The sequence below is a fragment of the Phacochoerus africanus genome, chromosome 14 (genome assembly GCF_016906955.1).
Source record: "Phacochoerus africanus isolate WHEZ1 chromosome 14, ROS_Pafr_v1, whole genome shotgun sequence".
In the NCBI taxonomy this organism is placed as follows: Eukaryota; Metazoa; Chordata; class Mammalia; order Artiodactyla; family Suidae; genus Phacochoerus; species Phacochoerus africanus.
In genome coordinates, this window is record NC_062557.1 from 8941478 (window position 1) to 9518193 (window position 576716).

Consider the following 576716-nt stretch of genomic DNA (forward strand, 5'->3'; position numbering starts at 1 on the left):
CGTCGACACCAAAATTACCATCACTCTGAGTCTCTGGCTCCCTGCCTTGTGCCATTACGTGTTGGACTCTGCTCCCTTTTCACGCTCCCCCAACACACACCCACACCCACAGTAGTAAAGTAGTAGCGAAGCAGAAACAAACATAAGAGAGAAAAATAAATAGATGTTTTGGGGGAAGAATAGTCTCCTAAATGAGGAAAGAACTTACAATCAGGATTGGAGCTAAACATACGACTTTATAGAAATTATTTGTCAAAGGTTAACATTCACCTAGATTTCTTTTTTTTTTTTTTGTCTTTTTGCCATTTCTTGGGCCGCTCCCTCAGCATATGGAGGTTCCCAGGCTAGGGGTTTAATCGCAGCTATAGCTGCCGGCCTACGCCAGAGCCACAGCAGCGCAGGATCCGAGCCGCATCTGCGACCTACAGCACAGCTCACGGCAACGCCAGATTGTTAACCCACTGAGCAAGGGCAGGGACCGAACCCGCAACCTCATGGTTCCTAGTCGGATTCGTTAACCACTGCGCCACCACGGGAACTCCTCACCTGGATTTCTTGACCGCACGTACGATCCAGACACAGGCGTTCTAAAAATATTGGAACTGGAAATCAGAGATCGCCTGTCCGTTTTAATGTGTCCCGAACGTGAATCAGTACCTTCGTAAGTCCCTGATTCAGTGCATACCTTGAAGTGACCCGGGGGCCTTTCAGCACTCCAAGTGGCATCCGGCTTGCTTGCCTTGGCCCGGCTGAGAAAACCACAGCTCACTGCCTTGCTCCACACACTCAGCAAGAAGACGGAAGGGGACTGGGTGAGAGAAGCCATTCCCGGCAGCAGCAGCAGCGACTCCCTTTCGAAAGCCCCGGGGCAGTCGAAGGGGTCTTGTGCCTCCACTCCTGACACCGTTAAAGGTCCTGCTGCCTCTTCGCTTTCCATTTCTCACCTTCCCGAGGTGGGAGGGAAATGAGGGGAAAAGGAAAGTTTGGCAGAAACTCCACCTTGGAGAAAGAACGTCTTATTTGAATCAAGGTCCCACACTGAGGAGCCCTCCCGGCGTTTGCTTGGAGAACTGGTTAACTCTTTATTAACTAGCCCACTGACACTTGCGAAGGTCGGATGGGAGGAGGTAGCAGCAGTGATTAGTTTGCAAGAAGAGTGTAAGAAGGGAACCTAAACTAAAAAGCCTTGCCTGTGTGTGAAAGAGGGAGCGGGAGAGCGTCAGACGCTCAGGACTGACCGAGGGTGGTGCTTCTGGGCGGCTGCTGCCAAGAGGGTGCTGACCTCAGGTCCGGTCTGAGCATCGAGGCCGTTCTCTCTTGAGGTCTCCTGATTCCTAAAGTGCTTTGCGTTTGCACCAGACTTGGGAATCCCTTATTGCCTTTTGTCTTCCCCTTGGTTAAGCATGTGGGAACTTAGAGGTGTTTGAAGCTAAGTTGAAGACAAGAGAGTTGCTTTGTGGTTGTAAGAAGGGGCTTTTTGCTTTTTTAACAAGGATGCGTTTATTTACTACCAGGAGGGGAATGTAACCTGTGTTTCCGAATGGGAGTCGCCCTGAGCAGGGCTCCCGATCGAGGCTGGATGTCTTCACAGACGACTCTGCCTGCGGCTGCGAGTGAGCATGTGTGTGGATGTGTGCTAATAATGCGCTAGTAACTACCAGCTGTGAATCTTCACAGGGTTAGCAGTTCAGTGGGCCTGGGACATTTACTATAAAATAAGCAGAGCAGTTCTGGCATCTTTCTGTGCACAGAAAACCCCCAAGAGCTCGAAGCACCCACCTGTAATACCTTATTCCATCCAGTTGCAGAATCCTTCTCTACTGCTGCTCCCACCTATGTTTCTCCACTTAGGAGATGCAGTATATGGGACAACCTTTATTTATACCTGATAGGGTGTTGCCCGTGGAAGAGTTTTATTCTCCTCCTTTTGGGGAAACTGAGGGTTTTTAAAGCACTGGGATGATGCTTATGTATAAAGGTCAAAATATGGGCTCTTCCTGATCCCCTGAAGGAGCAGGAGTTTACCAGGATGAACTTGCATTTGTGAGACGTGGGAAGATGCACCTGGGATGAAAGTTACCAAGGAAGTGTACAGAAGCAGTGCTGGTTAGGGTTGGCAGGGAGGGGAAGGACCAGCTTTGCAGTAGGAGTTATTTAAAAAGAAGTCAATTCAGAAAACCATCTGTACAAACTTACTGGAGTGATGAAAAGGAAGATAGGCAGCAAGCACAGTGTGTGTGTGGGGGGTGGCGGGGTATAGGGCAGGTCTGGAGGGAGGAGGGATCCTAGGGCTTGGGGGGAAAGGTGCTGCCTGTCTGGGTTACTTTTATTCCACGTTCCAGGGAGGAAGGCGGAGTGTCTGACACCTCTCTACATACATGTCTGTTGGGTTGTTGAGAAAACAAGACCGAAGCCACGTTGAAAGAAAACTCAATAATGCATTTTTCCAAGACTCGGTGTTCCCACTTTTAGAATATCTGGGACTCGGGTAAAACTGTGTGCCTTCCCTGGTTTTTGTCCCCTGACTCAGATCTGTGACTCATTCCTTTATTGCAAATTGGACGTCTGGTTGGCAGACCTTTTTGTTGTGGTGGTTTATACCTTGGTGATGGGTATATTGGTTTCTAAGTCTTCTAGCAGTGTTATTTATTTTATTTTGCTTTCTTTTCATTATTTTTGTTAATGGCACACGTTGAGGTATAGTCAACTTAGGATGTGACCTCAGTTTCAGGTGTACAACATGGTGGCTGTTTTTATGGATTAACAGTGTTAATTTAAACTTAGCGTTCGTCTCCTTCTGAAGGAGTAGCATCTTCTAAATGGAGAAATAACCACAACACCATCCGTAGAAATAACATCTGCTGCCATTTATTGAGCACTAATTATGCTCTGGGCGCAGCATGAGGGGATTTACAGTGTGGTAGTCAGCAACCCAGACGCTGTCTTTGTGCTATTGCATTCGAGTCCTGACTCTGTAATTTACTACTTGTGGACCCATGGGCATTTCGTCTAGACTTTAGTCTCCTCATCTACCAAATAAGTATAATACTCTTACTTCCTAGTCTTAGAGGATGGAATGACAGGATGCAAGGAAATCGCTTTGCATCTGGCGAGTGCTTGATACATGTTAGCTCTTTTTACTGTGTCTTTATTCTCAGTGTTTTGTTTAACTCTTCCAGTGACACTGAGAGATGTATATTATTATTCCCATTTTACAGATTATGAAGCAGAGGCTTAGTGATGCTGAGTAATTTATAGAAGTTTATGCAGATTTGAATTTGCACCCATTATTTCAGTGGCTTTTTGCTGCTCGGCTGAACTATGCTGTAGCCTGTTCTCCTGTGATCTGACTTCCCACAGCCGCACACATCTCTTGGCAAATCATCACTCTGGCAAGAAGAATACTATTTACTTACTCATATGAATTAGTTCCCAAAACCCCAGGCACTTTCCCTGCATTATCTCTGATTATTTTGTAAGGGTTCTATGAGGTTGACATTCTTACCCCTCTTGGGAATACATGAATAAATGAGACTTTGAACATTATCAAATATTCCATTAATCGTAGGCGCCTCATGAATGCCTGTCAAGCTCCTGCCTCAGGGCCTTTGCAGTTAGTGCCAGGAATGCTTTCCCTCCAGATACTCATATAGCTCGTACCTGCGACTCCTTCAAATCAGTGACGTCTTCCCTGACTGTCCCGTTTAAGTTAGGAACACCGTTCCTACCCGTGTCAGTTCCTAAACCCCTTTATTGATTTACTGTATGTTTTTACTTCACTTACCCCAAATGACAATCTATATGTTATACTTATTTGTTTATGAATGGCTTGTTTCTCCTCACTAGAAAGTTAGCTCCACAAACAAGGGACTTTTTTTTTTTTTGGTCTTTTGTCCTTTTAGGGCCGTACCTGCTGCATAAGGAGGTTCCCAGGCTAGGGGTCTAATCGGAGCTGTTGCCGCCGGCCTGCGCCAGAGCCACAGGCACGACAGATTTCTCTTCCTTTAGTTAATGGATACGTGGATATTACCTCACATTTTCCAGTGGCAGTCAACTCTTAAGTCCCAGGTTTTCTAATTGCGGCACCGGAATATTTTCTGTTATATGCACGACCTTGGAATTTTAAATTATGTGCTACTGGAGTCTTCATGTGGTCTCCTTATAAACATCCTCACAGTGAATTTTTTCCCTTGCAGAAGGGGGTTGCATGGGATGGGGGCACAGATGATAAGCTGAGCCATCCTTTGAAGCAGATCATTGAATATCTGAGTGCTTCCTGTTCTGTTCGCGCACAGTGCCATGTTGAGATAAAAACTGATTCCCAGTTGGCAATCACTGGAAGGACATTTTTCTCTTTACTGACATCAAAATTGGTATATTTTTATCTCAGTTAATATACACACTCCTGATTTCTGAGTGTGTATATTAAATGGAATAAAAATGTACCAATTATATTTATCATTGATGTATGAATCTATGTCATATTCATACGCTCTGCCCACCAACCACATTCCCTCTCACGTTCCCCAAAAATGTTCTTCCTAAAGCTTTTTTTAAAAAATCTTCCTCTGCCTCCATCTGACCTTTGGAGGGCATCATCTTTTTTATGTGTGATTCCTTTCTCTTTCCACGTGAGTTTCCCCGAAGGCCCGGGCCCCGCGTAGTTACCTCCAATTCCATTACCCGAGTCCTCCCCAGCGCAGGGTCACAGCATCTGGGAGCCCCAGAGTCTGTAAGAGAGTTCCAGGGACTAACAGGGATAGGTACTCAAATTCTTTATTTGTCCTTCTCTCTATGCTGAAGCCGATTCGATTTCCTCGAGCACTTCCTCTGCTTTCATTTGACGAATGCAGTAATTTGTCAGGTCTCTCACTATGACTTGTGCCCACCAGCCTGGCGATAACACGGGTAGCAGCTGACATGCTTTGTGGACATAACTCCCACAAAAGACAGGGAGGGGCAGGTGGGACCATGGTTTGAAAGTAGGAAGTTGGAGAGAAGATTCTGTGTTTGTTTTATAACATTCTCCCAACCTAGAAAACTTAAAATGGTTTATGTGAGCTCAGACTAACCTAAACATTTTAACCTGTCAATCATAGCATGTTTGTTGACCTAAGATGGACAGATAGTAAGATAATTATCAGAGGGAAAAGCTCTGCGCCCATCTCTGTTATCTTGGCATTAATTTCAGGGTTTTGTTTTCCAGCCTGGCTAAGTAACACTGAAAAAATAAATGCCCTCTGATCATGTTAGCTCTTTAACGGGCGTATATGTGTTTAATATTCTTTAATTTGTTTATGGCAGGGATTCATGACGCCTCTTGCTTATCCCCTTAAATAGCCTCTTTTCCTATCCCATCCCAGTGTTTGTTTTTTTGGGTCTATGTTTTCTATTTAGCAGTCTCCATCTATGAAGTTGTCTTTGTGAGGCTATTGCCTTTTTTTTTTTTTTTTTTGGTAGAAAAAGAGGGACAGGAATTAGTAAGGAAAGTCAAAGGCACAACCTCCAAATATGTCTTAACTCCTGGGATGCCAGGGGCTGAGACGCCTGTCTCATGAAGCTCCCTGATTATGTCTGTCAGGCCAGGGGCACCATGTTGGGGTCCCTAAGGAAGATTCTAGAAATCCCTCCTTGAGTTTAGCCAGGGCAGGACCACACCTTCTCCTTCCTCTCCGCACCAGCAGGGCTCTGGGGGTCCTCCCCCACGCTAGTCCTGGCAGTGGGGCACTTTTGTGGGGCACTTTTGTCCCCTAAGACTGTGGGTTCTGCCCTGGAGAGGCAAGAGAAAGTGTCGTTTCAGGGACGGGGGCACCTTGATGGGTGAGGCAGGGCTCCCTTGCAGGTGGTACAGACTCTGCCTGGTCCACTCTGAGGCCAGACGGGGACCAGTTCATCTCATAGTGGAGAGGATGGCAGCTCTCGGTGTCTCGGTGAAGGACGCGAGTGAGGGGTGACAAACACTGGACCACGCATGAGGACACATGTCCTCCAGTCCCAGCTCTGCCTCCCTCTGAAAGGACAGAGCCTTCTGATTGAAGGCTTCAGAATGTGTGACCCATTGCCGTTCTGTCCTGTGCAGGGCTTTCCAAGGGACGCATTTGTCTGGGAGTTAAAGGAAGGCTTCTGGACTCAGGCCACAATCCTTCGCCTTAGGCCATGTGTTTAATCTCTGGGTGCATCTGTTTTCTCAGATGTATGTCTCATAAATTCAGGCAGTAATATAAAGAATTTACAACAGAGCCTCATTTGTGATAAGCACTCATTAATATTAGTTATTTTCTGATTTCTGAGAGTCTTAATGACGACTAGCAAAAGCCCCAAATCAGGAGCAAGAGGGGGATGTGCATACATTTTTGATTCACTCAGTGTACAATGAGGACTTTCAGGGTGTCACGTGACCCCTGTGTGCCGTCAGAGATGCAGGAAAGAGCACCGCGTGGCTTCAGCTTCAAGGAACCAGGCAGGGAGGGTCCCAGGCAGAGATGGAGGGTAACCTAGTGATAAAGGTGACAGCAGAGATGTGTCCACGGTGCCAGCGTGTTACCGTTAGACCTGTCGACCATAAAACCCAAACTTAACACCAGCCAGAGGCACAGTGCACCCAGTCAATTTCATTTATTTATTTGTTTATTTGGCCACTTCTGGGCGTATGTACATTTCTCAGCCAGGGATCAAATCTCAGCTGCAGTTGCAACCTGCACCGTCGCTGTGGCAACACCAGATCCTTGACCCACAGTGTGCCTGGCTGGGGATTGGGCGTGCCTCAGCTGTGACCCAAGCTGCTGCAGAGACAATCCCAGGTCCTTAATCTGCTGTGACATAGCAGGAACTCCATGGTCAGCTGCATTTAAAGTTAGTGTCATCAGGAATTTATAGGGGGGGCTTGAGGAAACATATAATGTGGCAACCTCGCATGACCCATGAGATTCTACCACTCACTCCACTTATTTCCTCTTAATTATTCCTGTAAGTCAGGGATTCTTGATTAAGAGTTCGGATCTGACTAGTGGGTTTGATCTCTGGCCTCACTCAGTGGGTTTAGGATTCCCACGTTGCTGTGAGCTGTGGTGTAGGTTGCAGACGTGGCTCGGGTCCTGAGTTGCCGTGGCTGTGGCGTAGGCTGGCAGTTATAGCTCCCTTTCGGCCGCTAGCCTGGGAACCTCCTATATGATGCAGGTATGGCCCTAAAAAGCGAAAAAAAAGAGTGCTCATTGGGACAACCTATTGTAATCTTGAAAATGAAAAAGCGGGCTTTATTCTCAAGGCTGAAGATTCTCATTCAGAAGATTTGGACGGTCTGGGGATTAGGCCTAGACGTCTCTGCTTTTGAAGAAGGTCCACTGGGGTTTGTGGGTTCCCTGGGCGGGCACCAGTCTTTAAGGGGACAGCTTTCTGAAATGGGGAGCTTTTAACTGGACATCTGATTCATGTTTACTGTGACTGGTCACATTTCCATTGAAGGGAGCTTCTCTACCAGTAACTCCTTCTAAAGGGGAAGCTCCTAGGCACCCATGTTTTATTACATTCTGCCTCCCAACTCTGGCAGAGAAATGGTCCATAGGCGAAAGCACTTGAGACTGACACAGTCTCAGTTCACAAATCTCCTGGTTCCTGACGTGATCGTTTGGAATGTATCAGCTTAGGCAGGCTGAACTCCATTTCCCACAATTCCATTTTAACTTTGAGGGTAGACAGATTAAGCAATTAAAAATTCAGGGAGCTCATTTAAATTCGAATATATGTAAATAATACATTTTTTTGGGGGGGGAATGTAAGTATATCCCATGCAATATTTATTTATAAGACATAAAATTTTTGTTGTTGTTTATCCGAAATTTGAACCTAACTTTGTGGCCTGTATTTTATGGGGCAGCCCAACTTTACTCTGTGTCTCTGGTTAGATTGGACTGGAAGGAAGGTTCTTGGAAGATTTGGAGGGTGGAAAGGAAGCAGCAGCCATTTGGGAGTTCATGTATGTTTTTGCTGATCTGACTTGCCTCGTTGGTTAGGAAGCGGCAGAGGCACCTGAAACTCCCCTGCCTTCTCCTGGATCCTCCTGCAGTTTCTCCAGCTCCTAGACAGGGTCGTGTGTGTAGGTCTCCTACGAAGGGCCCTCACTTGTTCAGGAGAAGCTCAGCACCAAGGTCAGAGGCAACAGGAACTAACATGGGTTGCCATCCATTCTGGGGGAGGGGGCGGTTCTGATTTGTGCTTGTGAATTTGCACCTGAGCTTGACCCCCCCCCCCCCCGTTTTATATCCATTGTTCTGTCCCAGCTGCCTGCCCGACTTCTGCACTAGACCCAGAGACAGCAGACTTACAGAAACTGCTCGGCCAGCTCTTGCAGTGGGGTAGAGCCAGTCCCTTGTAGCAAATCAGCAGTTCTCATCTGGACCCCAGAAGGAAGTCAGGGTTTTTGCTGTGTGCTTGGTCATTACCTTCTTCTCGACTATATCCCCAGCCTCAGTGTCCAGAAAGGCTTTTTTCGTTAGCAGTCATCCTACTACAGTGACAAGGAAGTCCTGTTACCCTGAGGTGTCCTGCGTCTCTGAGGGGGTGCGGACTTTCGTCGGGGGAAGGAGGAACAGCAGACAGCCTGTTAGAGTTCTACCCCCACCCCCCACCCCCGTCGCCCCTTTTCTTCAGAATCTTGTGCTTTTGCAAGCCAGTGTCATCAGGTCTGTCTTCCCTCGTAATTTTCTTCACATAAATGAGTAGATCAGTTTTTATTTACATGTTTGTCACAAAGGAACTGTAAAGATAGAAAATGAAATAAGAAGCTGAGAAACAAATACACAGGCTTCCATTTGCCTCACTCACCGATAGAGGTTGATGGCCCTTCCTCGAGGCAAGTTCTTCATTTGACACAGCTGTACACGCATCCTGTGTCATTTCAGATCTTAACACCCGTGTGAGGTCCTGAATCCTGGTGACATTTGTATGTTCAGGTACAAAGTACGTGAATGGTGTTGAGAAAAATGAAGCTTTGAACACCAGAGGCACAGATTCAACATATTAAAAGGGGACTGAGCTCAAACATGTGTACACCATGGCTACTCCTCTCTCTCCAAAACAGCCGCTGATCACTGCTTCTGATTCAGAGAGCTCTGAGCCTGGCCTTCCTCCTGAAAGTGATGGTGTGTGTTAACAACTAACCCTTTCCTCTCCCCAGTTGCTGCCTTACATCTGCAGTCGTCATCTTTCACGTGATACTTGAAGTGTCTCCTAAAGTCTTGGCCAAGTCCACACAAAAGCTCCAGAAAAAAAAGAAAAGATGTGCAAAGGGAGGAAGGTGAAACCCAAGGCTACCGTAAATTCCAAAGAAATCAGAAAGTATCCCTTTTCCACATGATTAGCCATAAACCTCAGGAGCTGTTATTACCCTTAGACCTGTACATCATTGGCTGGACAATCTTTTTCTTTCTTCCAGAACCCTCTTTCTCAAAGACACAGTTTTCAGTTGATGAGGACGTCAGTTATTCATCCAAAGTCTTTCCCGAAAGATACTCTTTTTGAGAGTTAGGGAAAAAGCCTAGGTGATTCCACCATAACATACTTTTTTTTTTTGTTTTTTTTTTTTTTGTCTTTCTCCCTCCTCTCCTAAACATGATGTCACCTTACATTTATCTTGACTGAAATCTGAAATTGGGAAATCATGCAAGCTCGAATGGGGGAGATGATGGCTCTTACATGGAAAGAAAGATGATCCAAGAAATGAGTTTGTAAATTTTCAGCTTTCTTTGTTCAAGCATCCAGTTGCCAGTTTGGCTTCACTTTTAGCATTCTTTCTGGTTCTGTTCTTAGAACATGAATCTTGGGTTTGGAGAGAATCCTTTGTTTAAATTCCCCAGAGTCAAGTAGTACAAATACACCTTCTTGGCAAGGTTGCATTTCTTGACCTTGAATATATAATCATTTACATATTTTAATTAAATAAGAGGTTTTAAAAAAAGTCCATGTAGGCAATTAAAAGCCTGGTATTCCCTTTAATTTATTTATACAAGCAGGAAACCTTCAAGTACTTCTGAAAGATGAATTCTGTTGTTGTAATTAACAACATCGCACCATCTGTCAGGGTTGCATTTTTCCCCATCTGGTTGGCTGTCCAAGGAGCAACAAGAAGCAGCAAAGCCAAAACACACCCTAAAACTCATAGCAATAGACTAGGAGTAAAGAAAATGTAAACACTGCTAGAAACTACCTTTGAAAGCTGGCAAAGAGATGACTACAAGGTTCAAGTGAATCGATTTTTGAGGATTTTGCATTTATGCATCTTTGTAGTTTCGCTTTAAGATGAGGTAGTGAGTGTCTGTGGCCAGAGGCTTCACGTGAGCAGGAACTGAGAGAGTGGAGGTGAGAAGAGGTCTTGCTAAACTAGAGCTTGACCTCAGTGCTTGTGGAAAGGAAGCAGAGGAAACCACAGAAAGCGGGAGTCAAGGTGGAGAGGGAGCCGGAGAGACAGGCTGGACTCCCTGTCACTCCACTCTGTGCCTCTGCTGCCAGCAGGCAGGTGGCGTGGGGGTGGGTGGGGGGCTCCTCACCACCCACAGGAAGGCTTTCTCTTCCTCTTCTTCCCCCTGTGAGTAATGACGAGTGTCTGGGTGGGGCTGCCTGGTGTCCTCATTGACCAAATTATCATTGAAAAAGGCTGGTTGTAAGTTTAGATTTCAATCCTGCGGGCTTTCGAGGCATCCACAAAGTCAGTCTGGGTCAACTCGGACTCCCCCAGAGCTCTCTGGCCCCAAGAACTCATCACACAAAGAGGGTTGCCTGATGTCATGACAAGCTGAGTCTCCTGGCCTTATTCTTTCTGTAAGATTGATTATGTGATCCTCTCATTGAAATAATATAATGTTTTCAAGGTTTACATGCATATTGCTGCAGTCAACAGATGAGACTTTTTTTTTGTCTTTTGTCTTTTTGTTGTTGTTGTTGTTGTTGTTGCTATTTCTTGGGCTGCTCCCGCGGCATATGGAGGTTCCCAGGCTAGGGGTCGAATCGGAGCTGTAGCCATCGGCCTACGCCAGAACCACAGCAACGCGGGATCCGAGCCGCCTCTGCAACCTACACCACAGCTCACGGCCACGCCGCATCCTTAACCCACTGAGCAAGGGCAGGGACCGAACCCGCAACCTCATGGTTCCTAGTCGGATTCGTTAACCACTGCGCCACGACGGGAACTCCAGATGAGACTTTTTAAATGCCTTGTTTGTTTTTGGTTTTTTAAATAAGTTCGTTGGTGTAATTTCAGCCTACGGTCCAAGAGATGGTTACTCCCTCTTGCCGTGTGTTAAGTGGAAGCTTTGGGGTTTTACAATGGGATTAGCGTGGCATTTTGGCAAGGGTCATCTGCATGCTAGAATCCATCCTAAACCATAGCCACCCATCACCATGTGCTTTCTCATATACATATATAGATATATATATGCACATGAATGGCTCTGGTAAGTGGGAAAGTACCACTTCACTGTTGGCTCAGCTCACGCTCAACTCCAGCTCAAGATACTCGGCCGACCTGGATTGTAGAATGGGATCTAATGGATATTTGTTGGCACTCACCTAATCCCTTGTAATCAAAGTCACAGTAAATTCTCTTCTTAGAGGGAATAGGGAAAGAGTAGAATCTTGAGAGTCCCATTCCCTCAAAGTCTGTGAACATGGTTCCGGAGAATGTGCTGGATGTGACTTTTGACTCCTTTTCTTATGTTTTGTATACATACACAGAGATATATATATCTTCCTCGTAGACAATATGATTAGCCTTGTGAAAAATATTTGAAAATACTATCAGTGATACTTAGGGTCTTGGTAGTTTATCACAAGAGGGAAACTATTAAAGAAAGTTAAATTTCTCGCAAGCTGTATGTACTTTGATTCTGGAAAGTCTCTCTTAGTTTTTCTCATTCTTTCCAGCTCCCTAGTAACCACTGTTTATATTTTTAAGATGTTCCATATTATAATTTGACCCAAGGGTTCTCAGTAGAGGACAGTTTTGTCCCCGCCCTGAGACGCTTGAGGATGTCCCTGACACTTTTTGGTTATCACAACTGAATGTATGTTGAGAGGGGATTGCTCCCGGCACCTAGTGGTCCCCGGCCAGGACGCTGCTTCACATTCTGCAGCACACAGGACAGTCCTCAGCAAAGAATTATTTGGCTTACAATGTCAGTAGTACTGAGGTTAAAACCCCAGATCAATACTCTCTCCACTGTATGCCTCTCTGTACCGATATCTCTCGTTGATAAATCCCCGGCCATTCTCTTTATTCACAACTCCATATATTTGCTTGGACATACTGTAAATAAATATGTACCAAGATGTAAATATACATGCAAATGTAAATATATGCGTGTATATGCAAGTATATTTGACTTTGATTTATCCAGGTCAGTGCCGTGGGATGGATTTATTTTTCTTTCCAAAAGGGTATACCAAATTTATACTTGGGGAAGGGAGAGGAGCAACGAATCAGTCATTTGAAGGACACACTTAAGCATCACCTGGACCACGACAGCCTGCCTTCTCTCAGATGATGCATCGTCTCTGGATTGTGTCCTCGTTATTATAAAACCCTGTTTTTGTTGTTGTTTCAATTAGTACCCCTAGAAACTCTGTCCATACATGTGAAAAACAACATTATTCATTCTCTGACGGGGTAAGCTTAGTGTTTATCCTGTCACCTCACCCTCCAGTGAAAGGTTAAGAGACAGACTTACCGACAGCCATAAAGTAAGTCCCGACAGGCTTCCATTTACACTTTCAAGAATTAAATCCGCTGTTTTATGAACTGGAAATATGCACGGCATATCCAATTTTGCCTTGACATTTTTATTTGTCCAACTTCCTTTTATCTCCTTAAGCTTTACTTTAACAATTCATTTTAAAATGATTTTCTTGTTTTAAAAATGTGACTCATGGTTATTATACAAATTCCAAACACAAAGAGAAGTCAGAACAGACCGAAAGTGATTTTCCCTGAATCTGGCGTTGCTATTTCACATGTGTTCCTGACCACGTTCTCTGCTTACATACAAAGAGATGGGTCGATAGTACACAGACACAAAGGAAGAAGGAATGCTACTATATAGAAGCCGTCTTCATGGATTACCTTTAACTTTCCTTGTATTTCATAGGAGAAAAACTGAATTAAAGCTGGATGAATTTCTAAGCTACAGATGACTGTTTGATAAACACTAGGGATGAGTTCTTAGAATATTTCTCTAAGGCTGAGGTTGTCAACTTTGCATACTGGGGCAATTTGAGAAGGCTTCAAAAATCCAAGGACTTGTATCCAAAAGAGTCTAAGGACTTTTTAAAATTTAAATCTTATTTTTTTAGGGCAATTAAATCAGACTCTCAGGGATGAGATGCAAGCATTGGTGTTTTTTAATGCTCTCAGGTGGTTCCAGTGGGCAGCCAGGGTTGTGAACCGTTGCTCTATGATAAAGAAAAATATGATATGATGAGTGGAGTTCCCGTCGTGGCTCAGTGGTTAACGAATCCGACTAGGAACCATGAGGTTTCGGGTTCGATCCCTGACCTTGCTCAGTGGGTTAAGGATCTGGTGTTGCCGTGAGCTGTGGTGTAGGTCGCAGACACGGCTTGGATTCTGTGTTGCTGTGGCTGTGGTGTAGGCTGGCAGCTACAGCTTCAATTGGACCTCTAGCCTGGGAACCTCCACATGGTGTGGGTATGGCCCTAAAAAGCAAAAAAATAAAATAAAATAAAATAAAAATAAAAAATAAAAAAAATTTAAAAGAAAGAAAAATATGATATGAAAACATTCCAGAGTTTAAATCTGTGTATCTGAAAATTTGAACTTAATTGATGTAGCGCTGTAACACAGAGAGTTTAACATTCTTACACTTCCTCCCACTTTTCCTGCTGCCTCCTCATTTTTGTGGTCTATACTATTTTTACTTTGTCAGGGTTTATAACATTTATTTTGAATGTCACAGAATTCTCTCAGTCAGGGAAGTAACCAGAGGATATTCCAGAAGAAGAAAATAGCTACCTAGGCATAAAAGAGGGTATCAGGGCAGGGTGAGGTAGGGCACTGGGTTCTACATGCAAGGAAACATCTCAACCCAAAGCGACACTGTGGGGTTTCTTTCTCCATGATCAGTGAATTAATTACGTTTACTTTGGGAAGTCAGAAAATCGATCATTAACTACATCCTAGGTATCTTTATTTGACAGTTTGTGTTAGTGCTCATCACCTATGCTCTGTTTTTGGACAGGTTATTTTTCAACAATTTTTAGGTCACAGTCCCTTTAACTCTTTGGTGAGAGCTGCGGAAGTCTCCTGCCTGAAAGCTGTGGTCGGAGCAGCACCCATTCCCAGAGTCCTGAGTTCCTTTTAAGTGGTTCACAGACCTCAGGCTAAGAATCCCTGTTTTAAACACTTCGCCTTGCCTTTTGTCTTCTTCACTAACCAGACTGCATTAAGGTCAAAGCTGCCTTCCCAGTGTAGGAATAGGTCTGATGGGGAAATGTAGGGATTCGTTGCTGTGCATGCTATTTGCAAGTTTATCTTTTTTCCCCCTTTCTTCCTCCTCCTTCCTCTCTCTGGGCTGTGGGAGTGCTGCTAACTCGTTCTCTTCACAAAACATTAAAACATTCACAAAACACGGCCGGGTCGCTCGGGCAGTTAGGGCTGCCGCAAGGTCCGTGGACAGGACATCTCTAGAGATAGAGACTAGAAGGCAACTTGGGATCCCAGGAGGTTAGATCTAGAAAAGCAAAGGCGGGCCGCTTGTGGGGATCAGTTAGTTCAGGAAATTTTCAGAGCTGGGGGCGTCTCTCCTGGGCATTGGAAGTAACTGTCTTCATCTTCCCGAGTCACCTGTGCCCCGGCAAGATTGTGACCTGGGCAGAGTTGGGGCACAGGTCTTCGGAGCACGTCAGAATGCAGAAGAGCTTCCAGAATCAAGGCTACTAACGCTTCTGTTTCCTCCATTACTCTCCCCTTTCGCCTCAACTCCCCTGGGCAGGACTCGGAATTGGTGTATTCTGGCTCCATGGCAATGTCCAGACAGCTGTCCTGCCTTTTCTCTCCCCTCCCCTCCCCTCCCCTCTTTTCTCTTTTCTTTTCTTTTCTTTTCTTTTCTTTTCTTTTCTTTTCTTTTCTTTTCTTTTCTTTTCTTTTCTTTTCTTTTCTTTTTTCTTTCATATGGCATGTGAAAGTTCCCAGGCCAGGAATTGAATCCAAGCTGCAGCTGCAACCTGTGATCCTTTTAGCCCATTGCACCAGGCCAGGGATCTAATCTGTCAGCAACCTGAGCCACTGAGTCGGATTCTTAACTGACTGCGCCACCGTGGGAACCCTAGTCCTACCTTTCTCTTTTTGAAGATTCTGCTGCTATTGACACTGTATTCTTCCAGCCTCAAGGACACTATCTTAACTTCCTTTGTAACTTCAGAACACGTCAGTCTTTCTCTTAATCATAGCCACTAAAATCATCCTTGATGCCTTTATAGAACTCTGGGCTCACTGTTACTTTATTTCCTCAGGTCCAGTGCTCTCTGCATGAACCATTCCCAAATGTGGCCACTCTGAGATCCCATCCTTATTGGGACTGCCTATTTAAAGGGTCTCAGGATATGGAAACCCCCTTTCAGAGTATGACCTCCTTCCTGTTCATATTTTCCACCCTATCACTCATACGAGGCATTCTGTTCACCCCCAGAGTCATTACATTTTAGTGGCTTCATGTAGCAGAAGCTTGTATCTCATTTACAGAAACCCCATATGGCTCAGCAGGACCTCCATCTGGAGTCCTGGCTCCTTCCGCCTCGTGACATTGTCATCTCAATACATGGCTTCCAAGGTCACCTCAATAGAGGTAGAATGGGATGAATGAGGCAGTTTTTTTGCTGCCTCGCCCTGTAAGAGGTGCACTTTGTCTCTGCTCAAGTCCCGTTGAGTTGAACTTTTCAACTGGCCCCTGAAAAGCTGTGGTGGAGGCTGAGAGATGCACCAAGACCTGGGGGATTTGGTGGGCACTGGCCGTCTCGGTGCTCTTGTTATGCTGTCCATTCTCTAAAGGTATTCTTAAGGTATCTCTTTTTGAAGATTCTGCTGCTTTTGACAGCTGCATTCTTCCAGCCCTGACTGTCTCCTTCATTTTAGCCCACATCCCTCCTTTATCAGTTGGAATCACAAGGGCCATTGTGTCCTGAAAAAGCTGACTCTTCAGAATCCATCCGAACTTTTAGCACAGATCTCCCTGTTTTTGTCGTATCAGTCCCATGTCCCACGTCCCACGTCTCCAGGCAGCTTCCCGGGGGCACTGTCTCCTCTTCCTTTGGTAATTTTCCAAGTGGGGACAACACAATGAAATCTCAGTAGTTTGATCCAAGGAAGGTAACGTGCATGTGATTTCGGGAAGGTCGTGGTTATTCTTCTCTTGTCGACTGCTTCTTTTGTGACCCTTTAAACTTTGCTCACATCTGTAATCTCCTCTCTCATCCATGTTTAATTTTAGCCTGTGGATTAATAGTCAATGTTAATTAAAGGCAAAAGGTCTGTGGCCCATTTGACAGCATCCTCCTCAGCTCCTCCAGTCTCAACATTTTTGCATTTCTGTCTTCTCTTATGCCCCTGCCTCATGAGCAGTATCCCTCTCTCTGGGCTACAACACGTCCCTTCATTTGTTCTTGCGATCAGGTGCCATACCTTTCCTCATCCTGTGGTGCCTTGTTCTCTTCATAGTCACACGCCTAATTGTTTTAGCTTTTGCTTTCCACAGACCTCTCTAGCTGCACCCATGCTGAGTGTTTGCTCAGTCCTGATTTTTTTCTGTATACTTTACTCCAATATCCCTTTAGGCGAGTGCCCTGTCTCTCACCTGTGTACAGGAATCAAGCTTCATGATAGAGCAGTCTCTACCTGGTACTCTTGCAAAATAGCTTTACCTCCAACTGCCAACGCCTCCCCTGTGTGAAAACTACCCAGTTAGATGGTTATTAGTGGCCTCCTCATCACCAGACCCAACAGTGTTTCATCGTTCTTGATATAATTTGAACTTCAGCAGAGTGTAACATTTTTGATTATTCTCGAATTCCCTCTCTCCCCAGCTTTTGTCACACTGGATATGCATATCTCCCCTTCTGCTTTAGCGATCAGTTTTATTTATAGTTTTCTCGGATGATCTAATTGCTTCCCTCCTTTCTCCTACTAAAAGGAGGCAGATGCCTCTGAATCGATTTACTCTAGAACTGAAACTTTATGGAGTCGTTATCCATACTGGGCTGTATTTCAAACTGTATCTCTCATAGAGAAGACTCCATAAAGTGTCCATCCAGTGCTTCACTGCCTGAAGCTAAATAGAAATTCCTGCCCTTTCTGGTTTTTATTTCCTTGAAACATGTGGTCTCCCGCTAATTCGTAACAGTCTGAGGAAAATCCCACCATTGCGGGCTGGATCTTGTGACCTACGACCCACCAGGGAAACTTTGGATCCGTGATGTTTTGATGTATGAAAACTAAATCCAAATAAAATAAAACTCAAGTGAAGAACTATCATCTGGAGGTTAGCCATCAGCTGGTCTGTTTATCTGCTCAGACTTGTTGGAGAGAGATTTGTCATGGACCCAACATAGAGTCTATGGAGTTAAAGAGAGAGAGAATTGGCTCTTGCGCTCAGCGTGGTAACTAATCTGTATAAATCCAGGGAGGACAAGTGGAAGGGTTTGTCCTGGGTGACACTTGACAGCTCCTAGTAAGAATGGCTTCCCAACATCTGTCTTCTTGAGGATTTTCCTTTCTTTTCAGGCATCTTATCTGAGGTTTGGGTTGCTATCAGTGCAGAATCTTTTGTGAAATTACCCTTTTGTTCATAATTCATAATTTTGTCCGAATTTACCCATCTGCTGGTTTATTTCCATCAATATTTGTGGAGAACAAGTTGAATCTGTTTAATCTCCACTTTAGGATGTTTAGTTTTGAGTTCCAGAAGGTTTTTCTTAATTATGGATTTGGTTAGCGTTTCTTCTGCTAGTGTTGAAGTTGAGCATTTTTTTCCATCCCTGGAAATATCTGTAATTCTTAGCTTCTGTGTTTATCATCTGTCCTTTGACCAGATTTGGCCTTTTGTCCTTTACCTCTTTATTGCAGAAGGCGTTACCGAGTTTGTTTTGAAGTCACTGACTGAAGCTCTTTGCTGGCCATTACTGCCTTGAAGATTCTGCCATGAGGATTTTAATTTCGCCGTTGTGGTTTAATTGCCACGCAGTCCTTCTGTGTCTCTTCTGTTTTTCCTACATGTGCTTTATGTTTTGTTTCAGCTTAGTGCCTTTGTAGCTAATTCCTTTATCTTTCTGATCCATCTAATCCTTTAGTATTACTCTGTTTACTACTTGTGGGCTTTTTTATTTATTTATTTTTTGTCTTTTTTAGGGCCGCACCTGCGGCATATCAGGCTAGGGGTCAAATCAGAGCTGTAGCCACCGACCCACACCACAGCCACAATAACGAGGGATCCGAGCCGTGTCTGCAACCCACACCACAGCTCACGGCAACGCCAGATCCTTAGCCCACTGAGAGAGGCCAGGGATTGAACCCGCAACCTCATGGTTCCTGGTTGGTTCGTTAACCACTGCGCCACGACGGGAACTCGGACTTGTGGGTTTTAATTGTTGCTTTATGGAAGACAGTTGTTCTATGCAATTGAACATGACCTGGTTTCTGAACTGTGTCTTTCTCAGAAGTGTGTATTTTCTGACTTTTCACAAGCCTTTTCTTCACTCTTAAAGTCTCCTAGGCTTAGGTCCTGCTTAGTTGTCTTCCTTTTATTCTTCGCTTTCCTTAAACGAGGAGCCTCTTCTCGTTGCGTGTTTGTAAACATACAGGGTGTGTGCTGTACTCTGGGTGCTGTTCTCTCTGACAGTGAAGAGGAGGCTTCCAGCCCAGGACACGGCACCAGGTGAGCTTCCCTCTGGAAGCTCCACTAGGCTGAGATGAGAGAGTCTTCTCTGCCTCCGTCTCTAGAACGCGCATCAATGAAATGTCTTTGCAACAGGCACCTTTTCCATCAACTCCTGCAGGGCCTCAACCGTGAACCTAGTTTGTTAAGCCAGTCACTGCTTACGTCAGTACTCCCCACCCTGTTCTGGCCTCGTTTCCTTGGAAATACAGCCCCACATGGATGCAATAATGGCAGCGTTTGTGGGGAAGGGCCCAGGGGGACACAGATTTCTTAGTATTTCAAAAAGTAGCATTCGCTAGTGAAATTATGACTGCCTAATTTTGAAATTGGGAGCTATATATATATATTTTTTCTTTCTTAGAAAATAGCCAAAATGGTAGAAATACAAAGTGTATCCATCCTTTTTAAAAATTCAGGCAAGGGGTCTTTTATCATGTGTAAACAGCCGATTGACCCATATTTTGGCTCCATTCACTTTGTGTTTGATAACATTACCTTTCAAGTTCAGAAAATTCTTTTGTCCAGCAATTTGGGGTTTCTGGGTTAGTGTGAATTCACTACTTTTTAGGTGAGAGGAGATGGAGGGTCTTTGGAGATACTTTTATAGGAAAGTTGGTAGAGGCAGGATCAAGATGGATACGTGCCATTTAGGAAGTAAAATCCGTTGTGTTTTCAACCAAGTTACAGAAATTCTTTAAATTTTGGTTTCTCCTATGAGAGCTGCTCATTGGAATCACCAGATTTTTTTTGCTCCAGAGATGATTGAATCCATCTTCCAGGTTCCTGGAGCAGCTCTATCTGAAGTGCCCTACAGGGGCTCCCGCTGTGGCTGAGTGTTGTCTCTGTAGGATGCAGGTTCCATCCCTGGCCTTGCTCCGTCAGTTAAGGATCCAGCGCTGCCAGCTGTGGCATAGGTCACAGACAGGGCTGGGATCCAGCGTGGCTGTGGCTGTGGCAGCTCTGATTCGAACCTTAACCCGGGAGCTTCATATGCCATGGGTGCGGCCATGAAAAGAAAAAAAATTAAAGCGTCCTGCAAATATCTCTACAAAAAAGACACCAAAGTGACTGACTTCCTCGCAGGCAACTCTTCCATCTCCCACATCCCAGTTCTTTCCAGGGCTTGGTTCTAGGCCTGCAGTCTGAGGTTAGATGGAGATGGGGCCTGTGGTCTCTGGTGTCACCTCTGGGGATCCGTACGCAAGGAGGCCTGTCCCCACCAAGCCTGGAGGCAGTTGAGGTCTCCCACCTTTTTATTCCACTGCAGCAGACCAGCACCCCTGCTGATACTCTGGTCTTTCTACGGCCTGGGTCCTGTGCAGCCTATAGTGAGGCCTGGGCTCTTGTGCAGGTCGCTCCTGGGAAAGGCCCCAAGCCTTTAGGAATAATGGGGGCTTTACCCACATGACCACAGGCCTCATCATCCCAGACTAACCAAGGTGTGAGCACTAGGCCTTGGAATGACATCCAAATACAAAGATTTTATTTACGTGAACAGGGCTTCTAGTACGTTCATCAGTGACTCTTCATTTCGCTCCACACTTTAAGGAACAATTGCAATGATCTGTGAAAAGATAGGCAGTATTAATAACTTGGGCAGATAATTTTATGCCCTTAGCACCTGTGTGTGTGTATTTTGTGTTTTCTGATTTAAGATCCCTGATAGTCCATTTATACCCATCCTGTTTGCCCATTTTCCCAGAGGGGGAAATGATTTAGGTTGGCCCATTATCGTAAGACTTCATTTTCTTGTGTGTACATGAGCTTTTTGGAGTTGAGGAAGAGGTTTTGCTAGTGGTGACGTTGGTAATGGTTGCTGAAAGCCTTTCTGCAGGATAGTCAAACTGGGATATTAATTTTCAAGACCGGAGAGAGAGCACTAATTGCCAATGTTTTTAGGAGGAATTTGAGTTATCACCCACGGTCTCCAGGTAGGGTGGAAGTAAGATGAAGGAGGGCCTGCGGAGACCCTTCACTGGGGCAGGAAGAATCAGCACCTTGTAAATCACCATGGAGGCAGCTTATGTGCAGACAAGAGCAGCTGATGTGTAACTCACAGCGCTGGCCTGATTATGCTCAGGGATCTGCTGCTTAGAAAAGAGGGTGCCTCTCAGAATCCTTGCCAGGACTGGCAGGGGCTGCTTCTAGCATCTTGCAGATGAGCCTGCTGGCAGCAGTGGTCCTCAGCTCATTCTTCTGTGACATGAACAAGTGGGGCTGGATGCTGAGTGAACTTGGCCTTGAGTCAGCCTGGCTATATAGTGGCTATAAATCTTCCCTTTTTGTTTTTAGTAGCCAGCCCCTTACTTTCTCTCTCTTTCTATTTGCCATCCTTCAACATCTGGGATTTTGAGGGCAGCTCCCTAGGTCCTCTTGTGTCCTGAATTAATATGATGGATACTGGTCAAGAAAACATAATAGATAGAATGGTGCACCTGGACATCAAAATACTGCTTTTTGTTCTTGGACCTTTGAAACTTCTAGTTAGTAACGGTCTCAAGAAATCTTATAGAAGGTAGCCCAAATACAACATAAAACACACACACACACACACACACACACACACACACAAAATAAACAAAAACAAGACAGTAAGCGACTCCCCCTCCCCCATTTTTCTACCATTTTTTCCTACCATTTGTATCCACTGGAAAATACTTTTTTAAAAACATTCAAGCCTCCCAAATAGTTACACTTGTTAAATATTAAGCATGTTTTATTTGTGTTTTTAAAACATCATCTCTCTATATATTTTAGTAAACAAATGTACACATGTGGATATCTATGGATATACTGTATTCTTAATAGCTTTTTGTCCTGTATCACTGTTACGTTTTAAGTCCAGGGCCTGAATCTTATTCAAATTAATCCATCCTTTAACTCTTTCATAGTGATTCATGTACAGTAATAGACCAGCTATATAAGAAACATAGAGAATGTAGCAGATAAGTGTTGAGTAGCTGTAACAACCATTTCTACCTCTCCCCATACTCCTTTCAAGCTAAATTAATTACATTCTTGTTGTGTGTGAGCTGTTTAGGAAACAGCATATAGTGCAGTGTTGTGGCCAGTGAGAAGTGAGAGAAAGTATGCATAGGGAGCTTGTAGAATGAGTTTCGTGGCTAATTAAGAGAAGATACGAGCAAGAAAAGCCTCACCTTCTACTCTTGGTCATTGCTGTGTCTGCTTGTGATGGCTGGAATCTCAGCAGCCATCTTATAACGCTAAAGGGTACACACAGAACAAAGCCAGTGTGATAAGGACGGTAGAGCAGCAGGATGGAAAGTAGTAGATCTTTGATAGACTCTTTCATCCCCTCAGTTGTCCAGTCCTAGATCTGTGGTAGCTGAGAACTTCTTGACACATAAAATAATGAAGCTTTTTGGTTTATTGACTAACTAGTTTAGTTTCAAATTTTATTTTATGGAAATTGAAAGCATTTTAGCTGATTGGAAAAGTGAAACTTACTTTGTAAGCTCTGTGTGTGTGTGTGTGTGTGTTGTAGGCAATAAAATAAAAATCTTGAGGTTACTTTGTTCACAAAATGCAGGTCGTCCTGAAATTAAAATATGAGGTCCTAGGTAGTGATCACAAACCCTTCTCCCCATGTAGTTAATATTGCTGGCAGCAGACAGGTTAAGGAAAATAATGATGTTCTTTCTGTGGAGTACAGCTGGGATTTTAAAACAATGGGAAGCTAGGAAGAGGACTAAAAAGAGAAGCATCTCTTCCCTTTTTAACCCCCATGCAGAAAACTCCATTTCTGCTGTGGCCCAAGAAAGCCCATGGTAAATCCTACTCTTTCATCTGCCTGGCGCATCTTGAAAAGTAAGAGCATGTTCAGCTACAGTTGCCCTTGTGATCTGTGTAGCTCTGTCTTCTTGGGGTTTGTGCAGAGTCATGATGTAGTTTCTTAAAACATAATACCCTGTGAGTGAATTTGTGACACACTGCCACTTTGAATCCACTGTGGTGACTCACAGAGACGCCAGTGGAACTCAAGAGTTTGTATCTAGTTTCTCTATTCAGAATAGAAATAGTCAGAAGTCACCCACCAGAATTAATTGACCTACTCTCCAGAGTCCTTCTCAGATCCCAAGTCATAAAAAAGGTTGCTACTCAGTGATGCTAAAAATTGACAGTGATTATAGTATTTTAGGTATGACTTAAACCTAATTTACATTTACGTCCATCCTTTTCCTCTGCTTTTGACGTGTACTTACACAGTGGACCTAGGAGGTCTAGGCAGCAGTGAAAGGGAAAAGACATTTGTAAAGCATATGGGTCATTATTTCTCAATTAAGTGTCCCAAACTCCACTGTTTCACCGTAGCACTGTTCAAAGGGCAGTAATCAAGTTGTGTCATAGTTACTGTGCAAGTCACCATGGGAAATACGGTCTCCTGGTGATTAGATGGAATGGGGGCGCAAAGGAGGTGACTTTTATCAAAGACACCTGACCCCACCAGAGCTGTGCACACAGAAACCATGACTCACATTCTCTAATAATCACTAATCTACATTCTTTCTTTTCTTTGTATATTTTGGACAGATAACTTTTTCAAGGGACTGAAGGGGCTGTTACCCGTATTAATAATGTGCAAAATCAGTGTTATCAATAATTCAATAAGGAAAGTGATAACCACGTTTGAGAAGTAATAATGATTAAGTGTAACTCAAACCTTAAATAGGCTTATATTTATGGATGTTTCCACCCTCTGCCCAACTGTCACGATCTCCCCAAAAGGTAAAAAATGGTGAAAAAATGGCAGTATTACCAAAGACACGGATCCAGTAAAGATACCAAGGTCTAAAGCAGATTAGCTGTTTTATGTGCAGGGGGTGTGCACATGCTCAGCTCTTTATACTTAAGGACATTTAATATCATTGACTTGTATCTTGGTTTGTGTCCTCGGGAAGGCTGGGAGCTTTTGTCGCAGTTACCATGGCATCTTCAAATCTGTAGTCTCAGAACTCAGCAAGGCAATTAATAAATGGATACAAAATAAAATTATGAGTGGGTGGGTTAATGAATGAAGAGCTATCTGTCATGATAACAACTGCAAATATTGGCTTGGGAAGAAATTTCTATTTTTCTTTAGGACTATTTTGAGAGTTTTTGATAACTACATTCACGAAAGAGTCTAAGCTCTATCCTAGCAATATAATACATCAGGAGGATGTGTAGATTATATTATGTAAATTAGTTATTTTAATTTTTATTTAATTTGTACTTTCATTTTTCTGGGTTGTTAAAGGTCATGTATTGGTGTTTCTAATTTTTCTTTAAAAAGATTTTTTTGTGTGCTTCTGGTGGAAAGTAACACAAATAACATTGAACACACATAGTTACTTAAAAAGAATCCTGAATATGATAATGCCGTGGGCAGTGTGTATTTTCCAGTACCACCAAGCAGTTCTCCAGTTCTCAGAAGACACTGGTATCCCACAGTTCAGTTCACTTCTGACACCACCCGGAATTAGCATCAGCTCTCACAAGTAAGGGCTCAGTCCCACAAGACTGCACCCACTTCAGGCGCCCGTCTCAAGCCCAGCTTGTTCCCTGTGCTTCAGACTAGTCCTGGGTGTAAAGAGGAAGTTCCCCTGACCCCTTTCTCAGATTTGGTTCATTTGCTGGAGTGGCTGACAGAAGGGAAAACCACTTACTTACCATTTACTGGCTTATTTTAAAGGGCGTTATAAAGGATATAGATGAACAGTCAGATAAAGACGAACATAGGTTGGAGTCCAGAAGGGCCCTGGGCTTCTTTTCCTCTGAACCAGGGTGCCCCATCCTCCTGGCATTTGGATGTGTTCACCAGCCCAGAAGCTCTCAAACCCATCTTTTTGGGTTTTATGGAGGCTTCTTTAGATAGATATGATTGATTAAATCATTGGCCTTTGGTGACAGAGCCAACCTCCAGCCCCTCTCCGATTCCCCTGGAGGTCAGGACTTGGGACTAAAAGTCCCAGTCCTCTCATCAAGGTTGGTTCCCCTGGCAACCATCTCTCCTCCATGGGAGCTTTCTAAAAGTCACCTGGTTGGCATGAACTCAGGTGTGGCTGAAAGGGGCTTGATATGAATAACATGATGCAGTCATCAGGCTTACCACTTCCAAGGGTTTTAGGGGCTCTGTGCCAGAAATGGGACAAAGACCAAATATATTTATTTCTTGTTATAAATCACAGTATCACAATGTGATAATGAGAAGAAATGAGAACTTAATTGCAAAGAAAGTGGATGTCTATAGAAATGAGTGTGGTTTACTTTTTGTATTTTTTTTTTTTTTTTTTTTTTTTGCTTTTTAGGGCCACATCTCCGGCACGTGGAGGTTCCCAGGCTAGGGGTCGAATCGGAGCTACAGCTGCTGGCCTACACCACAGCTCACAGCAACTCCAGATCCTTAACCCACTGAGCTAGGCCAGGGATTGAACCTGCAGCCTCATGGTTCCTAGTCGGATTCGTTTCGGCTGCACCACAGCGATAACTCCGATTGTGGTTTACTTCTTGCCAAGTGCTTTCTGCTTGGCTGAAGACTTCATGCTGAGCTGTGCCTCACTTTAAGGAATACTTCATTTAAAGTATTCATTAAATGTACATTTCTAAGAGACAACAGAGACTGAAGTCTAAATTAGTCTAGTAACTAGCCTTTGAGATGAGCTTTAGCATTCCCAAAGTCTTTCAGATCGTTGCTTCACATCAGCCTTACAAGTGCCGTGAGACACAGGTATGATTGTGACCTTGCCCCCGACAAGCTGCACGTATAGCGTCAGAAGTCAAATTTAGCATTTTGGCCTAATATGCAAATAGCAAAATATGTTCATTTTTCTCTCGGAAGTGGTTATATTCCTTGCAAAAGATCTCTGTTCCTTAAAAAGAAAAAAAATACCTCGTGGTGTTTCTTGAGTATTAAGACCTCTTAAGTGGCTTCTGAATCAGAGTTGATTTGCCATAATTTTTAAAGACTAAGACTTCTACATTAAAAAAAAAGTTTTATTACTTCTTAAAGGGCCCCAGATACCAAGAAAAAAAATATGTCCACCTTTCACTTTGATAGCTATAGGCTGAAATATAGAGTAATAGAATCTCGCAGATTTTGGGAGCCGTTCGTTTTCAGTAAAGCACACCACCAAATTCCAATCTGTAAATACTTGGAGGTAGATTTCTCGTCCTCTCCCATGTCCAGCCATCGATTCATGGCTTCTTGGAGATAGGCATTACTACAAAGGAATGCAAAGCCAAGATGTATACTTTTTCATGTTTGCTATTCATTTTGAGTGTGTGTCACACACTCCAAATGTGACTGGGCAGACATAAATTGCAGTCCTTGAAAATTCGTTAATGTCGAAGTGTATGTTTTGATAAAGGCCAGTTCAGTGGTGGAAAATCATCTTTGAATCTGGAGTCCCCAGAGCTCATAGCACATCCAGGTGTGAGGAAATGGGAGAATTGTTTGTGCTGAACTATAGCTGGAAAATATACGAAACGTAGTGTCAAGAAAGAGAGGAGTACGTTGGAAAGCGTACAGATTTTCCACCCGTCGAGATTTCTGTGTCATACCTGGAGGTCTGCACATGGCAGTGAAATGCAAGTTAATTCAGCACAACACAGAGTGTAAGGGTGACGGCTAGGGATTAGGATGGCTTGGTTTGGATTTCGGCTCCCCAGGTAACTTTGCTTGAACCGCAGCAAGTTACCTAAACCTCTCTAAGCCTCAGTTCACTCCTTTGCTAAATGAAAGTAATAATAGTACCTGAGGAGTAAATGCAATAATGCTTGTAAAATGCTTGGCACAATAAATTAATGGCCATTACTACTGCTGTTGTTGTTGTTAATATAATCCAGGTACTGGATTTCAAGTATGACACATTACATTTTCCTAAGGGAAATCAGCATAGATACAGGAAATAATTATTCCCCGTCTCTAATTTCTTCCATACTTTCTTCTTCCATTTCACTCTAAATAAGAAAGCACCTTCTTCCCTTTTAGTTCAGTGTAAATATAATACATATTAAGGATCCCATGATAAGTAGGTTTTAGAGCAGTCAGTAACATTTTACCAGATAGTAAAAAAGAGCCTAATTTTAGTGGGCATCATTTGCCCAATAAGTCACCTTCAGAACCATTTGTAACATAATCTTGGACTCTTCCAGATGTTCGGCGTGATGATAGAACATTTTTTCCTTCCACGTGAGGTCTAGGCCATGTTCTTGGGACACACCGTTTCCTCACCTTCCCCAGTCGAGACAAGCCTGTGGGACAGGGAATTGTAGCAAAATCCGGGTGGCCCACATGTTCTGAAAGCCGAAACTCAGCATTTACTGTGGGGAAAAAAATAAGGTTATCAGCTTTCCAAAAATGCAGAGTCCTTTCCAAAAGCTAAGCAAAGTGAAACGGGGGGGTAAGCCATATATTAGTTAAGAAGAGTAAACTGCGGCTCCCAGCACTCAGAAAATGGAACAGTGAGAGGAAGTGCCCAGAGCAAAGATAGGTCTCGTTTTCGTACTTTGAGAGTTATTCTTAGAGGAAATTTCTGTGATGATTGCCTTGCAGGTTATACTTTGACTCAAAATGGGTTTTGTTCTTTTTTCAGTCTGTTTTTTTCTCTTGCACTGCTTTGGGTTCATCTGCCTTCTATGGCTGTCAGGAATTTAAGAGATTTTTGCCAAGATGAGTCCATCCTTCGTCTGTCCTCAAGACAGCAGACAGCCCAGTCCCGTTAAAACTTCTGTGATGTCATGCCGCTGGGGTACTCGAACCCTTCAAAGGCTTTCCGTCTCTTTCAGGAGAAGACCCCGGTGTCTGATAATATCCTCATAATCTGCTCTCCCAGTACCTTCCCTCCCACCCGTTAGCCTCTCTGTCACTGGACTCAGCCGCACTGGAGTTCTTTGCTGCTCCCGGACACCACCAGCCATGCACCTTGCCTCTTCCCCTGGGTCCTCCATCTCCTCGGAGTCCTCTTCTATAAGGCACTTGCTTTGTGCAGTCGTCTACGCCTGTATCTTCTGACTGGGGAATACTCTGAACACCCCGCATAAAAATGCAGCCCTTTCCCTTGACACTTCTTAACCCTATCGTGTGCTGTATTTTTCCATGTTTAGCAGTCTGCATATTTATGTTTCCTTTCATTTTTGTTACTGTTACTCTCTGAAGTGTAAGTGTCAAGATGACTAGGACTCTTATCCCCCCCCCCCCCGCCCCACGGTATCCTTCCTCAGTAGAATAGTTCATAGTAGGTGCTCAGTAAGTCCTTATACATTTAATTGCGTAAGTAATCACTTATTCAGCCAAGAGCCTTCAGGGAAAAGTGATTTCCTCCCAAATGAGCTTTTGTACAAAGAGTGGGCTCTGGGGGTGATCCTTTAGGTTTGTGATCGAAAGAGGTAGCTGTCTGTCCCTGATGGTTCAGTGTTCATAGGTCAGTATTACCCTCGAACCTGAAATACTTTGATGTGAATGAGAGCGGCTAAATGACCTTTCAACTTTGTCACAGCTCATCGCTGCTGAGAAAATGAATAAAATTGACTTGATGATATTATATTTCTTATTAAAGTTTAGTTTTTTTCTTTCTTACGTTATCCTCCCTTTATTTTGCACAGCAAATTTGTATTAACCGCTCATGGAATGGAAGAGGCTAGCTAGAGATGCTCTGAGGCTGCATTATAAACGGAATTACTCTCCTCTGTCACCCTTAAGAGTTACTCCTCTCTTTTGAAGAGAGGGCCTGGAAGTTGATGAGTTCTCCAAGGAACCGCTTGGAAGGTGGGCAAGCATAATACTCCGGGTCTGAGAACCCAGTCACTGTCCGGCCCACGGTGCGGGGGAGGGAGAGTGGGAGGTGGCATTTGAGGTCCCGTGTCCGTGGCTGGAAGGTCGTCTGGAAGCTCCTGATGAATGAGATGCTAGCCTTGATCTGCTGCATTTCATCCCTGGGCCCTGCTGCAGATCCAGCCCCATCTGTGACTGATGGGAAGCAGATGTTTAGCTCTGCAGGGAGAAGGCCTTCAGAAAGACGGCACCGAGGACTCCGACGCCCTTTCTCTTTTGTTCCTCCTCAAAAGCAAAGCAAGGAGGGAAAATTACACCCACGTAATGACCCTACGAGAGGACTTAACTCCAACAGGTTGAAACCAATCCCATGTTTTAAGGATTTGTGTAATTTTAAAAGGAAAAAAAAAAGTAATGTGCTTTAAAGTGAAATTCAGCCAATTGGATAGTTTCAGGCATTTTTTTTCACGTCAAGTTCTGTTACTGCTGTTTCCATAATATTTCTTTGTTTCTGTCTTCTCATGTTAATTCTTATTGTCACTCAGATTCCCTTGACCTCCTTTTTGTATTTTTTTTTTTTTTACTGTAGCTTTCTAACTTGCTTCTTCGCGACCTCCTCTTTCCCACAACGTAGCATCTTTCGCTCTGCCTGACTTCAGTCTTCGGTCTGATCATGTGATTCTGTTCTTCGAAAACTTTCGGCGGCTCCCTGTTATCTCCTGGATGAAGTCAGTAGCCCTCAGTCGTGAATTTATGTCCTCTGTCGTCTAGACCTAAGCTGCGCAAGTTTAACCCGTCTCCTACACTGTCATCACGCCACGTCAGTATACTTACACCGCCACGGTTTAGGTTTTTGTTTCTTGGTCTTTTTTTGGCGGAGTGGCGAAGCAGTTGCAAATTGCCTTGGGTTTCCTTCCTATCTATTTTTGGTCGTAACTGTTACTTCATCTGATAAATCCTGTGTTATTAGTTTGCTAGGACTGCCAGTAATAAAATACCACAGACTAGGTGGCTTCAAAACCCCACATTTATTTTCTCCGCATTCTGGAAGCTGAAGTCCAAGATCGGGATGCCATCACGTTTGGTTTCTGGTGGGACCTCTCTCCTGGGCTTGAAGAGGCCACCCTCTCCCCTTGTCCTCGCTTGGTCTCTCGTGGGGGCCTGCCCACCCCTGGTGTCTTCACCTCTTCTTGTAAGGACATCGGTCCTATGGGATTAGGGCACCACCTTTACGGTCATTTTAACTTAATCACCTCCTTAAAGGCCTTAGCTGCAAATACAGATCTATCCCCACAGTACTGGTGGTTAGGACTTCAACATATGGGTTTGGGAGATTTGGAGCGCAGGGCGGGTTGGGGGGGGGGGAACGATGGCATAATTCCACCCATAATGACCCTCTCAGTACATACATACCCAAATCCTATCTATAAAGAGATGCGGTTTCCTCTTTCATGTTCCGTCTAGTTTATACCAATTAATATTTTGTTTTTTCTTCTATCTCAGTAGTACATGCTGCTTTCCTCCATGCATTACAGCACTTTCTATACAACTTTTTTTTTCAGTGTCTTTTCTTCCGAGCTTTACTGAGGTATGATTGACAGAAATGTATTTAAGGTGTACAGCATAATGTATATAGTTCATATACAAACATCTCGTGAAGTAAAGATCATTTGCCATTTTACATATGATGAAACTGAAGGACTCTAATCTTAAATCAGTTGCTTAAGTTTATACAAATAATTAACTGAGCTAGGGGTAAAAGCTGCTGTGCCTGAATGCAGATTCCATCTTCTTTTCTCATACTGCTTTACAAAATAAAATTTATTGGAATCCTGGATTAAATAAATGAGGCTTCTTAAAGCCTGCTGGACAATAATGTACACTACAAATCTCCAGTAGGAAGCTATGGTAAACATTGCTTTGTGAAAATATTTGGCTGCCCATATTTTTCTCCAGTACTCTAGGATAATATTTCAGGAATCCTTTTATTAGGAATACACTGACAGATGATATCTTGGCATCAATATTATTTTGGAATTGCAGCATACTAATATCTGGTTTTATGGTCCCCTTTCCGTCAAAACTGTATAAGGCATATAATTTATCAAATCACTTTAAATTTCTTTTAACATATAAATATACATTTTGTGAAGTTTCTCTCTCTTTTTTTTAAATACTAAGGTATCAAACTAGCAAGTATTTTTTTTAGGGCAGTATTCTTGGGGCTGTGTTTGGCTTAAGCATATCTGAGGTGCATTAATAAGGGGTCCTAAAGACATAAAGTTCACTGTAAATTCTTAAGCAATAAATATTCCTGTTTTATAAACATTTTTCAGTTACTTAGTTTTTTTTTTTCCCTTTTTTAATTTTCTTTTTATGGCCACACCTGTGGCATATGGAAGTCCCTGGGCTAGGGGTCGAATTGGCTATGCCACAGCCACGGCAGCACCAGATCCGAGCTGCATCTGTGACCTACGCTGCAGCTTATGACAATACCGGATGTTTAACCCACTGAATGAGACCAGGGATTGAACCCACATCCTCAGAGAGGGAGTGTCATGTTCTCAACATGCTGAGCCACAGCGGGAACTCCACTTAAGTTTTGAAAACAGAAGCCTTCTTTTGGTCTTACCATTAAAGGTGTTAGAGAGTATATTAAAATTTTTCTAGATTTTATATTTCAATTGAATCTGAGATGCTATAGAATAACTGCTGCAGAGTTCCCATCGTGGCTCAGTGGTTAACGAATCCGACTAGGAACCATGAGGTTTCAGGTTCGATCCCTGGCCTTGCTCAGTGGGTTAACGATCCGGCATTGCCGTGAGCTGTGGTGTAGGTTGTAGATGCTGCTCAGATCCCGCGTTACTGTGGCTCTGGCATAGGCCGGCGGCTACAGCTCTGATTCGACCTCTAGCCTGGGAACCTCCATATGCCGTGAAGAAGGCAAAAAAAGACAAAAAAAAAAAGAATAATTGCTGCATACAGAACTCTGTAGGAAGTCCAAAAGATATTAGAATAAGGTAGGATCACTGTTCTCAGAATTTTATAGTCCAGTAGCCTGTGATATATATGTCATATTTTATAAATGTAAATAAATATATGTGCAGCCTGTCATGTATATATCAAAACATATAATTTCCTGTAAGAGATATCAGAGGAGAGTAGGTTAAATATAACAAGAAAGACCTGGAAAGGACCTCGTGGTAGCTAAACATTCAGTAGCCAAACTCTCCTGACAGAGGTGGTCTACCACACCACCATAGGGAAGCCAAGGGTGTGTTTCCCTACAAGAAATATCTCCGAGAATAATAAAGTCTTGAACCAGCATCTCCAAACGAATGAGTCTTTCCAAGTTGGTGAAGGGTATGGGCTGCTGTGGTACTGGTGTTTATATTGCATGGCAAATAGCTGTCTCAGTTCTACATGACTTAGAATCCTAAACTGTCATGGGGGAAAAGACATTTTCAACATTCCTTTTCCAAATCCCACACATTAAGGAAAAAAAAGCACAGCTCCAAGACACATACACCCTGCTGGGAATCCATCCCCTATGTGTGGGCACTGACTGTTCTGTCTGGAATTTGCTTGTGTGTAGGAAGCATGAAGTATATTAGTTTTTGGAAATTTGATACTGGACATGGGCAGGTAAGGAAACACAGTCAAGTTAGCTTCATAAAGAAGTGATTTTGTGGATGTTTGGGAAAGCTAAGGATTTTTGTTTGTTTGTTTTTATTTTTGCTTTTAAATGAATTTTAAGTACTTAGAACTATAGTAAAGCTTGTCCTGTTTGATTTCTCTCTATCTCCATGCCTCAAGAAACCTACAGGCATGCCCATACATTTTGAAATAAGCTCAGACTTCTAGTGTCCTCTGTGAATGTCAGAAAAGGGGAATATTTTCGGGGGGGGGGGGAGTCTTGTTTAGAATTTATCTTTAGAATAGCCAACATAAGATCAGAATATCTGCATTCTAATTTCTGATTTGCTGTGCAGTCTTGGGGAATTTACTTGTACTGTGCAGACCTGTGTTTCTGTATTTGTGAAACAGGAGCAAAGATGTTCGTCATGACCCGTGTTACAGAGAGTGGAACACGGAGAGCAGAATGGCAGGCTTGGGCCAATAGTGTAGGAAATTTATGAACTAATTAAAATATATTCATGGACAAGAAGTGGAAAGAATCACAGGAGGGGAAAACATGAATGTTTAGAATGGTACTATTTGGATACTTTTATTACTTGTTAAAAACTCCATTGTAGATTTTTATTCTGTCTGAAAGATGTAAATAATACGGTGGAATTCTGCTTCTCTCAAGGCTGAGTAGCTCCTGTCAGGCCAATCCTCTAATAGGTAGAAAGAGTAAATTTTGGACAAAATGCAACATGCACATATGTGGAGGCACTAAGAATAAGCAAAGACAGGCACATAGGGAAAGGAAGTTGATGTTGGAAAGATGATAACAGCATGGGTGGGTTTGCCGTTTATCAGAGCTTTTAGCCTGAGGGCAGGCCTCAATCAGTCTGCATTATATAGAAGTCAGACACAAAACCTTAGTCATATTGGTTTGAAAAGCCAAAGGAAGGAGTTGTGGGTGATCACATTATCTGGAAAGTAGGAGGGGAGAATTCCGGAAGGGGAAGCTTTAAATTATACGTTTAAAATCTTCCCAAATCTCTGTTTGACTCCTGGACTAGACATGCTCCAGGAAAACCCCAAGTATCCCACCTAAGGCAAATGAAACAAAAAACCAGCAACAAACTGAACTTGTACTTCAGAGCTCGAAGTTTGAATTTAGCTAAATTTTGTCTGCTGTAATTTTTTTTTTTTTCACCCTAGCTTGGGCTATCTCTGGCCCCAGAAGGAGTTGAGTGCATTTCATGAGGAAGGGGGTAATGGGACAAGGAAAACATTCCATCTTGTCCTACAATATCTTGCCATAATAAAAATGCTTGTGTTTTCTTTTTAAAGTCAATATGCCTTAGAGAAACATAACTGAACCTAGAGTCTCAGTAATGTATTTTAAATACCTAAGGCACAAATCAGAATTATTTTACATATAAAGAGAAGCATAAGGTTATCTTTCCTTTTTTCCCTGTTTTCTCTCTCTCTCTTTTTTTAATATTGGTAATTTTTAAAATTTTGGTTAACCATGAACCATTTCAGAGTGTAAAATTCAGTGGCATTTCGTACACGTAAGGATGTACCACCATCACCTCTGCTAGCTCCAAAACATGCTCGTCACTCCAAAAGGAATTCTGCACCCGCTAAGCTGTTGCTCCTGATTCCTCTCTACCCCCACGCCTGGTAATCGCCATCTGTGCTCCATCTCTGTGGAGTTGGCTTTTCTGGATGTTTCGTGTCCATGGAATCACATGACGTGCGTATTTTTGCGTCTGGCTTCTTTCACTAAGCATGGTGTTTTCAGGACCTTGTACCACGTTCTGTGCTTCATTGCTCATCCTGGCAGAGTAATGTTCCATCATACGGCTGGACCACATTTTGTTTGATGCCTTTATCAGTTGACGGACATTGGTGTTGTTTCCAGTTGTAGGACTTTGTGCCTGGTGTTGCTGTGAACATTGATGTACAAGCATTTGTTTCCATAGCAAAAGGAAAACTTTCTAAAACAAAAATCTGATCAGAGCGCTCCCTGCTTAAACATTTCAATGGCTTCCCAAATTCCTGATGTTAAAGTCCAAACTCCTGGAGTTCCTGTCATGGCTCAGCAGTTGACAAACACGAATAGTATCCATGAGGATGTGGGTTCATTCCCTGGTGTCGCTCAGTGGGTTAAGGATCCAGCGTTGCCATGAGCTGCGGTGTGGGTTGCAGGTGCGTCTTGGATCCTGTGTTGCTGTGATTGTGGTGTAGGCTGGCAGCTGCAGCTCCGATTTGACCCCTAGCCTGGGAGCTTCCATATGCAGCAGGTGCGGCCCTAAAAAGAAAAAAAAAGAAAAGAGAATGATAATGAAATGAGCATTTCAGTGGCACTAAATTTCTCCTTCTTCTGGAAATGGTCCAGTGGACGACGGTCCCCAGCAAGACTGATAGATACAGAAGGCGAGGAGAAGGGTATCACCTCCATTTTCTGAGAAAGATTCTTCAGCTAAGCATCCCTCCCACTGCAGCTTCTCTTTATCAAAAGGGAAGAAATAAGTAGAAGAAAAATATTTCAGGAAGGTGTGTGTGGGATTTAAGAAAAACAGTGCATGTAATTTGAAATAATCAGTAGGACTGGGCATTTGGTAGAACTGAGATAAATGGTTTTGAGAGCTCAATCTGAAGTCAGAACTGCTAGATGCTCATGATCCTACTAACAAGGAACTCTAGGGTCACGGCTGACAGGACAGCAAAAACGAAAACGAAGCAGAAGTCTGCTGGGGTTGAAGGGAGAGGCACGCGTGTGTAATAGAAGAAGAGATGGAAATGGGATTCTGACTCATTGCCCTCATAATTCCCAATGGAATGTCACTCTCCTCTCTCTCCCCTTTTTCTCTTTGATTTCACCTGCTCTCCTTCCAACACCTTTGTCCTTCTCTTCCCACCCCCCATAACGTAGTGTTAACTAGTAAGTGTTTCGCATGATAGACAGAAGATATCTTTGTCTCGGTAGTAAACAGAAAGGAAAGAAGAAGATAAGTTTACCTAAGCTGATGTAACCTGAGGACATGAAGATTTAGACGCAAAACTGGCTGAGGATGCATCGTTAGAGCCGTGAGGAATAGGAGTGTTCTCCAGTAGATGAGCTCACAGCCGAACTTAATAAGGGACTTGCAGATTTTTAAATAAGTTGTTGGCTGAGAAATGTATTCAAGTTTATGAAAAAGGGCCTATTGGTTTGAAGACGGGGAAGGATAAACACCCTAAACCATATTGAATACCAAATATGAAATATTTGTGGGAAGATCATTATGAAGTCCAGCAGCAGTTGGTGGCAGAATGATGCATGAGGCCCAAGCAGCAGTGAAAAGAAGATGGCGTGCTCCCTACTTCCTTGAAGAGGAAGGCGAAATAGCTGCGAGAAGGAAGATGGCCAGATCACCCAGGGAGCATGGACCAAGACCAGACCAGCGCTCCTCTGGAAGACAGGAAAGCTTGCGTGCAAGTCAGGGAACTGTGTGGGCAGGCCTCGGGAATCTGTGCTTTTTCCATATTCCCAGAGCCTGTAGAGAGACTGTTAGGAGGATAAGCTCCAATAGCTTGAAATCTAGACTTTGTCTTGTTTTCTTTGGTAGAATGGGTCCAGGCCCATCCTGGGATCCAGGGAAATTTTTCTAGACAATGTCTTGCCTCTGACTACTTGCTACCCACCATCCTCCATCCAGCAGTTTGTAAGTCTTGTCCACTTTCTCCAACATATTTCAAATTCACTCAGCAGTGTTCCTGGTCTTGTTCAAACTTTTATTATTTATCACCCCTATTGATGCAATTCTCCCATACAGTGCTGCCGCCAGACTGACCTTTTAGACAAGGCAAATGAAATTAAGTCTTACTGACCTTCTAGTTAAATTTTCCAAGGAGTTCTCCGTTGCTTTCAGAATCAGATTCCACATCGGGACATAGAAATGCTTTTATATCTAACTTACATGTAGTTCTCCTTCGATTAAGCACCAAATCTTGCCCAACCCACATGCATGTACATATGTATGTACACATGTATACACGCATTGGTGCGACTGTATTGAACTACTGAGCTACTTGTGGCTCTTTAAACACACTGTGAAAAATGCATCTAGTCCCTTATGATGGAACATATATATGTATGTGTGACTGGGTCACTTTGCTGTGTACAGTAGAAATTGACAGAACACTATAAACCAGCTATAATGGAAAAAATAAAAATCATCTAAAGAAAAAGAAAAATGCATGCTGTTTTGGGTAGGAAAGCTGTTACCACTCTTTCCACCTTTTTTTTTTTGTCTTTTGTCTTTTTAGGGCCACACCCATGGCATAGGGAGGTTCCCAGGCTAGGGGTTGAATTGGAGCTACAGCTGCTGGCTTATCCCACAACCACAGCTATGCCAGATCCCAGCCGTGTCTGCGACCTACACCACATTCACAGCAACACTGGTTCCTTAGCCCACTGACCGAGGCCAGGGCTTGAACCTGCAACCTCATGGTTCCTAGTTGGATTCATTTCTGCGGCGCCACAATGGAAACTCCTCTTTCCACTTGTTACAGTCTCAGCGTCTGTGTAAAGCTTCCTCATGGCAGAGTATTCAGTGGCTAGCTCTAGCACAGGATTGATCATAATCTATCAAAGTTAGATTTTATTTCATCCACCCTCCACCATGTGGCTCGAGTGTGTGGAGAGTAGAGCAGGTCTCCTGAACTCTCGGTAGAGTTCCGGTAATGGTTATGTAAGTAGAAGAATCAGAGACAACGCAGAGCAAAGTGTTTTCCTTATGTTACAGTTTTATGTGTGATCCTAAGGTGGATGTGTACTGGGGTAGGAGAAAAGCTGCAAAGAACACTTTCGGGAACATTGATAAAATTTTAATATGGACTGTTAGTATTATATCAATGTAAAATACCATGGATTTTAGTAGTTTTGTAGCCATGGAAGAGAATAACCCTGTTCTAAGGAAAAACACAGTGACATAACGTACAATAATAAAGTGCTGTGATGTCTCCGTCTCCAACATACTCTGAAATGTTCATAAAAATTATATAGATGTACCGATAGAGAAGTTGTTGCTTTTGCGATTGGGAATTTTATCCTATCTGGGGTCATATAGTTGCCTATAATGTTTTCTTTTGTCTTTAATGTCCCTGAGGACATGAACCCTTTTGGCATGTTTCCATATTGCCTAGTTTTCTCTGATGTAAGATGTTACAGATTTGTTGAGAAACCACTCATAGCAGAGGAATCTTGTTTGGCTGAGTGGGTGAGCAGCAGTTTGGTGTAGTGAAAAGAACAGGGACAGGGAGCCCGAAGATCCAAGTCCTCAAACCCTTCTCTTCACTAAGACGTTGCCTGACTGTGAGCACATCATTCACCTCCTCCTGGCACTGTCATAGTTTATAAAAGGAAGATTGGGCTCTGTAGCTTTGAAGATTTTGCTAGTCTTAAAGCTCTGTGCTTAAATGAGCAGTGCAGAAAGATAATAGCAGAATACTCATGTGTAACACACAGTATGTGAATAAACCGAAAGGAAATCAAAACATAGGTAATTAGTCAAAGCCGACAGGTGCGCATGGCCTTCTGTTGCTGCCCAAGATGACAGAGACATCTCTTCAAGGAGAAGGCACTGGAACCAGTCCATGGGAGTCTTAAGAGATCACAGAGCACAAGAAAGAAAAGCAGTGATGGGAAGGGAGAGAAAATGTTCGTCAAAAATAAATTAGACTTTCCTGTATTTATACAGTGGGTGCTATAAGTCATTATAATGAATAGCTTCAGGGTCTATATGTATATATGTGTATTGATGTGCAAAAGAATGTTTTGCATAAACAGCCAGACAATAAAACAAATTACATAAGGTTGTGTACTGTGTCATACTGTTTTAAAGTCCTGTGTAAAGAAGATCAGTGTCTATGAAGGAGAATAATAATAAATACCAAAGTTTAGACAGTAGTGACTTCAGGAAGAAGAGATCATAAGCAAAAAGGAGAGGGGTAATTCTGGAGATCAGTAGATAAGAAGCGACAACTTAAGAATAATTTCTTAAGATAAATTTGGAACACCTTACGCAAATGTAAGATTTGATAGTAATGGTAAGTGGAGACAAAATGGCTTTTCTTACATTATTCATTGTAACCTTTTCAGGGTTCTGAATATTTTATAATGAAACACCACATCTGAAAACAAGGGCATGTATAAAAGTGGAGGGTGAAAGTGTTAAGAATAAAAACTTTGGAGAAAAGTACTTAAGAAAAAGAGTGATTAGAAAGTAAAACTATACATAATATGAGAAGTGCTTTTGTGAATTTGGTCAAATAGCCATGAATATAGAATAGAGAGTCACTCTTTTGTGTTTTGAAGGCAAAGTGCCTTCTGTGTCTTCAGAAAGAATTGAGCTGCATATTTCTGGCCCATGCCGCATGTCTGACTTCAGCCATCTAGATTTTAGAGTATAAATCAAGCTTTCTTTTCCCCATGCTTCTTTGCTTAAGTTTCGTAAAAAGATATGGCTTTATTGGGGATATGGGTTTTTCCTCTTTGGGGAACAGGAGCAAATGTGTTACGTGGCCATTGTTTCTGACAGTTCATTTATGCAGATGAAACAATCCATTCATTTGGTGAGTCCATGGAATCAATGGCTTCCACTTTGTACTTCTTGAAAAATATACAGCATTTCAGGGCCCTGGATTTACATTCCACAGACTTTCTGTTATAATGGAATAGTTCTGGGTCCCTTGAGGGCAGGCCTATAGCTCTGCAAGAGTGTTGATGGCTTTCCTGTGACATGGGCATGTGTGTTTCTAAATGTTCGCACTTGGAACAGTTCTTTTAAAAGTTCCTTGACATATAACGTGGGAAGAAGTGCTTCTTAGGGACTGTTTATGAGAAAAGTTGCTTGTAGACTTAGCTTTGAGGGCGAAAATGTGGCCAGCTCATCATCTTCTTTAGGCAACAGTGCTTCTAAATGGAGAGTGAGGAGCATTTTTAAAAGCAGTTTGACTTAAACCTTTTTTCAGGGGGAACAGACATCTTAAAAACTCTGTTTTCTCCTTTTATGTCCAATTGGGTATTTTTGGAAATGAGTATTTCTAGTCTTCTGGGAATTAACAGAAAATAATCATAAATGGGGTGAGAGAGATTTTTATTGGTTAGCCACGTTCTGACATTGCTCTCCCAAAATAAGATAATTCCCTATTTTATGTAATTCTGATGTTATGGTTGGGTCTTTCCTACGTTCCGATAATTTCATTTCCTGCCAGGTCTCTTAGTTGGCAGCTGTGAGCAGCTTGGCTGCTTTGCGCATGAGTAAACAATTAGTGACAGATCTGTGGCATTTTTAGATAAACACTTAATATCAAGGTCATGACCTTGAAAGATATTTGCATGTACATAGAAGACGACCTTGAATACCAGGATTAACATTTTGATTTGGCTTAAATGATTGCTTAATATATATGGTAAAGATAGTGCTTTCGGCTCCAATCTGCTCACAGTTTCACAGCCGAGAATATTAGACAAGCCCGTCAGTTGATTGAAGGAGATGCACTCCATTCCTTCTCCTGGAGCCTTGATAAGATGCCGTGATTCCTCATCCTTGGAGATGACTGGCTTGAACAAGGATTGTGGAGAAGAAATAAAAGATCCGAATTAATTGACATAGAAGGAGGTGGCACAGAGAGGTTCTTGACCACCCTGGAAGGGGCAAGAGGATAAAGAGATTCATCCTCTGTTGAATTATTTACTCTTTGCTGTGTTCCTGAAGGAAAGTAGCTTTATAGCCTTTATCTTATAATGCCTCTTTAATAGTCAGTTCTCTACTGGCTCTCTGCTACCAAGCAGAGGGTAAGCCTCGGGAAACAGTGCCCAGTGCGTTCAATGACTGACTGCTGAGTCGGATGGTTGGAGCACTTCTGCAGAGCTCTCCAGGGAGCACCACCCATGTGAATCACTGGAGAGCCTCAGTGGCTCAGAGAGCCCTCTTGTCTCCTGACATTGCTCTCATTTACCTGTGGGATCAATCTCAGGCTGCTGTGTCCCTTAACATTATTGCTTTTTTAACATTGTTATAAGCATGGCATAGTGGTTTGTGTATGAATTTAGAAGTCTGCTTGTTTGGTTCAAATCAGTTTCATAGCCTCCTATCATGGGAGATGCAGAAACTTATTTTCCCTTTATGACTTTCTTCACCAGTGGAAGGGGGACGACAGTGACATTAAGCTCCTTGTGTTTCAGTTGGAATGACCTCTGCCGAAAGTAACAGGAAACCCCGTGTCACACCGACATGCCTAGTCACGAAATCTGCCTCACTTAAGTGGAAGTCAGAAGATAGTTGAGTTCAGGTGAAGTGGGACCAGTGGCTCAAGAGTGCCCTTCAGGGCTCAACTGCTTTCTGCTTCTCCCCTTGGTCACTTCATGGTGGCAGTGTGGTTGCATTCACCCCAGATGTCATACCCAACAATGGGAAAGAATGTCTCGTTCTTGTGTATCCTTTTTTTTTCTTCTTTTTTTTTCTTTTATTTATTTATTTTTTTATAATTTTTTTTTATTTTCCCACTGTACAGCGAGGGGGTCAGGTTATCCTTACATGTATACATTACAATTACATTTTTCCCCCAGCCTTTCTTCTGTTGCAACATGAGTATCTAGACAAAGTTCTCAATGCTATTCAGCAGGATCTCCTTGTAAATCTATTCTAAGTTGTGTCTGATAAGCCCAAGCTCCTGATCTCTCCCACTCCCTCCCCCTCCCATCAGGCAGCCACAAGTCTTTTCTCCAAGTCCATGATTTTCTTTTCTGAGGAGGTGTTCATTTGTGCTGGATATTAGATTCTAGTTATAAGTATTTGTCTTTGTCTTTCTGGCTCAGAACTTTCATATGACCCTGCAATCCCACTCTCGGGCATCTGTCCGGACAAAACTCTACGTAAAAGAGACACGTGCACCCGCATGTTCATTGCAGCACTATTCACAATAGCCAGGACATGGAAACAACCCAAATGTCCATCGACAGTGATTGGGTTCGGAAGATGTGGTATATATACACAATGGAATACTACTCAGCCATCAAAAAGAATGACATAATGCCATTTGCAGCAACATGGATGGAACTAGAGAATCTCACACTGTGTGTATCCTTTTTTAGGAGTAAGAAAATCTTTCCTGAAAGTCCCTCTCCAGATTTCCTTCCACATCTTACTGGCTAGGATTTGGTCACATGCCCATGCCTAGATCAGCACTGACAAGAAGAATGATCTTGCAAATGGTCAAGACAGTCACTTAGCATAGATTTCACAGAGCCACCTCTGTGACTGCCACCCAAAGGATTTCGTTAATGATTCAATGAGATACTGCACATGAAACACGTCATACAATCCCAGGCACAAAATAAACCCTCAGTGAATCGTTATCTATTATTAGCTATTTGGTCAAGTTACGAATTTATACTAATGTGAAATTACGGATGCTACCTGATATGTTTCTTTAGGAACATTTTTGTTCTAATGAGCCAGAAGGCTTTAAATGAAAATAATATTTAATGGTGGATTTGCAGACATCGATAAGATGAATTAGGCATCTATTTTGTGGGCTTGGGGTACTTTTATAGAAATCCATACATCTGTTTAATGAGGAGAGTTAATATCCTTAGAGTTTCAACTACTGTTGGGACTGAGAAGTTAATGAAACTACTGGAAAGAAGAAAAATGAGAGCAGAACAAAATTTCTTAACCACAGCTTGTCCGTAACCCACCCCTTCTCTTGCTTTTAGCTTCATGAATTACCTCATCTCCATGGTTATTGCAGTCCACTCCGAAGACCGTAGAAGCTCTTCTTTATTCCCGGCAGCCCTCGTGTTGTCCCTCTAGCCCTTGATGTCCCTGATGCCACCTCTCGGTTCATAACAACACTAGGTAGAGCCCACTTAGCGCCAGGCGGTAGGGGAGGCATTCCTGCAAATGATCTCTGTTGTTCTCGCCTTGTCTCCCCCTCCCTCAGAAGTCTAACCACATAATGGAGACGGAGGAGGAGAAGGAATGGGCCCGAGGGTTTAAGAGTCGTTGGTATAGACTGAAGCAGGAATGTAAGCGAGCTCCCTCACGAATAATTCTTGAGGGGCTCGAAGGTGGGAAAAAAAAAAAAGAAGATATGCTCATTAGACTCAGGAGGCATCTTGAGTTTTCCCTCCCAACTCTGCCTTTTATTTGTTAAGAAGTTCTGAATAGGGAAGAGGTTATAACTCAACCTCAGGGTTTAAGTAAGGGTCCTAATTTGCTTGCAAACTTTTTGTAGTTATTTTTCTACATGTTCTTATGTAATGGCTGTGCAGGGTTGGTTGGGGCAAGCCTTGTAGCTTTTTTGCTTGACCTCCCTCCACTCAAGATCACGGCGAATAAATAACAAGGGGAATTTCTCAGGCTTAGTGATGGGAGATTTGGTTGAAAGGGGCAGTGCAGGTGCTTCTAAAACCCTTCCCTGAGATGTGCCAGGACTCTGGCGCCTACAAGATTGGTTTGGGACTCTTACAAGACCAGCCATTCTCTGGGAAGTTTCCAAGAACTTCCTGTTACTAGTCAGGCAAAAAGAGAGAGATGAAGAATAAAGTAAACACAACTTCATTTCTTTTGGGGAGTTCAGCATAATTTTTGTGGTTCAGGACAGATTCAGAAAATGCCAAGCTTGCAATAAATGTCACCTTTTTGGTAGCACTGTGGGTAGACAGATGGTTAGTGGTCCCGCTGATGGTGGTGATGGTATTGCGGGGGTGGTGTGGAGAAAATCTTGCAGCAGAATTTTTCAGAATACTTTCAATAGCTATTCCTTGACATCAGCAAACTCCTGTTGATTCTAAATGTCATTAGTGTGTCTCTTTATGGCCATAATTTTAGTTGCATAATCATGTATTAATACTCTTTCTAATATGTAAATAGTATTTATTTAATAAAATAAATATATCCAATAAATATTCATGGGATTCTGCTTTTAGGGCCTTCTTTGGGACCTTAAAAGGAGAAAACAAAAAGATAGAAAAGGAGGATCTTCCTGTTATTACAAAGTGTCTTAAAAGGCTTATCTTCCCCCCCCCCCCAAAGGAAAGGAATATTGTTAAGCATCTTGGTTGAGCCTACAGCTCAGGAAGCAGTTATCCCTCTTTTTTGACAGCCTTATTCAAGACATACTGCCTTTCAGAAATGAATGCTTTGTTTGCCTCCCTTCCTAACCGCAGCACTGCATTTCACGACTCACACGAGTACTTAATGTAGAGGAGTCTCATTGTATTTCAGTGTAAGAAGAAAAAGAAACAAAAAAAGAGAAAAATTATTCTAAAAATCTATTCACGATGACATTGTATCACGCTGTTTATTTTAGAATTTTTTTTTTATTGAGCTAACATTGGTTTATAATATTATTTAAGTGTCACAGCATTCAACTAGAGTCCTCTTCTTGGTAGCAGGACTGTCAGGAAGCAAGAAAACAGATATTGTTGACTTTGGTGACCTACCAACACCAACGCCCTTCTATCTGTTTCAAAGCCGCCTCCCTTGTTCCCCCAGCCCCCAAACGCACACGCTCTCACACGTTTTCTAATTGCAAATGAGCGGCCAGTGTATCTGGAGGTCTGCTACGGTCAGGTCAGCCAGACGCATAGGCAGCAAAGCTTTGTAGAAAAGAGAATGATCCTTGCAGGAGCATATTTATAACAGCCTTCAGCAGTATGAGGTGGCTGAAATCTAAGCCGCTCTTTGTCCCCATGTAACTAAAGAATCCTGGGTAGTCAATTAGAAAGTATGAATTCCAGTGTCTGTGTTACTTAAACAATGTTATAAATTTCTATAGTTATTTAAAAGTTTCTATAGTTATAGCCAATATGTATTCATTCATGTATTTATTCTTTTATCTATGTATACAGTACATACAGATTGAATTTGAAATATCTGTAAGTTACTGTTCAAGAACCAGGGGTGCAAAGATGAATATACATGGACTCTGCTGTCAGATGTCGCCCAATTTCTTTCTGGGGGATAGATAAAGGGAGCTGTAGACCCCTAGTTATAATGGAGTATGATAAATGCATTGATAGAATTGAGAGTGAAGAAGCTCTCAGTGCCTCAAAGAGGGTAAGTGGTCATCATAGCTTAGTGATCAGAAAAGAATTTCTGCAGAAAATGCTGTCTCCACTCTACGTTAAACTATGAGTAGAGAGATAGTTGTGCAGAAGAGGCTAATCTAAGGTGAGAGACTCCCGGCTTCTGGGACAGTTTATGCAAAATCGTGGAGTCAAGAATAGTCTGATAGAAGTTCTGTTGTGGCTCAGCGGTTACCGAATCTGACTAGCATCCATGAGGATGCAGGTTTGATCCCTGCCCTTGCTCAGTGGGTTAAGGATCTGGTGTTGCCATGAGCTGTGGTGTACGTTGCAGATGTGGCTACTGTGCATCCTGCATTGCTTTGGCTGTGTCTGGCAGTTACAGCTCTGACTCGACCCCTAGCCTGGAAACCTCCATATGCCCCCAGTGCAGCCCTAAAAAAGCAAAAAGAATAGCCTGATACAGGGGTAATTGTCACTTTAGCATCCCAAAGTGACACCTGTCATGGAGGTGAAATGATAGCAGATAAGGTTTTAGGAGGAGCTAGGAGTGATCTCAGAGGGCCTTCTTATGACATTTTAAGAGCTTGGGTTAATCCTATGGGAAATTAGGAGCAGAATAGCTTAAATTATGGCATGGCTACATGTTTGTTTTTAATAAATTATTCTATGTAGAAGATAGGTTTGAGCAGTACTATGCCAGTGTGAAAACAAAAGTCTCGATTATAATGTTCACCCATTCCTATGGTGTAAATACTCCCAGGGTGGCAGATCTTAAGCTACCAACTTGAAGCCACTGAACCAAGAGTTGTCAAGAGAAGAGCGTAGTTGACTCTCATGAGCTAGTACAGCCAACCCCAGCCCACCAATGGATTGGAGGGGATAGACTGGAAGAACGAAGACATGTTAGGCTTATGTAGTTCAGGCAAAGGATAACGTGGGCCTGAACCAGCAGAGGAGGAGCTGATACAGAGGCGAGAGCTCGGCTTGGCCAGCCTCGGGGTTGTTTGGTTATGGAGGCTGAAAAATGAATAGAAAAAGGTGACTCCTGTGTTTTTAGTTTGGATCACAGGCTTAATTGCCATCCAGGAGAGCAAAGTCTAGGAGAGCACACTTTGAGTAGAGGATGTAGTCAGATGTGCGACATCCTGCAATGTGTTACCACCAGCGGTGATGCACATCGTCCTGAGAGCTGAGCAAGGGGTGGAGCTCCGGAGACGAGGGACGGATGTGGGCGTTCTCAGTCTCCAGGTGCTGACCGAAAGAGAGTGGGTAGAATTAACGAGTGGAGTATAGAAGCAGAAGAGGAGACCAGCCCTTCCCCGCTACTGTGCTTGCAGTATCTTGGGGTGCTGTGGATGGGTTACAAATACAAGGACACGTTGATTCCTCCAATCCTGAGGCTGCCACTGGGTGTCCTGAAACCACAGAGCAGGGCCAGCAGAACGAAATCAAACAGGTAACAGGGGTCTCCCGTTAGTGAGACCAGACTCAACCAGGAAGCCACATGAAAATCCAATACATCGTTACCTTTCCTGTGGAGCTTATTTAAGAAACCTCTTAGGGCCTGATTTCATGTCCCACTTTTGGCCCATGAGCCCATGAGCTTCTTTTGTATTTGTATTAGTTAATGGCTAAACCTTTCTTTGCTCAGTGTTCTAGAATCAGTGCCTGTCGTCAGGGTGCCATGTGTTAACCAAACGGAACATTAGGAATGTCCCTGAAACAGTCTTAGGTCTCCTGTAGCTTTGAAGTGGGATATTTTGAATATCTTAAATTTGACCCTCTGTACTGTCTCCCCCAACTTACATGCTTTTATTTCTGAAAAGAGGCCCAATGGCCATTTTATTTCCCCTGCCAGTACTTTTCTCACAGAGCCTGGTGGTTTTCCTGGCTGAAGCCAAATCCTGATGTGCTAGCTGCCTGGCTCTGCCTCAGTGTCCTGGGATCTGGTTGGAAAGCTACTCATGGGAGTCTATGCGATGGGGCGTCGGGCAGAAGGGTCAGTGGTTCTAATGAGGTCCCCCTGGTCCTTTGAAAATTAGACTCCCTCGGGTGGGATTCAAGACAGATTTGTACGGGACTGCGTTTGGCAAAGCAGGTGCACCTCGTTTTACCTGACGCGTGTTCATGGAAGAGGGACTGAAACCAGGCTCAGCAACTCAAGTCTCTTCTGAAATAACCTAACGAGCGTCACTGAGTGAATCCTTTGGGAAGTGAACAGTGAGCCTCAAATTTATCTTTATGTAAGACACAGATTTGTGTATTTGGAGTATGTGTGTTAGAGTTATACCTCAAGTGAAAATTTTGGGAACACCCAAGTTAATGTACTGATCACTGATAGTTAAGGCTTCATTGTATGAGATGTTTTCTAGAACAGGGTATGTTGTCTAGAACAGGGGTCAGCAAACTTCTGGTGTAAAAACCAACATACTAAATATTTCAGGCTTTGCAGGTCACAGGGTCTCTGTTGCACCTACTCAGGTCTTCCACGGAGGTGCAAATGCAGCCACAGACATGACACAGTGAATCAGCATGGCTGTGTTCCGGTACAAGTTTCTTTGTGGGGGTTCCTGTTGTGGTGCAGCCGAAATGAATCTGACTAGGAACCGTGAGGGTGCAGGTTCAATCCCTGGCCTCGCTCAGTGGGTTAAGGATCCCACGTTGCAGTGGGCTGTGGTGTTGGTCACAGACACAGCTTGGATCCTGCATTGCTGTGGCTGTGGTATAGGCTGGCAGCTGTAGCTCTGATTAGACTCCTAACCGGGGAATCTCCACATGCCGTGAGGGTGGCCCCCAAATAAAAGCAAAAAAGAAAAAAAAAGCTTTATTTATGGATACAATGAATTTTGAATTTCATGTAATTTTCACGTCATGAAATATTCTTTCTTCTTTCAACCATTTAACAATATAAAACATATTCTCATTTTGTGGGGCGTACAAACCAAATGGTGAATTGGTTCACAAGCTCCAATTTGCCAGCCCTTGAGCTGGAACGCAGTGTTATTCAGGATATGGCTCATGCATCATTTTCTCCAGGTTTATGTGATTTTGTTCAGTGGACATTTGGGGCGTTGTTTTTACATCTGCGTATTTACTGCATATTTACTGTATTTACTGTGTAACTCCAACCAGAGTTCCAACATTTCCTCTTGGACCCGTTGTGTAACTTTTCTGACTCAGTTTGTTCACCTGTAAAATGGGGGGGGGGATGAACGTGCCTCAGGTGAGCAGTAGGAGATTATAATGTAAATGTAAAGCAGGCAACACAGCTCTTACATCAGGAATTAGTACATTAGCGTTAAGTGTATGAGAGGAGATGCTTACTAAACTGTAACACTGCACATTTCCTCTCTCGTTGGAAAAACAGTTTGCTCTTGAAGATTAAACTGAGGGTTAGCAGGTTCGTGGCTCATAGATGTGAGTATGGTTGGGAGCTTCCTTGTTTGGTGTGGGTTGTCTGTTTCCCTATGTCGATGCTTCCAGAAAATTTGCCCCTGTTGAGTATTTCTGGCTATTCGTGACTCATGGATTGGGAGGTGTATGATCGGAGGACCCCCGATCGGAGGATGGGGGATGCTTAACTTAACTTGCCATGCTTGATTTGGGTCCCAGCTGCGTGGGAGACCTCCTGGTTTTATTAGCCAGTGTTATCAGACAGCCTGTCTCCCTTCAGGAGGGGGCCCTCTTCGTTCCCTTTCACCAAGCACAAGGTCTTCTGAAATTTTGGTGGCTGTTATTAAATTATAGAGGGCATATTTCAAAGGGCTGTTTCTTCCCTGATGCTTTCCCTTTGCTCTTCCTTGACTCGGTATGTTACGTCACTTTGATAGATTTTTAAATAGGTAGAAAAATTCACCGTGGAGAACTCTGTCCTGGACTGGAGGCAGAAAATTAGTAAATGATGGAGCTCACCAGTCAGTACCCAAGCAGGGTGAGAGTACCTGTGGAAAACAGAGCTCATCCAGGAACCTGCAGGTCCAGTAAGAAGTAAGGAAGTGTGAAGGTCTCAAAAACACGGTGACTGCGGCCTCAGTGGAGGCAGACTGGAGCTTGCTTTCTGTCACTCACTCTTGCGGGTGGGATGCTGCAATAAAAGCTGTGTGTGTGTGTGTGTGTGTGTGTGTGTAGGTTATCTGTATGTATTGTTTATATGTCTGTCGTACATATTTATGTATGTGTAAACTTTCATATAACAAAAATACAACTAACCCCCCAAATACATTATCTTTGTTATGGTAAATGTACATATATTATAAAATATGTATTGCATAGAATAGACAGTAAAGCTAATACCAGGGGGCAACATAAAATATTAAGTGTGGGCTCCCTGCTGTCCGGGGGCCTGGGCAGTAAAGATGAGTGAGGAGGTGGTACTGGGAACTGCTGTTTTATGGCCACCAACAAGGAATTGCTTTACTTCACATTCCTTCCAAGTTTGATCACTTTTTTTGCTGTAGAAATGGTTTTAGAGTAGATTCCTGCCCACTGACAGCTGGATTATAGGTAAGAATTATTCTCGCCAAGCCTATAAATGCTGAACCTCTACCCTCAGACCACGGAAGGCTGTTTCAGGTTTATCAACTGAGAGATTAGCTTCCCACGCTTCCCTGTTTTCTGTATCAACCTCCAGTTCAACCTGGGAAAGAAGAATCAGCTGAGAGTCCTAGTTAGTTAGTGTTGGGAAAAGACTTCCAAAAACAATAAAGGTGACATTGTTTGGAAGTTAGCCAACTATGAGACACCGGAGTAGTGTTCCGATAAAAGAAGAATGCTCCAGAAAGTGGTGCGTGTCGATGAGGATGTGGAGAAATAGCCACTCCTGTGCGTGGCTGATGGGGATGGAAAATGGTGCGTTGCTACGGAAACAGAACGAGAGTTTCTCAAAACATTAAACATAATGTTGCCACGTGGAGTTCCCGTCCTGGCGCAGTGGTTAACAATCCGACTAGGAACCATGAGGTTGCAGGTTCCATCCCTGGCCTTGCTCAGTGGGTTAAGGATCGGGCGCTGCTGTGAGCTGTGGTGTAGGTCGCAGACACGGCTTGGATCCTGCGTTGCTGTGGCTGTGGCGTAGGCTGGTGGCTACAGCTCTGGTTAGACCCCTAACCTGAGAATCTCCATATGCCGTGGGAGTGGCCCTAGAAAAGGCAAAAAGACAGGAAGAAAAAAATGCCACATGATCCAGTGATTGCATTTCTGGGTATATGTCCCAAAGAGTTGATGGCAGGGACTCAAACAGGTATTTGCACATCCATGTTGGTAGTGGTATTATTCACAGTAGCGGAAAGGTAGAAGAAACCCACATTTCCACCAGTCGATGAATAAAGAAAAGGTGGTATACGCACACAGTGGAATTGTATTTTTCCTTAAAAATGAAGGAAATTCTGACACATGCCACAACATGGATGAACGTTGAAGAAATATGCTGACTGAGGTAAGCCAGTAATGAAAGGACAAATACTAAAATGATTTCACTTATAAGAGGTACCAAGAGTTAAGTAGTCAAATTCCTAGAGACAGAAAGTAGAGTGGTGGGTATTCCTGTTGTGACTCAGCAGGTTAAGAACCTGACTAGCATCCATGAGGATGCGGGTTTGATCCCTGGCCTTGCTCACTAGGTTCAGGATCCAGCATGTGCAGCTCTGATTTGACCCCTAGCCCGGGAACTTCCATATGCTCCAGGTGTGACCCTAAAGAGGAAAAAAGAGAGAAAAAGAAAGCAGAGTGGTGGTTGCCAGGGGCTGAGGGCAGAAAGGGATGGGGAGTTCTCATTTAATGGGTAGATAGTTTCACATGGGAAGAGGAAAACATTTCGGAGCTGAATGGTGTGATGATTGCATAGCAGTGTGAATAGTCTTAGTGCCAGTGAAGTGTACACTTCAGAATGGGTCGAATGGCAAATGCTGTGTTACATGTATTTTACCACAATGAAAGCAAATAAGAGAGGAGAGAGAGAGAGGAAGAGAGAGACACAGAGACAATGGAATAGGAGCATGTTGTTCAGAGTCAGGCTAAAGCCAAATTCCCCCTAGGAGATTCTTTTTGTTTAGTGTCATTGCAAATTGGGGTTAAATATTTCATCCCTGTCTCCCTCCCTCCCTTGGGTAAAAGGGTGGGTTTAGGTGGAGAAAAAATTCACTGTACAACAACCCCTTGTTAAAAACATGGGGTTGGTAGATGCAGACCGTTACATTTGGAGTGAGTAAGGCCTGAGGTCCTGCCGTACAGCATAGGAAACTATATCCCGTCACTTGTGATGGAACATGATGGAAGATAATATGAAAAAAAAGAATTTGTGTGTATGTGTCTATAGCTGGGTCACTTTTCTGTACAGCAGAAATTGACGACCTTGTAAATCAACTATAACAAAACAGTTTAAAAAAGATGTCCTTTTTGTTCAGGACACAGCGTATATACCATTGCTGGGTGTACTGTAATGCCGGATGCCACTGTCCATGGCACACATGAACCAGGACTTTCTGTTCTAGCGTGACAAGGCACGATGAGTGATCAAGGACTTCTCGGTAGATAAAGGGCTTGCGGGGTGTAGTCACGTTCGAGGGTGTTGTCAGGTCTCCATGGCAAACACTCACCTCCCTCCCATCCTCTCGCATGTCCAACTGGAAACCTATTCCCAGACGCACCTGCTTATCACCTGTCTTTAAAGACATTTTGTTTTACTCGAAAGATGGTGTGGGATACCTGATAAGACGGTTGTAGGTCTTCATTTGTGGCGAGAAACTATCTTAATGTTCAGAAAGTTTTGGATCCTTCCCAGTGATTCTGGCCAGTGAGATGCAGCCTGACCACCCGCCTCGAAAACAAATGTCAGGAGGAGGGAAACAAGAATGCATGCGTCTTGTGCTTGCTTTCAGTCCTTCCTTTCTCTCTTCTCTCTCTTTTTCTTTTTTCTTTTTAAGCAAAGATTGGTTTAAAGGAAGAATAAATAAGTGAAAGAAATGGTGGGAGAGAAGGGTGAGGGTGGAGAGAAACACCAGGGTGTTTTTATTTTATTTTATTTTATTTTATTTTTTCTATATAGCACTCTGGGAAGTTTTGAAGGGGGAAAAAAAAAAAAAGATTTAAGAAGTGATACTTTTGAACTTCAGCCAAAAGTAAGCCATCAAAATGGGACACTGTCTCTTTAAGTGCAAGCCTGCACAAATGAAAGGAAATTAATTAAGTATCCGACGCTGGTGTGGCCCTGGTGTGGCGCCATGGAAAGAATACACAATCTGGGTCCAGCATGCCAAATCTGAAATGAAAATGAAGGTGATCCGTCATATTTGGCTGTTTTTTTAAGACAGAATATATATTTTTGAAAGTTGACTAAGCAATTACCCAAATTAAAGAAACTGGAAAAGCAAACAGTGGGGAAAAAAATGCTTTAATTTTTTAGAGGGTAAATTAGTCTTAAAATGTGTGCCTTTTATTATCTTAATACCAAAGAGAACGAAAGAAAGAAAAAAGCCAGGGTGTTCCTTAACTCCTTAATGGTGGCATCTAGGAGAATTTATTTACTGCCTCTGCCAATGATAAACGTTTCCAAACTTAAAAGGAAAACTTAAGCCGGCTCAGGCTGCTTCTGAGCCCTAAGGAAGAGATGCTTAGTATATGTTTCTGAATGTGAGATTTGTTAAAAGTCTTCTTCCGTTACTACGCGTGGGTAGCCACGCTCCACTTGCCTGCCTGATGCCTTGTCAGCAGCTGGATGGACTCGCTCCCCCAGCACCGCTGCCTGCCCTCTGGACCACTCAACTTGGGCCCTGCCATTTGGCAGGTAAGGGCATTCTTGCACTGCCATGTTTCTACACTGGTCTCTGGTAAAGGCTAAGTGATGGGAGGGAAGGGCTTTGGCTAGAAAAGGACCCACCCAGAGGACAGTAGGACCGTGTGCCCCGCAGATTGTGTGGTTACCTGGACTTTGCTTGCCCTTCGTAGAAGAGGATGCCAGAGGCAGGGCTCCTGGGAACTCTGTTTTACTTCTCAACATCCCGGAGCTTTTGCTGATGCAGTAGGTGGACATAGCTGTCAGAAAGCAATGCCTCCTGAAACACATGCAGTATTTTTGGAGGTTGTCGAAGAGAAGGCGGTGTTAGGTTGGACTCTCTTGGTTGCAGCAGACAGAAAATCCATGACAAATGGTCCTAAGGCAAAAGATCATTTGTTGTCTTTCATAAGTTGAAAGATCTACCAAAGATCTGGCTTCAGCTATGATTACCTTCAGTGCTTAGCTATATGCGGTGTTGACTGGAGTCTCACTTCCCATTTTTGGCAGCTCTTTCTCACTGTGCAGCTTTATCTTCCCACCCCCAAGTCTAGTGAGAAAGGGAGTTTTGAGGGTTGAGACAGAGGTTTTGGAAATTGTGCTGGCCTTGACTGGTATAACTTGGGGTATGTGCCTACTTATAAGTTCTTCCTGGTGTCAAGGGACATGAGAGCGCCATAGAGGATTACCTTTGTCATATATTCCAGAGGCTGTAGGAGCAGAATTGGTTTCTTCATAGGTGCCTGGGGGAAAAGGGTTTGCCTTGATTGGTTACCATAAATAGAGGGAAAATTATGACTGGCAAAAGTAAAAGTGCTTGCCTTCCAGGTAACCTTAGGCATCCTTACATGTTTTAAATTACCAATAATTGCTTCACAACTCGTTCAGAGCATTAGGGATGGAGGCATCAGACTCCCATTAGCAAGCACAATGCAGAAAGATGGTTTTGAGGGGGAAGTGGCTGGGAGCAGGCTTGGTGATGTGGTTACCAGACCTTGCTTAGAGCGCGGCGGGCCTGGGATTGTCTCTCGGCCCAGCACTCTCTGGAGGTGCAGTCTGGGCCACGGTGGGGAGCCTCTCTGATCCTTAGTCACATCACTTGTAAAGTGGGGGCAGCACCACCTACCTCGGAGGGCGCCTGAGTTTCCTCGGGGTAGTGCAGCCCATCACCACAAACTGGTGGGATGGAACACCAGAAATCTACTCTCTCACAGCTCTGTAGACTAGAGATCCAGAGTCAAGGCGTTGGCACTGCCATTCTGTTTGAAGGCTCTGGGGAATTAACTGTCCCTTGCCTTTCTCTTAACTTGGGTGCCAGCAATCCTTGATGTTCCTTGGCTTGTGGACCCATCACTCTGACTGTCTCTTGTGTCGTGTGGTACTCTCCCTGTGTGTCTGTTTCTTGTCCCTTCTCTTCTTACAGGGACACCCATTATTTTGGATTAGGGCCTACCCTAATTCAGTATGACGTCATTTTTTGGTTTGTTTATATTGAGACTTTTTTTTTTTTTTTGCTTTTTAGGGCCACACCTAAAAAGCGTATGGAAGTTCCCAGGCTAGGGGTCAAATTGGAGCTACAGCTGCCAGCCTACATCACAGCCATAGCAACGTGGGATCCAAGTTGAGTCTGTGACACAGCTCACGCTAATGCCGGATCCTTTAACCCCCTGAGTGAGGCCAGGGATCGAACTGGCATCCTTGTGGATATTATTTAGGTTTGTTACCGGTGACCCACAATGGGAACTTCCATATTGAGATATAATTAACATATATCATCATGTAAGTTTAAGGTACACGGTGTATTGATGTGATAAATTTGTGCACTGTGATGTGACTACACCATAGCTTAGTATTAGCTGTCACCACTCTCACGTCACATAATTTTTATTTTATTTTTTTGTGGTGATCATAATTAAGATCTAGTTACTTAGCACCTTTGAGGTTTGTAATACAGTATTGTTGCCTGTGATCACAGGCTCTGCATTCGGTCTCTAGGACTATACATCTACTAGTTATGAGTTCGTACCCCTAAATAATATCTCACCAATTCCCCCATCCCCAGCCCCTAGTAACCGCCCTTCTACTCCTTGGTTTTATGAGTTTGGCTTTTTTAGATGCCGCATGTAAGTGATGCTGCACTTCTGGCTGTATATCCAAAGGAAGTGAAAACAGGATATTGAAAAGATATCTTCACTGCCATGTTTATTGCAGCATTATTCCCAGTAGCCAAGATATGAAAACAACCTAAGGATCTGTCCACAAATCAATGGACAAGGAAGATGTATATGTATATGTACGTGTATATGCATATACCCCCTTACATATACACCCCCCCACACGGTGTGTAGTATACAGTCATGAGAAAGAAAGAAAGCTTGCTGTTTGGGGCAACATGGATGGACCCTGAGAATATTATGCTAAGTGAGCGAAGTCAGATAAAGACCCATACTGTATGACCTCATTTTAATTTGATTTTTTTTTTTTAGAAACACCCTATTTCCAAATAAAGTCACATTCATAGGTACTGGGGGATAGAACTTCAACAATTTTTGGAAGAAATGATTCAACCCATAACACAGAGTTACTGTAATTACTACATGAGATGATACGTTTAGCCACTGTTAGCAGCTAAGCTCCCAAGCCAGCCATTTATAACTTGCAATGTTAGCATAGGATTAAAAATCAAGTTTTGTGGGAGTTCCCATCGTGGCGCAGTGGCTAACAAATCTGACTAGGAACCATGAGGTTGCCGGTTTGATCCCTGGCCTTGCTTGGTGGGTTAAGGATCCGGCGTTGGCGTTGCCGTGAGCTGTGCTGTAGGTCACAGACACGGCTTGGATCCTGCATCGCTGTGGCTCTGGCGAAGGCCGGTGGCTACAGCTCTGATTCAGCCCCTAGCCTGGGAACCTCCATATGATGCCGGTCCAGCCCTAGAAAAGGCAAAAAAAAAAAAAAGACAAAAAAATCAAGTTTTGTGAAGTATAACAAATATTCGGAAACATGTTTAAAGTTTAAGTATAATCTAAACAGATTTTCAAACTGAGAACAACCATGCAGCTAGCACCCAGGTCAAGAAATAGAATGTTGCCTGCACACATCCATGGACCATATGTTATACATATGTTTAGCTTCAAAAGATAAGACTAAATAGTATTCCAAAGAGGCTATACCAACTTGTACGCCTATGTCAAGGTATAAGCATTCCAGTTGTGCAGCATTCAGGAGAGGAATCTTACAAGGGTTTCTATATTTTTCCTTGATAATGTCAAAAATATTATTAAAATATTTGAAAGGTCATCAATAAAATCTTGGTTTAGCATTTCTCCTCATATACATACATATACGTATTTGAATAGAGAGAATGCCCAACACAGCTTCTGGTCGTTTGCAAACTTGTGCATCTCCCCACATCACTACATGACTTAACCTGAAGTGCTGGGATTTACGTCCTCGGAGCTTGGTGTGTTGTGTATCCTTTTTCTTCTCCTTTGTGACCTTTAATTTAAATATACGTGATTTATTTTATTTGGACCTGGGAAGAAGGGCCATAGCCTATATTGGTGCCTTAATGATGTATAACTAAAGAGTCTGGAATCCAGAGGAGACAGACAGGCTGCCCGTGGTCAGCTAATATGTGTCAGTGACTGAACTGGGGCTGGAAAATTGAGTGTAGGTGAGTTTTACACTTAAATGTGCATGTGTTCTGTTTACTTGAGTCTTCTCATGTGTGACCCAAGGGATCCCATACCTATTAACTCAGGAAAGTTTCTTCCTGTGTTTTCATATACCAGGGTAATCTATGAAGCTAGTTTGAAATACAGAGAGCTGTATCAGGACTTTATCGTAAACATTGCTACTGTTCTCTTCAGCTCCCTGATTGGATACGCTACTAATCTCTTCTTGGTTTTCTTCCCTAGACCAACCGCGTTAATCCTCTCTTCACTACTGCAGAAACGTTACAGGGAACAGAATTATTTTCGCCTACCTTTTCCGGAAACTAGAGGACTCTGAAGAAAATCATAGTCCCCAGATAGGATTTAATTGGCTTTAACCATAGAATGAACCCTACAAAGCAGGAGGTAGTGTAACGTGGGCACAGGTACAGACCTCTAAGATGCTGCTTCTTACACATTCAGTGTATGAAGAGGATGCCCCTGGGCTTAATGGAAATAATAAGAATGTTGAAATCAGTATAGACGAGTTCAAATTCAGATTTCGCCCCTTGGTCCTTTCCACAGCCTTGATTTTTGTCATTTTATAATGGTGACAGTGTTGCAAGAATTAGAGCAAAGGTAAAGCACTCCGCCCAGTGCCTTGCGATGATGGAACTCAGTGGGTTTAGCCATCATTGTTACTTAATATTCGGTAAAAGTATATTCCTTACACAGCAGTGTATTTTATGTTGTTAATGGGCTTATTAAGTAATGTGTAGAAACTTTCTAAACCAAATTACAGCCGATGCATGAACAGCCTTTTCTCTGAATGCCTAACACTTAATGCCATATTAGCACAGATGTTAGAAGAACCACAAACTGTTTGTAAGTGCACTTTCAAACAGAAATATGCCAGAACAGTGGTTCCCAAGTCCAGGTGAGTTTGAGTATCCTCTAGGACTTTTAAAAACATACAACACTCTGGGCGCCTTCCCTGAAATATTGATGGATGTGTCAGTGAGGTGCCCAGCTCTGGAGCCAGACTGCCTCGATGTGGATTCCAGCTCTTCCATTACTAGCTGGGTAACTTGGTGGAGTAATTTAGTTTTCCTGCCTGAGTTTTCCCATCTGTAGCATAGAAATAACACTTATACTTGCGTGGTACATCAGAAGAACTCAAAAAATACTTGCTTTCATTAGGAGGTGAGAGTCTATTAAAATCAAAACAAACTCACTCTGACAAATCAGGGATTCAGCCTCTTTTGAAAATCACTGACCTAGAGACAAAATGTAATACGGTATTCCGTTTAAAAATATTACACTTCAAACTGTAACTTCTTAAATTCTTCACTCTCTCTGAGGTCTGAAGAAAATTGAGATGTTTGAAATTGAGAGAATGAGAGATCCCTTTGTCTTGAGTAAAGTTAAATGGTGTATGTAGTTTGAGATATACATATATGTAATTTTCTGTTTGAAAATTTTATTTATCCGTAGTTCTGTCCTTTATTTAACTACATTGAAATGACCTCCTTAAAAAAGAAAGGAGAATAAGAGGGAAACAGTGATAGATTTTAGGTTACACGTTTAGCATTATATACTTTCCAGAATTTGAAAGTTGATTTTTCTGAATTGCAGAGGTACTTAACCCAAATGTCTGGTGCACTAGTTTTTAGGACACATCTTCTCTTTTGCATTGGGGATTAAAAAAACCCTGGCTTAGTGCTTTGAGGTATTAGCATCATTTCCCTTTTGTACTTCCCGCCCAGAATTTTCGCCTTTGTTCTGATTACTAGGTATAATACCTTTTCTCTTCCTTCGATGTCAAGTCTGGAATAGGGATTCCTCTCTCCGTGTCCCTATTTGAATCCTTGTCTTGGTTTTCCTGCCCCAGCGCCTCCTATAGATTTGCCACAAGTTGATTTTCAAATTTCCAGCGCTCCGTCTTGCACCCCGCCCTCATTTGTGGGGTCCTCAGCCTATTTAGATTTCCCCGTCTACCCGAATCTTTGACCATGATCTGCTCTCCCACCCGCAGGCATCATGTTTTATCCACATTTTACAGTTGTCATATTTTGAGTCTACTCTCTTTTTTCCTTGGGTCGGTCTAGCTGAAGCTTTGTCTGTCTTTTTAATCTTCTTATAGAACCGACATTTAGCTTGATTTTCTTTACTGTCTCTCTTTTTATTTCATTCCTTGCTGTTCCAATCCTTATTATTTCCTTTGTTTTCTTTACCTTGGGTTGAGTTTAGCCCCCTTTTTCCGGTTACTTCAAGTGGAAGATTCAGTTATGGATCGATACGGTTCTTTTGTTTACTCTCAGCACATACAGCTACACATTTCCTTCTGCTTTAAAGTCATCCTGTATAACATGTCACATTTTCCTTCGTCTCAGAGTATTTTCTAAGTTCTCTTGTGATGTCTTTTTGGACACATTGGTTATTCATGTCGTTCTTTACCTATTTCTGTTGACAAGTGGAAACACTTGCGCCTGTGCTATGAGAATAAGAACGCTGAAGGTGAGCAGAGCCATGTGCTTTATTCCTGTAGGTCTGAGGACCTCTCACCCTGACGGAGGGGTGAGGTTTCTCTACTCACGGTCTGGTAGAAGCCTCAACAGGCAATGCTCGTTACGCAGAGAAACGTGGATTCAGCAGAATCCCTCTGGTTAGGCTTGTACTGCAGGATGGCCCCAAGCACAGAGCTTTCCTGACTTTCTCTAGTCTCCCGCCGGTACCTCATCTATGTTGCTTTATTTCTTGCCTGCGCTCAGACAGTGAAGAGGTAGCTCAGGGGGACTGTCTAGGGGAAATTGTTCAGTAATGTTTTGGAGGAGGAGTTTCATTTAAAGGAACCTCTTGAGAAACATTTTGAAGTCACTGGCTTAGATGCCCCACAGATCTGTCCCAGAACTTGCCTCTTTCTCTAGGAACTAAAGGGATAAAGAAAATAATATTCTTTTTATGCTCCCATACTCCCCAGTAACTAAATACCATGCAGTTGATAGACATGGAACTAAATCAATGGAATATGAAGATATTTAGGAGTTCAGATGCCCACAGGACCGTGCGATGAAATGGATATGGAGAGAGATGAGGGACGGGGGTGTGTCAAGAATGACTCCTAGGAAGTTTCTTGGTGGCCTGGTGGGTTAAGGATCTGTCATTGTCACTGCTGTGGCTCAGGGCACTGCTGTGGTGTGGGTTCAGTCCCTGACCCCAGAACTTTTGCATGCCGTAGGTGTGGCCAAAAAAGGACCACTCTTAGATTTATAGGGTTGTGCGACAGTTTATTAAATATCCTGTGAACAGGATAGAGAGAAAGGGAAGGAGGGAGAGTAATAGACTGGTTATTCCCAGGAATTAAAAGCTGTGGCATGGAGTTCCCGTTTCGGCTCAGCTGGAACGAACCTGACTGGTATCCATGAGGATGCAGGTTTGATCCCTGGCCTTGCTCAGTGGGTTAAGGATCTGGCATTGCCATGAGCTTTGGTGTAGGTCACAGATGCTGCTAGGATCCTGTGTTGCTGTGGCTGTGGCATAGGCTGGCAGCTGCAGCTCCGATTCTGCACCTACCTCGGGAACTTCCATATACCGCAGGCACAGCCCTAAAAAGCCAAAAACCAAACCAAACCAAAACAAAACAAAAAAACTGTGCTGAAGAGGGATGAGCCCATTAAAAAAACAGAGAAATGGAGGTCAGGAAGGAAGAAAGGAAAAGCAGGAGGTTCTGGGCTAAGATAATGTTTTATATAAAATTGTCAAAAGCTATGATTTGCTGCTGAGACAAAGATAGAAGAGGGCTGAAAAGGACCGTGTGATTCTGAGGCATGAAAGTCTTTGGTGACTTTGGTAGGAAATGCCTGCGTGAGGCTGGGAAAGAGTCTTATTCCGGAGGTTTGAGGGTTGAGGGGGAGATGACCTGGTGAGACAGGCATGTGTAAGCAAGAGGTGACTTTTGCTTTTGAACTCAGGGGGCACGTTTAGGGAGCAGGCAGCAACCGGAGGAAAGAGGAGTTAGTCCTACGGCCGAGAGAGACGTCATCTCCAGGAAGGATGAGGGCCTTAAAGACTGACTCGTCCGCTGCATGGGGCGAGCACAGAGTGAAGTGGGTTGGAGCCAGGCCTGACATCTGTTACCTGTCTGACTCTCCGTCGGCAAGGTGGTTCGTCCCTGTGCCTCGGCTTCCTAAACCTACTCGGAAAGGTTCCCCGATCAGTGGCACCGTGTGTCTCAGTCGGCAGGCGCACGAGTGCTGACGTTTGCTCCCTGTCTTTGCCCCGTTTCGCTTTACTCCATTTGTTTTCACTTGGATGTGAGGAGATTATCAGTGTTTTGTTGTGCACACAGCCACCTTTGCACGAACACCGCTTATTCGATTTAAGTCATCCAGACAATCAACAACATTGACTGAGCATCTCTGTGAACCGAGAGAAACTTTGCATGGTTCAAGCATGGAAGTGACACAGTCAGATTCATATTGAAATATGGTTATTCCATTTTGATGGTGGGGCAGAAAGAGAGAATGTAGGAGCGTGGGAAGGGCTCTGGGCCACACAGGACCGTGTCCTGGAGGTGAGGATTGTTGTGGAGGAGAAGGAAGTGAATTGATTTGGGACATTTTCTTTTCTTTTCTTTATATATTTTTATTTTTGGCCACACCCACAGCATGTAGAAGTTCCCCGGGCCAGGGAGCGAAACCGGGCCATGGCAGTGACAACGCCAGATCCTTAACCTCCTGCAGCACCAGGGAATTCCTGGTTTGGGGGATTTTAGAGGGGAGAGGGGCCAGACATGCACACTGACTAAGAACCACTGGGTGCGTGGGAAGAAATGGACCAAGATGATGCTGACGGTTTTGGCTTGGGCGCCTGGAGAGAGGAGTACTGTCTTTGCTGAGAATGGTCTTGATTCGATGGCTGCTGCAAAGCTGTCTGGCGAGCAGCACAAAACCCCAGTGACCTCCTCCATGTGAGTTCAGAGTATTTCTGACAACTGAATTTCTGATGTGATCTGCACAGGCGCCTGTGAATGTATGGAAAGGTCTGCAGCGTTTTTAGACAGTAACGCAGGAAGGTGTTCCAGAATCGGTTTCTGCCGTCTTCGGTCTCACTGAAACATGTTCTAGGAATACTGCCAATCATGTGAAAACGCCATACGTTTTGACGCGTGTCACTTGTAGAAAAAGTTATTTCAGGAAGTTAGCAGCCTTCCCCATGTCTCCCCAGATGTTGAAAGCTCAGCTATGGCTACTGGGGCAAACAGTAGGAACAACATAAGATTCCATTGAGTGCTTTTTTCTTCTGTCTGTGTTTTGACTGTCGTCCTTTCAGCTTGTAACAAAAGGAATGGGTTTTCCTGCAGCTCGATGGGCCTGGGAGGTTTGAAAAGTAAATCATTAAAGGGTTTCACGATGAGATTGAAATATATTATTGATACGCTGAACACCACATGGGTATAAAACAAAAGCAAAGCAAACAGAGAATGTCTCCCCACTGACCCAAGTGAGGAATTTCCAGATGCTGTCACAGCAGGCTCCATGGGTGGAACCTTTGCTGCTTCTCGGAGGTCAAATGTGTGACCTTTCCTGGACACACGCGCACACACACACACACTCTTTTAAATTTAGTATTTTAAGCTTCTGATAGCATCTGTTTCTTTCCTGCCTTGATTAGACTTTTGGACAATTACCTTGAATTTCAGGGTATTTGATTTGAAGAGACACAAGAATTTCCTTCTGCCAGAGGAAGAATAATTTCTATGTTAAAATCACGATGGACAACACTGAAGTTCTTTTTTTATGGTTCACAGTCTAACAGAACGTCAGAATTGGAAGGGAAATCTGAGACCAAACCTTCCTTTTTTTTTTTTTTTTTTTTTTGCAGATGTAAAGTAGCAGAAGGTATAAACGGTTTATCCCACTCCAGCTCAGGCAGTGCTTAGTGGAAGAGCACAGATAAAAAACAGGCTTCCTAGTTCCTTTTCCATGCTCATTTTATCATAGTGAGTTATCTCATTTTCATTTTTTCTTCATGATGGTCTGAAAAATAGCATGTGTAATCCCAAGCAGAGAATAATGTGGCAATCAGTTCTTCATTCCCTTTGTTTTCCCTGTAAAAGTTTTATGCCAGGCTTTGCTTGCTGAGATGATTTCGAATTCTGGGTAACCCGCCATTGATGGGATGCACGTTCTGCAAGCGTACCAGGTGACAGGGAAAGCAATCTAAGATTTAAAGCTAATCTCTTCTACCTATGGAGTTCAGTGGTTTCGTTCGCTGGGATTGAACATAATTGCTTGTCTGTTTTATTTGTTAGAACATCAGACTTTAACAGTAGAATGGGCATGGTCTAAGGAGGGTCACTATACCTCAGAACGGTGTGTTCTTTGCGTCACACAGTTTTTCCCTAAGTATATTTATTTTCTAGAATGTATTCAGTGGATTTATTTTCCAAAACATAGTTTATGTCAAAGTACATATAAATACAATAAATACACACAAGGTAGAAAGAAAAAACATGGGTTTTGGCATAAAGATAAACCTGGTCTCAAATCCTGGCTCCTCCACTTCCCAACTGAGAAACTGAGCAGGCAAATCCACATCTTGAGGTGTGGACCCCCTAGCATGTTATAAAGAGGCAATAAAATAAAGCACTTAAAGGCCTCGCACATTGTAGGCTGTTGGTAAGGGAATGATAACGTTATTGGAGCAATTCATTCCAATTTTCTTGGTTTAATAGTCATCACAGTTTTAAGAGCTCTGCTTGGGTTAAGTCATGCTGTATGAGAAATTAATAATAAAAGTGCCTTGAAAGGAAAAATACCGTCTAACATCAAGTAAAACGAACTGGGGTAGTGGTTGTCATCCTCTTGGCATTCATGAAATAACTCAGATTGTTTCTCGGCAGTATTCCAGTCTTGAGAGAACGTGGATGCGAAGGGCACTGTGACGGAATCGTCGTTTCCCCGTTCAGCCCCGTAGAACGTTTCAGTCTTAAGCTCACAGCTTTGGAGCAGGCCGGTCCGTTCTGATGCTCGAACAGCACGTCTTGGCTGCACCAAGGACCCTGGCTGCCTTCCAGAGCTTAAGGCACGTGCACTGCCTGTCGTGGAGGGAACTGCCGTAAACTCCGAAGTGCTGGTCACAACCCCCTTCCCCCGTGACCCAGGCGAAGTCTCTCATCCCACAGGGGTGGGTATGAGAGCGCACACTCACATTCCACTGGGGACGTCCGTGCATAGAATTGGCATCTAGCGGACAGATGTTGAACAGGTACTTGGTATTCAAGTTGAAGAAAGCGTATGTCTTCTGGACCTAAGTAGATTGTTTTGAGGTGAAGCAGGTTAAGAAAATTACCAAAAAATGTGAAATGACTGTGCACATTTTTTAAAAATTGCTGTCTTTAGTTTTGATTTCTCTGGACATGTACTTTTAGTTCCCTTGACTTTAATTTTCTTTCAACATGTAGATGATAGACAATTCCAAAACAGTGGCAGATTATTTTCTATGTGTTCCTTACTGAGACAACTGCTGCAGACAAATGCCTCTCTGTTTCTTTTTTTTGTCCTCGCCCCCCCCCCCCCCCCGTGAGTGATTGTTTCCTTCCACAGATTAAAAATGAATCTCAAGGTTAAAGCAGGCATTTTAGCTCTTACTTCGTTCCATTGATTGAGCTCGCTCTCTCTGTCACATGCTCTCTTTTTTTCTAACATGGTCCACTTCAATACTACTTGCATTTTTTGGTGTGACTTTTCTTAAATTAATAATTCATGTGGTTTAGGGTCTTGGTTTGGATCCTTTCATGCAACAGGTTTTTAGAGAGGCCTAAGTAGGCTATTTTAAAGAGTATTTTAGAAGCATTGTAATCTTGGCCGAAAGCCTCTAGAACCTTCTGAGCAGATACATTCCCACAAGTGTCGTCGTCTTTCTGTACCCATTTAAATGAAAAAAAAAAAAAAATTGTAAATACCAGCCGTCGGATACTTACACAGCTAGACCTAGACTGTACCAGAGAGGAAGGAAGGGGGTTTTTTCACTCATCTCACTGAAGCTGCGTTACCATTAAGGGCCACAAAACGTCTGCCGCGTGCAGTGAAATCATGGCCTCATCAGGGGCCAATTGTGGATTCTGATCGTCATAGACATACAAGCTGCATCTCAGGAGGCACTGGGGTTTGTTGATGTTTTCTTCAAAGAACGTTCTGTCATCAGAATTCATACTATTGTTGAGTTTACAAACAGCAATTCTTTATAAAGGATAATCAATGTCTTTAGACTTTACTTAGGAGTGGGATTAAATTTTAGAGACAGAAATGTTTGGATTTTTTTTCCTTTTATTGATTCCAAGGTCACTCTAAACAACGCAGTTGAACTTTTAAAATGAGTATTTATTTATGTGAATTTTCCAAATACTGGTCAATGGGAATGAGATGAGTGAAATACCTAAGTACATGAGTGACTCTTTTCTTAGTTATATGCTTGTTTATTTGATTTTTAACATTCTGGGTATTAGGAAGCGTATAGTCCTGTCAAGCCTGTGTTGGCAGAGATTCGTTTGTACCTGGGACACATAATAAAAATTTTAAGCAGATTAATGGCCATTCTCTTCCTCTTTCTTTCTTTTTCTTTTTCCTTGTTTAAATGGTAAACAGTCCATCCTATGAGGAAGGGGAGAAGCAGTGAGTAGTCCAAAGCAAATACTTACCTTTTCGCTTTGTTTACAACGAGGTTCAGAGCGCACTTTTTTTATTTTCATTAAAAAAATCCCTCCTAACTTTTCCAGAAAATGTTCACAGTAAGAAACAGTGCTGAGTTCCACTGACATCGTTACCGAGAACGGAAAGCACTGGGCATCGGCCTCGCTCCCTGATGCCTCCCTCTGCTTCCTGAGTGAGGAATGTTAACTGCGTTGTGCTGTAATGAGCCGTGCCCAAACTACTGTTTTCTGGTCCACTGTTTATTTGATTTCTTTATTGTAATGAAACTCAGATGGTTGGTGTTTACACTAGCAGTGTGCTGGGAGATCAAGCTGGGAACCGTTCTAATTAGCTGCAAGTGGGTTTCAGAATTAGAATGGAGGAAAGAACAAATTTTTAGTAACGACTTTAAATTGAAGCCCTCATTTATTTTCATTATGGCCAGACCAGAAGCAAGCTAATGTTTCCCAGGTCCTTGCATGCAGGGCTTGTGGCTCAGCCCAGTGGAGCAGAATTCAACTGCTTCAGACGCACTTCAGCCTTCCTTGTGCCAGGAAAGGGAATTTCAAGGTAAGGTTGGAGCGAGGCTCCCGGCTCGATTGTCAGAGCGGAAGATGAAGGGCCCGAGGAGTAGTGGGGAACTCGTGTTCGCCTCCGAACCCACTCCACGTAAAGAGTCCTGTTTTCTGAGTTCCGCAGTCTACAAACACCTTTTCCGGCCCGGGTGTGTTCTTGGAAATGAAATCTTTGGGTGTTCACAGCAAGGTGACCAGTGAATTGCATTGTACCGTTGAGCACACAGCTGAGGCCACAGCCGAACATGAAAGTGGCTTGTGTTCGTGAGCCAGGGTTCCCGCAGCTCCTGCAGTTGTGGTATTTATTCTTTGGAAGCAACTTACTGGCCACTCATACGAGATTTGAACTATCTCGTCATACTTCATGTAGAGAGTGTCTCTCACACACTTTTTTCTGTGGCTCAGAACATCATTTTAATGGTTACAGCATGTAGCCAGATGCCTTCCAAGGCTTATTTTGGGATGTAATTCTAGTACATGAATTTGTAAAACATGATTTATAAAAGCTGCCATGGTCTTACTGAGGCAATCAGACGCTCTCTGTAGAGGCAGGGACATACACATTTCTGTACGAAATCTTTTACCGACCAGAGTGGAGGGTGACTTTAATGAGAGTTAAGGAAAAAAAACCTGGGTTTAAAACATTTAATGATTACTATATAAAAACAAAAATATGTTTTTTTGCAGAAAATAGTGCAGTAATTTTAATCTAGTACCTGAATATGTGTTTCTCGTCTTTAAAATGTGAGTGTTAATCATCTGATTTTATGTATCTTTTAAGGTCATACCTAAAATATATTAAAAAAAAAAAAAACTCTTGGAGTTCCTGTCGTGGCGCAGTGGTTAACGAATCCGACTAGGAACCATGGGGTTGCGGGTTCGGTCCCTGCCCTTGCTCAGTGGGTTAACGATCCGGCGTTGCCGTGAGCTGTGGTGTAAGTTGCAGGCACGGCTCGGATCCCGTGTTGCTGTGGCTCTGGCGTAGGCCGGCGGCTACAGCTCCGATTCGACCCCTAGCCTGGGAACCTCCATATGCCGCGGGAGCGGCCCAAAGAAATAGCAAAAAGACAAAAAAAAAAAAACAAAAAAAACCTCTTACAATTCAGGAATAAAAAGACAGTCCAATTTGAACATGGGCAAACACTCGGAATATTTCTACAAAGAAGTGCCGGTGCCCAGTCAAATCGGACAGACGTGCTCAGCGTCTTTAGTAACTGGGGAAAGTTAAAACCACAAAAAATTAAAACCGCTTCACACTCACTGGGATTGAAAAGGCAGATGATAACAAGTGTGGGTGAGGATGTAGAGAGATTGGAACGTCCATACTCTGCTGGTGAGGGTGTGAATTGGTGCAGCCGCTTTGGAAAATCGTTTTTCCAGTTTTCTGACAGTTTCTTAAGAAGTTTAAACATAGGATGATCACATGACCCAGAAATTCCACCCCTAGGTATACCCTCCAGAAAAATGAAAGTATTTGTTCACACAAAAACTTGTGCATGAGTGTTTATTAACGGCATTACTCAGAATAGCTAAAAGGCAGAAACAGCATGGATGTCCACCTGCCGATGAATGCTGTGTATTCCTGCAGCATGAGAAGTGTTCAGCCGTCAAAGGAAAGAAACACGGATTCATGATGCAGCTGAGATTAATTCTGAAAATATGCTAAGTGAAGGAAGTCAGTCACAGCCTCGGTTGAATGATTCCATCTATATGAAAAGTCTAAACCACGCAAACCTATGAAGACAGAAGGTGGAGTAGTGGTTGGTTAGGGCTGGGGAAGGGGATGCTGGAATTTGGGAGCTATGGCTAAAGGGTTTGGGGTGATGAATATATTCTGAAATTGCACATATCTGTTAAAAAACCAGCAGAGCATTAAATTGTATACTTTAAAGGGTAAGTTGTATGGTTATAAATTGTATCTCAAGAAGGTTGTAATTAAAACCATCATTTGATTTTTACTTGCTTTAGAAGAAAATTTTGTATTTCTCCCCCCCCCCCCCCCACTTTTTAGGGCCGCAGTCATGGCATATGGAGGTTCCCAGGCTAGGGGTCCAACTGGAGCTACAGCTGCCAGCCACAGCCACAGCCACAGCCACGCCAGATCCAAGCCACGTCTGTAACCTACACCACATCTCATGACAACACAGGATCCCCAACCCACTGAGTGAAGCCATGGATCGAACCCACATCCTCATGGTTCCTACGTTGGATTGTTTCCTCTGTGCCACAATGGGAACTCTTTTTTTTAAATTTTTTTTTATTTCTTCATTCTGTAAAAGAGGACGAGCCTATGGAAAAGTTCCTTTGCAACGACCAGGCATGTTGGACTCTTTGCAGAGCCAGGAAAATGCGGTGTATTTCCTTTTCCCAGCCTTTGTTTACCTTGTCCCCTTGTCTGGAGTGTTTTTCTCTCTCATCCTCTGAGGTTCTGCAGTAATGCTCTTTCTTCTGTGACACCTTCCCTGATGAGCCTGCTGGCATACTTTCTCCTGGTGCTCTCACAGAACTCACTGGTAGCTGCCATCTCCTCAGTGTTGATCAGACGGGCCCCTTCAATATTATGTAGCCCCAACCCATCCTTTCCTGGGTGAGAGAGCCCACACACAGGGGGGAGGACGGCTTGAGAGCAAGCTTTCAGTTCTTCCTGGACTCGTGAAGCCGTGAGGGCTATGCTCGTGGTCTCAAGGGCGTCGCACACAACTGCCTGAGAGTAAGATTTCAGGTCTTCCTAGACTCTTGAGGCCATGAGGGCTATGCTCCAACCCCAAACATGAACAAGGGGAAGAAAGTCCATTTTAGTCTTAATTTTGTCCTTATAAGAGCATCTTCTTTGCTTTGATATGCTGGAAGTTTCTGGCTTGTGTGTGGGACCATAGAAATTGTTGTCAGAGCAGAGGCCTATCTGGGTACCAGAAGGCCTTGGAAAAGCCAGGCCAGTTGAAAACTATGCCAGATTTGGATTTCAGCCCCACAGATGTATCACACACTTCCCTCCAAGTAAAGACGTGTACTTCATGGTGAGTTTAAAAGGGGGTTGTTTCTGTCTGAGACAGCACCCTGGATCTTGTATAACTTCTCTCTTGCATCGTATCAAAATTGTGATTGATACATGACGTGGCTTATGTAAAGAGGACTTTGAAGGGAAAGGTAGTAAAATGAGATGACGGACAAGAGGAGAAAAGAGAATGGCATAGGCTTTATGAGAATTCGTTTTTCATCCAATTAACCACTTAGATGTTGGGAGAACAAGTTGAACTTGAGGAAGTCTCATTCTTGGACCTGTGGTAGTGAACGCGGTCTTTTCTGCATCCCCAGGGAAATGATGAGTATAAAGTAAACAATAGCTCCTTGTCTCATGTCACTGCTATCAAAATGCATTATAAACAGTAAAGTTTTTGGAAATTGCCATAAAGGGTTTATAAGAATTATAGTAGATCGGCATATTCTCAACTCGGTTTAAAATTTATTTTTCAGGTTCTCCTGTATCCTTAATGCTGGACTTAGAGCCACCAGCAGTTAATAAAATGGGTGCATGAGATTGTCTCTGTCTTTGAAAACACTGCACTTTTTTTATGCTGTTGCCTGCTCCAGCATGATCAGCAGTCCGGGGAGGTGGCTTCTCTTGGCATGGGGTGTTCTGTCCTCCTCCAGCCCCCAGCCCGGGCAAAGGAAGGCGGAGGTGTACATCTGGACGGGTCTGCTACTCCGTTCTCTATTCAATCAGAGATCCCTGAATAAATCTCCTCCTTTGATTTTTATTTGGGCTAATAATCTTTGCACCTCTTTTCTCTGTCAGATAAACCCAGAGAAGAGTCTTTGATTTGTCCAGACCTCCCATTTATTATGCATGACTCAGGAAACCCCTTTGGGTAGAAATTCAAAGTGATATTAGAGGCAGAAATACAACTTCAGAGAGGCAGGTCTTGGGGAAGCCATCCTGGCCATTCTTGAGCTGTGTGTTTGTAGGAACTAATATTATGGTCGTACATAGCATTTTAGGCATTGATTCTGGAATTCGCTTATTAGAGCTGAGCTCCAGAAATGAGCTGCATTCCATGTGAGACACGGAACACATATGCTTGGCATTTTGCTCTCTGCCTGTTTGTCCTGCCATTGCCTGGTAATGAGAAACCAGGTGTTCCTAATTCTATTCCTCTGTCTCTTTAACTTTATCTCACATCAAGGAAGACACCGTTGAGTGAGTAACTTCTGGCTTCATTGACTCTCCTGCAGACTCCCGAAGTCATCACTCAGCACTGACACCTTCACCTTCCTTTAGATACTGTGTGTGTTTCTAATTCTCTTTGGATTATTCATCATCAGTGCGTTGGTCCTGGTTGTGGGTTTCCAGGATGTATGTACCTCACCAGGATGGTGAAAGGGTAGAGACCCCAGAGGCGCTTATTGCAGAAGTGATGCCATCACCCTGGCCTCAAATCTAGAAGCAGCTCGGTGTAGTTCTTATAAGCTCCAAAGTTAAAAAGTGAATTTTTAAAAAGGACTGAAACATAGCACTATCTCCAGGACATCAGATTTCCTTGGAGACTTTGGAAGAAATAAAGTCAAGTAAAGATTTGGGTCAGACACTAAGAAAAGTATGAATAGGCGAGAGAATTTTTTAAATGAAGGCAGAAGCATGGATTGAATTGGGAGTAAATTTTACCTTGTGGCAAGGGTAGCTCATAGAGCCCAAACAAGGAGATATCCAAAAGCAAAACTTTCCTGTGACTGCATTCAAAAGTGGAACCAGCATAAAGGAGTATTAGAGTTGTGCCTCCGTGAAGAGTGATAACAAGAGCTGTGGCCCAAGGACATGGAACAAATGACAGAAGTCAAACAGTGACTTCCTCAAATAAAAATCAGGTCTAGAAACTAACTCTCAAGTCCCCCCCTGGGAGATAAAACCATGGCTTTTTATCTCAAAAGAACCAATCCCTATAGACTAGAAGAACTAATTAGAACAAATTCAGACCAGTTTGCGAGGGCTTGGCTGGGAGGACCAGGATCAGTCCTGCTAGCTCTGTTCCATGAGCTTGAAGATGACAGGTTTATTCAAATGGGGTAGCAGGCAGAGTCCTGCAAGGGAACATGCTCCTGGGGCATATGATGCATGAGTCGGAGCCAGTAGTCTCAACGTGACTGTCTTTGGGTTATGTTGGACTTGGAGATATATATGTTTTGCTAATAAACTTTAAAATATTAATTTAAAAATAAGAATATGGAGATTTCGGGAGTTCCAGTCGTGGCGCAGCAGAAACGAATCCGACTAGGAATTGTGAGGTTGTGGGTTCGATTCCTGGCCTTGCTCAGTGGGTTAAGGATCTGGCGTTGCTGTGAGCTGTGGTGTAGGCTGGCGGCTACAGCTCCAATTAGACCCCTAGCCTGGGAACCTCCATGTACCACAGGAGCAGCCCAAAAAAAAAAAAAAAGAGAGAATATGGAGATTTCAAATAAAACATTCCAGGGATGGACACACTGCACCCTAGGCTCACCACCTCATGGGGCAGCCGTCAGCTGGAGCCAGCAGTGAGGTCATTCCAGGTGGGGATTTTTCTCCCCAGGTTATTCATTCTTCCACTTGTCCCCCTTTCTCTCTTTTTGGTCCCCTCTGAAGGCATTTGGGGTTGCTACGTCTTTTTAAAAGCGAGGTACAGACAAAATGAGACACACCTAAGGGAGCTGGCCGGCAAATAAAAAGCACAGACCTGACCTGGGCTGGATGATGGATTGAAGGAAGGATGTCATGGGGCACAGTTTGCCTCCTCTGCCAGGTAAAGTGGAGGCCAGCTTTGGGTGAACAAAAGATGCCATTCAGCTCATAGCTCTTATTAGGTGCCTTGTCACAAAACAGAGTTTAGAGATAGAGGGTTGAGGAAAAACATGTCATGGCTCACGGGTCAGGATAAATGGTTGAATCATAGCAGCTCCGACTGTAGGGACCCTTCGGACCTGTGGCAAATGAGGATGTGTCCCCTGTAAACCTCTTCAGATGCAACACCAGCTGTGGAAGGGGTCACAGATGGAACTGATAGAAACATACTTACAGGCTCTTGATGTTTGGAGTTGATAGCATTTGAGAGGAATTGGTGGGGCTGCCATTGGTGGGAGAAGATAGGACCCCAGCAGAAGTAGTGTTGGTTTGAAAGACCTCACAGCCAAGTAAGGGGCTTTGGTACATGGTATTCATGGGATTGTAAAAACTGTTACGGAGCAGAATTTAAAAACTGGAATTAATGTGTTTTAGGAGTTGTAACAAATAGCCTTATTTAAGTAGAGGATTATTTTTCCTTAGGAAAGTAACTCTGATGCGGAAAGTGAAGCCCCTCGAATGTCATGTGTTCAGAGAATAAAACAAAGGTGAGAGGGACTGAGTGTCTGTATCCTTCCAAAATTCATACTTTGAATTCTAACCCTCTAATTAATGGTATTAAGAGGTAGAGCCTTTGGGAGGTGTTTAGGTCCCAGGCGGGATTTCAGTGCCTTATGAAAGAGACAAGGAAAACGCTCCAGTGTCAGGATGTCTGACCCACTGTAAGAATAAGGATGATCAGCATCCCCTGCTATTCTAAATGATGTGCCTTAAACTCCTTCACATCCAAAAGCTTCATGAAAATCCACTCACCGCACCAATGCCACGAGCTTGAAGGGGGAAGGAAAGAAAAACAGCCGAGTTCCACGTCTGGAGCAGAGGAAAGAAAATGCCCACAGGAGATGAGATAGAAGCAGAAGGAACCAAGATCAAAAGTTCAGTAAAAAAGAAAAAAAAAAAAAGAATTTGAAGCTAGATATGACCCTGAGAACACGAGACTCTGGTATTTTGCAGAGATCTTGGGGAAAGCTGGGAATATCCCGCAGGATGTGGAATAGGGGCTCACGCCAATTTTATTTAAATCTCAAAGGGTCTGGTGACCTTAAGTGACATGCGTTACAACTTTAGCTGCCTGGTGCAGAATACCTGATGCTCATTGAGTTTTCTTTCCTTTTCCTAAGCTTCCTGCTGATGCAGTAATAAACTGGCCAGTGCAGTGCTGAGACCACCGTGGAACACTACCTCCCGGTGTGAATGTGGGAAGAGGCACTTGAGGGGGCCGCTGATTCTGGACCGAGGGCTTTCCACTTGGAGAACGGGTTCCAAGTTACAGTCCCATTAGAAGGATCCCCAAGGAGCAGACGAATGTGCTCTAGTATCCAGTCACCTGTTGGCAGACTCCAAATAAAAGTGAAACAAGGAGCCCTCAGAATAACTAAGTTTATGGTAGTTGGCTGGAATAGGCTTTGAAAAAATAAATATTGCCTTCTTCCTTGGAATGTGCAGTTCCTGTGTGCCAGTTGATGAGACTGAAGAAATTCTTTGATGGGAAACATTCCTACGCTGAAATCTCAGTGGTAAATGACAAGGACGTGTGTTTGCAAAGACTAAAACCTGCGGTTGTTTCACGGGACTAACGGCACCAGGATAGATAAGTCTGGTAGAAACCTTGATTAAATTACTAGAGGAGTCCTCTGTGAGACACCGTGAAGCATGGCCCATTAATTCATTGAGATTGCTCTATAAAACCTTAAAAACTGATACCGTTCATCTGATCATTTGTGTCGCCAGTCAAACAAAATTATACGGTTCATTTTACTTAGCAACAAGGAATTCCTCAAGAGAAAAAGGATGAAATGGAGTAAAACTTGGCTTAGGTTGATTAATCTTCCTTTGGAAATTTATACAAATTTCTGCGTCCTTTTTCTTAGCAGTATGGAGTGGCATAAATCTTATCTTCTTATGATAGTACTTGGATATGCCGTTTGGTAATAGTACAGTTAATTTATGTTTTAAATAAGATAAGATTCCTGAATATCAAGTGAGCCAAGCTTGATGTACTCCTAAAATTTGGCTCATGGAGGGGCCAGGAAGATTTTAAAATTCAGCAGTAGTTGCTATTCAGAAGGTTGTTCTAGTACCATTGCCAGTAAAAACTCGAAGTGAAAGGTCTAATGTATCCACACTGGGTTTGCAAAACTGTGTTCAGGATAACAAGGCAATGACTTCTTGGTGTCATTGCCTCTCTCTCTCTCCGTCTCGCTCTTGCTCTCTCTAACACCCCCCCCCCCCCAGCACATCTGGTGAAATGGCATGTTTTGAAAGTGTCCCGAATTGCTATTGACTGTTCTGATGTTGTGAGCAGACTGAGTTAGTGCGGGCAGAAATGAAATGGTTTCTTAATTATTATTTGGACACTTAACCTCCTTCTCCTAAGTGGAGTATATGACCCCTGTGGGGAGTGCACAGTTCAAGCTGTGAAATGCAAAAGGAAGGGAGAGGGCGCTTGAGAGTTGGATTCAGAAAACGTTGTGTTGACATTGACACCTAGTGATGTACCTCCAAGAACCATCTCCCAGGGAGCTGAAGTGTGACCTTGGAGGAGAGAGGACTAGGAATAGCAGGAGCCTCGGGTCCCCTGTGCCAGGCTCATCGGATTGCTGCTTTGATGGTTTCTTCCACATTGACTCTTCAGAAAGCTGTCATGGGGACGGCCTATCAGACAGGACTAAAAGTGACGTTAAAAACAGCTACCCGACCTGAGTACCTATTAGGTGCCAACCTCATGCTCAGTGCTTTAAAACATTTCTGTAACTGGACTTCTTAGTTGTTCTTTAGAGCGAGTGTCATTGTTCTTGTTTCATAGATAGATGCGTAACACGCCGGATGAAATACTTTATCCTTTCTACTTGTGTAATTGAAAGAGAATGAATTTAGCAAAAGTGAGACACATCTTTATCTTTTGTCTGACCCAAGAGGTAAGAAAAGAAGCCCCACATGGGGAATTTATGGAAGGATAATCTTTGCTTTCTGTGCACTTAAGACGTGACTGCTCCTCCTTGAAAAGGAAGACTGAGTTCTTCCAACGAACACACTGGAGGCAGTGTGTTTTATGTGGTGTATGCAGGGGACATGGCAGGCTCTCTGCTCTCTACTCTCTTCTTTCTAAACAGAGTCAGACATGTTCTCGGCCTCGTGTAAGGGAAAAAGCATGAGACTGGAAAGAACCTGAGGTTTTTACTGAAAGAGTCCTGAGATTTCAGCCCTGTGCTAATGTTTACTTACTGTAAAGACTGTTGCTACTTGTTTCAACCATCGTAAACTCCTATGAAAATGTGAGTATGTAATTGACCTTAGAGATAATGTACACAGAGTGCTTGTTATATAGTAAGCACTCTACACATGGAAGCTTTTTTTTAAAAAAAGTTTTATTTTGGTTTTTAAAAGATTTTTGTTTCGTTGTTATTTTAGTTAGGGAAGTTTCCCAAGGGGCTTTATTGTCCATTACAGTGGAATTAAATGCCTTTGCTTCCACCATTCATTCTGGATTAATAATCTATCAGTTTATCCATGAACTTCTTGATTCAACGTCTGTTCATCCTTCAGTGCGTATCTGCATCTAGAGTAATCCGCTTTTATATTTGCATGCACTCTGTTAGATGCGCTTCCTGTTACCTCTCAAAACTAGACTATTAATGCTAGGATTTCAGAGCTGGATGCCAAATCTGTGTTTGAGCTAGTCTAGTCATCCCTAATATTTAGTCTGTTTTCAAGGACACTTCTCGGGATGTCTTCAGCTCTTCTGCCAGTCGATCTTTATGAGATCGAGGACAGCATGAGGCTTGATTATTAACATCCATGCCGGCTTTTGCTTCCCTCTGTCTCCATCACTTGAAGTTTGTTTACTGGGGCTCTTAAAACTATCTTGTTACTTTTTGACTTGGTTTAACATTTAGATGGGCTTGTGGTAACCAAGCAGCTTTCCAGATTTCTACTTAAGCACACCAGGGCAATTTTATGAGAAAATGGCCTTCGAAGTTTCAGTTGTGATCTAGATTTCTGGAGTCTTTTCTGTCGTACCCGTATAAACATGGACTTCTAGTACACAGGCTTTTATGAGATATCGTGTGAAAATGGGCGTTAAGTACCTGATGTCAGCTCAGCATGTTACAGTGCCTCTCTCTATCTCTCATCGTCAGAAGTTGATCTGTTTCACATGGTAAGTGCCAATACTTTAAAACTGTTAACTCTTAAATGGAAATACATCTAAATATAATGCTCTTACATATTTTTAAACAGATTTTTTTCTGATTATAAAACTAGTGGATGTACATTATAAACAATTTAAAGTAAAAAGAAGCATAAACAAAAAGTAAAAATTACTCACAACCCCCCTCTTGGGTATTTTGTACTGTCCATCTTTCCCTGCTTTTCTCTAGGCATTCGTTATTTTAAAAAGAGTATATTAAATGTACGTTTTGTTTTCAATACAGATCACTGGATTTTGTTAAGTGCACATTCTTGTAATCACCACCCCAGTCATGATATAGAACATTTTCATCATCCCTAAATATGCCAGAGTATTTCTCATATCCATTTGCAGTAAGTATCCTCCTGCGCCCTTGGCCCCTGGCAAGAACTGATCTGTTTTCTTAATTTCCTTTTTGCATTGTTTCTTGTTGGTATATGGAAACACAGCTGATTTTTGTGTGTTTTGATCTTATACTCTGCAGCTTTGCTGAATTCATTCATTAGCTTTGTCTCTTTTTTTGGATGGATTTTCTCTGTATAGAGTTATGTCATCTCTGAGTAGAGATAGTTTTACTTCTTCCTTCCACTTTTTCTTGCCTAATTGCTCTGACGAGAGCTTCCAGTCCACTGTTGAAAAGCAGAGGTGAAATCAAGCATCTTTGCCTTGTTTCGATCTTAGGAGGAAAGCTTTTAGTATTTCACTATTGAGTATTTTTCATAAATGCCATTTATTATGAAAAATAATTATTAAGATGAGTCGCTTCTATTCCAACTTTTCTAAATTTTTTTGTCATGAAATGGTGTTGGATTTTATCAAAGTACTTTTTCTGTATCAGTTGAGATGATAGTATGTTTTGCTTCATTTATTCTATTAATGTGATGTATGTATTACATTGCTTGATTTTCTTACGTTGTGCTGTCTTTGCATTCCTGGGATAAATCCCATTTGGTAATGGTGTATAATTCTTTCAGTATGATTTTGGGTTTAGATTACTAGAAATCTGCTGAGGATGTCTTCACTGATAGTCCTAAGGGATATTTATCTGTAGTTTTCTTTGTCTGGCTTTGATGCCAGTGTAATGCTAGCCTTCTGTCTTTGGTCAGGAACTGTTCTGTCCTCCTTCACTAATTGGAAGAGTTTGAGGATTGGTTTTAAATCTTGTTTAAGTATTTGGTAGAATTCACCAGAGAATCCATCTTTTATTTTTTGGAAGATTTTTTCATTACTGATTCAATCTCTTTACTCATTATGTTGTTCTGATTTGCTTTTTTGCTGAGTTTTTATTGATAATTCATGTGTTTTTGGAAATTTTTCTGTTTAATCTAGGTTATCTAACCTGTTGGTGCACAATTGTTCATAGTGTCCTAACACTGTTTATTTTTATAACAGTAGCGATTTCTTCACTTTCTGATTTTAGTTATTTGTACTTATGTCTTTCTTTCTTATTCTAGCTTAAGGTTTGTCAGTTTTGGTGATCTTTTCAAAGAACCAACTTTTGGTATTGTGATTCTGTTGTTTTGTATTCTCTGTTTCATTAATCTTGGCTCTACTCAATTATTTTCTCTCTTCTTTTTTAGCTTTTTTTTTTTTTTGTCTTTTTGCTATTTCTTGGGCCGCTCCCGCGGCACATGGAGGTTCCCAGGCTAGGGGTCAAATTGGAGCTGTAGCCACCAGCCTACGCCAGAGCCACAGCAACGCGGGATCCGAGCCGCATCTGCAACCTACACCACAGCTCACGGCAACGCCGGATCGTTAACCCACTGAGCGAGGGCAGGGACCGAACCCGCAACCTCATGGTTCCTAGTCGGATTCGTTAACCACTGCGCCACGACGGGAACTCCTTTTTTAGCTTCTTAAGGTAGTTATGATCAGTTGGCGGAGGAGAAGCAAACTCAAGCCTGATTTATAAATGGTTCTGCATCGTATGCCCACACCGATTGAAAGTGGATAGCCACAGTACTCTTGGGGACATCCTCGAAGGACGGTGGTGAAGGGACGTCCTCTCGGAGGGCAGAATTTGGAGCAATGCTCCTGGTTATTCACTTCGTTTGGGAAGAACAGTGGCCAGGTTGAGGCCAGTGGTTTGGCTATAATGGTCGGGGATTTGGAAGGTACATGATTGGAAGACTGGCAACAAGGAAATTCAGGGAAGAGGTATATAGATAAATCTCTCTGAGTGAGCAAAAACTGTAGAGGTATTTGTGTTCCATGTGGATGCTCACCAAAGGTTGATATCAGCAGAGAGGGATTTTAATAATCAAGTATATAGGTCGACCTGTTTTGTGGATACCAGTCAGCCGCTTTCTCCAGGCATCCCTGTAAAAGCCCAGCGGGCTGAGGAACCAAGTGGCAATGATAGCAATGATGGAGGTTCTGTAATAGTCCAGCAGCATGGACTTGCATCCACCAAGGTTGTCCTAGCTGTGGCCAAACCTGAGTGCCCAGTCTAACGACGGCAAAGACCCATGTTGAGCCCCCAGTATAGCTCTGTTCTTCAGGGTGATCTGCAAGCTACTGGTGGGACAGGTTGATTGTATTGGACTGTTTCCATGAGGGAAAGCATAGCATTTTGTTCTTACCGCAACAGACATTCTACATATTCATTTGCTTCTCTTAGACACAGTGCTTCTACCAAAACTTCCATCCATGGACTTAGAGAATGCCTTCTCCAGCATCACGGCATTCTATATAGCATTGCTTCAGATCAAGGAACTCACTTTACAGCAAGAGAAGAGTGGAAGTGGACCTATGCTTGTGGAATCCATTGGTTTTACTCTGTTTCCCACCAGCTTGAAGCAGCTGGCATGGTAGGATGGTGGATGAGCTTGTGAAGTCTTAGTTGCAGCGCAAGCTAGGCTACAGTACTTTGCAAGGTAGGGAGTGGGTCCTCCAGAAGGCTGAATCAGAATCCTCTGAATCAGCATCCAATATGTGAGGATGTTTCTCCCATAGACAATTTACGGGTTCAGAAATTAAGGGGTAGAAATGGAAGTGGCGTCACTCATGTTACTAACTGGCAGAAGTTTTACATCTCATGACCTCATACTGTGTTGGCCTAGAGGTCTTACTTCTAAAAGGAGGAGTGCTTCTGTCAGGAGACACAGCAGTGGTCCAGCTGAACTGGAAGTTAAGACTGATGCTTGACCACTTTGGATTTCTTTGTGCCGCAGGATCAGTGACAAAAGGAGCTACTGTACTGGCTGGGGTGACTGACCCCGACCACCAAGGGGAAATTAGACGACTCCTCTACACCTGACGTAAGGAAGACCTTAAGTTACAGGCTTTCACGGAGACCGGGAAGCATCACTTAAGAATGTTTCCTTTTCTGTGGAAGGGGTTAGTGTATTTCAGTTGTGTTCAGGATCGTTTTGTCATGTTAGGAGGAATTAGGACCTTTTTATTGTCTTTATTTGGGGATTAAATATGGCGTAAGGTGGTGTATATAGGTGTCACGTTGACGGAGGGTGTACTTGTGATGGTTGATTTTATGTTTCAACTAGGTGCTCAGGCATTTAGTTAAACAATTTTTGTGCATGTTTATGAAGGTGTTTGTGGGTGAGATTAACATCTGGCTTTGCAGACTTAAAGCCGATTACCCTCCTAAATATGGGTGGGCTTCATCCAATCCATTGAAGACCTGGATAGAATTAAAGGCTGAGTAATGAAGAATTCTTTCTCTCTGCCTATTTTCAGCCGGGGTATCTATCAATCTTCTCCTGCTCTCGAACTTGAACTGGAACTTATACACTTATGCACCCCTCTCCCCTCCCTTCCTTGGTGGCCTTGACTTCTGTTCTCGGTTCCTTCTACTCGGTGAGATCATTAGCTCTCTTTGGGTTTCCCCTTCCTGCAGTGCAGTTTCGAAACTGCCTCGAAGCAGTAAACTGGGACCATTTCGGGACCCATTGTGTTTATTCTCAAGGTCTCAAGGATTGTGGTCCTGTGATGCCAGTCGTTCAGTGTCTGAAAGCCTTATTTCATGTGTTTTGTCTGATTTTCTTGTTGCTTATCATGAAAGAGTAAATCCAGCCCTTGTTACTGCATACTCACTGGGAGGGAAAGTCAATAAACTATTTTAAATATAAATACAAATTATGAGCACTTTCCATGTTATTAAATATTCTTGTGAAATATGATTTTAATTACTGCATATATTTCCATCATACACCTGGCTCAACTATGTTCTCATCTGGTCCTTAGCCTTTGAGCTTTGGTTATGGTGTTTTCCATAAGCAAAAATTCATATGTAGACAAATATAACAGCCTTTATTTAATGGTTTCAGATTTTGTGTTTGGGATGAGAAAGGCAAGATAAATATTTGCCTGTTCATTTTTATTCTGGTTGGTTTTGTGATTTTATTTTTTACATTAAATTCATTAATCCATCTGGGATTTATTTTCATATACGATGTGAGGTAATGATCTATATATTTTTTTCGAAGTAATAAAAACATGAAAATATAAAAAGGAGCATTAAGAAGATAAAAACCACACCCCATTTCCCCCCCCCCTTTTTTTTTCTTTCTTCTTCTTCTGGAACTACAGTAACATACATTTTAGATCATTTTTCCTTATTCCCCATATGGCTTTTATGCTCTTTTATTAGCAATTTTCTTTCTGTTTTTTGATCTGGGTTTTTTTGCTGATCTATTCCCCATTTTACTCATCTCTGCTTCTATTCCATCATATCCGCTTTTGAGCTCTTGCATTGAACTATAAATTTATTGTTGCCTTTCCTCTATGTATAATTCTAGGAGAATTTCCTTCATTTTTTCATGTATTTTAGTTCTTCAGTGAAATTCTTCATCTTAGCAAGTTATAAAGCAGGAATCTGACAATTCAAAGTCTGAATCACCAAAATGCTGCTGTTGTTTTGTTTTGTTTTGTTTTTTCTTTTCCTTTTCCCTTCTCCATGGTTGTTTGCTCTTGTTTGCTGGTATTCTTGGTGATTTAGGATTAAATGCTGGGCATTTTGCATTTTTTTTTTAAAGTAGATTGATTTCCTATTAGTAGGACAGTTAATCTAGGAAGATCACCTTTATGCAGTTAGGTGTGAGACTCCAGAGGCTTTGTTTCAGTTTTGGGAAGACCATTTCCTGCTGCCCTCACGTGCAGGGCATGACCCTGCAGGGTTTGCATCACAAACTCTCACGGTATTTCCAGGGTCCCTAGCCCCTCGGCCACCCCTGAGCTCTTTATCCTGGTTTCCAAAGTCCTGAGTGATCTGGTGCTGCCTCTTCGGGCTCACCGTATCCTTGCTGCTCTCCTCTCTACTCGTTAGCGTTTATCTTACCGTTGGTTTCTTGTTGTTGTTGCTTAAACGCACAGGCTTCTCTCTTTCTTAGATGTGTGGTCAAAGCTCTCTGTTCTGCGCGGCGTGCTTTCCGTCAGTCTGCATGCTTCCCACTCCCCCAGGTCCCAGGTTAAATGTCACATCTGCAGAGCACTCCTGCCCCAGCGTTTTCTCCTTCCTTATCCTTTTTGTTTCCTCAAGGGTTTGAGAATTATGTGTTTGTTTGTTTTTCTTTGTTATTGTGGTAATTTTCTGTGTCTTCCTTGAAGGAGAAGGTAAACTCCACACAGAGACCTTCTCTGTGTCGTTTGCTGCTTTATCCCCAGCATCTAGAACTTCCCTCTTCAACGCAGTAGCTACTAACCACATATGGCTGTTGAGCTCTTGAAATGTGGCTAGTCCACACTGAGATGCAAATGTAAAATACACACCAGGTTTTGGAGGTTTAATAGACATAAAATAATATGAACTATTATATTAGTAGTCCTATATTGATTATGTCAAATTTATAAAATTTGGGATAAGCTTGGCTAAATAAAATATGGTTGAAATTAATTTCACATAATTTCTTTTTTTTGAGGCTATTAAAAATTTTTAAATATGTTTGTGTCTCACATTCGTGACTGGTATTTTTTTCTATTAGACAAAACTAACTTATGATAATCACTGGCCAGGAAGAATCACCCCTTCTCTTTAACCTCTTTTTCTTAAATACAGCAAGTAAAAAATAGAGCATTTTCCTGTTGGTCCAAATATCTGAACTGTTACCAAAATAAAAAGATAACTGTTGAAGATACATGTTTATTTTTACCACTTTAAAGGTCTTAAACTTCAGTAGCTTTATTTGTTGATTTGTTTAGTGTTTTTCTGCTTTTTTTTTTTAATTTTCTATTTTACGGTATTAACCCTGGCTTTTTTCTAATTGTTATAAACCTTCTGTGAGTCTTTTTTTTTTTTTTTGTCTTTTTGCCTTTTCTAGGGCCTCTCCCATGGCATATGGAGGTTCCCAGGCTAGGGGGGTCTAACTGGAGCTGTAGCTGCCGGCCTACGCCACAGCCACAGCAACGCAGGATCTGAGCCGCATCCGCGACCTACACCACAGCTCATGGCAACGCTGGATCCTTAACCCGCTGAGCAAGGCCAGGGATCAAACCCAAAACCTCGTGGCTCCTAGTCGGATTTGTTAGCCACTACGCCACGACAGGAACTCCCCTTCTGTGAGTCTTATAACTTAAAAACAAAGGTATTTGGACCCTTGTATCTTGACAAGAACAACTAGGCACTGAGTGAGATGAAAGTTTAGGAAGAGTAAAGTTTTGAAACTTTGTGACATCATTTTAATGGCCAGAAGTCTTTTGATCTTCTATTTTGTTGAATCTTTGGGTTTTGTTTTCTAGACAATGTATTAATAGGCTAGGACGCTTAAAATATTTCTTGTGTGGGAGGTGTAACTTAAAAAAATTATCATAATAATATTCATGTTGGGAGGACTCAGGTAAGATATAATGGAACTATTCCTTTATTCTCATCAAACTATTCCCTTGAAACTGTGAACCTGCTGTTGGATTTTCCTTAGCTGAAAATTCCTTAATTGAGATTTGATAAAGTGTTTAATCACCAATTAAACCAGCACCTCTCAATTTTAGAAACACAATTCATTAAGCAGACATATACTGAGATAGTTATACTAGCAAAAAACATGCACATGAATGGAGAGACATATACATGAAAATTAAGGAGCATTTTAGAAAGCAGTTTAAACACTTAAAAGTTTAGGGAAAAGACAGTGGAGCATATGAACTGTGATTTTATTTTTTTAAAGGTTTTTCAGGAAGTGGAACATAATGGTAAATCACACCCATCAAGTTCCAATAACTCAAAGCATTTATTCTCAGTCTACAAGGGACTAAAACAAGATCTTATATTCCTGGAATGACCTTCAGTTGCCCTGGTCATGTAAGAATGTCTTAACTTTTCCTTCTTGTTTTCTCTCTAATGATACAGTTGATATCTGGGTTTAGACTAATTTGGTTTTGAATGACTCTTTGGATATATGCTGCATGGCAGTAATATGACTTTTCCTATCTGGGGAAAGGATGAAGTCAGAAAGAATATTAGTCACAAATCATAAAATTCGTTTGCTGATTCATAGCTAATTATCACAATGGCTGCTAAATATTTAAAAGCGATACATACTGTCCATAGTGTGTATTTATGGGAAATTTACGTAAGTAAAGATGGGACTTGGGGATTGAGTACGAAAATATTTTCTCACTATTTTAAGGTCCTCGTTTGTCCCACAAGAGTGAAATTAGGAAGACTGTAAAAATAACATCTATTTAAAAACATCGTAGAATTTTAATCTTTAAAAGCGGGCTCAAATTCTGATTAAGGTGAGGTTCTCATTTCAATTGGGAAAATACAACCCAATTAGAAAAAGTCTCAAAGCAAGGTGTGAAATATCTGGAACTTTGAAATAACAAATCAAGTTGGGGAGACTGTGCAAAGAGTTAGTCTTTAGCAAGACCACAAATTATCAGGGTATCAAAATATCTGCTCAGGGCCCAGAAACGCTATTTAAGATGAAAATAACTTGAAGGCAAAGCCTGTAGAGCAAGAAAAAAGTTTGAAACTTGAAAACTAATTGCTTTTAATTCACGGGTTAGAAGCCTGGCTGACCGAAAACATTTACCAGCCAAGAGTTCTACTTTTCATAGTGAGAAACAAAGCCTTCTCTTCTTGAGATTACCTCTGTCAGCTATATACATTAAACACGGCCGCACACTGTGGCTTTTATGTTAAATGGTCAGATTTTTAGTGTTTCTAAGTGAAGACATGGGACCTTAAGACCAACCTGCTTAGTTCTAAGGTTCTGGGAGTGTTTAGAAATCACAGAGACAATTGAAAGAGAGTTTTTTGTTATTGCTTCACATTTATTTGTAAACAACTTCTCTCATGTTTTAGTATATGATGTCTTACCATGCATCTAGGGAACTGTCTTCATGTCTGTCTGTTTAAAAATCAGTAAGCCCTTGTTTATAGATTATCCTCCATAAAATTGCTGAAGGGTTGGCTCAGAGGAAAGACTTGAATGAAAGACTTTGTCCTCAACTACCTAGCACATTATCCGTGGAAATACGTTTGTCTGCAATTAACAGCATGCCCCTCCCAAGAGTGGGCTTTGTTCTCTCACATGGTGGGAAGAGGGAGCTGATCCACTGGTTCAGTGACCATCGCTAAAAACCTACCTGCTCCCTCTGCTTGCTCTTCTCTATTAAACGTCCTTTGTTTTGCCTCTTGGTCATTACATGGCTTCTGAGGATATAGGTGAAAAGAAAGAGGGCAAGTTGATCAGCCCTGCTTGTTAGTTCATCAAGAACTTTCTCAGAATTCCCTTTCAAGGATAGTGCCCTTAGGTTTCATTGCGTACACTGGATCACATGGCCCCTCCAGCTACACAGGAGATGGTAAAGAGAAACAAGCTTAAAGACCTGGCTTAGATCAAAATGCCTTTGGTCACAGCCTAAAATCGGAATGTGTTACCAAGGAAGATGCTGAACACTGGGTAGTTCCCACACGCAGCACCTGATACAAGTGTCGAGACACCGTAACCATCCCTGAAGACGGTGTGCGGTACGTGGTATTGAATTTACTCGCTTTCAAAGTACCTTGTGTAGTTTCATTACAAATCGATGTTTCAAATGTAATAGGTAAATGATACCTTGACTGAGTCATTGAAGAATTCCAATGGATAAAGCAGAAAATCTTCACGGTAGGATTTACAACTCTCTGGTCTTCTATTGTGTATAATCCCTTTAATAATAAGGCATTTGGTAAAATCGGCCTGGCTGTTTAAAGGATGACCTTTCACATAATCCCCTAAGTCTCCTAAAGAGAAATACATTGAGGAAGACCCTGTCGTATTATCCCATCTCTCATAATCCCCCTGCTTTAGGTTGACCCTCTTGATGTTTCTGTGTTTTTAAATAGCGACAAAAGAAAGCGTCAGTGCTCCGCCATCATTAAAAACTGAGTAGGACTGGATCTGGGGCTCGTGTGCTGCATAGAACCAGCCTCAGCAGATGTTACCAGGAAAACGGATCCCAGCATCTCAGAGGACTCTTCCATCTTCATAGTCACTCTTCTTTTGCTGTTAGTTTAAGATGAGTCTGTCTCTGTTTTTGGTGTTCGTTGTACTTTCCCTAATAAGTGCCCAAATCCCAAGCGATGATATAGCAGATCTAAAAATAAAAAATGTGGTACATCCTACCTCCTCATAAAGCTCCGTGTCTCTCCGTCTGTGAGGACAGGCCATAAAGGACAGATAATTCAGAGAATAGTTAAGTCATGTAGTTGTCACCTACTGTGCACCCTTTTAGGACTGCGCTCGACCACGTGGCGAGAAAATGAACAAGTATCATTAACACCACGGAGAAAAAGGCACAGATAAATTCATGGAAGCGGTGGACTGACAGCCCTGGGGAGGTGGTCATTCATTCTGGACAGTTTCGTCAGAAACTACTTCACAGAGGAGAACAAGCTCACATTGATTTTGAAAGCTTAATTATAAGTAAGTGTGCCCGGTGGACAGGAGTGTCAAGGAGGATGTGCCTAGGTGGACAGAGTATGGGTGTGAAGATAGAACATTCTGTGGTGAAGCCTGCAAATGCTAAGCATTCTGCAGTGGCTGAAACTCAGGCAGCACCAGAAGGAGTTACTTAGGTTATAGGTGAATAAGTAGAATCAAGACGGACCATGGAAATCATCGTATGGATACATCCTGATGGCAGTTTCTCTAAAGCCTTAATATGGTCCTATTTGTATTAAATAAAACACCCTAAAACATAATGGATGTACCCGTGAGCTCCAGGTTTTTAAATCCTTGAAGCATCAGACAGTTGGGCTCAGGCTCTGAGCTAAGGCAGCGACCACTTGATGGAGGAGAACTCGGTACTCTATCAAAAAACGGGAAGTTCAAATCGACAGAGTTTTGAGGCAGGTGGAGTTGGGTATAGGGAGGACGTCTTCCTCTTTTGTGGTTTCAGGGCTTAAAACCTCCTGAACCATCGGTTTGTTTCCATGTTCTGTTAGTCAGGGCTCTCCAGAAAAACAGAAACAGGAGGGGAGATAGATACATGGAGAGCTGGATGGATGGATGGGTAGGTAGAGGAAAGAGAGAGAGGGATGGATGGATAGAGAGCTATGTCTCTAATATCTGTCTGTCTGGCTGTCTGTCTGTCTAGAGGTTGACTTATTTATTAGAGGAATTGGCTCACATTGTTTTGAAGGCCAAGCAGGCCCACAGCCTCCTGTCTGCCAGCTGGTGAATCAGGGAAGTCAGCAGTATGATTCGGCCCAAGCCTGAAGGCCTGAGGACCAGACCTGCAGTAGGCCTTGGAGTCTGAAGGCCCAGGAGCCAGGAGCTGTGATGTCTGAGAGCAGGAAAAGACTGATGTGCCAGCTCCCAGGGCACACTCTCCTTTCCTTCACGTCTTGTTCTCTGCGGGGCCTCGGTGAGCTGAGTGGCGGCCACCCTGCTCTGGTGAGCGGAGAGCTTCTTGGCGCAGCCCCTGATGCAGGTACCAGTCTCGTCAGGAGCTCCCTCGCACACTGAGATGACGTGGTACCCGTGCTCCGGGCTTCCCTTAGCCCAGTCAGGTTAACACAGAAAATGAACCGTGCCACGTGCCCCCCCCCCCCCGCCCCCCCCGCCGAGTTCACACCTTTTGGGATGGCCTCAAGTATCTGTTCTGACATGTTAAGACCATAAACGGATTTTTAAGAACCGGTGCATTGTCCCTCCTTCCATGACACTTTAGCATTTGGAATCTCTCTCTGCCTTTTAGATACCAGAGGTGTTCTTTGAATCTTCATAGCCCTGCTTATCCCACTCTCCCGTGTGTTACAAGTATCTTCTGCTCCTCAAGGCAAGTGCTCTGCTGCTGTCTTATCTGCTTCAACTCTGCCAGGAAAAAGGGTGATGGAATAAGAACCTGTCTTCTTCGCGTGTGAGTCCTTCACAGCCCTTAGGGGGATAAATTACATATAAAAAATGTTCAAGAACTTTCTTCAATGGATGAATTCATTTCTGGTAGAACTTACTAACAAAGAGTTAATCCGACAATTCAAAATGGGTAATGCTTGCAACACAGCTCATTTTATAAAATGAGATATACATTTTATATATAATTCACCCATTTAATAGGATTCCTGAGTATTTTTATGCTCAGTTTACTTTTATTACATATATATGTATATAATAAAAATGTTTAACTCTCATTATAGAGGCTCTGACAGTCAAGTATTTCTTTTAAAAACTGCAGTGAAAAGGAAGCATAACTTCCTAACAGGATTTGTTTTACTCCGTTAGCTGTTTTCTAATATTTGAGATTCCAAAACAGGTACCAGGATGCAGAAGAGAGAAAAGCCATTTGGCTTTAGCCTCTCGTGTCACCTTGTCTCAGATGCAAATGAGTGAGGACATAGCCTCAGCCCAGCCCAGCCCAGCCCCTCGACTTGCTGGAGGTGGTGGTGGCCCTGGCCCCTCTGAGTCTGTCCTGCAGCCTAATAGGAATTCTCAGGCCCAGAGCAGAGCAGAAACGTTACCAGCTTTAGTAGAAATTGTACTGCAGTTTGGTCAGTATGAACAAAATAAATAAATAAAATTTTCTTTATTGGTTACCATTCTGTACTCTTGAGGTATTTTGTGTAATGAAAAGAAAACTGAAAAAAAAAAAAAAACTGGGGGAAAAAAAGGTTTACTCAATGAATGGTATCAGGAATCCTGGGTAGCCATTGACGGGGAGTGGGGGCAATAGAGGAGTCACCGCAGGTATCTTATAAGAGATTCTTACAAAAATAACATGAAGAAAGTGAGAAGTCAAGTAATCAATTGGAAATATATATTTGTAAAACATCTTAGAGATAAAGGTTTAATTTCTCTAATAGTAGAGAGTCGGGATTTAACTTTATTGCATTATATGTTCATATCCTTTGCCCATTTTACTAGGTTTTTTTAAAAAAATTAGTGTTTATTTGACACCTGTGCCTGGATGTATGAACACTGATATATAATTAATGATGACACAATATTGGAAATAATTAAAGTAGCTATACATAGAGGGTTAGCTAAAGAAATTGTAACACATTCTGGAGTTCCCGTCGTGGCTCAGTGGTTAATGGATCTGACTCGGAGCCGTGAGGTTTCGGGTTTGATCCCTGCCCTTGCTCAGTGGGTTGGGGATCTGGTGTTGCTGTGAGCCGTGGTGAATGTTGCAGACGCGGCTCGGATCCTGCGTTGCCGTGGCTCTGGCGTAGGCCAGTGGCTACAGCTCTGATTCGACCCCTAGCCTGGGAACCTCATATGCCTCGGGAGAGGCCCAAGAAATCACAAAAAAAAAAAAGAAAGAAAGAAATGATGACATTCATGGAACAAAATGCCATCATAAAAATTAGACTTTTTTTTGATATAAATTGATATCTATGAGATATTAAGTGAGAAAAACAAGTTGCAGAAATGTGCGTGTAGTATTTCTAGTGTGCTGCGTTTGTGTAAAAACTGATTATTCATATTTACTTGTAAATGCATGTATCTCTTGGAAAAACACCAAAAAAACCCCCAATGGTGACGGTGTTGCTCTCTGTTAAGGGAACTAGATGCATGAGAAAAATCGAGATTTTATCTGTATTCAAACACCTTAATAATTTTGCATCTAAAGAGTATGTACTGGGAAACCAGAAGTGAGTGTGACTAATTTTATTGCTATATTCACTCTGTTGCAGAGGTCTGGAACTGAACCTGCAATATCTGAGATGTTAGGTAGCTTTAGATCCATGTTAAGTTGGGTTTTACTAATAAATGTGTTTGTTGCAAATTTGCAACATAATTTAGTGTTTCAGAAATGAAATTTGATTTTTGAAGTGAAATGGGATTTTTAAAAAATGTTGTACTGTATGGAAACATTCCTCTTTCAAAAAGATACACTGCAGGTAAACAGGAGAGTAGGCCTGCTCCATTGGTGTTTATTCAACATGTATTTCGAGAGTGTCTCCTGAGATCAGGTCAAAGCCTGACTCCGTCCACCCTTTTTGAACTGTATCTCCCAAACATCAGTCTAGATGCTGCCCGGTTCAGGCCTTTGTGAAATGAGGATACCGTATTTCAGCTTAACAGTCGTTCAGGGTGGGATCGATTAGGCTTCTCAGTATGCAGAAGCCTACCTTGTAGGTGCTCAGGAAATGTTGTTTGGAATTGAAGCAGTAGAAACAGTGGTAGTGCTGGGGTGGTTAAGAGTTAAATCTCAGGCCAAGCTTAGGTGGGCGCTCCTCTGCAGCATTCAGTGCAGTGGCATGTTGAAAGCAAGGCTTGTTAAGTGCAGCTTATGAGTCACTGGAGGGTTTTATCTCGAAAATGAGGGCAACCCAGACCCAAAGGCGAGGCTCTGTTCATTCTGTTCTGAGAGTGTGTGTAAGAGCCACCCCCCCCCCCAACTGGAAACAGAAGGTTTTCAATTTTACAGAAATAATAGGGTGCATTTCCCCAGTGTTACGTCACACACTCAGTGGGGCCTGAGACTGTACCCTGCCATCAGACACACCCGTGACTCTGCCTGTGGACAGATGAATAGTCACATGAAGTGAAATACATAAGACAGTAAATAACCTTATATCCACTTAGGCCATGCTTTGCTGACAAACTTCATTATAAACTTACTTAGCTTTGTATTTCAGAAATAAAATTAATTTTTGAATTACACTGGATTTTTACAGTTATATGTAAGAGAATGTGGGGGGGCTACTAAACTCATAGTGATTTAGTTTTAATTGAAGAGCAGAATGTTCAATATAAACAGCATATTCAGTGGGCGCGTTATGATTGAGTCAGTCGAAGATCAAGTCTAGGGAAAGTGAGTCTTGCTTGAAATGTCTTCTCTCTGAGTAACGCAACTATTTATTTATAGGATCTGTATGTTGTCCACACATAATGAATCATAACATGGCTCTGTGATTAGAAGAAAGCAATATGACCCTCCCAACTGCTTGTTAGACAAGGCGGCTTATCCAATAATAAGCCCAACCAGTGGGTGATTTAAAAGGGTGAGTCAGATCTTTATGTAACTTGGAATAGAGATTTCCAGAGGAACATGTTTTAAATAAAAGCCTGATTCTTGTGACCAGTGAAAGGATACAATTTAAAAGGGAGAAATCAGAGAAGGGAAGCTGATTCTTTCATTTAACAAATATTTATTGAGTGTCTGTTCCATGCCAGGCACTGATCTGTGTTCCGGGATTAAACATTACACTCCGGGACCTTGCCTTAACCAGACCCAGGAAATATAGAGGAGGTAATTGCAGATACTCTGCGTGCTGTGACAGTGATGAGCAGTAGGTGATTGGGAGTTGGTGGGGATGAAGGAACGCTCAGGTAGGATGAGAAAGGAAGAAAGGCTCTCTGACAAAGAGCCGTGGGCTGTGAGCACAGACTTGATTTATTGACCGAACCGCTCACGTGAAGGTCTAGGAAGCGTGTTCCACACAGAATGCGAAGAACGTTCAGAAGCCCTGACGCCTGAACAGACACACCGGCGTGTTTGAGAAAGAGCCAGAAAACATCATGCCTGCTGCCGAGGAGGGCACGAGAGGTGTGCAAATAAATGAGGTTGGTCACGCGTGGTCTTCGCACTAGTGTAGGCAGGGCATTTGGATTTTATTCTACATAGAATGGAAGCTTCTAAACTTCCATCCAAAATCGGATCCATGGGTTATATGTATATTTTTTTTCTTTGCTTTTTTAGGGCCGCAACTGTGATGTATGGAAGTTCCCAGGCTGGGAGTCAAATGGGAGCTGTAGCCACTGGCCTACACCACAGCCACAGCAGCGCGGGATCCTGAACTCCGTGAGCGCGGTCGCGCTTCACACCCGCATCCTCCTGAATACTAGTCGAGGTCGTGACTGCTGAGCCACAGCGGGAACTCTTTTTCTCTTTTGTTTTGTTTTTATAATTCTTAAAATATATTTTGGGCTCTTTGTGGAGAAAAAGCTGTTGGTGAGAGTGAGAGTGGAGGTTTTGATGGAGGTTTAGAGAGCTGTGGTGTAGGTTGGAGGTGTGGCTCGGATCTGGTGTTGCTGTGGCCGTGGTGTAGGCCGGCAGCTATAGCTCCAGTTCGACCCCTAGCCTGGGAACTTGTATATGCTGCGAATGCAGCCCTAAAAAGCAAAAAAAAAAAAAAAAAAGATGTCTGTTTTTTGTTACACGTCCTTGTAAGAGGTATGTGGAGGCACTCACCCGATGGTGTCTGTGGCTACTTCAGTTAGAAAAATAGGAAAGTGCATCTGTAGCTCACCCTGATGGGACGAATGTGAATGGACCTGGCCTGAGGCTCCCAGACTTGATGGATTCCTCCTGTAGATTCAGCACGCCGGGCCCCTCTTCATGCCTCGGCCCTTTTAAGACCTTAGAAAACCAAAGGCCAATGCCTTTTTTCCTTTCTTGACTTTGACCTTCCTCCCTGACCCCAGTTCCAATATAAAAATCACTCTTGGCTTTTGTTCCAGCCAAATAGCTAAACCTTGGTCAAAATAGTTCTGGTGCTGGGGGCGGGGCGGAGGGAGAAATGGACACTAGAAGAAAAGTGGCTCATGCGTGAGGGGAGAAACTTCTGAAGAGTGGCCCCAGAGACCCTCAGGCAGAGTTTAGAAAGAATCTTTCTCACGGGGAGGCGCAGACCCTGTGAACAGGTACGCAGAGTTGGGAAATAGGGCTCAACCCTGGAAAACGTGTGACTTCTTGGTTGGCTTTTCCTTATATGATAGAAAAAATTTATTTGTAGCATAGCGGAGGCAATAAACCCTGAGTTGTAATTCCGAATCATCGCAACTATTTATTAAATTTGGTCACACTGCCTGTAACTTGTGTCATTGCAGAAGTAGTCAAGCGAGGACAGCTCTGGGACAGCAAACAGGGCTGTAGTGTCACCTTCTTTCACCCTTCCATGAATGCCCAGATTAAGTGAGAAGAGTCGATGGAGAGGCTGGTGCTTAGGGACAAGTGTGTTGGCCTGGAGGAAAGAGGGGTGTGAGAAGGACCACACTTGTTGAACAGCAGATTCTGCGAGGGTGACAGAAGACTTATTCTGAAACATCCCGTCCCTTCTTTCCCACAGAGAATCAAGAGAAAGTGATGATTCCCAATTAAAACAAAAAAAAGGCGTTGGGGTTAGTTACCAAGACCTAGAATTCTCTCCGTGGTCAAGATGAGTTAATGAGATGAAATGAACCTTCGTGCTCTTTGGGGGGCATGTTGAGTTAGGTTTGGGCTCACCAAACATGTATCATTGACCAAAACAGTGATGACTCATGTTCCAAGTTCATACTGTTGCCTGCTCTCAAATTGAATCTGCACGTCTGTGAGACTTTATGCTACTCCCCACCCCCGGTTGCCAGTTTCCTTCTCAAAGTCTCCTTCAGCAGGGACACTGGAAAACCTAGCCTGGAAGAGCACTGGTCTTACAGGCAGTGCCGGAGCATAGATGGCACGGTCTGGATTTTCAGGGGTAAGGCAGACCTCTGTTGACACGTGACTTAAGCATGATTATCCACAGCTGAGAATTTGAGCACCAGACCATTTGGCAGTGGATTGGTGCCCCATGCTGCCCAGTACCCTGTGAAAGTGTTCCCTGTGAAAAGCTATCACACAGCACCTGAAATTCGTAATAAATCCAGAAGTGAGCTTGGATGCCCTCCTTGTTTTCAGGCTTGTCTGACCACTGAATGATTGATGAGAGGTCGTAGTGGATGAGAATGTTGATGCCCTGAAATGTGTAAAATGCACATTTCCTTTTTTTCAGTATAAACTACCAGTGTATGGTCAGTGTATTTAAAAGGCCGGTAATGTGAGTCTTTGTTAGTGTTTCCCTGTGTTTTATTTCCCTCTGCTTTCCTGGAACAACTAACTCTAATGAAACCTGACGTCTTCGTGCTAAAAATATGTCGACTCTCCCCCTCTGCCCTTATTGTACTTTGGAAATATGCATAAACTGTCTGCTAAATCACCCAGCCTGAAAATGTTCAGAGCTTCTTAGTTTTCTCAAAGGCGGTGATGGACCCCCGTCTCTTTGTTCTCTTATTGAAATGTGGAGCAACCAGAATGAACGAAGATAAGTAGGCAGGACTGGAGTCGGTAGCTGGTCTTTGTAGTGGATGCCGTGGTCTGTGTGCCCGATTCCAGACCAACTCATTTCCCCGGTTGATGTCGACTCCCGTTGCATTCTGACTACGTTCTCCCAGGGAACTCTCAGAAGATAACTGCTGTGCTCAAGGTCATAGCCCAAGGGCAGCTCACACCCAATCAGACATTAACAGCTGGTGGTCTTGCTGTGTTGGAGATCACGCTGAATGGCCTTCCTAGCTGCAGAGCTCGCCTTGGGATCAGCTGATGCAGTTGTGTTCAACTTGTTCTCTCTGCTACTCTTGCTTCTTTCACTTCTTTGAAAGGGTTGATCCCAAAAGGTCCCAGTAAACTTACTACCTTCAAATCTCCATCTCAGAGTCTGGTTCCTGGAAGCCTAAGCCCCATCCGTTTTAGAGTGTTCAGCAGATGAACAAGCTATTTTTGAAGCTGTCGCAGTGTGGAATCCAACACTAAATGTGAAAGGCAGCATTAACAGATCAAGGCACAAAGTTTCCTTGACCTCGTTTCGTCAAAAGTCAGATGGACCAATTTCTATAAACATTTCTGTAAGACTATGAGATTGTAAAGAAGCTGATAGGAACTAGTTGTAACCAGGATTTAATTGACTTGATCAGACCCCAAGATAGGTTCAGTTCTGTCATTTGGCACCAGTCTCTACTTTCTGATAGTTGTTTGCAACAGGATGCTAGCCTAGGGCAGTGTTTCTCAAGCAGTGTTAAAAATTCAGATTTCGGAATTCCCGTCATGGCGCAGTGGTTAACGAATCCGACTAGGAACCATGAGGTTGCGGGTTCGGTCCCTGTCCTTGCTCAGTGGGTTAACGATCCGGCGTTGCCATGAGCTGTGGTGTAGGTTGCAGACGCGGCTCGGATCCCGAGTTGCTGTGGCTCTGGCGTAGGCCGGTGGCTACAGCTCCAATTGGACCCCTAGCCTGGGAACCTCCATATGCCACGGGGGTGGCCCGAGAAACAGCAAAAAAAAAACCCCAAAAAGACAAAAAACATTTCAGATTCCAAGCCCTTCCTCCCTGGATCAGAACCTGTAGGGAAGGGTCTAAGCTGATCAGTATTTTTAACAATCATGAGGAGGTTCTTATATTCAGGCACGTTTGGGAAAATTAAACTATGCCCCAAAGTTTATCAGATGCTACTATTGAGAGAAACTATTTTTACAGAAATAGCAACAAATTATCTGCGCAGAGCCACGTTTTCTTATCAGCTGCCTTACTCAGAGGCTCTGAGGTCCCAACAGCTACCTCCTCTGCTCCCATGTTGGTTACCCAGAAAACCACATGAATGCAAATAGTAAACAAATCGGCTGTGCAGTTTCTCAAAGCCCTGTTTGTTCATGATGGAAATTAAAGCCCTCTGGTGATAGAGCAGTAGAATCCCTCAGAGGCTGGACAGACAGATTACCCGGTGCCTTTTCTCTGGGTCCACAGTTTGGGATAGATGATGATAAAGCAGCTGAAATGCCTGCCTGTATAAGACTGAACCTGAGGCTTGATGTCTGCTCAGAGGCATCGAGAACTCTTCTTTTTGGGTGTTTCCTGAGGTCCCCGTATTCCCTCTAGGTGACTGGTGGTCTTCCTTTCTCTGTGTTACCCAAGACACAGCCACATGCTGGCTAATGTACTCTGCACGTAGCCATGTGTTAAGCTAATTCATGGATGTAGAACGTTGTGGTATTTTTTATTTGTGACCCATCAGAATAAAGGATTTCGATTCTACTTCAGTGAGGTTAAGCCGGAAACATTTTTTTTCTTTATTTTGAAAGACGATAACAAGCTTTTGATACAACAAGTTACTTTTCATTAGGAGCATAAACAGAAAGTTATCCGTGTCATTCTGTTGTCTCTGCTGGGAAGTTAGCAATGTTAGACTCAGAAATTAGATTTAGTGACCCTATCTTTCATGAGAGTATTGGGGATACCGGCTTTTCACCACTGTACATGGTGATAATCAAAAAGTCTGCAGAAAATAAGCTTGATTACATCCATGCTAAGGAAGCTTGCTGGTCCACGGCTCGGATAGTGCCTTTGGGTGTCCCAGAGAGTTGGCGCCAAAGCAGCCAAGAAGTGCGTCTTTTTGACAGTCCAAGGACTTCACAGACACTGATCTCCTCTCCTTTTGACACTTGTGTGAGGTTCGTGTTTCCTTCATGAACGTGCTTGGATTCCCTCAGGGTCCTTCACTGGGTTTCTCTGACAAATTTACAGTCCTGGATGGATGTGCAAGCACAAGGTAAAATCTTTGGCAAGTTTTTTTGTTTGTTCTCTTTTACCTCCTCTCCATGATTTGAAACCCAGGTTTGCTAATTAAAAGTTTCCGTCTGGGAGTTCCCGTCGTGGCGCAGTGGTTAACGAATCCGACTAGGAACCATGAGGTTGCAGGTTCGGTCCCTGCCCTTGCTCAGTGGGTTAACGATCCGGCGTTGCCATGAGCTGTGGTGTAGGTTGCAGATGCGGCTCGGATCCCGAGTTGCTGTGGCTCTGGCGTAGGCCGGTGGCTACAGCTCCGATTGGACCCCTAGCCTGGGAACCTCCATATGCCGCGGGAGCGGCCCAGGAAATAGCAACAACAACAACAACAACAACAACAAAAAGACAAAAGACCAAAAAAAAAAAAAGTTTCCGTCTGACTGCCAAGTCTTTATTGTCAAATTACCTAAAGACAAATTTTAATGAAAAACAATTTAGAAGTTATGCCCAGGTGTTTTGCATAGGAAAAACTGTTACATATGTCGCATGTTATTGCTTAGAGCTTCAGATGTAATGAACAGTTTCCCTGAGTATTTGAATATTTGGGCCACTTCAAATTAGTTTTTCTCTTTTGGTAAGATTTTTTTCTAACCTGGATAAAAATACATAATCTGTGGCGATACATAGATACACACGTATGCAGACATAGGGAAACAATGTGTGGAAACACATCAGCATGAACACTAAGACGCCTGAAGCAGGAGTTCCCATCGTGGCTCAGCAGTATCCATGAGGACGCGGCTTTGATCCCCGGCCTTGCTTAGTGGGTTAAGGATCTGGCATTGCTGTGAGCTGTGGTGCAGGTTGCAGACGCGGCTCGGATCCCAAGTGGCCATGGCTGTGGCGTAGGCTGACAGCTACCGCTCCAATTAGACCCCTAGGCTGGCAACTTCCATATGCCGTGGGTGTGGCCATAAAAAGACCAAAAAAAAAAAAAAAAGCCTAAATCAAAGTTTGCTGGGTATTTCAACCAGTATTTATTGTCAGCAGATCTTTGGCAATGGAAAAAACGATATGAGGGCATCATATGAAGCAATACCTTGAACATTTAATAACTTCCAGTCTTAACATTTTCTTTTCACTGTACCAAAAACAAACAGCAACAACAGAAACTGAAACAAGACATTCGGATTATTTCTCCCTTTTCTATGACTTTTAATGATCTTAAGGCTGTATTAACCATAGCAGAGATGAAATGGGTAACACCGAATGGAGTTTCACTTGAGACTGTAGTTAAGATGTGATTAACGGGACTCACTGGAACATAAAATTCCTGAGTACAGGACCTTGTTTATGCTAAATGGTGGGGATACAGTAATAAATAAGACAGTGTTTATTCAGTAAACGAATGAATGAAAAATAAGAGAGGAAAGAGCTAGGTTTATCTGGAGTTTCTGGGTTGAGATGTTGAATGGGCAATGATGCTTTGAGCCTCTGAAGTCCAATAGGGTAGCCACTATTCAGATGTGGTTATTTAAATTTAATCTAATTTGAATTAAAGACCGGAGTTCACATGGTGGCACAGCCGAAAGAACTAGTATCTATGAGGACGCGGGTGTGATCTCTGGCCTCGTTCAGTGGGATCTGGCGTTGCTGTGAGCTGTGGTGGAGGCTGAGGATGAGGCTCGGATCTGCATGGCTGTGGCTGTGGTGTAGGCTGGCAGCTGTAGCTCCAGTTCAGCACTAGCCTGGTAATTTCCGTGTGTCCTGGGTGCGGCCCTAAAAACCAAAAACCAAAAAAAAAAAAAAAGTGAATTTATTTGTTCACCAACCACATGTCAAGTGCTCAGCGGGTAGTGACGACCGTAGTGTGCAGTACAGATATGGAACACTTCCAGTTGTCACAGGAAATTCTTTGGCACAATACTGCTCTAAATAGAATGAAGACTGGGGGGCGGGGGCAATGGGGATTGCTACCCCTACTGAAGTCTCATATTTCCAACCACTTTCAGACACCCTGTGCTGACTCTGAAGACTCAGCATGTTTCAATTCCAAACTCAACTTCCTTTTAAACATAGCTTCCGTAAAGTCTCTCTTTTCATTCTTAGCATCCCCATCCTACCAGAAGCTTGGGCTCAAAACGTATTTGTTTTCTCTTATAGTCAGATTAGAAGTCTCTAGATGATTTTTCACCTAGTACTTGTTGAAGGGACCCCTTTCTTTTTATTCCTGCTGTGTAGTGACTTACGTAATTTGGGCTATACGCAGATACTTATAACGAGGGAACAGGATCTCAGCCATACGAATAGCATGGTGATTCCAGCGGGGGGAACGCGGTATACGACAATGGCAGACTTGTCATCAACTTCACCTTGTTGGGTTGAGTGTGTAAATAATAAATTGCATATGATTTTCCAGTTAAATTCCAATTTTACAGCATTCTTAGGGAAATAAATTGCATGTGCAGTTTAATTTGTACATTTGATGAGTTTTGACATTCTACCTGTCTGTGAACCTGTTGTCATGATCATGAGATGAATTTATCACCCCCAAACTTTCCTTATGCTTCTTTGTACTCAGTCTTAACCTAACTACCTATCCACCATTCACCCCTATTGTTAACTGACCCCCTTTCTGTCACTGTAGATTAGTTTGCATTTTATAGAGTTTTCCATAAATGCATATTCATGTTTATATAAAAGCTTTTTACGTGTGCTTTTTCTTTGTCTTGCTTCTTTCCCTCAGCATACCTGTTTGAAAATTCATCTATCCAATTTGTTGAGTGTATTAACAGCTCATTTTTTAAAAATTTTCAAGGTCCTATTCCATTGTGTGGCTGTATTAATGTTTGCTTTTTCATTCATGTGGACATTCTTATTCATTGCTTTATCAACCTCTGGCTTCTTTCCAATTTTTATCATTATGAAAAAATATGTGAATATTTATGTACAAATTTAATGTGTGGACATAAACTTTCTTTTCTCGTGCATAAATACTTAGGAGTGAAATGGTTTAATCCTATGGTAGGTATATCTTTAAATTTTTAAGAACCTGGCAATCCAAAATGTTTGTGCCGTTTTACATTTGCTTAGCAAAGTAAAGGAGTTCTATTTTTTCCAGTGTTGCCAATACTTGGTGTAATTATTCTTGTTAATTTTGAATGTTCTACGTCGTATAAGGAAGCATCTCATTTTGATTTTAATTTGCTTTTAAATCACCATGCTCATTGACCATCTGTACATCTTCTTCAGTGGAGTGTTGGTTTGCTCTTTGGACAGTTTTGGGGGGCCGCCCATCTTCTCATTGCTGAAGCTTTAAGAGTTCTTCATACATCCTAGACCCTAGTTCTCTGTCAACATGTGTTTTGCAAATCGTTTCCTCCAATCTGTGACTTGCCTTTTCATCTTTATAAGTAGTATCTTTTCAAATACAAACATTTTCAAGTTTGATGAAGTCCAGTTGAACAATTGAAAAACTTTTGAAGCTTGTTCTTTTGTGTCTAATTAAAGAAATATTAACCAAACCCACTGTCATTAAGATTTTCTTGTGGATTTCTTCGAAAAGTTATATAACTTTATCAGTCTATGATCTGCTTTGACTTAAGTTTTGTCCCTAGAGGAGGGAAAGATCAAGGTTCATGGCTTTGCTTCAGGCTGATTGTTCCAGCACAGGTTGTTGAAAAGATCACCTTTTTCCCATTGAATTGTCTGGTTGCTTTCTCGAAAATCGAAAATCGACTATCGACTGTGAACCTATGGGCAGCTCTGTCTGTGGACTTTCTGTTCTGTTCCATTGCTGTATGTGTTAATCTTAATGCCAGCCTCAGATAGTGTTGATTTCTGTAGCTTTGTATTGGTTTTGAAATTACATCGTGTAAGTTGTCCTACTCTGAACTTACGTTGCAGTGGAGGAGGGATTCTCTAGAACTTTTGCATCTCCACATGCATTTTAGAATCAGCCTGTCCATTTCTCTGCACACAAAAAGATTGTGATTAAATCGAATCTGTACATCACTTTTGAGAAAATTGTCGTTTCGATAAAACTGTTCTCACCCATGAACATGGTCTATTCTTCATTTATTTTATTTACATTTTTTTTCTCACTGATGTGTTATAGTTCTGAGTGTACAGGTCTTGAGAGTCTTTTGTCAGATTTACCCCATCAGTATTTCATTTTTGTGATGCAGTTATAAATGATATTTCTTTGTAAAGTTCAGTTTCTACATTGTTCATTACTAGTATAGAAATGCAATTGATTTTTTCTCTCAGTTGACATTGCAAGCTCACTAAACTCTTGTGTTTTGTTTTGTTTTTGTTTTTGTTTTAATTTTTAGGACTGCACCCGAGGCATATGGAGGTTCCCAGGCTAGGGGTCTAATTGGAGCTACAGCTGCTGGCCTGCACCACAGCCACAGCCATAGCAATGTTAGATCCGATCTGTGTCTGCGACTTACGGCACAGCTCATGGCAATGACGGGTCCTTAACCCACTGAGAGAGGCCAGGAACCCGCAACCTCATGGTTCCTAGTCGGATTTGCTTCCCCTGCGCCATGACGGGAACTCCACTAAACTCATTTTTTTTTTAAAACATTTTTCATATCTGGGTTCCTTTTAATTTCACTTCTTGCCTATTGCATTTTTCCAGAACTTCTAGTCAAATGTTAAACAAATAGCACGGACATGATTGCTTCATTACTAACCGTGGGGGAAGTCATCCCAGCTTTTATCATCATGTATGATAGAAATTCTGTATTTTCTGTAGACGGTTGTCATAAAAGATCAGATTTGTTTCCATTTCTGGTGTTGAGTATTTTATCATTCAAAGATTCTTGAATGAGTTTGGATAGCTTGTTCTTTGAGGATTTGTCTATTTCATCTAAGCTGTTGAATTTAGTGGCCTCATGTTTACAGTAGCTGTTTTAACATATTTAACATATTGTTTATTTGTTTTATCATCTGTGGGTTGTTTTTTTGTGTGTTGTGTGTGTGTGTGTCTTTTTAGGGCCTTACTGTGTCATATGGAAGTTCCCAGGCTGGGGGTCTAATCAGAGCTGTAGTCACCAGCTGAAGCCACAGCTGCAGAAACGTGGGGTCTGAGCAGCATCTGTGACCTACATCATAGCTCATGGGGCAGTGGTGGATCCTTTAATCCAGTCAGCGAGGCCCGGGATGGAACCTGTCCTTGTGGGTACTAGTTGGGTTCGTTACCACTGAGCCACAACAGGAATGCCATCTATGTGATTTTTTCCCTTTTCTCTTTCTTTTTTTTTTTTTTTTGGCTTTTTAGGGCCACACCTGCAGCATGTGGAAGTTCCCAGGCTAGGGGTTGGATCAGAGCTGTAGCTGCTGGTCTACACCACAGCCACAGCAATACCAGATCTGAGCCGTGCCTGCGATCTAAACCACAGCTCACAGCAACACCAGCTCCTTGAACCCACTGAGCGAGGCCAGGGATGGAGCCCACATCCTCATGGATACTAGTCAGCTTTTTTACCACTGAGCCACGGTGGGAGCTCCTGATTTTTTAGGTCTCATAATGGGTTATATAGTCATCTGCTCCTTTGCGTACTTGGATTTTTTTGTTTGTTTGTTTTTAAGTTATATGCTGGACAGTGTGAATTTCACTTTTTTTTTGTTGTTATTTCTCTGTCTTTTCATTTTATTTATTTATTTATTTTATATAATGATTTTTTATTTTTTTCCGTTGTTACTGGTTTACTGGTTTCCGTTGTTACTGGTTCTGTCCTTATTCACTTTTGGATTTCATTTTTTTTTTGTAATCCTATATAATTTTTGGAAGTTTGTTCTGCCACACACTTAAGTTACTTGAAATCAGTTTGATCCTTTTAAGGCTTGGTTTCAGTATTTGCCAGGGGAGACCAGAGACTGGCCTTTAGGATAGGACCAGGTGTCCCCATTGCTGAGGAAGTGCTCCTCTGAGTCTATCCTGATGCCTCATCTTTTATGAGGATTCTTCACCTTGGCTGGTGGATCCATGAGCTCTTTCTCCTCGCTGTGTGAGTTCTGAGCATGATTCACCCTGCCCCTTGCTAGTGGTTCTTTTCATGCCTCAGGTGGTTTCTTCGCAAGTACGTGTGTGTCAATACACTGCTGGAAACTTAAGACAATCCTCTGAGCAGCCTCAGACTCCTCACTGGCGTCACGCCTTCGGAGTTCTAGCTGTCGCAGCATTTCCTCGCTCTCAACTCTGTCTCCTCTACTCAAGGATATGGGTTTCCCCTCCCTGGGCCTCTAACGTCTCTGGGCAGCACATTTAGGCAGTCATACAGTTTCCCTTTTTTTAGTTTAAATGTTTTCCAGTTTTATTGAGATATAACTGACACATGCAATTTTTTCTCTTTTTAATGATTTTTATTTTTTCCATTATAGTTGGTTTAGTGTTCTGTCCGTTTCTACCGTACAGCAAAGTGAGCCGGTCTTACACACACACACACACACACACACACACACACACACACACGCATTCTTTTTCGCAAAAGTGTGAGGTGTATAGCATGACCCGATTTGCATTATTGTGAAATGATTCTTCTAGACTGCAGCTAGAGTAGTAGTAAAACATCCGTTTTTTTGATGTTAAGCTAACTCAGTGCTTCTCAGTGTTGCATTGGTGTAAGAACTGCTAAATGAGCCTGTTACAAATGACAGGTTCCGGGGCTCATTCCCCGCAGTTTCTGATTCCGTAGTCTTGGAAAGGAGTTTTGGAATATGTGCGTCGAAGAAATACCACATGTGAACGTGAAAAATGCATTGTGTTCCAAAGATCATGCTTTGGAAGCAGAGTAGGATTGGGTTTGAATAAAAGGATTCTAGAATTTATGTTAAATAAGGTCAATGCTCATCAAGGGAGACCTGTGTGTGTGTGTGTGTGTGTGTGTGTGTGTGAATATTTTTGTTTGGGAGTTGATATGTATAGGTAAAAATGGTGGCTGAGGAATCCCGTAACCTCTAGATATTGCTAGATCACACGTATTTTCCTATGGTTATGTTGGAACTTTGGGGAAATAGTGAAAGCATGTATAATATTTCTCCTCCAAACCCAGTACTCATGTGGGAAAGTTAGACTGACTTAATAAAAAGAGAGATTTATGAAAGTTGGGGAAAATATATGGAACACGCACAGTGAGGGCGATTTTGAAACCTGAGACCCCGGAGAGTTCTTTAAAACAAAGAAGAGACCCATTTATCTAGAATTGTTTGGATTAAGGCTCCCTGGTACTGTAGGGGTGGGAGGGACGGATTCAGACATCCTCGGGGACCCTTTCAGCTTTGTCTTTGTAATTCTACGTAATTAGCCTCTAAGGTGGTTGGCCATTAGCCGTGTGTGTTTTCCGCACACTCACCCTGACTGTGTCCACCCTGACAGTCCTCTTCCCTACTATGTATTTACAAGTGATTTGATTTTCACCTCGCCAAGGCATTTTTTTTGAACTATTTTTCTTTTTTTCCCTTAACTGGAGACCAAAAATGTAGAATGTGTTGGTTATTTGAAATTATGGGACACTAACTCATGGAATTGCAAGAAAGGGTTTTGTGTGTGTGTGTGTGTGTGTAAATATGAACTTCTGAACTTTATATATAGAATTTTTTTCAGCTAGACTCTAATAGGATTGATCCATTCTAATTACTTTCTATGTGCCTGTTTCAATATAACGGTGTAATTTGTATAAGTCCTAGTTGTTGGCTTAAACAGCAGCTTCTAATTTCTAAGAGAGTAGAGGCTTACTTCTTTTTAATTTCAAATTGCCACGGTGCCTTTTTACACTTTTCCTTTGTGCACCAAGCACAAAGGGGTAGGGGAGGTGCTACAGAATATTTAATAGTTCTAGATAGTTCCTTTTTCCACTGTTATACAGAATATTATAGTGTTGAAAAATTAGTCTTTAGAATATGACATGCTTATTTGTGAATCTCAACTCTGACAAATTGGTTATGAAACTCAACCACTAACTAGCTAAATGACTTTGGTAACAATTTAAACTCTCTATAACTCAATTATTTCACTTCTCTGATGAGTAAAAATAATAAGGATATATTCTTCACGAAGTTATTAGAAGGATTGAATGCATCATAGCATAGTGTGTGGTGCATAGTAAATACTTAGTATAAGCAAAGTGTTGATTATGCAGTGGTAGTAGTAGCTATATTACGTGGCATTTCTTAGGTATAATAAACTGTTGTTGCATGAAGTTTAACTGAAAATAAAACTTTGGAGTTGTAATAATTTTAATGATTTTAATAATTTATTCACAGCTATGATCATTTTAACTTGATAAAGTTTGTCTACATGTTTGTCATTCTGTTTACATAAGGAATATATGGAAAATAATTCTTGCTGCTACATTCCCAGGAGCATATGAGGTAAAGCTGCCTGTGTAAGAGCAGCTCTATCACAGATCTAGACCTTAAATTTGAAACATCTGCCTTTTACTCATTAATGTTTAAGAGGAAACTAATGATCTCTTTACTTTCTAATGTCTGTATTCGCAAGAGAGAATCAGAGGAAGTAAGTCTCAAGGAAAAATATTGATTTCCCTTCAGCAAACTCTGTTGAAATGCACTGTTGTAGGCCTTGTTATTTTTAAGTGTCTGGATTTTCTTTATGAATTCATTAAAAAATATTTTAGCGGCTCTGGTGGCCCAGTATCTCATTCCAACAAAAACTTACCACTGGAAAGCACATACCATTTGGCTCACCTTTTCATTTCATGGCTTAATAATAATGACAAATTACAGGTGCTGAAATGATGTTAGATCCCTTAGCATAACTGATTTAGGGCTTATATTATTTTCTTTGCTCCAGAACTTCTTAATACATTTGGCATCTCTCTCTTGATTGGTGGTTGATGTCTCACATGCTGGAATTCAGTTTCAATAAACTGAAAGTGATATTACCTTTCCTAATTGGTAGTAACATAGGCCTGTCATTATATCTCATTTTCAACTTTTCTGTAAGAGTAGTGTCTATATTGTTGGATTTTCAAGTGTTATTTGTGGTGTAGACTCTACTGCCCTTAAGAGAGGATGCCTCTCCTAATCTGTATTCTCTTCATTCTCTCATATTCTCTGAATCTCTTGATTCTTGTCAAAAGACATTTTTTCCTATCCCATAGTTTATTTGAAAAATGGCTGTGTCAGATATTATCCAGTTTTTTTTGAAGGTGATGTTCTGTTGGTTCTTTATTATTAGAAATGCATTGTTATAACCTTATTAATTGTGACCCAAGTAAATTCATCTCTTGAATTCTCATAGCTTTCTTACAGCTTTTCTTTGGAAGTTCTATGTGTATGATTCATGTCATCAGTGAATCAAGTGTTCCTTCTCCAGTCAATGTGCTGTTTTTTTTTTTTTTTTTTCCCTTGTCTTATTGCATTGGCTAGGAATGCTAATACAATGTTGAATAGAAACTTTTGCATTGTTTTTGATTTTGGGTAGAAAGTATTCAGTCTTTTACTGTTAAGTTTGATATTAGCTGCAGATTTTTTTTTTTTTTGGTTGATACTCTTAAAAAGTTGAAAAAGATCCCATTTAGTCCTAATTTACTGGGGATATTTTGTAACAAATGGGTGTTTACTTTTGTCCAGTTTATTTTCTGTATCTATTGAGACGGTTATATGGTTTTTCTCTTTTGTTCTGTTAACATAGTGTGAATTACATAAACTTTTTTTTTTTTTTTTAATTTTTATGGCCTCACCCATGGCCTGTGGAAGTTCCCATATGTAATATGGCCACTTGCAGCATATGGAAGTTACTGGGCCAGGGATTAAATCTAAGCTGCAGTTGTGGTAGTGCCAGATCCTTTAACCCTCTGCACTAGACTGAGGACTGAACCCACACCTCTCCAGTGACCTGAACTGCTAAAACTGGATTCTTAACCCACTGCACTACAGTAGGAACTCCCAGATTTTTGAAAGTTAAACCACTTTCATATTATGGAATAAAATCCATTTGATGATGTCCTATTAAGTTTATATATTCTGAATTCAGTTTCTTGAAATTTTGTTTGGAACTTTTGCTTCTATGTTTTTGAGGAATATTGATCTACAGTTTTCTTTTTTGTACTATTCTCTTATGGTTTTATTAATAGTGCAGTACTTGCCTTAAATAATGTATTGGAAAGTGTTGTTAGATATTCTTCATGAAATATTTTGCATGGATTTTATTTTATTTCTTTCTTAATTGATTGAAATCACTAGTAAAGTCATATGATCTGGAAATTTCTTTTGGGGAAGATATTTAAGCATAAATTCAGTTTACTTAATCAGTAGAGGGCTATTTAGATGTTTGATTTCTTCTTGTGTCAGTTTTGGCAAATTTGTTTTTCAAAGTAGTTGTCCATTACATCTAGATTTTCAAATTTGTTGGAATAATTATTCATAATACTCCTATATTATCCTTTAATTTTTAAAGACTGTATACTGATATCCCTTTTTATTCCTGATTTTGAAAATTTTTAGTGATCAGTCTAGGTTGAGGTTTATCAATGTTATTCATTATTAAGAATAACTGGTAATGGTTTCATTGATTTTTGTTATTTCTCTATTTTCTATTTTAATTTTCATTATTTCCTTCCTTTTACTTATTTTGGATTTAATTTCCTCTCCTCTTCCTTCTTTTTCCTCATTTCTTAAGCTGGAAGCTCATATAATTGATTTTGGGCTTTTCTTATTTATGAACACTTAAAACTACATGTTTCATTCAGCACTCCTTAAGCTGTACATTGCAGGTATCAATATGTTGTGTTTTTATGTTTAGTCAATTAAAATATTCACTGCACCTTGTGATTTTTTTCATGAGTTATTTACAAGTTTTTTCTTTAATTTCCAAATGGTTGAGTATATTACTGAAATATTTCAGTTTTTATTTTCTCATTTAATTCTGTCATATCAGAGAACATGTTCTCTTTGATTTTTGATCCTTGTAATTCATTGATACTTAGTTTATAGCCAGACATATGGTTTTCTTGATGACTAGTCCATGTGTACTTGTAAAAAAACTTGTATTTTGTGGATTTGGGGTTTATTTTTCTATAGATATTAAACTAAGTTGACTGATAAGTATGTAAACCAATTGAATTCTACCCATATATTCCACCAGGTATTAAGATGAGAACACTGAATATTTAACCGTCATTGTGAACTTACCTTTTTTTCCTCCCCTTTCTCTTCTGTCAGTTTTTGCTTCAAGTGTTTTGAAAATCGGACATTAAACAGCTACATTTCTATCTGAAATTCTGATAGAAGCTCTGATAGAACACCATCCACAGGTATCACCTGCTTCCAGAATTACAATCTTCCTGATTGGAGATGTACATGGAGGGAGCAGTGTATGGAATCAAACCACCGGTGGAAAAGTCAGCAGGAGGCAGTTATTGTGGATGTTTAGCTATGCTTTGCATAAACCACTGGAGTAAAGGGAAGGCTGGTGATTTTCTAAAGGTGATGTGTGTCCAGGTAGAGTCTCTAGTCAAATAAAGCAGAGGGTTAGTTAGCAGGGGACCTTGGCTCTAGCCACAGAAAATGGATTGCTTCCTAGCAGAGCAGCTGGTTAGAGTAAGGAATATGTATTAAGGCAGAAGGCTCGTCTTGGGGGTGGTGCCAGTGCAGTGGGGCAGCCTGAGAGCACGAAAGCACAGATGCCGGGTACTAGCTACTGAGATCAGGCATCCGGTCAGACAGAGCAGACTTCATATAATGAAAAGGGCACTAGTCTTCGATTCCAGCCACCTTGAGTCCAGAATCTGCTTCCGTGTCTTATTTCCCCAAGCATGTTTTATGCTTTCTGATCTTGAAGAGATAATTGGCCTTTCGATGCCCTTCTGTATCTTTCTGTAACGTGTTCTCATCTTAAACACTGAGATGATATCTGTTTCATAACCTGGTTGTATGAGGATGTTGTGAGACGTAACATGTGAAACATCCAGTTCAGCCCATACGAGGGTCTCCGTAAATGTTAGATTTCTTCTCTTCTGTGTAAAGCCAGATTCAGGATGGATGCAGAAGGAGAAGAGGAAGTTCTGAGGCGTTTATGCCGAGGTGGAATAAATGATTGAGATACAGTGCCGTTGTCCTCTCAGGAGTCTCTCATGTTGGAAGTCTGAAAATCCTGCCAGACCCTCTTCTCTCGGCTGGTCGGGTGAAACCCCCCTGCAGAAAGAAGGTGGTGTCTTTTTCAGCACATGCCACCAATTGCTTCTCCCTTTGGTTGTGGCTTCGTTGAACACCTCTAAGGGCCCGTGACTGCTGCCAGTTTTGGCTGGCAGGTTCCCTGGCCATCATATCGCCGTTGTTTTCTGAGGAGGAAGGGTGGTCTGGAGTCTTCCAAGAACCTCAGAGCGACTTCCGGTTGCTTTTTGTTGGCCTGCTTCCTTCTTTCACCTATTTTACTATAAATTCTTATTTAGCTATGTGAAGCGGTAAACTCTGTTTATAGCCATGCCTTCCTAAGTATCGTATAAGGTGACAGCCATCATCAGGTGTATCATGCTTTTGCTTTATCACCTGGCAGCTCTGGAGTCTTCGCCTCTGTATCCATCCTGCTCTGTGGCCCCCACTTCACAGCCACCTGCTTTCAGCAAATCAGGAGTGACAGACAGCACGTTACCTGTGACAGTCCTTGTACAGCCTTCCCTGTCCCCCCAAGACTCTGGCTCCACTGTCTGTATTTCACCAGTTTCCTGGCTGCTGAAGACGATAGCAGTCAAAACGGATCAATCCTGAAGTGATTCCATTAACCAGTCTAGGGTTGTCACTGCTGTCAGATCTGCCCTGAGAGGGGCCGTTTTTGGTAGCTTAGAATTCTCTTGTATGTGTCCACTGGGGATTGATCTCTTTGCCAGTTTGAGAAAACACAAAAACTCTGCAGTTCGTTGCAGAACCTCGTTCTAGGCGCTCAGAAACCTACTCTCTGCTTCGTTCGAAATTTAAAACAGGTCTGGTCGTTTTCGTGTTGCTTCCCGCTTGTTCTAGAAGGTGATTACACTTACTTGTCTAAAACGTAGCAAAGGAGAAGAAACAAGCCTTGAAATTTCACACTCGGAGACTATCAAAGCAACCAGGGGAGGAGGTGTAGCAGCCTGCATGCGTCAAGAAGCAGTCCTGATGGACAGGCAGCAATGAGTGACACGTGTTGCTGAGTGAGAGTCTCTCCCTCTCAAGCTTTGACATTTAAATTGCACGCAGCCCTGGGTCCATTCCAGGAGCTGCCCGCGGTGGAACGCAGTTCTGATCACTTGCTTGAGGGGCGCAGTGAGGGCAAAAATGGGGGGAAGAAAGAAAAATCAAATTGTTCTCGGAAATCATGTTTAATGTAGAAATCTGGTTAATATTAAAATGCAATCTGCAGTTTTCAAGTATTCTATTCCTCAAGGAAAATATTTCCTGTTCAAGGGGCAGGAGCAGTAAGCACTCTCTTATTACATCACTGGCTATGTCAGGCCCAACTAGCATTCAGAACGTATTACTGTATTGATAATGCTAATTTCGAAATGGTGCCTCCCCTCCCACCCCCCTTTGGTTAAAGGGTCTGGGCAAAATTCCAATCATATGGCTCAATTTAGCTTTTGATGGGGCTGGCCAAACTGATATTTCATGCACTGTGTAGAATGTAGTTCTTCCACATGCTCCGAAATAGTAGGCCATGTGTCCTCTCTACTCAGAGCACAGCATCCTATTGCCAAAAATTTCCCAAGAGAGCAGCTATCTCCTGGGTTTTAGAAAAGAGAATGTCAGCTGCTTCAGGAGGGAGAGATACCCTCTGTTTCTCTCGACACAGGCAGCCTTCCGTCTCTGAATTGCGAGGGAGTCAGGAATGGATTTCTGGGGCTCGACTTTGTGCCACGTTCAAATCAACGTGGTATTTTCTTTCTGAGCTTGGCTGGCTTCACTGCAGCTGCTCTCATCACCAGGAGGACATGCGGATGTAACCCCTGGTGGTATTTATCCTCCCTTTATCCACATTTTTTCTCTGCAGTGACTTAAGAATGAAAGCTGATGACATTAGAATGAAGTCTTTTCAAATACCGCCCCCCCCCCCCGCCCCGTTACTCAGCATTCTCTTCTGACCTTGTCATTAACAACAGCAAAAAGCACCTCACAGGAAATCAGCATGGGATCACCCCGTGCTCTAGACTAGAAAGCTGCAATTTTCATTTGTCTCCAATCCTCCAGGCCTTTGGAGTCACTGGGTGATCTGCTGCATAGAGCTAATCACACTCGCCACGGAAAGGCTCCAAGAGAGAAGGCAGGTACAGAGAAGCCATCCTGTTAATGTGATTTTTGAGGATTTCTTCCAGAGAGGAAATATTTTATGATAAATTGATAGGGTAGACCTGTCCATGTTTAGTATTTTTTCCATGCATAAATTCAGTGAAATGAAATGAACAGTTTTTTTTTTTTTTTTAGTGAGAAAAATGATACGTTTAGAGTCCGTGCTTTGCCATTGAGTGTTGGATGCTACTCCAGTGTGATTTAAAAGTGAGATTTTATTCATACTCATATTTGTATTTTTAACCCCTCATAATGCCTATATTAATTGATGTAATAGCCACCCCAAGATCTCAGTAGCATTTTCTCAATTATATCACAACCCCATGGGGGTTTGAAGAGGCTCTCTGTTCCACAAAGTAGTTTAGGGACCCCCGAGCCTTCGTCTGTAAAGTTCCAGCAGTTTTTAGAATACAGCTGGGTCCTCTGTAGCTGTTGAGAGGCCAAGTGAGAGGCTGAATACAGCAAAGGCATCCTTGTGCCTTACTGCCCTTTCCGGAGGGTGGCACGTGCTCCTTCCACTCACATCCTGTTACTGAGAAATATTCACACCAAACTTAGCTTTGCAAGGGAAAGGATGGGATGCAGCCTAGAAACACAGTAATGCTGGCGCAATAAGAACTGGCCCTTGAGGAAGAAAAAAGAAGGCCTTCATTGGTGGCATTTGCCATCTTCTGTGGTGTAAATGACTCCCGCCTTGGCCAGTCTCAGGCTGCTGGTGTGCTGTGAGCAAACGTGGAGGGACGTGGCGAGAGATGTGCCAGAGAGCACACCACCGCCTGGACGCACGCCAGCGAGAGCGCGGGGCCTGGACAGCGGGGGGCAGAGCGGCTGTTCTGTCCCTCATCGTGGGAGAAACTGAGCGAGGTGGACCCCGTCCTGGACCTCAGGGCCGATTGCGTCTGTGGGGCTTGCTGGGCCGGGGGAGACCGGTGTTAAGAGAACTAATATCGAATGCATGTTTACCATTTCCCATGTGTCAGCTCAGGTGATCTATAACGTAGCAGCTCTTTGAGGCAGCAAGTACATGTATCCCGATGGAACTGCCTAATGGGGACTAGGAGAGACTTAGTAATTTGTTTCAGTATAATTGATCCTGTTAGGAATTCACAGTGAGCTATGGGGAGAACGCAGCAGGAGAGCAGGGCCTTGAAGGAGATGGAGATTTTAACGGGGGTTGGCCGGGGGGGGGGGTAGAGAAACAGAGAACTAGAGAAACAGAGAGCAAGTCAGAGACAGAGAAACAGAGAGCGAGGGAAGGAAAAAGTATCTCTGAATGTGTTTGCGTGATTGGCCGGGGGTGGTATCCTCAACTCAGGGAGCAGGTTGCCGAATGTCAGGAAGGTGTGGATAATTATGATGTGATGAAGGTATCACTTCCTTTGATCTCGTAAGTCTGCTTCTGGGAATTGATCTTGAATAAATATTTTTCACAAAATCTAAAATCAGTTTGCTTGTACGCATACGATACCATGACAGTACTTTCACAGCAGGCCAGCTGAATGGGAAGCATCTTCAGTGATGACAGTGGTTTTCCGAGTTTTAGGCCATCCGCGTCCTGGTGTGGCGAGGAGGACAGCAGTGGAGGTTGTGATGGAAACGACTCACTGCTGGATGTCAGGACCGCACGGAAGAGGGCACGCAGGACCTCACTGTATTGGCTGACCCAGTGCATTAATGGGTAATGACTACTGAGAAACATGGAATATTTGTGGTATTTGAAATCAGAATATTAAACTATAGATCTATAGATGCCCAGAAGGAGAGAAAGATCATGTGCAAAAAAAGGAAATCGCAAAGTTTGAGGTATGCCATTATACTTCCTATTTTTCCAGAATAGTTGCTAATATGCCATAGGGTTGGAAACTGAATTCTACATGCTTGGAGTAGTGTGTGAGTGGAAGCTAGATTAAATGACTCATTACATCACACGCTGGAGACAACCTTGACATTTGATGCGTAAGGAGATTCTGCTTCACACTGAGGTACACTATGGTGTGGCCTTGGTATCAGACAGGTGACTCTAGAAACAGTGTGACAATGTCCTAGAAAAGCAAGCCTATGAACTTAGCGACAGTGAGAAATCTTTTGAAAGAAGACCATGCGGGGAAAGAAGATGCCGTTTGGGGCAGCAATGGTCAAGTTTAAGGGAAAAGGGGCTGCATACAGCAGATGGACACCACTGGGGCGGCTCGCTGATTGATTTTGTCACCAGAAAGGAGATAACAGCAGGTTTGCAGATGGAGAAGGTGGGAAGACAGGGGAGACGCGATCGGCTAATTTCAGGGTATATTAAGTCAGCGGGTGAGTGCAGCCTTTGCAGATACTCTGTGCAGTCGGACATTTAGCTCTGACTGCGGAGATATGTCTAAGTAGAGTATGGATTTGGGGGCCATTGGATTAGAGCCCATAATAAGAAAGGCGACAGAGAAGGAGAAGGAGATGGACCAGGCAGAGGCTCCTAGAAAGGATGGGCTTGGCCGTGATGGGGGAGGGGAGTTAAAGCAGGAGATGGAAGATACAGATGGACAAAAATGGTGGTGGTTTTCTGAAATCCAAAGGAGACTTTAATATATAGTGGGTTACAGGAAGCAAGCTGGAGAGATAAGAAAAAAAGAATGATTGACTTGGCAGGATCTAAGTCAGAGGAGGCTTGGGAGGAATGGAATAACAAATTGTGGGCAAAACTGAAATTGTAAAGGAATGTCACACATGTTTAAAGATAGGACAGAAAGAAGAGAAACAGGAGAAACATAAAGGGGAGGGAGAGAGCAGGAAGAGATGTCTGTGGAGAAAATGGTCGAGGACATCAGTGACTCTTTTTAGTCCTTGTCACTAGTCTTGTAGTTTTCGACTGTAGGTTGCTCTGCACTGTCTAATCCAGAAACCACTGTGTCCTTTTAAGATGCCATCCTGTCAAGACGTACGGATGTCGAGTACCCGACAGCTTCAACGCATTTCTTCACCTCGTCTAGTTCGTAGCTTGTTACTCGTCCGCCCTGTGAGAACCTAGTGAGAAGGTGTGATGTTGCACTCTTCTAAACTCATGGAGATACTCCCTGGCATGGTTTTATCCTTAATCGACAGAGCTTTGTTAAAGCTTATTAGGCGCCAGACATGGTTCTAGGCCAGAGCTTAGCAAATCTTTGTACTGCAAATGCAGAGTTGAGTAGCTTCAGCAGTACCACGTGGTCTCCAAAAACTAAACTGTTTATTAAGTTACGCTCTGGAAAATGTTTGCGGAAGCCCTTGTAGCCCTCTAGAAATACACAGCATGTATACTCATGGAGTTTTGGCTAGTGAGGCATTCGTTTTCAAATCAGAATGAAAATTTGTATATGTTAGTACTGAGCAATTGCAAAGGAAGCATGACACATGGAAAGGCAGTATCTATTTAATTCAGACCCTCAGGATTCAATGGTAAAAGCCAAAGAAGGAAACCCTGCTTGAAAACTCAGGGTTCACCTTACCCCCGTAGAGTGACAGGTGTGTTGTTTTCCAGATGGTTTCTGTGTCTTTAGACGGCATCCTCTCTCCCTTGTAAAGCTGAACCTGTTGAAAGGGTTGCTGGGAGCAGGTACCTTTCCAGTGCTGCTGGATAGCAGATGATAGGATACAAGGCATTCTTGGGCAGTTCCCAAATTCTCAACAAGTTTCCATGGGGGTAGATGTGCACTGTTGATTTTTAAATTATACCTTAGCAGAAAGTATGTAAAACAAGTGAATTATGACAGCTTTTAAAAAAGGCAGCTAGCTGCCTCCTTCCACTGAATGTTCCCTTTTCAGACAGAGCACAAGCGAGAAGGAAAGAAAAATCCTGTCTCAACATATCAGGTGTTTCCCGGTTTTAATAAAGAATCTGCTCTTCTATTTGGGGCTTTTAAAAAAAACTTGACCAGACTGTTTTCACTTTGTACTCTTTTGGAATTAAACGCAGGCACATTTTGCTTAACTTCGCATGTCTAGCCCAAAGGAGAAGGATGGCGATTGTGTTCTCATACTGTCTCCGTGTATCAAAATCAGGTAGCTAATTAGTAGTTGAAGCAATAATCAGGGGATGGTATCCCAGCTTGTGACAAAATAGTGAGAAAATGTCTGCCTCAAGGAAGCACAATTAGTATTTTTTTTTCTGTTGCGAATTACTCTCTTTTTACTCCCAATTTCCAGATCAATGGTTTGTTCAAATAAAAACTGAAATGACAACTGTCGTTAGTGGTGATCTACCAAATTCTGCCACAATTCTTTTAAGTCTCTTGATTTTTTGTATACACAGTCAAGAGGGGTGCGCTTTGGAGTTGAAAGGGGAGGCTGAATTTGCTAAGGGGGACATGATACCAAAGATGGGCAGAATATTTTCAGATATGTCCCTGGCTGTTTTGAATGAATTCAAAATGTGGGTCTCAGTTGATTTACTTGGTGTAGTATACGGACAGTGCTGGCAGGCAAGCAGATTCACAAACTAGTATCTGCAAGAAAACAAAACAAAACAAAGAGTGGGAAGGATGCTTGAATATTGAAAATGGGCAAGCACTCGAATGTTCGGTTTGAATTCTTCAAGCTAGATAACTGCTTGCATTCGAGGGATGAACTCTAGGATTGGGTGCAAAAGGATGATTTTTAAGCTCCAAGAAAGATTAAGAATTTTCTCCTGGAAAAGTTTCTAGGCATTTAAAACAGAACGACACGGCAGACATTAAAGTAATTCGGCTTCACCAAGACCTTTAATTTATAGCCATAACCTCATTTGATTACCTTTCACTTCATTGCACTTTGCAAATATTGCAGTTTTTACAAAATGAAGGTTTGTGACGCCTTTGTATTGAGCAAGACTATCAGGGCCATTTTCCCGACAGCATTTGCTCACTTTCTGTCTCGGGGTCACAAATGTAGTAGTTCTCACAGTATTTTAACTTTTGCGTCATCGTCATATTTATTATGATGGTCCGCCCTCAGTGATCTCCGATGTCCTGACCACAGATCGCTGCAGGCTCAGGCGGTGTTCAGCTTTTTTAGCAATAAAATATTTTCGAATTAAGGGATGTACATTTTTAAAGACATAAGCTATTGCACCCTTAATAGACTATCATACAGTATAAACATAACTTTTATATCCCCGAGGAGACTAAAAAACTTGCTGTGGGTTGCTTGATTGCAGTGCTTGCTTTATGGTGGTGGTCTGGAGCTGAACCCAAGGTATCTACAGAGTCTGCCTGTGTGTGTATGATGTTCCAGTGAAAAGGATGCTGATATGTCCCCATATCTATACAGATGCCCGGTTGAAAGATAACTGGAGAATATAAAGTATACATACCTATGTGTTTCAGTCAAATAAATGCACGGACAGTTTATTTCTTTTCACTCTTTTTTTCCCCCCCACTTTTTCACATGTATTAATGTGTGTGTTCCTTGCCTTTCTGTACTTGAAATAAATCACAGCTTTTATAAAGCTTTCTGCCAATGGAAAGCCAGGGAAAACTTAGTATATTTCTTGGCTTATAATATTGCACAAGGAGCTCAGGACCAGAGCTTGTCCTATTTCTAACGGAAACAGACAGTAGGAGAAGTTGAAAATGCGACCAGACTTTACATTTTATTAATTAATAAAATTCTTGGTATTTTACTTCCAATTTATGAATGTGCTAGATCAAGAAGAACAAGAAAATGGCAGGGTTTATTGCAGAGAATCTTAGTAACTGTTGCAGGATTCTGAATTTAAGATGCATATTTCTGTCAGATCCACGTACAAGATTTTAACTGGCATAATAAAGCTTGGGGAATGCGTATAATGATGCCACACGGAATTTGCTTTAACTTTTCGTGCATTTTACAGCATTACTGATTATCTTATAGCACAACCGTATGCAAAGCTATATAGTGTGGAATACAAAGCGAACTTTATGTATCATTATCTAAACAGAAGGCTTCATTTTCTGATGAAAAGATTATAGGACGGGATTATCAAATAGCTGTGTTCGCGAATTATTGTGCCATGTATAAACTGGCTTGACCACCACAACTCATCTTTCCTGTACAGGGAGAATGACAATAAGTCTATTTTGTATAGATTTGCTTCATATAAAAAACGAATTAAGGAAATCTGTTGCAAGAAAGAAAGGCATTGTGGAAGAACTTCATTTGTTAAGTTATTATGATATATCATGAAATCTAACCAACTTTGTAATCAGTCTAGAATGCACATATATTCTTTCTGTTATTACTGCACATTCATTAATTTTATTCAACATAAAACAAATGGGGGAAGACAACTAGATTTTCTTTCCAGATGGTGTGAAAACAGCAAGGTCAAACTTGAAGAAAGGCCGTCCCTTTTTACAGAGAAGTTAAAATTTATCACCTCTCATTTGGTTATAAAACTTGTTTTTCGTATTTTCCCCTGGATTCTTTGGCTTCTGATCCATTGGAAGCGGAATGTATAGACCTTTGAAACGAATCTGCTCTTGCTCATCTGTTGAGTGTAGACGGCCTGCCTCCTCTCCTGCTCCTTCTCTGCGATTTTTACTGATTTCAGTCTTTTTGGTTTCAGATTAGCCCAGCGAGATGCTGGAACACCAGAATTTTACTGGCAGAAATGGAGAGCAAGCAGCTCAGTTTTCAAGGACTTTACAGTCTGGTCTCTGCCTTAACCTGCTCCAAAAGTTACTTCTCGTCCGACTTCTCAGTATTTTCATAATTAGCTGCCCAGAATGTTCATAATTTGTAAACACAGTAAAATGGCTGTCAGACATTTCGTAGGGTAAGAGTGGAGGGGGAAAAAAAGACCAGCTTCCTTAAACCATTTACATTTGACTTGGGGAGAGAGCTGGGCCCGTGCCCACAGCAGTTAAATGATCAGGCGCACGACTCAGAGTGATTTTTCTTGAGGTGTCACTGCCACACACAACCACCATGTGTTCTTTCTTGGCTCGGGCTGGCTTTGCTGGTCTTCCAGAACCCTTGCAGGCTGCACCCCAGCCCCAGTTGTCATCCATTTCCCTCTGCCAGGGGGAAGGCGGCAAAAACCGCACATGTTTTCCTTGCTCCCTTCCCTGGGCAGAGCTGATTGCCTCCGGATGAACCATCTTCCACGTCAGCGAGCTTTGGCAGTCCACCTGGCACAGCGGCGGGGGTGGATGTGGCACACACAGGGGAGCGCAGGTCCTCACGGTACCGCGAGTGGAAGCGGCCAGACGGCGGTGCCTTCCCGTGTCTGCCGTCTGCGCTGCTGGCTGGAGAGCTGTCATGTTGAGCAGAAAATGCTGGGGAGGCTAAGAGCAAGAGCCGAGAAGGGTCGAAGGCGTCGTGGAGCCCCAGAAGTATGCTCTGGGCTGAGTGAGAGCAAACAGGAGCGCAAGATACGAGACCTTCTGCAGAAGCGAGGCTTCTAAGAGTATTTTTTGCCATATGTATATTTTTATACTTCCTAGTAAGATGTCAACAGAGAAGGCATTCGATTACAAATTTGAATAAAGACCATTAACTTCATACTCTGTATTTTCTCCTAAAGTCCTTTCGTCCAAGTCAACATCCTCATTTTGAGTTCAAGTTCTGACCTTGCATCCATAGTGCTTTTGGCAAGAAACAGCTTACAGAATAGCATGTTCAATGAATTCCAGTAAAATTATATACATGCCTAGGCAGAGAATCTCGTGACAGCTGTACATCAGAAATGCTATCCGTGGTCGTATTTGGGTGATGAGATTATAGATTTTGATCATCGGCTTTTTAAATCCTTTGTTCCCTCATCTTTCTGTAATTAACATGGCTTGGTGTTTATTTTAAACATAGAAAGAATATCAATGCTATTCATTAATATTAATAAGAATAGGAATGCTTTTGAAAAGTGTACAAAAAATTCGACCTCAGTTATGGCTGAGTTCTAGAACGTTAGGATTTTAAGTCACAGTTCTCAGCTTCTCAAGACTTAGTTGGGAATCTGATTTGCCTGTCATCCCCGTCTCACTGTCTGGGCCTGTAGAATAAAAACGTGGGATCTTGAATCTAAATTATCTGGACTGGCTTCTCCCAGTGTAGCTATTTCATCGTTCCTTGCTTTATTTTTAGGCTGTGTCTTCCTGGCCCTCTTTGTAAAAATCTATCTGGGTTACTTCTTTTCTGGGTTGGAAGCACTGTTTGTACTTTGGTCTGTTCAGGATGAAATACTAATTTTTTCCCTTCCCTCAAAATGAGAGACTTGAGCATTTCTATCCCTCTGTCTTAAAACGTGCCTTCTGCTGAGAACAAGAGTACTTCTAAGCCACAGCTCTTTGGATGGTGGGAAGTTCCACTGTCTCCCTTACACTTAGCCTTATATTCCATCCCTCCACCTGTACGCACACATTGACACCCATCCAGCTGTACACACTCTCTGGTCCATGCAGGATGTTAGCCTTGGAGGCTTTCTTTTTTAAGGTGGGGAGAGATGGTTGAAGAATGTGTAATGAATGACCTGTAGTCACTGTTAGAGTATCATGCAGAGCACGTGGTTTCCTGGACCCGGAGGTCATCTGTGCCTGGTCTGTTCACCATTCCTCCCTTCTAACTTGAAGACACTCTCATCTGAATCTGGATTGCTTATTTGGCAGGCGTGATCATTTGTTGGAACATGGAAGGGTTTTAGCTTATTACACGGTAGCCTATACACCTCAACATTTCTCTGGCTACTGTATTCAGGGAACTCTACTGAATCTTAGTCGGAGATTTGGCATTCCCTAGAAACTAGTATATGGTTTTCTTCAGCAATCCAAGATGTTCTTGAGACCCGGTCAGTTGTTGAGATGTGCTTCTAGCTGTGAAAGTCTTAGAAGTATGTTCTATGTCATTAACCTACTTCTTGGATTCTGGAGTCAAGTGAGACAGAGGTTTCTTTTGAGAGCACTTTATTCTTAATCTTGTGGGCTTCTATGGAAAAGAACTTTCTCTTAGGGCTCTAGAATGGCTGCAACAGATCAAAGAATAATAGAGTATATTTAAGTATCTACCAGGTTCTCTTGGCTGCAGTTTTGGAGCGTGGTAGACGGGCTAACGGAGACCCCCTTCCAGCTATGAGCACATTCTGCATTCATGAGGCAGAGAGGAATGTGGGTTGGAGATACTGTTGCACCGTCTTTAAAAAACGTGATGTGCTAACAGCTTCCCATCACAAAGCCTCTGTGACTCTGTTTCAAGGAGGTCCCTGGACACTGCAGTTTGAACAGCTTACAGATGGGAGAGGCTAGAGATGCCAGGAATGAAAAGACCTGGCTGGGAACAATCCTCACCCAGTCACGGAAGGAAGTAGTTGAGCAATAGCGTAGGTCCATCTCTTGTTTGGGATAACCCTGAATCATCTTTTATGCTGTCTCCCCGAGTCACCGCATGGGAGTGAACCCTAGTTGCCCTCTACATGAAACTGCTTGATGACGCTTAGCTGTGCTCAGAATAACTGAGCGGTCTAGACGCAGTGTCCTATTGAGTTTTTCTTCTTAATAATTTTCATGATTATCTGCTATACTTTCACTAGCAAAACTAAGTCATAATAATAATAAATGCCATCAGTACACTAACACTGGTAAAAGCTTAGTGTCTGTCAAGCGTTCCTTATGAATGAGGCAGTAGCCTAAGTATTCTGGATTTTTAGTTCATTTAATATTGTTCCTGACAGTACTACTGAAATTTTCACTATGTAGGTGAGGAAACTGAAACAGGTGGAAGCGCAGCTTATCTTCGCTTCTTCTCTTTTAGTGGTAATATAAATGTTCCTGCCAGACCTTTCTCATTGTCCCTGCCTCTCGTCTTGGAATCGTCTGTTCACACAAGAAATCTCAGGGACAGGACCGTCCAGCACTTGATTGTCACCGCTTTAGCCAGAAAGTGGAGGGCCAGGCCTGGACCCCTTTGAGGCGGGCAAGATCATCAATTGGCTGATCTGGTGAATTCAGTTTTCCCTGTCCGTGTGTATTCACGCTGCGCTCCAGTCTCTGCCTGTGGCTCAGAAACCCCTCACTCTCTGCTTGTGGCTCAGGAAGTCGCTCCTCTGAGCCATGATATAAAGGAAGCTCAGAACCAATGGGCGACCTTACGGCTGTTGCCAGAACCCAGCAAGCAGTTAGAATCCAGAAGAGTAACCCTGGGAAGAAGCTTCCCATCAGCAGACTAAGATGGTCAACAAGGGAGAGCTGGGGACATGGCCGCTCCATTCCTTACAGGAAAATTTTTCTGAAATAGGTGCTGGTGTCCTTAAAAATAGGCATCCTCGGTAGCTTCTTACCTGTGGCTTCGGTTTGTGGTTCTCAAACTTTAGCATGAAATCAGAAGTAGCTGGAGGGCTTGTCAACACAGATTGCTGGACTTATCCCCCGTTTCTGATTTAGTATGTCAGAGGTGGATCTGAGAAATGGGGTTTTTAATAAATTCAGCTGCTGCTGCTGCTGTTGGTCCGGAGGCCTCAGTCTGAGCACCTGAGCTGAGCTGCACATAAACTTGCCTGTGCTGGCAGGGTCTCAGGACGTCTCTCCCACCTCGACCTGCATGCTTTACCTTTTTTCTGCTTCGATACCTCTTTTTAGATCATGTTATGTTATGCATTACATTTTTCTTCCTTTGTGGGCCCAGTTATTTTCAGGGAAGGTTTAGTCACCCGCTCTTAATACCATCCTCTGCATCCATGTCAGAATGCTTTGTCTAAAATACAGAGATGGTCATTTCCCTAATCAGAACCTTTCAGAGATGTCCCAGCCGCTCAAAATATGTTTAAGGACACCCCCCTGCCTGTCTCTTCAGCTGCTTATTTGGCTTCATTAGCTAGGATGCTTTCATTTACAGGTAGCACAAGTATCTGAATCAGGTAACTCTTGGTGTGTAATACCCCATTCCAAATCTCAGTGTCTTAAAACAACGAACCTTGATTATTGCTCATGAGTCTGTGGGTCAGCTGGGCAGAGTTTCTGGTCTTGGCTAGGCTCTCTCATATGTCTGTGGTAGCTGGTGGTTGGGTGGGTATTTCTGCTGATGTTGGCCTGGCTGTCTCTCATGTTTGGGTGTCGGCTCGTTGTAGACTAGCCTAGGATGACCTTAACTGAGATGACTAAGCTCTTTGCCATGTGGTCTCTCCTTCTCTACTGGCTGGACCGGGCTAGCCGTCATGCCTGCAGAGGAATTCCAAGAGAGAGCAAAGACACTCAAGGCCTTTTGTGGTCTAGGCTCAGGACCAGCATACCATCACTTTTGTCACTTTCTATTGAATAGAGCAGTTCTCCCAGAGTGGGTCGATCCTCCAGAACTACAGGACAAAGAACATAGACCCAGGCATGTTATTAATTGAGGCTATGAATGCAGTTGACATCCACAGTACACAAAATACTGTTTCCTCCAACTTTACACGGATTAATTATCTCACATCACGGGGAGCCAAGATTCGGTCTAGGCTGTGGAGTTGGTTGACCAGATGACTCAATAATGTCATCAGTGACACAGATACTTTTCATCTTTCTCCTCAGCCCTTTTCAGTATATTGGCTCACTCTCAGGTTGGCTCCTTTCAAGGCCTCAAATAACCATCAACAATAATTGAAGACGTATGCTTCGTTGTTCACTTTTGACAGGTTCTTTTACCCAGAAGCCCAGAAAAAATTCTCTCCTCGTATTACATTGGTTCAAGTTGGCTTATTTCTCCCTGTTTCCAAACCATCACTTGTTTTGTGCAGCGAGTAAGAAATTTCCAGGCTACAATTGGCTTAAAACAACTCAGACCATTCATACCTCGTCTAGAAGACCATCTAGAGTTCTCTTTATGAAAAGGATTTGAGTCGTGGAGGTCCCGAGGTAGGTTCATCCGGTTAATGATATCATTATGGAGTCAAATGCTTTGCATTTTTTGGTCACCCTAACTGCTAATATTCTGTCCCCTCGTGCTACAACTCCATGCAGTGTGACCTTACTCAGTACCCAAATATTAGAGGAAAGAATATGGAAAGAGAGCTGGCTTCCTGCTTTCTCTCTTTATCCTAAGGAGAAGGTTCTATCTCAGTAGTCCCTGAGCAGAATTCTTCCACGTCTAATTGGCCACACTGCGATTCCTGGCTGCAGGGGAAGCTGGGAAAACGAACGTCCGTGATTGTCCCCTCCCTCCCGGGAGGTCAGCTAGTTCAGTTTGAAGGAAAAGACAAAAGATGGCCGTCGTGTATGCAAAACCGTGTGTGTCTCACAACCCTCTAAAACGTTCTCCCTTTATGTAAAGATCTACACAGCCCTAATTAGTTGACGTTCATGCACTGGAATTGACTAGGCAGTTGAAGGTGTGGGTATCAGTATTCTTTTACCAGAGGACAAAGAGAGACTTCTGAAAAGCAGACCCCCCCCCCAAAAAAAAAAATCAGTGCATTCAGACATTACTAGTAGATTAAGACATAGATTTCATCTGGAGAGAGGTTTCAGGTCACCACACTTACTCATTTTCTGTGACCGAGTCCCATCAAATGAGACCGAATGCTTATCCTCTGTGAAGGCACCTGTTTAGTGTGACGTTGGCCCGAGCTACTGTCCTCTTGTGCGTAATCCTTCCGCTCACAGAGCTTGCATTTGTAGGGCGTTCTGATGTCAGCGCCTCAGATACCAGTTCTGTTCTGACTCTAAAGGAAGCGTCCTGTGTCTTTGTTCTGTCCTTCTGTCTGTCATTCATCACTTTTAACTGAATGGCTGGACATGGAGCCCTCTTGTTGGACTGACTGTCGCTTAGAATCATCCATTTACTTTACATCCTGTGAACGCGTTGTTGAATGACTGTATTATCCCCTCTGAGTTTTCTGTTGCATCTAATGAGGCTTGTATTGAGCTCAAAGGACCACATTCAGGCACACAGACCCGTCTTCAAATCACTTAGTATGTACAAAGTCTGATAAATCGCAAGATAGGATTTGGGGCAAAGGCTTAGGATTTGGGGCAAAGGCTTCCTCATGTTTCTAAAGATTTCCAGGTATACAGTGAATTGAACAGGTGGATTCCCTTCCTCCTGACCAGTGCTCTTACTTTCTCCTGGTTGGGGCCATGAAAAAGCACAGGTAAGGGGAATATTGAAACGATCTGGCTAAAAGCACGTTACCTGACATTTTATCTATCTCGCTTGTTTTCTTCTAATGGAATATAAACGACGGGTTATGTATGAGTCACCCATCTCCATTCACCGTCCTAAGCTCAGCTATCAAATGCTGGCGTGGAGGAATGAGAGGCATGTGCTGTAGAAGGAGAGGGTAGGTCAGAGCAGCTCAGAAACAAAGGGTACCCGAAGGTCAGTAAATACTTTCCTCTTGTTGGCTAAGCTGGAGCTTCCTTTTTGAGGGGCTGTGATTTCAGCCTCTTCAGTTAGGAGCTTAGCTGAACAATGGGAATGATTTGTTCATTTCCCAGGCAGAGGTTACTGTTGCAGGAATGGTTTTAATATACCTAGGGTTTTGGCTTCGATTTTTGCTTTCAAACTCCAGCAAGTCTTGAATTGTTTATTGAATCTATGTTGAGAAACAGAACACGGAGATGAAGCAAATACTTGGCAAGAGTCCCAATCCTTGTGTCATTATGGTCATTAATTAGGGTAAGGTTGTGTATGGAAAGGTTGTTGATTTGAATCACTTGTTTCCAGAGCTTTTCTTGAGGCCTCGGGTTGTAATGAGGGGCTCTGTTTTTCTGGAGGTAAACATGGAGGTTGCTTCAGGAAGGAGGAATGATGCACATACTTAATTTGTCTCGTTGGCAAATTAGTCAAAAGAGAATGAACCGTCTTTTCCTGATCCTTGTTTTCAACCCCCTACCTCACTGTATCCATCAGTAGAACCTTTATGGAAAATTCACAGGAAAACGAATGACCACACTGAGTATTCCTTCCATTCGCCTTCTTCCTAGGTGAGTAGAGGCTAATGCCACGGCTTATGTGGAGGGTGGATCCATTTCATTAGAGAAAGGTCAGTTTTCCCGTGTCCTGCAAAAGGGCTTGACTCATTCATAGGAGGAGAGAAGATCCTGGCACTGTGACCACTTAGGAGCTGGGCATCTTAGAAACTTTAGGATGAACTGACCAATTTTTAGTGATCTCTTTAAAGTTAGAGAAAGTTCTAAGTTCTCCCAGTTTGGATTTGTAATGAAAATGACCAGAATGTTAACTCACAAATGTTGTCCAGTGTCTTCTTTTTTTTTCTCTTTAGGGAAATGGAGTCATCACATGATAAATGGAATAGCATGTGTTCTGTCTAGTCCAGTGGCCTGTTCTGAATGAGCAAGTCTATATTGCTTTCAAGATTGGTTGTTTTTCAGGTTACATAGTCCACTGGAAAGGTATTTTAGTAGTAAGCCAAATGTGAGACAGTATAGTATTGCCTATATATATATGTAAGTGAAGTTGTAGAGTTCTCTTTGATTTGCGGGATGGGCTCCTTTTTTTGGTCTCCTGCATCATTTTCAGAGACTCCGTGTTTCCCCTGTGTATTCAGATGCAGTGATGGCAGGGAGTGTGAGGTCTTTGTTCAGAGTCCTCATAAACAATGGCCCGCACCGTGTTACCTTTTGTAAGGTATTTACACTGAAACCTCAGGAGGGCATTTAATGGAACATACTAGTGCCTGGGAGGGTGTGGTGGTGGTGTCTAGTAGGTACCCATGACAATAGCGTGTGGGTGTGATGTTTGGCTGGGTCCCACCGCGTGTCTCTCTGCAGCTGCTCCAAGTGCCAAGGTTGCTCGCCACACCCTGGCCTGGTTTGGAAACTCTTCACAGAATAGGATACTCTCAGACCAAAGCCTAAACAAGTCTCCTCTGAATTAAAATAAACACACACACACACACACACACACACACACGAATCCAAATCTACCCCCAACTCTAGAGTCTGGCCTATTGCATGAAAACAAGGAATCTGTGTTCCACCAAGACGGCCCCTTTTCCCTGTAGGTGGGATTGGTCAGAGAAGAGCATAAAAAGCTTGCGGAGAGGTGTGTTTGGCAGGGCATCTGGGGGCACGCACCTGCAGAGCCTTTGCCTGGGGAATACCTTCTCTGTATTAGCGTTATTGCATCATTCCATCTACTTTCCTAGATATGCTTAATTTCTGAGCCACTCAGCTCCAGCCATGGAGTTTTCCTGATAGTTAAAATAAAAAAAAAATGTGTGTGAGAGATTACTTGGCGTAGATTTTAAAAATCCTTAAAAAAATAAGCAATTACCTATCAGAGGCTAGGGTGGCCAAATTAACCTCTTCTTATTCCCTTCTTTCCCCCTCTTCTGTTAACTAGGATGATGCTTAAGATTTGGCTCTTCATAGATCTTTTTTAAAAAATTTGTATTCATTTCTTCTCTGCAGAATATTTTGTTAAAAAAAAAATAGGGAATGACATTCAAAATTAGGACGCTCACAACAAAATTGTGGAATTTTCTATCCCAGTGATAGCAGCAAGATTTCTCAGGGCTGGGTTTCTTTGCCAAACCTGATTGGCGAATTTATGGGATGGTTTGAATATTAAAATAAAATTGTGTGTGTGTATGTGTGTGTAGGGGGTGATTTTCTGCCTGCCTTTCTGTCTTGTTGCTGAAAACTGTTGTCTCCTATTGCCATGTTGTGCTCCCCACAAGGCAGTTACTGTCAGCTCTTTTAGCATATTCTTTCAATATTTACCCATGTATCTCTAATTAATATTTGATAAAAATCACCATTTCTTAATTTTTCAGCTTTAAGAATTATATCTTGAACTCTCACATATGGACTATAGGAATTGGACTGATTTTTCCTTATACCTTGACTGCGAGAATCATATCACCCCTTCTTTCCAGAATAATTATTTGGTTTTTATTATTAGACCAATATTTGTTTCTATTAGATATTATTACTATGAAGTTATTAGTCATAGCTGAGCCATAAAGTATACTGTATCTTTTTTCCTTTATAATTTTTTAATAATTGTTGACTTCCTTTTGTGTTTTCTTTGTATTGATCATTAATTAAGCTTCATGTTTGCCTCAGCACTGTATTTCTGAATGTGATTATAGGTACTTGATAATCTATCAATTTCACCTTCTGATATGATCTTCCAGAATGTTCTGGCATACGCTAATCCAGATTGCTTGCTTTCTGTATTGGCTGCATAGCTGCTATACTGGGATTTCTCTTAACCATCACTCTCACTTCTTCCAGGTTAGTTCCTTGTTTTCTAGAATTCATTCTTTTTCCTCCAGGAATTTAAGAGAGCTGGTAGAGGTAAAATTTGGACACTTTCTACATATGAAAATATCTTGACTTTATCTTAATATTGAACTGAAAATTTAGCAGGATGGCTAATTTTTATATGGAAATAATTTTTCCTAAACATTTTGAAGACTTTTTTTTTTCATACCATTTAGCCATTTAGGGGTACTGCTGAGAAATCTATATTATAGATTCCAGGACCTTTATAGAAAACCCACTTTTTCTTCTTATAAAAATCATAGGATCCTTGTTAGTTGCTAGAGTTAACCTTTCACGATGGTGTGTTTTGAGGTCCTCTTTTAATCGCTGTCCTATGGACTCTGAGCCCTTTTAATCTGGAAAAGCATCTCCTTCTGTTTGGGATTGTCTTGAAATACTTGTCTGACTATTTTGTGTCTGCTATTCCTCTCCTTTTCTACTATTATCTTTTCTCTTTTGCTGACTTCACCAACTTCATCGCCCAAACTTGGTTAGAGTTTTAAAAAGTTCCTTCTCTCACATTTTTAATTTCGGAAAGCTTTCTTATGTGCTGGAGGTGCTTTTTCCTCTAGTATTCTATTCCTTTTCCTTGATAAACTTTTGTCTCTTTACATTTTCTTTTGCTAATTTTTAATCCCTCCAAATACCCATTTTTTTCATGATTGCGTTTGTATTTTTCATTTCCTTTTTAAATGTATTCACTTTAATATTAAATTCTTCCTTGAAATGCCTGGGACCCTAGATTGTTTGTTGATTTCTGTGTCATGAGTCTCATGAGATGATTTCCTTGCAGAAGCCCAGAGACACTACTTCAGATCTTCATTCTTGTTCTAGTTGAATATTCCATAGAAGAGACATTCTGTTCCCTACAGGGAAAGTAGACTTCTGGCATGTTCTAACATGTAAGTGAAGCACAGTCAAGAGTACTTTTCCATCAGCTTGTCTCAGTGCAGAGTCTTGCTGCTTTGCTCTCTCCACGGCATAAATCTCAGTCTGCTGGGATGGGCAGAGCCTTACCTTGCTGCACACAGAAGTGTGCCTGCTCCTCACTCAGGAAGGGGGGTCCTGGGATGAGGAGCCGTTCTGATTTCATCTTAAGTAGACTTCTGACCCCACCCCCTACCCCCATCTTCACCCTCAATTCCAGAAGTAATTGCTGCTACCATTTCCTGAGACTTTGAGGGCATCTCAGGTAAATAAAATCGCTCTTTGGCTTTGTGCTCTCTCACCTGGGATTCAGCTTTCTCTGCTGTACCTAATTGATCACACGCATTCATCTACTTGCTAGCTTAAAAAACAAACAAAAATCCCTGAACCTCTTTTGTTTTTTTACAGGTTCTCTTTTTCCTGATGGGATGCTTTGGTCATTAATAAATATTTTTTATCATTTTTTTTTCCAGGAGATAGCAGCACTACGTTGCATGATGGTTAAGTTTGATGTTTGTAAGGACCTCTAGTGTTCGCTCGGAAACTCCCGTGAAGTGGATGTCAAGATGGTACTAAGTGCGGAAGGGATTTATTGGTTGCAGTACGTCTGAAGCACGAAGGGGAGATGGAGGGGAGTGTAGGAGGAAAGAACGTGGTGCAGGTCTTAGGTCTGTGAAAAGACAGACGGGCAGGAGGGAGGGGCTTTGAGTAGGATGAGACTCGTACTGCAGTGCAGCTCTGAGAAAGCACTGCTAGGCTGATGCGTGGTCTCAGGACAGAGGTTGCTCAGTAGAAGAGTCCCATGTTAGACGGGGGTGGTCTGGTCTAGGAGCTGTGCACCTGCTCCGTCATCGCTTGGGAGCAGCACTGTGGCAGATCACAAAAGTGCGGCAGATGGAGTGGTCGGCTAGCTGCTCTTCTCGTAGCAGAGTCTGTCTAGAAGAAATATCTGGGCACCACATGCCTCTGGCCACCACATCTCTACTCTAAAAACCCTCACTTGAGTGCCAACCTCATGCAGAAGAAAGTATTAGTTGCTGTCTGGGTCAGTTCGGGCTGCTGTCCCATAGATTCATAAATAGCAGAAGTTTATTCCTTACAGTTCTGGCTGTTGGAAATTCAATATCAGGGGACCAGCATTGTCCAGTTCTGGTGAAGGTCCTTTTCTGGAGTGGAGACAGCTGATTTCTTGTTGAACTTGCACATGGCCAAAAGACGGCAAGTTAGCTCTCTGGCTTCCTAAATATGCACCGATCTGGAGTTCCTGTTGTGGCTCAGCCGGTTAAGAACCCAACATTGTGTCTATGAGGATGCAGCTTCCATCCCTGGCCTCCCTCAGTGGGTTAGGATCTGGCATTGCTGTAAGCTGTGGCATAGGTCACAGATGCGGTTCAGATCCATTGCTGCTGTGGTTGTGCTGTAGGCTGGCAGCTGCAGCTTCAATTGGACCCCTAGCTCAGGAACTTCCATGTGTCGTGGGTGCGGCTGTTTAAAAAAAAAAAGAAGTGCTGATCGTCTTCATGAGGCTCCACCCTGATGACCTGATTACCTCCCAAGTTTCCACCTCCAGATATCATCACATTGGAGATGAGATTTCGACATGTGAATTTTGGGGTCCCACAATTGTTCAGTCTGTAACAGGTACTCTTTATTCAGTGGTTGTGCAAGAAAAGAAGACATTACCTTTTCTTAAAGAACATACAGTGTCATTTAGGAGAATGACCTGGAGTACTAGATTACTTTTCCATAAAATCTTTCATTGACTCCTCATTTAATTCATACCAAAAATAGAACCTCACCAGCCTTTGCCCAAATCCTAATAGTAGCCACTCAAAAATATGTTGTGAGAGTGCTCTCTTGCCCCTTCCCTGGTGCCAACTCCCTCTGCTCCTTGGAGTCTGGGTCTTTCTGTCTTCTCCTGCCTGCCTTCCACTCATTTGCCATCTAGCAGGCACAGTATGTGCTTTCAGAAATATATTCCGGTCCTCTCATTTCTTCTTAAAACATTCCGATGGTCTCAGATTGCTCTGGGTGCTATCTAAGCTCTTTCTGCGGCTTGCAAGCCCCTGCAGGATCCGGTGGGTGCCCAGCTCATCCTGCACTGCTCTCCCTTCCTCACGGGACACTGACCATGCAGGCAGCCTCTTCTTCCTCCCCGATCCTCAGGCTGGACCATCCCTTCTGCCTCCAGAGCTTGGCACTCGTATCCCTTCTGTCTGGAATGTCCTTTCCTGGTTCTTCTCACTGTTGTCTCCTCTATCTTTATATTTTAAATATCATACAAGCTGCATCCACTTGATTTGGGCTGCTTGTAACCTGAAGCAGAGCCAGGTCTTGACTTTCGTGATTGGCTCGGGAGGCTTCTACCATGTATGCTTAGGTGTCCATCAACAGCCACCTGAACCAAACAGAGCTGTTTTTTGCTTTGGGGGAAGGCTGAGACAACAGTAGCAAGATTGAAGAAGCACTTCCATCTTGGGTCTCTCTGTCAACAGGTTAGTCAAATATCCCCTTTGTAAATGCAAATTAATCGTGCAAACTGGTAGTGTTAAATAGGAAGACTTGTCTGTTTGGAGGAATGCCTGAACAAAATGGATCATTTATAGTGTGATTGTATGTTTGATTTTTTTTTTAGTTATAGCTAAATGTGTATCCAGACGGCCACTGTAGAGTCTGAGATACAGTAGATTCTCAGTAAGTTATCCTGAGTTAACGTAAATGGGTCTCTATGTAGATAATGCTGTTGTAATCTTATGGTACCCTGCCTGTCGCAAACAGTGGGTAAAGCTTATTTGCATGTCCTGTTTTAAAGATCTAGAACTTGTGAATATTTGAGGATGGCCTGCATGGTGGTAAATGAAGTAATAGACTTCATACTGTCATCACTCTCTGCTTCATTCATTCTCTCCTGATTCTAAATTAATATTCTTACTTACGAAAAATGATGAAGATTGAAAGAAACATAGGTCCGAGGAGAGAAAAACAGGTGGATCTCTGTTAAGCTCGTTGCTCTTTTTCCTGCGGATTTGTCATTCGATGAAAAGGAATATATAGAAAGAAAATTTATCCCATGTCATTTGTCTGATTTCATAATGTGCAAAGTAGTAAGTAGATTATCAACTATTAAGACTTGTGGTTGCCGAGGAGGAGGGAGTGGGATGAATTCGGCATTTGGGGTTAGTAGATGCAGACTATCGCCTTTGGAATGGATGAGCAATGAGATTCTGCTGTGTAGCCCTGGGAACTATATCTAGTCACTTATGATGGAGCATGATGGAAGATAATGTGAGAAAAAGAATGTATGTATAGCTATGTGTGACTGGGTCACCTTGCTGTGCAGTAGAACATTGATAGAACTGTCAACCAGCCCTAATGGAGAAAAAATAAAAATTATTTAAAAATGCTATGCTTATTTTTTATGCCTAGTGTTGGCACACTTCTTTTTTCCGCACAGTGCCAGATAAGAAATATTTTAGGCTTTGCTGACTACATGGTTCTGTCCCATCTTCTCCTTTTCATCCCCTCTCTTCCTCCTCCTCTTCCTTCTCCTCCCCTTCTTTCTTCTTCTCCTTTTATAGCTCTTTAAAATGTAAAAAACGTTATTAGCTCCTGGCAGGGCTGTGATAAGGGGCCAGATTGGGCCTGCATCTGTAACGTACATACATATAGCATAACGTACATATAGCATAACGTATGCTATAACCCAACCCAATTCATAACAGTGCAGACCAGGCAGGAGCTCTCACCTGAGACTGGTGCAGGTACAGTACGAGGGAAATGTTAAACTCTAAAACTGTGGGGGCTTTATCCTTCTGATTATATCCAAGGAGAAATTAAAATGTGCATTTGCATGGTAGCAGAAAGAATAAGACCAGAAATATGCAGCAATTCAGATAGACAAGTATTTCCTAGTTTCTTGTTCCATCTGGGGGAGGGATTTAGAAACTGATGGAACTTCTAATTTATGGTCAGAATTTCAAAGTTTTGAGCTAGATTACAAGTGTGAGAAAAACATGGGTTTTGCACATTATCATGGGAAAGAAGGACACGGGTTGTCTCCCAGAGTATCGCGGAATGTGATTGGTGGATGTCCTTTTTTATGCTAGTCCGCGTTCAGTCAAGTCTGTGCATGCAGGTTGCATAAGTACCAGTGTTCAGAAGGGCTGCTGCCAGTGGTGTGCCCTCCAAAGAGAAAAAAAGCAAAGTGTTTACTGACTTTCACGGTGTAAATTCTCCCACCATCGCCCATTGTAAGCTGCCAGTAGCTTAATATTCATCTGACCAAATTCATGAACATTTAACAATTAACTTTTCAGGCTGGTGGAAACTGACTCCAGCAGAACACTGGTTGTTGCCCAGCTGAGAAAGTGTTTTCTGTGTCTTAGAATACTTCCCTGAAAGGTATCTAGTCTTTACTGTATAAGATTGGCTTGCTTTTAAGCAATAGTTTTAAGGAAACAATGGAGAAAATTCGGAGCATCGTTAAAATACCTTTTATTTTTTCGACATGGGGAAGTTCCCACGCCAGGGACTGAACCCGGAGCACATCTGTGACCTGTGCTGCAGCCGAGACCGTGCCGGGTCTTTAACCTGTTGCGCCACAGGGGAACTTCCAAAAACACCTTTTTTTGGTCAAAGATTGGCAAACTAGAGGCTTGTGGATCAAATCTGGCCCATGGTCTATTTTTGTATAGCCTGTCAGCTTAGAATGACTTTTGCATTTTTAAAGGGTTGTTCAAAAAAAAAAAAAAAAAAAAAAAAAAAAACAGAAGAAAAAGAAGAGGGTGATGGGGAAGGAAGAGACCACACAGAAGAGACCACCCCGCTGTCTGGCTCTTTACAGGAAAAATAGACTGACCCTATTGAAAAAATGCAGTGTAGGAGTTCCTGTTGTGGCTCAGTGGTGACGAACCCAGCTAGTATCCATGAGGATGCAGGTTTGATCCCTGGCCTCGCTCAGTGGGTTAAGGATCTGGCATTGCTGTGGGCTGTGGTGTAGGTTGCAGATGTGGCTCAGATCCCGAGTTGCTGTGGCTGTGGTGCGGGCCGGCAGCTACAGCGGCAGTCAACCTCGAGCCTGGGAACTTCTACAAGCTGCAGATTCGGCCCTCAAAAGCAAAAAAAAAAAAAAAAAAAGGGAAGCAGTGTATTTCAGTCATATATAAGAAACATACAGTTGTTAGGTAGAAATCCAACGGTAATATTATTATGAGAAAACAAGATAAGAGAGGTAGACATGTAAACATAATTAATAATTTACACAATACGTATATCCCAGGAAGTTAACCCAAGTCGAATTATGTTTTTTGTTTTTTTTTTACTTAGATATGCTTGCTGTTTTAATCCCTAAGATACAAATTTTAAAATGTTTCCATTATTGGCAAAAGGTGTGGAGCAAGTGGAACTCTCATTCCCAGTCTTCATCATAAAGTTAATCATAGTCTGATCATGTGTTCCAGCAAATCCATTCCGACATAGGTTTCCAACAGAGATGAAAGCATCTGTGCACAAAAAGGCTTGTGTAAGAATGTTGATAACAGCTTAATGCATACCAGTCACAAATTAGAAGCCACCCAAATGTGCATCAACATGTGAACAAGTAAACAAAGCATGCCTAGGCGTGCAATGGAATACGACCCAGCGGTTAAAAAGCTGAAGTATCGTTACATGCAACAACATAGATAGGTTTCAAAAAGTTGTCCTGAGCAGGAGTTCCCGTCGTGGCTCAGGGGAAACAAATCCGACTAGGAACCATGAAGTTGTGAGTTCGATCCCTAGCCTTGCTCGGTGGGTTAAGCATCTGACGTTGCCATGAGCTGTGGTGGAGGTCGCAGACGCGGCTCGGATCTGATGTTGCTGTGGCTGTGGTGTAGACCAGCAGCTGTAGCTCTGATTGGACCCCTAGCCTGGGAACCTCCATATGCCTTGGGTGCAGCCCTAAACAAAAGGCAAAAAAAAAAAAAAAAAGTTATCCTGAGCAAAAGGAACCAGATTCAGCAGACTGCATACCTTATGATTCCATTTTCTGAAAAGGATGGAATAATACGTATTTTAGTCTTTGTTGCGGTTACTTAACTCTTAAGCCTACCATCTCAGCACAAAAGCAGCCATAGATAGTAAGCAAATGCGTGTGGCTGAATTACAATAGAACTTTTTTTTTTAGATACTGAAATTTTAATTTTATAAACATTTTATGTGTAAAGAAATAGTACTTTTGTATTTGCTTTTTCCAACCTTCAACAGCAGAGAATTTTTTTTTTTTTTTTTTTTAAGCTTGTGGGCCTTACAAGAGTCTACTGCTAGATTTATCCTTCGGGCTGTAGTCTGCAAATGTTTTGCTATAGACCAAACTACACTAACATTAATGTCAGAAAGCAGGTAAATAGTCACCTTGGGTCAGTGATGGGATAGGGTTGATTGTGAAGGGGTGCAGAGGTAATTTGGGGGCTGATGGAAGTGTTTGATATCCTGATCGGAGTGGTAGTTACGTACAACTTTATTGAGGTATAATTTACAAATAAAATGTCCTATGTTAAGTGTACAGCTGATGAGTTTTAACAAACACAGTTGTAAATTATACCTCAATATAGCTGTAATTTATACCTCAACAAAGTTGATTTTCTAAAAAAGTGAAGAGAAAGAGGAGTTCCCATCATGGTGCAGCAGAAACGAATCCGACTAGGAACCATGAGGTTGCAGGTTCGATCCCTGGCCTCGCTCAGTGGGTTAAGGATCCCACGTTGCAGTGAGCTGTGATGTTGGTCACAGACACAGCTTGGATCCTGCATTGCTGTGGCTGTGGTATAGGCTGGCAGCTGTAGCTCCGATTTGACCCCGAGCCTGGGAACCTCCATATGCCGTGGGCACAGTCCTAAAAAGCAAAAAAAAAAAAAAAAAAAAAAAAAGAAAAAGAAATAAATTGCAGCTAGAGATAGATATATTTAGTTTACCTTTATCCTCCTAGGAAAACTTTCATTAGCATCAAGGCTGTTTCATATGATATTGAGCCTAACTTAGGACTAACTAGAGATTGACCAGCGTTTACTAGGTAACATTTTGGGGTGGGAAAACTTGAAGGCAAAGAAAGAATTAGCTCTTAACTAGTCCATTGAGTCTATAGTTCCTCAGTCCAAATTTATAACCTTTTAAAGACTAATTTGCTTCAGAACTGCTGATTTTATCATCATTACAGTATATTATATGATCATGGGAATGTGTTAAGAAATGAAGGACTCCCAAGTACATTTTAAATCATACTGATGTGACAGATGTTAGAAAGTCACATCGTAATAATATCAATAATCAAGACCGACATCAAATTAATTCTGATGCTAGTTGATAAACTTCACCTGCATTATTGAGTAAGATTCTCAAAATATTCTTAATCAAGTCAGTGCCTTTATTAACTTCATTTTCACATGAAGAAATAAAGGGTTAGGTTAAACAGCTTGCTTAGAATTGCAGTTAGGAAGGGGCCAAGACAGAGTTCCATCCAGGTTCTCTATCCCTGGAAACTTCGGCATGAAAGAGAGAAAAAAAGATAACCTTTCCCAGAAAATTTGATGAGGGGGAAAAAAGAGAAAAAAGTCTTGGTTGTAAGTCAGTCCTTTGAGGATTTAAGGATATGGGAACATAAGTAACTTAATTTTCTAAGCCCCATACCGAACTGCCTGGCCTTTGTTACTAAGTGCGCAAAAAGTATTTGTGGAATGAATTAATCAAGAATTATTTTCTGAATGTTTGGGCCTTAATTTCTGAGCTATTTCCCCCCCCCCCATTTGAAAATTCATTTTCCTTGAGGTAGACATCATATCACCTGAAATTAACCATTTTAAAGTAAACCTTTCCGTGGCATTTAGTACATTCACAGTGTGGTACAGCCATCCCCTCCACCAGGGTCTCCTCCTCTAACTTTAGAAACCATATGAAATTTCACTTCTCTGCATCATTTGCATGTCTCAAAACCTCAGAAAAAAAAGACAGACAGGACGAGAAATGCTTTTGATCATAACTGCCGGCCTGTCTTTAGCAGGGTGAGAGCTCTTTAGCCATGGAGGCGCACAGGTCTGGGTACCACCAACGTGCTCTCCCAGCCGTTGAATGAAGAACACATTCGCAAGTCAAGACAATCTTCTTCAAGATGAGGCATTTGCCGGTTATGCGAGCTGCGTTGCCGATGGTAGTCCCGTTGCTTTTACACTCGTTGAGTGTGTCATTCCACTTTGATCACTCACCGTCTTTGCTGACTTTCTGGGAAATGAGTAAGAGCGTTTCGTTCAGCCATAAGCATGTCGGGGACTGGGCTACAACTCTTAGTGTTCTCGTCACTGTCCTTAAACAGAGATAAGGAAGTCTTGCTCCCAACGTGGTTACATGCTGTCAGGTGCTGTGGAAGTTGGAAATTGTAGACACCTGGGCTGTTCTATTACTCATGGGCTTGTTTTATGGCCACGATTGATGCCAGATGGAAGTTGCTTGGGCAGGCTGGAGCGCTTACCCAGGGGAGAGTTTATAATCTCCGATAAGGAGAGAGCCATTGGGCACATCTCCACTGGGCTCTGAAAGTTCACCAGAGATTGTTATCAGCAGCCGACATCTGTTTACTTCCTTAACCTTAAGACCGCTTATCAAGTTCCCAGATGTGTGCACACCAGAGACGAAGGAAAGCGAATCGTGCAGCAGTTCTTTCATTTTATCAGTTGTACCTGCCATTGTGTTTCCATGATTGATAGCCATGTTTTCCTTCGAATAAGATGCATCTGCTTCTATCAAACTACTTTTTACTATATATATTTTTTAGAAACTATGGAGAGAAAAAAGAAAAAACAAAACAAAACAAAACCCTCAAGATCTTTGACCCTATCAGCTCAGTCTTCCTCCCAGATTGCACACCTGTTCCTTTCAAGTTCTTTCAGCAGTGACTCAGAAAATGATTTTATTATATTGTGACCTTCACTCTGAATTCCCCTTTATGGAGCAGTTTCATTAAATAATAAGACTCCGCGTATTGCAGGCACTATCCGTACAGTTAAAGCAGACATCTGGGGACAGTGGCTGTTTTATGCTAAAAGAAATAATACTCCAAGAAAACAAGATTTAAACGTTTAAAATGTCCAGAAAAGCATGTAGCACACTTAAAAGTCATCAAGAAGAGGTTGTATGAAGGTGATGTTCTGGTGTCATTCTGCTCCAGCTTATAAATCAGGTATCTGATTCAAATAAGAGCTGTTAATACTGTCAGAGGAGTGGTCCCATTTCATTTTTAATGTGTGACTCAGCATTTTAAGGCAGCTCGAGCATTCTAATAATTCACTCTAATTAACTACTCCTCTCTGATAATGGATCCTTTTGGCATAATCCACTAAGGGAAGCTTTGAAGTTGGCTCAAGTTTCCAGCAGGAATCATGATAACACTTTTTGAAGCTTCTTAGAAGTTTTTCTCCCAGAGACCCTCAGATAGTTATCTTTGCATTATCCATATACTTATGGTCTTCTTTGACATTTTCCTGGAAAACTTTTAATCTCAGATGATTTTCTGTATTTGCCTAATGTTTTTTTTTTTTTCTCCTGCTGCCCGGAGAGCATCATTTTATGAAATGACAGAAGAATGAGAACAGTAAATGAACTGTACACACAAAATAGCCTTTCAAGCTGAGATAGAAGTGACTTTTTTATTTCCAACCGTTTTGGAATATCCACATGACTTTCCTCACTTCATACAAATAATCAAAAAGTGTATACATTAACTGAAGAAAAGATTAATTTTATTGACCTGCTATTTGCCTGCTGTTTCAACTCCAACTCTATTTAATCTAAATAGAGGTGATTCAGATAAATGTTTCTAAAAAAGTAGTGAAGCTCTGGAAAGTCAAAATACGTTTAAGATAATGCGGTGTTCTAACTGGACTTGACTTCAAGCATCCTGATAGCATGGCCATTTATTTTTTCAAGGCTTTGATTGTCTTTTCATAGTGAATTTTTCCGCAATGCCACCCACTTTCAGGCCTTTTAACACGCTAAAGATATGCATTCTAAGCATGGAAACCACAGGCTCTAATAATATTTAATTGTTATCCCCTCGTGTTGTAATTCTATACCACTGAGGGGGTGGAGGAGCAGTAACTGTTATCATCAAGTGTAACATTTCATAACATCTTTGCGGAGACAGAAATAACCTCCTTCAAAAGCATAGGGGGTACTTTGATGTAGTAACATTGGTCTCTGGAAGTCACTCATCACCGCAAGGACGGTTAATGACTTTCCCTAGACGTTTGTTTCTTCCTGTTTCTGTCATTCCTTAAATACCTACCTTTTGTCACCAGCTCTTAGTCTTTCTTCTGTGGGGTTGAATATCTGTAATCGAGGCCGCAGTGAGAGCAGAATCCTTTAAGAGTCTGAGCATACTGCTAGGGTTCATGAAGTGCCCCTGCACCCAGGGTGCTGTTTACTTGAATTGTCTAAAAACCACATGGGAAGGAATTTGCCCAAGAAAAGATCGGGTGAGAGCGCACAGATCTGACATAAAAATCTAAGCTTGGGTGTGAAGATGTGTACTTGGTAATTGTTTATATATTTTGGTATTGGGAAGAGGAAAAAAAAAACAATCAACCTTATTGATGTATAAGTTACATAAACTAAATTGCCCCATTTTTTAAGTGTTCATTTTGCTGAGTTTTGAGAAATACATCCCTCTAATCTCTTCTTCAACCAAGATAGAGAACAGCTCTGTTACCCTCAAAGAGTATATCCCTTTCCAGACAATTCCTCCGTAAGCTCTGGCCCCAGTCAGACACAGATTAGTCTTTTCTAGCGTTTCATGCAATTAAAATCTCAATTTGTATTTTTGTGTGTAAAGCTTTAACCACTCAGATAATGTTTTTGAGATTCATCCATGTCGTTGTGTGCCTGTAGTCTCTTCCTTCTAATTACTGATTACTCTGTGTGAGTGTGTGTATTTTTTTGGCATGGAAAAACTATTTTGTTTATTTAGTCACCTCTTGATGGACTTCTTTCTCACAGGTGGTTGAGACAAGTAAAACCGCTATGCACATTCATGTATAAGACTTTTGTAGATATACGTTTACACTTATTTTGGCTGAATGCCTAGTAGTGGATGGCCACATTTTCTGGGAAATGTATGTTTAGCTTTATAAGTAACCCACAAGCTATTTTCCAGGTAGTTGTGCCATTTTGGTTTCCTACCAGCAGTATGTGAGCGTAGAAATTATTCCAGTACTTGCCAACTTTTGGTATTGAGACTCTTTTTAATTTTACCTATTCCAGTATGTGTGGTATCTATTTGTAGTTTTAACTTTAATTTCGTTTAACTTTCATTTCATAATAAATAATGATGCTGGAGCCTATTTTTATGTTTTGGCTATTTGCATATTTTCTTTTGTGACGTATCAGGTGGGTTTTTGCCTATTTTTATAGACTGACTTGATATATTATTGAGTTCCGTAGGATCCTCATATTCTATGTATAATTCCTATGTCAGATATACATATTGCAAATATTCTTTCCAGACGGTTTGCTATTAGTATTCTTTTCATTCTAATTGTATTCATTTTCTTATTAATATCTTTCAGAGATATGAGGTCTTCATGCCTCAGCTAAGAAAGCCTAACACATTCCAAAGTGGTAAAGCTTTCTCCTGTGTTGTCTTCTGGAGGTTTGAATTTTTGAATTTTCATGTTTAATTCTGTGATACATCTCAAGTTAATATTTGCATGATGGAAGGTTAAAAATTAAGCTTTACTTTTTCTTATGGAAGGTTAAAAATTAAGATTTACTTTTTCTTATGGATAAACACGTTTCTATAGCATTTGTGTAAAAGACTATCGTTTCCCCCATTGAATCACTATTCCAGGTTGTTTATATAACACATGCATTTTAGAATCAGCTTGCCAGTTTCTAAAAATGTAGCCTTCTGTTATTTTGATTGGGTTTACATTAACTTATACATAAAATTACAGATATCTTAATTATATTGAGTCTTCAGATCCATAATTACCTTATGACTATCTATCTATTTATTTATTTATTATTAATTATTCATTGTCATGTCCCCCCAATGCACTTTTTTTTTTCCCCACTGTACAGCATGGGGACCCAGTTACACATACATGTATACATAATTTTTTCTCCCATTGTCGTGCTGCATTGTAAGTATCTAGACATAGTTTTCAGTGCTACACAGCAGGATCTCATTGTAAATCCATTCCATGAGCAGTAGCTTGCATCCGTTGACCCCACGCTCCCAATCCCTCCCACTCCCTCCCTCTCACCCTGGCAACCGCAAGTCTATTCTCCAAGTCTGTGGTTTTCTTTTCTGTGGAAAGGTTCATTTGTGCTTATATTAGATTCCAGGTATAAGTGATATCATATGGTATTTGTCTTTCTCTTTCTGACTTATTTCACTCAGTATGATGAGTCTCTAGTTCCATCCATGTTGCTGCAAATGGCATTATTTCATTCTTTTTTATGGCTGAGTAGTCTTCCATTGTGTATATATACCACGTCTTCCTAATCCAGCTGTCTGTCGATGGACATTTGGGTTGTTTCCATGTCTTGGCTATTGTGAATAGAGCTGCAATGAACATGTGGGTGCATGTGTCTTTTGTAAGGAAAGTTTTGTCCAGACATATGCCCAAGAGTGGGATTGCTGGGTCATATGGTAGTTCTATGTCTAGATTTCTAAGGTACCTCCATGCTGTTCTCCATAGTAGCTGTACCAGCTGACATTCCCACCAACAGTGCAGGAGGGTTCCCTTTTCTCCACACCCCCTCCAGCATTTGTTATTTGTGGACTTATTAATGGTGGCCATTCTTACTGGTGTGAGGTGGTATCGCATGGCAGTTTTGATTTGCATTTCTCTAATAATCAGGGATGTTGAGCATTTTTTCACGTGCTTGTTGTCCATCTGTATCTCTTCCTTGGAGAAATGTCATTTACTTAAATCGAGGCATTGTTTTTTTATTTTTTCAGTCCTCTGTTTTGTAGTTCTTAATTATGGGTCTTGAGTATATGTTGTGGAATTTTTTATTTATGTTTACATATATAATTGTAATCGTGATGCTATTTTTTGTTTCAATTATAATTTTTATTGCTGGTCTATAGAAAAATAATTTAATATGTATATTAATCTTTTACCTTGATAAACTAACCTATTAGTTTTTTGCTTGTTTTGTAAATTATTTGGATTATTCTAAATGGACCTTCATATCATCTCTGAATAAAGACAGTCATTTCTTCCCCTCCAACATGTAAGTCTTTTGTTTCTTTTTCTTGTCTTATTGAATTAGCTAGGCTCTCCAGCACATTTTTTAATAAAACTAGTGAGAGTAAATTTTGTTCCCTTGTTCCCATTCTCAGGGGGAAAGCATTGCCCCTTTGATTATTAAGTATACTGTTAGCTTGTTTTTTCATCAAATCCCTGTAACTGACTGGAACAATTTCCTTCTATTCTGAATTTCTGAAAGTTTACGTCATGAATAGGTATAAAAATTTTGTCAGCTTTATTTTATTTATTGGCATTATATAGTGTTTCTCCTTTAGTTCTATTAATGTGGCACACTTGAATCACTAATCTTTACATGTTAAACCAAACCACTGTTTTATGTAATACTTTTCCTGGAGTGTTCTGAACTAGTACAGGGTTATTTGGGAGAGGAAAATTCTACTTTTTTCAGAAATTCTGTAGATAGTGTCTTAAACATAGATATAATATTAGTATACTTATACTCATAGGCTGATGGCCTTGGAAAATGTGGAAGACTTGTTTGATGTGCAAGTGTCTCCTGATACTTTCTGAAGGAGCCAGAATATGCAGCAGACCTTTAGATGTGCCTGTTATCAAGATAAGTTGGAACGAATGATTTTTTTTCTTTTATTTCTCTCTGTATTAGTTTCCTATGGCTACTGTGAAAAATTTACCATAACCCTAGTGGCTTAAAAGAACACAAATATATTTTCTTAGTTATCTGTAAGTCAGAAGTTTCAAAATCAGTATTTCAGAAGGACCGCCTTTCTTTTGGAGAGTCTAAGGAGAATCCGTCTCCTTGCTTCTAGAGGCCTCCTGCATCCCTGGCCTTCTGGTCACATCACTGCAACTTCCACTTCCATCATCACATCTCCAGCTCTGACCCTGACCCTCCTGATTCCCTGTTATCAGCACCCTTGTGATGGCGTGTTATCTTCTCATAGCAAGGTCCTTAATCACATCTGCAAAGACCCTTTTGCCAAATAAGGTAATATTTGCAGTTTCTTGGGAATGAGCCTTGAACATCTTTGGGAGGTATTATTCTGCCTACCACACATCCTAATGTCTTTTCACAGGAAACCCTCCACGCTTTCCATATTTGGGGAATTAGCATTCGAAGGATATGCCTTTCTTTGGAAGTCACGTGATCCGTGGCCCTTCTGTGGCACACTATGGGATATTAGTCTAGGCTTCAACGTTTTTAGATATTAGTTTTTATGAGTTGTATTCTAGGCACCATGTGGAATATTCTTTTTTCCTGTTGAAATGATTCCCATCACATGTCACTCTCGTATGTATCCCAGTGTGAGCCATGAAACTGTGGTCCTGTGATGTGTAATAAAAGCGTTCATAACAATACAGCTCTCTCCTAGAATATCTAGGAAGGATTTTATCCCTCCCTTCCCTGATGCCTACCAATTGCAAAAGGAGTCTATGGTTACAGGCAAAAAATCTTTCATTTTCCTCTATTTTTTGCCTACATCATGGCGTGTGTTAGATGCCTGTTTTAATGATTGTTTTAATGGTATTTCAAGTCACAGGCTTAGATTGCTCCTTGGTCTTGCCAGTTCTTAATTGCCTTTTAAGTCTTAAAAGTTTTGTTCCTCAATCCCCAGTGGGCAGACCCAGAGCTTTCCCCTGAGGCTGCGCAGTGCCAAGCAAAGCGCTGGCCTTCAATAAATGAGAAGAGCGTCCGGGGCTGTGACAGGAGATGGAAACGGGGTCTTCTTTCACCGTCAGTTCCCCGGTATTCTCAGAGACCACTCATTTTGGCATATGCTTTGGAAACTGAAAAATTTCCGAGGACATGTTAACCACTTTTATAATGACGTCAACAACCGTATGAATGTGGGCACATGTGCCGCTCTGGCCATAGCTCAGGTACATTAAGAAGAAAAATGTTATCGAACATCTACTGTGTATAAATCACTTGATTGAGCATCCTGGGTGAGAGGTGATAATAGACACTGTCCTAACTCTCAAGGAATGTGTGTGTGTGTGTGTGTGTGTGTGTGTGTGTGTGTTTGTATGTACACACACACACATATATATATAGCTACTGGCCTGTCACATATGCAGAGGTTATGTGCACCCAGCTTTTGAAATTAAATTCATCATTTGTTTCACCTTATGTGGAAGAATACTTTGGAAACATAATTTCAGCTAAAGAACTTTCTGGCACTCAGAACACTTCTTAAAGTAAACCGATAACTTAGAGGCCATTAAAATCTGTTAAACCGCTTGTCCCTTCGTCATACTTCTCTTGAGCCCCCATGACATCGAAATGACTCAATGGTGTGTGTATTCCAGAGCCCTTGGCACCCTAGGGTCTTTCTCTAACAGATTTGGGGGCGTAGAGACAACACGGGAGGAGTTTTCCGTGGTGTATGTGTGTAGGTGCATGTGTTTGTGCAGGCGTCTGTGTGTGTGTTTGTGGATAAGGGCTGGTGGGAGCCTTCGGAGCGGTCGGAGTGCTCAGTGTGGTAATGACAAACATCTAAGCGTGGGAGTGGTGCTTCGTGAGGGCGTTAGGCTGACTCCTGTTTCCCCGCATTGGCCTGGTCAGTAGCAGAAGGTGCCCTGGTATCTAAGGAGGTGTCTTCAGTTACTGTTGGCAACTCCTGGCCGGCATTTCACTAAGTCTCACTTATTTGGAGATAAAGATTATTCCTAAGTTTAAAGGAGACTGCTTTCTCTTTTCTCTCCGCTTTTCCCTGGGGTATGAGCCCTGAACCACACTCTCCACCCGCATGCCAAAATCCCCTTTATAATCCAGGTTAAAGTTTCTGTATGCGACCTCTTTTTTTTTTTTTTTCCCACTGGCTTTGATGTAGGTAGGACAGTTAATTCAGAAATTGTTTTGTTGAGTGAAATTTGACTCTCTGGAAAGCCCCTATCTCCTCTTCCTCTTTAAAACATGCCCAAGACAGTGGTGACAACATACTGTGGCAATTAAAAAGAAAAAAAAAAAGCATCCTATATCAAGCTTTCTCAACCACCTGTCACATTTGGGCTACTTGTGTCTACTTTTGATATCTTGCTCTCACTGCAGGCATCCTGCCCAATGCAATACACTATAAGAGTAATACCTTTCAATAATGGTTTTATTCATTGTTAAAATATTTGAGAAAAGACCACAAAATTCTCATGCATTTATTGCTTAGTATTATAACTCATTTTCTTTTAGCTTCTCATCCATTCTTTAATTTCCGAGTATCTGTGTTAGTTGAACAACTTTAAGAGTAGATGATGGATTCACCAGGAATACGACAACTTTCTTTTGTCATCGCTATTTTTTTCCCCTTCCCACAGCACTCAGTGAGGGCTCCTGGGTAGAATTATCCTTTGATTTGTTGAATTTTGTCTGCTTTGCCTTGTGTCTCCATTCACTTTGGGTAAAGACGTATTTATCATTATTGCTTCTCTTTCTCCCCCTTTCACTCCTTTCACTGCCTTTCTCATTTTTTTTCTCTCTTCTCTTTTCTCAGCTTTTCTTCCTCCCTCTCATTCTCCTCTTCCACCCTCTTTTCTCCTCGTATATCTTCTTTGTCTGCATTTCTTCCTTTCAGACACTGCCAACTGTTTCCGTGAATTAATTTCTACAACTTTTACCACAACTCTGTCATGAAAATGTTTATTAGTATGACTCCAATTTAGAGGTGAAAAAACTTAGAGGTGGACAAGGCTTCGAAAGATAAAGAATGTACCCAAGATCAAAAGCTGGAAATGGTTAAAATAGTATTCGAACTCAGGTTAATCTTTTGTTAACCTCCAAAGTCCTACCTATTCCATTCATTCATTATTTGAGTCATTCTCTCCTTCCACAAATGTTAATATATATTTGAAATAATATGTATAATAATAACAAATTATTTTCTAGGTATTATGCAAGGGACTTAATATCGATGTCCAGGAACATGTGTGTGGTGTGAAGGCGTGTGTACGTATGTGTGTGTGAGATTGAGAGACAGATGGTATGCAGGTAAACAGATAACCACGTGTAATATTTACAGTGTGATTGTTGATGTGCTAGAGAGTTACAAAGTATCACTTAAGTACTAAGGAAAGTTGCTCTGGGAATCAAATAAAAACAGACAGAGTAAGTAATATGTGCCCTATAACTTGAAGGATAAATTCAAGTTCTTAAATGGAAAAGAGAGAAAGGTTTTAAAGGCTGTGGAAGAACATCTCTTTAGGGAATAGGAAGACTTTCAAGTTGGCAGCAACACAAGATGTATTACGGGATTATGGGATGTCTTAGTCCCCTTGAGCTGCTGTAACAAAATACCATAGACTAAGTGGCTTAAACAATTCAACTTTATTCTTAGTAGTTCTGAAGGCTGGGGGTCCAAGTTCAAGGTGCCAACAGATCCGGTGGCTGTTCAGGACCTGCTTCCTGGTTCATAGATACCTCTCTCCTCACTGTGTCCTCATATTGAAGAAGGGCCAGGAAGCTCTCTTGGATACTAATATCATTCATGAGGGCCCCACCCTCATGACTTAATTATCTTGCAAAGGCCCCACCTCCTACTACCATCACATTGGAGGTTAAGATTTCAACATGGATTTTGAAGGGACAATAACATAACACTCAGTAGAAAAAGTTAAGGGTAGGATATAAAAAGCATTCTCTCCAGGGTGCAATAGAGGTTCAAAATCTCAGGTTTTTTTTTTTTTTTTTTAAGGAAGACACATGTCAAGAAAACATTTTAAGAGGCCAGCGTTATTCACACATGTAGTCAATGATTATTTAGGATGCACTTGTTATTGGAAGGGATTTTGGAAAGTAATAGATGAGTAGATTTTAAATAGATTCAGGTAATATATTCTTTTGTGGGGAAATAATACAGTCCCCAAAACAAACAAACAAACAAAAAACTAGGGGAATTCTTGTCGTGGCTCAGCGGTAGGAAACCCAACTAGTATCCATGAGGACACAGGTTCAATCCCTGGACTTGCTCAGTGGGTTAAGGATCTAGCATTGCCATGAGCTGTGGTGTAGGTCGTAGACACATTTTGGATTCTGCATTGCTGTGGCTGTGGTGTAGGCTGGCAGCTGTGGCTCCGATTCAACCCCTAGCCTGGGAACCTCCATATGCCCCAGATGCAGCCCAAAAAAGAAAAAAAAAAACACAACAGGAAATAATACCTGTAAGATGGTGTAATATGAATTTTATGTACATGAGCTGCAGAGGCATGGTCAATGGAGTTATGTATGGCAGGAAGGAGGAAGGAAAGAAGAAAGAACCACAGAGCTATAGGCTTCCATTTCACTAAAAAGTCGGTTCTTTTAAGAATAAAACTGAAATCAGAGTTAGCAATTAGGAAAGACATATTTGTGCTCCAGTGAAGAAGGATCAGGCTTAGAGGAAAGTTATATCCTCATACTCTGAGGATAACTATGGCCTCTATTCTGTATCCCATCATTACTTGAGGTTCCCAGATGGACCTGACCCAGTGCCATTCTCCCTTGAGACAAGTGAAGTCTCATTTAAAAGGACCAGCAAAGATTTATGTCACACATTTCCAGTCCTCAGACAACACTCAGAGGCCAACAGGGATCCCATAAACGATGAGAAATAGAGAACATTGTTAGTCTGAGCTGAGCGTTCTGCTGGTGATTGGTGAACTTCACTTGCAAAAGCCTCATAAATGTTGTCCTGCTGGTACAGTCTTTAAGCATAAATATCACAAAGTCTTTGGCTGTTTTTTTTTTTTTCCCCCCTATTGTAATATTCCAAGTCCTTGGCTGTAGCTCTTGACATCAGCTTCTATAAAAATAAGTCGGAATGCTTAAGCCCAGAGTTCTTTATGTGGCCCCACAGTATACCAGTGCTGTACTTATTTATGCAGAAAAGTGACTCCGAAGCTACGGAGACTTTGATCTTGTGTTGTCAAAAAGCCAGGCTCTGTGTAATGATTTGTAAAAGGCTTCTCAGATCAGGTGTGAACAGGCAAGAACGTGGAGAGAGCACAACTGTAAAGACATCCTTTTTGCTCTTCTGTTTACTTTTTTTTTTTTTTTTCCTTGAGGGACAGTTCAAAGCACGGGCAGTTCTCTAATGTACAGATTACAGAAACAGTAAGGCTTTTCGCCTCGCTTCTGCTTCTATGCTTAAGGGAGAATTTTTAAAAATTTTGTTTTGCAGGAAATGATGATGGTTGCCCTGGGCACAGGCTGGCAGATCCTTAAGGATTGAGCCACTTTGAAAGTTAGGAGAAGAGGTAGTGCCCAGGGTGGGTTGAAGCAGAGGGATGAAGCTGTTACTCTCCTGAAACTCCATCACTACATGAGCACTAGACTTTGCCCTTCCCAGTCCTCTTCCCGGATGGGACTGGATGTCAGGCTATACCTAGGTGACAAGCTCCAGGGCCCCTGGTTCTTGCAAGCTGCCTGGTTAGCTGCCATCGCATTTCGAACAATATTAAAGGTGCATATAAGAATGCTGGTAAGGCGTTCCCGTCGTGGCTCAGTGGTTAATGAACCCGACCAGGAACCATGAGGTTTTGGGTTCAATCCTGGCCTTGCTCAGTGGGTTAAGGATCTGGTGTTGCCATGAGCTGTGGCGTAGGTTGCAGACACGGCTCATATCCTGAGTTGTTGTGGCTGTGGTGTAGGCCGGCGGCTATAGCTCCAGTTGGATCCCTAGCCTGGGAACCTCCATGTGCCGCGGGTGCAGCCCTAGAAAAGGGAAAAAGACCAAAAAAAAAAAGAATGATGGTAATCATGGAAACATCGCCTATTTGGAATGGAGTAGAATACAAGGAAGTAACATGGAAATATCTCTGCTTTTTAATAACAGTATTTTTCTTACTTCCAAAAGAAATAATACCTCCTCAATTTTATAAGAACAAAAAGGAGGTATCCACTGATATAGTATATCCCACATATTGTATCAGATCTTAATGGAAACACGTCTGTTCAAGTTTCCCTGCGATGTAGTGTAAGTTTCATTCACTACCACAGCAGACGGCAGAGGCAACCAGTGTAAATGGTGGGAATTCATAGGTGCTTGTAGGCTAATGGCCTCTGTTGATACTCAGTAGATAAGCAGAGTCAAAGCTCGGATCTTTCTTGAAACTGGGGGGGCCTGGCCGACTAGCCTCTTGTAGTTGATACTTTCTCTTGACCTTGGTTTCCAATTCTAGAACTTGGACACGGTGCTGTCTCACTTCTTGTTCCATGAAAGCATGCTCTAAAGAATTGAGCTCAGTTTCCAAATGGAGATGTGCCTGTGACTGCATACATGCACAGAAGCTATTATCATCTTCGCCCAGGGGTTCTTTGCTGGAAAATTGTGTGAAACTGAAGCTTCAGGTTTTTCATTGCCACTGACAAATGCTAGAGAGACAGAGTAGACAATTCCCTCAGCTATTCAGACAGTCTCTCTTACCCATGTCAGAATAAAGAGCAAAAATTGTTTTTGAAGCAGATTCATTTTTCTGGAAGCAGCCAAATTACACGGTCCTCTGAGCCTTTAGGAAAGCAATAATAGCAGACCAGGCAGCCAGGCACTGCAGGGGATGCTCAGGGGTGGGGGGTGGGGAGGAGGAATTCCAAAAAATTACACACACACACACACAATTTTAAAACATGATTCAGGTAAAGGACTGAAGACAGCAACTTGTGGATGTGTAAGGATGAAAAAGAAAGCCCTGGTCCAGACATATGCACAAAAGACTGGGGCAGGAACATTCTGATTGATTTAGTGTTTAGCTTGAATCCTTAATTTCAATAATTATTTATAATAACTAGGGAAGAGCCAAGCAAACCAAAAAATCCCCTTCATTTTTGTTTCTGTTTTGATAATTGAAAAAGAGCATCATTTTTTTCCTGCCTCCAAGCAGAGTACTTATTTCTTTACCTTTCAAAAATCTTTGCTTCACTCTGCATTTGCCGGCATAGCTAAAGGCTTGTACACTCTTCATTAGCTAAACACAGGCAAGACGCTTCGGAGAAGCTCCTTTTGTCATCGCGTATGACACTATTTCTGTTCCTGTGGGATCAGTGGGGTTGAAGAATATGCCAGTAGTTAATATTAGTAATAGGGACTTGAAAAAATATTTTGTTGAACAGACATTTTCTCTTATTTTTTTCTCCCAAGTAGTTCATCGTTTATGTACTATTTATGTTTATGTACTGTTTCTCTAGGAGGCATTGTAGTTTTACAGAGGCAGGAATCAAATCTTTATTTTTTCTTTGCTCTACTATGCTCAAAGCTCAAAGCTGATACGTTCTGGAATGATTTTGAGTGGAAAGAAGTTAATGAATTAATGTCAGGCGTTTAAAGCTTGAAAATATCACCAGGGAGTTTACTGACTGTATTACTTTGTTCCAAAGAATTCGTAAGGGAACAGTAGGAGATGGAAAGTGAAATATTTTAAAAATATGAGAAAGCAAACATCAGGCGTATAGCCCAGGAAGAGGTTTCTTGATTAATTGAAAAGCAAGGAAGAACGAAAGTGGGAGCCGAAGACTGAATAAAATCGAGTTGGGTCTCCTCCATGTTTCCATTTCCTGGCTTGCTTTAGGTGATACTTTTGTGGTGTGTAGGTGGGGTTCACACCCAGTGTCTTTTCTTTTACAGCGTCTTTATATTTTGTGCGAGTGTCATAAGGAAGGATGTGACTTCGTTTTCATCAAGTGGACTGAGGTCATTAAGGCTGCTCACATTTATTCCACTTCTCCTTTCTTGGTACATGAAAAGATCACACGTCTTTGCTCCTTCTGAGTTTAAGCCATGGACCAGGAATGCATATGTGTCACTTACGGGCATAGCTCTAAGAGCCAGGGAGTGGTATGCCGTAATGCCTTCCTCTGGAAATCCATGCCGAGATAGAGCATCCTTCAACCTCCATCTCTGTGTAACTTCGATGTGCAACCCCCCCTACTCATTCTTTCTCTACACGATGTATAGGATGAGCAAAAAATACAGTTTCATTTATTCACCCCCCCCCGAGTGTTGAAATTATTTCTCATTGAAGAGTAACCTAGTTTATCCTGCTGATACAGGGTGTTCCATGTACAACTCCCTGAACTGCTAACTTGTAAGCGGTTGGTCCATGTACTCACATCTGGGATAGTTCTGAATGAAAAGAATGTGATTGACACATCAGGCTGAGACGCTGAGGACAGCATAGGGATGTTCTCATTGACTGAGTGCAGAAGAACATAAGCTACTCCTTTGAATAGTGCACCCCTGCTTGCTTTGCAGCTTCATACATCTATTGTCTTTGTCTGATTTCGTTCTCCTGCCAGGGTTCGTCCAGAGAACAGAGATGCCCTCGTGGATCACAGTGAAAGTAAGCCTGAACCTAAAGAAGCTCAGTTACATGCAGTATCTTTGACCTCAGGACCGCAAAATACCTGTACAGAATGTTGCCAACTCCTGGCTCCTTGACCCACCCTTAGTAGGTTCTCAGCTGTTGCTTTCTTGGTTTCAGCAACTTGAGTATGGACAGTGCCCTCAGATGTCTTGCACTCAGAATCCATGCGTGAAAACAGTATTCATCCTCTGAGAGCTTTTTACATGTGATTTGATCTTTCCCGAAAGGGTTTTATCTTTCCTCTTGATTTTGTTCGTTGTTTGCTTTTCTAGAAAAACTCTTTACTTAGATACACATATAGCCCCTTCTTTTAAAGATCAGAATATGATATATGGACAGTCGGGGGTGGGGGGTGGGGGAGACAAAAAGCAGAGCGCCTTTCATTTTGATGTCATCTTGCTTGTGAACATACACAGTTCTAGGCTATAATCCTTATAATTGACCATGGGAAATGATTAATATTTGTAATATTACGAGTGGGTAGAAAAGAAGTGTAAAGCACACCATATAAATCATGGAACCAATTAAGTATATATGTGTGTGTGGGGGGGGGTAAATCCACCCAGAGTAGGGGTTTCCATTATTTTCCTTTCCTCTCTTTTCAGCATGAAACGGTAGGAGTAGACAAGATTGAATCTCTTTATTTTCAATTTGTCTTTCTATGAAAATTGCTAGTGCTGAAGTTTTCTGCCCAGTTAACTCCATGTTAACTTTTTGGGTGGACACATACGTTTCACAGCTAAGAGGTGGGAGAATAGTCTGTTCAGGATGCGATTTCCTCCTCAGTGAGACAGTGCAATAAAAGCTTCTAGCCTTCTTCCCAAATCAAGAACAATCACTGTTCCATTTCTCTGTCAATTAGAGCTCAGCATTTATCATCAAAACTCATTTTATATTGAAGCACTGGGTTATAGATTATGTGAGGCAATAGAAAAATCATAGCTACTGCCATAAAAATTTGTAATTTCAGATGCAGGGTTATGATTCTGAATTGTGAGGGGAATAAATTCAAACTTGGTTTGATTTGATTTTTTTTTAATTTCATTGAAGTAGTGTTGATTTACAGTGTGTTGATTTCCTGTGTACAGCAAAATGATTCAGTTTTATATATACATAATAGAAAAGATTCTTATAATTACGGGTTATTACTAGATACTGAATTTAGTTTCTTATGCTATGAAATAGGTCATTATTGTTTATTTTATATATAGTAGTGTGTGTCTATTAATCCCCAATTCCTAATTTATTCCTCCCCCTTCACCTTTGGTAACCATAGTTTATGTTCGCTATCTGTGAGTATGTTTTTGCTTTGTAAATAAGTTCATTTGTGTCATTTTTTTTTTTAGATTCCGCATATAAGTGACATCATGTGATATTTGTCTTTCTCTGACTTAATTTCACTTAAACCTTAGTTTGACTTTTAATTGTCTTAGAAAAATAAAAGGAATCCGAACATTCACTTCTGCATTTGAAAAAGTATTTGTGGAGTTCCCGTCGCGGCTCAGTGGTTAACGAACCTGACTAGGCTCCATGAGGATGAGGGTTCGATCCCTGCCTTCACTCCGTGGGTTAAGGATCCAGTGTTGTGGTGAGCTGTGGTGTAGGTTGCGAACGCGGCTCAGATCTGGTGTGGCTGTGGCGTAGGGCCGGCAGCTAGGGCTCTGATTAGACCCCTCGCTTGGGAACCTCCTTATGCCTCAGGTGCAGCCCTAAAAGTACAAAAGACCAAAAAAAAAGAAAAAGAAAAAGTGGTTGTAGTCATTCAGACTCAGTGTTACCCTCGCAGTTTACTTCTCTATCCAGTCCCCAGAGTTGCAGAATCATCGCAGTGTCTCCCATGTTTTTCTGTTCCTTTCCACTCCATCCCACAACCCCCAGAACAGCCATCGTAGCACCTCATTTCTGAACTACCCTGTTAGCCTTAGGCCTTAACCGTACTGCTTCTGTACCGTCTCCCTTCCTAATACATCCTGCCCATCACCACAGCAATCTTGTGTGTGCTTGTAAATATACATTTTTAGAGTTGTGCAAAATTTTATCATTTACCAAGCACATGTGACATAGAAAAGGCATTATTGGTTCCTTCTTTTTCAAATTGATAAAAATTCAGGAAGATTTCCAGGTGAACTACTCAACAAAAAGAAGTCATTAGCATTTTCGTACACTTGGAATAAATAGTGAGAAAATACATGCATAATGTATCTAGGAATAACTGTTGTAAAACAAGTGCTAATAACTAAATGACAAAATATACCATATTCATGGATGTAGTGAAGGTTTGGCTTTTATTCAAATTAATAAATTAACTGAAATTCTAAGTAAAATTCCAGTAGAATTTTTTACGAAACTTGACAGGCATTTCCTAGAATTCATAAGAAACACCAAAGGGCCAAAATTAACAAAGATAATTTTGAAAAAGAATAGCAGAATGGAAGCAGACAGTAAGACATTTTGACAGTATGGTAATTAAAGCTTTTTGATGTTTGTACGTAAGTAAGAACAAATAAACCAGTGAAGCAGTAGAGGGGCTCAGAAAAAGATCCAACACATACATGGAAAAGTGATGTAACACATTAAAATTGTTTTGGGGGAAAACATTTAGTAGTGCTAGGTTGATTGATCTGAAAAAAAAAAATGTATACTTAACACAAGAGTCACTCCCAGATGGATTAAATATATGTATGTGTAAAACATTAAAAACATAAAATCAGAAGAAAATATTTATGATCTCAGGTTAGGAATACTTAAATAGGAAAATATTAAGGAAATCATAATTTTAAAAGATTTATAAATATTTACATATTTTAAACTAATTTACTACTTTAAACATAAAACATAATTTCAATAAAAGATAACCATTAATAAAACAAAAATCAGTACAGTTAGAAGTTATAAATAGCAATGAATTAATATCCAGAAATTGTAAATAACAAGTCAATGAGAAAGTTGAAAATGACCCAATAAAACAATAATCATATAAACAAGAAATACACTGAAAAAAAACCCCAAGTCGTCTTAAGTTCACAAATACTTCAAATTAAAAACATACAGAGATTCCTTTTCCTGTTGGTCAGATAGTCAATAACAAAGAGGTCCAATAAAAATCAGTTATTGGCAAAAAGGGAAGCTACCGTGAACTCTCCTCCACCACCAGCAGGAATATAAATTGGTGCAATCACTTTGGAGAGCAAGGTAGTAATAACCACGGAAGTTCATGACCCACATATGCTTTCTGACTCAAATTCTACTTGTAGATGAAGTTAAGATCATGCAGAAATACACAGGGATAAATTGATTTTTAACGTTCATTCAAAATTATTCATAGTAAAAGATTATATGGAAAACAGTCTTGAGATTACGTAAAAAATTAAAAATAGAACAAACATATAATTCAGCAATTTCCCCTCTGGGTGTGTGTATATATATATGTAGGAACTAAAATCAGTATCTGGAAAAGATGCCTGCACTCCGTGTTCCTTGAAGCATTGTTCATAGAAGCCAAGATACGGAAACAAGCTAGGTGCCCACTGACGGATGAATGGATAAAGAACATGTGATATATACATGCAATAAAATGTTACTCGGCCATAAAAATAAGGAAATCATGTCCTTTGTGACAATATGGATAAACCTATAGGCCATTTTGCTAAGTAGAGTAAGCCAGACACAGACAGACAGATGCTACGTGATCTCACTTAAATGTGAAACCTAAAGAAAACCTAACTCACAGACCCAAGGGAGTAGAGTGGTGGTTACCAGGGCAGGGAGGAAAGGATGAATAACTTTTGGGCAACAATATAAAGCAGAGTAACTGTAATTAGCAATGCTGTGATAGGTACTTGAAATTAGCCAAGGGACTCCACCCTAAGTGTTCACACCACAAAAATAAAAATAGGAACTATGTGAGGTGATAGATGTGTAAGTGAACTTGGTTTAGGTCATCAGTGTGAAATGATGTTGTATGATACAAATACATGTATTTACGTGCGTATTTTTTATTTGTCAATTATACCTCACAAAAGCTAGGAAAACACTAAAATATTAATATATAGTAAAAATTCAGAAAAACACAAATACCGATAAAGAAGATAATATGTTGTTGAATATTTATAAAACATCACAAAACATACAGTGAATTAATTCGAACTGTATATATCAACATAGGTTCCTCCCCAAATTATAATAATGTGGTTCAAAAAGAAGGCAGAAGAATGCATACTTTTTTATAGCGTTAGCACACAAAACAGTACTGTGTGTATTCATTTTCCGTGCTGTTGTCACAAATCGCTTCAAGCTCCATGGCTTAAAAACAGCACACGTTAATTATTTTAATTTTGGAAGCTGGAAGGTCAGTACAGGTCTACGGAACTACAATTAATGTGTCGGCCTGCCGTGCTTCTTAATCCGAGGCTTTTGCGAAGAGTGTTTCCTTGTTTCCTTGCTCCGTTTAGGTCGTTAACAGCATTCTGTTTTTTGCGGTTGTAGGACTGAGGCCCTGTTTTCGGGTTAGCTGTAACTGAAGGTTATTCTCGGCTTCCAGATGCCCCGTTCTTCCTTGGCTCTTAGATCTTTCGCCGTCTTCAAAGCCAGCAGTGGCAGATCGAGCCCTTCTTCTTCTGTCATATCTCTCTGAGCTAGTCTTCTCCCTTCCTCTTCCACTTTTAGAGACTGAAATTATTGCTTTGGTCTAGCCCGTATCGTCACTGGTAACCTCCCTACCTCGAGGTCCTTCACCTGAATTACATTATTTTGTTCCTCCCCTCTTACCCATTTTCTGTTATAAAATTTCTTTTCTTTTCTTTTCTTTTCTTTTTTTTTGTTGTTGTTGTTGTTGTTGTTGTTGTTGCTATTTCTTGGGCCGCTCCCTCGGCATATGGAGGTTCCCAGGCTAGGGGTGGAATCGGAGCTGCAGCCACCAGCCTACGCCAGAGCCACAGCAACACGGGATCCAAGCCGCGTCTGCAACCTACACCACAGCTCAGGGCAACGGCGGGTCGTTAACCCACTGAGCAAGGGCAGGGACCGAACCCACAACCTCATGGTTCCTAGTCGGATTCGTTAACCACTGCGCCATGACGGGAACTCCCCTGTTATAAAATTTCTATTCAGTCCTTCCCATTAATGACCCTTGCTCAGTCCCTCTTTCCAGATCAGAGATTCATAGTTTCCGAGGGTCGAAACGTAAACATCTTAGTGGACCCTTTTTTCTCCATGTCACACTACCTATTTTAGATAGACAACTGCATATGAAATAAGATTCTAGAAACATGCATGGAGAAAAGGGGGATGAAATTGATATTACCGCTCCTTGAGAAAGAGGGAACTGGATTGGAAAAAATTCACAGAAAGCCTAAGTTTTTTCTATTATTACTATTTAAAAAAAATAGATTTGAAACAAACTGTAAAAATGCTAGGGTTTGGTTAGGTTAAGTAGACGCAAACAGAAGAGGATAGGACATAGTTTTTTTTTAATTACTCAGTGAATTTATTACATTTATAGTTGTATAATGATCATCACAATCCAGTTTTATACGATTTCCATCCCACAACCCCAGCGCATTCCCCCACCCCCCAGACTGTCTCCTTTGGAGAACATAAGTTTTTCAAAGTCTGTGAGTCAGTATCTGGTGAGTCAGTATCTGTTCTGCAAAGTTCATTCTGTCCTTCTTTTCAGATTCCACATGTCAGTGAAAGCATTTGATGTTGGTGTCTCATTTTATGGCTGACTTCACTTAGCATGATAATTTCTTCATCCATGTTGCTAAAAATGCTGGTATTTCATTCCTTTTAATGGCTGAGTAATATTCCATTGAGTATATGTACCATATATTCTTGATCCACTCCTCTGTCGATGGACATTTAGGCTGTTTCCATGTCTTGGCTATTGCAAATAGTGCTGCAATGAACATCGGAGTACATGTGTCTTTACGAGTCGTGGTTTTCTCTGGATAGATGCCCAGGAGTTGGATTGCTGGATGGGACATAGTTTTTTTTTTTAATCATAACATTTATGTGTATCAGTACATTTGGAAATACTATAATAGAAAATATATAAAAGGGAAGGAAAAAAGTTTGCGTGAAGAGTCAGTAAAATATTGGATCAATGAAGTGGATATTGTGATGATTGAAAATAAGACGCTTAGGCAAAGAACTTGAACCTTGGTAAAGGAGAGGTTTGAGCTGTGAGTGATGGAGGTGACATTAAGAATGTGAAGAATAAGGAAAAATGCAAAGCAGTCATAGTAAGTATGAGAGAATAAAATATTGAACTAATGCACTGAGCAACCAGAGTAGATGATCAGTTGGAAGAAACAGGATTTGGCATTTAAAAATTCACAGTCATTTTAGAGCAGTCGCTGTAACAATGTGAGAGGAGAAGGTTAATGGAACAGGCAAGGTTGGACCAGGTTGGGATTTCTCACATTGATAGTATACTCAGCCGTGTTTCTTGACTTTCCTTAACAGGGAGGAAAAAGGGTTGTCTAGGTGGAAATTTGCATCAGAGAAAAACAAAGGGGGATGAATTCCAGAATCTGTAGAGAAGAAAGTATCACAAGATGTTGACTATGGTTTTGGGCTAAGTAAGGAGTTAAAAACAACAACAAACGCCAGGATCTGAGGAAGAGGGCATTTGGCTTAAGATCATCAGTTGATTCTGGACTTAAGGTCTTAACAAGAGCAGGGTACAAATGAAGTCCTTTTAATCAGGTGTGGAGAATAGAATATCAAAAGAATAGGTACACTGCAATCTGAAAAGAAAAGCTTCAACTTCATGATTGAACATAAACTAAAGATCACTTTCGTCGCACTATCCCTTACAGCTTAGTGGGGTGAATCCTATTATCCAGGCTTAGCAGAGCATCATGGGCGTGGTTTCTATTCACAGGCTGTTGGACATTTCTTGAGTGTTTCTTAATGCAGACCCACTAAGATTGTATCCACCCCTCAAACCCTCTTCGCGCTGTTGTTTATTCCCTTTCCCCCTGTCCTCACTGTGGTTCCCGTTGATGATATATCCCTTGTAACCTCCAACAAAGCCTTTTTCAAGTGGGGAGGTTATAAACCCTAACGGTGTTCCGTATTTAAATCAGACCTCTTGGAATTGTGTTCATTATTTTAAAGTGACTTGTAAAATACCACCTAAAGGCAGACGTTGGACTAGACTCAAGGTCGTCTGAATTTTAGCCTAGGATCCCTCTCAAGTGTTCCCTATTATTTTTTTAAAATAAAGGAGCCGCCTAGATCCTGTAACACTTGTGTAAAAGAAAGGGAGGTAGTTGGGAAGACACTGACCCTATAATTCTCTGAAAGTTTCCTTCCTTGGATGGAGCTAGAAATCCTGTTGTGATGGCTTTTATATAGTATTTAAAATGGTTTCCTACTACACATGGCCAGCAAAGGAAGGTACATTTCCTGTTGGTCTAAGAAGGCTTTATGGGGGGGGGGGATGACACCATTAACTGATGGTTTATTGCTTCGGGGAAATATTTGGACATCCTGTTTGCTTGATCAGCAGTTAAACCCCAGGTTGCCGTTTTGACCTTGCTTCACCCAGAAGATTATTTCTATAAACTTGAAAACTGAAACCGAGGACGGTCACATCCACACAAGAAGTTCCAGGGAAGAAAGTCAAATCTTTTGTTTGTCTCTCTGGTGGGAATGCTGGCCAAAGACTATACTGCTGTTCCCTCTCTGGAAACATGGGCATTTGCATTTCTCCTGGGTTTTAGTTCCTGATTAACTATGTCAATAACTTTATTCAACGGAGTCTCCTTTTCCCGCTTGGATTTTGACCTCTGGAGCTCCGCACTAACGTCTGTGGGAATTAAATTATGGACGTGAAACACCGGAAGTGTGGCAAATTTGTGAAGGTCTGGTGGAAAATGTCATGTCTAAGTATAAGTAGCCTCAAAGACACATCTGTTTATTAGCAATTATGTTTCCCAGTGGCTCCTTGTACTTGTCTCCCTCCTGGATGGATAATACTCTGAAAAACTTTGGAGTCGAACTCCCTGCAGCTCACGGCGCATAAATATGAATGATGAGAGAGCTCTTAGCAATACGTCTCGTCAGACCCCCGACCCAAGACGCTCTCAGTTCAATGGGGATCCTCTCTCTGGGTAGAGAGCTTGATAGCTCCCAGGGCCCTTGAACACGTTACCTTGTTATGTGTTTACTATGCTTTGTTTTGCCAGACACCACTGTGAGTGAGTTCCTGTGATATCAGTGTGCATATTCCTCCAGTGAAGAAGAGGAGGCTTCCAAATTCGGCCAGAAATAACTGCTGCTCTGACTTTTATAGCAAGTACTTCCTTGTCTCTTTATTGCTATAAAAGTCGGAATAATGGTTATTTATGGAGACGAAGGAGTCGTGATGGGAGTGGGCACATTGGAGGCTTCCCCGGGTGGCTGTTTACAAGGACGTTCAGCTGAACTCCTTCAGCCTGGTAGATTTTGTGTGATTTTCCATATTTGCATTTTACTATGAAATAAACACATTATAACCAAACTTAAAAAAAGAAAGAAAAAGTTTAGCCACAGTAGTTCAAAGCTTGTAAGTGCCGATGTGGTGTTGAGTTCAGGTATTTGGACTCCCAAGTTTAGTGCTTTTCCTCCTTAAATCCGTGCTGCGGTTCCTTCTAGGAGGCGTCAGTACTTCCCTTCCCTGCAGTGTTCTTACCTGGCTTAGCCCAGGGCTGTAACTATTGTTTCACATTCTGACGTATGAAACTGTGTGGACGCAATGCCTACTGGTACTTGCAGCTCATAGCCAAGGGCATTATAATGTTCAGGGATATTCGTGGCAGAGTCTAAGAAAGGAAGATAGTTTTAGATATTTGTTGACTCCCACTCAATTCTAAGCAAAAGCCAAAGAACGGGGTTTTATAGGCGCCAGAAATGTAATGTTAGTTAACAGCTGTCAGAATTGTCCTCGGGTGTCAGAGAAAACCAAGTGTGACAAAAATAATAAAAACGATGTAATAATGAGGAAAAAGGGGGAAAAAGAGCAAAAGACAGTAGTAGCATATCAGAATCGGCCCACCAAAAAAGAAAATAATAACGCAGCAAAGAAACTACTGTGTTTTAGGGTCCCTAGGTTTCTTTTACTCCAGTAAAGCTTGGCTAAAATAACACAAATCCTATAGCTTACTAATTTTTTGGGCCAATATTTGGGTATAATTGGTGTGCTTTATAGGCCTGGAAAACCCACTAGAGACCACACATTGCTGACGTAACTGTCTTTGAATTTAACAAAGCCCATTACCATGTCAGTGAGGAGGATGAGTGGAAAGCTCAGGGGTAGGTTTCTGGGCACCCAGAGGGGTTTTTCACTGCAGCTACTGAAATAATAAACTCCCTTGATTTTTGGCACTGACCGGAGTAGTTTGAACAGTTCACTTCTAATCGCAGATAATTCTTTTTTTATTATGTCATTTTAGATGCTGTTATTATACACATAGCAAATGTTGCTATGTTACTGAAAAATATAAACTGTACACATGATATCAGTCTGAACAAAAGTGAAACTGTAGTTTGGAATTAAAGGTAGGAGTGTGTGCGTGCATGTGTGTGTGTGTCTTTGTTATGTTTCAGCCTACTGAACATTCATCTTAGAATGAGTTTTCTGATGCCTAGAAGCTGAACTGAACTTTCTGTCCTCTCTTATTTCAATCAAAAGAAACTAAGAGCTTGCTCATTATCTTTCCAAATTTTAGTGTAAATTCTATAGGAAAATCTCAAGCAACTAGATTTTATCAATTTCTAAGCCATAGAGATCAAGGCCTCTTGTAGGGTGTCTGATGGAGAATTGAAAATATATTGTTTTATCTTAGACAAAGCACCTACTTTTTTTTTTTCTTAAGTGAGAATTGTTTTAGACAAAGCAACTGCTTCTTTTTTTTTTTAAGTGAGGCAAATTATATTTGGTGATTTCTGAGGGATTTTTATTCTAAGATAATATGCCTAGTTTAATTAACTTCAACGGGCAAAGACAAACCATTTGACAAAAATATCCTCTCTCTTTCTCTCTCCCTTTGGTTTTTTTGTTTCTTTGTTTTCATGTACTTGCTTATTTTGCTTAAACTCATTTTGGAGTTGGCATTTAATTTTTAATTTTAATTTTAATATAATTTAAACTCACCAAAGTCTCAAGAAAAGATCCTGTACACCTTTTAGGGTAATTAATTGTTAACATTTTACCACAAATACTTTAGCTATCCCTTTTAAAAAACTGAGGAGCTCCAGTCGTGGCTCAGTGGTTAACGGATCCGACTAGGAACCATGAGGTTGCGGGTTCGATCCCTGGCCTCGCTCAGTGGGTTAAGGATCCAGCGTTACCATGAGGTGTGATGTAGGTTGCAGAAGTGGCTTGGATCTGGCGTTGCTGTGGCTCTGGCGTAGGCTGGCAGCTACAGCTCTGATTAGACCCCAGCCTGGAAACCTCCATATGCTTCAGGAGTGGCCCTAGAAAAGGCAAAAAGACCAAAAATAAATAAATAAATAAACTATTTGAGAGTGAGTTACAGAAATCCTGCTCCTTTACTTTTAAATTCTTAAGTGTATGTTTTGGTGGTTTTTTTTTTTTTTTTTTTTAAGAATATGGACATTAGGTTTCAAATGAAAGAATACTGACCAAAGATTTTATTGTTGTTGTTTCTATTGTGGGTAATGTTATCTACATAGAATATTCTCCTTTCATCTGTTGCCCCAGGAAAGTCCTTACAATGATTTTTCCTTGTGCTGAGTCCAAGCCACAATTGCACATTTCAATCTGTGGGGAGAACCCAGCCTTAACAGTCTTAATCTGAAGACTGGGAGCCAAGGGTGGAAAAAAAAATGGCAAGATATTGAATGAGGGACGGTAGAGTCAGGAGCTAAACAAATTGTCTAAGTAAGCATCAAACCGACAATCAAAGATACAAGCACGTTCTGACCTATAGAGAGAATCACCATAGAGTGCTACTTGTTTTTTTTTTTTTTTTTTTAAAAAGGTGCAGAATTTTACCCATATCATGATTTTAATTTCATAAATACCTGTTTTGGTAAACATATAAGCGCTTAATTATATACTCAAACTGTGAACAGTGGTTATTTAGGGCAGTGGAGTTATGAATGATAACTTTGCTTTATGCTCGTCTTTATCACCTTAAATTTTAACGACTATTCCATTTACCTTTACTCCTGAAAAGTTACTCTATATACTGAGAGAGACAGATGAATAAGGACACAGATATATTTTTAAATATGAACAAAAATTACAGTTACTGGTCAAGTGATGGAAGCTGGGTCCAAAAGAGCCATCACATGGTTAGTAAAAGCTCAGAAGAAGCAGCTGATTCAGGTTGGTTCTTGATGAGGCTTCCCTGGGGCGCTGGGGTCTGTGGACATTCCGGTGGCTTTGGAGGAACCACTGGGGTTACCAAAAAAGGCTGTATGGGGTCTGCTCAATACGAGACTTCTCTAATGTGATGGATGACATCCTGGTCATATGTGAACTTGTCTTTTCATAGTTCCCAGTAGCTACTTAGAATGTCCATAAGCTGTTTTTTTTTTTTTTAATATCATAAGATAAATTCGGGGGTTTGGGAGAGCCAAAGATGAAAACCTAAAAGTATTCACTAGTGATACTTGATGACACTAAAATTCTCACCCAGTCACACTGCTTTTATACAATGATCAACTGCACAGGGATTCAGTTTGAGATGTATCTGGACAATCCCGACACATATGTATGAAGGGATCAGATTGGGTAATCAGAGAATTTGTGGAGTTTTTCTTTGTTGAGCAAAATGTAAATATTATGTACTTCATCACTGATAAAATCCACCGTGTTCAGGACTATAAAATCATAGTGCTAGAACATAAATAGGAAAAGAATTTTTTAAAATTTTATTATTCATTTTTTTAAATTACTAGAGCCAGTGAGTCTGTGTCCTTAGCCACATTCCTGCTGATGTTATCTGCCAGACTACAATGTCAAAATTGCACCCACCCCCTCCAGATAATTCCTAAGTGCTTACCAGTCTTTGGAAAGTGTGCAGGTAGTTCCCAAGTTATTCTTTCTGAAATATTCACATATAGTTGGGTTTCCGTGGTGATAAAAATCTAAATTCCACAGGTGGATGCTGATCGGGGGCATTGGAGCCCCCTTCACAGCTTGTGCGGTTATGGAATAGATGTACATTTCTGTGCTCTGAATTCGTAATACGCAATTGGCAGCTTCACTCCTTCTCTCACTTCCTCCACTGCCATCGTCAGTAGTTTCTGTTAAGTACGCATACAGACAAGCTCTCGCCGAATCCATTCTGCATAGAGGCAAGACTACTTTTCCAGTCACCTCACGTTTTTCTGAGCCTATAATTGATCAACCACAGACAACTAATTTCACTTGACCTTACTACTTTCATCTGCAACGAGAGATTTAGACTCAAGAATCAATTCTATAAAAATAACATTTTCACAAAGTGAATACAATCTCTACCTCTCTGATGAATTTCAAGTTAGAGCATCAAAATGTTGTGTAAAAAGTCATTTGATATTGTCAGACCCCTGTGCGTAGTTTTCAAAAACCATTGTCTTGCTCTCTGTGCATCAGGAAATAACAGTCTGCCAAGTATAAAAGGAACCTGAGCTTCCAAAAGGGGCTGAGACTGTGAAGTCTCAAAGCCCCGATGGATGTGAACTTGGCCAAGTGTGTTATCCCCTCTCTGCTCTGTTATGCTGCCAGCTGGTGGGGTTCGTTTTTACCATTTAAAATTTCCTTCTGGGCCAATGAATATTTCTAAAATATTGTATTGCTTTAGAGCTCATGCTATCGCAATGTAAATCCATTCCCACCTCCGTTATGTAAGTATGTGATTTTTACCCCTACAAAAATTCCGTGGAGATATTACAGGCCCCTTATATTGGCTAATAATAGACCATGGTGGTCTGCTGGAAACAACTCTGGGTGGGAGTTGAGGGAGAGAAATTGTCGTCACTGGAGCTGTGGAATTCATAGCGGAGCAGAAGCTACTGTACTGCCCACCCCCCACCCCCCCAGCTGAGGATAAAGCCTCTGCCCCATTCATGCCGTGGAACCATACAGTAAGGTCCGTGCCTCCAGCTTTCTCTCAGAGGAGAACTCTTAAAGTAGCATCTCTTGGGAATGGAAAGGTAGGGGAAGTGAAAAGAGACCAGAAGCTTCTCCATAAAAGAGGCCTCAGAAGGTGGGAAGTTGTCGGGACAAGGCCGAGGAACCGAGGAACCATGGCCTTCCCCTTCTGTGATAATTAAGAATTTACTACCCCTGCGTGCATACGGTCTGCCCTAATAAGCAGTAAAAGAATGTGCCTGTCTGCCATCAGCATTTTATAAATATTAATGCAGCTTAGAGAAACTGGGGCCTGATTTTAAGTGTGACGTTTTATTTGTAAATGCGTGGGTTAATTACCGCCATAAAACATTGATTAGTTAAAATTTGCTGCCGTTTTGTGACTTGGGAGCCAGACAGGTTTGTAATCAGAAGCAGCGTCTGAGGTGTGCTGTTTTTAAGGCAGAGAAGTGAGCTGGGGGGGTGATGACAGCTGAAAGGACATCTTGGTCTTCATGGGAATGCCGTTCTGTTGGAGTCGAGTGTGGTTGGTCCATGCATCTGTGTCGTGCTTGCTCCTGCGTTCGGAGTGGGGCTGCCATCATATTGGGGGCGTGAGCCTTTCCTCTAGGAAAGAATTTGCAATGGTCAAGGTATTGATAAAATCTGTACGTTATTTGAAAGTGATGCTATGGACTAAATTGTCCCCCACCCTTAAATTAATATGTTGAAGCTCTAACCTGAAATTTGACTGAGTTTGGGGACAAGGCCTTTAGCAGTAATTAGGATTAAATGAGGTTATAAGGGCGGTCCTAATCAGTAGGATTGGGGGCCTCGTAGGAAGCGGAAGAGAGATCTCTTTCTGCAGGCTTGCCCCGAGGAAAGGCCACGGGAGAATGCAGAAGGGTGCTCGCCTGCAGCCCAAAGAGAGAAACCTCGCCAGACACGGACTCTGCTGCCACCTTGATCTCAAACTTGCCAGCCTCCAGAACTGTGAGAAAACACATGTCTGTTGTTGAAGTTACCCAGTCTAGGGTTTTATGTTATGGTGACTTGAACTAAGACAATGGGGCTTCTGGGAAATAAGCAAAAGACAATTGAAGGGAAAGCACAGCTATGTGATTGTATCAGGATGCCATGGTGGGCCACCACTGCGTAGGGTTAGCGGGGAGGAACTGGGACTCAGTCACAGGTTCAAGCCGAACTTGGTGGATGCTACAGATGAGTGAGAACAAGAGGCTAAAATAAGGGAGGCCCGCTGCGAGAGGAAGACGTCGGCACGATCCTAGCGGAAAAGATGAGTAGACTCTCCAGGTAAAGCACTGAGGAGCAAGCTTGATGGATTAGAATCCCCATGCCTTTGTCTCTGCCTGGTGTTATTCTTCCAGCCTAAGCTTAGGACAGAGAAACGTGGTGTATTCAGAGGTTTGTGAGTTTGTATAAGACTTCACTTCTGACAGTGATAGCAGCAGAGGTGCTAGTCTGAGAAACTTCCTGTCCAAATAGGAAATCACGAAGTGAGTGATGGTAGAGAAGTTCAGGTCTCTAAGAATCAGATTAAAAATCGTATTAGTGTTTGCTAGGTAATGATACATAGCCTAAAAATATCACCATGCTGTGAGGATGTAAGTATGATCAAAATTATTTTTTTTTTTAGGGCCCTACCTGTGGCATATGAAAGTTCCCAGGCTAGGGGTCAAATCAGAGTTGCAGCTGCCAGCTATGCCACAGCCACAGAAATGCCAGATCCAAGTCGTGTCTGAGACCAGTACCACAGCTGCGGCAACACCAGATCCTTAACCCACTAAGCGAGGCCAGGTGACAAACCCCCATCCTCATGGATACTAGTCAGGTTTGTTTCCCCTGAGCCACAATGGGAACTCCAAAATTATTTTTAAAAGTCATACAAATACTCAATACACACACACATGCACACACACAAACACACCCAAAGGATAAAATCATATTCCTTCTGATGGAAAAAAAAAAAAGCAGTTATCTCAGTGTTGGGAGTTATTCTGATTTTATGCTTTATTTTTATATATATTTTTAGAATGAATATATCTTACACTAAAATCAGAAAAAAAGAACCTACTGTTGAAGAAGAAAAAAATTGATAGGGATGAAGACTGATCCAGTAGAAGGGTTATCACAGGAGACACTCAGTATTACTCCTGCTTCTTTTGGATTCTTTTAATATTTTGGGGGTTCCTATGCATATTGCAATGTGATATACGGTGAAGTAAATATAAGTTGTTTTGCAATCTCACTCCCCCCAAAAAGGGTCACCCTTTTGTGTCATCAAAGTATGGTTCCACAGATGTCACATGCAACTTGCTTTTTTCCGTATTCAGATAGAACAGAGTAGTAAGTAGGACAAGGCAGGGAAAGCAGTGTAACCCCAACGGGCAGCCAGAGGCACTTATCACCCCCATATAGCTATATCTTATGGTCTTAGTCCTACCAGAGCTATAATTAGCATCTCCATTTCAGGAAGGTCTGATCATTTAAAAATCTTTAAGAAAAAGGGAGAGATGGTTTAAATACTTTCTGCTGAGTGAGATGTCAGATTCTCAAAGTAGGAAAGAAATGGGTACTAGTGTTGCAAATTGTTGTGGGGTTGAGCAGTAGATGGGTGCAGCATATATCAGAATTTGAAAAACAATTAATTGGCAATAATGTACGTTTACAAATGAATATGCTACATCCATCATGTGTAGCAATGGACATATTTTAAAAATCCTGAAATAGTATCAAATATGTGAAAAGGTGCTTAGACGTGCATTATTCGTCTGTCATATAAGCTGACAAGTCACCAAACCAAGAGCACAAAGTGTTTTCTACACTTTGTAAACTCTGGAAATGATGACAGTTCAGCTCTCCCAGAGCTGGGAAATGTGGGCTTCTAAGATACCCATCTAGGAGCTTACTGTTTGCCTGGTTGTGGTGGAGCCTCACCTGGATCAGAGTTTGAGGCATCCGTGTACATTATTAGACCTCCTAACAGCATTGTCCTCTTTTAGGGCACAGTGAGATGTGAGCAGGGTTTCTGTGCTCTTCTTTCTCGTTTCCTGAAGGATCCAAGGAAAAGGAAGGGAGTCAAACTTGAGGAAATGCCCTTTAGACGCCCTTGAGGAGGTGCTGGGGGAGTGAAGCTCAGAAACAAAGCAGTGCTCCAGTGGACCTTCATTTCAGCCCTTGGAAGATGCATGCTTCTTTGCTGGTCCGCATTTCTCCCGATGTTTTGCTAATGCATGGAGCTTCATTATCTCAGCCAGAGAAAGGAAGAGAGGGGGGATTTGGTTTAGATGATCACTCCTCCAACTTCCGGCTGAAAACGCCTTATGAAGTTAATAAGTACCATTCAGGACCAGTCCATCTGCACACACTCTCCTTTAGCATCTCCTCTGAGCCTCCTCTTTAGGCTTCAAAAAGCACTTCTTTGCTTGGGTCAGGATCTAGGGCATGACCTGAAGCATTAGGGCGCCATTTTGGAACCATTTAATTAAAAAAATTAAATTGAATTTTACCCCATCTACAGTGGTCGTCTATTCAAGAGACATAATGCTTCCTGTGGTCAGGTGTAGCAGAAATACAAATATCTGCTTTGAACCAGAAGGTGAAAGTCCCTGTAATCACAGGTCCTTTGTTAAAAGGTACACGGTTCTTGTGTTAAAAGATAGCCTCTCTCTCATGCATGGACACCCAGAACTTCCAAACAGCAGTGTAGCTGGGAAAATAATTGAATCTTTAGCCTCTGGAAATGTTTAGTTTCATCATCATGACTCCTAGGTTTGGGGATGTTGGATATACATGGAAGGGACAAAAACAAAGGTTGCTCTTTTTTTTTTTTTTTTTAAGTATTTTTTACTATGGTCCAGCTAGTGAAAGAAAACATAAAAACACATGACTGTCAAATTTCAAAAATCTATATTAAAAAGAAAAACACCTTATGCATACCAAGGATATAAGTGAAGGAGATTTACTTTGCTAAATCATCTTTTTTTTCTCCTTTGAATGGCTTCAGTTTTTTTTTTTTAATTTAGTGCAAGAACTATATATACAGTAACACCAAGCTTTTAACAGCTGCATTTTCCCCTTTTTTGCTGTCGTAATTATGGTCTCATTAGGATTCCAATAAAAAGTCAAGAAAAACCTTTTTTTAAGGAAAACAGAAGTGCCCACAGTGTCTCTCTCCCAACATGCTATGCTTTTAAAATATTTGCATTTGAAATTCCTCACTGCAAATATTCGCAAACCAAAGGTAAATATAACACTTAGATTACTCCCAGAAGAACATTCCTTCTGCTATTAATACCCTAAATTCAAATCAGGATTTTTGCAAGTCTGTATAATTTTACTCCATGTACTTTATCCTGCAGTTTGCTGGCTGCGCTAGAAAACTAAATGTATCAGAAACGAGTGGACGGTGGCACCTCTTGCCTGAGTGAATACTTTTTTTTGGGGGGGGGTTCATGTCATAAAACAGCCCCTTTGCTCAAGGATAGAGTCCTCAGTAAGACAGAAACAAAGGCAGGATCAGCTTCCTCACAAAACAGCATCAGGCGCACACACATTCCAGCTTTCAGTAGGTCATTAGGGTACATTAGGAAAGACAAACGTGTGTCTTCAGTTCTGCCCCATCTTCTTTGACGTGCCCTTTCCTGTCACTCGGCGTGTGCCACCAGGCGTCCTTGAGGTTTTCAGCTTTCCCCACCTGCAGTCAGCCGTGCCTCACGCGGCCCCGCACCCAGAAACTTGCCTTTTCTAATCACAGGTTGTGTGCTTGTGGACCCCTTATCTGGACTCTGATGCTTTTTCTAGGGTTTACGTGTGGAATTAATTCAAGCTCAGGTACTGCAAACATTGAAAAAATGGCTTATAATACCTCCACCAAACATTGTGCAAAATAAGTTAAGGCTTCGTTGCAGAGAGGATGATAAGACATTTAGGACGCACCATTCATGCATCCTTGGTGGCTTTATGTGCTCCCTCTGCCCAAAGCCACCCCTGAAGCAGGCCCACAGCAAAAGGGTGGGTTTTAAAAAAAAGATACTGGAGTTCCCGTCATGGCGCAGTGGTTAACGAATCTGACTAGGAACCGTGAGGTTGCGGGTTCGATCCCTGGCCTCGCTCAGTGGGTTAAGGATCCGGCGTTGGCGTGAGCTGTGGTGTAGGTCGCAGATGCGGCTCCGATCTGGCGTGGCTGTGGCTCTGGCGCAGGCCGGCAGCTACAGCTCCGATTGGACCCCTAGCCTGGGAACCTCCATGTGCCATGGGTGCGGCCCTAGAAAAGGCAAAATACATACATGCATACATACATACATAAATAAATAAAAATAAGATGCTGTAACGATGAGAATGTTGGAGATGTTTTCCAGAGAAGTTTCCAGGGCAGCCATGGGAGCAAGAGCAGGTGGTGGGGACGATGGGAACGAATGGAAGTGGGAAGGTACAGTGAGTGAAAGTAAAGAATCCTTTTTGAGGAACGATGGCTAAGCGAGCTCAAGGGAGAAACAGGAGGGGGAGGTTCTTTGTTTTGCTTCTGTGATGACGGTGGCTTCCGAGTGAGTTGAAATGTCAAAGGCAAGGAGTTGGGAGCGAAGGAGAAATGGCAGGTCCTCACTGAGGAGAAATGGTGGCATGGGATTGCAGAGGAGGGAAGGAGGAGGCCAGGTCCGAGTGTGCAGCTGGAGTAGCCCTAAAGCAGCAGGAGGGCCCTCTCCTCCGGGAAGGAGGCGGGTGGGAGGCCAGGACGGGTGGAAAGATGAGATGGCGAGTTGAAATGCAGACCTTCGAGAGGTTTTACCCAACAGACGGTCTTTTCGGAAACCAAGTGAGTGAGTTCATCCGCCTGGAGAAGGGACTGTCATAGGGGTGGGAGGTGGGATGGGGCATTTCTGGAGCCTGGAAATGTTTGGGATAATCACTGTAGGACATGGAATGGAACACGTTTCCTGGAATATATTTCCATAAGTGGGATTATTGAGTTAAATATAAGATATTTTGTGGGTTTTCTTAATAAGCATTGCCAATTTTGCCTCCAAAAGAGCGTTGCCGCTTGTACAGCATCCAGCATCCGAATGAAGTGGAATGACCCGAGCCAGCCCTGCTTGATTGCTCTCCTGCCTTGCCCTGCAGTGTCCTATCACTCTTACTAACACTGACACTCTCCCAAGGACCCTTCCTCTGGCCTCCAGCCCCATTCCTGTCACAAGGCTTTGTTCTCAAGCTTTTCTCTGACTGGAAGCCCCAAGGGCATCTCCTTTGAGGGGCATTCTCAGAATATCCCATGAAAAGCTGCCCCAATCCCTGGACCAGTCCCTCTCTAACCCTTTCCTTTCTCTGGGTTTCTCCATCGCATCTATCATTGTAATAATATTATTTATTTTGGGGAGTACCCGTTGTGGCTCAGCAGGTTATGAACTCGACTAGTATCCCTGAGGATGCAGCTTCGATCCCTGGCCTCACTCAGTGGGTTAAGGATGCAGCATTGCCATGAGCTGTGGTATAGGTGGCAGATGCAGCTCAGATCCCGTGTTGCTGTGGCTTGGCATAGGCTGGAAGCTGCAGCTCCAATTTGACCCCAGCCTGAGAACTTGGTCCTTATGCCACAGATGCGGCCCTAAAAATATTCCACTGGAATAGAAATTTGAGAAAGTTGAGTTCTCTTTGAGGCTCAGGAATAGTCCTAAAAACCTTGAAAAGGTACAAAGCCGGAGATCATACACTAGTGAGCATCAAAACTCATCTAAACTTACAGGACTTAAAAAAAAACAGCAAACTGATAGAAGGAAAACTAAGCTAATTGAGCAGAACAGAGTGAGAAGAAGACCCATCATATGTGGACATTTAATTTTTGACAAAGGTAGCAAGTACTACAGATCAACACGTGATACTTGGTCAGTGGATGATGCATGTGGAAAAAAATATATAGTATCCTTCTGATTACTGGTAGAAAAAAAACTAGAAAACTCTGTGGTTCACAGTGATTTCTTTTATTGGAAACAAACCCGTAAATGAACCATGAATGAAAAGATTGATACATTAATTGCATTAAAATTAAGAACTTCTGTTCATAAAAAGACACCATTAAGCCACAGATTGGGAGAAAATATTTACTACACATAAAACTTAGGAAGTGGAGTCCCCACTGTGGTGCCGTGGTTAAGAATCTGACTGCGTCAGCTTGGGTTGCTGAAGAGGTGTGGGTCCGATCCCCAGCCCAGCACAGTGTTGCCGAAGCCGTGACCTACGTTGCAGCTGCAGTGTGGATTCAGTCCCTGGCCCAGGAAGTTATGTATGTTGTAAGTGCAGTCATAAAAAACAAAAGCAAAAAAATTACAAAGTGTTTGATTGTATAATGTGTGAAGAATTTCTAAAAGTCAATTGAAAAGGAAAGCTGAACCCATGGAAAAAAAATGTTCACTCTCATTATTCATCCAGAAATGCAGTTAAAGCCACAGTGTGACACTGCTATATACCACAGGAATGGTTAAAATTAAGACTACCAGGATTCTGTGAAGAGATTGAACAGTTTTAAGCTTCATCCACTGTTGGGAGTTTAGTATAATCACTTTGGAAACTGTCAGTATCTACTAAAATTGAACATGTGTGTACCAGATGCCTCCATTCCAATGCTCGACGTGTGTACCCAGAACTGCTTGCACATGTGTGGCAGAGACATGCCCAAGAATGTGATAGCACCGCTATTTATAATGGCCCCAAATTGGAAACAATCTAAGTGTCCATCAGCAGGTGAGGGGATGAGTCCCTGGTGGTACATTCAAATAGTAGACTATTACGGACAGCAGTTAACAACGTATCGCTGTACAGACACTGGTGGATCTCAGCATGTTGGAGGAAAGAAACCAGACACACACACAAAAATACAGACTACACGAAGATTTCATGTATTCAGAGTTCCAAAGTAGGAACAGCAGAAGTGGGTAGAATTCACGAAGGTTCTCTTCTTGGGGGGTAATAGTGTATAACAAAGGCTTCTGCATGGCTGGTGACAATCTCGCCCATCGCTGGTTGGTATGTTCATTTTCTGAACATTTACCACTGAAGGCTTACAACGGGTGCATTTCTCTGCATCTGAGTTATACTTAAATTTAAAAAATATGTTTGAAAAAGACCACACATATCGTAGCCATTGTGTAAGATGCAGCAGAGGGACGAGAAGGTGAGCAGCAGAGACATTCTCACCTTCAGTGGAGTGATTAGGTCTGCCCATCTCTCCTGTCTCCCACACACAACCAATAATTGACAGGAAAAAAAGTGTTTATTTTGCTCCCACTGTCAAGTCTCCTGTTTGCATCTAGGAAATTATATATTATATATATATATATATATATTGGTGTTTTTGTCTTTTAGGTCCGCCTGCAGCATACGGAGGTTCCCAGGCTAGGGGTCTATTCGGAGCTGCTGGCCTACACCAACCACAGCCACAGCAATGCCAGATCCGAGCCGCACCTGTGACCTACACCACTGCTCACGGTGACGCTGGATCCTTCACCCACTGAGCGAGGCCAGGGATCAAACCCACAACCTCCTGGTTCCCCGTCGTATTCGTCCCGGCTGCTCCATGACAGGAACTCCAGAAGTTGTATGTTAAAGTGGCATTTCAAGTTATTCATGAGAAAGATAGGTATTCTGGAATCTCATGGAATTGCCAGGCGTGGAGAAACATTTGATTCTATTATCCTCCTTCTCAAGGGAAAATTCTTGGGAAGAATATATTTATGGTACTTTCTTAAAGGGTAGAGCGTTTCTGTACAAGCAGTGTATGTGGAAAACAAAGCATTTAGAGAGAGAGGTAATGTCATGTTTACCTGGAGAGGGTTGCTTGCAGGCCTTCTTGTCTCTCTCTCTCGATCTGTATAAAATGATACCGCGAATGATGAGATGTCCAGGCGTGAGCTGCTCCAGATGTGACTGTTTGGATGGAGAATAAAACCTGGGGCTTCACAGTCTTGATTAGACATTGGAATTTCCTGGGGGAAAACTATAAACAATAATAACGAAACCCAAAAATAGGTCTCTAGGTCTCAGAAATTTCACTGGCCTTGGGGCAGCACGAGGATCCTAACGCATAGCCAGGCTGTCCAGCAGCTACTAACCCCTGAGATAAATAATGGTTTCAGGGACGGGTGCTCTGAAAGAGCTAACACAGCTTTTCCAAAGTGACAGATGCAAGGTGGTGGCCCCTTCAGTTCTCCCTAGTCAAACCCGGCCACCTGTGGCTTGTCCTGGCGACTGAGGCTGGCTCATGTCCAGCAGGTCAGATGCGGAGAAAGAAGGACCAGGCTGGTGGAATTTGCTCCGCTTTCTTTTTCTTCTTTTTATGAAGCTGAGAGGTGGAAAAGCTTAGGTATGTCTCTGCCCATTACTTGAGCAGATTTTCTTCTGGAACATGGCTTGCTAGATGCCTTTTCTGTTGTTGTTGTTGCAGGTATCACAGACAGAGGGGTTGTATAGAAATCTTCAGAGCCACTGGGTCAGTTATAGGGAATGGGAAATGGGAACCATGGTGACCTAGGCTCGGAAACTCCAAGAGGCTCATGCCTACAGAGGGCTGGCCCGGGCCCTGCACCTGCTCCAGGTCTGGGCTTGGACGATTATGGGAAGTGCCCAGTTTCTCCTCGATGCTGCCTGTGACCCATCGTTAGTCTCTTTCTTGTAAAACAAATGGATAAAGTCTACATGGAGATGAAGATGGGGTGCTGGAAAACAAGAGATCTGACAGTACAAAGGATGCCAAGTTCAGACAGTACAGAGGTTCCCCAAAGCTCTTGCTGCCCCTGCTGGGATCCCTGATGTGGGGTGCATTGTCATGGTTTTCCAAAGCGGTCCAGCACAGAAACCTCCATGTGTTCGATTTTGTTTTTCAGACAGCTAAGTTTTAGTGTGAAGCAAAAAGATGGTTGGTGTGGCCAAGTCCGTGAGTAGCAAAGCTTGAATTGCCCTAGGAAGTCTGCTGAATGATCTGAGGCTTTAGGGTATAAATCTGACTTTAATTAACTTATAAGGCCTTATCGTCAGCCTTTATTCAGCCCAAAGGCCCACTGATTTTTCTCCTTGATTTTCTTCAGTGAAAGATTGGCCCAACTCACATACTTTCCATGGGAGTATAATTAGGTCTTGCAAACAGTTTTCAAAAATCATCGGGTCCAAAGATTCCATTTGTCTTGCAAAATTCACATGGAATAAAAATCATATTTATTAATGCCTTCGCTACCTCCTTTTCCTCAGTTACTTTCAAATCCCACAATCTCCTCCACTCCCCCTTCATCACGTCACCTTGCTAAAACAACACACAAAAAATCTGCCTGCAGAGATGATGTTGTTACATAGCTTGATTCGCCCAAGAAAACACCAATAATCGCAACAACAAATCCTAAGGGGGTCTGGAAGAAGGAAATGTTTAATTCATTTAATTTGGTCAGCCGCCTCATTTCCATTAAGCATACTCTTGATTTTTTTTTTTTTGGTAGTTGATTTTATATTTTATAAACATGGTTTATATGCTTTGCTTATGTAACAAAAAGTCATTACTAAAATGGATACAGTTCATTTGTTGCATCACTGAAAAATGTGAAGTTGAAAAAAATTAAGACTGAAACCAGGACTGAGGTGTGGGGTTTTGTAGTTTGGGGTTTTGTAGGGAACAGCCTTGGATTTCCTACTAGAGAATTTCCTGCAAGACCCTTGGGAAGTAGTGTGAGGCTGAGGTGGCCACAGGCTCCCTGCCCTGGAGCAGAGGCATCTTGACTGAGCCTCAGTGTCTCAGTCCTCAGAGTCTGAGGACACTGCTTGGGGACCCTGCCCGGCTCACAAAACCCTGCTGAGACTCGACAAATGACATTCGACAATATATTTCACTTTTTTGAATCCGCTTCCTTTTTGTACAGTAAGGTAACACTGCCTACTCAACAGGGTTGTTGAGAAACATTTTTATAACCTGCTGCAGACAACTTTGATTCTTTGTTGCTCTTCCGCTGGGGAGCTCTGCTCTCTTCCTCATGACAGTTAAGCCATTAATCCTCCGAGAACCCTGTGAGAGGGGTTAATCTCGTCAGCCGTATTTTATAGATGAGGAAACTGGGATACAAGGAGGTTAAATAAAATGAAAGGACCCAGCATTTTGTGGCAGAGCCAGGCTTCAACTCTAGGTCTCTGGTTCCAGAGGCCTCAGTTCACTTAGAAACAGTGGTTTATGCAACGGTGGATGCTGTTCACCCAGAATCAGAGTCACACACTTATCCTGGTTCATCTCCAGGCTTCAGTACCTATTCGCTTCCCTTGTTAACACACACACACACACACACACACACACCCTTGCTGATTAAAAAAAAAAAAAAAAAAAATTTGGCCTCAAAGTGTATTTGCTTCAAGCAAGTTGAATTGAAAAAGAAAAACCCATTCTGGCAACTCGCCTTTCCTTTTATATCGCACATTTACAAAATAAAAGGAATCCAACTCAACTGCTTGGTTTCCCACTTTTCTCGGATCTGCAGGTCCTGGCTGGCCAGAAGCTTTCTGAATGACTGTGTTTCCATTCAGTGTGGTTGGACAGCATGCTGAAGAATCTCAGAGATTTTCGGTTGGAATGATGGTGGCAGGGCAACCGCACATTCTTAGAGTCTTGCAAGTGAACTTTTGCCCCCTTAATCATGGGACAGACACAGAGGTCCAGCGGACTTTCTTCCTTTACCTCCCGCCTGCGGGGCCGGGCCCTGCTTTGTTGCTCTGCTCGGTTCTATGTATGTGTTCCCAGCATGGCATAACCTCTGGGATTTTGCAGAGACTGACGCACCTCCAAGAATGTGCCACATGGATCCAGAGCAATGGTTTTCAGCCAGGAAAGATTTCACCTTCCTCCTCCAACCACAGCCATTTGGCAACCTCTGGAGACAACTTTTGAGTTGTCACAGCTGTGCTCCTGAACATCCCGAAATGCACAAGACGGCCCCCCACAATAAAAGGTTGTACAGTCGCAAATGCCATGAGGTCCACTGTGGTGGGCCCTCAATCTAGACTCTCTGTAGTCCCTTCTTTGAAAGCCATTTCTCGGGAAAGGGCACTGAGTCAGAGTTGACATGTCTACAAGCACCTCCTGCAGTTCACACCTGGGAAATGCCAATAAAAACCAAATCTGACGCCACTGCACACCTTGCAAAAAGGATCCCATGAAAGGGAAGGGAAATACTAATTCTTAGCAAGCTTCAAAACCAGCTGAACTTTCCTAAAACCACTTGGACAAACTATTTGGCTGTATCAAATAAAGCCGTGAATATGTCCACCCTACAGAATCCAGCGATCGCACTCCTAGGTTTATAGCCCTCAGAAACGTGTGTGTTCACCAAAAGCATGCCCTGGCATGTTCAGGGCAGCACTGCTTCAACAACCTAAATGCCCTTCAGTTGCAGAAGGGGTACAGGCATTGCTCTCTCTTCTTGCAGTTGCACACTGGAGAAAAACAAGGGGGGTCAAAGACCCCCAGCACCACCCGGTAATGAGACTGAACAAAAATGATGTTGCGTGAAAGGAGGCAGACCTGCAAAAAAAGAAACCATGGTCTGTGATTCTGTTTATATAGAGAACAAAACAGGCCAAACTGGTACCTGCTGTTTTAAGTCAGAATAGTCGTCGTCCTTGGTTGAGAGGCAGTGACTGGGAAGGAGCATGAGGAGGACGCTGAGGGGCTGGTCGCCTTCTGTGTCTTGGTCTGGGTGCTGCTTACACAAGTGTGTTCAACTTTGTGAAAAGTCACAGCACTGCGTACTTTTGGCATAGGCACTTTTCTAAATGTAGATGATTCTTTGGTACAATTTTTTGAATGTGCAGCTGGTGCTCTGGAGAGTAGAATGGGCATTGGAAATTTCTACTAATTCTTTGCATTTTATTTTATTTTATTTTATTTTATTGGTCATGCCTGTGGCATGTGGAAATTCTGGGGCAAGGGATTGAACCCATGCCACAGCAGTATCTGAGCTGCTGCAGTGCCACCGCTGGATCCTAACCCACTGTGCCACACGAGAACTTCTTTCCCTTTCATTTTAATGTAGACTGGTCCCGTGTCATCTCAAAATGCCCAGGGGTCAGCACTGAGGAACCCAGAGGAGGGTGGAGGCGGATGTCTTCTCTCCAGGAGACCTGGTTGAGCAGGACAGCCTGGGGTGCCGATGAAAAAATTCCTTTGAGAGCAACGTCCCTGAACAAATGAAGAATCAAATATCAACTTCAGAGTCCGTGCTTAAGAAGGGCAGGTGTTGAGCAGTACCACCCAGTCCACAGGGGTCAGGATGGCGGTATCTTGATCGCATCACTGGATGGGAATGAGGAGGCTTTAGGCAGAGGATTGCTAACAAGTATCAAAAGTCTGTTTTGCAAAGAGACTTTGCTTGTACATAATTGTGTTGATGCCTGGCCTTATCGTCTCTGTCTCGTCTGTCTCTCTCTCTCTTTCTCTCTGTGTCTCTTCATGGCCAGGGAGACCATGAACGTGCCTTGAATGTAGGCCGAATTCTTGTTTATTCCGGTTTGTTAACCCTTAGCCGTCAAATACATTGAGCATCTGCTGGTTGTTTTTTGTTGGTGGTGGTGGTGGTTGGTTTTGTGTGGTTAGCTGTGTGATGCTAGGAAGTTACTTAATTTTCTTTTTGCTTCAATTTTCTTATGTGTCAAGGGAGGATGTGGATAATATTAAAAAGGCAAAATGCTCTACTTAAGGTTGATATTATTATACTTACTAACGTAAAGTTCTACTACTAATAATAACTCTAGAAAACTGATTTCATGTGCAATTATAGGATCCCAAGCAACGCTTTCCAAAGTTCCCTCTTTGCAGCTCTCCACTGAAAAGTCGTTTTCTCTCAGTTCTTTCTGTCCAGTCCCCTTCACAGACCTGTGCTCTGGTCGCGTGGGGCGGCCGTTCGTAAGTGATGGGAGTTCTGGAGGAAGGGAGGCACCTTGCCTGGAAGCCACGAAGGCACACAGTGTGCAGTGTGTCACACCAGTGTTAGTACTGGCGACTGCATAGAGCCCGTCATTTTAGCCCTAGAGAAAGGTCCCGCTGTTGAAGGCTCGTGTAGGCAAATAACATATTTTAAATGTTGTACAGCATATGGAAATTTCTATTACTGCAAACATTTGGTTTGGTTCTGTGCCTGTTCAACCTATTGCCCATTTCTAAATTAACTGTCTTCTAAATGGAGCACAGTTATGAATCATGTCCCCACGTTCTTGGTGGGTGGAGGGTGCCGCACAGCCGCACGCGTGGATCCAAGCCCCGAGTCAGTTTCTTACGCAAAGCCAAGAGGTGAGCTGCGGGAGGGGGCGCGGGCGCGCCAGCGGTTTGCTCAGTATATATTGCACTTGCCAAGCTCTTGACCCTCCCAGAAGCAAGAGGAGAGCAGAACCTCGCAGCTCCCCCGTTTCCCCTCCCTGCCGATTCGCATGTCCTTCATTTGTGAGACCGATCTCCTGGTGGAAAGAACTGGGGATGGGTCATTCATGCTACCTCTGCGTTGGTGTCTTTCTAAAAAGTATAGTCTTCTTATAAGAAAAAAAGGTACTGTTAATTTGAATCCACTTTCTGGAGCCGTTTATCATGTTCACGTTTTCAGTGTTAAAAAGAGTAATGGATAAGCAGTGAGGTCCTACTGCACAGCACAGGGAACTCTGTACAATCTTTTGGAATAGAACGTGATGGAGCATAATATGAGAAAAAGAATGCGTGTGCATGTGTATGTATGTATATCTGTGTGTATACATACGTGTATATATATATGTATATATGTAAAACTGGGTAACTGCTGTACAGCAGAAATTGACACAACACTGTAGATCTGTACGTTAATAAAAAAGAGGGATGGTATATTTGGAAAATCTGAGAGTAAAAAGCACATGTCAGGACATAAAATATTTCCCATAAGATGATGAATACCTGGGAGTTTTTTATACGATTTTTGAGACATGTGAGAACATTCTCATTATAAAAATTACCCGTACATTTATCATCTGGATTGTATCACTATTAGTATTTCTCTATGGTTTCATTACATCTTCTCCCTATCAGTTTTAACTCGCTAATTTCTGTTATATCCCCTGGCTGTTTGTTCCAACTACCTGCTAAAACTCGGCAACCCTTGAGTCTCACCTGCTGGTGTTTATAAACACGGGGGTAATCTCAGCTGTTGTCAGGAGTAGGCTTTAAATCCCCACATGAAAATAAATTAAAAAAACGTGCAGAGTGATACAGCGTTCCAGTGTTGGGATCATCCTTAAGCATCGGGCCCGCTGTCTGGTCCAGGAGTGTGTAGCATCTCAGTAGAGGAGCAGACGAGAGATGATGTGGTATCGGAAAGCCCTTGGCCTCACATATCAGGAGTTGCAAAGTGAGCCCACACCAGCCTGCATCGAGACTCAGGTTTGCTTTTCTTCCCAAGTAGCTTTTGAACCTTAAGTTTCCATCCTGGGTGTTAACTGTCGATTCTGCCCCTGCCCCTTCCGGGAAAGGGCAGTGCACTGTTTCCTTGTCCTTATCAGGCTGTGCGTCATCCTTGCCAGGCCAAGATCTTGCTCAGGTCCCAAACCTGCATCACTGAAAAAGTTGGCAAAGAGAACACATTAATCTGGGTTGCTAATTGTACCACACGAGACCCAAAGGGAAACCCAAAGGGTTTTTATTTTCTGCTGACTGGGAAAGAAGACCGTGTCTCCCTAGAGCCACTGCTCCAAGACAGGGAACTGCTGATACCTCATTGCCCATTGGGTTGGTCGACTTTCGTACAGTCTCTGGAGGTTCAGAGTCGTGGGGGTGGTTACAGCTGAAGGCAGTCAATAGGGATGACCGTGCGTTTACTGCCGCCGCGCTCACCCATAGCCTTGGGATTCGGGAAATTCCATCTGGTCCTGAGTATCACGTGGCTTAACCTCTGTCCCAGTTTCTTCGAGCGCAGAGACCATTTCTTTGTCCTGCGGCATCAAGGTGATTCCACCTAAGGAATAAAGGGTGTTCTGTTTATTAAAGAAGCCGCTGATGGAGGCCTTGGGCAAATGTGCAAGAGGATACATTTCATCTTTGGCACCCCTGCTTTCCTTCAAAGAACCCAGTTGGCCTCGGCTGCCCTTGGAGTTGAGGCCGACTGAGTGCTGCTGCTGCTTCCCACTCAGGCTCGCCCTCACTGGGAAGGTTGTCCTTTATTGCTGCTCTGTTATCTCACCTTAACTCGCATATGTTGGAGAGAGGTACTGTAGATTACATATTAAGCTGCCATTCCTTTTCCTTCTTTGATGGCCTGAATAAGAATCAGGTTCTGTCAATTTTTTTTTCCTCTTTTGGCTGTGCTCTCAGCCTGGGTAGCTCCTGAGCTAGGCGTCAAACCCGTGCCACAGCAGTGACCCAAGTGACCCTGCTGAATCCTTAACCCACTGAGCCACAAGGGAACTCCAGGTTCTATCAATTCTTAGATGAGGCTGGACAAGTTATCGGAGCTCAGTTTTCTCATCTGTAAAGTATGGTTGATGATAATGGCTACTTCATAATACCATTGTAAGGAATAAATTGGTTCAGACCTGCACTAGTACTCAGGAAAGTGTCGGCATGTAGAAACCAACTGGTGTGGTTATTTCTTATTACTTTTTTTTTGTCTTTTTGCCTTTTCTTGGGCTGCACCCGCAGCATATGGAGGGTCACGGGCTAGGGGTCGAATCAGAGCTGTAGCCACGGGCCTATACCACAGGTAGGAACAACACAGCAACTCGGGATCCGAGCTGCACAGCAACTCGGGATCCGAGCTGCGTCTGCGATCTACACCACAGCTCACGGCAACACCAGATCCTTAACCCACTGAGCAAGGCCAGGGATCGAACCTGCAACCTCATGGTTCCGAGTCGGATTTGTTAACTGCTGCGCCACGACGGGAACTCCAATTCTTATTACATTTTTTATCTCCTTGACGAAGATCTCCTCTTAAGGGCTTGATGTAGTTCAGAGCTGGTCAGCAGTTTCCTCTGGTCTGTATGTGACACAGGTCAGATGTCCAAACGGGATACCCAGGCTTCCAGTCCTGTGGTAGATAAAATCCCTCAAATCACAAGATATTTAAACTGAAAGGAAATAGGTTAATGTAATATTTTTATTTTTTAAACCTGTTTTCACATTTATTCTTCAAGCATTGTGTTCCTTATTTCCCCAAATCACTGACAATAGTATTTTAAGGTGTCATTGAGAAAGACACGTGAGATTATTTGGAAACGTCTTGAAATATCCTATATAGGCAGCAACCTGTCCTGCTTTTATGAAGCTATGAGAAATCAGGGTTGACATGACATGGAAGTGAATTTTACTTTATGTTAGATCTTCTGAACTCACCATTTAAACCTTGAATGCTGCTTTCTATCCAGGTTCTAGATGCCCAGAGAAAAGTCAGAAGTCATGCCAAAAAAAAAAAAAAAAAAATTCAGTACCATTCAAATGGGAAAGTATCCAACACACACACACTCTCTCTTTCTCTGTCTCTGTCTCTGTCTCTGTCTCTCTCTCTCTCTCTCTCTCTCTCTCTCTGTGTCTCTGTCTCTCTCTCTCACTCGCTCGCTCTTCATGTGTGGCTGTGAATCCAGGTAATTTCTTCCCTGAGAGGAACCTCTTCCCGGTGGTCTGTCTCCACGCAATGCCACCTCTGTGCTTCTCTCCTAGATAGATTCCTAGATTCACCACTGGAATGTCGAGAAAATAGTACAAGCCCCCGATGCCCCGGTGAGATGCCTGCCTGGAGAATAAAGGAGGAAAAGCAAAAAGCTTTCTCCCTCCTTTACGGTCCGTGCTGAAAATATCATTTAGTCCTTTCCCTTTCCAGGAAAGTCGTGGCACGATGTGAAAGATGCAGTCCCCTCATCCCTATGGCAAAATTTGCCAGTGAACAGTGTATTGATCAAAGTGCTGAGGAGGAGAGGTGCTCAAATATTTACCCAGAGCACTTCACGAGAAGGTGCCCCACGGGTGCTCAGAGGTGGCCACTGGCAGGCTCTTGGCACCAACAGCGTTTCCTCGATTCTAAGGGACCATTCATTCGGCCTGGTGCTTCCCCACGCCCTCTTCCCTCTCCCCGTCCAGCACTCTTTAGGAAGATGTTTTATGAACTGTGTGCATGAATATTTTTGTGATTCCAGCAAGAATGTTGTTTTCCTAAGATCAGGAATTAGGACGGGAACTTCAGGAGTCTGGATTCTCCATGTCAGGAGTGGGGCTGCTCAGACACGGTCGTGGGCGGAGGCCTGTGATGTGATGCACAGCCCCTCTGGAGACAGGTGCTGCTTTAGGAGACACAGCACCACGCTTGGTCTCCTGTCCTCCACTCCCTGTCATTGTAAATTGCTCTTTCCTCTAAGTACCTGTTCATAGTAGTGCAAATATAAGCACAGACACCCCATTTTCACCCCTAAGGCTGCATGGGAACTTGGTCCAGTCAAGACTGCCTTTTTCATCCCTGTGTCCTATCCTGACTTGAAATAGCATACTTTCATGAAAATGGATAGATTAGTGCTGCGCTAGTAAGGCAAGCAGGAATCCCTGTATATGTCTTATATACTGAATCACTGTGTATGTTTTATATACTGAAACGGGGCCATTTTAAAAGGGCGTTACTATTGGTGCCCAGACCAAGTGGGTGAGCCTGAGGGGAAGAACTCAGCTCGCGCCCTGCCCACACCCTTGGCATGGTTTTCTCTGATTTCAGAGAGATTCCTCACTAGTCTTCTGTCTCCCTAAGAATGAAGGATAAATCTCTTAAAGTCTGAAAAGGAAACCGATGCCATTGTATGGTTATGCTGCTAATTCGCAGTCAGTGATCCCCAGTAGGTGTATTTTAAAACTGTGGGCAACTTAAATTTGGGCGAGAAATAAAGCAAAATAGGTTTTCCTTTATTCAGAAGACCAACTTCCACATAAAGGATGTAGCATGTCCGCGTCAGTTGTATTCTTATTTACGTACGTCCCAATTCATAGACACAAAGGCTCTACATCTGGATGTATCTCTATCTCTACATCTCCTAAAGTGTGTGTAGCATACAATATCACATTTCGTGTGTGTTTTTGTATGTAGTATTTCCTATTGATTCTAGTAGAGTTGCTTTCTAAAGTATGTTTCTTCCTGTTTACAATTAAACATACAACCTATAAAATATATTCCTCTGGTTGCCATTTGGTTTTTGTATGTTCGAAATCAGCAGGGATTGAAGTTATCGCTTTAAAATTGTAAAATGCAGGTTTCATATACTTCTCAGCAAATGTATGTGCCTCCTTCTGTTGAAGTTCTTCTTTCTTTCCCATCAAACCTCTTGTCACACAGTGAAGGCGAAGTCTTCCAGCATTAGATTTGTTTTGCTTAAACTCTTCTTTTTTTATTGACTCAGATATTTCATCCAAGGAAACCCTACGTAAAAGCCGAGAGCCTGCCTCCTTGAATGTGGGAGGGGATGGGAAAACCCCAAGCCTTGCCCGCCTCTCCTCCTCCCCGCAGAAGTTCCCCTAAGTGGACTCTGCAGACCTACTAATGGTTCATTTTGTGGGCCATGATTTGTAAATAGAGCAAAGGATAGACTCATGCTAAAAATATTACAATGCAAATTCAATTTGTATTCTGTATTTTTATTTACTAAATCTGGCAACCCTGTTTACCAGCTACTCCTATTTTAGTGAAAACAGCTCTCACTTTCGTAATAGAGGAGAATTTCCTGTGGCACTGTTCATAAATATCTTGAACAAGGGACAGCTTCTCCAATTTCAGTTCCCCCGCTAACAAAATGAGTCTAATGATTAAGGCCCTAACTACCTCATGAGCTATTCTAAAAAAAGAATTAGGGAGTTCCCACCGTGGCACTGTGGGTTAAAAATCCGACTGCCGTGGCTTGCTTCACTGCATGAGGCGTGGGCTTGATCCCAGGCCCTGTGCGGTGGGTTAAAGAATCTGGTGTTGCCGTAACTGGGGGTCAGATTCCATCCCTAGCCTGGAAACTTCTATATACTATGGGTGGGGACATAAAAAAAAAATAAAAACAAAACTAGACTTTAGTTCAGAGGTTCAAGATGCATGAAGTTATTATGGTTTTTTGTTGTTTTTTGTTTGTTTTTTGTCTTTTTGCCTTTTCTAGGGCCGCTCCCACGGCATATGGAGGTTCCCAGGCTAGGGGTCTAATCAGAGCTGTAGCCACCGGCCTACTCCAGAGCCACAGCACCGTGGGATCCGAGCCTCATCTGCAACCTACACCACAGCTCACGGCAACGCCGGATCGTTAACCCACTGAGCAAGGGCAGGGACCGAACCCACAACCTCATGGTTTCTAGTCGGATTCGTTAACCACTGCGCCACGACGGGAACTCTGGTTTTTTGGTTTTTAAAAAATTCTGTTTAAAAGCAGTAACTATGAACAACATATCAAGAGTCATTTATAAAATGCTGAGTAATAAACATCCAGAACTCACTGTTTTCTTCAAGCTGTTTTGTAAAATGGGTGTAAATGATTTAATAGGATTCAACTAGGTTGAGTTTCATCTGTTAATAAATTTCATAAGCGAAGGAACAACTGCATGTGTAACAAGTAATCGGCCACGTATGCATATTTCCATATATACCATGGGTTGCTGAAAGTCAGAAAGTAGCTGAGAATCCATGACCAAGCTATATAGAGGAAAATTTTAATGATCCTTAAGTAATATTTATTTGTGACTAATAATTCTTTCCCCTGTTGGCCCATGTCTTGCTCGAACGTACCTTCAGGGTTCCCGGAAAACCACTGCATGGAGTGTCTGATGACTTATCACCCTTGCTGATCTGCAGACAGATTCTAAATTAGGAACTTAAAACCAACTGAGTTTTATTCTGTTTGTTTGTTTGTTTAATAATGAAAAACCAGCTTCGTTTTAATGCCAGGCTTAGGGCCTGTCGGTGTCATAGGTAAGGGCTTGATAAGATGTTAATAAGGTAGCAGGTGCAGAGGAGGGGAAGGATTACGATCAGCACAAGGGAGAAGGTAAAAGGACGTGTAGGATGGACAAGGCAGGCCCTCTACCCCCCACCCCACAAGCAGTTCGCTCCAGGAGATACCCGTGGCATACTTTACAGGAGAACGGGGGCCTCCAGGTCCTGCTGACTCAAGGAAGGAACGACTGTAAATCTACTGAGTTTCTAGTTTACTCACTAATGCAAACAAAAATAAACCCGTGTCAGTATATGCGGTTCAAGAACGTCTAGAAAGGCGATGGAGCCAGTAATCCCTTGTCACTATGAATTAAGCACATCCTCTCACAGCCTGGACTCGAGGCTGTTAATCTTCACACCTTCCTCTGGGGCCCCTGGTGAGCCGCTTTGCAGGTCTTAATGAATCTCTGACCAGTTCGGGCCATGGTCAAGTCACAAAAACAGCAGCCAGAGGTAATAAGATAGGCCGTGAAGAATGCACGCTCAATATGATTAAATCAGCTCTGCTGCTGGAGGGCTGTTATCACAGCTCGCATAAAGCTGGTCCGCCTGCAGACGGTACTCCAGCACGTGAAAGACGGAGAAGGCAGAGGGTATTACCTCGGCGTCATTCTTCACCTGCTCGGATCATGACAAAGTCCTTAGAATCAGCGCGAACAAACCCTCTCTTTCTATGATAGCAATTTAACTCAGATCACCGTTTTTCTTCTTTTTTTGAAGGTCTGATTTAGTGACGAGCAATTCTACATTGTGCCATCCGTAGTTTAGGTGGGAGAGACTTCATCTCAGTCAAGTCAGGGTCTCTCTTCCAGCTTTGCCCCTGAGTTATTTAATTGAATTAATTAATTATTTTTTTTTTGCCTTTTAGGGCCAGACCCACGGCATATGGAGGTTCCCAGGCTAGGGGTCCAGTCGGAGCTACAGCTGCTGGCCTACACCACAGCCACAGCAACGCTGGATCCTTAACCCACTGAGCGAGGCCAGGGATTGAACCTTCGTCCTCATGGGTGCTAGGCGGGGTCGTTACCACTGAGCCACTGTGGGAACTTCCCGCCTCTGAGTTAGGACAAACTCCTAAAGGGTTTCCATATTTCCAAGAGGGTGGGGGATGTTCATTGTTCTCAATCCGTGTAGGCATCTGTCAAGAAGAAGGTCATTTTAACTAGTCCTTTGTTAACCATCCACTCTCGTCGCTGCTGAGTATTAACTTCCGGATTGTGAGGGCCCCTCTGCTGTGGTGATTTTTCTTACTACTTCTCTGCCCTTCGTGGGCACCAGGAATCCCTTCAAACCAAACCTCGTGTGATGGTTAATTTTACGTGTCACCTTGGCTGGATCATAGTGCCCGTGTATTTGGTCAGAGGTTATTCTAGAAATTTCTGTGCAGGTGGTTTTGGATGAAATGAACATTTGAATCAGTGGATGTGAGTAAAATGGATTGCCTTTCAGGAAGTGGGTGCGCCTCATCCGATTAGGTGAAGGACTGGGTAGAACAAAAGACTGATCTCCTCTGAGCAAAAAGCACTTCTTCTGGTGGGCAGTCCTTGGCTTTAAACTGCAGCATTGCCTCTTCTCTGGATCTCCAGCCCGGCAGTCAGTCCTGCAGATTTTAGACTTGCCAGCCTCCATGATGGCGTGAACCAATCCCTTAACATATATAAATATGTTTGGGTGTGTCTGTCTGTCTACTGTCTATCTTTCTATCTACATAGCTGCCTTTCCTATTGGTTCTGTTTCTTTGGAGAACTTTCGCTGATACACCTGGCTAACAGAAACTGCATAGGCTAAAACCCTGTCTTCTTCCACTTCTTTCAGTCTTAACTCAGAAGCTCTTTACCCAAGGCAGGCTATTTGAGACCCCATCTAATCTGCCAAGAACCATTAGAGTGGGTGAAGATGTGGCAGAATGGTTAGTGTGTCAGTGCTGGTGAGGTATGGATTGATAAGCCCCTATGAAGAATAACTTAACGGTATTCATTAAAACTCAAAATGCTTGAGTTCCCGTCGTGGCACAGCGGAAACGAATCCGACTAGGAACCGTGAGGTTTCAGGTTCGATCCCTAGCCTTGCTCAGTGGGTTACGGACCCAGTGTTGCCATGAGCTCTGGTGTAGGCTGCAGACGTGGCTTGGATCTGGCGTTGCTGTGGTTCTGGTGTAGCCTGGCAGCTGTAGCTCCAGTTGGACCCCTAGCCTGGGAACCTCCATATGCTGCAGGTGTGGCTGTAAAAATACCAAAAGATAAAAAAAAAAACCCCACAAAAAAACCCCTCAAAATGCCCAAATCTATTCTAATACGAGAACTGTAGAGAGCAGAAAATAAAAGGAGATATTTCATCGAAAATACCCTAACTAATTGGAGCAGAAGTAGGACTGTTTTGGTGCTTACAGGGCACAGTTAGGTACCAGGGAATGAAAAACGTCCTCTCACTTCTGCATAAGGCAAGATGTGGCTGCAGAGAGCACTGGACTACGCCAGCCTCTCAAGAGCTGCACTGCACCTCTGAGAGCAGAAATGCAGCAGTGCCTGATGTGTGTGGGAAGAAGGGTACCAGAGGTGGGTCAGCATCAAGGGTGATGATAAAGTGCCTTCCAGACCCTTTACACACAGCAGAGGCCTCAGCAAGAGACGTGTGATGATGACTCTGATGATGCCATGTGATCTTTTTCTTTTTTGTTCTTTTTAGGACTATACCCATGGAATATGGAAGTTCCCAGGCTAGGGGTTGAATTGGGGCTACAGCTCCTTGCCTACGCCACAGCAAAGCCAGATCCGAGCTACATCTGTGACCTACCCCAAAACTCATGGGAATGCTGTATCCCTGACCCACTGAGCAGGGCCAGGGATCGAACCCGAGTCCTCATGGATCTAGTTGGGGTCGTTACTGCTGAGCCACAATGGAAACTCCCATGTGATCTTTGAGGATGGGACTCCTTGAAATACTCAGGAGACTGTCATAGGGATATTGTGAGTAGAAATCAGTCTGTGATGTGATGATCCATTTCAAGCCCAGGGCTTCTGCTTCCTTAGGGATTACAGATTACCGTAAGATTCAGAAAGTAGAGCATTCCGGGTAAGCTGGCCTCCCTCCCTGTCCCTTCGCTTCTCTGGGTAATGGCCGCAGCCTGATGTATTTCTTTTGAACGAACACCCTTACACTGTGGGGAAACATCGCCGTGTTCTAGGAAGTAGTAGAAGCCCAGAGGACATACAAGCAGGTCATTTTAACTCTTTTAGCAGGAAAATGATGCTTCTAATTTCTGTGGACACCTGTATTTACAGAATCCAGATTTCTATTACCTAGTAGTATTTCTACAAAAAGGACGCTGTGAACCACAGCTTCTTCTCCCTGCTTCACAGTCCATGGACACAGAGAAAACTGGGAGGCTTACAGGAAGCCTGGTGATTCTCCTGTAGCAGCAACACATTTACTGATACGTTATCTATAATGTTATATCTATTATATATATATATACACCTATGTTAGATATTTGTTAGATATATAACACAATAAATGCGTATGTATATATTTGTTAGATATATTAACACATTTACTATATATACTACAGAAATATCAGTACAGTATAGTTATATATCTAACAAATATATATACACATTATACACTATATACATTATATACACATTGTATGTTATATGTAATGTATACATTATATACACATTATATACAGCTTTACTGTGTATAATGTATATATTTACAGTATATAATATAATGTATATTATATATTAGTTGGATATATAACAGTAAATGTGTTATATATCCAATTACATATATATATATATGTAAAATGATGTATATAATGTTATATCTATTATATGTCTATCATGCGTATGTTTTCTTGCTTGGGGATTGTCCTTTGCCTGGCATTGGCCATTGGGAGGTTCGTCTTTAAGACACCTTGCCTGTTGCCATTCACTTTCCTCCACCTCTGCCACCACCAAGGGAAGAGGTGCCTTAGATGCTGTCTGGTTCACCCGGAGCAGCTTCACTCCACCCTGCATGTCGTACAGCAACTCACCTAAACCGGTCCTCAGCTACATGAGAAATGGTGCTAGGAGGGCAGCCTCTTCTCTCATGGGTCGTTGTGTATATGGAGCAAATGAACAATGTGCATCATTCCAGATGATATGTTTTCAAATATTATTGGACTGTAATTAGTCAATTAGAATAAATATATAAATTCTATATTTTGTAAAGAGGGAAGGAAAGGTTCAAAATTACTCTGGCTTTTTAAATTCAAATATTGTGGCTCTGGCATAGGCCGGCGGCTACAGCTCCGATTAGACCCCTAGCCTGGGGACCTCCATATGCCGCAAGTGCGGCCCTAGAAAAGACAAAAAGACAAAAAAAAATAAATAAAAAATAAATTTAAATACTATAAATTCACTTGTGTGTACAGTTCAATAAGTTTTAGTATGTTTAGGGAGTTATACAACCATCACCAGAATCTGATTTTACAATGTTTGTATCCCCATAAAAAGAAATCTTTTACCAATTTCAAACCACTCTGTATCCCTACCCTAGCCCTAGGCAACTGCAAATCTATTTTCAATCTCTATATATTGGCTTTTGAGGCAACATGTGTTCTTTTGTGTCCAGCCTTCATCTTTGTAAAAGATTGAAAAGGAGTACCCGTCGTGGCTCAGCAGTAATGAACCCGACTAGTATCTGTGAGGACGTGGGTTCTATCCCTGGCCTCGCTCAGTGGGTTAAGGCTCCAGCGTTGCCATGAGCTGTGGTATAGGTTGCAGACACAGCTCATCTCCTACATTGCTGTGGCTATACGCCGGCAGCTGCAGCTCTGATTCGACCCTAGCCCGGGAATTTCCATATACCCTGGGTGCGGCCCAAAAAAGAGGGGAAAAAAAAGACTGTAAAATAGAATCACTGTGGTACAAAGACATTGAAATTTTTTTTGGTCTTTTTTTGCTATTTCTTTGGGCCGCTCCTGCGGCATATGGAGGTTCCCAGGCCAGGGGTGGAATCGGAGCTGTAGCCACCGGCCTACGCCAGAGCCACAGCAACGACAGATCCGAGCCACGTCTGCAACCTACACCACAGCTCACGGCAATGCCGGATCGTTAACCCACTGAGCAAGGGCAGGGACCGAACCCGCAACCTCATGGTTCCTAGTCGGATTCGTTAACCACTGCGCCACGACGGGAACTCCGATACAGACAGTTTTTAAGTGACTTCACTTTAACTTAGGAGACACTACTGAAATCATTAGGAACAATCTGCCATCCCTGTTTTCATGTCACACAAATCTGAAACCAAACAGTGAAATTGCACGTGACAAACTTACAGGTAGTTCGACTGCTCAGAGACATGTTGGCCAGCGTTCTAGGGGAGCCCCAAGTGTCTTCGCACATACAAGTTGTCGTTCTTGAAGCTTACAAAGAAGAATGCATTTTAAGAAGAAACAGTTAAACTTGTAAGGCACTTCTGGCAAAATGTCCCTTCAGTGGGGTAAAACAGTCCATTGACTCGAGGAGGAGGAGAGTCAAAAGTAACAGCAGAAGATTCATCACGTCGTAGTGATTTCCTAAGTCCATGAGGAGATGGGAGCCTGCGTGACATTCAGTGGCAGGAGAGTGAGTGGAAGTGCCCACCGGCACATTCGAACTCTCCTCATTAAGCAGCCCTGCTTCACAGTAGCTGGGAGTGGCTCCAGATGGTGTCAGGTATCCCGGGTCCTGGTAGATGTGACCCCTGTAATGACAGACCAAGAGCTTTTCCTTCAGTGCTGGGCACTCGTGAAACGTGCTGATGAAAGATGCACCTGGAGCTCTTTGGTCCATCTGCCCTCATATTTCATCTCTGAGTTCTCTGGTTCAAACTCGGGGGCTTCCTCTCTGACCTATCCAGTGCTAAGTTAGAGTACCCCAATGCTCCACTAATGAGAGTACACGCATCGGCATGTTAACATAATCTTCCATATATAAAGGAACGGTTGGCAGAAATTAGACATTTATACTTGCAGTGGAAAATGAGGGAAATAAATTTTTTCTTGCTGCGACACATATGGTTCCACTTTCATGGTTCTGTCGGTCTCCCGGGTTAATGACATCCCACCATATGCCCAAGAGCAAAGAGTGATGGAACTGACATGCTGCTCAAACGGACTGAAACAAGCTGAATCGTGTGTCCTCGGCCATAAAATGCCATTCAAGTGACCCCATAAGCTGACATCTGCCCACACATTGTAGACATTTGGGGCCAAGTTGCCCATTTGTTTCTTTCTGATCTAAATGTAAATATTATACATGAAAACATTCACAAGTACAGTCTTCTTTCTTTTTTAGAGGCTGGGGAAAGACCAGGGCAGCTGGGTACCAGTTACAGCCTTACTTTTAAGCCTGACTTTGTGGTCCTTTCGATGTGTCTTGATAAATCATAGGCTTTGCTTCAAAACAATTAAGTCCTTATAAGTGACATGAAAACTAGTGTGCAGTTGGTTTTTTTTTTTTTTTTTTCCCCTCCTCCAAGTACTAAACCATCCTTTGGAAACAGTGTAATCCTTGCAAGGTAATAGACCTTTCAGCCAGTAATTCTGGATCCTGGTTGATCCCTGCTTTTGTTTGATTAAATCTCTCCGCCTTGATAACCAGGGTTATTCCAGAGGACATTTGAAGTATAACGAGGACAGAGGGAAGGGCAGAGTCACGCAGTTTCTTTCTCCTTTCTTGCAATAGATTTGCTTACAAGACAGGAAAAATCTGTCAAGGCAGTGTCACTGGTATTCTCTTCTGTGTGTTTTTCAAATGTAGTTTTTTCATCATTGACAAGTGGCAAGATAATTATACTAAAAATTTCGAGCTCAAGCATGCCTACTCAACATAATGTTTTTTAACAAGAGAAACCCTGCAGTTGAGATTCTCAAATTCTATACTAAACATAATTGGCTTTGCTTAATTCTTTTACACATTCATCTCCTTCCCATCCTATGTTCAAAGAAGAAAACGAGGTGTTAAGTGACACGTAGAAGGATATAGAACGATACGTGAAATTTGCAAGAAAGATGTGAGTTCCCTTATCCCTCTACCACTTTTTTGGAGGATTAGTTAGGACAGATCTGCCTGTTATTGTTTTTCTGTGGAGAAAACACTGTTTTAGAGGGAGATGGCTGGCAATGCGTGATCATAAGACTATGTTCCAGGGATCCCACTGAGTGAAATTGTTCATTCCGGATACACCCTATACGGTAGCTGATCCCAGTGGAGAACCCGATGGTTCACATGGGGACTAAATAGTCACAGAAGTGATCCGACAGTTCAGCTGAAATTGTTTTACTGTTGTGTATCTGTTACAGCTCAACACTGAATACCAAGGATGAAAGCAACAGAAAACTACAGTTGACAGGTGTTCCCCCCCCCCCATGCATGATTATAGAGCTCCCTGGAATGTTTTCCTTGGAATTAGAATAACATCCGAATCTCTTTTTAAAAAATATTTTATTGGAGCATAGTTGACTTACAGTGTTTTTAGTTTCTGGTGTACGGCGAAGTGAATCAGTTATTCATACACATATATCCAATCTTTGTCAGATTCTCCTCCCATATAGGTAGTTACAGACTGTCGAGAGGACTTCCCTGTGTGATACAGTGTGCCCTTGTTAGTTATCTGTTTTATATTTAGTCGCGTGTATATGTGAATCCTAAGCTTCTAATTTATCCCCCCTTCATGTTTCTCCTTTGGTAACCATAAGTTTGATTTTGAAATCCGTGAGTCTTTTTCTGTTTTGTAGATAAGTTCTTTTGTATCAGTTCTTACGAGATTCCACATATAAGTGATGTTATGGGATATCTGTCTTTCTGTGACTTACTTCCCTTGCTATGATTATCCCTAGGTCCATCTATCATTTCATTCTTTTTTATGGTCGTATATTCCATTGTATATATGTACTGCATCTTCTTTATCCATTCACCTGCTGATGGACTCTTAGGTTGCTTCCATGTCTTGGCTAGCAACCACTGTGCTGTAGTGAACAGTGGGGTGCATGCATCTTTTCAGATTATGGTTTTCTCCGCGTATATGCCCAGGAGTGGGATTGCGGTAGTTCCGTATGTAGTTTTTTTAAGGAGCATCCATAGCGTGACTTACAAAGTCCTGTGTAATTTATGTCCTGTCTGCTCCCTCCAGTTTCTTCTCTGTTCTCCTTATTCACTCCTGTGTGGCTGCATAAATTTCCTTAAGGTTCTTTGCCCAAACCAAGCCCATTCCAGCCCGGAGGCTTTGCACATGCTGTGCCTTCTGCTTGGAGGGCTCTGTGGGGCTCAATCCCCCTGTCCCTTCAGGCCTTGCTCCAGATGTCACCTTCTCAGATGGACTTTGCTCAACCACCTGTCTACAGCAGGACCTACTTGCCCATTATGCTTATCTGCTTAATGTGTTTCTCCTTAAACTTTTTCTTTTATCTTTTTAATTTTTTTTTTCCACTGTACAGCATGGGGGCCAAGTTACACTTACATGTATACATTTTTTCCCACCTTTTGTTCTGTTGCAATATTAGTATCTAGACATAGTTCTCAATGCTACTCAGCAGGATCTCATTGTAAATCCATTCCAAGTTGTATCCGATAACCCCAAGCTCCCAATCCCTCCCACTCCCTCCCTCTCCCCCCTCCCTGGCGGCCACAGGTCTGTTCTCCAAGTGCATGATTTTCTTTTCTGTGGAAGTGTTCATTTGTGCTGTATATTAGACTCCAGTTATAAGTGATATCATATGGTATTTGTTTTTGAGAACTTCCATATGACCCTGCAATCCCACTCTTGGGCATATGTCCGGACAAGAGTTTCCTTGAAAAAGACACCTGCACCCGTATGTTCATTGCAGCACTATTCACAATAGCCAGGACATGGAAACAACCCAAATGTCCATCGACAGATGATTGGATTAGGAAGATGTGGTATATATACGCAATGGAATACGACTCAGCCATACAAAAGAACGACATAATGCCATTTGCAGCAACATGGATGGAACTAGAGACTCTTATACTGAGTGAAATAAGTCAGAAAGAGAAAGAGAGATACCATATGCTATCACTTATAACTTAAATTTTTTTCTTCAGAGCACTTATCATTTCTTGATATTTATCACATCTTTTTTTTTTTTTTTATCTTTTGTCTTTTTAGGTCTGCACTTGTGGCGTATGGAGGTTCCCAGGCAAGGGGTCTCATCAGAGTTGTAGCTGCCAGCCTACACCACAGCCACAGCACTGCCAGATCTGAGCTGCGTCTGCGATCTACACCATGCTCACGGCAACGCCGGATCCTTAACCCGCTGAGCTAGGGCAGGGATCAAACCCATGCCCTCATGGATGCTAGTCGGGTTCATTAGCCACTGAGCCATGACGGGAACTCTACATCTCTCTTTTCATACTTGCTTCTGTCTTTTTGCCCCACTAAGAAGAAAGTACCATAAAGGAGTTATGTGTTATTTATAGTCTTATGAGTATTATGTTACAAGTGTGTTAATTTACCTTAGTTTTAGTAATTAAATGGTCTTTTTCTGTGCCCTTCAATCAATAGTTTTCATCTGGTTATAAGATAGAAATGTTCTGTAGTCCAAATATACCTCCTTGCAAACATGGCCAGTGTATGTATTTCTTTTCTATATTAACACATTTAGAAGTTCCTGTCGTGGCGCAGGGGAAAGGAGTCTGACTAGGAACCAGGAGATTGTGGGTTCTATCCCTGGCCTTGCTCAGTGGGTTAAGGATCCGGCGTCACCATGAGCTGTGGTGCAGGTCGCAGACTCGGCTTGGATCTGGCGTTGCTGTGGCTCTGGTGTAGGCCAGCAGCAATAACTCCAACTAGACCCCTAGCCTGGGACCCTCCATATGCTTCGGGCGTGGCCCTAAAAAGACAAAAGACAAAAAAAAAAAAGAAAAAAAGTACGTTTAGGGCAGTGGAACTCTTGCTTGTAATATGTGGTTATTAAGGTGTTTTATTTTTTAAAACTATAGTTCCTTCCTTAATTTGAAAAATGTTTATTAAACGAATATCATATGGCGGGCATTACACTAGTACTTAAATTCTTTTCAAATTAACCTTCTCGGTTAAATGCTATGATTAAAAGCATTTTCCAGAGGGAGAAACCAGTGAAAAGAACCTGGGATGTTCCCGTTGTGGCACAGTGGGTTAAGAATCTGACTTGCAGTGGCTTGGGTTGCGGCAAGAGGTGTGGCTTTGATCCCTGGCCCAGTGGGTTAAAGGATCTGGTGTTGCTGTAGGTGTGGTGTAGGTCACGCTATGGCTCCGGTTCAGTCCCTGGCTTGGGAACGTCCACATGCTGTGGTTGCAACCATAAAAAGAGAGGAAGGGAGGGAGAAAGGGAAACGGAAAGAAGGAAAGACAAGGGAACTGGGGCTTGAGCCTACATCATGGAACTAGAATCCCAACTCTTAGCTTCCATACAGTGCTTTTTCCCATATCTTAAACTGGGGTATTAAAATATGGGAAAAGTCAAAGTGACAGAAATGAGCAATGTTCAGATAATGAAGAGCAATGTAAGTCATTTTCCATCTCCAAAGGGTTTCTCCAAAGAGAAGTGGACAAGGAACCTTATTACTTAGGAGACAGTCCTTTAAAAGGTCATGCTGCCTGCATTTTGGAAAATGGATCGAAGGAATCAGTTCAAAAGACCAGTTAGAAAGTTGATACAGGAATTCCCGTTGTGGTTCAGCAGGTTAAGAACCCAATATAGTGTCCATGAGGCTTCGGGTTTGATCCCCGGCCTCGCTCAATGGGTTAAGGGTCCGGCATTGCCATGAGCTGCATCGTAGGTTGCAGATACGGCTGAGATCCTGTATTGCTGTGGCTGTCGTTTAGGCTGGCAGTTGCAGCTTCTGTTTGACCCCTAGTCTGGGAAGTTCCATATGCACAGCCATAGAAAGAAAAACTAAGAAAGAAAGAACACTGATACAGTGATCTAGGTTCCAGGTGATTTTTAGCATGATGAGGGGAATGACAGTGGATACGGAGAACATTTAAGGACATGCGAGAGCTCTTTGGATGGTAAAACGGCCAGGATTTTGTGAGAGGATGTCACGACAATGCCTGGGTTCCTGGCTTGAGTGAGTAGAGAGCTAATTCCCAGCCACAGGGTGGGAACATGGAGAGGGAGGCGCAGCGGAGAACATTGTCAGTTTAGTGTTGTCCCGTTTGAGAGCCTGGAGATACCCATGTGGACCTGTTCCTGTTGGTGGTTGCATGTATAGGTCTGAGGTCCAGCAGAAGATCTGAGCTGTCTTCATGTCTTCATCCACAGGCTTGTGGATTCATGAATTTAGGCAAAATCCAAGCACAGGACGAGGGAATGGATTGAGAAGTGGACTTAGAATCTTGCTGACTTCAGCCACTGGGGGGGGTGGAGGAAGAAGCGCCAGAGCCACATTCTAAAAGGCTGTGTTGTAACGAAAAGTTGCAGGGAGAGAATTTCATGAAAAAAATAAAATGGGTCTAGGGCACCAAGCCAGATATTGCTGGGAAGCTGAGTTAGTCCAGACCTAAAGAGGGTGGATTGGATACGGTGTTATAACACACATTAGTGATCTCAGTAAAAGTCGTTTGGGTATAGCGTTCAAGGCCATAAGCAGCTTGCAGAAGGTTGGGGGGCATATTCAATGGGAAATGAGGAAGCAGGCGTAGGCGTCTCTTTCAACAAGTTTGGTTATTGAGGTAGAAAGAGAGTCCCAACCTTAGGCAGAGAGAAATCACACGGAAAGGTTTGAAGTTGATGGAGATGGTGGAAGTGGGTGTGAATGAGAACAAGAAGAGTCTGGTAAAGACGGAGGATTTTACGTTACAAGTAATAAGGTCGATAATTGAGCCAGGAGTCCAGGAATTTGGAACACAGGGGTGGGTCGTAGGGGCTGGCATTCCAGCAGAGACCGATCAAAGATAAGGTGCGGTTGCAGTTTGTTTGTTGAGAAGGCATACCAGAGTCCTTCCCTGGAAGAAAGGAGGGGCATCTTAGAATCAGGGAAGATGCTTGAGGAGACTCCAAAAGGTTTTAAAAAGACGAGCAGGAGGCTCGTGCTGTGGCGCAGTGGAGTAAGGATCTGGCATTGCCACAGCTGTGGCATCGGTCGCAGAAGTGGCTGAGACTCAACTCCTGGACAAAAAAAGCGAAGAAGGAAGGAACAAAGGAAGGAAGGGAGGAAGGAAGGAAGAGAGACAGCAGGAAAGAGGAGAGACAGTAGGCTAGAAAAACAGACTGCTTGGCAGCACTGAGGGTCTAGATGAGATTGGAGATGAAATTTGTGAGGGACCCACCCCCTCTGCACATATCATTGACTCCAGTAGCACTTGGCAACCCAGATACATAAAGACGTAATATTGACAGTTGGATTCACGTAGAGGTGGCATTTCCACGATGGGTGAAGCCAAAGGGAAGTGGAGGACGTTGAAGACACTGGTAAGAGGGTCTCAAGTGGAAGTGAAGACAGAAAGATGCTGAGAAGTAGGAGGAGTCAGAGGGAGGAACTGGAGTGTAATTGTCCAAAAGAAACCTTCATTAACGATGGAGGTGTTGTAAATCCCTGTCATTCACTTTGGCGGCCGCTAGCCACCCGTGGCCATCAAGCACTTGAAATGTGGCTGGGGGGAATGAGAACCAAACCTGAACTTCTATTCATTTTTAATTCATTTACATCTGAATAGGTAGACGTGGCTGGTGGCTGTCACTCTGGGCTTGTTATGACCTGGGAACCTGAGGCAGACTAGATCCCTCAGTGGAGAGGCAGGAGAACGTGCGTCTGTGTCCACTGAGTGTCACATGACACTGTCGCTGCCTGCACGGCAGCCGTTCCCCTTCTCTTTAAAGTCACCCAGCTTTGCCTTGGGTGTTTCTCCTTCCCTCTCGCAGCCTGTACTTGGTGGGTAGAGCTACGTCCACCGGGTCCAGGGTTTCAGACGTGTGTCTTAGACCTCAGCTCATCAGTGTACAGTGGTGCAATTCTGAGCCAGTTTCAGACGTGTGTCTTAGACCTCAGCTCATCAGTGTACAGTGGTGCAATTCTGAGCCAGTGTTTCCAGTTGAAGGGTGAACGTGCAACCCAGTTTGCATCAGCGAGAGTGAAGAAGACCTTCTCTGGACATTGCTGGAAAGGGACTTGCGTTTTCCTTCTCAACTGAAACCCAGAACACTGCATAATTTGCCACCCTGAAGGTGCCGCTGCGCATGGCTTTGGAAAGACACGGAGAGAGACCTGGTCGAAGACCTTATCCAGTCCCTGAATCCATCTAGCCTGAAAGTCTGTCCTAATGGACTTTTCTGTTTCGTAAACCCCTAAGTTCCCTGTACAGTTTAAACCAGCTTTTGTTACCTGCAGTATACAGAGGCCTAACTGATATCAGTGGTGTGTTTGAATTGACAGTTTCAGAGGTGGAAAACTTGGAGACGTTGGCGTCTGGGTGTGGTACACGGTGTGGCGCTGAAGCAGGTGGCAGACTAGAACGGAAGGTCCTCGGAGAGCAAGGGGTCAGCCATTTGAGAGGCCAGCAGGCCGAAGGCTGCCCTTGGCGTCCGTGGTCCGTGGTAACGCCTGGGCGGGGGTGGAGCGGAGTCCAGAGTTAGGTTGCGGGTCTTTAGAGAAGGAAGCGCTGACGGAGACCCCCGTGGGGAGCAGAGTGACGAAATGATGAGAGGCAGTGCTGAGTGACATCCAGCCTTCTTCCCTTCCTCCTTCCTCTCTCTCTTCATGTGTGTTCCAAACATGATTTCAGACGGCTTTAAAAATATATGTAGTGTAGCGCTTCTAAAAGAAGCCAAAAGAATCAGAAGGAAAATGAAGGCATAGAAAATACGAAGCTTGGGGAGAGAAGGCAGAGCCCAGGCGAAGTCAACCCAGCCAGTATGCCCTGGAACACGCAGCGCCTGGGCTGGATCGAAGCCATCGTCTGGCTCTTGGGTTTCTCTTCCCTCGGGGTCCAGTTTCTGCATTTTCTCACTGTATCTGAAGCCTCCATGGGGCCAGGCAGCTAGATCACTGTCGCTCTCCTTGCATGACTAGTTTGGTTTATGTGCCCAAGGTCCACAGAACTAGTTGATAGAGCCCGATTTGGAAGAAAAGGTTCCAAATTTCCAGCCCTGAAAGCTTCCAACTTGACCACAGTGCATCTCCAACACAGAGGAATTTCGCGGTAGACATCCTTTTTCCTGGACTGCAGGGTCGCAGGAAAACCAGAGAGCTGCGAGGGTGTTTTTGTTCGTGACTCTGAATGCTGGTGACTGGGAATGGAAAAGCATCTGTCGGCCGGACCAGGCCCCGGCTGGACCCTGTCTGCACGGTCTGACCTGGGCGAGGAAGCGCCGCTCCCCCTCCGTTGGTCTCCTTAGCGGAGGCGCTGGGCTAAGGCAGCGGATTCAGGTGGTTTGGCAGAGGCGCTGGGGGGGAGATGCAGCACACCAGCCCCGGCCAGCCCCGGCCAGCCCTGGCCCATGAGTGCCCTTGGTGGCTCGAAAGATAAACATCTGGCCACATCCTGTCAGCAGCGAGCATTCTCTTTGCTCCCCGCCTCAGTTCACCTCCCTCCCGAGGCCCAGTCTGCCTCAAACCCCGAAATCCTGGTCAAGTCCGATCCCCTTTTCATCCTTTCAAGGAAGGGTGGCTGGGGAGGGGCCGGGCCTTCCGTGCAGGGCCCGGGATCCTGAGCTGCGTCCAGGTTTGCATGGAGGTGGATGCAGCGCACGCACTGCCTGTGTTCTCTCGGTCAGACGTGTCGTCTCGAGGGACTTCTGGGCAGAAGCCCTGGGGAGATACGGGGCGGTGGCATCTTCCCGCATCTCCTCGGACAACCGTTCTTAGATGCCAGTGGGGCTCCAGCTCTTTTGTTAAAAGGGGAGGACTCATCCTGCAGATGAATGCGGATGGGCTCATGCCCACCATCTCCTGGGACGTGTCACTGGTGAGTCATGAGTCCCTAGAGGAACTCAGGCTCGGGTCACCTGAGGGAGAGCTGTTCTCTGCCACTCTTGCGGGCACCTGGGCAGTATCAATAGAAGGTTCTGAAGTGGATTGTTGCAAAAGGCACCAGCCTCCTCATTGTCCAGAGGTGTAAGTTCATGTCCCAGCTCCTAAGTGCTATATGTGACTTTGAACTCTGAATTCGTTTGCTTGGCGTACAGGGGGGATGATAATGTCTGCCCTGCCCGTCTAATGGGATGTGAGGATCAAATGAGAAATAGATGAGATTTTCTGTGTAATCTAGAAAGAATAAGATCTGGGTAACAGGAAACAGGATCTGAGTAACTGAGGTTTGAAGATGGTTGGTGGCATGGAGGTCTTGCCTTTTCAGTGTCCCTCGTCCTCAGGGCCAGTGGCAAATGCTCATCTCCAGTTGCCTCCTACCTGGTGAGCTTCCTGTGCACGTGCCGAGCTCTGGACTCTCCTTGCCAGGTCCTGCCGTTCTTATTAGTGCATGTGTCCACGGTCAGTTACTAGAGATACACATGCTATTTTTTTTTTTTTTTCATGCACAAGCTCTAAAAAGGGACCATAGGGAGATAATAATCAGCAGCATTTGTTGATGATTAGATAATGAATTAGGTTTAACCTTAACAACCGATTATTTAGAAAGGACATATTTCAGTGCCAGCTGCAACAGTTGTGACTTCTTTTCCCCTCCCTTCCAACACACACACACACACACACACACACACAATGCAATAAGACATATCTTCTTAAATGAGGTGAGACAAGAGGCGTTTTTGTCCCCATTTTAAATTATTGCATGTAGGTATGGGCCTGGGTCACAGACACAAAGCTGCCCCCTCCCATCATGTCGGGTCCCACAGTGAACACACATCGGTGTCCAACTTCCTGCATAAGAGTCTTATCCCTCGTCTCTCATTGGGACCATGTTACAAAGTGGGACAGGAGTGATTGCTTTATATACTTTTAAAAACAAAATCATACGTAAGAATAATAACTGTTGGAGTTGCCTGGTGGCCCCGTGGTTGAAGATCTGGCGTTGTCACTGCTGTGGCTCACGCTGTTGCTGTGGTGCAGCCTTGATCCCTGGCCTGGGGATTTCCATGTGCCTTGGACGGGGCCAAAAATAAATAAATAAATGAATAAAATAAATCACCTACTCATTGTTAAAAAAAAAAAGCACTATGAGACGATGAGATAGGCATGGTGATGCTTTCCGTCCACATCCAGCATAGAGGGTCCTTCAGTGCATTATTCTGCGCTGTGCCCTGTCCGTGTGGCAGATGCATTAGCTAAGCTGGTGAGTGGAGAGAAGCCAGCTTGATGGAGGGGGCAGGGCAAGGACAGTCTCCATACACCCCCCGGTTAGAGATGAAGTGTTGGGAACCCCAGAGGTCGATGGGACGAGGCCCGTCCGGGCCTACGATGAGAGCTCCTTCCACGAGGAGGGCGTCAGTGATGTATGCGCTCCCTACGGCAGGGTTGAAAAGTGACCAGAGGGGGCTCTGGGATTTCACGTCTAGACAGGGCGGTGTCCAAGGACGCCTGTGCTCTCCTCCAATTAATCCGAGACTGCTTTTGGCAAATCGCGTTCATTCTTTTACCCTGCGAGGAAATGAGGAGTTTGTTTTTGCTTGTGCCCAAATCCATAACCTTTAGGAGATGGTTGAACAAGCGGGCCTAGACTATTTTTGGTTCCCACGTGAGACCCTGCGGCTCACTTCTTATTTCCATCCTACGGGTGAAGAGCTGAAGAGGCCCAAGAAAAGGAAAGGGGTCAACAAGGGAACGCGCTAGACACTCTTGCACAGTTTCGTCTTTCTCGAAAGCGCCCCAGGCCCCCGTGATGCATGTCGCTAGTGCCCTGTGGGCCTCAGGTCCTTGCCTGCAGCAAACCTGGAACTGAGGACAAAGGAAAGAGTGTCACTTCATCTGTGGTCCTGCGGGCTTTGCCTGGGCCCACACAAGCATTCGCTCCTATCAGCCCCTGGGGGAATTTTATTAAATCTTTATTAAATCTTTACAGCCTTTACTAGAGAATCCAAGATTCGAGAGGAGAATGCTATATATATATATATTTATATATATATATATATATATATATAGCAATATATATATTTTTATGAACAAGAGAGAAAAAAAAGTATCTTATGCCATAAAAGTGAAGAAATCCGAGGAGCCCATTTAAGCGTTTTCTTCTTTTCCTCCGGAGCCCCCATCTCTTCCTCCACCGGCAGCCATAATACCATGATGATGGGGCCAAAAATATTTAAAAACATTTTAAAGTTACCACCGAAAGAAGCAAACGGTACATTTACACTCATCTTTCTCTGGTAATGGCATTACCAGGGATGCTTTGTCCCCCTTGGGCCATAAATTGAGACATCACTCAACAGTTGTCCTGGAAAATTTCCCCCAAAAAGGCCACTTATGAAGTGACTGATCACATTGGAGGCTAATTTACTGAACATTTAAAGCCACTGGGGTGGGGCGAGGGGGATTAGGAGGCTCGGAACCTGGGATAGGATCCATGATGTCCCCGCACCGAGGGCTCAGGTCTGGCTCATCGCTGCAGCCTTTTCAAGGAGCCGGGGCCAGGTTTCCTCTCCCACCGAGCTGCAGACATCACTGTGTGGCTGGGCAAAGCCACCAGACCCGAGGAGCCTCAGGCTGAGGCTCACAAAAGCCTGGGCCTTTCTGGTCTGGAATGGACATTAGCTCCCCCCACCCCCACCCGGGCAGCTTTAGTAAGAGCGCTGGGGTGCACTTGAGGTCGGAGAGGAAATGAAGATTATAAGTGTAATGTAATCTTCATTTCCCCGAATTTGGATAACCCAGTGGCTAAATCAGGGACATCTTAATGCTGTCCCTTACCCGTGGCCTCCTCGTATTTCAGAGCTCAGTGCCCGAGCCACCTCTTTCCCCTACACGCGCTCTGCTCCTGGAAAGGAGCTTGGTTGTCGAGAAAGCTATTACCGCTCATATTCCCCTGCAGCTTTATTTCATAGAGGAGAGGGCCCGGTCGTCTTTGGAAGAGGGGAGCAGACAGCAGGCTTGCTGGGCTGGTGTCCTGCCACGTGTTGGCTGCCCACCTTCATGTGGCATAATAGTCTCATCCCCAGGGCTGATTTTGGTCACATGGCAGGTATCTGGTAATCCAAATAGGATTTTATTTTTTCCATTATAGTTGGTTTATAATGTTCCGTCAATTTTCTCCTGTACAGCAGTGACCCAGCCACATATATACATATACATTCTTTTTCTCACATTTTCCTCCATCGTGCTCCATCCCAAGTGACTAGATAGAGTTCCCAGTGCTATACAGCAGGATCTCGTTGCTTATCCATTCCCAAGGCAATAGTTTGCATCTATTAACCCCAGATTCCCAGTCCATCCGACTCCCTCCCCTTCCCCCTTGGCAACCACAAATCTGTTCTCCATGTCTACGAGTTTCTTTTCTGTGGAAAGGTTCATTGGTGCCATATATTAGAGTCCCGATGTAAGTACTATCATGTGGTATTTGTCTTTCTCTTTCTAACATACTTCACTTAGTATGAGAGCCCCTCGTTCTATCCCTGTTGCTGCAAATGGCGTTACCAAATAGGATTTTAGAGAGCTGGACGTGCTTATTCCATGATTATGGATATAGCAGCGTTTTACCTCTTGCACAGTCTTGGAAATACTCTAGGAGAGGGGGGTACCCACTAACGACTCCAGACTTAAAGGGATGCAAAATGAAAGGAACCCAGATAAAGAGAGCATCACCTCGCATCATGCCTTTCACCTGAAGTGTCCGAACACTGCTGATGGAGATTCTGCTTAGGGGAGCATTAGTCATCAGTGAGTATCACGAGATGACTCAGCAAATCTGTGACACCAGCTCTTTGGTCCAGGGCTGCTCTTTAATTCCGTTCGAGTTGAGGGAGAGTGCAGTATGTTCTGGCAGTGAACTCCAGCCACAGAGAAGGGAGAAAAGAAGTGGGGTGTAGGGAGAGGGAACAGCTAACGTGCCAGAGCGTCTATGAGTGTAAAGTCACGTACTTGAGTGTTCTGCTGCCAAGAGGAATTAAAACACGCAGATGCCTTTATGCCGAAGTGACCACGTTATGCAAGACAACATAACAAAACTGTGCTTGGTATTAAAAGGTTCTTTGACTATGAGGTTCCTGCAAAATGACTAAGCCCAAACGAAGAAAATTCTGAAGTGTTTCTGAAAAATTCAATTGATTGTGTTAGCATCTCAGGCTCTGCTTCCCCCCCCCCCCCCCCCCCCGCTGCCCCGCCTTGATTAAAATGCTCTGCCTGGTTTTCCAAAGGCACTTCCACAGGCCAAGGGGGTTTATAAGGATGATAAAAATTAAAGTTAATATTCTATCCCTAAACATGGGAATCAGGAGACTTAGACAAATACGTGAATTAATAATTGTCTTTATGGTGGGCCGTAAGAAGGGGATGTTTTTACTTTATCTTAAAACAGTACTTTATTCAGCAAAAACAACAGTGAAAGGCATGATAACGAGTAAGTTCCTATGAAACTTAGAGTCTCGAAAAGCAGTGTAACCGTCTACGGAGAACAGTAAGGCGTGACAGAAGTTTATCTCCTGTGAGCGCACAGTAAAGGGAACCCTTGGAGCGTGGCTTATGGACCTTATTTAATCTAAGTAATCCATCACGGGAAGTGTGGCACAGAACCGATAGATTAAATGTCAACAAGTAAGATACCTGCCGATTGATTACACAGTCATGTCATCGATCACTGGGCTGTCCGGAGCATGGGCTCGGTTGGGTTTTAGTCTGGTCTCTGCCACGCCCTAACTGTGTGACCAGGTGCAATTTATTTTCTCTCTTTTGGCCTCAGTTTTTTCATTCAGTGAAATGATAATAGTACCTATCGCAGGTGGCCTTATGTAGGAAGGCGTTGGGGCCCACAGGTACTCGGTGGATCAGTTATTATTGCAATGCTATCATCTCAGCATAATGCATAATGAATAATTTTCTGCTTCGGATATAAAAGACCAGCACCGGCCACCAGAACCAATAAAACTTTGTTGAGATTCTAAAGGTTGATTCTGAATATTATCCAATATGAATAGGGTCTAGGGAATAAACATTGATGAAATATGAATCTTCTGTGTAATGATAATTAATACAAAGTTATGTGTGCGCCCCAGGCAGTCCTGGAAATAGCACTGCGGGATTTGCTCTCGTCTAAAGGATAGACAAGTAGCTAAATTGTAGAAAAAGAGCCCTTTCTCTCCTGTCCCTCTGCCTTCCTCCCCATCTTCTGTCTTCACTCTACATCTTATACCTTTTTTCCTCTGCTTACCCTTTGAGTGATTTGAAGACACACTCTTAAGAGACGGTGGTTATGTAACAGACATGCAAGAAATTGCCATGTAGGGTGAGAAAAAGTACAGTATGTTCTTCTAAAGGGGGCATGACACAGGGTTCCCGTCATGCCTCGGGGGAGACGGATGTTTCCCTCGTATCCATGGAGGACTGGTATCCATGAGGATGCAGCTTCAATCCCTGGCCTTGCTCAGTGGGTTAAAGATCTGGCGTTGCCATGAGGTGTGGTACAGGTTGCAGATGCCTCATGGATCTGGTGTTGTTGTGGCTATGGCGATTTGACCTGTAGCCTGGGAACCTCCATATGCTGCGGGCGTGGCCCTAAAAAGACCCTAAAAATTAAAAATAAGAGGGCATGACAGGAGGATAGAGGGAGAAGGCACTTAGGACAGGATTTGCCTTGGAGGTGATGTTTGGGCTAAATCGCAGAAGATGAGCAAGAAATGAAGTGTTCAATGAAAACGTTGCAGAAAAAAAGATGGATTCAATAAGCATGCCTTTCGAGTATGCTTATATTGATTCAAACATCAAACTCTGTTCTTTATGATAATGTGACTTTCTTGTATCAATCTTGCCAAGAAAAAAAAAAAAAAAGATTTGAATCACTCTAGATAACTAGGATTGACGTGATTACACAATGTCATTCCCAAATTGTAATTCAAAGAGAAATGATGTGAGATAGTATTTCTTGGGGATTTCAAGGCAAACAGGAATGCCCCGTATTTCTCTGTTTTATCTACCATCAATGTCTTAACTTCATCTTTGTATTTTATCTGCATAAAGGCTTTTACTTTTTAAAGGGTAATGGTCCCAATTGGAGATTTATAAGCTGGAAAGAGGTAGGTCCTCTCCAAAACAGACATGAGGAGTTGAAGTATTGAGGGCGGATCGGGTTTAAGTGCTTTTAGTGTTTATTTGAGTAAAACAGGTCCACTTTTCGTGCGTTTACCTAATGGCATTTCAGAGAAAGAGTAGAAAGTTTATAGCAGAGAGAAATCTTACTTATTGAGGGATTTGTGTGACAGGCAGTCACTGAATCAGACAAAATAAATTAACAAAAATTTAATTAGCTTGTGTCATTCTTGTCAAAGCTGACACCTTAACCATGGAGGAAAGATCATGTTTTCTCCAGAGAGCGTTTTAATTTTTTTTTTCTAATCTTCTAAAAATGAACTTTGGCTTAGACGCCTATGTATAGATTCTACATGGACGGCTGGCTGCTCCCTTTAATAGAGTTAAGTCACAAGTGATGGGGGCACTCTCTCCCCATTTCCCTACCCAGGGTCCGTGGAGCCGCTTCTCAGCTTCTGTGCCGTCCAGCTGCAGGGTTTGCTCTCTGACCCAGTCTTTTTTTCCTGAAGTTTCTAAATCAGAACAAGCAATAGCTGCCAACTCAGCGGTGATCACAGCATCCATGTTCTTGTTGGGGGAGTGTGAGCCCACCAGCGCGTCGTGGCAAGTCGATCGCGAAGCCAGTCATTGCAGCCTCTCGGTCTCTTGCCCTGGGAGTTGTCTATCCTGGGGACATTCAGGGACATTGCCCCCTTCCCTGTGCCCTTCCCTACCCCGTGACTGCTGTGCTATTAGCAGACCTTGGCGCTCTCTGTAGGACATGGCCCTTTCGTGCTGAAAGCCCGTGAACCATTTGGATAGACAGGTGAGATACTTGGTACTTGGGAAGAATGTCATTATTTGGGTTCCTAATCAGTCCAATCAATTGACATGATCACATTATTCCATAATCAGTGATTCTCTCCTGGACGTACATTTGTCCCCCTCCGCCAGGGGACATTCGACAGTGTCTGGAGACATGTTTGGTAGTCGCAGATGTGCCAGGGAGGCTGCTGACATGTACTGAGCAGAGACCATGGCTGCTGTCAGTCATTCTGTAACGCACCGAATAGCCTCCCGGACAAACGATGATCCAGGCCAAATCTCATCGTGATGAGACTTTGACAGCCTGGTGAGAGTGAAAGTATTACATCGTGCCCGGGGCATAAAACCTAGAGAAATCATCTCGGTTTTCAATGGCTAATTTATTGTTATGTCCTTGCTTAGGCTATTTTTTTTATGCCAAATCCATCAGGACTAAAACACTTTTTTTTTTCTTTTGTTTAATGTGTGTTCTTATTGTATGCACAGTTTGGAACCAACATACCCGTTCGCTTTGCCTCTCCAAATACTGTTAACCCCTCAGGGCAAGGCCCCAGTAGTCTCTTTGCTCGTGCTCATCTTAAGTCTAACAGGGTCTCAGCGGATCTGTAATCAGCCCTCTGGTTGCAGACAAAACTCGTTTCCAGTCCCAGGTAGAGCGGTCATGGTTTGTGACATGTCAAGGGGATTTCAGAAGCCATTCCTTTCAGCAAATACCGCTGACTAGAAAGGCATTTTCATCTACAGAGTACGGGGTAGGCTTAGAGGAGGTCAGCCTGTGCCATGGGGGGGGGGGGAATGGAATTTTGACCAAAAATCCTAGAAACACGGAAAATATCATATTTTTAAACAAAGAAATTACCAATTTTGTAGGCAGGACTAATAATTTGCAGCCTGAGAATACCTAGAATTTTGTGTATTTTTCCCAACAAAGTGACATACGTTTTTCTCCCACTTTCTCTTCTCTCACTATTTTTTTTCCCTTTTTCTCCCCTTTATGGAGAAATATTGAGCGAACATTTACTTAGCAATTAGGACCTCGTGGCAAAACTTTCAAAGCTGTGCTGGGCAGAGAGTCAAAACCTACATTTGCTGGCGAGGTTTTAAGTGCCCACAATGAACAGGAGTCTGTATAGTTTTCCTGTCCCTCACTGGGTGGCTTTATTGCCACTTCTAGAAACAAAAGGATGACTATGGGGGAATAGTTGGTAGAACCTGTCTGGGGGAATTTTGCTCTCAGATTTTATTAGAATTTCCATTCTTTGTAGTCAGTCAGCTTTTCCATTATTTAAAGACACCCTCACTTGGGTGACGGTTATATGGAAAACAGTAGCAAATGCCAAATAAACTCCAAACGCTGGGTATACTTCCAAACAGCGATCCCTGCTTCAGGGATTTTCTTACTCCCCTTTTCGTCTTCATCTTCACCCTTTAACCCATTTTAACAAGAGGGCCAGGATGGCCTTCGTGGTTTCGTTGATGTTTTGCCCACGGCTGGGCTCTCTTGCTGATCTGCGTGTGTTTTATCTACTTTGTGGCTTAGCCGCCGACCATGTTGAGTCCTGGGTTGTTTGTGTTTATTTTAAAAGTATGTCAGGCTTCATCCCTTAGAAATTAGGTGTTCCAGAAATGCAAATGGATGTGGAGGCAGGCGGAGGTAGCCAGTCCCCGGACAAAACTTTGAAGTCGGAAAACCTTCGCTTGATTTTGTTTTTTTATGATTGCCACCTGACTGCAGAGGTCCTGGAGACAGGCATGGTCTTGCGCTGCAAAGACTCATTTATCCAAGCTTCTCAGTTAATAGGTGAGGAAACTGAGGTCTGAGCCCGTCTAAGGGATACCAGAAATTGGCATTAGGACGCAGATTAAATTCCAATTTCCCTGACTTCTCTTGGAGCTATTAAAGCAAAGGGGTGAATTTCTTAGGAATGCATTTGAAAATACACATTTAGTAGGTAGGAGGTCCTATTAGTCTAAGGAATAATGACTTGGGTAAGTGACTTCTGGCCCCACTTGCAAAGTTCACACTCCTTAATTGATCAGCTCTTGGCTGCTCTCATACCGAAGAACAACAGCCTATAGGAACCCACTTGCTATTACCTATTCCTGAAAACCTCTCACTAATTCACCTCACATTAGCTCTCTGTGTGTTTTGTGCCAGGCACTACTGATAAAGCAATGAACAAAACAGACAGGAATCCTGTACTTATTTCCTCATTTTAAAACTCTTTAAAGCTGTCAAATCCAGAGTGCCCGTGACTGCCTCTGTATGGTGGGATTTTCAGCACAGACAGAAGATAAAAGATTTTTAAGGGTGCTGTATTAGCTTCCCAGGATAGTTATAAAGTACCACAAGCAGCAAAGCTCAGGGGCCGTCCAGTCAACTTCAGGAGCAGGGTGGAGAAGGGGGCAAGACCCTGTGAGCCACCAGACACATTCTAAGTGCTGTCCCCCCAGGTCTGGGAAATACAGCGTCAGGAAGATGTATAAAATATCAGGTGTATTCTTCATAAAAGTGTGTTCACTGCAAACTGTTGTACAGGCTTTAACACCAAGTAGAAGAGGCTTGACCTTCATTAGAGTATGCAGAGTCATGGAGAATCTATAGTAGTTTAATATTTTATCTCCTAATGAACTTTCAAAATAAGAGGACAGGTCAGTATTTACCCCTTGCAGTTCAATTTTCTGAAGGCAGAGGTGGATCAGATACCCTTCAGAAAGGAGGGAGCAACCAGGAAGCTTAGCTGGACCTGTAGCGTTCCTTCTCTTGTAAAGACTGAAAAAGAAAATGGAACAAGCTTAGCACGTGACAAAGCTGGTGGGACACACACAAGCCTATGTTATGTCACTCACTGCTTTTCTGTACACTTGACGTATTTAGCAGTTTAACAAATACCAGAATATAGAGGGACTGGGAGCCAAGGAGTTAGGGATAGTGATTGTCACCTCATCTTAGGACTTCAGGCTGTAATGAGAAGATGGAAGGAAGAGGTGGGAGTCTGATGGATAAACTTATCCTGATGGTCGCCTTTGAAGAAGGAATCAGTAAAAACAGAAGGTTGAAAAGACAGCATTTAGAAAGGGATATGAATGACAAAAGGTTCTCAGCCTCACAGGAGAGGCTCTGTCAGCAGTTTAAACAGAGGCAGCTGCTGTTGTGGCGCAGTGGAGCCACTAGGAACCATGAGGTTGCAAGTTGGATCCCTGGCCTCGCTCAGTGGCTTAAGGATCCGGCGTTGCTGTGAGCGGTGGTGCAAGTCGCAGATGCGGCTTGGATCTGGTGTTGCTCTGGCTCTGGTGTAGGCTGGTAGCTGTAGCGCCGATTCAGCCCTTAGCCTGGGAATCTCCATAGGCCACAGGTGCAGCCCTAAAAAGACAAAAGACCAAAACAAAAGAAACAAACAAAACACATAGAAATTGCCCTTGAGGACAGAAAGGGGTGAAATTCCCTATCTTGATAGTTGAGAATGGAGTGGGAAAGGGACAAAGATTTGTACTGACAACAAACACTACATATACCAAAATTCCTTTTGCTCTTTTTAACCTGTAAAAAAAACTCCTCACAGTAGCTTATGTCTGCGAGAATGTGTGTGTGTCTGCTCTTGAGTGGTTCCACATATAATACCTAACTTCTGATTAATTGAGGTTTTGCAATACAATAAGAAGATATGACTATAAAGTATTACTACATTTTAAAGAACAATTTTGAAATCTTTTTCCATTTTTTTAAAAAACGTGGTGAAGGCATAAAAGAGAAATGGTACCATGCCAACTCCACGTCATCCAGCATTTGAGTAAAAAGATACGGATATTTTCTATTCAACAACAAACACAAAAGTCACGCAGCCCTTCTACCTTTTTGTTGTTGTTGTTGTTGTCTTTTGTCTTTTCAGGGCCGTACCCTCGGCATATGGAGGTTCCCAGGCCGGGGTCTAAACAGAGCTGCAGCCAGAGCCACAGCAACGCCAGATCCAAGCCACGTCTTCGACCTATGTCACAGCTCACGGCAACGCTGGATCCTTAACCCACTGAGCAAGGCCAGGCATCGAACCTACAACCTCATGGCGCCTAGTCAGATTCGTTTCCGCTGTGCCACGATGGGATAGGAACTCCAGGGCTGTGTGAGTTTTGTATTCGACACATTCATTCACATTACACTGGCTTCCAAGGACAAGTTCCAGAATCCTATTCAAAAATTGACAGCCACCCAATCTGAAAGGAAATGTGCTCTCAGCCTCGCTGTGCTGAGTTGGCTTTGCATCCCTTTCACCTGACAGATTTTGACAAAGACTGAGTACAAAGATTGTATTAAGACTGGACATCTTGAGGATGAGAAACAGAGATAAGATGATGGGAAGATGAAGGGTGGGGGCAGAGAGAGAGGGAGAGGTAGGTGGGAGAGAGATTTATTTCCTGGTGGATGTTTAATTTCAAATGATGGGAAAAGATAATCCCCATATGGGCAAAGACTGCAGAGATGGCTGGCAGCTGGCCGAGAAAGGGCAAGAGTGGCTGAGAGTCTTGCAAATGGGTTTGTCTTCTTTCCCTTTTTTGGAGCTGTCAGAGATCCTTGGGGTGACCAGGGCCCAGGGTCCAAGAAATGTGACTGTGCCCAGCATCTGGTCTCATATGCAAACGTCTTTCCTTTTCGCTTCCCTGCCTGCTCTTTTTTTGTCCTTTCCAAACGGTTAGGCCCTTGGTTTAAGCCCGTCCACTTTCAAGGAAGAGATCTGTTAGAAAAACGAGTCTGTGCTTGTGGATCACGGAAAAGTGGCCAGACGTTTCTTTCATGGCTCAAATTTGATTGTAACAAAATAGATATTTTTTAAAACCTTTCATTATAGCTGATTTACAGTGTCCTGTCAATTTCTCCTGTACAGCAGTGTGAACCAGTTATGTATACATCTGCATTCTTTTTCTCATATTATCTTCTATCCTGTTCTGTCACAAGAGATTGGATAGAGTTCCCGGTGCCGTACAGCAGGACCTCATTGCTTATCCAATGATATTTTCTAATTTGTTTCAGATTTTCTGCTGCTATCAAAAATAGATTTCCTTTTATTGATTTATATGGATTTGTTTCTATCTTTCATTTAAAGCGAACAAAATGATTTCGGCTTCAGACTTCTCGAAGAATCTGTAGGTAGCTCACAATTAGTAGGCGGCACTGTATCCCTACTGTATCACTTTGAACTAGCTTTTATTTTTAACCATAAATTCGAGGTAGACAATAGGGGAGGAGGAGGGAGAAGACGGAGGGGCATGTAAATATAATCCACCTGCATCCCACACCGTGTGGAAACCACACACCACACAGTGAACCTCAGTGGAGTGTTAATCTCTGTGATAAAGTCTTTATGAATTCTCAAATGAACCAAGGTCGCTTTAATAACAAAAGTATCTCAAAATGTCCTCAGTACCGTGTATATCTGAATATGTTCCCAGCTGCTTATTATACTTGATGTAACATAGTTGCCATGAGTCTCTGTCCTCTCAAGGCTGTTTTCTGCAGGAACAGAAAGTGCACACATTTCGGGATTAAGCCACCTCCAGCGATTCCAGAATGTGTAGGCAGATGTTGATTTTAACCAACGTGTTTTTAAGTTCACAAAAAGAGTAGTCTGTTCACCCAGAGACTTCCCACTTTTGCGGCACTTCATTTCTGATGTGTCAAGTTTCCTCTCCTCCGTGCCTTCTAGCCACCCTTTGGTAGCTCCTACTCTCAGAGAGTGAAAATACCTGATAAAATTTGTTCACGTGGGATATTTGAAGATGTATCCATATAAGAATACGGGTCCTGGCAAATCGGGTTTATTTCACTTGCTAGAAATGCAAATTTGTGGTTACCGCTGTAACGAATTTTAATTGTGTTCACGCAAATCTTGTTTGGTTGTTTATTTTCAGCTCAAAATAAAGGCAAGAATCTTCCCATTGCCAGTGCCTAAACCCCTGTCTGGCACTTAATAAATATTTGCAAAATGAAGGAACATATGAATAGTGGATGCAGTGATCTTAATTTTTGGTGACAGTAGGTAATTTCCTCACAGCTACTGGTTTATTGTCCTAGTCACTTCTTGTTTATGGTAGTAGCATCTGTAGGGACTGGGAAAATGGGAAAGAATCTATCCTCCGATTTTCCCCTAAGATGGCCCAGTGGTTGAATAATAAAGAATAAGTTTTTAAGACCTAGTAAGCAAATCAGAGGAAAATTTACTTCCTTCTTTTATCAGTAAGATATAGAAAATATGTGTATAATCTAAATTTAACACCTTTGACCATGCAAACAATTGAAACTTTGGAAAATAAATATCATTAAACATTTGAATAGTTTTATATAACTGAAGTTCATTCACATATGACTCAAGAGTTCTGAATATAATAACATTCCAGGGGTAGGGGGAAAGCACATTTTAAACTTAATTGTATACTTGGTCATGTTCACCTTTCAGCTACAGAAGCTTTTCCATTAAGATTAAAATAAAACGGAGTTTCCGTCATGGCTCAGTGGACACCAATCTGACTAGTATCCACGAGGACACAGGTTTGATCCCTGGCCTTGTTCAGTGGGTTAAGAATCCAGCGTTGCCGTGAGCTGTGGTGTGGGTTGCAAATGTGGCTCAGATTCCATGTTGCTGTGGCTGTGGTGTAGGCGGGCAGCTACAGCTCTGATCTGACCCCTGGCCTGGGAACCTTCGTACGCCACAGGTGCAGCCTTAAAAAGAGAAAACAAGAAAACAAACAAAAAGATTACAATAAGACGTTTACTTTAATTTTCGCAGGAGGAGTTTACTAGAATGGTCTGAACATGTCAAAATTTTATGAATCACATTCCTTATTTTCCTTTGATTTCAATGATGGATGGTGAGTTTCTAAGTCGCCTTTGAATTTCATGATGATGGTCAGCTTTAGATGGTCTCCAGTTACTCAGTTGCACACCAATCTAGGTGTTGCTGTGAAGGCATTTTGTAGATGTGATAAAGTCCAGCAGCAGCTCACTCTATGTAAGAGAGATTATCCTAGATAATCCGGATGGGCCTAATTCTATTAGTTATTTGGCTGTAGGAGCAGAACTGAGATTTCCCAGAAAAATTAAAAAAAAAAAAATTCTCCCTGTGGACTGTAGCTTCAGTTTGTACCTGAGAGTCCTAGCCTATCTTTGTGATGGTCTGCCCTGTGAAATTTAGACTTGCCTAGCCAGCCCCCAGAAACATGTAAGCTAATTTTCTTGCGATGTCTCTTAATATCTACCTCCTATTAGTTCTGTTTCTTTAGCGAAATCCTGATACTCATGAAAATTATAAAAGTACTTTATTGTACCTTCTGGCAAATTTTTAAAATAATGGATGAATACTGTCTTTTACCTCTAAATTTCTCTACTGCTAATAGTCAAAGATACACAGTACTCAATTTCTTCAAAGGTACTTAGTTTAAAAGGAACCCTGGAGCATGTGTATTCGCTCTTTATTTCCGTGCAGCTTATTACCCCCAAATCTAGTCACTTAAGAGGGCGCACATCGATCACCTCCCTGTTACCGTGAGCGAGGAATCCAGACCTGGCCGGCGGGGCTCCGGGTTTCAGGGGATGTCGGGGGCTGTAGTTAAAGTGTTGACTGGGGCTGTGATCTTATCTTAAAGCTAAACTGGGGAAAGATCCACTTCCAGGCTCACAGGTTGTTGGCAGGGTTGGATGGAGTGACCTAGTTTGTTGTTTTTTGGACAGAGTCTGGCCTGAGTTCTATGCCATGTGGTTCTGGTAGCTTGCTTCATCAAAGCCAGAGAGAGAGAGAAACAGAGAGAGAGAGGGAGAGAGAGGGAGATACTATTTGCTTTCGTAACACAATCACAGAGGTAACATCCAGTGGCTTCTTTCGCCTTCTGTTCATAAGAAGCAGGTCACTAGGTCCAGCCCCCCAACCCTGACCCCCCCCCCCCGCCCGATCCCCACCCCGAGGGAAGAGGAGTGTGACCAACAGGAAGTGAGGATGAGAAGGAGCCACCTTAGAAGACTGGGCACCGCATCAAGTTTTCTAAAAATAAGGCCCCCGTGAATATTAGCAGAAGCCCCAAGATGTGCAGTGACGGCAGAGAGAAGCCAGTCTTTGAGAAGAGGAAGATGTTACGGTCCAGGCCGTGAACTTTCAGTTCCCCCAGATGCTCATAGCTTTAGCCCGTGGTAATAGAAGCCAAGATCTCAAAAATGTGTGTCTCGTTGCCCAAGTTTCTCAGCCCTCTCCACATTCCTGTGTCATTCTTAAAGATGGGACAACAAAAAATAACCCAACGTCTGCGGTTGAAGCCAGGGCCAAAACCTATCCTGAAAGTATTGTACCCACACGAGGCAAGCCCTCAGCAGTGTACAGTAAGAGACGAGAAAAGGACGCTCAAGGAGTCGGAAATCTGGATAAATACACCACAACTCTAACTAATTAATAAAGCCAAGTAGTGTGTGTTGGCGCGAGGAAAAGTGTTAGGGTGATGAGGAGGGAACAAAGCAGATGGGATCTGGAAATATTTGCTCCAGGCCCGTGGATGTTGCCAAAGCACCATCCCAAAAGGTGCCAACATCAGAGGATTCCTCAGGGGAAATTCTTGTGCTGGGAATGAGGCTGTCTTATTGTTTGTGAAAAACGCCTTCGTATTTCAGGTCACAACACAGCAGTTCTGATGAAACTGGTTTGCAGACTGTAATCCTTATCGACCCACTTCCTTCTTGGAATTAGAGAGTCTCAAAGTCAGCAGGAAATCTAAATATCATGTGGTTCAACCTCTAACCCAGTGCAAGACTCTTTTCTACCGTGTTGATCGAAGGTCGTCTGTATCTTCCTGAAGCCTCTAGTGACAGGGACGTAACTGAGTCAGGAGGCTGTCCCTTCAATATTGGACTTCGCTAGTTGATCCAGTGCCCAGTTCATGTGGAGTTGAAACCTAACCTGTCAAATCGATTACTCAGCTCTAGCTTGGCTTTTAAAGGCAGCAGCAAAATAGACACTTTCCTCTTCATTGTCATGGATACCATTTATCAAAGTTAATTCTATACATTTTTCAGTCTTCCTCTTGAACCCGAGTCTTGCATGATATGTTGCATTTTCTTCAGTGACCCTTTGTATGTTACAGTATTTCCCCTCTTGCCCTAGAAGTTCCTTTAAACAGATTCTAATTTGTTATGGTTCATCTTGAAATATGAGCATCTGATTTGGAGCCATTACTCCTGGATGTAAAAGTCAGCAGAGAACTCTTCTTACATGGTGTCAGCAATAATCAGTGTGAGGGTCGGGGCAGTAAATGTTATATTGTTGGCTCATTTGAACTTCTGAACAACGAAAATTCTCCCTACACCTTTCTTTCTTTCCTTATTCCTTCCTTTCTTCTTGTCTTCCTTTCCATTTCTTTCTTTCTTCCTTTCCCCTTCTTTTCTTTTCTTTTCCCTCCCTCCCTCCCTCCCTCCCTCCCTCCCTCCCTCCCTCCCTTCTTTCTTTCTTTCTTTCTTTCTTTCTTTCTTTTCTTTCTTTCTTTCTTTCTTTCTTTCTTTCTTTCTTTCTTTCTTTCTTTCTTTCTTTCACAAGACTATGAAGAAAGAAAATGAGACAAGAAAATGAACTTATGCTTATTATTTTCTACTATCTATTGGGCTCTCTTCTGGTGCTTTGTATATGGTATTTTATGCTTCCTCAAACTCTGGAACATAGCTTTGATTTCCAGTCTACAGATGAGGAAACTGCGGCACATAGAATTTAAGCAGGTTGCTCATAATAACATAGCTACTAAACATTAGACCCTGGAATGACAGCTGGATTCAAGCCATGTGCTTTTCCTCCAATAAACAAAACCAGACAACCTTCACACTCATAATTAAGTCTCAAGGAGTTTCAGAGATGATCTTCTCAAGACCTAGTCATATTAGGGTAAAGGGTGTCTACATTATCTCTCAAGATCTAGTTTGTCTAAATTGACCTAACTTACCCGCAGATCAAGGGCTGGAAACCAGGTCCCTCCATGGTGCTCTTTCCATCATATCATGATTGTGTAGTTGATTAACGAAAAGAACCACCACTTTGAATTTATCTCTGTGTGCTTTCCTCCTTTAGGTTTTCCTTCATTGTTCTAAGGTTGGTGAGCTTGTATTAAATCTTTAAGTCAGTTATGGGGTTAAATGCCCTGTCCAGATTTGTATCATCAGCAAATTAGATAATTTTATGTTGCTGTAACACACACACACAGTTATTTATGTAGTTCAAATTAATAAAAAAAAATTGTTGAAGCACCAGAAGTAGAAGAGCCTTATAACAAATTATTAGAGAATTCCTTACAGAGTGGTACAAAGTTCTTAATAAGCACTCTTAAAACATAACTCTTCAACCAGGTTTGACTACAGTTAACATTAACCAGCTCCTGCTGCCTTATCTATGACTATCTGAAAAAACAATGGCTAAGACTTTGCCACAGTCAGTACCAATTATGTAACCATTGTTCCTTCAGACCACACCCGCCTAGGGATACGAATTGGGTTGCATTTACATAAAAAGCATGTATGTCCTCCTACATCCTCTGGTCCCTAGAAAGGCCTGTCCAAATATACAGTAAATTCTCTAAATCTTTCCAGGAATCCTGAGGGGTGATCTCACTGGCATTTGGGCATGGCCGATCTTAGCTATTTCAGGTTAGGTCACACTGTCCTCCCTTCTTGACCCAGACCCCTCAAGGTATGTGTTACCCAGGCATCTGCTAAGCTGCCTGACAATTCAGTCCATCGACGTGGCACCCATGTTCACAGACACTTCTGTACTTTTTCCCAAAGGTGTTTTAAGGTGCAAAGCCCCTTCAGAGAAACTACCTGCCAATAATGCTGATACTTCTGATGGATCAGCTTCTCCAGTACTAAAAGGCTCAAAACTGTTTTGGGGTTCCAGGCACTGCTCAAGTACAGGCTCTACACATATTAACTGGAATTTATCTGTAACCTCGGAGTCTCAGAGCACACAAAGTAGAAAGACTCCCCTCTCGCCCTTCTCTTAACTCCATACATTGCTTTCAATGTAGCCACTTCAGTGTTTCTAAAATTTCTCAAGGACTTTATGAAATGAGCTCTTTCAGGCTATCTCTGTTTTTAAGCCTCCATCTTTATACCCTGAGAGTTGCATATGTAATCACTTTAACCAGTTATCCAATAACACTTGGAATTAAAAATGGACTTTTTCCTTCATAAGACTCCAAGTGTGGTTCAGAATATTCCATTAAGAAAAATCCTTCCGCAGAAAAGTACCCATCAGCAGATCCTCCATTGCTCAAGGTCCCAACTGGGACAGGTACCCTACTGAATCACTGAATAAAAATATAGTTGCTTCCAGATGCCCTACTAATTATTTTGTTTATTAATGGAAAAGGGAGCTTTCACTGGAACGGTTTATGTCTTACCTGATATTGTTATCCATTGAACATTTCAGCTGCAGGCGTTGGACTGGGGTGGGACAGATCGTGTGAGAGGAGCTCTCACCCGGGGCAGGCAAGTGTGCTGTCATGAGTCGTGCCCCAGCCAGGGGTGAAAAAGAGAGGGGCCAGGGGCAGACATCCTGGGAACTGGCTTGGGGAGAACTACCTCCACATTTCCGCTTCTTTTGACATTCTGAGTTTCTTATGGCAGACTGAAGCTTTATTAATTTCCTGTTATGTGGGACAGCCTTGTGTTAGCTGTGCTCTGGAAAGCAAAAGTGTGGGGAAGCAGCCAAAGAGAGTGGCAGTTGCATGGAATGGTGTTGAAACAGCTATTGGCTGGGAAGCCCGGGACAGAAGTCTGGAGTCAGAGGTGCAAAACAACCATCAGGACATATAAGCAACTTTGAGGGACACTCTGCAATCCTTTCAAAGGCCCTGGGCACACTGAAGTCATATAGATTGCAGTCTCAGATTTTTGTTATTTATTTATTAAAGGAAAATGTAACCCTGGAAGGCAGAGAACTTGTTAAAAGTCGAGTTATAGAATTTTCCCATTATTTACTAGTTTCAAGATACTATCAAAATAGCAAATCAGTTTAGTCTGGCACGGCGATGACTGAATTGGCTCTCTGTCTCAACTTTTCTCTCACACTGGCTGAATCACTCTACTCATATTTCATGCATTTATAATCAGTGTCACATCTATTTCCAAAGATGTAAAAGGTGTATAATTAAAAGCTTGTATACAATCGAATCATAAAATTGAAGAGCCAGTTAATGAGTAGCAATGGGAAATACATGGCCATCCCTCAAATAAAGAAAATATCGCTCCTGAGCTTAAATTTCATCATTTTGTCAGATACGGTAAAAAAAGAAATGCATTACATAGCATGTGCTAATCATATATCAGATAGCTCTCCCAGCCAGAGACACTGCTTTGTAACACTAAACCCGTGCAGAACTTGTCGGGATAGAAATTGTATGGTATTAAATAGCAAGGTGAGCAAATATCTATCTATCTGTCTCTGTGCAGATAAGTGTATGTAAGTATATGTGCAGTTGTATATATTACATATAAATATTATATAAATACTACAAGAAGGCAATTCTGTTCGATCTAAAGAATAAAGAATATAGGGTTTGTCATTATCTGATTTGATACAGAGGCTTATGAAGTCGAAAAGGCGGAAGATAGGCAGACATACTCGTTACAGTAGGTTTTCAGAAGGGCTCCTAAACTGAGGTTTCTGGACCTCACTTCAGATAAGCTAGGGGTTCAAGAATGAATTCTGCGAAGAGTCCTTGGATGATTCTGATGGCCTCGGACCACTGTCTTTGATGATTCCTTTGATTGAGGTATCAACTGCTTCTACCTAAATTTTGACCAGATGTGAACAGATAATGAACAAAAACTGAGGTCAAGATACTGAGATAATACTTATTCTTTATCAAATAGCCTCTCCTACTCTCCTTCCCTAGGAGGTACCCAATAGAGAATTGATTATAAAGTACCCTATTAAGAGATACTGACATAAGGTAAATGTAAGAGAGATGGAAGCCTATTTTGCGTACTCCACCACCACTGCCAAAAAAATAAACCAAACTGGCAAATGAAAATCTTCAATAATTCCTTTAGTGTATATTGAAGACCTAAATGGCTGCTTATTCCCTCTTCAATTGAGCAGGCAGCTTGAGATTCCTTATTAATAGCAATAGATGTTAGATGTTTAGGCTGCCGGCTGGCCCAGTTCTCACCAGATCTTCAAGTTAATTCATGGCTAGTCCTTGAGCTGGTTTCATATTATGGATATTGTGACTTCATTACCTCTCCAGATTTTCTACATTCATCATTCTGAGTGCAGCCCAGGTGTCAGCAAGATCAGACAATGTTTGTGGCTTTAGCTAAGGTTAAAGAGAGGCAAAGATTCTTACAAGTGATGATGCCAGAGAATGAATCAATAGTCAAATTTAACCCAAGTTCCAGCTTGTTAAAATAGTGCATGGTTCAGCTGTATTTTATTCCTTAGTAGATCTTTCAGAGTAAGCTCATTAGTCTAGGTGCCCAATATTCCTGTGGTTCAATTTCAAAATGTATTTAATTCAGAAAATGGGTTTGGTTCTTCAACAGGTCAAAAGAGATGTGTAAATTATCCTTGCATCTCTGGATAACCCAGGATATAAGTGCGAGAGGTCAGTGGAGGTATCTCCCCAACAAATTAGAATGCACACTCTGTACTCAGAATATCATCCCCTTAGCAGACTCATCATCAGGTTTTAAGATCAGACACTGGTAAAATAAGAGACCAACGCCTGGAAAGGATATACTTTGATAAGCAGAACTCTATCAGATGGATATTGATGCCTGAGAATCACAGTGGGCAGAGAAACATGCCTCTGATTCAGTTTAACTTGACAAACATTAGTCCATGATTCACTAAAGTAGAGCCTGCTTTCCATGTAGAAAGGGATGCAGAAAGAAATTATTTTGCAAAAGGGGTTAAATTAGGAAAACTCTCTGTACATGAAAGTGAATTAGGGTTCTAAGTTTAGATATAATGACTAAGTTTGAAAGAAAGAAAAAGAAAGAGGAGGGAAGGAAAGAAAGGAAGAAAAAGGAGGGGGAGAGGAAGGAAGGAAAAAAGGAAAAGAAAAACCAAAATAAAACATAGAGGGTCGTTGAAATCAGACTTGAGATAATGGAAGGTTTAGGCTGAACTCTAGAGTTTTGTGCTGGAGTTCATCTGATAAGGTAGAAGGTTGGGGAAGAGTAAGGGAGGAAGGAAAGGATACAGAAAGTGTGAAGAGTGTTCACAAATGCTGGACGATGGGAGGAAGCATGGGGTCAGACATCCTGTAGGAAGGCAAAGAATAACACTGGACTGGATGTGGAGATGCGTGCCCGTGAGAGTGGAAGACTATTCAAGGGCGATGCTGAGACTCAGGCTTGGATAAACGGTGAAGGTTTGATTATAAACATGGCAGATAGGATATTAGACACATTGAGTTTGAGGCATGTGTTTGACATCCAAACGGAGGTGTCTAATGCCCTCTTGGCTCTATGGGTCTTAATCATGGCGGAAGGGTAAAGGTTAAATCTGATGTAGTGGTATGGGGATCATAAACACGGAGATGGTATTTGGAGCATCTTTTTTGGTGCTATTGGGTAGAGCAAGAAGAGAAGTGGAGAACTCGATGTCATAGCAACACGAAACAAAAAGGCAGAGGAAGTAAAGGAGGCAAAGGGGTTTGCTCTTTGCCTGAACTTTGGATTTATCAGCTGAAAAGGATGTCTCACATGGTTAGGGTTATTCAGAATCAGCTACAGTTGCACAGAGGAAGTAAAGGAGGCAAGGGGTTTGCTCTTTGCCTGAACTTTGGATTTATCAGCTGAAAAGGACGTCTCATATGGTTAGGGTTTTTCAGAATCAGCTACAGTTGCACAGAGTATTTCCATCTCATTGTCATTTTTCCTCTGAATCTCTCTCTTTTCTTTTTTCTCTTGTCTCTCTCTCATTTTGACCTCCTTTCCTCCTCTCTCTTCCTTTCTCTTTCCACACTCTTTTCAGTCAAATTAAAATTGAAGTGTGGGAGTTCCTGTCATGGCTCAGCTGTTGGCGAACCCAACTAGCATCCATGAGGATGCGGGTTCGATCCCTGGCCTCCATCAGTGGATTAAGGATCTGGCGTTGCTGTGAGCTGTGGTGTAGGTCGCAGATGCGATTCAGATCCTGCATTGCTGTGGCTGTGGTGTAGGCTGGCGGCTACAGCTCTGATTGCTTCCAGTTGGCTTTGACCAGTGAGGGGCACTGGTAACAGATGGGCTGAAAGTGAGATACTTAATTTGCTAGCTCTCTTTCTATTGGCCACAAGTTTACAGAAGTGTTATTTCTCAACATAAGGACAAAAAATCCTATTCCATAACTTTCTTCCTATGTAGGTCTCTCCATGTATAAAATATGCATAACCTTTGTTCTTCAGTCCTAGCAATGGTAATGGATTTTTGATCTTACTAGTTATGGGGTGCTTATCATGCCTTTTTGGTTTCTATTAATCTTTTGTAAATAGTGTCTTCATTAGACTCTTCTCAGGTACATCTTTTAAATGTTGTGTTTGTTTCTGGTATTCTAATGGACTGTAGGTTATTTATGTTTTATCATTATGTCCTTAGTGCCTTAAAAGGGACTCGGGCTTTTAGCAGTATCTCTAGGAAGAATTTTTTTTTTGGTCTTTTGTCTTTTGTTGTTGTTGTTGTTGTTGTTGTTGTTGCTATTTCCTGGGCCGCTCCCGCGGCATATGGAGGTTCCCAGGCTAGGGGTCGAATCGGAGCTGTAGCCACCGGCCTACGCCAGAGCCACAGCAACGCGGGATCCGAGCCGCGTCTGCAACCTACACCACAGCGCACGGCAACGCCAGATCGTTAACCCACTGAGCAAGGGCAGGGACCGAACCCGCAACCTCATGGTTCCTAGTCGGATTCGTTAACCACTGCGCCACGACAGGAACTCCCTCTAGGAAGAATTTTAAAGAGTTTATTGGCAGAATGAATATGTGAATGAATGCTCATTGTAGAATGTGTTACACGGAAATAACACAGGAGTTGCAAAACAACTCCTAAAAGAGTCCTCGAAATGTGTGCTCTGGTCCTAGTCTCCTCAGCACCAAGACAGAAGTATCCACCTAGAGGTTCTCTCTCCTTTTAAAGAAAATTTACATAAAGCACTTAGATTGCACCAAATCTGAAACCAGGCTGTACAAATTGAAGCACACACAGAAAAGGTAACTGGAAAAGCATGGAGCCTCCGGAGGCCATGTTCGAAAGGCATGTAAGCCACAGGACTCCTTCCTTGAGAAGTTAACTCCCCAATTTGGGATTAGCTCCTGTGGTTTGGCTGGTTACATGGTAGATGTTTAGCAAGCAATAACAGCCATTTCCCTTTCTTCCTCAGGCAACACCGTGCCCAAACCAAAAAAGCATTGTTCTCTCTAGAAAACAAAAGAAAACACAATCAAATGGCACAAGCCCACAGTGGAGCATGTCGATGCAGTGTTTTCCATTGACAGTCCTAAGGATTAAGAAGCAGGATGGCCTGATTAGTGTTTCCTTTTCATGACCTTCTTGCTGTACACAAAGGAAAATGTCAACCCACAATGAGCTGTTTTAACTAAAAGAGCTGCATACATGAGAGTAGATTTCCATGCAGTATGGGAGGTGGAGGGGTGCCAGCTGAGCTGACCTTTTCCATTTATGTTGTGAGAAAAGCCATGGAGAATGACTGGGTTACTGTGTGGAAAAGCAAATGGCAGTGATGAACAGGCAGAGGACTTCAGGGAAGATTTACGTGTGTATGTGAAATAGCAATACGTTGGTCTACTCTCCTTGATACCTTTGATGATAATGTTCCCCCGTCCCCATGCCTCCTGCTCTTGCTGTTGCCACCACGTACATCCCTGCCAGTGTCAGCACCACCATCAACAATACTTCCATGACCACAGCCACAATCAGAACTGATAGGAATTACAAGTCTCCTGGCTACGTTGCTTCTGCGCTGTTCCACGAGGAAGTGTGCAGCATAAGAGTGGATTCCTTCCTCAGACCGAAATACGTACTGCAGCGCCACACTCTCTCCCTATGTGACCCAAAAGCTTCTTAGCAGGTGTTCTGCTCATCACCAGTCATGAATGCTAACTTGTAGCCCTCAGTTCTCCACTAACACACTGTGAGTTTGAGCTACTGAATAAATAGGTAAGAATGTAATTTTTAAGCCAGCTTCTTAATCAGTACAAGCAAAGGTCCGGGGATTTTGAAGTAGAATAAAATATGACTTCACAGAAGGAAAAAAACATCGTGAAAACACATCACACACGTGCGCACATGCATACTGAGGACCTTAATAACTTTACAGTTGAATATACTTCCTTCTTTGACAAAGACTTTATTGAAGTCTAATTTTTACAAAATGGGAGTTCCCATCGTGGCGCAGTGGTTAACGAATCTGACTAGGAACCATGAGGTTGCGGGTTCGGTCCCTGCCCTTGCTCAGTGGGTTGACCATCCGGCGTTGCTGTGAGCTGTGGTGTAGGTCGCAGACGCGGCTCGGATCCTGCATTGCTGTGGCTCTGGCGTAGGCCGGTGGCTACAGCTCTGATTCAACCCCTAGCCTGGGAACCTCCACATGCTGCGGAAGCGGCCCAGGGAAATAGCAAAAAGACAAAAAAAAAAAAAAAAAAAAAGCTAATTTTTACAAAATGAAATGCATCCCCGTAGTATGTAATTCTGTGTTTAAGTAAACACCTACAGTCATGAAAGCAGTGACAAAATCAAGTTTCAGAATGCTTCTAACCCCTTCCAGCATTTCTCTCATGTCCTTTTGTGATTAATATCTGTCACCAACACTGACCCTGCGGAATCACAGATTTGCTTTCTGTGACAATTGTTTTGCCTTTTCATGAATTGCGTGTAAATGGAATCATGCAGTGAATGATCTTTTACTGGATTAACTCATCTGTTATTTTCACTTATATTTCTTCGTGTTATTTTAATAGTTGCTTGACGGTATGCAGTATGTGTCTTTGACTTATACCAATAGGTTTCAAGTTAATACTGAAGTGTATTCAGCAAAGGATGGGAACTCTGTACTGGAATGGCTCACCCACTCCAACTCTGGACTGTTGTTTTTATATACAGCACATCTATAAACCTTATGGACTCAACAATAAGTGTTTGCTCTAATCTCTTAAATTATTTTTGTTTTAGACTCATATGTTTTCAAGGAAATTAAGAGAAGTAAAGATTCGTGTGTAGAGACACCAGTATTTTGTATGTGTGCGTGTATTTACCACTTCTTGCAGATCTGGGATACCATCTGGTACCATTTCGCTTCCGACTTGAGGATCCCCTTTGGTATATCTGGTGGAGTAGAGATGCTAGCAACACGTTCTTTCAGGCTTGTTTGTTTGTTTGTTTGTTTGTTTTGGACATGTATTTATTTTGCCTTTATTTTTGAAGCAGCTTTTGCTAGATATGGAATTATTGGTTGGAACTTTTTATTTTTGGTCTTTCAAACCTGTGTCATTTCCAGTGTTTTCTCTACCTCATTGTTTCTACAAAAAACATCATCCATCTCTCCTACCATTTTCTCCCATAAATAATGTGTTGTTTTTCTTTTATTGCTCTTAAGACTTTCTCTTCGTCTTTTAGCAGTTTGATTATAACGTGTCTTTGTGTGTGTGTGTTTATTACACTGGTCGGGTTTGTTAAGCTTCTTGGATATGAAGGGTAATATTTTTCATCAGAAAAGATTTCTCAGTCATTATTTCTTTATTTTTCTTCCACCTTTTTTCTCTTCTCTGACATTCCCAATTACATATATGTTGGAGGGTTTGACATTCTCTCACAGATTTCTAAGATCTATGAAGTTTTCCTTAAGTTTTTGTCTCTTTAGAGTTGATAATTTCTATTGGTCTATTTTCCAAGTTCACAGACCCTTTCTTTTGCCGTCTAAAATATGCTCATAGGCTTATCTCGTTGACTTTCAAATTCTAGGTTTTATTTTTTTTCATTTTTAAGCTCTAGAATTTCTATTTGATCTTTTTCATTTTAATTGTTCTTATTTCTCTCTTGAGAGTCGCTCCTTGTTTATTCATTTCTAGTATATTTTTGTTTAGTTCTTTGAGCATATTTCTAACAGCTTAGAAGTCTTTGTGGAATCAAACATCTGGACCTTCAGGCATAAGTTTCAAGCTCTCTCTCTCTCTCTCTTTTTTTTGGTGAGACCATTTCAGATCTATTCTCATAGCATATTTCAGTTGTGCAATATAGTGTTATCAGCTGGAGTCACCATGTTTTATAGAAGTTTCTCAGGCCTTATTCATCTTATAGCTGAAAGTTCATGCTCTTTTACCAACCTCTCCCTATTTCCCTGCCCCTCCCCCCCAGCATCCTGGTCATCCGTTTTCTACTCTCTGTTTTTATGAGTTTGATTTTTTATTTGGATGCCACACATACATGATGCCATGCAGTATTTATCTTTCTATGTCTGGCTTATTTCACTTGGGTATAAGGCCCTCACGGCCCATTGTGCTGCTGCAGATGACAGGGTTTCTTTCTTTCCTTTGGATAGATAGGTAGGTAGGTAGGTAGGAAAGAGAGAGAGAGATCCCATAAATTTTATTCTGTTGATAGATACTTAGTGTTTCCCTGTCTTGGCTATTGTGAATATTGCTAAAATGAACTTGGGAATGTAGATCTCTTTGGTATCTTTTTTTTTTTCTTTGACTATATCTCCAGAAGTGGGATTGTTGGATCATATCATAGTTCTATTTTTAATTTTTCAAGGAACCTCCGTACTGTTTTCCACAGTGGCTGCATCAGTTTACATTCTCACCAACAGTGCACAAAGGTTCCCCTTTTTCCACACTCTCTTTGAGGGTATTGGTCTAGTACTTTTTGCTTTAAAAGTAGTCATTTTAGGGAGCTCCCCGGGGTCGCTCAGTGGAGACAATCATACTAGCATCCATGAGGATGCAGGTTTGATCCCTGGGCTTACTCAGTGGGTTAAGGATCTGGTGTTGCTGTGAGCTGTGGTGTAGGTCACAGACGCGGGTCAGATCCCACGTTGCTGTGGCTGTGGCGTAGGCTGGCGGCTGTAGCGCCGATTGGACCCCTAAACTAGGAACTTCCATATGCCGCAGCTATAACTCTGATCTGACCCCTAGCCTGGAAACTTCCACATGCCAGGGGTACGGCCCTAAAAGCAAAAAAAAAAAAAAAAAAATTAGAAAGGAGTCATTTTGGACAACCCCTTATAATGAGTCTGGGTTGTATTTTCTTCCTCTAAAGGTAGAGTTTTTATGTTTCAGTGGGCCATTAACATGCGGAGGTTCGAGGTGAAAAAAAAAATCTGTCTTTCTTGTGGTGTGAAACTGCTGAAGTCCATGCTCTTTGGTTTTTGGTTTTTATGCTTAGTCCTCCAGAAGTCTCCCCTATGTCTGTGCACTTTCCTGGTCAGCCAATGTTTAGTGCAGAGGTTGTACGAAATTCCTTAAGCCTGCGAGGCTTCCACCCTTGTGCCACCCAAGCTATGTGTGGGGCTTGAGGAACATATTCAAAGGCGAAATAAGTTTACAAGTCTCCCCAGGCCTTTGATTTTTGCCAGATTCTCCGGTGTCTCCCACATGCATATGTCGTTGCGTCAGCAGCCAGAGAGTGAATTTTATCAGCCTTTCTATGGTTCTCTTGCTTCTAAAATCTCCTCATTAAATTGCTACTTGCTTTACCACCTACCCAAAACCAAGTTCCCCACCTCTGGCCAGTGGGATTTTGCTGCTAGAACTTGGGGGAAGAGAAATCCCCCAGGCTAGAATCCCCAAAGCTCACTGTATTTTTTTTTTCCCCCCACAATGCAGTAGTAGTTTTTCATGAACAAGTCCTTCTCAAGTTCTTGCTTGCCTTTGGGTGTTTTCCAGCACTCTGAAAAGTGATTTTTAATATTTTTTCTAGTATTTTTTTTCTGCAAAGGGAAATTGATCCATTAATACATGGAGAATCACCTATTTTGCGTATTTTATGTATGAACACACTATTATCTGAGTCCAGTGCTTCTTTCATCACTGGCACTGTACATCATGTAACCTAAGAGAAGTTGAGCCCTGGACACGTCTCCAGGATTAATCAACAGTATTCATTTGCAAGTCAGTCCTGCTTTGTTTCTGAAGCATCTAATCTTGCAAATCTGTGGCGTTGGGATTTTTCCCTGTGATCTAGACGATGCTATTGTGTTCTATTTTACAGATAATCCGGAGTATACCGTACATGTGTATGTCCTCTAATTCTGCCCTGGAGCAGCTAAAACCAAAATATTAACCTGTAAGATTATCATCTCCTGGGTCCGTTTCTCAACTGATATCCTTCACTTTCCCACAGGACAGGTCTGTCAATCTTCTCATCCTTGAGTTCTTTAGCATGAGTCAACCCTGTGGTAAAAGGTTCCCATTGTTACTCTAACATTAGGCATCGGAGGGAAAGCCCATTTTTCAGGGGTTATTTCCGGGATAACAGATCACTAAGAAGCACTGCCCATCACCTCGATGACTGTACAGTGTCTGTCTGACTGCTTAGTGTCTAGTCACTAAGCAATTATTCAGATATGTGTTAAATGAACAGACTTCCATTCGCATTGTTGTTTGCAACTACACAAATACAAACAATTTGAATTCCTAATATAAGGAATTTTAGACTAAATGTATTATAAGGCATTCATTCCATGAAATGGTACTTGAATATTAGACACGGTGATTTATCCAGATGTTCATTTATCACTAAATGCCTCCTTGGCTCTCCGTCTCTTTCCCCATATGCCCTTGGTGTCTTTTACACCAGTCCTCTCCCTGCTCCCTAGGTATCATTAATTTCCAAAGTTCTGCTCCTGGGTCGTTTTTAATCTCATTTTTTCCCCCATGGTGGTCCCTTGTACGCAGATATTTTTGACTCTCCCCTGTAGACAAATCAAAGGAGTAAGTCCTGAATAGTTGATAAGGGGGTGAAGGCCTTGAATTACAAATAGGGTTTTAACACGTGAAAATAGGGAGAGGATTATTCCAAGCAGAAGAGAAAGTATAAGAAAAAACAATAGTTGCAAGAAGCAGCAAGACTATTTGAAGAACAGTTATCATCCTTAAATACTAGGGGGAAGGCGTGAAACTTGGCTGGTGCTTTATTCTTCAAACTTAGTTTTATAGATAATTGAGGCTCGCAGAGGGCTCTTCTGAATGGAGAACACGATGAGTGAGTTACACTTAAAGAAAATTCCAGGAGTTCCCGTCGTGGCGCAGTGGTTAACGAATCCGACTAGAAACCATGAGGTTGTGGGTTTGATCCCTGCCCTTGCTCAGTGGGTTAAGGATCTGGCGTTGCCGCGAGCTGTGGTGTAGGCTGCAGACGCGGCTCGAATCCTGCGTTGCTGTGGCTCTGGCGTAGGCCGGCGGCTGCGGCTCCGATTTGACCCCTAGCCTGGGAACCTCCATATGTCGCAGAAGCGGTCCAAAGAAATAGCAAAAAAAAAAAAAGAAAGAAAAAAAAAAGAAAATTCTGGTGCTGACACAGGGGAGCTTTGGCTGGGAAGAAGCAGGAAATGAGAAAGGAGCAGTGATCGCAGGGGTGAACTAGGGAGAGTTTTGTTAGAGTGTGATAGTGGGTGTAGAAAAACAAAAAACCCCATGCTTTAGCTCAATTGGCAGAGTGTGGTCCCTTAGACTGAATCTGCCTGTTGCCTATTTTTGGAAATAAAGTTTTATTGGAACACAGCCACATTCATTCATTCGCACATTATCTATGGCTTCTTTTGTGCCACAGCATCAGAGTTGATTATTGTGACAGAAATTGTATGGCCCACAAAGAATTCACTGCTATCTGGCACCATACCAACAACAGTTTGCCAGCCCCTGTTCTAACTCAGAGATGCCGGTGTTGACATAACCTAAAATCTGACATAACATAGAGGATGGGACAGAGGAAAAGTCGGAAATGAGTGGAGGTTTCAGTTCTGTGTTGACTGCAAGGGCAGTGACCTCAGAGGGCATCATGACGCTGGGAAGAGAAAGACGCAGAAGAGAAGCATCTCTGGATAAACGTTTCCAGAAAATCACGGAGAATTAAAAACTATTACTATATCATCTCTGACTATAAGCAAATATAATTCATATTTTGAGCATCAAGGAGAGTTCTAGTGTTGAATCAAGATCAAAGTAGGAGGCCTGGCTGGGTAGTCTGAACATTCTCACGGCTTTTCTGATGACTTTTTCCTAAACTTTGTTTGTTTGTTGACGTATAGTTGATGTACAATGTCGTGTTGGTTTCAGGTATACAGCAAAGTGCTTCAGTTAATATGTATATATATGTGTGTATATGTGTATATTCTTTTTCAGATTCTTTTATAGGTTATTACAAAATGTTGATAGACAGTAAGACCTCGTTGTTTATTTTACATACAGGAGGATGTATGTGTTGCTCCAAACTCCTAATTTACCCACCTCCTCCTTCCCCCTTTGGTAACTGAATCTCTTGTCTGTGTCTGCATGCCTATTTCTGTTTTGTATATGAGTTTATTTGTATCAATTTTTAAAAAAATTCCATGTATCACATGATACTGCCTTTCTCTGCCTGACTGACTTAACCCAGTGTGATCATCTCTAGGTCCATCCATATTACTGCACATGTCACTGCTTTGTTCCTTTTTGTGGCTGGGTAATGTTCCATTGAATGTATGCAACCATATATGTTACAGTGTCCTAAACTTTGGTTCTCTAGTTAGTTAATTTGATTCCTGAATGATAGCTTGGATGTGATGGAATCACTTTGAATTAACTGAACAACAATAGGCAATACATGATCACTGAAAACATCTTTGATGAGATGATTTTAGACCTGATCAATGTCTAAACATAGAATATATAGCAGGTCATTCTGTTATTTCATAGGGTTTCAGAAATGCATTGTGCTTAGAAGTTTTAATCATCAAGCAATATTTTCAGCACAATTTTTATTATTACTTCCATATTCATATTGGAGATACTGTCAACGTCACAGAGGACAATTTAATTCCTTTTCTTGTCCATTTTAGTTTTAATAACGCCTCATAAAAGCTGATGGCCTCACTAAGTTTAAATTATATTATCTTAATGAATAATGAATTATTCTATTTTACATGCATATAAAACTGAGGAATGTTTGTTAAAACCTGTTTTTGCATGAACACGGACATGGCATAAGCAGAAAATGAAGTGGGCATGTATGCAGTGTGGTGTTTCCAAGGTCATCTTTTATTTTTGTCAGATAAATATTCAAGAATCCTGGTTTCTATATGAAATCATTAATGTTGGCATATCTTGTTCTATACAGTTCTATCCAGAGGTTGCCGTAATTTCAAACACAAGCATATAATTCTTTGAAACGTGAATTAGACACTACAAGGAGAATTTGATGATGATGATGATGATGGGGTCTGTGGGGGGGGGCGGATTTCCTTCCTAGGATACTTGCTGAGCTAGTAGGCATGGCTTATTTCTTAGCTCTCGGGGAAGAAGAGAACAGATGCAGAAAACTTAAAGCTATAGCTCCAGAATATTATACTGAGTGGGGATGATTTGGTGACTTTCTGAATTTGTTTTCATAGCCTTCTGTTAGGACAAGCATATTCTTATGTATTTGGGCATTGCCAGATTTAAAAAAAAAAAAGAGCAACCAAAAAAAGGAAAAAAAAATAGAAGGAAAAAAAAAGAACTCCTTCCAGCAGGGAAAACATCTCTGACAGAATAATTTTAAATTAAATAAACAGTGTCTAATGAGAGCTGTTATTACCTGCTCTTTGGTCCTGCTTGGGCACGCATTCTGAAGGCTTGTGTTTTCTAAGTGCTATCATAAATCTTTCAGCCTCTTTGGCTGCTTAAAGTTCTAGCTAATATCTCTTCTCTAATGGTGAGGCCTATGTCCTCATTTAAATCTTTAAATCTTATTTAAATCTCCAATGTCGAAGGCTGATGTCTTCATTATATCGTCCCTTTGAAAAGATAAGAAAGTGTGCATTACAGCAGATCATTTTAAAAAAGATAAGAAACACTTGCTTGAAAATGAGACAGTATTAAGAATAGAATCTGGCTAGAGGAATGCATATTCAAATCTGGTGAATCCCTCCATTTTCTGTTTTTTTTTTTTGTTTGTTTGTTTGTTTGTTTGCTTTTTAGGGCCATACCGACGGCATGTGGAGGTTCCCAGGCTAGGGGTCAAATCGGAGCTACAGCCACAGCCACAGCAATGCTGGATCCGAGCCCTGTCTGCAAACCTAGACCACAGCTCACGGCAACACCGGATCCTTAACCCACTGAGCGAGGCCAGGCATTGAACCTGCATCCTCATGAATCCTAGTTGGATTCATTTCCACTGCGCCATGAAGGGAACTCCCTCCCTCCATTTTCATCAATTTTTATTAGCATCATTTTCATCAGTGTAACCCTAGGAGTCTGTCTAGAGCTTCTTGCACTTAACTCTGTGCTGGATGAAGGAAAGAGGACAGAACTCCAATAGGTACCTAGCAGTCTAAATTAACCTGCCTTGATTGCAAATTGTTTGTGAACGTATTACCTCACAAGTAGTTATTTCGGTGATAAATAATATAAAATAACTTATCCTATTTATACAATTGACTCAATTTGGTGTTCCTGTTGTGGCTCAGAGGTTAACGAACCCGACTAGTATCCATGAGGATGTGGGTTCGATCCCTGGCCTCACTCAGTGAGTTAAGGATCCACCGTTGCTGTGAGCTGGATGTAGGTCGCAGACTTGGCTCGCTCGGATCCTGTGTTGCTGTGACTGTGGTGTAGGCTGGCAGCTACAGCTCCGATTGGACCCCTAGCCTGGGAACCTGCATATGCCATGTGTGTGGCCCTAAAAAAAAAAAAGAATTAATTAGTAATGAAGAAAATAACTGAATATGAAATGTCAGTAAAGGCCACTTAATGCATGTTCTCTAAAAAAAAAAAAGAAAGTATATCTGTATATGTTAAATTGTTTTCCTAGTTTTTAATTAGGGTGTGTGGGGTGCGGGAAGGTTTTCCCATAAACCGTCATTTTCTGCTGAGGATGGCATATCCCGTCCTTTTAGTCAAGGTGATTGTGATTTTGACCCGTAAAAAGAACTTTTTAAAAAATGCAGAAATTGAGAGATTATAGCGTGCCTCCCTGAGTATATTGAATAACTCTTGCCTCTGCACATCTCATACTATTTTTATAATAACTTATTATACTTTCATAGCTCCTAGTTTCTTCTCTAGGGAGACACAAGGCGCATAAGACGACCATGTCCAGCGTCCAGGAGACCTGAGGTTGAATCCTGGCTGTGATATTTATTAGATGCATGAGACCTGAACTTTGTCACCCATGGGAACGTCAAGCATCCGTTCAAATCTGAACTCAGATCCGTTTTTTTCTCAGGGTTTAATCCCTCTTTCATATTTCTGACCTCCACCAGCCACGCTGACTCAGACGTAGGTCATGACAGGCTTTTCCTTTCTTACCGCACCCTGTTCTTCCGCGGTCGCATCCTGCCGGCGTCCCCAGCCGCCGGCCTCTCACTCTGTCCTGGTCTGGACCCTGTGCGATGCCCCGGAGACCGCCTTCTCACTGTAACTCCGTTGTAGCCACTGATCCATCCTTTATAATGTCACTCCTGGGATCTCTTGGAAACGTGACCTGGCCATGCTGCCTTCCTAAGGCAACTCCTGGGGCCTGCTTGCTGCACACAGGAGGGCTGCCAGGTCCTCACAGCCACCTCTGGCCGGCCCTGGTCCCTGCACGGAAGGGTCCAGGCGCACTGGCGTTTTCTGAATGGGTCGAGGTCTTTCATGCCTACGACCTGTTTCCCACTGTTCCTCTACTGTCAGCAGCTCGCCCCTGTGATTTCTTTGTAGAATAAACAAGAGGCTCACAAACAAAAACGAAGCACAAATCCATGACACAATTGTGAATATTTAGATTTAGCATCAAGATTTGTTTGTTTTCCTGATTCTTTTCCTATGACTAGGAAATAATTACCACAGAAAGCAACAGTTTCTCATTTCTTCCCCCCCCTGAAATCCTTGTTCTTCGGCTTAAAATAGCATTCAGTTGATTTATCTTTGCTTCTGTCTTCTTGTCACCTAACCTTGCTTCTTACAGAGAGTTCAGTCTTGGATTCCTTTCACGCCTTCATCCTGTCTCTGCTGTTGCAATAAAGTCTGTACGAGGGTTGCCGGTGTTTTTGTTCTGAAAGCAGTCACTCCAATAAATACCATTTCTTTACTTAAAAGATATGTCAGCCTTTTATTAGGCGTAGCTTATGCCTACATTTGCTCCTTATTTGTTTACGGTTGATTATGACACAACAGTATTTAAACTCTCCAATCTCATTGTTTCTATACTTTAAGAGCATATCCTACCACTTTATCTTTTACTGGGGAACATACGCGTTGCACACGTGCTTTATATAAACATTTTGCAAAGCAAATGCCTCATATGAATTGTAGTAATCACTTTACGAGGATTAAGCACCACGGGGTACTTCTGTCTCCCATTCACTCCAGAGAGAGACATTATACTTGTGACCATGTGCTGCCTCTGAAAAAGATGCTGCCGACTCACCAAATACATGTGCTTTGCGTAGCTTCTGCATGGGAGGCGGTGAGTTATCCTACCCACCCGTGCTTTGCTCTCATAACGTGATGACGATCAAGCAGACATCAGTTGACTAGGACCAGGGCAGAGGCGTGTTGATCACTGAACAGAGCGAATCAGGCTGCTCTGAAGAGGATGCACAGGGCCTGACCTAAATTAAAACTCCATCCTGGTTCCTTATTTCCCAACTGATGCGTTACCCAGAGACCCTGGGTGTGCTGGTGTGTAAGATCATTTCTCTTACTGGTGGTAATTTTTGACCGTGGACAGAAAGGGAAAGAGAGCAGCCACCATGCTGTAGAAGAGGAAGGTGTCTAGAGTAGAGAATAAGGATCAAGAATTGCCTGGACTGCTTCCTGTTAGGTAAGAGGGGGACACATCTTTGGGGGTGCCGCTCCTCTCTTTCCTCCCCTGTTATCCCCGTGGGTTTTACAAACCATGTCAGAGACCAGAAATGATTTGACGGTGCAGCTTTGAGCAATTATACCAGTAGGTCTTTAAAAGCATGCCGTTGCAGAATGCTGTTGGACGGAGTCCGTACTGCCAGACAGATCAGGGAAACCGTTACTTCTTAGAGGTTTCCAGGAGCTTCTGAATGCTCTGCATTGGATTGACATGTGTCAGAAAAGCACACATCTAGGGACAGAAATCTTCTTGTCAGGATTAAGTCATCCACTGAATGCCGTCTCTCTCCCGGGCCTTCTGACACGTGCAGGGCACCGGACCCTGCGTTGTCACGGCTCCACAGCTGATCTGTAGATGCGTCTCCACGCCACCGAGGTGTGGCGGTTCATTCTTCCTCTTGGGAATCATGAAGGGCAGATTCTTTCTCAGTCGAGAACTTGGTGTGGTGCCGTCATTGTCATCATCTCCGTTAGAAATAGCAGCAATGAGAACATTGGCAGGCGCTAAGGACGGTGCACTGAGCTAAAGAGGCGGTTATCACTGGCTCTCGAATAGAATTGTGATGTAACTGTAATATGTCGCCGGGTCTCCTACCGTAACATTTATGAAAACAGTCCTCACTTGGCTTGTCCGAGTCAAGTTGCTGATGAAGTCTTCCTGCTGTTCTTTCCTGGAGAAGGACGTGAGGCCGATGGAACCTTTGAAGATGACTCCTCCGTTCAGCAGCAAATCCACTGACGAAAGTGTGTTTTCCTGGTCCTTGCTGTCACCCTCTGTGGGTTTTTTTTTTTTTTTGGTGGTGTTGATTTTGTTTTTGTTTTGCTTTGTTTTTTTGAGCCTCACTGGTTTATTCTTATAAAAGAGCCCGGGGTTCCAAGCTCTCAGTGGGGTGAAACCCCATGTCTGGTCTTGAGCAGGGAGCTCTCTCTCCGTGGCCCCTGCCCTCTGCCCAGCCGTGAAGCCTTCCATCTGCTCGTGTCTTTGAGGAGGCACACAGCCTCTGGGGCTGAACCAGTGGGGTCAAATAATGTTCTCACCATTTAGTGTAATTAACTCCAACCACCCGTCTGTTGCAAGCCCCAGTGCAGCCAACACAAGCACGAGGAGGCCAAGAAGAAATTTCTCCTCATTATTAAACCTAAATCTAAGCACTTGTCTGTCTGTGAAAACAGAGCAAAGGGAGGAAAACTGAAACCAGTGCACGGGGTCTGAGGTTTCAATAAATGTCAGGGAGCGTCAGGTCTGTTTGGATTGCAAATTATTGCTGGCTGACGGTCTTACCATTTTACAGCTAGAGATGGCTGTCCTGAGGGGGACGTGGGGGGCGGGGGGAGCCTCTCACATCACAGCCAGAGGGGGACAGAAGTTACCAAAGACTGCGACAACCATAAAACGTTCCAAGAGGGACTCTGGCGTTTGCTAAACTTCGTCTTTCCTTAACGCACATCTCAAGAAACAGCAGCCCCCAACGCTCCCCTCGTCCCATCGGGTTTGATGACGTGGCGGATTTGCCAGAGATTGGGACCTCGTTTCTCTGGCTGACCCATCATAAACTGCCCTTCATCCCTCTCCTCTGCTCAGACACTTTGAACATCTGAGAGTGATAAAGACGCCTAAATGTTTCAAGGTGAATTAATACCTCCCTACACATCCTGGAGAAACACACACCAATAATTTGAGCGGTGGTTAAGACTGTTTTTCAAATGGATTAAATGAGTGGGGCAATTACTGATTAAAATAAACCCGAGGCATGAGCATTCCAGCCCTCTGTGTGGCTGGACACTGGTCCCCCTCCTGCCATTGGTGGAACGGCTTTCGCATTGTGAAAAGTATGCGTGCTGCTAAGTGCTTCTCCTGGAGTTTATTCGTATTTTTTGTTCATTTTTCTCCTAACCGGTCCTCACTGAGGGTCTGCTGTGTGCCAGGGACTGACGTAGAGACACTGAAAACCAGGGAAGCGATGGTCTCCTTTCTCCCTGTGCTCAGAGCCAAGCGTGCTTATTTTCACCAAGATTCTTTTGGTTTCAAATGACTGAAAAATCCCTCAAGTTAACTTAAGGCCAACAGGAGAAAATTGCTCTAAGGTGCGGGGGTATCTGTATTTCCAAGAGGAAGAAATACAGCAGGACCACATAAAAGCCTGGAAGTAGTCACTAGGAAGCTGTTAAAAACCAGATTACTTTCTCTGACTCTCTCGCTGCACCAGCTCTTCTTTCTCGTACAGATGGGCTTCATTCTTCTTGCTCTCAGCTTTCTAGGACTTTGTCTTTTCTTAACGAGGCGTAGATCTCAGTCGGTCCTTCTCAGGTGAATTTTCCGTTTAAACTGCCCAGTGGAACTTCCTATTTTAATGGCTGGCTTTTGTAATTCTCAGCTCAGAACGGATGGAGGAGACCCTCGGATTGGTCCAACTCGCCGCTAACCTTTAGTGGTTCATGCTGATTTTGAGATTCAAGGTCTGAGAACTCGTTGGTACCTTTGATGGATCTGATTCCTACAGTTACACACTTAAAGTACCACAATGATGAGGTTACAGGTAGGAGATGTCATGTGACTGCTTTATGAGATTTTGAAGAAGACAAAGTCAGTGAACTAGTCAACATCTGTTAACAAACCGAAGAAAGGAGACGGCATTATAGTTTCTACTCCACTGCCACAGGAACTGTGATGCCGTCTCTTGATGGGAGCGTGACGGCTTTCTATAATCTGTTATTTCTCATCAGGATCTAGATAAGATGCCAGGAGTAGCCTGAAAGCAGCTGCATCACAGGTGCCCTGGATATAGAGTAGAGAAGGAACTCCTGCCAGTGATGTCATTTGCCTTCTAGCTTCCCGTCCACTGTCTCTGGGAGGTTGTTGACCTAACGTCAGGATCTGTCTACTCCATCTCCTTGGGCAACAGCCAACAGAATGACTAAATGACAGGTACCAGATTGCCTTAGTAGAACCCTTAGTTAAGGATTTGAATAAAAGTATTTCTTGGCGGACGGGGGGGGGGGGGCGTGCATCCATACATAGGAGAGGGAGGAAGATAGACAAGGAAGGGAAGGCAGCCAGCAAGGGATGTGGTACCAAACCCGTTACAACAGTGGGTAAATGGAGCTGAACTTACCCACTGGGGAAACTTCCGGAGCCAGGGCAGAGCACATGGCTTAAAGTCATCCTACTGGAAGGGTGAGGTCACCGGGGAAATTATAGACAAAGTCCAGTCGACTGTATTGGTGGACAGTTGTTGTGATACTCTGACACTGCCGTTTACCGTGCTTGCGGCAGAGCACCCTCGAAAAGCAGAACGAGCACTCCAGCAGGAAGTGAAGTGGTGGGGGGAGCGGAAGATGCCTTCGGCCCATGAATGATCTACCACAGTCTGGCCCTTGTGCTCCTCAGATCCCCTATTAATTTCACCCTGTCCTGTGCTGACTCTTCAAGGTAGGGCCAGATATGATTTATTAAATAATTAAACGTAGTCCTTACAACAGGGAGATAAGCTACATTCTGTTGCCCCTGATCTCAGGGTGTTACTGTCTGGAGATCTTGGCCTTCTTAATCAATGGAAATTGATGGGAGGCCACACAGGAAAATTCAGGCAAGGCTTTACTGGGGTCCCTGCTGCAGCGCGGGGAGTGAAGACAACCAATAGGTTTTCTTGCTAATTCACTGGGTGGGGTTGGGGGCTAGGGGACCAGATGGTTCCTTATATGGAGCGAGGGTAGAGGCAGGTCCAGGGGTCAGGTCAGAGGGGTGGCTTAGGTGGTCTGCCCTCCCCTTAGATGGTGGTGTGTGCAGGGGGCATGCGTAGTGCCCTGCTTTTGCTCTGGGCTCTTCAGAAGTGGCAGTTGGATTTTTAGGTTTTTTTTTTTTTTCTTTTAATCTTCTTACGCAGAATTTGCCCCAGCTGCACACGCATAGGTATTTTTTCAGTCCTATCTTATAGTGTCTTTGTATTTTGTTGCTGGAGGAGATGTTTGTCCAGTTGCAAGCATTGCAACCACTGCAGCAAGGGTCCCAGGTCCCCATCTATGTCAAAACCTGCAATCGATATGCATTTTCTTCCTTCTCTTCTATGCGGCCCAGATCGTCCTGATTCTTGCCCTGCCTCTCTGCTGGCAGCCTGCCCAAGAGAGCCCTCAGACGTTCGTCCCTGAGGATCAGAACCCTTGTCTCCTTCCCCCTTGTCAGGCCGTTGCTGTTCTGAGGTCTGCAGTCACACATTCAGTCTTACCACCGGGCCTGGAAGCCCCGAGACACGTTCAGTGCGTTCTCTGAGTTCTGCACATCCTTATGGCCCCTTTTGGTGACGTTATTAATGATAATTAGGGTCAATTACTCGTACAGTTGGGGGGCAAAACTTGCTGCCGCTGCAAGAGAAGGAGCGTAAGGGGAAATCAAACAGGCAGGATTTGGCAATTGGAAGTTGGCACTGAAATAATAAGGACTGGATCCCGGACTCCATCTGCTGCAGGCGGAGAGAAACCCTTGGTGATGTTTGCTAAATGAACAGATAAATAGGCCCCAAGCGATGGGCGACAAGAAGTTTTGGGAACTATGTCTGTTACCAGGCTTCTCGGTAATGACCTCATGTTCGAAATGATTTTGTTTCTTACGAATACTCCCCAGAAGATCCCGAATAAGAACCTGATTTAAACACAATGAATTCTTCACGGTACCATGGGGGAAAAAAAAAAAAAAACTCAAGAAGTGACAACATTGTTGGCTGAGGTGATTGACCGGCTGTCTGGAAAATAAGGCCAAAACAAACACAGAACTCAGGACACCATCTGGGTGAGTCCTCGTAGGACCAAGGGAGGCCGTGGAATCCAGGGCATGGCTCAGGCACCAGACTCTTCACATCCAAGGCTCATCCGCAATCTCAGCCTTTCAAGTGATGTATTTCTCAATAGGTCCAGCCTGTGCGGGCCTTTTGATTTTTCATTTCGATGTCAGTATTCTTTCTCGGGAAAAAACTATCCCTTTTTCTTCACCCTACTTCTGCCTCACCCATCAAAGTTCTACCCGGCAACCAAATTCCTCATTAAATTTCCTTTTTCCATGAAACATCCTGCTCTCCCTGCTCCCTTACTGCAAGTGATCCCTCCCTCCTCTTCACTTGGTAAACTTTATTTTGCGTATATTATGCAAGTTCGTTCGTAGTGTTTTGACTCTGCCCCCACTGTAAACTGCTGAGGATAGGAGTGTACTTTAGACATCCTATTAAAAAAAAAAAAACACGTCATAGATGCCAAATATTTGTTGTATAATGAGTACAGTTTTAATAACAATCTTATATAACTTTTGCCTAAAGAACCCTTAATTTGAGTATCTGAGTAGGCAATTTTCTTTCACAATAGGCTGTATAAATCTTACACTAGCGTTCCCCTGTCGGCACAGCAGGTTAAGGATCCAGCCTTGTCACTGCTGTGGTGTGGGTTCTTGGGTTCGATCCCTGGCCCCAGAACTTCCACATGCCACAGGCACAGCCAAGAAGGAAAAAAAGGGAGTTCCCTTGTGGCTCAGTGGCTTAAGGATCCGGCATTGTCACTGTTGCCACTCAAGTTACTGGTGTGGCATGGGTTTGATCTCTGGCCCCAGAACTTTCATATACTGCTGGTATAGCCTAAAAGAAAAAAAAAATCTTAGTGGTAAGGCATAAGGAATGTGTGTGTGTAAAACACACTGGCACTTTTTTTCAGAGCAGTGTTGACACCTGTCAAAATAAGTGAATTTTTCCATCTCAATGACTTCATATGACTTGCCCCCAACCCTATATGTGTAATTATGGGTTTTATGCATATAAGAATTGGGGATGGCAGACCTCAATTTTCTTCTCTTGTTTTATGGTACCATTTTTTTTTTTTGTCCTGGAATACTATGCATGTATATGTTTTCATAATGGCTACCTCTTTTTAGAGAGGTGTGGGACAGTGCATCAAGATATCCCAGTTGGTATAGCAAACTAATTTTTTCCAACAAAAGTACTAGGAAATTAACTAACAAGGACAATTCAGGATTCATGTACTTATACACTTAAAAGTACTTGTTTCTCGACATCACAGAAACAGAGATGGACAAATGCCATCATAAAACTTACACCTGGTGGCAGAAACAGTGGCCACATCAAGGCAATATTACGATGGTGGAGAAAGCCACGTGCGACATGGATGCTGTCCTCCCACAGTCTTAAAGCTGGTCTTTGTCCGAGAGGTTGGAAAAGCTTTCCTGAGAAAACGAGTGAGTCGAGATGGGAGCCAGAGGACTCTGAGCATGGCCCCTGGCGCTGCCCCAACATCCCCTGGGCTGGTTAGAAATGCACGTTCTCGGGCCCCACCCCAGATGTCCTGAATAAGGATTTCTCGGGAGTGGGGGCCTGGGACCCATGTTTCACCAAGTTCCCTAGATAATGATGATGCGTGTTTGAGAAACAGATCTAAAGGTCAGGTAGGAGTTAACCAGGCAGTGTGGCTAAAGCACAGAGGAAAAGGCTGGGGAGACAGGTTAAATAACGCAGAGCCTGAGAGGCTGTGTCACGGGTTTGGGTCGACGTGCTCATTGGGATAGGAGCCACTAACTGCGTTTGGGTGATGGATTGAGGGGGTGCAGGGGCAGACGTGAGAGGCAATTTGATTTTTACCTGCATTTCAAAAGATCGTTGTGGCTGAGGCAGTCAAGTATAGGATGAGGCCAGCTGACTCCCCACTTGTCTAGGGGAGAAATATCGGGAACGGAACCGAAAGGCAACAGAGAAGGAAGTGGATGGGTAGCTTCAGAGCCATTTAGGAAATAAAACTCAAAAGATTTGGACATTTGGCATTGCAAAGACACCACTCCTTTCATTATCGTTTATGCCTTCCCTTTTCTTTGTGAAGTTTTAGACTATTTGTCTCATTCATAGGAATGTGTGGATGTCAGGAAATTAGTAAATATTGGTCATCCACCCCCTGGCACATCTGCAGTGAAAATAAAGCCAATCAGCAAGTTATTACTGTGACTCTTTCTTCACCTCTCCAGCGGGCAGGAATTTCCCCCTCTGTTAAGAACATATATTAGCTTGGGGGTTTCTCCAAGAATATGAGACATCAATTTATCAGTCTTATTGGAGTCCTTTTGGGCAGCACTTTCGCGCCAGAGTGAGACCCTCTAGAGAAAGTCATAAACATCCATCTGAAGTTTGCATGGAACCCCCTGAGTGTGCTCTTGAGATCATTTTCACCAATCACAACCTTAAATCCAGCCAGTTACTCAGTCAGTCCACACATGGGTCAGGAGTCAAGAAAGTAATAAAAATGTGGTTAAGCAGAGCAAATCCATTCCCGCTACTGGAAAAAACAAACAAAACAAACAGAAAAAAACAACAACAAAGCAAAAATACAAAGACCATGCAAAGTTTTTGTTCTAGTCGTGGTATATCAGTTTCCTGCAGTAAATCAGCACCCTTGGACAGTAGGCAACAGACCACTGACCATTATCACAGGGGGAGTCAAAGGGCAGGACTTATTTTAACAAGCTGTTGTTGATCACGTACTGTATGTGCCACGAGCAAGGATGGCAGGCTTAGCGATAATACAGGTAGTTCCTACCTTCACGTGGCTTCTAGTTTGGTTAAACAGAGTAATGGAAATTGATGAATGCAGTGAAGTCACAGGGGCTGCAAATAACTCTGTGTGGGTATGAATTCTCCCTGGAGTAGGGGGTAGGTATCAGGAAGCAGGTAATATCATACTGACTCTTGGAAGGTGAGTGTTTGACAATGAAGGCAGGGTGGCCATGGCTAAAGGCAGAAAGATGAAGTCAGCATGGCAGGACCCAAGGGAAGGCTGTGATCCAGGATAGCTTCATGGTCCACTTTTGGTCTGTTTAGTTTTGTTTTGCAATGGATGGAACTCGTTCATTGCCGTCCTCTTGGCCTTCGAAGTTCAGTGCTGGTTTTGTCTCCACAATTATGTGAGCTTCATTCGGCAGCTGCGGGGATAGAGCAGTCATTGCGGTTTTACAATTGGTTGGATGATTCCCTTTGCTTTGGCACAAAAAAGGGACACAGGGGCACGAGAAAAGCAATGCAGGGAACACAGACCCATAGTCGTTGGGGGAGCTGTGGCTCGTGCGTGGGCTCACAGGATGTGCATATTCCCAAAACACAGCGCTTGGTTTGAAAGTGCATTCAATCCTGTTATTCCATCCCGCAGTGTGTCCAATTTTTTGGAAGCAAAACCCCTAAATGGTCTCTCCCCTCTGTAATATGCTGTTTTCTTTAGAAACAGCATAAGACAAGGGGGAAGGTGTATGTTGCAGTGGAAAATGTCTCATGTCCTAACATGTAGATAAAGTGGTACATTTTAAAGCTCCACCTAGCCATTTCACACCAGTAACCTTCCAGGAAGGCCCGTCTGTCTTCCTCTATGGCAAAGAAAAGAAGCCAAGCTTCTCTTGTTCAGTATCTTGAAATGGGCTCAGTTTTGACGCAGTGGTATGTAACTCTAACGCTTGTGGAATATTGCTTAACTTGCCAAGCAACCAAGCATAGCAAGTTGATTGGACCATCGTGGGACAGACTTTTTGGAGGCTTTGTGTCGGGAGGGTGACTCTTCAGAGGCTCTTCTCTGACTCCCTCTCTTTTTCTGGTAACCTCTTCTGGTATCTGATTCTCTGAGTGTCCACCAAGAAATCATTGCCTTCCCTTTCCTGACCGGAACTACCCATGCACAGAATTTTCTTTTCAACTAGAGAATTTAAGCTATCGCAGAAGAAAAATCTCTCTGAGCTCATTTTATTTGAGGCAGTGCAGTAAGAAAGAAGAGAGGCAAAGAGAAGGGGAAAGGAAACAAGAAAAGGAGGGAAGAAATGACCATTTCTTGAGCAAACACAATGTGGCTCACTGGGCTAAGCCCTCTCCAGAAGTCGTATCTTGCCGCTTGTAAACCCCTCATGAAGTTTCTGTCAGTTTTGTCGACGTGTAAGCTGAGCTCAGAAAGGTTAGGCAGAGTAGTCAGATGGCAAAGTGGAATTCAAGAATGTCATTGCCTCTCACGCTCTGCCGCCACGTTCTACCAGTGTCATGATCTGTTTCGAATGCCACGTTTTACCAGCACAAAAATATTCCGCCGACACACAAAGTAACCAGAAATAAAGTGACTGGCACAGTGAAGGGTCGTCTGCCTCTGAATTGAACTTGCTCTGCCTCTGTAGAGTTACACACGTCCAAGGCTTGGCTGGGCCTTCCAGCATTACCTTCCCACTGCCCGCTCCCAGTCTCTCCTCTTACTGTCTCTCCAATGGCAGTTCCAGGGGCCAAGCCAATCAATCACGGTCTCAAAGGATGCCAAGATTTTTCCTTGATTCAATCACCTTTCCGCACGTGCTTATTGAGTTCTTTGTCAGGGAGAGTCCTGGCAGGAAGGAGAGCTCCTCACGGATGGTACCCATGGAAAGATTTGAATGGACGGTCTACTTGTATGTGGGCGGGGTTCCAAGTGAAACCCTAGAGAGGATGCAGGACCCCGAGATCAGGAGCAACAGGGAGCCGTTACACCCCACAGTGGAGGAATTAGTGTCGAGGGTGCTCTCAGCAGAGCACAGAGCACAGGCGGGAGCGCCGGCTGCCGGGGGATGCCGCTGCCGCCCCAGATGATGGACCGAGGCAGTGATGGCGGGGCCGGGGGCGGGGCGGGGGAGGGGAAGGACCACCATCTCTCTATCCTCCCTTCTGGAAGTGCCCCGAAGCCACCCAACAATGAGTGCCATCCCTAGGACTTTACTTCCTGGGCCCAGAGCAGGGTACAGTGGCACTGAAAATGGAAAATGGATCCGGGGCGAGTTGGGGATGAAGAATTGCTCGTCCAAGTGCCACCCCGTGCCTGGCGGGATCTAAGCCCTGGGGCTAGAAGAATGAGGCCACCGTCACAAAGTCCTCACTGGTGGAGATGACCTTCTAAGGCAGGAGAGTGACAGCATTGGAAAAAAAGACATGCAGGGAAGAGAGGGGAGAGATAGGGTGTGTTCCATCCTGATAAGCACTAAGGAGAAAATAATGAAGCCGAGAAGCGGGGTTTGAAGTGGGAAGGAGGGGTAGAGTTTTAGAGAGAGTGACCCGAAGTCCTGCCCGTTTTGGAGAGATGTTCCCTGAAAAGGTGACATTGTTGAAAAAAATCTACTCAAAAAATGAGCCTGGCCGGGGAGGGGGTAGCATAGTGGAAGCAGCAGGCACAGAGTCCCTTAAGAAGCCAGAAGCCTGGTGTGGGGGAGGGAGGCTGGAGAGGAGTCCGTGGGGGAGGAGTCCTCCTCCTGGAGGGGAGGTCAGCGCTTGACTCTCAGCCTCCCGCTCTGGGTCATGGCTTCTCCTTGGTTTTGTCTGTGACCAGACACTCGACAGAGGGGTGAGATGCTCATAGCAGAGAAAAGGAGGCTGAAAGAGGCACCGTGACTCCCCCATCACCGTCCAGTGTGGGCCAGTTCTCTTACGCTTGGCCAGTTAACAGAATGCCTTCCAGTTTATAGACTGACTTCTGCTGGGTGTGCTGTGCCTTCCTGTTGCAGTCACCCTCGGCTGGCGCGTTAGGGCAGGTGGTAGAGCATGGTGGCCAAGGCACAGGATGCTCTTTGGCAGGGACTGTGGCGTCATTCACGGTTTCCCGGAGGAAACCATGACGTCAGAGAGCCCTTGACGTCACGTACCCGGTACCCAGTACCCTGGGCCATTAGGTCCTCTGGACCTCTACATCAAGTTTTACATACTGACTATGTGTACGGTCTTCTCATGACTAACCCCCGTTCACCTCGCAGACACCACGTAAGTCTGAACGTCCCATGTGGATCTGCACACACACATGTGTGGATGTGGATATGTACGTGTGCGCACCTGCACATGCCTGTGGACGTAAAGAAACCGACATCGGCCACGCGGGGAGAGAGATCTTGCGATATATAGATGTCCTTCTCAGCCTTTTCCCCTGTCACGTTACTGTTCAGCTATAAAGACTTCACAGCTCAGGTATCCCCTCCTCTGTGCACCTTCGCCAGATAAATCCAGGAAGTCTCAATCAGACTCTTCCTTGTGATCCCACAGCACCTCAGTGTGTCAGCGAACACATCTGTGTGTCAGAGACCTATTGGCTTGTGGTTTATCCTCTCACTTTCAGGGATCCCAGCTAGTCTGCGAGCTTCTTATGGCCAAATATGTGTGCACTGATACTCTTTGGTGTCTCTTTCTTAATAGAGGATATGGTTGATTTTAGTCGCTTATAGCAGACTGTTTTTAAACAGTCAAATAATAGATAGATAGATAGATAGATAAACAGGATGGGTGGGTGGCTGGATGGATGGGTAGGAAGAATGATCAACCCTTATTTAGGATATATATATGTATCTATCCCAGGTTAACAGGGATTTGCAGGTCGGGTACCCTCAACAGTTCAGTATTGAGAGGAGATGCCAATTAGATCATGGATGGAGGTGCAACTGGCTCTAGGTTTTAATTAACTAAAACGTTGCGGAGAACTGACACCTCGAACGTAATTTGTTGTTGACCGTGGAAGCAGACACAGACTACCTCAGCTTCCCTCTAATTCTGTGGCCTTGCTGGACCTGTCATCTGGGAGGTCTTTGTGATTTTATCTTATCTCTATTTGAGAGGCATAAAGATGAGTAACTAAAATGTAGTTAATAAACCCCATCTGGGTATTTTCTAGGTGAATAAACACACCATTTTTTTCCTACTGTTTTTTCATGTGGAAGTGATGAATAGGACTCACAACTCTTGTTTTCATTATAAGTAGAAAAGTAGAAATAATATCAAGTTGTGATACTTGAGGTTGTTATAAAGTGCTTTAGAGACACCCTGAAAGTTTCAAATAATTATAGCTCCAGTAAAATTTTTATGGCTGCCTGTGGATTTCCATGATCAAAGAAAAAGTAAACAGAGAACACTTTTAGGCTGAAAGATATTCAGACCCTTATGATTTTTTTTTTTTTTTGGCCCTCCTTCTATTCTTTAGCGTGATGAATAGTTTCACAATGTAAAGGCACCCACATTTGGGATTAAGTAATTGAATGAAATTAATTCCTGAATCCAATCTTCCTGCACCCCAGGCATGCTGGCTGCATAATATATTATCTTGGTAATTAAAAATATACAGTGAGCTAGATAGAAAGGAAGGTCTTCAGAAACCTCTGGTTACCGATTGCATTCTAATCCGTTACATGGATTTCAAGTCCGTGTTCTTTCTTTTACTAAAAAGTACATTTTATTACAAGTTGTAAAATTTGAAAAGAAGTCTATAGATCAGATTTTAGTACTTAATTAAATCTTAGCATTCTAATTTTAATAATTGTGTTATTGTACCACAACAGAATGTCCTGGGTTTCAGGATATAACAAACTGCTTATAGGAGTCATGGAGTAGCAGGTCTTTTTGCACGGTTAATAGAAAAATTCTGTGTGTATATGGGTACATATACATGTGCATATGCATAGATGTATGTGTCTTTGCAGCACTGTACAGTGTTCACGATTATATATGCAGCTGTTTTCATATACACACGAATACACGCACATCTGTATGCACATGCGCACATATGCATATATGAAACATGTGAATGTACATATATGCTAAAACATATTCCACGTATGTGTGTAGACAGTATACATTCATGTACATAGGAATATACACAGGTGTGCATATTTTACCCATTTATGTTATCACTAAAACCTGTTCTACATTTGTTATGTTTTATATAAAAATGGTTAATGGAAAAAATAAAAATCAAAATAAAAAGAAACTTGTTGGAAATCAAAAAAGAAAGCTGAAAAATGGTATACCATAACAGTAAGGACAACACCACCTGACATTTCTTTTCCACGATTTACACAATAAATTGAGAGCCATCTTAAAAAAAAAAAAAAAAAGTCTACATTTAGGGAATCTGAGTGAATAACATACCAGAATTTTTTTGCACTGTTTTGAAGCTTTCCTGTATATCTGAAATCACTTCCACATTTAAAAATCAAAACATTTTTCAAACATCCTTGAAAGGGCCGCATTCTATCATGTGTTCTGCCATCATATGTGGAAGGAAGATTGAATCCACATATGAAGAGTTACTTTTGTGCTGAGGAAAATTGCAGTTTTGAGACATAAGGATAAATAAATACATAAAATATTCATTCATATAATATTCACACATATACAATTCTGATCTAGAGCAAACCTACTCAAATTTTTTTAAAATTTATTTATTTATTTTTATTTTTGCTTTTTTTAGGACTGCACCTCTGGCATATGGAGATTCCCAGACTAGGGGTCGAATCAGAGCCACAGCTGCCAGCCTACACCACAGCTACAGCACCACAGGATCCGAGCCGTGTCTGCGACCTACACCGCAGCTCACGGCAATGCCGGATTCTTAACCCACTGAGCGAGGCCAGGGATCGAACGCGCAACCTCATGGTTCCTAGTCAGATTCGTTTCCACTGCGCCACGTCGGGAACTCCTGTATGGAAATTCTGTGTTGAACTTTTTGAGGAGTTGCCAATTTTTTTTTCTCACTCCTATTGGATGTTAGGGGCAGCACGCAGAATTCATCCTGCAGAGATTACCTCTGAATGTTAGGCAGTCGATTTGTCCTTTCGGTAGCTGCTGAGGGGCACGTTTCCTACAAACAGTCTGGGCAGGACCTGGCAAGCGCAGACCGCGTTCCCTGAAACCTGACCCAAGCCCTCAGAAGAGTCCTCTTTCATTATTGAGCCATCTGCGGCAAAATGAGAAATGACTTAAAGAGAGGTGGAGAAAAGGGAACACAGCTACATCCTTGTTTTTAAAGGACGCCGTAGAGAAGAACAACGAAAAGGAGTGACCAGAAGTGAAGCAGGAGGGTCTACACACACTCCATAGCCTACAGTGTTGCCCAGATTCGCAAACCTGCTGGCTTCCGCGTCAGTGTGGGAGCCGGATGAGGAAACCAATAGAGGCATCTGGGTCACACGTCGCCTGTTTGTGTTTGGTCTATTTATTTTCCATTGCTTTAGACTTGGCTCCTAACAGCATCTTTGTTCCCCGATCTCCTTGACCCATCCCAGCTCCCACTCCGGACCCGCAACAAAACAGAAGGGGACTACTTCCTCCCTGGAGAAGTCGGGCTTCGTGTTTGAGCAGGAACCTTCTCCATCTTCATTTCAGGCTGTGTTGCTGGTCTTGCTGCATCTAATCAGAGGGGTGTCCAAGGATTCATCCCTGAGTCTTGTCTGTATTTCCTCACACCCCCTAGAAAGTCATGAAGTTCTGTGCCTTTAAGTACATTCCACACCCTGACAACTCTCAATTTTTTATATCCTGCAGGATTGCAACTCTTTGACCTAACATCCAGTTGACACTTAATACGTCCAACCCCATGGACACCTGATTTTCTTTCCCAAACCTCCTTCCACCTCTGTCTTCACTCTCTCTGGTAGGAAACATGCTCATCAGAGTCTAGGTCAAATAGGATGTTGTCTTCTCACTGCTGGCATTTAATTTGTTCGCAAATCCTATTGGCTCCAGATATATTCCGATTCTAACACTTCTCACTGTCTACACTGTCCTTCCATTGTCCAAGCCACTATCATGTCTTATCTAGATTATTACAACAGTCTTGCAGCCGGATCACCATGCTTGGTTATTTTTTCAGGTTTCTGATCGCATATGATCTTATTAGTGAGGTCTTCCCAAATAACTTTATTCAGGTATTTGTTTATTTAGATTTACCATTCTGTCTTTATTTTTTTTAAATTTTAGTTGATGTATAATATTATATAAATTACAGGCATGCAACGTAGTAGTTCACAATTTTTTAAGGTTATACTCCATTTATAGCTGTTACAAAATATTAGTTATAGTCCCTGTGTAATACACTCTATCCTTGTAGCTTATTTTATGCATAATAGTTTGTATCATTTCACCCCTCGCCCCCCATCTTGCCCTGCCCCCTTTCCTCTCTCCGCTGGTAACCCCTGACCTGTTCTCTATATCTGTCAGTCTCTTTCCCTTTTGTTATGTACACTCGTTTATTGTATTTTTTAGATTCCACATATGATACATAGTATTCGTCTTGCTATTTCTGACTCACTTCACTTAGCAGAATGCCTTCCAAGTCCCTCTCTGTTGTTGCAAATGGCAAAATGTCATTCTTTTTTATGGCTGGGTAGTATTCCTTTGAGTGTGGGTGTCTGCATGTGTGTATATACCACGTCTTCGTTATTCATTCGTTGGTTGACGGATACTTAGGTTGCTTCCAAATCTTGGCAGTTGTAAACAGTGATGCTGTGTCTTTTCAAATTAGTGTCTTTGTTTCTTTCAGATATATGCCCAGGAGTGGAAAAGCTGGGGCATTAGGGTAGTTCTATTTTTAGGTTTTTAAGGAACCACCATACTTCCAAACAACCCTACTTAAAAGAGCATCTCAGCAATCGCTCTCTCACCCCCCCTCGCGTTTTCTTCCAGACACTCCACATCATAGACAAACAGTATAGTGCACTTTTTGAATATTTCATCTCCCTACTTAAGAAGGAACGCTTCGGAAGATCAGCTTTATTGTCTGTTTTTTTTTGTTTTTTTTTTTGTTTTTACCGTTTTATCTACAGTGCCCAGAATAGTGCCCAGCCAGAATAAAGGCCTCTTTCAAGTATTTTTATGTATATGAATGAATGGCGGGCAGTATGTCTGGAACACTTGAAAAATCTTCTTTGTGGTAAATACTCCTCACCTAAAGTTAAATTCATATGGTTATTAAGAAATCAGTCGTATCTTGCATATTTAAAAATATTTTTGAGCTGGAAGATCCTCAAAAAGTAGGAGACCTTCAGAGTCCCCTCGTGGCTCAGTGGATTAAGGATCCAGCATTGTCACTGGTGTGGCTCAGGTTGCTGCTGTTGTGTGGTGTGGGTTCAATCCCTGATTCGGGAACTCCTGCATTCCGTGGGCATGGCCAAAAAAAAAAAAAAAAGAAAAAGAAAAAAGAAAGAAAAGAGGAGGCCTCTGTATGTGAAACATTTTCAGAGCCAAAGGATACCTCCCTCTGAGTTTTGGATTATAGGATGCCTACTCAGGTTGATCTGTGGCCTTCAGCAGTATGACTGTAAACCCACCTTAATCCTCTAGTGAAAGATCTCTGAACTGAGCATCTGTAGTTTAGGGTTGTAATTATGTTTTTGCAACACACCAGCGATGCGATAACAGTGCAAGTTGCTAAATCCACTTTGAGCTCAAGCCGTAAATTGATGACGGTGATACTAAAAAGGACCTCACAAGATTGCAGTGGGGATCAGCTGAGATCTTGGACATGTTTTATAAAACCTCAAACATGCTACAAGTATGAGAAACCTAAGAAAATGCTACAAATACAGTGGTAAGGACGGTGTCTTCAGGCCAAGAGAAAACATATAAAGGTTAATGAATTCAATTCTATGATTCTCTTACCACCAAATTTTACTTTGCTGTCAGATTTATTCCAAACTCGATTCGAGGAATTATTTGGGCCCATGCGAGAGAGTCCTTTAGACAGCCCGAAAATATTTTGGTAATAGTCAGGTTCCAAGCATTGTTCCCAAATTCTGTAAAGTGGCTTGGCTTTTTAGCCATAAGTCAGATCAAGGCTACGCACTTTCTTCTCTGGCCTGGCTTACCTTTCCAGTGCCTTTGAAATTATTCATCTGGCAAATGCTCAGCAGGTGATTTAAGCAAAAGCACGTGTAGGATCGAATGAAGATTTGGGGGATACTGATGTTGAACTGGGCCTTAAACCTGCTTTGGGACTTCCGTTCACTAAAAGGACTGATCCAGTGGCCTCATTTCCTTTTTACCACCACTGTCAGTATCGATTACTCATCACTGCTTATCGTCTTAGTGCCAAGAATCCTACTTGGCAATTGGATGCTATTCCTTTTATACTTTATCATATGTCTGTGAGGTAGGTGTTAGTCTCTTTATTTTACAAAGGAGGAAATTGGAACCCAGATGGGGGTAAATTATTTTCCAATGAGGAGGTACCAAACCATATTTATGTTCAGTTCTGACTTTAAAGCTCACGGTTTTGTGACCATGCCATTCTCTTTTCTAACAGCCAGTCTCCCCTTTTACTTTGTAAGCTCACTTGACATGGAGTTGCCCTAAGGTTGGGAAGTTTCAAAAAAAAAAAAAAAAAGTGGGAGGAAACAGAAGGAAAAAAAAAACAATATAAATGAACACAGTACAAAGATTAAGACTTGGAAGAAGAGGTACTTCTCACACTCTCATCGCAAAATTTTCTTTGTATGTAGGCCTACTCTTACCTGGTCTTGTCCTAATTTTATTAAGACTTTGGCAGATGAGTTTGATCATGTCTGTGGCCCCCTGTTTAGAGTTCAGGAGGGGGTGTTACTTAAATGGACCCTAAAGTGATTACCCAATATATAATCTGAAAACAAAAAGGATTCTCGTAGCCCCAAACATTCAATAAAAAGATTTGCTGAATATACCCTTCTTTGTATTTCTTCCAGACTCTGGGTAAAATCCTCCTGGGCTGCTTGCTCCTTTTTGCACACTCAGTTCAGCACCAAATTAAAAGAATATGAAGCCTGTATATATCACGGCCCAGCTTCTAGCTCACCTCTGGCCTTGCTGGTTCTTATTAATGATTCATTTCTTTTGACAGGAGCGGCAACATTTCAGGACTTCTTGGGTGGAGGAGAGTTGGCAGAGAGAAAGTCCACAGTGAGTAGTTAAACATTATATGAATTAATACCCCCCATCAATAGTTTAATGGATGAAATGCATTGATTGCTTTGAGAATTATGCTGAGGTCTACAGTAATAAGCAGAAATGTCTGATTTGACATCTTTTTTTTTTTTAATATGTCTGCAACGTAATCTACTACCAATTACACAACAACCCCACCAAAGAAGTGCTGAGTGGTCCCACTACAGTAGTAACATGTTATAAAAGCTCAAGTTTCAGGACAATTAGCTTCTGGCTGCAGTTTATTACCCCATTTGAGATTTAAAAGATTTTTTTTTCCATTGCATTCCAACAATGCTTATGTGTCTGGGGCTAACACTTTAAAACAATAATGGAATGGCAAATATCTGTCTGGCTGGAGTTTGCCCAAGAAGAAGCATGTATTAGAGTTAAAAAAAAAAAAAAAATCAAGCCAGGCAGAGTGGACCAAAAAAAAAAGAAAAAAAAACTTAAAAAAATTTTTAAACTGGTCAGAGTTATAATGTTTCACCAAGGGGGGAAAAAAATGCCTTTCATTGCTATTTTGTAGAAAATTCAAGGAGTACTTTGGAGAATATGAGCATACCTGTTTCTTTAAGGGCAGTTTTCCTACCTGGTGAGAAACCAGTCTAATTGATACTTCATATCCACCTGGCTTTTGGGTGAACATCACAAGATGTCTGGTCTGTGATCCGCGAATCTCTCCTTGAATTTCCTAGTATGACCCACAGCTCGCCATCAGGAGTTCCCTTTAATTCTGATGATGACAATGGAATTTATTGAGAGTCTCTTCCGTGACCAGATACTCTACTGAAACTTTATGGGAAGGAGCTTTGGCTCTCTGCTTTTTGAGTTAGGTGCTGCTCTTTTTGCTCTTTCTAGATGAAGAAATTGAGGCTTTGGTGGTCTGACAATTGCAGGGGTTCAGGGTTACCCGTAGGAAGTCTAGACCAGCGTTTGGGAAACTGTTCTTGAGGCTCGAACCATCGTGCAGGAGCTCCTGGCGATGAGGGGGGCGAGGTGGTGATGATGAAGATGACAAAGGCACTGATGCCCCTGGGGGCCTTCTTTTCCATCTCCTGTGCTGTTTGTTAAATAGCTTTCTTTCCTCCACGTGGCCGAGCCATCGGCTTTTCTGTCTCGGGTATCTAATTCCTTTCTCCCACTGTCCCTTTGCAAGGTTTTGGCCGCATCTCCTGGTGTAGCCGCCTTCCTCTCCTGGTCCGTGATCTCTTACTTCCTGTGGTTACTGGGGAACTGAGGTGGGTGGCGTGACCTGGGGAGATACACCCTTTCTCAGTAATTGTTCATGGAAACAGTCCCCTTTCAGTCAAGGGTAAGGGCGTCACTGAGATTAATGTACAGGAGTGGGTCTGGGAAGCCTTTCTCGGCTCAGGATTTCTGGATTTCTGATGCTGGATGTGATCAAGTCTAGAGAGCAAACCCACATCAGCGTGATGCTTTTCTATCTAAGGCGGTGGTGAAACATGAATTTCGATATCAGGTATGTACTGATAACATTCAAATCCCAGCTCTTCTTTAACCCTTCTATGAATTAAAATGCCAAAAACAAACAAAAGCTACAAGAAGAACCCATGGAAAAATGAATCCGGTAAAATAAATAAAATGAGTGAATTAGCAAGTAAGCAATAATCTGATGTCGACCTAGAGCTTAGAGTTCGCTACTGACTGTCTCCTGCTCTTGGCTCAGGCCGGGGGTATTCCTTTTTTTATTTTTATTTTTATTATAGTGTTTACAGTGTTTGGTCATATATCAAAGTGACCCAGTCATACATATATATGTAGATTGTTTTTCTCACAGTATCTTCCACCATGTTCTATCACAAGTTTGGATTTAGTTTCCTGTGTTATATAGCAGAACACAATGGAATACTACCCAGCCATGAAAAGGAATGAAATAATGCCATTTGCAGCACCACTGATGCAACTAGAGATTCTCATACTACGTGAGGTTGGGATATTTCTAACAAAGATGTGTTGACATGACATGCAGTGCTGTAGCCACAGGGAAGGGCCCATCGCCTTCACACAGATGGGTTTCCTTTGTTCTTACTCTCTTGAGGCTCTTTATGATTTCTGCCATGTTCGTTTCCCATCCTGGAATGGCTGGAGAAGGAGGTCATTGCTCCCCTCCATTTATGCGGTGTCCTTCCCCTCGGCTGAGGTCAGCCTTGGTTCTCTCCTTGCAGCACGTTGTCATGTGACTCTGTTGGCTCAGTGATGCCTGATGAGTTGGCCTTCCTCCCCGCCTTCTGCCTGGAATGCTAGTCCCCATCCCCTCTACTCGGAAAATGCCCACGCACTCTTCAGGAGGCAGCTCCAGTGTCTTCTAATCCGGATGGCTTTCCGTCTACCCTCTCTTGCCCCCAGGTGGAACTGTATGTTTTCCTAACACTTTATATATCGTATCACACCACAAACATTTGTTTTGTATTTCTCCTCGATGAGACTGTATTCCTTCCTCCTTTGTATCTCCAGCCCAAAGCAAAATGTAAGGGTGTGATAAATGTTTCTTGTCCTGCACTGAGGTTCTTTGTCTCTGATGGTGTGTTTCATCCATCAAAGGTCATTATATATTATACTGTTTCCAGCATACACACAACACAGTAGATGCTGACCCAAGAGCTGTGATGTTGGGTTATTTGTAATAGTTCTGCAGCTACTTGGGTATCAGTTTTATCATCTGTAAACTCACAGGAATGATTTACACGTATTTACTTTTCCTTCATTCTTCAGCTCACTCATTAATTCATTCAATAAATATTTATCAGGTACTTTACTTGCCCCAGATATTGGACTTTTTAAGCATAAAGTTCCATCCAGCTCAGCTACTGCATATTTAATTAAAAAGGTGATAAACTTTGTATAGCCAGGAGAGTTAATTTCACAAGACTGCTTTTATAACCCAAGCCACTAAAAGCACACATTGACTCAGCTTTGAATATAATTAAAACCAAGATAATATCCGTTAGTTTCTGAATCATTTTCATGCTTGAAATCATGCTGTTTTTATCAACTAATTAAAAAAAAATCAGTTCCCCCAGTAATCACAGATCAGAATTTCAGGGTTCCATCTGATTGTTTGCCTTAGCCTTTTAAATCATTCAGAATGCTGATTTAAGGTGCATGGTAGGGAAAGTCCTTGGGCAGAGAGCAATCTACACATTTGTTATTTAGTGAGTGCCTAATACATACCTAGTGTTGTCCTATATGCCCGGATGAGAAGGTCAGCAAAAGAGGACTCTGCCTTTGGCAGGTTTATAGATTTATGGGGAGAAACATGGAGTGAGCTGTGTTGGAAGAAGAACTCTGGTGGGAGGGTGTTCAGGTCAGTTATAGCAGCCAGGAGGGGATGTGCTCAGGTGTGGCTGGGGCTCAGGGGGCGATAGGAGGTTTAAGAAGAAGACTTCATAGACTCTGCCGGCTTCTAGACTTGGTGTCTCATGTCAGTAGATGGCACTCGAGATGAGACTCAAGAAATGTGTGGATGCCCCCCATCAGACGAAACTGGAAGGAGGGAGAGCTTTCCAAGAAGCAGGGTGAGCATTAGCAGATGGATGTAGTTAGGAATACATCAGCCTGATGAGAGAGAAAGAGACAGATTGGGTTTCCAGGACCCCTGAGGCTGTAGAGAAGGCATGGGCGGGAGTATGTGGTCCGGCTCTTGGCTCAGATGCGAGAATAGTGACGTATCCTGAACATGGAGGGAAATTCAGGAGGGTCTTCATGCAGCGGAGCAAGATGATCATTTTTCAAAAACTGCTGGAAACTTAAATATGATCAAAATGTCAGCGGAGTTCCGACTAGTATCCATGAGGACGCAGGTTCGATCCCTGGCCTCACTCGGTGTTGCCGTGGAGCTGTGGTGCAGGTTGGCAGCTGTAGCTCCGGTTCGACCCCTAGCCTGGGAACCTCTATACGCCTCAGGTGCAGCCCTAAAAAGAAAGATTAAATGTTTGCTAAATTTTAAAATCCGAATTTGGAAACTGAGAAATATTTGGGTTTTCTTCTTTAAGCATTTTTGCTGAATTATTATTTTTTCAAAAAATGGGAATTGAATACTCAAATGAGATCACATTATGAAAATGAAAAGGGGAACAAAATCATTCTGTAGAAATCTCCTTTCCATACTTGGGATTAGGTCTATATTCAATTACTAAATTCTGCTTTTTCCCTCTGGAGAAGTAGTGATTCAGGATTCAAAATCACCTGTTCATGGAGGTCGAAACAAAAGCTTGGGTTTTGCTCCTCAGACCTCAGTTTATGTTGCTGAGGAGGAAAAAGAAAAGGAAACCTGTAGATTGAGACTTTTTAGTCAGGAGAATAAAGATTGTTGTATTCATGTCAAGTGAAAATACATCCATTGTTGACTTTTTTGAAATGCAAAACCAGAGCACTTGATCTAGCATAAAATGTTTTTTTTCCTAGCAATTGTTTCAGGATTATTTACAAATCAGTAATAGATGGGAAACACCAAACTTCAGAGTCCTTCTGCACTAATACTGCCTTCTCTGTTGAGTATTTGAGAGGTGGTTATCAGGAAACTACATGGAAAAATTCTGAGTCTTTCTTTAAGAGAAAAAAAAAATCAAATTTCATCGTAATTTCATTGGGACAATATAGTGTCTTCCTAACTGGTTTGCTACTTCAAATCTGTTCCTATTCTAGTGCATCCATGTTGTGTCACCTACAGATCTGAAGGCACAGAAACCTCATTTTTAATCTTGGCTCCGAAAGTTTCCCACTCTGTGGTTCTATCCTGCGCTCTGTTAAGACTGAAAGAGCCACACCCATTTTAGAAGAATGAGAGGTGCCGAAAGGGTTAAATGGAAACTCTCAGGGATGGGGTCCGTGGCTTAGTAGGTCTGCAACAGCTATTTATTCAGTGAAACAATGACCCACCTCAGTGAGTGTTTAACTTTTCAACTAAGCTTATTATTTATGGTTCTAAGCTCATTGCACACAGTAAGAGAGACCCCGGCATAAAAACAATGCCATTTCTAATGGCTGTATTGTACAAATCCTCAACTTGTTGTGTATGGAACCCTTATGAATAGAAGTCTTTTCAGGACATCCTGAAGCTCTAAGGCTTAATATTAACACATGATTACCTGTGGACAATTCAGCTGCTTCCAAGAGGAAAGCCAGAGCTATTCAGAAGTAGAGGAAAACACGCCAAACAAGTAATCCCCTCAGTAGCTGTCAAGGCAAACTGGCTGTGCCTTTGACGGGCCACAGTGGACATCCTCTCCTTTCTCTAAAACAATGAACAATTGCTAATAAGGGTGAACGTGAGTAAAGAAAAGGGGGATTATATACCCCTTGGGAACTGGAGGAATCCGTTCAAACCAGATCTTGAAAATTGGTGATCAGTAATTATAATATTTCATATACCAGATCCAACCCGATTCAGTGATGAACCTGGTGAGTCCTGAGCTGGCTCAAAGACTGAATGCTTAAGACAGCCATCCTCCAGGATGTCTTTGAGTTCCTAGCATCTCCTCCTAAGCTTTCTATTAGTATTATCAGCAGAAGAAACAGAAGCCATTCACTTGAATGTAGCATTTCTCCAATGTTTTGGTCCAGGGACCCTTTACACTCTTAAAAAACATTGAGACCAAAGAGCTTTTGGGGTGATACGGACAATGTCAGTTAATATTCATCATACTGGAAAATAAAAGAGAAATTTTATGTTAATGTACTTACAATAGCAGTAATAAATCTTTACATGACAGACTCAATAACATGGTTTTAATGGAAAATGACTGTGTTTTCCTCTCCAAATAAGAAGACGGCATTGGTTTACATTTTTGGAACTCTCTTTAATGCCTGACTTGCAAGAAGACAGCTGAATTCTCAAATCTGCTTCTGCAGTCATTCTGTTTCTACATTTTGTTGTGTTTGAATTATAGGAAGAAAGTCTGGCCACATACAGATGTGTATCTGGAAACGGAGGAATAATTTAATAGCCTTGTCCGATCATGGTGGGTATTTATTCATTGATACTGTACCAAGGCTCTAGGAGACGTCATGTCTTACAGTTTCACAGCAATGTAGTGTGACATAGTATCAATACGTTTTTTTTCAGATTCTCATTTTTTACTGTAGTTGATTTACAGTGTTCTGTCAATTTCTGCTGTACAGCAAAGTGACCCAGTCATGCATATATATATATAGTCCTGTACACTGTTATGTGAGAAATCTGTTGAATGGGTCTTCTAGCCCAGCCGTATTTTCAAACATTGTCCGTTGGTACATGGAGAATATTTGTTCAAGTTATGTGGCTCCTCTAAACAATGACATGTATTTTATTAGATTAAGCAGTCCTCTCTGTTACTCCTGTCACCTATCAAGTCACGGGGGTTTTGAAATTTTGAGCGAATGTCATAATCATGATGACGGAAATAAGTATCCAAAATGCTCCTTGTTGTTTGAGAGCTTGCAGTTTATCATCGACAAAAATGCTGCCTTTTGTGTTCCTTGAAGAGACAGGTTCTTTTAATTCATTTATTTATATTTGTGATTGCAAGAACCATGGTAAGGATACTTAACATGAGGTCCACACGCAGTAGATTTTTTTAAGCTTGTGATACAGTGTTGTTATTACGAGGCACAGTGTTGTATGGCAGACCTGTAGAACTTCCTCATCTTGCTTAACTGAAAATTTTTTTCTTTTCTTTTTTTTGCGGTGGGGGGGGCCCACACTTACAGCCTACGGAAGTTCCCAGGCTAGGGGTTGAATTAGAGCCGCAGCTACTGGCCTATGCCACCACAGCCACAGCTGAATTCAAGCCACGTCTGCAACTTACACTGCAGCTTGTGGCAACGCTGGATCCTTCACCCCCCGAAGGAGGCCAGGGATTGAACCTGCATCTTCATGGAGGATTCTTAACCCTCTGAGCCACAATGGGAACTCCTGATTAAGTGAGCATTTTTAATGTTGATTAGCAACTCTCTATTTCCACTTCTTCCTAGCCCCTGGCAGCCTCTTCTTTGCTTTTGAGACTTTTGACTCTTTTTAGACCACGGAAATGCAATGTTTATCCCTCTGTGACTACTTTATTTCAGTTAACATAATGTCCCCAAGGTTTATCCATATTGCAAGATTTCCTTTTAAGGCTGAATAATATTCCACTGTATGTTTATATCACATTTTCTTTATCCACTCATCCATTAGTGAACAATTAGCTTGTTTCCACATCTTGGCTATTGTGAATAGCACTGCAGTGAACATGGGCGTCTTAATATCCCTTTGAGCTCCCAATTCCAGGTATTTTGGATAAATACCCATCAGTAGGATTGTTGATATAGGGCTCTTTAATTTTTTGAGAAACCTCAATATTATTTTGCATTGTAGTTGTGCTGTTTTGCATCCCCAACAAGTGCATAAGGGTTCCAATTTATCCACATCCTTGCCAACACTTTTTTTTATGTTTTTTGTTTGTTTTGATTTTGTTTTTGTTTTTGTTTTTTATAATAGCCATTCTACAGATGTGGTATAAATTTAGACCCTTTTCTTACATTATAACACAAAATCAGCTCAAAATAGATTAAAGACTTAAACATGTAAGACCTCAAAGTTTAAAACTCCTGGCAGAAAACATAGTGGAAAAGCTTCATAAATTGGTCTTGAGAGTGATTTTGCGAATGTGGCACTGAAAGCAGAGGAAACAAAAGCAAAGTAGATAAATGAGACTCTATCAGACTGAAAAGTATCTGCATAAGAAAGTACACAGAGGCAACCTTAAAAGTGAGAGGTAATATATAGGAAGGCATCAGTTTCCAAAATATATAAGGAACTCCTACACCTCAATAGCAAATAAGCAAACAAACAGAAAACTAATAACTTGATTTAAAAATGAGCTAAAGACTTGAATAGACCTCCCTCCAAAGAAGGCATACATATAGAAAGAAGCTCAACCCATCACTAATTATCAGGGAAAAACAAATCAAAACCATGAGATACTGCTTCATTCATTTTTGAAAAAATGTCTGCCAAATACCCAAGTCTGAATAGTCATATTTTAAGCCTTTTTTTCCAAGTAAAAATGGTGTAAGTCAGAGAATCATACTGGGGGTATTTTGTTTGCTCTGTAGGCAGTAGGAATGCTTTATGCCTTCTTCCCACTTCATCGTACAAATTATTAAACGACCTTTTTGCACACTGCTAGATTTAATAAGATTAATAATCTTTATTGCTTTATCAAGGGTTTCTTAAATGAACTTGACTTTCTCTCTCTCTCTCTCTCTCTTTTTATTACGAATCCCTGGCAATGAAAAATATGATGACAAGTCTTGGCAGTTAACAGTTAGTGCCAGCATTGCTTCTGCAAGACCAAAACAAATGTCAACACGAAGGCAAAAGACCAGTCGTTTTCTTTATGTTATCATAAAGGATACTTTTTCTCTCTCAGAGAACTCCAAATGATATCAGGGTCCCCTAGAACACTGTGTACCCCCCTTTAAGAACTGCTGTTTTAAATGTCAAAGTCACTTCACAAAACTGAATTATTCCTTCTTTACATCTAATCACTGTGTAGATAAGGATGGAGAACTGGCCGAGTTAAGGGCTATTTTAGCCGTCGGTCTATTTCAGGCACTTGAGAATCTTTGTGATAGGAATGAATAAACTAGACTCCTTAAAAGTCAGGTCCCCTCACTTTTGGCTCTGTGTTCCTTCGACGGAAGGTTGAACTTCTTCTAGATGTGGGTGGAAGCAAGGAGTCGGAAGCACCTTGGTAAAGTTAGGATGAGCAGGGCTGCCTTTACCTCTGATCTTCACGCAGTGTGTACCATGGCCCCGAATCGTCTTCCGTGCCCTCATTGGCAGTGGTCGCCTTGATCTGTCACACCCCAGAATTTCCGGGGGGGGGGCATTGGATTTCAGTCCAGTTGGCTTCAATCGCCGTAGAGCACATTCTCTGAGACCCCTGTTTCTTTGTTCCAGGCTGACCCACCCCCCTTGGCTTTCTGTGGAAACAGGTCTCTGGAGAACGGAACTTACAATGTTACGTGAAGACGTGTAAGTCCTCAAAGAAAGCAGGGCACAGGATGAGACAGCAGGCTAGGGGGCTTCGGCCCCAGGTCGCAGTAGCACAGAGGTGCTTTTCCTAGTCGCAGGAGACACTGTCCCCGTGCAAGGACCCAGCGCGTGACAGCGGCTGTCCCCAGAGGCAAGCCCGGGGACCGCAACCTCAGTGATCTTCCTCGGCTGGTGCCGCCAGATCAGAGCTGTTGAAAATCCAGACCGTGGTGAGCTGAACGAGCATACACGTGTTCTGTGAACACATGGAAAACTTAAGTTTCCAGGGAGGTGCTTTTGGCACCTTACGCGAAAGCCAAATTAACTCAGGAAAAAGCTGATAGTGACTAACAATTCCTACAAAAGACTATTTTTAGAAGCAAACCTGGTGAAATGGTAATGGCCAGTCCAGAGAAGGACTGGCCCAATGACCTAATTACCACTCGGGGGGAAAGCTGAAACCAGCCCTGGAAAATTGCGTCAATATTATGGCCTTTAATGGGCACCATTTTTAAAAATACCCATGGCTATCCTAAAATTTTTCCTTCTTTATTTCTTTATGAGTAACCACATACAGAGAGCCAGGTTAATTTTGGGGGGAAAAAAAAGAGTAATACCAAAGTTCTTCAAATTTCATGACCATCCCACCCAAAGTTCCCTGGTCTTGAATGTCAGTTAGTTAATGAATTAAATGAGCAGTCGTGCTCCTCCTTCTGATACGTCACCTAGACCCAGGTGCCCTTGAACTTCTCATTAGTTATCATAATGCCAAGTAAGTGGGTGCCTCCATATCCTAAGGTCAGTGCTTTCTGAGGAGTGCATTTTTGTATACTGCGGCATCTGAATGCTCTAGCGATTGCCTGTGCTCTTGATAGATGCCTTTTGGTTTCTTTTCTGCGCTGCCAAAAAACATGCTACTGAAAAAGAGTGAGAAATTACCCAGTGGACGTGCCTCAGTTTTAGCGTGCATCCTTGGTCATAGCTCCAGAACCTCAAAGGGAAATTCATCTCATTAAAGGAGATGTAAATCTGGAAAACACATGGACTGGCAAGGAAAAGGAATTCATCCAGTCATTCATTCACTCAGCAGTTCTGTAGTAAGAACGTACCACATCCTCTGAATCGAGGGAAGAACGCTGTGAACTAAGCCAGAGATGGCCTCCGTGCCGCAAGAGTTTAGGGTCTAGAGTTATTCCGTAACTGCTTGCTAATTTGATGGGACTAATTTCAGTACATTCCAGGCATGGATGATTTGGTTGAAAAGTGGAGATAATAGGGCAGAGACGTCAGTCTTAACGACAAGAACGTTGGCCTGGACCCAGGCATTTAGCCAAAGCCCGAGTCTTGTTGGTTATGACATGACGGTGGGGACTAAATTCTTCCACTGAAATTTCAACTTGGCTTCTTCAGTTTGCTTAGCTTCTCTTCGTCTTCTGCTCAGAGCCCCTCCCCAAAGTACAGCTTCCATCAAGACCTAAGCCTTTACTCACGCGGAGAAAGCACACTGTGTGCCTCCCTCTCTCGTGGCTGATGAGAGCACAGGAGCTTCTCAGACATCCTTGCCCTCCTTTCAGCTGCTTGTCTCAAGCGGGATCCTGCAGCTGCTCACACGGGCTTCCCCTTTCAGTTCGCCACGGGCCTTCTGATGCATCTCGTTTTCACTGACTATCTTGCTCTCCCCCAAGCGCCAGAATCCCTTTTGTTCGAAGATACATTTGTCTGAACGTACAGGCAAACGCGCAGGATCTCAGACCATATAGTTTGAAGAAGAAAGATTCTTTCAGAGTTTTTATCAGACTCCTTATTGTTGTGGTCTGTTTTCACAGGCCCACACGGCCTTCTCATTCCTCCGCTATCTGCCTGCAGTTGCAACAAACTTCTTCTGTGAGCGTTTTTGAATGGTAGAGGCCCAGTTAAAGGTTCAGCTTGGAGTTTTATCTTTTCAAACTAGCGCTTCTGAAAAGTTGGCAGTAAAGCAGATCCTTCCTGTGAAATGAAGTTCCTCCTGATCCAGCTTTTTGACATCTAACGTCTGCGTGTCAGATGTGTTTTCATTTTGCTACTGCTGTTTTAGTGCCTTCTGTCTCATTAGTGGGTCAGACTCATCAGGTTTCGCCTGGTTGTCCTTTGTGATGAAAAGGAAGGGACGTTACTTGTTAAATCATATTTTTCAGGGACTAAGGCAGAAAGGGGAAATCTTTGGGTACAAGGTACACAAACGCTCACGATGGTGGGTCGAAATTTACTGGAGCTTGGGCCCTAATGACCCCTTCCTTGATGGAAAATTGAAAACTGTTCTTGTCCTTTGTCAGGACCACAGGTAATGTTCATGTCCCCTGTGGGCAAGGCTCCCCGGGGACAGTCCTAAAGCCACCTCTGTATTAGTCAAGGCTGCTCTTCTTTGATCTGGAACTCTTTCCTCTTCATCTCCTGTTTATTTCTTCTTACTTCAGGTAAGAGTTTAATACAACAATAAAGAGATGAAATCTTCACTCCTCTCCACACCGGATAGCACGAGATTTCAGCTTGACTTTTTGAAAAAGTTTTTTTTTTTTTAACTAGTTTTACGGGTCAAGAACCAATGCACCAATTGCCTGGTCAATGATTACCTTCTGGCAGAGGCCAGCAAGCAACATATAATCAAATAAATATGAAGGTAATTTCAGATGATGATTTTTTTTTTGCTTTTTTTGTTTTTTTAGGGCCACACCTGCAGCATATGGAGGTTCCCAGGCTAGGGGTCCAATCGGAGCTGTAGCTGCCGGCCTGCACCACAGCCACAGCAATGCCGGATCTGAGCCGTGTCTGCGACCTACACCACAGCTCATGGCAATGCTGGATCCTTAACCCGCTGAGCGAGGCCAGGGGTTGGTGAATTGGCAGCCTCACGGTTCCTAGTCGGATTTGTTTCCGCTGTGCTACGACGGGAACTCCAGATGATGATAATTTTTGGGGGTGAGAAATACACCAGATAATGGGGTTGAGAGTGAGCCCCTGGGAATATGGGTGTTGGTGGGTGGAAGCATTAGCTAAAAGGACAAGATGAGAAAGCTTCTCTGAGGGGGGACGTTGGAGCTAACATCACATCAGACGGTAAGTGGAGACCCAGTGTGGGAAAAAAGAATGGGGCCGGGGGCATTCTAGAGAGAATGATGGCAAGTACAGAGTTCTAAAGCTAGAAGAGAAATGCCAGGAAACCAAGTGGCTTCGTAGTAGTGAACAAAGTGAAAATATTTTGGGGAGAGAGATAGAGGACATGCAGTTTTTCTACGCCCTGGTAAGGACTGGGGGTATTTGGCAGTTTCCCTGGACTCACGTATGAAATCCTGTGAAAACCCTCTCTACGCAGACCTCAGTATTTTGCTTATAAATTACCTCCTCTAGTTAACTGAATATCAGAAGTGACACCAGCTTCATGATACGTCTGCTGGTTGTGAGTCATCCTGCCTCTCCTTAATCCTCAGCGTCTCCCTTGGTGTCTTCGTATCTGTTGAGCATGTCCAGTGACGCTAGCTTGCAGCCTGTGTGCTCCATTTTTAATTTTATGTAAACTGACATCAAGTAACTGAAATTTTCGGCATGCTCACAAACGAGCTACTGCATAGCAGGTCTTATGAATTTGCCTTTCGTTTCCCATTTTCCTAGACAAGCTTGGCGATGATCTCTCATTTAAGAGGTTTGAGGATGAACTCTTGTGATACCAAGTTGATGTCATGTGCTCCCTGAGGAAAATTATGAGAACGGTGTCTTGTATCTTTTGGTCATAAAGATGTCCCGGAGTTCCCTGTTGACCTAGTGGTTAAGGATCTGGCGTTGTCATTGCTGTAGCTCAGGTCACCGCTATGGTGCGAGTTTGATCCTTACACTGGGCACCTCCACCTGCAAATGTCAGTAACACCTGACTTTGGTAAAAAGCTTCTTCCTTGACAGTGCATTTCCTGCCTAGGATTCTTCAAATGGGAAATCTTGGGTCTCCTAGCTGGGTTTTCCTGTGGAACAAAATTGTCAGAAATTTATTGAGCACTGAATTCTGCGTGGAACACTGCTGGGCGTCGGGTGGGAAAGGGGTTGCATTCATCTGCAGCAGCCCTGCATTCCTAAAATGCAGCTGAGAGGTCAAACCCACAAGGCGAGCCTGAGTTATGTGCCCTTTTGCTGCCTCAGTTCTCTTAACCTTTAATGATCAGGTACAGAAAGACAAAGCATCTTCTCAGCTTCCCTCTGCAGTCCTGTGTTAAGCTCCCTATCCCTACACGCCGTCGCAGAATCTATGAGTCATCAACATGGTGTTTTTGTTGGTCTGGTGTCTTCTGTTTTAGACTCACCTGAATTCTGCCTCTTCACTCTTAAAACCTGTTTGGATAAGAAGGCAGCAGTTTGCCGTTGGGTATCCTGAGGTCTACAGTCAAAACCAGCATTTAGAAGTTGCGGTTCACCTTTCTTGCTAAATTGTGAAGAGACCCTCAACGCAAGCCTTTTTATTTTATTTTTTTTTTAATTTTCCCACTGTACAGCAAGGGGGTCAGGTTATCCTTACATGTATACATTACAATTACATTTTTCCCCCACCCTTTCTTCTGTTGCAACATGAGTATCTAGACAAAGTTCTCAATGCTATTCAGCAGGATCTCCTTGTAAATCTATCCTAAGTTGTGTCTGATAAGCCCAAGCTCCCGATCCCTCCCACTCCCTCCCCCTCCCATCAGGCAGCCACAAGTCTCTTCTCCAAGTCCATGGTTTTCTTTTCTAAGGAGATGTTCATTTGTGCTGGATATTAGATTCTAGTTATAAGTGATAATCATATGGTATTTGTCTTTGTCTTTCTGACTCACTTCACTCAGTATGAGATTCTCTAGCTCCATCCATGTTGCTGCAAATGGCATTATGTCATTCTTTTTTATGGCTGAGTAGTATTCCATTGTGTATATATACCACATCTTCCGAATCCACTCATCTGTCGATGGACATTTGGGTTGTTTCCATGTCTTGGCTATTGTGAATAGTGCTAACACAAGCCTTTTTAAAAGGTGCTGAGCCTACGTTAAGGAGGTTGTCCTACCATGTATCTGCCTTCTGCCCTCAGTATTTTCTCTCTCAAATGGAATCTAATATTCCAAGTTGAAAAAAAAAAATGCAATGCCATGTATGCTTACCTCTATACTCTTGGAAGGATAGTGCCCAGAACTTTCTCAGAGGCAATTATAAATTCTTTCTCTAAATGCTTTGAGGAAAAAATGAAAGCAAGCAAAAAAAAAAATTTCTATTTTTGTGTTTTGTTCACCTGCTGGTTCTCAGTTGCAGGTGATTTTGCTCCCGAGGGGATGTTTTGCAACTAGAGACATTTTTGTTTATCACAGCTCGGGGTGGAGGAGGGGGGCACTGCTGGCATCTAGTGGAAGCAGAGACTGGCGTGAGTGCCACAGCTTTACAATTCACAGGGCAACCCTCTCCAATAGTGAACTATCCATCTCAGAGGGTTATTAGTGTCCAGGGTGAGAAACCTTGAATCAGACTCATCCTTAGGGACCTCACAGCTGATGTGTCTTTTACTGGTGAATAGTCGCGAGGCTTTACAGTGTGGAGCATGTGTTTGTCCGTGTGCAGAAGTACTGAAATTTTGTGAAATGATTTGTCAGTGATCTGTTAAAGATTTTAAATAGAATACGCTTTAATACTTAAATCAAGCAGTTCTTTCCCTGGTAGCTCTGTGGGTTAAGGATCCTGTGCTGTCACTGCTGCGGCATGGGTTTGATCCCTGGCCTGGGAATTTCTGCATGCCACGGGCATGACTCCCCTCCCCACTACTTTAATCAATCTGTAGTATTGCTGGTTGCATTTCCAGTGATACGATTTTGTTATGTAATAGAAATCAAGTGTTTACTCCAAGACCGCTGCAGATCCTTTGCCAAGTTCATGGCGGAGGCTAGTCTGAATATGTTCGAGAGATTTAAAGATGCTATTGATGTTCTAATTAGAACTCCGTTGTGTGTAAACACACACTGACGCGCACACACATATCCACAGGTGCCGTGTCTCCATCAACCATTCAGCGTTAAAACATACTTATTTATAACCTCTGTGGTTGATGGCTGGGAAACCAGATCAGTTGTTGCAGTCTCTAGGATGAATCACGAAAGTCTCTAATACTGAAGTTCACATATTTTCCTAGTTTTATCTGTCGTTTGCAAACAAAACAAAGCAAACAAATAAAATTCTTTGAACATTGGTTTACCCCCAAGCTTATTTGTGATTGTCATGGTGAGAGGAAGAGGGAGAAAGAAGAGTGATCAACTGGAAATATAATCCCCAGGTCTTATTAATTGGATTTTTTTCCATTATTTGTTTTCAATAAATTAATTACTCACTTTTAATTTTGGTCTTTTTAGGGCCACACCCACTGCATATGGAGGTTCCCAGGCTAGGGGTTGAATCAGAGCTTTAGCCACCAACCTACACCACAGCCACAGCAATGCGGAATCCGAGCTGCATTTGTGAGCTCAACTACAGCTCATGGCAATGCTGAATCCTTAACCCACTAAGTGAGGCCAGGGGTTGAACCCACGTCCTCGTGGATCCTGGTCATAGTTCATTAACCACTGAGCCCTGACAGGAACTCCATAAATCACTCACTTTTGAACTAAAATATTAGGAACATCATAATGTTTCTTCTATGAATGTGTTTGGGGGTTGGCTTATCAGAAGGGTTGGTTTACTTTTTTTTATATTAATGAATTTATTACGTTTGTAGTTTTATGGGTTTGTTTATTTTAAATGGTATAATTTCACTTCCTGTGTAACTCTACAAAAACAGGAGAGGCCAAAAGATCTCTGGAGAGGGTGCAGACTTCTTGAGAAATCACCAGAATCCGGCAGAATCCCCAGAACACTGCAGTGATACTGTTGGTCATTTCTCTCTCTTAGCACCGGGTTACGTGTATGCTGTGAACAGCCACTGTCGCAGCCTTGTCTCAGGACTATGGCTAAGCCACCAGAAATAAAGCAGGATGATCTAGAAATGGTGGCATTCAAGACTAAGGTATTTACAATAAGCCATTTCCCTGGAGGCAGGTTCCAACCTCCTAAGTGGATCTGTTTTCCCAGTGATTCCCTCTCCTTCCCTCAATGTATTCTTTGTGCTTGCTGGACTGGTTTGCAGTGGGAAGGTTAATGCACTGGGTGTGTATGTGGGATGAAATCCACACTACTACCTGGAGGCTGTTAATCACTCTGATTGTTATTTTAACATTGAGAATATACTCTATCTCAGAGACTACAGCCTACATGCAGGAAGCAGGCAACCACTGTTTTAGGACTGGGCTACACAGCATTATATTTTAGCAGCCAGTTCAGCCTTTGTCTTGTCTTGTAATGAGGTCGTGTGGTCAGCTCTTTGGATTTTACCGTGCAGTTCCTATACAGGACATAGATTTGTATGACAAATTGGTTACCTGAATGTATTAAATGTACTCCTAGTTATAAGATGCTTATATATTGCCAGCAGAAACAATTGCTCGATCATGAGACTAGAAGGTGATCATAGAAGGTATTAATGTTGTTGGGGTTTCTCTTTTTTATTTTAGTATCTTTCATCCAAAGAGGTATATGTGTGCTTTTGGTAACATGTCTGGAATCAGAGCCTTACTCTTTTGATACCACGTTCTTTCAACGTTGATTATATCACTTAGTTTTACCAGCTGCATGTGAGGTACAGGGCTGGACCGGGTTACCAGTGCTCGCTGCTTGCTCAGATATGCTGTGAGCATAGGACACATGTATGTTCTTTTCAGAGTTACTTTAGTTTTATTTGCACTATGCTTCTGGGAGAAGAGGTGGCTGCTTGTCCCCTTGATCCAAACACCTTAATGCCGGTTTTGTTTGATTCTCTTCAGTACTGACTGCTCCCTTGGGCAGTTCCTAGTAGGAAATGATTGACTTTGAATATTTATATTCCATTCCAAGGGGACACCTAAATGAACAAACGGGAGGAATGGGAGAGTTGGCCCTCAGTAAGCGGTGGTGTCTTGGCTAAGTTATGTTTACTGGCGTCATTAAATGCTTCACTTTGGTAAAACAGGGCTTTATAACTAAAGAGGCAATCTTTTATTATGAATGATTTTTAGTTTTTCCATGATAGCTGGTTTACAGTGTTCTGTCAGTTTTCTACTGCACAGCAAGGTGACCCAGTCACACACACATGTGTACATTCCCTTTGCTCACATTATCCTCCATTCACGCGCCATCCCAAGTGACTAGAGTTCCCGGTGCCATTGCCTAGCCATTCCCAAGGCAACAGTTTGCATCTATTAACCCCAGATTCCCCATCCATCCCACACCCTGCTCCTCCCCCTCGGCAACCACAAGTCTGTTCTCCAAGCCCATGAGTTTCTTGTCTGTGGAAAGGTTCATTTGTGCCGTATATTAGATGCCAGTTGTAAGTGATATCCTACGGTATTTGCCTTTCTCTTTCTGACTTACTTCACTTAGTATGAGAGTCTAAAGAGGCAATCTTTGCTTTTGTTCAAGGAAAAACATTCCCCCGATATATGAAGATAAAAGGTGCTTGATAAAATGTACCAAATGCTGCTGAGTTGGATTCAGAGTCTTCGGATGGTGGTAGAGTTTGTGGAGGTGTCACTGTAGCTGTGGGTAGGTTCTCGAAGGAAGCATTCTGTTGTCTACGAAAAGGTCAGTTTTCCTCTAGTGCTGCTGGCTGCAGAAGCATGGCGTTCTAATGAGATCATGGAGTGGTGGCAGGGGACCAGAAAGCGTGGCAGCTGCTCTTATTGGGAGCCCCTGGTGTCAGAGGCCTTTAAGAAGAGTGATCAGACCTCAAGGCAGTTTTCTGCCCCCCCTGGTTGGGCTCTGGATACCATCTAGAAGCTTGGCCTCTGTACTGTTCTTCTACACGTGAGCTATTAGGGTGCAACATCTTCCTGGATCTCCACCTTGGAATGTGTGTCATGAAACCTATCTTAGGAAGAGGATTTCGAGAACGGATGGAGGGATAGAAAGATTGGCTCTTCCATCTTGGCCATACAAGAAATGGCCAGTCCGGTTTGTTCTGTGGTTTATAAACATATGCAAGAGCAAGCGTGAACGGCAGATTCATGTTGGCTGTAAACCCCAAGTCCTTTATAGGACAGAGGCCTTGGGAGCACATTTTGCCATCGGCTTAATAACAACATGAGCATCAGTTTGGCAAAGCAACCTCAGACACCACCTCTAAGTACGAGTTTTTCTGGAGCATAAAATGACAATTGTCTTGCTAGTAAAAGGATAAAATACATGTCTATTCAAGCTAATTACTGTCCAACTTGTCATTTCTTTGTTGTTGTTGTTGTTCTCAGGGTGTAATAAACCCAGCTCATTTTATTGTAATGGGATATAAAACCGTCACTATATAATATTATAAAACCTGCAAAGAATTAGACATCTGCAGGTTTTTTCCTGGCCATGTCCACCTTAACCCAAAACATCTGTAGTCAGTGGCCAAACATTCAATGCACTGGAAAAATGAAAGCCGTCTACTTCAATACAGGATTTATTTTGGGATTTAAGCAGTTTTGAGAATGTGGATTTCCAGGTGACAGCGAACACTGCAAGGACCATGGGAAACGGGTGAACGTATTCCCCGAGGTAGAAAATCATTATCGAAAGGACCAGAGCCATGGGTCTCAACTGCCCAGAGGTGTTGGGCTTGTGGCACCAGCCCCTTAGAAAGGCTTTTGGCAGAATTCTTTCTAGAGCTCACTTTGAACTCATCAAGCAGTCAGGGCCTCAGCTTAGTGTGCTCAGACTTTCAGACCCAAAGTCCTGTGCCTCAAGAATCCCACGATGCTGAGCAAACCAGATCTTTCTTCTCTCCAATCCTGGGGCACACAGCCAGCTTCTTCGGAAGCAGAATGCCTTAGAAGAACACACGCCTTTCTGCATCAGGCTCTCGCTGCCGCTGAGCTGTGCCCTCTTGCTTCTCACTTCCGGCATCCCGGCCTGCCTTTGGTACCTGAAGTTAGGTACTTTGATTGCTTTGGTCCAGAAAGAGTTTCTTTGCCTCTCACACATGCATGCCTTGTTCCCAGAGATGATATGCTCAGCTCAAGTTAAGGTTTGGACTGAGACAGTTGAAGTAGCCTCCCTAAGTCACTTTTAGGTTAAGCTTAAGTGGAACAGAGTTATACCTCATCTCCCCTCCCGGCTGATAAAGGGCACTTTTGTATTCAGTGGATGAAATGGCTATTCTCACACCTCTCAAAGCCTCATTGCTTTGACACAGTGGTACCCACGGGAGGGGGAGGAGACTGGCACAGATAATCTCCAGGATAATAATTTTTATTTCAGGTATAGCACACTGTTTTTATTATGTAAGCGTATTATGTTTGCTGGGAACAAAAGCTACAGTCCAGAACCCGGACAGCCCCAACTCTGCGCACCCTGCCTGGGAGGGAAGGCTCAGCGAGGTCACCAGAGGCCACATGCGACGGGACGTGCCGTTCCTAAGCCAGCTCGCTGTTGAGGTGTCCGTGCAGTCTGGGCTCACAGCATGATCCACCGTGTCCCAATTATGCCGTTACTATGCTTCATTTACTAGCTGCACACATCAGAACCGGAGTTTTTCTCAAGGGCAAAACCCACATCAGGGCCGCCAAAGCCACAAATCACGTAAGCCTGCCCTGAACGCCCACGGGAACCAGTGCAGCCTGCCTGTGTGGCTGCGAACATGCATTTGTGCATAAAAAGCGAAAAGAATGTCCCGGGTGAAGTTAGGAGGGGAGCAAGAAGGTAGAGGAGACCCCGATGCTTGGCATTTCAGAGGTGAAACCTGACAGACACGATTAGAAAGCCGAAAGGCAGTCCTTCTCATTCCTCTATACATTTTTGGACAAGTCTTGAGCGATCCTGGTATTCTGTCCTCATACTCTCAGCCTTGAGTCGTGGGTCTTTTCTAAATGAACCCTTTCGTTCCCATCCTTTTATCAGAATACCCGTGCCGGTGGCTGCCCTCCCCTCGTCCTTTACTAACTAGTCGTCAGTTCTTCCTTTGTGTTTCAAATGACCAAAGACAGTATAAAATTATATTCCTCACATATACCTAAACCTGGGAGACGAGCAAAGAGTTCAGGCAGTGGCGTCGCCAACATGAATTAGGAGATGAGACGGGCTTCATCCGGCCGCAGGGACCCCCCGCCCCGAACGTCCATCCCGCATCAAGTTCCTCCACAGGATGAAGCCGTGTTGAAGCCCTTCCAAGCGTTTCCGTTTTTCACTCAAGTCCAATGCTTTTTATTTCTAGGTGGAGGAGATGAGAATAAGTTGTCGACCACAGTTTTTATGTGATGTTGACAATGTCTCAGGGACAAATTTGATTTCATAAAAAGAAGGTGGGATTGAGGGAGAGGGTGTGTTATCTGTCAAACCCTTCGTCCTAAAGAGCTGAGCTTTCCCTGCGAGCAGGTACTCAGGACTTGATAAGCAAATTGTCAAGATTATACACACACACACACACACACACACATTGCTCACCAATTTTAAAAAGCTTTACATCCATAAATTAGCACTGGCATTACTAAAAATGTAATAAAAAATTCTATGCAATTTCCCATTTCCAAGTCATCGACGGACACAATTCATATTGGTCTGCTGAGACTTGTGTGCATTGCAGTGTGTGTGTGTGTGTGTGTGTGTGTGTGTGTGTGTGTGTGTGTGTGTGTGTGTTTGTCTAATGGAAACCACTCTTTATGTATTTCTCAAATCATTCCTTCTGAGCATACTACACCTATATGTGTCTGTCATCAATAAGTGACACCCAGAAGATTAGAATAATGAGAATAGGAGGCCTCTCTGTATTAAAGCAAATGTGTCGTTAAAAGGTTTTAGAGCAGCATGCCGCAAAATTTTGTGTCTTTGGTAATAATAGCTGATATTTATTGGCTGCTTACTTAACGACAGGCATTGCGCTAAGTGCATCACATAGGCTGTCTCATTTTATGCCACCATATGAGAGACGTACCAGTAGCATTTTTTTGTAAATGGTGAAGTAGGCTTAGAGCAGAACGTCTCCTCCATTGAGCATGATGTTGGTTTTAGTAAGCATGCACATTCGCGGATTAAAGGAACGTTTGTGCTTCCAATGGATGTATGAGTGAAAAAAAGATGTAATTTTTAATCTATGTATGAAGTAGTGATAGAAAAACTGAATTTATCCCAGAAAATTAGGAGTCTCTGCATTAAATTAAACATTTTAAAGTGTAGGTATCACTGTGTATAACTTTTTGGATAAAGATATCGCATTCCTTTATGAATGAGACAAAGCACACTTCTTTTAAATAAAACAACATCTATTTAAATTACTCTTAGAGTTGACCTAAGAGTAGAGAGGGCAGTTTTTGACTCTGGAAAAAGGGAGGTCCAATTTATGTTCTGCATGTCTAATGGCAAAATTGTGCCAACAGAAAAATACATACACAGAGTAGCCAGTTTATCCATGTTGGGTGCTAGGGTTAATCAGTTGATAATTGGGCCTCAATTATTTGCAGGTAAATTTTGAATCATTTGAGACCTGCTGTGGCGTAGAACAATGTAGCTTTCCAGCTTTACACTTGCCCCAGGCCCATGGCTGAGAACACGAGGAGGAGAGTCATGTCGCCCTCTAGGGGTAGCTTGGAGAAAAACCTCCCAAAGCACCCCAAAGGAGACACTGCTCATTCCTAGCCCAAAGCAGGAAAGGGTAGGCGGGGGCACCTGAGCTTAAGAGAGAAGCAGTGGAGTCCTCCTGCCTCCAGTGTGTGCCTCCTCCGGCTCATTCTTGGAACTGTCCCACCAGGTCTCACAGGGATTCTAACTGTACCAAACCCTCAGTTATTTTATTAGCAAAAGCTCCCAGCCTGTTGTCAGTTTTCGGCTGTGCATTGTGCCATTTCTTTAGGGTTCATGTTCCAAAATGACTGTTAATGGCTGGATTTCCATCCTGGGGGGAGGCAGGATCCACCCCTGGCCTCCCTTAGTCTGGTGCTGAATGCTGTGTGATGCCTGAAGCAGCCCCTGAAGACAACGACCCATTTCCTTCCTTCCTTCCTGAGCTGGAGTTACTGAGAATCAGGCCTTTTTTTTTTTTTTTTTTTTTGAAGATTAAAAAGTTCTCAGGGCGATCTAGACAATAGAAGAAACTCATGGTAGCAGCAACATCAATCCCAATACCCTTATTAATTGCTGAAAGTAAAGCGCGGAGCCAAGTGCTGAGAATAAAAGGTGCTGAGGGGGGAATTTACGTTTAACTTCACCAGTAACTGTCAGGCAGTGTACTAAGCAACTTATATGTGGGAGCTTATTCGCTTACTTACTCTACCTCTAAATGATGTTTTTTGCTGGTTCCTTTTTGTAGAACATAAAAACAATTCTGAAGAGATAGCCTGTTTAGAGTCACACAGAAAATGGCAGAGAAGAATTTCATCTTTGGTCTTCCTAACTCCATTTCCTGTGCTGTCTCCCAATTATCATAACCTTCCAAGAATGTATAATTTAATTTGTTATATTTGGGGACAACCGAATAATGTGAAAGAGAAGAGAGCTAATTACAAAGTTTATAGTACCATCTAATTAAAGCTGTAGAAGGATGAAACCGAAGGAAGTGAGAGCTCTCTATTTGCTGTGCAATCAGAGGTTTCAAGGAAAGGAGAGAATGAGAATTGAAAAAATAAAGGTCTTTAGAGAAACTGGGTAGGAAGAGAGGAAGCAGGAAGACTCCAGGAATGGGACGGAGTGAAACAGCATGAGCTAACTCATGAGTTATAATTTTTCATGTGATATTGCATATGCGTTTAAGGTAGATTACTGTCCTACTTCTATGCGGTAATTCAAATTCTGTTTAGAAGAAGGGGGTCAGATGAGCAAAAAAAGTAGCAGGAAAGACTTTCGAACTTAAGTAATATTGAAAGAGAGCAGCCTAGACAAGGCGCTGTAATTAAGAACTCTGACTAGTTTCAAAAGTCATGGGATTCTATGAGATGGAAGAAATTAAGCATCAAAAGCAAGAGTCGCTGAAGCTTCAATCACATCTGGCCCTTTCCCCAGTTTTCCTTAAGAATGTGTTTTCTTTTTTCTTTTTTTGTCTTTTTGTCTTTTTGTTGTTGTTGTTGTTGTTGTTGCTATTTCTTGGGCCGCTCCCTCGGCATATGGAGGTTCCCAGGCTAGGGGTCGAATCGGAGCTGTAGCCACCGGCCTACGTCAGAGCCACAGCAACGCGGGATCTGAGCCGTGTCTGCAGCCTACACCACAGCTCACGGCAACGCCGGATCGTTAACCCACTGAGCAAGGGCAGGGACCGAACCCGCAACCTCATGGTTCCTAGTCGGATTCGTTAACCACTGCGCCACGACGGGAACTCCAAGAATGTGTTTTCTTAAATGTGTAATTTAGCATTTATCCCCACAATCGTGTTTTGCCTCCCTGGAATGATGAAACAATTATAAAGCAGGGAAGAACATTTTACAAGGTGTGGGTGGCAGAGCGTGTCATGCTGACACACTCAGGCACAGGAGGCAGACCCCAGACTAGCCGCGTCCATAAATGGAAAGTGTCCATCGGGCTCCTTTCGTTTACGTCTCGGCCAAGCCACACACATGCATGGTTTAAAGGGAACTGTGGAAAGAGTTCAAAGTTGTCCACCTCCAAATGGAAAAAATTTAAAAAGCTTACTTGTAACTTCGTGCCAAATACTAGCTGCCCTTCATGCATGCATGTAAAACCGATATTGTCACTTGCTAGAGGCAAAGTACATATGTTAGGCTTGGGGGAGAAAGTCTAAGAATGCTGCATAGCAATGACGTGTCCTTAGACTTGGGAGGAAACCAGGCTTCGATCTGTGTAAGCAGATGGGCAAAAACCCCAACTCCCCGATGAGCAAATTTCTACTTGCCCTGGAAGGAGACAAGCGCTTTTTCCAAGCACATGACATGAAAGGAAACATAAAGATCGGATTGATTCTTTGGAACTGTCGGTATAGTGACACCGTCACTTTGACCTTGGAATTTACGTCTAGTTATCTGAAAGCTCCCATAATGAAATTCCCTCTCCCCTGTCTCCAAAACTTAGTTTTCGTTCATTACTAGATTTGGAGCCTTGATGCTTTCGGATCATGTGGTGACTTCTCCCCTTTTTGCATCACCCATAATGTCATTACCTAAGAGAAAAATCAAGTTTCAGGCTTGATGCAAATTTAAGGATTGACTTTCAACATCTTGATGTGAGCCAGAGGTCTGCCTAACCAGAACAGAGATGAATGCAGAAGGAAATTTAAGCTGACAAATACCAGTCCCACCTGTGTTGGTTAATAAGCAAGACTCCAGCCCAGCCAGTAATCCTCTGGTAACTGTCATTTCCATATATCCAATCAGATGCCTGGGAATTATCCCAATAAAAAGAATACAGCGTGTCGTTTATCAGGCAGCCAATTAAAGGGCCTCTGCAGTAGGATAGCTAGAAGCCAGTTCTCACAAAGGAAGCGGTATGGAGCCAAGTCAGTATGGGCCTTGAGGGAATTCGGGAAAGTAAATTGTGGCTGATTCATGGGGGCCCAGGTTTACTAAATATTAGAAGTTGGTCATATTTCAATTATTTCTCCTTGTCAAGAATTTATGTGGGACATCAGGCTGTGAAAAGGCAGCACGTTAACTCAGATGACCTTACCAAAGCGGGGCTTTCATTTTTGTAGGTATGAGATAGTTTTCGTAGAGTGTGTCCCTTGACCGCTAAAACCTGTTTAGCATTAGAAGTCTTGAAAATACAAAATGAGAATAAATAAATGAAAATTAAGCCAGTACAAAACTCCCACGAGTTTATTGGGCATCTGTAACCTTCTCCTTGATGGAGAAGCAATCAGCAGGAGGAATGAGAGTTGACAGGGACCTTCATAATCCCACTTTCGGAAAGTGGAACCAATTCCATGTCCTCAGAACCCTTCTAAGACACCGATGCCCGCCAGCAGCATCACTCTGGCTGATGAAAGTTCCCTAGAGTGAAATTTTACATCCAAAGACTAAACTCTTTGTAGCCCCACTTCAGCCAGTTCGCTAATCCACAACCTTGATGGAATATCTTATCTGGACATATCTGGGGAAAAAAAAATGTAAATATATGTCACGAACTGCAGGCTGGACTTGTCTCTTCCATTTTGACATCTCTGAATTTGGGGCAGGTTTGACGACCTGTGTCGTCATAAAACATCGTACAATAAATTGTTGGCATTTTTAATTGTTTAGTCCTAAATAAATGCATGGTATGTCATGAAGTTCGGAGTAGCATGGGGTGAAGAAACGGGAAGTCTCTGATGCAGGAAATCAGGGGAAATTCCTTCTTGGAAGAGTTAAATTATAAAATAGTTCAAAAAAAACCCCCATGAATCTAGGGATCTGTGTCCTGGTTTTCATAAGAGACCTCAAAAGCCAATGCATATAAAAATCAACCTAAAGTGAGTCGTTCAAGGAGCCCAGTCATTTATTTTCTCATTATCTTGCTTAAACCAGTTTTAGTAAAGAGAGGACTTAATTAAAACCACTTATGGCTCATCTGATCTGTTGCATGGTATCGATTATCTATAAATTATTTCGATAAGAAAACAGCCGCATGTTTTAGGAGGCACTTAAAGAGTTTAAATATTCAAAATAACTTTAAAATAGTTCAATATATCCCATTTTTAGTAAATGCTGTAAGATTTTGCCCTTAATATATACCTCGCTAGTGTTCCCTTGAAATCATCAAGTATTAGCTGAATACTTAATGTGTGCAACGGAATATATTAGCTATAATCTGAGACTTTGATATGAGACACACCCGACTCCAAGTTTTCAGTGCAATATTTGCCACCTGTGTGATCTTGGAACCTTACTTCCCCTCTCTGAGATCTAGTTTCTGTTTCTTTAAAACGGAGATAATAACACTTTTCAGTTTTCGTTTCAAAGAAGTAAGATTCTGTTGTGAAGTACTTAAAATAGTGCCTGGTAAAAAAGTGCCCTTTCAGTAAGTACCAGTTACAGTAATACTTTTTATTACCATTAGCACCCTACTATAGGACAGCACTTAATCTAATTCGGTTAAAAGCGGTTTCTCATTTCTCCTGCCCTGAGCAAACTAAAGCCTGAGCATTCTAACCCTGTCCTGAGACAGTGTCTAACGTGACTTGGCAAACCACAGATGGGTTCCAATTTTATTAGCTGTACAGGAAATTTCTGATTGATTTAACCTCCAAAAGACAATACCGTGTAATTAACATGTAACAAATGTCAACTCTTGTTATTGCTGGAACCGACAAGCCCTCCAGATCTCTATCCTATTCTGGCTTTACTATGCATCAATGCATTTTTCCTCCTTTTTCTTTCTTTCTTTTCACTTTCCCATAGCGCCTCATTGCACCCAGTTCCCTTTGAGTGATGGTGGGGACAATTTCAGTTGTAGTTCTTCCTGAAAGTCAGTTATTTTGAAACAGAAAGAGACAGAAAGAGATAAACGCCACTTACCTCCTCTGTTTTGGGTGGCCTGGAGCCAGAAGTGATGCAACTGGTGTGAAGCTTCATCAATAGGGGTTTTGAGGATTTTTTTTTTTTTTTTGGTATTTGCATATCTTAGTAATTAAGGGATTGTTTCCCCCCCAGAAGCAATTTGTCTGAATTCTGAAAAGACAGCACGACAGGGGGGAAAAAAAAAAACCACAAAAATACCTCTTCTCATTTAAAATTATGATACGAGGTTAAGACAGTATGGTATCAGAATATACTGCGCTTAGAGCTGAGAGTCATGAATCTACCAGTAAGCTCCTGGGCCAGTCACTTTACCTCTCAAAGCTTCAAATTTGTCTTTTTTTCCCCAAAAGATGTGCTGAAGTCCCTTTTAGTTTTTGTATTCTACTCTTCGCCGTGTTGAGGAATACAGATCGTTGAGTGGCATTGCAAATTTAGCATCCCCTTCAGAAAGAATTTCAATGAGAAGCCAGGCCGACGAAGGCATGCATTGCCCTTTCCCTAGAAAGATGCTGCTTCTGATGTGTGGTGTATACCACATGCTTTTCAGACTTTCCGTTAGTAGAATGGACTAGACCATTGGCTGGAGTTACGGCTGGAAATCATTTCCTGTCTCATAAGCAAATCTGCTGGCTTTTATCAGCACCAAACGGAGAACTTGGCCCCATGGACACGGAATTCCACTGGATTGACCCAAACGTTGAGTGGTGATGACAAATATAACGAAAAGGAAGCAGAAAAAATATTTAGAAACTAGGATGTCCTCACTCCACTGTTATCACAGTTGATTGCCCAGCCCAGCTCTAACCATGCACACACAAATAAACACCCCCCCCCACTTTTTCTTTTGTATGTAGAAGTTAGCTTTCATTTAATCATTTGTGCCATAGCTATTTATTCAGCGCTTGACAAAACTTCCAGTGAAACATCAGAAAAGATATTAATAGCTCGGACAAAAAGAGTAGAGAGCTGTTTTCAAAGAGCTCACTTTCAATCAAGAGGATTAGGCGACATAAATAAATAACCAGGGGACAAGGTAAAGAACAGGGATTACAAAGTGGTATGAAAAAAGATATATTCATGTTGAGATAGAAAGACAAGGAAGGGAAATGACATCAGTGGTTTGAGAGAAGACCTCATGGAGAAGATGGGCGTGTACAGAGACTCTTGAAGGATGCGAGAATTTGCACATGAAAAAGTACAGTTGCAGAAGCCATCCTTGGACTCAGAACTATGTGAGAAAACCATCCAGTCATGAACAAAGAACCCTAGTTAGGGCTGGAGCCAAGAATTTTTGCAGAAGTGTCCTAGGGGCTAGGGCTTGGAGGGACACGTGATAGCCAGAGGGTGGAGGGCTTGAATGACAGGGCAGCGAGTTGGAAATGTATCTGGTTAAGGCACTTGGGAAATAAAAATATGTCAGGCAGGGTCTTTGCACGTATTAGCTTGGCTGGCTCCATCTTGCATTCGGGTCTTAGGTCAATGCTGCCTCCCCAGCAAGACCTTCTCTGCCACTCAGATGAAAGCAGCCACTTGCCCTCCTCCTCCGTGACCGTCATCATGTTTTGTGTTGCGCTGTTTTGCTCTATTAATAGCAGTCACAGTCTGCACTCGCTCTGCTCCGATGTTAATGGGTTTACGGCCCACCAGCACCCTCCAGAGTGTGACTGCAAGGGCACGATGCCTCCTCATCCTCGGCCACTACTGTTACCCAAGACCTGGCACACAGTCGGTCCTCCTCAAGTCATTGTCCAGCGGGTGAATGAAGCAACTTGAACACGTCCACGAAATCCTCAGTGTACGGATGTCCCCAGCTTTTGGATGTATATGCTTTGCTTTGCTTTGCAGTAAAGGTGAGATAAATGCAGCTGCTGCCAGCCTCAATTCGTGGCATCTCCAACCACTGTAGGGATCTCTGTATTTACAGCGACGCCTCTCCCAGATGCTGTTGGTGCCTGTTTTTCCCTTTCCAAGTACCGCTCAAGCTTCTGGCGTGTTCCAAAACCACATGGAAGTGGAACGTTAAATCTGGGGGTGGGCATGTCTGTGTAATTTCCTTCATTTCTATAAGGTTTTGGTGGCTTTCCCCTGCCCCCCCAGGCCACAGATTAGCTTAACAGTTGCAAATCAGCTTCAGAGGTTTTCATTTAAAGCAAAAGCAAAAAAAAAAAAAAAAAAGATGGCATGTTTCAACAGGCAAAGCCTGGCGGAAGTCTCTTTGTTTTATATCCTAAACTGCTCCCTCGGCTTGTAGCCACTCTCTTTTCTTTGGATCAATAAAAAATATGTATAATATATATACACACACATACATGTATATATACACACACGATGTCTCATACATATGATATCTATACGTCTGGGGTGTGTGTGTGTGTGTGTGTGTGTGTGTGTGTGTGTGTGTGTGTGTGTGTGTACACTCTTTCAAACTCTCACAGGAACCAGGGGACATGATACTCTCTTTCTTTATAACCTCTACCAAGATTATTTGTGTGTGTGTGTGTGTGTGTGTGTGTGTGTGTGTGTGTGTTTCAATAGAAATTCCCAAAGGAGGGAGGAAAAGAAGTGTAGTATAAATAAGCAAACAACCAATTGACTTAGCAAATCCTTATTTAGCTGGCCTCTGGTTTTATTTTTGAGAACCACTTTCCTTGTTTTGATTTGAAATGATGCCACCAAAACACATTACAGACACATTGCGCTTTGCAAAACAGAACAAGTCGAATGAGCCTCCCCAAGTGTAAACACAGATCTTGTTTGGATGAACTGTTTTTAAGAATCCAAATTAAACCAAATGGCGTCCCTTTAAAGGGCATGTGTGTTCCTCTCAAGTGCTAAAACTATATGATATCCCTGCAATCCTTTTTTATCCCAGATGTTCCCAGCGAGGCTGTGGTTTTTTAAAAAGGTGTCCCGTCTATAAGTGGTTTTCTTGCATTCGGCAAACACGATTCTCGAGTCCCCGGTGATAACAGAAGGCATCGGTGCGTTGTTTGTGTTTCAGCATCCCTAGGGATCTGAGTTTGGTGACACATAATTTGGTGGAAACCAGTTGGGTGCCGCTGTGTGAGTACAGATGGGCAAGTTCTAGCATCTGTTTTGCCAGTAATGAGGTCAAGTCTGTGTTTTCCCACCCCAAGTACCATTTCCTTAAGCGCCTGTATCATGCCTTCCATCTCACGTGTCGTGACTCTTCACTTCTTTGCAAACCATTATTCGCGATGGCAACACAGCTTGGGGTTCGGTGCCTGGGCTTAACTTTGTCGTTAATCTCTGAGAAGGGAAGCGATGAGGAACAAGGCCAGGCGTGAACATTTTCGAAAGAAGCTCAGTGTGTCTTTTCTGGGTTGAGTCAAAATGTAGATAGAGCGTTCTGTCCAGTATTTTAGAAAAGGAGTCTCTTTTACGAAAGTCCATCGATCTCTCTCTGCCTGTTCGTCTCACACTTAGAAAATGAATTTACTTGCCTCCTACCTATGAGATGGACCCTCGAAATGAAGTGGTGAGAAGAAAAACATCACCTCCTTCACCCACTCTCCAGCCCTGCCCCTCCTCCCCGCATCTGCAGAAGAGAGCCTAGCCTGGTTTTCTCACGCAGAGCTTGGTATGTGGAGACCTACAGAGGCGGCAGGTGGAATTTAGAGGGCTTTTTCCCAAGATAAGTTTAGTTCCACCTAATCTTGCCTCCCACCCATCTGTAGTTAGTTGAATGTGGAGCAGAGCTCGGAACTCTTGGTAAGAACAGAATTCCTGGTTGCCGTATCGGGGAATGCTATTGAGTGGGTCTAGTTCATTGCCCCTCACTTGTCTTTTGTGGACAAAATGAAGAGACTTGGGGCAAGACCGAAAGGTAAGTGAATGTAGTTATTTTAACAAACATCACCATCACACATCCCCGTGGAGGTCCTTCTTCAGCTCAGCCCCTCCGACAGTTTATACGTTATGCATCATTCCCGTGGACCTCTGCAACTCTTTGCAGAATTGCTCTCACAGCCTGAAGCACATTCCCTAAATATTTAAATGTTTGAGGCTCTCTGACTTTGGCCACAGTCAGTTATCTTTCCCGGCCACTGACGGGGAATCCCATTTGGCTCTCACAATTACAGTTGCAGCTACCTAAGGTCGTAGGACGGATGTTCTTACGTCTGTAATAGAACCTTTCTTCAGGTCCAAGAGGATTAGGACTGTGGACACGTGAATGCCTGTGGTTTCGTCGCCTGGCATTGTCGTGGACATAAATGCAGAGATTCTCTCCGTGATCCATCTGGGACGTGAACATGCAGCAGTGGGTCACATACAGATCAGATCAACTCAGCTCTGCAGAGATCTGGTTATGTTTAGGGGCGGGAACCAGCCCTTGGTGTGGTACCGTGTCTTGATGTTTCTAAAAAGTGCCTGTGGGGGTAATGATAGACACAGGGAAGGGAAATAGAACACAAAGCAGGAAAGAAAAAGAAAAAAAAAAAAAAAGGGGGAGTTCCCATGATGGGGCAGCGGAAAAGAATCTGACCAGGAACCATGAGGTTGTGGGTTCGACCCCTGGCCTTGCTCAGTGGGTTGGGGATCTGGTGTTGCCATGAGCTGTGGTGTAGGTCGCAGACGCGGCTCGGATCCTGTGTTGCTGTGGCGTAGGCCGGCGGCTGTAGCTCCGACTGGACCCCTAGCCTGGGAACCTCTATATATCACAGGGGAGGCCCTCAAACAAACAAGCAAGCAAGCAAACAAACAAAAAGATAAAAGAAGGAGAGAAGACTGAGATTTGATAGCACGGTCATGGAAGGGGATGGATAAAGAGCTCAAAGACAGTCCTTTGGGGGCTACCCAGTCGCCTGGCTCCCAGGCAGTTCTTCCAGGCTTTGGGCAGTGGTTTGTATGACGATGATTGATTCCGTGTGTCAACCTGACTGGGCCATAGGGATCCAGGTACTGGGTAAAAAACTTATTCTGGATGTTTCTGTGAGTATTTTTGGATGCACTGAACATTTAAGGAAGATTGCCCTCCCTCTTGTGAGAGGACCTCATGCCCTCGGTTGAAAGCCTGAGTAGAACAAAAGCCTGACCATCCCCCGAGTAAGCGGGAACTCTCGCTACCTGACTGCTTTTAACCTGGGACATCGCTTTTGTTTTTAGATTTCTGCCTAAAGGCTCAAACTGAAACATTAACACCTTCTGGGTTTTGAGCCTGCTGGGTGTCAGACTGCAGTTACCCCATCACACCTCCTGGGTCTAAAACTGGCAGATTACAGGTCTTGGGACTGGTCAGCTTCCCAAATCATCTAAGCGAGTTTCATATAACAGAACCCTTTAGACACACATATAGGTATAGATAGGAGTTCCTGTCGTGGCTTCGTGGCTCAGTGGTTAGCGAATCCGACCAGGAACCATGAGGTTGTGGGTTCAATCCCTGGCCTTGCTCAGTGGGTTGAGGATCTGGCATTGCCGTGAGCTGTGGTGTAGCTCGCAGTCGAAGCTCGAATCCTGAGTTGCTGTGGCTGTGGTGTAGGCCGGTGGCTACAGCTCTGATTGGACCTCTAGCCTGGGAACCTCCATATTCTGCGGGAGCAGCCCAAGAAAAGGCAGAAAGACAAAAAGACCAAAAAAAAAAAAAGATATAGGTATAGATGTAGGTATATATATATGTATATAATATAGGTATAGACATAGATACAAATATAGATATAAGATAGCCTATTGGCTCTGATTCTCTGAAGCATTGATTAATACAGTTTGGCTACATATAATGACCCGGTATTCTGGAGTTTGCTGACCTTGCCCTCCATAAATCTCCATCACCATATTAACGAATCTTGATGGAGAAGAAACTCTGATCTCGGGGGGTGGGGAAGAGTGGGAGCAAAGACGGAGACTGGCAGCCGCTTATTGTGGCTGCGTGTCTGCTCCGGAGGCTCCCGGATTAGCACAATCAGCAGGTGGCTGGGGAAGGACATCTGAACCGGAAGAATCCTCTCCTTCCTTGCGCTCACCCCCTGCACCTCTATTCTGTTGGGGATCATTACAGATTTTTTAACTCTAACTGTGGAAACGAATGCAGCTGCTCTTTGTAATTATTTGTGAAACTGAGTTAAAGGGAGGTTGCAGGTGCAATCATTAGACGCATCTATGCTGTGTAATTAACCTCATTTCCATGTGAATGTCCCTGGTTTACGCGCTGCTTGGAGAACTCACGCCATGATCATTACACTTACAGTCAATCCAATTAGACAAAGGTTCCCACACTCAGAGAAGGATCAGGATAAACCACAGGGTAGGCCTCTCTCAAGGTCTCTAGTTAAATGTCTCAAAATAAACAACTGTGGCCTAATTAATTGCATGGCAGGCCAAAGGAACACGCCAAGGAGCTACTTATGTGTCTGGAGCCCCATCCTGGGGAGCTGCTGAATAGACTCTCCCTTTGTCCACCCTTTCAGTGGCTTAGGGACCTGTACAGTTGGGGGTTGAGGTCCGGTGGCTACACTCCACCCTCTCTCGCATCACAAACTCCGGTTGCCCCCAAAGATATAAAATGGCTTTATCTGGCTTTATTTTATCCCTTTTATGTTCTTAGAGCAGTTAGGGGGAAAAAAAAATCCATACATGCTTCGCAAAGAAAGTTTCTGGAGCTGGCAAGGTTTTGTACACTCTTTTAGCGGGGCTACAGCTAGAGGGCACCATCGAAGGGTATTTTTCCTGGATGTCCCACTTTCTTTTCTTCTAATGCGGCAGATGGGACACCTTGTTTTTAAGGCCTTGTCCTCACACAAGTGCCGTGTGTTTCATCCTTTCTCTCAAAGTTTGCAGTTGGTGCCTTACAGGTAGAGAACCTGCCTTAGAATTCTCCTATGTCCCCAGAGGTGGGTAGCACCATGCTGGCCACTTCAGGGGAGCCCAGTAAATAAACGCTTGGCAGGTGGAGTAATTGATTAGAACCACCACTTGTTGAATAGTCTCAAGGACGTACGCAGACTCTTGACATCCAGCTCTACAAAGAGCACGTTGGTGACTGAAGCTCAAAAAGGGCAGATTCAATATACAGGAAGTTAGGAAAAAGCAAAGAAGTTGGGTAATAAACTCCAGCCCCTGAAAGCAGGAAAACACACTGTAGTTTTGCCTAAACATTAGGCCCTGGCTACTCACAGTGTAATCCATGGGCCAGCAGCATCGGCATCGCCGGGAATATGTTAGAAATTTAGAATCTCAGGCCCAACCCCAAATCTACCGGGTGAAAATCAACACTTGGAGAAGCCGCCCTCAGCTGCTGCTTTTGCACATTCGGGTTTGAGAAGGACTGTCTTACCTGCTCTCAGCTCAACGTCGAGTGTCTCATAAGAACTGCAGAGCTGTCCTGGTTCCCCACAGCTCTCATTAATTATCCTGTCCTTTCCCCATCTGCCTCCTCTCTCTACCTTTAATTTTTTTTTAAATTTTTTGCTTTTTAGGGCCTCACCCGTGGCACTGGAGGTTCCCAGGCTAGGGCTCTAATCGGAGCTACGGCTGCCGGCCTCCACCACAGCCACAGCAACACCAGATCTGAGCCACGTCTGCCACCTTCACCATAGTTCATGGCAACGCCGGGATCCTTAACCCAGTGAGCGAGACCAGGGGATCGAACCTGCAACCTCATGGTTCCCAGTCGGATTCATTTCTGCTGTGCCCCGACAGGAACTCATATAACTTTTATTTCTTATCTCTTTTTCATTTAAACCTGAGATCATGTTTCGGAGTCATCAGTTTGCTATCTCCTCCTCTTTCTCTCCCCTCTCCATTCCTTTCCTGCGTCTCTCCTTTCTCACTTAGAGGTCTGTATCACATTGAGAGCGCTTGTTTCAGGAAGCATCTCCAAGTCTTTTAAGGCTGGTTTCAGGCGATTTCTTTTCCATAGTACTTACTAGATACTCTGAACACTTATATGCTTATTTAAGCATCCGCCTTCTGTCTTAGACTTAGAAAACAACGATTAGCCTGGCACCCGGCGTGTAGATGGTTGCAGGGTGGGTGAAGGAAGGAAGAAGGCCCTTTGCTTTCCAGCCCGGGATGCTGCCACGTGCCATAGACAGATTCGTGTTCTTGGATGTTTTGATTGGCGGCAGCATTTTCTTTCCTTCTTTGGTGGATTCGAATGTAGACTGCAGGAAAAGACAGAAAAGTATGGTCTCTGTCCTCAAGGAAATTAAAACCTGATAGATAGAGTTGGGCTCCAAATTTGCTGTTTTTTTTCGCGTTCTGGCAGCATTTCTCAACACTAGCTGGCTGTATATTGAAAATTATTTATGGAACTTTAAAAAAAAACCACTGATTTCTAGGGTCCACTCCAGAACAATTAAAACGTAATCTCTATGGGTGAGGCCCCAGCACAGACATTTTTAAAAGCTCTCTGGGTGATTTGAAAGTGCAGTCAGGGTGGAAAATCACTCATTGAAAAGATTAGTGAGATTTAAACTATTAGAGTTCGAATAAGCTTGGACGGTAGTTTCCGGCTGTACATCTCAGAGTTTTAGGAATTCTCTGGCTTGTGTCTCCGAGCCTCTGGGTTTCACGGGGTCAGCTTGGGAGCAAGCTGGATTGGCTCTGGACTCCTCACCTCAAGCCCTAACTTGAACAGCATCCGTTTTGTGTATTTGATTTCTGTGAGGGATTTCTTTGAAGAAAGGCTTTTGTGGCTGTTCCAAAAAAGGAAAAAAAAAAAAAAAAGCCTCAGATTTACTAATTTAGAGAATATCCAAAGATGATATACCATGAATGAATTGAGTTTTATCACTTCTGTTTTGACTGGTATCCTGTGTTACTCTTTTGATTCAGGATGTTAAGTGTTCTCAAAAGAACAATTGCCTCTTCCATCACTCTGCTGAACTCAGCTCTTGAGAGCTTATGGAAGCTTTAAATGGCCCATTCTCAACCAGTGGTCTGAGGGAAAAGGACTGAAAAAATCAGTAGTGAGTTGATGTCAAGCCAATACAGTGATTCCGGGTGAAAACAGAGAATTAAAAATTAAATAATAATAACACAAAGTCGTTCGTAAGCTGCCCTATTTTTATTTATTTTTCTATCAATAGTAGAGCATCCACTGTATATACAATATCAAAGTGGCTTTCGCCAGTCTTATGTAGAACATAACTGATATTGCATGAGGCACATGTGTACTATATATCATGTGTCTTGAATCATATATGGGCACAATCTAAGCATAGCTGTCTAGAAACAAGGCTCTGGCCTACGAAGAGGAAGTATTTCCAAGAATCATGATTTTTCCACGTTTCCTTCAGCTACCTTTTTCAAGCATGTGTTTGCAACGTTAAGGAGCAAAAATGACAGGTGTTTTTGAAATCTTAGTCGTCCGTAAAAATGTGATTGTGGCATGATGTTCTAGAGAATTAAAATTTGACAATGGGTAGAAATAAAGAACAAAATAAGAGGAAAACAGAGAGAAACAACCAGGGAACATTTACCCTGGCATAATACTGCTTGGGGAAAAACAAAAATCACACCAGCCACGTTTCTCCATCCAGTGTGACGACTGTCAGTTTCTGGCTGACTGAACGTCTGTAACCTGCGGCTGAACCTCCCCACTTGTTCGGTCCGTGGGAATATTTTTCTGCAGGACAAGCCGTGGCAAGTCTAGAGGGATTCCTGTGGAAGCGTTTAGGCCTGACTGTAAGTTAGTGAAGTCCAGCCTCCCAACCAGGCACAGCAGCCCATACCACCTGGGGTCAGGAGCCGTGCAGCCTGGTGGATATTCCGGTTCCCCCTTCCTCCGAGCACATTACCCTGCGTCTCCCCATGTTTATGCCCCAGAAGGCAGCCCTTATAATGAGCTGCAACAATTGGACCCCCCCCTTTTTCCCCTGGAAAAATATATTAAGTCAGAAACTCAAGTATCCTATTAAATTTGATAATTCTTATAAGGTGGCCATTTCCCCATCACGGCTCAAAGATATTCTACAGCAAAACCTATAACGTGGGACTCAAGCCATGGAGAGTGTGAGGTCCAATTACTGAAAGTACTAATTACCTTCATAAAATAGTTGGGGTTGGCGCGCGGGGTGGGGGGGGGTGTGGGTACCTAAGGGTAGATATAATTTAGGTTCTTTCCATGGGCCCCTGTAAGGCCCAACCTGGGAAAATATAAGCTAGGCCTCAAGTCTCAGTTGGTCCTGATATTTCTTTCCTGATCTATAATTGCTAATTCACTTAAGTAAAAACAATATTTGGTCTCACAGGTGCCAGCGCAAGTAAGCCATTACCGTGCTTGGAGTGGCTGGAAAAATACAATTACATTCATGTTCATGAACACTTCTCCTTCTTGAAAGGATGCAGTTAACATTTGGAAAATGATTTGCTGCTGGGTAATCTCAGTCACTTCGATCTAAAAACAATTATACCTATGTATAATTATATATGGTAAGACATTCATTTCTAAAAACACTGAACTGTATCACATAGGGACCTGGTTTTGATGCCCCAAAAAGTCAGCACTAACCATAGCTTTTCCTTTTGTAGCTAAAACATCGGGATACCTCCTGTTGCAGTAAGTTGTGACTACACTGTGTCTCTTTGTCCCCTCCCTCCAAAGAAACATTCACTCTTTTAGGAAACAAATTTCCTCTGTCAGCTGTGGCCACTAGTACTCACGTAGGCGAAGACATTGTACCCCCGTCAGCAAATGTCCCTAGGAGTCTGCTCTGTATGAGTGGCATCAGTTCGTCTGATCATTCCTTCTGAGCAATAAAAAGTATTAATTTCTGGGTAATAAAGTCATTTTGGAATCGGCATTCATGGAGAGGACGCCAACATCTTAAAATAAGAATGTTGAAACAAATTTACAGGCTCTATTTTTAGACTGATATATTTAGGTCTGTATTAAAACTCTGCATTTCTCATTATGACATAAATCGGGCATGGATTATGCATATGAAATTCTCTAAAAGCAATGTGTTAGGAGAAAACAGGCACCTTCTTTGAGGAATGGCCACATGCACATATTTTTCAGACCACAGCTATGGTCTGTCATTGCTGGCTAATCGATCTGTGTCCAAGTCTGTCTCATCTGTGCCTATATTTGTAGTCATAGGTAAATAATATACATGTATATTATACATGTAAATGTATCTATGTGTGTGTGTGTGTGTGTATAACTATTGTAAAGCAAGGAAAACTAAATTCAACTTCATGACTAGGAGGGGGAAAAGTGACGAAATTTTAATTCCTTGTAATGACTGCATTATGTTCAGTATGAGAGCCAGCCTCCCACAGCAAATTCAAGTTCTGAATCAAATGGCAATAATTTACCAGGTTAAGTCACTCTGTCCGAAAGTCCATTGCATCCTTGGCGAATCTGACACAGATGTTCAAAGCACATGGGCTATTTTTTTTTTTCAAACAAAATATACTGACAGTATTATTTAAACAAGGCACTCTGTGGATGAGACCAGCAAGCGAGGACAGAAAACTTCATCGCCTTCGCTCTGCATTGCAGAGCAGGCATTATCGCCCCGGCGATAATGCACATTACGTGTGTGATTATTGGTTAATGTGTGACTATTCGCATTTGGCCATTGGACTGAGAGCAAGGCTAGATGAGAACTGAGAAATTAATGCGTGGTCAAACTATACCTCATGAACAGACTCATCTAGATAGTTACTGCTGTGAAGATGAAGAGCCTTATATTTATAATCTTATCAAAATCTCTAAGCCTTAAGCGAAACATTTTCAGGATGTTAATAATAAGCAAGTTTCCGTGATTTTTCAAATTCATTTTGGGTGAAAGATTCTGAAGTTGATTCCAGTTCATTTTACCATTGTACATGTAAAGACTTCAGTATTGTACACGTTTTTCAAGGCCTTGAGTGCCGTGGCAAATGCTCAGGATGTATTTCTCATGGACTCTTCTAATGCAGTGTGAATTCTGATAACCTCAGAAACCTTGACAACTGAAGGTGGGAGAATCTTCTCCTCGACTGTTCCCAGAAGGATCAGGTTCAGTTTTTTTAATGTGAAAAAGGAAAACATACTTGCCTGGAATTTTAGGTGATGCTGCCTAGTAAAAAGACATGTCCAGGTGAGAAACACATATCTGATATTTTCATATTTGTTGACTTTTATTGCTCATTTTGACAATGTCTCTCTTATTCCCAGAAGGCATTATTGAGCGTAGCCAGCCCAGGAAGTTCCCCTGTGGCACATTGGGGTTAAGGATCTGGTGTGGCCACAGCTTTGGAGCAAGCTGCAACTGTGGCATGGGTTCGATCCCTGGCTTGCGAACTCCCATATTCTGTGGGTGCGGCCAAAAAGTATATATATAAAATAAAATAAAAGGAACATAAAATTTTAAAAGAGGAATATCCCAGTATTCGTTCTATCAGTGTAGCTGATTACTTTATGTGTGAATTATCTCCATCAACATATTGTTCCTTCATTCAATATTTTTGAGCACTTTTGATTCAGAAAACTGTATTCAGGTCTAAGAAAAGCAAAGAAAACAAACCAGTGTTTCTGATTAAGGGACTTCATACGATAGTGGTTATCAGAAGCATAAAGGAAATTATTATTGTGCTGTAGGCTTTGTTCTGTTGTATAAATCATTATAGAAACAAAAAGTAACCCAGGAGAGGATATTGGCTCATCCTAGGAAAGGGAGTCTGAGAAAATCTTCCCAGGAAACTGTCATAATTGATTCCTTCTTTTCCCCCTGGCTTTATTTCATTTGGTTTTCTGTCTGCTGTCCCAATTGGGTGATTTCCATTATTCTCTAGTTTTATTGAGAAATAATTGACATACAAACTGTACAGATTAAGGCATGTACTTACGTCATGACGTTGATTTAGTTATGTTGTGAAACAGTTACCAGTTGATTTCAAATATACGGCACAGAACTTGCCATGTAGTACGGAAGCGCTTAGTATTCGTTAAATTGATTTTTTTCTAAGAGTAACAGCAAATATATGAATGACTTGTGGTAATCAAGTCCCTATGCAGGATTTGCCTGGTTCACCGTTTTTAAAATGTGTCTTTAAGATCAATAGCTTTGTGAGAGGTTCAGTGGGTTTTTCTCAGCATGCATGATTTTAAACAAGCATACAGTCAAATCTTATTGTTCAAAGTGTACTGGAGTCACCAGGCTGGCAGGCTGAAGATAGAGATTTAAGGTGGTTTTTATAAATACAACCAAAAGACATGTGATTCTTTTGTCAAGGAAGTGCTCTCTGCCGATAAATCCCAAACTCTAGACCTGGGGCATTTTGTATTCTCATTTCGGTATCCTCGATTCATCCGGATAAGCTTATTTTTCTGTGCACAAGGTTTGCAGTGGCTGTACTCTAGCTCCAAAAGAAAGAGCCACAGCTGAACCTCATCATAACCCTGTGTTTCGTGTGTCGATTCTTGCATTAGTGACATGACATTTATTTGCTTGGTGAGCTCTTACCTGCAAGGTTAACAAGGTCAGTGCATGTCAAAAGCAGTTATTTTCATTTGAGATTTATTTCCCTATGGATAGCCTTAAGATATTCAAGTTACTAATGAGGGCCTTGAAGTTAGGGCTTAAGTATATTATTAGGAGAAACGTAACTACCTGGAGAATAGCCATGATACATATTTCAGCCACATCAAATCCCTTTTAGGAAAGCAGGAAGCATAAGTGTATGGATGTGTGTGTGTGTGTGTGTGCGCGTGCGCGCACGTGCACATGTGCCGGCATTCATGTGTATGTATTCGTGAACACAAGACCAAAGATCTGTGCCTTATTTTTTGATCTGTTGATCTTGAAGATTTTGCCATTGGTTTGACCCTCTTCTAGCACTAACTTGGATCTGTCTAAATTTATAAGATTATTTTAATCTTATTTTATCTACTGGGTTTGATCTAAGTAGGTCTGTTTACATCACTAGACTGTACAATACGCAGATGAAAATATCACTTTGTAATATTTATTTCCCTTATTTTTTCTCCTCATACCCCCATTCTCTGTCCTTCACAGAGTCTTGACTTACATGCTGTAAACATCCAAACTTTAAACACTGTAAGAAGTGTTTCTGAAACTTTCTGTGCACACGGAGTACCTGGAAATGTTGGTCCTGTGAGAATTTGGCTCAGGAGGTCTGCGATGGGGTCTGTTTCTTGCAAACCCGCAAGTCACCTTGATGCTGCTCATCTATGGTCGTGTTTTCAGGAGCAGAGGTCTACTGTGCCCCTGACTCTGGGGCTGCAGTGAGCTCAGGTCCGTTTCTACCCCCAAAAATGAAATCATTCATGAAAGGAATATAATTGTTTGGGATGAGAGTTGGGTTTATTAAATTTTAGCATTACTATAACATAAAATAATCATACTGGGATTCGCATATGAATCAAAACAATGACCAATTATTTCTCCAGTGTGCAAAGTTTGCTTTTAGAATCGCCCACAAAAACTCAAAAGTGAGGATAAGCTCATACATGCACTCATATTATGGCTCAACGAATAGTTACTTTAAGTACCTGAAAAATCCTAAATACCGTACTAGTAAATATGAGGTTGATGCCCTTATGTACTCAAGGAGGCCGTCAGGGCTTAAAAGACGAGTAGCAAACAAATAATTATGTTTGAACATCATAAGTAAAAACGTGTGTGCCTTGAGTGTTTTTCTTAAACCAAATTAAAGTCACTTGGACTTAAAAATTGATGCCAGTCTGGGAGTTCCCATTGTGGCTCAGTGGTAACAAACCCTCAACTGGTATCCATGGGAACACGGGTTTGATCCCTGGTCTCCCTCAGTGGGTTAAGAACCCGGGGTTGCTGTGAGCTATGGTGTAGGTCGCAGACACGGCTCGGATCCTGCGTTGCTGTGGCTGTGGTGTAGGCCGGCAGCTGCAGCTCCGATTTGACCCCTAGCCTGGGGACCTCCATATGCTGCGGGTGTGGCCCTCAAAAAAAAAAAAAGGACAATAAAATAAAATAAAACAAATAAGTGACTAAATAAAAATACCAACACATAATTAACATCAAAAAGACTCTACTAGTTGAGGTGATCTTTTATTTCTAGTTGAAAATTTTCCAGTTCAATCTCTTCTGATACTATTAGAGTGCTTTCCTTTTTTCAAATAGCAGTACTTATTCTGATTTTTGGATCTTGTTATCTTTTATCATTTTATCTTCTTTAATCATTTTATCCTTCAGATCTTCTTTTGTTTTTTGGAAATATAATTTCCTTTTACAAATGAAAATGGTCAATTTCTTTGTCTCATTGTTTATCTAAATTTTTACTTTTTCAACTTTTCTCATCATCAAAATACTTTACAGTTTTTCTCTTTTTTTAACTTTTTTTTTATTTCCCCAATACATTATTTTTTTTTCTACTGTACAGCATGGTGACCCAGTTACACATACATGTATACATTCTTTTTTCTCACATTATCATGCTCCATCATAAGTGACTAGACAGTTCCCAGTGCTACACAGCAGGATCTCATTGCTAATCCATCCCAAAGGCAATAGTCTGCATCTATTAACCCCAAGCTCCCAGTCCATCCCACTCCCTCTCCCTCCCCCGCCAACCACAAATCTATGCTCCAAGTCCATGATTTTCTTTTCTATGGAAAGGTTCATTTGTGTCTTATATTAGATTCCAGATATGTGATATCATATGGTATTTGTCTTTCTCTTTCTGACTTACTTTATTTGCGAGTCTCTGGTTCCATCCATGTTGCTGCAAGTGGTATTATTTTGTTCTTTTTTATGGCTGAATAGTATTCCATTGTGTATATATGTACCACACTTTCCTTAATCCAATCATCTGTTGATGGACATTTGGGTTGTTTCCATGTCTTGGCTATTGTGAATAGTGCTGCAGTGGACATGTGGGTGCATGTGTCTTTTTTAAGGAAGGTTTTGTCTGGATATATGCCCAAGAGTGGGATTGCTGGATCATATGATAGTTCTGTGTGTAGTTTTCTAAGGTACCTCCACCCTGTTCTCCATAGTGGTTGTACCAGCTGACATTCCCACCAACAGTGCAGGAGAGTTTTCTCCACACCCCCTCCAGCATTTTACAGTTGTTTTTTTAACAATCAATTTGTAAATAGTGTGTAACATTGGCACACATAAGTATTATCCAACATCTCTATATAGTGGGTAATTATAAGTATAGATATTTTAGAACCCATATTTCATAGACTGTGGCTTTAAAATTAGTTGAACAAAAGAAAACTTGAAATATATGAGTAAACTCGTTTTTTTTTTTTTTGAGAGAACAGAAAATATAATGTTTTTGGATGGCTTCTACCTGTGACCCTAACTTTTATAGTATTTGGATAGAAAGATGTTTTTTCATCAGTAGACTACAAGCATTGTAAATTCTCTGAATTATTAACTTTGGTCTTACCCTTTGAACTTGTTTTCAATATTAGATTTTTATTTAAATTTAGTGAGATGATGCAACAGCTTTTTACAATTTTTCTGCTTTTTTGCCCTTTTTAGAGAAACTGTCATATCATATAAGATGATGGAATGTATTTATCAAAGAGGGCCTTAAGTACTTGAACTAGAGGGGTTTTTTAATAGAAAAATTTTGAAAACTGCTATTTCCAATGCATGGACAAAGAAACAGCTCTTAGTATTTTGCTCAAGTTGTTGAGATTTGCCCAGAAACCCCTGGGAGAAAAGACACTACGTCAGACTATAAAAGTTAAACTTATTTATGTTTTTGTTTATTATGTCATCTCAATCATCCCAGAGTCAGTGCTCGATGATTCCTCATCTTCTATTCTTGAAAGTTGACTAGCTTTATGCGGTTTGGCCATTTACCTTGGAATGTGTCCTTGGGCTAACAAGGGTTCTATTTTGAAAAAGATGGTCTCCCTCTTGAAACGTCCACATGCAGCCAGTTTATTGGACATCCTGTGTTTCTGGGCACTGCAGAGATAGGCTAGAGCGGAGTCCCAGTTGACCAACCCAGGGCACATCCTTCAGGAGGCAAGACATGTTTCATCAGCACCCCTCTCACTCCGACACTGACCTTCCAGAATCCTGCCCTTGTCTGCGTCCTAACCCCATTGAGAAAATATTATTTTCAGTTTCCCAGTCACTAAAACACTTCCTTTTTCTTTTTTTCCTGCCTTCAACTCTGCGTTATCCCAGCATCCTCTCCTCAGAGGACTGTCCCTGTGGTGGCAGTTTGCTAAATGTTTTTCGGTTCTATTTATATTCCTGGTCAACATCACTTAGAAGATATCCTGGGAGTTCCCATCACACAAACCCAAGATGAGGATCCATGAGGATGCGGGTTCAATCTCTGGCCCCGCTCAGTGGGTTAAGGATCTGGTGTTGCCATGAGCTGTGGTGTAGGTCACATGGCTGTGGCTGTGGCTTAGGCCTGCATCTCCGATTCAACCACGAGCTTGGGAACTTCCCTGGGCTGCAGGTGCAGCCCTAAGAAGACAAATGCAATGTTAAAATTAAGCCTCTGTGTCTCAGGCTGGGCCTCCCCAGTGTTCCAGTGACATCTGGAAGTCCACCTTGTAGAATGCTTTAATAGTCTTTGGGTACAGATGAGACAGATTAATAACGTCATTGCTATTTTATAATTAAAACAATTTTTTTTATTATAGTTGCATTACAGTGTTGTGCCCGTTTCTGCCGTATACCTTCCGATAATTTTACCACTGTCTGTGACAGCTAACTCCATGTGTCATCTTTTTTTCTCATTTTTAATGAAACAATCAATCAAGTCTAAATTAAGGAATTCATGTAAGTAGGTAACAGAGATACCAAACGGCATAACCAGAAAATGTTGGGCTGACTCTTCAGAAGTCCTGTGAAATTTGACCTTCCTTTTGAGTTTCCCCACTTACTTGGTGAAAGGAGAATAAAAGCAAAGGCGGGAAGATGTTAATCGTGCGATATTGTTCAAACACTGATAGTCTTTAGGTCTATCATTGATGGTCAAAGAGAGCAGAGATGAGCTAGTCAACCTTAGTTTCGATTGTAAAAGCAGGAAGAACATGACGATCCAGAAAACTGAAAGGGGGAAATCCTAGGAATTCTCCCTGCCTAGACAGTACTCTAGATGTTTTAAGTAGTTCTCAATTTTTACTGTGTGTTCAAGTCGCCTTCGGATCTTAGTAAAATACAGAGGTTGGCGGAGGGGGTCTGGGCTGGCACATTCATTTCTCTCAAGCTCTCAGGAGATGTGGCTGCTCCCGGGCAGCTGAGGCAACCCTCTCTGCCCACAGATTTATTCTGGTTCTACCACCCTCAGCATGTACATCTTTAGCTTGCATGACAGCCAGCAGCTTGCTAGTGTTTGGGGATTCAAGGATAATAATACCTGGTTGTCGCCATCAGGTGTTCAAGTCAGGAGGAAGCTTTGTGCAAACACTCAAGTAATTCCAGCTACAACTTGTCAGTAATCATGGAATGAAGACACTTTTTTTATTCTTCACGTCCCCTCAAGCTGTGTGTGTGTGTGTGTGTGTGTGTGTGTGTATGTGTGTCTATGTGTATATATATAATTTTTGAAAGAACCTTTGGGTACTGGTTCTCTCTTCTCTGGACCAATTAGAGGCCAAAAGTTCCTCTAGACAAGGCTATAGAGTCAAGAAATTATTCCAGATTAGCCTAACAAGAATATTTAAAGGAAAAGAAAAAAAAAATCTAGTCATCATGGCCATCACAGGCACCAACAGGTAGCTCGCTGTTGAATAGAAGCCATTTTCAGCAAAACAGAGACTTTGCTCTGGGGGTTGTGGATGGATATAAGGTACCAGTATCTGCATCCTAGTACATGATCAAGTGCCTGTGACAGTTCGTTGTCTTTGTCCATTTGGCTGCGCCATCCTGCCTAATGCTTGGTCAAACAGTGGTCTGGATGTTCTTGTGAAGGTGTCTCATAGATGGTTCGCATTTGCAGTCAGTTGATGTTGAGTAAAGGAAACTACCTTGATGATATGGTGGGCCTCATATCATCAGGTGAAGGTCTTAAGAGCAAACACTGAAGTTTCCTGACAGAACGTCTGCTTTATGACTGTAACATAGAAATCCTGCCTGGGAGTTCCCGTCGTGGCACAGTGGTTAATGAATGCGACTAAGAACCATGTGGTTGTGGGTTCGATCCCTGCCCTTGCTCAGTGGGTTAAGGATCGGTGTTGCCGTGAGCTGTGGTGTAGGTTGCAGATGCGGCTTGGATCCCACGTTGCTGTGGCTGTGGCATAGGCCGGTGGCTACAGCTCCGATTCGACCCCTAGCCTGGGGACCTCCATATGCTGCGGGAGCGGCCCAAGAAATGGCAAAAAGACCAAAAAAAAAAAAAAAGAATGAATTCCTGCCTGAGTATCCAGCCTGTAGAGATGACTTCAGATTTCATACTCAAGTTGGCGACATCAATTCTTGCCTTGGTTTCTAGCCAGCCAGCCTACCCTACAGACTTTGGACATGCCAGCCTGCACAACTGCATGAACTTCTAGAAATAAAATAATCTCCTGTTGGTTCTGTTTCTCTAAAGCACCCTCACTGATTCAGTGCCCACTCCTCTTTAACCTAAGTCTCAGGCTTCTCCATTCTAATGTGTGATTAGTTTTCTTTAGAATGAGCTAATCGAAATAATATTTAGGTTCTCTAAGGAATATGTGTAGAATAATTCTGCAAGCACGGTAGCTGTTACTCTGCATGGATGTTTACTGGTTCCAGAACACCCCAGAGAGGTCTAAGTCCTTAGGATATATTCAGTAATAGGGGGACTGAGAAAAGATGCATGAGAAAAGACAATAATACAGATAATTAAATTGTCAAGTGTTAAAGTGTATAACCGAGTGTTTGGTATGAAGTATAAGGGCTGTAACTGAGTATTAGGGAAGGAAGAATTTAGTGGCCGTGATAGAATGCGGGGGGTGGGGTGGGGGTGGACTTGAGGCATGATGTGGGCCTGGTTGCAGTTTAGAAGCCTAGGAGAGTGGGTAAGGATTAAGATATTTGAAGCGCAGATAATGGTAGGAGTCAACAGAGGTTAAAAGTGAGATGTTACTGATGGAGAGGAAATCCAGACTTATCGGATGATCACACCTCCGGCAATACACATCCAGATCTTGAGCTGGTGTTACGTGTACAGAGATGCCCCTCCATGACTACGCAGAGAAAATATTTTGTGACAGTCGGGCCTTCCAAAGAGGGAGTGTGATTTTAACATTTCACAAAAAGGTCAAGATTTAGCAGGTTTTTTTTTTTTTTTTTTTCCTGGTTAACACAGCACAGAATGATGTGATGGAAATTAACACCTTAAACTATACATGTATGTGTGTGTGTGCATGTGTGTATACATATATAAAACAGCCCCAATTGGACTTTTTAAAACCTCTGCTTCCTGCATCGTGTGACTAAGTGTGGTTAATTAAGCCAAGATCACTTTTTCCACTCCACCCATACTTCGTAAAAACTTGTAATTTCTTCTTGATTTATTAGCTCTTTTGTATTTTTCTTTTGCAATTTGCAAAAACAATAATGATTTCAAATGAAAAGACTTTCATATCAATGGGCGACTGGATGATTTACTGATCCTTTTAACACTGTGAAAAGAGAAATCCATTACATGCCGGGGGTTGGGGGGGGGGATGTAAGAGGAGGACTCCTAACGGGGTGTTCTGTTTTATAGCTGGCTTTGGCTCTGTGAGAGGTTTTTTTTTTGGGGGGGGGGGGGCGTAAATGATACTCATTTGTACACATCAGCCATTTTCACCAAGAAAAATGAAAAATTGTTTTGTGGTGTCTACTAAGATAGAAGCACAGGACTTGAAAGGGTACCTGAGTCTTAAAATGCATTTTGCAATTTCAAAAGTAGGCATTTTCAAGTGGTGAAATCCATGCCTGCATCTGGCCCATGAAAGACAACCAGAAACCTTATTTCCTTTGGCTTCCTTTGGGCCCTTTTCTTTTATCTCTCAATGAATCAGTCAATTAGCATGTGAGTGAGGCTACCGTGGGCCCAAGCTGGTGATGAGGAATGTGCAAGAAGCGAGGAATACATACGTGGTAAAACCAACAAAAAACTCTGGGATTCAGTCCAACTTGTTCAGGGTCAACCCTTCTCTTTCCAGCGGCTTCCCCAAATATCTCCTCATTCAATCACTACTCTTTACCTGCTGTGGCCAGAGGTAGCAAATACAAATAAAGGGTATCTGTATTTATCTAGCGACTCAACCGTCCATGTAATCCTTGCCATCAACACTTTCCATAACCTTCTATCTACAATCTATGCTATAAAATAATAGCAAACATCTGATAAATCTTAGGAATGAAGATAATCTCTGCGAATCATCACAAACACCACATAGACTTGGGTTTAAAGTAGGAGCTTATTCAATTATGTCACTAGTAATGGCCAGCAAAAGGGAGAAGGCTTCCTTCCCTTACCCTCTTTTCCTCCCCTCGATCCTGTTTCTTAAAACTAACAAGATCTTTACTTTTTAATGCTAATGAGACGAAGGAGAGATGATAGCCTCTTAAGCCTTTTTGAGCTTCTCCAAACCAAACCCATTCCTTGCTGCCCATGGCCATGTTGCCTGCCTTCGAGTCAGGGCTGGGAAAGGTTAACTGATACCCCAAAGCAAAGAAAGCGCTGGTGTATTTTTCTGTTTCCCCATTTTTCCTTCTGCTCAAGGAAAAATAACCTTCTGCTCAAGTCACTAGCTCTCTGGCCCAGCTATGGTTATAATCCCAGACTATGGCAGAAGCAACTGTTCTATTTTTAAAGAAAATCTTTGAGCTCTTAGAGTCTTGGTCGTTTGGGACTATGAGTTCGTCTTAACCCAAGTTTTAAAAAATGTGTCATTTCTATAAAGGCGAAATTATATTTTTAGAAATCGAAATATAATTAACTCACAGTTTTGTTTTACCTTTCTCTCTCTCTCTCTCTCCTCTACTCTTCTGTGCTCTTCTCCATGCCTCCTTCCGAAAGTCCTAGCCAGCTCGGACCCTGCTTGGAAAGTGACAATATTCATTCACCCAGGTTGAACTACCACAGCTGTAGGGAGCCTCTGCTATCAGCCCAGGGAGGGGAAAGTCTAGCGTTTCGGTGATGTTTGCAAGCCGTTCAGTACATGCAGGCCAAAGCCACGGTTTCTGATGGAAATCCTGTGCTGTGTGGTCTTGTATGCCCCAGACCACGCAAAGCCTAGACACGTGGTCGATGGTTAGCTTTTTCCTGGACTCAGAGGAGTGCGTGGAGGCTGAACGGCAAGCACAGTGGTGATGGGAGCTTCGAGGGTGCTGGAGACCTCAGCCATGACTTCCTGAACTTTTCTACCCCAGATGATATTCGATGTCTTTTGCCAAGTACCGTGACCCTTTGCGTTTTAGATTGTTTTCCTCCCTAAAAGGACCCCTCATCCTGGAATCAGTATCTTATTGACTCTTCAGTTGCACAGGATTGGGTTTGGACCATGGTAATTTCTAAGGGAGTGTCTTGCTGACTTAGCAATACCAAGGTGTTTTGCCTGATACTGTGGAAACTAAGGTACCGGCCAGCGCTCTGCTACAGGAACAGTAAATACGTACATAACCTGTGTTTGTATAAATTGCTGAGAATTTAATGGACCACTTCTGTCATCACTCCATCATGGGAGTTGATTTAACATCCTTAGATGGTGACATTAAGGCAACTGTCTCAAGTACTAAGAACACTTGACTCTGGAGTCCTTATTCCAGAAATGAGTGAAGGCAGTGTTCTCAGTTGCTTAATGGACCACCCAGTGCTAAGTGATGAAGGGCTCCAAGGTAAAGACTTAATTTCAAGTTCAGAAATGCCTTTCGATTTTCTGGGTCGGGGTAATCAGAGGGTAGTTGAAAGTATGAGCCCCAGTCAGGACCCCTCCTTTCCTCATTACTTCTGAGTATGAATAATGAGCAAACACATTAGCTTCCCTTTGCTCTTCTTAAGGAGACGATCTCCTTCCATGAAGACTGGGCTAATAGCCCTCTGTACTCTATTCCAAGGGAAAATGAAATTTCCTAAATATGGAAAAATTTTTTTTTCTCTTTCTTGAAAGAGCCTATAAATACTTGCAAAATCACCTTGAATGTTATGGAGGTAAAGTGTCTTGATTTCAGATGTCTCAGATCACAGGATTGAAAACCTGTATTGTAGACTGTTTTGGTGAATTTGGGGGTCTTGTCCCTGAGAATTTCCTATGTCAGAGGTTTAGGAAATGCAAAGACTAAGGGCATAGGGACTGTTATGTTAAGAGGTGGTGGTTTGTGATGGGATCCCAGCCTGGGTGTGGTTTTTCTAGTTCTGCCTCCAGACAGCACTAAGGTGCCAGGCTGAAACTAGCATTAGGACTGGCACGGTAGTATAAACAAAGCAGAATTCTTCAGTGTTTGTGTTTGCAGTGACTCCTGGCTACTTTCCTCCTCCTTCCTTTCCTTCCTGACCTCCCCACCAGAAAGATCTTGTAGTTCTTCCTGGTAGAGGCAAGAACCTTGTTGGAGGACAAGGACCTCAAAAAACAAAAGCAACACACAGCAACATGTAACTGGAGAAAGAAAGAAAGAAGAAAAGTCTTGGGTGACTGCCATGTTCCCAGATTTTAGCTACTTCACATTTGCAAATGCCTGCAGCTTTCCTGAACACCTCAGAGGCCAGCATTCCAGCTGAAACGTAGTTTGTTGACTAGAGAAGGGAGTTGCCTAGCCCCGTCACATAGTGGCTAAAAAGGAGAATCAGGTTTCCGATCAAGTCTTCTTACCCAGACTGTCTACCCTTGTACAGGTGTAGTGAAAACGACATTTTCACACATTCTGACTTAAAGAGACATATATATGTTTTTTTTTAATAAACCCCAATTCATCACTTCATTGGCCCATCTCTTTTATTGGGGGTGGGGGTGGAAACAATTTTTTGAAGGATAATTGATTTACGATGGTGCGTTAGCTTCAGGCGTACAGCCCAGTGATTTAATTCATATATATATATATTTAGTTCATATATATATAGGCACTTTTAGTTCCTATATATATGTATATATATGAACTTTTTCTTATATGTTATTACAAATTTTTTTTTGTCTTTTGTCTTTTTGTTGTTGTTGTTGTTGCTATTTCTTGGGCTGCTCCCGCGGCATATGGAGGTTCCCAGGCTAGGGGTTGAATCGGAGCTGTAGCCACCGGCCTCCGCCAGAGCCACAGCAACGCGGGATCCGAGCTGCGTCTGCAACCTACACCACAGCTCATGGCAATGCCGGATCGTTAACCCACTGAGCAAGGGCAGGGATCAAACCCACAACCTCATGGTTCCTAGTCGGATTTGTTAACCACTGCGCCACGACGGGAACTCCATTTTTTTTTTTTTTCCAAAATATTGACTATCCTTCCCTGCGCTATACAGTCAGTCCTTGTTGGTTGTCTGTTTTATCCATAGTAATGTATACATGTTAAGCCCAGCATCCTAATTTCTCTCTCCCTCCCTTTCCCCTTTGATAACCGTAAGTTTGTTTTCTATGCCTTTGTGGGTGTATTTGCCCCATATCTTTTTCTAAAATAAATAATTTTGAAGTTGCTCAAGAGATAAGAAGTGAAGGACTTTGATGTGGCTTTTTTTTTTTTTTTTTTTAAGTCCTGGAAATAAACTCTTGAAGGAGGTGGGAAGAAATCAGTGCAAGTTTGTGTCAATGATAAGCTGACTGTTCCCGATATCACAGATGATGCTGATCATGAAACCCACTATTGGAATGACCATGTATGTCAAGCATCCTGCTTGTGTTCTCCGTATGCGTTGTCTCATTTAATTCTCACGACTTTGATGAAGTGTCTACCGTTACTTAAGTAATGTAAAGAGGTCAGTTAATTCGTCCATGGGCACCCAGGCGCATAGGTCTGTCTGAACCCATGTTTTCTCCCTTCACCACTGTGTGCTGGATTGTGTCCTTTACATTTGAATAAAACTAATAAAGTGCTGCTGAATTTATCGGTGGCCTATGATTTCAGAGAGCTCTCCATGAACACCTGATAATTTCCGTATATTTTGGCACTACCGTCAAAATCAGCAGAGCAATCTGCCTTGGCCTTGAAGGATGCCAGGTCTTACCTAAGAAAATAGATGTCAACGGAAAAGCAGCTGTTGGACTTAAAATGCACAGACTCAGCTTATTCTTTTGCCTGCTGTTTTCGTAAATTAGGTAGCCTCCGTAGGTGTTTTTTGACTCTGTTTTTTAACTTTTGTATACTGCTGTCTCTATTTAATAGTGATGCAGAGAGTATGGCTTTGGGAGGAAAATGGGAATATGTAATTGAGGAAATAGAGATGAGTAAATACAATGATTGGTAAAATGTTTGTTGGCAGAGGATATATTTTTTTACGTGTCTCCAAGGATGAATTAAGAGAACATAAACCAGTATACTCGAAATATAGAATTTCAGACTAAGAAGTGGAAGGCAGATCTGGTATCTTATGCTATATTATGTCTACTTTAACAATATGCTTTCTCGGAGTTCCTGTCGTGGCGCAGTGGAAACGAATCTGACTAGGAACCCTGAGGTTGTGGGTTCGATCCCTGGCCTCGCTCAGTGGGTTAAGGATCTGGCATTGCCCTGAGCTGTGGTCACAGATGCGGCTCGGATCCTGTGTTGCTGTGGCTGTGATGTAGGCTGGCAGCTGTAGCTCCGATTGGACCCCTAGCCTGGGAACCTCCATATGCCATGAATGTGGCCCTAAAAAGCAAAAAAAAAAAAAAATATATATATATATATATATATATATATATATATATATATATATTCCCATCCTGTCAGTACTTTTCCTGTGTTGATGTTGTTTTACTCATTTTGCAGTCTCTCATCTTGTTGGCCCAGTCGAAGTCCCTTGCCTAATGTCACATTGCTAATAAGTGAACTATCTCAGATTCATAAGCCTGATCTTTCCAGCTATAAAACCCATGGTTTAGTTAATACTGTGGCCAGCCATGTTTCAGCAAACATTTTAAAGTTTGTCTTATTGGTAAGAGGTTGTGTGTAGAGGGCTGCTTTTCTGATGAGATTGCCCATCACCAAGAAAAAAAGAAAAAAAAAAGGTGAAATACGATTGCCAGTCTGTTGGAGAGATTTGAGTGCTCATTTGTTGAAAAAAATGGCTTCTGGAGAGAACTGTTCGATGTCCAGGGCTTTGCTTCTGATTGGGAATCTAGTCCTGAGACTGGAAAGAACAGTGGCTCAAACAATAAAAGCTTCTTTTTCTCTTAAAAGAAAGCAGTCTGCAGGTGGGCGTCTAGAGATCAGACTGATGGGTCTTCAGAGACCCCAAGTCACTCTTCTTTTATCTCCCTGCTCCTTGAATCTCTCCGTTCCTTGAAGCGTGAGGCTCTCGGGATTAAGTCCATCTCACACGCCGAGCTGACAGCTGGCGTTCTAGCCCTTGGTTCTTTACTCTAGGCAGGACATAGAAGGGAGTTGGAGCAGGGTGAAGGGGCAAATGCCAATTATCTGCCCGCCTCTTAGGGGGCTTTCTCGAAAGCCTCACACACAAACTTGAAATTACATCGGATTGGCCACCCCTTACCAACAAGGGATTTTGCAAATAAAGTCTTTTGGCTGGGCACTCTGCCACGCAGATTAAATTTGGGGTTCTATTACTCAGAGAGAATGGGATAATGGCTATTGGATAAGCTACTTGAAGTATTAGCCTGGCCACAATTAGCTAATCAGGTACTTGCTCCCAGTGGCAGGACTTCCAATATACATGCATTAAAATAACATCCTCCTTGCCATGTGTGGTCTGGGATCATTAACAAATAATTGGATCAGCTGCCCACTCCAGGGAGAAGCCATGGAACAGTAGGATTTGGGGAGTGTGCATTTTGAAACGATGCCATCTGAGGACTGTCACCATGGGTTGGGAAAAGAAGGAATGACTCACAAATGTTAATAGAGCTTAGTCACTGCCCTTCTGGATCTGTGTAACCCCTGAGTGAATCAACCAGGAGAAAGACAGCTATGTGAAGCTACATTCCCTGTTGGCTCCAGACCAGATAGAGAGTCCCCACCCAAGCATCCTTCTAGCTCATTTTTAAGTGTTGCAATTAAAAATATCTATCTTAGTATGCACAAAGGATCACGTGACCAGAGGACCAGAAGGCACCTAGGGAAATTTTCTAGTGGACACAGGACTACATCTGTCCTTTGCGCAGGTAGCTTTGCAACGAAGGGGTTCAATCCATCACCCTCCAAGCTCCAAGAGTTTGGACTTATTAAGCGATTTAAGAGTTTGATCCATCCACCCTCGAGTTGGTTTTAACAATCCCAGAGATTTTTCTGTCTTTCTCGTCCCCGACTCCCACTTCCTTCCAAGGTTTGCGACCGTCTAGCTAGAGGCAGAGGCGTGGCTTGAATTTCCATGGCGCAGCCTCCCCTCCAATCAGCCATGTCATGGTGGAATTTTTATTGGTCATAAATTTTTTTACTGGCTAGATTAATGTGATTGAAAGCATCACACCCAGTAAATACCGTCTGCTATTTGCTTTAGCAATACCTGTGGAAAAGGGCAACTTGGGACCCAGGCACCGTGGAGCTGGTGAAACCATTGGCTGTGCAAAACTCGTTGGGGGCCCCTTTGACGGATGACCAGAAGTCACTCTTGGAGGGAGGTCTGCCCAGCAAGAGGCCGCATTGGTGCAACGCCACGGCCACGTGTAGCCATGATTCACTTCACTGACGATCAAAGCTTTCTGCAGCTCGGCTTGCTGACTTTTGACCAGAGGTTCCCTTTCAACACGAGGAAAATCTGCCGAGAGAGAGAAAGAGAGAGAGCACATTACGGGGAAATAAATGGCAGCCGCGTTTCTGGCGGCCTCGGTTTTACGGCCCGAGGAGCCTCGGCCCGAGCCTGCCGTGCGGTGTCGCCCGGTGGGTGTGGATGGTGGCATTTTATGGAGCATGGCTTATATCAGCACGGATGATTATAACAACAACAAGGGGGATATTCAATAAAACCTTGTTTGATGGCAAAGGCTCCCACACAAAACACCTCTCGCAGGCCAACGAAATGCGCGGAGTGTTTATAAAAGCACAACCCTCGGAAATCTGCTTTCACAGAAAACCGCCCTCTGAAGCAGGTTTTGAAAGAAGGTGTGGGATCTGGGAGCCCACGGTCCCCATCTCTTTTCTCCCCTCTGACCCTCGCTTGTTTGACTACGTGGTCGTGACCTGCTACTGAGAGGGGTACATGGTCTGTGAAGGCGGCCGTGCAGCTTCGCCCTCATGCCTCCCGGCAGTGCCTGCAACCCTCTCGTTCCTTCCTTCCTGGAAGAAATGCCAGAATTTGACTTCCAAAAAAAAAAAAAAGTTAGAAAAGAGAAACACAAACAGTGAGTGTGCCAGATTGCTAAGGGGATCGGAGCTTGAAATACAGTCTCAAAAGTCACGTGTACATAGAAACTCCAAAATTTTCCCTAAACCCAACTTGGAACATTTATCTGCCCGGCTTTCTTTAGTCTCAGGCCAGTGTTTAACCGTTGGGTAACTCACAGTTATAATGCTGGCCGTGGCCAGGTTAGGTGGTGGCTGGAGGGGATTCTCTTTTTAGATTCAGTTCCTTGGGTAGGTGGTGTTGGCAAGGCAGTGGCGCCCTTTTGGGGCCACCCCCCCCAAAGCGCCAGAATGCCTTTCCCGGGCTGGAGCCCTGCGCATCAGGGCTTGGTTATGCAAGGTGGGCAGAGAAACAGCACTTGATGTAGAAAGACTCCAACCTTGGCGAGGAAAAGCAAAGGGAAAGGAGAAGACTCCAGTCACGCAGGGTGTGAGAAGGAGAAGGGAGAGCGATTTGCAGAGTCGGAAGATCATATCGAAGGGACCGAGACAATGATAAAGAGAAAAAGAAGGAGTCGGTTACTGGAAAATTTCTCTGGAAATCGAAACCATCTTTGACGTGACATCCCAACATTGCTTTCATCAGGGCTCCTGCTAGTTTGGAAACATGTGGCTCACATGCTCCCCTCGGGCCTGGCTCTTCCGTGGTCATGACCGAGCCCTGCCTTGCACCCGAGACCCTGTGGGCGCCCGGCTTGAGTTTGTGAACAGAAAGTGCCGGACAACAGAAATGTGAGTTTCCAGCGCATATATGGGGGGGAGGCCTTGATGAATCCCAGAAACCGCCTGGTACATGAAACGCCATCCAGTGCACTACCAGCCGGTGGCTCTAATCTCAGCTGAATGTGCAGTGTTTATTTTTCCAAGAGTGGGGCCTTCTATGACTCACGGTCCTCAGATGCTACTTACTAATGGACCCTTGTACAAGTCAAGAATGTGACACACGGCGAGACACGCAGCTTAACAATCACAAACAACAGCACGGTTAATGGGGGGTGACGCTTCGGTGACACGTGTCACACCAAAGAGCCGACTCCTCCCGTTCCCCGAGGCCACAGACGAAGGGTCTCTGGATTCTGTAATAATGATAAAATATTGCCATCTGTTGGCATCCTGTGTAAGCAGGCTCTGACATATATAACACTGATGTTTTTCCAGACTGCCTCTCACATTTCTCCAAGGAAAGGATGTGTGAAAAGCATTGGGAAAAGACCAGAACATGGCAGCCTGACCTTATAGGAAGAGAAAAACCACAGCATTCTAAAAGTTCAGACCTGGAAGGCACCAGCCTGTGGCACGTGGGTCTCGTGATCACTTACCTCCAGGCACGGCAGTCGGTAAGCCCACCAGAGGTTGCTGGCTCTGAGTAGATGGGTCCGAGGATTTTGTTTCATTTCAGTTGCCAGATGATCTCGGGGAATATGTAGGCCGCCTCACGAGAGTTCAGAGAGTTTTTAATCCGGAAGGACCTTTGCTTATTGCCAGAGTTAAAGGCAAGTGTGTTGAGCTATAAAAATCACACGTATGATGGGTAAAATGGTAAATTACAATAATCTAGAATGTCCTCTCATATAATTCGCCATAAATTCTGGATCAACCTGATAACAGTGGTGTTTGTTTCTGAACTTGAAAAATGGTCTTTTTGCAGAAACAAAGTGAAACCTGCCAACCAGTGTAATAGTCATGAGATGTTCTGGAAGCCAGGAGAGGTTTTCATCAGACCCAATAACCTAGAAGTTAGGTTGTGTCCATTTGGAGACGTCAACACAAGGAATTAGAACTGAGATCTCTACATAAAACTGGGAATCCTTGAAAGGCAGCAATTTCAGATGAGGAAAAAATGAAACATGGAGTACGAAGGCATGTCGATGTTTGTCAGGGCCCTGGCTGAAGCACACACAAACAAACAAAACTCTGGCGGAACAACTCCAGAAATCCTAAGAATTTCACAGGTTTGAGGCTAAAATTTACACTGTTTTCCTATTTCAGGATTCCCCAAACCAAAACACACACAAAAAACCTCCACCAGCAATTATAAAAGAAAGAGTGATTCGGAATTTCACAGAATCAATGGATAGGTCTTCCTTATGTTCAAAAATCGTTAGGTTCAAAAATATAATGGAAAATTAATCTATTTAGGCACAACGTAGTGACCACTTAGATACATTATCGTGACTAAGGAACCCCAAAGACAAATCTAAATCTCCAACCCAATCAGAGTGAAAAGAAAGCCATCTGAACATGAACAACAATTAAAAGCCAGAGTTCCCATCATGGCGCAGCAGAAACGGATCCGGCTAGGAATGATGAGGTTGCGGGTTCGATCCCTGGCCTTGCTCAGTGGGTTAAGGATCCGGCGTTGCTGTGAGCTGTGGTGTAGGTCGCAGACACGGCTCAGATCTGGCGTTGCTGTGGCTCTGGTGTAGGCCAGCGGCTACAGCTCTGATTTGACTCCTAGCCTGGGAACCTCCATATGCCACTGGTGCGGCCCTGAAAAGACAAGACAAAACAAAACAAAACGAAAAAACAATTAAAAGCCACAAAATTCATGGTCACAGTTCAAAGGTGCTGATTTACTTAATGACTCCAGATTTCAGCTGCTGCTTAGAGTAGCAAAACCTCTAAGAAAACACCTTAGGTTGCTTCCCAGCTCTTTAAAAGAAATATAAACCCTTAATGATATATATAAAAATACATGACAGGAGTTCCCTTTGTGGCTCAGTGGTAACAAACCTGACTAGTATCCATGAGGATGCGGGTTCCAATCCTCACTCAGTGGGTTAAGGATCCAGTGTTGCTGTGAGCTGTGGTGTAGGTCACAGACGTGGCTTGGATCCTGTGTTGCTGTGGCTGTGGTGTAGGCCGGCAGCTGTAGCTCTGATTCAACCCCTAGCCTAGAAGCTTCTATATGCCGTGGGTGTGGCCCTAAAAAAGCAGAAAAAAAAAAGTATATGACATACATAGTAATGACATATATGATATATATAATGACATATATAATAATGTTTATAAAAACTTAATAACTTGATTCTCTAAATTCCCTTCCTTTTGTTTCATTCCATGTCTAGACACTGAACTTCTTACCATTTGAAATCTCATTCACTCCAAAAAGTATACATATGTATAAAGCTCCTTTATAGAACAGTGAGACTCTTTGTACCAAAAGCAGGTTGCAAAGTACAAATACAGTTGTCCTTTGGTATCCACAGGGGATTGGTGCCAGGACCCCTTCTTGGATACCAAAATCCAAGGAAGCTCAGGTCCCCTGTATGAAATAGGGTATTTGCATATCAACTACAACATAAATGCTATGTAAAGAGTTACCTGCCTGTGGGAAATTCAAGTTTTGCCTTTTCGGAACTTTCTGGAATATTTCTGGAATATTTTCAGTTCTCAGTTAGTTGAATCTGCAGCTGCAGAACCCGCAGATTTGGAGGGCTGGCTGTCATGATTCATAGACATAAAGCAGGATTTGTTAAGAAGACATATAAATTGAAACACTTTCTCTTTTTTTCTCTCTGGAAAATTCTTGTTGTCTTCGGATTTCACCCAACCATTCACTTCCTAACAAGATTAGTTAACCCCAAGTTGCTTCCTTTCTTTCCCTTATTGATTTGGGGACGATTTGAAGCCTAGAGGGTTGAAGGTGCCTCACCAACCAGTGGAAGAACATGTTTAAAGTAGCTTTCTAGAATTAGGGACCCATCGATGGCATTGCTCTAGGCCGAGATTTACATCCCACCACCCTCTTTTTCCCTTTGATCACGCAGTGTCTCATCCTGTAGAAAAGTTTTACCTTAAAGATGTGCATCCACCCATCCAGAGTCCAGAGACTAAGGGTCTAACCCTTCACATCACAGCCAGAAAACATGAGCGAGCTTTATGCACATTGACTCCATAGCTGCATTTTTCCTCCCATGAAACTGTACCACTCAGCTTGCCTGCCCTTTTGTCAAACACTCTCTCATTTATTCTCCCCTCTTTAATCCTCAGTGCTTTCTCACCGCCCAGTTTAAAGGCAGCTATCATTGTAAATGCACTTGGTTTTGGTGAAAAGACAGCCTCCAAGAGCCTGCAGTATTCGACAGCCAGCTCGTTTGGCGGTTGAGTTCTGACCCAGATCCTGACTTGATTTTTTTTCCTCAGAATTTTCCTTTCCCATCACATCATTGTCCTAGACTTCCTCCCTTTCCTCTGAAAAAGCAAAGGAAACCATGGATTTTGCAAACCGGATCATTGAACTTAGGTGTTTTGAATGTGGCACAAGTAAGCATATAATTTTACGTTAGATTCCTGCGTGGGCTGGTTCAGTGTTTTCTGCTTCGTAGCTAAATATCATATCCCCAAACCATCCAATTAAAAGTGGTGAGAATATCAAAGAAATTGGGAAAATAGCTGGATGGCATAGCTGGAATGGAGAGCTGTCTTGACCTAGGTAACACCTCCCAGTCCTCTGCGCTGGACAGCCGAATATTAGGAAAGCCCATCTCATTATTTTATGAAAGTTCCAAATGCCCACTAAAAAAAAACAACAACAACAACAGAAAATTGAAATGACACGGCTGTGCTGTCTTAAAACTAAAATTTTTCTCATGCGCGTTGTGATACAGCACAGTGCCTGCTTTGTAATGCCTAAGCGCAGATCTTTTGGCAACATCGAGAAAATATTGGAAATTGTAAGCTGTAAACATCATTGGGCCATTTTGGCCTGCGTTTCGGACTCAGAGCTGCAAGGCTATTTGGTTTCACTTCTGAAACGTTCTTTGATTTTAGTTGAATGAATTGCTCTGTTTTCAGCACGGCATCGCCACAATCCTTTGTGCCTCCAATGTATATCACTCCATCACTGGCACACCTATGATCTTTAACATTTAGTGGCTTAAAAAAAAAAAAAAAAGAAAAGAAAAAGAAAGAAAAAGAAAGAAAAGAAAAAAAAAAAAAAAGCCAGGGCTGTCGTGTGCCAGCAACGTTAGAATCAAGGCCTGTGCTTGGTATCACCTTCCTCAATGGAGGCTGCCGTCGCAGTGTTTGTTCTGCTACAATTAATCACATGCTTTTCAAATGTCAACATCATTTTCATGGTCTGCTAAAATGTAGTATTCATAATAGAGGAAAATAATAGAGTTACCATTAAAAATTGATCTGTCACTGTTCCTTTTAAAATCATTGGTTCTGCCTGAACAAACTGTATGGAATTTTGAAAGTTTCCATCCAGTGTATCCCCATAGGCCTGCGTGGAAAGTTTACCTGGCTTTCTGCATTCTGTCCAGCCTTCTGCCTTCTGCAGCAGTGGACTTGAGTAAAAATAGGATGAAGGAAATAGAGTAATTTGATTCTTTCTGAAAGTTGTAGCTTATCATCTGAATGCTGTACACATATCTGTCCTATGTTGCTATGTGAAGTATGAGTGACTCTTGATGAAAAACAATGGCATTTTTATAAGTTCTGTGGTGTGTCTAAACTTGCCAGAAATAAGAATTTCTGGGAGAGACAGAATTCCTTCTTACAGTCAAGATCACTTTGTCAAAAAGGGGGCATCATGAATGAACTAAGCCTGATGTGTTTAGGTATCTTTGCTGTAAACTTTGGGCCAGTTACTCATTTTTGGAAAGTAAATGTACCACCACTTAGAAAATCCTCAAAACACCCGCACTTTCTTTCTTGGTGGCAATGGAAACAATCCACAGCCTAAGCCATTAGTTGTCACAGTAACTTCGAGTCATAGACATTTCCTGGTCTGTGGAGTTCCTTTAATAAGAAACCAGAGATCCGTTCTCTCCTATGACTGCTGGATTTCCACCTTCCTCCATAATAAATGTTAGCATATCCATAGGGCCGAAACGCTGGGGCTTATACAATCCATTTCCTCTAAATTAGAAAGTGGAAAGAACAAAACCAGGAAGGAATCAGACTAAATATGCAGCTGACCTTTTTTTTTTTTTTTGTATTTCAGTTGTTGGGTATTACATACAGTTCATCAATTTATCAGTGCAATTTGTGCCCTGGAACCCCTTACCATTTTAACACATATATTAGTCAGATTAAGTTAGAATTTGGAAACATCCAAGATAGTTGACGTACAGGGATTGGGACATTCATTTGTACACACAGACAAATCAGGTCCCCCGTCGGGAGAGCATGTGGCTTCGTGGTCACAACCCAGGATGCAGTTTGTCCGTCCTGCCCGCCACTCTCTTCTCCTACCTGATCCTCTCTCCGGGCTCGAACCGTCTGCGTCCGGGGAGTGAATCTGCAGCACGTTGCCTGAGGAAACCTATCTGGCCCGTGTAGAAATGAAACCCGTGTCCATTCAGACACAACAACCACTTCCTCTCCGATGGAGTAGCCCAGCCCAGCCAACAACAACAACAGTCTCTTCAACGTTCCCACAAACTTTGTCACAAATAGCCCTCGAGTCACGTTACTTCCAAGTTCAAAGTAACTAGCCACCAAATTTCAGACGTTTAGGGGCTGGTGATGAAATTCAACAACATTATTTTCCCCTAAGTTTATGGAGATTCTGGCTCCTCTCAGATCAGCCTGATTCCCTTTACGTGACAGCCTGCATTGCCTTTGCTTTGGGCAGAGCAGTCCAGATCCTCTGGGCACACTGACTGCGTGATGAGTCATCAAACGTGCTGTGTTTCGTGTTTCCCAAGCAAGTACAGTGAATAGAATTCTCTGAAATACCAGGGATCACTGGTATGGATAGAATAAATGCCAATAAGGTTTAAAAAATATAACCACAGGAAGTTCCTGTTGTGGCGCAGTGGTAACAGCCCGACTGGTATCCATGAAGATGCAGGTTCGATCCCTGGCCTTGCTCAGTGGGTTAAGGATCTGGCATTGCTGTGCACTGTAGTGCAGGTTGCAGGCACAGCTCGGATCCCGCGTTGCTGTGGCTGTGGTGTGGGCCGGCAGCTGTAGCTCCGATTTGACCCCTCGCCTGGGAACATCCATAAGCCACAGGTGTGGCCCTAAAAAGCAAGAAAAGAAAAAAAAAAAAAAACTGGACGGGAGGTTTCCAAATACGAATCTGAATTGTTTCATGGTGAGTGCTTAGGTCTCACAAACTTTCAAAGACCTTGTTAAATTATTTCATAGTGGGGAAAATATTTATTGGTTTCATAATATTAAAATTACAGAATCAATCCTTTCGTTACAATAGAAGAGAGAAATGTTGGCTCGTTGTATGTTGTTATGTACTCTGTGGGTAGTCATCTCAGAAGTCTAAGTGCCTAAGACCTAAGACAATCTTCAAATCACCTAGATGGAAGTCACCAGGAGGAGTTCCCATTGTTGAGAACCAGATATAGTCTCCATGAGGAGGTGGGTTTGATCCTTGGCCTCTCTCAGTGGGTTAAGGATCTGGCACTACCACAAGGTGCAGCGTAGGTCTCAGATGCGGCATAGACCAGCAGCTCCACTAGCCTGGGAACTCCCATATGTCGCAGGGTTGGGCCTTAGGAGAAAAAAAAAAATCACCAGGAAGATTCTTAAATACAGATTCCTGGGTCCCACTCCAGATGGAAAGATTCAGACTTTTCAGAGGATGAACCAGAAGTCTGTATGTTAAAAGCTCCCCAAAACAAGTCTGATGATGAATTAGCTTTGTGTAAATGATGGAACATGGATGAAATTCTATTTTTTTTTTTTTTGCCAGACCCTATCCTAGGAACAACACCTTATATGGGTATCCCAAATATTTAAAACTCTCTTTGTAATGGTGCTGATTGGCAATATTTTTTTAAATGGCAGTTTCATGTGTTTCCCAGCTCAGAAATACCACTTGACAATTTATGTTATGTATTATGTGAATCCATGGATAGTTTCATTACAGAAAACCAGAAACCATCCAAGGATATCTCTACCAAGGACTGGATCGATAAAAGCATTGTGTCTTACATACTTTAGAGCCGTAGGAAGGGATAAAGAAACACAGTGTCCCGATTTTGGAAAAAATATCTAGGATATTAGGTGAAGAACAGAAGAGTGCATTACCGAATATATTGTATACCCCCATTTGCGTAAGAAGGGGAGAACATGAGAATTTATGTCTTTCTGTCCTCTGCTTCTGTGAGTTTAGGGATTTTAGGTCTAAGTGGAACCATGAAGTATTTTCCTTCTGTGACTGGCTTATTTCACTTAACATCATGCCCTCAAGGTTCGTCCCTATTGTCGTGTGTTGCAGGATTTCCCTCTTTTTTAAGGTCAATTAATATTCCATGTAATGCATGTATCATGTTTTTTTGGTCCACTCATCCTTCGGTGGACAGTTCGGTCGTTTCCACATCTTGGCTACTGTGAACAGCGAAGAAGTGAATGTGGGAATCCTAAGACCTGTTCGAGATGATGGTTTCAGTTCTTTTGGAAAAATACCCAGAAGTAGGATTGCTGGATCCTGTGGTAGTTCTATTTTCAGTGTTTGGAGGACTTCGCCCTGCGGTTTTACATAGTAGCGGCACCGTGTTGCATGCCCACCAAAAGAGTTCAGATGTTCCAATTTCCCCACATCTTCACCAACACTTGTTATCTTTTAGGGTTTTTGTTTTGTTTTGTTTCTAATAATGGCTCTCCTGACATATGATACGTGATAAGGACATTTTTATTGTACAAGGTAAGTTCTAGAGATCTCCTTTCCATGTTGGACACTTACAATCTGTTGAGAGGATAGATTTTGTTGTTCACTGTTCTTCACCACAATCACATAGAAATAAACAGCATTTTATTTCTTCTCCTTGTCTATAAAGGAGTACAAAGATATGTGAGGAATGAGTAAATACTCTGACCTATGAGGTAGAAAAGTTGAACAGTGTAGACCTGGTGGGTGTGGATAGGGCAGTGCTGAGATATTTTGTGTACATTTAAAAAATTATCTTCAGCCATATAAAATGCATCTACACCACAGAAATGCAAAAGGAAATGATTTGCTTGTTTTATCTCACTCTTAGAAATTAAATGTTTCACCATTTCTCAGGAGTGAACATTTCCTGACAGTACCTCCATACCTCAAAAGGAAATAACGCTCTGAGAGATTCTCCAAAAATGACATCAAATAAACCCAAAAGTTTAGGGGAAACTGTCCAGCCAGGAGATATAACAGTCTACCTTCAGTCTTGGTTTGAAAACGAAGTGCATTTCCAATTCCCTGCAATGACTTCTTTTCTTCCCTCTTTGGTACTTCCTTGCCAGGAGGCTCTCAGCCCAAATCCAACAGCCCTGGGGGAGCACAGGGTGACCTCTAGCCAACTGCAGTATGCTTTTAGTGCAAAAATAAAGGGAAGCATAAATCCATTTGAAATTCAGAATCCTTGGGAAATTCTGGAAGTGGGTGGATGATAGTTACCACCTTTGTGGCAGAGCCAGACCACCTGCAAGGGCACACCCAGACATCGTTCCTGAGCCCCCGTGTCTTTGATGACTGTCAGAAGGGGCTTTGCATCCCTACATTGTGTGTGTGAGTGTGCGTGTGCGTGTGTGTGTGTAAGTCATCGGACTGGAGCGAACCGGATAGTGTCTGGAGTTAGAGCTTCTCCTTCCAGGAGTTTTGATGATAGAAATCGAGGACGCTCTCATTGCAGGGTTCCTCTCGCCTGTGACCTCCCCCGTCCCTGACATGCGAGCAGAATATTTCTGAGTGTTAAGCATCTGGGGATTTCCAGCCCTCCCCCGGACTCCGCACACCGCGCCGTGCTGGTGCTTGCAGAAGGAAGACGAGTGTCCTAAGGCTCCCACCCACGCGCATGTTCCCAAAATACCACCTGCATCCCCAGTGAGCTTGGTTTGCTTGCCACAGGCTTTGGATTCTTTTCCCAAAATAAAAGATGCCCAGCCCTTGGTGAAATTTTTAGTCATTTCATTCTGAAGTGGGTGATTCATCAGTATAGAATTAGGTAAACATATAGGGGGAAAAAAAAAAAAAACTGTTGCAAATATACACATGTTCCCGTGTGTCCTTTTGATAACCAAAATGGTACTGGCACCACTTCCGAACGGCAGTCGTTAACGCTCGGCTTCTCAGGGCCCGGTGAGCTTGTAGCAACCATGAACTGTATTATTGTCTGGGTTACTGGAGCAAGAGCCTGAACAGGCAAGCAGGGCGATGGGTGGAACTGGATTTCAATCCATGTGGCAAAAGTAAGTGATTTTTGCACAGCAGTTATTTCACTTGAAAATCTAAAGCCATGATTTGCCCTTACTGGCTTCTGAAAACTCTAATTCCTAACTTCTCTGAGACCCAGTTTCCTCATCTTCTTACGGAAGTCCATGGAGTTTAGATGTTCCTGTCATGGCCTCATGCATGAAAGCAATGTATATTTAATTGTTTTACGCATGCATCATACAGGGATTATGCCGTAAGATAATTACTCAGTAGTGATACCAATGATAATAGCCATCAATCTTGAAGAATTTTCAAACTAGAGGGACCTCGGTTGAATATAGTCCAAATATATTTTTTCTTGGAAGAGGAAACTGACTTTTGAGAGTGGGACTTGTCTGGGTTCATTCACCTGCTTATTGGCAAAGCAGTTGTGTCTGGGTCACAGGCCCTCTAACACCTGCTCCAGAGCGCCTTGTGCCCTACCATGGGATCTTACCAGGATCACCAAGAAACACTCTAACTCCAGATTAAAAAAAGAAAAAAGGAGTTCCCGTCGTGGCTCAGTGGTTAACGAATCCGACTAGGAACCATGAGGTTGCGGGTTCGGTCCCCGGCCTTGCTCAGTGGGTTAAGGATCCGGCGTTGCCGTGAGCTGTGGTGTAGGTTGCAGACGCGGCTCAGATCTGGCGTTGCTGTGGCTCTGGTGTAGGCCAGTGGCTACAGCTCCGATTCGACCCCTAGCCTGGGAACCTCCATATGCCGTGGGAGCGGCCCAAGAAATAGCAACAACAACAACAACAAAAAGACAAAAAGACAAAAAAAAAAAAAGATGTGGGTTCACATGGGAAGGTGACAGTGTACAGCTACTTTCTATGCCACCAAACTATGGAAAAAATGACTGTTCTCCCAAGTCTCTGTCTTCCCATGATGGTCAAAGAACACACTGGGGAAACTGGGACGCGGGCACTTCGGGAGCCAGTGTGCTCTGGCTCCAGCCCTCACGGTGTTCTTACCTAATTGGATTATTTTTCTGAGCATTTTCACTCTCAGCATATATTTACTGAGTGAACAGCAGTTTCCCTGGCTTTCAGCTTTTTTTTCTGTAGAAGAAAGGGGATAAATGACTGTGTCTTGCTCTGCGTTCAGGAGATGGGAACTTCTGGGAGCTTCCTTGGAGTGGGAGACGTGAACATCATTTGATAAGTTCTTGGGAGGGACCCTCTGCTCATGTCTGCTGATATCAGAGCAAGTATACTCATACTGGGTATAAATACCGGACTTCTGGAAAGGATATATATATTTTTTAAAGGGTTTGGCTGACAAAGGAAAGAATTTGGAAACCGTTGCACTCTGTGAGTTTATAGGTTTCTCCCAACACTGAGGTTCTGTGGTTCTGGTCAGTGTGATGGCAACTAAATTTAACAGTTGTTATATACAGAGATATTCTTATTTAAATCGATAATTTGAAATATGTTTTCAGAGTTCCCATTGTGGCTCAGAGGAAATGAATTTGACTAGCATCCATGAGGACACAGGTTTGATCCCTGGCCTTGCTCAGTGGGTTAAGGATCTGGAGTTGCCGTGAGCTGTGGTGTAGGCTGCAGATGCGACTTGGATCTCACGTGGCTGTGGCTGTGGCTGTGATGTAGGCCAGCAGCTACAGCTCCGATTCAGCCCCTAGCCTGGGAACCTCCCTGTGCTGCGGGTGTGGCCCTAGAAAGATTTAAAAATATATATATATATATATTTTGTAGGCAACTGTAATGATTTTTAATTTACTCAAAGATGAATTACAGGAATATATTAAAGGTATTGCAGGTGGATTCCAGACCACCGCAATAAAGAGAATACCTAAATGGAGTGAGTCATGCGAATTTTTTTATTGGCCAGTGTTTATAAAAGTGATGTTTATACTATCCTGTGGTTTATTAAGTGTGCAGCAGCACTATGTCTGAAAAAAAAAGTGTGCATACCTTCATTGAAAAATACCTTATTGCTAAAAAATACTAATCATCCTCTGAGGTCACCGATCACAGGTCACCGTAGCAAATATAATAATAATGAAGAAGTCGGAGATATTGCAAGAATTTCCAAAACGTGATGTAGGGACATGGAGTGAGCAAACACTGTTGGGACAATGGCCCCAAGACTAATGCAGGGTTGCTCCCAAAATGCAGTGTCTACTCGGTACACCGAAGCAACGTGCAATGAAACGAGGTATGTCTGGCCCTAAAAAAGCAAAAAAAAAAAAGTATATGACATATATAATAATTCCATGTGAGAGTAGCCAAAGGACCCTCATAAGACTTTCTCCACATTTGATTTAGAAAGGGGAAAACCCGGACTCCCCATTGTGGCTCAGTGGTAACGAACCCAATTAGTATCCATGAGGATGTGGGTTCGATCCCTCGTCCCACTCAGTGGGTTAAGGATCCAGCATTGCCATGAGCTGTGCTGTAGGTCGCAGACGCGGCTCGGATCCTATGCTGCCGTGGCTGTGTCCGCAGCTCTCATTAGACCCCTAGCCTGGGAACTTCCATGTGCCAAGAGTATGGCCCTAAAAAAAAAAAAAAAAAAAAAAAAGTTAATTAAAATTTAAAAAAAGGGGAAATTCAATAAAACTGGACACCTGGGACCAAAAGAACAGCTACATTTTATCACACCTCTCAAGGATTTACCAGTGACATTACCTGAGACTCTAGTAGTTGGCTGATTGGTTGGAAGCTTCACTTTTCACTGTGTCTTTCCTAGACAAGTCAAGAGGTTTTTCTTATGGCCATATATTTAATCTGCTACCAGCGACCCCAACAATGGAATGGAATGGAAAGTAAGAGGAAGTTAATGGGGTCAAAGGCATCCGTGCTTTTAGGAAATCCGCAGGGAGACTCTCAGGTAGGAGAGCCACAAGCTGTCCCTACCAGTCATGGGGTTTCTTCAGTTGTGCTTGTTTCGCTGTCTGGCTCCTCTGGGGATGTGCCTTGTTGCTTCACACCCTGATACCTGGTTTAGCTGCCGCCTGGTCCTACCCCAAATATGTCCTCCTGTGCATTTCTCTCTCACACGTTCTTGTGTGTAGCTCTCTGCTTTAGCTACCGTAAGTGTTTCGCATCTCTAAAATGGAGCGTGTTCACTTAACCATCACTTAATCTCCATTCTTTGATAAAGCAGCTATGCAATGACATTCAGGCCTCTCAGTAACTCCCAAAGATCTTATAAAAAACAGCATTTTAATTTTTTACTGCCGCTTTAGGAAGTTATTCTTCCCAGACATAAATCCATGGAGTCAAGGCCCTCTGTGACATTCCTCTTCCTTTTGACACTAAAATTGACTTAAAACAAACTTAATGGACCTCAGCTCTCTTTAACCTGTGTTCCCCCCCCCCCCCCCGCCCCTAAGGTTCTTTAGACTCTTTTGAGATTAAGCGTATTCCAGCTGTCCTGTAGAGAAGAGGCCAAAGTGCAAGGATAATGCCCCAATGTCCCCAGCTCCCCAAGCTGAGACTTCCCAGTGCTTATAGAGTCTGCCCATAGTTTTACAGTGTTTCCACTGTAAATTTCCATGTAATCCCACAAACTGTTTTGTCCGCATCTGTAATAACTCCAGGTTGTTTATAGAGGCAGGATAATCTGCAGAGTCACTCATATTTAGAACTGCTCAAAGAATGGCTGGAGAAGCAGTACATGGCCGATGCTCCCCAAGGAAAGAACTTAAGATACAACTCTTGCCCAGTTGAATCTTGGTGCCAACGTACCCAGAGACTGTGTCTTTGAAATATCCCTGCCCAAGTAGTTAAAATAAATTAAGAGGTCTGCCTATTCCAGGAATGGTACCTAAAATGACGATTTTTTTCTTCATGTCCAGTGATTATTTTTTCAAAAAGGTGCTTTGGAAAACCACCTTTTTGCTAACGAAATGCATAATCTGTCCAAAAACAAGGCTGTGGCTTAGCAGGTTGTTCTACTCGACTTTCCAACTGAAAGTAAACAGGATGCTTTGCTTAATTTTCCCTATTTTTCTTCATTTACAGTCATGCCATACTGTCTCTCCCTCATTGCCCAAGGCAAATTCAGATGGAGCCACCTCCGTGTGGTAAGAGCAGAAAAAAACCACTTCTCCTCCCTGAGTTTGGAGGTTAGTACAGACTCTAAACTGAGAAAGAGTTAAAATAGGGAAGCTTGCTTTTATGGACCTTGACCTGTGCAATAATATAGATGGGGACACTTCACTTGAGAGCAGATTCTAGGAATGTGGTGAAGCAGAAAACATAGCTCATAGAAAGGGTCTCATGTGAAAAATCCAGAGTAAAGTACAGTTGAAATTTGAATGTCCTTTGAATATTGGTGTCCTTCGACCTTAGGATTCGCCAGAAAGAAAATTAGCACAACCGTGAGGTAGATTTCTGTGAATTACTACAGACATTAAGTAATTTCTGACTTGATTGTGAACACTTTTATTATAACTGATTCTTGGATAATGTAAGCTTGTAGAAACACATTTTAATGACATACCAGTGCTTGGCTGAGTCAAAATGTATGATCTTCGACTTATTTTTATTTTTATTTTTTTGTCTTTTTGCCATTTCTTGGGCTGCTCCTGCGGCATTTGGAGGTTCCCAGGCTAGGGGTTGAATCAGAGCTGTAGCCGCCAGTCTACGCCAGAGCCATAGCAACGCGGGATCCAAGCCACGTCTGCAACCTACACCACAGCTCACGGCAACGCCGGATCCGTAACCCACTGAGCAAGGCCGGGGATCGAACCTGTAACCTCATGGTTCCTAGTCAGATTTGTTAACCACTGAGCCACAACGGGAACTCCTGACTTATTTTTAAAGCCTTACAAGTAAACATATCAGTAGAAGCATAATTTGGTATCCTCCCTTAATTAGCTACATCCCTTAGTCAAATGATATTTTATTTGTTATTAAGCTTTTTGCATAGGTATAAAACTCACTGCTGGAAAACTATTATAATGTACTATTTCTTAGTGTGGTGAGAGAAGAGATCATTGCTGTACTGCCTCTTTTTATGTCATAAAAATATTTTATAAGGTTATTTTATCTATTCTACCTAATATTCCATATATCATAAAATAACTGGTTTCAAACTAATAATATCAATGCATGTAGCTGTCTTTCTCTCTCAAATTGTAGTTGCTTTGTCCTTTCATCATGCTCCTCCCTTGAATTCGTATCACGCGACTTTTCCAAGGGCAGGGATGAAACTGAGTAAAATGACGTCAGTGTAGACGTCATCTTAGGCTTTCATGGTGCTGACCACTGTTTGGATGTGATCAGGATGGTGACTGTTGATCCTAAACTCATCTGCTTATTTCACCTCCGATGCATGTCTACAGTTATCTATAATATCTTATAATTAAAAAAAAAAAAAAAGGATTTTCAGGAGTTCCCATCATGGCGTAGCGGAAATGAATCTAACTAGGAACCATGAGGTTGTGGGTTCAATCCTTGGCCTCGCTCAGTGGGTCAAGGATCTAGCGTTGCCATGAGCTGTGGTGTAGGTTGCAGGTGTGGCTTGGAGCTGGCATCGCTGTAGTGTAGGCCGGCAGCTGTAGCTCCAATTGGACCCCTAGCCTGGGAAGCTTCATATGCTGCGGGTACGGCCCTAAAAAGCAAAAAAAAAAAAAAAAGGATTTTTTTGAATGGAGCTGCTCACCAAACCCAGAAAGATTTAAGTTGTAAATCCTTGTCTTAAGCTAAGCCTCTTGTTTGTGTGCTTGGAAAAATATATAAAACGAAAACTAATGGAGACGTTGTATAGCTGGTTGTGTGGTGTCCAAATCCAGCCATCCTCAAGTGCATTTCCAGAGACGCAGAACTTATACGATGGCCATGTTTCAGATGCCATCAGGAACATTTGTCAGCAGAAATCATGATTTCACTTAAAGTTTTGTACCCTGGGGATCCCTCAGTGTATTAAAGTCTGAAAATTGAGTATGCTAGTGATTTGAACCCTTTCAAATGAAAAAAAAAAAAAAATCCAAAGCCTGTTGATTCTTTCAACTGCAGATCAAGCTCTGGACTTTGGGATCAAGTCCCTATCCTAACCTTTTTGTACAATGCTTCTATGTGGTCGACTAAGTCTAAAAAAAGTGTCCAATTTCTCATAATACTTTAGGCATCCAGGTCCAGGTAGATTAACTTTCCATTCATGAAATGTTTCATTCAGGTGTTCAGGAATAGTGCAGGAAAAATAAATGAAAACTTAATATATATTTGCATCGAGTCATTTTACCAATAACCTGGACTTACTGGAAAATTAGAAAGATAAACTATAAAATTGTTTATGTTCTTTACAAAAATATGCTATCCATATTTAGCAGCCCTGTTCATGTAGTAAAATGAATGTATACCTTTCTGTTTCTTCTACCATAAACGGAAAGAAATGTACCCACCAAGCTGAGATACATAACAGTTTAACTTAAACATTACCCCATTTCAGTTATAAGTTGTAAGTATAAGTTCAGTTATAGCTGTAAGTATAAGGAGAAATTTTTCTTGTGGTCTTTTAATTACCACCTGCAATGACCCATTTTCTCTTATGGTATTTCATATCATTTCCTAACCAGGTTACCTTCTTGTGATGAATGTTTTCTAGCTGAACTGTGTTTCAGCTAGGAGAGAGGCTTCACTCTTAATATTATACTCCATCTCTTAGTTCATGTTCCTGAGAAAGCAAACATTTAAAATATTTTTTGCTTTTGCTAACATTATTTTTTTATACCATGGATAAACCAAAATTCTCAGTTTTGAGGAAAAGGGAGAATTTATAATTTTTAATCCTAATTAGTAGTACCACTTATTATAATTAGCGTCATTAGTATTATTTGTTAGTATTAGCATTTAACACATATTTTTGAGCCCTTGCTATGCAAACGTCTACATGATATAGAAAAAATGAAAATGCGGGGATTCCTTTCGAGAAAGGAAACCGTAAGCATTAAACCATTAAAAACATGATATTTGAATACATGTCATAAAAATGGCTCCATGCACACTTATTTAGGCTGACCCATCCATCACCCATTGTTAGATGTTTCCAATTGCATCAACTTTGTTGATTTCTCCAGTGTTTGGTTGGGTTTTCCCAAAGTGTTGCTTCAGAGCACCTGTGCAATTTGCACATTCATCCGTAAAAGTGCCCAGGAAGTGTTTGCTGTCAGGACATTTTGGGGTTGCACAGAATAGCCACCATATGAGCCCTGGTACCCGTGTTGAGGCAGTAATCTAATCTGACTCTGAATTCTCATACTCCCCTGGTAGAATAGGGTGCTGAATCTGTGTGTACAAATTTCATGTCACCTGTGCATTCCCAGCTCCTAGCAGAGAGCTTATTTAGCACATAATATGTCTTCAAAAGACTCACAGGCTCTTTTTTTTTTTTTTAATGAAAATGAGAACACTTAATGGTTAAGAACTATTAAGAAGAAAAAACAGGCCATTTATTTACAAGGGAATGCCTTATTTAAAATTTAAGATAATGTATATCCCCCTGAGAGAACACAGAAGCTGGAGGCACGGTAACACCAAAAACCTGTAATTAGACGCTCATGCACACCCTCTTTCTTGAGACAGAACACAATCCTTGACTAAATTAGTATTCATTTCCTGTAATCCCCTACTTAATTTTGTTCTCTAAACAAGCATTGGGCATTATCCTAACGAAGAGACTTTTCAAAGTACTCAGTCCAAAAACAGGATGTAAGCATCATCATCGTCTCTTGTCTTTGAGTTACACTAGATTGAGATAGTATCTATCACTTTATCTGAGAGTCAGATCGGAAGTTGTCCACGGTAGGTCATCTGTTGCTTACAACCCTCTGATCTTGGGCTTTTCTTGTTTTAGCCTGAATGTAAGAGATACGTTGTTGTTGCTGTGTTTGAGCCGCTACATCCATCTTGATAGAGCCGCTGACCTCCCCAAGTCCATCATAAAGCACTGCACACAACCCCGTCTGTCTGAAGTTGTGATGTGAACTCCACTCTGTGCCCTTCGCTTCCCTTAAGAGCAGTGAAGGTTTTTTAGGCTTTAGATTGTGAATTGCCTGTGAAAAGGACCCTGGGAATGTAAACACCCACGGCTTCTGCAGGAGCCTGGCTCTTCCGGGAAGCATTGAATTTGCTGACACTGACCTAAGTGGCGGTCGAACCTGGCGGATCGTCTCTTTTCAATTGTCACGGTGCAGACCAGCTGACAGTTTTTTGTCAGTCAATCTAATCATCTAAATCACTTCTTTGTATCTGAACCTGGGGAAGAAAAATAGCAGTAAGGGAATTACAGAGGATGTGGTTATCATGAGCTTAACTCCCCGAGGAGATCAGACACACCTGTGCGATTCTGTTTTGTGCCCTCGAGAGTGATTAAGGCAGAAAATCTGCTGGCTGTTTCCTTCACCCCATCACATTTGGATACAGCATTCACCACTAGCCTATAAATACGTCTCCTGATAAAATCAGCTCACCGTGCACCCATGACGGCTGTGCACAAGAAGTGGCACATAGCACAGGAAGCTAGAAACTGTTAGGACTTTTATTTCCCTGGCAAGGAGTCACAGGTAAAAAATTGATGACAAGAACGGTGTCTGCCGAGAAAGGCCATGCCTGCCTCCTCCGGGGTTTACCCTGTAAATCCTCGCCGTTCCACCTGGGCCAGGCCACCTTGGGGAAAACCGATGGGACAGAATCATACAATCAGTGGGTCAGTGCCTGTGAAATCACGCTGCGTGGCAGGAAAGACACGAGCGCTCTTTATTTCCTTTGGGTCCCAACCTGTTTTTGCCTATGAGCCTTTGCTCACGAACAGCTTTTCTGCCAGGTGAAATGGAGTGTTTACAGGCATGGAAAAAAAATTTAAAAAGAGGACGAAATGTTTTATTTCCCCTTCTCCACACTAAATGCATTTCATTACAGCAGACTTCTCAGGCTGGATGCCAGAAATCGCACGTATGAAGGAAAACTAGTTAAAACAAAACCAATCCCACCCATTTTGATTTCAGTGTGGAAAAATCTCTTTACACGTGGATCTGTTGTAAAATAGAAATTCAGAGCCACATCAGCTGAGCCTGCTGTGGACAGTGGATTGGGGGGCGGGGGGGTTCTTGTTCATTCCCTCATTCCTTTAGAGAAGGTGCCATTCAACCCAACTGCTTTGTCACCAAAGTGGGTTTGACACCAAGGTGGTCCGTATATTATATGCAATAATGAGTGTGTGGATTTGTGCATACACCTGAAATAGGCCTGAACAAAATCACAAACCATTTGATGAAACAGAAGAACATAGATGATGTGTATCCTTTCGTGAAGCCTGCAGTTCCGTATCGACTTCTGAATCCCTTTGATGCCCAGTTTGGCTGGAGATGGTGTTTTGAAATGCAAATAAATTACAGGTAGGCTTTTTAAAAATGCACATGGCATCTGCAAGAAGTGAGAGGGTCTTTGAAGATGATTTCTGAGGAAGTCTGGGGACACGCGTTAGGTCAAGGGACACTGTTGCGGACAGAGGATTCAGAGTGGGAGAAAAACAAGTTGGTCTTTCAGTGAACACGTGATTTTCACTAAAAGTGAATGATGCGTCTGTGAGCGATGGCATTTCTTCATGTCACCTCTAGCAGTTGGTGTTTTCAGGTCTTTTCTTTGATGCATTTTTGGCCAATCTTTTGCATTTTCTAACCATTAGAGTAAGGGAGCATTTTTTCATACGCTCATTGGTCATTTGGATTTCCTCTTTTGTGAATTACTTCTTACAATATTTGACGCATTTACAATTGAGTGTTTTGACTTAATTTAAAAAATACGTATATGTGAATTGTGCTAGTAACCTTCATTCATGACTCATCCTCACTGATTTGTAATCACTAATTTTTTCGCACATGAATGGTTATAGCAGCTAGATTCTTTTGTTTACTTATTTTTCTTATTTCCCCAGTACAATTTTTTTTCTACTGTACAGCATAGTGACCCAGTTATACATACATGTATCACTAATTTGTAAAGCCAATACATTTCATTATACACATGGATCTTACCTGGGCTCCCCAGACTGCTCCTTGGATAGATTTGCCCATTTTTATGTAAATTATCTTATTTGTAAACTCCTCCTATAGAATGCAGTTTTTCTTGTTGTGGTTGTTAAAGCATATCCGAGAGAATATTATCATGTGTTCCATTTCCTTTTGAGTCAATTTTGGTAATTCATATTTATTTTTAAAATAACCATTTAATATGAGATATCATAATTCCCAGCAGATGCAATTGATATACTGTCTAATGATTTTTCCTCATTCTGTATTTATACTTCTGTCTTCTTATAGTTGATTTTGTGTAATTTTTCTTTTTTTCCCATTTTTCCTAATCAACTTTTTAATGGCTTATTTGTCTATTCAGAAATAGTTTTAATTCCTGATTTTTATTATTAAATAAGAATGTAAATTCAGTGTAAAAAATGCCTTGCATAAATTAAGAATACAGTAAGTACAAGCTGTTTTTATTGTTATAATCATTTCTATTTTATATTACTAAATACACTGATGAGTGATTTTATTTTGGGGATTTCTCATTTTTAATTTTATTTGCATTTCTTTTGTGATCCTTTTTCTTCTTGAGTTCAACAGTGACTTCATTATTTTTAGTCCTCATTATTTTATGAGTTTGAGATTTTTTTTTTTTTTCTTTTTAGGTCTGCACCCATGGTCTATGGAAGTTCCCAGGCTAGGGGCTGAATCGGAGCTGTAGCTGCCAGCCTACACCACAGCTACAGCAATGCCAGATCCAGGCCCCATCTGTGACCTACACCCACAGCTCATGGAAACACTGGATCCTTAACCCATGGAGCAAGGCCAGGGATTGAACCTGCATCCTCATGGATGCTAGTCAGATTTGTTTCCCCTGAGCCAGGATGGGAACTTCCAGTTTGAGTCTTTATGCATATGAATTTTTTTCTTAAATACTTTAATTTAATCTTCCAAAATCTAATATCTACAGTTCTTATTTTATTAACATATGTTTTCACTTCTTTACTAGATTTTCCAAAATCTTGGATTTTATTTTCACTGTTAGTCAGCAAGTTTTATATTTTTTTATTTCTTCCTTTTCCCCCTTAATTTTGTTGTCATATATTCTTTTATCTTTGTGAAAAAAAAAATTTGTACTACTGTTCGATTTCTACCTTACCGGAACTTTCAGGTTCCATTTTGGCTCCATATGCTATTAGCTGTGAACGTCATATGGACCCTTGTAAAGATGTATTCTCTTTTTTTTGAGTCTAGAATTAAATATATGGGTACACACACACAGACACACACACACTTAGATATCCCATATTCATTTTTTCTAAAATTTTTATTTTCATGCTTGTTTTTTATCCACTGTATCTGTCATGAGTAAAGAGAGGTATGGTGAAATCTGCTACGGTTGGGACTCTGTGCACTGTTTGTATCTTCTGTTACTGTCTTAAGGAATTTGTCATTTTGGTTGCTGGTGCACAGTTATTCATACCTATTAGTTACTTATTGTGGTTTTAAAATGTTCATGTTCCCTGTGTATCCTTTTAAAATTATTTTTCTCTGAATTCGACCTTGTTTATATTAAGATTAGAATCACTGTTTCTTTTGATCACTTATTTGCTTATTTTTCCTCTGTGCACATGTATATTTTCAACAACCACCCAGCTGCCCTTCACCTTCCCTCTCTGTCAAGTCCCTTTGCTTTGGTGTCACTTTTTAGTGATAGAGAGTGGCCATCTGTATAGAGTTCTACAGCACAGAGTTTAGTCTGTAAGGAGGTGCTATTTACTTTCTTTTTGACCTTCGTATTTTTATATAATTTGTATTTACTGATAAGGTCTAAGCCATAATTGATGTTATACTTTCTGTATACATTGCTTCTGCTCCTTTTATTTTCCATCTTTGACAATATTATGTTTGTCTAAGCTCAGCTGTTTTTTGTGTGTGCTTGTACTCATATTTGAATGTTTCACTGGATATTGATTATTCTTTGTTTCTTTGCAGTCAGAACTTGTCTATTCCTTTCAACTCCTTCTCCCAGAGAGTGTATTGACTGAGCAAATAAAATATTATGTTTGCTCTTTTTTCACTTTACCTTCTTTTTCATCCTTTGCATTATTATTAGAATTTAATGGGTCACATTATTTTTGTAGTTCCTTTAATGTTTACATTTATACACTAAATATAATTTTGCATTATTATTTGTTCTCTATAATTTATTGTATTTTTATACACCAGGTATAAAAGTTCAGCATATTACAGTTTCTCATAACTTCTATTCCTGCTCCTCTTCCAAATTTTGTTATTATATGACATATTATTTGCCTTAATCCTATGTATACATACAATATAGTATGTATATATATAGTGTATATATTGTATCATGTTATATTGTTATATACTCTATGTATAGTGAATGTACATATCATATAATCTGCCATATGTTACAATACTGCATCTGTATATAGAGATTGATGAATTGATAGATACAACCTTTATACTATGTACATTACAGTACATTCTGTTATAGAACGTAAACCTACAGGTTTTTCAACCTTAGACCTATGTTAAATGAAGTCCATTCTCATGGTCAAAGCTTTTGCCAGAATTTTTCCATTTATCTCTTAGTTGTCGAGGTCTTCCTCTAGCCATTTCTTCAAGAAGGGCTCTAGGAAAACACTTTCCTTGTGTTTTTTCGTATATTGCAACATGTGTCCTTTTCTTATCCATCAAACAGCAGTGTTCACGTAGATACATACCTATTTTTACACAGAGAGACCATCTTTGTTGTCGTATTACTGTGTATTATCTTGGTATGTTGTGAATTCTCCATGGATCACATATTGCAGGAGAGTATAAGAGATAGTGGGAGAGAGGCAGGGCTGTGCTCCCTCGTAGTGGGTGTTCTCACTGACTGACAGTGAAGCTCCTTATGACCGTGTGTGTGTGTGTGTGTGTGCGCGCGCGCGCGCGCTCGTGCTTGGAGAGAGAGGGAGAAATGGAATGCCACCTTCAGGGCTGCTCACAACGTGGTCTCTCTCCCCTCCCCTGCCTCATCGACTGATTGCTTCCTGCAGATACGGGTATTGACCTGCGTATTTCCCTGCTTGTTCTAACCCCTTATTATTATGTCTTACCAAGCGAATCCAAGATGTCCCCACGTGAATCCAACTGCCCAGTTTTGATTGTTCCAAACAAAAGATAATGGTTACTCCCTTCCAGGGTGCCCATCTGCTTCAGAAAACCATGTCCCTCTGGCTTTGTCAGAGATAATGTGGCTACAGGTGTATTGCAGAGTCTTCTCAGCCCCGCTTTAGTACTCAGATCAATTGTCAGTCCTTGGGCATCTAAGTGGCTTAGGTTACAGATGCCTCTTTGTTGCCTTGAGGATGATGTCTGCATTCGTTTCTTTTTTTCTCATTCTTGTTTTGGAGTGATTTCCAAAAAGTGAAAGAAACATAATTGTTTCCACTCTGGTATCATAAAACTAGAATTTCATTTTGCTGGGTATGGTTTGTAGTATTTTAAATATTCCGTTTTAAGTATTTTGCACTTATTGTTGTGTTTTTTAATATATTCATGATTTTCATAAAAGTTTGATTTATAGATTTTAAACAAGTAGGTTTGGGAGCTAAGTTTTCAATGATTTCTACTTTTAACCCATCATGGTTATGTAATATGGTTTTAAGTATTATTTTTAATTTGTTGATATCCTTTTTGTCCTAGAGATCAATTCTGGGGCGGAAGTATTTTAATTTGCTTGAAAATCATGAATTTTTTAAACTGTTGAATGTAGAGAATCAGATCAGGCTTGTTAATTATGCTTTTTCAGATCTTATGATTATTATTGTTTTTTTGTCAGAACTTTTTTTTCAGAAAAGTACTTTTAAATTCTCCAGATGTAGTTTTAGATTTGTCATTTTTGTCATCTGTCCATGATTGCTTCATCTATTTTAAAGCTTAGTTTTAGAGTCATACTATTTCCTATTATTGTAGCTTTTTGTTGTAGTTTTTATAACCATTACTAATGATAAAAAAGAATAATTTTCTTATACCCTATAAATGCTACTTAGGGTCACACCCATGGCATATGGAAGTTCCGAGGCTAGGGGTTGAATTGGAGCTACAGCTGCCAGCCTACACCACAGCTAGAGCAACATATCTGAGCCGAGCCACGTCTGCGACCTACACCACCACTCAGGGCAATGCCGGATCCTTAACCCACTGAGTGAGACCAGGGGTCAAACCTGCATTCTCATGGATACTATGGATTAATTTTTTTATGAAGCTATACTTGTTCCACTTCTGTTCTGAAAGATATGCTTTGTTTTTCTTCATATTTCCCCCAGGATTTCTTTGGATTTTAGCATGTATAATTTTATATTTTTCCAGCGAAACTTAATAGTTGTTCAGTCCATATCCTTGATGCCATCAGATGGTTCCTCTAGCGCTCTAGGCTTTGTGCAGGGATCCCAGTTGTAACTCCTCAATATGCAGGGTGCCTACAGTCTCAATTCTGTTTCTCTCAATATTAAAATACTAGTTCCTAAATTCTTCAACCCCAAAGTATAGTGTTGTTTGAAATGTCTCTTTATTTCCAGAACTTCATGACTTACCTTTCTGTTGTTCTTTTGTTTTGCTTCTGCTATGGGTTTATGAAGATATTTATGCATGTTTGTGTGCATGTGGTGGTGCTTTCGTCATTTATCTCCTTGTCCTCTTGTCCTACCCCCTGTGAATGTGCTTCAATGATTAACCTCCTCATCTCTGGGGTAAAAACATCCTGATTTGTAACATTTGCCCATTTCTTTTTATAGCAGGTGTAAATACTGCCATCATCAATTTCATGCTACCTGTGTGACATCAACTCAGTCTCAAAATTCCTGAAAATTTATCTATCACCTCTTGCAAGAGCAAGTCACAGGGAGCCAGCTCCAGCACACCACTGTTTAGTTACTGTACTCTTAAAGTTTGACAGAGGCCAATATTTTAACTCAGTTGAATTCTCAGAGGACTCAGTAATGTGCATTTTTATATGCATCTTCATGAGTTGGCATCTGTGAATCACACATTGGAAACCACATTCTTCGGTATTTGGAGGTGGAGCCCTCATAAATGGGATTAGTGGCCTTATAATAGACACCTCAGAGAGATCCCTCACCTTCCCTGCCGCGTGAAGACAAAGCATGAAAATAACTGTGAGCGCCCCTCCCCAGGACTAGCATCTACTGTGTAGTCCCTGTGCTGGATGTTATGTCACTCCCTGACCCAGTGTCTTCTCATTTTATTTAAAATAAAATTGAATCTCCCTATCATGACCTACTAGTTCATGTAAGATCTAGCTTCCCATTAGCCTTCTAACCACAGCTGGTGGTAAGTTACCCCTCCTGGTCTTTCCATTCTCATGAGTATAATTCTTGCCGCAAACTTGTGCATTTGCAGCTTCCTCCACTACAATAGCATTCCCTCAGAGCTTTCTGTGCCTCACTGTTCCTTATCATACAACTCAAATGCTATCTCTTCACTATTTTAGAAAGGTCTTTCATGACTGCAAAGCATAGAATGATCATAACTATAGTACTTTAACTTGTCCTGTCTTCTTCATGGGAGGCTTAACTAGGTGAAATTGTTTTATATATATATATTTTTTTTTTTTTCTAATAGAAAGTAAGTTCCATGAGAACAAGGATCTCATACCTCATTTCTTACACATAAGGAATGCAGGTAGCCTCAAGAAGCTAAAGGAGGAAAGGAAATGGATTTTTACCCCCTGAATCCTCCAGAAGGAACACAGCCCCACCTCCATCTTGCTTTTAGACTTCTGACTTCTGGATCTATAAGAGAATAAAGGCAACTGTCTGGTTTTAAGTCACTAGATTTGTGGTAATTTGTTATAGCAGCCATAGGAAACTCATACACCCACCCCTGAAAGTAACCACTATTCTGACTTTTGTCATTAATCACTGGATTTCTTGTTTATTTGATTTTAATGTTGTACCACCTTTGCACTTATCTTTAAATGATACGCTGTTAAGTTTGTAAACCTGAGCAGCAAACACAATTCTGGCTGTGTAAGGACAGAGTGATATTACGATAAGTTATATGAGAAGTCCACAGAGAAAATAAACTGAACAGTAGCTCTCATGTCAGTTCCCTGAGAGTTTACAAAATCTCCTTCTGGGGAAATCAGTGGGCAAGTTCATGAGTAAGACTAGAGTAACCCATGACTCACCAACCTGGTGCACCTGACGTGGTTATAGCATGAGCCTGGTACTGACTATCTGGCAGAAATTTATTCACTGGGCTACCATGTTCCAGAGACAACTTTCACAAAGGCCTAACTCCAGCTCTCAAACCTAAGGCAAGGCAGAATATATGCATAGTGTTCAATGAATAACCTCCTTTGAGCCAGGTAGCAGGAAGTGGTGGGGAGAGTGGGGATTACATCAGCACACAATGAAGATGAGCCAATAGCAACGTCTGTGCCAGGTATTCTGAGTATTCTGTCCTCAGGTTTAAAGAGGGTTCAAAGGCAGCAGGGATATTGGATTCATTTTTTTTCTCTCTTGTAATAGATGCACTGTTTCCCATGTCCTGTGTTTCTTTTTTTCTTTTCTTTTCTTTTCTTTTCTTTTCTTTTCTTTTCTTTTCTTTTCTTTTCTTTTCTTTCTCTCTCTTCTCTCTCTCTCTCTCTCTCTCTCTCTCTCTCTCTCTCTCTTTCTCTCTCTCTCTCTCTCTCTCTCTCTCTCTCTCTCTCTCTCTCTCTCTTTTCTTTCTTTCTTTCTTTCTTTCTTTCCAGCGTATGGTCTCATTTTGCTGAAATATGTCCTTTTGTAGTTCTTGGGAAAGGATGAATGGCAAGTAACTTTGGAGAACTGCGCATGTCAGAAAACATCTTTATTCTGCCTCAGGCTTGATTGATAACATGGTCGGATATAGGATTCCTTATGCTTTCTTTTTCTGCAGGGAAGGTACTGCCCTACTGTTGTCTTGAGTTTAGTGTTAAGTGCAAGGTGATTTTGGTTCCTGATCTATTGTTCATGGATTGCCCTACCTCCTAACCAGGACTTTGTTCTAAAATTTCAACAATATGGCTCTTGGCATGATTCTATTTTCATCCTCTGTGTTGGACAATTAAAAGGTGGATACATTTAGGAGTTCCTGTCACAGCTCAGTGGTTAAAGAACCCGACTAGCATCCATGAGGACGCAGGTTCGATCTCTGGCCTCGCTCAGTTCATTAAAGGTCCAGTGTTGCCATGAGCTGTGGTGTAGGTCTGTTTGGAGACTGTGATTGGACCCCTAACCTGGGAACCTTCATATGCCGTGGATACGGCCCTAAAGAGACAAAAAGACAAAAAAATAAAAAATAAAAAAGGTGAATACATTTAATCTCACAGTTTGGCCTGGAAAAAAATCTTGCCCCCTTGTTTTCTATTTCTGGGGCTCTTGCTATCTAGATTTTGGACACCCTGCATTTGGTTCTCCTATATTTTTAAAACTTTTATCTCCTATATAATTTTACTCACTTTGATATTGTGTCTACATTCTGGAGAATTCCTTCAACTTATTTTTTTTACCTTCTGTATTGAGTTTTTCATTTATTTTCTAACATGATTTTAATATGCAAAACCTCTTTTGTGTTCTTTAAATGTTCCTTTCTATTGCATATTATTTTTTATTTCATAGAAGCAATATTTTGTTTCTGATACTATGAATACCTGGTCCCTCTCTGAAAGTTTATTTTCTTTCTGTATAGTCTTCTGTCTTGCTTTGTTGGTTTTGTCCCTCTTGCCTGTATTAGAGGCTCTTTTCAAGTATCTGTAGGTTCTTGGCCATCTGTTCTGTGAAAGTGGTGGAGACTCAAATGCTGGTTAGAATAATGCTCAATGGAGAGTTCCCACTGTGACTCAGCAATAACCAACCCGACTAATATGCGTGAGGACAGGGATTCGATTCCTGGCCTCTCTCAGTGGGTTAAGATCCAGTGTTGCCATGAGCCGTGGTATAAGTCACAGATGCGGCTCGAATTTGATGTTGCTGTGGCTGTGGTGTAGGCCTGCAGCTACAACTACAATTTGACCCCTAGCCTAGGAACTTCCATATGCCACAGGTGCAGCCCTAAAAAGACTAAAAAAAAAAAAAAAATAATAATTCTCAATAGGACTACTGTTAATGTTACTGTAGAATAATCTATATGAGCCACTGGTTTTGGATCCCTTGAGGTCTGCATCCCCAAAGAATAATAGCCAGATTCCCAAAAGGATATTCTCCCAAGTTCCTGTCTGAGGGTTAAAGGTCAAGCTACCAGTATGTTTGGAGGTGAATGGGGAAGACGACCGATGTAAAGGATGCCTCTTTTCAAGATGCAGAACACAGGTTGCGTCGTTTGCATGTTTTCATTCATTTTGGCATCCGCCTTCTCATGCTGGCCTGGCATCCCCAGTCCCCAGGCTCCCTCTTTCATACTAACCCCAGGATCTATCTACACATTATTGAAAGTGCGGAGAAGAGCAGTTGCTCAGAGCGAGTTAGACTGAGCATCTAGGGATCTAAATGCTTCTCAGTCAACTTTCTTAACCTTCTGGTGTTAGCCATCCTGCCTTCTTGCCCAGTCACGGGGGCACCTGGCGTCACTACTGAGTTTTTTGAAAATTAAGAATTTAAGAAAGAATGCAGCTTTCCTCATTCCAAGCGGAGGATTTAGCTTTCTTGGGTCCGTTGAGCCAGTTACCACTGGTGCAGCCCATTCATTCCCAGCTTCCAAAATTGTGTTGCTTTTGTCTGTCTCCAGTTTCCCACTTCCTTGAGATTTACATCCTTTTTAAAAAATCACTCTATTGTAATGTGTAGCGGGATTTTCGAAAGAAAGGAAAATTAATATGTCTGTTTAATCTACCGTATATGTACGTAGGTGTTTCTGAGTAATGGAACTGGTTGTCAATAGTTTAAAATAATGATGTAATAAGAAATTGTAGATCAAAATCCAGATTTATGGCTTCTCTTGACAAATAGCAAGATTTGCTGACTCTAGGCCCATGACAGTAGTTATTTGTATCTGGTTGGCAACTGCCTTCTTTAAAAGGAACATGTGCTTTTTAGTTAAACACAATTCCCACCACTCCTTACTGTTCTACACTCAGAGCATTTCATGCATTCCTAATACTTGCTTGGCCTTTGTACAATTTTTAAGTTTTTAACTCTTATAGTCAAACAAAATAAATTATAACAGTTGATGGCAGGTGTCATAACTGTATGGGTGATGATCTTGGTGACGCTGAATAAAGCTGATTGTTACTTCTCTGGAAGAAAACTATTTGAGGGGCCATTGGCGGTGGCTCATTAAAAACTTGTGCAATTGGGGGAGTTCCTGTTGTGGCTCAGTGGTTAACAAATGCGACTAGGAACCATGAGGTTGCAGGTTCAATCCCTGGCCTTGCCCAGTGGGTTAAAGATCTGGCGTTGCCGTGAGCTGTGGTGTAGGTTGCAGACGTGGCTCGGATCCCATGTTGCTGTGGCTCTGGTGTAGGCCAGCAGCTACAGCTCTGATTCGACCTCTAGCCTGGGAACCTCCATATGCCGGGGGGGGGGGGGGGGGGGGGGGGGGGGGCGGCGGCTCTAGAAAAGGCAAAAAGACAAAATAAAATAAAATAAAATAAATAAAAAAATTTGTGAAATTGGGAGTTCCCATCATGGCTCAGTGGTTAATGTACCCGACTAGTATCCATGAGGACACAGGTTCGATCCCTGGCCTTGCTCAGTGGGTTAAGGATCCGGCGTTGCCGTGAGCTGTGGTGTAGGTCCCAGATGTGGCTCGGATCCCGAGTGGCTATGGCTGTGGCTGTGGCTATAGTTATGGTGTAGGCCGGCAGCTACAGCTCTGATTTGACCCTTAGCCTGGGAACTTCCATGTGCCGTGGGTGTGGCCCTAAAAGGACAAAAGACAAAAAAAAAAAAAAAAAAAAAGCTCATGAAATTGAAACAAACTCTCTTTTCCTCTTTCCTCTTTCCAGGAGTAGTGGGTCTTCTTGTTCATAAATCCTACAGATTAAAACCTAGATGTAAGCAATAACCGTACATGAACCACACAAACGAGCAGCCCTCTCTAACTTCTCTGTCATGAGGAGGATAACCATGTGTAATTTTTTTCCATTTCTCACCCTGTGGTCCTCTAGTTTGTTCTTTCATATGACATCATATGCTGCCTTATATTAAAAATATGTATATGTTACATTTCTCCTAGTAGGTTGTGAGGTCAACAATGGAAGAATTTCTCTTTTATTGGTTGATACGTCCCCGGGACATAGAACAATAGTACATGTTAAAATGTTTGTTGAATGAATTAATGTATATATGATTTTTTTATGAATGTGTTTACTACTCTAAGCCATTTTCTTAAAGTGTGGGGTTTTTTTTTGAAGATTAGTTCCGTGTATGTTGCTAGTTCTATGCAAAGAGAGTGGTTATATGATTTGAATCAATTTGAAAATATTTGATTGAACGAAGCTGAATGGATTTGTTCACTGCAAGACTTTACAAGCCTTTATCAGTTTCTTTATTTATCAGTAGTATTTTCACGTCTCCCATTTGATCTTCACTATGTCAGGTGCTTTGATGATAAGTATCTATACCGATCCTGCTGTTTGGGACTCTAAAATCAAGAAATATATAAACAAGAGGGAGAATCAATGGACTGGTTCCCCGTTAATTTATTTGAACCATAAACTCCTGCCCAAAGAGCATCTCCTAGTACTTGTATTTCATGGAAGACCCTTTGGGAAGCCCAGCTCTGGCCATTAAAATAACGATTTTAATTTAGAAGCTGGTTGGGAATTTTTATGTGCAATTAGTTCCAGGCCCTGTAATAAAGGGGGACTAATAGATTATAAATAGTACCAGATAGGCCATCCAAATCCAATCAAATTTTCCCGACTCCATTTAAGAAAAAGTAGTGGAAAATCTAGCTCCCACTGGAGATATAAATCAACTCCCAGGGGAACTAATGACTCCACTTGCCATTCAGCTTTTTCCAAGACAATCTCAGAAGTGGAAACACATTGCAGTCAATGCAGAGTATTGGCCAGTGAGGACCCAGACCCTTAACGGTGTCGCCCAGGGAGTGGCACATTTTTTGAAAGTCATAATGAGGCAGTTGAAGATGCCGCCTGCCGTGCCTCCCCAGCAAATGGCATTTTATGGCAAGACCATCATGACAGATGTTTTTCACATACCAACCAACCTGAATCGCCCAATCTCAAATACCTCAAACTCGGAGTATATTTTGGAGGAAGGCCAAATTCTATTAATTAACTTTTATCTTTGTCTTGCTCATTTTCTCTCTCACACACACGCTTGCCCTTTTTATTAAAAAAAAAAAAGCAATAAATTTCAGTAAACCTCAGGAATCTAATGTCTGTTTTAATTGGCAATAAGCTTTTGAACCAAAAACACACCGAGGTATAATATATTCTGTAGTAGACCCCATCCTTATAAAATAAACACTAAAATTGTCATCCGTGACTTGCATTATTTTTATAATTTATTTTTATTTTTGATATTTTGGAAGTTATAGTTCCCATTGGAGCTTAAATTATAGATTTAGGATGCTTGAAGTGCTATGGGCCCTAGTGGGACTTAAAGATTGCTGGTGAAACGGAGCGATATTACTTTTGATTATGACTCCAAAATTTATCAGTAAACCTTCAGAGAGATCTCCTAAGACTTCAGTAATTCCTAATACAGTGAAGGAGTGAGGAGTGAACAGTTACACTGAGTGGAAAATACCTAGCTCTTGCCCTAGAGGGCTTTACATTTTTTTTTCTTTATTTTTTAATTACTCAATGACTTTTATTACATTTATAGCTGCACAACAATCGTCACCACCAGATTTGATAGCATTTCCATTCCAAACCCTCAGTGCCCTCCACACCCCCCCCCCCAACCTGTCTCCTTTGGAAACCATAAGTTTTTCAAAGTCTGTGAGTCAGTATCTGTTCTGCAAAGAAGTTCATTGTGGCCTTTTTTTAGATTCCGCTTGTAAGTGATAGCATTTGATGTTAGTGTCTCATTGTCTGACTGACTTCACTTCGCATGATAATTTCTGGGTCCATCCATGTTGCTGCAAATGCCAGTATTTCTTTCCTTTGAATGGCTGAGTAATAGTCCATTGTGTGTATGGACCACATCTTCTGGGTGCACTCCTCTGTCGATGGACATTTAGGTTGTTTCCATGTCTTGACTCGTGAGTAGCGTGCTGCAGTGAACATTGGGAGTGTATGTGTCTTTTTGAGTCATGGTTTTCTCTGGGTAGATGCCCAGGAGTGGGATTGCTGGATCACATGGTAGTTCTATTTTGAGTTTTCTGAGGACTCTCCATGCTGTTTTCCACAGTGGTTGCACTTAAGACACAGCAAACAAACAGATGATTTACCAGAGTTAAGTCATGTCCTCAAGTTAGCGAGGGACAAGAAAGGGACGTACAAGTTGTTTTACTTTAATCATTTGTTTGTGTATTTCAATTTAAAGTCAAATCATTTTTTTAAATGGAAACCAAAGAGTTGAGAGCGAAAACAGCCAACCATTACGGTCAGGCTACTGGAAGAACAATAGTAATGACATGAAGAAATAGTAGACATTGGAGTTCCCATTGTGGCTCTGCGGAAACGAAGCTGACTAGCATCCATGAGGACACAGGTTCACTCCCTGGCCTTGCTCAGTGGGTTAAGGATCTGGTGTTGCTGTGAGCCATGGTGTAGGTTGCAGATGCGGCTCAGATCTGGTATTGCTGCGGTTGTGGTGTAGGACAGTGGCTACAGCTCCTATTCAACCCCTAGCCTGGGAACCTCCATATGCTGCAGGTGCAGCCATAAAACGACACCAAAAAAAAAAGGAAAAGAAGAAAAGAAATAATAGACATTTACATGTGCCCACTCTGTGTCAGACAGTTCTTTATCTTAACAATGGTGCGAAAGGGAACTGTGTTTATTGCCATTTTATTAATGGGCAAAGGGAGACTCCATGGTATTTTAGAGAAGTTGCTCAATATCTAGTTGAGTACAGAATTTGAATTGAAGATCAGCTCAATCAAACCCCGAAGTCTTGGCTCTCTTTCCTCTTCCATTTCCCTCCTAAGAAGTGCCCATGTTCAAATCTCGACCTTTCAGTTCAGTGACACTTTGTTGAAACCCCAAGACTCAGTTGCAAGGGTTTTGTGCTAAGAGAGCAAAGGCCACCACTCAGTCGCTATCACTAGGTTAGAAACTGTATCTAAAATCGTTGCCAAGGTGCTAACCCTGACCGGGGAGCCCGAACCTTCTTCACCATGAAGAGGAAGCTTTAAAAACTATCTAAACATTTGTTCTTAGTTAGAAATTACACCTCAGCCTCTAAGGAGACGCTGCCAGTCTCTTCCCGAGAGCCAGTGTCCCGGTGCCAGGAAGCCAGCACCTGATTATGACAATGTTATTTTCCTACATAGCTGGGCAGGCCTGACAGAATGGTGCCCTCACGTGACAAGTCACCCGCACAGACTTGTCTGGGCATCAGTGGCAGGAACTGCTAACCAGCCCGGACAGGTTGAACCAGGGAGGTGGATACAGAAGCAATTAAGACACACATATACGTAAACGCGCATGTGCTCTAGACACACACACACACACACACACACCCTGCCACCGCCAACCCACTCAAACACCTGTAGCTTCATTTGCAATTAATAAAATTAATTAAAATGTTCTCATGGGAAAATGCCTTAGTGAAACCGTGGGTTTACTGTAATGAAACCCAGCATCAAGAGCTCCACTATAATAATACCGATCATACCAGGAAGTGAGGTTATTGGTTAGTCTTTTCACGGACGAAGAGTGCAGGGATGGGTTTAATTGCTCTTTTTCCCTCCCCCTTTGCGTTCGTTTGGTTGACTAATGTCTGCTGAGGGTGTGGCCTAAACTTAATTAAAGGAGCAGGAACGAGAAGGTGCTGTAGCAAAAAGTGTTAGAGCTGTTTTTCCCCGGAATCTGGAATCGAAGCCGCAGCCAGCGTGCACTCTAAAAGGCACAGGTGTCAAGGAAGTACAAAAAGAACAAGATAAGTATTGGAAATGTTAAATACTGTGCATCAGAATATCTTTTTGAACTTAAAAATATATGATCTGCGCAAGCTACCCTGATGGAGTCAGAGAGTGGAAGCAGGTACATATTTCTCTTCAACACCAAATGAACTGATACATTTTTACACGTGTGTAATTGCACCCATATTTAAGAGGTATACAGTTGTCAGAGTTTGTGCCGTGGTGCGGTGGATTGAGGACCCAACCCTGACTCTATCGTGGCCCAGGTTTGATCCCCAAGCCAGGGCAAGTGAGTTAAAGATCCAGTGTTGCCACAGCTGTGGTGTAGGTCGCAGCTGCCACCTGGATTCGACCCCTGACCTGGAAACTTATGCATGCCCCAGGTGAGGCCGAAGAAGAAAAAAAAAGAGAGAGATACACAACTGTCAGTCAAAATACAATTTAAAACCACGTTTCACTGTCTCATTGGTGCTACCAGATGTAGGTATTTCATAACCTGATCATTCGTTTATGTCTTACTCTTTCATTCATTTATTCACAAATATTCAAGTTGCCTTCATTTGTCCCTAGCCCTCCTCCTCAAAGAGTTCTAACTTCAAGCGGACATTTTAAGCTGGACCATTCTTTTATGGGGGCACTGGGGTGCTGTCCTGTGCATTGCAGAACTCGTAGCCATGTCCCTGACTGCCGTGTCCCGGCCTCTGTTGTGACATCCAAAAATACATCCCTCAAAGTCCAGTGTCCACTGAGGGGTAGAATCCTCCCTTGCTGAGCGCTGGCCCCAGGGGCTGGGTTCCCCTTTGTAATTCCCAAAGCTTTGCGTCTCTTTTCCTTCTCCACTCTCCTCTGAACATAAAACCCTGCCTCCTGGCCCATTGCTCCTTCCAGTGGCTCCTTCAAACCCATGATACAACGCCACCAGTCTCTGGGTTTAGGAAGTCTTAAGGCTCACTTATCAAGAAGTCAGTTTGAAGAACGAAGGTAAAGGAGGTTAGAGTTTAAAGGCAGGAGGCGCGAGTAGAAAGACTGCTGAGACTTAAGCTTAAATTGTAAGCCGTCCGCTTAGCTAGTGGTGTGTTAGGTAAGCTCCCTAAGTTTCAGTCTCCTGTGGTACAAGGTGAGGACAGGATTGCCTGCAATGCAGGACCTTTGTGACAATTATACGGTACAAGGATGTGCCAGGAAAGGTGCATGCAAATAAAGCTCCACCCCCTCCATCTCAGTTTCCATGAGACGTACTAAGTGTGAGGCCCTGAATTGGGGATCTTGAAAATTCTGTGGATTTTTTTTTTCCATTTCTTTATGTAGACATTTTTACCATTTGTTACCTGTGGGATGCATTTCCTTGTATAAGTTTTCGCCGGAGACTCAGCTCTGTGGCTGGAAAAGGTGACGGATGGTATCATGCTGATCGGGCAGTGAATCAGAGCTGACTTGTGTGGTATTTCTCAATCCAGCAGGTGCCTGGCAGAACCACAGCGTCAGGGAGCAGCTCACCCTGTGGTCTGCGAGTTCCGGTCTCCCGATTGTCTCCTTTAACTAGAATGGGACCCCTGTTGGGACTCTGGGTCTAAGTATGTGGTGCTTTTACTGTCTTGGAAAATGGATTCAGCCTCAAACTCTTTCCCGATGTAACCCTTTTCTTCCTCTTAAAAAGTGCCTCCAGTCAGAGTTGAGGTTAACAGCCAAGGATACCCTCCCTGTGTCTCTGAAACACAGCCTTAGAAATCACCAATGACATCTGTGGAAGTGCAGACTCATCTGGGCCGATGGCTGAACAGTTGGAACCTCACAGCCTGAAAAGATGCTTGTACTGAAGAACAAAAGAGCTGTCATCTGGGCCCAGAATAGCATTCTGCCCCTTACAGTCGCAGCAGTGAATGCTTTGTTAGGAAGGATGGTATCTGCCCTCTATGATACGAAGTGCGAAATGTAATAGATGCCCTCTGAACACATTTAACATTTGGAGTTGTACCATTTTTAGGTTTAGAAATAGTTTGACTTTGCACTCTTCATTTCCCCTACGTGTTTTCCGTTGGTCCTATTCACAACTTTTACCCTTTCTTCCTCGCTCGTTGCAGCTTTTTTTTTTTTTTAACTTCTGTTTGTATCATGAAATGAAGAGAAGAGTGGAGGGAGGGGGAAGGAGAAGAATTAAAAAAAAAAATAGCTCCTAGGAAGAATGGTTTACATGTTTAGAGATGTCATCTCATTCAATTTTAATCATAAAATTTCCCTGGGAAGGGAAATATTATTATCCCTGTTTTGTTTTGTTTTAAAGAGGAAACTGAGGCCTGAGGGAATTTAAGTAACTCAGCGAAAGGAACAGGAGTGCTGAATGGTGGAGCCGGCATTCAGACTTAAATGATAAGACCCATATGCTTTGCCTTCCACCATATGAGGCACCGGCTATGTCTGATACTTCCTGACCAGTCTCCTTTTGGTGTGTATCCCCCATCAAACCAGGGACTGAGGGCTCCACGGGACTTACAGCGTACCTCCTGGCCTCGTGTCAGTGAACCCTCTCCGATTTCTGAGACGAGGCATTCAGAATGAAGGCTGATTCCCATGCTCACTTCCAGTCTTATTCTTGACACAGACAGGACCTGGGGATGCCCCAACACCATCCGCCTTTATCCCCCCAGCAAGCTGGGCAACATCTCTATCAGAAGCAGCAGCAAGTGAGAGTTTAGATTGTTCAGGGCTTCCTGAGAGCAGACCAGCGTTCGGTGCTTGGCCTTGGGTTGTCCAGACACCTGGGAACCCTAAGCGATCAAGGATTTATGCAGATGAAGAAGTGAGGAACAGACTGGAAGATTTTAGCAACTCGCCCGAGGTCACAGAGCAGAGCTGAGAGGCAAATCCAGGCTGATCCCTGACACAGCTCCTACACCTCAGGTGGCTACACCGCCAGAGACGCTGAAGAGGCTGGGCTGCAGATGCATGTATTTCGTCTGCCCAGCACTGGATTTAATTTGCAGTAAGATGGAGCACCCAGCCAAGAAAATGCCCTGAGCTCAGCATCAGTATTGTTTACTTGAGTATGGAAGTGCTCAGGGCAGTCATTTGCTGGGGGCAAGTCTCTTCAGCTCAGCGAAGACACTGCTTAGGGGGAAATGGAGCTGCCAGTTCTCAAGGAAAGCTCAGACCTTGGCTCTTCTTGCCTCCCTTGATGTTTCTGTGAATGTGGAGGGCAGGTCTTAATTTGACACTGGCTTTGGGAAAGCTAATTAGCGAGTGGCAGGGTTTCCGTCTGCTGATCCTCCCAGATAGTAATTGTATCTATCGTAAACACAAGCAAGAAGGCAGCAGCAGAGCAGCCCCGGGAGGGTACAGGCAGGTCCTGGGGCAACGGTGCTGACTCAGTCCAGGTGAGTCAGGTGTGCATCTAGAGGACACACAGGTGCGAAGTTTCTTCTGCCCAGTCTGGAGGCTCAAGGTGCAGGGGAACCCAGGCAGGACAGAATAGTGCAAGCACTGTTTGAATATAAAGGGTATAAATGAACCTCGTCATCATTTTTACTCAAGATCTTGAGGGACTAAGAAATAGGGAATTTCCCTTTTGTAGTGACTGCAAAATTTTCATATTTGGGAGTTATCCCATGATTATTTGCAATATAGCATCAATATGAAATATTTTAAAAAAAATACACCAATTTTGGAGTTCCCGTCGTGGCTCAGTGGTTAGCAAATCCGACTAAGAACCATGAGGTTGTGGGTTCGATCCCTGACCTTGCTCAGTGGGTTAAGGATCTGGTGTTGCCGTGTTAAGGATCCAGTGTTGCCGTGAGCTGTGGTGTAGGTCGCAGATGCGGCTCGGATCCCGAGTTACTGTGGCTGTGGCAAAGGTTGACAGCTACAGCTCTGATTCGACCCGTAGCCTGGGGACCTCCATATGCTGTGGGAGCGGCCCCCGAAAAGGCAAAAAGACAAAAACAAAAACAAACAAACAAAAAAACACACACATTTAGAACAATATAGCAGTCTTGCAGCCAGGTAAGCCTAGGTACGAGGCTTAGCTGTACCACTTTAAAGATACGTGGATGACAACATCCATGAATCTCAGTTTCCTCATCTGAAAACGTGGAATAGAAAAGTCTCTTCCTTACCAAAGAATTCTAACTGTTCAGTAGTTCTCTGGAAGCAAGCGTTTAGCACATAGTTTGTATTCACTGACTGCCGTGAATATCATTTACTAAATGGACACAGAGCAACCAATAATTATACAGTTGGCAGATAGGGATTGGTGCTTGTCTATTCTATATCAGATACTTTCCACACATTATATTGATTCCTCACAAAAGGCATGTAAGTTACAGTTGAAGAAATGGTCAAATTTGAGTCCTCTTAAAGTATTTATATATATAAAATTCTGATGTCCTAAAGAGAATCTAGGATCTAAGAGGGACTCGCATAAATATGCCTGAATGTAAGATGGTTTTAGCGGCAAAAACATTAGTCAGTAAATTTCATTTGTTTACAAAGCCTCTTCTATTGTGAGATACTCAATTATTTATTTTGAAATGCAGTTAGTAGTTTGGCAAGACACATTGTCTTCTGAGTAAATCACTCAATAATAGTTTTGGATGTATATAGGATTACTTGAGAGCGTAAAAAGAATGTCCTTATTTTTATAAATTAGGACCTCATAGATCACTTAAAAATAAGGTTGGTGTGATGATCGCAGCCATATACCCACAGTTCAGACTGAACTGCTGCAGTTATCTTTCCATGATCCCAAAGGGGACTTAATGGGTTTCGATGTAACCTCCAGTAAAAACATTCACATACGTACAGGACAGAGTCACAAACACTTGAAAAGAAGAAAAAAAATCACATGCTTTTGAAAAAAAATGTGATATGTTGCTCAAAAAAATTTTTTTTCTTAAAAAATCCTGTTACTAAAAACTTTGAAAGAAAATGTTTGTGTGTAATGTGTGGAAAAATGAATTATCTTTTAAGTTACTCTCATTTAATATCCTAGGGTGTTATAAATACGGTACTAAATGAATAATTTGAAAGAAAGTACCTCTCTCCTTAAAATTCATTTTTTCATGGAGGCAAAAAAAAAAACCTTTATTTTTAAAGAACATTTATTAACATATTTTAGGGGGTACCCAGTACTGAATATTGCTGAAAGCCAGCTACCATACCAGTTGTAATCAGGGACACAAGCATTAATCAGATACCAGTGCTAGCATCAAGGAACTTTACAGAATGGTAGGGAAGGTATGATGTACTTTTAAAAACAGCTCTTGCAGATGATAGAAAGTGACAAAGCCGTAAGAGAAGTTATAAATGAACTATTTTAGGAATTCACTGAGATTTCCAAATAAACCACAAGTATGAAGCCTGCTAGGTTTCTTTCTGTGTGTTTTATTTTTTGTTTTGCTTTTGTCTCTTTTCTTTGGTGGTTTGAGGTTTGAGGTTTAGCGAGGAGAATAAGTAGGAGTGACTTAAAACACAGCCCTGTCGTGCTGAGTCTGTCAGAGATGTCCAATGAATTAGATTCAGGTTTACAAGCCTAACTATAGCCATTCCACATCCTCCAAATCAAGTAATAACGGCCAGTTTCACATCCTTCCAAAGGTGTCACATTCTCCTAACCTGCCTTCATTATTTTTGAATAATGTAAAAAAAAAAAAAATACATCGCACCAAAGAAATACAGGTATCAATCTCCGACCAAGGGAATAAAGGTGATTCTAAATGAATAGACTCTTTAGTTCCATAAGAAAACCACTGTTTATCTTTACGTGTTCAAAGGCTTATTTGTGTCATCTCCGTACATCTATTTAGTATTTTCGCATCCTGAGAAGCAGTGTACAAGTGATAGATCACAGCCTGTACCTCAGCAAAAGAATCTCATCCGCACTAGGTCTGGAAGGGCCATTGGACCATCTGAACATCCTTAGTGACTCCAGAATTTCCATTGAGTAATGCTTCTACTTCCTCATTATATCTGTTATGGTGATAACATTTTGCTTCCCTTAAACTGAATTGCATTTTATGTTATTTTTCCTAAATCCCGTTTGTTCATCTAAATAGTTCCTTCTAAAGCATTGAAGAATATTCATATGCATAGTCATATTTTAAGCACATTCTCTAAGAAACCACCAGAAAAGCAGGGAAATTGAGTTAAGCATGTTTTAGTGTTATCTAGCCTCTAAAGCTTCATAAACGATCATCGGAACGGTCACCTGTGGCTCTAGGTAAGAGAATTGGTATTAAAATAATGACATCTTACTTGGAAAAGAGCGAAGCGGCAAAAAGCATCGTTAGATGAGTGCTTCATACTTCTTCTTGTAGTAATGATGACGTTGCCCAAAACTGAGGGGGGCGAAGAACAAATGCAGGAGCTGGTCCACAAATTTTAAGTCCGAGTCTGTGCCATACATGAAAAAAAATCAGTTTATTATGAGACACCCAAGTCCAAATAACTAGTTTGAAAATCTTTTCACTACCAGCGAACTCCTCAGAGTAACAGAGGCACTGTCTGCAGTTCTGATGGCTCTATCAAGCGTCTTTGCTCGTCACCTATAGCTAACCTCAGATAGAATTTCATTTCTCTCCTGCCTGGCAACTCTCATGATGAATCAAGGCTATAATGGATTTGCATTTGTCTTTCTTTCTCTCTCTCTCTCTCTCTTTCTTTCTTTCTTGTAAGCATTATTATTTTCATTGGATGCTAAGAGATGTGTTTTCTTTTCTCCTAAGCAAATGTATGATATCTGGCCATTTCCACCCCCCCCCCATCAAAAAGGCATTCTGCCATGCCTGAGCCGTGATCGCACCGTTGTTAAACAGCAGGGATTATCAGGCAGGACAGTATTAAGTGGTATTTAACAGCAAGACCAAAGTTCTCTGTCAAATGCCTGACTTAGGGCCCCTTGCCTGTTAGCATCGCAGCCTCAAGACCTTTTGCGCAGAACCATTTTTCATTCTGACAACAAACTACTGCGACTATCCAGGGTTGCTTTGCTGGAGCTGACAGCCAGGTATTTCTGTGGCAGAAATATTGCCACGGAGTAGGGGATCAGGGCTGGAGGGGAGACATTTTTATCCCTTTTCACTCTAAGTGCAGTGGCATTCCAAGCAGTAGGTGTCCCAAGCCAATGACTGGTTAATCTATTCAGTATGATCCCCTGTCCAGTCCTAACAATAGGGGGGTAGGGGGCGGGGAGTGTGGACTGTCGGCCTCGCAATGGGATTGCCTCCAGTGCCCACTGCTTTCTCCATCTCTGCCAGGCACATTCTCACTGACATAGGCCAGGGAGGGTGACCCCGGAGATTGTCAACTTAAGTGCCATTCTCTAAAAGGTTTTTTATGGGGGGAGGCAGGGCGAAAGCGAGAGGTGTTTGACAGGTCCCTAAAGTTCAAGCTCAGCCGTTTTATGACCACAGTAAGACATCAGTTATGGAACTCATGATATGATGGGTGCAAAGGCAGGAAATAAAAGAAAGAACTTAATGAAAGTTTAATCTTCTGGGGAATTGGTGTTCCGCAGAGGCATAAATTGAGAGACCTAAAGCTAAATTTCTCTGTCAAAGGCTGGCATGGAGTTCATGCACATTTTACAGCTCTACTAGAAAGGAATATGTGTGTGTGTGTGTGTGTGTGAGTGTGATCTATTTCTATTCTTAAGTGAGTACCGGCAATTGCTGATGGCGGCTGGGAGGTGCTCCCAGTAGATTTATTGGGCAGGTTATTGCTTCTCGGTACCATGTGCATTATAGAAGAGTTATAGGAGCATGTTCTCTGCACAGTCGTCTGGTCCTGATTCTAGCTACACATGGCCGGTATTTGATTGGCTGAGAAGCTGAAAAAGTTTTCTGGGAACTGTCATATTAGGCTTCTACGCTCTCTGGGATCTGGGATGCCAAGTCCACAGCATGGCTTTGTATCGAAACTGTTAACACCGGTTCATGGGTAAGCTGTGACTCGCAATCCCTGTTACGAATGAAACATAATACAGACTAGAGGGCGTGTGGCCAAGCCCCGATTGAGTTTCCCGAGTCTCTGGAAATGAAAGGAGAGTTTTTGATCCGAGGAAAAGGCAGAGAAGATGACTCAGACATGCGAAGGGTCATGATGGGGTAAGAGGAAGCCCCCTAAATGATGCCATGGCGACCGTCTCATTTTTCTGACGACAGCTGCCATTGACCGGTGACCCCTTTGCTCATGCAAGTCCTGGCTGGTGCCGTCTTTATGTTGTATCCCCCATCAAGCCCAGCACATCTGGTCCTTTATTGGAGATGCCATGAGAAACCTTGCTTTTCGTGGGGAGACCTTTTTCCAGTTGATTAAATCACTTCAGCGACAAGTCTTGAGCAAAATATCTTCATACATATGCCATGTCTTGGTTGGCACAGTGAGCATTCTGTCTGGCTGGGAGATAGGACATATTTGTGGGGAGGGTATTAATATGATGTGATAGAAGCAAGTGCCATTGTCAGTGTATGTGATGAAAATAGAAATGAAATAATATCAGCTTGTAATTATTGGAACAGTGACAATAGCAGTTGCTTTCAAGGTTGGTAGTAGCTGCTTTCGGATCAAGGTCAAATGATTAAGTCTTCAATAAAAAGGCATTCTGTATCCAGGCCTTTCCTCACATGTTAAGGATTAGGATTAGGGATTGCAATGAAAGAGAAGCTCAAGGAAACATCTAACAGAATATCATTTTTTTTTAAAGCTCAGTTTAGGAGCTAGTGTGATGACATTAAACACACACACAAACTGCATCTGTGACACTGGTTGAATTACTTATGATTATAAAATGGTCTGATTTAAACTGCTAAGTCATTCTATCATACATTTTATCACTAGGAGGAAGAGTATAGATTCTTGATTCAAAGCCTTGTTTTACTATTTATAAACACCTTTATTAATGTATTAGTTATTAAATGAGATCGTGCCTTCTGGGGTACTTGCATATTGTAGCTATTAAAGATAAGCGCTTATCATTATTAGTGAAAGTAGCAAGTTATTTGAATGCTGAAATTGAGGAGTTACTGTAAAATAGTGGAATGATAATTCATGTACAATTAATTTTGATTCTAGAGCACATTACATGTTTACATAAATTGCAAAACTTCCAGCTGATCACGAAATCGAGCAAGTGTCTTCAGTTATTTTCATTTGACAATTGAACTAAAAATGGTCTCATCTTTCAGGTATTTGAGGCCCTCTGAGTTACAGCTTCCAGACTAGATTTTCATCCTGCCTCACACTTGCGTATATGTGTAGAGATGCACCAAGCCCAGCCTGGTGCCATATGGCCTGGCACTATGACCAATATTTAGCCAAAACCAAGGTAGAAGGTGAAGGCAGAGGTCACTGCTGTAGAAATTACTTCTGGCCTGCCAAGATATATTTGACATCTTACTAAAAATTCTCATTAAATTAATATTTTATCATTCAAGATTATCATTGTCAAATGCATGTCATATTATACTATAGGAGCAGTTGTTTCTTGGGATTGTCAGATCCTAGGTCTTTTTTTTTTTTAGCTTTTTTCGAAAGAACACGTTTGCAGTTATAAAAATTATAAATGCATTCTCATTTTCGAAGGTACTTTGAAAATGTTGGTAAAATTTCTGATAACCGAGAGTAAAATACAAGTCTTTAGTAACATGTTTTCTACAATGAACTTTTGTTCTTAGTATTTCTAACATATAATATCAAAAACCTTTCTCTTCAACTCCTGAAAATGGTTGGCAGCCTATAGGCAAATATTTCAACATTTTTTTGTTTGTTTGTTTAAAAATGTAACCACTAAGGATTTGAAACTAAATTTTCCTGTTATACTTGTAAAATCTATGATTTTGAAGGTTGAGTGGGTAGTCGAAGCACATGTTTCTGAGTACATTTTTCTCTAAAACTTTCTTACTTTTTCACATTCTTTATATTCATCACTGTATTTGGATAAAAGGTGATTTATTATCAGGATATCAATTGTAAGTGGGGTTTTTTTTGTTTGCTTTTCTCCCCATTTTTTTCATTTTTTATATTTGTTCTTGGACTTTAGTTTTTCCTTGCATTAAATTTTTAAGAGGGAAAGTTGACATTTTTTTTAGTTGTTTATCACAAGATTTCAAGAAATTCCAAATTTAAAATTTTTATAAGCAAATTATAAACTAAATTTAGTCATTGACTGTAAATTAATTGCATACTAAAGGATATTTTGTTTGATATTAGGAATACTAGTATAGTAAGTCATTATAAAGGACTTAGAATTATAAATTAATATTATTTTGTTTTGTATTATTATATAGTTATTTTTATTTATTTTATAAACATTGGATAACATAAGAAAATGTTTTATTACATTTTCTAGCTAATGTTCTTTCTTATATTTGTATTAAATAACTATTATTTGTATATTCATGTATTTTTTAACTGGTTGAAAGTCTTGTATTTAGACACTTTATTAATAACTATCACAATCAATCAATACACCACCTTATCATAGCAGAGACCTGCTACATAGTACAGGGAACTATATTCCGTATCTTAAAATAACCTATAATAGAAAAGAATCTGAGAAAGAACACACACACACACACACACACACACACACACACACACACACACATTCTATATACATGAATTACTTTTCCATACACCTGAAATTAACACCATGTTATAAACTATAGTTTTAAAGAATGGAAAAAAAGGAAAGATACACCACTTTATCATCATAATAAATATATATTAAATGTGAATTGACTAAATGTTTACCTATGTGAAATACTTAAGGAGATTTTCACTTGAATTTACATTTATAATGAATTCCCTAGTTCAATAATTTTCTATTTGGGGTGATTTCCACCCCACCCCCCCAGCCCTGAGGATATTTGGTAATGCTTGGAGATAGTTGGTGTTAGAACCTAGAGTAGGAGTGGGGGTGGTTGTGGTGTGATGCTCCTGGAATCTAATGGGTGGAAGATAAGGATGATAGTAAACATGTTATAAGGCATAGCTCAGCCCCCATCGCAAAGAATTGTCCCACCCCAAATGTGAAATCCTTAGTATGGGATAGAATGCCTCCCCAATAAGATCCCAACCCACCTTTCTGTGACAGAGGCTGCTGGAACATTCCTCAGATGTATTCTCATTAGTTTCTAGAGCAAGAAAATCCTTGGTTTTAGGTGGGCCCATGTGGTCCCCAAAAGTAAAGACTATACCCCCAGCCTCCCTTATATTAGCAACAGCTACAGAATCAAATTGCAGCCCATGGATTGGAAGTGGAAGTGGCACATCTAACTCATTAAGTGTCATTAAAGGAAAGACCATATGCCCCTCTTTCTCTTCTCTTCAGGCCAGAGTGCATGTCAGGAGCTGGAGGTGAAACCACAGGGGCCTGGCTCCTGATAATCGGAGTTTTTAGATGTGAGAGGAAGCCGTACAATTGACACAGTTCTATTTTGTTTAAACCAGTGTCATTTGCAATGAACACTAATCCTAAATCATCACCGCCACCACCACCATCACCACCATCCTCACCACTGTCATCAACACCACCATCACCACTGCCATCACCACCACCATCCTCACCACCATCCTCACCACCATCATCATCACCATCACCACCATCACCATCATCATCACCACCACCATCCTCACCACCATCCTCACCACCATCATCACCACCATCCTCACCACCATCATCATCATCGTCTCACCTCCAGCACATCATGCAATAGTCATTCCGGTCGCCCTGGGGAGCTCCACAAGAAGGTCCTCTCCTTACTCATAAGGTTCCCCAGGCAGGGCTGCCTCCCTCAGACAGACCCATCTCAAACGGTATCTCCTCCCAGTTTCTTCTGAGTGCTCCTGATTTAATCGGGCTGTTGATCTGTAACAGCAGATTCGTTCAAGTTATCTCCCGGAATGGAGATGTACCGTCCGTATACGTAGGTATGAGGACACAGGGAAACACAAAAAGCGTGTGGCGTGTGAACGGCCCCATGAAGACAGGAATGGGAGCCTCTTGTGGGGTCCTAGGCATTTCTAGGAACTTCAACAGCGTGAAGTTTGTGGTGCTTCATGATTGATTTCTCCCGTTCTGTGATTCTGCTGCTCTGTGTGTATCTTCACTTGTCCACTCTCTCTTCACACGTAGTCAGTTTATTCTTGCTTTTAGGGCATGCATCTTTTCTCCACCTGGGAGGTTCTGTGTATTCACAGTTTACATACAACAGCTTATAATCAGTTCTGTCCGTAGAACTAGAAAGATAGGCCCCTTTCCAGTGCCGCCCATTTCAGAGGTCCCCCTCTGGCCGTTTTCAGGCCGCGGCACTCTCCCTGACGTCAGATCTCTAGGCAAAGCAAGCGTGTTCACCCAGAGCCTGCACCCTGCCTCTGCTAGACCACACTCGGTGGCAAGGGTCCCTGAAAGTCCCTCCTCCGAGGACCCAGAACCTTCTTCCAGGGCTTCCAGAGAGGTGGCCAGCTCTTTGTAAAAATATAGTTAGAATTTAGACACGTGGGCTGAGATCTCCATGTGCGTGCGTGCAAGGTCTCCTGTGATGAGGAAGGAGAAAGGGTAGGAAGAGACGAGAGAACAGATCTCAAGCCAGGAGCAGTCCCTGCCTTTCCCCATGCAGCCACCTTTTGACAGAAAAGGACAAAGTTCTGAGAATCCAAAAATTTAATCTGACATTCTAGGGCTTTACATAGATACATTTGTCAAATTGTTTCTTTGGAGTTAGGAAGGAAGATAGACCATTAAACAGCCTGTTGACCTAATGTATAATTGTTAAATATTTTGGCTAGATGATAATTTAGCTACTGTTTGTGTTCTCGTCCAAGGTCTTATATCCACTGGAGGGGTGTGTGTGGGGGGGTGGGCTTGCTTATAATTTCTCTAAGTAAGTCCTAGAAATTGAATTCTCCAGTGACTCCTACCCTACCTGGCCACCTCATCGGCTAGCCCGGTGGTTCTCAACTGGTGATGGTACTTCCTCCCAGCTCCAACCCCAGAAATTCAAAATATGTGAATGGCTGTAACTGTTGAGATGACTGGACAGGGGGCAGGAATATCGTGTCCTGTAATGTGTGAGCCAGTCACATGTAATGAAGTGCTGTCTTGCTTCGAATGTCAGTAACGTGTTAATGGAGAAACTATGCAGGCACAATTATGCAACCCTGGTCCAATCAGCTGTGGGTCCGCACAGGCTGATGTCAGCATCATGCATTCAACAGCAGTGCTGAGGCATCCCTTTTCCTCAGGGACAATGGTTAGAGCAGGTCTCCATGGAAGCATCTGTGGCTATGTGAGACACAGTAGCATAGCATGGCATAGTAAAGGAGGCAGGAATTAAGATCAGATTTCATGAATAAAGCTTTCACGACATTTTAAAGCCTTCATGAAATTTTAGGCCCTTGCCTTACTAGGCATCATATCAGTTTTTTAAATGTATCTGTTTTATTGTTTTAGTTTACAATACTAGAGTTCCAACAACACAGTATTTTAATCAATACTTTCAGGATGCTGAGCTAACATTAGCAATACATTGAATTTGCAATACAGCCCCTCAGAGCTGTTAGTATATGAAAGGCACTAATTATGAGATAGCTTTTTTCTGCAGATAGCTTTTCAAAGCCTGGAGCCATTTAAGCCATATCAACATTAGAGGGTTCCCGAAGTAGCTTATGTTAAAAATGACTTTTCTTGGGTGAAATGAATCCTCGTGTCTAAAGGTGTGGATTATTCCTGCCTCTGCTTGAGAAAGAATAAGAAGCTGGTGTGCCTCGTGGCTCCTGTGCACCATCACTTAATGGAGAAATCTCCCAGCAGATGAGAAGTTTAGATGAATCTGACCGCTAACATATGTTCTCATCTTTCTTGCGAGAACCTCCCTGCAAAATACTGCAGGTATTAGAGTGTGTGCAGGAAGAAGAGCTGGGACACCCCAGAGCTTACAGGGATGGATTGGGTGGCATTATTTCAATCTGTTACCTAACATTCAAAGGTTTGGATGTCTGGAAGAACTGCGTCTGGTAACTTTCAACGTAACAAACATCCACCTGATCATGACCCTGCGGAGGAAGGGACCTGTAAGCCCCACCAACCCTCATCTTGACCTTGGCTAAATGAACTTACATTGGTATTAATTTCTATTTCTCAGTAGATGGTCAATTTGTGAATGGCTGAGATAGTGGCTCATATATTTCGCTCATTCAGTTCACATTCTCCAAGTGTCTACAGTGTGCTGGGAATTGTGCTGGCTCTTCTCCATCTCTGATCTTATTCAACCCCACAGATAACAGAGAGAAGTGGAGAACATTTACTCTTTCTCCAAATGAGGAAAACAGTATTGAGAACATGTTAGTAGTTTGCCCACAGTCACACAGTGACAAAGGTAGGATGTAGGTTCAGATTTCATGAATTAAAAAAACCCATAATTAATTTCTCAAAAAAAACACATTTCAAAACCATATACATAGGACTCGAAGTTCAACACCATGCCTTGTATGTAATTTGCATGTAGTAGGTGGTTAATATATACTGGTTAATATATTGGTGTTACCTCTGAGTACATAGAAAGACGTACACACCTAGTTATCTATCCTCGATTAGAGCAGTTTTGCTGTCTAGGTACTTTTGTAGTTGGCATTTTCATCATTTAAATCTCCAGACTAATAGTGGATAAGGTAGAATCTGAGGCAGCAGTGTTCTCTCTGGAGAAGGGCAAAGAAGTCATTTGGGCAAGATTCTGGGACCACAGACCAGCCTCGTCCCATCACGGTTTCTGTTTGAGCATCTTTCCTTGGCTTCTGAAAAATACCAATATATTAAAAATACTCCATGTTGGAAAAGAAATTCCCAGCTTTAAAAGAAATCAGAAAGCATTTAATTAGATGATAGAGAATTTTACCTTTGATCTAAACAATTGGGTGCCGCGTAAAAAGTAACTGTCCCGGGGAAATTTGTCTATTTTGACTAAGTTTATGATAGAATTATCATAGGACGATAACATCAATTTACCTCACAGATGAAATTCATTCATTACACGTACACTCTTCACATCTTCTGTCAAGACGTCTTTAAAGCACCTGTTGGAATAAAAATGACTATAGCCAGCTGGCTTGCCTGTGAAGGAGAGATACAAGATGCAAATCATGAAACGGAACTCTCAGGAGCCGAAAGAGAAGCTTTAAAATAGTGCTAGAGGTTGGCCAGAAAGTCAACTTATTCAGGACGTGATTAGCACAGATCTTATTTTCTTGGGGGAGCCTATACCTCTAGTCAGCCAAAGCTCTATAAATCAACAGTGTAACCAGAGTTGGGAATTCCATTAACAGTAGATTTCAAAGAGGTTAACATTAAAAAAAAATAGTTAAAATATGCATGAAAAGCAGTCCTCTCTGAAGTGCATGCATGTGTGTGCCTATGACAGTGAACAGGGCTGCAGTCCCTGGGTAGCCCACGTGGCAGAGAAATCACGAAAGTTGGCTGCCTTTGTTGCTGAGAGCAGAGCACGCAGGTTTACCTGAGACAAGACTCTTTGACAGCTCTTTTGAACTCAACGTCCCTGGTTCCTCCCTCTGCCTGTCTGAGAAAGTCAGACTTGATTGAAGCCTTGCATACTCTTGCAGGGCGGAGGGAATCCCTGGTTTTGAGAAATATGGGTGATTTCTGCACCTTTCTTCCCCCAGGCAAAGTGCTTTACCCAGGGCACAAAAAGACTGTGTCTGCTCCACCCCTGTGGATATGCGTGCCCCAAATCAGTAGCAGTTTTCAGACTTTTAATTTAACAGCCTGATTCTAAAGTTAAAAGTATGGGGATATGCTCTAACTGGCTAAAATGGAATCTATCTCTTAGTTCCTCTTTTGGAAGAAGCTCGATATATTATGGGAGACACAATTTATACTGTGGGCTATTTTGGTAATTGTCAGCTATTGAAAATGCGTTCCATTTGGCTTGGCTTGACTCTATAAAAATAAGTTGTAATAATGTCTGCAGAATCGAAATGGGGCCCCGTTCTTCTTTGAAGTGCCCTTGGCACAGGTAGGTCTTTTTTAGGGCACCGAAGTTCAGGATGAAACTGACAATATGAAGATGGCGTGAAGCAGCAAAATAAGGATTTTGAACCAGAGAAAGAAAAGGAGAGACATAGAGAATTAAATAAGCAATGTGCATAATCTCCTTAGAATTTCCTAAAATATTAAAAACTATTAGCACCATTCTGTTCTGAAAGCTCTTTGCATTGTTTGCTAATTGGCCTTTTGAAAAGGATTCCTTTTCGGAACATTTTGGTGAGTCCAGTGGCCATTTTATACATGCTGTGTCTTGAAATTCAGTGAATTAGGAAATCGGTCTGACGTGGATTTAGATGGAGAGGATTTTGAATTTCTAGAAAATGTGTTTTGGGTCATAACTGCTTTGAGGTTCCATCTGATTGTGTCCTCATGGCTTCAGAACCCCCACTTGAAAATGAAAAAAAATGTAATTTAACCACTTACACTAAATGATGCTAATTCGTTAGCTACTCCCAAGGTTCCACTTTATGCATTGATTTTGTCTGTGGTAGCGATTTGTCAGCTATTGGAATCGTTATCTTATATATGATAAGATATGCATATGTATGTCTGTGTACGTGCTACCTGAGTACATACGTGTATATATAAGACATACATGTACAAATATACATATACGTGAATTAATCTGTATATTGAAATCACAAGTGGAATCTTGGAATACGCACACACGCACATGCACACACACGCTCATGAACCGCAGGGGAAAAGGATTTTAAGGGGTGTGGATCTCTTACAGGACTGCTTTTAATGAGGTACAGCTAGACGTCTTTACTTCTATTCCATTCTGCTGCATCACTGTGAAGAAATTTGTTATTATTACCATTTTTATAGGCTGCAAACATAAGGTTTTCAACCAAAAATGCAGCAATCACCGCCTCGGTTGTATCTTGTTTACCTGAGTACTTCGTTTTGCGCGCTCATACAAGGGGTCCTGGATAGAATTACCAGGCATGGAGACGTGACGTCTCTGTGTTATTACCAACTGCAGAGGCTGAAACCCTTGTTTAGGCACACAGCTTTTCCTCTCCAAAGAAGGACGGTATTGCGTAAGATCTGGGTTAAATTCTCAAATTCAGTGTAGGTTTGCTTTAACCTTTAGTTTGTCTAGAACTTTAGCTCTGTACCCTTCCGTATGCAGCTCCCACATCAGAGTGACCCAATTGGGGGTTTAATTTAAAATGTAATATAGGGAGTTCCCATCATGGCTCAGCGGTAATGAACCTGACTAGTATCCATGAGGATGTGGGTTTGATCCCTGGCCTCGCTCAGTGGGTTAAGGATCTGGCATTGCTATGAGCTGTGGTATAGGTCGCAGATGCAGCTCGGATCCAGCATTGCTGTGGCTGTGGTGCAGGACAGCAGCTCCCTAGCCTGGGAACTTCTATATGTGGCACTAAAAATACAAAAAAAAAAAAAAAAAGTAAAAGAAAAAGAAAAGAAAGAAAGTAACAGAGAGCCCGTGAGCCAAAGCCTGAAGACAACATGAGCTTCCAACTGGGTTCCACCACTTAGAGCTGTGAAACATCATTATCTTTTTTTTTAATTTTATTAAAGAATAGTTGATGTGTAGTGTTGTGGTAATTTCTCCTGTACAGGAGTACACATCAGTTGTAGATATACACATATCCGTTCCCGTATAGGTTATCACAGAACGTTGAGTAGATTTTCCTGTGCTATCCAGCAGGTCCCTGTGGACCATCTGTGCCATATTCCATCGTGTGCAAATGCCAACCCAAGCTCCCAATCCTTCCTCCCCCGCCCCCACTCTCTTTCCCCTTTGGTAACCATAGATTTGTTTTTGAAATCTGTGAGTCTGTTTCTGTACAAACTGTTTCTGAGTTTTAGTGGCCTTCCCGTAGTGTTTCTGCAGCAGGGGCAGGAGGAGGCCCTCTTATTGACGGAACTGAATCCTGTAGGATGGGGAGACCCATAGGAGCCCCTGTCTCCTGTGTAGGTTGGCCTTAGTTTCTGGAAGGCTACATACAGCTTCAGCAAATGGGGTTGGGTCCCCCCAAAATGGCCATCTTTCCCACAATTAGGGTGAGAAGATGGCCATTTCATTTTTTTCAAAAGCCCTTCAAGGTTGTCTCAGAAGTAACTCCTTCCCAGACTCCAGAGCTTTAGAAGTTCCCACTGACGGATGCTCTTGAGTGGAACTCAAAGTCCCAGCCTGGTGTCTTCAGCCTGTTGGAGGCTCTTAGCTGCTTCCTCAAATGAGATTGGCAAGATCTTCCAGTGAGTGAATGTTATTAGAGATTATTATTTTTAATATGTTCCGTTTTAAAACTTGTATAAGCTCTACTTTAGTGCCACTTCTAATTCTTAAAGACCTTATAAGGTAGATACCAAAATCTTAATTTCATGTGTCTAAATTTGGGGGTCTCTGCGGAAAAAGTGAAGAAATAAACGGTGGTCCAGCTTAATTAGAGTCCTATATTCTACTGATCTAGAAAGCAAAATCTTAAAACCTCAAATAGCCATCTTTCCTTAGCTTGTGGAACTTGAGAAGAGGTTGAATTATCAATGAAGGATAAACAGTGTATTTATCGTGTGCCCATTACAAGCCCCACACTCTTGCATGTACTGTGAGAGACAGATCTGGGGTTGGAAATGGCAATGGCTTCACCCCGTCAGAAGGTGTCCCTTCTTGAATATCATGGTACCAAATAAGAGGGCCCATATCTCATTGGCCAAGATCTTTCCTCAACCTGGGTGAAAAGGAAAGCCTTCCAGATGGGAAGCCTCACGTGCTACCACGAGACCTGCCTTCTCGCCATCCTTCTGGATTGGTTCAGCCCAGAAGGAGAAGCCACCGTGTTAGCTGGAGGAATGGATTTTCCAAACTCGCTGAAGAAAGAAAGTCAAGCATAAGCTGCGACTTACAAGTTGGATCAGAAGGAGCACAGCTGCACTGTGATCCCCATGCTCGTCTGTCTGGGAGAAAACATTCAGCACCTGGGCTTTTCCCCGATACTACATCAAAATCCATTCATAAAACTGTCTTGGCGAAACAGCAGATGCTCTGTAAATGGCCCACTGATCCGGATATTGCGCATCTGGAGACAAATGAGACGGCTTGTTTTCTGAACTTTGCATAGGCTCACATTTTTCAACACTTGCGTGCTATTGGCTAAATGGTCTAAGTGACACGGACCCACCCATCCCTCCAGGCAGGTAATACAAATGTAGGAAATAGATTGCTTTCCCACTCCCCTTAACTGTTCCATCACTGATACCTAGTGGCACCTTCCTTAAGGAAAGCCTCAGTGTGTCACGGGGGCATTTATAACTTGAACAGTGTTTGATTGAAAAAATCTGCTTTTTGTCTGTTTCTTGAGTGGTCTAGAATCATTTTCAGATAAGACTATCTATATCCCAGCTATAAACCATCTGCAGCACAGCTAGCTTTTAAAAGTGACATGCAGTCATATTCCACAGCTATTACCGGAGCGTCCTAAACATTTTCTCAACATCTCAAGCTTTTTTTTTTTTTTTTTTTTCCTACCAGGCAGCTGCATACTTGGAAAGTTCCCAGCATCAATTGTGCTGGAGTTAAAAATCACCTCACACCCACATAAAATTTTTTTTCTCCTCCTTTATGAATTGGGCTTTAAATCTTTACCTTGATTTAGTGAGAAAATAAAATTGGGCGATAGTCAATGTTTCATTTGTATATATTTGTATGAATTCTGTAACCTGGAGGATATCTCCAATCCAAGGAAATGTAACCATTAACCCACAGCTAAACAGTTTCCAAAGAAGCCTTTTCAAGGAATAGCTTTTAAATGCCCAAGGAGCTCAACCTAACGGCAGAGATATTTGAAATATACACAAACATACAAGCCTTTTAGATAAACACATTTTCAGGGAGCTTTTGATGAAAGTGATAAGTTACATTCTCTACAACTATACACACTCTGTTTTATTACCCTTCAGTAGACACTTATCAGCTATAAATGTTGGGTGCTTTAGGCTAGGAATCAACCCTGGGGGAAAACAGTGGGAGGATTCTGGGACTCACAGTTCTACAGATCAACATAAACCTGAGACTCAATTTTATTTTCATTTATTAAAAAGGTCTGTGGTCCGCTTCTGCAATTTCAAATCCATTAGCTTCCTGCCCCCTGTAAGAAAAAAAAAGAAGGTAACTACAGATTTTATGGACTGATTGCTGATGGCTATGCTACTGCTCTATTGGTTTTGAGTGGAGAGTCCATTACAGATACATTATCCATAAACTATGTTTCCAGTGGAACCCGTAGCTTCGAAGCCGGCTGGGGAATGAGGGGAGTTGGCTTGGTCAAAGGGAGGCTGGGGAAAGGGTCAGGTCTCTTGGAAGCTAACACAGGGTAGGCATCGGTATAAATTACACACGTTCTTCCTACTTCCACATAATTATGTCTCAAATGTGCAGCGGTTGGATTTCGTTAACCAGCCGCCAGATGAACTTGGAAATCATATCGACAGTAGATTAGAGTGGGAGTTTTCAACCTTTTTCCCTGCCATGTATGTTCAAACAATATATTTGTCTGACTTTGAAGCTCCCTGCTTCTTGCCGCAATACTCAACACTGACCGTGCCCATATGGTTTTGCCTAGTCTCGCCTATGCTGTGTTTAAACCTTTTTCAACAAAGATGCAAAAACATTTTTAATGGCAATAAAACAGACAAAAATATGGTTTTCTGTTTTCCCTCTGTAACGCTAAATCTTTAATTTCCAAAAAAGTTAAATATGTCTCCCGCGTGATGGTTTAATTTTTCTGTTTGGTAACTACTCTATTTGTGAAAAGGGACAGAAGAATAATTAGAACACTCACAGTTGGCATCTGTGTAAGAGGAAACCTTTGTGGACAAGTCTCGTTTATCCTTGAATTCCACCAATACCTACAGACTGTACGCTTCCTACGTAGGAGATGACCAATGAATTTGTCAAAGGGAGCTGCATTTTTTAAAGGGTAGTTAAAGGAGCCTAGTCATTCTTAAAATAGAAAGGCATTTTCTTTCTGTTAACTTTGCAAAGGCTCCATTCACTTGAACAAGGCACAATGAAGAATTTAGTTCTTTTTTTCTCGGGATTTAAATTAATGGGGTACTTTTCAGTCCGCCACCCACACGTGTTCCCTTCTGCAACCTGAAGTTTCTACCTCGATTTGCCAGTGTACACCCGAGATGTAAACAGAGTTTCACAAGAGGGGTCTTAGGCACCTCCTTCTAAATATCTGGGTTTTGTCTAAATGGTGCCGTCAGATCATCTGACGTTTTAACTTTATTATTTTTGGGCCGCCCCTGCACCAGGCAAAAGTTCCCAGGCCAGGGATTGAATCTGAGCCACAGCAGTAACCCAAGCCACAGCACTGATAATGCCAGATCCTTAACCACCAGGCCACCAGGGAACTCCTAACCACATTTTTTTAAGAGCAGTGTTTGGTTCACAGGGAAATTGAGAGGAGGGTCTAGACATTTCCTGCATATCATCCACCTCTACACATGCACCCAGCCTGCCCCGTTGTCCACATCCCCCACCAGAGAGGTACCTTTGTTATACTGGGTGAATGCACACTGACACATCATAACCACGCAAAGTCCATAGAGTTCACCCTTGTTGATGTACATCCCATGGGTTTGGACAAACGCGTGATGCCGTATATCCATCACTATAGCACCATAGAGCGTTGCACTGTCCTAAAAATGCTCCGCGCTTTCCCTATGTCTTGCCTGATTAAAGAGCACACTTCATCCGGTCATCGGTTGGTTGTGTCCACCAATCTGGCAGTCTTGGCTATTATTTCTTAATTTTACTTTCCAGCGAACCAAGACCTAGGTTGGAAGTCTCTTCTGCCGTTAATTGCATTACTTTGACAAACCCTTAACCTTCCTCCCCTGCTTTTCCTAATCTGCCTATTGCTTTAGGGTTTGGCTCTGTATGTCAAATCATATAAAATGCTTTAATCCGTCATTGACCTTGAACCTTTGTGGTGACAGTGTTATAACCATGATCACCATGTAGGAGCTGCAGCCACTTATTAGAGTTAAAAGCCTATTGAATACGGAGCACCAGCTCCTCCCCACCTCTCATCATCCTTTTTTTTTTTTTTTTTTTTTGAAAGTCCTGCCCTGATGGGAGCTTCTCCTGTCAGGTCCCATCATCACGGAGCTGTCCATCATCAGTTAGAATGCCCCCCCAAAACACAGGGTACCCACTGGCAGTCCTGCTAACAGAAGCTGTTAACAGAGATCTGATGACCCCGTGCTCTCTCAAGATGGTTTAAATTCCATCCTTTGAGGCCCTTTGCCCTCTGACAGGAAGATATCAGCCCCTGATCTCAAACCACTGGGCGGGAAGAGACAACCCAATGACAGTGGAATCACACTGTGCTGGTGGAGATGTGTCTTGAACTCACAATTTGATTTTTGTAATCCATAAAAGCATCATTCTCTCCACTCACTCTGAATTCCCAGAAAGTCCGTGTTCTCTGCTTATCCTTCTGACTTTTCAAGAGAAGTTCCTACCCAGGTCTTTCCCGCTGCTGTCTCTAACACACTGGCAGAGGCTTGAACAGGTGGGATTAGCTGCAAGAAGTAGTCTCTCTTATCCAGCACCCACAACTATAATATAGTAAGGCAGATGAAGGAAAATGGATAAAGACATTTCAGAATGGGAGGCCCCAGAACCATTATTGTCTGTCGTCACATTAGCCCTCAATAAGACCACAAAACCAGACAGTAAAAACTGGGAGCCTGTGGTTCTCCCCTAACCAAGGGAGACAAGAAAACAGAGAGGGAGCGGTTATGTTTTCTTTTTCCTTTTTTAGGGCACTCCTTCCTCATGAAGTCAGCCTTTCCCTGCTCAGCCCCAGTTCTGACCACTGCACAGCGGTCGTTCTGTCTTCCCTAGGTATCGTGGGCTTTGCCACGGACATCATACGTTTCGTGTGGTTAAACCTTTTTTTTTTTTGCCAATCCCCTCCTATCCTCTGAGAAGAGTCATTGCAGGATGGTGTGTGGGTGTGAGTGACAGAGAGAAAGAGAGAGAGGGAGAAAAGCAGAGGACAAGGCCACGCCAATCCCATTTCAGCACACACTCACTGCACGCGACCCTTCTGTACAAAAGCAGTCTCAGTTTCCAAGGCTGTTCACCCATCATCATTTGCACTTTCACTTTAAGGCAGCACTTTTTGTGAAAATAAACTGTCAAGGAAGAGTCTCACCTTCCCACCACCACTGGAAACCGATTTTGCAGGAAGGCGGAATCTCAGAGTTGATGTGGCGATGCTCATTCTGGTGGTGGCACGTCTTTAGCCCAGAGTTCATAGTGTCCTGGGTGCACAGAATCAAACCCCGGTCAAGGAGTTCCCACCGTGGCTCAGTGGTTAACAAATCTGACTAGGAACCATGAGGTTGTGGGTTTGATCCCTGACCTTGCTCAGTGGGTTAAGGATCCGGCATTGCCGTGGGCTGTGGTGTAGGTTGCAGATGTGGCTCGGATGCTGTGTTGCTGTGGCTGCTGTGGTGTAGGCCGGTGGCTACAGCTCCAATTCCTCCCCTAGCCTGGGAACCTCCACATGCCACGGGAGCGGCCGAAGAAATGGCAAAAAAGACAAAACAAAAACAAAACCAGAAAAAACCCTATTCAAAGATATAACGTGGTAGAAAGAGAAAGAAAGAGAAATGGCCTTAGGCTCTTCCTTCCAACTGCTTCATTTTACAGATAAGAAACTGCCATTCAGTGCGATTTACCCACTGGCTGAAGTTTGCCCAGCTGATTTAATAACAGAACAAGCAAACCTAGGTCTCCTGATTCCCATCTTTCGAGAGCTTCTTGTAACCTACAACCTCAATAATTCCCTGAAAATTGTCCAAAAGGGCATGAGCAATGCACTGCCTCCCTGACATAAGCATTATTGATTTTCTCAATAGCATCGAAATCCCAGTGATGTTTAATTTATCCTAATATAAAATGAGCTCAAATTTGGGGCGGGGATCAATGTCACTTCCGGGAGGGCTGGCCTAGGTGCACGTTCCGTGGTGAGAGAGCGGTGGTTTGAAGATGGAAACGTTCCATGGAATCTACAGGAAGGTGATCTCTGTGCTTTTATTCCCCGTGTGGTTCTAACCGACTTTTCAGCTGCTTCTTCTTGTGGGCTGATTGGCTTTTACTGAGGAAACATGGACAAGTGTTCCTTTGCGACATGAAAAAAAAAAAATGTGGGGGAGATTAAAATGCAAATGAGAAGCAAATGAGAGCGAGATCTCAGCATCCTCCTGCAGCCTCCTTTGTGGTTCCCTGGCAGTGCTGCTGCCATCTCCATTGCTTGGCACATAATTAGCCTTGATATTGGAAGCCCACGTTTGTAGATCTCACTTACCACATTTCCTGTATATTACTAAACATTTCAAACCGAGACGGAGAGAAAGCAGGAGAAAGTGATTTCCACTGGCAAAAAAAAAAAAAAAAAAGAAAGAAAGAAAAAGGCTCACATTTTTTCTGTCTTGTAAAACAAAAGAGGAAAAATAATGCTAAATTACTCTTTTGATGACTTCTTTTTTTTTTTTAACTGCCCCCACTCCTTTCTCATCCTATTTTAAAGAAAGCCCGGTGATGCGAAAGACTGGCTTCTGACTCTGCAGTCCATCAGCTTGCAATGGAAATGTTTTCTTATTTTTATATATATATTTTTTAAAAATGGCTACATATTAAAAGTGAACCAGTCTTTGCCAGCTTTGGATAAAAGGCTATTTATTTTCAACCAATTTGATAGCTGCAGTTTTCAGTAATTGAATTTTCTGTGGTTAGAAAAGCAGTAATCTTAGAAACCAAATAAATATTTTTTAATAAAATGGAACACTGAGAAACCCTATAATAATGTCAAAAATGTAGCCACTTATGGATGGATAAATATTTTAAGAAATTTACATTTCACCCAAAGCTTTATGCTTCTAGCTTCCCTGGGATTTGGAAGAGCGTAGCATTTTGCTTTGGGAATGGAACAATGCAGGGCTTAGATGAAATACACACTCTCTATAGAAACCTTTTCTGGTTGTTAGGCTCTTACAAGCTGGTAGCTTGATCGATGCCTCTAGCAAGTAGTCTACACCAGGGTCTCTCTTTCTTAGCACCGCCGATATTTGGGGCTAGATAATTCTTTGTTTGGGGCGGGGGGCGGTGCTGTCCCGTGCATTGTAGGATGTTTATAGCATCTCAGGCCTTCACCCCTAGACATTAGCAGCATTTTCTCCCCATCCACCCAGCTGTGCCAACTAAAAATGTGTCCAGACATTGGCAGTTGTCTCCTGGTCGGGGTGCAAAGTCAGCAGGAGTGCTGAATCACGAGTCTAGAGAAGGGCTTAACTACCTTTGCCACATATTTGGGTAACTCTTATAAGTGTCTGGAATGTTGATTTCTTTCACTGGTTTATCATTTAATGGCTTATACTATTTTGAGTGTGAGCGAAAGACCTTCCTAGCACCTGTGAAGAACTGCGGGGAAGAAAGCACTTAAATGAATTACAAGCAGAAGTTGATGGAGGAAGAAAGGTTGGGATAGTTTTGTGTGTTGGCGTCGTATTCCTTTTCCTTTGGGAGCATTCAGCCTCTCATCACAACTCGACCATGATCTCTGGGACAGAATTTCGGCAATTATGGACTTTAGATAATTGTTTTTATTGTTCCTCTGTTTTTTTCAACTGTAGAATGGAAGTGATAGATGTTCACATTTCTCGCTACGTGTATGGTGTTGACTGTCCCATGAGATCCCGTGTTTCTGTGTGCACTGAATCATTTCCTACAAATTTGATGGTGAAAACCCCCAATTCAGGAAATTGTGGCATCGCATTTCTTCATCTCCCAATTTCTGCTCAGGCTTTTTTCTTAAACCACTAAGAGTAGATTTTGTAACTTGTCCTTTAACGTGTTTGTTGGGAAGAGGGAAGGCAGATCGTTATGGGTTGAGAGTGGAAGGGAAGGTACTTTTTTTCTCCTGTCTGCTGTCTGCTAAATACGAATGGCTGGAACATGGCAAATTCCATCGGAAGGCATTCTTTGGGTTCCATGCTGTGATTGAAATTTCACATGAGTGGAAGTCAGAGACCAAGCTATTAAATTATTAGCCTTGGTTCATGAAGAAAGTAAAAAATTCCTCCGCAAGTACATCACAAGACTGAGAGGCACCGCATAAACCACTAGATAGACTTCTCCCTGATGATGCGAAGGCGGGCACAGCAATTCTCAGCTTCCCAATGCAGTAGGAGTGGTGCTGATGAGATGATAACATCAGGATCCAAAAAAAAAAAAAAAAAGCCCAGCATAGGCCGCCATGAGGATTACATCTCAGTAATCGTTTCCAGTTATATTTAACGATGTTATTCTCTGTCCCTATACACTGGGCTAGATCTGTAAGCCGTCTGTGACAGTGGCCTACCCTGGTGCGTGTTTTTAATCTTTAATGGCACATAACATAACATGCAGCATTCAGTTAGAATTCCGTGAATACATAAGCATGTTATAGACCCAATTTCACATCACAATTTTAAAAGTATAGTTTTGTCCCCCCCCCCCCCCCCCCGCCACTAATGGTTGCTTCCTTGGTGTTTTTCAGAAATTTCCTGGAGGCAGTGGGCACAGTTTTGGAATAATTCCTCATGGGTACATTTGGTGAGAGGAAGGGGAAGGAACAGTCCCATTTTGGTTAGTGGATCCAGACCTATCCGTTGGCCTGGAAATTTCTTTTATCCTCCTGCATATGCATTTGTTTTCCCTGATTCGATCCGTTATTCAATTAAATTAGTCCCAGTTTCATAATGACGGCCTCCCTCTAGCCTGTCCCTTTAATGTTAGCGAAAACGAAAACCCAGGTGGTTTTCAACATGACACTAGGTGGAAATCAGTTATGAAATGACCTGTTTATTAATGATGTGTCGGGAGACTGACAAGCTAACGGCGGGCACCGGCTGGAGTGGTGCTAATGTAGAAATAACAAGCCCATATTATGTGCAATATGTATTCTATAGAACTATAACTTTCAGTCCCCGGGGACACCATTGAAATCCAGATGTTTTATCTCAAGATTTTAATCCCAGAGAGTGAAGATTTTAAAGTGAAATCAAGCACACGCAAAGTCGCTGTTTGGCCACACTTCCTCACGGGGGAACCCCTGTGAGCAAACATTTAGTACCAGATGGGCAAAGGATTAGTGTCTGCCGGTTAATTAGCCAGATGGGGGGGAAAAAAAGTCATTTTGCAACTGCAAAAGCGGACATGAAGCGCGGCTTTAAAATGCACATCGAAGACTGGCCCATCAACTCGTGTCCGTGATGTTTTCAAGGTTTGGTAGTCTCACAGCCAAATAAGAGAGGATCTAGACTGGGGAGAAATGAGTTCTTTTTATTTGAAACAAGGAATTTTTACAGGAAGTTTTTACATTTTTATCATAAAGCGATCTGGCCACAGCAGTATAAATAATACACTGAATAGATCCACACAGGCTACTTTTTTTTTTTTTTTAAAGCAGGCAAAACTGTGCCGTAAAAGTGATATTAGTAACAGGTAAAATAAACCAATGACCTTCACAACTTGGGTGGGGACAGGGTTTTTTTTTTTCTTTCTCCCTTAAGGGGTTTTATAAAGTACCTCAGCAGATGGAGAGGAGAAATAGCCATCCTCCGATGATGCTGTCTTATTGCAAATAAATCCCACTATATAACAAGCATCTGAAGAATTTGTAGAAAAATACACACTTAAACATGCTGAATATCCATAGCTGCATTTATACAGATGAGCTTGCCCCCCCACCATTTTTCTACCACCCCAATTTTTTTTTTTTTTTGGTCTTTTTAGGGCTGCATCTAGGGCATATGGAGGTTCCCAGGCTAGGGGTCCAATTGGAGCTGTAGCCGCTGGTCTACACCACAGCCACAACACCACCAGATCTGAGCCGTGTCTGCAACCTACACCACAGCTCAGGGCAATGCCAGATTCTTAACCTACTGAGCAAGGCCAGGGATCGAACCTGGGTCCTCCTGGATGTTAGATTCGTTTCCGCGGAGCTGCCGAGCTGCCTGTGCTGGGAACGCCCTATCATCCCATTGTCAAGTGAACGTATTATCTCCCAGACTCAACTCTCATCTTGGAGGCCAGGCCAAGGGGAGTGTATGGAACAGCAACTTTGGAGTCAGAATGTGGAAAGTAACCTAAAGCCACACATGTCTTTAAGTCAAATAGCTTCTGGACATTAAGTATCCATGTTCTAATGTAAAATGGCAAGAGTATTAAAGACCCATAAGTGTGCTTTTACCAAAGAAAGAAAAAATATGACCTTTTTTACTCACTTGGACTTCAAATTGCATTTTGGCAGTCTTCCTGCACTTAAGAGACCGTCCCCATTGCACAGAAGAGGGGGCTGAATGCTTAACTGGTAGACAGGTGGGGAGGGGGAGATTTGGCCGGGGTAGATAATCTGTCTGGGTAATTAATGAAGCACACTGGCTTTTGTGCTAGAAAAATCAGGCTGTGGAGTCACCCATTACTGATGGACTGGAATTTCATTTCTAAAGAGGTGATGAGGTGGTGAGAGAGGCTTCAGATTTCAGCTCTAGCATCCTCTTCTTGGCCTTCCCTTACCTCCTGTTGTGCTTTTGATGTCCTGCTTCCGCGCTTTCCTAAAATCTTTCCTTCGCTCCAAGCACTGATTACATTATACTCTTTAGCTCTTTCCCTCTCTGTTCTACTATTTGGGCTTTTTTTTTTTTTTTTTTTTTCTCCTTCTCCTCCTGTACCCATGGCATATGGAAGCTCCTGGGCCAGGGATCAAATCTGAGCCGTAGTTGTGACCTCCGCCACGGCTGTGGCAACACCTGATCCTTAACCCACTGTGCCGGAGCAGGAACTCCTGGTCTTGCTTTCATATAGTTCTACCTTTCAACCAAGCGCCAGTCCCTTAATCCACATTTGCAGTTTATTTTTCCGGCGCGTTGTTTCCTTCGGTACTTAAAATAACCTTTTGAGGCAGGCGTGATGAATATCTGTAATTCCTACTTTTGGGAGCATCACTGAGGCTCAGAAAAGTAATGCAACTTGCTTCACACTGCAAAGCAGATAGAAAGAGCAGAGGGACTTGCAGTCAACCCCCTGACTTCATACCTTGTAGTTTGTCTCTGCGCTGTGCTGACACACAGCTTGGGGAGCAGAAAGTAAAATATCTCAGCTACCGGAGACAGTAGGAGCATGTGAATCCGTTAGGCCCTGCGATGAAAACAAAACCAGAACCTTGGAATTTAAAAGCCTAGTTCTCGAAAGGAAAGGTAAACAAATTGGTAAACAAATGTTTTGATGATTAAAGCTGGCTTCTCATCTTGAAAACACTTTTTCAATTTAGGCTCAACTTAATGGGAACCCCAGGATTGATAAGTCCTCAAAACGAAAAAAAAAAAAAAAATCATGTTTCTGAAGGGGCAGTAGGGATTTGGAATATACGTTGGAGCCTAAGGGATGTATAAAATCTACATGGTTATTTACATAATTTCTTATAATTTATTTCACAAATATACTCTTGCTGTTTTCCCAAATCTTTATTTAATAATGATTATAATAAAATTAAGTTTATCTTCACTGCCTTGCTCTTGGTGCCAAACAGCCAAGAGTCAGCAATCCCTTTTTCCCCCCTTTTCAATAAAAGTCTCAGAATAGAAATAACATATGACTGTGTGATGCTTGTACTCATGGTGGTTCACATGCACCAACTCCCAAGTGGAAATAAAATGTGGATAATTATGAGCAGACTTGAGTGGCTCCTTCAGTTAAGGTGAGCCACGGCATCTTCTTGTGTCTCCCAGAGTTTACAGGGGTTTGAAATCCCACAGGAAGAAGGATCCCAGGGCACTATCTTCTTTCATAGGTAGGTTCTAAAGAGAGATTTGTTCTCCCTAGAAACACCAGATTCGGGAATCCAAAGGCCAGATGACACCGTAGAAACAATTTCAGACAAGGAGTGCCTGGTTGCAGGTTCACGCGCAGAACCAGTGAGGATGACCCTAAGCAAAACCCCTAAGACGAGGGAATTCAGTGTCCAGTGGGACCGCTAATGAAATGAAACTTCCTGGATACAATGCCTGCCTTTATTAGCAAAAGCATGTGCTGTGCTTATGGGATGAATGTTCACTTGTATTTTCTCTATCGTAGATACCTCGGTGGAACATGATTCAATTAACCTGATAAAAACAAAAACAGCCCTGAGAACAAGAAAATCCCTAAGATTTACTTTTAATTTTTGTGCGCTGTCCTCCCCAGTGCACGCAGTCTCCAATTCCTGCTGAGGGTGAGACCATCGTCTCTGTATTTGTGCCTGGTATTCCTTAACCTCTTACCGATTGCTTAGATCTGAGCTAGGAGCTTCTCAAGCATGAGTCTTGGATTGCTGGCCTTTGACTTTCCATGAAGCAGACTCCAGGCCTCCTCTTCTTGGGTCTGGACTCTCATCCATGTGCATACACTCTGGTGCTCGTTGGTGAGAAGCAGGGGTTAACGCCAGCTCTCATCCAGTCCCTGAAACCAGCAGGAGGGGATCCATTCATTAGCTAAGACCATCAGGGCCCGTTGCTGAAGCTGCGATCGCGATAATTCCATCCTAGTCAGATAGGCTGCGGATCCAGGCATCATGGGGATGATTTTCTCAAAAAGACATTGGGGTGAAGTACATGGAGGCTGAATTTCAAAAGTGACCTGTCACTTTCATCACTCGCTTCGGTTCATTGTGTGTGATCACCCATGGTTTACACTCCTCCCTCTCTGCTTAGACTCTGAGCCTTCTCTGAGCAGGAACTGTGTGCTCCTGATAACTGTATCCTGTAACAGCGAGCACAGAAATGTTAGCATTGTAAGAATTTTCTTTTTGCCTTTTCTGAGGCCGCTCCCGCGGCATATGGAGGTTCCCAGGCTAGGGGTCTAATCGGAGCTACAGCTGCCTGCCTGCACCAGAGCCACAGAAATGTGGGATCCGAGCTGCATCTGCAGCTTACACCACACCTCATGGCAACACCAGATGCTTAACCCACTGAGCAAGGCCGGGGATCGAACCCGCAACCTCATGGTTCCTAGTCAGATTCGTTAACCACTGAGCCACGACGGGAACTCCAGCTTTGTAAGAATTTAGTTAGATATTTCCCCCATTGAAATATGAATGCTTGGAAGAGATGGTTAAAGCAGGTGGACCCTGGTGTACCTGGGTTTCTCGAACGTACTCATGTGTCTTAGCTTTTTGAGTTTAGTCTGTGCATGATTATCGTCATCTGTTTTTCCCCACCCAGGGTGATTCTGGCTATCTCTCTTTACCTTGAATTTCTAGAGTGAAGAGAATAACTCACAGCCGAGACTGCCTGACCTAGAAACTTAGGCGCACCTACCTCAGCAAAGGCTATGCCAAGGGTGGGGGCTTCCCATGGAATAAGGTGGGGGGGGAATAAGAGGAGAGAAGTGCCTGCCAAGCCAGCCATGCAAGTGTTCAGAGAAGATGGTATTGGCACCATAACAGCCTATCAAAAATGTCCAGAGTCCAATCAGAAAAGATTTGATTTGGGTTCCAAAGACTCAACGCAGCTGGTTGGGATTTCCTTGTGTGCGTTTCATCCATCCCAGTTGCTACTGAAAACAATTTGCAATTCATCTGAGGATTCTTTACACAGGCCCTGAAGTATATGTGGCATTTAATTGAAAAACCACCAAATAAAGACTTCCGGGCCATGTAAAGGGACCGCCAGTGGTGCCCGTCCAAAGCCATATGCCTCCATGGCTTTGCTGTAAGTGGATTTTGATCCATAGAGATTCCCGTTATTGCAGAAGTACCCTTGCCACAATTCCACAAGAGCTGCTGCTCCACCTGGAGTCTCAGGGCGAGCAGGTTCTGCCCTAACGGTGTCTCCCCAAAGCTACCAGTTTAGGAGACCAGTTCACTTCTGAAATTACATAAGTAACCCATTAGGAAGAGAAATGTTGAGGGCAGAAGAGTCCTCTTTCTGGTTTAAAAGAAGTAATTGGAGAACAAAAGGAAGAAAAAGAGAGGAAGGGGGGAGGTAAAAAGAAAGGAAGAAAGAAAAATTCATTGTGTCTCTAAAATCTGCTTTTATATATCAAGTCACATCAGATGGGATGGTATGTCTCAAAATATGTTTAAAAGATGATCTAAATATTTAACTCTTTATTCCAACAGCTGTCTTAGAAGCCTTCCCAAGCCCCATTCCCTGTCCACCTCCACAAAAAAAAAAAAAAAAAAATTAAGGGAAAAAAAACCAAAAAAACCCACCTTTCTTCCAAAAGCAGATGTGTTCACTGCAAATAGATGGGTGATTCTGAGGGACCCCGTTGACTGTCTTAGTTTAAAGGGACACTTTTGTCATTGAAGCCACTGAGATCACTTACCACACATAGGATGACAAAGGACAGTCCCCTCTTTTTCCCCACATGCAGGGCTTCCTTTTCAGTTTCTTCTTTTGGACAAAAACTGTCTGTATCATGGTGGGGGGGGGGAGGGTTGGGAGAGGAGGCTGGAAAAAACTAGCAAAGGGGAAAAAAAAAATTGGAGAGCCAGCCTGGCACCAAAAATATAATTTAGTGTGCAGGTATTTGATTTGATAGAAAACCTGCATTGATTTAAAAAAATAGGTTCTTGACAAGGTCGTAATTCATTGAGAGAGGCCAAGCCCGCAGCTTGGGTTCGACATCCCCTCCAGCCTAAACCATAACTGGTTTTAGGTGATCCCCTGTGAGGGTAGCATGTTGCAGCTGGCAAAAAAATAAACACTCCTGAGCCCTGTGCTAACAGATTTTTTTTTCTTTTCTTTTTTCCTTTTTTTTTTTTTTTTTTTTGATTTATGCCACGAGCTAAGGAACACAGTTACATATTTTGAGTCCCGGTTTTGTTTGGCCTCCGCAAGCGTGCAGGGTTGGTGTCCTGCTGCAGGAGAAGGACAGTACAGGCAGGAATAGAGCAAGCAGCAAGGAAAAGGCAGGGGGGCAGGGAAGTGGGTGGAGGGGGAATGGATGAAGCCAGGGACATACAGAAACTGAAAGGTACGGCTTGCCAGGCATCTTCTCCAGGCCGGTTCCCCTCCCTTTCTTTCTGTCTCAAGGCTTTTGGAGAATCTCAGCTCAAAGGCAGCTTCCTCCAGCGCTGCAGACTTGTGAATGGCTAGCAGCCCTGGTTGTCCCAGGAAGCAGCATCTTTTTTCTAAAGCTTGATAGAGTGGAAGTTTTCTCTTCTATTCTTTCCTGAATGGCAGAGTCCATTCAAGTCTGACAGATACAAATTGGGGGCCAGCAAGAAAGGTTCATGTGGCTTCTTTTCTTTGGCGTTGCCTTGGTGGCAACTCTTTCAGGCAGCTGTGCCAAGGAAAGGCAGTATCTTATCAGTGTCCTTCCCTGGCTGATACATGGCGGGCTTGGTCCTCTTTTTGCAGGAAATGAGCTTGTAGGGAGTTTGGAACCTCAGCAGGGTTAACTAACGTGAGGTCAGTCCCCCACCTCCTTCGTGATGCTGGTCCTGACGGTCAAATCTAGTAGGTTCTGCACCCTGCCGCAAGCCCTGCCCCCCGTTTAAAGACTTAAAAGGGTTAACAGATGTAATGAGGTATCTTGGATTAGTTCCTGGGACCGAAAGCGACCATAAACGGAAAAACAGATGAAATCCAGAATCTGAGTTTAATTAATAGTAATGTAATGATGTTTATTTCTTCGTTTTGACAAATTTCATAGTAACATAAGACGATTATTATACAGAAAACTGGGCAAGATCCCCGGTGTTATAAGCCCATAAATCTGAAATCCTTCCAAAATAAAAATTTGCTTTCTAAAGGGAACAATTTCCGGGAGTTTTCCGGGGATGCAGCAGACTAAAGATCTGGTGGTGTCACTGCAGCCGCTTGGGTTGCAGGTTGGATTCCTGGCCTGGGAACTTCCGCATGCTATGGGCGTGGCCAAAAAAAAAAAAGTTTCAGAAAAATAAAGGCATTGTGCTACTTTAATGCCAGTCCATATCACAGTGTGTCCCCAGAATGGGCTCTACCAGGGTCATGAAATCTGCTTCTTACTCCCAGCAATTAGAATGGTCTTGCTTTTCCCAAGTGTAAACTGGGAGGTCCAAACGGGGATTTTGACACTGCTGGCGAGATCTTGCCCTGAGTTGATGGAGAGAGATCCTGCTTGCCTCACTAACTTCGCCGTTTTCATCTTGAGAGAAGAAAATCTGCATTTCGTAAAAAAATCCAAATTTATCGTTGAGGAAAATAAGGACTCCAGTGGCATGTCTTTAGTTCTTGCAGAGCCAGAAGATGAGCAGTCATTAGCCTTGAGGGGATACCCTCTGAACCCCAGTGCTTCTTAAAAAAAAAACATCAGCTATTTCCCCAGGAGCAGGCAGCCTCCCCTTGGAGAGCCAACTGTTGTCCTGGCTTGCCACCCATATACTTGCCAGAACCTCTAAGATTACTTTCACTATGACATCATTCTCCTTTGTGTATGTACTTGTCGCATTGCATAAATATCCCCTCTCTAGCTGGCTTCTTTAATCTGTTCTCTCCACAGAATATATCACCAAAAAATGACTTCACAGAAGGCAAATTATTCCATAGCAGGGCGCAGAATCATTTGAATCCCATTCAGTCTCCATGACAATATGAAAATATAAATGTCTGGTGCACAAGAAAGAAAAAAAACAAAACAAAACAAAAAAAACCTGTGTCACGGTGGTATAAAAAATGAAGTTAATTCAATCCTTAAACCAGGCTTTTTCTTTTAACCACTTTGTTATCATAAGTGCATGATGCAACTGTGCTGCCTTGTAAAATACGCACGCAGACAGAGAAATGGAGATTTTTTCCATCCTATTTGTCTGCTTTTCAGACACAACCACTGATTCACCAGTCTCTGGACGGGCAGCAACAGCAGCGGCAAAGGGCCTGCGAACTTGAGGATAATAAAATTCTACTGTAACAGTGTGCTGAATGTTTACTTTGGCTGTGCCGCCCTCTCAAATCCCCCTTTTCAACTAATATTTTAAAATGTGGAAAGACATTAAAATGGAGATAAATTCAAGGCTCTTTCTGAAAGCGAGCGTCTCTTAGGCTGCGAGTTCTGAACGTTGCCTTCTCTGCTCCATGCACAGTCTCTTCATTCTGACACTTCCTAGGACAAGAAAGTTCGAGTCCCTGCCCGCCTTTTGGTGACTCGCAGTTTTACTCTGAGATAAAGGAGAAAAGGGAGGTCTCTCTGGCTTTTCTGACTACTCCTGTTTCTTCGCTGACCCTTGTGAGCAGTCCTAAGGAAAAACGGAATTAAGTGGGGTTTATCACTGCTGCATCACCGAATGTAATAAGGATGTGTTCTTGAGCCCAGCCATGAGGTGAATGGGTTCCCAGGCTGTTCATTAGCCACTGTGTGGCTACAGCAAATGGACTGAACGGTCTCATTCTGTTCCTTAATTTGTAAGCCTGGGTTAAGTCCCAGCACTCATCCAATAGCGTAATTAAATTAGATCCTACAGGAAAATCACCCAGTGTCTAGACCCACCAACATCGTGTGCTGAGGCAGCTTCAGCATGATGGTTATTACTGATGCTATTATAATTAATGTTTCATTCCTGTGAATGGTACCCAGTGCATGCCAGCTGGTGTTCTGTTGCGTAGAGAACAAAATTTAGTGCCTAGCTTCATGGAGTTTCTATTCTAGTGGTAGAGATGGACCAGTTACACCCAAATACGTAGCTAATGTTTCAGGCGGTAGAAGCTAGAAAGACAAAGAAGCCAGGGTCAGGGACTACAGGTCAGGGGTGCTCTTTTTGGAAGCGTGGGCGGGGACGGGCTCTCGGAGGAGGTGATGGCTGAGTAGAAATTGGGATGAGGTGATGGACGCCGTGCCAGGTGGATGTCTAGAGAGGATTATTCTGAGCAAAGGGAAGGCCTTGTGCCATATCCCTCTGGGGACCACTTTTGGCATGTTTATGGACCCTCTAAGGGCCCTCCGAGGACCCTGGAGTAGAGTAAGGGCTGGAAGGACAGGAGGAGGTGAACAGGTGGGAAGCATGGAGACCTGGGGAGCCCTGTCAAAGACCTGAGACCGTGCCTTGTGGGGGTGAAGGAAGCCTTCTGAGGTTTGAGCCCTGCAGCAACAGACCTTGTCATTATATTTTATTTTTTAATTTTGTTGACGTGTAGTTCATTTACAAGGCTGTGGTAGTTTCTGCTGTACAAGCAAGTGACCCAGTCACACATACATACATATCCATTCTCTCTGACTCTTTGCCCACCTAGATTGTCACAGACTACTGGGTAGAGTTCTCTGTGCTGTAGAGCAGGTCCCCTTTGGCCAGTCATTTCCATATACCTCAGTGTGCATGTGCCAGTCCCAAACCCTCAGTCCCACCTTCCCACCCCACCACTTGTCTCCTTTCGTAACCCTAAGTTTTTCTGTGAGGCTGTTTCTATTCTGCACATAAGTTCATTTGTATCCTTTTTTTTTTTAATTCTACATATAAGTGATATCATACAATATTTGTCTTTCACTGTCTAACTTCAGTATGATAGTTTCTAGGTCCATCCATATTGCTGCAAATGGCATTATTTCATTCTTTTTATGGCTGAGTAATATTCCATTATATATATGTACCACATCTTCTTTGTCCATTCCTCTGTTGATGGACATTTAGGTTGTCTGCATGCCTTGGCTATTGTAAACAGTGCTGCAGTGAACATTGGGGTGCATGTACCATTTTGAAGTATGGTTTCTCTGGACAGATGCCCACGAGTGGGATTGCTGGATCTATGTCAGAAGTTTAAATCTGTGCAGAAAGTTGACCGGGATGGGGAGAAGCAGGGAGAAGCATCTTTGGCACTGGTCTAACAGAGGCACGGTCCTGACTTAGTCTAAAGATCAGCAGAGGAGTTGGTGAGAAGTCATTTTCATTTTGGGGAGAAACAATAGGTTTTGTTTGTGAATTGGCCGTTTCACCTTCCAGCTGCCTACATGGTTGTTATTCCCATATCCAGCCTCAGTCAATGAACCTTTTTAGGTGACTCCGGATAATCTCGTGTTTTCCCAGAACCATACTACAGTAAAAAGCACAGCTATATCCCTTCCAGATTGGGGACCCTTAAGTGGTGGAAGGTAGAAAGATGTCAGGGATCAGGGAATGCCAAGTCTGGGTACCCGCTTTGCTTCTAAGTAATGCAGTGATCTTGGTCAATCAGATGCCAGTAATGATAATAGGCAACATCTAAACTTGGTTTTCACCAGGCGCTGTTCTGAGCCTGCTTATTTTAGTAACTTTTGTTAGATTTTTATCGTGATTCTCACACTGTGAGGAGGGCGTACTAATGCACTCTCCCCATGTTACAGATCTAGAAACCGAGGTACAGGGAAGTTCCTGGCCCAGCGAGTCACACGTAGGATGTGGCAGAGCTATGATTTCCACGTGCCTGTCTAGCTCCAACCTCCACAGTCTTCGTAATCTGTTTACTGCGCCTCACGCCACGCACGTCCCTTCAATGAGCATATAAACCCTCAGGCACACAAATAAACAACTGCATCGGTGATAAATGCTCTGGAGGAGAAAGTGTGCAGTGCAGGCGGAGTAAATATGGGGACGGGGCAGGGGCGGGGGCGTAAAGCACATCCGTAGCCCTGCCAGGCAGTTCTCCAGGGAGCTGGCACTTTAACGCAGAACTGAACGCTGAAAAGATTCCAGCTCTTCCCAGAGTGGAGGAATGAACACGTATGACCGGCATTGCGCCATGAAGGATAAGTGATATGTTTGGGAAACCAGAAGGAGAACAGTGTAGCTAAGGCAGCGGGAACAATGGGAGCTTTGCAGGTGGAGTCAGGAAAATTAGTGGGGAAGGTTAGGCAAGATGCTGTCTAGGATAAGAGCCATCTCTGTTGTCCACAGTGGGACACAAGTGTAAAGATGAATGTCACAGAGGCACAGGTGCACGTGGGCGCTCCCTCAGACCAACTAGGAAGTGTGGCCACTTAAAGGACCTTGAATTCGATTTGAATTGTGATCGAAAGTCATGACTGGGTTTTCTGTTAGTTTTGAGATTATGCTACATATATCCAATAGAAATCCGTGCAGTCGTACGCAGAAATAGGTGTATTAGAATGTACACAGCGGTACCACTCATAATAGCCTCAAGCTGAAAGCTACCAAGAGTAGAATGAATATACGTATAATGCACTGTGTATTCGTGCAGTGGAGCTCTGCACAGCAGTGAGATAGAGCAAACTATAACTACTTGTGGTAATATGGGCACATCTCAAAACTATGATATTTCACAAAAATTACAGTCCGAAAAATACTTAATGTATGATTCCATGCTTATAGGGTGTAAACATACAAAAAAATCTCCTAGGATATTTCAAGTCAAGGAAAGTGAGTATGTTTAGGGAAGGTCGTAACTCGAGTCCTAGTAATATACTGACTTTTGAGCCAGGTGTTAGTTGCATGGATGAGGTTAAGTCTGTGAAAATTCTGAGTTGTCTGCTTGTGACAGGTGCGCTGTTCTCTATGTTATACTTAAGGGAGACAAGTTCTGCTTTGCTCTATAGAGGATCAGCTGAAGGAGGTTAAAAGTGGAGATTTTCCCACTTATTGTAGTTTCTCTCTGGGATGTATGCTTGATCTACAAGGAACATTTGATGCTATGGCATGAGCGCTCGACCTGGGCACTCTTGGTGTTTGTGCTGGATAATTCCTCGCGGGCGGTTGTGACTGGGAGTGGGAGAGCATCCTTTGCATTGTAGGACGTTTAGAAGAATTCCTGGCCTCCAGGCACTAGATGCCAGTAGTGGCCATACTTCCAGGCCTAACAAATAGGTCTCCTCACATTGCCTGATGTACTTTGCGGAGTAAAATTATTTCCCCAAGTTGGGAACTACTGCCCTGCAATGATAATAATCTCTGATGCTTATTGCGTGCTCTCTCTTAATAGGGAGAAATAAGATGTCTACTTTTTTTTTTTAATTTTTATTTTGTCTTTTTGGGGCCACACCTGCGGCATATGGAGGTTCCCAGGCTGGGCGTCGAATTGGAGCTGTAGCCGCTGACCTACACCACAGCCACAGCAACGCCAGATCTGAGCCACGTCTGCGACCTACACCACAGCTCATGGCAATGCTGGGATCCTTAACCCACTGAGTGAGGCCAGGGGTCGAACCTGCAACCTCATGGTTCCTAGTCTGTTTCGTTTCCACTGCGCCACGACGGGAACTCCAAGGGGTTTGCATTTATTAACTCATTTATTCTACCAATATCCCTAAAGAAGATGCTGTAATTTCCCTTGTTTTCCAGGTGAGCAAGCAAGGTAAGATATTGTAGGCCTCTTTCCCAAGACCTTGTAACGAGCTAAGCGGTGACAGCACCAGGATTTACACCCAGACGGTCCAACTTGACCGTGTGTGCCCTCGGCACTGTGGCTGTGGGCCTCTTGACTTCTCCGCAAACCCACGATCCATGCTACACAGTCATGCTCGGATGGAGAGGGACCTGCCAGGACCTTCCCATTTGCATGGTGAACGTGTCTTCCAACCTTTCTGTGCTTTAGGGTTCCACGAAGTTAGGGTTCATATTTTTAAAAAGTACTGTGAGACTCAAGCTTCATAACCATGTAATCATGTGACTCATGAGTTACACCTTAATAAAACTTCAAGAGCTCACAGAGACCAATGTGATTATGGGACAAATTATTTCATTTATTTAAACAGAGGGGAAATATACTTATATTTTACAATTGCCTTGAGTTATATATAAAACTAGCTTCTGGCCCTTTAATTACAGACAAAGGTAGAACCATTATGAGAGACTCATGAATAAAGTGCCATCCACACCTGAAAAGGCATTTCTGCAGGCTCCGGATTTAATGGAAAGCTCTCCCTTTGAAGCCTGTTCCCTCCCCAGTGTGCACTTCTTTAAGATGAGAAGTATATTTTCTCTGTTGCCAGGTAAATATGATCATGAGTGCAAGAGCGGCAGATATCAAAAAGCTTGTTTTAAATAAGCAGTATAGGAGTTCCTGTCATGGCTCAGTGGTTAATGAATCCAACTAGGAACCTTGAGGTTGTGGGTTCGATCCCTGGCCTTGCTCGGCGGGCTAAGGATCCGGCGTTGCCGTGAGCTGTGGTGTAGGTTGCAGACGTGGCTCGGATCCTGCGTTGCTGTGGCTCTGGCATAGGCCAATGGCTACAGTCCAATTAGACCCCTAGCCTGGAAACCTCCATGTGCCACGGGAGCGGCCCTAGAAAAGGCAAAAAGACCCAATAAGTAAATAAAGAAAGAAATAAATAAAGAAATAAAGAAATAAGCAGTATAGGAGTTCTGATTGTGATTCAGCAGGTTAAGGACCTGATGTTATCTCTGAGAGGATGTGGGTTCAGTCCCTGGCCTCGCTCAGTGGGTTAAAGATCTGGTGTTGCCGCGGCTGTGGTGTAGGTAGGCCTCAGTTGCAGCTCCGATTCAACCCCTAGCCCCAGGCACTTGCATATGCCACAGGTGCAGCTGTTAAAAAAACAAAAACAAAAACAAAAACAAACCAGTATAAATACAATGACCAAGAACTAATAATGGTACATTCTAATATGTGTCACAAACTCACTTCATCTGGGGAAATCTGGTTCCATATTTCACTTCCCATGACGCGGTGGTCCTGCCGTGCTGCCTCAGTTGTAGTTCTCTTCCTGTGGGATGCTCCTCTGTAGGCAGATGAACGGTATTTGAACTGTTGGAGAGTTAGCTGTTTAGAACTGAAATGCATGCTCAGATAGAAATGTTATGCTAAACACTGCGTAGATTCCCAGCAACCCCCCCGCTCCCACCAAAGCCTCAAAAGGAAAGACGGAAAAAGAGCAGAAGTAAGCATGCTGTTAGGTGTTGGCTTAATGTGTGCTGGTGAGTGTGTGTGTCCCTGTATGCATAGGTAGGAGCACGTACAGCACATCCCTGAGATGAGATCCTGTGATTCTAAAATTCTGTATTTTGGGTCTTTTTTTTTTTTTTTTCGTGTTATTTCTGCCCTCATCCCCAGTATATGGAAGTTCCCAGACTAGGGGTTGAATCAGAGCTGTAGCTGCCACCCTATGCCACAACCATAGCCACAGCCACACAGGATCCGAGCCATGTCTTCGACCTACACCACAGGTCACGGCAACACCGGATCCTTGACCCACTGAGAGAAGCCGGGGATCGAACCCACATCCTCATCGATCCTAGCTGGGTTCGTTAACCACTGAGCCACGGAGGGAACTCCCTAAAATTCTTGACAGCTTAAGTGTGGAAAAATTAAGTTTTAAAGCTTTTGTTTGTCCAGTTTTAAAAGTGGGTAGTGCCCTTCTTTTACTTTCTTAAGTTTTTTGAGAAGTAATTGTCAAAAATTATTGTGTGTGTTTAAAGCGTACAGTGACAGACAATCTGATCTACATGCACGTTGTGGAAAGATGCCCAAGGGTCAAGATCGTCCATCTCCTCTTTCTCTCTCTCTCTTGCTCAGTTTTGGTTTCTCTCGTGGTATGGAAGTTTAAGTTCATCACTGAGGAGGCAGACGCCACAGACACTTTGGTTTTTAGCAAAGATACTTTAGGGACATTTTTGAAGATGCCCTGGAAAGGAGGGACTGGCAACACCTTGAAGTTAAACTCTTCTCGCGATAATTTAAAGCTTATCTTTCGCAAAGATGATCTTAAAATTCTGCCGAGCGTTTCCTTTTAGGAACGTGTATTTCTTTCCATGGGAATCAAGGAAATGAGGCGAAGAGACAAGCTCCAAGGAGCTTCCTGCCTGGAGGGAGCACTTTGGTGATGAACTAAATCAGGAGAACAGCTGACCCTCGGGCCAGCATCGTAACGTCACATGGGAGCTTGATGGAGTTGCAGAACCTGTGGCCTCCGTCCAGATCCGCATTTTCCCAAGATGTCCAAGGACATGTGTGCGCAGTAAAGTGTGAGAGGAACGGTCGCCAAGGATATCCTAGGGCGAGAGACCGGCCTGTGGAGTCCAGCCATAGTCTTATCCAGGATTCATTTGTAAGCTGTCTTCTTTGGGTTTTACTTTGTAAATTTTCTGGGTTCTGTTTGTCAAGCCTCAGCTCCGTGGGCGTTAAGGGGAGAGCCTTGCCTGTGCTTGAAGAAATGGTGCTTCTAGCGCACAGGGCTGGTTCTGATAAAACCTCCGTCTTCGCTTCTTAACAATTCCCTGATTTCCTTTGTTCTCTTCTCCTCAACACAGTCGGTGCACTCTGGGTGAAGCTGAACCTATCCTAGCTCAAGAAGTGGGTCCTGGTGTGTTTGTCCTCTCGGGCTGTGTTATTGCACAGCTGTGGGTTCAAAGTCGGGTCTTATCGTAGTCGACCTGGGCTTCTGTGACAGAATATGCCATCAGCCGTGTGGCTTAAAAACAGCAGAAGTGGGTTCCTCCCAGTTCCAGAGGCTGGAAAGTCCAAGATCAAGGTTCTGGCACATTTGGCGTCTGGTGAAGGCCCACTTGCTGGTTCCTGGAGGGCCCTCTTGCTGTGTCCTCACACGGCACAGGGGAGAGGCTTTCCAGAGTATCTTCTATAAGGTCACTCATCTCAGTCATGAGGGCTCCACGCTCAAGACCCAGTCACCTCCCAGAGCCTCCACCTCCAGACACCATCACACTGGGGATTAGGTTTCAATGTGTGCAATTTCGTGGGCACACACACTTGCATTCTGAGGCAGGTAGGCAACTTCAGCCAAGCAGTCAGGGTGCATCTTGATACATTCTTTGGACGCTGGGTCAGGCACACTCTCTTTCCTGTTGAACAAGAATGAGGAGACATGTGGCGTTATTGTTACTGGCAGCCTTCCACGACCATGGGGTCACGGGGAGTGGGAACAGAGGAGAGTCAGACGTAGGAGGAAGCTCACAGCCTGAGGGCAGAGGAAGGCAGTGGAAGAGGTAGGTACTTCAAGCTGGTTCATCAGCCCTGAAGCCCTTCCTGTTACAGAAGCTGCTAAGTTCCCTTTCCTGTGGAAGACAATTGGAGATGAGTTTTCTATGACCCACAGCAGGAGAAGTCTTAAGAGAGATGGGTTTACTGGAGGAGTGGCGCATTTGCATGACTGGAGCCATGCTTGAAATACTAAGAGGCAACTGAAAAAGTGCAAACTAGCTGCCTGACTCCCCGGGAGCCAGCTGACAGATTTGTGAAATGCATAAGCATTTCTTAGATTATCAAAAACTTTTGGGGAGGGCAGCTCGGTAAAAGACAAATCCCTGTCTGTGTTTGAGCAGAAAGAAAATCCAGATTTTTTTTTTTTTTTAAGTCACTAAAAGGATGGGCTCTTTGAAAACTGGAGCTATCTGGAAAAGTTGGGTCATGTAATATGTGTGTTACCTTGATTATGGAGTACTTGGCACCTGTGAGGGAATGAATCAGACTTAAATTCGTCTCATCCCCCAAATCCCCATACCCCATTACAGCCTTAGCAACACTGGAAAAGAAGTGTGAGTGGGATTAGCTGCAGCCCCTGCCGCTGCTGCTGGTCCCGAGGCAGGAACCGAGATCCATCGTCTCCTTCCTCCATTACCTTTTCTCGACTCTTTCCCTTTGTCCAGCATTTCCGCTGGTCTGGTGGCTTACGGAGTGGGGTGACCCAGGTTCTCACCCTGGAGGCTCCTGAGCCTTTGAGTTTGTCTGTTTGTTATGAGATGATGTCTCAGTGGCGAGTTTTTTCCTCCCTGAGTCTGTTTTATAGGAATGGTTCAACCTCCTCATGGGAATGACTCTCTGTGCCTGCACTTTACTGCCGTGAAGATCCCCAAATTACATATGACAGCTTTCGCTTAATTTGAGTGGAGTTTTTACGATGTTTCCTGCTGAGAGTATCCACTCTGAAAACCAGGACGTCTAGATCCTAGAGCCTAAAGTTGCAGGGGCAGGAAGCACATGGGTTCCCAGGTGTGAGGAGCAGTGGAAGCACTTCTGCTCCTGCCTTTGATCCCCAAACCCTCGTGGTCTGCCTGTTGGGAACACGGCCTTGTGGATGCGACGCCGGTCTGCGATAAGCTGCCTCCTGAGGGAGGGTGCCCCTTCTTCACAGAGTGTCTTCTTCAACCTGGTGCCTTAAAGGTAAAGCTTTGAGAGGCATGGTCTTTTGACTCAGCACCTTGGATGGCATGGTGTATGGTAGCAACAGAGGATCCCACGTCATCTTCCTAGTCTTATGTCTTATTTTCTATTAAGCTTGCCCTTTGTCAGAGGTGATGTTATGTGAGATTCCCGTGCTAGTAGACCAGATACTCTATGAGACTCAGAAGAGTAATGGAGCCTGAGCCACAGTAGACAAAAAAAAAAAAAAAAAAATGCAAATGCATGTCCGGAATATAAGGCAATCCACCCTCTTTCCAAGATGCCACCCAGTGCCTGGCTCATAGACAGGAGGAATTAGACTCAAGAGCGGAGGGTGGGCCATAGCCTTGGTCTCAGTTGCTAGCAGATCTGTCATCCACCGGCAGTAGCCTTGGTGAGAGACAGTCTTGACCTGGAGACCCGTGTGTAGGCTCCTCCTCCGCCGCCAGAGTTCCTTTGTACGTAAGCCCGTGGCTCAAGCCCTGGGCTGTCCAAGGCTGTTGGAGGCTGGCTGACATCTGGCTGTGTCATTCTGTCACCCTGGTTGTGTCTCCGCCAGTGGGCATGGCTCTTGGCTCCATGTGAGGAGGAGACACGAAGTTCCTCACTCTGTGTGTTCCTTCCCACCGAGTCATCCACATGCCTCTTCTTAGCAGGCCCGTCCCCAGTCTTCCAGTGTTTCTAAGTCCCTAGCCCATCCGCCAAGACATGTACCATTGCCCGTGAAACTGTGTGTTTTTTTTCTGTCCTGCCCCCAGGAGATCTTTCCCCTCATGGCGTTAGGGCCACCTTTAAAGTATATCCTTCGGGGCCCCCTGAGTGGGACTACCTTCCATTTTTTATTGGCACCTACAGACTTAGCCAGTCCTTCTGGGATCCAGTCTTGTGTTTACTGGTATCCGGGAGTCCTTGCTGTGTTGGAGAGTTTCTGCCCAGAGTTCTAGACGCAGCTTCCTTCTTTCTCGGGCTGCTGCCAGCTCAGTGTTCCAGTCCGTCCTTTTTGTGTCTCTATGAATATATCTCATCTAAGACCTTATCTAAAGGTATTTTGAAGTGGGAGGACCCCTTAGAGAATCCCAGTTAACCTCATGACAGAAGAAGGAGTGAATTTAAATTTCCAGAGCAAAATTTTGACTGCCATTGATATAAGGGGGATTTCTTAACAGAAATCACAGGGAATTTAGGACTGAAAGCAGTTCTTGATTTCTCTACCATGATGTGATAAGAGTTCACATTATATGCTTTGCATAAGTTTTGTACTTTTTTTTTTTTCCCTGCTCTGCAACACACAGAGTTCCCAGGCCAGGGATCAGCCGCGGTTGCCACCTATGCCGCAGCTGTGGCCATGCGGGATCTTTTTAACCCACTGTGGCACGTCGGGGATCACACCTGCGCCCCAGCATTCCAGAGACGCCGCTGATGCTGCTGCTCCACAGTGGGAACTCCAGTGTTCTTGTTTAACCCTAGCAGGACTCCTATAAGGTGGCTGCTGTTACTGTCCCTGATTCCGGATGAGGACACGGAGACCCACAAAAGTTATGTAGCTGGTGAATGTCACACGACTAGGAAATGGTAAAACTGGCCTTTACACTCAGATATTCTGACTTCAGAACCCAGATCAACCTACTGTGCTGCACTGGCTTCCACAGTGTCAGGATGTGAACAGATGTATTGGGAAAGGCAGCAGAGCGGAGGTAGCCGTGGACGGAGGTCATACTGTTACATACGAGGCATTGAAACAAGCTGTTATTGGCGCTCCTTTAGAAAGTTCACTGTAACCATTTATCCGTTGCTCCCAACATTTTCCCAGGAGCCTTATTTTTGTATTTCTATCTTTTATCTTGTATCATATCGCAACCTTTTTTTTATGTTTTTTTTTAAATGTCACGGCCTTTGTTTTCATCCCTCTTTTAAATTGAAAATACGTACAAGAAAAATTAAAAAACAACAAGGAAAAGGAGTTCCTGTTGTGCTCAACAGGTTAAGAAGCTGACACACTGTGACCATGCGGGTTTGATCTCCGGCCTCGATCAGTGGCTTAAGCATCTGATAATTGCCACAAGCTGTGGTGCCCACAGAGTTGCTGTGGCTGTGGTGTAGGCCAGCAGCTGCAGCACCCATTCGACCCCCTATCCAGGGAACTTCCACATGCCACGGGTGTAGCCAGCAAAAGAAAACAAAAAAACAAAAACAAAGCAAACAACCAAGCAAGAGCATGAGGTGAAGAAAACAAACTAACAAGAAATTAATATAAATACAGCTACTCTGATAATGATTCTACATTCAAAAGCATCATGTTGGCCATGACATCTGTTGTGAAGAAACAGCACGGAGAACTCCCTTGCCTTGTTCTGAAATCATCGAGAAAACAGTGCTGGGAAATAACTCTAATCTCGCATCACGAGGTCGGGCTATCGGTTTTAATTGATAGCTGGTGCCAAAAAATGTTTTTGGCAGTGTTTCACCCTCCTTCTCTGCCAAGCAACCTCTCCTTGGTGGATGACAATAAGAGGAGGTCGTTTGCAATCTGAAGTTCAGTATGAAAGGAAAGTTAGTAAGAAGTAAAATACGCGGAGTCTACTTGGCCGAAGGAGCCGAGTGTCAAGCTGCAGGAAGTCTTCTGCAGCGATTTTATAACGTCTGTGGTCTCAACTGAAATTGCTCATGAAGTGTCTCCCACAGGCCCGGCCTTCCACCTTCAGCCACAAGAGGACACAAGCCTTTGTGTTTCTTCCATGAGACGCTTTCCCTGACACGTTTGATTCCTTGACTGGTGTTTGTATCCTACACGGTGAGCTTTCAACATGATTTTATAGAACCAGTGGGCAGCTGGGGGCCAGGTGGATGGAACAACACAAACAATTGTTAGACCACCACGACTTAACAACAGGAAGAAAGCAAACAGCCACAGCATTAACCAGACCCAGACACATGGCAAATACTTGCTGGCAATATGTACCAAAAAAAAAAAAAAAAAGAGAGAGAGAGAGAAAGAAAAGAACTTTTCCAGAAATCAGTAATTTATAGTGACACTGTTGCCTTCATTAAGCTTCACTTAGATTTGAGTTTGAAAACCATTGCAGTGACACGCAAACACACACACACACACATACACAGAGCAAGGATCGTTTGAAGCCCTGCCTTGAAACCGTCACATAAAGATCCCCAAAATACGCAGATCTAGAAAATGATCAACACACATTCACACGAAATGCAAGAAGCTATAAACAGAGAACTCTATCAGCCACGTAGCTTGATGTTTTAGTAATCAAAGGTGCGATGTCACCAACTTTGAGCGAACAGTTCATGTTTGCCTCGTGGTCCTTTAAGCAAAAGTAGTTTTAGATTTTTCACGTACAGAGAATTGGCCTTAAAGGTAGCAAGGGTTTTGTTTGGGGATTTTTTTTTTTTTTTCCTGTCTTCCTCTTTTTCTTCGTAAAGAAATCATAACAAGCATGACTGAACAAAGAATAGACTTCAAAGTCTTGTTCTTTGGTAGGAAGTGCTTTCGAACAAAAATCATAACCTTTTGTCAATGAGACCTTTGTTAGAAACGATGAGCCCCCCCCCCCACGTCTTGTCAAAGTCGTTAAAACTAGAGGAGGTTTCTCCACCGTACAAAAGAATCCCTCAGTTGGAGGAAGAGTCGTGTCTGGACAGACCTTGCCTTTGCCCCAAGCATTGTCCTGGCACTGAGTTGAGAGGCGATTTTGTAATATATCGCAAATAAGGAAATACGGGGCTGCACTGCCCCCCTTTTCGTCCTTTCTTTTATTTATTTATTCCTTTTAATCTGTACCATCCTGTCCTCTAACAGATCTTTGGGGAATTTCTAAGACACGGTATTGTAACGAACACAGGGCAGTTGGAAACATCAAAATAGGCCGACATAAGACGGCTGCGTGCGTCCAGGCCAGTCCACCGTTTCTTTAGCTGTGTTTCACAGGAATGGAAAAGAAATCTGTTTTCTGCCGTTGGGAACAAGCATCACCCACCCCTCTTGCCACCTTTCAGATCCCAGTTTGAACGCTCCCCCAACAACTCAGATCGGTCCCAGGAGGACCAGGCTAGTGGTAAAAACATTCTATTTTGTGGTTGACGGCAGGGCTATTTTTGTTGCTTCCAAAGTCAGCCTCTCCAGGGCTATATTTGAGGGTTAGAAGAAATAGTCCAGACCAGAAAGGTTTGGCTTCATTCTTGTCATGAGAAGTATAGAAGGGGGAGTGTAAGGAATTTGGGTTCGAAGCTATCATTGTAACGAAAGCTGGAATTTGATAAGTATTTTTAATGAGGGCAGTGAATTAATTAGAACCTGTAGCCTACATAATTATCACTTGGTTTTACTTTCCCTTAGGATCTTTCATGCCCCCCATACCTGCCCCCACCCCGATCCGTTTTCCTTCAATTACGGGTTGTTTTCGACTCTGCTGGTGGCAGGGAGGTTCTACATTTCACCTTTAATTTATCAAAACAAAGGAAATGATATTTGGCAATTATCACTCCTTTTTTTTTTTTTTGGCCTAGATATTTTAGCAATATATTATGCAAATGGAAAACCTAGAATAGGAGTCCTATTTTTTTGTGCTGGGGAATAACGACAGTTTCTAATGCAGGAAATGGGAAGGAGGGTGATCCAGGCTGAAGTAGGCTCAGTACAAAGTAGTTGGTAGCAATTGAGAAATGAGAAGGGAACGTTCCAGCTGTGATTGGACCATTGGCCACCCTGGTGGGTTGACTTCTTACAAACGAGGGGGCCATCCCTCCACCTCTCTCACACACTGCGCTTTAGAAAGGCAAGGAGAAGAGTTCCCGTCGTGGCGCAGTGGTTAACGAATCCGACTAGGAACCATGAGGTTGCGGGTTCGGTCCCTGCCCTTGCTCAGTGGGTTAAGGATCCGGCGTTGCTGTGAGCTGTGGTGTAGGTCGAGGACACGGCTTGGATCCCGCATTGCTGTGGCTCTGGCGTAGGCCAGTGGCTACAGCTCCGATTCGACCCCTAGCCTGGGAACCTCCATATGCTGCAGGAGCGGCCCAAGAAATGGCAAAAAGACAAAAAAAAAAAAAAAAAAGGAAAGGCAAGGAGATAGGAATTAGACACCTGTAACAGTAGCACATGCAGTGAGCCCTTTATGGAAGATTCATTCCGGCACAGACAATCCTGTCTAAGGCTTTTAATTTCCAAAATTATAAGGATGCTGCCATCAAAAGAGACGTTCCCTAAGAACAAGTCCTTACTCCCCCCCCCCGTCACTTCTCATCAGGCTTGTTGCTCTCAAGTAGAAATTAAAAAAACAGATCAATATCCTTTGCCTGACTGTGTAATACTAAGAAATATGTAACTATAGCCTGTGCAAAATGAAATCCCAAACCTCTCTGTTTGGTTCTTTTCCCATAGCAGCTGTGAAAGGGGACCAACACTCTTGAGACACTAGACTAAAGGGAGCTCTCCCCTCTATCCCCTTGATATTCCAGGAGAAAGTCTTGTAAAATACCTAGTTCTGCTCAGAGATGCCTTCAAATGCCTTTATTTCAGTTAGAAAGAGTGGACCATAGTCTGACTTCAGAAGGATATAGTCCCATGGCACACGTTCCTCTTCCTCCAGTTGAAAGGATTAAGATGCTTCAAATTCTTTATTCTATTATTAGACCATATGTGGGCCAGGGAGGAAGAGATTTATGATGCCTGGTTTTCTTAATCTCCCATGTTTAGTAAAATACTTAAAAAACGCCAAGGCATTTAATCATCATATATTGACTTAAGCCTCTCAGTGTTCTTCTGAGAGGCTTTAGTTCAAAAAGTCTACCTTAAGCACAGGTCTAGACTGAGTAACGTGTTTGGCTGAGAAAATCAAGTTCACAGGTGCCAAACCTTACCCTTGACATTCAAAAGCCTACTTCCTATCTCCACCCAAAACTTTTCCAAACTATACTGAACAAGCAGTAGACACATGCAAGAAGCATGTTTCAATCCAGCAGGTATATTTGAAATATAATATGGCCCCACCAAATTCTTTTTAATCTGGCATTTTATTGTGAAATATCATGTAATAAGGAAATCTGAATACTCACAAAATGTTTTAAAAGCCAAAGTGAATTGTTTTCTTCTGCAAGAGTCTGCCTTTGGTTTTTGTAGGTTACTTGTTAACAGTCATTTTAAAGAAATTTAAACAGGAGTGGACATGGCGATGTTTTGCCCATTCTGGCAATGGGCTCAACATGAATAACAGCACAGTAATATGACTGTGAATATATGGGATTGAAAGGAGATGGTATGAAAAACTCTAGCATTGAGTGTGTGCTTGTCTGACCTATGGACGATGCCTCTGTTGCCTGAGATTGTGAGCCTGAGGACAAGTTTCTCATCGTCTGAATCTTACTTTCTCTTCCCAAGCCCTTTTTTTTTTTTTTTTTTTGGCTGGGAGATTGAATGGTACTGTAAATATGAATCATTTAGCTCAATTTTTGACCCACAGTGAGCCCTTCATATCCCTAAATCATTCTCTGCACTGTCTGGGCCACTGGACTCCCTTTTTAAATTATTCTTATTTGCTTTTCGGAAAGGGCTAAGACTGTGATTCTTGATACCTGTGGTTTAATTATCGTTGATGTATAAGACACCAAGCAAGTACGCGTACTTCTCCTAAATCTGTTTATCCAGAAGAATTGAAAACAGGATCTCAGAGAGAGAGGAGCACGGCCATGTTCACTGCAGCATCATTTGCAACACCTGAGATGTGGAAATCATCTAGATAAACGTCAATCATTCTTATACCTCACTGTGCACCTGCCAGTGCCAACCCCAGACCATCCCTCTCCCCAGCCTGTCCCCTTTGGTAACTGTAAGGTTTTCAAAGTCTGTGAGTCTGTTTCTGTTCTGCAAATAAGTTCATTTGTATCATTTTTTTTTTTTTTAGATTTCACATATAAATGATATCCTATGATGTTTGTCTTTCTTTCTTTTTGCCTTTTGGGTCCATACCCACAGCGTATGGAGGTTCCCAGGCTAGGGATCGAATTTGAGCTGTAGCCGCCGGTCTATACCACAGCCACAGCAACACCAGATCCGAGCTGTGCCTGCAGCCTACACCACAGCTCATGGCAACACCAGATCCTTAACACACTGAGCAAGGCCGGGGATCGAACCTGCAACCTCATGGTCCCTAGTCGGATTTGTTTGCGCTGTGCCACTACGGGAACTCCTATGTTTGTCTTTCACTCTGTGACTAACTTCACTTGGTACGAGAATTTCTAGGTCCATCCATTTGCTGGCATTATTTCATTCTTTTTTATGGCTGCATGTGGAACTGAATGATTTTGTTGTACAGCAGAAATGATCACAGCATTGAAAGTCAGCTATGCTTCAGTAACACCTTAAAAAAGGAGAACAAAAATACAGTACCTTGTCACAATTTTATAGCTGAACATTTTATTTCCCCCATATCAGAAACTTCCTTGGTATTTTGTTTTGCTTCAAATCTATTTATAAGGGTTCTTCCAAAACTTCTAAAAAATTAATAATATGATCAATAAAAAAAATCCATCGATGGAAGAATATATAAAGACATGTAGGGTATACAGCAGTGGAATGCTATTTAACCTTAAAAAAAGAACAGAATCTTGCAATATGCGACAGCATAGAATAAAATTTGTGGAGTTTACAGTAAATGAAAGAAGCCAGAGACAGAAGGGAAAATACTGATTCTACTTATACAAAGTATCTAAAACAGTCAAAGAAGCAAAGAATAAGAAAGTGGTTGCCAGGACCTGGTACCAAGGGAGTGTGAAGAGTTGCTAATCAACATACGTAGAAGATGAATATGCCTTCTAGAGATTTGCTGGATAGCATTGTGATTGGCACTGACAATACCATGCACTTAAAACTTTTTTACAAGGGTAGATCGCACATCAAATGTTTTAGCTACCAAAAAAAAAAAAAAAAAAAGAAGAGTTCTTTTGTGGTGCCTTGGGGTTAAGCATCCTATGTTGTCGCTGCAGCAGCTTGGGTCAGTGTTGCAGCTTGGGTTTGATCCCTGGCCTGGGAACTTCCACACAACAACAATAACAAAAAGAAATTTAGCATGTGCTTTAAGATGGAAAAATCCCAGTATTTGGTTAAAACGAAATAGCTTTGTGTTTAGGTGTGAAATTCGAAAAATAAAAAAACATACAAGATTCCAAAGTCCTTATTTCTTTAGAATTTCATATGCCTAAGAACTGAGCCCTTTTACTTTATACATATAACATTCTCAACTTTATACATGAATAAATAGGCGTCCAGAGATATTAGAGGCTTCCTCAAGGTCAGATATTGGTGAGTGATTCAGTACCAAGAAGAGGGGCTTTCCTTTCTGCCACTCAGCCAGAAAGATCCGCATGCAAAGGAGACCAAATTCAGTCTTCTGTGCATAGGAAGGGCAGCTGGAATGACCAAAGATCAGATATGTTTGCAGCCTGTTTTGGCACCTGTCCATTCTGAAATCTGTACAACTGAATACCTAATGGGTGGTGCATAACTGGCTCCTGTTTTTTCATCTCTAGACGAACAGAATATAAGAGACCTGATATAAAAACAAAGACTTCAAGAAGCTTTCTGAATTCAAACCTCAGTCCCAATCAGTCCACTCTGTTAGTTTCAAAAGGAGACAGGCTAATGTTTTCTTGGTCCATCTCCATGTTTACTAGGATACAACCTTGTTACAGGGGATTGCATCAGAAAATATGGGACGAGTGCTAGAAACTGACCCTGCCACATGATTCCAGAGGTCTGCTCTGTCACCAAGGAGTTTACCAGCACAAACAAGCTCCAGTAAAGAATGAGCTGCCACTGACAACTGCAGAAAACGGAACCTATTTCCAAATCGGGATGGGAAGGTTTTGATTATGTTTCAGCGAATGTATACATGAGTATATATGAATACATCAACTGCAACTTCATATCCTCTTTTTTGTATTCCCATGGAAAGTATTGGTTTCAGAAATGCTGGGTCTCAGCAGAAGCATTTCTCACTTCTCTTGGTACGCCTGAGACCTTTGCCTGGGAGGTGGGATTTGTCTTGGCACCCTCCCTCCTCTTTTGGTGCCTCTCTTTCCCCTTCCCGGGCATTTCATTCCTCACCCCATCAGGTTTTAATCTTGCTCTCATTTTTCAAGGACTTCCCTTTAGGTGTTTGTGATAATGTCTTAAGGCATTCTCTCTCCCAGAGGTATTGGGGCAGAGGTTTTTAGCATTTTACTCTGGAGCTCAGAAGCCTCGAAAGCCTTCAGAAAGGAAATTTTTGACGACCCTGGGACAGAGAGGTGGGAGGAAATCTCTGGGTAGGCAGTCTTTGGAGCTGATGGATGCCCACTGGGTCAAAAAGCCTTGATCTGCCTTCATAAGTCTGGCCCTGGCTTCAAATGGATAGCCTCTGGAATAGCTGAATGAGACTTCTCCTTCTCACCAAAGGCATGGAGAAGACACTCATAGGGAAGAACAAAGCTAAGAAGAGAAGTTTTAGATAGCGGAAGTGAGAAAACAAGACTAAAATACACAAAAGCATTCCTTCACTCATAAGTACATGCCTTTCCTTCTTTCTTCTTTCTTTCTTTCTCTTTCCATCTTTCTTTCCATCTTTCTTTCTTCTATTTCTTTCTTGTTTCTTCCTTTCTTCTCTTTCTTTTTTCTTTCTCTCTTCTTTCCTTCCTTTCTTCCTTCCTCTCTCCTTCCCTCCCTCCCTCTCTTCCTTCCTTTATTTCTCTGTCTCTCTTTCTCTGTATATTTCTTTATCCAAGATAATACAAGCTTGACCCTTTTACTCCACTGTAAGTGCTCGGTGAAATTTTGAAGGAAACGTCCCATCATAAATAAGACCTGCTTGAAGTAGATCATCCTGCAAATGAATCAAGTAAAATCCTGAGCCTTTGATCTGGATTTAATGCCTTTAGCTGTGAACTTGTAGCTCTCAGCCATAATCTGATTTCTACAGAAGTTGTCATTCATCTTGCTTTCTCATTAAAAATTGAATATTATTTAGTAAAAAAAAAGAACCGATTATCTACTAAATGCCAAGCCCTATTCTAGGTGACACAAATACAGCAGCAAAGTAGCTAGAGAAAAGTTTATCCTCTCCATGGAGGATACCAGGATAACAGTGAGCAGTCATGTTGATAGACATGCTGGTAATTTATCAGAGAGAGACACTGGGTAGGGACTTAAAATTTGGGTATTCAGGGGAAGGTAATATTTTAGCTGTGATCTGAATATCCAGACGATATCACCAGTGTAAAGATGACCAGAAGAGCTGGTTCAGTCCTCCTAAAATAGAAAACAGTGTGATGTGTTTGAGGCACAGCAGTAAGGCCAGTGTGCACAGTTCAGTGTGCAAAAGAGAGAGTCGTGAAAAATGAGATGCAGGCATGGCTCTGTGGGGCTTCGTAAGGGAGAAGGAGCACCTCTGCTTGATTTTAATTGTTGAGAGACACACTTGTAGAGTTTTAAGAAGAGGAGTGTTCCAATCTGGTTTATGTCCTAAGTACCACTCTGATTTTTTGGGCAGAAGTTCTGTTGAAGAGGACCAAGAGAGAAAGGAAGACCATTTGAGAATTCCAGGTAAAAGCTGATGATGACTTTGGCTAGGGGTGTGGTTGTGAAGATGGAGGGAAGATGGCTAGGTTTGGGCCTGTCTTTTGCAGGTAGAAGATGAATTAGATGGGGAGTGAGGAGAAAAGATAAACCAAAGATAAATCCTGTATATTTGGCTATGGCAAAAAGGTTGTTGATGTTGTGGTTCATTCTGTTAGGGAAAAAATCTTGGAGAGGATAGAGTTTAAGGGAAAATACCAATAGTTGCTGTACCTTAAAGTGTAGATACCTATTAGCCATCAGTATAAGTATCAAGAAGGCAGATGAAATTCTGAGTAGAAGTTAGGACTGGAACTGCTTTGGGAATCACTGGCATTTATGCTGTATTTCAAGTCAAGGAATTAGATGAATCAGCCTCTCTAAAGTATGTAGCTAGAATGGAAAGTAATTCCCATAGGTAGAGGTCCATCAGAAGAGGAAGAAGCAATTCCGAAGATTCCAGTGAGAGTCTTTAAGGTGAGATTCAAACGGAGAATGCAGTGGTATGTAAGTTAAGGAAAGAAAGTATCTATTTTGTTTCAGTTATTGTATTTTGCATCTCTTTTTGTTTAAGTTTTATATCTTGTATCTCTTTGCTCAGTGTTTCCTGTAAGTTATCCATCTTTGCCTCCAGTTTATTTCCAATGTCTTGCATCATCTTCAGCATCAACAATCTAAAGTCTTTTTCCTGGAGGCTGAGAATCTCCTCCTCGCTTAGCTGATTTTCTGCGGTTTTTCCTTTCTCCCTCATCTGAGTTATAGTTCTCTGTCTTTTAATTTTTATAGGTTTTTGGTGTGGTGACCTTTTTACAGAGAGTAGAATTGTAGCCTCTCTTACTTCTGATGTATACCCCCCCTGTGGCTGAAGTTGGTATGGGGGGCTTGCTGTAGGCTTCCTGATGGGAGGGGCTGATGCATGCCCACTGGTAGGTGGAGCTGATTCTAATCCCTCTGGTGGGTGGGGCTTAGATAAAAATTCACTAGAAGCAGCTAACAGCAGAATACAGGAGGCAGAAGAACAAGTAAGTGAGGTGGAGGACAGATTAGCGGAAATTACAGATGCGGAACAGAAAAGAGAAAAAAAATTGAAAACAAATGAAGCGAGTCTCAGAGAACTCTGGGACAACATTAAATGCATCAACATCCGTATTATAGGGGTGCCAGAAGGAGAAGAGAAAGAGAAGAGGACAGAAAAAATATTCCAAGAGATAACAGCCGAAAACTTCCCTAACATGGGAAAGGAATCACTCACTCAATTCTGGGAAGTGCAATGAGTACCATATAAAATAAACCCAAGGAAGAACACCCCAAGACACATATTAATGAAACTGACCAAAATTAAAGACAAAGAGAAAATCTTGAAAGCAGCTAGGGAAACAAACCAAATAATATACCAGGGAGCCCTGATAAGGTTATCAGCAGATTTTTCAGCAGAAACTCTGCAGACCAGAAGGGAGTGGCATGATATACTTAATGCAATGAAAGGAAAAAACCTCCAACTAAGATTACCTTACCCAGAAAACCTCTCATTCAGATCTGAAGGAGAAATCAAAAGCTTCACAGATAAGCAAAAGCTGAGAAAATTCAGCAACACTAAACCAGCCTTACAACAAATACTAAAGGAACTTCTATAGGCAGAAAAGAACAAGAGAAGAAGGAAAGAAAAAAGAGCAGCAAAAGCAAATCCAAAGCAATTAATAAAATGGCAATAAGAACATACATATCAATAATTACCTTAAATGTTAATGGACTCAATGCCCCAACCAAAAGACAGAGACTTGCTGAATGGATACAAAAACAAGACCCATATATATGCTGTCTTCAAGAGACCCACCTCACTTCTAGGGACACATATAAATTGAAAGTGAGAGGATGCAAGAAAATATCTCACACAAAGGGGGATCAAAAGAAACCTGGAGTAGCCCTACTCATATCAGACAAAATAGACTTTAAAATGAAGAATATTTGAAGGGACAAGGAAGGACATTACATGATGATCAAAGGATCAATCCAAGAAGAAGCTATAACAATTTTAAATATCTACGCACCCAACACAGGTTCACCACAATGTATAAGGCAACTGCTAACAACCTTAAAAGGAGAAATCGACAATAACACAATCATAGTGGGGTCTTTAACACCCCACTTACAGCAATGGACAGATCAACCAGACAGAAAATCAATAAGGAAACACAGGCCCTGAATGATGCATTAAACCAGATGGACTTAATAGATATTTATAGGACATTCCATCCAAAAGCAAGAGAATACACATTCTTCTCAAGTGCACATGGAACATTCTCTAAGATTGATCATATCCTGGGCTACAAATCCAACCTCGGTAACTTTAAGAAAATTGAAATCATATCAAGCATCTTTTCTGACCACAACACTACATGACTGGAAATCAACAACAAGAAAAAAATTGCAAAAAAACACAAACATGTGGAGACTAAACAGCATGCTACTAAACAACCAATGGATCACTGAAGAAATCAAAGAGGAAGTTAAAAAATACCTAGCAGCAAATGACAACGAAGATACAAAGATACGACACTCCAAAACCTATGGGATGCAGCAAAAGCCGTTCTGAGAGGAAAGTTTATAGCAATACAAGCCCATGTCAGGAAACAAGAAAATGTTCAAATAAACAAGCTAACTTTACATCTAAAGCAGCTCGAGAGAGAAGAACAGACAAGACCTAAAGTTAGTAGAAGGAAAGAAATCATAAAGACCAGAGCAGAAATCAATGAAATAGAAACAAAGAAAACCATAAAAAAGATCAGTGAAACGAAAAGCTGGTTCTTTGAAAAAATCAACAAAATTGATAAACCCCTAGCCAGACTTATCAAGCAACAAAGAGAGAGGACTCAGATCAATAAAATTAGAAATGAAAAAGAAGAAGTTACAATGGACATCACAGAAATACAAAGGATCATAAGAGACTACTATATGCAACTATATGCCAATAAAACAGAAAACCTAGAAGAAATGGACAAGTTATTAGAAAAGTACAATCTTCCAAGACTAAACCAAGATGAAATAGAAGAGATGAATGGACCCATCACAAGAACTGAAATTGAAACTGTGATTAAAAACTTCCATTAAACAAAAGTCCAGGACCAGATGGCTTCACAGGCGAATTCTATCAAACATTTAGAGAAGAGCTAACACCTGTCCTTCTGAAACTATTCCAAAAAATTGCAGAGGAAGGGATTCTCCCAAACTCATTCTATGAGGCCACCATTACCCTGGTACCAAAACCAGACAAAGAATCCACAAAAAAAGAAAATTACAGGCCAATGTCACTGATGAACATAGATGCAAAAATCCTCAACAAGATACTAGCAAACCACATCCACCAATACATTAAAAGGATTGTACATCATGATCAAGTGGGATTTATCCCAGGGATGCAAGTGTTCTTCAATATCCGCAAATCCATCAGTGTGATACACCACATTGACAAACTGAAGACTAAAAACCATACGATCCTCTCAATAGACGTGGAAAAAGCCTTTGACAAAATCCAACACCCATTTCTGATAAAAACCCTTCAGAAAGTGGGCATAACAGGAACCTACCTCAACATGATAAAGGCCATATATGACAAACCCACAGTGAACATCATTCTCAATGGTGAAAAGCTGAAAGAATTCCTGCTGAGATCAGGAACAAGACAGGGATGTCCGCTCTCACCACTACTCTTCAGCATAGTTCTGGAAGTCCTAGCCACAGCAATCAGAGAAGTAAAAGAGATAAAAGGAATCCAAATTGGAAAGGAAGAAGTAAAAGTATCCCTATTTGCAGATGACATGATACTATACCCAGAGAATCCTAAAGACTCTACCAGAAAACTGTTAGAGCCCATCCACGAATTTGGCAAAGTCGTAGGATACAAAATGAATACAGAAATCGACAGCATTTTTATACACTAACAATGAAAGAGCAGAAAAAGAAATTAGGGAAGCAATCCCGTTTACCATTGCATCCAAAAGAATAAAATACCTATGAATAAACCTACCTAAAGAGACAAAAGATCTGTACTCTGAAAACTGTAAGATACTGATGAAAGAAATCAAAGGTGACACGAATAGATGGAAAGATGTACAATGCTCGTGGATCGGAAGAGTTAATATTATCAAAATGACTATACTACCTAAGGCAATCTACAGATTCAATGCACTCCCTATCAAATTACCAAGAACATTTTTCACAAAACTCGAACAAAATATTTTAAAGTTTGTTTGGAGGTATAACAGACCCGGAATAGCCAAAGACAGCCTGAAAAAGAAAAATGGAGCTGGAGGCATCAGGCTCCCAGACTTCAGAATGTACTACAAAGCAACAGTCATCAAAAGTGCATGGTACTAGCACAAAGACAGAAATATAGATCAGTGGAACAGGATAGAAAGCCCAGAATATAAACCCATGCACTTACAGCCAGCTAATCTATGACAAAGAAGGCAAGGATACGCAATGGAGAAAGGACAGCTTGTTCAATAAATGGTGCTGGAAAAACTGCACAGCCACATGGAAAAGAATGAAATTAGAACACTCCCTAACACCATACACAAAAATAAACTCCAAATGGATTAAAGACCTAGATATGAGACCAGACACTATCAAACTCTTAGAGGAAAACATAGCCCAAATACTCTCTGACATAAATGACAGCAACACCTTCTCAGATCCACCTCTTAGAGTATTGACAATAAAAACAAAAATAAACAAATGGGACCTAATCAAACTTCAAAGTTTCTGCACAGCAAAGGAAACCCTAAACAAAATGAAAAGACAACCCACAGAATGGGAGAAAATCTTTGCAGGTGAATCAGCTGACCAGGGATTGATCTCCAAAATTTACAAACAACTTCTGCAGCTCCATACCAAAAAAACCAAACAACCCCATCAAAAAATGGGCAGAAGATCTAAACAGACAGTTCTCCAAAGAAGACATACAGATGGTCAAAAAACACATGAAAAGATGTTCAACATCACTCATTATTCGAGAAATGCAAATCAAACCCACTCTGAGGTACCACCTTACACCAGCCAGAATGTCCATCATCAAAAAGTCTACAAACAATAAATGCTGGAGAGGGTGTGGAGAAAAAGGAACCCTAGTACACTCTTGGTGGGATTGTAAATTGGTGCAACCACTGTGGAAAACAGTATGGAAATTCCTCAGAAAACTAACCATAGAACTACCATTTGATCCAGTAATCCTACTCCTAGGCATCTATCCGGATAAAACCACAGCTTGCAAAGACACATGTACTCCGAAGTCCATTGCAGCACTCTTTTCAATAGCCAAGACATGGAAACAACCTAAATGTCCATCGACAGAGGAGTGGATCAAGAAGATGTGGTACATATACACAATAGAATATTACTCAGCCATTAAAAAGAACAAAATACTGGCATTTTTTGCAACATGGATGCCCCTAGAAACTATCATACTAAGTGAAGTCAGCCATACAATGAGACATCAACATCAAATGCTTTCACCAACATGTGGAATCTGAAAAAAGGACAGACGGAACTTCTTTGCAGGACAGAAGCTGACTCACAGACATTGAAAAACTTATGGTCTCTGGAGGAGACAGTTTGGGGGGTGGGGGGAATGTGCTTGGGCTGTGGGATGGAAATCCTTTGAAATCAGATTGTTACGATCATTATACAACTACAGATGTGATAAATTCATTTGAGTAATAAAAAAAGTAAAATATATATATATATATCTATTTCAAAGAGTAGCACCGTCCCTGAGTGCTGCTGCAAGTTGAAGAAAATGGAAATGCACATTGGCCAGCAAGGACCTGCTGTAAAGCACAGGGGATTCTACGCAATATTCTGTGATAATGTGTATGGGGACAGAATCTGGAAAAGGATAGAGGTGTGTCTGTGTATAACTGAGTCACTGTGGTGTATAGCAGACATTTATCACAACATTGTAACTCAATTATACTTCAATAAACCTTTACAAAATGAAAGAATCCGAAAAGAAATGATCCATAGATTTGGTCCCAGGGAGGTCATTCATGATCTTAAAAAGAGTGGTTTTGGCGGAATAAGGGAGTAGAAACCCAAACGGAAGGGCATCAGGGCAACAGCGTGAAGAAAAGAAGGATCTCAAGTCACTCGATGATCATAGTTTGAAATAATTGTTCCATGATCAACACCTCAGCTTTTAAAAATCATTGACCTTAGGGTCACATGCCTGTTGGGGATCCAGGGTCTTTGGAATTCGTAGGAAATCAAAGCTTCGAGTCAGACTTGATGCAAACTTCAGAATGGTATTTCCATCCCTGAAAATCACGGCTATTAAGAGTTAGTGTGAGGTCTGCCAGTAAAATTTCTCACCTGAAGTAATATAGATTTTCCCTTCCCTTTCTCGACCATTCCTCCTTCAGGACAAATCTCCAACAGAGCAGTGTGATCTTTAGAGAAATAAAATTCAAACTTCATTAGCCTGGCAGAGATGGAACATAAAATAAGCTCGGAGGAAATAAGAGAAAAGAAAGAGCAGACGCTAGATAGAAAGTCTTGGATTTTAATAAGCTCCGTGTCTAAGTGGAAAGATTTTTATGACTTGGAAATCAGAGGAACAAATATGTTTAATGAATAACTGTACGAATGCTGATGGTCAGAGTCGCTTAAATGAAGAAATACAAGGAAATTTTGGAAAGGAGAAAGATATTTGGGCTGGTTTTCTTTTCCAATTTTTTAATCTTAAATGGTGTTTCATAAAAAACAGTGGAAATAGTCTTAATGAGCCTTGAATTCTAAAACTTCTAAACTTTGTGAAAGAGGCCTGAGGGGCACGGAAGACCTCAATTTCTGGGCTTCGTTGTATTACGGAACAGGATCCCTGGATTTAGAGTGATAATTACAGGCCTCTTTTGTTGTGAATTCTCACAGGTGTTTTATTCTTTCACTGTAGCATCGTATAGTGTAGTACTATAGGCTAGTAAAGTGTCGTTGATTTACGGTGGTGTGACCATTTCTGCTGTGTGGCAGAGCTGACTCAGCCATACATACGTATACGTTCCTTTTTCTGTTATTTTCCTTCGTGGTCTAACCCAGGAGATGGGCTATAGTTCCCTGTGCTACACAGCAGAACCTCGTTAGTTATCCATTCTAAATGTAACAGTTTGCATCTACTAACCCCAAACTCCCAGTCCATCCCACTCCCTCCCTCTAATTGGTATTTTAAACTTCCCCAAGTTTCTCGCTGCAGAGGCACATAGAACACTTCATGTTTGGGGCCAGGTAGAAAAGTGATGATTCTTCAGGTTTTTTTAATTTTTAAAAAGTATTTTGGAAGTACTCTTTCTTAAAATTCCCCAAGTGATAATCCAATAGTCGGCCAATAAAACGTTTTGTGACATAATTCAGTTCGACCAAGTTTTAAACCCTCATCATTTCTCACCATCCACCCATTCTGGAAAATATGGCAGCCTTGAATTTTAACAATAGAATCAGTGGTAAAGTAATACCCACTGGTTTGTTCCACCATCAGACAGAAAAGTCTGGACACTCGTGGAGGTTTATTGGCCTTAAAACATTGCATTTGATGGAATGCTCTGATGAGAAATAGAAGTCACTTTAAGAATGGAACATGAGGAGTTCCCTTCATGGCTCAGCAGTTAACGAACCCAGCTAGGATCCCTGAGGATTCAGGTTCAAACCCTAGCCTCACTCAGTGGGTTAAGGATCTGGTATTGCTGTGGGCTGTGGTGTGGGTCGCAGATACGGCTCAGATCTGGCGTTGCTGTAACTCCCATTGGACTGCTAGCCTGGGAACCTACATCTGCCATGGGTGGGGCCCTAAAAAGCAAAGCAAAAAAAAAAAAAAATGGAACGTGACAAATCATCCGCAGAAACTCTTGGGTTCTCCAGAAGGTTCCTCTTTACCTTCTAATTATCTCACTTTCTCTCTTTCTTTCTGTTTTATTGCTACAAGTCCCCTGAATCATGAGAAATTCATGAATGCTTTTACATTTTCTGTGAGTAGCAGTTGCAGAAAAGTACTTTCTAACAGAAGAGACAGGACTCATTTTCTCAGGGGAACAACCACCACCACTCATTAGATCATGACATCAAATCCAGGCTGTCAGTGGGATTATTAAAAGCTACACGATGCTTCTTGGTGACTCTGATTTCTATTATGACTGCAATTATTTTTCATGCACAACTGAGCTATAATAGCGAAATATGTCTGGCATCCTCCAGGACAAAAAAATAAAATAAAATCTTGGTAATAGCAGTTTTAATGGTATGGGCCCTGACTTGAGCTTAGTGCCACGACTGACCCAGCAAGACACACTATCAAACCAAAGGACCCCATATGGCACGAGGCCAGTGTTCAGAAACCTGTGTTCTATTCAGATGCCAAAGAGCCTTTGTTCCTTTTCTGAATTTGAATTATTAGAATGATTCTGGTAAATTATAGGAAGAAAAACCGCTTATTATGTAAGTACATCGTTCACCTTAGGGACATAAATGATGCAAAAGAAAGATATGTATTTTTAAAACCTCTAGAAATCTGACTGTTTTTGTCTGTATCATTTCTCCTTTATTTATACCTTGTTGGAAGCATTGATGCCCTTATCAAAGGATTGTCTGAATTTCCTTCCAATAGGAGCTTCCTCTTTCCTTTGGCATTTACATTGGTGTTTGAATTTTCTTACGTATTCGATAGTAGGATATACTTGAATTGAGAATGAAATCTAACATGCAAAGAATGTGTGAAAACCATTATGTTTACATCCTTGTGAGAATTAACCTAGTGTTTCATTTATCTGAGAGGATATTAGCTAAATACCTTGCGCTCGTTTGTCGAGAACTCGGTGTGCCTAGATTGAGCCCATGAAGACCAATGGGCTTGCTCGGATGGAGCTCACCTCCTCACACCAGTGTGTGTTCCACTGCTGTAGTTAGGGAGGTGTTCCCTTTTCCTCCCTGCTCTCTTTTCTGCCTGGGGTGGAGCTCTGTCCTGAAAGCCTGCCTAACTCTTCCTCATCATCTCTCCCTGGAACTATTCTCTGCATTTGTATTTCCAGAAAGTCCCTGGGGCTTCCTCTTCTGTCCGGTTACTTCCTAGAACCAGAATCTTCTATGTTACAAACCTAGATATAAAGCCTTCCGTTGGCTAGAGGGAAGATGCACATGTAAGTCAATCAGGCCACTTCCACTCACAGGGCTGGGAGCAGCCTCCGATGCTTTCCGTGACCCTGGGCTCCAGCCCCACTGTGTATCGGTTAGACTGGGCACGTGGGCGGGAACATCGTTTCCATCCTGGTTAAGGCTTCTGCTGCTCTGTCCCAACCTGAGAGCCTTGCCCTGGTCACCGCAAGGCTGGAATGACACCTAAGTTGGCCCCCTCGATGATATTTGACGGCAGGTGACCCTGGGAGGGAGCAATCTGTCACTCTTCTCTTCCCTGCCCTTCCTATTCCTCAGTGACTTTCCTTCTGGATGTTCACACGACAGAAGACTTTTGCTGAAGTTTTGCAGAAGTCGTTTCTGGCACATTGTACTTAGATGATCAGTTGATTGGTACTTAAATATTTTCAGATATCCAAATCCATCTCTTCCCGTACTCACATGCTTAGCAGTCTGCTTTACCAGAGGCAGGCTTAGGTCACCGTGTGGTTTGGTCATCACTCAGGTTCCCAGAGGCCACCTGAAACTGGGTAGAAGATAAAATGTTATTCCTGAGTCCTGCTCTTCTGGTAGGCACAGCGTTGCCAAATGTCGGTACTTGCGTCTTTAGCGTGGACTCATCCTTGCCAGGCACCAGCTGAGCAAGGTGGGACACAGCAAAAATTGATGTTGTCATGCGCAGAATATTGCTAGTCCTGTGACGTGCCAAAACCCAGGGTATAATTGCAATAATGAAGTTTTTGGAGTCTGGTGTGAGGCTTGACATGTGTCCATAATAAGCTTTTTCATACTATGATTTATTGAAATAAGTTGGAATCTTTTTATTATTTATGACTTCATTATACAAAGAGACAGGAAAGGATCATGATTGATGACACAAACTCTGGAGCCAGACCACCTGGACTCTTAGCCCAGACCCACACTTATTGGCTGTGCGGCTTTGGGCAAGTTACTTAACCTCCCTGTGCTTCAGTTTCCCCTTCAATTATAGCAGTAGGGTTTTGCGATTACTAAACATATTAATGCAAAAAAGTGTAAAGAATATAAAGTACTAAATACATTAGAAAAATTCTTTTTTTTTTTTTGTCTTTTTAGGGCTGCACCCTTGGCATATGGACGTTCGCAGGCGAGGGGTCGAATCAGAGCTGTAGCTGCCAGCCTATGCCAGAGCCACAGCAACGCCAGATCCGAGCTGCGTCTGCAGCATATACCACAGCTCATGGCAACTCCATATCCTGAGCGAGACCAGGGATCAAACCTGTATCCTCATGAATAGTCGGGTTCATTAACCACTAAGCCACGATGGGAACTCCAGATATTTGTTAAATAAAATTTCTCTCTGTATATTTCACCTAACCTACATTTTTATTTCATTATCATGCACAATTAAGTTTCTTTCTGTGATTTTTTTCCCCCCTTAGGACCCATATGAACTTGTAGTGTTGGTTGCACCCTTTCTGTCTATAAACCATGTGTGGGACAATATGCTCTAGAATTTTTCAAAAGAGAGGCACTCTGATTCAAGTACACATTTATCAGAAATTATCCAATCTCTCCCTTTGAAGTCAAGTTAACATTTTACTTAAGTCTCCTTCGTGATTTTAAAGATTTCTGACAGTCGCTTTGAGGTCATTTCTTTGTATGTTATAGGTTATCTGGTTCCAGATATGCGATACGTCATTTATGCAAATAACAAATTAATTTCTATTTTAGTCCTTGACTCTGGGCTCCAAAGAGGGGGCAGCATTGCCTCCGTCTGAGAACTACTGATGTACACCTCGCTTGCCTGCGTGAATACAATTTCCGAAAAACTGCATAGAAGCCACATTGATTGCTTCTCTGAGAGGGAGGCAGGGAATGAAGACTAACTGTTAGGCTATCTTCAGCGTTCCTATCATTTTGCTGTAATAATAAACACAGCGATAACATGTATTCTCAAGTCACTCTGGTGTTTCAGAACCCTAGCACTGTTCTTCCAGAGTTTCGTAAAATTTTCTAGCTGTCCTTGATTTGATCTCAACCCTCCTTTTTTTTCTTGCAATTCCGTTTCTTTTTAATCTCGTGGGAGGAGGCTCCATGCTGCTACACTGATATCTGTGGTGCCCGTGTCACCCTCCACGATTGGGATCGGGGACTGTGTGATGTTTCTTTCTTGGTCTAGGACTCTTTGCGTCTGAGTCTCTCCAGTTATTCCTCATTCCACAGAGCTAGATCTGGATGCTACCTCAATTTTCACAGAGCTTTTCAAATGTGACTTTTCTAAAGCTGGCATTGCTCGTTCAGGTCTGTCTTGCTTCTCGCAGCTCTAGACCTTGTATTGTTTTAACCAGGGTGTCATTCCGCTGGGCACAGCAGAGCTTCCAGCTGGCGACAGTCAGGACATAGCAGTTTCTACTTCGAACAGAACCTGGCAGCTGGGGAATCCCAGAGTAGCCGTCCTCCTTTCTAAAAATGGTCCTGATATTCCATTTAAAACATACAGTATATTTTTATTTAGAAAATATTTATTTAGCTGTCAGAAACACTTCACCTAATCACTAGTCTTTAAAAGGGCTGGGATCTGGTTACACCCTCAGACATCACCAGAGCTCTGGGTTTTCATACGCGGAGTATAATGAACCATAGTTGAAGAACCCTTGATGGTTTCCTCGTGTGGAATTTTCTTGTCACCTACTGTATACACAACACAAATACCTCAGTGCTTTGCGTCTTCTAAGGTCCTATTCTGCCTCGTCTGCACCCCCTTATCTTGCACGGTAAACAGAGACACGCCTTCAACAAGAGGAAGTGGAGAAGATCAAGGGGACTCAGTGACTCAGTTTAATCTCCTTCTGTACCCAGACTGAGAGATTTCAGCAACTACAGAGTCAGACGTCTCCTAATGGCGGAAATTAGAAAACCCCGATAAGATAAGAGGAGGAGGTGGTAACTGATTAGCTGGAAGGGCCTCGGGAACAGACTGACCATGAGAAAATCAATGGCCTCTCTCTCTCTCTCTCTCTCTTTTTTTTTTTTTTTTTTACTGTTTCTAAATCAAGTGGCACCCAAGAGAGAGTTCAGAATCAAAGCTAAATCAATAGTCTAGGAAGAGGGGTTAAGGGGACCCATGATTGACTAAACGGAGTCAAACTGTGACCTAGCGAATCTTTCACTTCTTTCCTCTGCCTTCTTTCTTCCCCTCTGAGGTGTTGATCTCATTTTAGCAATTATGTCTTCCAAAATGCTGTATTGAATGGTTCTACATGTAATTACCCCCCCATACACACACATGGGAACGTATGGTAATGAGTGTTAGTCTATTACAATATGCACCCAGGGACACACATCTGTTTTTTCTCATCACTTGGGCTCTTGTATGCTTTGCGTTTGAGATTTTGTTTTGCTCGACCTTCTTCCAGGGTTTCTAATGCACATGTGTGTTCCGAGCATTGACTCCTCTTTCTTTTTCTGCTCTCCTGCCATCCTGTGTTCCTCAATCCAATTCTCCTCACTCTCCCCTAGAAGCCCTATGTTCTGACAATATGTGTGTTCACATATACTTATGCTGCAGTCAGTGCAAGATTCTGCAGACATAATATATATTGAAGGCATGTATGACTCACTGAAAATGCTGAACACTGTTGGCCAAACAATAATAAAGCTGAAAATCCTAAAACTATGCAGTCCCTGTATCCTGTGGGACAAATCTCTCAATGTCCCTTATCCAAGAGCTGCTTCAAAATATCCCTTCATCAACTATCTCTTACAGGAAGATTTCTGCAAGCCTTATACCTAAATTAGAATAAAAAGGAGAGAAACTTAACATACATTTGTATGTGAGCGTAAGGGCATAAAATATCAATTTGACTTTAATCAAAAATAAAGAAGCATAAAGATTTAGGTCTGAGAAGGACTTCCTTTATAGCTCATCTAAGCTACCTCTTCAATTTAACCCTTTACATGAAAGGGTTAGCTTATCATTTTGTATGCGGGCATTCATTTGTTGAGTAATGTCGTCAGTATTATTTTTTAATTCCCAGAAAAATGTAAAGTTGCCCATTTCAGTATGTTAATAACACGTGTCCTTGCTGAAGATGTGTTAACATATCCTGTATATTGGTGCGATGAGCTTGCCAATGGAAGAACTTCTGAAGAAGCTCTTTGACGTGATAAACTCGTTTTCTCTGAGACTCCTAGTTAGACTCAAACTGAGCTGATTTTAAACTGGTCGACAGGAGATGATGCTGTCTAGATCTTTTCTCGACTCAGCACTTATCAGAGCAAGGCCAGCCTATTTCAGTGCCTGGAAAACTTTTTTTTTTTTTTTTTTAATTCTTCTCTGTTTCGGAGAAATACTAGGTAAGTTGACTGAAGCTGTTGGTAATGAAACTAGTGATCCAAATAGTTTATCTAGTTCGGTCTCCCGGATTTGGCTACTTTGAACTCTTTGGCGATCTGGAACGGTGATACAGAGGGAGACGCTGGCGAGCCAATGTTAATATTTGCTCAAAACAGTGAGTCTCATTCACTGGGATTTCCTCTTTGGGCTGCTTATTGCTGACATATTATCTGAATCCCGGTGTAAGTTGATGCAGTAACCCTTGTTTAGAATATGGAGGAATGTCTTGTTCAGGTTAGCGGGAGAGCTCTATTTATCTTGATATTCCCATTGGGGAGTTTACTTGGTTGCATTTGTGGAAGTAAGCAGACTCCTAAGTGTTACCTGCTAAGCATGCTTGTTTCGCCATTTCTTCCCTCTTCGTGACATGTGTCCACAGTCTGGCTCTTCTGCATTCTTCTGAGAAACAGCCATTTGTCTGCCTTTTCTCCTATACTGACCATCTAAATCAAACGGGATTTCAGAAGGTGACCTTCAACTCAAAAAGGCTTAGGTGCTAACAGAATCGAACCCAGAATAATCTATGTCAAAAACAAAAACTCATCGTTTCCTTTTCTATGGGAAAAATAGGCACTATGTGTATTCTTTTTCCTGGGGTGTAACCTTTCATGCTTTCTTTGGGCTCTAGAGATTATCATGTGCTGTGTTGGGGTTCCCATTGTGGCCCAGCAGGTTAAGAACCCAATATAGTCTCTGTAAGGAGGTGGGTGCAATCCCTGGCCTTGCTCAGTGGGTTAAGGATCCGGGGTTGCCGCAAGCTGCAGTGTAGGTCACAGATGTGGCTCAGATCCAGCATTGCTGTGGCTATGGCATAGGCTGGCAGCTGTATCTCCAATTCAATCCCTAACCTGGGAACTTCCATATGTCACAAGTGGGGGCTTTGAAAGAAAAAAAAAAAAAAAGTGCTATGTTCTCATGCTGTCTACTTACAAAATGAAACTATTTGCAAGGCAAGTCACAGATGGGCAGCTTGGACATGCCCCCTCGCTGGATAACCCATAGCAATGGCTCCAGGCAGTAACAGTTCCATGAGTGGATGGGAGCATGGGCCGTGGCATCAGGCCGACCTGAACTGAGTCCAGGCTTTGCGACTTACTGAAGTACCCATTTGGGCAATCCTCCTCATCTGTGAATAGGCAATAATAAAAGAACCTATCTCATGTGCGCATTGAAGGTAATCTTTTGGGTCAAGCACGTAAGGAAAGGACCTGATGCAGACAAAATAGACCACACACCTTTCTAACGATGCTTGTGTAGTTAAAAGTCCACTGTGTGCCTCTGTGGAAAACAGTGTGGTGGTCCCTCCAAAAAAATGAAAGGTAGACTTGTCATATGATCTAGGAATTTCACCTCTAGATATATTTCAAAAATACCTGCTGGCAGAGACTCAGATAGTCGTACAGCCATGTTCATCGCAGCTTGTTCACCGTAGCCGAGAAGTATGGACAGCCCAAATGTCCCTCGACAGAGGCACAGATGAACAAGAAGTGGTCCAGCCACACCGTGTACGATCATTCAGCCTTAAAGAGGGTGAAATCCTGACACAGGGCACAACGGGAAGGAACCTCGAAGGCACTGTGCTGAGTGAAATTAGCCAGGCTTAGAAGGGCAAGCACGGGGTAGTAGTCAGATTCCTAGAGACAGAAAGTAGAATGGTGGGTACCATGGGCTAGTGGAAGGGGAAGTGGGGCGTTCGTGTTGGTGGATACAGAGTTTCAGTTTGGGATGATGCAGAAGTGTTAGGGATGGTTGGTCACAATGACTGCACACCCGTGTGCATGTGCTTAATGGACACTCCACTTAAAACTGGTTAAGACGGTCTATTTTATACTAGCCAAACCATATACCATAGATATTCTATGTTCTATACATGTGTAAGTATATATTCTCTGTTATATATGTGTGCACGTGTGTATGTGTGTATATATGTGTATGTATATATATACATATACACACATATAACAAAATATATACATTACATATATATGTGTATATATCACATTTTTCCCCTAAACATTGATTAGTCATTTGCTAGCAAGGCTCTTACGTATCCCATAGTTTTTGTCATAGTTATGATGATAAAGTTGTTCCAAGCTGTGGATTACGAATTCCTTTCGATTGCTCTTTTGTAGAACTGGAAATTATGACGTCGGTGGGAGGGGTGGGGAGGGACAGTGTGTTAGTCGGCTGGGGCTTTCGTAATAAAAGGCTGACGTCGAGCTGGCTTCAGCAACGGAAATTTATTTTCTCCCAGTTCTGGAGGGTGGAGGCATAGTAAGATCGGGGTTGATGTCTTCTGATGACCGGAGGGAAGGTTGGAGTTCCGGCCTCTCTCTTTGGCCTGCACACGGCCACCCTCTTGTTCCGCTTCACCTGCTTGTCCCTCTGCATGTACATAAGTCTGGTATTTTTCCATGTGTCCTAAGGACACCAGTCGGATTGGATGACAGGCCCACTTTAATGGCCTCATGTTTACTTCATCACCTCCTTGAAGGTTCTGTCTCCAAATGCACTCACCTTCTGAAGCAGTGGGACGCAGGCTTCAACATACGCCTTTCAAGGCAGGGCACACGACTCAGTCAACACCGGGCAATACAAAGAACGGATATCTTACTATAGAATGTGCTTGAGACATGAGTCGAATTATTCGGCTCTGTACACTGACTCATTTACTTTTTCAAAAAGAGTTATTGAGAGTCTGTTGTGTCCCAGGCAACCTTCTAGATGCTGGAACCGCAGCGGTGGACAAGGCAAGATCTGTGACTGCTCAGGGAGGCAGGAGCTTGCAGTCTACCGGTGGGTCAGTGAATACAAGATACCGTTCTGTGTAGTGACATGATATCGTCTATGAAGCAATGAAGGGTCATGTGCTGATGGTGGCCTGGCAGGAGGGTGGTAACTGGAGAATGTGATCGAGGATGAGCTCTCTGGAAGGAGTGACACTTTAGCCGACCTAAAAGAAGTGAGGGTTCAGTAAAAAAAGATTTCAGAGTTGAGGAAGGAGAAAGTCCCTGAGGACAGCATAAGCATGAGGTTTAAAGAATGGAAAGAATACCAGTGTGGGAGTTCCCATTGTAGCCCAGTGGGTAAAGGACCCACTATAGTATCCATGAGGATGTGGGTTCAATCCCTGGTCTCACTTAGCGGGTTAAAGCTCCAGGGTTGCTGCAAGCTGTGGTGTAGGTTGCAGACGTGGCTATAGGATCACGTGTTGTCCTGGCTGTGATGTAGACCGACCGCTGCAGCCCCGACTCGACCCCTAGCCTGGCAGCCTGGGAACCTCCATAGGCCACAGGGGTGGCCATGGAAGGAAGGAGGGAAGGAAGAAAGAGAAAGAAAGAAAAGAAGGAAGGAAGGAAGGAAGAAGGAAAGAAGGAAGGAAGGAAGGAAAGGAAGGAAAGAAAAAGGAAGGAAGGAAGAAAGGAAGGAAGGAAGAATGAAAGAAAGAAAGAAAGAAGGAAAGGAAAGAAAGGAAAGAAGGGAAGGAAGGGAAGGAAAGGAAGAAGGAAAGAAGGAAATAAAGGAAAGAAGGAAGGAAAGGAAGGAAGGAAGGAAAGAAAGAGAGAAAGAAAGGAAGAAAGGAAGAAAGAAAAAGAGAGAGAGAAAGAAGGAAAACCACTATGACTAGAGTAGTCAGCAGAGGGGGTGCTGGTTGCAGAGGAGCTGGGAGAGTTCCACAGGGACCAGATTGTGTAGAACCTTGAAGGCTGCAGTGTAGAGAATATTTAGATTTTATTCTAAATGCAGTGGAGGACCTTTGGATTGTATTCTAAATAAAGTGAAAGGCATCCGAGGGAATTAACATGAGACGATCTGATTTGTAGTTTTAGTAGATCACGCCATTGAAGTTTTAAACCAGCGGAATGCCCGTCTATCGTATCTCCACCATTCTTTAAAATGTGCTCAGTGGAGATAATCTTGCCCCAGTCCTGGATGAAAACGGTGGCAGGCCCACAACATTTCTCCTCACTTTTTCTGTTATAAACAGTTCTCCGATGGTTTTAAATTGCCAAGTTTCAGTTCAGGAGCGTGTCCAGCAATTGAGTGTCCAGCAAGTGTTGGATTGCCCAACCATCCAAGTCCTGAATTTGACTTAATGTTCACTCTTTGCCTCTCTCCACATCACGCTGGCACCAACAGGCAGTCTGCCGGCCTCAGGAAAGGGGCTGTCTATCCTTGCTTTCCTCCTTGCCCACCAGCACCCCGCCACACTGCCTTGGCCGGTGGATGAGACTAGGCTGGATCACATTGCATTCTCTGGGCTTAAAACATGGTAAAACAGAAACTTACTCTTATGAGATCCTATTGTGAGTCCATACTTCCTGTTTTTCCTTAGACACGGGTATCGAAATCTCTATTCCTGTTGCGGAGTTAATTAAAGAAACCTAAGCCACAACTGGAGTCAGGACAGACCTGTAGGGGGCGCTGTTACACCCAGCCAAGCATCCTCAATTACTCCAAGCAAGGAGAGAGGGACACCTACATCTCCCACAGGAAAGTGTTGCCTGCTTTACCCTCCAGGAAGAAAAAAAAAAAAAAACTTCTTGCTGCCAGAACAATAGCCCAGCCAATCCCTCACTGTAGCAGCCCCACCAATGAGAAGCCTCCATACGTTGGACTCAGTTTCCTGTGATAGGCTTTTTATTATTACACCCCCTCCTAACTTCCCTCCTTCCCTATAAAAACAAGTTCCCCTTCCTGGTTCTCTGAGTTTGCCTATGGTCAGCTGTAGTTCACACATCCAAAATTTTAATTCCTCCAGCTGTCCCTGAATAAACTTGCCTTTGCTAATGAAATAACTGGTTGTTCTATTATTAAAGTTGACACTGCTGACCACTGAACATTCTTGGTAGGCTCCCGAGCCTCCAGAATTTCTCCAGGGCCTTTCTGCTGAATGTCCTTGTCCTCCTGGCAGCTCTATTGGAGAGGAGATAAAGATGCCACTTTGCCCAGCATCTTCCTAAATTCTCTTGCCATTGGACCCTTTCTTGTTCAGAATGGGTGAGGCGGATTCTGGATAGTCCTGGAGTTCTTTTGAGAAACTGCCCGTGAGGATTTGCCTGACACTTGCTTTGGTACCTGCTATTAAACTTTTAATAAAACTGGGACAAGGAGAGTCTACTTCTTCCATCATGTTATGTGACTGCAGCCACTGTGAAGAATGCACTGTTTAGAAACAGGAGAGGAAGGAGTGAGACCAGGTGGGCAACAGTAGCAGTCCAGGTGAGACACAATAGCCCTTTAGAAAGAAGATGGTGATGAATAGAAGGATTTAGGATGTTTTGAAGACAGAGCTGCAGGAATTTAATACTGATTTGGCTACTGGGAGTGGTGTGCAGAGAAGGTCGACTTTGAACTTTTCGGCTCAAGCCAATGAATTGAGAGGGGTTTATTTTCCGAGAAGCATGAGAATACAGAATATTGAATCTAGGGTGTGGATGAGGGTAGGAAAAGGAAGATTTATGAATGAATTGTTTTGTGTATTTTAAGTCTTAGAGTTCTATTTATGAGTCTGGAGTTCAAGGAGGGCTCAGGACTGAAGCTATACGTTTTGAACTCATCAGCAGATAAAAGATTTTAAATCCATGGGATTGCATGAGATGACCTGGGGCGGGGGGAAGTGTCTGTTGTGAAGAGTAGCTGAGTCCTTTTGAGTCTCAAATTTAGAGTTTGCTCGGAGGTAGAGTATGTGATTGAGGGCACAGAATGAGAAGACGTGTTCAGCAGGATGAACAGAATTAGTTGCAGGAAAGTGTGGCATGTGGAAGCTGCCAGTCTAGCAGGAAGAAGCCAGATGATTGATTTCTGGATTTGGCAAGGAGGCGCTGTTAGTGACCTTGACCAGAAGAGTTTCAGTGGAATGGCAGAAGCAAAAATATGATGAGAGTGGCCTGAAGAGATGGAGAGAAAGACAGACAGAGAAGAAGGAGGGGAGCTTGCAGCGTCCGTGGACTTGATTTTTTTTTTTTAAATTTTCATTCATGCTCTTGATAAAAATGTTAAATAAGTTTAATTTTACCATTCACCTAAAACTGCTCTAAAGAGCCTAGTAAAAATAATTAGTCCTATTTAAATAATAAGAGGTTTTAGCAGATATTCAGATTTCTGAAATTTAATTCCATTCATTGTGGCATTGCCAGATTTTAGAGGTGAATGGGCCATGCGCTGTTCCAACAATTTTATTAAAATGATTCCTTTTTTTTTAACTTAAATTGAGTGATGCAAGCATGCATTAAACCCTAGTACAGAAAACTTTCCCTTTTTAAACAAGTTCCTCCATCATCCAGCATTGACACATAATTTAAATTGTCACAATTAATTACTTAGAGATGGAGTATTTGCAGTCATCATATAGATGGATGTAGAATCTTTCAGGAGATGGAAAGTAACCCACTATATAAAAGCAGAAAATAAAGGAATGATTATCACTATGAAGATGTACAAAACTGGACAATAGTTTGCCAAAAACAAGTAGGTAAAAATCGGTATCAGAGTGGTGGGATTTTTTTTGTTTGTTTTTCCTTCGGTGTTTTGAAACAATTCACCTTGTTATGCAGAGTTTTTGTGGTCAATTTTTTTTTTTTTCAATGAATCGTCTTGTTCTCCTGCACTTCGTTGGTTTTGTTTTCATTGCAAAGCAGTTGTGATCCTTTTCTGGTTAAAAGAGAGTTCATTGCAATGAAAGCATTTGAAATATCGGTGCTGCACGAGGTACCTGTTCCTCCCTTAGTGTATTTGTTTTTCCTCATACCATCTCCTGTTTGCTTCCTGATCCTATGTGTTTCTACGGCCCAGAGAAGCCACGAGGTACATTGTGGGCCTGGTGATTCCCTGATGGACCGATACCTTGTGACCCACGATTTAGCGCCTCTTCCCTGGAGCCTTGTTCTCTGGAAATGGAAGTCCATTTCTGCAAGGAGAAAGGAAGGATTATGCAGATACAAGTTTAAGTCCTTGCTGTGTGCTCCAGGCCCCTCTAGAATTTATCCCATCCCCCTTCTCTTGCCTCCAGTTTCCTCTGCTCCAGCTCTGCTGATAGGCTTTGCTCTCCTCCAATAATACATCCCACTTCTTCTCCTCAAGGCCTCGATGCTCTTCTAGCCGCCTGGAAGACTTCCCCAACCAGCCATTATATTGACTAACACTTAGTATTCAGGCTGCAGGTCAAAAACCAACCTCTTAAATAAGTTTGCCCAGACCCCACTGTATTCCATTAATTATCTGTCATTTTTAATATCTGTTTCTAGATGTAAATTCTTGGCAGGTTGATATTCTGCTATTGTTATTATTATTGTTATTATTTTGGTAGCTCTGCATTCCAAGAGCCTTGCAGGATGCGTGGTATATATATCACAGGTGCTTAAAAAATATGTATCGTATGAATTACCAGCACCAAGCAGTCAGAAATACTTCCTAGAGAGGCCACAGTGGGAACACTGATCTCCCCACCATTGTTTCCCATTATTTGTGCACAGGATTTTTGTAGCCAAACTCCATCACACACGCACTGAAAATTAAAGTAACTTTCTGAGCGCTTGCTCTTCGAAATCAAGATGTTCGCTTGCACTTAACCCGGGCACCTCTTTTGAATAGTTGTTTTCCAGTAAAATTTTCTTCAGGAATTGTCCATTGCTGAATCTAATAAAAATAATTTATCTGTTTTGGAGTTCAGCTTATAAAAGTTTCTGGAATCCAACAGATTTTAGCAATTTCTTGAATCCTACAGATGTCTTGCTGAAAAAAAAAAAAATTACAACACCATATGTTCCCTGTTCCCATGAGTAGGTTTCGGGGAAGTTTTAACAGTTAAAGTAGGTTTTTTTTCTTTCTTTTGAAACCTAGCATGTGGATTTAGTGCTTATTAAAGTGAGAGACTGAGTGTAGTGGTTTGATTTAGGATTAGAAAAGGGAGCTGGACTAAAAGCTTAGTTCCAGGGCTTTGCCAAGAGCCCTTCCCCAAACAGCTCTCGTACTCGCCACAAATTGCTGAGCTAGCCCTCCATGCATTGTTTTCCATCTTTTACCACCAGTCACTTAGGCACATGTAAGCTCAGATCCCTCCAAGAAGGCTGTGTTCCAATGTTATGCCAAATAAGGGCCTGTTGAAAAGATGGCTGTGTTTACTATTTGAATCCTCCATTCTCTCTTTCCATGACACAAACCCTTGGAAACTACCAGCTGCAAGCCTTTAATTTTTAAAAATGCAAACTGTGTGGCAGAGTCCACCCACCTATTAAACACATCAGCCAAGTTGCCACAGACACGTCGCTGTGCAAAGGAACCTGTGTGTGAAGACTGGCCCTGCCTGGTTACTCGTGTAACTAAGACCACATCCCCCTGAACAATGACCAAAAGCAGTCTGTTAAGGAAAATACTGCGTGAGCCATTTTTCATAACATCAGCAGTTATTAGCCAGGGATAAATTGTTTTCCCACAGTTTAAAAAATATATACAGAGAGACTCTCCTGGTACTGTTCAGTGATACTATCCACGTTACAGTACCTTAACAAGACTGAGGAGTCAGATTCATTTCTGCTGACTCCTCTCCAAGAATCTTATTGTTCATGTCTTTATCCATAAAGACAGGGCTCTCAAGTTACAGTGAGGACCTGGTCCATGAGGTGCTCACCCTCCTGTCTTGCATGACGGGAAAGGAGGGATCCAAGCTCCATAAAGAACCCAGCATGGACTCACCTTTGTTTATAAATAAAGCTTTATTAGAACACCACCATTCTCATCCATTTATTTATTATCGGTGGCTGTTTTGCACCAAGGCAAAGTTGAGTAGTTGGCACAGGGGATGCATGTCCCTCAAAGTCAGAAATATTTTTTTACTTGGACCTTGAAGGAAAACATTTATTGATGCCTATTCGAAACCAGGAGTGGCCGCTCTTTCACACAATGTCTTCAGGTCATGGAATCATAATTTCCTTGTCATGGAAGGAAAAAAAAGTAGCTCACAGGCGGTGGGGAGGGTATGAGGAAGTCTTTCCTATTGCAGTAAAACGGGAAGTACAGAGGTGGAGATGGTGGTCCTTACTCCAGAGCACTCCGAAAGGTGGCCTAGCGATCATTCTAGGATCTTTAGGGATCAAGAAGGAGGCTAAGATAGCTGGTATATAGGATCGAATCATGAAAAAAGAGAAAAAAAGGTTAATAAATAAAGGTTACATAAAGCTCGAGTGAGTCAGGACAGCTTCTGCCCACCCATCCTTCTGGCTCCTGTTTTAGTCCTGAACAGCAGCCGTTCACTGATCAATCAGGATGCATCTCCATTACCAGGGCGATGAGTTAAGGCCATTGCTTTTTGAAGCTATTCTGAATCTCCGCTACCTGTAACACAGGCAGTTTGTCTTTCATAGCTTCACCTCTGAAGAGACTGCCTAGGGATTTACTTAACAGTCTAGGACTTGTTTTTGGCCATATATGTATGTTATATATCTCTTATACAAACTAGTTTTTAAAAAGTCTATTTTTACTACATTATGATTAGAAAGATATATCATCTTTACTGTATTAATACATTTTAGATCCCCATTGCCATTGTGAATCCCCTACACAACTTGTGTTCATCCGCAAAAGCTGTATGATTTCATAGGAAATTTTTCTGCGTGCTAGAGGCACTCATTTTTGTGCTTATAATTCAAAAAGATATTTAATACTGTTTTTAGTGTTTTTTGCATGGGTGAAACAAAGTCCTATTACTCAGTACTCATGAAGAATGATCGAAGATGGTGGAAATGAGCTACCACTTGCTGATTATAGGTACATTATATAGTCTTCATTAGTCAGTCTCCTCATGTGTAAAATGGGAATAATAATATCTAATTCAGCATTGGTGTAGCAAATAAATGAGATAATTCCAGTAACACACATGGAACATAACTAAGGTGGCTATTTTTATTACAGTCATCAGGTCACTTTCACAACCCTCTAAAGTTGAGCCGTATGACAAGAAAAGAACATCAGAATATTTGCCACGTAATTGTGCGTCAGTCTAAATGGAACGTTTCCCACCAAAAGTGAAAATAGCCCAGTCTGGCATTTCTCTGGATTGGAAGGGAAAAAACAATCATTTGTCAAAGACACTATTTTGTGAGGACTTAACTGGGCACAAATTGAATTTGTGGCTTGGCCAAGGAAAGAAATATTTGCAAAACATCTCAAAGATGGCAGTGATATTCACATTGCCATTGGTAGCAGTTTAAAAATGATAACATTATGCTGCCACATATTTCGGAGAAAACGGTAAATATTTGAGGAACATCCAGTACATAAGTTTCTCTTGCTGAACGTTGAGAAGCATGTTAACTCTTTCACAGTGAAATGTGGGAAATTTTCTCTCTACAAAATTAAATGGCACGCATTAGCAAAATGCCAGCTTTTTTTCTCCTTCTGGTTTGAAGCCTGAATGATGCTCTCAAATGTTTCATTCCAATGTTATATCAAATTGGAATTTAAACAAAGAGATCTTTCTTGTCAAAAGCAACATACCCAGTAAAATTCAAGAATTAAACTATGCAGGTTCTTTCTTTGATTTATTTCATAAATTAAATTGGAATGGGGAAAATGTATGCTCTTTAAAGAAAGATGTGTTGCTATTTCTGTTATTCATGAAATGCATACAGGTTGGGTCAGAATGGAGCAAGACCTTATAATCATTCTGGTCAAGTTCAAGTGAAGGTTGTTCATGGGAGTGACAGCTAAGGTGGATCTTAATTTACTGGAACTGGTTTCCCCAGTCCTTTTGTTCTCATGCTCTTTAGTGTATCATTAATTCACAGTAATTGGACAACGTAATATTTTGAAATAATCCATCACACTCCTGTGCACCAGGATGTAATTGAAAGGCATAGGGCACTTCCTAGAAAAAACAAAGGATGTTTTGTACAGATGATATCTGACTACATGTCATTTTTGATATTCATCTAACTAGATCCAACAACATTGCTCAATTTCTACTACACACTTGAAGACTGCCATTTTTCTTTTTTTAAAAAAGAAACATAAAATAAAGCTTAAACATTTATATATGTAAGTAATGTTTGCTGTGACAATTCTGCTTTATCTTAAAGGAAAAAGTACCTTGTATGCTTTGAGAGAATTCTCAAAGTAGGCACCAGGAACTCATGTCAATAATAACTGTAAGGTGAGATTATGAGACTTTCCTTCGTGAGTCTCTTGAAATTTCCCAGTTAACTTTCAAAGTCAATGTCTTTTTGTTCTATGGTATTTGTTCTTTGGCATTGAATAGAAATAGATTAGATTTTTGTGGTACTTCTCCAAATCAGCTTATAGATTTTAGTCTACAGGTAATGTAAAACAATGGAAAAATACTAGTTAGGCTGCTGGTGTGAAGGATATACATCTATACATGTGTAGTAATAACAATTTAACTGTCAATCAAAATGTTTTCTCTACCTCGTAAATATAGTGAAGAAGTCAAAAGCTTTGGAAGATTTGAGGTCTCCTGGAAAATCTTTTAATTAAAAATGACCTATTTGGAAAATAGTTTGGCAGCTTCTTTAAAAAGTTAAATATAAATTCACAAACATACCATATGATCAAATAGTAGTTCCACCAAAGAGAAATGAGAACGTACATCTGCATAGAGACTTGTACACAGAAGTTCATAGCACCATTATCCAGAATATCCCCAAACTAAAAATAGTCCAAATGTTCATCAACTGCCGACATATCCATATGACAGGATACTATTTCATAACAAAAAGAAACAAGCTATTGATCCACACCAACAGCATGGGCAAACTTCAGAATCATTCTTCTAAATGTGAAAAGCCCTCTAGGATCATGAACAAAATAAGGGTACCCACTCTCAAGGTTTCTATTGACATAGCACTGAAAGTCTCATCAAGAGCAATTGGGCAAGAAAAGGCCATCCAAACCGAAAAGGAAGAAGTAAAAATTGTCTGTTTGCAGATGACATGATCTTACATGTAGAAAACTTCAAAGATTCCACTATTAGCGTTAGACTGGTAGAACTAATAAGTGAATTCAGTAAAGTTAGGGGTACAAAATAACATACAAAATTAAGTTGCATACACTAACAGTGAACTATCTACAAAAAAAAAATTAAGAAAATTCAATTTACAATAACATCAAAAAGAATAAAATAGGGATAAGTTTAACCAAGGAAATGAAAGATTTGTACATTGAAAATTATAAAACATTAATGAGAAATATTGAAGATGACACACATAAATGGCTCAGATCATTATGGGCTTCAGGTTCGATCCCTGGCCCACGACCTTCCTCATCCCACCTGTGTGGCCAAAACAAAGTGTGAAAACAAAGAAGTGGGGATCGTTGGAAACTGTATCAGGTGCTGCCTACCATGCATACATCTGAAAAAGAAGTATCCAAAACATCAATGAACTTTTGTAAATCAGTAGAAAAAATACATAGAACTCAAGCAAAGCATGGGGAAGAGACTCAAGGAGGTGCTTCTCAAAAGATAAAACCTGAATATGTATATGAAAAAGTGCTTTACATCCTTAGTCATCTGAAAATTCAAAATGAAACCACAAAGAGATTCTGCTACACACCCAACAGAATGGCTGTATTTAAGCAACTGATAATACCAGCTATTGTCAACGAAGTAGAATGAATGGAACTCTCCTTATTGTTCCAAATGGCCCAGCCACGTTGGAAAACACTTCAGCAATTTCTAACAAAGTTAAACACACACCTACCTGTGACCCAGCAGTCCCCTCCTGGGCACTTCTTTCTCAGGGAAATGAATGCAAATGTTCACACTCATACATACATACAGACATGCAGAAAATACTTTATTCACAATAACCCCACACTGGAAAATAGCAAATAGCCATCAACAGGAAAATGCAATTAAAAATGTAGTATATTCAAATGAATCACTACACAGGAGTTTTTTTGGGTTTTGTTGGTTTATTTCATTTTTTTAAAGACAAGCTACTACCTCCTTCACTGTTGGTAGGAGTGTAAATTGGTACCACAACTATGGAAAACAGTATGGCAGTGCCTCAGAAAACTAAATATAGAACTACCACCCCTGGGCATCATCCAGAAAAATCTTTCATTGAAAAAGATACAGGCACCCCTAAGTTCATTGCAGCACTATTCACAATAGCCAAGACATGGAAAAACAGCCTAAATGTCCATCAACAGATGAATGGATTAAGATGTGGAATATATACACAATTGAATACTGCCAGCCATAAGAAAGAATAAAATAATGCCATTTGCAGCAACATGGGTGGAGCTAGAGACTCTCCTACTAAGTGAAGTCAGAAAGAGAAAGACAAATTCTGCTTGATATCACTTATATCTGGAATCTAATACACGGCACAAATGAACCTATCTGCAGAAAAGAAAAAATCTCATGGGCTTGGAGAACAGACTTGTGGTTTCCATGGGGGAGGGGGAGGGAGTGGGATGGACTGGGAGTTTGGGGTTAGTAGATGCAGACTATTGCATTGGAGTGGATAAGCAATGAGATCCTGCTGTATAGCACAGGTAACCATCCAAGACTGGGATTTGATGGTTGGGGCTGGAATGTCTGAATGCATCGTCATTCACATAGCTGGCTCCTGGACTAGAGGGGCCTGAGAGGTAGCATGACCCCATGAGCTAGGAGAGCATTACAGGGACTTCTGTGTGGCCTTAGGTCTCTTACGCGGAAGTTCAGCGCTCTCAACACTATTACTCTTGGAGAAAAAAAAAAGGAAAAAGAAGAAAGAAAAGAAGCCGCTACACTGCTTTTTCTGATTCAGTCTTAGAAATAACAGAGAGTCAGAAACTTCCCCAGACTTGAGAGGTGACACAGATTTTGCCTTTCAATGGGACTAGAATCAAGAAAGTATATGGGGTGTATTTTGGAAAACACAACCACATCCACAGAGCCTTATATAAATTGCTTATCCACTGAGAATCCTACAGTGCCTTCCTATTTTACTATCAATAAGTCCCAAAACTTTTCCCAAAGCCTGTAAAACTGGGCTCCAGGCTACCCTATAATCTTCTCTCTGTTCCTCTGTCATTTATTATAGAACTATTCCTGCAGTTTTCAATGTTGGATAGTTAGATGTTCTCCATCATCAGTTTTGTGAGTGTGTGTGTGTTACATATAACTACAATTACATCACTGTTACACCTAATGATATTAGTATTTTTTTATATAATGACTTTTATTTTTTCCTGTTATACCTGGTTTACAGTGTTCTGTCAATTTTCTACTGTACAGAATGATGACCCAGTTACACATATATGCATAGCCTTTTTTCTCACATTATCATGTTCCATCATAGTGACTAGACATAGTTCCCAGTGCTACACAGCAGGATCTCATTGCTAATCCACTCCAAAGGCAATAGTCTGCATCTATTAATCCCAAGCTCCCCATCCATCCCACTCCCTCCCCCTCCCCTTTGGCAACCACAAGTCTATTCCCCAAGTCCATGATTTTCTTTTCTGTGGAAAGGTTCATTTGTGCCATATATTAGATTCCAGATATAAATGATATCATACAGTATTTGTCTTTCTCTTTCTGACTTACTTCACTCAGTATGAGAGTCTGTAGTTCCATCCATGTTGCTGCAAATGGCATTATTTCATTCTTTTTTATGGCTGAGTAGTATTCCATTGTGTGTGTGTGTGTGTGTGTGTGTGTGTGTGTGTGTAGTGTGTGTGTGTGTGTGTGTGTGTATATATATATAGTGTGTGTATGTATATAAACACACACATACATACATACATACTACATCTTCCTAATCCAAACATCTGTTGATGGACATTTGGGTTGTTTCCATGTCTTGGCTATTATGAATATTACTGCAGTGAAAATGCAGTGCATATGTCTTTTTCAAGGAAAAGTCTTGTCCAGATATATGCCCAAGAGTGGGATTGCTGGGTCTTATGGAAGTTCTATGTATAGATTTCTAAGGTATCTCCAAACTGTTCTCCATAGTGGCTCTACCAGTTTACATTCCCACCAACAGTGCAGGAGGGTTCCCTTTTCTCCACACGCTCTCCAGCACTTGTTATTTGTGGACTTATTAATGATGGCCATTCTGACTGGTGTGAGGTGGTATCTCATGGTAGTTCTGATTTGCATTTCTCTAATAATCAGGGATGTTGAGCATTTTTTCATGTGCTTGTTGACCATCTGTGTTTCTTCTTCGGAGAAATGTCTATTCAGGTCTTTTACCAATTTTTCAATTGCGTTGTTGGCTTTTTTGCTGTTGAGTTGTATAAGTTGTTTGTATATTTTAGAGTTTAAGCCCTTGTCAGTTGCATCATTTGAAACTATTTTCTCCCATTATGTAAGTTGTCTTTTTGTTTTTGGTTTCCTTTGCTATGCAAAAGGTGGTCAGTTTGATTAGGTCCCATTGGTTTATTTTTGCTTTTATTTCTGTTGCTTTGGGAGACTGACCTGAAAAAACATTTGTAAGGTTGATGTCAGAGAATGTTTTGCCTATGTTCTCTTCCAGGAGTTTGATGTTATCTTGTCATATTTAAGTCTTTCAGCCATTTGGAGTTTATTTTTGTGCATGGTGTGAGGGTGTGTTCTAGTTTCATTGATTTGCATGCACCTGTCCAGGTTTCCCAGCAATACTTACTGAATAGACTGTCTTTTTCCCATTTTGTGTTCTTGCATCCTTTGCCAAAGATTGACCATAGGTGTCTGGGTTTATTTCTGGGTTCTCTACTCTGTTCCATTGGTCTGTCTGTCTGTTTTGGTACCAGTACCACACTGTCTTGATGACTGTGGCTTTGTAATATTGCCTGGAGTCTGGGAGAGTTATGCCTCCTGCTTGGTTTTTGTTCCTTAGGATTGTTTTGGCAATTCTGGGTCCTTTTTTTTTTTTTGTCTTTTTGCCATTTCTTGGGCCGCTCCTGTGGCATATGGAGTTTCCCACGCTAGGGATCTAATCGGAGCTGTAGCTGCCAGCCTACGCCACAGCCAGAGCAACACGGGATCCGAGCCACGTCTGCGACCTATGCCACAGCTCACAGCAACACCGGATCCTTAACCCACTGAGCAAGGGCAGAGATGGAACCCACAACCTCATGGTTCCTAGTCGGATTCGTTAACCACTGCGCCACAATGGGAACTCCCGGCAATTCTGGGTCTTTTGTGGTTCCATATAAACTTTTGGATTGTTTGTTCTAGTTCTGTGAAAAATGTCATGGGTAATTTGATCAGGATGGCATTGAATCTGTATATTGCTTTGGGTAGTATGGCCATTTTTACATTATTAATTTTTCCAACCCAGGAGCATGGGATAGCTTTCCATTTCTTTACATCTTCATTAATTTTCTTGATTAATGTTTTATAGTTCTCAGCATATAAGTCGTTTGCCTCCTTGGAAAGGTTTATTCCCAGGTATTTGATTTTTTGGGATGCAATTTTAACAGGTATTGTATTTTTGTATACCTTTTCTAATATTTCATTGTTAGTATATAGAAATGTGACTGATTTCTGAATGTCAATCTTATAGCCTGCTACTTTGCTGAATTTGTTGATCAGTTCAAGTAGTTTTTGGGTTGAGTCCTTAGGGTTTTCTATATATAGTGTCATTGCTTCTGCATACAGTGACAGTTTTACCTCTTATCTTCCTATTTGGATGCCTTTTATTTCTTTTGTTTGTCTGATTGCTGTGGCTAGGACTTCCAATACTATGTGGAATAATTGTCGTGATAATGGTCATCTTTGTCTTGTTCCAGATTTTAGTGGGAAGGCTTTCAGCTTTTCTCCATTGAGTATTATATTTGCTGTGGGTTTGCCATAAATGGCTTTTATTATGTTAAGGTATGTGCCCTCTATACCCACTTTGGTTAAGAGTTTTGATCATGAGTTGGTGCTTTTTCTGCATCTATTGAGATGATCATGTGGTTTTTGACTTTTGTTAAAAATGTGGTATATGATGTTGATTGATTTGCATATGTTGAATCATCTTTGTGCACCTGGGATGAATCCCACCTGGTCGTGGTGTATGATCTTTTTTATATGTTGTTGGATTTGGTTGGCTAAAATTTTGTTGAGAATTTTTGTGTCTATATTCACCAAAGATATTGGCCTATAGTTTTCTTTTTTGGTGATATCTTTGCTTTTGGGATTGGGGTGATGGTGGCATCTGCTTTTGGGATTAGGGTGATGATGTCTTTGGAAGTGTTCCTTCCTCCTCAACCTTTTGAAAAAATTTAAGGAGGATGGGTATAAGTTCCTCTTTGTATGTTTGGTAGAATTTGCCTGTGAAGCCATCTGGTCCTGGACTTTTATTTGTAGGGAGTGTTTTTATTCCATATTCCATTTCATTTCTAGTGATCAGTCTGTTCAGTTGATCTATTTTTTCTTGATTCAGTTTTGTCAGGCCATAAGTCTCTAGAAAGTTGTCCATTTCATCCAAGTTGTCAAATTTGTCAGCATACAATTGTTCATAGTATTCGCTCATGTTTTTTTTTTTTTTTTTGTATTTCTGCAGTATCCATTGTGACGACTTCTTTTTCATTTCTTATTTTGTTTATTTGAGGTTTTTCTGTCCTCTTCTTGGTGAGTCTGGCCAGAGGTTTGTCAATTTTGTTTACCTTTTCAAAGAACTAGCTCTTGGTTTTATTGATTTTTTTCTATTGTTTTTTAATCCCTACTTTTTTAAAATTTATTTTATTATTATTATTTTTTTTTTGCTATTTTTAGGGCCGCTCCCTCGGCATATGGAGATTCCCAGGCTAGGGGTCCAATCGGAGCCATAGCCACCAGCCTACGCCAAAGCCACAGCAACGTGGGATCCGAGCCGTGTCTGCAACCTACACCACAGCTCACGGCAACGCCGGATCCTTAACCCACTGAGCAAGGGCAGGATTGAACCCGCAACCTCATGGTTCCTAGTCGGATTCGTTAACCACTGCGCCACGATGGAACTCCTAATCCCTACTTTATTGATTTCCTCTTTGATTTTTGTGATTTCCTTCCTTCTGCTGACTTTAGGTTTTGTTTGTTCTTCTTTTTCTGATTCATTTATGTGGTGGGTTAAGTTGTCCATTTGAGATTTTTCTTTTTTTCTTTTTTTTGAGGAAGGCCTGTATTGCTCTGAATTTCCCCCTGAGCACTGCTTTTGTGGCATCCCATAGATTTTGAGTGGTTGTGTCTTCATTGTCATTCGTTTTGAAGTATTTTTTAATTTCCTTTTTGATTTCCTCATTGGCCCATTGGTTTTTAAGTAGCACCTTATTTAGTCCCCATGTAATAAGTTTTTTCTCATTTCTTTTCCTGTGGTTGATTTCTAGTTTCATGCCATTGTGGTCAGAGAAGATACTTGAAATAACTTCTGTACTCTTAAATTTGTTGAGGTTAGCTTTACACCCCAGTATGTGATCAATCCTTGAGAATGTTCCATATTCACTTGAGAAGAATGTATATTCTGATTTTTTTTGGTGAAATGTCCTGAAGATGTCGATTAAGTCTAACTTTTCTATTGTGTCATTTAGGATCTCTGTGGCCTTACTGATTTTCTGTCTAGAGGATCTGTCCATTGATGTGAGTGGGGTGTTAAAGTTTCCTACTCTTATTGCATTCCTGTCAATTTCTCCTTTTATGTCCATTAATATTTGTTGTGGGTAATTGGGTGCTTCTATATTAGGGGCATATATATTGACTATTGTAATAGCCTCTTCTTGAATGGATCCTTTAACCATTAAATAGTGTCCTTCTTTGTCTGTCTTAATGGCCTTCATTTTGTCTGATATGAGTATTGCAGTTCCTTCTTTCCTGTCTTGTCCATTGACATGAAATAATCTTTTCCCATCCCCCCAGTTTCAATCTGTATGTATCCTTTGCCCTAAGGTAAGTTTCTTGTAAACATCAGATTGAAGGTTTTTGCTTTTTGTGTGTGTATGTGGTTATTGTCTTCCACTGAGGAGTAAGCTTAAGCTTAGTGAGAACAGTGACTTTTAAAAATTGCTCCTTGTTACATTCCCAGACTCTGGAACCACCCATAGCAGATAACAAGTACTCATATATATTGAATGAATGGATGGTTCTGCTTACTTGTATAGCAATTTCAGTTCTTAATCTATTGATTTCTACTTATGGTAAATGGGACCAAGATTTCTGATGCACCATCCTCCCAACAAACACTTTTCCTCTCCCATCTTCTTAATATACTTAGATATTTTTAAAAGATTTTACAAGTTTCTGACAAGATGTCCATGAGAATCACTTTCAGGGCTTGTTAAAACCCAGATGATCAGGCTTTACACAGAGTTTCTGATTCATTAGGGCTGAGGAGGCCTGAGAATTTTCATTTTAACACATTCCAGGATGATGGGGCTGTGGCAATTCTTTGTAATATTAAAATATTTTAAATAATCAAACTAATGTAAATACTGACTCTGATAGGCATTTTTGTTTATGTCATTTTTCTTCCCTAATCTCCATACTGTTTCTTTTGTTTTGGTCTCTGAGTTTCTCCCTTAAAATTCTCCTCAGCAGATGCTTGGTGATCATTGGGTGTGTATTCATGTATAGGATTGAGGCACTAGAAAGCATACTGAAAAGTTGTGTGTCTAGTGCTTGTCTGTATAGTAGTTTTGTGCCATCTTGGATAGGGTCAAAAGCAGGTTTTACAAGGGGCAGCCTTATGAATGTGATTTATTTAGTAATTTCCCTGGTGAGATTGTTAGGGGAGTAGGATTAGCATGGTGGAGAGGGGCAAGAATCCAAGCAAGGGAGCAGCTCCAGGCAAAACCCTAGCAGCAGCCCATCTTGCAGGGAAATCTGAGGGGAGGGATGTGGCAGACTTCCATGCTCTCTTTTCCTTGCTGTCTTCATCCTGGGTAGATGGTAACTCCCAAACGTTTCTAGCTCTCTTTCTGGCATTCAAGACAAAGAGGCTCTGGGAGCAAGGAATGTCCTCCAAAGAGAAGCCAAAGCACACAAAAGCTTGGGGCAGGGAAATGGTCAAGGGAGCCCCAAGAGTTATCACAGGTGGTGGACGGGGGAGGTGTGATACCAAGTGTCAGCTTCAGAGGTGCCTGAAAGTTTTCTTTGGAGAGTTCTGTATATATTTTCTCAGGGTGACAGTGGAAATGATTTGAAGGGGCATGTGTGTTTCCCAGGTCACAGCACAGACTTCCCTTTAGTCTCCCTCTCTTCTCCTATGTCCAGACTCCTGGAGTCTAGAGACTTACCAGTTCAGTTTTTCTATAGAATAAACCTCTTGTCTTCTATGGCTATTTGCCTATGTTTGTCAATTTAAACCATGATTCAGCATATCAATAACCTAGTGGTTTTAAGGATATGGGAGAACAAGGTCCTAGTCAAGAGGCTATTGAGGGGGTCAGAAAAACCCGAGTGAAAGCCCTGGGAGAGAGCACTTTCAACTTGCCCAGTAGGGCCAAGGGCACATCACTGAAGTAAAATCAACTTAACAATGACAGAGTCCATTGAGAAAATCATAATGTGTGGTTCATGCAGAGCTATGTCATGAACCTGGACCTGAACTTTCCCAGACACAGTCACACCTATATATATATTATATATTTTAAACCTAGGAATTAGTTTCAGGGCCACAGAAGGTCAGCATTTGCTATGAAGAGCAAATCAGAAACCAGATAAATGTTAGATGTGTTGTGAGTCAGCCGTAGCAAAGAGTGAGAACATGACAAGTTCGTACTTGGAAAGTTTATCACTCAGCTTCTTTTTTGAGCAGTAGAACACTGATTATCTTCGATGATTTATTTTCTTTCTGCGTACATTTGGTGTCTTACATGAATAAGCCACTTTCCCCAATGTCTGAAAATTCTCCTAGTTGGTATTATTATTCCTCAGTATAAATTAACAAAATGTGTTCATTTAACAAAATAAGTTATCATGGTTGAATTTGAAAAAAATATATATATACTAGGCAAATTGCTGGACAACAAAATTTGAACAAAAATATTTTCTAGATAAATTAAGATTTTTAGCATATTAACATATTAGCAGTTTTTATAATTAACATATATAGCAGTTTGCTATACCAGAATGGATACAGCTTTGAATCAGAGTTATCAGCTATGAAATTCAGGCAAGTTACTTGTCTATAAAATGGAAATGATAATAATATCCATCTCAAAATATTGCAAAAGAAGGCAATATCTATAGAGCATGAATTATAGTGTATAGCATATTTTAAGTGTTAATGTTTCAATTCCCTGCTCCCCCCTCATATCCGTCTTTATCCAGAGCAAAAATATCTAATCATCTCTATTTACCAGTATAAGGTCCCTGAGGAAAAGTGCTATACAAAGTATTTAATTACCTTTGTAATTCTATGAGAAACTAAGTATTTCTAAATATTAAATAATATCCACAAGTATTACTAAATGTTAAATAATATTCACAGCCTTTTCCTACTGATAATCTTAGAAATTGGGGGTAAATATAAAGCAGTCAGTGCAACTAGAGTAGCACTTAATGGGTATAAATGTCTTCTTTATTATTTTTAAAAAATAATTATTAAAAATAAGGGAACTTTCTGTTTAAAAAAACAAATTCCAGTTAATAGTGAGAATGTCATAATTATACTCTTGGGGGAATTTGTTAAAAGTTAAATAAATAAATTGCCCTTTTATGGTCAGATTTGCTCTTCTCCAGTGTCCTGCCCTCTTGTTGCTGCCATTCTTTATAGACTGGAAAGGTGAGAGAGAACCAGGCAGGACGAAGGATGAAGCCAGCCTGTCTCTCTCAGAAACCACGCTCAACTCTGTGGGACAAAAAGTAAAATGAAACAACAACTCTAGATTAACAGGAAGGAGGCACTCAGCAGTTCTATGGGATTTTCACAGCATGAGAAGGAAGAAGGTGCAGTGGCCAAAATAACAAATGAGTGACAGTGAGAGACAAAAGGAGAGTTAAGGGATTATTGTCCTCACATAGAGAGATGGTCAAACCAAGAGAGAGCTCTTTCAGGGATTAGGATGTCTGAGAGTGGAAATGCTAGTTGTGCAGATGTATCCTAGTTTTTTTCAAAATAATGTTTTTTTTTCCCCCTTGGTTACAAATGTTATAAAATTTAGGATAAGGCAAGAACACAATGCAGTACACAGAATACAGTGCTGTCAAAAATGTTACATACATTTTGTTCTTATATTCCATAACAATCAAAAGTCCTGGCAGGAAACAGAAGGCACATTCATGTTTGAAAAAGGGCGGGGGGAGGTTACTTATAAAGGAACTAAATACAATGGTGTGGTTGAATGTAGGAGATCCATAAGACAAACATCCAGGGCTAGCAGTGGAGGACTGATGCCAAAATATATTAGGGGAAAGGTACTGGGAGCCAGAAGGAGAGACAGTTATGTAGGACAAGATGCTTTGTGAGACACTTTAAGTCCTTGAACCTTCAGAAATAAGGCCAGCCTGAGATACTCTCTCGCAAGAAAAGAATCAGCATAATAAACACCTTGTCCTTCCTTCTCTATCTCCCTCCAGTCTTTTGTGTGGCTTCCCCAGTAACCAAAACTAAATAACAGTGTGTCAGAGGAAACAGAAACCCTTTAATGTTACTTGACGAGTTTGGGAAGTCGCTGAGACCTGAGGGTGGTCTCAGATTCAGTAATGTGCTAGAAGGACTCATTGAACTCAGCAATACTGTAATACTCATGGTTATGGTTTATTACAGTGAAAGGATGCAGGTCAAAATCTGCAAAGGAAGGGGTGCTTGAGGCAGGACCTGGAATGGGCCAGGCACAAGTTTTCTGTTGTCTTCTCCCAGTGGAGTTATTTGACCGGTACTTATTTCTGCCAGAAACAATGCATGACAATACACACAGAGTGCTGTCAACCAAGAAAGCTCACCAAAGCACTAGTGTCTAGAGTTTTATTGAAAATTGGTCACCTAGACAAAAGCACTGCCCATGTGACTGACCTTCATCTTCAGCCCCTCTGGAGGATGAACTGATACCATGTGGCCCAAAGCCCCACCTTAATCACCTTGTTACCATAGACCATCTGCTGTGAACTCATGCACCCCAAAGTCAACAAAGTGACTCTTCTCAGGCAGGGCATTCCAAGAACTTAGAATTTATCACCCTAGAGCTGGGGGCCAAGCGACAATCCTTTCTTTGTGCACAGTCAATTCTTACTGCATATACCCATGTAGCTCAGAAAGACTGCCTACATAATCAGTAGGGCTCAATGGGGCAAGGCGAGGAAAATGTGGGGTGCCTGTTCAAGTTTTCAGACTTCAGGATGGTGACTAGAGGGTCTTAAACCAAAGGTGGGACCATCCAAAGGTGGTAACATGGACAGCTATAGAAGTCAAACGCCCATGAAGCTCCTCCACGCATCTGCTATCCTGGGAATGCCCATTCTGCATACTGTTCCTAGGCTAGCAGCCTTTCAAGGATGCAGCCTTGAGAGAGAACATGGTGTTGAGACCATCTGGACTGAATACATAACTGAGTCTAGTTAAGGGTTTTATACGAACTTTGAAGATTTGGCTGACTGGGTATGGAGATCGCCTCAGCTTGTGGTTAATGAAGACAAGCCTCATGTCTAAGTCCCCTGCTTCTTAAACCTGCCACCTACCAGTCTGGAGTGATCTGCCTGTTTCTTTGGTCTCTCCTTGTATTCTGTGTATGGGGGCCAGATTCAGATTTCACCCAGGAAACTCCTGAGGTTGAAAACCAACAAAGAAAAACCCATAGCTAGAGAGAAAACATATATGCCCCAAGATGTCATCAGGTTGAACAGTTGTTGATAAATAGTGACCAGAGATTAATAATTAAACTTTTTAAAAGCAGATCCTCAGGTCTGCCAAAACATTGAATTACCCATTAGGACATGATTGTAAGCCACTGAAGGTGGGAAAGAAAAACCCAAAGAACTGACCCAAGCCATCAACCTCTGGGTTGTTCCTTTTGTTGAATCTGTGTTACTTTTATAAGTCTTACCCTGCCCCCCATGAAAATGAAGTTGTCGTTGCCTCCAGGATTAAGAAAACATGCTTCCTTTAATAAATTGAAGACTTCAGGTAAAATGACCTGTAGGATTTTCTTACAGTATTTAAACAAATAAACAAAAAACCAGCCAGGAGCAGAGGATAATTGCATGGCAAGTAGGGGTTTTGCATAAAACTGTTTTGGAATTCTTGAAGTTGGATGTCGTTACCTTGCACTTCACATGTTTTAAATGGTCTTATATTTTAAAGGATAACATTTGTACCATCAAATTTTAAACAGTTAACCTCTTACAATAGCCTAGCAGGGGACCCATTGTAACAGTCAGGGTGTTAATCTGTTTCCAGCAATTTTATTTAAAAAGAAAAAAAAAGATTAAAAAAACACTCCAAGTGCTATCATCTCATTTTCCTGAGAAGCCAGCAACTCAAGTGAAGCCATTTAATATTTATGTTTAATTTTGTAATTAGACTTTAATATAATATGTGAGACACCTTTATGAACAGATTTTGTAAGTTTGTACTAGTAGGATTGTGTTTATTTGGTTTTTACTTGGGGGTTGGTTTTATTTTTTTGGTCTTTTTTTTTTTTTTTTTTTCCTTTCCTGCTTTCATGGCTGCTTGCATGCTTGTGGGGCTGTGTGAGTACATGTGTCCTTTTAAAGAACTCTTTTCAAGTGACTTGGAAAGTGATAATTAGAGGATGGTGAGTTATGGAATTAGTCCAACGAGCAGGGAGAAAAGGTGAAAATAGTTTTGGTCTTTACCAGGAATAACAGAATTTTTTTTAAAAAAGTGACACTTGAATTTTGCCTTCCTGAGAGAAATATTTTAATCTTTAAACAACATTCATCCCACATACTCACACACATTAAAAAATAGATTTCCCTCTAAAAATATAGATCCCCAGTTTACTAAAGCAAAATGTTTTAATGTTTCCATTATCTATATGCAAAGTAGTCTAGATGAATTTGTAGACAAGTTGCAAATATATTAAACTTTTATAAATCGATAGTACATTACTGTTGTATAAATTATCTATATTTATAGTCAAAGCAAACTCACTTTAGCATGACATACATATAGATATTATAAAATCTTAATAGAAAAATGTTTATAACATTTAATTTCAATGGAATATATATTCAGTTGAAGTTAAAATTTGTTTTTCCCAGATTTCCTTGAAAAGGACCTAAGTGCATATATCTATGAATAAGCTAGGAACCACCAAATTCACTATGATGCTTGACAGCGTGGTGAACCTAGGTTGATGATAAAATGGTACATGTATCTTCAATTCTGCATGTCTCTTAATTTTATCCAAATGTTGTATTTCTCTCAATCCAGTAAACGTAGCAAACGTTTCCCAGAATGGAAGGTTGACCTCAGAAGTTTGGAGGTTAAAACTCAGATTGAGTAATTTAATTTGATTTGATTTCTTTCCTCCTCCTCAGCAGGCATCCTATGCAATGCTGTTCCTCCGCCCTCACTGTGGTCGATCACTTGCCTTACTGGCAAACTGTAGTGCCCTCAATTCGGGTCTAGCTTTGTAACTTGCTTGGGCCAATAAGATGGTGGGAATCATAACAAGGCGAGCAGAGGCTTGAAACGATGCTCGCACTTGACCCCTTGTGCTCTTGAGCCTCCTCCATGGACTTGGGAATTTTCAAAGCTAGAAGACAAGAGGCTTCTGGAACAGGGAGTTCCCGTCATGGCTCGGCTGAAACGAATCTGACGAGCATCCGTGAAGACGCAGGTTTGATCCCTGACCTCGATCAGTGGGTTGAGGATATGGTGTTGCTGTGAGCTGTGATGCAGGTTGCAGATGTGGTTCAGATCTGGTGGTGTGGCTGTGATGTAGGCTGGCAGCTGCAGCTCTGATTTGACCCCTAGCCTGGGAACTTCCACATGCACATGGTGTGGCCCTAAAAAGAAAAAAAAAAAGTAAAAAGAAAACTATGTCAAATCTGCCCTGTGTCTGAAGGAGGCAGCCTAGCGTAGCTGAAAGAACAGAGGATAACAGAAGTCAAAAGATCTATTTTATTTCTAGTCATTGTTACACATTTTTCTTGTTTATTATAGATTTATCCTTATGTTTCTTACCAACTTGCAGCAGACTTTGATGTGACTTTGGACAAGTCTCTTAAACTCTTCGAACCTCCATTTCATCTTCCTTAAAAATAGAAATAGGTGACCCGTTCGAAGAACCCCACTAAGATCTTGATATTATACTTATCCAGTTTGCTGGCCCTGTGCTCCTGAAATTCAGTACTGGGACTCTTCAGGGTGCAAGGTAAAAATTCAGCTTCCATCAGGGAGTCCGATTTAGTTTCTACGTAGCAGAGGTAAGGAAATCTGCATTTGTAACAAGGTAATTAGAATGCGGTCTGTGGAGCACACTTGAGCCAACCTCTCTTGCTTCCTTTCTCTGCTGACTGCGAAGATGTGTAACGCCCACCATTCTGTGTATGCCATGGCATTGGGTGCATCCAAAGAGACCATGTGTGAGAAGAAGGTGCTTTGTGCATAAAGTCAACTTAAATTGCTCTTCTTGCTAAATAAATGCTCAATGCCTCAGAACCCCCTTATCGATCTTTCTCTCTCTCTGTTTTTTTTCTCTTTTCTTCTGCACTGGTGGCATATGGAAGTTCCTGGGCTAGGAATCGAACCCATACCACAGCTATAACCAGAGCCACAGCAGTGACAATGCCAAGTCCTTAACCCATTGAGCCACCAGGAAACACCCCGCCTCTGGCCCCTACATCTATCCTAAGTGCATTATTGGTCAAGCAGAATTCTGATTCCCTATCTCTCAGTAACAGGGCTACGGGTTTGTGAGCTGATGGATACATTCTCATGTTGATCTCACAGGGCTGCATGGGAAGGAGATTGAAGGTGGCAGCCCTCAAGAGCCTTTGCCTGCCACCAGATCTGTGACTGTCTCCTCCACATGCAGCATCTCTTTGGAGGCTCACCTCCTCCGTGTGTTCTGACAATAGCTTCTCGTTTACGTTTGAGTCCACTGCCTGGATGCATCCTATTTCCTCTTGGGGAACAGAAATCAAACCACAAATTACTGCCATTGAGCTTATGGCACTTCTGAGCTGGTGAAAACCAGTTGCTTTGAATTGAGTAGGTCAGGCGGAAGCCGTTGTCACACCTGCACGAACGTGGCACCTCAGGCCCTTCATAGCCTGATTGCAGTTGACGGAGGCACATCTCGCATTGGAGCTTCTTAGGGAGGATGCTTTCAGGTCTTTCCATGGCTTTCTTTTATCTCCTTTCTTTCCCCTCCACCTTCCAGTTCTCTGCAGAGCTCATTTTTGTCTTCGGCTTCATTGCCTTCCTGGCATCAGGCTGTCCCTGTTTTCAGCGGTCCTGTTTCTCCCTGTCTTCCTTATAACCTGTTTTAAGCCTCCATCCAGGCCTGCCTCTCTCCCCACTCCCTGTCTCAGGCCCTCCTTCCCCCCCCCCCCGCCACCCCCCAGAACTCCCTACTGGCTTTACGAGTCCCCTGGTAGGTCTGCAGTTTATTGACGGGTGTGTGTGGGGGCGGTGGGGGGGCAAGTCCACCCTCCTTTTGGGGGGGATGGCGGTTTCCTCCATGGGGTTCCCCAGCCATCACAGAAGGGGCAGACAGCTTTCTGGCTCCCGTCTGTCGAATCCCGATCAGAAGGCCCTGTGCTGCTGTGGGTGTCTAAAAGCCACCTTTGGGCAAAAAGGATCATAAAAACGTTCAGTCAGACATGCAAGGCAGCGTTCCAAACTGCGAGCTGCCAATTCCCCAGTTAAGAGAGGCCTGGCTCCGAGCCTCTCAAATTAACCCCTTTCCCTCCAGATCTCCATGGAGATATTTCTTCTAATGCCTAGAATTGAGAGAGAGAGAAAAGGGATGGGGGGGGGGGGCGGGGGGGAGAGAGAGAGATTGAGAAAGAGAGAGAAAGTTTCACAACGCAAAAGCCCTTCGGGCAGAATCCAGATTTCACTGTTGCAAAGGTTTATTCCATTTGGACACCTTGTGCTTCAATAAATAAGATGTTGTGAAGAGAGGGGTGGTCAGTGTGTTTGAAAGAAAAACACGGAAGGGAGCGACTCAGTTCTCCCTGGCTTTTTGAGAGCCACGGACGGCTTGATATTTTTGGCTTGGTTATATATGTGAGTGTGTGTGTTATGTGTGTGTGTATTTTTTTCTTTTTAAAAATATGAGGTATTAGGATCTCTCCCAAGTGAGGCCGCCTCTAAGCCACACTCCTCCATGAGGGCACTGTGTCTTGCAAAAAGGAGGAAAAAAAAAAAAAAAAGAGGAAGGAAGGAAGCTCCCTCCCTCTGACACACTCACCATCCGATGGCATCACTGCTGACTGTCCCCTGTCCCTCTCACCTTGTAACTCTACCCACAGAGGCGCTTCTGGTTTCTCTTTCTTTTTTTTTTTTTTTTTTTTTTTTTTTTTTTGCTTTTTAGGGCCGCACCGCAGCATATGGAAGTTCCCAGGCTAGGGGTCGAATCAGAGCTGCAGCTGCCGGCCTGCGCCACAGCCACAGCCACAGCCATGTGGGATCCAAGCCGTCTGTGACCTACACCACACTTTGCAGCAATACCGGATCCATACCCCACAGAGCGAGGCCAGGGCTCGAACCCACGTCCTCGTGGATACTAGTTGGATTTGTTTCTGCGGAGCCATGGTGGGCACTCTGGTCAGGGCCAGAGGCTTCAGTCCACTGCATAAACCTCGACTGTAAGACGGCGTCAAAAGAGATAGAACATCAGACGGAAGGCACACAAGGCTCAATTTGCTTTCTCAGCTGCCTGATGGTCTGGGTTTGAATCTTAGCTCTGGGTGATGCTGACTCTCATTCATTTTCCGTTTCCTCCCTGGTTAAATGAGGACAGTAACGAGCCTATTTTATAGAGTTGTGGTAAAGATGAAATGAAGAGATAACTTGCAGAATTCTCCGAAAGAACCTGATGCAGATTTGTGCTGAAAAAATATCTGTTATCATTGGGAAATGTTACTTATTATTATCATCGGGATTCTCACAATTCCTACATTAAATGTTCCTGGGGCTCTTTAGGGAACCATCGCTATAGAATGGAGTGGCGGTTTCCCTCCAAGACCAGACCGTGTTTTTCCTTGTTAAGCATCGGTTTGAAAGGGCCATAGTCAATCACCTAAAATCCCTCCAACATTTTGCCAGATCCCCTCGTGTTCAAAGAAGAAACTGACCAGGCTTTAAAACATCTTCTGCTTTCAGTGAATCAATATTCAGTCGGGTGATGGCGGAAGCCCTTACTCAGGTGCTGTGCAACCTGAGTGAAGTCCATGCCCCGTTAAATCTAGCCCATCCTGACTCATCTTGGCTGCAGTTGCTGGGTTGTAGCTATCAAAAAGAAGCATAGCTCTGCACAAATTTAAGTCTTGAGCCCCATTCAAAAGAAGACATGGGTGTTTATGTGAAGAAAGGAGAGAGATAAGAGGGACCTATCTGTATTGAATTAAATTATTTCAATCTAAACCCATCAGAACAGGTTACGCAACACTGTCTTAACCGAATTTGTCTAGAGAATAAAGACACTAAGATGTTTGCATCTTATGTCTTCCTTAGGTGACACGAATTTTAGTTGACATCTAGTTTGATGATCCCTCGTCATCCTCAGTGAGCCCAGGGCCCTCATGACTCAGCTGGATTTCCCAAGACCAGTATTTTGCTCCTCTGCTTATATCGCAGGCCGTGTCTTTGGTTTCTCTTAACTCTGCTGAGTCTCTTCATCTGAGCTGTCTTTACGCAGAATAGTGATTTGAGAAGGATCTTCGCTTAGACCTTTTTCTTTGTTTTCCATTGGTACCGAGCAGGAGTTTTCAGGAGATGGGTGTCTGATGAAATGACTGATTTATAAAAGTGGGAGTGCCTAACACCAAACCGAGGGGAAAAAAAGAAACGTTTTCTGCAGCGACGTTCAATTGGTCACACATTCTTGCAGACCCCTCTAGGAATAGAGTATTTCGCTCCGATTCGAGGTGTTGGTCTTGAGACCGTGTTTTCCAGCCCGCTCTGAAGCAGGGTAAGCCCATATGATGAGATTGTCCCTGATGCAATGTAAGCAGCATTGCTTTCCTTCCAATAGACTCAGTGTATCCTGCTTCTCTGTCTCTTGCTCCTTGATGTCTGGAATACAGATGGAATGGCAGGATCCCCAGCACGCGCCTTAGAGGTCCCTGCCTTCTGAACATGTGTCCCGAGAATCTATTACTGTTTCATAAACTTCTCCAACGATAATATAAAATGACAGCTGTTTTATCATGCTTGAAGATGCTGGGGGGTCAGGAGTTTAGACAGCACAGTGGGAATAGTCTGTCTCGGCTCTCCGAGGCTTCAGCGTGTCTGAGACCTCGGCAGTGATGCTCAGACGGCTGAGAGCTGGGATGACCTGGAGGATTCTGTCATCAAACGTCCAGTGCCCTCGGGTGGTCTCCAGACTGGTCTCAGCTGGCACGGTCAACCGGAGCACCTGCATATGACCTCTTTGTGCCCTTGGGCTTCTCACAGTCTGGGAGTTTGATTCCAAGAGCAGATATTCCAAGAAAAGCAGGCAGAGCTGCGTGGTCTCTGCTGACTTAACTTTGGAAGTCACGCAGCATCCCTTCTACTCTCACAGGCCAGCTTAGGTTCAGGTGAGGGGTGACTTTTCTCTCCCACCTCTTTATAAGAGATTAGTAAGATCATATTGCAGAAGAATGTATGGTAATGAGGTCGTGCATATGGTAATGATCCTCCTTGGCCAACCCCAGTCTGCCACCAGGTTGCAACAAAATCACAAGCATATGGGTCTCCAGTAACCTTACAGAGTCGCTGTGACTGCCCTAGATGGATGAAATAGACTTTTATGCTGTTTAAAAGATTGATTATTTTGGTCTTATGTGATACGTAATTAAACCAAATCCGAACTGATATGGTGGTCAGTGACCTCAGATTTTACCACGTCCACACCTCATCCATAAACACCATCCGCTTAAACATCTCCTTTGAAGCAAAGCAATGTAGGTTAGCAGGCAAAATTCAACATCAGATCTATGGCAGTCATTAGACGAATCTCATTCTCCTTTACTCCATTGGTTCAATTTTCTTTTTTTATTCCTGCTGTTTATCTTAGTGGAAAGCAGCAACCTCTGAGCTGAAATGGCATGGTGGTGTTTCCCATCCAGTGGTGTTGCTGATGGTGTACCAGCACGTTCTGATCCCATTTTTGGAGCTGGAACAATCTAAACTTGTATGGAGAAAGCCTTCATGGGTTTTTGTTGGCATGGGCCAAGTCTAATTACACACATCCAAATACGCAAGAGAGAAATGGAAGGTTTTTCCCCATTGACTTGGAAAAGTTGGTGGTTTTGACCTGCAGTACTTGAATGAGAGATCCAGGCTAATTATGGGATTGCATGTTCAAACAGTTATTTCTTTACAGAATACTCCTAGCCCATTTGTAAGTTTAATTTTCTTTTGGATCTGTGCTTCTCACAGACTTTCTGCACAGAATGCCTTCCATTCAAGAAGGCACATTAGCTTTTATTTCTCATGGATAACCTCATTAATTATATGCCTGTGTTCTTAGGTAGAATGAAAAGATTGTTCTGGACCGATATTTCATGATCATGTCTTCGTTTATTTTATCTATTTTATTCTCTGCTCGTAAAGATAATCCGACTCTGTGTTTGAATCACTTCTACCACATCTTCCTTTTGGGTTCTGTGAGGTCTGGCACCTGCTTTGTTTCATTAACTGTTATTTTTACAGTATTTTATGTAGTAAGTGTAGGTAATAGACACTCAATATGAATGAATGAATGACTAGATCTTACCATTTTATCTCTTTTTATTTAAAATTATTGTTGTAGTAAACCTAGTCCACTCTTGTGGAAGTGCATTTATTTACATAATCTCACTGTTTTCACAAGAAGACAAATATCATTGACATACCCTACCCAGGGAGATCTAGGATGATTCTGATATATTTGAAATTCTGATACTTTTGTCGCTGATGATTAGAAATGAGTAGGAAGTTCATTCCAATTGCACTTATGATCACAGGATGCTATAGGATGAAAAGTATCCCATTTCCAGTAGAGGCAGAGGTAGTGTGAGGTACGATAACAGGAGTTTTGAAACATCCAAAATTTTAGGATCACAGGGTATTAGCAAAAGCAGGGCACATGTCTCTGTTGGGAAAGTCCTCGCAGGAAATGTATGATGGTTTAAAGACACTAACTGAATGCAGGAGCTTTGTCCAATAGATAAATCAATTAAAATAAGAACCATGGAAGAAGGATCACCGGGAAAATTAACTTAGGATGCACCTCAGTGTAACTCAGTCATACTTCGGGTTTTCTTCCTCCCTCGTGCATCAGACCCAAGGCACAGAGCCTAAGAATTTCTCCAACCTCCATTAATCTAGAAGAAGGAGATTTTAAATGTCTTTCTAAGCTGAGGGGAGGCTTGCTTGCTTGCTCCCCTTCTCTTTTCTTTCCTTTCCTTTCATTTCCTTTCCTTTCCTTTCCTTTCACTGCACCCATGGCATGTGGAAGTTCCCAGGCCAGGGATTGAACCCATGCCACAGCAGCAACCCAAGCTGCAGTGACAAGGCCAGATCCTTAACCCGCTGAGCCACCAGGGAACTCTGGAAAGGCAGCGTTTCTGAGTCATGCTAGGGCTCATTCTACAGGTGGTAGGATTGTCATTTGTGAAACCACCCTGGGGAGAAGAAAGAAACACCAGGGAAAAGCTGCCAAGCAGAAGGGGTGAAATCGCCTTTCATCTCTTCTCTCCTATCTTCTCTTCTTTTCCTCGCTCTTGTCTCTGTCCTTTCTTCCTCGAATTCCTTCCTCTCCTCTCTCCCTTCCTGCAACCATTTCAATCAGAACAGTTTATGTTATTGAGAGAAGAAGGGTGAGGGACCCCATATACCCCTCCCGCGGGAGATCGAGTCCTCGGATCATCCCCCCGCCTCTCCTGTGTCCCTGAGCAGGTAGCAGTGACCAGCAGGGAAACCACAGTGGTCAGAGTAGGAGGCGACTTCGAATTCTCTGCTGCCGATTGCCTTTGTTCACGAGCAGCAGTTCTCAAGTCAAAAATTCTTTTTGCAAAGCCATTCCCATAAAATTCAAGATTGGCTTCTTGGGGATCGTTTTAAAAAGTAATTGTTTAACTGCCTGTATATTTGGTAATTTATGGTAAAAAAAAAAAAATCACTAGCTTGTATGGGCAAGAAAATCTCTTTCTACTGGAAACGGTTACTGATTACTCGGCAATGTAATTATCTGGCTATACTTGTGTTCACAGACATGACGCTTATTCAGAGAGGTAACAGAGATGGCCGTGATCATCATGCATTTGTATTTATTAGGTGATGTGTTTGTCTTAATACATAAACGACCATGACCCCAGTTCTGAGTCACGTTGAGCTGCTATAGCGTGGTCGGTACCCCAGACTGGGTGACTTCTCGACAACAGAAATGTCTCTCTCACAGTCCTGGGGGATGGATGGATATCTGAGATCCATGTGTGATCAAGTTCTGCTGAGGTCCTGCTCCTGTTTGCAGAGGGCTCACTTCTTACTGTGGCCCTACGTGGTGGATTATTCCGGGATCTCTTTTATAATAGCACTGATTCCACTCATGAGGGCTCCACCCTGATAACCCAACCACTCCCAACTCCCCCTGCAAATACATTGGATTTTTAGAATTTAAGACCTGAGTTTTGGAGAAACACATTCAGTCTATTAGATAGATATTGTGTGTCTCCTGGAGAGAGGTGTTTGTTTGTTTGTTTGTTTTTAGGGCCACACCCAAGGCACAGGGACATTCCCAGGCTAGGGATCAAATTGGAGCTACAGCTGCCAGCCTACACCACAGCCACAGCAATGCAGGGTCCGAGCCGTGTCTGCGACCTACACCACAGCAACGCCGGATCCTTAACCCACTGAGTGTGGGATCGAACCTGCATCCTCATGGATACTCTTTGAGTTCGTAACCCACTGAGCCGCAAGAGGAACTCCGAGAGAGGTATCTTTGAATTTACTTTCTTTACATTTAGATTTCTCCTCCTGATTTTTTATCTCTCAGTATAAATTTTAATCTGGAATAAGAGTAACTCCTATAGATAAGTTTCCTGTTTTATAGCATAATACAATGGCATCAGCCAAGAGACATTTTTAGAAAGGTTTCTTTAGGAGAGTAGTGAGGAAATTCGCATTAACTTTTTATACGTGTGCCAGCACCATGCTTGTATGTATTATATATCCTGCCTTTCCAACCCACTTTTTTTTCTGGCAGAAATTAGGAATCTTTTACTAGAGAATGAATCATTCTGAGAGTTGAATTTACCTCCCCAATGCCATGGGTGAGAAGTAATACAACAGGATTTGAATCCCGGACTCAGTGGCACCAGTGTTCGTGACTTTTTTCACGCTATGGTCTCTGAAAGAGTGCCAAACACGGAATCAAACAAAACAGAAAACAGTACACTGGGACATAGCATATCACCTGTGTCTTTCATCCTTGCATAAAATACAGTCAAGTTACTTAGAAGTATTAAATGTCCAAAATACATGATAAAAGGTGACTCAGATGCTAGAGGATAATATAAAACCAGAGGCATCAGACCCATACTCAAGGGACCTTACAATCTTGTTAGTATCCTGTGAATTTACCTTTATCCTTACCAAGGATAATGTATTATTATTTAGAAAAAAATGAGATGACACGTAAAGGACCATAAAGATGATGTATACATACTTCACATTCCTTAGCCTTACAAACTTCTTGGGGGGGGGGTCTCTGTCCTACAAAAATAGACAGTCAATTTTATATTTTTAAAACTAGATATAATGAGAGATTTAATGAATGGATATGGGTAACACAAATCAAAGACACTTCTGATTATCTCTGTAAAAGAGAGGGATGACCATGTCATGTAAAATATTTATGTTTATAGAATGCAAAATAAACAAAATTTTTGTAAATCATAGTTTAACATGGTCATTTTGTAAATGAGGATACTGAAGAAAGTAAGGCTTTAGCAGCTTGCTCAAAGTTAAAGACTTGAACCTGAAGTCTCCTGAACCAAATTCTAATGTATTTTATGCCATGTCCACATGTTTCACAGAATAACTGCATCACAATCACTTGGAGGCTTTAAGTTTTCTTTTTTAACCTGGCAACTCCTCCAGGACTCCCAAGTCAACACGGAAGGGTCTTCATTTTTGTCAGAAATCCGTGTTGATTCTGATGTATATTAATCTTTAAAGATAGCAGTCTAATACACTGCCACACGAAAGCAAAAGACACAATAGAAAGCAATTTTATGAATGAGGACTATATATTATTTTCTGGGCACGCCACTCAGTCACGGATTCACAGCTCCCTGTTTCATGTAGCTCATTTAGGAAACCAATACTTTAAGGAGAGCATATATCTAGGTTATTAAATAAATGATGCATTATTCTGAATTTTTTTTTTGTCTTTTTGCTATTTCTTTGGGCCACTCCCATGGCATATGGAGGTTCCCAGGCTAGGGGTCGAATCGGAGCTGTAGCCACTGGCCTACACCAGAGCCACAGCAACGCGGATCTGAGCCGCGTCTGCAACCTACACCACAGCTCACGGCAACACCAGATCGTTAACCCACTGAGCAAGGGCAGGGACCGAACCCTCAACCTCATGGTTCCTAGTTGGATTCGTTAACCACTCCGCCATGACGGGAACTCCTATTCTGAATTTTTAATGAGAAAGAGCAGAATTCTTGTACTTCGGAAACACAGGGTACTTAATAAACGACTGCCAGGATGCATTAAGAAGATACTTCTTTTAACAAATATATGAAAATACTTGATATGAAGGGTAATTCATGAAGATGAACATTTCAGCGGACCTGCACCCAACACTTAATTCTTTCTAGTCTCAGAGGAGCCTGCTGACAATGTAAGACTATCAAGAGTAAAACCACACTTTTATCTCTACCATGAATATGTCAGGCTGACAAAACTAATATTCACCGACCACTCATTAACAGTATCAAGGCGACCTGTGAAGATCGGAGCTTTTACCAGACTTGGCAAAACTGCCTTGGCTCCATGAGCACTGGTAGAAGTGCTGGGTCCCCGATGGAAGATACCTCATTCCTCATGGCAGTGACAGTGGCTGTAGCAATCACTGGCGTGTTTGCACTGGTTCCCCAACCTCCAGTTCCCACAGGGCTGCACAAAAGAGGGTCACGTAACAGAGACAGATACGGTGGGTTATACCACGGGTGAGGAGCTCTGTGCCTAAGAAATCTGTATCTTTTATACCAGGCAACAAGCATGGCTGCCTAGCTGCAGAGGGAGACAGTATCTTTGTTATACTGGATAATATCCTTGCCTACACGTTGCTCCCAGGAACACAGCATCTGTTTCTCTCAAGGTTGTTCTCGAGCAAAGGGCAGTCGGTGTCCCTACTGGTAGGACAAAAGACATGGGAGATGTATGTATAGAGAATCGTCTCCCGATACACATCAATAACATTGTCTTGCATTAACTATAGACCTTCTTTTTTTTTTTTAAGTTTGGTATCTCCTTTTTTTTCTTTTTAAAAAATTATGATTAAAGTATAAATTCTGTTGTACAACAAAGTGACCCCATCACACGCATTTCTCTGGGCTGTACAGTAGGATCCCTTTGCCCATTCCAGATAGACCTTTTTATCATTCTGCAAAATGAGTATTTCAAGATATGACTAAGTATTCAAAAGAAAACCCTAAGCAATGCTGTAGTTCTTTCAAACCCTCATATATGTTTTAGCCAACTAGCCCAAGGAGAATGCATCTCTGCCCTTCCAAAGATCGTAGTTTTAGGGGAGAGGCAGGCACTTTTACTATTTCCATTAGTTATTTTGTTTAGTTCGTTTACCCCCCCCCCCATTTTTTTCTCTCTCTATAAAATAATGGAGTAGGAGCAGCCTCTCTGACACCTCAAACCATAAAGAGCTTGGCAGACAAAAGTGGTCTAGGATAATGGGAAAGCTGGGATTTGGAAATAGACAAAACTGAGCTTAAATGAAAACTCAGATTCTTACTAGATGCCAGTGAATGAAAGCTTGCTCATCCTCAGGTGTGTTCATCCTTGATATAAGGATGACACCCCCTACTTTATAGGATTCTCTGATGGTGTGTGGAAAATGTTGATCAAAGTGCGTGCTACCCAGTGTCCAGTAGTTGGTGGTACGAATGGATGTTTTGACCCAGATGACTGGAGATGCTCTCGCCAGTCCGTATTTAGGATGCAGACAAGGAAACAGAATCATGGAGAAATGGAAGGGGTTGTCTGATGCTGAGTTGGGATGTAAGTCTCTGCAGCTACCTGGATCGGCTTGATCCCATGAATACCTTCTTTGGGTTCTCCCCGAGAAGTGATTTGTATGATACGGACTCTCGTGTGGCTCGAGGTTCATACTCGAATCCACACCGGTGAGGGGGAGCAGCTCAGAAAAGCCTGTGGGGAACCCGTGAGCACGAGCCAGCACAACAGGATACTAGATCAGTCAAAGAGTTAATGGTACTTGGTTCTAATTAACCAGATTTTTAAAGACTTTTGCTTAAAAAAAAAATGTTCAAAGTGTGACAGCTTGAGGTGGGCAGTTAAACGCTGCTGAGAACTGGGTACCTCCAGGTAAGCTTTATTGTGAATTGTCTCAAAAACGGAAACATTGAGAAGCCCGTTTTTCCCAAACAGTTGCTGTTTTATTTTCTCTGCTTTTCAATGAATCATGTTTGTCTTATCTTAAGTCATGCGGCCGTTGATTGAGACTGTAGGCAGGACAGCTTCGGTTTCGAGCAAGTGTTATCCCCATCCTCAGATTAATATTTTTGTAGTTATGGGTTTGTGCTCTTTCTTTATGTGCTTACTATGGTGTTAGTGGAAGAGGAGGAAAAATCGTGTGTGTGTGTGTGTGTGTGTGTGTGTGTGTGTGTGTGTGTGTGTGTAACTGTCCACCCCCTGCTCGTGGAGACTTTCGTTATGTCGGGTAGGAGGATTTTGGCACTCTTTCCTCTAAAGAAAACACAGTCTGATCTGAGGAGTGCCCACCTCTTACAAGGCCCCGATTGTGTAAGAAGGGCCGAAAAAGAAACAAATGCCATTTAATTGCATCGGATGCTTGGTGACTAGTTCACAAATCTTTTATTTGTTTTGAGAAGTGCTGCAGTGGCACTAAATTTTGTGTGCGTTCAGGGAGATGCAGACGTGACTTACAGGAGGACTTAGAAGCCGACATAATTACCTGGGCTCCTGTCAAACTAATAAACTAATAGAGGCTTTAAATAAAATCAGGAAAGACCAAAGATTTGAGACACTTAAAGAACGAGACTAGACCTTGAGTCCCGTTACATTTTCTTGACACCGGTGTTTGAGAGGCCAGTGATTCCATGGAATACTGATTATATATTTCAAATTTAAAAATGATTTTTTTTTGGAGTTCCTGCTGTGGCGCAGCGGGATCGGTGGCGTCTTGGGAGCACTGGGTCGCAGGTTCGATCCCCCGCCTAGCACAGTGGATTAAGAATCTGGCTTTGCTGCAGCTGTGGCATAAGTGTGGCTTGGATCTGATCCCTGGTCCAGGAACTCTGTATGCTGCGGGGCAGCCAAAAATGAATGAATGAATGAATGAATGAATGAATGAAAAACAAAATAAAAAATTTAAATCTCTATGTAGGAGGATCTTGGGGTTTTAGAATGAATGCGGTAACTCTCCTGTTTTATTCCCACTACACAGGCCTCTCAAAGACATCTTCCCTGGGAAGGAAGGTCTCCTAGAATAATGTCCCTTTCCACTTGGAGATGACTGTGGGCGCCGGTGTCATTTAGAATATTGTCTATAATCCAGGAAACCATGTAAAAATTGAAGAAAATTCAAAAGCTGTGACTACCTACCGGAAAAGGTTGTTTGAAACGGTACAGAATTTACTTGGTAGGCATTGGCACTGACCTGGGGAACTTGGGGTATGCTTCCCATCCTAAAAAGTAAACCCTTTGCATTTGGGACGTATTTTAGGTTTTTAGTACCCCCCACTTAGAACTCCGCTGTGTTCTCCCCAGGACTCCTGACTGCCGATGGTAAGGAAGGTCTTCGAGAAATTACGGTCCAGCGAGGAGGAAAGGCTGGGGAGTGACCGACTGTGTGAATGTATGCATGTCTCTGAGGGAATCCCAAACCTCAACTTGAGATTGTTCTTACATGTGCCGTCCGTGTCACTAGTAAGCCGATTCATGAGTACAAGTCATTTGTTCTCCAGAGAATAATATGAGGACACTTAGAAAGAGACTCTTAAAGCCACTCGTAGCAACGTACCTGAGATCAGAACTGTGGTGTACCTTTGTCTTTCTCATTTCCTTCTTAATTCGACGCATCCTCTATCCAGTCACCCACTAATTCAGGAACATGTAGGTCCTGGTGATGTTCCAGACCACATGCTAGGTCCTGGGAATAAAAACTAAGACTAGGATATAGTCCTTTTCTTCAAGAAAAAAGTCCATGGTTAATCGGAGACTGTGAAGTACAGAGAAATTAATTAAAACACTGGCTAAGAATGATGTAAAGAAGTGCATGTTCAATGTGCGATGTGAATTCAGACGAATGTTTCACTCGGCCATGGTGGACTCGGAGAGCTCTCACGGTAGCGGAGACACTGAGTTGGGTCTTGAGTTACCAGTGAGAGTCTGCCAGCGGAAGAATGGAGGCAGATACTAGACGTACACAACCGGCAACTTGCTTGATGATAAAATGCTCTGCCCAGAGTCATATAGATTTGAGGTAAGTAGCTGCTCTTTTTAGTTGTGTTTTGAGGAAGCTGTTTGCCTTTTGGGGTCCCCTTCTTGGGCACAGTGTCCTTTTGAAAACTACCTATTTGTGGCGCTCTTGTCCTAAAGAGTTGTGCGTACGTGTGAGTCTCCTTGAAAACGTGTGCTTAGGCGTCATTTGATTGTCATCCCTGGTACTCACCACTGTGCACGTCATTGTAACAGGTGCTCAGAAATGACCTGTTCAGTGAAGGAATAAAAGACTAAATTTTTGCCTCTCAAAATTCGTGGTAGGAGGGGCTTAGGGACAGCACGGGGCGATTGGGAATATGGATGGAGGGGGGTTATCCTTGAAGCCTTTTGCTTAGCAGGGTGTGCTGGTTTTACATAGACGCTGGCTTTGGGGGATTGGAAATAGGGGTCTAAGATTCTTCTCTATCCATACTTTGGCCTTGCCATTGAAATACATGAAAGATCTTTGGCCTCGCTCAGTGGGTTAAGGATCCGGCGTTGCCGTGAGCTGTGGTGTAGGTCGCAGGTGTGGCTCGGATCTGGTGTTGCTTCGGCTCTGGTATAGGCCAGCAGCTACAGCTCCAATTAGACCCCTAGCCTGGGAACCTCCACGTGCCGTGGGTGCGGCCCTAAAAAGACAAAAAATAAAAAATAAAACTAAAATAAAAATAAGACTGAGTTAATAAACAGACATGGGTCACTATTTAGACTCATCACGGGCTCCATTAAAGCATAAAGGGAACAAGAAATAATACAGAAGGTTTTATTAATGCCCAATAAATAGGTGGGAAACTGATTGCAAAATGGTAAATTATAAATATTGTCTGCTCCTATTTCCTGGAAAATGGTCTGAAGCTCTTGGATTCATCTCCTGACCCTGTGACTGTGCATATGAGACAAGTCCAGTTTGGTTCTTGTCACCTGGCTGGGCAGAGAAAGTCTGGGGAGCCATCTAGACAACTTAGCCAATCTACGGTATACTTAAAATCTCCATTTTTGCCAAAGTCGTAAGTGAAAATATCCAGGATAAAAACCATATATAAGAAGAGGAGTTTTTCATGCACAGTTCGTGTAACACCATAGATCACTAAAGCAAAAAGAATTTTAAAATCTAATTTGCTTTACACAAGGGATTGGGAAGTCTGGCAGGATTTGGGGTTCTTCAAGTATCTTGGGTTATTTCTCAAATATTTTGGGTTCAATAAAATCCAAAATGCGTTTTGCCCTGAGCACTTTCCCCCTTAATTCTGAAACCCATGTGTAATCTAAAGGAAATGTAATCCATATGTTTCTGATTCATTTACACTTAACTCATCAAAATATTTTTCTAGGAGCTATTTGATGTTAAAGAAGCATTTTGAGACTTTTTAATAAGCTTTTTAAGACCTCCCCTCCCCCACTCCTTTAAAACAGAAGGCCCCGTTTTTGCCAAGGAGAAATAAGCCCCAATACCAAAATATGTGGGTTCGGTTCCAAATGCGGAACCACAGCATTTCAGATAGGTTCTCAACTTATCCAGTTAGTTCTTCTTTCCCATTTTCTGGGTCTGGTTCAACATGTAAAATTCAGTAGAGTTGCCCAAGATGAAAATGGGACTCCTGTGATTTGACCACAGGATGGAGAGGAAGGATTAAAACGGTGAGCCAACAAGGTTGTGATGTCATACAAAAAAAAAAAAAAAGGTTACCACCCAGGGGCCAGAGCTGCAGTTCCAGGGGGAATGAAGGGTCAAGGAAACTAACCTGTTGCAGTTAGAAACCTGGTCGAGTCCCTAACTCCTAATGTAAGCAAACATGTTTTGTTTTGGAAGCCTGGCCCCGTGAAAGTAAATATCCTCAAAGGCTTTTTCACACTTTCCCCCATATAAACTAAAATTCCCTGATGGACTTATCCCAGTCTCCTTTTATTATTTATTATTTTTTATTTTCGCTTTTTAAGGCCGCACCCACAGGACATATGGAAGTTCCCAGGCTAGGGGGCGAATCTGAGCTACCGCTGCCGGCCTACACCACAGCCACAGCAACGCGGGATCTGAGCCGGCTCTGTGACCTACACCACAGCTTACCAGCTCCTTAACCCATGAGCAAGGGCAGGGATCGAACCCACATCCACATGGGTACTAGTTGGGTTCGTTTTGGCTGCACCACAGTGGCACCTCCTCTCTGTCACCCATTGATCCTACTCCCCAAATTCTCCATCACCATTCTGAGGTTCGATGTTTGAAACTCTGGAGCTTCGTTGCCTTGCCTTCCGTGCTCACCACAATTCTGGCCCAAGGTGATCTTGGCCTTACTGCCCGCTCCCTGGGTCTCCACCACAGACCATGACCTCAAGATCATCCAGCCTTGGTACTGTCTCTTCCTTAGATGTTGAACTTGGCTGCATTTGCTCAGGCCATGTTCATTGTCTTTGGCTTCACTGTATTCATGGATGGATCCCCACAGGCAGATGTGTTGCTTCTTTTAACTGCAAACGTTTAGACCTCAGTTTCTCACCTGAGGCATCCCTGACGTTTTGAATCAGATCATTCTTTTTTTTTTTTTTTTTTTTCATCTGGGCACCCCTGTTCTCTGTCCTGTGCACTTTAAGTTTTGGCATCCCTGCTCTCCACCCACTTGATTTCAGTAGCACTCCCTCGGTCATGGACGTCACAGTGCCTCCAGGTAGTGCCAGATATCCTGGGGGAGGGCAGCAGAGAATCACTAGAATATTGGTACCACACCTATGGGCAGCCGCAGATTACCTGAGGTTGGATGGATGGATGGATGGATGGATGGATGGATGGATGGATGGATGCATAGATAGATAGATAGATAGATAGATAGATAGATAGATAGATAGATAGAATGATTGGTTTGTATTTTAAGCTTCTGATTATCAAACTCAACCTCATACCCAGACTGTTGCATCCTTCAGTGATTTGTATAATCTTGGTTATACATATTCACTACATATTTGTTGACTAAAAGAACATAACCTTAGCCTCCAGACCTAACTAGTAACTCACTTCTTCTAGAAAGATCCAGGACGTGCCCCTGCTGGTGCAAAACTCCTCTCCATTGCCCTGCTTTGCAGTCATTGTCTTAAACCAGACCCCTGCAGGCTTTGGTTATCCTGTAATAATCGCTGCCTGTTCTTTTGTGGTAGGGGCTTTGCTACTGAACCACAGCTTGAGTCCACCTGCCTTCTGGCGGTAAAGCCCATCCACTGACACTGAGTCGTGGGGAAGGAAAGGGCAGTGTTTGTTGTAAGGCGCCATACAAGGAGTCCAGGACAGCTAATGCTGAAAAAGCCCAAACTCCTCAATGGGTTTCAGGGAAGAATTTTTATAGTCAAAACTGAGGCAGGGGAAGGCTGCAGGTGTGTAACCCTCCCCTGATTGGTTGGTGGTGAGGTAACAGGCTGTTCAGGGGTCTTGGTCATCAGCATTCTGGTTCTAACCAGCCTGCCTTCTACAGGCTTGTGCTCAACCTGAAATGACCATCCTTCACCCAGTGGGGGACTCGATTTCCTGTAGAAGAACTCAGACCTCGTGTCAAATGGTTATGCATATCCCCTCCCACCCCCCAGGAGAAACCAGGACCAGTGCTGTACTACCGTTTCTTTCTGTCTTTCCTCCCTCTTCTAACTACCAACTCTTCGAATCTGCCCTTTGGAACTCAGAGAAGGACTTGAAGGCTGAAACCTTTTACCTCCAAACAAGAATTGGGGGACACAGAAAGGCCCTGGTACTCAGGAGGGCTCCACAAGGCCATGCAAGGGTTCAGCATTTCTACTTTAAGGGGAAGATGCGGATACAGCCTTTTCCTTTGGGAAGTTAAAATCCAAATGATTTGGAAAAGACCTATGCCAATATGTGGCTGAGAGTAAGAGAAATGCCATTAGTAGGGGTGACAGATTCAGCAATGTAGGATGTCGTTAATTTTGAACTTCAGATAAAAACTAAACCCTTTTATTAGTATGACTCCTGCAATATTAGGACATACTTGTACTAAAATTATGTTCATTGTTGATCTGAAATTCAAATTTAACTGAGTGTCTTGTGTTTTGACAGCCCTAGCTCTCAATGTAGAAATTGTCCAAGAAGGACAGAAATAAGAACATTAAAATATAGGCACAGAGAAAGACATAATTTGCCTATAGACATCTGAGATGGCTCAGATTTTAGAGGAGGGTTTATAATAGGGGTTAACATAATTGCTTGTGGGGGATGAAGCCAGATAATACAAGTGCTTGAAACCAGGCAGATAAATATACATTTGAAGGGGAAAAACACAGCAGTCCCCTGAAAAGTGCCTTTTCTCATCTCCTGTTCTGTTTTCTCTTATGTTATTTTCCCTGTGTAAATGGCCACCCCATGGCCTCCTGCCACCTTGCCCACATCGCCATGTCCTCTATTGGCAGGTGTTCATTATCTGTCAGTTTGCCCCTTTTGATGATTGGTCTGTCGTTGCTATTATAACTTTGTCCACTTTTGAATTTCCCAGTTTTAGAAACTAAAACAGGCAAACATCTTTTTCTTTTTCTTCTTTCTTTCTGTCTTCCTTTTTTTTTTTTTTTTTTTTTTTTGGCTTTTTAGGGCCACACTTGCGGCATATGGAGTGTGGCCAAGCTAGGGGTTGAATCAGAGCTGCAGCTGCCGGCCTACACCATAGCCACAGCAATGCAGGATCCCAGCCATGTCTGCTCTGCGACCTACACCACAGCTCACGGCAAGGGGTACTTAATCCACTGAGCAAGGCCAGGGATTGAACCTGCATTATCATAGATATTAGTTGGGTTTGTTAACTTCTTTTTTTTTTTTAATTTACTCAATGAATTTATTACATTTGTATTTGTACAATGATCATCACAATCCAATTTTATAGGATTTCCATCCCACAACCCCAGGGCATCCCCCCACCCCTCAAACTGTCTCCTTTGGAGACCATAAGTTTTTCAAAGTCTGTGAGTCAGTATCTTTTCTGCAAAGAAGTTCATTCTGTCCTTTTTCCAGGTTCCATAGTCAGTGAAAGCATTTGATGTTGGTGTCTCATTGTCTGACTGACTTCACTTAGCATGATAATTTCTAGGTCCATCCATGTTGCTATAAATGCCGGTATTTCGTTCCTTTTAATGGCTGAGTAATATTCCATTGTGTATATATACCATTTGTTAACTTCTAAGCCACAAAGGGAACTCCCCAGCAAACATCTTTTTCCCTGCTTCAAGGGTTGTTGCCATTCATCCTCCATGGATAGAGTCTGCACTTATGAACCTGCTCTTGAAGATGTTGATCAGTTTCACCTGGTTTATGCACCCTCTTTTCTCACGTGCTGCAACATCTCTCTTCTTCTGTAATAAAGTGTGTCTTCACACTCCCTCTCTGTCCTCATTCCTTCATGCAGCATTTTTTTGCAGGTTAGGAATAGCTTTCTCTCTCTCCCTCTGAAGCCTAGATCCATCCTTACTTCAGGAATCAGTCCCAGCTTCGCAAAGCAAAGGCTTTGCTGATTAGTCAAAAGAGCTCTAATGCTCCATGTTCTGAATTCTCTTAGCAACGCCAGTTTGAAGCAATACTCCCAACTGTTTGCTTATATCCTACTATAACATTTCTTCCTTGTTTCCTGGGCATACTCTTTATCTTTTTAACTGTAATATTCTTAGCCACAAAGAGAGCTTATAAAAATATTTTTATATCTCTCATGGTGCCTGCCATGCTTCTGGGCATACAGCAAATGCTCAAGAAATACTTTTTGGCTCTAATCGAATTAGCATCCAGGGAAAACAATTTAGAAAATAGTATATAATTCATATCAAATGTTTGAAAGTTTCTTACAGAAATTTGTAGGAAAACCTGTGTCAAAGATTAACCCTTTTGACTGAGAGCTTTCTTGCAAGTCAAAACATAAAAAAATATCTATGGAGGTTTTTATGGGCTATGATTTTTAAGGGTCATGGTTCCCTTACGCTCGGCTCTAGCAACTCAAATGATCATCACAATCCATTACTGTCTTGAGGACCGCATGTATTGTGGACGTTGTGTCAAGCAGTTTTCAATTTATCATCGCATTTTTAATCCACATGTGTGCTTAGATACTGTAGTTTTTTTTTTTTTTTTCCTTTTTCTTCTAAGTAAGAAGATTGAGGATGAGGAAGGTAAACTCAGTTGGCCAGAGGCCCACGACTGAGAAGCAGTTGCAGTGGCATTTAAACTGAGGTTGGTCTGATTCCAAAACCTACACTCTTTGCCACCACGCCCTTTTGTTTTTCTAACATGAATGGACAGGGGAAAGTGAAAAGCACCCCGCTGCCTCTTGTCTCTTATTTTCTCGAAGGCCGGTGGGAGAGTCAGGAGGGCAAGAGTTCTTCTGCAAGAATTTCTCATCAGTAATTTTCTATAAATCTAGGCCTGACATTTTTTCTTTATCTCCTACTGCTTTTCAACAAGATTTTGGTGTAGGACCTATTAATTCCATTAATTTCCTTCTCGTCTCCATTGCTTTTCTTGTTGTTGTTTCCATTTTCCTTGCTCTGGCTTAACGTATGACAGTTCCCTCCTAACTGGTCTGGCCACTTTAAATCCCTTCCTCTTCAATATATCAACATAGTCTATTAAAAATTATCACATGCAGATGATTTTTAGCTTGATAGGCCTGTTGTTAAAAGGAAAAAAACAGATTTCAGTGACTTCTGATGAAAACTGGTAAAAAACCAAGATCTCATTTGATCAGATTTCTTTAGGTTTCTGTATGAGCCATCTCCTAATAGAACACATTTTTTGAGGGTAGTGTTCCTGTTTGATTACTTTTCATGTTTAGTTTCTCAGAGCATTTAGTTCATTTAGTACATCCTTAATAAATACTTAGCAAGCTATGCTCGCTATACAAGCAGTGCTTGCAAGAGCAGTATTGAAAAGTCTAGGATTAATTTTGAGGTTGGAATAATAACTGCCTCCTGGTAACTAAGCTACACTTCAGACTGCTGATAATATAAGCCTGTGGTCCAGTTAGGAAAGAACTTTTTCATCAAGGTCATTCTTAATTTTCCGTTTGTTTTAAAACGAATCTGTCTGAGGTTCACGAAGAGGCTCAGGGAATCAAGATAACCAATGATTCTTCAGAAAACCTGGTGAAAATGATAGATTAGAGGGCCTGTCTTCATATCCTCTTGCTTTTTCCTGATGGTTTTCCCACTGTTATGGCGACTCTCTTTAAATAAGGAAAAGAATTAACCCTGAAAAAGAAGATTATTGATCTTTTGGAAATTCCCAATTTTAAGGGAAATTCAAAGGAAAAATGTGTAACGTAAGGGTTTGGTGACATCACAGCAGGAAGATAATTTCACCGACATGCTTGCTCTTGCAAGGAATGAAACTATTCAGTGACAGGGCACAGTTCTTCCGTGATTACAAGCAGTGACATTTGGTATTCCATTTAGCCCCCAAATAAAATTCAAATTTTGCAACACTTCATCTAGCAGAATATTAATCCCCTGAGACTGGAAAGGAGAGCCAGTGTGAACAAAGCCTTACAGGGTGGATCAAGTCAAAAACACACGTCCACCCATATACATACACACGTCTGTGCACACACATGTGAGAGGAAACAGGTTCGAAAGGTTATAGAAGTCCCCAGTCCTATGCGTATAAGTTTATCTGGTTTTTTGGCCACTGTCCCACTCAACTCAGAATAGAGCGGGCCATGTTGTGACGAATAATTATTTCATCGAATAATTGCTCCATGCCTCCAACACCAGCCCTTTAAGAACCAAGCTAGGAAAAAAAGACCAGCAAATATGTAAATTGGAACTGATTAGGGGATGAAGTTTCACAAAAAAAAAAAAAAAATTTAAAAATTGGAATAAAAACAACCTGCAAATCCCTCTAAGCCAAGCCCTGTCTCAGAATTACAACACCAGCGCCTGTCGGCTGTGATAATTTCACTTCATTAAGTTCCAGATATAAATAGAGAGCCTTTTTTTTTCCATCCACCGCTTTAAATAAGCATGGACTGAAAACACAGGGGTTATTGATCTACTCAGCTGTTTGTTATTGGGTCTTTGGTCTTGCTTCATTGTTGCATTAGAAATGTTCAGACACCTATATCATGAAGCCAGGGGACAATTCACCTCTGTAGAAACCATTTTAAAGCTATTGTTTCCATTGCCAAAAATATTAAAAGAATAAAACTCATCCTGTGTGCTACATACTGAAATGCAAAACAGACGTGTGTACGCTGTATATAAAAACAGACAAATTAATAAAAAAACTTTAATAGTAAATACCAGTACGTTACCAGACTGCTTTATACAGTAAGACAGTATAAAACATATTATATTTTGAGGGTGTGTAGGGGTTCATATTCATAGTCTTTTTTCCCCCATAAATTAGAGGCTTTCATCCTATACATTTTTCAGATTATATATAATCCAGTTCCTTCAAATTAACTCTAGTTTTTGTCACCCAGAACTTTTGAAGAATAAATTTATTACATGTAATACCACTAATTCTAATCCGAAAAATAAAGCCTGTGACAAAAAGCAAACCCACTGGCTCAGAACAACAAAGAAACAAACTTTTTATAGTTTAAGGCCAGGACCAACAAATTTTTTTCTGTAAAAGAGGCAAAATCAAGGGGTATCATGTTGATACTTCTAGAACCATTTAAAATGTAACCCTTTAAAAATGTGCAAGCTTTGCTTAGCTCACAGGCATTACAAAAACAGGTGGTATACTGGATTTGGCCCGAGGGCACCGTTTGCCCTCCCCTGGTTCAAGATACACAAAACACTGGTCGTTTACCATTTTATATATTAGGGGTTTTGTCCTAGGTTCCTCTCTGGCCACTGATGAGTATGGACATTTCATGAGTTTCCATTTGAACCGTTTATCTCTGAAAACCCCAGTTCAAAAACATGTTTAGTCTTGAGGGAAAACGGCTTTACATGTCAGCGGGCATTTGTCCATATAATAAAATGACTTGGCACCTCTTGGTCCCAACCAACACGACTGGCCAGGTGGGGCTGGCAGCGGCGTAGGAGTTGAATAACAGAACCAGGCTGTGGATCAAGACTGAAGAGTGAGGTCTGAGCTGTGGGGTGGAGGTGCGAAGGTGTCTCGGGCTCTGGCATGGCCTGTGCTTGAATCAAGGCAGTTGGCTCTATAAATCCTTTACTTTATGGGCATTAGTTTTAGAAAACAGTTTCAGGAGACCAATACCCAAGGATTAGGTGATTCAGGAAATTGTTGGTGGGATCCTCAGCTGAATTAGTTTTTTCCTTTTTTTCTTTGGATGCACCTCTGGCATGTGAAAGTTCCTGCCTAGCCCAGGGTTCAAATCCGAGGCACAGCTGTGACTTACACCGCGGTTGTGGCAACGCCGGCTCCTTAACCCACTGCACCAGTCTGGGGATCGAACCTGCACTTCTGCAGCAACCCAGGATGCTGCAGTTCAGTTCTTAACCCATGGTGCCATAGAAGGAACTAGTTTTGTTTTATACCGGTCTAGGGTTTTTTACTCCCCAAGCACTACGTCCATTGACTAGAAAGAAGACATTACCCAACTGGCTCTATGTTATTTTCCTAAAATCACTAATGCCTGGCTAGTTGAGATGGAGAAGATAATTCCTGAGCAGGCTTTATCCCAGCTAGTTCTACACTTTCCTAGACAAAGGACAGTATCAGCTTTGTTCTAAATTAGTGACCCTCAAGGGATCATGAGAAGGTTGCAAGAAGATCTGAAAACATAGCTCACATATAGCTTACACAGGCAACTGCAGAATATATGCTTTAAATGTCTACGAGAAGAAGAACGACCCTCCCAATGAAAGCTGGGACGTTTGAAGCTATAGTTTACTACTTCTGAACCTGGGACACCAGGGACCATGACGTTTACAGCAGGACCTCTGAGAATTTGGCCTGTTTATAAACTTTTTTAAAGGTGTGTGTGTGTGCACACACGTGTGCTAACTGTTGTGTTTGTTATGACACAGGTTATATCAAAAGCATTGCTTACTTAATAACTAATATGTATTGGAGTTTCCTTGTGGCTCAGTGGGTTAAAGATCTGGCTCTAGTTCCTGCAGCGGCGTGGGTTAGATTGCTGGCCTGGGAACCTCTATATGCCACACCATTAAAAAAAATTAAAATAGGAGTTCCCATTGTGGCTCAGCAGAAATGAATCTGACTAGTATCCATGACGATGCAGGTTCGATCCCTGCCCTCACTCAGTGGGTTAAGGATGTGGCGGTGCAATGACCTGTGGCGTAGGTCTCAGATGCAGCTTGGATCTCGCATTGCTGTGGCTGTGGTGTAGGCTGGCAGCCAGCTCTGATTCGACCCCTAGCCTGGGAACCTAAAAAGACAAAAATAAATAAAAGAATAGTTGATATGACTTGAATTCCTCCTCTCTGCCAGAGGCTGTTGAAAGCAGTGCATCAGTATTACACCGCTTAAGCACAGCATCTCCAGGAGACAAATGCCATTATCATCGTTATCATTCAAAGGGGAGGAAATTGAGACATAGGGAAGTTACATAATTTGTTAAATGTCACAGGGTCAGTCAGTGACTGAAGCAGGATTGAAACCCTTACTTCAGAGCCCAGTCTCTTAACCGCTAGGCTTGAAGTCAGTGTGTGGTCTCCCCGACAGATACTCAGAATCCACAGCAACTGTCATGCAGGTATCTGGGGCGATCTGGATGTTACAGTGGGGTCTCTGGGGACCAGGAGCAGTAAAAGAGAACCGAGAATGAGATATACATCCGTATTTATACCAGATTTTTCAGAAAGTAGAGGGTTCTATTAATGAACATGGGAATATTGGTCTTTTTGGTAGATTATGCGCATTGCGGAAAGTGCAAAAAAAACTTTGGTTCATTTGGCCGTAAGAAATGGTCTTCAGATAAACAAACACATCTGTAAACAGCTTACCCTACGGCTTGCCTGTGACAGCAGAATACTTTGAATTCTCTGTGAACGCGTCTACCCCACAGTTACACGCTGCACACACACACACACCCACATACACACATGCATTCACGCACAAATTTTCTTTTTGGTTTGTACGTCTTCCTCTTATGTTCTTGAACCTGTTTTCCAGAGGCTAATAATATTTGGGTCTATGGATGGATTTCCATCTCTGGATTTGGAAAAATGAGTGATCAGACTGTGGAATTCATTTATCAAACCGTGAACCTCTGGCCTCCCCTGCATTAGCACTGACTGAGAGAAATCGAATGCAAGGCACAGCTCTGCTTTTAAATATTCTGGCAAACATATTAAAACAGTCAAGAGAAACAAGTGAAATTAATTTTATAATATATTTTATTTTGTCCAATCTATCCAAAATATTATCGTTTCAAGATTTCATTAATGTAAACATTAATGAAATTTTTTCTCATTTTTTTTTGTGCGAAGTCTTCCAAAAATGGTATTATTTTACACTTACATCTCAATTCATATACTAAAATTTCTTTGGAAATACTTGATCTTTTTTATATTATATAAAATGTACTGTCGAAAAATAGATCGACATACCCAGCTGTTTTAGGCATGTGAAAATGTTTTCCAATAACTGAATCAAGTTTTAGACTTAAAAATAATTAAAGGGAAAAAAATTAAAATTTTGTTCATTTACCATGTTGAGTACATTTGAGGTACCCCAAAGCCACCTTAGCTAGTGGCTGTACAGTTGCACAGTGCAGGTTGAGATCATGATTTTTAAGCCCTCTCTGTGTATCCAAATAACCTATAAAGCTTATCAAACATACAACTAATAAGTAGTGATGGAGAAAACAGCTGCCGTGGGTCCAGCACTTCCTATGCTCGATACTGTTTTTCTAAATGTTTTAGCTTTAAAGATTCTTGTTACTACTGGGAGTTCCCGTCATGGCTCAGTAGTAAAGAAGCCTGACTGTTGTCCATGAGGATTCAGGTTCAGTCCTTGGCCTCGATGAGTGGGTTCAGGATCTAGCGTTGCTGTGAGCTGTGGTGTAGGTTGCAGATGCGGCTTGGATCTGGCGTTGCTGTGCCTGTGACTTAAGCTGGCAGCTGCAGCTCCAATTCAACCCCTAGCCTGGGAACCTACGTATTCTGCAGGTGCAGCCCTAAAAAGAAAAAAAAAAAAATTCTTAGTATTATCATTTTACAGGTAACAAAACGAGGCATAGAGGTGTTAAGCCATTTGTTCAAGGCCACATAACTGAGACGTAAGAGAACCTCTCCCAGCTGGCCTGAAACACTCGGCTGTATATGGCACAATACGACACTATAGGGAAGCTGTAGGTTCCAGAAACTCCTAGAGGTGTTGATTGACTATGTCTTGAGTGAGGCCTAGAGCTCTCTACTTGCTAAAAAACCCACCCCCAATTGTGAAGTACACTGCCAATTTCTATGACATCGTTGTCAACTTCCTTCAAAACTCAACAATAGGGAATAAATATGGACTTATTTTAAATAAGTTCTCCTTCAAAAACCTTTTGTTGAGAATTTAAGCATGATTGTTGAAACAAAAATCCTCTGTATCCGGCCGTATCTTTGGTAAAATAATATTCCATACTCAATATCTGGTCCTCCATGTTGTGTTTGATGAAGTTTTCTAGTAATTCTTAAAGGAATTAACTAAATCCTGAAGCAGTCGTAATCAATAATTTGTTACTTTTAGGAATTCAGCACATCCTGGTTGTTCGACAGATAATACCTAGCATTATTACTGGGTTAAAAGGATGGGATGGGGAAACAAATAAGAAATAAAATATTAAATTCCACCCCTCCCATCCTCTCTAAAACTCCAATCAGGCACCACAAACTCTCGTCGTTTTTGAAATTGCTCAAGGCAGTGGCCCTGAGAACTCTGCTAGGTTTGCTTGAAATTGAGGTCTGTGAATTAAGAGCACAACTTTCGTTTATTCAGCAGCAACGGGAAAGTGTGCATGTTTCCATGGAGACAGGCAAGCCATTTCCTTTCCCACATCGTGAGCACAGGCCTTTCTACCAAGTCTGATTTCCGTCCCGTCACCCAAGGGTTTGGTGAGATTGGGGAGTTTGATCCTGGGGTCTGGCACAGCTCCAGACAGAACAATAAAAAAAAAGGCATAAATCAGGGGGAAAAGAGGTTGACACGGGTGGAAGGTGTGAAGGTGGAGAGTTGAAATATGGCTACAACTGCACATCTGCAGAATACAAAGCATGCTTAACTCGAAAGATTGTATCTTAACGAAAGTATGTGTATGGTCGCTGATATTCACAGTAAGGATGTCGTTGTGTCTAAAGCTCTGGGTAAGGGATCATAGCTCTGTGGCTTTCGTGGGCTTTCGTAGATAATTCCTGGTCCCCAGTTTTGCTATTTCAAGATGTTACGGACTTGGTTACACCTTGATTGCTTTATTCCTTCCTTTTGTAACTGGTTATTAACACAAGCTAAGCGCACAACATCATTTTAGATCCCGGGATGGGGAAGCGAACAGGAGGGGGATCCACAATTGTTTTAGACATAAATCCTGGGATGAAAGAGAGAGGCAAGAGGAAGCATGTCCAAAAGAGAATCACAGGATGAGGTAGGTATTTATAAATGCCAGGAATCTTCCAATGAAGTGTTACATACAGGCTCATATTTTGCTTTGAAATTGAATACAAACGAAGGACAAAGGCAGGGGCATTTGTTCTATGTTTATTCCTTCCAAATGGAGAGATTGAGCTGTGAACTTGACCTCCAAAGTAGACTATCCAGGACTGAGACTCCAGAATGCTGAAAAGGTTCAAGGGGCCCTTAACTGGCACTGGAATCATTGACACTACCTGTCACCATACAGAGTCTGGAAGCTGTGCTCTCCCTTTTTGTTCTGTGTTCTGCTGAATTATTCTATGGATGGGTGGTTACCCACCTGCTTAGAATTAACATAAGCAGATGATGCCAACTCAAGGGAAGGGAAGTGGAAAACTGTCCTAGTTTTTGTACATAAAGATGTATAATTTTAAGATAGATATGATATATTGTTTTGGGGATTATTTGGAATTTAAATAATCAACAACTAATTTTTTGATAATCATCTCATTTATTAAGTGCTGCTCATTTATCATTTATCCTCCTAAACTGACAGGAAACAGAAGTACCTGGAATTCTCTCAGGTGCAGGATCCGGTGCGGTCACTGCAGTGGTTTGGGTCACTGCAGTGGTGCAGGTTTGATCCCAGGCCTGGGACCTTCCACATGCCTCAGGTGCAGCCCAAAAAGACAAAAAATGAAAACACAGAACAAACAAAATCCAAATAGAAGGACCTGATCACCTTGATTATGCCACAAAGGAGGAAAATAACCTCTCTCTCCTCTTAACTTCTATGGGCTACTTCCCTTCTGAAGTCCTTCTCGTGATCTCGTCACCATTTTATTATTATTGTGCCTAGTACCGTGCCAGTGGTGTCCGTCTAATAGCTGTTTATTAAGGGCAGAATAAATTAATTTATGGAAATGATTCATACTGGCAAATGGAGACAGCGTTAAATGTCTTTTGGAAACCAATCAGCTTCTTCTGGCAGCCACAGTACTTATAAGCCCTTTTGTTTTCTTTCTTCCTGCCTCACACAGGGTAGATCCACAGAAAGTGAAAGTCTATTTAACCCCTATACGTGGGTAGATATGTTTTATTTCTAGTAAGAAGCCGAGGGGAAAAGATGAAAGTAAAAGACAAAAAGTAGAAAAAAGGAAGAAGATAATAGGCGGAATAAGGAGGTAGGGGACGTGTCCGGGAGCTATAGCTTTTTCTATCCCAAGTGGAGTGATAACAACAGCAGCAATAATAATAACGTGTTAGCTTTATTGAATGTTTGTTGTGCCTGGCATTTATATTATTGACTCACTCAATCCTGACAGCAGCTCTTTGAGGTTAGTAATACTGCTATCCCCATTTGACAGATGAAGAAATGGAGCCGAAGGAGTCGGTAGCTTGCCCATGACTGTACCACTTGGAAGATGCCATACTGAGGTGTATGAAGCCAGGCAATATGGCGCCACAGCCATGCTCAGCACCACGTTATTGGTGCCTCTCTACAGAGCAGAACTATTGTTCATCAGATGCCTAGTTTGTCCTTGGCATGGTACCCATGGCTCTTATTTAAGCATCGTATTACATTGTGAAATGGCTGTATGATTACCATGGTTCAAAGATAAGGATCTTGAGGCTCAGGAAAAGGATGTGAGTTACCTGTGATTCTCCACCTTCTAAGAGGCAAGTTAGAATTTAAACCCAGGCTGTCAAGTCCAACGCCCCTGTTCTTTCACTGCGCCAAACGCCTCTTTATGAGAGTATGGCCAAAAGCTTTCCACTCTATCTCTAACTTTATGGGCACAACTAAAGAATCCCACTGCAGCAGTTAAACTCACAGCCTTTTACCTCAAAATGAGGGAGTCATTTTAATTTGAGGGAATTTTACTTTTGATTGCTTCCAGTTCCAGATTTCTGAGAAGCACCTTCTTTATCTCCTTCGCATTGACTGGGACCATGCGTCTCTATCCTCAAGTATCTGGAGGCCAGGCAGTCTTTTAGTTTCTTTTCCAATATGAGAAGTTAAAATGAATCAGTGATCACATGTAATCATTTCTATTGTGGCCATGCTAAAAAAAATAAAATAGAATTCTTCTTGAGACTGATACTGATTCAGGAGACAGGACTCATGAATAAAATATCCAGTTTAGACAAAATCTATTTTAATTTCATATCTAATTTCAAATGTAAGCTATAGATTCGCCTATTCACATATTACCATTGTACTTTAAAAGCCCTTCTCCTTAAAAACAAATGTGATAAATGGTTTGGTTATTAGTTCAGTTTGGAAATAGGCAGCTACAGAAATAACATTTTAATATATTCCAGATTAGACTGCATGCTATATTTGTAATAAGGACTTGTTTCCAACATTAGTTGGCAGATCACTCATATGAACAATTATCCAAATAGCTATTAGGATGTGATTGTGCTCATTTCCAGGCAGAGCAGGGTTGCCAGAACGAAGCCTGGCTGCTGGTTAGATTTTGGTTTGACTTTTGGAGAAAGCCACAAGAATTTGTCAGTCATCTTGGCTGTAAGGGAGTCTCCCTGTCTTGAGGCTAGTCTCCTTCCTACTTGAAAATAGAGGCAAATGTGTTCTTCTTTTGTTTTATTTTTATAGTTTTACATGCTCTAGAAAAAACAAGAAGGAAAGGAACGAGAGGAAGAGGGGAAGAAAGTGACGGGGTAGTATTGCACAGGAAAGTAAAATGAAGCACTGAGAAAGTGGAGAGTCAAAGGCTTACCCTCATAGAGAAGCATGGATACAATGGGCACATCCATAGCCATACACGGACCCGTCTGTGGATATGCTCCATGGTTATATCTCGGCAGAGAGGGTTGTGCTTCACGTAGTTTACAGAAGTGGACGCCAAAAAGAAATGGTGTTTATAGAACTAGAGAATCAAACTCTTTCCTGTTGCCCATTCATTATGCTTCTGCATAGTTTGGCACCTGGGGATCCTGCTGGTTAATCTGGTCCAACACTCTAACCCAAGAACAGTGACTCCCTTAGACTAGGTGAAGAAAAGCTGCCTTTGTGCTCAGGTCTAAGGCTGGTGGAAAGATTATTTAGAAAGCCTGTGTGCTTCATGGGAGTGGGGCGATCCCTCCCACAGCTGCCTGATGACGGAGGTTTACGACAGGTCTCAGGTTCCACTCATCAACCACCAAAACCACTGTCCCTGCCATAGCTGGAAAGGTCTCTCTTCTTCTTCTTCAGGTTGTGAGGCGGAGAAGGGCTGAAAGGGCAAAGCAAATTCATTTTCTTTCCCCATCGAAAGACCTTTCCAGTGTTATCTGAAGAAGTTATCATTCTTTTTTTTTTTTTCTTTTTTTTCAGCTACACCCATCACACATGGAAGTTCTCAGACCAGGGATCAAATCCCAGCCACAGCTGCAACCTACACCCTACACCACAGTTGTGACAACACCAGGTCTTTAACCCCCTGCGCCACGGTGGGAACTCCAAAAGATTTATCTTTAATGGAAAGAAAATACTGTGGATTTAGGAAAGCATTCTTCTCATACCTAACATAAATGGAATGAGGACACTTTTCCTTTGCAAAGAATCCAAGGGTCTCTGATGGTCATCTAGTTGAGGCTTTTGCTTCCGGTGATTATTATCGCGACTAAACTTGGTAAAATGGTCAATGATCAATAGCGGACTGAATGCTTCCTTCTAATGCATACCTCTGCGGACATGCGACTTCAGAGTGTTGGGAGAAGGAAGTTAAGACTCAGCCTTAAGACTCTCCTAAATCGCTCTTGGTGCAAGTGTCTGATCATTTTCATCCGGTTCACTTATTGAACTCTTACCATGTGGCAGAGCATTAAGTTCTTGCAAACGCATGATCTCTTTCCATGCTCACAGTGATGCTCTTTGGGAAGTGTGGTTATCACATCCATCTCACAGAAATGGAATCAGAGAGGTTCAGGGAGGGGTCCAAGTGTATAAAGAGCTAACGAGTGATCCAGGATGCAAACTCAGGAGTTCTAACACCGAGGTCCACGCGCTCCAGTTTCTCCATCATTAGGAGTTGTAGAAGGACTTATATTTTGAAGAAAATTTTCATGCACATTATCTCACGAAAGTCTGAGTCCCCGTTTTTCCATAGAAAGAAGCAGGATTATGACTAAGTGGAGAATCTCTCCGTCTAAAACTTGGCCACCAGTTCCTTTCCTCTCTTCTGGAAGTGACAGCCTTCTTCCCTCATGATCTCCGTAAAACCGTAGATGAAAAGATTCTAGATTGGCATGGAAGGTAATAATGTCCTACCAGGTCTGGCTCTTTTTTTCAGAAACAGGGTCTTAACTGGGGTGAGGGATTTTGAGAGAGAAAAATGGCTGGACAAAAAGATTAACTCCAAGGGGGAAAAACGTTGTGACAGATGTTCTCTGAGAAAGGGAGAGCCTTTTCCTTTTCTTCTTGCCTCATGCTTCTCGTACACTATTCTGTTTTTAGCTTTTCTATTTTCTTAGAACAATGTAAAATACAACTAATAAAATATGTGTCAGTAAAAGCAATCGAATCAAAAGTTATATAAAAATTAACAAAATTAGATGTTATTTCAAAAAAGAAAAACTTATCAGACAACAACAACAAAAAGCCCCCCTGCTCACAATAAAGAATTCTTTAAAATAGAAGTCATGTTCCATGCTGACTGGGAAGCATTTAGGCACCTCTGTTCAAATTCAGAGGAAATCTTGGGAGTTCCTGTTGTGGCTTAGCACTAACAAACCTGACTAGTATCCACGAGGATGTGCGTTCGATCCCTGGCTTTGCTCAGCGGGTCAAGGATCCGGCGTTGCCATGAGCTGTGGTGTGGGTCGCAGACATGGCTCGGATCCTGCATAGCTGGGGCTGTGGGGTAGGCTGGCAGCTGCGGCTCTGATTCAGCGTCTAGCCTGGGAACTTCCAGATGCTGTGGGTATAACCCTGAAAAGAAAAAAAAAAAGAAATCTTGATTTTTATTTGGCCCAAGGATGATATGTGATCTATATACACATATATGAGATATTAAGGATAAAGAGATGTTAAAAATAAGGCGTAATTGATTCCTAAGCCCTCACTGTTTTATGGGAATCACACCAAATGTCACCAAAGCAGGACATCACATTCTCTAGGATCTTTTATTTTTTGTCCCCCCAAAAACTCCAGCCTTGGCCTGGCACTATCTAAATGTATAATGTCAATCAGAGGGAAGGCATTGGTTCCTGCCTGCCGCAGCCTCCATTCTTCAGTGACTTCTAAAACACATCACAGTCATAGGAGGTTCACGTGACTCTCAAGGTCAAGGATATAATCCACTATAAAGAGAACATACCCTTCTGTTTTATATAAATTCTTATTAAAATCTGCAGTTGCCTGGGGTATAATGATATTCTGCATGCACTTTCTTTTTCATAACTACTGCTGAAATTAAACTTGGAAAAGAGAGGGAGAAGATTGATATTGTCGGTCGTTGGGGTTTGCATTTGACATTCCTCAAATAATGGGATGTAATATGGTTATGCAGAAAACAGATTGATTTTTCACAATTTTCCCACAGAGGTAATGGGGAACAGACTGGAGGAAATTCCAAGGTTTCACTGGGGGAACTATTTGCAACACAACTGAAGAAGAAAACAAACTCAAACCATCCTTTTGTGCAATTTTCCCTTCAATATTTTTAAGTAGGAAATTTGCTAACCAATTTGTTTTCATTCCTATGAGTTTCAGGAATTTGGAAGTATTTTCAGATTTGCAAAAAGACTTCAGAAAGTCAACCAGCTGGGTGAATAACAGGTGATAACAGTTAAAATAATGGTGATAGTGATAGAATTTCCACAATGTATCCTTCTTCTAAGAATTTCAGGTATAAATTTCAGAATATACTCCCTTTTTTCCCTCCAACTCTTCTTCTCTGCCTCCCTCCATCTCCGTAGAGGCTAAAAATATTATATATTTTAACTGATAGGGAAACAAAGCCAGAAATATTGAGGTGTATGCCCAGTGTCACACAGCTGGTAAGTGGCAGTGCTGGAAACCCTCTCATTCCAACTTGCACAGACTTGTATTAATGCTAAGAAAGGAATGCACCCAGGAATTTAGTTTCCTACTTCTTTGCAGGAGGCCGGTCAGCTCAGCTGATTAAAGGTGCGAATGAAGCCAAGCTTACCTACTTGATCCCGCCATGGGTCAAAACTTTAGGTATTTACAAAGTTTCTTTCTATTTCAGTCCCAGACAATGGAATTGCATAGAATAAAACTTTTGCTCATGTCCCTTTATCATCAGTATATGGATGGTTTATCGAGAACCCAACCTTACCCATGAGAAAGCAATTCACAGCCTTTATTCTAAGTTCCACGTATCAAAAATAGCAATGTCAATATAACAATCAGCCAAAATGAATGAGTCGACTTCCTTTTTTGATTCACAAAACATCTGGGAGTTCTTGCCGTGGCTCAGCAGTCATGAACCCGGCTAGTATCCATGAGGATACGGGTTTGATCCCTGGCCTCACTCAGTGGGTTAAGCATCTGCCTTTGCGGTGAGCTGCGATGGAGGTCGCAGGTGCGGCTTGGATCCTGTGTTGCTATGGCTTTAGTGTAGGACAGAAGCTACAGCTCTGCTCTGATTGGGCCCCTGACCTGGGAACTTGCATATGCCAAGGGTGTGGCCCTAAAAAGACAAAATAAAGTACAATAAACATTACCTATTTTTTTTTTAATTCCTTGAGTGTATCTTTCTGTCTCTCTTCTAGTATAGGGAGAGATTTGTTCCTCATTGCTCAATAAAGAGGTAGCTGAAAACATAAATATGTTCAGGAGTAGTTTGGGGCTACACACAATGTGTAGACTCAGTGCTAGCAGTCCTCACTTGCCCTGTAAAGACTATATCCTGAGGTTTTAGAAAAAAATGGCAACGTAGGTCTCTAGTTCGTGTGTGCCCCGTTCCCTCCTTCATGTTTCAAGTTGCGTCTGTGGTGTGTACATCGCATAGTTTCTTTCTAGTTACTTCCTCTTTCCTGAAGGTGTGGAGTCTTCACATTGTGGCTGGAAGAGAATTCCAAACATTTTCCAAATGCCTGGTTCTTCTGAGCACGTTATCCTGTGCTCTGGCCCAGAAATATAAATGGAAGAGGGTGGAGTGGCTACAGGACATTTTTATAACAAGCCTCTGATGAGCTGTCAGTAGAGGAAGTTGTGTAAATAAGGTATCAAAACATCACCGCTTAGGCGATGAAACATCTAGAAAATGGGAGTCAGAAGGTGATGCTTTGAGTCATATGCAAGGTAATAGGTGGTCCCCCCTTTTGTTTTTTTTGATCTGCTCACTCTTTCACCAATTAATGAGGAAGATTCTGTTCCAGACTTTTCTAGTTAGAACCTTCTGCTTCTGCTTTGGACATCTTCTCCTCTCTGTCTTGGCAAAATATCTTGGATTACGTGTTTTCACAGGGCTGCATTCAGCCAGCTTTCATGTGGGGAGTCACTTGTCCACTAATTGATAGGCATTGTCACTGTATTTCCCTCCTAGGCATTGCTGTTTTAAGTTGAGGCTTCCGGAAAACAAAGGATTGCTCTTAAAGCAACAAGTCATCGGTGGGTGGCAATTTAGACCCTGAAAGAGCCCAGAAAATATATTGAAGGTGGGGAGTCTTCCATTCGGCCCTTAAAACCTTCATAAAGTGAATTCAGGCTGCAGGAACATTTGCCCTCTTAATATGTGGGTTTCAGCAAACTGAGGACAAGGGCTTTGAGGGACAAGTAACTTAGCTGTGGGATCACAAGATCAGATCTCGTTATTCCAGTAGAACATGGTTTCTGAAGGGAGATGAGACCCAGATTCCTTCTCTGCTTAGGAAACTTCCCCAACATCTTATTCCCAGAGCAAACAGGACTTCTGCAGCTCTTCTGTTGCTTTGCTGGCAAGTCTGCCAAGTGGAGTACATTATTTCATAGTAAAATAAACCTTCCCCCTCCCTTTTTTTTTTTTTTTTTTTGTTCCACGGGAAATTACTCAGTGTGTAGTACAGACGTGTCACCCTCACATTTCCACAAGATTTGCTTCCCTTTATAATTGTGGATCCTGCTGAGTTTAAGAATGATCAAAAGTTACAGAAGCCTGGTTTTCATTTCTCTTCTTTGGTTACTTCCTAATCTCCAGTTTCATTCACCTCCCTTCTCCCTTTCTCCATCTGACCAGTGTCCACTAACAATCGTGACTTAAACGTTTTATCCCCCTGGACACACCATGAGATGAAATACCCTCTTTTATTAGGATTGCTTTTTTTCATGAAAAATCCGAATGTGAATTAATTCATTCAGCTATGGAAATACACATATAGTTGTCCGTATCCTTCAGGAAAACTGTTTGCCTTTTTCAGTATTTTCCTATTTGGGGGACCATGCCCACGCTGCCAGTGACTGGCATCATAGAGAATCAACTAGTGGAAATCTCTGCCTTCTCCTCTGCAGTCCCGATGAGAGAAAGAAAAGATAAAATGGGTTCCTGAAGCACTCTAGTGGATGTTTCTTCTAGGTGATCTGTAAATATTAGTTTTCTATTGTGGTAGTTGAGCAAGTGATGTTCTGCTTTAGATGGTTAGTTTCCTCCTTTAGCAAAAGTGCTCTATGTTTAAGACAGATACATAATGTCTTCTTTTTATTTATTTATTTATTTTTTTGTCTTTTTGCCTTTTCTTGGGCCGCTCCTACGGCATATGGGGGTCAGGCTAGGGGTGTAATCGGAGCTGTTGCCGCTGGCCTACCCAGAGCCACAGCAACATGGGATCTGAGCCGCGTCTGTGACCTACACCAAAGCTCATGGTAACGCCGGATCCCTAACCCACTGAACAAGGCCAGGGATCGAACCCCCAACCTTGTGGTTCCTAGTCGGATTCGTTAACCACTGAGCCACAACGGGAACTCCGTAATGGCTTCTTTTTAAAGCATATGATAGTCATAAAAAGACTAAGTTGAAAATTCATTTTGAAAATGTTCAAACAAGAAAAAGCCAAAGCAGTGGGTTACTAATACCCAGGCTCCCAGTTAGCTTAGATAGTTAGAGCCACACGCTAGTGGAAACAAGTCCCTGGGTCAGCCTTCCCATGAAGCAATTAAATTTAATCTATTCCGTTGTCACAGTAAATGAACATGAATACCCGGCAAGCCCCTCTTGCTAATTGCCTGTTATTTATCACCAATAATAAGAAAGTTGAGCTAAATGCTATCAACCATTCCCCACTGTGCAAAATAAAAAAGTAAATCCAGGAGTTCCCGTCGTGGCGCAGTGGTTAACGAATCCGACTAGGAACCATGAGGTTGCGGGTTCGGTCCCTGCCCTTGCTCAGTGGGTTAACGATCCGGCGTTGCCATGAGCTGTGGTGTAGGTTGCAGACGCGTCTCGGATCCCGCGTTGCTGTGGCTCTGGCGTAGGCCTGTGGCTGCAGCTCCGATTCGACCCCTAAGCCTGGGAACCTCCATATGCCGCAGGAGCGGCCCAAAGAAATAGCAAAAAGACAAAAAAAAAAAAAAAGTAAATCCACGTCTATAGCCTAATGACGATGAGTTCAAAGCATCATTCTGGTATAAAGAATATGGTATGTTGTCAGGCAGGTTTCAGGATTTAAATATTTGCCTTGTGCAGTTTCAGAATCCATTAATGTTTCACTATAAACCTGGGAAAAAGTGGTTCAAGAGCATTGTCTTCCGGTGATGACATTGGATTTGATTGCATTGACTCACGGGTATGAAATCTTATTCCTGAATGCTTAATCAGTGCTGCAGGGAGATGTTCCAACATGGGGAGATAGACTGGCATTCACAGAGCCCGTTGCACTTTGTAATAGCTTGAGTAGGACATTTAAGATGTGTTCACCTTATAAATTCTTTATCATGGTAGGTGAATTTAACAAAATAAATGTGGACGTGCATTTAGGAAGAACGTCGAGCCTCCTGTGAAGATTTTCGGGATATTGGAGGATGTGAGAGAGCTACATAAGAACAACAGGAAAATTTCTTTGGAATAAGATGTGCTCAGAAGTGCTTCTGTATCATTCTTAAGACCTAGTGTTTTAAACTTTCTTTTCTTTCTTATAAACAAAGGGATCGTTTCCCTTCCCTTTCATCCCCCCTCCAAAATGGTATCTTGTTTGAACCTATAATACGTGAAGATAAAAACGGACTCTCCCAGGTTGAAGTAAGAATGGTGGGTCTGGGGCAGCCTCAGTCTACCTAACCTCCCATCCACAGGTGATTCTTTGGTAGAACAAGGGAGGGAAGACGCGTGTTGCTGCCAGTTAGCAGTGTCATGGAGGCATGAGACCTACACTTCCGTGGGTGTGTCGTGCAAGGCCTTTTCCTTGTGCTTATGGCTCCTAGTTCTTATGCTTAAGAAGAGGAAAATATAAAATCTCTGACACACTGACCTAATATATGCATAGAAACACACTTAGTGTTGGAGTAGCTACGCAAAGTAGATCTTCAGATAGATCTTCAGGTCCAGACTTAGCTAGGAAGGCAGATAGGGCCTAGGTCCCATCCCAGCCCTCTTGTTGGCTGGATGTACCCTTCTAAGTGATTAAGTGATTAAATCTCCTTTGTTGCCATCTGTCAAATAGAGAGGATGATTGCTATATATATGTGTATATATGTATATATATATATATATGTGCGTGAATATATATATATTCCCCTCCGCCTGTGGCATGCAGACGTTTTGGGATCAGGGATTGAACCCATGTCACAGCAGCATGAGCCACAGCAGTGGCAATGCTGATCCTTAACCCGCCAAACCACCAGGAAACTCCAAGAGGGTGTTATATTAATACCCATAGCATTGGGGTTCTGTAGGGTCCAAAGAGCTAATGTATATGAACTACCCAGTGCCAAGGATAAATTAAGCACTCAATAAATATAAATGTTATTAATATGTAAAGAATTTGAATGGACTAGAAATAAAGAGTAATCATTAATTGAAAATATAGCAACATTTCTACAAGATTAAGCTCGAATTTATTTAATGATGGCATACTCTATCTCTTAACTTCAGGCAATATTATTCCCTTAAACAAGGAGTCAAGAACATCAGATGCCAAAATGAAAGATTATTTATGAAGCTTATCACTGCCTGGCAGGTATCCATAGAATAGCTAATGAGGACATGAGTGGGTAATTCATTATCTTGCTTGTTCAGTGTGAAATATTTGCCATTTTAATTTTGTTAGTTCTTCCATTGGCCTGGTGATTCTGCAAATTAATTAGCACTGCCACTGTCTGTAACTTGTATCCACCAATTGACTGAAGGTAAATCACTCATTAAGGGGTGAGAGAGAGCGAACAGATAATGACGTGATACAATATCCCTTACTGGCTTCAGAAGTTGAGTGTTGGCAGTTACTTGAGGAAAGAAAAAAATATATAAGATCAACTTGCAGAATGCTCACTTAATTAAAATATAGTGTATTGTAAAAGTCAACATGGTCTTGGCACCGACTAAACACTCAACAATACAGATACCGTCTTCACCATTAATGTCATCTGTACTACCGTATCATCATTCACCTACACGCCTCCTGACTTAAATAGTATTTTTGTCCCAACAAGACATTTCAAGCTACGTCTATTGAAAAAACAAAATGGAACCTGCTTACACGGCACCCCCACGGACGGACAGATCATTCCCCTGTCAACTAGTAATTCACAAGACAAGTAGACAAACGAGATGAAACTATCTTAGCACACCAGACCTCAAAAAGTTGCTGCTATATTTTGCAATCTAGTTGACAGCTCAGATGGCGAAAAAAGTGAGGAGTCTGAGAAGAGTGTGCCTCTTTCCTTGTTGTGGCACCGACATTGAGCTCTTGGTTCGATTTGTTTTAAACAAAAACAGTTGTGATGTTAATGCTTATCTGTGTTCACTCTGCACTGAATTAAAAAAAAAACAAAAAAAAAACTGGGTGAGATTTCTTGGCTTGAGGTTAGTGTCATTTCTCCAAGGCCAAACTTCATTTCCAGGGGCTCGTGGTTTGGAACCCCAGTCTGGAGTTGGCATTCTAGTTCGCCCTCGGCCTGCCACAGCTAGATTGAATTTGCTGTTTCTGGACTCAAGTGCTGAACAAGATCCTGGTGCCTCAGGTAGGGGATGTTTAACCATAGAGGCCGAAATCTCTGTCCCGCAGTCTCCTTTGCTCAGAGAGTGGAATCACCCATTAATATGTGGTGGAACTACAGTGCAGGCATTGAACTCCTGGATGTGACATATTAGTGTGCTCGTGTTTAATTTCTTCTGTGGAAAAATAGCATGTATTCCCTCCCGTGAGCTTTTCCGAATAGACTAGGCATAGGGGATTAGCTGTAGAGTTAGCCCCCTACAGCACTGGCACCTTGGGATGGTTTCTAAGAGCTTTCTGAAAAACCTTCTTAGCCTTTGTCGATTTTAGATCGTGTAATCATCCATGTAAATTAAGAAAAGTGTCACGACGTTTAAAAGGGTCAACATTTTAAATGTGTCTGGTGTTGGATAGCCATTAAAAAAAAAATTCGAATCTGGGTGGATTATAACATAAGGTGGGCAGAAATGCTATGGGGAGGGCGGACTAACATATAGCTTTACCTCCCGTGCAGGGAGAGCTCGTCCCAAAATGATCTGCCAAATTGTAGTTCTGAAATCCCCAGTTTCTTCCTCTTCCCACTCTTCCATGACACTGCCGTCTGCCTTCTTTGGCTCAGTTTAAATCAAGACTCTCAAAGGTTTTCTTGAATTTGTCCCCCAACCCCAGACCTTCCAAATTTGGATAGTGGCTGGAAATTTACCCACCGGTGTTTTACGAGGTTTGGTCTTTTTGGTTTGACTTACTCCAGAATGAAATTCAACTCTGCCTCTCCCCGAGCCCTCTTCCCACCCAAGTAAACTGTGTAACGTTGTCTCGTGTATCCTGCAGTGGGAAGGTCAGAATTCATGGCCAGCAGCAGGTTTTCGAAGGTGCGACGTAGAGGAGAAAGGACTTGATGGGACGAGGGGATCGAGGGTGGAGAACAGAGACGCCCAGCCTGCTTTTACTTACGCAGTCATTTGGGGCTCCATCTGGGAATTAAAAACAAGGGGTTTTTTTCTCTTTCTGATTGGTAGTCACTTCCTTTTTTTTTGTCCTTAGGTGATCCTAAAAACTATTGCTTTAAAAGACCCCAAGATAGGGAGTTCCTGTCGTGGCTCAGCGGAAACGAATCCGACTAGGAACCATGAGGTTGCAGGTTCAATCCCTGGCCTTGCTCAGTGGGTTAAGGATCCGGCATTGCCATGAGCCGTGGTGTAGGTCGCAGATGCGGCTCGGATCTGGCGTTGCTGTGGCTCTGGCGCAGGCCGACAGCTATAGCTCCGATTAGACCCCAGCCTGGAAACCTCCACGTGCCTTGGGTGCAGCCCTAAAAAGACAAAAGACAAAAGACAAAAAAAAAAAGACCCCAAGATACTATCCCTCTCAATCATCTAGATTATATATTTTCACTGGCTAATTACTGCTACATATAAAGACAGTTCAGTGGGTCAGTAGTCTAAATCTTTGTTTTTGCTACAGCTGTCTAGGAACAATGAGCTAGTGGCCCTTTAATGAGGGAGTATTACGTACGTCATTCTTTCATGTAAAAAATCATCTTTGATGTCTCTTGAAAAGGATTCGGCCACTGGTTGAGAAGGGAGAGTGGAAAATCATGCATTTGGGGGAAATGGCGAACAGTGGATTCAAGTGAATATGTCATACTGAGGTTCCCCTTTAGTCTTTCAGAAGTCCTGGGGAAGTAAGTGGGATCCGAAGTCGTATAGGTTTGCATAACATGAGCAGGGGGCTAGAAGATGTTCCTCTTAGCTCATTGCAATGCACGTGTCATGGAGTCGCCCTCACACTCTAGAAGCCCAGGCCGTGCATCACACAAGAACAGGCTATCCCAACTTTTATTTCCTTCTGCGGTCCTTGTGACTCTCTACAGTCTGTATCAGAGATTTTACTCATGTCTGAGCTTTCAACTATTGTCTCTGCATGGAATATTCTTATATTGTAAGTTCCAGCCCCAAAGTCCCTTGAATTCCAGACCCGCATTTGCAACTACTCTTGAGATACGTTCTATTGTAACGTATTTTTTCAGCCCAAGCAAAACCTTAAAATCCGTTCTCTGAATTCAGTATTCTTTTGCAGATTTTCGATGCCAGCATTCTGCCAACATGGACTCATCTGTTACTTTTTATTGAATCCCCACATTTATTCAGTTGACATATTCTGTTATTACCTCCCTCCAAATAAGTAAGATATTAGAATTTCTCTTTCCATTATAGCATCAAAACCATACTTGCCTTTTATTAGTTCTTGCTGAAAATATTCCCCCCCGTGTTACCTGTTGTTGTTTCATTCGTTAGCAAATTTTTATGTACCGTCTTTTATGATGTCATCTACACTTGAAAATAATTTAGAATTGGGTTCCCGTTGTGGCTCAGTGGTTAACAAACCTGACTAGTATCCATGAGGACACAGGTTCAATTCTTGACCTCACTCAGTGGGTTAAGGATCTGGTGTTGCCGTGAGCTGTGGTGTAGGTCGCAGACGTGGCTTGGATCCTGCATTGCTGTGGCTGTGGTGTAGGCCGGCAGCTGTAGCTCCAATTTGACCCCTAGCCTGGGAACCTCCACATGCCCCAGGTGTGGCCCTAAAAAGACCAAAGACAAAAAAAGAATAATAATAATTTAGAATCGCATTATCTTAAAGCATGATTTTATTTCCCCAATTTGATTTTTTTTTTGTCTTTTTGCTATTTCTTGGGCCACTCCCGCGGCATATGGAGGTTCCCAGGCTAGGGGTCGAATTGGAGCTGTAGCCACCGGCCTACGCCAGAGCCACAGCAACGCGGGATCCGAGCCGCATCTGCAACCTACACCACAGCTCACGGCAACGCCAGATCGTTAACCCACTGAGCAAGGGCAGGGACCGAACCCGCAACCTCATGGTTCCTAGTCGGATTCCTTAATCACTGCGCCACGACGGGAACTCCCCAATTTGGTTTTAATAGAACTCCCATCAAACTGAAGACCAGCGTAGCTCAAGATACAGCCCTTTCGTGCAGGTGTCTTGTAGTGATTTTCAGTGGTGGTGGCTGAGCCCAGCGAGGTGTTTATTTACCCTTGTTGATCCGCATGCTCATTGACATCGTCAGCTGAAAATTCAGAACAAATAGACCGCGGAGAAAAAGTCACATTGGATGATTTTCCTAAGAAATGTGGGGGAGAGGAGGATCCCACAAAGTCTAATAACATACTGTTAAAAAAGACAGGCTTAGCTGTCGCCATAGAAGATGGCTCTTTAAGTGAACATTAGATAAGAAGAGGCACCTAGTGTAGAAAGATTATATGTTAAAGTGTCTTTTTATTTGCTCAAGTACTCAACAGAAACCTTATTGTCATCTCGTTTTAACAAAGGTAAGCAAATTGAATATCCCAGAAGAAGGCACAGTTAAGTGGGGCAAGATTTGCTCCAGAAGGAAAGCTTTACAGTGCAGTGAATCATAGCTGTGCGAGGCTTATCTCCAGAACAGGAGAGCCAGTGGTTTCGGTTATTTTAATACACATGTTATCCCCACCTACAGTACTCATTTAAGACTCATAATTCCCACCTCGCTCTGCAATTATGTAGTGCAGACTGTTCTAAAAACAGGAGACAGTGCACGCTCTGCTTTAGTCCTGCTGAAAATACCAAATGCTTGTGGGCAGTCTTAGTGACCACATGCTGAGGCCAGTTGCAGAAATTCCCATTCTAGGTGACTGTGCTGGCAAATGCACTTTGGTGAAACACAAGCTTCGTTTCGAGTTCCCTGTGCTACCCAGGCAGGGGATACCTCTTTCCTATAGGCTCCTTAATGACTTAGAAGTGCAAGATGCCATCTGCTGGAAACGGATAATATGGACTCTTCTGCAATAATACTTGGGCTGTGTCCCTCGGCAGAATTAGAAAATCGATGTTCCATGCACTTTATTTTTCCTTTTCTGCTTGACATGAATAGTGTATGCATAGGGTTATTGAATTAGTTAGAAAATCCTCTGCATCACTCTGTTCTAAACAACCTTCCGTTTTAAGAAATGCATTTGATTTAATGATCAATTTTGTAGGGTTGGGGAGACTCATGGGAGAGTGAATAAGCCCAAACCCAATGTATACTTAGTTATAAGACATCTTAAGTTTAGAAATGTTAACACAGAAAAGAAAGTTTTGGGCACCATAGCATTTAAGACAACTAGGTATCACGATAGCAATTTTTAAAATTTTTTTTGGTCACTCCCATAGCATGTGGAAGTTGCCAGGCCAGGGACTGGACCTGTGCCACAGCAGGGGTAACACCAGGTTCTTAGCCCACCGTGCCACAAGGGAACTCCAGCAATTTATAATTTAAATTGATCCTGAGCACAACTGAGACATTCAGAATTACATCCTAAGTCAACTTAATGTTTACAATTAGGTTAATTAAATAAGGGTAAGGTATGATGGTATTTGGGAATGTTTTGCTTTCGACAGTGCTTGGCACTGTACCATCGATATTTGCAGAATTTAAATGTCATCAGACATTGGAGTCAGCATAGGTCTTGGAAGGTGTTAGCAGTTCTAAGAACATTCTGTAGCATTAGGATGTAGACTGACAAATTCCACATGTGCTTGACACATAGTAGGTGGTTAATAAATATGGACTGACATGTGGGCTCAAATTTAGTTTTGAGCTTATGGGTCTATACAGATTGTTGTTATTGACTCTTTGGGAACCTTCTATGTATATTGTTTTCGTTCGTTTTATTTTAACAAAGTTATGTTTTGGAAAGTGCTTTCGATTGATGGCTTATCCAGTTCTGCTTTTCACCTAATTAAAATCACCAGAAATTATTCTAACAGTGTACAAAATGGCAGGGAATCCACCTGTGTCGTTCATCTTATTGATCAGAGCAAAGTCAAATTGACAGCTAGGCTTATGTTGAGGTTGACCTGCAGTTTACAGAGTTATTTAAAGTCTGATATAATCATTCTGTTCATGTTAATAACAAAACTTAATGCAATCATTTTAATAATTCTTTTCACCCAGGAAATATCTATATAATAGTTGGACCTCATTCAAGATTATAATTTTGTCTGTGTCGGGTTAAGGTATCAAAATATTTTTTAAAAAAATTTCCCATTGTGGGAGTTCCCGTCGTGGTGCAGTGGTTAACGAATCCGACTAGGAACCATGAGGTTGCGGGTTCGGTCCCTGCCCTTGCTCAGTGGGTTAATGATCTGGTGTTGCCGTGAGCTGTGGTGTAGGTTGCAGACGCGGCTCGGATCCCGCGTTGCTGTGGCTCTGGTGTAGGCCGGTGGCTACAGCTCCGATTGGACCCCTAGCCTGGGAACCTCCATATGCCGCGGGAGCGGCCCAAGAAATAGCAACAACAACAACAACAACAAAAGACAAAAACAAAAACAAAACAAAACAAAACAAAAATTTCCCATTGTGGCTCAGCAGGTTATGAACCCAACTAGTATCCATGAGGACATGGGTTTGATCCCTGACCTTGCTCCGGGGGTTAAGGATCCTGCATTGCAGTGAGCTGCATTGTAGGTCACGGATGTTCTTGGATCCATGTTTCTGTGGCTGTCTCATAGGCAGGCGTCTGCAGCTTTGATTTGACCCCTAGCCTGGGAACTTGCATATGCAGCTCTAAAAAGCAAAAATAAAAGAAGATAAAATAAAAATTTCTATTGACTCAATTTGCAAGCAAGTTTGAGAGTCATTACTCAATTTTATTTTTTGCAGTGCTTTTGACAGGATGGTTTGTTTTTTTTTTTCCACTGAGCCCATTTCTTGAAAAAACAGAAGAGATGAAAGGTGACTTGGAGGCATCTCATAGATAGTTGTGTCGAGGCAGTATGATATCTCTATAACCTCGAGCTAACAGGTGTCTTACAAGACTTGGGTGAAATGTTTGTAGGTCAGTTAAGACATTTAAATTTATGCCTTCCGTACTGTAAAACATCAGAGTCCTCCAGCATGGTTTGATTATGGGTATGCACTATATCTTATATTAATTTGAATCATTCGTGTATATATATGTGTGTATATGTATATATATTTTATATACATACATATATGTAGTAGAGGTAGTATTAGAGCCTATGCTTTAATACTCAACATTAGCCGTAATAGAAGGCTTGAACATTTAACATTAATTGTGATACATATTTCCTTTCCTTGGTTACACTTTATTCCTTTCCCTAAACTGATGGGCATATTCGGGCTGCTTAAAATAAACTCCTCTGTGATGAAAGGCTCTTTAACCGAAAGCAAAGGAGAAGCAGCAAACATTTTTACTATCCCTTCCAGTTGCTAGATAACTTCAAAGCAAACCTTACTCCATCTTCCAGAATCTTATCTCCTCATCCAAATGGCTTGCTTAAGGCAACCCATGTTCACTGGGGAAGCAGCACTAATACGTGCTTAAATTACTCTCTCGCCTTTGTGATAAAAAGTAGGACTTACGATTTCTCTCTAACATCCCCGCATTGCTTTTGGAGTTTGATAAATGGTACCACTTAGAAATCTGTCTTTCTTGTTTTTCTGGTCCAGTAAACCTTAACCTTCTTGGGTCTCTAAACTAATTCTTCTAGGATGTTTTTCTTCCGCTTTCTGATGGCTGTACGAAGACGCCAGGTTTTTATGTTTCGTTGCCTCCCTGAGTAGTTTCTGTTCCTCAGAAAGGCTTCAATTTGCTACCTTTACCACATGGGGATGCCCACAGAGAAAAATTGTGTCTCTTCATTAAGTCCCCCTGAATGCTGTCTAAAATCCCATCTCTTAATTTTCACACAACTGCAGACTCACCAGGGCTGCAAGAGCTCCCAGGGTCCCCATTAAGACAGCCCAAGAGGTGGTACTTAGGGACAGTCTTTCTCTTCCCCATGCGTTTGGCTGAAATCAAGACTAGAGACTGACAGCTCTTCTTGCTGCTGGTGGTTCAACTTGAAACCACAAGGCCCAGAGGCACATGGTTTCGATTCAGTGTCTTTCTCCGGCTAACACGAACCATTTGTTCAAGCAACTTTGGTATCTGTTTGAGAATAAGAGATCTGCCTCAGTACTCCCCAGACAGTCAAATAAATTCTCTTGGCTTCAAGACAAATTCAGAAAATTCTGCCCAACAATGGCATGTGGTTCAGTGTTTTCGTTTATTTTTGCAATTTGTGAAGGAACGATGGATACACTCCTTGGAAAAAAAAAAATCAAAAAATGCCAATCAAAGAATTGGCCAATTAGAGGACCGTTTATTATGGAAAGTTCCCATATTACATTTAGGGAAAATGGAAATAAAATGTTATGTCAAATGGGAAATAGAATTAGAGGCCTTCCAGGAGTGGAGGACCTGCCACTGTTTTTTTTTTTTTTTTTCCCCCAACTTTTAATTCTCTCATTTTGCTGCATTAGGGATAAGTAGTACTCATGAATCTCAGGGAGTAATGGGGAATCTGAGAAAAGATTATGCTTCCTTCATTTCAGGGATATGTTGCATTAATCCTGCTGATGTTAGAGTAAAATCTAGTCTACTCAATTCAAATCTCAACTCTCATAAGCCCAAGTCTATGGTTATGGACACTTTCCTTGCAATTATTTGGAGAGGTAGAAAAAGAGATCCTAGAATAGTTGGAATGAGAGGTACAAATTAACTTCCCAGGTATTTTACCTCCTTGTCCGTTCATGTCATTTTAAAAGTTAAATATTTTAATTAACCATTTATGGATTAAGCACTGTGCTCGTCTCTCGATGCCATTTGAATCTCAGCGTAAAATCAGTGATAAAGTAAAAATAGCATAGGAAACTAGCTGGGATAAATCAGTAATAATTGCCCAACGTTTGAAGAGAAGCACTTGCTCCATTCAAATACTAATCCAACAACCTGCAATCCTGACCACCATTCCATGCGGTTATAGCATACTATTTCCAGGTTACTGTTTAAAGTAGTTCAACAAGTGTCTGCAGAACCTTTTCCCAGGGACTCTGTGATAAGCTCTGGTGGCGGACACACAGGTAGACCGACTCTTGGGCTGCTTACTCTCTGGAGGCTGTGAACAGCATATAGACATAAACAGAGAATCAACAGTTAGGCACTTCAGTCACAAGCACAATGGGCAACCGAAGCCCTTTGCTTTCATGGGAGAGAAGGCTGGATACCAAAGATCTGGTGAGAGAGAAAAGGCAGATTAAACAAACAAGCAAACAAACAAAAAACCACAAAAACAAGAAACCGGGGAACTATATCCAATCTCTTGGCATAGACCAGGATGGCACAGCATTGTAGGTCATCTAAAACTTAAAAAAATAAAAATAAAAAAATGAAGACTTGTGACTTTTCTAAGAGCCCACTGGTCATTTGAAGACTTGGACCCAGACTGATGACAATCATTGCCATGTACTTCGCGCCTCAACGCACACACCCACACACCGATGCTTCAGCTGACACTACACACGTGACACGTGCATTCCCAAGGACTGAGAGGGGGAGTGTGGGAGAAATAAGTTTAAACGAGGGTCAGTGCTAACACTAGAGATGCTTAAGGACAATTATGTCCTCCCTGCTTTGGTTTAGTAAATATTCAACTATATCTTAATAACAACGTTATCTGTCTGTCTCTCTGTCTGTCTGTCTGTCTATCCTCTGTCCACTTTTACTAGGCACCAGGAACTGTTGTAATTGCTTCACGTGTTTCGTACCATTTCGTCTCCATCGTAGCTCTGGGTGCATTCTTTTCCCATCTTACAGAGAGGAATTTAAGGCCCTGAGTTGTTGAATAATTTGTTCACCATCACATGTTAAATAATGGTAAAGCCAGGAACTGCTCCCAGGCTGCCTGATGTCTTAATTTCTTCCCAGCATTGCGTGTACTCTTTCATTATGTCCGCATTAACCAACGTATAGCGTAATCACAGACGGCTGTTAAACTTGAAATGAAGAGATGCTGTGAAGAGAGATTTGCATCTTAAAAAAAAAAAAAAAAAGGCTCCTTGTGATTTTGAGATGAGCTACGTTGTGTGAAGCATAGTCAATGTGGGACAAATATTCCCCACCTCTGTGGGGACATAGCTCGTGGGCTGTTGTGGTCTATCATGGAAATTCATGGTGGCGAATTTCAGTTTCCAAATTGGTCAGATAGATTCAGTTGGTGGCGAGTTTGTAAATCCATCCTTACTGATATTGAGGCTTGCCATTAAAAAAAAAAAATTCGTCTCTTAGTTGATCTTTGAATAGTGCTATTTCTTAAATAGGTCCTTATAACAAAGAGCATGATAGACTAAACTGGTTTACATTTGAACACCAACAAAACGTCTTTTCTGCCATGTGTCTCTATCTCCTAGTTAGGAATAAGTAAGCATAAAATCCCTGAAAGTGTGAAACCACAACATATTTCCCTGTTCTGTCATTAAAAGCTATTCGAAACCTAAATGAGAATCAGAAGCAGAGGACGGGGGAGGGGGCAGGGAGAGCAGCTTTAAGATTATACGTAAGGAATTATTTCCCAGCAAGGATTGGTTCTGGGAATTTGGGTTCCTTGTTCTTTAACTGTTATGGGAATCTTGAAGAGACTTCTAATGTTACAACCTCTTAAATTTCTGTAGGGTACTGTATCATTTATATTAGCAAAATTGAGTTCATAACATCAGAGGCTGATGTCACACAGTTAATGAAGTGAGTCTGAGACATTGGGAGATGGATATACTGTAGGTACAGTATCAGGAAAACTAACTTGGCAACCTCCTAACTGAATGGAAGTACAGATTTAGCTTTTATGTCTGTTGTTTGAGCCCCTTGGCCAGGCATCAAGACCAGCCTTGGGCTGAACTGTTCACCAGAGTTTCCAGAGTGTACTTACTGAGTCAGTCAGCTGCAAATGTAAAATCTTCAAGAGGACAGGCTTGGCGGCACAGAAGCCTTTTGGACAGTGCAGTGCATGAGGATGGTTAAGCCCTGGGCATGATTTTAATGAGAAAAAGAGGCAAATAGAGAAACACCTAATTGGGGTTAATTTTATGTGTGTGAAATATGGAGAGAACATGGGGACATGGGGTGTGTTTATGTACACAGCAAAGTTTGGAAAAAGGAAAGCTTGTTTCCTTCAAAGCTCTGTTTATTTTTGACATAGCTGCTTGGCAATCACTCATCAATCTCCTGTTTAGCTTCATTATAGTAGAATTGTTTTTAAAGAGATTTAAAATGTGGATAGCGTCATTAAAATGTTGGAATGCTAATGGACTCGAATTAAAGGAAGCACTTTTACTCCTTTCAGCAATAACATACACAGTCTGTGATATAGAGAGATACTGCTAAATAAGAGAGAAGACCTGAAAACAGCCACTCACATTAGCTTTTACTGCCTAGCATCGTGTCATAATAAAGGCACTTTAAAATAGGAGTTTAGGAGTTCCTCTCGTGGCGTGGCGGATGCAAACCTGACTAGGGACCATGAGGTTGCAGGTTCAATCCCTGGCCTCGCTCAGTGGGTTAAGGATCCCGCGTTGCTGTGGCTGTGTTGTAGGCCGGCAGCTGTAGCGCCAATTAGACCTCTAGCCTGGGAACCTCCATATGCCGCGGGTGTGGCCCTCAAAAGACAAAAATAAAATAAAATAAAATAAAAGTTTCACTTCACCAAAACCAAGAATTTGAAAACTCATTAAGGAATACTTAATTTAGCATTGATTTCATTAGTTCCTGATTTTACACGAGATTCCTCTTCGTTATATGAGTGCATTTAGGTAATAAAATAAACTTGATATTTTAGCTCATGAAATTATATATAGCCTCACAAGTGTCAAGAGACTTTGTGGGTTGGGGTTTATGTTTAGAATAGAATGGTATACATAGTCCAAATTGAAACAATCCACTGGAGGGGGAAAGGAGAAAACACTGCTGGTAAGAAGTTACAAAGCTTTTTTTTTTTTTTTTTTGGAAATTCATAGGCTGAGGACAGTTGCACAATGGGGAACATTTGAAGGAGAGTCAAAGCATAGCAAGAGTATCGTGGTCAAGTGAGGGGGGAGCGAGACTTTATTTATCACAATTAATATAATATCTCACCTTTAAGGTGTGCCCCTCCGGTGGGCATTGCCCTCAGCACTTCACCACTTAACTCATCTAATTTTCTCTAGTATTGCTTAATTCTCTCTGATACTGTATGGGCAGGGATGATTTTTATCCGTTTGAGAGATGAGCCAGCTGAAGCACAGAGAGGTTAAGTGCCCAGCTGAACAGACGTCATAACTGAAATCGAGACACACTGTGTTACAGATGGAAGATTTCAAGCGCCCAACATCTGGAAAATGTCTAGTTTTGCTGAAACCAGAACATCTGATATAGTCTTGATTTTCCTTGAAGATTATATTTTGCTTAAAATGAAGGAATTATGGGTGGGAGCTGTTGTACTTCATTTTTATCAGCAAGAGGGGAAAAAAAAAATCCCTCATGGATGACAGGGCATCATGAGAACCTGAGGGGGAAGAAATATATCCATATCTCTGTATCTCCAAGAGCTCAGATGATGAAGAAAGGTAACACTAGGTGTAATCCAGGAAGAACCCTAGACCTTAAGAAAGTGGATTAAATGCACAGATTAAACTGCCTGGGGGTTTTCATGACCATTTTTTTCAAAGTGTTTATTTTTCATATATATTTCAAAAGGAGTTTTCCTAAATACAAATAATACTGATAATTTTAATAGGATCATGACGTATTAATTTAGTAATAATTTACACAATAACAGTATTGCATATTTTATTGATTTGCTTTCATTAACTCTTCTTTTATATCCTTTAGTAGTTTTGATTTCAGAGATCTTTGTTTATTTGGTTCAGCAGAAATCTTGAATTTTACTTTCATGTTTGACTTCCTCAATGAGATATTTTCTTCTCTTTTTCTTTTTAGTGGTTGATTTTCATTGATTTTTTCCAGATTACTTTGCGTCAAGAATCATTATATACGTATCTTATTTTTTCATAGTTTTTCATTAACTATTTTGAATGTTCCAAGTGTAAAGTCAAACCAAGTGGAGCTATTGAATCAACGATGCTCTAATAAAATAATATTTTTAAAAAGAGGCAGAAATGTCCATGATCATTTAAAAAAAAAAAAAGCACTTCAGCTCAGAAATTAATATGATAGTTCTTATCAAAGACGCTATACTCTTCTCTCCAGAAGAAAAGCTGGAGTAAGAGCTGACATAAGAGTAGGCATAAGAAATCCCTCCTAGAACTAGAGTCTCTAATAATGGAGAAAAGGGACTACCATGTCCAGGGAAGGAAAGATAATCTGTAGGACATGTCAATGAAAATGAGCCAACATTCTTTACGAGGAGGTGTCAGCTTGTTTTTTTTTTCAGTAGCAAAACCTAAACTGTGCTAGTAAGGTGCATTCCCACTAACCCGGATATATAAAGATACTTAACAGGGATTTATTAACTTGAGACTTGGCGAAAGAACATTCTAGAATAGAACGGCAACCCTGTATCTTTTATGACACAGTTATTCAGGTAGGCATCGACAAGAAACTCTAATGTTCCCTGAGATTCTCCCATCATTTCTCTCTAAAGCTGGCCATGCTAGTTAGGCTGTATGAAAGCACGAATAAGTGTCTATTTTCAGGCTTGAGTTCTTCTTCCTCATCTTGCATCCTTCTCTTCTCCTTCACTATTACTGCAGGGACATCCTCTTCTTGATCCAAAAGCTCTGTTACCGTTGTAGAAAGCTCTTACATTTTGGCTGATGCACTTCCTCAAATTCTGTTTTTCAGGTTCCCTGTATTTAGCAGGTTTCACCAGGCTGGGAACAGTGCATAAAGTTGTAGGTCCTTTTGGGAGTTCCCGTTGTGGCTCAACTCTAACGAACCCGACTAGTATCCATACGGATGCGGGTTCAATCCCTGGCCTCACTCAGTGGGTTAAGGATCCAGCATTGCCCTGAGCTGTAGTGTGGGTCATAGATGTGGCGCGGATCCCGCGTTGCTATGGCTGTAATGTAGGCCGACAGCTGCAGCTCCGATTAGACCCCTAGCCTGGGAACTTCCATGTGCTGTGGGCGCAGCCCTAAAAAGCAAAAAGTAAAAAAAAAAAAAAAAAATTAAAAAAAAAAGAAAATTGTATGTCCTTTTCTTCTGTCTGGGGCATTCTGTCTTTTGTCCTCTCTGTCTGTTTCTTTTACTACAGTGACACCCCAGAATTAAAGAACGACTTCCTGATGGGAGGGGGAGGGAGTGGGAGGGATCGGGAGCTTGGGCTCATCAGACACAACTTAGAATAGATTTACAAGGAGATGCTGCTGAATAGCATTGAGAACTTTGTCTAGATACTCATGTTGCAACAGAACAAAGGGTGGGGAAAAAAATGTAATTGTAATGAATACATGTAAGGATAACTTGATCCCCTTGCTGTACAGTGGGAAAATAAAAAATAAAAATAAAAAAGAAGAAGAATGACTTCCTTCTTGGAGAACGAATGAAAACAAATCGTTCACAACGTAGCTCCATGGCCCTTCCTACGCAGCCCTTCTGAGCACTTGCCTTGATCTACTGATACATTCGTTTTTGGAACAGGATGACTTTTCATTTTTAATATTAACATACTTGCTTTCTTTAGAAGAATGCTTGTTATGACTTATTGCTGAGGATGAGGGTATGAAATGAACCTTTTCAGGCATTACGGATGGGCTGGCAATCTGTAAAAAATCCTCTTAGGAAACCATTTGGCCACATTTGTCAAGACTCTAAAAGTGACTATCTCCCTGGACTCTTTAATTTCACTTCTGGGAATATATCCTATGGAAATCGTACTGAATACAGAAAAGCTTTATGTAAATAGTAACACTTTTTAACATAGCACTCTCTCTAAGAAAAAAATGAAATGCTTATGCATGATTAAATATAAAATAACATACTATCCTGCCATAGTATAATACTTAAGACATAAATTGTATTCATACAGCATAGACTTTTGATATAAAGTTTGAAAGAATTATTGCAAATTATAAATTCAAAATGCTCATAATTATGTGAAATGCACTCTAAAAGAAGTACAAGGGTGAAAAACACCGCTAATTGAGTTCGATTACCTTAGGGAGATGGAATCAGAGGGGTCCCGCTCATTTTTTTAAGCCACATGTCAATAGCAAGCATGTTCTAGTTAAACAGGGATAAACAAAACACAAGTTCAACTTTTAGCAAAATTTTCCTAAGCAGAACTTTTAAGGTGAGAGCCCTCAAAATGACGTTTTTTAGGGGGTTGGGGAAGTAAACTGACTCCAGTATTTTTGAACAGGGACGACTGGAGAGCAGTAGCTCGGTGAGGCGGTTGCATACAGACTGGGTTGACCCACAGGACATTGGAGAGAGATGACCTTGAACACCTCAGACGACATTAAACTCCAGGTTACAGCTGACTGGAATCCTGAGGTTTTATTGGCCATGAGCCAGTCTGCAGCCCCGCTCCAGCCACCCTAGTATTTTATAACATTGTAAAGACTGTATTGTTTCAAACATTTCAAAATTTTACACACAACCTGGCAGTCATCCAAAGCCATATCCAATGGGCCAAAACTATCAGCAGCCACCCACCTCCTTGGCCCTGGCGGCCTGATTAATGATGTTCCCCCCGTGGGGTCCTCCCTTTGGATCATCTCTGCTGGGAGACCCCAGGACAAATACAATCTTTGAGCCTTATAAACAGTCTGTCCATTTTGCAGCTAATTTTTTTTCCCTTTAAACAGAGATGGAGCAGTAGAAATTAGAGGTCCGGCGAGGTGTCGCTTGGATTGGCTGAATGAAGCAGGCTCTGATTCAGTAAAAAGCCGAGGATGCTTGTCATCATAAACACTGTGCCTCCTTCAGAATATTTGTTGGGACGTGTGACTTGGCTGAGCTGCTCACATTCCCCCTCCTCATCCTCTCCCCTTTTATTCTTGGCTTCCTGATGTGAATTTATTGGAATAGTTTTCATGGATGTTTTTCCTTTTGAAATGAGTAAGTTGCACATTACTAAGTGTATTCTCAAGTCCTTCACATCGACATACCAGTTCTCTACTGAGTACTTTATATATGTTAACTGAGGCACTCTTGGCAGAAACTCTGAGAAGCAGTAATTGTTATTGTCATTTTACACATTAGAAGATGCGTGCGTAGAAAGATTAAGACTCTTACCCAAAGTTCTTCTTAGAACAGAGATAGACAGTGAGCCCAGACAGAGCGGACAGAGTATCTGAGGTTCACCACCCTACTGCTTATGGTGCTTTTGAATCTCAGATTTTCTAGCAGCTGTCATCAGAGATATTAGAATTTTTATGTTGACGACTTCCAAATATGCCTTGACTGCCTCATTAAAATAGAAGATAGAGATTATTCATCGGGAGTGAGAGATTTTTCTAAACCTATAGTTCAGAGGAAAGACTGTCTGTAAATTCTGATACTGATTTTCTAACTCTCTAGGGAAAATAGTAGCTTTGTTTTTCTGATTTAGAGTAACTTTTATCTTTTGTTTCTCAAATTATTTTTGGTCTCAATGGTACAGTTAAATATCAGAAACATTTTTATCATTATCATTTATTACATGCAACTTTGTTGCACTTCTAGGAATGTTATTTATTAGGCTGACCTTGTAAAAATGGAGGGGCTATTCGGTCTGAATAGAGAGCTGACTCCTTTCCATCCTATAACTGCGCACTGTCTATCTGACCAGTGGGGAATGAAAATAAGCATGAATTTACTATTGGCCACGCAGACATGCCGGTCATTTCAGTCAGTAGTTTTCATTCAATTATATAAACTTCAGCTATGCACTTCTTAAACCAAATGACAGTACATCATAAAACAAGAGCCACAAATCTGCACAGAAAAGACTATTTAACACCATAAAAGGCCCCAGATGAGCCTTTTATTCCAACCTGTTTCTCTAGCTTGACGCGATATATCAGCCCATTCATCTCTTGGTCTGGCTTTGCTTCTCTTTCCTTGACACAATGAGCTTAAAAGGCTGTTCATTTAGGAGGGTTCTGCCACACGATGGTCTCAGCAGAGTTGAGTACCCGTGGTCTCCTTAAGATGAACCTGGAGGACATTATTCTAAGAGAAATAAACCTGTGGCAGAAGGACTAAGACTGTCAGATGCCGCGTATGTGAGGTATTTATACTCACCATACTCATAGCAGCAAAGAAGAGAATGGGGGTTGCCAGGGGCTGGAGGGATGGGGGTGGGGAGTTCCTACTCAGCAGGTGTCAATTTCAGTTGTGAAGGATGAATAGAAGCTAGAGATCTGCTGTATCACCTTGTGCCTATTGTTAACAATACTGTATTTTACACTGAGATATATGTTAAAAGGGCAGATGTCCTGTGCGCTGTTCTGCTTACAGTAAAAAAGGAAGAAAGGCAGAAGTTGACTTGCTTCTAAATAATATCACAGAGGACACGATCTTATCCTAGATCAGCATGACCCGCCTTCTCTGAATGCTCAGCATCCACTCACTCTGTCAGCACAGTGGAAATGAATGCAAGTTAAGCAGCATTCAGGTATGGCTTTATTTTGCCGACACCTTGCCTAGTGGTTTGGGCATCAGAAAAGTTACGTGATCACGCAGACGCTCCCTTTCCTCGTTTGTAAAATGGTTAAAATAATAGCTACAGAGCAAGCTGTTCATTAGGGTGAGAAATAACACTTGAGAATATGCAGGAGAGTGTCCGAAATAGAGCAAGCCTCCAGTAAACGGCAGTGAGTACGGTTTTATGCCTATTCATTTCTGTTATCAAGAACCTTATGAAGATGAAGACACCGCGGGAGCTCAGCTGGCGCTAGGTAATGTAAATGAATGCAACAAAAGTGTGGCACTTGAGTATTTCAGATGGTGTGTTAATCGGAAAATTAATAACAGTAGAGGCGAGGATATTGTATCTTATCTGTTACTGTTCCCGTGACAAGTTTCGCATGGATGAAGGAAACCATGATACAGTTTGTGAAAACAAAAAACAAAAAAACTTGTACTTGTGTCACTCCATCGAGATGGCATTTTTTTCTTGTATGCTCCCCCAATACTCTCTTACCCAAGTAAACCACGTTTCTGGTGGAGATGAAACCAAGACGAAAGCCAGACGTCATTACCAAAAAGGCAAAGGTTTATACTCATTGAAATATAATATCGTCTTTAAGATATTCTGAGGATGGATTAATCCCAGCATCCTCCAAGTGCTAATGTACCACAGACCCTATAGCAATGGGCCAGAATTAAGGTTTCAGGGGCAGGCATGAGATAGTAACTTTAAACCTCTGTTAACAATCCCCCATATTGTTTCAGGGCTTCCGTTACCAGCCAGCAAGAAAATCAGACTTCTATTTTGGTGGCTCGTGTGATTTGTAAGTTGTTTTTCCACTGTGATTATTTTGTCAGGTTAATCCTTACTGCTCACAGATTTCTGTGCTGTAAGCCTGAATGCATTTTGATGTGTTTGCTCGTGCTAAATCAGGGATCGCCACTCACCCAATGAAAATCTTTTTGTTAGAGATGGAGCTTGAACAAGAAACCCACTTGCTTGGATAAAGAACACTTTGAACATTTGCTTGTTACAGCAGTCTCAAAACATCAGGGTGGGAGTTAAGCCCGCAATTTTGTTTTAAATTAAGTGCTCCTAAAAAGCGTGAGACTAATAGCACCAACTAAAGCCAGTTATTTTTCTGGCAAGCAATATGTGAGTTTCCCTTCATTGCTAAGCCAGTAAAATCCAGCCTTACTATGGCAATTTTCCTACTGTTCCCGTTCTTGGCCTGTGTCTACACAGCACCAAAATAGCGAGATGAAAAGTGAAAACTTCAGTTGGCCATTAGGATGCTGCCAAACATTAGAACATGTTGTATTATAAGTCATCAAGAGGTTTCATTATACTTTCTCCCTTTTTACTGCGTATTTTGGTATTGTGTGGATGCCAATCTAAACTTCATCCATAAGGGCATTTCAGGGATTTGTCGTCTTCAGTATTGGTCATATTCATCAGATATGTTTTCAAAGAAGATATCTCAATTCAAATCTGTACTTTTTCTATTTCCTTTATTTTAAAACTAAAATAATCTCCTGTTTTGGGTCTGCCAAAACCATGCATCCTGGGGTTTTTTTTTTTTTTTTTTTAAACTCTGCCTCACACTTTCTCCATCCAGCCTACGAGTTGATTATGTATCCATTTGAGGTAGTTAGGTTTCAAGAGACAAAGTATATCCATCAACAGTAATATTTGTTGAATATTTACTGTGTTTTGGGCACAGTGCTAGATGCTTAGACATATATAACAATGAGGTATAGTTCTTTCTGTCTAGGGGCAAATTCCATTGGAGAGACAGAAAAAAATATATATGTAGACACGTACATATATGAATAAAAAATACATTTTAAAACAATATTACTTTGGAGTTCCCGTCGTGGCTCAGTGGTTAATGAATCCGAGTAGGAACCATGAAGATGCAGGTTCGATCCCTGGCCTTGCTCAGTGGGTTGAGGATCCGGCGTTGCCGTGGCTGCGGTGTAGGTTGCAGACGCAGCTCGGATCCTGCGTTGCTGTGGCTCTGGTGTAGACTGGTGGCTACGGCTCCGATTCGACCCCTAGCCTGGGAACCTCCATATGCCGTGGGAACGGCTCTAGAAAAGACAAAAACAAAAACAAAAACCAGTATTACTTGCTAAGGTAAGAAACAAGAATTGCTACTGAATCTCCTGGAGAAGACATCATGGATTGTGGCAGAGACTGTGCAGAGGCTTTGTGGAGGATGTGTTGGGTCTTACTAGAAATGGGAACCTGATAAATAACGAAGAGGGCAGAAGGCTTTCCAGCCAAGGAGGAGAGTAAGATGTCTAGGTACCAGAGTGAGCAATTTAACCCAGTTTGCTTGGAACTTTCTCAGATTTAGGACTTGAAGTCCTGTGTTCTAGGAAACTCTGCAATCCTAAGCGAAGTAGGATGGTTGGTCACCCAACCAGGTAGTGACAAACAGGACAAGGTCAGGAAATGAGGAGCAGGTTAAATTGGAGGATTTGGTTAAGGTGGAACTGGAAGAAGAAACTGAAGAAAAGTGGTTTGGACCACGTGTCAGGGACTTTGAGCCTCACATGGGGGCATTTGAAATGTATTTTATGTTCAGTAGAGGGAACTAGGGATCCTTTTTTAAGGTGTCTGAAATCCATAAAGAATTATTCTTGAGAGATCAGCCAGACCATAGAATGTCGATGTACTTAAGGGATTCATCCAGCAAATATTTATTGAGCACCTACTGTGTGCTACACACTGTTTTAGACATTGGAGATGCAGGAGTAAGACATTTTTGTTCTCAAAGTGCTTACGTTCTAGTGGTGGGAGCAAAACAAATAGTTATGCAATGTTATGTCAGCATTCTTTATTTTAAAAAAGAAGCAGGATCAAGGGGTAGGAAGTGATGGGAACAGACAGTGCCTAGATAGAGTGCTCGGAAAAGACCTTTTTTGATAAAGACAGCATTGGCACAGGGACTGAAATGAAATAAAGGAGCAAATTGTGCGGATAATTAAGAGAAATACATTCCAGGTAGAAGGAAAGTATATGCAGAGGTTCTGAGGTGGAAAAATCTGAATGTGTTTGAAGAAGTCCCCCTTATCAGTAGCAGAGCAAGCGCTGGGAAGAGTGCTGAGTGTTTGAGCCGTGTGACACCTGTGGTGGCCAGATCGGCAGGGATTGGGGGCTGTGAGAGCTTACTTGGTTTTCAGTGAGCCTGGGGCACCAAAAGCAGATTAGAGGGTATTTCAATATTACAGACATCATGTAGGAAAAATTAGGCTAGAAGGTGAGGGTGGCTAATGCATGAGAAGATGTTAGTTCTGTATTTTTACAAGAAGGAATGAATTTATATAAATGTAGTCACATTGTACTTCAAATGGGGACCATGTATAACCCTTCCTCGGGCCCATCCCATCCCATCCCATCATAAAAGGCCATCCGTATAATTATTTGGAGGAAGAATAATAACTTTTTTTTTTAAAAGTGGAGACATTTGAAGTGTTACATACCATGTTAATATCTACGGAAAACCCTTCTGATCCATCGTGGTACAGAAATCCAAGAACAACAATGAAATTCTCATATTTCTAAAAGAAGAAACAGAACATACTGAATTCGCTTGAAATCATTAAACACTTTTTATGTAATATTTAAAAGCAATCATCACTCTGTAGGGCACATTTTGTGTGTTTAATTTTACCTGGGAGATGTTCAATTAGAACCTAAAATTTAAAAAGGAAAAAAGGAAATTATAACTGCAAACTGCTGCCTCATACTCCATGAGTATGTTCAAATTTAAAGACTGTAAACATTTACTATTCATTTTCATATAAATATGAATTTTCTAGTTTCTTTGAAAACTGTCTTAATTTACCTACAAAGAGTCATATTGCTTTATCCTCCCCAATATATTTACATATACAATAATTCTTCTTGAATAGTGCTTTTTCAAAATTATTCTTTTCTGCATTTTTGGAACAATTAATTAAATTGTAGAATCGCATGCAAATGCAGTTGTAGGGTTGCAAATTTAAATCTCCCTAACTCAAGACAGTGAAACATAGGGTTTTCATAACAGCATGGATTTCTTAACTTTTTTTTTTTTGGCTTTTTGCCTTTTCTAGGGCCTCTTCCGTGGCATATGGAGGTTCCCAGGCTAGGGGTCCAATCAGAGCTGTAGCCGCCAGCCTACACCACAGCCACGGCAACGCTGGATCCTTAACCCACTGAGGAAGGCCAGGGATCGAACCCGCAACCTCATGGTTCCTAGTCAGATTTATTAACCACTGCGCCACGACGGGAACTCCAAGATTTCCTAACTTTTTTTTTTTTTGCCTTATAATAAAAAAAAAAAAGGTTTATTTTTGCCTCTAAATAAAGTACATTTAGAGCCCTATTCAGCAGTCCAAGAATTATATATAATTGATTTTGGATAAGTTCACGTTACTAAGACAATCTTAACCTTCATATTTTCTGATTATTTTTGTTTGTCTGCTTTTAATTAAATTTTTATTGTGTGATAACTGTAGAGTCATACACAGCTGTAAGGAGTATTGCAGAGAGATCCTTTCCTCAGCTTCCCCCAGTGGCGACAGTTTGCAAACATCATACAGCGTCAGAGGAGGAATATGGCTGTTGATACAGTCAAGACACAGAACGTTCCCGTAAACCCAAGGACCCCCTCGTGTTGCCCTTTTAAAGCAGTTGCACATTCCTACCCCTGCTCCCATGCCCTCCTTAGCTGGGGGCAACCACTAACCTGTTCTTTATTTCCATATTTTTGTAAATTTCAGCAATGTTATATAAATGTTATAAAAACATGGTACGTGACCTTTGGGATTTTTTTTTTTTTCATCCAGCACACAATTCTTTGGAGATTCATTGAAATTGTTGTATATATTCATAATTTATCCCTTCTTCTTGTTTGAGTAGCAATCCATGTTATAGGCATATGAATTTAACTCTTCACCTGTTGAAGGATATCTGGGTTGTTTCCAGTGTTTGGCTTTGTGCCTAAAGCCACTGTGAAGGTCACAGTATTTGTGTAAAGTAAGCTTTCATTTCTCTGAGTGGTATGGTAGTTACATATTTAGTTCTATAAAAAATTACCAAACTGTTTTCCAACGTTATTATACCATTTTATATTCCCACCAGCAATTACTGAGAATTCCAGTTGTTCCATATACTCACCAGTATTTGTAATTGTCAGTTTTTTATTTTATAGCCATTTAATAAGTATGGTGGCATTTTGCTGTTTTAATTTACAAACTGCTAACACCCTGTGACATGTAACATTAATTATTTTTTTTAATTGTCTTCAAGAATTCTTAAATTCTTTATATAAAAGTTAATGAAAACAATAATGGGGAATAACTATATAATGAAACCCATACTGGTACCAGTCACAAGGCTTCATGTTTTAAGTTATTTTTCCACTGTTTTTTCTTTTACATCCATTTTTATCCAATTAATGATTTAAATTAGTTAACACATTTGAAAATTGAAAATAATTGCCAAAATGGTATCACTAATCACCTTCTTTTTATTACTCAGTGAATTTATTACATTTACGTTGTACAATGATCATCACAACTTCTACCTCTGTTTCTCATTTGCACCCCAGTGTTCATAGCAGCATTATTTTCAGTAGCCAAGATATGAGAGCAATCTAAGTGTCTATCACTCCATATGCCGCGGGAGCGGCCCAAGAAATAGCAACAACAACAACAATAACAACAACAACAAAAGACAAAAAATAAATAAATAAATGTCTATCACTAGATAAATGGTAAGAAGATGTGGGTATTATTCAGCCATAAACAAGAGTGAGATCTGGCCAGTTGCAACAGCACGCGTGGATGTGGAGGGAATTATGCCAAGTGAACGAAGCCAAATGGAGAAAAGCAGACACTGCAAGCTTTTACTTTTATGTGGAATCTAAAACGCAAAACCGGAGTTCCCGTCGTGGCTCAGTGGAAACAAATCTGACTAGTATCCACGAGGATGCAGGTTTGATCCCTGGCCTTGTTCAGGGGGTTAAGGAACCAGCGTTGCCTTGAGCTGTGGTGTCGACTGCAGACGCAGCTCAGATCTGATGTCGCTGCAGCTGTGGTGTAGGCCAGCGGCTACAGCTCTGATTAGACCTCTAGCCTGGGAACTTCCATATGCCGTGGGTGTGATCCTGAAAAGACAAAAATAAAATAAAACACAAAACAAATGAACAAATTTAATGAATCAGAGATATGACATTAAATGTTATAATGTGTCATCGCCATCCATGTCTTCCTTGGTGATGTGTCTAAGAATCATGTCTTCCCCTTCTGGCATCCCAATGACATGAATGTTAAATATATTATAGTCCCGAAGGTTTAGTTTCATTTTTAGTCTGTTTTATCTCCATTTTTAAGGTTGGGTGACATCTACTGTCCCACTTTCAAGTTTACTAATGCTTTCCTCTGCCCCATTCATTCTGCTATTGAGTCAATCTACTGAGTTACTAAATTTGCGTTACTGATTTTTTTTTATTATTATTATTCTGAAATTTCTGTTTGGCTCTTTGTTGCATCTTCTCTTTGCCAAGACTTTCAATTTATTTCCAGCTCTTTCAGGCCTCTTTGTATGTGATAGCATTTTTGGGTGTGGTAACTGCTTTAAAATGTTGGTCAGATCATTTTAGCATTGCTACCGTTCTCGTGTTGAAATCTTCCTTGTTTTTGCTGTGATGAGTGACTTTCCTGATTGAACATTTGGGGTATGATGTGATGTGAATTTGTATCTTACTTGTAGCTTCAGTTTTAGATGCATGTTTGGGCTCTGCTTTCGCATGGAAGTAGAGGTCATACCACCTCATGACTCCCAGAGAAGGGTAGAAATCTTGACTTCCCAATCAGTCTTTGCTTGTGAGGTTGGGGTTAAGGCCATAGTATTTATTTTTTTTTGGGGGGGGGGTTTGGCTGGAGTAGAGTAATTGTTATCTAGAAGTGTTCTTCTTGAAAGGCTGCTCCTTTGCCGATCCTTTGGCCAGAGAAATTGGTCTTTTATTGGGACCCCATAGGTCTTGCACTCACTGCTGTTTCTAGGTTGGTGGCTTCTTCAGCTCTAAGCCTGGGATGTATGATTCGAAGATAAAAGGACAAAACTATTGAATGGTGGTACTACACAGATACAGCTAATTCGAGACCAGAGCCATGTTTTCTAGCTCCACTGTTTCAGATTGTACTTTGTAAAACACTTAGGCTCTGACGTGTATCCTGAATTCATGTCCCACAAATGCACATATCTGATGGACGTCTTTACCCGAATGCTCCCCTGGCACCTAAAAGTCATCCCATTTAAATGTAATAACAAAAATACAAAAGTGAGCTCATTGCCCTTCTCTCTTCAGCCCACATCAGTTTCCTTTTCTGACACTTCATTTTCTGCTCATACCCAGGTTCAGAATCTCAGAATTACTCTTGGTAACGCCTCACCCTCATTGCTCCAATCCGCTCTCACCAAATTTTCTATTGTACCTCACCTTGCATTCTTCTTCCCAGTTATGTGTTGCTCTTAATTTCTAAGGCCATCTCTTCGGCCAAGATCCTTCATTTAACTGTGGAAATATTTCTCTTCGTGTTCTGTCACCCTCAGGTAACAGCTCAGATCCATTTTGTAACATACCAGCCTTCCTGGAGACAATCATTTATTTCCCAGCTTATCAAATACTCCCCTTTGTTCCATGGTTTATGTCACAGAAAAAGCCCATCCTTCTTATCTATGAATATTGAGTAGTTATGCTCCTTTGAGGAAGAGACCATAGAAACTCTTCTGAAAAGTCCCCCCTGGTTCCATCCTCCGTAGGCAGACACTGTGTCTTTGACCACACGCACTGTGTCAGTAACTTCCTATCGTTTTTATTTTTTGTGTGGTATTTCTCCTATAGCATCTTCTTGAGAACAAGAATCTTATTTGTCTCCATTTTCTTTCTGCAGTCTCACCTCAAACATCATATACAGTAGTTGTTCAAGTTGTTGAAAGAGAAACAAAAATAATTCGAAGCAAAGCTTGTCTTGAGATTGTCTTTGTTTCTTCATTTTCTCTTTAGTCTCTTCAGTGGCATAATGTTCAGTCCCAGTGATTTATGAATATAGTAACCTTTAGGGTATCATCAAATGAATGACGTGCCCTTGAGTTTAAATGTCCCCTAATAGAGATGAGCAGACAATATACATAAAAAAAAAAAATCTTGGAGTTCCCATCATGGTTCATTGGTAACGAACCCAGCTCGTATCCACGAGGACATGGTTTAGATCCTTGGCCTCGCTCAGTGGGTTAAGGATCTGGCGTTGCCATGAGCTGTGGTGTAGGTCGCAGACACGGCTCAGATCTGGTGTTGCTGTGGCTGTGGTGCAGGCCAGCAGCTCTGATTTGACCCCTGGCCTGGAACCCTCCATATGCCATGGGTGCAGCCCTAAAAGGACAAAAAAAAAAAAACAAAAACTTTTTTTTTTTTTAATGGGTGAGAAAGTGCAACTGTATTTCTGTTTGTGAAAGATGTAAGTTAAGCTCGATGCCTAAGATGATGTAATCAATGAGAAAGAACACCATCATCCAGCCCGGTGGCTTCCACATTGTCTCCGGGCAACCGCAGCACAGCCACATTAATATATCAGTCCACATATGTAATTTTAGAAGAGCACATAGCCTCTGAAGAGAGTTGCAGACAAAGTTTTTTGCTCAATAGTGACTCATCTTAGTACTTGACTTTTTTTTCCTGGATTCAACCAAGGAACTCTGAGTAAGTTTGCTTTGCCACGTCCCAAAGAAACCCAGGGTGACTCTCACTCAGCTTTTGCTGTGAGCAGAGACTATCAGGTCACCTAAGAAACAGCCATCTGTGGGCCGCCACTTTATGCAATCGTCACCTTGGTTTACAAAACCCAAATAGAGTGTGCCCCAACCCATGAAGTCAAGGCAATGTGGTAGCCAGAACCTGTGCCAGTGGGACGTCATTTCTGCATCCTCTGGCATAGACACATGTTTGGGCAGGGGCCCACACATCATAAGCTGGTGTTGGTATGGACAGTCCATAACGACTATGTCACAGATCCATCAGCTTCATAGAGACGGACTCTGGTGTTAATTTAAGGCAACTACTTGTTAAAATTCCTGAAAAGTCACGGAAATGAATCCCTGTGGAACGTGAACAATGGTCAAATAGTCTGGAAACAAAGCAGATGCAAGTTGTTGGACAAAAGCATTAAGTAAAGCATTCTTTTAAATGATATTGTTATGGTAGCAATGATGGTGAGTCTTCTACAATCCTATCCACTTCCATAAGGTTGCCAAACGGTCTAGAATATCCAGAATTGTCTTCCAGTTATGATGGCAAACTCCTGTAAGCCTGGATGGTTATTTGCATTTTTAGAATCTTGATTAATACTGTGCCACTGAATATTGTTTTGTGCCCATTGATACCAGTTGACTCTAAGATTTTGCTGTAAGGTCTCGGCTGAAGTATCTTGCATGTTTGAGAGTTAAAGTTGAATTTCTTCCTTTGAACATCCTCAAAATTTATTTCTCTTGAACACACTCCAGTGTGCTTCCAATAATAAGCTAAACAGACATATCCTGAAATGTGGTTCATGGATATAGCCCATACTCTTCAATGAAACGAGCATTTAGGCTTATGAAATTGTTTGCCATAGTAATAATTCAGTGCCTACATAGAAAGCCTTTCAGTTACATCAAGTGCTTCAAGAAGAGGTACAATGAATGATCTTTGAATGCTTCATGCTTAGTACTGAGCCAGGCACATAAAATAATCTCAATAAATACTTCTTTAAATAGATTTGTTTTGACACGACGCTGGGCTCCCAAGAAAACCAGATGGTTGCAAGTTGCTAACGGTTTTAGTTTACAAATTGAGTGTGAGTAGATCAGATTTAATCTCTATCAAGCTCTAGCAATTTTGCAATCTCAGATTATTTTATTAAGAATAGTCAATTTGGGGGAACATTTACAGTTCAAAAATCAGCCAGTAAAATGACACCATTTTAAAATATTGTTTTGAAAAAGGCTGAGAGATGTGCAATTAAGAGCAGGTAAAGACAGAGTAGTAGCTTCATGGAATCATTTATCATTTTCTCTTGACTCTGGCCCAGGGTCACTGGGCAGCCATCTCTATCCAGTCATCACTGCAGCACTCTAATAGCTATTTTTGACCAAAAAAGAGGAAAAAAAAAGCAGATTGTGGATCTAAGCTTTTCACATAGTTACTTCCAAGAAATATGAACTTGGAAACTCAGGCTATGCACCTTGGTTCTTAATTCTGCTTTTGATTCTCAGCTTTCTGTCTTTGGGGCAGCTTTTTAAAGATGATATTACCTCTCTAGGGCCTAATTCATGCAAACATTAGCTTGTGATGGATAAAACAAATGTGAGATCTTGTAATAAATAAATAGCACCGTTTCATATGAACCAGAACATGAAGAGCCCTGAATATAAAGTACAATATGCTCAAAAATATGGGGATCATAACTGCGGAAAGAAAAGATGTGCCATAGTGAATTCAGAAATAGGATTTAGCAAATGACCCAGACCAAAAAGGACCTTAAAAACAGAATGCTGCTGAATGAAGCCATGTCTGATAGGTGATTTGCATTTCTAAAGAGCTCATTTGAATCTGTGGGGCCCCACACTGGACCACACAAAATAAATCTCATTCAAGTGAGAATATTTTTATTATATTTTACAGGCAAATGTATTATCATTTTAATACACAGAGGTAATAATTTGTGCTTATATAATACCATGTTGTCTTTAGAGGTATTCTGTTTCAGAATAAGTAGAAATGTTGAGATTACAAAACATTTAAATTTTTCAACCACTAGCACTAACATTTACTAAATGAAATCAAACCCCTCTTATAGACAACGTATCAGAACGGAAGGAAATGAAAATAGTGAACTGTCTAAATAGCTGATGTGTGTCTCTTTGGGTGAATTTAATTTTGAGTTTGAAATATTTGAATTGAAACCCTAACCTGTATTAAATCCTCCTCTGGCTTTTTTAAGGCATGTGTCCTGGACCATATGCGTGAGTCCTCACCCTGAGGTTAAATGTTTGTGACATGCCGGGCAGTGAAGAAGGGAAAACCATTGACCTGTGCTGTGTTAAAACACAGCATGTTGGTTTCGTGAGGGCTTCTTCTCGTCCCTTTATCCAATTGCAAAGATATTACATTGTGTGCAATTGATTTTAGTACCATGAAAAAAAAATTGGTGTTGCTTAGCGTGCCTGCCTTACTGGTTTATTGAGAAGATAATGTAAAACTACATATAAACATGCAGTGAACCTGGAATATGCTGGATAAAGATGAGCTCATATGACTTAACATTTGCCGGAGATCGTGTTCTCTGAGAAGCATCCTCAGAAATGGGCTCAGTGTGCCGCATTTTACAACGTACCCCTGTGGGAGGAAGGGGTGGGCAGAGGAAGGATTCTACTTATAACTCAGTTCCCATATCAGCTCTGGGTAACCCAAAGAAGCTCTGGGGCTCAAATGGCCCCTCAGAGTTGGCCCAGTTGGGCCTGGATGTCCAGGCTCTTTCCATCTGGCTCAGTTACTGGAAGTGACCCTTAGCGGGGCAGGCCTTTACAGCTGAGGCAACCTCTAAAGGGTCAGAGTGTTAGGACCAGGACTATGATGAAGCATAAGGAATCATGGTGCAAAAATTAAAGCAGCACCAAAAACTCAGTGATCAAGATAACTAATATTTTTATTTTATTATTATTTATTTATTTATTTATTTATTTATTTATTTATTTATGTCTTTTTGCCATTTCTAGGGCTGCTCCCGCAGCATATGGAGGTTCCCAGGCTAGGGGTCTAATCAGAGCTATAGCCGCCAGCCTATGCCAGAGCCACAGCAATGCGGGGTCCGAGCCACGTCTGCAACCTACACCACAGCTCATGGCAACTCTGGATCCCTAACCCACTGAGCAAGCCAGGAATCGAACCCGCAACCTCATGGTTCCTAGTTGGATTCGTTAACCACTGAGCCATGATAGGAACTCCTCATTTCTTTAATTTTTAAATTTTATTGAAGTATATAGTTGATGTACAGGGTTGTATTGATCTCTGCTCTACAGCAAAGTGATTCAGTTATGCATATATGTATATTCTTTTTCATATTGCGTTTAGTTCCCTGTTCTATACAGTAGGACCTTGTTATTTAACCATCCTATATGATAGTTTGGCTCTGCTAATCCCAAAGTCTTAATCCTTTCCTCTCCCACCCCCTCCCCCTTGGAAACCACAAGTCTGTTCCCTATAACTAATATTTGAATGCAATTTAAAAAATCAAAATTCGTGAGTTCTCATCATGGCTCAGCAGTAACAAACCCAACTAGTATCCTTGAGGATGCGGGTTCAACCCCTGGCCTCGCTCAGTAGGTTAAGGATCCAGCATTGCCGTGAGCTGTGGTGTAGGCCTCAGACGAGGCTCGGATCTGGTGTTGCTGTGGCTGTGGCGTAGGCCGACACTGCAGCTCCGATTGGACCCCTAGCCTGGGAACCTCCCTATGCCGCGGGTGCATCCCTAAGAAGACAAAGTCAAAATTCATACAGTAATACTCAGCGAACAGAATATCAATATTTAAATAACTTCAAGCTGTTGTTAGTTTGATGATCCTGTGTTGGAAACAGTCCTTTCCAAACAGATGACGGTTCTCAGGCTCTCAAAGGCATTAAATCATCCCGGGGCAGGTACGACAATTGACAATGGCATGCAAACGTATTGAGTAGTGCGACGTTCTACTTATAGTTGTGGGGTTTTGATAAGTGTATATAGTGGCCCACATTTTTTTTTTCCTTTGCTTCAGGCTTCAGTATGGTTCCAAAGGGCACTTCTAGGCATCTCAGGCATATATGCCAGCAGCATTTCCAGTTTGTGGAGCAAGATCTGGGAAGCCCTTCAATGTATTCTCCACAATTTCCTATATTGTTGAATGCTTGAAAATATCACTCAAAGTTACATTTTGATTAGTAGTAAATAATGAATACACTTGATTCCTCATTTCAACCTTTCCCTCAGGTTAAAAAAAAAAAGTAACCAAACTCATTTATCCATTTATCTGATCACTTGCTAATATTTAATGTATTATACGTATAGCTTGACATTAGTGTTAAGTGATAAAGGAATGATTTGGGTTCCCTTCTTTTTAAACAAACACACAAAATGAATTGACTCATGCCAACATCTTAGGACTCTTCCAGAATTTCGGGTCCCTTCTCTGTAAAAATTAGAAAGCTGTATTCAGCAACTTTTTAGCTCTCACCCAAGTTTCCATTTTCAATACTTGATTATTTATATGTTTGAGGATGGTCAAAGGCCATCCTTTTAGAAATGCTTTTGTGTTGTTGTGAACCTAGCAAATCCTTCAAAACTGAACTTCATAGAATTTTTTGTTAACCCCCAGTATGGCTCCACCTCATCGCTTAAGATGAATGAACTCTATTTATTTCAGTATAGTTAACCCTTGAACAATGAAGGGATTGGGGTGCTGACTCTTGGTGCCATTGAAAATCCTGCATGTACCTTTACACCCAGCCTTCCATTTGTATCTACATTTATGCATTCACAGATTCAACCAACAGTGGATAAATTTAGTGCATTTATAGTTCAGCCTATAAATGGACCTCCCCCCACATACATGCAGTTCAGACTCGTGATGTTCCGGGGTCAACTGTACTCCCACTAAAGCATCATTGGGAGATTAGCTGTTATGCATTGGTGGTATAATTATGTCTAATTCAAATGATCTTTCCCATCAGTCTACCTTATTGTCTTCCAAACCTGTTGAGATGGCATAATCAACTTGATATAATTGCCTAAAGCCACGTTTGCTAAAGCAGCCAGACTTGAAAGGAAGGTTCAAATGAATTCTGAAACATCTACTTATGCTTTCAAATATTCGGAGAGGAGCAACAGATTAAATGTGGGAAGAAAAATTAGGCAGCCTGTTAAAAATTGTGTTTAGTTTTTCATTTTGTGTGCCAGTGTGTCCCAAAAGGATTCCTTGTCAAGGACCATGTACTAACATCGCCTTGAAAAAAGCTGGTGTAACTGAAAATAAGTGACATTTGAAGGAAGGACTTGGTGGCTCTACTCTGAGTGCTGTACATGAAATTTGTTGTGCAGAATCATTTTGGCTCCCCATTTCTTGGATTCGCTTGGGTTCACTGAAATGGCCATAGAACTAGCCTCTGGTTTTGTGACGTATATGAGATTCAAGTGTCAACTTTATCATAGACAGCTAGAAAGTAAAACCCAAGTAAGTCGCAATTGGTGATGAATGGCTCTTGTATTGCTTATGTTATCTATGCTTGGCAGAATCAAATACCTAACAGCATCGCTGCCTTTAATTACGCTTGTCTCAAAATGTCAGTCTCTAACCATGAATGTCTTGATTCCTCCTGTTCAATTCCCAAATCTGAAGAAGAGGAAAAATGGTTCATTTCACAACTGGTTTTCAGGAGGAAGTAAATTCTCTAAGTGCAAAGAGTGATTGATGAACAGTGTTGCGTTTGTTTGTGGGAGAACTTGTTTGACCTGTTATTCTGGGGAGTAGAATGCTTTGCATAGAAAGAGACAAGAAACACACACAAGAACACACACATGCACAAACACACACACACACACACACACAGAAATGTCAACCAAGCAAATCCCATTGGAGAGCCACTGCTGAGACTTCATAGCCCACATCATCTTCCATTTGGTGACTGTTCAGAGCCTGATGCATACAGGGTGCATCTTTATCTTTGGCAACTTCATTTCTCTTTAAATACTCATGTCACATCTGTGCTGTTGCCAGTGCTTCTCAGACCCTCTAGAAGAGTGAAGAAGATCATTCTAATAGATTAAAATATTTCCGTTTTATAAAATTCATTTCTTACGGGCAATCTTGCCAAAATTAAATATACATTTATCTCTGTATCAGTTGAGTACTCATTTCGTAGGCTGATGGACTTGGGTAGATATATACAGATGAGCTTATGCTTTAATATAGCAATAGCATTTTTTTTTTACTGCAAAGGGACACTTTAAGGAGTGTGGTTTTAAAAAGCTAAAGCCTAAGTTAAAAATACCATCCTATATTAATAGTAGCCTATTGACCACACTTAGGAATGTCCTGATGCCGAAATAGTTCACCAGAATGCCACAGTGTGCTGCAAGAGAAAATAATAATTAGTCTTCAATGAGCCACATCAGTCTTTCACTTAACAGGAAATATATATTAACATATATATATAAAACATTGTGTGTGTGTGTGTGTATATATATATATACATATATATATACATCAGAGTATCATTTAAAAACCTATTTAATAATTTATTGGTCTGCTAATTAGGAGCTTAAAACCAGAATTTGAATGATGTGTAGTATTTGCATTTGTAAATTGTACAGAAGAAACCTTTAAGTTAGTGAACAGTGGAATTTCTATGTATGTCGTATAGATGTGTGCACATACACATGTAAATTCATATATGGTCATGTAACTTAATTTATCCAAGATGAAAACCTCAATAAAAATCAATATAAGATCATACAAATTACTTAGAGACATGATAATTAGTTCATATTAATATTGCATGAAGTGAAAATAGGCAAATTTACCCAATTAATACAGGCTGACCACTAATCATTCTGGTATTTCCTTATTATTCCCTGGAGTACTCAATTAGCTGAAGTAAATTTTACTAATTTGAAACATCATTCAAACCTTGTCTATATACATTTGCTTGTTACTGTCTTTTGAATCAATCCACCTCCTCCCCCTACCCTGAAAAAAAATCTCTATTGAACAGGATCACTCTGCTGGCTTGTGTCTCTGTCTTTTGGACTGTAATTCCAGGCTGACAATTTTACCTTGAATTAGTCCATCTCAAGATGGGGGGAGGGTCAATTCAGAATCATGTATAAATTAAATGGATACAAACAGATATGTGTAGAGTTCTGAACTCGTTGATTTGAGATCCATCAGAAAGACGGAAACCTAGTCTGAATGTAACTGCCCTTTCCTGCCAGAGCCCTGTCTGAATCCCATCCAATCTGGGTGATCCGAGGAAGGTTTTACCATAAAACTGATTGCACTGATATATCAGGGCAGAGTTTAGGGAAGTCTCAGGGGATGTGCAGTTGCATTGAGTTAGACAGAGCAAGAGGAAGGAGGCATGCGTGGAACCAAGAGAGGACAGTTGTCTGGAGAGATGCTTCAGGTGAGAGCAGTGAACAGATAAGCCTTGCCCTCGAGGAAGGAGTGAGGGGGATGAAAATAGTTCAACCTCACTGCCTCTGCTCCTTCCAGTCTCTTGACAGGGCCTCCCGTTGGTTGAACCCAAATGGAAGTCCAAGGACAAGGGGATCCTTGTTGTAACCCTTAGAGGTCAGCCTTTTAGGGCACTAAGCAGAGTGGACCCAAGTGGAGATTGTATCAGGAAGGGCAAGCACTTCTCTGGAGTTACCCATGAATTGAAGTAAATTTTAATCATGTGGAACCACCATACAAATCTTGTTTGTATCCATTTAATTTATACATGATTCTGAATTGACCCTCCCCCCAAATACACTAAAATGTGCTAGTTTCATCCAAGAAAAATGTTCTGAAACTCTTTTGGGAGTACAGAGATTAACCTTTGTGAATCCAGTTTTGACTGAATCACTTTATTTAGCTAGTACAAAGTTCGACATCCCAAACGGGGGAGAAAAAAAATACTCTATACTGGAGACTGAGTAGCACTTTGAGACTGTTTTATGTTTCCAATAAGTATCATGCATATAAAATTTGATCCTTATTGACTAAGAAACACGTCTTCTTTTTGAAGTGTTTTCTGTGATAGAGAATAGGCTTTGGGCTGCAGTTCAGGTAATGTTTTCCTTCTAGCTTTTCTTACCCAGATGCCTTTAAGGCACTTCATCTCTCAGACTAAAATGTTCCTTTACCTGAAAGAATTATCGCAGAAATTGCCTTCATTTCTTCAGGGACTTTGCAAGGAGCAGACAAGGGATTACATAAAATGGCAAATTATATGCTATAAAATCTATACGATTTCATAATGTTGGTTGACCAGTGATTTTTACTTGCAGCGTACCAAGGAAAAGAAATATCTATCTTCTAACCGTGGAAGGAAGGGTTGCCCTCCTCCATCTTTTTACTTTGATTTTTTTTTCTCTTTTGTGAAAAACCAATATATAAGTTAAAAACAAGCGAGGTGAAGACAGAGCCTCCTGCTGTTACATATTTTCCAAAGTCTCAATTTTAAAATATGATAAGTTATTAATCAGCCTTTGTTTGTTTTAGTAGGGTAGCTGTTCTCTGTGGAGTTTGCTCAGACTGTGTAGGGAAAACCCTTCAGGATCTCCTCTGTGATGGTTGCACATGCAAATAATAGCCGGCATTTGTGGAGTTTCCTTCTTGGCCAGCTGAAAATTCCCCCTGGCTTGGGAGAGCATGAAGTCTTTAGTGAGGATGTCAACAGTGATTTATTGTAAGCTGAGTTAATTCTCTCTCAATTTAAAGGCCTTGCATACGACATAATCACTTTCTTTCCCCCCCACAGAGGGAGCTGCGTATTCCATGATTCTCAAGACAGCTTCATCCAGACTCCAGCCATGGTAAGAGTTCAACTGTTTTCTTTGGCCATTTTTGTTGCGGGGGTGGGGGACACAGAGTGGAATTTGTCAAGTATGGTTCTCACCCAAGAAAGCGTCAACATGAAAAAAAAAAAAAAACAAGATACGTGTGTGTGTTCTGTGACTGTTACTACAACCCTGCGTGTGTCTTTATGAAGCTTAGGAGAGCGTCTTGGCAACAGAACAGGGAGAAGTCGTAAACCCAGCTGTAATGGTACTCGTTTTAGACTTTTACTGGGCTGGGTTTGTTGTGCTTTTGTTCTTTCTGGGCTCACCGCCTGAACAGAGGTGGTGGAACTCTGGAGAAAGGTCAGAGATGAGCCCCAGTCAGCTCGAAGTTGGAAAGGAAGATGTGGAAAAGGGATATTTAGGTAGTGGCGAACATGGAGAGAAGCGCGCTAACTGGATATTGTGACCGTATCTTTAATCACAGGAACTTCTTAGACACCTGTAATGTGGTCATGCCCAGTTTTTCTTGAGACATGAAATGAAAATGGAGTGTTTAAGCCATAGGTCTCAGAGCTTGGATGTTGGTTTGGGGTAACAGGTATCCCTGAACTTCTGTTTTTAGTGTGATCCTTGTACTATGAAAGCTCTGGACTACTTGATTCTGTAAAAAAAGGCAAAAGTGATGCCTTTCTCCATTCTGCACCACGTAAAACAAAGTATAAGACTCCTGCTTTCACCCAGATCTCTGTAGGAAGGGGAACTTATTGGAAGATATTGTTGTTTAGAAATAAAAGACTCCTCTACATGTTTCAGTAGCATCCATTCAGTTACAGGGGAAATTTCTTGTTCTCTCTGAAAACATTCGAATTTATCTGGATACTTTGGTTTTTCAGCACCACTTGACTGCCTCATCTTAGAAGGGAAAAAAAAAAGCATATTTCTGATATAAAGTCTTTTTAACCAGGTAAGGTACATTCAACAAACAGAAAGCCATTACTGAAGGCTTAAGAAAATTATGGAAAGTTGAAGAAAGCCTATCACTGTTCTCAAGACAGCAGTGTCCCCATTTATATCGAGATATTTGAACAAGGACACCATAAGTATAATTTTCAAGTTAAGAGAACATCTTAAGGCAGGGTTTCTCCACCTGACCATTACTGAATTTGGGGGCCGGATCACTCTGTGTTGAGGGGGATGAGTGTATGATGTTTAGCAGGAACCGTGGCCTGTAACCACCTGAGAGCAATGACCTTTCCCCACTCTGCCCTCTCAGCCCTGCATCCAAATTGTGACAATTACAGTTTTTTTAGAACATGGCCAAGTGTCCCTTATGGATACAATACTGCTCTCAGTTGGGACCAATTGATCTAAGAAGACCGTACCCTCTCTTGAGTCGGTGACTAAGATAAAATGGAAAATTGGGGGCTCAAGGTCCTGACAGCATTTTTGCCTTGAAACCCTTACATCAGCATTGGGATTATTATTAGTATTTGGTAGGGACCATGAGGAACCCCAAAGAATGTGGAAATGGGGGAGATTGGATTGTCCTTAGGGAGGCAAACCCTCGTATGAGTGCGTTGACTTGCAGTCATTCAGTTGTTGGATTTCCATCTTTCCAAGCAGAGAGTCCTAACAATTCTCCATTAAACCGAAGCCTAATTTAGAACCTCAGAAGAAGTCCCTAAATTCAGAGCAGACTGACCTAAATTTCCTTCTCATATATGTTCTTGTACTGGGCAGCCATAGAAGAGCCCCGTGGACTAAGATCTGCCGGGAGAGTCTTGTGAATTTTTCCCTCACGTGGACCTATGTCAGACTGGCCATAACGCTGGCAAAGAAACGTAGCTTGTATGTCACATTCAAGGCGGGCATGAGCCTGCATAACCAGATTGTTCCCCATCTTCTTCCTACATCTGATTCCCTTCATTCGTGTGAAATGTCTGTGAGGAATTCTGTTTCATTGGAAGATGGGGACTTTCTCTTATCCATGTGTTCATTGTTTCTAAGAGTGACTCACTTCAGTTCCCTTTATTGTGTAATTACGGATGCTCATGTTGCCACGTTAGCCATTTATTTTCACAGCCTTATTAACCACACCAATCCCTTTTAACCTTATTTCTACAATGTTTACCTTTTACCATGATGTACCTCTTGATAAAAATTTCTCCTACTCCTCAAGGCTTGGGACTAAGAAGTCCAAATAATCTCCCTGGCTCAAAAGTAAGTTAACAGCACTAACAATTTTAATCCTAGATTGCAAAAACAAAGACAGTTTTCTCTAGAAAGGTATGATTCAGGGGTTGAAGTAGAACAAATGGCAAGGTGCCATTTTTATTCCAAAAGAAAGCATTCGTGATCCAAAACGTATTCAGTATTCCTCTCCAAACGTATTATAGATCCCAGCAAAGCCCAAAGCCTAACTATTGTGTTCAGTGACAAACAAAAATGTTGCTGCATGTGTGTTCCTGGCATTGCTTCATGAGAAAGAATCACTGGTGAATGAGGCAGTGCTGATCCTGCTCCTCTGCTCCCATACCCAGAAACTTTCTACTGCTATCATGTTGTTGCCAGAACTTTTATGCTTAAGCCAAAGTTGCTTTGGTTACAAATAATAGAAAAATCGCTCATTATATCTTAGGCTGAAAAATAAGAAGTGTGTTTGAAAGGAGACAGTCTGGGACCTGGGACCCTTTGCTGCAGTGGCTGTAGTGGTTGTACCTAGACAGACATCTCCTCTAGCCAAAAAAAAAAAAAAAAAAACAAAGAAACTATAAGGAACTAAAAATATCTACATGTGCCAGTGCATTGGAGCAAATTAGGAGCAGGAAGATACAAAAAGACTAAAAACCCAACTGCCATTTTTGAAGAGCCCAGAGCAAAAGCGGGATACTAAGGCATGCCCCCTGCCAGACCACCTAAGCCATCCTTCTGTCCTGACCACTGGACCCACCCCTACCCTTGTCCCATCTAAGGAACCGGCTTCCCTCTCTGCCCACTCCCCCTCCCCCAAGCAAGAGAGCAAGCAAGAGAACTTGTTTGTTTTCACTGCTCCCTACTGCAGCAAGGGTCCCGGTAAAACCTTGCCTGAATTTCTGGCCTGGCCTCTTACCAATTTCTGTTAAGGAAGGCCAGGAACCCAGGCTAGTAACAGAAAGATGCAAGGGTTTGGCATATAATCCAAAGACAGGAAGTGTCGGAACTGGAGGAGACCTCATTCAAAGGTGATGTCCCTACTCTGCTCAGGTGGTCTCTGGAGGATGACCTGTCTGGGGTGTCATCACATGGTTTGAATGCCCTCTGTGTTCTTGTTGGATTTAACCAATGGGGAGTTTTGGTAGGAGACTAGAAAGGATGATGGTGAGATTGGCACATTTTATGCCCTTCTGTTGGTGCACCTCAGTTGACTACATCTCAACCCATAGCCACATCTTCCTGGAATGAGCAGACCCATGTGAGGAGTTACTGAAATCTCTCATTTCCAGTTCAAGTAATGACTCTCTCTCTCCCCACTGTCTAGGCCTAGGAGTGTTATCAAGTCCTGTTAATTAAACCATTCTCATATTAACTGTATTTTGAGTGTGATATCTGTTTCCTTCTTAACTGATACAATATCATCATCTCTTCACCTTTCTTTATGTGTCTACTTTCTGCTATTGTGGTCACTTCTCTCTGTCCCTCTCCTTCTCACTCCCTTTACACATGAGCGAATATCACCCTAACCCCTCTGTGTCTTCTTGGCTCATGTGCCAGCAGAACTCATCTCCAAGAGCAGTAATTATGTCTTGTAGTATATTTCATTCTCTTTTCTAAACACCAAATATATTCTCTCATTTAATCCCAATAATAATCCATAGGTTCTGTTATCATGCCATTTTACTGATTAGGGAAATGGAGAAATGGAAATTGAATAACTTGGCTTCTTCACTGCAGATAGGATGTGAATTTGAACCTAGGCAAATACATTTCAGAATATATATTCTTAAATACTGTTGTTGATAGTTTGGTTGTTTGACTGGACTATTTGAGGTTGAATGTCCAATGATAACTCACTCACTATGAGTGATGGTAAAGGGACAAGATACCATGACTTGCTTTCTAGTGAGTTGGGTCTTTGGAAGAAAACTCTGTGAATGTGGTACTAGGTAGGGCAGTAACATTGACTCAAACCTGTAAATACCCCTCTAGCTTGAGTATGTTAACGATAGTCTTTATAATCCCTTTAAAAAGTTCTCAGAGATGTTTGCAAAATATTGAAACTATTTAAATCTTCCTGCCATTTGTAGCCTATTTTGCTTGCGTACCCTAACTACTCCAGACTTTGTTTAGAGCAGACTCAAACAGGAATCTATTTCATCTAGAATGAAACAAAAAGAACATTATCTGCATTCCCCTTAGAGAGTTGATGAATGTCTTCAAGTTACACAGCATATTTCCCCCCCAATAACTTCAGATCTGAACATTTTTACCAGATTATACCTAAGAAGCATGTAACTAGGGGGCCAGCTCTTCTGCCATTGACCCACTAATGCTTTCATTTACACGAGTGAAAAATGAGAACAAAACTAAAATGGTTTGTGCATTTCATCATTCTACTGCCAACTTATATTTTTATACCCAGATATTCTATGTAAGCCAAGCTGGAAGATGTTATTTTTGATCCAAGTTTCTTAAATCTCGTTCAGAGTATTTATAATAATACCATCAAGAGAAACAGAATGTGGCAAATAGGCTCTGGCTTCCCAAAGAGTATAATCTGAAGTGATGTACAAGAGAGTTTGTCCTAAGATTTTCTTTAAAAGTATAGATTTTAATTTTATATAATTTAAAATTAATTGAATAATGGTTTTAGTGCAATAGAAGAGAAAAAGTAATCTATACTTTATAAGGATGGCATAAACTTAAAGGTGTGTTCCAAGAGTTTTTTTTAGTGAGCAGTGGAAATAAAAAATGACTGTTAGGGAGTTCCCGCTGTGGCTCAGCAGGCTACCAATGCTACTGGTATTCATGAGGATGCAGGTTCAATGTCTGGCCTCACTCAATGGGCTAAGGATAAGGCATTGCCATGAGCTTTGGTGTAAGTCACAGATGTGGTTCAGATCTCACATTGCTGTGGCTGTGGCTGGGGTGTAGGCTAGCAGTTGCTGCTCTGATTCCACCCCTGGCCTAGGAACTTCCATATGCTGCAGGTGCGGCCATTAAAGAAAAAAAAAAAATCACTGTTAGAAGGAAAAACTCAAAAATTTTTGTTTCTTTAACAACATCAAATAATTATCAATTTTTTTTCTGATTACTGTTTTCATATGTAGTCATATGTTACCATCTTTACATTTCTGTCCTGGGGAATTATCACCATGAGTTTGAGAGGCCATATTTTCTTTATCCTTGTGATTTTAGCAGCTGGTAGGGTGCTTCACACAAAGTAGATGGCCAGTAATTATCTGTTAACTGAAAAAAATGAAGTGTGAATGCAAATACCAATGTAATAATAATATGGTTTCTCACATGTATATATGCTTAAGCATTTCTGCCTTAATGAATATGTTATCAAAATTCTATCACAGAATGTGAAGATATTTCACTAATTTCTCCATGCTGTGAAAATCTGAAGTTCAGTAAAGATTGATGTTCAGTTGGGAATCTGGAGCACTGAAAATATAAAATATAAAATTCTGGTTTAGGGGAGTTCCTGTCATGGCTCAGCAGAAACAAATCTGACTAGCATCCATGAGGAAGCAGGCTCTATCCCTGGCCTCACGTAGTGGGTTAAGGATCCGGTATTGCTGTGAACCGTGGTGTAGGTTGCAGACACGGCTCGGATCTGACGTTGCTGTGGCTGTGGGTAGGCCGGCAGCTGTGGCTCCAATTGGACCCCTAGCCTGGGAACCACCATATGCTGTGGGTGTGGCCCTCAAAAAAAATAAAATAGAATTCCTCTTTGAATCAGACCTGGAAGTCATGGGTGATGCACAATTACCCCATTATCAGCAAGGTGAGATTTCCCAAAGGTGATGAAACTGTGCAGGTGTACTCCCTCAGCTCCTATGAGAAGCTATAAATTGCTTATACCAGTTTGGAATGAGATGAAAATGATCCTTATTGCAGCAGTATTTATTATAGTGAGGATGATACTAAACTTTTAGTCACCAGCAGTGAACTGGAGATAGAGGAGAGCATGAGGAAGGACACCAGACAGGGTGCCCACGGTGATGGGTGAGGAAAAGGATGGTGGGAAGGACTAACGCACACAAAATGTGGTATCCTTCGTGCCGCCGGAACCTCGGCTGGACTCGTGGTCCGTGCCAAGTTCTTTAAGCAACGAGGGCCACATGGTAGCTGAGTGAAATCTGATGTTTTGCTTAGTTGTCTCGGACATGTTTACTTTAGTAGAGGGTTATGGAAAGGTTGGATCAATAAACACTTTCTTTTCAGTCAGCAGACTTGCCAGGGACATCAATAGTCATGCCTAAAACGAAACTCGTCTTTCTCTGAATGGAAGCATTTCTTGTTTCCTTGCAGAAAATGAGATCCCCTGGATGCTAAGTACTAATCAGTAGGGACCCGATCAGAGACTCACTTTTCATTTTATTCTGAACAAGATTTTGCGTAATGGGAAAGTGAAAATTCAAATAGTACCTTTTTTCTTAAGCTTTTGAATCATTTCGATGAAGAAATGATAACTGAACCGTGTAATGATTATAGGACTTCCATCCTATAATCTATTCAGATTAAAATATACCAGGATGGTCTTTGTAATGGTATGACCCTAGATCAAGAATAGATTTTGGGTCTTCTTTCCTGGTTTTGCTTTAATGTTTCCATACAGAAACTCTTTATTAAAAAGAAAGCAAATTTAAATCTCCAGTACAACACTGTCTTACCATGTGTTTCTAGTAAAAATAACAATCAATCAATAAATGAGGAATTAAGAACTTGAAAATAGCCATGGAAAGTTAAAAACACAGATGAAAATAATTGATTTTTTTTTCTGAGAATGCAAATATCATGAAATGAAGAAACCTTGCCAAGTGAAGCATACTTTCAAGCCCTTCACTTTTCTATTCTCTCAAACTTACCCGCCCTGTTATACCGGGTGAATGAAAAATTCATGTGTGCAACCTTAATTCCGGAAGTTATGTATAAACACATGACAAGCTTAGAAGATTCTTGTCTTCCGTTGGCATGAATGTCTGCTGTAATGTACCCGCATAACAAAGCCACTAAAGAGGGAAGTTGAAAACCATACGATTTTATGGTGTTTGCAGTTTGTTTTTAAAGAGCCTTATTTCTTATTATACCTTTGACATCCCGGTCTCCGTTATCAGCCCTCAGAGTTCAGTTTTCTACAGACAAAAGCTTTTAGACATCTTCTTGGACCCCGTCCAGCTCGACTATAATAAGGTGTTTATTTTATTTCTTCTCCCGTTTTGCTTGTTCATTACCCGCAACATAACAGGTGCACAGCAAGTGCTATAATTTCCCCCTTGTTCTTGAAACGGAAGAAAGTGATGAGGGAGTGGTAGAGAATTGGAGGGGGCCCAGAAGCAGGTGGGGAAGCTAAGCCATGACACCAAGACTGTCACTGCCAGTGAAACCAAACGGAGTGAATGATCTCTTCTGTGTTCTGGAGTCTAAACCGGAAAGGTGGAGAAGGTAGGCAAGCCCTGTGAGTTGGAGGCAGCAGGTTCCAGTGGTACTGACCATCCGCCACCTCTGTTCCAACAGTATGAAGAAGAGGCCAACATAAAGGAAGTGGCTAAGCCCTCCGGCCAATGAAGTAAGACATGGTCTTGTGTGACGTGGTGGAAGCAGTTTATTAAACACCCTGGAAGTGAATACGTTGAGAGCACACATACACATTATTCTTTGTAAACAAGTGGGATTCTGTGATTATTTTATAATTATCTTTACAGTCAGTTTTTTCTTTTTTATTTAGGTTTTTTTTTTTCATACTGGTGACAGCTTGTGGTAAAGTTTTAGCCTCGCCTTTATTTTTACCCTTTGTGCTCTCTTCTCTCCACTTCTTCCAGTGAACAAAGGCTGCGTTTTTGAAAACCTTGCAAAGGTGTATAGAAGAAAGTTGGCCAAAGGGCAGTAAAGAAAATATCATAGCTAGATGGGAAGATGAGTGTACAAAGATGCCTATGACAGCTGGAGAGTCAAAAACTGGAAAGAGTCTCAAGACGGATTGCTGGAGATAAGTCAGATGAATTGCAGTTCAGCTAAACTGGCCGATGCTGCTTTTTAAAACAATGAGGTAGAACAATACGTATTGATAACAGGGCTCTATTTATAGTATTTTAATTTAGTGTGGGTTGGTGTGGTTTTAAAAAAACACAAACCAAAAAGTTACTAGTACCCCATCCCTTGGGTGGCAGGATTATGAATGACTGCAAGAGTGGCCACAAGATCTCCCAGTGCGGAGTCTCCTATCAGATAGTGGAGGCTATTTCTCCACCCTGGACTCTGGATTGGCCCTGTGAATTGCTTTGCCTATATAACAGTGGATACAATTAGAGGCTCGGAAAGAGCTTGTGCCTAGGGACCCGGCTTCTTGCTTCTCCTAGGAACCCTGCTACTGCCAATTAGCACAAGTCACATGACATGACACTTATGGCCCAGTCACCTCTAGACAATCCCCAGAAATAGAGCCACCTAACCTACTAGAAGCAGAAGAACCTTCCATGTGAGTCCTACCCAAACTGAGGACTCAGGGAAATAAAAGCTAACTAGATGACTATTATTTTAAGCCATAAAGTTTTGGGATAGTTTGTTATGCAGCAAGAGCTAATGGATACCTTTTGTTTCTGGGTGTGGTGCAAGCTTATGTTTCTGAAGCCACACAGACCAAAATGTTATTAGTATTTTTGTTTTGTCTTGGGACGTGGATTATGGGTGGATTTTACTCTTGTTTATCTGCATTTCCTTTTATTTTTCTAAAATAATCACGATTATTCATGTGACTCAACACAAACAAGCGAAGAAAAAAAAGGAAAAGCCTAAAACTGAAATAAAACGATCCCTTTATGAAAAGGAGGTGCTAAGTGCTAGATACGGTTATTTTATTTTCACAAGTTGATTTTTCCTGATAGTTCTGTTAGCCAAGCAGACGTACCTGCCATCAGATGCTGTCAAAAGCATAGGAACAGTGACAGCACCTGAGGCTGGCGAGGGCATGGAGCAACAGGAATGCTCATTCATTACTGGTGGGAATGCAGAACAGTTACAGCTGCGTTGGAAGACAGTTTGGCAGATTCTTACCATATGACCCAGCCATTGCAACCCTTGGTAGTTACCTAAAAAGAGTTGGAAACGTATGCCTTATATAAAACCCACACAGGCATGCAACTAGCAGCTTTATTCACAACTGCCCAAATTTGGCAGCAACCAAGATGCCCTTCATTAGGTAAATCAATAAATACACTGTGGCCTATCCAGACAATGGAATATTGTTCACTGCTATAAAAATAATAATAATAATAATAAAAAGCTGTCAAGCCAGGCACAAACATGGAGGAAACATAAATACATGTTACTCCCTGAAAGAAGCCAATCCAAAGAGGCTGACGACCCTATGATTCCAATTATATGGCATTATGGAAATAGCAAAACTATGGAGAGAGTGAGAAGATCAGTGGTTCTTAAGGCTCGGGGTGGGGGGTAGTGGTAAATGGGCAGAACAAAGAGGATTTTTAGGGCAGTGACAGTACTCTGCATGATATCATAATGGTAGGTACCGATCATTGACCTTTTGTCCAGAACCATAGAATATACAAGACTGAGTGAACCACGAGGTGTCCTATGGACTTTGGATGATCGTGATGTGTCAGTGTAGGTTCATCAGTTGTGACATATGTACCACTCTGGTGGGAGATGTTGGTAACAGAGGAGGCTGTGTGTATGAGGGGGTAGGAAGCCTTTGGAAATTTCTGTGTCTTCCCTTCAGTTTTGCATTAAACCTTAAACATATTTAAAAATAGCATAATAATTTTTAAAATGCCAAAAATAAAAACATGGGAAAGGTAGATGCAGAAGATAGAGATGCCGTTTAAGTTTCTTGCTATGTCTGCATCTCGGCTTTCCTTACATCCATGAGAAATTAGGAAAGTTGAAATGCCTAACACAAATAACCTATACGTATCCATGCTCCTATTTCTCATGCTTTAGGTCTATCAATCACTTATATAAACACAGAAGAGAAGCGAGAAGGTGTGAAAAGGAAAAACACCTTGAAGCTCGATAGACTTGATAATCAGAATGATAAGCCAGGTAATTGGGAGAGATCATGGAACACCAGGCATTGAGCTGAGTGCTGAAGGAAGTTTTCAGAAGCAGGAAGGACACTTGCTGGAGAGGAGCTGGTAGACTTCATATACACTGGGGCCTTGAAAATGGATGTAAGGCTTATTACACTCACCACATTTTTAAAGGATGAGTGAGAATAAAGAAACCACAACTGAAACTTCAAGCAGCCGTCCAGTCAACCACAAATATCTTTGGAGAGAATAAGAGTTCACTTTTATACTTTGTAAAATCAGACTGTGTTTTAAAAACTCCCGGAGGCTTTACAATCTCATTCTTCTTACCAGCTTTCTTTTTATATCTCAAATGTCCATTTGCTACTTGATGGGCTCAGTTATCAATGCTTACCAGCTCATGGAAGGACTGTCCCATTCCCAAGGTAATTTTGAACAGATTTCTTTGCTTTTCCCTGAGTCCTATCTTTGTCATAAGGTTTAATCTTTCAATACATGTAAAATATTTAGACTTTTTTTTTTGGCATTTAGGAATGCACACTTACCAGATATAAGAGACTGGGACATTTGTAAAAAGGTTGAGTTTAACAGAGAAATTCAGTTATGACTGTGTGAATGGAAGGGCAGGGAACAAATCCAGCCGATGGGAGTTGGTTTTTAACAACTTTGCTGAAGTCCCAAAGTTTTCCTTTTCTTTTTCTTCTTCTTTTGGTGATTGGGACAGTATTTGGGGGTTTGGGGAGTAGGTTGATCGTACCAGCTACTGCATGCTGTTCTGTTGGGAACATCTTGGAAACTTCATTGCAGGTATCTGTTATGTCACAATGTTTGTTTTTTCAAACAATTTGACATTTTGAGCCGTCAGCAGCCTGGAAAGTTTGCCTTCCAGATGTAATTTCTCTGAGTGCCAATTTCCATGTGGTCCATTTCTGCCCCCTTCTCGAACTGTAGGCCAAATTCAAATATCTGGCCGACCACACTGGCTGTCTTTGCAATGCAATCACCCATTAGGGTTTCTCCTGGAGAAGGCCAAATCCCGTTTTCCGCAAACTCACCTAGCCAGGCTGGTGGTGTTTGAAACTCGGCTCAGGGTGAAACATCATTTATTTTCTTCCCGTTACCAGGTTTCTTGTAAGACCTTGCCTCTTATGCTGAAACATGGCTTTAGTTCTTTGCTTGCTTTTTTTGAATACGGAAAATTCTAAGTTATTATAAGAAAATTCTCCCACCTCATATGCTATAGAAATCATGCCTCTGGCATCAGCTCTTTCTTTTGTGGTGTTGTCACCAAATGTTTTTCAAGGGCATCCTGTTTCTGCAATTGCTTATTAAATGGGACAGTTCTTTGTGGAACTAGAAAAGAGATAAAGTAAAATTGTTCTCAGATGTAAAATGAGGATAAAATGGGACCTGCGGAAAACATATGGAGAGTGAAAGTAGATTTCTGGGTTCTTTGAGCTGAAGCTGGGTACAGTCATTACCCATAAATGAACACGAGGGTTTTTACTGGGTGGGGACATGTTCCAGAATAGGTCATGGTGATGGTTGCTCAGCGCAATAAATTTGCTAAAACATCATTGAAATGTACTCTCAAAATGGGTAAACGTTAAGGTATGTACTTTATCAATGAGATTGTTTAGTGAAAGGAAGGGTGGTGTCTGCATAATAAGATCCTTTTTTTTTACTCTTTTTTTTTTTATTAGAGTGTGGTTTATTTACAGTCTTGTGTCGATTTCTGCTGTAGGTATGGTGACTCAGTCATATGTAAGTATAGACATTCTTTTTCTCTTACGTTCTTCCATTGTGTTCTATCCTAAGAGAGTGGATATAGTTCCCTGAGCTGTTCAGTAGGACCTCATTGCTTATCCATTCTAAGATTTCATTGATGATGAATTAGTTTTATCCATGTAAAATAGTTCTTGGATTTAGTAAGTGCTCATTAAAATTAACCCAAACTGTTACCATTCATGTCCATGAAAATCAGCTCATTTCCAAATTTCCTTTTGGTCTTCAGCAATTATTCACATACTCACGCTTGCACGTGCACACGCGTGCGCGCACGCGCGCGCACACACACACACACACACACACACACCCCTCAGCCTCTGTATCTGATTCATTTTAGGTGGCACAATACCTATTAAGATATTTTTCCCTTAATCCCTTCAAGATTTGTGCAGCTGTCATTTTTGTTACCTGCTTTCTTATCATATAGTATTTTCTCTTTAAGTCTATCATGACATCAAAAGCCTTAAATTGCTGCCTTTTTAAATGCACCTTGCCTCTGAGAATTATGCATTATTTTTGTTAGGGTCACTCTCCATTTTATGAACACACCTCCAAAAGATTCCCATTCCTATAAATTCCACAAGTACAAAATTGAATTTCTTTCCAGTTCTGCCACCCCAATGTTATTGATGTATTTTTTTCTCCAGTCTTGAAACCTCAGAATTATCTTGGACCTCTTTCTTGCTCCCAGTATATACGAAGTTCCACAGACCCACTAAGTTTGGAAGTTTGCTCTTGAATGACCCCTGCATCCCTGTCTCCCTTTTAATCTTGTGTAAGGACTATGGTGAGAAACAAAATGAACTTTGAACTGATTTCCTTACTCGAGCACTTTGTTTCATGATATCCTAATTCCCTTGCCAGATTAATGCTCCCAAATGTCAGATTTTCTCATTTTTCCTTAAATCTTATTTAGTACCACGCTCAATGCACATTTACAAAATTAAAAAAACATCTAAGAAAGTAGATTCTGAAAGCCCTGATGCATATACATGTGTGTTTGGGGTAGAGTAAGTGTATTCTATCTTATCCTTTTCCAGAAATCCATGGTGCACCATAGTGCAATAAAGAAACTGAGAAATGTCAGAGTAAAGAAACCTTAATTTAGTTTAACACAGAGTTTGTTAAAATATTTTAGATGTCGACTGCTTTAATAGCATCTGTAGAATCAGCCTGTGTGGGGATATTAAGCAAAGATTGAGAAATTCTATATAAATACAAGCCTCTGAAGAAGAGGAAATAAAAGATGGGTTTGTCTTCTCTGTATTCCAAAGTGGAGGAATTTGACCTCATTCTAAGTTGTTCCTGTGCCTCAGAAGCTTAAATCTTTCACCCTTGTTCAGTCTGGCTGCTTCTTTCCGGGACTTTCTTTTCCTTGTTATCTTTTGTGTCCTTGAACCAGTTTAGGAATCTTCCCTTAGAAGGTCGTTCTGGTGATGGGACGTTTGGGGATTCAGTACACATCCGATAAGTGTCTGTAAATTGTTGGATGCCAAGCCTATGGTTACTGTGCCCGAGTGTGGCAATACAGATGTGGGAAATTTGATTCCTTACCAGAGATCCACTCTCTTTTTCCGGGTTGGCCACACATATTTGAATTTGCTTGGTGAATTTGCTCTCTGCCCAGGGTATATTATGAGGTTCACATCCATTGCACAAATATATGCAGCCAAGGGCGGGCATAGGGCAGGTCTCTGACGGAGTAAAATGGTGTCTAGTACTCAAACCAAGCCATCGTTTCAACTTAATCTTTCTAGGAAAACAGTGTCACGCAAAAACATGTGAATCTATAATTGGCATCTTTAAAGATGCTTGCCATCTGGACCTCACTCAGTTTAATTAGTCATCACAGGGTGGTGGTTCTCTTGTAAAAATCTTGCACTCCATTAACCTTGACTTTTCACACATTGACATTTCAAGCCCCTTCTCTGCTTTCAGATGGTGGGGTGGACACGTTTCCATTTAATAGGAGTCCACTTCAGGGTTCATGAGCCAGACGCTTGTTATTTGGCAAGGCCACTGAGCCCAAGTCTATAAATTGTGGCAGCCAGGAAAGGTTGCAGGCAGCTAAAAATGGCAAGAGAGCAGGAGTCATGGGACTCACTCCACCCTTCCTTTAGAGACTTCCAAACAGCATGGTGAGCAAGACTCGGGAAGGGTAGCTGAGGGAAATAACACGTAGCCATGAACCTGAGCAAAACTTAAGAATGGGTTCATGCACTAAGGCAGCTTTATTCAGCTATGGACAGCTACTCAAAGACTGATTATTTAGCAACTTCTGTCGCGAAGCATTTTAGACAGTTCACCATTTATTGCTTTACCATTTAAGTTAAGTATTGTCAAACGTGGGCATCAGAAAATAAGGCTTCTTGCATTTCAGGACAGCCCATGACATTCAATATTGTCTTTTCCTTACCACTTTTTCCTTTCTTACCATGTTTAATTCCCTTTCATTACTGTTTATTTTCTGAGGGTAGCTTTCAAGAATGGGAGTGCCCAGAGCTGGTCAGTAGAATATCTGTTTTACATAATTTTTAAAAATTTGAAGCTGTTGAGTGGAAATGGCCATGAGATGTGGTAAGAATGATGTCAAGGTAGTCACAGTAACAGACACAGTCTTGCTTCTGAGCCCCGAGGAAAATCCATCCTCTGTAGACGGTCAAGGTTCTCTCCAGTCTTTTATGAAATAGCACATGTTTTGCCTTTCTCCTGAACTGTATTTCTAACTTGATTTCTCTGTCTTATTATTATGTTTAGCAGCACCCTAATTAATAAAACACAGTAAGTTATCTCTTCTCATGGAGCATTTAATCATCTCTTATCATTTTTTCCATAATTATTGCAGTCCTTTAATAATCATGTACCAAGTGCCAAACTTCAGGTCGTAACAGAGATCAGGACATGTAAGTTTTTCGTCTTTGTTCACAGGATACTGGATACAGAACATAGTCTAAAGACAGAATTGACAGCTAACAATATTTTAGAAATTAAAGCCCCTGACGTATGGAAATGATGCTTTTTGTAGCAGCTCTCCAGTCTCCGTGCCGAAATATGTTAGGTTCTTCAGAAACAGCCTTTATGCTGGACATGGCTGGAAGCTCTAGAATAACATAGATTAAGCAACTGATTGACTAGCTCTGGCTGTGGCAGGCAGTTGCCATATTCTAAAATTTCCAAAAATATGCCGATTACTTCTTCGAACTGTCTCCCTGCATTCTTAAAATCTAAAGGTTTACCATTGCATTTTGCTAACATGATATGATCTGTAAGTTTATGCTATTGAAATGGAAATTTCCCAGATGCTGTTCAGTCCTTCTATTTCTGTGGGTGTTGGTGTGATTTTAAAAGAATGATTGTTAAATTTTATTTATTCACGTATTTATTTCATAGGGTGGCTTAGAGGATGGGAGTCAGTAAAGTTGCAGTTCAAATCCTCACATGGCTGGTATAGGAAATATTGACACCCAGACCCTTTTGCAGTTTTTTACAAAGTCTGTGCAGTGTTTCACTTGGGGTGGGGTATTATGGAGGCCCTTCCCTTTCTGTTTCTCCCAGTTGTCTATTGTGCAGTAATACTACATAACAAACCATATTAAAGGTAGGTAGGTTACGATGATGATCATTTTAATATCACGAATCTAGGGCTTGGCTGCTGATTTAGGCTGGGCTCAGCTGTGTGGTTCTTTGGTCTCAGATGGGCTCATTCACTTCTCTGGCAGTTTGATGGCCTCGGGGCTGGGACCAAGATGGCACTTGGCCTGTTTCTCATTCTCTAGCAGGCTTGTTCTGGTCAGTTTCTCTGGCAGAGGTAGAGAATCGAGACAGAGGAAGAAGACTTGCCTGTGATGCTGATGCCTGGGCCTGGAACTAGTGCCCCCTCCATCCCTTAGCCTTCTGGTGACTGAAGCACATCACAAGGTCAAAGGATGAGGAAATAGACCCCACCTGTTTGGAGAAGGGACCTTCAAAACCATATGGCAACCTGCCTGATGGGAACAGCAAGGGATGAAGAATTTGGCCCATAAATACAATTAATCCACATGCCTTTATTCCTTAACAGGAATAGTTTGAACAGAAAATTTTAATTTTTTCAAGATTTAACTGATTGAGATGCTGTGTATAGACATAAAATGCCAAAAATATAGAATTAGAAAAGGAAGTTATTAAAGGGCTATTTACCCTGTTGACTTACAATACTGCCCATAGAAAGCAAGAACTGTGCTTTTGCTTCAGTCAATCTAATAAATTCTGTGCCACTGATAATCAGATACCAGTTTCATAGATATGAAAGTATTCCATGGTAGCATTTCTAAGAACATTGAGAATTTGTGGTGGTTTATGACCAGGTTCTGGTAGGGCTCCCTCCAACCTCGTTGTCCTCTACCCATCTCCAGCTTTCCTAAACAGCTGCACTGTTTTCTCTGAAGCCACGTCTTGGTGGTGCTAGTAAAGGAATGATAAACCAGTTAACAGGAAACCTGGCCATAAGGTAGAAACTGCTTTCCTACCAGCAATGAAAACGTGCCAGTGATAGCACGAAACAACTTAAAAACTTGAACATGCAGTATGAGTTAAGTACATCCAGAGTCTTTCCTATGAAACCTGCTGCTCCCGCTGCAGAAATAGATTTCAAATATGGATTTTATCCAATAGAAACAAAAGAGTCATTATCAGGAACTTACCTCACTTTTCATATTTTTAGGTAAGGGTACCGTTTTCCTCAGAATAATTTTTTTTTATAATTTTTTTATTTTCCCACTGTACAGCAAGGGGGTCAGGTTATCCTTACATGTATACATTACAATTACATTTTTTCCCCCACCCTTTCTTCTGTTGCAACATGAGTATCTAGACAAAGTTCTCAATGCTATTCAGCAGGATCTCCTTGTAAATCTATTCTAAGTTGTGTCTGATAAGCCCAAGCTCCCGAGCCCTCCCACTCCCTCCCCCTCCCATCAGGCAACCACAAGTCTCGTCTCCAAGTCCATGATTTTCTTTTCTGAGGAGATGTTCATTTGTGCTGGATATTAGATTCCAGTTATAAGTGATATCATATGGTATTTGTCTTTGTCTTTCTGGCTCGTTTCACTCAGTATGAGATTCTCTAGTTCCATCCATGTTGCTGCAAATGGCATTATGTCATTCTTTTTTGATGGCTGAGTAGTATTCCATTGTGTATATATACCACCTCTTCCGAATCCAATCATCTGTCAATGGACATTTGGGTTGTTTCCATGTCCTGGCTATTGTGAATAGTGCTGCAATGACCATGCGGGTGCACGTGTCTCTTTTAAGTAGAGTTTTGTCCGGATAGATGCCCAAGAGTGGGATTGCGGGGTCATATGGAAGCTAATCGAACTGAAAAGCTTTTGCACAGCAAAGGAAACCCAAAAAGAAAACAAAAAGACAACTTACAGAATGGGAGAAAATAGTTTCAAATGATGCAACCGACAAGGGCTTAATCTCTAGAATATATAAACAGCTTATACAACCCAACAGCAAAAAAGCCAATCAATCAATGGAAAAATGGGCAAAAGACCTGAATAGACATTTCTCCAAAGAAGATATACAGATGGCCAACAAACACAAGAAAAAATGCTCAACATCGCTGGTTATAAGAGAAATGCAAATCAAAACTACCATGAGATATCACCTCACACCCGTCAGAATGGCCATCATTAATAAATCCACAAATAACAAGTGCTGGAGGGGCTGTGGAGAAAAGGGAACCCTCCTGCACTGTTGGTGGGAATGTAAACTGGTACAGCCACTATGGAGAACAGTTTGGAGATAGCTTAGAAATCTATACATAGAACTTCCATATGACCTCAGAATAATTTATGAACAAGTTTTTATTAAATGTTCTATGAAACAATGAGAGGAAAACAAGCAGGTTACCAGGTATACCTCTTTGCCCAGAACTAAGGGATTTTCTGAGATGTGGACTTGGAGTTGCTCAAACATGAAGTGTCTCAAACCTGCTATGGCAAGTCGGCCACCCTGTTCACCAGCATGCCTTTTGGAAGGATGGTTTATCATCTGGCCATGCTTTGTATAGGTCAAGAAAATTTAGTTAAACTGAGTATTAAAGTATTTTGTATATGTTTTTCTTTTCTAGTCTTTTTATTTCAGTTTACGTGGAAAATTCTAAACTAGCCTGTGTTAATTTGCTGCCCAAAGCTGAAGCTGAAAGTAAAAGTGAGATAAAGCTTCTTTCACTGATATGAAATTGGCTAAAGGGATAAAAATAAATACTTTTTGTATAGTATAAGTAACAGAAATGAAATGTCATTATTTTAAATAATTCTACAAAACCCCAATCTATTTCTTTCTTTTTCCTCTGTCAGAGAAAACAGTTGTCTGCTGATTTCTAGGATCCTACCAGCTATGACAACAAGCTATGATGTTTGAAAACTCTATACTTATAATAAAATTTATTCCCCATTAAGAGAATGTACTTCAGAATGCACCCTGGCTTTTAAAGAGTTAAAAGGCACGGCAAAATGCTGCCATTTTAACAGAATGTTTTAAACCAACCAAGTATACTAACTACTGTTATTGTTTATTTTCTTTCTAGTCTAGGGAAATGTTTTTTTTTTTTTTTTAATCTGCCAGAAGGGACCTTCAGGATTTGAGTCTTAGCATTGTTCTTAAGACTTGAATTTATTTTTTAATTAGAGTTAAAATAAAAATAAATGTTCGCTTTCTAGAGCTATGCAAGTTCGGGGCGGGGGGGGGTGGTAGTAGAAAAGAAACTTCCTCATCTGAAAAGGTTTAATGGTAATCTATGCTATAAAAGAGCATTTTGAAAAATATAAAACAAAGAGCTTTCAAAGTGGTCAAAGACTAATGTAAAGTGATATATTTCAGACCGGAGAGATGGTGTAACTTACTCCTGTCACTGCTGCCTGTTTATTGTGTTTGTCTGGTTGGCCTGGCAACCAACTCATGCCATTTCACTCATTTTATAACGTTCCTGTAAATGTTAGGTAGGTCTGGATTTATTATACACTGTCAACACCTAAAATGGAACCCACTGCTTAACGTAGTTTATTTGGCTGGATGCCTCTGCCGCCTTAAAAAAAAATAGTGTGTGTGTGTGTGTGTGTGTGTGTGTGTGTGTGTGTGGTGTTAAAAGGAAAAAAAAATCCTGTGGTGCCTCCAAAAGAAATGTAGCCCAGGCATAATTGAAGTTGGGTGGCACGGACTGAGTCAAAGGAGCATTTGAGCTCAGGATCCGTTGTGTTGTTGGGTGGGGACATCTGACTCACGATATTTGTGACTTGGATTTGGAGGGACAGAGGACCAAGAGTCATGTTTATTGCTGAATTTATCATCCCCAGTGAAACCAGATGGCCAATCACTGCTGTCCAGAAGGGCCTGCGAGCCGTCAGAGGATGAATCATAAGCCTATGAGAAGTTGGACAGGTTTCTCTCCTTCTTAGTAACGTGCTGGTCTCATCCGTCTGCTCCATGACGAGGCAGGTTTGACGGAGGGCCAAGAGATAGGGTCCTGGGTGGCCACGCATTTTTGAATAGTCTTAATAGAACTTATAGCTTCTTTTGAGATAGTTGGAGCCTTAAGGTGAAATAGCCTTGGAGCCAAAGTGGCTTAGTCATAGGAAAAGAGAAATGTGTACTCTGGCCAAAACCAGCGGCATGGCGGTAGACTCAGCCCAGCAGAAGTGAAAATCACAGACGGGTACCTCTGCTTCGCTCTTGGTCAGCCCCGTGTTGGATCAGTGTCCTCTTCACGGAATTACTTTCAGGAAGTGGAGTTGGCTATTAGCTAGCATGGCCTTTTATCCGTAGCTCTGTGCCATATCAGTGAATAAAGCATTAAATCCCCTATGTTCTTTGGCTACTTGGGATCAGTATGTTCATTCTGTGGCGCATTCCTCTCTCAAGGGGCATTTTAAATAGGGGATCTAGGCTGACTGTAAAGGTTCATAGAAACTGGGACCTCTTACGAGGCTTTGCTTGAAGGCACGTTCCTCCAGCTTCCTCCCCAGTTGTGCATCTAGTCATTATTTTGAAATTTAAAAAAAATGGAAAAGATTCTTATGAGAAAAAATTAGGATAAGCACTCAGGCACTTTGAGAACCAAAGGTATTCTCGGTCTGTGTTTTGTCTATGTTCTAGAAATTGTGTCTGTTTACTAGTTGGATAATCCTTATAACTATAGCTCAGGGTAGTTTAGGCTTATAAATCATCTTTTAGAGGAATGTTTTACAGCAGATCAAATCCATTGATTACATTGCATTTTACTCCATCCCCACATCCAGCTTGAGTATTTTATGAGTTAAAAAGGGAAGAGAGGAGTTCCCATAGTGGCTCAGCGGAAACGACTCTGTCTAGCATCCATGAGGATGCAGGTTCGATCCCTGGCCTTGCTCAGTGGATTAAGGATCTGGCATTGCCGTGGACTGTAGAGTACATCACAGACATGGCTTGGATCCCGGTTGCTGTGGCTGTGGTGTAAGCTGGCAGCTACAGCTCTGATTTGACCCCTCGCCTGGGAACCTCCACATGCCGCTAGTGTGGCCCTAAAAAGACAAAAACAAAAACAAAAACAACCAACCAAACAAACAAACAAAAAACAGAAAGGAAGAGAAAGTTTTCCTAGAAAAGGACATTTTCCCCTCTACTCTCCAGTCTCCAATCCTAATGAACATGTGGCAAAACGCTTTCTGAGGGAAAATTGGAAAATTTGTTTTAAAAGCTCTAAGAACTATGTGAACCTTTTGACCCAAGACAAATAGACTTCAGAGGATTATCTTAGAAGAAAAAAAAAATGTAGTATGTATGTCATATGTGTGTCATATTTGTAACATATGTACATACACACGTGTACATATATGCATGCATATATGCATATGTACATATATACATGCATATATGTCTTAGAAGAAAAATAGTGTGTGTGTCATATGTGTGTCATGTTTGTAACATATGTACATACACACGTGTACATATATACATGCTGTGTGATATATATGTGCATATATTGTGTTCATGTATGTGTATGTTTGTGTAGATAATATATACTCTATATACACACATGTATGTAGTGGAGATATATGTATATGTGTGTGTACACATATGTGTGCTTATGTGTGAGTACATGTATATTACACATGTATATCCATATGTATCCATACACACACACACACTCTCTCTCTCTCACATGTATGTAATGTTCCAAAACTTTCGAAGAGGTTTTCAGTTAGGTGATATAAGTACCCAAAATCCGAATGTGTGCATGTGTGTGTGCGTACATGTGTGTGTGCTTCTTTTTTTGCAATGAGTTGGTATACTAAATTTAAATAAGATAAAAATTATAACGTTGATACATCTCTAGATAAAAACAGAATCGTACAAGCGTCCACCCGACATTACTTGCATTATGGAGCCACTGTGGCCGAAGAACCGACGGCAGTGTTCATGTAATGCCAGCACGTGGGCTCGGCTGCCACTGCACTAACTGGTGTGTGGATGCCTCAGACTGACATGACTTGTTTTTAATGCCATCCTGTCCCCTTCATCTGATTTCCCAGTTTGGGCTTCCTGGCTATTTCTCTCGGAAAGGAGTCATTTTTGGTGGGGGAGATCTTAGGGCTGTTCTAGAGGACACCTTGGCCTTTGGAAGGTGAAAGCCTTTGTGAATCAGTCGAATAGCACTGTAGACAACACAGTTCTACAATAAAAGATACGTTGGGGGTGATTTTTTTTTTTTTTTGGTCTGTGTGTTCTATGTTGTTTTTCCTTTTTTTCTGTGAAATGACCCATTGTTTGCATTTATCCTTGCTGCCGCGGTGGGAGCCTTAGATCCTCAGCAGTGATGACCTGCGATCCTGCAAGTGGGTTGGAAGCCCAGGGAACCAGCAGTCTGGACAAGCAGGAAAGGAAAGACATCTTTTATGGATGAGTTCATTCTTTCTTGGAGGATCGGGCATTTTAACTTGACTAGGCAATGAAGTATGCATATATAGCTACTTCCGGGCTTTCTCTTAGTCCAGTTTTTTAAGTATTCTTTGGTTATACCACTTATTTTTATTTTTGTAGTTTTATTATTTATGACCCTTCCCCCATTTTCATCGTTTTCTGGTCTGTGCTCAAATTATTAGCATTGAGATGAACTCCAGAACCCCTTCACCGATGAAAACCATGCCATGTTGGATTTTAATGGTAACTAACAAATATTTATAAATTAATTTTGGAAGATACATTGTTGAGTGTTCTCAATTGAAGGTATGTCTTTATATGAATTCTTGCTTAACTTGCCCTAAATATTTGTCGTTTTAGTTTACACACATATTTTAGAATTGGTTATTTCTGGTAAACAGAGGAAAACTATTTGGCATCTTATGTGTATTTGGGGGGAAAATACTGCCTGTGCAATTCCCTGTTGAATTCTAATAATTGTCCACCTCATTCTCATGTGTTTTCTAGATATAGACTATTTTATTTACAAATAGTGACAGTTTTCCTTTTTTTAGTTGTTAGTTTTACTGCGTTGACTAGAACTTCTGGAATACTTGATGTAATGATGGCTACCCCTCACTCTGACGGTGATGGAAATTCTTGTATTTATGTTTAAATAGTTTATCATCCATTGATTATTTTATCAGAGTTATTATTACTAAGTTAAATGGGCTTTTAAATGACTAATTATCTTAAACATATATGGAGCGTTTTGTCTTTTGACATCGTCATGCAATTGTTATATAAATAGAATTCCTAATACTAATGTGTGTTAAATTTGGGATATGGTCTGCTGGGTTATGGTCCCTGGTACAATGAAAATACACGTTGCTTTCACTAATGCATCCCATGCTCCAGAATGTTAGCTCATAGCAGGTATTCAGTCTACACATCAATTCTTAAGTGGATAAAATAGCATCTCTTATAAAAAAAAAGATTTATAGTTCTTACAAAGAATTTCCCTGTAGGTTATATTTCAGTCACATAAGTTTCCATTATAAAATTCAAATGCTTTATTCCTCTGTAGCCAGTTTGGCCTCTGGGTTGTTTCTCTTAAATGTTTGACCGTCTCTCTCCTGTGGTCTCTACACCCCTGTTCCCTCTGCCTGGAACACTCTCTACCTCTTGGCATCCACGTGGTTAACTTCGTTGTTTTAAACCACCCTGTTTAAGAGCATAACTCACCCCACTGAGTCCTCCAGTCTTTTACCAGGTATTTTTTTTTGCCGTAGTCTATATCACTAGCCCCTACATACTTAGCTTCTTTCATTTTTGTCTGCTCTCTATCTGATTTCATGTCTTTGTGCACGTCTGGAGGAGCATCTGGTATATAATAGGTACATAATAAATACTTGTTTCACAGAAAAATTTTTAAAAATATATGCTCTAAGCATTGAGTGGTTCCCTCCAGTATAATAAGAGATAAAAATGTGCCAACAAAACAAACGCTTGTCTGAATCTTTGAGTTCTTGCTTGTTTCCATCACGACTAGCAGTGTGCCCTTGGGAAAATGAGTTAAATATTCTGCATCTTATTTTTCTAATGTAAACAATGTAAGTACCTATTCTTACTGCCGAGGTTACCTGTAAGCACCAAATAAGTTCAATGGATGCCAGCCACCCAGTCGAATCTCTTGTGCACAGCAGACAGGAAACGAACATGAGTTATTTTTTACTCAAGTATGAGAGTATAAGAAAGTTACATGTAATTTTTTAAAATGCATACTTACAGGAAAATCATAGCATAAAAGCTAACCTTAAAATGTTGTAAATGAGAATGTTATCAGATAACACATGTATTGTCATGAGGCAAGATCTCTGCATGTGGGAGACCCAAGGAGCAAAGTCGAATCCATCCGCATCATTCCCCAAGTGTTTGAAGCGTGTGTTCTCAACCCTAACCAATCCTGTTCCTTTGCAAATATTCTCCGTATGATTCACTCTTCTGATTATTCACCATTCTGGCTACCTTAAACGCATGCTTTACTCGCTTTAGAGTCTAAAACCAGTGACCCTGAGCTTCATTTAAATTATCCTCAGGAGGTCCCATCATGGTGCAGCAGAAATGCATCCGACTAGGAACCATGAGGTTTCAGGTTCGATCCCTGGCCTCGCTCAGTGGGTTGAGGATCTGGGCGTTGCCATGAGCTGTGGTGTAGGTCACAGACACGGCTCGGATCCACCGTTGCTGTGGCTCTAGTGTAGGCCGGCGGCTACAGCTCTGATTAGACCCCTAGCCTGGGAACTTCCATGTGCTGTGGGTGCGGCCCTAAAAAAGTCAAATAAATAAATACATAATCTTCAAAGTACAAAAATCCGAAATCATGCTAACAGGTTATACCTTCTTCCCCTTTCAAGATGGAGATGGAATTTCTTACAAGTTCTTAAAAGTACAGCCTTAGAAATTCTTTGTCCTAACTTTATCAGCTTCTCTCTAGAAGCCTGATCTCTCTCTGCTCTGGAGGCTGATACCATGACATTAAAAATGCTACTCGAACCATATTAAGAAGGAGTCTTGTCCCATCCTATCTGCTGGTCCTTTCCATATTGGTTCTTGGTAGTAGCTTCTTCCCTAAGTGTGATAAAGAAATTTCTGCAACTCTGCAATAATGACCACCTACCTAATGAGATCAGATCTTACTTCTTGGTGACAAACAGAGTAAATATAGGGGTAGTTTGTTTAGGCTCTATTTTGAAATGACTAAGTAGCCTGTGAAAACAGAGTTTAACAGGCTCATAAAAGTATGCTGTCTACATAACTAATGTGGACTTTGTTTTTATGTTGCCTGTTACAGACTATAAACAGTAACAGTGGAGTCTATCTTTTATTCCATAGCGTTGTAAAATGTTCTGGCTGTGACAACACGTTTAACTAAACACACTTTGTTAAAGATGTTGCATTTATTTTATATTTAAATGAAAGCACTAAACTGTTTTTTAAAAAAACAATGTAAAATGAAGATAAACACATTACACCTCAAATGTACTTTAAATAAAATAGAGGCGTTGTACTTTAATATATATGCTGTTATTACAGAGGGGAACTTTCCTGCAGCAAAATTTGCATGTTTCACATTGCTCTTTAATCAGTCTCATCCAGAATTTCTGACAGCACAGTGGCAGGACCATGTCAGTGGAGTCATGACTGCCCCTTTTAATTATCTCACAATTTGCTCCTTGGTTTGGGGTAATTGGAACAATTTGCTTGCAGAAACCGGCGAGGAATCAGATGTTAATTGACTTTGTCTTGCTTAATCAGCCCCTCAAGAAACAGGCTTCATTTTCCTGACTGTTTCTTAAGCTGTGTGCTGGCGTCCTATGATACAGTGGAAAGAAAACATACAGAGAGTTGCCTTGGTATCGACTGGCCAAATCTGATTATGACTCCAACTCTGAATGGAGCGATTCCAGGAATTAGCAGAGGGGCCTAGAGAAAATACCCAGAAATGTGAAATGACACTAAAAAGTGTTTCTCTGAATTATATACCCCACAGTAAAACAGTAATACACATTTAAAATCAGGGTTCAGGAGTTTCCACTGGGGTGCAATGGGAACGGTGGCATCTTGGGAACGCTGGGATGCAGGTTCGATTCCCAGCCCGGCACCTTGGGTTAAAGATCCCCTGTTGCCACAGCTGTGGCTTAGGTCACACCTGCGGCTCAGATCTGATCCCTGGCCCGGGAACTCCATATGCCGTGGGTTCCCCCCCACCCCAACCGCCAAAAAAAAAAAAAATCAGGGTTCAGAACTCACTCTGATTCCACTTGGGTGATTTGGAACTTCAGCTGTAGCATGCAGCTCAGTTTATTTGAGTGACCTGTTTGGCTGTTGTGGATCATTCTCAGTATCACTTTAGCACCCTTGATTCTGGCAATATCTTCACAATTCCTGCTTTATCTGTCACCTCTGCCCCTCTCAAAGCCCCATAAAAAAAGATAGTTGAGGAGTTCCTGTTGTGGTGCAGTGGTTAACGAATCCAACTAGGAACCATGAGGTTGCGGGTTCGATCCCTGGCCTTGCTCAGTGGGTTAAGGATCCAGCGTTGCCATGAGCTGTGGTGTAGGTTGCAGACGCGGCTCGGATTCCCGTGTTGCTGTGGCTCTGGCGTAGGCTGGTGGCTAAGGCTCTGATTAGACCCCTAGCCTGGGAATCTCCATGTGCCGTGGGAGCAGCCCCAGAAAAGGCAAAAAGACAAAAAAAAAAAAAAAAGATAGTTGAATTATTTAGAATTGTTTAAAAAGAAAAAACAAAACAACACACTCTTTCTCTAATACCCCTGAGTCTATGAACCCAAGAGGTTTAGCGAACAGTGGGGAGGAGTGAAGAATTGGGCAAAATATAAAGTAGTTAAAAGAATACTCTTTTTTTCCTGTGCGGAGATCATTTTCTATCGGTCAGTCCCTGCTCTTTTCATGCTTTAATCTCATTTAAGGCTCATATCATTTTCGTATAAGATTGTTACTAAGGAATATTTTTCCCATGTAAGTTTCTGTTCACTGAATGGGTGCAAGTTTCTGGGCAGCTGCCTTGCACTGTCTCAGGCCTTTGTTATGCAGTGAGGTGAGTCTACAGACGTCAGATTGCTCAACAGTGCTCGTCTTCCTTAACTCAGTCCTTAATTCAGTCCTGTTCAGTGAGGGATTCAGTTTAATTTAATGGGGTTTTCTTTGGAATTCTTGTATCCACGTTCTTGAATAAATGAACTTTTCTTTTTTTCTCTTTTCCCCTTTGCTCTTTTCAAATGATTTTTCAATTATACTGACTTCAAAGAATGAGTTGAGACATAGGTTCTCCCATTCTCTGGAACATTTGAATGAGTTTGGAATAACCTTGTACTTAGAATTCTGGGAAAACTGTCTTTTAAAATTCTTTTGCCTTGGTATTTTCTTTATGAGAGGCTTTTAAATGTATGCATTATTTTTCTCTGGTGTAATTACAGGGCTTTTCGGGATATTGCCTTTGAGTACTAAAATCTACAAAATTATTTTATTTAATTTTCAAATCGATTGGTAAAATACGGTTTATGTATTTATACACCATTTCCATTCCTGGTTATTGGTTTTGATCTCGAAGGAAGTTTATTTATCAGTTTTTCCAAAACACCAATTTTTGGCTTTGCTGATTTCTTTATTGAACCTTTATTTTTTATTATGCTAACTGCCCTAAAGCAGTGACCCAGCCCACAGTGGTGCAGTGACAATGCCAGATCCTTAACCCACTGTGCCACAGGAGGACTCTACCGTCCATTTTTTACATATACATTTTGAGGCTAAATTAGTAGGTGAGTGCAAGTTTAAATGTTTTGAATCTTATTGATGAATTGAACTATTGATTATTTATTTATAGTAGCTGTTTTAGGTAGTGCTTTTGCCTTAATTTATCTTTTATATGATCTTTACATTGAGACATCAGCTACCTTTGGGTTAGTATAACCTGAGTATATCTTTTTCACAGTCCCTTTATTTATTAAAAAAAAAACAAATCAGTGTCTTTATTCTGTAGAAGAGTCTCTTATGAGGAGCATAGGGATTAGGGTTGGTATGATTCTGAATATATATTTATAAACCGGGAATTTTTAAAGTACAATTTGATCATGTTTGTCTTTTATTTTATTTATCTATTTTATTTTATTTTATTTATTTTTTGCTTTTTAGGGCCGCACCCCAACATATGGAGGTTTCCAGGCTAGGGGTCGAATTGGAGCTACAGCGGCCAGCCTACACCACAGCTCAGGGCAACGCCAGATCCTTAACCCACTGAGCGAGGCCAGGGATCGAACCAACAACCTCATGGTTTCTAGTCGGATTTGTTTCCGCTGTGCCACAATGGGAACTCCCATGTTTGTCTTTTAAATGTCAAGTTTAGTCCGTTTACACTGTCAATGTTAATGGGCTCGTTTATAGTGTAAAACTTTCTAATTTCTATTTTTCCTTTTTTTAGTCTCTTTTCTTGTATTCTTTATGATTAATTAAGGGTTTTTTTTGAGTTGTTGAGGTTTATTTTTCTTCTCATTTTTCCATATTTAAAAAAAATTTTCCACTGGGTTTTGAATCAATGTATTTCTACATTTATAGAAGTTACTCTGGAAATTATATCAAGAATATTTAATTAAGTCCAAAGTTCAGCATTTAAAAATTTCGAAACTGGACTTAGACTCGAACTGGATATTGCTTTTCTTCGGAGATCTCTCCTGAAATTTTATCATACATGTTTGGTTATTCAAGTAAAAAGCTTAATATCTGAAACCTTTGTTCAACTCCCTTCATTCAATTTAGATGCTATCGGTTTCCTGCAATTTAATGTCCTTTAAAAATCACCTATTATTTCATTTTATTCTATTCATTTGTTTTATTTATGTATGATTGATGTATAATATTACATTTAAGGTGTATAACATGGTGACTGAATAATTTTATAGATTACACTCCATTTAAAGTTATTAGAAAACAATGGCTGTATTTCCTTGTGCTGTCCAATATATCCTTGTGGCTTATTTATTTTATACATAGTCGGCTTCTCTTAAATCTCATACCCTACCTCCCCCACCTATTGGTAACCGCTAGTTTGTTCTCTGAATCCATGCGCCTGTTTCTACTTTGTTATATAACTCATTTTACTTTTCATATCCCACATAGAAGAATCACTTCTTTTTAATAATAGTATTAATGTCATTCCTTTAAACCAAATGCTTGTTTTGATTTAATATGTATTCAGCATTTTTTCTTCCTATTTGTTTTCACACACTGAATTTCCTATTAGGCGTATTTTTCCTTCTCCTTGAATTCTATTTTTAAGGTATTATACTAGCAGAAATTTGGTTTTTTTTAATCTGAAGTTATTTTTATTTCAGATTATTATTCTTTAAAGATAGATTAGCTTAGTCCACCATTCTAGTTTGACAGTTTCTCAAGCACTCTGGCTGAATATTCCACTGATTTCTCACTTCTGTCATTTCTTTTAAGAAATCGGTTATTAGCCTGATTCTTATTTCTTTATTAATGAAGTGTCTTTTACCTTTGCCTACTGTGCCACAAATTTATACATTAAAATTTGATTTATTTAGGGATGTTCACTTTGATTAAAGACGTATTCTAGGAGTTCCCATCGTGGCTCAGTGATTAACAAATCTGACTAAGAACCATGAGGTTGCGGGTTCGATCCCTAGCCTCACTCAGTGGGTTAAGGATCTGGCATTTCCGTGAACTGTGGTATAGGTTACAGATGCGGCTCAGATCCTGAGCTGCTGTGGCTCTGGCGTAGGCTGGCAGCTACAGCTCCTATTAGACCCCTAGCCTGGGAACCTCCATATGCCACTAGTGCAGCCCTAGAAAAGACAAAAAAAAAAAAAAGAAAAAAAAAGGACGTATTCTACCTTCCTCTTCTATTAGGAGTAGGAAATATACCATGTTAGAACACAGAAAAAAAAAGCCTCCAAAGTTAAATCATGTAAAAAAAAAGAAACTATTACACGCCTTATTTAATTTTATGTAACTAGATATTTAATATATATTTAGGATAGTATAGATGAATTATACACATGCAAACATATACATATACAAATATATACCTTAACTATTTTACTATGTCATATTTACTTAAACAAATAAATAGTGGAAATCATAAATAGCTCATAAATATCTGGTGCTGTGTGGGTGTACTTATTTTGGGGTTTCTGTAGTTTAATATTATGCCCAGAAGAATTTTTAAAAAATCATCACCCTCATGTAATGCTGTATGAACAGGCCATTAAAACACTTCTGATTCACAGCCAAGTTTTGCACTACGGGCTTGGGCTATTCTGAATCAGTATTTGTGAGCTGGGTTCTTAACTAAATCAAACCTTAACCACGTTGTTTGGTGGTCCATGACATTCGTCCACTGTTTACACAGCATAGTAACCAGTTGTGGAATTGACACATCAAGAAGGGCAGGAAACTTTGGAGGAAGTTCAGAGAAACAGAATGATGATTATAGGCTGAGAAAATCAGACCTTTGAGAAAAGATAAAAAGAGCTGGGTTTCTGTAGTCTGAAGGGTTATTTAATAATAGTTTTCAACTTCTTGAGAAACTCTTACTAAGGGATGATAACCAAGAGTCCTCTGTCTCAAGAAGCATGGCCAGATGATAAGATAGCTTTTGAGTTCAACATGGGAATATATGGTAACCATAATTCATTGTCCAGTGATGATAAGTATTTAAGGTTTTGATTAAATTGAGACAGTTCAGAGGCCATCTTTCTCTAGCTTTATATGAGCCACTATTCCCAATTCCCAACTAGAATCAACTAGGTTTTCATAGCACTTTGCATGTGACTCTTACAGCAATATCTCTAATTCTCCAAACACCTCCGTGAGCACCATCTCCTAACCTCGTGTTAGGCATAACGTAATTAACTTCCTATCATCGGTGCCTGGCAACTAGAGGGTGCTTACAGGCTTGGCTAAATTGAGTTGAATGGATTGGGAATATTGCTCTATGACTGTTATAATTATTGTGTCCCACCTATCATGGGCAACTGACCTAGTCTTTGGAGCTAGGAATTAAAAAGTCTTCATAGGAGTTCCCGTCGTGGTGCAGTGGAAACAAATCCAACTAGGAACCGTGAGGTTGAGGGTTCCATCCCTGGCCTCACTCAGTGGGTTAGGGATCTGGCATTGCCATGAGCTTGGTATAGGTCGCAGACACAGCTCGGATCTGTTGTTGCTATGGCTGTGGTGTAGGCTGGCAGCAGCAGCTCCGATTAGACCCCTACCCTGGGAACCTCCATATGCCGTGGGTGCAGCCCGAAAAAGACGAAAGACAAAAAAAATCTTCATAAAAGAGGTGGCATTGAATTGGATCGTGAAAAATACAAATGATTTGTTTTTCATTAACCAGGAGAAGGTGATGCAGAAGGAATCAATCTGATCAGAGAGAGTAGACTGGTGAGTGGAGAAGTCTTTGTAGTATTGCTCGTGTGCACTGGGGATGATCTAACTCAAATAATAGTACAGTAGGAGACTAGACAGAATGGTGTGTGATTGTGAAGACAAATGGCAACCCGATTGGACTATTAAGACGCAAATGTTTCCCAAAGCATGCTATTTGAAATGTTCAATCCAAGAAATGGTAGCAAGTGAAAAAGAATGTGCCCATGTTCAACTAAATCCGAAAAATGTGGAATGTTAAATAAAATAAAGCGGGTTTTCCATTGAGAGATTCCTTCAAGTCATTAATATGCTAAGGAGCCTCATAGATTTCCTAAGGGAGTTTCTTAGATGTGTGTGATCACGTGACCACTTGTCACTGAACAGATCATCAGCTCCTGCGGCACAGGTAAAGGGAAGACAGACACGGGAGATGAATACCATGATCAAAGTGCCATTATAAGAAGATTAATCCAGTGGTGGCACTTGTACCAGTGGGATGGGGAAAAGTCTAAGAACAAGACTACTGCAATTGAACAGGCATGAAATAATAGGAATTTGAATTAAAACCTTCCAGTGGGACAAGCCAGATAGACTTGGATAGAAAAGAGGCATAAAAGAATTGAGTACATTTGGTAAATGACTGGGTTAAGGGGTAGGAAGCCAAAAGAATGAAAACTAATTCCAAAATTTCAAGCCTGGGTGGCTGGAAGAATGGTGGCGCCATTGACAGAAAGAGGGAAGGAAGCCAGCAAATACATTTAGTTCTGTGTGTGAGGTGATAGCAGGGAATTAAAGGCAACATTTCACAGACTCCCATGGCCATAAAAGATCTCAAGGGCTTCAAGTTCATGTTCCTGTAGGCTAGTAAGCCTATGGTTTACCTATTTCAGATCATCAAGGAGTGTTTCACAAAATACCATGAGGAAAGGGAGTATAAATCTTGGCCCTGGGTAAGATTTTGCTGTATCCTCCAAACTAACCTAATTTTCTTCAATTAGTGAAGATCTTTGTGACTCACAGTCATCTTCACCTTATTTAGGATGGAGCATTAGTTGTTGCTGTTTCCATACAAACTTTTGGTTGAAATTGAAGGTCATTACAGAGTAATTTTTTCAGTCTTTTCCCTCTATAGGGGATCATGGAATTTCTTAAATCTTCCATAAGTTGGCATTTACAGTTGTAGTGATTAAAAACTTAGTCATATATAGGTCATATTTGTTTTTTTAATATAATGATTTTTTTTCCATTATAGCTGGTTTACAGTGCTCTGTCAATTTTCTACTGTACAGCGTGGTGATCCAGTTACACATACACGTATACATTCTTTTTTCTCACATTATCATGCTCCATCATAAGTGACTAGACATGGGTCCCAGCGCTACACAGTAGGATCTCATTGCTAATCCATTCCAAAGGCAATAGTCTGCATCTGTTAACCCCAGTCTCCCAGTCCATCCCACTCCCTCCCTCTCCCCCGTGGCAACCACAAGTCTATTCTCCAAGTCCATGAGTTTCTTTTCTGTGAAAAGGTTCATTTGTGCCACATATTAGATTCCAGACATAAGTGATATCATATGGTATTTGTCTTTCTCTTTCTGACTTATTTCACTCAGGATGAGAGTCTCTAGTTCCATCCATGTTGCTGCAAATGGCATTATTTCAGTCTTTTTATGGCTGAGTCGTATTCCATTGTGTATATATACCACATCTTCCGAATCCAATCCTCTGTCATGGACATTCGGGTTGTTTCCGTGTCTTGGCTCTTGTGACTAGAGCTGCAATGAACACGCGGGTGCATGTTCATTTTCTTTTTTAAGGAAAGTTTTGTCCAGATATATGCCCAAGAGTGGGACTGCTGGATCATATGGTAGTTCTATGTATAGTTATCTAAGGTACCTCCATCCTCTTCTCCACAGTAGTTGTACCAGCTGACATTCCCACCAACAGTGCAGGAGGGTTCCCTTTTCTCCACATCCCCTCCAGCATTTGTTATTTGTGGTATATATAGGTCATATTTATTGAATAATATACTAAATACATTAAGAAGTGGAAATCTGTTGGAAGAAAAAACACTGTTAACGGAGTGTTTTTGGTTTGAGAAATTCACCCTGTTTCTTAATAGTTTTGCAAATGGATGATCCCATTTCTTTGTCAATAGGCATCCAGAGTTGAAAGGATTCTGGATATAGGATACTAACAGATACATTCTTTATAAGTTATAGTAATCACACACATTTAATATACTCCACAAAGTGATTATCTGGGTCACACAAAATAAGAATGCCTGCAAAAATGACCATATGGCTGATTCATTAAAAAAAATAATCTATGTGTTACTGAGTATTTGTCACATGATATAATAATAATGTTAAAAATAAATAAGCCATTTGCCTAAAGGTTTTATGTATACCTGTAACGTTTACTGCTTAAACGGATGACTGAAATAATATATATACCAAATTGGAAAGTTTATAAAACTGACTAAATTGTCAATCACTTCCTTTGTATCACCAAAGATAGCACATAGATCAAACACAAAAGGTGAGACATAATTTCCTGACTGATTACTCAGTCGTATTAAGACTTTTAACTAAAACATCTACCTGGAGTGGACATATAATTGGGAATGAGCTGAAGAAGTTCCCATGCTTTTTCCATTAAAGGATGAGGAGGCTGTCTTTCTATTTATTCCTTGTGGCCATGCTTGTAAGGATAAAATCACGCATATTGGTTAACCAAAACAGAAATCTAATGACTATTGTTCATCTAGGCACTCTTTTCAGTCCTGCCAACTCTGCTCCGTTACCCACCTATTCTGGTCTCCACTCTTCACACCCATCTACACCTTTGAGGTCTTGCACTTGAGATCTTCCTGCCTCTCTCTGTCCCTCCCTCTTCCATAATTGCAGCAATAACGGTCAGCTCAGTGTAGCTCGGGTTTATCCAGAACCAGTAAAAGACAACTTGGTTGGATGCAGGTGGAGGAATGCCATCTATCTAATAGATCTGTAGGGATTGGGGGCTAAAGAGCCCACGCAAGCACCGTGCTTCAAGCCTCCAACTTTTCTCCGTACCCCATGGCCCTTCTGCTCACCTAGACTTTCCACCTGGTATTTAATACATTCATCCTCCCATTGGCTCTTTTCAGGCCTGAAATCCTCTGAAATAATCATCGGAGGTTCTGACCTTTGCCTGATACTCCAAAACCCATTCTCCCTCCAGGCAGACCTGCACCTGCTCTCCCTTATCAAAACCCACATGGGTTACTTTGGTTTAAAATTTGCATATCCCTGACTCCAGAAATTAGTCCTTTCTGGACGTTGCTATGGTAAAACCTACCATATCCACGCAGATGGGCCATGTTCTTTAATTCAGTTAACCTCTGTTACTGAGAACCCACCGTGAGCCCACTAAATAGGAAAGTCAGCCAAGTTCAGCATTCAGTTACTGGGTCTGATCATGTATGTCTTAGCTCTTTCCCCACCAAAGGGAACATCAGCAGTTGAAGGCTGAATTACATTGTAATCCTCAAAAGTTGTACTTCTGTTTTAAGAAATGAAGTACAATGGTGGCAAAGAAGGTTTTGAAGGAAAACAGTCCTCAAACTCTGGCTCTCTGCAGTGTTCAGATTTAAGACTTGGGATTCCAGGATTTTGATTTTCCAATCGGACCTTCCTTTGTAGTCCAAACATCATGCAAAGGCATTCTGGAGAAGCGCAGGGAAGTGAGCAAAGCCAGAGTAAGTCACTTCCAAAGAGTCTACAGAGGTATGAACTCTAGAGAAAACGGAAAGCTGCAGAGTGCACGTGATAACAAGGAGAGAATTTGGCGTTTTGCCATCTTGGAGGCAGAGTGAGAAGTGGACCCTGGCAGATCTGCCCTGCAAAGCCTAGGTGGGCCACCTCAGCTCTGGGTCCAGATGACAGAGCAGTTCCTTTGAAAGGTGACTAGAAAAAAACCATGCCCTCTTTTCACTGCAGAGTGATTTTTAGCTCAGCAATTCTCTACAGTATAAAAGTCATCATGCTTATGCTCACAGACACTCCCTCTCCCTCTCTGTCTCTCTCTCTCCCTCACACACACACACACACACACACACACACACACACACACACACACACACAGAACCTGTGAATCACAGCATGGTGTTGCACCTAAATCCTCTCTGATTAGGCCAATCCAGTGACACAGAAAATGCTACGAAATGAAGCTCAAATGACGAGCAAAGTCTTTAAGAACTCTGGAGCATTTTTTCATCAACTCGTTCCATATCACTACCCTCTCTCCTCATTTTTCTCCCTATGCCTGTAGTTTAAATGAGAAGCTTTATATGGAAAAAAAAAAAAATAGGGAGGTATGTTGGTTTCCAGGCAGTTTTTTTGGCAGGAACCATTAAGATTTGTATAATCCCAGGGCCAGTCGTTGCATAACCTCATTCCCATGCCCAGAAATATGTAAAAGAACAGAGACTTCTGGAAGGGTCCAGTGTGGGCTGAATAAATGAAGCCCTTCTCCCAGGAGATTAGCAGAGAGGGTGACAAAAGGGAAAAGGATAGCTTGGCTGCTAAGAGAGTGTCAGGGGAGGGTGGAAGAACTTTTAAGACTTGGGAAAGTGTGAAGAAAGGCTCTGTATTTCTCCATTTCATCTTCCTCTTTTATTTCTTCCTTCCATTGCATTGGGTTTGGGGGGACAGTGCAACAATTTAAATGATGCAGATGGTATAGTCTGGAAAGTTATTGCTCAGAAAATATTATATTTTCATCAAGTTTATCCAGGAAAAAAGACAAAGATCACCTCACAGCCAAAGCTGAACCCAAAAGAGGTGGTTTATTTTTTAGCTGAAGATTCAAATTAATTCATCTTATAAACATATATTTGTGTTTTCAAGGGTCAAGGAATAACTTTAGTTTTATCTTTGATAGGTTAATTGTAGATGATAATGTGTCACTGGAAAAGAGTACAGAAAACTAACCCTTTTTCTTTCACATTAAATCCTGTTGCTCCCTTAATGCACATTATTATTTGAGATGTTTTTCGTTTTTTTAAAAAAATAGTTTTCATCACTATTATCTGTATTCAGCTTTGGCCACTAACAGTCTCATAGGAACTTGTTCTGTCTCTTTCTACTCATTCTATCCCAAGTCCATCTCTAGGCCAGTCGTTACCTGTATTTAAAAAATATAGGAATTCAGCAAAATTTTTGGCAAAAAGACATTTTAAGATGAAAAAAAAACATTAGTTAGCAGTTTAGAGTTTAACATGCTCTTTATTAATCTAGTTAAGCATTTCCTCTAAACTATATTCCTAAACATTGTAGAATGAAATCTGATCCACGTATCATTGAGCCTGATTTTCCATCTTCTAGTCCCAGGAGCAAAGGAATGGGAAGGAAAGGGCTTCTAAATCACAGGAAGGAATTTTATGGTAATATTGAAAAATTTTTATTCTTTCTATCTGTTCTTCCAACTTGCACTTCTTTGTTGAATATAGTTCCTTTTGGATCATGCTTTGTATCATCGTCATTGCTATTATCATTAATGTCTCAGGAACTGTTTGGTAAGTCTTTAACTGAGACTTGCTTTTTACCATATACATGCCCTGGTGGTCTTGTTTGGGTATTCATAAATATTACAGCCAGACTTTTAATGGATGTTCTAAATGAAAATAGAACTTGACTGCTAAAATTTAATTTTCTGTGTAAAATAAAAGAAGTAGCAAGGGACTAAAACATTGGCTGGGGCTCGGGGTTCCTTTGGGGAGCTCCCATAGGCTATATATCACCCTGTGTGGCTTTCATTTTCTTGGTGCAAATTGATTTAATGTGCAACATTATTAGACTAATCAGGTCCCTTTGAAAGAAGGGATCTTGCCAAAGAGGTTTTGTTGAACTCTGCTCCTCTGCTCCACTTTGACCTTTGTAGTAGTTTTTGGTTATTAAGAGGAGATTGGGAAAGAGCTAGGGTACCACCAGCAACAACCCCTATTCTTAGAAAGGAAACACTTTTATCTGCCTTTGCCCACAAAGAGATGAAAACTCTGAAAAGCCATGCCTCATGAGATCAAGTAAGGCTTCATTGCTTCCTTTTGTTTTCTAGGTTGGATTTTATTTCTGTGTATTTTATCATAATACAGTTGAAAATCATGCCCACTTTTGCACTCAATAACTTTAACAGTCAATTCCTCTTAAAATTCTGGCCTGGGAGAAACATTGGTATATCCAGACAAATGGGTTTGTGTGTGAGTGTGTTTATATTAGATAAATTTGTATAACATGTTATTCTGTGTGCCTTGGAAGAGAGTAACCTGTGGGAAAACTCCACTTTTATTTCTTGCAAACATCCTACAACATGGTGCCTTAAAGTAAACTAGCTGGGATCAAATCTCACCTCTTCCACTAAGTAGCTGAGTGACCTTAGGCAAATTACTGAACCTCTCTGTGCTTCAGTTTCTTTGTTTAAGGGAAAAAAAATAAGAAAGAAGAAGAAGAAGTAAGAGTTCCCATTGTGGCATAGCAGTAACGAACCTGGCTAGTATCCATGAGGATGTGGGTTCGATCCCTAGCCTTGCTCAGTGGGTTAAGGATCCAGCATTGCCCTGGGTTGTGGTATAGGTTGCAGACGCAGCTCAGATCTAGCATTGATGTGGCTGTGGCATAGACTGACAGCTACAGCTTGGATTCAGGCCCTAGCCTGGGAAGCTCCATATGCCATAGGTGTGGCCCTTAAAAATACATACATAAATAAATATATAAGTAAATGAATAAAAATAAAATTTAAAATGAAGTAATATGATTACCTACTTCATTGGGTATTATGAGAATGTTACTAAACATTAAAGTTAGTTATAATGTATGCACAATACTTCAAAGAACACCCAACACGTTGTAAGATGATTACTGTTATAGAATTTAATTTTGTTGATTTTTCAGGAACTCTCCTTTTTTTGAATGCACTATTTAAATATATTTTAATATTATAGGCTGCCTTAAACGTATCATGAAGGCAGATTGTGTGCATTATTTTTACAAATAACAAGTATTAATCTCTTCTAACAATAAAATCACAGTTTATATTTAGTAGATTCAACTTAGAATTATAGAAAATGATAAAAATAAATAAAAATCCCCCAGAATTCTCCTGAATAAAATACAGCTTTTTTGTATGTTTATTTTAGCCTCTTTCTCAAATATTTTCTTATCGGAGTTTAAATTTATTATGTATCCTTATTTTTCTCACTTACAATATGTAAAAACATTCCGAAGTTATTAAATATTCTTAGGAACATGATGTTTAAGGTCTGGATAAAATGCCATGATATAACTTAACCGTTAATGTACCCAACAGGTGATAAAACTAAACCATTAAGGTACCCAAACCATGAATGTATCCCCCCAAGTGGGTTATAACAATGTAACCCAATCATTATAAGTGAATTGAAAAAGAAATTAAAGTTGCAACTTCAAGTAAGAAAATGATGCGGCATTTTCTGCTCATGGTTGAGTCAAGTGACTGCTTTCTACTATTGGCCTCCTTTCTTCTAGTGCCCTGAGTGGTTCTGGAAGCAGAAGGCAGCATTTTCAGCTTCCCCTGACTCTCCAGATCACCAGGCTCTCAGGCTTCTGGTCACTCAGTTCTTCTCCACTCCTGTGAAGAAATTTCTATTGGGCAAATCTTGCTCAATAACCCATATTTGAAGGTCCAAATGCAGCACAATGCTGAAAAACTTAGGGCCCTGAGCTTTGTCTGCCTCTTACCCAGAAAGGAGTTATTTCTCTTTCCTTTACTCTTCAGAATCTAGGCTCAGGATTTTGAGTTTTCCCTTAGTTGTCCCAGTTTCCCATTGATCTGTTTAAAGAGCTACCCAAAGAGATTTCGATAGGGGTGGGCAAGAATTTATCTTTTCTAGATGTTTCTGTTTTTGTTTTTGTTTTTGTTTACCCTTCACCTTACTAGGCGGATACAGATTGAAAAATACGTTTCCTAGACTCCAAATGTCCACATGCATTCTTCGTGTCATGCTATCTCTGGAAAATATTGATAAAAAAAAGCATAATCCTGGTATCCTTACTAACCTAACAGTTATGTAACACTCACGTACAATGAGAGCTCTGATAGAGCTGGATGCAGCAGGCAAAGATGTGCAGAGAAGATGTCTTCACTTTCCTCGAGCTGTCAAAGTTTGCTTCACAGACCTTGGTCCTGCTTAGGTTGTCCACGGAGGGTGCTGTCGTAGATACAGCCCACGCGATGTGGTGTGGTTTCCAGTGCTGCCAGCCTGGGTGGGTCAACATCTAGAAAGCGTGTTTGTCCTTCCTGCCCAGTCTGGCATGGATGCTCTTGGTCAAGTGGCCCTCCTGGATGGTTCTTCTCAGGTGGTAAGCCAGGAACCAGAACCCCTCTGTTAATACACATGCTGTCTCCTAGGAATATGAGGGCTTCCACTGGCCCTTCTGTATCTTACTGGCAAACAGGCATCTATAGAGATTATGAGAGATGATAAGAGAGGTTTAGGAGGGCCAGTCTTGACAATAGTTCTGCCTACGTTGTTCTGGCCAGAACTCAGTCATGAGGAGATATGGCTATGGGCCCATGAAATGAAGAGAAGTGATGGCGTATATACTTAGCAGAATTTCTGCCACAGAGGTGGAGTATGTTTTCAAACAATAGGCAGGGTGGGTTATCGTACACAAAATTATACATGTTCAATTTGATTCGCAATTTGAGGAATAAAAACTTAGGATCAGGCTAAAAACAAAGGGCTGTGTCCACAGTGACTTGATGCATACTTGACATTTCTATGGTTTGGGTCTGGTTTGTTTTTTTTCTTTACGTATGGATCTGTCTGGAATTCATTTGATTTGTTTAAGTTTTCCTTTCTGGAAAAGAGTTGGAGGTCACTTTCTCAGAACCAAACATGCTGATGACTTTTCTATATGATCCCAAGTTTGCGGATTCTCTAAAATATATGTCGAAAGTCCTCTGAGTTTAGTGCTCGATAGAACACAGAGTTGATCTTATTTATGCAAATGGTTCATCAACCTATTATTGATGACGTGTCTAAGAGACCATATAGACTCCCAGGGAAATGAAAGACAGAAAATAATGTTGTATCTGCAAATAATATGGGAGAGTATAAAGGTGCATTAGAAGTTGTCCATCCTGTCAAGGGCTTTTAGTTTAGACGACTCTCCTTTATTCCAAGTTTCCATAAATTCAGGAGTTCAGAATAACGTTAAGATCTGTAATCATTAAGAGTCGACACGCGAAGCCTGCTTCTTCCTTTCGAAGGTCGTCGTTCCTGGCATATTTGCCAAAGGGATAGGGACGTCTCTATAGGTAATCTATTTTTCTTTTTCCTGGGTGATAGAGCATGTAATTCATGATTTAAGGAACAAGGGCAAAGTCTAGCTGTCTGTGTTCTGGCCTCTGGGGTTAAAATCAAGGTGTCTAACGCTGCTTTCATCAAGGGTGGTGTTATGTTTTTCGAGGTGAGACCTGGGGAGAGGTGGTGGGCGGTTAATATTTCAGAAAGGTAGCAATTACCTGATAACAGCAAGCAGCGTGGACTGAGTCTTGTTACCGCTCATTTCGGAGGTGCCAAGTCTGCCGTGGACATCGCCGTCATTATGGCTTCAATCGGCTGAGGTCACCTTGGTTCATGTGTTTTATACATTGGTAGCCTTCTCCTTATTACTTGCCAAACAAACCTTTTTATTTTTGCACACGTTTATGTTGATTTTGTGGTTTCTGAAATTGGATTCTGGCTCCTGGAGGCCCGAGTTTCCACAGCAACTGGAGGCCTTATCTGCTACTGGTTCTTGGCAGGCAGACAACTAGGTCTTTCAGTTTACTTTGGACTTTTTTTTTTTTTTTTTGCTTTTTTAAAAACTTTTTCTTCTCCCCTCTTTTTCCTACACCCTGTCATTTAGGCATCACATAATTAATTGCGTATATCCTGTGCCACATGCAATTGCCACAGCTTTGAAGTCCCAATAGATCATTTTATAGAGCAGTGGGTGCCATTTTAAAAGAGAAAAATTAATCAAGACTTGGCGCCAGGACACGGCGGTGGAGATTTTCGCATATCCTTCTCCAGGTATGATAAAGAAACCTGGGCACCCTCTGTTTCTTTTTCCGCATTTCCTTTCCAAACTGGCCTTTTCAATCTATAGGAAAGACCTCAGGACTGGGTTTGTTATTTTTCTCTCTGGAGCTAATTCCTTTTCCAAAACCAGCATGAACTGCCTCATTTGGTGCTGAGGTGAGGTTTGCTTTTTTCCTTGCAAATTGGAAAAAAAAAAAAAGTCTGATTTAGCATCATGTCACTTGGAGGCTGCTACTGGTCCAGGCAAGAGCGGAAAAAACAACAGACAAACAAGAAAAAAAAATATACTGACCCTCTTAGTGAGACGCTATTAAAGTTTAGCAACAATAAATGATCTCATCACCTTCTTCATGTTTAAAAAAATAATAAATGTAATCATTTGCTTCGGCGAGAAGAACAAATTTGTTGGAGTAGATTCTCAGCATCTGTATGAAAAGGATACATTGACGTTGGAAAGCAGAAATGTATAGAAAATAGACAGGTTTGTTTCAGAGTTTAATTAGTTTTCACTTTAGTTTATGGAGAGAAAATGTATGAATATATATGGGTGTGTATACCTGTGTATTTATCTCATTGGCAGAGTTGGCCTCTTCGTAGGGGAAACAAAGCTAAACAATGACTTCTCGAGGCAAAAAAGGCAGCCCCACTTGCTTCACAAAGGAGATGTCGCTTGATTCTTTTCTGTTACAGATAAAAGTTCCATGTTAGTAGAATTTAGTCTCTGTTACAGATAAAAGTTCCATGTTAGTAGAAGTCAATCATCAGTATAACTTTGTTTACATTTTCTTCTTCCTGTTAGTATCTTTGAATTCCTTGCTCTATTTCATGATATACCCACTAGACTGATTCTATATGTAGAATCTTTCCATTACATGAAATTTCTCTAAACACTTTGCCCATTCAGACTAATTTGCCTAGTGTCCCATTGCCTCAGGGAATTTATTCTTCCTGCCAGAGCAAATATGAGAAACAAATTTTTTCTTTATTTGTGTTTGGTTTTGGAACTTATGATGGAGACTGCAGCTCAAACCTTTTTTAGAAAAGACCTTTATGGCCAATTTATCTAAAGAACCACACCTTCAATCTACCTCTCCAACTCCCATCTATTCTTATAATCTCTTTTTTTTATGTTTATATCATGTCAGGTGTTTATTTATGTACTTAGGTATTGATTATTTTTTTCAGTTGGGTGGCTGTTTTATTCTTTGTTATGTCTATAAAATAAAGAGTAATTCATTGATGAATTTATTTAAGAATTGTTCAAGTCCCGACTATATAGCAGGTAATGCAAAAGGTCCTTGGGAATATAGTGACAAAGAAAGTGACCATAACCTCTTGCCATCAAATTGTCTATTTTCTAAGATAGAAAACTCTGGAAGAGTAAAGGTGAGTCAGAACATTATTGTACTTAATAAATCCCAGGGCATAATGTTTACAAAGTGTCGCGGGCCGCTAGTGTCTTCGAGGATGAGGAAAAGCTTAAAGGAGAATGTGATACCTAAGCAGAAACAGGACAAGCAAATAATACTCACTACTGTGGAATTTGAGGAAGGACTTTCAGGTGTAGGGGATAGCATTCCTAAAGCCTCCAAACCTAAATGTTAGGGAGAATAGGACATCCTGGGACCCCTTCATAGTGCAGGAAAGAATGCTAATGCACGGGGCAATGAGCTGAGGAGTGAAAAGTCCTTTGATGCCATCCATGCTCAGGGGACCAGACCCTTTGAATCCATTAAGCAAGGGTAAGACATGGTCAGGTTTTTTATTTTGTAAATTTGTCAACAAAGGCTGGCTTGAAAGAAGAAGATTCTAGCAGCATGGAAAAGAGTGAGGGGTATGGAGAGATCATTCAGGAGAGCCAACAGGACAGTAAGGATCCACGACCAAAGTGGATGTGGAGAAAGGAAGTGTATACATGTAGGAATGATTTAGGAGGCCTTCATTAGATATGATTTAAGGGACCTTGTTAGAGAGGAGAGAACAGGGAATCTTAGGGCTTTAGAGGCCTGGAGAGACAGTGTCTACTCTATTTCCATTAAGAGATTCTTTCGAGAATCATATTAGGTAATGCATACTCAAATTGTTTTTTAAAATCAAACACAATATTAAAACACAGGGAAAATCACCAGGGACCTACCTGCTGTACAGCCCAGGGAACTCTACTCAGTATTCTGTGGAAGCTGTATGGGGAAAGAATCGGAAAAAGAATGGATCCGTGTACATGTATAACTGAACCATTTTGTGGTATAGCAGAAACTAACACAACGTTCTTCGTCCACTCTATTTCAATGAAACTTTTAAAAATGGAAAAAAATAAAGCATAAGGAAAAAAAGTTATAGGACTTTTTATACAATGAGACTGCCATCCTGTTAATAAAGAAACTGTCTTGATGGCTCAGAGCCGGGAAGCAAATGTGACATTTGAAAAGGCTGTTGCGATATAAAGACATGTGCACATGGCCTCTCTCAATCAAATACAGATATTCAATTCCTAAGTAATGTGCAAGTAGCTAACCACATTTTAATCTTCAACCTTATTTCATACACATAGCAGATTACACCCTAGTGGATAACAAGCTCATAGGGAAAAAAAGACATGGATTTGAAATTGACTAAGTAATTTGCTGTTCAAACGGAATCCTTCGAAAGTGAGAAGGTCCAATATTAATATCACCAGGGCAGTAGGTACAGACACATTGTGATGCATGATCACTCTAATGGGTATTATTCTTCATAGCTAGACGGCGAGGTATCATTAGGTTGGTAAATATGTGTGATGGTCAGTTTCACATGCCCAGATATGCGGTTGAACATATGTCTCTGTGTGTGTGTGTTTGGAGGGGGGTATTTCTAGATGAGACGAATAGTTGAGCTGGTAGACAGGATAGAGGGATTGCTCCTGTCCCTGTGGGTGGACCTCATCCAGTCCGTTAAGGTCTTCATGGAATAAAAGGCTGAGTAAGAGCGAATTCGCTCTCTCTGCCCGACTGACTTGAAACTGGGACACTGATCTTCATCTGCATTTGGCCTTCACTCGGACTTGGACTCGAATTGACACCAACAGCTCACCTGTTTCTCAGCTCACCTGTTTCTCAAACTCAAAGAGGGACCATACGTTTGGCTCTTCTGGGTCTAGATTTCTCTGCCTCCGTAAACCCCAAGATCTAATTCTTTATTCTAAATCTTTTTCTATACATCTTATTTTTTCTCTTTCTCTGAAGAATCCTGACAAATACAACATCCTACCTGGTACCTAGTGAGTACTTAATATAAGGGTTCTGCGAATCAAAATAGCTGCCACAAAATATCTGCATCTCTGTTGGGTATTGAGTGGAATTCCTGGTTCAAAGCACGTGTATATTTGATTTTTGAGAAACTGATATGTTTTGTAAAATAAGTGTATCACGTGATATCATTTATATTGGAATCTTAAAGAAAATGATGCAAATGAACTTGCATAGAAAACAGAAATGGACCCACAGACATAGGAAACAAATTCCGCATTACCACAGGGGAAAGGAAGGGGAGGGATAAATTAGGAGTTTGGGATTCACATACACACACTACGATATCATATCATATGTAATAATCAACATAGATAATCAACCTGTGTATAGCACAGGGAACTATATTCAGTATTTTGCAATAGGAGTTCCCGTTGTGGCGCAGTGGTTAACAAATCCGACTAGGAACCATGAGGTTGCCGGTTCGATCCCTGGCCTTGCTCAATGGATTAAGGATCCGGTGTTGCCATGAGCTGTGGTGTAGGTTGGAGACTCAGCTCAAATCCCGCGTTGCTATGGCTCTGGCATAGGCTGGCGACTACAGCTCCGATTAGACCCCTAGCCTGGGAACCTCCATATGCCTCAGGAATGGCCCCAGAAAAGGCAAAAAGACAGTAAATAAATAAATAAATAAAATAAAATAATATTTTGTAATAACCTATAAGGGAAAGTACTCTGATATATATATATATATGTATTTGTATATATTTCATTTATATATATTTATATATAATACTTCTACATTTATATATATTTCTGAATCACTTTGCTGTACACCTGAAACTAACAGAATGTTTTAAATCAACTATACTTTAAAAAAAAAAAAAAAAACTGCTGTGGCTTGTGTTTCATCCCTGGCCCGGGAACTTCTGCACGTGGTGGGCATGCCCCCTGCACCCCCCAAAAAAGGGAAAAAAAAAGAAAAATTCCCAGCAGAACCCCATGAGAATTTCAATTTCTCCATATTCTTGCCACACCTGATTTTGTCAGTCTTTTGAATGTAGCACTTCTGATGGATGTATCATAATACCCTAATACTGTTTTCGTTTGCATCGCCCTGATGTTCATCATTTTTATATGCTTGCTGGTTTATTCCAGTAACTTCAAGTTAAAATCACTGGCTGTGGAATTAAATAGATTAGGACAAATACTTTGCCTTTAACTTTATCTATAAATCAGTGAAGCAGGAACAGTATATGTATCTCATTTTTGTTCAAATTAAATTAAATCTTGTAAGGGTACAGTATCTACCAGAGTGCCTGACACATGGGAATGATTCAACAAATACTGGTTCTTCTTATTCTTAAACCAAGAACCAAGGATAAAACATATGAAGCAGCAGAAATACCACTAAACAGGAACCTATGTAGATAATTTCTAGGAAAGATGCTAGTGACTTGCGTTTACTCTTTATTTCCAGAAATAGCAAATAAGAGCATGAGCTCTGAAAAAGTCAGACAAACTTCTCTTGGTTTGCTTCCAAGCATCACCTCTTCCAGGTAACCTTGAGGAAGTTACTCATCAAATGACCTTTACTTTTTTTCTATATAAAATGCAGAAAATGATAGCATCTAGCCCATGGGGAAGTGAGAATTAAGTGAAGTAATCCATATAAAGTACTTAGAAAAGAGCTTAGTTCTTGGTAATTGTAGTTAACACTCATTGCATGCTTACTCATAGGAGCCTAAGGCTATGCCGAGTCATGGAAACTCTGTTGAACAGGAAGGCATCCACTTGACATATCTGAGTAATTCTTGATCCTGCTCTGCCCCTTGCTCCCTGCATCCAAATCGAGGAACTCGCCTCTATCTTCCCTGCTTCCTCCTTGATCCCAGCCTTGACGCCAACCCCTGTTTTATCTCACGGGCACTGTAACAGCCTGAACATTAGTCTGATTCCTTCCATTCTTGGGACCCAACAGATCAGGCCCCTACTTCGATCTCCCCAGTGGTTTTCTGTAGCATTTGACCTAAGACCCAAATCCCTTACCTGGGTCCAAAAGAACCTCCAGGATCTGGACCTTACCTGGGTCCAAAATGCCCTTTTCAATTCCATCTTATTCCATGATCCCTTTTTGTTTCTTAAGCCCCCTAAATTCATTTCAGACTCCAGACCTACATTCTTTCTTCAGATTAGAGATCCTTTTTCTGAAATTCTCACTTGGCTGACCCTTCTGCATCAACCACTTCTCAGAAGAAACATCAGCTCCTCAGAAAGGCTGTTCCCAAATACCCAGTGTCAAGTATTAGTTCTTCTTAATCCCTTGCCTCTCCCTCAGCCGTCATCCTCAGTCACTCTGACTCCCATTACCCTATTTTACTTTTGTCAACACTGGTCATTATCTGGAATGAGTGTGTTTATTACTTTGTTTACTAACATACTGCCTCTCTCCCTTCATTAGAATATTAGCCCCTAGGAGTTCCCATTGTGGCACAGCAGAAATGAATCCCACTAGCATCCATGAAGATGAGGGTTCCATCTCTGGTCTTGCTCAGTGAATTAAGGATCTGGCATTGCCCTGAGCTATGGTGTAGTTCATAGACGTGGCTTGTATCCGTTGTTGCTGTGGCTGTGGTGTTGGCTGGCAGCTGTAGCTCTGATGTGACCCCTAGCCTGGGAACTTCCATATGCCACAGGTGTGGCCCTAGGGGGAAAAAATAAAAGGGAATTAGCCCCTCGGAATTCCCTTGAAGCTCAGGGCTCAGTAGGTTAAGAATGAAGGGTTCAGTCCCTGGCCCAGGAGCTTCCACATGTCGCAGGTGCCATAAAAAAAAACCAAAAAGAACCCCCCAGAAAACATAAGCCCTGTAGCTTTAGCAATTAACATAGTGTCTAACCCAGAAGATGCTATATTCATTTATTTAAAATTAATTTTTTGTTTATGTTTATTATATACAATTTATAGAAATATATTATCCAATACATAGGTAACATGTATAATTTGATATATTATAAAATATATCATCATTTTATATAATTTTATAGAAAATAAAAGATATAAATGCATCTGGCACAGAACTGCCTAAAAGCCTTGTCTACTTAATAGCACAAAATAAATACTTTTAACTGCTAATGGAAATCAGTGGTTTGAATACTGTGGTTCCCATTTTGAAGCATTTAGTATATAGACTCCCTAATAATTATGATAGTGGGTTGGTCTTGTCTTTCTGACTGCGCAAACAGTCCAGGGCATGTCTGTCTTTAGAACAGGTGTCCTTGTTAAGTGCTTCCCAGATTTAAATTGTGTTTTGTTTGTTCATCTAAACTCAAGAAGAAAGAATAAAAATAACATATGGTTCAGCCAAGGGCGTGTTCCTTACCTGGGTACTATTTTCAGTCTGTGTGGATTGCATTCTGGATACTGGTTTGGAGCATGGATGTGGGTGCAGAGCCATGGCTACTTTCTGTGTATCAAAACGCTGCATGTATTTGTTCTATTCAATGGCAACTAATGGACATTAAGAGAGGAAAAAAAAAATCTTGTACTGTTTATTAAGCATGTACTATGTACCCAAGGTCATGCTGGATTTTTTTTTTTTCCCCACTGTACAGCAAGGGGGTCAGGTTATCCTTACATGTATACATTACAATTACATTTTTCCCCCAGCCTTTCTTCTGTTGCAACATGAGTATCTAGACAAAGTTCTCAATGCTATTCAGCAGGATCTCCTTGTAAATCTATTCTAAGTTGTGTCTGATAAGCCCAAGCACCCGATCCCTCCCACTCCCTCCCTTTCCCATCAGGCAGCCACAAGTCTCTTCTCCAAGTCCATGATTTTCTTTTCTGAAGAGATGTTCATTTGTGCTGGATATTAGATTCCAGTTATAAGTGATATCATATGGTATTTGTCTTTCTCTTTCTGACTTATTTCACTCAGGATGAGAGTCTCTAGCTCCATCCATGTTGCTGCAAATGGCATTATGTCATTCTTTTTTATGGCTGAGTCGTATTCCATTGTGTATATATACCACCTCTTCCGAATCCAATCATCTGTCGATGGACATTTGGGTTGTTTCCATGTCCTGGCTATTGTGAATAGTGCTGCAATGACCATGCGGGTGCACGTGTCTCTTTTAAGGAGAGTTTTGTCCGGATAGATGCCCAAGAGTGGGATTGCGGGGTCATGTGGAAGTTCTATGTATAGATTTCTAAGCTATCTCCAAACTGTTCTCCATAGTGGCTGTACCAGTTTACATTCCCACCAACAGTGCAGGAGGGTTCCCTTTTCTCCACAGCCCTTCCAGCACTTGTTATTTGTGGATTTATTAATGAGGGCCATTCTGACTGGTGTGAGGTGATATCTCATGGTAGTTCTGATTTGCATTTCTCTTATAATCAGGGATGTTGAGCATTTTTTCATGTGTTTGTTGGCCATCTGTATATCTTCTTTGGAGAAATGTCTATTCAGGTCTTTTGCCCATTTTTCCATTGATTGATTGGCTTTTTTGCTGCTGGGTTGTATAAGTTGTTTATATATTCTAGAGATTAAGCCCTTGTCGGTTGCATCATTTGAAACTATTTTCTCCCATTCTGTAAGTTGTCTTTTTGTTTTCTTTTGGGTTTCCTTTGCTGTGCAAAAGCTTTTCAGTTGGATGAGGTCCCATGGGTTTATTTTTGCTCTAATTTCTATTGCTTTGGGGGACTGACCTGAGAAAATATTCATGATGTTGATGTCAGAGAGTGTTTTGCCCATGTTTTCTTCTAGGAGTTGGATGGTGTCCTGTCGTATATTTAAGTCTTTCAGCCATTTGGAGTGTATTTTTGTGCATGGTGTGAGGGTGTGTTCTCGTTTCATTGCTTTGCATGCAGCTGTCCAGTTTTCCCCGCAATGCTTGCTGAATAGACTTTCTTTTTCCCATTTGATGTTCTTGCCTCCCTTGTCAAAGATTAATTGACCATAGGTGTCCGGGTTTATTTCCGGATTCTCTCTTCTGTTCCATTGGTCTGTCTGTCTGTTTTGATACCAGTACCACGCTGTTTTGATGACTGTGGCTTTGTAGTATTTCTTGAAGTCTGGGAGAGTGATGCCTCCTGCTTGGTTTTTGTTCCTCAGGATTGCTTTGGCGATTCTGGGTCTTTTGTGGTTCCATATAAATGTTTGGATTGTTTGTTCTAGTTCTGTGAAAAATGTCATGGGTAATTTGATAGGGATTGCATTGAATCTGTAGATTGCTTTGGGTAGTATGGCCATTTTTACAATATTGATTTTCCCAATCCAGGAACATGGAATATCTTTCCATTTCTTTACATCTTCTTGGATTTCTTTGATTAAAGTTTTATAGTTCTCAGCATATAGGTCCTTTACCTCCTTGGTCAGGTGTATTCCGAGGTATTTGATTTTGTGAGGTTCATGCTGGATTTTTAATATCAAATTTTATCATCCTTCAACCTCAGAGGTGGATTGTATTATCTTCTTTCTTTATTGATGCTCAGAGACATTCAACTACTTACCTAGGTCGACAAACACTACAAGGCAAAAGAACTGGTATTCAAACTGGACCTATATGGTGTTAAATCTTCTGCTCTTGCCACTACATGGAGTACTTTTTTCATCTAAGGCTTCGATGACACAGAAACAAGAACAAGTCACACCCCAAGATTGGTTTCCATAACTTTGACAAAAGCCATCCATATCAAGCACTAAGTACATGTTAGTTATTTGCATCCACCAGACAGACGCAAGTATGTAGACACACATACTAGGACACTTATGAAGGTTCCAATCACTAAGTAATATCAGTAGTACCAGACGTATCAATGGAATTCAATTTTATTAACTATGGCATATGGATGCTTAGCACGTGGCCATATGTTTCTCACAAAATGTAACTTATAATCTGAGCACTATAACTAAACAACACACATCATTGCAATAATTTCTTCCCAGCAACAGTTCATATCCCATTGCTTTCTCAGAGGGTCTGATTTTATTTCAGCTTCCACCCAAGGATCACTTGTCTCTAGCAACACCTCTTTAAAAAAAAAAAAAAAACTGGAAATATGGGGTGTTATCCTGAGGCTGAAATATTCCATGTTTTTCTTCCATGAAACCTGATTGGTGATAGTCAGTGATCGTCTCTCTTTTCCAACTTTAGCCTTGAGCCAGGATCAAAATGTTTGTGAATAATTTGCAAATAATTAAATTCTTTCATTGTGTTCTTAGTCACAGGAGCAAAGTAATTTTGGTCTCTTCATGGATTAGATTACCCGTAAAGGTTATGATTTAAGCAGAGTCCCTTTTTCAGATGTGATCCCTTTGAATGTGTGGGCTGAGAGGACACTGAGCAGCCCAGGGTCTGTGTTTTCTCTGTAAATAAAAGCCTACAAAATTTCAACAAGTCAGCCCTTGTTTGCCCCACGGAGAGATTGATGACAAATCACATTATTTTTCCCCTTGATGTAACAGTTCACAATCGCAAATGCAGTTTCTCAAAACATTGATTTACTTTTCATCCAAAGCATATGACATGGTAGACGTGTCAGTTATCTCCTTAAAGAGTGCAGCGTCCACAGAGGAAAACCATCGGTGTAAGCTATGGCTATTCTTTAAATCTGCCAACAGGGAAAACATTTTCAAAATAAAAATTCACTATTTTACTATTCGCTTTAGTAAAAGCAAAGATGATCCACTACACTCCATTATACTTTCAAATCTTTGTATTATGCCTCTTCAAAACCACACACAGAAAAACAAAAGCACAGTCAGCAAGTTTAAAAGATAAATGTAAACATGCCGATAATTACATGCGAAAGAAATTATAATCGTAAAATTTTAAAGTGTCACGTTTGAAAGGGATCTATGTCTCCTTTCGTGTAGCAAGGTTTTCATTTGTGTTGTCAGACATACACGACTGCCCATAACGTACTCTCCCTTGGTAACCACTCTTGTGTTTATAAAAATGTCCTGCATTTTTATCAGGTCATTAGACCTTTACCCAACCTGCATATTCCCAAACTCAGCCAATACATTTATTGATTGACAAGCTATAAGCAGAGTGAAATTTTAAAACTGCTGTCTAGGGCCCCTTTTTCTTTGCTGTTCTATGTTTCTGAAATTAAGTTATTAGTCTTGGAAAGTTAGGGAATCAGGGTTCTGGTGATATATCTCTGCTGAGAGTTACCTTTGGAGAAAATGTAGGATTCGGGATACTTCCTACCCAAAATATGTCCTGCCAAGGTTCCCCGCATTTCTGATCTTTTTCACTGTCCTTTTGAGTTAATGTTCTATCATCGGAAGCTGAGGAAGGAAGAGAATATATCCTGGCTTGGATTGCGCTATCTGATTAGCTAAATCTAAAAAAAGAAGAAGAATTCTTTGGTATAAAAACAGTACAGGAGAAAGATAAATTGATTAGGGAACAGTTGATGCTGCAGTAGGAAAAAGCTTAGAGTCCAGTAGTTAGTGGGGCTAGATTATAGGTACGGTCAGCCCTCGGTATCCACAGACGTGGAAGCCAGGGACTTGAGCATCCCTGGATTCAGTATCTCTGTGGATCCTAGAATCAAACCCCTGCGGATACTGAGGGACCATTGTAAATATAGGTGATGGATGCAGATGCAGTGGTGGATTCAGATGTAGATGCAGATACAGATGCAGGTGAAGATGTGGATTCAGATGCAGATGTAGATGCAGCTGCAGATGGAGAGACCCACAGATGAGAATGTGTGCGGGTGGTGGGGGATGAGTAGTGAGTGGTGCTGAGAAAAGGGCAGAGATTGACAATTTTAGCAATTTCTTCCTGGTAAGGATTCTGGAAGGGATCTAGACATTTTATTTTGTTATCTTTTTTGGACTGCACCCATGACATATGGAAGCTCCCAGGCTAGGGGTCGAATCAGAGCTGTAGCCACTGGCCTACACCACAGTCACAGCAACGTCAGATCTGAGCCACGTCTGTGACCTACACCACAGCTCAATGGCAATGCCAGATCCTTAGCCCACTGAGTAAGGCCAGGGATGGAACCTGCGTCCTCATGGATACTAGTCAGATACGTTTCTGCTGCGCCACAACGGGAACTCCAGATCTAGACATTTTAAAACTACATTTGCATACTTAGTTTACTGGCACAATCTGTTAGGTAGATAAAGCTTACACCTTTATTATAAAAATAAATCCTGTCATTGTTGTTGTTCTGGATTGTAACGATCATGATTGGGTGAGATATATTTCTCTGTGGTCTACTTTCTTTTTCTTAATTCAAAATGAGTATTTCACAGAAAGGTTTTTTCTGCATTATTTAAAAAAAATAAACCCCCAAGATTTACAGAACCTCTTGCTTTGGATTTCCTTAAAATATACCAACATTTTAGAATTTGTTGAGAAAGCTGCTAAATGCTAAATGTTACACAGAAAACTAAAAGCAGAATTTGATATCCAAGAAAATGTATTATATTTTCCACAAAACTGTGCTTTTCTTATATACCCATGGGTTAACAGTTGTAAAGTAATACATTTTTGTGATTCACTGCTTGGATTTGCATTCTGAATTCACCATTTACCAGTAGTGTTATATTGGATAAATGATGTGCTTCGGTTTCTTTATGTGAAAAAGAGGGATCAGGAGAAGCCCTATTTCATAGGAACCATTATAATGACTAGCTGCATAAATATTTATAAAATACTTGCTATAGTCCCTGCCCCATAGCAAGGGCCATTTAAATGTTAAATAAAGTGCATCATCTTCTAGGACCCCAGAGGTAGATACTAAACCTGATCATTCTTTCTAGACTCTTCTTTCTAGATTATCTCCCATATCCCGTCACCCTCCTAGCCACTTGCTCTTCTCCATTTTGCTTTTACTGAAGGAGTTCAGACCCCATCATTTCTCACATGTGGCATTGAAATAACCTTCTAACATCTTTCAACGCTCAATCCCACCCATACCAAGTCTTTAATAGTTCTGTCACTAGGGTCACCTTTCTACAAGAAGTATATAACTAAATCTTTTCCAATCAGGAATAATTTTGCATTGATTGACAACCCCCCCCCAATCTCCATGTGGCAGAGTGACTTTGGGGCTATTCCTCCAAAGAAAACTTTTGGCTTGAAGAAGATACCCCTCTTCCTATGCTCATGACCCATATAAAAAAAACAAAAAAACAAAAAAAACCTTCCACCCCTTTAAAGGTACTGGACTTTTATACCCCTTTTTCCACTCTTGGGGTGAGTGGGAACTACATTGAGCTGATGACGATAATCACTGACTATGCAGGGTCTTTTTCTTTCAGGCTGCCGGCCAAGTGCATTCTCTTTTACTCCATGATTAAACATCCGAAGATATTATATTAGTCAGGGCTTTCCAGAGAAACAGAACCAAAGGATACATCAAAAAAAAGAGATTTATGATGAGTATTTGGTTCATGTGGTTCTGGAAGCTGAGGAATCCCATGATCTGTTGTCTACAAATTAGAAATTGAGGAAAACAAATGGTGTAAGTTCCAGTCCACGGATGACCAATATCTCAGCCTGCGAAGGTAAGGAATGAATGCTCCCTTCCTCTACTTTTTGTTCTATTCAGGCCCTCTGTGGATTAAATGATGCCAACCTACAGTGGGGAGGACCATCTACTCTACTGAGTCTACCAATCCAAATTCCTGATCCAATCTCATCTGAGGGCACTCTTACAGACACGCCAGAAATAGTGCTTAATCAGGACACCCCATAGTGCATTCAAACTGGCAATAGAACTAATCTCCCCAGACCCCTTTGGATGGTTTCATCTTCCCTAATTACTTCACTTGTGCGTGGGTGCATTTAATTCATGGGGAAAGAGGTAGTAAACTCAGGTTGACTTCCTGTTTAGGCTGATTCCTGCAGTCTAAGTATAATGGTAACAGGACTGATACTTAGAGTTCTATCTGATCTCTGAATCTATGTTTCAATCTGTTTAGAAACCTGGAGGGAGTGGTGAGTGGTGTGATGTTTTGGGGCATCTGCAGAAAGTTCAATGTTCATGATATATCCCAGCTAATCCATATGGACTCTTGTTTGCCAAAGAAGTTGTAGTGGAGACTCTTGCTTACAAGTTCAAGCTGATTGTATTTCTTTAGTTCAAGATTCTTCACCCAGCCTTAGCATTATTGACGTTTTGGGCTGCATGACCTTTTGCTCTGTGAGGAATATCTTGTGTATTGTAAGATGTTCAGTAGTACCCTTGGTCTCTTCCCTAGATGCATTCCTCCAGGTGTGACTACCAACAGTGTCCCCAGACCTTGCCAAATGTCCCCTTTTAGGGTAAAGTTGTACTGGTAAAATATCCCTGCTTCGGCCTAAATACCTAGAAAATGAAAAGAAGTAGGGAAGATGTGGCAGTGGCGGAAATGTGAAGGCCAACAGGATCTCTTTGGTGTTAGAATCATTTTGATATCTGTAGACTTAGACCGCACAAGAGAGCCACTTGAATTTCTCCTGAAGTCACTGGGAGCATATTTTCTCTCCAGGTTAGGGAAGGAACAGCCCATCATTCGTGGAGGTCGCCTTATAACTTAAACAGGTACTATGTTCATTCATGTACCCTTCTTTTAAGGCCATGCCCAAGAACTGCAGATATTCTGGGGCCAGGGAGGAAATTCATGCCACAGAAGCTACCCAAACTACAACAGTAACAATTCTGGATCCTTAACCTACTTAGCCACCAGGAAACTCCCTCATACACGTACCCTTAACTTCAACCTTCTTAATAATGCCTTTTTTAAACTGAATAATCCCAGAGTCATCCATCATTGAATAACCTTGATGTTTAAGCTTCATCCATAAAATGGGTATTGTAATAGTTACCAACATCAAATGACTTTTGTGAAATTAAAAACGATAATACAGGTAGAGCCCTCAGCTAAGTATCTGGCACATGAGAATCATTCAATATCTGTCATTGTTCTTACTATGTGTAGACAACTACCCCGTACATGTTGGTCCAGAAGAGCTACTTGCGATGAATGGATTTCAGGTCCTACAAGAACAATGGTAGCACCCTACACCCAGTAGCTACATGAATTTTAGCCAAAAGAAAAATTTCAGCTTTGCTTCTAAACCAAGGAGCTCCTCAGAAGTCACATATGCTGCCAGTATCTTCATCTGGCTTTTACTGGGAAGGCTGACACAAACAAGGGCAGTGTCAAAACCCAGTATATAACTATTCTGCTAAACCAGTGGTTCTCAATCAGGCCTGATTTTGCTGCTGCCTCCACCCCTCAGGACATTTGACATTGTCTGAGAATGTTTGGGTTGACACAACTGTTGGTGGGGGTTGTTGGCAGAATGTTACTAGAATCTAGTGGATAGAAGTCAATGATTCCGTTTTTGTTTTGTTTATGGTTTCCTTTGCTGTGCAAAAAAAATTAAGTTTAATTAGGTCCTATTTATTTATTTTTTATTGTCATTACTCTAGGAGGTGGATCTGAGAAGATATTGCTGTGGTTTATGTCAGAGACTATTTGGCCTTGGCCTATGTTTTCCTCTAAGAGCTTTATAGTATTTGGTCTTACTTTTAGGTCTTTAATTCATATTGAGTTTATTTTTGCAAATGATTTTAGAGAATGTTCTAATTTCATTATTTTGCATGCAGCCGTCCAGTTTTCCCAGAACCACTTATTGAAGAGACTGTCTTTTCTCCATTGTATATTCTTGCCTCCTTCATCATAGATTAATTGAACATAGATGCTTGCGTTTATTTCTGGGGTTTTTGTCCTGTTCCATTGATTTATACTTCTGTTTTTGTACCAGCACCATACTATTTTGATGACTGTAGCTTTGTGGTATAGTCTGAAGTCAGGGAGCCTGATTCCTCCAGGTCCGTTTTTCGTTCCCAGGATTGCTTTGTTTTTCAGGGTCTTTTGTGTTTCTGAACAAATTTTAATACAACAAAAAGACAACCCACAGAATGGGAGAAAATATTTGTAAATGAAGCAACTGACAAATATACAAACACCTCCTGCAGTTCAATATCAAAAAAACAGTCAAATCAAAAAAATGGGCATAAGATCTAAATAGACATTTCTCCAAAGAAGACATGCAGATGGCCAAAAAAAAAAAACACATGAAAAGATGTTCAACATCACTAATTATAGAGAAATGCAAATCAAAACTACTATGAGACACCACCTTACACCAGCCAGAGTGACCATTATCAAAAAATCTACAGATAATAAATGCTGGAGAGGATGTGGGAACATTCTTTCACTGTTTGGAATGTACATTGGTGCAACCACTATGGAAATACAGTGTAGAGTTTCCTCAAAAAATTATAAATAGAACTACCATACAATTCAGCAGTCCCACACCAGAGAGAGTCATAATTCAAAAAGATACATGCACCCCATTGTTCATTGCAGCACTATTTACAGTAGCCAAGACATGGAAGCAACCTAAATATCCATCAACCAAGGAATGGATAAAGAAGTTGTGGTACATATAAACAATGGAATATTACTCAGCCATAAAAAGGAGTGAAATAACGGTATTTGCAGCAACACACATGGACCTAGAAACTGTCATACTAAGTGAAGTTAGACAGTGCAAGACAAACATCAGATGATACCATCTCTATGTGGAATCTAAAACAAAAAGGATACAAATGAACTTATCTGCAGAACAGAAACTGACTCAGACTGAAAAACTCAAGGTTACCAAGGGGGATGGGTGGAGGGTTGGGAGGGATGAACTGGGGATTTGGGACTGGCATATGCACACTGAGCTCTATGGAACAACTGGCCGGTGGGGACATGCTGTATAGCACAGAGAACTCTACCCTGTATTCTGTGATAATATGTGTGGGAAAAGAATCTGAGAGATGACAAATATGTGTATGACAAGATCATTTTGTTGTACAGCAGAAATTATCACAGCCATGTAAATTAACTATACTTCAATAAAACTTTAAAAAAAAAGAAGAAGAAGAAGTCAAGGCTACCACTAAACATTTTTAAGTGTACAAGATATCCTCCCCAGCAAAGAATAAAAAGACACAAAATGTGAGTAGCTCTTAGGTTGAGAAACCTAAGCACCGATAAATATTCTTCTAGAATTCACATTTTGAATACTATCTCATAACCTGCCATTAGATGATTGTATCCTCACCTATGTTTTATTCATAATATGCTGTGAATAGCAAGTTACTAGCTAGATGGTCCATCATGTTTGGCTACTTACGACCTTCAGAAACAGCTTTTCTTCTGAATACTTTCTTGAAGTTATTTTGTCCAGCTTATTGATAACTTAGGGAATGGAGTAATATTGTGTAGGCTAAGAGTATATTTCAGCCTTAAAAACTCACTTTTGGCTTTTGCCCTGGAATTGTTTTGTGACAAATGTTCTCAGATGCTTGAGCCCACAGTTGTAAACTGAGCATGCAAACTTTTAAAAGAAGTGTGCATATAAGTGAACATTCTTCAAAAACTGAAATGCTCTATGGCCCACTGAGGTTTAATCTGAGATCCCACCTGCAGACCGTCTTGTTATTGTGGGAGAGGCTTATAGGAATGGTGATGGGACAGAGTTCCTACTAAAACTTTCTGGGGAATACTGGCGGGAGTTGAAGGAAGGGAAGGTCTGTGTTGTGCTTCTATTTTCCCCATTTTTTTTCCCTGAAATGAAGGGAGACTAAAAAGCAATAAAGCCAGAGGCATTTCCTACAGGTAGCCTTAAATCATTCAACACGGAGGTCTTCGGGGAGCCCCCCTGGTTCCTCTTTCCTTTCCAGACTGAGCTTTCTGGCTAAATGCTCCTCCTCCAGCCTTGAGTGTCTTCACCTGGCTCTCCGAGGGCTTTTCTCCAGACTTGTCCCAGCATAACAGTATCGTCACTTCTTCAGAAATGGGTCTTGACCCATGCATCACATTCAAAGACTTTTTCAATTGCTCCCTGGTGGCGGAGGCTGAGGGCTCTGTTTTGCTTGTGATAATGTGCTAATCTCCAAGACCCAACATAAATTCTCTTCTTGCATTGTCATTTGTCAAAGTCGCAATATGGGGCTGGGGGGAAAAAAAAAGGAAAAGAAGAAGGAGGGGATGGGGGAGTTAGAGTAATGACAGAAAGAAAACTTGGCCCTAAGTTTGTTTTCCCTCGTGCGGAATTTTCCCCGTCCCTTCTTCTTAATCTGTAAAACATCTGATGGAGAGGGCACTGCAAACACAAATAAATAAATAGTTCTCCTGGACTCTCCCCTTACGGTTTTTTGTTGGGTCAACATTTTAGACAGACAGTTAAATCTAAGAATTCATCAAGATAATTTACACACAAGTCCCACAATTGGTGCTAGAAGCTTTGTGAACTTGACTTCTGCACATTTTCACCACTTGCTCCAATAATAGCAAGTTGAGGGTCGTGTGGTTTTGCAATGGATACCCCATCAGCAGCGATTCCACAAGTCTAGGCTCTAACCATTGGTGCTTTCTTATGATTACATTTTAAAGTTTCCTTGGGTTTTGCTGCAGCAAAAACATGTTTAGGACATTAGTGCTAAACAAGGTCCTGCTTTCTCCCAGCAGTATTAATGCAGAGGACAAAATGCAAATGTGAACATTTTTGTTGTTTTAAGAGCTTTCTTAGGGCATAACTTCCATACCATAAAACTCAGTCCTTGTAAGTGTGCAATTCAGTGACTTTGAGTAAATTTCACAAGTGGTGGAAACATCACTACAATCCAATTTTGGAACATTTCTGACATTTGCATAAGAACCTGCTGCCCCTTTGAAGTCCCTCTCCCTTCCCAGGACCAGTCCTCCGCAAGCCCTAAGCTACTTTCTATTTCTGTAGAGTTGTGTTTTCTGGATATTTCGTAGAAATGAAATCATACACTATATGATCTTTTGTGTCTGGCTTCTTCCACTTAGCATCATGGTTTCGAGGTTGTCCTATGTTGTGTATGTCAGTACTGTATTCTTTTTTTTTTTTCTTTTTATTAGCGGAGAGTATTACATTGTAATACCACATTTGGCGTATCTGTTCATCAGCAGATGGGCATTTGGGATAAAATTGTTTTGGAAAATCGGCAGTGGCAGCATGTCAACATGATATTAAATTAGAGAGCTTGTTTAAAGAACACATTGAGCTGCTGAAGCAAAAAATATTCACTGCAGCAACCGGTAAACCCTTACCCCAGTCCCTTGCCTATGAGTAGAGGCAAAATCCAGTCTGGTTAAAGACAATATTCTCTCCCTGATCACATGCAGTTATACTGTACCACTGAGTGTGAAGTGTTACTTTGTTTTACTGAAGACACTGTGAAGCTGCTGTTAAATCTTTTCCTATGACTTCCCCTTAACTACTGTTGACTGCATCATGTTACCACATTAAAAACCCAGTTTGTAAAGCATAATTTCATTTAGGCTAATAAGTGGACAGTCTGTAACTCATGTTGGTAATACCAGAGCTTCCAGTAATGAAAAAAAGACCGCACAGACTACAAACCCAGCTCAGCGAGGCGTTCGGCATCTCTCTAGCAGGAACCTTTGCTGCATTGTGTCATGCGATATGTGGCTGTTCCGCACATAAATGTGGTGTTTCATGTTGGTTCGTTCCTCTCGGTTGAGGAGACACAGTTCTATTTTCAAATGCTGAACAACCACAGACGCTGTATCATCAGAGCCGAGCCCATGGTGTCTTCAGTCACGGCGTGAAATCAAGCCCCGGCTACGGCGGCTCTTGCTGTGTCTCAGCTTGGCTGGTACCCCTCCTGCCTTTGGCATCGTTCTTCAGTGGCTAGTGTACCAATTAGGTTTTACCTCAGGTAACTCTTCAAAAGAAAAAAAAAAAAAGCCTAATCATTTTAATGAGATGGGCAACATCTTAGGGGGGAAAAAATAACAAAATTAAAGTTGATTTTAACCTGCAATGAAAAACAAGCCATGGGGTGTTTCCATGTGAAGTTTTGGATGTCTTACAAAGGATGGAGGGAAAACAACCAGAAACAGGGGAGGAAAAGGGGAGGAGGGAAAGTTTGCTTGAGTCCTTTTCAGCCCAAGTTGGCTTCTAAGTAAAGGTTCATGGAATGGGTTTAGGATTTCATAATGCTGCTGACAATTAGCTGTACTTGGTATCAGGCACTTGAGAAGAAAAGCCTTAGAAAGAATTCTTGCTTTTCATTTCTCAGTATCTCAGAGGTCAAGCTGTCATGTTGACAATGTTTAAAAAAAAAAAAAAAGGTTACTTCCCATTTTGGTTTTTTTTTTTTTTCCTGCCCAAATAAATAAATGATATTATTTTCTCTGTGGCATGGAGCCTAAAAAGAGAGGCAGAACTCCAGTGTTCAGGTCTACAATTTTGTTTTAATGGTTTTCTTTAAAAAAAAAAAATTTTTAAAGAAAAGAACAGAAACAAAGAGTGAGAGAGAACAGGTAAAAGAGAGTAAGGTGTGTGAGAGAGGGAAAGGAGGAAGAAGAAAAGGAAGAAACTAAGAAACAAAGGGGTAAGAGAGAAAGAGAAAAGGAAAAATAAAAAGAATAAAAGAAGACAGCTAGGAAAGAACCAAGTGAATACAATGTGGAAAATAAAAAAAAAACACCAATGTAGTTTCTAAATTCGTGGTTTGGGTTTGTTAGTTTGGTTTTTTTCTTTTTCACTTTGATTGTTCCGTGAGTTAGGAGGTAAAGTCGGAGAACTTATTCTTCCTTCCTTCATGTCGTACAGAGTAACCTGCCTTCTCTCAAATGACTCATTTGTAAAATGCAGAAGAATAGAATGCCATGTAAAGAGCACATTTGCAATGTCAAGTTGAACTAGTTTACAATCAATAAGTGAAGATTTTTAGATCCTTTAGAATCCAACCCATTCACTCTGGTAGAAGAAAGACGGTAGGTTTTAATCTACTTATACCACAAGGGGAATGACACTTTTCTGATTTTTTTTTTCTTGCATTCACACTTTTATGATGGAACTTTTTTGTTGATGAACTAGCATGTCTTACAATACTTGCTATGGAAGATACTTGGTGGGAACAAGAGATTTGCCTGTTCCCATCATGCTTACCGTAACCTCCTCACGGAGGGAAGCTTCTGAATATGCTTTCATGACTCATAAACTTGGCAATGGAGCTGGGCACAGCTAGGCTTGAACATTTTATCACCCGCAATCTTACGCATGCGCTTTCAGGGTGTCTTTCTGTTGATTCTCATTTTGACTTTTCTCCGAAGTGAGTTTGAACTTGGATTTTCCTTAATTTCGGGCCTCCTGGTTTAAAAATTACATTCATCATAAGGATTCTCCAAACTGATGCTTGGCTTATTATCATGGGAGGGGGTGCTGTGCTCTTCATTCAACTGTGTTCCCTTCGTGCACAGAAGTGTGGAATGATTGTGACTGCATCTTTAAAATTCAGCTGGCATCTGCAATAAACCGTAGAGAAGCCTTCTAACTTGGAGGGGAGACTCTCATGAATCTGCTAGGATATCCTTTCCTCGGTTTGGGGCTTTCTTGATATGAGTAGCATGGAGACCTTTTGCCTTCGTAGCCCATCTGTTCTTACTGCTTATTCCCCGCTGAAGTCAAGCCTAATGAAGGATGGCTCTCCAAAGGTTCATAAGTTTGATTTGCATAGCCATTCAAAGTTTGAGTATCCATCACAATTTCTCTGGCCTGGAAATCAGGTTAGAAATGCCATGAGACCAAGTCCTCATGGGAAGATGTCTTTGAATCCCTCTCTCGTTCTTTTTTCAGACCGGCTGGAAATTACAAGAAAGCTCTCTTACTTCTTTCTTCTGAGAAATTAAGAATAATTTCTTAATTAAGAAAGAAGAATCAAGTCTCGGACTTAAGATTGGAGTTACCATTTTACAGTGACCATCGTTTTAACTTTTTAGCGTGATTATCAGTGTGCTAGAGGTCCCTAAATTCTGTCAAATAATGACCTTGAGTATCATTTCAGGTCAGTTTTATTTTATTCATTTGTGTATGACATGAGTCATGGAAAAACAGACCATGGACACAGGGAAAAATCATTTGTAAGCGGACCGTGCATGGGCTCTGACTTGTGTGTGTGATAAACTCAGGACAACCAGCCAACATGTGGATTTACAGGAAAAGACAAATTATCATATTTCCAGAATAAATTATTTCCCTAAGCTTCCCCCATGCTTGAATTGCATTTACGGGCGTGTTCATGCGGGTTATGTACTAGGATGGTTCTTGCTCTGCCAAATGGCCAAATCTCAATAATCTGCCAAATTTCTTTACCAAAATTTATGTCTCCTTTGGACCTTCTATTTACTTATGTAGTTTCAAGTAATAAATGATAATGTTTATACATATACCAATTTACAAATTCTACATGATAAATATTCTAAGTATGCCTTTTATGCTGCTCTATTGGGTGTAAAAGTTGATATTATGAATAAAAGTTAAAATAAATCATTTAAAAACATAAATCAATCATTTTAAACAGGTTTAGATTATAAACCATGACTAATATGGGGAAGGTAGATTTGAAATTACGTATTTGATGACACTGCTTCATTTATTTATTTCAATTTTATTTAGATCCAGAAATAGAAATCTACACTTCTTTACTGCTTTTGGTAGTAGCAAAATGATACAACACGGGGGAAAGGTATTTGGAAATCATATGCGCTATTGAATTATAACGTTATAAATAAAACTAAAATTGGTTAAAATGTGACAGGAAAGTATTGCCCTTTACCTTTTTTTTTTTGGAAATATAAACACATCAATTTAGGTTATCGATGGAGACCTTTGCCCCTAAATAACTAATTATCTTAGGGACTACAATCAGAAGGACCAATCACGACTTTGCTAGGTTTTCAAGGCCTTGATTAGGTGTATATTCTGCTCTAACTCTCATCCCGAGAATTCGAACCAAAATTATTGCAAGAACTCTGGTGTTTAATTCATTAGTTTACAAACACAGGGGCTGTGATTGCTCATGAAAGCCTCTGCCACCTGTTATTTGAAACTGAGGGAGGTCATTTGATTTATTTTCTGCTTTCGCTTTCTTCTGTCTTAACTGAAAACAAGATGCTGGTGGATGGTTTTTAAGAAAAACGAAGCCATCTTTAGAGTTTTAAAATGAGGAGTGTTTTTTCTTCCACGTATTCTTGTTAAAAGACGTAAGGAACAAATCGTAGTTCAGCAGAAGTGAAATTGGAGCATTCTCATGTTACTCTAACTGTAATTTTAAAAAGCGATCCTTACCCCAATACATATTTTGATGAAACATTGTGCTAAAATGTCAGTTCTGATATTCTTATTATAGTTAAAATTAAAATAGGTCTATAAGATGACAAAAGTAATTTCACCAGAAAAACTTTTTCAAATATGTAAGAATCATTCAATTTTCCTAAACGGGTAAATAAACCAAAAAAAAAAAAAAAAGTGTTGCATTCAAAAACCCCTTCTTGTCTTGACTTTTGTCTTGTTACTCACACCAAATATTACTCCTGGAGAGTGACTTTCGCATCAGCTTGTATTCACCTATTAAAACAGGGACCTGGGTTTGTGCCCATGATTTATACTTGGTTTTGAAGGTGTTGAAGGATGAGTGCTCTGAGTCTTCGTATAGCCTCCTTCTTAGGGCTGGAGATGAAAGAAAGGAAGTAAGTACAAGGGGGAGAATTGCCCTGAGGATGTCCCTGTCTGGTTTCAGACAAAAGCATGCATTCTGTTTATTTTCTTAAGAGTAATTTGCTTAAACGAATTATATGAAGGTACTGAATTACATGTTTACATAGTAAATTAAATAATAATCATACTCAAATTCCAAGTTAAGATGCTAATTGCAGCTTTCAAAACATACTTGAAAATAATTATTTTCTCTATCTAATAATTAGTATCAGATTATCTGGTGCATACTCTACCTCATATAATAAGAAAAGTAAAACTTAGGAATGACTAAGCAAAGCAAAAAAAAAAAAAAAAAAGAATCGTATCCAGTTGGCCCTTTTAAGTTAATGGCCCAAGAGCATTTTCATTCTGATGGTAGTACCTTAAACGGATGCAAACTCAAATGTTGTTTTTATGAGCTATGGTTTTATTTTTGAATCATCTCCAAGAAAATTAACTCTCCCTTATGGCATAATCTGCGTTTATCGTCTTTGCAATTTGGTAAGAACTAATTGTACAAAATAAGTAAACCATAAGGACTTGCATTTCAGTTAAAAGCACTGAACTGAAATAAGAAGATACTTTTTAAAAAGCTAGATACAGGGACTTACTGCTCTGAAATAACATGTTAGATCTTTAACAGCCTGTTGGCTCAAGATCGCCAGTATTCCTGTGAATGCTTTGGTATTCGTTCCCCTTGCCCTAAAAGACACAGCTCAGAGTTCCAGTGTGATAATATCTTCTCAGTCAAATGGCTTAATTTAATAAAAAGTTTCTTTAGAAATAAATTGATAAAATGCATTCGTCGAGTGTGCTATTTACTTTTTTAAAGATACAGCTCAAATCTACGAGAGCAATTTTTTTAGCTGTTATTAATATGTTTCATTCTACGTGGCAGATAAAGATATATTGTGCTGACCATTATAAAACCCCCCTCAATGTCCATGTTGCGTATTTTTTGCTTTCTAGGCACGTGTTTTATTTTTAATACTTCCGGTATTTGAGTGGCCAGCCCCCCACAAACAAAATGACTAAATGTCAGATTGCCTTTTGTCATGCATAAGACCTCTGAGCTCCTTTGAGAAGAGAGATAACCAAGCATCTCTACCACATAAGGGAAGGAAGAAGCCTAGACACACTTTCAAAGTCCTGATAGTATCCTGACGAACTGGGAACAGGCCTTTGTAAAAGAGTGAAGACAGAAAAATAGTTCCCCATGGAAGAAGTTAAGAATTCGTCTAATAACAGAATGAGTGAGCAAATCAAGAGAACCACAGTTCTGCTACTGTTTAAAAGACTCTAGATAACAATGTAAACATTTCAGGGAAAGAGCCATTTATTTCCTCTATTATCCTGGTGGCTGAGAGTTGTAGTTTGGTGCAGTGAACAAGGGTCCTGTCGCATATCTTGGTTTTTTTCCCTTGTATTTAATATCTCTCCATCCATGAAAGGATTTACTTTAGTTTTTTGTTCAGAGAATAAAATGAAGTCATACATTGTTAGACACATTCTGATAATGCCTCTTAGAAAATTCTGACTCAAAAAAGTGGAGTATCTTCTTTCTTGGAAGTAATTTTTCGAAATGACATGGACAAGAGGATGAAAGAAGGGGATGTTCATGTTATATATTTAAAAGAAGAAGAGTCTTTTATAAGTTCTCGATACCCGTTTTGCTTATCACTTTGTTAATACCAAGGAGCCATGGTCACCTAAAGCAATGATGCCGTGTTGGTTAAAGGATGCGCCCTAAATCTGGAAATTAACAGACCCTAATTAGAATCCAGTACAACCACGAACAAGTTAGAAGACTTTAGATAAGTTGTTTAATCTATTTAAGAATCATTATTAATGACAAAATTAAGATGATCTTTTTTGGAGCTCGAATGAAAATAATATAAAATAGCAAAGAAAAAGGTATTTTGAAAAATTAAAACTTTTTTTTTTAACTCTCCAGTTGGTAATCTGTTCTTTACATGAGCTTATACAGTTTTCAAATAAAGAATGTTTGCAAGGCTGAGGAAAAACCCCACAAAATTATTTACTTCTCTCCTTTTTGTAATGTGGAGAGAAAGCTTTTCCCAAGTTGGATTAATTTCACTACCACTTGCAACAAGACACCTAAATTGGTACTCTAACTAGATGGTATATTGCACAATAAAATTTTAAATTGCATAACATTAAAATAAAATCCATACAACAATCAAACATATTCATAAACCAAAGGATTTCAATGTATTTACTGGGATAATGAACAAAACAAGAAAAAAAATAAAGTTGTAATCCATTTATCCCACTGGCCCCATCTAGTCCAGCCAATGATTATAGCAGATGTGAATTAAATATAGATATATTTGCAATTAGACTGAAAGACAACATTGACCATATCTGAACACAGAGCTGCCAGCTTCGTCAATGTTAATGCCATAATAGTCTGGATTATGCAGTCACCGTTGCTATAATAACATTCGTTTGCTGTCAGCGCTCCTATGTTAAAACAAATTAGCTAGATGATTAATGAATATCAAAAACAGCATGTGGATTCTCTGTGCTGAAGTCTTACCCAGTGTGAAATCCACTGGCCTCCAAGTTAGTGAGATAATTTCTGGATCAAATAATGCTCCTATGGACTTGAGAAGCATGTGGAAAAATGTTTCCAACCACTGAATTGCATTTGACTGCAGGATAGAGTATGCTTCTTCCTTCATAACAGATGCAAGACAGAGGTGAGGGTGTTTGTTTTTGTTCCTGTTCCCGTTTTGAGGACAAAACAGAAGGAGGTTATTTCATTGAAAAAATGAGCCAATCTGATCCAAAGGAAAAAAGTCTGAAGAGCAACAGGGCTCTAATTTTACAGACTGATTTTCAAAGTTATACCGTGGGCTTCGGTGATCATAGGTATCTTCTTACCCCTCTTCCACTTGCTAAAAAGCAAAACTGCTCTAGTTTTCTTCTTTGCAACCAGTAAATATCCAGACATATAATATAAAACTGCAAATAAAAGTAACCTTCATGAGACTGGAAGGTCACATTTATTAAGATGCAAAACAAAACACACATATCATATCAAATAAATATATATTCATGACAATATATTATAATTTTGTATTATGTTTATAAAACTTCGTATGTATACACATCCATATACATGCATAGTTATATTTACATTAAATTGTTATATATACACATATAAAGTAGTATCATATATGTGTGTAGATGCGCACACACACAGTTTGGAAGGCATTATCCATCATCACACTAAATAGCAAAAACATATAAAAAGTTATAGTCGCACTCTAATTCTACTACTTTAAACTGAGTCTCAAGAAAACATTTAACAGAAGTAAAAAAATGCCACATTAAGATGTTCCTACCCGAAGCTAATTCTAAGAGCGAAGATGAGAAACAAGCCAGCATTCAACCTTAAAGAAAATGTTTACTAAATTTTATTGGATAAATATGACTAAATTAGGTAATCATATGATTTTATGGTGAAATCTTAAAGAGATGAATTGTGAAAATTATTCAGAATTATAAAATTGTTGCAATAAAATATAAATGAAAAAAGAGGAATGCAAAATTACTTGAATTTCAACCATGTAAAAACATACACATTTGTCTAAATTGTAGGTAAATTTAATTATAAAAATAGTTGAATAATTTTATTGCCTTTTATGATTTATTGTAAATATATTATTTATTGTAATTTTAATTTTTCTATGGTATAATATGAGGGAGTGTCTATTATTGTTACCAGTGAGTTTATTACCAACTGACCAAGTACAGTTTATTGAATAATTGTGAACTTCCATTGAATATGAATATTTAGTTAGAGTCAAATTTTTGAATTTGGACATTTCCACATAATTATGCTTCTTTCCCAGTCTAAATGTTTAGGTAATTTTATATTAATGTTGACAATATTAAAAATGATTATTATGTGAATAGGAATTTTAGTTAATTTATAAGCTAATTTGAAAAAAATGCATCTTTTGTGTATTGAGTTTTTTCATCCAGGAAAATGGTACTGTCTCCTAATTCGGTATCTTTTTTTCTGGTCTTTTAATGATGCTTTATTGTTTTCTTTAAATAGGTTTTATAATTTTCTTAAGTTTACTCTTAGAGTAGTATGAATTTTTCTTGTGCAAACATATATTTTTATATTTTCTGACAATTGCTGATGTATCAGAAACCTATCAGGTTTTAAATTATTGAATTATACCCTATCTATTTTGATCTCTAAGCCAATTCTATTTTTTCCCAGGAGATCGTCACAAAAGCTTCAAAAAGTTAGAATATGACCATATTTTTGTATCATTGTGTTGACTAAAATTTTCACATTTTAAAAACATCGTTATCCTCATTTGTGTTTTCCATTTTTTTCTATTTTAATTTTTAAAATTTTGAAATAACTAAATTTACAGAAAGTTGTAAAAATAAATTCCCCCAAATGTCCCACACGCCCGTCACTTAGCTTCCTGAAATATTTTCTTACACAACCGCAATACAGTGATCAAAACCAGGAAATTAATTACAGGCCTACTGAGTGATCTACCAGCCTTATTCAAATATGCTGTCTTCCCAGCATTGTCCGTTTTTGGGGGTCCGGATGCAATTCGAAATCACTCGTTGCATTTTATTGTTTTACTTCCTTAGTCTTTCTCACTGGGGGCAGTTTCCTCGTCTTTCTTTGCTTTCATGACGTTGACACTTTCGAAGAGCAGTGGCTAGATCTATTGTAGGATGTTCCTCTCCCTTGTGATACTTTCTCATGATTGGAATGAAGTTACACGTTTCTTTGGTCAGAGGTGACATTGCGTCATCCTTATTGTGCATATGAAGTCATACATCACGTCTCCATGTCTTATGACCAGCAGTGTTCCCGTGGATCATATGGTTCACTTTGCCTGTCAGCTTTCCCCACTGTAATTACTGGGTTTCCTTTTATAAATAAGAAGTATGCTGTGGGTAAATAATTTGAGACTATGCATATATCCCATTTCTCAACTTTTTGCCTACTAATTTTAGCATCCATTGGTGATTTTTGCTTGCAACGATTGCTAATGCGTGTTCGTTCGTAGCAAAGGCTGATTTTATATGTCCACCACTCCTTCTATGCTTAATAATTGAAATTCTGTGTGAATCACAAGCTTTCCCTTTTCCGTCATTTGTGAATGCATTCAATTACTTATATTAACTGGGGCTCATCAACATTGATTTTCGTGGGTTTCATTGATTGAGTTCATTGGATTCATTGATGGGTTTCATTGATTTCTTTGCTTTCATGATTTCCATCATTATACCCTTTATTTTATTCAAATTGTCCCAGATTTAACCCTTGGGAACTTCTTTCAATTAGTTCCTGCTCCCTTTGGTATGCTCCCAACATTGTTTAAAAAAACA